This window comes from Oncorhynchus nerka, linkage group LG10 (genome assembly GCF_034236695.1).
Source record: "Oncorhynchus nerka isolate Pitt River linkage group LG10, Oner_Uvic_2.0, whole genome shotgun sequence".
Classification (NCBI taxonomy): domain Eukaryota; kingdom Metazoa; phylum Chordata; class Actinopteri; order Salmoniformes; family Salmonidae; genus Oncorhynchus; species Oncorhynchus nerka.
In genome coordinates this window covers 31,304,284-31,876,467 of record NC_088405.1, presented here as the reverse complement: position 1 = coordinate 31,876,467, position 572,184 = coordinate 31,304,284, and the positions used below count along the sequence as shown (strand labels likewise).

The 572,184-nt window shown below is 43.6% G+C and overlaps 13 protein-coding genes and 1 pseudogene across 33 annotated transcripts in view; 7 read left to right on the top strand and 7 right to left on the bottom strand.

The window, feature by feature from the left end:
- Positions 1-8,438: 8,438 nt before the first annotated feature.
- nvl (nuclear VCP like) lies at positions 8,439-19,310 on the top strand. Of its 3 annotated transcripts, none has more exons than XM_065023215.1 (24): positions 8,439-8,460; positions 9,794-9,859; positions 10,002-10,072; positions 10,173-10,225; positions 10,382-10,472; positions 10,568-10,628; positions 10,789-11,034; positions 11,143-11,278; positions 11,600-11,676; positions 11,952-12,086; positions 12,260-12,361; positions 12,478-12,595; positions 12,945-13,089; positions 13,184-13,538; positions 13,697-13,915; positions 14,643-14,747; positions 14,854-14,916; positions 15,378-15,497; positions 15,618-15,717; positions 15,867-15,973; positions 16,094-16,170; positions 17,629-17,717; positions 17,952-18,049; positions 18,807-19,310. In XM_065023215.1, exons 2-24 carry the CDS (start codon positions 9,806-9,808, stop codon positions 18,849-18,851), a joined length of 2,667 nt encoding a protein of 888 aa, XP_064879287.1. In that variant the 5' UTR covers positions 8,439-8,460; positions 9,794-9,805; the 3' UTR covers positions 18,852-19,310. The 3 variants fall into 3 exon arrangements, with proteins under 3 accessions (XP_064879287.1, XP_029525362.1, XP_029525363.1); XM_029669502.2 differs by lacking the exon at positions 8,439-8,460 and adding an exon at positions 9,409-9,562; XM_029669503.1 differs by lacking the exon at positions 8,439-8,460 and adding an exon at positions 9,570-9,700.
- Positions 19,311-20,122: 812 nt separating this feature from the next.
- LOC115135148 (sphingolipid delta(4)-desaturase DES1-like) lies at positions 20,123-39,141 on the bottom strand. The gene is made up of 3 exons (XM_029669501.2): positions 38,654-39,141; positions 23,138-23,880; positions 20,123-22,218 (listed from the first exon to the last, which is right to left on the bottom strand). Exons 1-3 carry the CDS (start codon positions 38,733-38,735, stop codon positions 22,072-22,074), a joined length of 972 nt encoding a protein of 323 aa, XP_029525361.2. The 5' UTR covers positions 38,736-39,141; the 3' UTR covers positions 20,123-22,071.
- Positions 39,142-44,353: 5,212 nt separating this feature from the next.
- Positions 44,354-50,476, bottom strand: LOC115135147 (F-box only protein 28-like). Of its 2 annotated transcripts, none has more exons than XM_029669500.2 (5): positions 50,326-50,476; positions 49,052-49,161; positions 48,161-48,299; positions 47,566-47,761; positions 44,354-47,401 (listed from the first exon to the last, which is right to left on the bottom strand). In XM_029669500.2, exons 2-5 carry the CDS (start codon positions 49,147-49,149, stop codon positions 46,908-46,910), a joined length of 927 nt encoding a protein of 308 aa, XP_029525360.2. In that variant the 5' UTR covers positions 49,150-49,161; positions 50,326-50,476; the 3' UTR covers positions 44,354-46,907. The 2 variants fall into 2 exon arrangements, with proteins under 2 accessions (XP_029525360.2, XP_029525358.2); XM_029669498.2 differs by lacking the exon at positions 50,326-50,476 and adding an exon at positions 50,033-50,247.
- Positions 50,477-51,208: 732 nt separating this feature from the next.
- LOC115136343 (DNA-directed RNA polymerases I and III subunit RPAC1-like) lies at positions 51,209-58,851 on the bottom strand (annotated as a pseudogene).
- Positions 58,852-71,607: 12,756 nt separating this feature from the next.
- On the top strand, positions 71,608-73,271 carry zgc:153981 (dual specificity protein phosphatase family protein). Of its 2 annotated transcripts, none has more exons than XM_029671933.2 (3): positions 71,608-71,815; positions 72,279-72,496; positions 72,643-73,271. In XM_029671933.2, the coding sequence occupies exons 1-3, from the start codon at positions 71,694-71,696 to the stop codon at positions 72,852-72,854; spliced, it is 552 nt and encodes a 183-aa protein (XP_029527793.1). In that variant the 5' UTR covers positions 71,608-71,693; the 3' UTR covers positions 72,855-73,271. The 2 variants fall into 2 exon arrangements, with proteins under 2 accessions (XP_029527793.1, XP_064878893.1); XM_065022821.1 differs by having other exon boundaries at positions 71,696-71,815; positions 72,287-72,496.
- A 1,318-nt stretch (positions 73,272-74,589) lies between these two features.
- Positions 74,590-93,113, bottom strand: LOC115135146 (uncharacterized). The gene is made up of 3 exons (XM_029669497.2): positions 92,884-93,113; positions 83,946-84,488; positions 74,590-78,531 (listed from the first exon to the last, which is right to left on the bottom strand). The coding sequence occupies exon 3, from the start codon at positions 78,520-78,522 to the stop codon at positions 76,951-76,953; it is 1,572 nt and encodes a 523-aa protein (XP_029525357.1). The 5' UTR covers positions 78,523-78,531; positions 83,946-84,488; positions 92,884-93,113; the 3' UTR covers positions 74,590-76,950.
- Positions 93,114-100,140: 7,027 nt separating this feature from the next.
- Positions 100,141-120,408, bottom strand: LOC115135145 (rap1 GTPase-GDP dissociation stimulator 1-like). The gene is made up of 14 exons (XM_029669496.2): positions 120,172-120,408; positions 116,454-116,558; positions 108,973-109,095; positions 108,090-108,215; positions 107,720-107,848; positions 107,229-107,354; positions 106,921-107,064; positions 106,437-106,568; positions 106,083-106,217; positions 105,735-105,860; positions 102,489-102,628; positions 102,117-102,243; positions 101,667-101,795; positions 100,141-101,553 (listed from the first exon to the last, which is right to left on the bottom strand). Exons 1-14 carry the CDS (start codon positions 120,182-120,184, stop codon positions 101,426-101,428), a joined length of 1,683 nt encoding a protein of 560 aa, XP_029525356.1. The 5' UTR covers positions 120,185-120,408; the 3' UTR covers positions 100,141-101,425.
- Positions 120,409-137,410: 17,002 nt separating this feature from the next.
- LOC115135143 (small ribosomal subunit protein mS37-like) lies at positions 137,411-158,653 on the top strand. 2 transcript variants are annotated; one of them, XM_029669495.2, is made up of 3 exons: positions 137,411-137,718; positions 138,426-138,544; positions 158,279-158,653. In XM_029669495.2, the coding sequence occupies exons 1-3, from the start codon at positions 137,580-137,582 to the stop codon at positions 158,357-158,359; spliced, it is 339 nt and encodes a 112-aa protein (XP_029525355.1). In that variant the 5' UTR covers positions 137,411-137,579; the 3' UTR covers positions 158,360-158,653. The 2 variants fall into 2 exon arrangements, with proteins under 2 accessions (XP_029525355.1, XP_029525354.1); XM_029669494.2 differs by lacking the exon at positions 158,279-158,653 and adding an exon at positions 144,588-146,455.
- Positions 158,654-161,068: 2,415 nt separating this feature from the next.
- On the top strand, positions 161,069-188,599 carry LOC115135142 (neurotrypsin-like). The gene is made up of 14 exons (XM_029669493.2): positions 161,069-161,492; positions 165,603-165,645; positions 174,294-174,536; positions 175,391-175,529; positions 175,652-175,830; positions 180,375-180,522; positions 181,465-181,643; positions 181,735-181,876; positions 181,991-182,205; positions 183,903-184,044; positions 184,215-184,493; positions 185,142-185,264; positions 185,615-185,895; positions 186,074-188,599. Exons 1-14 carry the CDS (start codon positions 161,415-161,417, stop codon positions 186,391-186,393), a joined length of 2,511 nt encoding a protein of 836 aa, XP_029525353.2. The 5' UTR covers positions 161,069-161,414; the 3' UTR covers positions 186,394-188,599.
- Positions 188,600-196,072: 7,473 nt separating this feature from the next.
- Positions 196,073-231,111, top strand: LOC115135141 (zinc finger SWIM domain-containing protein 8-like). Its single transcript, XM_029669490.2, is given in 24 exon segments — positions 196,073-197,826; positions 209,132-209,285; positions 210,332-210,426; positions 212,186-212,358; positions 217,509-217,616; positions 218,289-218,370; positions 218,766-218,886; positions 219,001-219,202; positions 219,270-219,445; positions 219,982-220,541; positions 220,544-221,719; positions 221,921-222,019; positions 222,197-222,321; positions 222,440-222,758; positions 222,896-223,048; positions 223,235-223,457; positions 223,576-223,865; positions 223,992-224,215; positions 224,400-224,897; positions 226,232-226,409; positions 226,604-226,807; positions 226,965-227,084; positions 227,422-227,600; positions 229,551-231,111. Coding segments are annotated over 24 exon segments (5,841 nt in total). The 5' UTR covers positions 196,073-197,648; the 3' UTR covers positions 229,755-231,111.
- A 1,577-nt stretch (positions 231,112-232,688) lies between these two features.
- LOC115135140 (bifunctional heparan sulfate N-deacetylase/N-sulfotransferase 2-like) lies at positions 232,689-413,457 on the top strand. Its single transcript, XM_029669478.2, is given in 17 exon segments — positions 232,689-232,891; positions 293,831-293,860; positions 370,290-370,379; positions 394,620-394,671; positions 397,077-398,827; positions 403,126-403,213; positions 403,334-403,393; positions 403,396-403,487; positions 404,352-404,537; positions 409,677-409,805; positions 410,041-410,223; positions 410,416-410,512; positions 410,657-410,780; positions 411,073-411,247; positions 411,663-411,833; positions 412,024-412,236; positions 412,379-413,457. Coding segments are annotated over 13 exon segments (2,667 nt in total). The 5' UTR covers positions 232,689-232,891; positions 293,831-293,860; positions 370,290-370,379; positions 394,620-394,671; positions 397,077-397,804; the 3' UTR covers positions 412,505-413,457.
- Positions 413,458-414,194: 737 nt separating this feature from the next.
- On the bottom strand, positions 414,195-532,563 carry camk2g2 (calcium/calmodulin-dependent protein kinase (CaM kinase) II gamma 2). Of its 11 annotated transcripts, none has more exons than XM_029669462.2 (21): positions 532,259-532,563; positions 529,559-529,653; positions 474,320-474,379; positions 465,160-465,214; positions 464,310-464,375; positions 458,142-458,214; positions 455,289-455,391; positions 452,361-452,444; positions 452,182-452,276; positions 444,959-445,081; positions 444,733-444,816; positions 444,575-444,617; positions 443,679-443,738; positions 439,495-439,538; positions 433,536-433,619; positions 430,725-430,769; positions 430,111-430,156; positions 420,268-420,343; positions 420,022-420,116; positions 418,890-419,139; positions 414,195-418,096 (listed from the first exon to the last, which is right to left on the bottom strand). In XM_029669462.2, exons 1-20 carry the CDS (start codon positions 532,321-532,323, stop codon positions 418,907-418,909), a joined length of 1,629 nt encoding a protein of 542 aa, XP_029525322.1. In that variant the 5' UTR covers positions 532,324-532,563; the 3' UTR covers positions 414,195-418,096; positions 418,890-418,906. The 11 variants fall into 11 exon arrangements, with proteins under 11 accessions (XP_029525322.1, XP_029525321.1, XP_029525323.1 ...); XM_029669461.2 differs by having other exon boundaries at positions 430,102-430,156; positions 532,259-532,562; XM_029669463.2 differs by lacking the exon at positions 430,725-430,769 and having other exon boundaries at positions 430,102-430,156.
- Positions 532,564-543,340: 10,777 nt separating this feature from the next.
- On the bottom strand, positions 543,341-553,834 carry LOC115136341 (arylsulfatase I-like). The gene is made up of 3 exons (XM_029671932.2): positions 546,585-553,834; positions 545,931-546,263; positions 543,341-545,692 (listed from the first exon to the last, which is right to left on the bottom strand). The coding sequence occupies exons 1-3, from the start codon at positions 546,881-546,883 to the stop codon at positions 544,597-544,599; spliced, it is 1,728 nt and encodes a 575-aa protein (XP_029527792.1). The 5' UTR covers positions 546,884-553,834; the 3' UTR covers positions 543,341-544,596.
- Positions 553,835-571,772: 17,938 nt separating this feature from the next.
- Positions 571,773-572,184, top strand: part of LOC115135135 (potassium voltage-gated channel subfamily KQT member 5-like) — a 150,709-nt gene continuing 150,297 nt past the window's right edge. For all 6 annotated transcript variants that reach the window (XM_029669455.2, XM_029669456.2, XM_029669453.2 and 3 more), the window contains exon 1: positions 571,773-572,172. In XM_029669455.2, coding sequence (XP_029525315.1) covers positions 571,835-572,172 — 338 coding nt within the window. In that variant the 5' untranslated portion in view covers positions 571,773-571,834. The remainder of the gene's footprint in view (positions 572,173-572,184) is intronic.

Below are 572,184 nucleotides of genomic sequence, written 5' to 3'. Positions count from 1 at the left end.
GTCCTTGTTTTTGAAAGAAAAGCACTTTTTTGTCCATTAAAAGAACATCAAATTGATCCGAAATACAATGTAGACGTTGTAAATGACTATTGTAGCTGGAAACGGCAGATTTTTAATGAAATATCAACATAGGCGTACAGAGGCCCATTATCAGCAGCCATCACTGCTGTGTTCAAATGGCACGACTCCAGGATGCTGGCCTTCTAGGCAGAGTTCCTCTGCCCAGTGTCTTGTTTTTCCCTTCTTAATCTTTTATTTTTATTTGCCAGTCTGAGATATGGATTTGTCCTTGCATTTCTGCCTAGGCCAGCATCCCTGAGTCGCCTCTTCACTGTTGACATTGAGACTGGTGTTTTGCGGGTACTATTTAATGAAGCTGCTAGTTGAGGACTTGTGAGGTATCTGTTTCTCAAACTAGACACTAATGTACTTGTCCTCTTGCTCAGTTGTGCACCGGGGCCTCCCACTCCTCTTTATATTCTGGTTAGAGCACGTTTGCTCTGTTCTGTGAAGGGAGTAGTACACAGCGTTGTACGAGATCTTCAGTTTCTTGGCAATTTCTTGCATGGAATAGCCTTCATTTCTCAGAACACGAATAGACTGACGAGTTTCAGAAGAAAGTACTTTGTTTCTGGCCATTTTGAGCCTGTAATCGAACCCACAAATGCTGATGCTCCAGATACTCAACTAGTCTAAAGAAGGCCAGTTTTATTGCTTCTTTAATCAGAACAACCGTTTTCAGCTGTGCTAATATAATTGCAAAAGGGTTTTCTAATGATCAATTAGCCTTTTAAAATGATAAACTTGAATTAGTTAACACAATATGCCATTGGAACACAGGAGTGATGGTTGCTGATAATGGGCCTCTGTACGCCTATGTAGATATTTCATAACAATCTGCTGTTTCCAGCTACAATCAGCATTAACAATGTCTACAATGTATTTCTGATCAATTTGGTGTTATTTTAATGGACAATTTTTTTTGCTTTTCTTTCAAAAACGAGAACATTTCTAAGTGACCCTAAACGTTTGAACGGTAGTGTAAGTATTCACACCTGAGTCAATACATGTTAGATTCACCTTTGGCACCGATTACAGCTGTGAGTCTTTCTGGGTAAGTCTTTAAAGGCTTGTTCACATAAACAGTTTGAAGTGACTCAAATCTGTTCTTTTTCCTGCAGTCTGAACAGCCAAAAAGCACATTGGAATTGGATATTTCAAGCCACACAAGGGTAGTATTAAGTCAGAAAAAACTGATTCCTGGCCATGTGACTTGTCTGAATGGTCAAATCTGATTAATTTCTGGTTTTTAGACTGCTATTCAGCATATCTTGTTGATGTTTGCTACTCTGTTGACAGTTTGACAAGAACATGTGGTAGCTAACTAGCTTGATAATTGTTTACAACAAATTAGTGAATGTGCTTTATAGCTAAACCGCTGGCTAGCTAGTTTACTACTGTGGCTAACCAAAAAGGACTTGTTTTGAAAGTTGGATCATCTTATCCTTTGAGGCTTTAAAAATGTTCTTACCCTATGATTTTGAAGATTCAAAGCAACTGGGAAATGTCCATGGCAGGCATTGTTATGTTAACTTGCTGCATAACTTTTGAGTGACAGGAAGCAAAAGCACCACCACCAATCAGCCTGCACCACTGCACACCTGGCTAACTATGATAACTAGCGTAGACTTGTTTTTATTTTTAAAATTGTTTCTATTTAACCTTTATTTAACTAGGCAAGTCAAATAAGAACAAATTCGTATTTACAATGATGGCATAGCAAGGGGCAAAAGGCATCCTGCGGGGACGGGGCTGGGATTCAAATAAGAAATGTAGTATAAAACACAAGCGACACCACAACACTACATAAAGAGAGACCTAAGACAACAACAGCATGTCAGTAACACATGACAACAACACGGTAGCAACACAAACATAGTACAAACATTGTTAGTCACAGACAACAGGGCAAAAGGGTAGAGACAACAATACATCAGCGACACGTGTCAGTAAGTGTGTCCATGATTGAGTCTTTGAATGGAGAGATGGAGATAAAACTGTCCAGTTTGAGTGGTTTTTTTGCAGCTCGATCCAGTCGCTAGCTGCAGTGAACTGAAAAGAGGAGCGACCCAGGGATGTGTGTGCTTTGGGGAACTTTAACAGAATGTGACTGGCAGAACGGTTGTTGTATGTGGAGGATGAGGATTGCAGTATGTATCTCAGATTGGGGGGAGTTTTATAAATAAGCATCAACCATTTGGTCTTGCGTCAGGAATACAGAGATGGCCAGTTTAGAGTATAGAGTGCAGTGATGTGTCCTATAAGGAGCATTGGTGGCAAATCTGATGGCCGAATGGTAAAGAACATCTAGCACCCTTACCTGCCTTGAGAGCACCCTTACTTGCCGATCTATAAATTACATCTCCGTAATCTAGCATGGGTAGGATGGTCATCTGAATCAGGGTTAGTTTGGCAGCTGGGGTGAAAGATGAGCAATTACGATAGAGGAAACAAAGTCTAGATTTAATTTAGCTTGCAACTTGGATGTTTTCTGAGAGAAGGACACTGTACCGTTTAGCCATACTCCCAAGTGCTTGTATATTGAGTCTACATTAAACTCTAACCCCTCAGAGGTCGTAATCACACCAGTGGAGGGAGGGGAGGGGCGGGGGGATTCTTCTCACCAAACCACATAATCTTTGTTTTGGAGGTGATCAGAACAAGGTTAGGCGGATGCATTGAAATTGAGATGCAGCCCATACAAAAAAACAGATAGAGCTATCTTAAACCAAAGATTATGGATATACTGACAAGATACATGTCTCTCCACCCTAACAATGAGAGTCCTTGTACACAAAGCGGCACGGCGGGCTGTCTAACTCCCACCCATCCTTTCTTTAGATTGGTGGATACATCTCATTATTGTAAACCTTTTTGAATTTTCGATGAGGATTGTTGACGTCAACCGCCTGTAATTCAAAGGAGAGAGATGCTATGCTACTAGCCTCATACCATGAATATGCATAGCCATCTCGAGACAACTCCGATATAGAAGTGTTTTTTCTCAAAGTTGGCGGGTTGTCACGTGTCCTACTTATATCAGTACACTCATAACTTAAGCATTCCGAAACTTCTATTCGATCAAATAAACCTCACGTAGCAAATAAACCACAAATGTATGTTGTTGACCAAATTCAACACTCATTGACCTCCATACAAATACTCTTTGCTTGGTGGGCGAAACAACAAGAAAAAACACCTGCTGGAGGACGACAGATTTTCAGAAGAGTTGGGTGTCTCTACCTCTGCTTAAACTGAATTATTTAAATTAATGTTCATTAGATTGATGCACGGGTGAGTCAATAGACTCATAAGGATGAATTATTTTGTGTCGATAAAAACAGCTGGATGTACTGGCGTCACACCTATAAAATATACATTTTTCGCATAAACCTACAGTCAAATAAAAATGTTGTGCTTGTAGTGTTTCCATGACTCATCTAGGCAAATTGCACATGAATAAATTGATGACAGTCTGTATGCCCTCCCACCTATCTGTTTCATGTCTCAGGTAGCCTGTATGCCCTCCCACCTATCTGTTTCATGTCTCAGGTAGCCTGTATGCCCTCCCACCTATCTGTTTCATGTCTCAGGTAGCCTGTGTGCCCTCCCACCTATCTGTTTCATGTCTCAGGTAGCCTGTATGCCCTCCCACCTATCTGTTTCATGTCTCAGGTAGCCTGTATGCCCTCCCACCTATCTGTTTCATGTCTCAGGTAGCCTGTATGCCCTCCCACCTATCGGTTTCATGTCATGTCTGCCCTCCCAGTTTCATGTCTCAGCCTGTCTGCCCTCCCACCTATCTGTTTCATGTCTCAGGTAGCCTGTCTGCCCTCCCACCTATCTGTTTCATGTCTCAGGTAGCCCGTATGCCCTCCCACCTATCTGTTTCATGTCTCAGGTAGCCCGTATGCCCTCCCACCTATCTGTTTCATGTCTCAGGTAGCCCGTATGCCCTCCCACCTATCTGTTTCATGTCTCAGGTAGCCTGTATGCCCTCCCACCTATCTGTTTCATGTCTCAGGTAGCCTGTATGCCCTCCCACCTATCTGTTTCATGTCTCAGGTAGCCCGTATGCCCTCCCACCTATCTGTTTCATGTCTCAGGTAGCCCGTATGCCCTCCCACCTATCTGTTTCATGTCTCAGGTAGCCTGTCTGCCCTCCCACCTATCTGTTTCATGTCTCAGGTAGCCCGTATGCCCTCCCACCTATCTGTTTCATGTCTCAGGTAGCCCCTATGCCCTCCCACCTATCTGTTTCATGTCTCAGGTAGCCCGTAAAAGCCAACATGTATAGAATGCAATAATTTTCTAATATTTGCCAAATTCTAATAATTCTCATGTGCCAATGTACTGCCATGGTCCGTGCCCTGGTGAAACTTGCACTCCTGTATATCTGAAATAATTGGATAGTAAAACTTGCAGTGGTGTGTATTCATGGATGCCAAGGGAAGCCAGGCTTCCCCTCCAAATGTACCAATAAAAAAAATACAAATCTCTGGGTTTCATAGTTTTCCTTCAATTCCCAAGAGGCTGAATGTATCTCACTGGAGAAAGCATCCGAGCGAGCGAAACAGCGTCCCTCTGTCTCTGTATGTGTAGCCAATCTAGCTGATGCTTTTTGGTCAAAAAGAATATGATATTGTTGCCGCCCGTAGCATTTGGCCTCCCTTGATAAAAAAATTATACATTAGTAGCCAATCAACGTTGAGCTAAACTGAGTGAGCTCAACTGTGAATGGTCCTGCCACATCCAAAAAAGTGTCAAGGGAAGACAGTTTGGATTTCGCTTCACACCAAAAAATACAATTGTTGCATCTAGTAGTGGTGTTGTCCTCCGGTGACTAGCTAGCTAGCTAAAATTGGCCCTTTCCTAAATTAGTCATCAACGGAGACAGGGATTTGGACTTGTGGTTTTACTTAATTCTCTATAGTGGCCAATGATTATAATGGCGATTCTGATCCAACCATAAATGCATACATTGTGCCGCTGTCCTGAGAGGATGGAAGTTCTATATGTAGCTAAATGTAGTAGGCTAATGTTAACTAGCAGGCTAATCGTTGCCCAAGAAAGGAAGTTAGGCTAGCGAGCAAGCATTTTAGCCAAGTAGCCTAGGACAACTAAAACTAAAAGCTTGTACTGTATGACAGTCATAGACCATTTCGGCAACATGAAAGAGAGGGTGGCATTGGCGTTTCTCTCCAAGTAAGTTGAGTCAACACGTTATTTCCATTTATGCACAAACACACACACACACAGAAATCCGTACCATGCAGTGGCAATTTTAGCATGTAAATCTTGATGGTGCTAACTCCCACTTTTTTTTGACACATGCCAGCTATGCCACTACACAACGTAACACTAAACAATACATTAATTGTACTATAATGGTGACAAACGATGCCCACAAACTGTTAGGGCCTACATAAAGCTGTCCCAAAAGCAGAGCTTTCATTCAGAACCATGGAGTGAATCCTTACCACCGCTACACCTGACTATCAGCGGAGCCTTGTCTGGCAGAAAAACAGTTAATTGAGCCTCATTTACTGCCTTTAAAAAAAACAAAGCTCACAGTATTCTCCCGGTACACCAAGTTAGAACTGTAGGATAAATAAAGGGGGCACATAATCAGACAATATTCAATGATTACGTTTCACTCAAGACAACTGGGAACACGGAAAAAAACTAGGTTGAATCATGACGTCAGTGATCTTCAGGTCGGAGCTCTAGAAAGAGGCATGAGTACCTGACTTGGAATTCAAAGTTGGATGACCTTCAAAACGTAATTTTCCCAGTCGGAGCTCGTTTTTTCAGAGTTCCAAGTTGTCTTGAACGCCCTGAAGTCTGAGATATCCCACTTCCGAGTTTCAGTTATTTTGAAAGTGGCAAAAGTCATGCTGGATTGACAGCATGGCCAATGAATTCAATCTTTTCTAGCCCATGGCATGTGAATGTTTATCATTTTAAGCTTGGAAAAGAGACCCATAAACCCAGACTTGGACCACACACCCACTCCACTGAATTGCAGGCTAGTGATTGCTTTGCAACGCTTGCAGTTAGCCGCAGATTCCTTCCAAACCCCTAATTTTTAATTTGCGATTTCCAACTTGTGTAATGTTTATGTTCAATGCTATTGTTAAAAATAGAATCGTCTTAAATTTGGAACAGTGCTAAGGTTGTCTATCAACTATAAAATGTAGCGCAACAGAACAAGTTACAACTGAAGTATCTGCTCATCAATGAATTCGAAAAAAAAAATGTGTTTAACACAGTAGCCGCATATCATCAGGTAGGCCTTTATGCACTTGTAACCTTTTTTCATTTGGGAAACTATCATTTTCTAATTTATTCTATTTTATGATATTCCATGATATTGTTGTTAAAAAAATGTATTTGTGTTGACTGTGATTAGGGCATGGGAATATAAGAGCTGTTGAAATGTATAACGTCATAGTGACAGAATCACACATTACTTTCCAAACATTGTGTCCTCGGCTATAGAAGTTGGTAGCGCAGCCTCTGAATGTGGTGGTAGCGCAGCCTCACAGTGACAAACCAAAGATATCCTATATGCATCGGAGTTACATCGTTCCCCGGCAATTTACAACTTCTTTCTAGCATAAAGCATTGCGGTCAAAAGCGTCGTTGTAGATATCTTTATATAATCAGGTCCATTAGATTTTTTTTCAATCTGAATAAGCTAACAAGGGGTTGGCCTATGCTTTTAGTCATTTTCTTTAACAAAAGCAACAGTTAACTCATCTAACACCTCAATTCGAGCCCTGGTTTTAACTTAACACACTGACACGAAGATATTTAAGGAGTGCATGGTGACATGGCTAACAAAATCTATGGATAGTAGACTATAAAGTCAAAGAGGTAGGACTACCTCTTATTTTTTGAATAGGAACAAATATGCTCCAACACAAAGCCCTCTTAGTGTTAGGAGCCTAAAGTCAAATGAAAATGAACCGTTTAAATGAATTAGACCTTCTCGAATTAGCCTACTTTCAGCACCCATGCGCTGTCCATCTCCGCGGCCGCCGTGTCATAATAAAGTAGCTTATGTAAATTTCTCGAATAGGATTTATTGTGAGGTCAATAACTCTGATAAATAGCTTCATTATGGGCAACAAAACATTTTTATTGAAATCAATTGAAGCAGAAGCAAGTTTAACTCCGGTCCTCATCTTCACGCTCTCCCTCTCAAACTGAACATGACATCATTAGGCGCGCACAGATATTGCATTTTGTTTTTACAAATATTTAGATTTTTTCAGAAGAAGCCTTTGACTTTCCTCTTGAAGTTCCACTGTGAGGCCGTCGGTAAAATTGAATAAAGGCAGAGTCAGGCGCAGGACACAGTTCTGAGTAATAATCCACGATTTACTCAATAAATGGTAAGATTCCAACAAGGACCATATACAATAAACTAAAGCACAAACAATTAGAACCCACATGACAAACAATAACGCACAAAACAGAGAAGGAAATCAGAGGGTTAAATAATGAACATAATTAATGGAATGGAAACCAGGTGTAAATAATCAAGACAAAACGAAAATTAACGCCACGTTGCACCATAGACTGTCCTCATCAGGAGCATGCCCAGGCGTTGTAGGGAGGTCATACAGGCACGTGGAGACCACACAGGACATTACATCAAAGTTGGATCAGCCTGTAGTGTGGTTTTCCACTTTAATTTTGAGTGTGACTCCAAATCCAGACCTCCATGGGTTGATCAATTTGATTTCCATTGATCATTTGTGTGATTTTGTTGTCAGCACATTCAACTATGTAAAGAAAAAAGTATTTAATAAGAATATTTCATTCATTCAGATCTAGGATGTGTTATTTTAGTGTTCCCTTTATTTTTTTGAGCAGTGCATATACACACACACACTGATTTTAGCGTTGGCAAATTGGCTTCGTCTCATTGTGAGAAGCCTATAAAACGTTGCTAGATTCACAAACATATTTTTTGCAATTCTGAAATGTATTGGAATAAATTACCAAACTATAAAACTAGCTAGCCAGCTACGGGCAAATGTAGCTAGATACTGTAATGACCTGACTAGATCATAAAGGAACAATTGTCCAGACAGAGGTTTGAGTTTACGAATTGACGGTTTATTAAACCCAACTTTATACAGGTTACTGTTTGGCCGTAGTCCACGCCAAATACATGAAAGATAACCCACAAGCCAATCGTGACCTTCTCTTGTGAAGCACAGACGTAAGAGAAAGAACAAAGGCTAAACCTGGTCTTAACTTCCAATGCTCCATCCCCCCTCCACGCCAACCGCCAGGATGCCCGGCAATCAGAACATTCCAGGCATTCCCGTGATTGGCAGATAGCAGGTTGATTGGCATGTCGGACCCCGCGAACACTGGGTACTGGTAAGTACAACACAACCACCTACTAGCCTAACACATAACACAAAGCTGTCTGTGCGGGTCGCTACAATACGTTAGCTTACTAGGTACATTAATAGCTTTAGGTTGGTTGTTTTTAAACCCAACTTCAAGATTTCCGCCAAGACGTTGCCTCTGACCATCAATTTCCCTCGCTTGGGCAAGGGACATTTAAGGTACACTCGGATGTGACGATGTTAAACGTATTTCAAGTGGGCTGAGGGTTTAGGGCTGAAAGCTGTCTACTTTGAGTTTGAAACGCAGCCAATGAGTGAATAGCAGTCAATTGGGCACTAGCTAAAAATTCAAAATTAATTGTCAACAATAAGTACAACATTACAAATATTTTCCAATAGACTTGCTATCTATAATATTGCATAGCTTTGGAATCGTGACTTTACATACATTGGCATTCCCTGACTTTGAGAAGAGATTACGTGACGATGGTCTTAGCAACCACGTGACGCAACATGACAACGTGAAAGCCATTGGTCGACAGTGTGCTGGGGGGCGTTATACGTTCGTACGTCAATTGTCCATTGGGATTTCTATCTCCTCCTTTCTCTAATATCTCTGACTCTATTTCTGTCACGAAGGTCCCAGTCAGAAATTCATATGTCCGGATGAAATCATTATAATGTCATTTTTTTTCTAGGTGAATGCAATTGCATTTAAAATATTTATTGTTTTTACCTGTGTTTTGTTTTAGACATGTTTGACGTAGTGGTGTAAATTGTTGATTGCTGATCATTTGTATAATACATATTTGTGCCTGATATTTGTACTTAAAATAAAATAGCTGTTCTGATGTTAACTCGCAAATAGTCCACTCATATTTCTTATGATTATTAAACATGCGTGATTTCTACTAGTATGAGATATCAATTGTATAAAGTTGAATAAATTGAAGAATCCTCTGCTTCTGGCATTTGTCCACAATTTCGAACAGGCAACATCTTGGACAGCTCCGTATAAAAATCTGTAGTTTCACGTGGAGTACAAACTCGTGCTAACTAAATACTTTTGATCTGTTATCTACAATCGTCGTTGCTTGTTCATCAACTGCTATGTACGATTATTACAAAAGGTACGTGCCTAGAATGAAACGTTATCTGTTTAGAGTACATACGCATAGACAATCCTATGGTATAGCGACACTGTTAGCTAGCATCATACTGCTCGAGACATTAACGTCTGTACATACATCCCCTTTCATCCCACTGAGGTAAATATATCGGTTTCATCTAGCTATACTACTTTAGCTACTGGTAAATATATATTTTTCCCGAGATAAACCAATGCTAGTTAATGTTTGCAGGTGACAGGAGACATGAATAACAGACGTTGCGGAGTGGACAACCGACTCAAACAGAGAGTTGAGCAGGTACATTTTTAGACTAGTTATTGACAGTATCCACCAACTGTCGCCTGTCATATTGACTGATTTCTATTTTGTAACACGCTAGCTAACTTAGTAACACATTACTGTAATTTTTTGGGGGGATCTGTTCAAATTTGTCTGATAGTATTTGAGTAACCAGAGTGGCCAGTATGTTGACATTACTTCAATGGCACATGATCTTCAGAGACTCTACAGGTGAGTTTGATTTATCATAATTTCCCCCTGTATTCTTTCTACAGCCTTTCTGAAATCCTTCAGGGTTTATGCATGCAGCTTAATATTGTATCTTCCTCAGAATGGACTATGGCAGGCGAAACAAGACTGCATTCAGGATTCAGGTGGAAAAAGGTGAGTAAAAACTGAGACAAGTACCTCATTTATCGCCATGTGCAGTCCAGCAACAAGGCATCTGCCGATCATTTCACTTGTTATTAAAGCATGTTAGCCGGTTTCTCCAAGAGCAAACCAGATCCTACAATTCCTTGTGCATTTTTACACCTTCAGTCCATGGAGTGATATGCGATGAATCTGGACTGAATGATCTGGAGAACAAGCACTTGGCCAAGAGAGCGAGACACAGTGAGAAGGATGCTGGGTAAGGGCCACACCATCTGCTCATAATCTTTTGTTTTGATTTGTAAATGCCCCGGAGTTGAGTGATTATACAGTGCATATTCTGGTCTTTTACAGGGATGGCAGCAGTAACTTGGATGACACTACTGATAGTGATGAGGACCTTCCTGAACAACCGGTACATCATTCTCTACTACCTCTTTCCACACATTAATTTGTCAGGTTTACCATCCTTATGTGTTGCTTATTACCATGTGAGTCATTGTAATATAATACATGCTTCAGAACAATACGCTAATAGATTAAACTTGTTTTTCCTTCTGATTATCCCTTAACAGCCCATCAACCTCATGAATAACTCCCTGATGTCCCTGTACAAGAAGGGGAACCCAGAGAGTGGGGCATCTCCCAGGAGGGACAAGTCTGCATCAGACAGCCCTGCCCCTGAGGCTCACTCCACCCCTCAGAGTGTTGGTACCAAGGTGTCTGCAGGGGGCTGGTTCATAGACAAGGGCAGAGGCCTGGAGCATGACAGCATCCTCATTGACCTGTGTGAAGAGGAGGCAGCCAGTCCTGCAGGAAATGTATGTCTCACATTTTCTATGTTGTCTTTTGTCAGTGGTGGATGACTACATCTCTCTTTGTCTAACAATTCGCTGCAACAATTTGAATGCTTATATTGACTTCACCAGAAGCAGACAGATGCCTCAATGCTTGAGCCTGAGAAGACACCCAAAAAAGGCACATTTAAAAAATCTAAACGGCAGAAAGAGGGAGCGTCAAAGGGCAATGATGGTGACATCGAGGCCAGTATCATGAACAAGAAAGGTAAACGCTGCTTCCCACCTTGCTTTGCTGATGTTTAAGAAGTTTAACATTGTAGCCAGTCAAGGACACAAACAATATAAATTAAACAGCCCTCAAATTCAAATCGACCACAAAGCCAGTTCCACTGCTTTTTTTTGTCTAATCGGGGACTGATTTACATGTAGGACACCAGGTGGGTGCAATTAAATATCAAGTTGATCAGAAAACCAGCAGTAGCCCTGACCTCGTAGGGTAAGATTTGAATACCCTGTTTTACAGTATCACTTGAAGTCAGAATGGTTTGTGTTTTGTAAACTATAAATTTTCCTCTGATCGTTCTAGCGAGGACTAAATCCATTGAACTACAGTATTCAACATTAAAGTTTGAAGATGTTGGAGGCAATGAGGACACATTGACGGTACGCTTGTTACATTTACATTTCTGTTTGGTCAGTTTTAGTGTTGTCAGTGTTCTTAGCTGTCAAACCTCATTTAGATGTATTTGGTATGCACGAAACGGGAGAAAGCAGACGAGCTCATACCTGAACTTGTCCAATAAGAATACTCCTATTCATTTCCCGTTTTTGAAAATGTTTATTTTTTATTTTTACATTGTATCCTGCTGAACATGACCTATGCACTGAACTGTAATGGCTTGTAGATTGAATTCTTATCTGGCTCTCTGTCACTGAAGGAGGTGTGTAAACTGCTGATACATATGCGTCACCCAGAGGTGTACCAGCAGTTGGGGGTGGTCCCGCCACGGGGGTTCCTGCTCCATGGCCCCCCTGGCTGTGGAAAAACCCTGCTGGCCCAAGCTGTGGCTGGGGTGAGTCTGGATGGTGTCCATATGATGGTATCCCACTTTACATATAGAGAGTGTTTTTCCTCACTAATCTTATTCCACATTTTTCCTCACTGACATTTTTCCACCTTTCCTAATTTAGACAACTTTTTTTTCTAGGTGAAAAATACTTTATTAATTTCCCTCTGTATGTTAAGGAGATGGAGCTGCCCATGCTGAAGGTGTCGGCGCCAGAGCTGGTGTCTGGGGTGTCAGGGGAGTCTGAGCAGAAGCTGAGAGAGCTGTTTGAGCAGGCTGTGGTAAGTGTCACTCCTACACAGTTCGCTGTGAAATTAAATGAAAAACATTTTTATAAGAATGCCCCCTCAAGGACAGCTCGCTCAAATGAACCATTCTGGTCCTGTTACCCTTGCAGGCCAGCTCTCCTTGCATCCTGTTCATTGATGAGATTGATGCCATCACTCCTAAGCGAGAGGTGGCCTCCAAGGACATGGAGAGACGGATTGTTGCTCAGCTGCTCACCTGCATGGATGGTAAGAGATGTCATTTTAGCAGACTCTCTTGTCCAGAGCAACTGAGCGCACACATTTTTCATTCGTCCTGGTCCCCCATGGGAATCGAACCCACAACCCTAGCATTGCAAGTGAGCCATACAGGACCCACTATGCTAGTGCAACACATCTGGTTGATTTCATGACTTTTGCGTTGCTGATTACAATACATCCATTTTTTTTATAGGAATATCTCCTTTGAGTACTTAAGATGAAGAAATCAATTGAATATATTTTGTTGGCAGGGTTGGGAGATTATCAATTCACCTTCTCTGGTACTATTGGATGATGTTAATCTTCCCTTCACTCTGTCATCTATGTGATTCTCTAGACCTGAACTCATTAGCGGTCACAGCCCAGGTGATGGTTATTGGTGCCACCAACCGGCCAGACTCTCTGGACCCAGCGCTGCGCCGGGCTGGACGCTTTGACAAAGAAATCTGTCTGGGGATACCTGATGAAGCAGCTCGTCTCAGGTGAGTGGGCTTGTCTCCTATAATAATAGTGGTGTTGACATTAATGTGGTTGCTAGCTCTGGTGTTGCGACCGTGTGTTGATTCCTGCTCTCAGAATTCTGAAGACCCTGTGTCGGAAGCTGAAGCTCCCTGAGGACTTTGACTACCGGCAGCTGGCGCGTCTTACCCCGGGGTACGTGGGAGCTGACCTCATGGCGCTGTGCCGCGAGGCCGCCATGAGCGCCGTCAACCGGGTCCTGCTGGAGAGGCAGGACAAGAACCAGGGGCTGGTCCCCATGGCGGAGGAGAGAGCAGAGTCCGAGGGGCCTCAGGCCGCAGGTCCTCTCCCACAGGGCCCAGAGAGATTCCAGGCCTCAGCAGACACAGTGATCCAGGAGATGACAGACCGTAGCCACGTACCACAGGGAGACAAGCAGCAGCTGCCTCTGGCTACTGAGACAACTTTCAGGGTGATATATTTGATTCCATCAATGTATGCTAGCTGTGTTTTTCACTAGGGAAGTATGCTGCACATGGTCTTGGATCCACTGTTCCCTCTGAATCTGGTGAACATCCCACCTTGATGGTCAGTGGTGTGAAAATGTTCCACTTCTGTCTTTACCACCAGGGGGAGCTTTGTCGCCTGCTGTCCCTGCTGAAGAGCAGTGAGTCGCTGTCTGAGGAGCAGCTTGCTGGCTTGTGCATCCTCATGTCAGACTTCCAGGGTTCCCTGGCCAGCGTACAACCCTCTGCAAAGCGTGAAGGCTTCGCCACGGTGCCAGGCGTCACCTGGGAGGACGTGGGGGCCCTACATGACATCCGCGAAGAGCTCACCATGGCCATCCTGGTGGGTATCGCCTCAACACAGCTGATGTTCTATCTGATATGTTGGGCTCAGTGTTAGCCACTGCAAAACAACATAAGGATTTGGACTTGTTGTATTATAATTTGGGCCAGGAGTTTCTTCTGTTCAGGTCACGTGGTCAGGAAAATTATAATTGACCAGTTCCTTTTCTCTCGTAGCGTTTAAGCTCGTAGAATAAAATATCCACCTCTATCACGGTTAAGACATTTAACTATTTATTCCAAAAACGTAACACCATACAACAATTGTTCCCACTCTAAACGTATTTTGTCATCAGAAAATGGGACATATACTGTACCTGTTGTGTGATTGGAGCATGTCATTCAGAACAACAGTGGTTGATTGTAGGAACTTAACCGCCACATATAATAGACTACCATGTTGTTGGTAAGGAAACCTGACTCGACTGCTATGGTTGAATAAGTAGCAACACAAGGAACCATAGGTTTTCTTCAATTTAACAACAGCATGATGTGTCAGTCAATGTACACTGTCAATGGCCACAGAGTTACTCTATAACATTTACAATGTGCCATTAACGTTGTATTTCTGTCAGCTCTATCTAACTCCAAACTCATCCAGATTCAAACTGGATCGGAGGGTGTACTTTGTTGACTTCAGAATGAATACTGCCATTGTGCAGCTTAGATGAATAAGGGCTGTGTGTGTGTGTGTGTGTGTGTGTGTGTGTGTGTGTGTGTGTCCTCAGGCCCCTGTGCGTTCTCCTGAGCAGTTCAAAGCTCTGGGTCTCAGTGCTCCTGCAGGGGTGTTGCTAGCTGGGCCTCCCGGTTGTGGAAAGACCCTGCTGGCCAAGGTACTATTTGCCAGCTGCTAAAATCAGTGGAATGTTGAAGACTTGTGGTGGTTTTAGTAATTCATCAGTTACAACAGTATACCGTGCTGTGTGTCTCCGATTTCAGGCTGTTGCCAATGAGTCAGGACTTAACTTCATCTCTGTCAAGGGGCCAGAGCTGCTGAACATGGTGAGTCAGCTATACAGATTCCTGGAATGCCTCGACATGACTTTGCCCTGTGACACGTTGCCCAGTAATATTAACTCTGTGTTGGTAGATCTGCTGAAATTATATTTGTAACTGAAGTGCCCCACTGAAATCATTGCGTTCTCATAGACGGTAAGCACAAGTGATCCAACAGCCCTGTGCATTATTTACTTGGCGAGGGCTCAGTTACCTTTAGTCACAGCTATCTATACCCTTAGTAGGCCTTCACACTGTGAGGTAACACTCCTAAATCACCTGGATGCATTTTAATGGCCTAACTCATGCCCACAGACTTTATGTAACTTAAAACACAAAAGAAACAGACTTTGATTCTGGGGGCCCGAATGATTAATTTAGCATTATGTAAGTTAGACATATGTGTGTCTGTTTTTCGAGCTGTGCGTTTCGACATGTTACACAGCTTCGTGTCTCTTGTTCCTCAGTATGTGGGAGAGAGCGAGCGGGCCGTGCGACAGGTGTTCCAGAGAGGACGGAACTCTGCCCCTTGTGTCATCTTTTTCGACGAGATCGATGCACTGTGCCCCCGCCGCTCCGGGCATGAGGTGAGAAGGGCTAATAATCCGCGATCTGAGGGTCACCATCTGAGTGAAATGGAGGTGAATGATGATGATGATGAGAATAGTATTGTTGACATGAGGTTAATGGTGGCGGTGTGTCCTCAGTCTGGAGCCAGTGTCCGTGTGGTCAACCAGCTGCTTACTGAGATGGACGGACTGGAGACCCGGCGGCAGGTCTTCATCATGGCGGCTACCAATAGACCAGGTGGGCTCCTCGCATCATTTCACTCCCTCGTTGACATAGATATTCACCAATCGCAAAACTTGGAGGGAGATTATTTTTCAATGTTATGGTTTATGTTGACGCATACAAATCTGTGAAGTTATTCACCATGGTTGACGCTGTCCCTGTAGATATCATTGATCCTGCTGTGCTGAGACCAGGTCGTCTGGACAAGACCCTGTATGTGGGCCTCCCACCTCCATCAGACCGGCACGCCATCTTACTCACCATCACCAAGGTAATGTGGAATGCCATGGATGGAAGCTCACAATTCAACAGTCTCATGAGCCTCGTATAATGTCTTAGTTAGTGGCTGGTGTTGCTGTGAGAAGGGTTGTTTCATGATTGTGTCTCATAGGGGGGCAGCAGGCCTCATCTGGAGCAGGATGTGAGTCTGGAGGAGATGGCCCATGACGTGCGCAGTGACTGCTTCACGTGAGTGTCCCAGAGAAGGAAGGAGCAGAATCAATCTTAACCTACAGAGCTCCAGACTAACCCTTTACCCTTGTGCCATTGTTGCCACTAACATTTTCAGTTGGTGGCACCAGCCCATGATATGGTCACACCCAAATGCTGCTGAGGGGTCACGCAATAGAAAAAACGAGTAATCCTCTTATATAATCATTCCCAGTGCTACTGAGATAGATAAAACAACTTTTATTTCTTTAATCATACTAACATGTCCAAGCAGCAGGATTATTCATACATTTTGGGATGACAATTAGGCTATTGTTTCTAAATCAAAATGTGGCTCCAGAATTAGTCTCTAGTTCAATAGAGATTAATTAGCTTACATCTTTGTGTACTAGCATCACATAGCCCCAAATGAATTAGCCTAATTTGAGTTACAAGTTTTTATTGTCAGATGCATAGGATACAGCACAGTGAAATGCTTAACTTGCAAGCTCTTTCCCAACGATGCACAATAGAGGTAGTAATATAAGTAAGAAATAAAACACTTGAAGTGTGAGAGAATAAATCAAATGAACAAGAGAATGTAGTTCTATACAGGTCAGTGCAGTACGGGTACCGTTAATACAATGTGCAGGGGTGCTGGAGTTATTTGTTTTTCAGGAAGGAATGTACATGTAAAAGTAGCAGGATAAATACTAATGCTAATAATATAATCTTAATAAACAATATAGCAGCAATGAATGGTAATATTTATCACTATAATCAATCAAGACAGCAGCATATGTGGTGCTTGCATGGTAATGAGAGTATATGTCAGGTGTCAGTAGTGACTGTCAGTATGCGTGAATGTGAAGAGTGACCATGTGGCTGAGTGGTGAGGATGGGAATAGAGTCCATGCAGATAGTCTTTGGGAGAGAGGGAGGGCTGGGGTAGTTGGCTATTCAACAGTCTTATGGCCTATCCACCATCTAAGGAATTGGAAACTCATTAGCTAGATAGCTAAATAGAATATACTGCTAGTTAGCTGTATAACTGATTAATCTAACAGTAAATTGAATTACCTAAACGTTGCAGCATACTACCCAAGGATGACACTATAGGCCTATGCAGTCACTGCCAATGGCCTTCTCTTGCTTCCCGCTCGCCTTATCTCAAAGCAATACCAATTACTTTGGTTGTGTAATGGTGCTAGAGAGCTCAGTATTGGGAGTTGAGAAATAAATATCACACCTCCAGAAAGCGGAGGCCCTCTTCTCAACTGTTGTTGCTTTTAAAACAGTCTTTACACCCTATTGCATTTAAAAAATAAATTGCAATCAGAACACACATTTTTATGGGGGGGGGCTGGGGAAACAACCACAGGGGCAGGGCAGACCCTTTGATTGCAGAACTGTACTCTTTGACCAAATCAAAACCTTACAGATGTTCCCGTAGAGCCTTCAACACAGTGGATATTGTGTGTTTATTGTTTCATGCAGTGGGGCAGACCTGTCTGCGTTGGTGAGGGAAGCCTCTGTCAATGCTCTGAGAGCCTACCTCCTGACCCAACCCAACCCATCTTACACAGGTAATACACAGCCTAAAGACTTCTAGGTCTTCTCTGCCTCTTGACTCTTTAACAGAACACTGCAGCGTTGGTTGATTGCTCCCATACATTTCATTTATCAAGATGGATTTCTGTTTACACTTTCTAAGGCAAGATAAGTACCATACCCAAGGTCATAGTAATTGTACAGTATCCTCCACCAGGGTTGTCAGTCCACTTCCTCTCCATCTGAGTCTGTACTTATTAACCCCTCAGGTCACAGCTACTCCAACGGCCCTGTGGCCGACATCCGGGTCAGCAAGCAGAACTTTGAGGACGCCTTCAAGAAAGTACGGCCGTCTGTGTCTAAAAAGGTGAGATGCATTGGGACGTGGACAAATGAATGACTGCATGTAACCGAACGCTGAATCCCTGTAGACAGTCTGACACGTATCATTTAGCCAGTCAGTGACTCGCCTCAAATCCAAATGGTTAGGAATTAGACAAGTCTTAAGTATTTAGGTATGTTTCCAGAATCCAGTGTCTGGTAATGGCTTGTTTTGATTTGCCTCAGTTGTCATTGGGAGCAGCATTTTTGTATGTGGTAATTAATAATGACGTAGGTTTTAGCACATGATTGCCCCCCTGTCTTTAATCTCTCCCAGGTGAACCAGTCTTTTTTGTCCCCGTCAGTAAACACTGCATTGTCAAAAATAAAATCTTTAATTTATTTGTTGCGTACACTGATCTTGCAGGTGTTACAGCAAAATGCTTATGTTAAACATGTAGGTTCCCACACAGCCTCAGGGGTTTATGGTCACTGGGCACTAACTGTTCCACCATTACTATTTCCATCCATATTTATTATTTCCATCCATATTTGCATGCTAATGTAATCCTAAATTAAGCCTAAAGTAAACCGGGTCTAGTCATAGTCAGATAATGAAGTTGTGTGCTTTTACTTGCTCATTCGCCAGTTGTATGGTGTTACGGGTTTGTGTGATTGATTGTAGATAGGAGCAGGGTCCCATTTTTAGCCTTCACTACAAAGAGGAAGAGACTGAACAACAAACAAAGCATGTAAGGATTTTGAATGACTCACACAAATGCTCTTCATTTTCCCCTCTACAGGACCAGCGTATGTACGAGCAGCTAAAGGAATCTCTTACAAGGTGAGAGGATTTGACCAGTCCTTCAGAATGAAGGATATCAATGCTGATAAGAAGACCAATATCTCAATCTACAATAAACATTTTATCAGACAAGAGTCCAAATTCCGAGTGATGTTTCAAAGGTTAACTCGGCAAAGATTTACCAGCGGAATACATGTATGCATTCAATACAGTGCGGTGTCCACTTACACCCCCTGGCTCTCACCCCCTCCCTTCCACAAAGATGTACTCATTACCAATGATCTCTCTGTGCGAATCACAGGACTTCATATCAGGTGAGGTGAGTTATTGGGAGTAGACATTAAGACATATTGACTATTTTGGATTGTTGTTTTGTAGTCCAAACCACATTAAGACATGTTTATATTCGTATAAAAGAAATGTAAACCTTGTGAATTAAGTACAAAATGTATTACTGTATGTATTGACTGTTTTATTAAAAACATGGAGATGTATGATTTGATTACAATTTGTTCTCATTGATACGGGATTATTAATGACTTGAGTTTGAATGTTGTGGTCGCACATTGAGATTAGTGGTGTCATTTGAGATTAATGTGTCATTTAATTTTGCAAGTTTGTATTGTGTGAGATTTAACGGTTGCAAACGTAACTTGACATGAATACATTCAATGAGATCTGCAAGTATAATTTATTTTCAGAATAATTGGAATAAGTCCACTTACGAGTGAATATCCTGCTGTGACTCAAAAATACTTAAGATATTGAATCTGCGCGTGCTTGGAGTTCTGTCACTTTACCAAGAGATTTGTCAAATTTTGTAGCTAGAAATCCTGTTTGTTGAACATCTCATTCCAAAATCATGGGCATTAATATGGAGATGGTCCCCCCCCTGCTGCTATATCAGCCCCAACGCTATCATGGGGCACTCTGTTCACAACATCAAACCACTTGTCCACACAATGCCATACATGTGGTCCGCCATCTGCCCGTACAGTTGAAACTGGGATTCATCCGTGTCTCAGTTATGACACCGAACTGCAGTCAGGCCAAGACCCTGGTGAGGACTTTTTTTCTTCTAATGCCTTAAAGTAGTCAAAGTAACTGAATGTAATCAGATTATTAGTTTGGGTAATCTGTTACATTAATGATTACACGTGACAGGTAACTAAAGGATTACATAAAAGTAACCTACCCAACCCCAGCCTTAATGCAATTACCAGTACAGCTCTAGCCTATACCCAATAGATCTGACCTGCTATTCCATTTTATGACAGGACCTTATAGTTAACCATCAAAAAGGATGAGACAAAACAAGGTCAATTAGTTTAATAAAATCATATTGGATGCAGTTATGCAATCATGACTCTTGCTGCAGAATAGTCCAAATTAAAATGTTTGAGTTGAGAATATAAACATTCTTTCACCCTTAGCATGAGTTCAGTTTGTTTAATACTGATGTAGATGTAACCAACCTTGTGTCAGAGGCCCCCTGAATCGCAAATCAACCCTAGGTACATCTGTAATAGAATGGATAAGTGTGGCCATATCGAATAGACCTAATCTCCCTCCACGCCTATCAGAGGGGAAGATGGAACTATTACCATTCCAGGTCTACATGGAGAGTATAAGGGTCAATTTGTGATTCAGCACCAATGTCAGCAAGTTTCCAATCCACTTTGGACAATATCTATCCACATCATGGTTTGGCTATGTGATACACCAATTGGCTTTCTCTCCCTCAGTGGTAGCTACTTTAAAGTGACATATTTGAGAGGCTTTCAAACTCAATGACTAAGGCTGTGGCCCAGTTCTTGAGGTCAATCATCATCTTAAAATAAGCTATTTTGTCTTTCTCAAATTAGGCTACTTACGTCATTGCAAATGTTAAGGACACAATTGGAAATAATCAAGACTCAGAATCTAGTGGAATTGTAACAACAATCATACTGTACATGGAACAAAGGACAGACTTAAGAGTTACTCTTATCTAGATTTGGTTTCAATTCATTTGGCCTTTGATTGGGTTTTCATAAGAGACTGTCAGAATAGTGATTGTTGAAAGACTCATTGTCTAAAAACAAAATGTGCTATAACATTCAGTAGATTTTCGATGTGCATTTAGAGTTTTTAGTCCTGACAAGTTGGTGTTTAGAGCATACATAAGCTATAGGCTAGTCCTTTTGTATTTCCACCATCTGACAAGATATGAACGCAGCATCTGCATTACAGTCATTTACACATTTAAGGCCACATTGTCTTTCCATAAAAGGGCAAATATAAATTAAACAAAACAAGTGAATGTTTGATCTAATGCCATTCTTTCTCCCCATTGTGTCAAATTAAATGTAAAATTGGAGCAATAACCGATTCAGACAATCAGCTATTGAACAGAGGTGTTGGCAAGCACAATACAAAATGTCACTCCAATCTAAAAAGAGCTAAAATAAGCTCAACTTTAGCCAATATGTTCATTCTACACACACTGTGATATGGTAAGTGTAGTAGTCTACAAGAAAGGACAGAACTCAATATTTTACGAGTGAAATGAGAACATTTCTAGCATGGAATTTGCAACTCGCCTCAGTAGACACGTAAGAGAAGTGATAAGCTAGGCTTCTCACCCCCCCAAAGCAGCAAAAAACTGTTTAGGTGGCCTGATCTCCTAACTGGTGCAAGAGTATCCTCCACCCTTTCAAATAAAACTTTCACAATAAGATATGGTTGTATATTGCTACACCTCTTTCAAAGAGATTAAATAAAACTGATCATGAAATAAACTATACAAACAGGATCTCAAATATTCAACACATTCAGCAACTGATGCTGAACTCCTAAGTAATCTAGAGTTAAATTCTTCATATAAATAAAATAGAAAAATTTGAATAGAAAAATATTCAGACTTGCCGTCATCCCTATTACAGGTTTCTAAAATGACCACAACTGCAATAAATGGGCTTTTCAGGAAAAACAAATAGGAGAAATGACAATCTTGTGTAATAAGGACTAATTGGAATGCAAGCAGTAATGGTTGTAATTCTGCTAGAGAAGACTATATAACCATGTTCCATCACCCCTTTCAGTTGTTCCGGAGGAGGAAAACATTAACACATACATGTCACACATACTGTCCACAAACACTACACATTCTGTTCAAATGTCTATTAATATGCAAAAGCTGTTAAGTCTTGGTGGTTAATTGGGGCTAGTGTCAATATACTTCAGTTTTTTTGTTAAGAGTAAGAGAGAGGGAGGGGAAGGATTTACTCCAGCTTGACATCTCCCTTTAGCCTCCTCTTCACACGAGAGTAGGGGCTGAGCCGGTCATCCATAATGAAGTCATACAGGACCTTCACCCATGATGTGTACTGGGGCAGGTCATCGTAGTACTCCGATGCGATTTTCTTCACCTAGGTGAAGGGAGAAAACAAACAGTGTCTTCAGCATAAAGCTGCAATATGTACCTTTTTGGGTCGACTAGACAAAATCCACATAAATTGAGTTCTAGAGCTGTCAATTCTCAATGAAAGCAAGTCTAATTAGGTAAATTTGATCTGTCTGTGCTATTTCTATGCTGCCCATTCTTAAGTGTAGTTTTTGCATCTTTTACTTTCGGTTTTGTACAGCTGCTTTAAACAGCTGAAAATACAATAATTTTGGTTATATAAAATATATTTCAGTGATTTAGATGGTACTGCGATTCTCTACACAATGACTGCTTGTTTTGTCACAAACTGAAATTAGGAAAACTATTCAAATTTTTTGCAACAAGGAAATGGTGGGGCGATTGATGCATATTGCATCGTCAAGTGTTTCTCTAAGTTCCAATCAAAGCAAAATTGCAGCGTCCTGAATCAGAAGAATACTCAGTGCAACAGTTTTCCCCACAAACCAACATATAGGCTAGACGTTCTTTGTACAATGGTCATCTTTTAAATCATTTACATCTCCAAACATAGAGCTAGAGGTTAAAGTCAAATGCTTTTCTGCTGAGCCTAGACGTTGGAACAGTCTGCCTAAACATATTTGGAGGAATATGGTTGTTTTACAGATGTCCTTATTTTTATTACCCTTTTCTTTATTACTTAACCTGTTACACCATGCACTTCTGGCTGCAAATGTAAGCTGTATACAAATAAAAGTTCATTACTAAGCACTTCGTTACATTAAAGGAGCTATGGAACTGTCACTAAGACTATTACAACTACTGCCCCTGCCCCCAAATACCAATTGCCTATTGTTTATTTAACAGTTAGAATGCTAAAATTGGTTGGATAACATGTCTTTCCTCTCCATAAAGCCCCAATGTTTTCAACAGCTATACCGTACCAGAGGTAGCCTACGTCCTGGGATGCTGGGGAAGTCGTGGTGCTCGTTGTGGTAGCCCACGTTGAAGGTGAGCAGGTTGAGGGAGCCATAGTAGGAGTAGGTCTCATGGCCCTTGAGGAACATGTAGTGCTCAGCGATGAAGTGTCCAGAGATGGGGTGCAGGCCCATTCCCAGCAAGGAACCTGCCATCATGTAGACCACAGGCTTGGCTCCACACAGCCAGTAGAGGGCCACATTGAAGGACAGCTGCACGGCCACGTTGGCCATCTCCAGCCTGGTGATGGGCTTGGGGTTGATGCAGAGAGGGCGGATGGCGTAGAACAGAGGCTGGAGGATGATCCAGACAAACTTACGGAAGCGTGTGCAGAAGAACCAGCCCTCAAATTCAGTGGGGATGTCCACGTCCACGCCATCTCCTCCCAGGTAGCGGTGGTGGTCCAGGTGGTAGCGCTTAAAGGAGGCAGAATACGGCAGCCCGATGGGCAGGTTGGCAAACATGGCGAACCAGCGGTTCCACATGGCCCTGCTGTTGCCAAACGCTGTGTTGTGGGAGATCTCATGGATGGCCAGGGTCATGGAGTGGTTGATACAGCTGCCAAAGGCATAAGTCCAGAACAAGACCCATTTCCAGTCTAGGTCTTTGACCAGATAGAATGCTAAAAACTGGATGAGTACCATCATGCAAACAATCCACTTCAGCCTGGGATCAGGCCCCATTAGGGTCTTTATTTCTGGGTACTTTGCTGTTAGAGAAGAGAAAGAATACCATTTTGGTTAATTTATTTTTTAAACGTTGCCTACTTATTTGGCAAAGCACTAATCAAAAAAACACTGATACACAACTCCTTACGTCATGTCATTCTAATTCATAACTTTAAATTGTTACAATCACAATATAAAGACTATCAGCCATTTCCTACAATTTGTAACTGTTTGCAAGCCCTCAAGCCCTAGAGTTTTGCATCATTGCTACTTTGTCAAATGGTCCCTTATAAAAGCTCAGTCAGAACAGGCCCAGAGGTACCAAACTGTCAACCACAAACACCATTGATAAAAAAGTGCCTGCAGGAATGGTCTGGCAATTGCCATTCAAAACAGCACTAAATTATACTGGTATCTTATTTGACTGGCAGCCACAGCAGAACGAGAGACCATAATGATTCATGTACTTTTAAAGAATAAGGGCAATGCAAATAAGATTACCAAATCCACCCTCCATTTGCAAATAAATCAGTCTGCAAGTCACAATTTACATTTTGTGACAATGTCATGTCACCTTGAGAAGTTATCTTAAATCTCTCCTGACTAAAAAGTAACCTAATGTGCACAAAGGGTGGTTTCAGGTTAGGCCTAGGTCCACTAGGGCCCAGCCAATGAGTGACAAAATCAAAGAAGATGGTTTGGCCTACAGCATGATCAAAGTTATCACACAGTATCAAAATAATGAAATGCCTCTCTGCCAGTATCAAAGTCTTGTAAGTCACTGTAGGCCTAGAGTAATTATTGCCAACTACATTAAGCGGGCTAATTTGCCTTCAAATGACATAGGCCCGAAAAACATGCCATATTCATGAGAACAAACCATACAGGAGGTCAAGTCTGGGACATGGGTGGAAGGTTGATGCAGGCCTACCACCTAACTAGAATTTCACCAATATGGGTTAAGGTAAGCAACACAAAAAAAAAAAAAAAAAAAAACTGTCATCCTTATGACCACCTTGATTTCTCAGCCGATGGAGAATGGGTGAAATGTGGAACTTTACCACCCTCTCTTCCAAACCAGTTAGAAAAGTTTTGGACGGGGCCTCCCGAGTGGCGCAGCGGTCTAAGGCACTGCATCGAAGTGCTAGAGGCATCACTACAGACTCGGGTTTGATCCCAGGCTGTATCACAACCTGCCTTGATCGGGAGTCCCATAGGGCGGCGCACAATTGGCCCAGCGTCATCTGGGTTAGGGAAGGGTTTGGCCGGGGGGCTTTACTTGGCTCATCGCGCTCTGGCGACTCCTTGTGGTGGGCTGGGCGCCTGCAGGCTGACCTCGGTCGTCAGTTGAATGGTGTTTCCGCCGACACGTTGGTGCGGCTGGCTTACAGGTTAAGCGAGTGGGTGTTGGCGGGTCATGTTTCGGATGATACATGACTCACCCTTTGCCTACAAGGCCATTGGGGAGGTACAGCAATGAGACAAGATCAAAATTGGGGAGAAATAATAAAATAAAAAAACACATTTTGGACACACAAACATGGGGGTGTACAAAGGAATAGGGAAACCTTTATCAGGTAGGTGGAACAGTCAATTGTAACAATGCACATGGTGATATAGCCTGATCCACTCACAATTGCTGGGTCCCATACAACATTACCAGCTTGTAGTGGTCTACTTTAAAACATTTGTTTAAGTGTTAGTAGCACCTGCAGTGGGCAGAAGTTTTGATTATTGTGTGTGTGTAGGCCTATATTAAAATCACTGGGATTTATTAAACTAGGCTATAAGCTAGAAAGTGAAAACCAGGCCATGTTGACCTTGAGTTTACTGTGTTACTTGTAATGGATGTGGCGACAGACAGGACTCATGTGGACAGACTGTTTAGCCTGCGACTCACTGACTGCTTCTTGACTAATGACCATTCACCTTTCTAACCATGGGAGTGGGTGGTTTATCAAGGCACTGTTATAACCAAATCATACTCAACAATTGAAGTTGTTGGCTTTCTGTCCTATCACAGCATTACACACTTTGGTTAGTTTCATCAATGCTACTGATATATAAGGATGATAAAGGCTGACAGAGAGGGAAAAAAATAAATCAGGTGGAAGGTGGCTATAGCTGACAATAGTCCAGCACTCTCATCCAATTGCACAACTTGTCACTTTGTGGAGTGATCAAATCAATAGTTAGATTTTGGAGTGATGTCTGGAGTAATTATTATAAAGTCGGCTTAATTAATTTTACAGACAAAGAGCCCACCTTTTGTAGCATATTTTGTTTTGTCGACATTTGTGAAGTTTACCGACAAATGTGCTGTTTCCATCAGGCCTGTCGTGACATTTTTCTATCCGACATGTACATCCCTCGCATTAAAAGTTTGGATGGAAACCTGGCTAGTGACAAAGGAATCTTATCCTGTCTGAATAACTTGTAAGCTATGAGAGTACAGTCGTAACCAAATGTTTTGAGAATTACACAAATATTAATTTCCACAAAGTTCGCTGCTTCAGTGTCTTTAGATAGTTTTGTCAGATGTTACTATGGAATACTGAAGTATAATTACAAGCATTTCATAAGTGTCAAAGGCTTTTATTGACAATTACATGAAGTTGATGCAAAGTGTTGACCCTTCTTTTTCAAGACCTCTGTAATCCGCCCTGGCATGCTGTCAATTAACTTCTGGGCCACATCCTGACTGATGGCAGCCCCTTCTTGCATAATCAATGCTTGGAGTTTGTCAGAATTTGTGGGTTTTTGTTTGTCCACCCACCTCTTGAGGAATGATCACAAGTTCTCAATGGGATTAAGGTCTGGGGAGTTTCCTGGCCATGGACCCAAAATATCGATGTTTTGTTCCCCGAGCCACTTAGTTATCACTTTTGCCTTATGGCAAGGTGCTCCATCATGCTGGAAAAGGCCTTGTTCGTCACCAAACTGTTCCTGGATGGTTGGGAGAAGTTGCTCTCTGAGGATATGTTGGTACCATTCTTTATTCATGGCTGTGTTAGGCAAAATTGTGAGTGAGCCCACTCCCTTGGCTGAGAAGCAACCCCACACATGAATGGTCTCGGGATGCTTTACTGTTGGCATGACACAGAACTGATGGTAGCGCTCACCTTGTCTTCTCTGGACAAGCTTTTTTCCGGATGCCCCAAACAATCGGAAAGGGGATTCATCAGAGAAAATGACTTTACCCCAGTCCTCAGCAGTCCAATCCCTGTACTTTTTGTGGAATATCAGTCTGTCCCTGATGTTTCTCCTGGAGAGAAGTGGCTTCTTTGCTGCCCTTCTTGACACCAGGCCATCCTACAAAAGTCTTTGCCTCACTGTGTGTGCAGATGCACTCACACCTGCCTGCTGCCATTCCTGAGCAAGCTCTGTACTGGTGGTGCCCAGATCCCGCAGCTGAATCAACTTTAGGAGACGGTCCTGGCGCTTGCTGGACTTTCTTGGGCGCCCTGAAGCCTTCTTCACAACAATTGAACCGCTCTCCTTGAAGTTCTTGATGATCCGATAAATGGTTGATTTAGGTGCAATCTTACTGGCAGCAATATCCTTGCCTGTGAAGCCCTTTTTGTGCAAAGCAATGATGACGGCACGCATTTCCTTCCTTCCAGGTAACCATGGTTGACAGAGGAAGAACAATGATTCAAAGCACCACCCTCCTTTTGAAGCTTCCAGTCTGTTATTCGAACTCCATCAGCATGACAGAGCGATCTCCAACCTTGTCCTTGTCAACACTCACACCTGTGTTAACGAGAGAATCACTGACATGATGTTAGCTGGTCCTTTTGTGGCAGGGCTGAAATGCAGTGGAAATGTTTTTGGGGGATTCAGTTAATTTGCATGGCAAAGAGGGACTTTGCAATTCATCTGATCACTCTTCATAACATTCTAGAGTATATGCAAATTGCCATCATCCAAACTGAGGCAGCAGACTGTGAAAATTAATATTTGTGTCATTCTCAAAACTTTTGGCCATGACTGTACAGCAGCACCAGGAGGCACAGAGGGACACTGCTAGTTACTACTGTTGAGACTGGCTAGTATTGCAGTCTGGTGATGTATTTTAGGGTTTATCAGTGTTGTTGTCCCCTATATTAACTGCAATCCTTATGGCTTCGCCTTCTCAGTAAGTAATACAACAATACAAACCTAAGCACTCTTGAAATATGAATAAAAGCACAGTATGATTTCCTAGAAGTGAAAATGAAACTGTTTCCCAGCACTGGCAGAAATAGCCCTAAGGTAAATATTTTGTAAAGGTGGCTCTGTTTTGTCTTGGAGATTCCTCAGATTTCTCATACATTCTCTCTCCCCGGAGGAATTGTGAATTCCCAGATCTTATCAGGTGAACAGGTAAAGCAGACTTCATAATCATTACTCCAGAAGTGAAAACGAAACTCGGTTTCCCGGGAACTGTCAGAAATAGCCCTATGGTAAATATTTTGCAAATATGGCTCTGTTTTGTCTTGGAGACTACTCAGATTTCTCGCAGATTCTCTCTCCCCAGAGGAATTGTGAATTCCCAAGAAGTGTCAGGTGAATAGGTTAGCGAGAATTAGTGGTGTAAATGCTTATGCGCAAATATTTATATAATAACCATCATATTGAAGTAAACTTCAGAGTCACATGATGATATGTTGTGTGGTCGTTCCACATGCAGTTTATTCCGGATGCAGTTGATTAGGCTACAGCTGAAACAAGTTATGATGAACTTCACAGGGTGGGGGAAGTGTTCTGTATTTTATCTAACGGGTGTTCTCCATAAATCTAAATTACATTGCACAACCTTCAATGTTATGTCATAATTACGTAAAATTCGGGTAAATTAGTTTGCAACGAGCCAGGCTAGCCAAACTGTTGCATATACGCTGACTCTGCGTGCAATGAACGCAAGTGACACAATTTCCCTAGTTTAATATTGCCTGCTAACATGAATTTCTTTTATTTAAATATGCAGGTTTAAAAAGATATACTTCTGTGTATTGATTTTAAGAAAGGCATTGATGTTTATGGATAGGTATTTTTTTTTTTTTTTTTTTTTAAACCTTTATTTAACTAGGCAAGTCAGTTAAGAACACATTCTTATTTTCAATGACGGCCTAGGAACAGTGGGTTAACTGCCTGTTCAGGGGCAGAACGACAGATTTGTACCTTGTCAGCTCGGGGATTTGAACTTGCAACCTTCCAGTTACTAGTTCAACGCTCTAACCACTAGGCCTAGTGGTAATGATTTTGATGGTAATGGTTAGGTACACATTGGTGCAAAGACAGTGCTTTTTTCTCAAATGCGCTTGTTAAAAATCTGGAGCTGTCATTTTGTGACTGATGCTTGTAAACGTGTTGTTTGCTAGGCATACAAATAAGATTATTTCTTGATACATTTGAAATGAGGTCTAGGTGTGGCCGCAATCGGACTAGATCTTGCACAACTCTTGGCGAAATGCATTGCTCGACTGCCGTGAGGGTGATAAGCACAATATCGTTTGTGAACTGTATCCCCCCCATGTGTCCATTATAACATTCAATTTATAGCATTCATTCTTATAGCATTCATTCTTACAATGAATTATCAGTTCTCAACATATTGTTCTCCTCCATGCTGCCTGCAGCGTGATCTACTTTCCTTTGATATAACAGACAGTTGTTGGTCGGAGCATGTCTCATTGGAGCCGCTGAGCCGAGAAGTGTGCAATTGCGACCCGCAATTTGGGCGTTCATGCATGTGGGCATTCCCTTTATCTGCAGGAACCCCTCCTTATACTTCCAGGCGGGTGAGCTCAAGTACAGTAGGTGGCATTAATGCACAATAACGGTGGATGCCAGCCGCCAATAAGCCCCACAGTGACAATGGTAGCTAGCTAGTTGTACACCGGTAAATAGTGCCTTTTGCCCCCGCCTGTCGGGCTCACTTTTCCTGCAGGTTTGTTAACGACGGCAGGTGTTCGGCAGGCAGGAGCGAAGGACACTGTGTGCTAGCTTAGCTGGCTAGTCCTAAGCAGAACTCCGGTACACAGCAGGCGGGAGTGAGACCGAGTGCTAGCACACAGTGACGCAAACTATCAAACTAGCTACAGTGGTTCCTCCTTTAAAAGTTGCGTCATACTGCGGCACACCGTGCATGCTGCCGCAGCATTCTGTGGCACGTCATTTAATTCTCAGCCATTTTTTCCTGTTACTGCAAGTTATAGCTAGTTTGACCACCAGATGGTATCTTTGAGAATCATTTGATCGTCTTCCATATTGCAGACGCGCGGGAGACCGGGGTTCAATCCCCCAATGGGGAGGAAGGAGTAGGATGTCCTTGTAAATAAGAATGAGTCCTTAACTGATTCCATGTGTGTTATTTCATAGTTGTGATGTCTTCACTATTATTCTACAATGTAGAAAAAAGTACAAATATAGAAAAATCCTGGAATGAGTAGGTGTCCAAACTTTTGACTGGTACTTGCTTTCGCTCCCGGAGCGCACATTGGACGTTCGGGCCGAGGCAGTTAAACACCCAAGCTAACGTTGGCTAGCTTGCTAGCTACTTCCAGACACAAATGAGACCACTCTGACCATTTTACTCGCCCTAGCAGAGCTGGTTAGGCAGTTTGTGTTAACCAAAGCGTTGGTGACTAACTGTGCTGCTGGAAACAATTTAATTATGCTTTTTTTGCCGATGTTTACTGTGTGACGACCCTCCCACTCTGTCTGCCGTATTCTCTCTTTGTTCTTGTTTCCTTATTAGGATGCCGGTGGGCGGAGTTGGGAGGGTCGTCAGCTACATGGGAAACACCTGGGCCCGGTGTGTCCCAGGATAAATACACCACTTCCCCATTCATGGAAGAGACTCTCTCCATGCAGACACCTTTACAGATTTTGTTGTGTATTTTGGTGGCCTTTTGGTTGTTTGCGTTGGCACCTTTCAACACCCTGCATTTATCACATTCATGCAAAACACTCACACACACCATTGTATATTGTACTTAGTTTACTTTATTTAATAAATATATGTTTTGTTACTCCTTATCTCCACGTTGTCTCCCTTTTGTTACGGGCTTTGAGCCGGTTTGTGACAAGTGGGAGCTCATCCGGGATCTTTGAACGTATTGGTTTGGGAGAACGTGGAGGTAATGTTATCTGTATGTGTTTGGTTTGCATATTTTTTTTTGTTTTGAGTTTGATAGGCCCAGTATTGGTTGCCTTTGTTGTTTGGTTTGTGTGCTGCATTTGGAGTTTAATGGTTAGTTTCCAGGCCCTGCCCAGCCTGGAAACTCTTCTACTTTCTGTTGTGACATTGGTCTGAGGATGTGAATAAATCGGTTGTGTACCTTGGTGGGAGATTTGGGTAGGGTAGTGGAACTTGCTACCCGGAGCTATAGCCTTTTCCCCCTGATAGGCTTAGCGTGGTGTGGTGTCTGGACTGAGCAGTTGTCTCGGGGGCACATCCGTGGCTTGGTGGAATTTGCCAGCATGCTGGGAAGTTTTATTTCCTTGCCAGCGGACTACAGTGTGTAAATACCCACCGCAAATCCGCACAAAGACTAGGGTTGAGTTATTGTAGGTTTTGGGGAAGCTCTGTATCTCATCTCTTCTGTGGTGCTCAGGGTGATTGTCATTTCTCTGGTTGTGGTCTGATGGCTCAGCAGAGGGGTTGAGCGAGATTATTTACTTATGACTATGGTGTCTTATGTAGAGGAGTTCATTCGCTTTCCATCAGAGGAACTGTTAGAATTATGTACTAAAGAACAGCTGTTGAAGATCGCTGATCTCTACAAAGTTGAATGATTGAAAATAGTGAAATTCTGTTACGTTGGGAAGTGACTATGAATCGTTGGGAGTTGAAAAATTAAGGACCCTGATGTTCTTTTCATTGGAGTTTCTAGCTGATTCAGTCTCTTATGCCCTGTTCCTGATTGTTTACGTGACTGGCCATTGTTTGGTATTTTTTAGGTGTGCAAGGGCAAATTGTACATTCACACTTCAGAGTAGGTGTGCCCTGACAGAAATATGCAAATAAATGCTAGAACGTGCCAATCAGACCTCACTAGCTTGAGCTTGGCTCTGCACACCTCTTGCTTGCTCTACGCACTATGATTAATTTGCTCCCATTGGAAATGACAGGCTCTGGTCTATCTTGGGTTCGTTATAAAACAATCCTTGGCATTGGACCGGTAGACAGTTTCCTCTGCCCCGCCTGTTGGGCACGGTTTCCTCCGGTACACTGGAGGCGGGAGCGACACCGTGTGCTTGCTATCTAGCAAGCTAGCACAGTGTCGCAGCCTCCCGCCTGGTGTGCTAGCGGTATATAATTGTCTTTCGCCCTGCCTGTCGGGAACCGTTTTCCCCGCAGTTCTGTTGATCTCTAGGGTAGGGGGCAGCATTCGGAATTTTGGATGAAAAGCATGCCCAAATTAAACTGCCTGCTACTCGGGCCCAGAAGATATGATATGCATATAACTGGTAGATTTGGATAGATAACACTCTAAAGTTTCCAAAACTGTTAAAATAGTGTCTGAGTATAACAGAACTGATTTGGCAGGCAAAAACCTGAGAAAAATCCATTCAGGAAGTAGTTTTTTTTGTTGGTTTTGTAGTTTTCTATTCAATGCCATTACAGTATCCAGTGACTTAGGACTCAATTTGCTGTTCCTATGCCTTCCACTAGATGTCAACAGTCTTTAGAAATTGTTTCAGGCTTGTATTCTTATAAATGAGGGAGTAAGAGCAGTCTGAATGAGTGGACCCTGACGTGTCACAGAGCTTTTTCATGCACAATCCCGAGAGAGTGCATTTCTTGTTTACCTTTTATATTGACGTTATTGTCCGGTTGAAATATTATCGATCATTTAGGCTAAAAACAACCCGAGGATTGAATATAAACATCGTTTGACATGTTTCTATGAACTTTACGGATACAATTTGGATTTTTTGTCTGCCTGTTTTGACTGCATTTGAGCCTGTGGATTACTGAAGAAAATGCACAAACAAAACTGAGGTTTTTGGATATAAAGAGACTTTATCAAACAAAAGGAAAATTTTTTGAGGAAATGAATGTCTTCTGAGTGCCACCATATGAAGATCATCAAAGGTAAGGGATTCATTTTATCTCGATTTCTGAGTTTTGTAACGCTTCTGCTTGGCTGGTTACTGTTTGTAATAACTTGTCAACTGGGCTATGTTCTCAAATAATCGTACGGTATGCTTTCGCCATAAAGCATTTTTTAATTATGACACCGTGGTTGGATTCACAAGAAGTTCATCTTGAAACCTATGTAAAATATGTTTTGTTTTCTGAATTTTTATAATGAGTATTTCTGTATTTGAATTTGGCGCCCTGCAATCTCACTGGATGTTGGCCAGATGGGACGCTAGCATCCCACATACCCTAGAGAGGTTAATGACAGTGAGGACAGGTGTTCGGCAGGTGAGAGTGAAGGACACGGAATATCGGTGTCGCTCCTGCTAGCAAGCAAGGAGGACTCCGGGAGGTGGGTGCGAAAACTCAAATTTTATTTCCCTTTTGTCCCACATTTTTTTTAAAGTGTGTCACAACCATGAAGATGTCGAACTCTACTGAATGCCTAAATGAAGGAACACCCTGAATTGCGGAACGCAGTTGCACACTATTGGCTGAGCTGGAGAAGTGTGTATCAATCCTGTTATATAGGATTCATAGCGACCAGTATTGGGAATTTTCCAGCACGTGTGACATCTTAAGAGTAAAATAAGTGCACTCTGTGAGTGTCTAGGTCATTAGGCACCATTAGACATGCACCTGTCTTGAGAGTGGGCATGTCTTTTTATTTTTGCACCATTGCTATGGATTAATGTTTCTAAGCCCTAATGGGAAACCAAGCTAAAATTAGTGCAAGGCAAAAAGATAATGGTGGCGAAATGCCAGAAGGGATGAATCGTTATCATAAAGAGGAGTTACTATGTGTGTGACGTAAGGATGAAACCTATATAAAAAGTGTTTGCCAAGGCTGGAAAGGGAGTTGCTTCATGAACCAGCTCAGCTTCTGTTACTTTGTAATAAAGTCTATTTGAACTCACAAGATCCAATATTTGAGAAATATTATTGACGGAATATTTCCATGACACCAGCAGGTCAAAAGGAACGACTGAAATTAACGAGTCACTCAAAAAACTAAAATCGTAGTTAAAGAACGAAGCAGTTAAACTTTGGCATGGTGCTTTCCATCTCGTGGTCACTAACTTTTCAGATGTAACTATTTTTAAAACATCCTCATCACCATTCTTCAATCCTAAACTTTCAACTTGTGCTGAATTCGGATATTACACACGTCAGTGTTTCCGCTGAAAAAATTGTTACATGAGTTTCATAAAGGCCTGGTTATTTATGTAATAAGGTATCCGTTTGACATTTTTGCAAACATTTCTAACCCTGTTTTCGCCTTTGTCATTATGAGGGGGAAAAAACTATTGAATCAATATTAGAATAAGGCTGTAACATAACAAAATGTGGAAAAAGTCAAGGGGTCTGAATACTTTCCAAATGCACTGTACTTGAGGCACTGTTCGTTCAGATAGGAGAGAAGGGCCATTGCCTGTTGCGCACTGCAACATCACCCACCTTTGAAACCATTTAACCATAAACATAATTGTCATCATTGTCATTTTATTGGACATGTTCCAACCATAGGAATATTAAAGGGATTCTTTTATAAACACTTCTTCATATGCCATTGAAACCAGTATCTCGCTCATGTTTTCTCAACTTTCTTTCATTATCCAGCAGCCAAAGATACAATCCTAGTCATATTAACAACCCATGTTTGTTGTTGCGTCATTAGATCCTCCCAAATTTTAAAGGATATTTTCATCACTGTCATAATATGAAACCCCTTGCAAGGACACCGTCTACCGGTCACCCCTTGCTAGCTAGTACACACTGAGGTAGAGTGTACTTCGCCCCTGCCTCATTTACATTTACATTTAAGTCATTTAGCAGACGCTCTTATCCAGAGCGACTTACAAATTGGTGCGTTCACCTTATGACATCCACCCACTGTGTACCGGAGAAAACCGTGCTTGACAGGCGGGAAACCAGTGCCCGACCAGTGGGAGCGAAGGACGCGCTACCCCGGTGTGTACTAGCTATAGCTAGCTAACGTTGTTCCCCACCCCTCTCTTCTTGTGGGGTTTATCGGAAAAGCTGACAACGACTCCATTTTGTTGCTCCCTGCCTATAGACAGAGACTAAAACAGGAAGCTCCCGCGCTCAGGTCTGTTCAACGCTGGTCCGACCAATCTGATTCCACGCTTCAAGATTGCTTCGATCACGTGGATTGGGATATGTTCCGCATTGCGTCAAACATTGACGAATACGTTGATTCGGTGAGCGAGTTTATTAGCAAGTGCATCGGCGATGTCGTACCCACAGCAACGATTAAAACATTTCCAAACCAGAAACCGTGGATTGATGACAGCATTCGCGTGAAACTGAAAGCGCAAACCACTGCTTTTATCCAGGGCAAGGTGCCCGGAAACATGACCGAATACAAACAGTGTAGCTATTCCCTCCACAAGGCAATCAAACAAGCTAAGCATCAGTATAGAGACAAAGTAGAGTCGCAATTCAACGGCTCAGACACAAGAGGTATGTGGCAGGGTCTACAGTCAATCACGGATTACAAAAAGAAAACCAGCCCCGTTGCGGACCAGGATGTCTTGCTCCCTGACAGACTAAACAACTTCTTTGCTCACTTTGAGGACAATACAGTGCCACTGACACGGCCCGTTACCAAACCCGTGGACTCACCTTTACTGCAGCCGACGTGAGTAAAACATTTAAACGTGTTAACCCTCGCAAGGCTGTAGGCCCAGACGGCATCCCCAGCCGCGTCCTCAGAGCTTGCGCAGAGCAGTTGGCTGATGTGTTTACGGACATATTCAATCAAGCCTTATTCCAGTCTGCTGTTCCCACACGCTTCAAGAGGGCCACCATTGTTCCTGTTCCCAAGAAAGCGAAGGTAACTGAGCTAAACGCCCTGTAGCACTCACTTCCGTCATCATGAAGTGCTTTGACAGACGAGTCAAGGACCATATCACCTCCACCCTACCTGACACCCTAGACCCACTCCAATTTGCTTACCGCCCCAATAGGCCCACAGACGACGCAATCGCAACCACACTGCCCTAACCCATCTGGACAAGAGGAATACCTATGTGAGAATGCCTTTCATCGACTACAGCTCAGCATTTAACACCATAGTACCCTCCAAACTCGTCATCAAGCTCGAGACTCTAGGTCTCGAACCCGCCTTGTGCAACTGGGTACTGAACTTCCTGACGGGCCACCCCCAGGTGGTTAGGGTAGGTAACAACATCTCCACCCCATTGATCCTCAACACTGGGGCCCCACAAGGGTGTGTTCTGAGCCCTCTCCTGTACTCCCTGTTCACCCATGACTGCGTGGCCATGCACGCCTCCAACTCAATCATCAAGTTTGCAGACGACACTACAGTGGTAGGCTTGATTCCCAACAACGACGAGACAGCCTACAGGGAGGGGGTGAGGGCCCTCGGAGTGTGGTGTCAAGAAAATAACCTCATACTCAATGTCAACAAAACAAAGGAGATGATCGTAGACTTCAGGAAAAAGAAGAGTGAGCACCCCCCTATCCACATCGACGGAACAGTAGTGGAAAGGGTAGTAAGTTTTATGTTCCTCGGCGTACACATCACGGACAAACTGACTTGGTCCACCCACACAGACAGCGTGGTGAAGAAGGCGCAGCAGCACCTCTTCAACCTCAGGAAGCTGAAGAAATTTGTCTCGTCACCAAAAGCACTCACAAACTTTTATCACCACCTGGTACGGAAACTGCTCCATCCACAACCGTAAGGCTCTCCAGAGGGTAGTGAGGTCTGCACAACACATCAACGGGGGCAAACTACCTGCCCTCCAGGACACCTACACCACCCGATGTCCCAGGAAGGCCATAAAGATAATCAAGGACAACAACCAACCGAGCCACTGCCTGTTCGCCCCGCTGTACTGACCTCATCCAGAAGGCGAGGTCAGTACAGGTGCATCAAAGCAGGAACCAAGAGACTGAAAAACAGCTTCTATCTCAAGGCCATCAGACTGTTAAACAGCCACCACTAACATTGAGTGGCTGCTGCCAACATACTGACTCAACTCCAGCCACTTTAATAATGGAAAATGTATGTAAAAAATGTATCAAGAACCACTTTAAACAATGTCACTTAATATAATGTTTACAAACCCTACATTACTCATCTCATATGTATATGCTGTACTCTATACCATCTACTGCATCTTGCAATCTTTATGTAATACATGTGTCACTAGCCACTTTAAACAATGCCACTTTTATATGTTTACATACTGTAATGACCTGACTAGATCATAAATGAACAATTGTCCAGACAGAGGCTTGAGTTTGCGAATTGATGGTTTATTGAACCAACTTTACACAGGCTACTGTTTGGGCCGTAGCACACGCCAAATAGATGACAGATAACCCACAAGCCAATCGTGACCTTCTCTTGTGAAGCCCAGACGTAAGAGCGAGAGAGAACAAAGGCTGAACCTGGTCTTAACTTCCAATGCCCAACCCCCCTCCACGCCACTCCGCCAACCACCAGGATGCCCGGCATCAGAACATTCCAGGCATTCCCGTGATTGGCAGATAGCAGGTTGATTGACATGTCGGACCCCGCGAACACCGGGTACTGGTCAGTACAACACAACCACCTCCTAGCCTAGCACATAACACACAGCTGTCTGTGCGGGTCACTACACAACATTACTCATCTCATATGTATATACTGTACTCGATACCATCTACTGCATCTTGCCTATGCCGTCCTGTACCATCACTCATTGATATTTGCATGTACATATTCTTCATCCTTTACACTTGTGTGTGTGTATAAGGTAGTTGTGAAACTGTTAGGTTAGATTACGCGTTGGTTATTACTGCATTATCGAACTAGAAGCACAAGCATTTCGCTACATTCGCATTAACATCCGCTAACCATGTCCATGTGTATGTGACAAATAAAATGTGATTTGATTTATCAGTGGTTGGTGTGGGATTCTGTATTTTACATTATAGCCATTACCATATATATGATTACATATGATCTGATGTTGGTTGTGTGAGGTGTCTGCATTTGTGCACTGGAGCATCATTATGAGATTAAACAACTGCTTGTTTAATCCAATGTTATGGTGCATTACGGCCATCTACTGTACTGGAGCGCCTCCCGCCTATGTACTGAGTCATACCTTTATAATGGACGATATAAGTATAAAGAGTGGTTCCTGTAGAATCGATTTACATAACAATTGGTCTGGCTAACTAGCTAGATGACGAATAGTGTAGGTAACAACAGCAATGGTTGCAATTAGATCAGATGCTATCCAACTCTCCTCTCCCTGCCTGCCTCACAAGGAAACTAGCCAGCCACCCATATGAAAAATGTATGCACGCATGACTAAGTCGCTTTGGATAAAAGTGTCTGTTAAATGGCATATATTATTATAGTTATATATTATTTAGCTATCTATCTATCTATCTATCATTAGCTAGATAATTATATATTAATCCGTGGCTGCAGTGAGCAACTACTAGTTACATAGCATATCTGAAAGGGGATTATAGTTAGTTAGCTAGCCAACTTTAGCTAGTTAGCAGCCAGCTTTGATGAAAGACAAGAGGAACACTTATAGCTAACAAGCGAAATAATTCATGACCAGCAATACAAACTGACAAGCTAACGTTAGCTTCTATTGCGGTCTATGAGGAGAAAGGAAAATACTCACCCAAAATGTCTTTCCTCCTGTCTGCGTGTGGCTGATCTGTATAAACCCATTCGTAATCCTCACGAGGCACACGGTTCCCCATATTTATTTGGTGTAAGTAACAGGTAATGAATCTCAAACCATTTATATTACTAGCTAAAAGTATTAAATTGACTCCAATTTCTCGGTTACCTAACGGACTCAAGCCACCCTGCCTGGTGTCAACGCAGGATCTGATTGATACACCGATCTGCGTCACAAACAAACGTTTTGGATGCTGATTCGCAGATTCTCTCACATAGTGCGCTCAGAGCACACGTTGGAAGGTATGGTCGACGAGTAGGGTTGATCCGAGCGTTCTGACCTCACAACAACGGTAGTCAAGCAAGCTAACTGGCCAAAGTTGGCTAGTTACTTCCAGATACAAATGAAAGAACACCTCACTCTGACCATTTTACTCGCCCTAGCATAGGTGGTTAGGATGTTTTCATGTTGTCTAGAGCGTTGGTGACTGTAGTATGCGTTGGTTGAATCACATTTATATGTGAATTTGGCAGGTCGCCCAAAAAGTTACATATTGTCACGTTAACGGCCTAAACATTACAAAACGTGCATTTGATCAAATAAGCCTCACATAATTCGACATTCTCAGATAGGTGGGTTTTGTTGCTAAACGTTTAGCAACAAAAACTACGGGCTGAGATTACATGTTTTCAACAAACTATACTGAACAAAAATATAAACACAACAATATAAGCGCAACATATGTCGATCCCATGTTTCATGAGCTGAAATAAAACATCCCAGACATTTTCATTAAAATGTCTTTAAAATTTTGTACAGAAGTTTGTTAGTGAGAATTTCTCTTTGCTAAGATACTCCATCCACCTGACATGTGTTGCATATCAAGAAGCTGATTAAACAGCATGATCATTACACAAGGTGCACCTTGTGCTGAGGACAATAAAAGGCCACTCTAAAATGTGCAGTTTTGTCACACATCACAATGCCATAGATGTCTCATCCGGCCTCACAACCGCAGACCACGTGTAACCACTTTAACCCAGGACCTCCATATCCGGCTTCTTCACCTACGGGATCGTCTGAGACCAGCCACCTGGACAGCTGATGAAACTGAGGATTATTTCTGTCTGTAATAAAGCCCTTTTGTGGGGAAAAACTCATTCTGATTGTTAGTAAGACAATCATGCAGTACAGTGTACAGCAAGTAGTTTTGCAGTTACACCGGCAGGCAATAAATTAACAAAACCAAAAGCTTACCTTGACTTGGAAGAGTTCCAGTGTTGGATAGCCTTAGCCAGCTAGCTAACATAGCACCCCTCTCTGTTTGAGTTGAGTGAGTAGGCTAAATTAGCTAGCTCCATTCACTAAGTGAACATGAAACAAATACAACCATAAATATAGCTAGCTCTCTCTCCCTCTTGCTTCTCCTAAATGTTTGTATAATGAAATTTGTTCAAAACTGTTCAACTACTGTTTTTCTCTTTGAGTCAACTACTCACCACATTTTATACACTGCAATGCTAGCTAATTGTAGTGTATGCTTTCAGTACTAGATCAATTCTGTGATATTTTAATTGGGTGGACAACATGTCAGTTCATGCTGCTCTGATAGGTTGGAGGACGTCCTCCGGGTAGTCGTCATAATTACTGTGTAATTCTATGGAAGGGGGTGAGAACCATGAGCCTCCTAGGTTTTGTATTTAAGTCAGTGTACCCACAGGAGAATGGAACTAGCTGTCTTCTGGCTACACCATGGTGCTACCCCAGAGTGCTGTTTAGTCTACTGTAGACCTTTATTGCAAAACAATGTGTCCACTGTTCCCCGGAAGCCAAAGACAGGGATCCATGTTTCAATTGTCTCAAGGATTAAAACTCCCTTCTTTAACCTGTCTCCTCCCCTTCATCTAAACTGATTGAAGTGGATTTAACAAGTGACATCAGTAAGGGATCATAGCTTTCACCTGGATTCACCTGGTCAGTCTACGTCATGGAAAGAGCAGGTGTTCTGAAATGTCTTGTATACTCTGCGTATGTCATACAGTACATTTCCATAATTCTTCCTGCATACGGCTGTGTAAACTCAACTCAGTCTTCAAAGCAAGACAATACAAGACATGTCTACTTATTTGCTACATTGACAGACTAATCTACTATTTCATTGAAACATGTTTACTTGACAACAAATTAAAGTTAAAATGATACACCAACTGCCATATATTTTTTTTTTGCAGTAGTTACATCCAAAAACATTTTAAGAGTATCACAAACACTTTATTGATTTCTGATGCAGCTAGAATCATTTAGTCACTTGTCAATACACTTGTAAAAAATATTATATAAAACATCTAATGTGAAAGATATGTACAAGAGCAATATACACTACCGTTCAAAAGTTTGGGTCACTTACAGTTGAAGTCGGAAGTTTACATACACTTAGGTTGGAGTCATTAAAACTTGGTTTTCAACCACTCCACAAATTTCTTGTTAACAAACTATAGTTTTGGCAAGTCCGTTAGGACATCTACTTTGTGCATGACACAAGTAATTTTTCCAACAATTGTTTACAGACAGATTATTTCACTTATAATTAACTGTATCACAATTCCAGTGGGTCAGAAGTTTACATACACTAAGCTGACCGTGCCTTTAAACAGCTTGGGAAATTCCAAAAATTATGTAATGGCTTTAGAAGCTTCTGATAGGCTAATTGACATAATTTGAGTCAATTGGAGGTGTACCTGTGGATGTATTTCAAGGCCTACCTTCAAACTCAGTGCCTCTTTGCTTGACATCATGGGAAAATCAAAAGAAATCAGCCAAGACCTCAGAAAAAAATTGTAGACCACAAGTCTGGTTCATCCTTGGGAGCAATTTCCAAATGCCTGAAGGTACCACGTTCATCTATACAAACAATAGTGTATAAACTCCACAGGACCACGCAGCCGTTATACCGCTCAGGAAGGAGACGCGTTCTGTCTCCTAGAGATTAACGTACTTTGGTGCAAAAAGTGCAAATCAATCCCAGAACAACAGCAAAGGGCCTTGTGAAGATACTGGAGGAAACCGGTACAAAAGTATCTATATCCACAGTAAAACAAGTCCTATATCGACATAACCTGAAAGGCCACTCAGCAAGGAAGAAGCCACTGCTCAAAAACCACCATAAAAAAAATCCAGACAACGGTTTGCAACTGCACATGGGGACAAAGATCGTATTTTTTGGAGAAATGTCCTCTGGTCTGATGAAACAAAAATAAAACTGTTTGTCCATAATGACCATCGTTATGTTTGGAGGAAAAAGGGGGAGGCTTGCAAGCCGAAGAACACCATCTCAACCGTGAAGCATGGTGGTGGAAACATCATGTTGTGGGGATGCTTTGCTGAAGGAGGGACTGGTGCACTTCACAAAATAGATGGCATCATGAGCCAGGAAAATTATGTGGATATATTGAAGCAACATCTCAAGACATCAGTCAGGAAGTTAAAGCTTGGTCACAAATGGGTCTTCCAAATGGACAATGACCCCAAGCATACTTCCAAAGTTGTGGCAAAATGGGAGTGGCCATCACAAAACCTCAATCCCATAGAAAATTTGTGGGCAGAACTGAAAAAGCATGTGCGAGCAAGGAGGCCTACAAACCTGACTCAGTCACACCTGCTCTGCCAGGAGGAATGGGCCAAAATTCACCCAACTTATTGTGGGAAGCTTGTGTAAGTCTACCCGAAAGGTTTGACCCAAGTTAAACAATTTAAAGGCAATGCTACCAAATACTAATTGAGTGTATGTAATCTTCTGACCCACTGGGAATGTGATGAAAGAAATAAAAGCTGAAATAAATCATCATTCTCTACTATTATTCTGACATTTCACATTCTTAAAATAAAGTGGTGGTCCTAACTGACTTAAGACAGGGAATTTTTACTTGGATTAAATGTCAGAAATTGTGAAAAACTTGAGTTTAAATGTATTTGGCTAAAGTGTATGTAAACTTCCGACTTCAACTGTACATCTGCATCAGATAAAATGCCTGATACTAGTTCTCATACTACAGCTACCCTTTATGAAAATGTTATGGATATGAAGAACCATACCTGAGGAAAATGTCACATACAATACTAGTCAAAAGTTTTGACACACCCACTCATTCAAGGGTTTTTCTTTAATTGTACTATTTTCTACATTGGATAATAATAGTGAAGACATCAAAACTATGAAATAACACATATGGAATAATGTAGTAAGAAAAAAAGTGTTAAACAAATCAAAATATATGTTATATTTGAGATTCTTCAAAGTAGCCACCCTTTTCCTTGATGACAGCTTTGCACACTCTTGGCAGTCTCTCAACCAGCTTCATGCGTTAGTCACCTGGAATACATTTCAATTAACAGGTGTGCCTTGTCAAAAGTTAATGTGCATTTTAGCCAATTAGTTGTGTTGTGCTATGGTATACAGAATAGCCCTATTTGGTAAAATACCATATTATGGCAAGAACAGCTCAAATAAGCAAAGCGAAATGACAGTCCATCATTACTTTAAGACATGAAGGTCAGTCAATCTGGAAAATTTCAAGAACTTTGAAAGTTTCTTCAAGTGCAGTCGCAAAAACCATCAAGCTCTATGATGAAACTGGCTCTCATGGGGACCGCCACAGGAAAGGAAGACCCAGAGTTACCTCTGCTGCAGAGGATAAGTTCATTAGAGGTAACTGCACCTCAGATTGTGGCCCAAATAAATGCTTCACAGAGTTCAAGTAACAGAAACATCTCAACATTAACTGTTCAGAGAATGTGTGAATCAGGCCTGCATGGTTGAATTGCTGCAAAGTAACCACTACTAAAGGACTCCAATGAAAAGAGACTTGCTCGGGCCAAGAAACACGAGCAATGGACATTAGACCGGTAGAAATCTGTCCTTTGGTCTGATGAGTCCAAATTTGAGATTTTTGGTTCCAACTGCTGTGTCTTTGTGAGACGCAGAGTAGGTGAACGGATGATCTCATGTGTGGTTCCCATCGTAAAGCATGGAGGAGGAAGTGTGATGGTGCTTTGCTGGTGACACTGATTTATTTAGAATTCAAGGCACACTTAACCAGCATGGCTACCACAGTTTTCTGCAGTGACACACCATCCCATCTGGTTTGCGCTTAGTGGGACTATCATTTGTTTTTCAACAGGACAATGACCCAACACACCTTCAGGCTGTGTAAGGGCTATTTGACCAAGAAGTGATGGAGTGCTACATTAGATGACTTGGCCTCCACAAGCACCCGACCTCAACCCAATTGAGATGGTTTGGGATGAGTTGGACCACAGAGTGAACGAAAAGCAGCCAACAAGTGCTCAGCATGTGGGAACTCCTTCAAGACTGTGGTAAAAGCATTCCAGATTAAGCTGATTGAGAGAATGCCAAGAGTGTACAACGCTGTCATCAAGGTAAAGACTGGATACTTGAAGAATCAAAAATATATTTTGATTTGTGTAACAGTTTTTTGGTTACTACATGTGTTATGTCATAGTTGAGTTCTTCACTATTATTCTTCAATAAAAGAAAAGCCTTTGAATGAGTAATGTCCAAACTTCTGAATGGTACTATATGTTCCTCATTTGGATCGTGCTTTGTCACAATGCAGTCAGGAATTTGCACATTTTAATTACAGTAAATAAATAAGTTATACAAAACTAAACACAACGATATCTGGATATGTTAACTTCTTTTAATGCTTCATTTGTAACGGTAATGTGTGTAACAACCCATACAGTTAACCCCAAATAGGCCAATTTACAAGATTTGTCTTAATACATACAATAATGCAATCTACACTTTTGAAGTACATGAATTTTACAGTACACTCATTTCTAAACTGAGACGCAGTCTCAAATTAAGCCACTAGATAAGTGTTTCCTGCCCAGTGCATTTATAATACACACTTGAGTCCACTCAGTTGTGAACTGCATTACCCAGTATGCCTCAAAAGTTTCATGCCACAAGTAGTGGTCACTAACTAATTTCCAGCCGCAATATGGGCTCACAAGCTAGCCTCACAAAAAATGAACCTTTTCACTCCACTTCGATACAGCTACGACCAGAAGTTACTTTTTCGTAGCAGGTTAAGAGAACTTACACAGGTTAGGATAATTAAGGTAGCATGTTAGGACACGGAGGTTAAGGGTAGCAAAAATGTCCTAATCGGCTACGAAGAACAATACCGGTCGTAGCTGTATCAAAGTGGTATGAAAAGAATGTCCCCAAACCTCACGAGGCAAAAGAGAACCGTGAGTGCAAAAATATCTTAAAATGGGATGGGTGATGTTGTGCAAGAGAAATGTACTTTTTGTAGCAATTAAGGAGTAAACTAAGACTTAAAATCCGTGTCACTTTTAGTTGAACTCCTTTCACAATTTCTTTAGTAGGGCTTAAAACATCATTGGTAAACCTCAACTGTAGTTTTTTGGCAAATCTGAATGCTTCTTAAACAGATTAATCTTGGTGTTACATAGGACTCAAATTTTTTGGTGTACAAAGATAGCATAACAATAAGTTCAATATACAGACGCTGACCTAGATGACAACTGCAAATGACACACTGGAGTGGAGACATTTTGTGCCAAATTTACCTTTGACCACTAAGACAGAACCACCAGTCTGGTCAATTGATTCAGGTGGCAATTTCAACTCCTTACATAAAGCTTTGATTCATCTTCCCCAAAGAGAGCCGATACTTGACTGCATACAATTCCCCTTTTACACAGACTAGTATAAACATGGGGTTAGTATTTGAGCTAGCATAATTTCAGCCATTTGATCGATGAAAGTAATCTCAAAAACATGGTCAATGGTGGAGCAAAATTACTGTAGCACTGAAGGAAAAATGATCTCTGAAAAGTATAAGTCTTGTGGGCTCCTATAGCAGTCCTTCCATTGCCTAATGTAAAGAGTCCCTTTCCTCCATTTCCCAGGCACCATGGCCTTAGAGACGCTACCTCGGCTGCATGATCAATCTACACATTAGCCTGCCTGTCTTCAACTCAACAGGGCGTGCTAAAGACAGCATGTTCATGTGGAACACAGGAATGCATTTCAAATCAACGGCGTTTTCCTTTCACTAACTGAACACTTACAACAGGAACCCCTCAAAAAACCTCTCCATTGCATTATGTGAAATCTCACAAAACCAGACTAAAATAGACAATTTGCTCTGGGCAAGATGATATTTTTTTGGGGAGGGTTAACTTAAGTATTAAAAATAGAGAATAACTTCCTTAAAATTAAAAAAAAAAAAAAAAAAAACATTTTATTGCACCAAATGTTCGATGGGAAGGGCAAGTAAATGTAATATCCCCCCAAGGCAGGAATCAAATCCTTTTTAAAGGGATGGTTTAAGATTTGTCCCTGCGTGCAGTTTGAAGTTAAAGATAGTTTCTCGAGCCATTGCAAAGTAGCGTTAGCGTAATGACGAAGTCTAACAGAACAGCTAGCTTGTAAACTACCTTAAAACTGCACGCACACAAAATGGTAATTGCCAAAATCTCACACAATCTACTAATTTAGCCGGTCACAGAAAATAAAGAAATAAGATGGTATTCCTATCAGGGGACAGTAAAGGGTCAACATTGAGCAAGGATATTTTGAAGCAATCCAACCTGGCAAAGACAGAACAAAACATTTAGAATCTTAAACTAAAAAATGTTATTTGAGTCAACAAAATTGGTTCAGAGGCAGAACACCCCCACGAAGTGATCTCATCTAGACAATATTTTCAATGCATTTTTCCCACCCAAAGTCAACCTCTAGTGGTTATTCAATGCACATTAGAAAACTCATTACTTCATCTTCACAGCAAAGACTCTCTCCTGACTAGGAGCCAAAACCCTAATGTGGATTGACTTTTGTTGATGGACAAGCAAGAGTGAACACAAAGATTGAGTGTTTTAGACTTTAACCTAACCCTCACCCTTTAACTAATGTGCAAATTCTTAGTGGCTTTAGAGTCGGTGGTTAAACTGTGGAGACTACAAGCACTCTTGCCCAAATATGCTGGTCTAATCAGCATAAAACATGTCCATGGTGTAGTTTGTGTGAATTTGAGAGGGCAATGAAAAGGGGGATACAACACCAGGGACACAGTGACTCTAGACTTCTTTACCATGACCCCGCTTTCTTAAAGACATTCCAAACAATAAGAATTAAAATCATGTCACAGGACATGGGAGGTCCAATCAGACTGAACCCCAAATCACATTGAGCGTCCTATTTCTTGCTACGCAGACGTTTGGACTGACGCAGGAGGTCTGAGCTCTTCCTGGTGCGTTTCAGGGGCGGGCTGCCCTCCGTCTCCACCGCTGCGGCCATGGCATTGGCTGCCGTGGTGACAGCAGCAGAAGACGTGGCGACGGCAGCTGAGCCTGTTGAGGAAGAAGCCGAGGAGGTGGAGGCTATGGCTGGCCTGCCCCCTCCCCCCACCGTACTGTCCATCAGTTCCCTGAGCTTGTGCTCCAGCTCAGCCAGCCGGGCATTCTGCTCACCGATAACCTGAGTCTGCTCCAGCAGCTTCTGCTCCTGGTCCTGCAGCTGCTTCTGCTGCTCCAGCTGCTTGACGCGCACCTCTTGCATCTCCCGCCGCAGCGCACTCATGGACACCCCATTCACCTTCACCTGCTGTTGCACCTTGGTCATCTCAGAGCGTGACGGCGTGTTCTTGGCCAGCAGGGACATGGTGGTCAGGGAGGTAGAGGGGCCGGCCACTGAAGGTAGGCAGAGAGAACGATGATCTTAGGTACAATATTAAAATGGGTAGCCAAGCTAAACAATAAAGATATGAATAAAATTAACATGACTAAGTTACATGGGCGTCTGTACATTACAGGACCTTTATTGGCCATAAAGGGTCAGTGTAGTTGTCCATTACCTGGGGCAGATCCGATGAGGCGCCCTGACAGGTCGGCCCCAGGAAGCCTCTTCTTCAGGATGGGGACAATCTTTTCATCAAAGTACTCCATGGCCATGGAAGAGATGTCCCGCAGCTCCTGCAGCACCTCGTGAGCTCGCTGGGGAGCGCGTGTAGAGTTCACATAGCGCAGCACACGGTAGATCTCATCAATCACCTTAGGGAAAGACAGTCACATGCTGGGAACCTTATACAATTTATCCTAAGCCTCATTTGGCTTAGAATGTTAAGAATTTGTATGTTATGTTGTTGAGGCTAAGACTTTGCAAGTTTGAGGAAGTAGCTAGTATCATCATATTGGGATAGAACTGGTCTTCTACTTAAAATTGAGATTCTGCTTTCATCATTTACCCAGACCAGATTATTTCCCTAAACTATCGTCAATCTAAGAGCAGGAGTGCCATCTTGTGGCCAAATAGAGCTAAAGCTTGTTGACAATTTTTTTAAATTAAGTATACCACAAAAATACCTGAAATTAACATTTCCTTCTACTAGTTGGCATATATTGTGCCAGGTAGATAGTGACTGGTAGGTTACAGAGGATTTAACTAGGTACCTTGCCAGGGATGAAGCAGCAGAGATTTGAGTCCACATATTTCATGAAGGTCATGTTGAGTAGGGAGAGGCGCGTTTCTACAGCAGCCAGGATGTCAGCATGACGGGCCAGTGAGTGGTTCCTCCGCTCTGACTCCCGCCTGCCACAACACAAAACTCACTAAATATACACACGGGACCAGATAGAGACCTTCATGATCCAAGTAACCTTTATGAGTCAATGATCAGTTTCCAAAGATAATGAATGATTTGGAATAAAAGAACGAGGTGAAGCAATTCAACAAAAACATACAGTAAATGCGTTTTAGCTTCGAGGCATGAGGTAATCACTTCTGTAATACACTGGTGCCTCTGACAATGGGGTGAGTAGCACATTTAAATGGACCGTTTGTCCCCAGCACAAGGTGCACCTGTGTAATGATCATGCTGTTTAATCAGCTTCTTGATATGCAAGGTGGATGGATTATCTTGGCTAAGGAGAAATGCTTACTAACGTAATATAAACAAAGGTGTGCACAAAATTAAAGAGAAATAAGCTTTATCCAAATGGAACATTTCTGGGATTTTTTATATTTCTGCTCATGAATCACAGGACATGTTGAGTTTCTATTTTTGTTCAGTGTATTTATTATTTCATTATGCCAAAATAATCCACTTGTTACCAGGAGAGAAACACATGGGCCTGGCTTAAAGTTACAGATTTCACAAATGTGCTTTATACTAATCTGTGGTTCCTACAGAGGTCAAACCATTCAGCACTTCTGGTTTCATTGCCTCTACACAGTAGGCCCATTCAATGATTTGCTTCAGGACATAGGCCGAGCTATAAAAACCACCTGTATTTAAGTAGCATTCTATACAATTCCCTCCCTCCAATGGTGTTGATACTGACCTTGGCAGCTGGGCTTTGACCTGCCTCTGGCACAGGCTGTGGTAGCGCTCCACCTTGAGGAAGCCTTGGTTCAGCATGCGCTGACAGATCATGTCCATGCGCTTGCATACCTGGGAAAATAACAGGGGCGGGAAGGTATGTTTGAATTAGTGGCTATTGAGACTCGTCTTTTACAACACCTCCAACCTCTCCATGCCCTTGCATGACACTTACGGCCCGTGATGCTCAAACAAAGTGGCCAGATCAAAAGCATGGAACTTATAAATAGCCTACTCCTCCACACAGATATAGCTCCAACATCCAACGAGTTCTCTGGTTTCCCTGGAAAATGTACTATTTTGATATCACATTGAAATTCCTTGAAAGTGATATCAAAATGTTAAATTGGGCTCTTGTACCACTTTCTTTCAGATGCAAGTAAATGAAAGGAAATACTTGATTCACTCGGGATAGCAGAAATGCCAACTAACGTTACAGTTACTGTGGTCATACAGAATACACTTTTCCAAAATCTAAAAACATACTAGTGCTAGCTAGGTAACGTTAAAACATTTAGCAAGATAGAAAACAAATACCAATACAGTTCATTAGACAGACAATATTATACCCATGTTAATATACATTTGGCAAGTTTGCCACGAGTTCCATCCAGGAGACCCCTACTAGCGCGCTATAGCAACCTGAAATGGAACAGGTGTGTTGTTGACAAAGCTGGTGCAAATAAACTTAGCTTAGCACGTTCGGCACCATATTATTATTCAGAGTGGGGAAGATCATTTTGTTCAAACATATATGCAGTGAATCAATGCATTTTACGACTTAACTAGGGAAGGAACTTATTAGCTATCTAATAACCTCACTTGCTACTCACACTAGCTACATAACGATAGCCGACAACGTCTCTGACATAGCTAGCAACAACTAGATTAGCCAGACGCCGCATTGCCATTTGCTTCGTGGTTTGTTTTTGTTCCCTCTCACCAAGCGTATGAGGCTGATTTCGTCGTAAGACAGGAAATTGAAAACCATCTCAATCGCCACAATGGGAAGTCCTAATAGCGGGTTGTTCTGGTGTGGTTGATCCGGAGGTGGTGTAGACAATCTCGGTAACACCGAGTCGCAATCCAGGGCTTCAAAACCTCGCTCTACTCCTTCTACAACGGCAGCCATCTTAATTTGCTACGGATAGGGGAAATGACGTTTTATAGGGAACGTATAGGGAACGTTCTCTCTCTGAACTGTGCTCGAAGAAAGTCTTGCAATATTGTACACACCCATTTCAATTCACTTGAGCAAAGAAAGGAGCAGTCTATGTCGCTGCTGTCGTCCGTGCAAGGAGCTGTGTCCAGCGCTAGGCCTGGTTTCCCAAAGGCATGTTAAAGGCTAAATTCATCGTTACATCTCCGATCTTTATTAACGTTGCACTTGAAAAAGCTTGTAACAATGCAACGATGCACACCTGCAACAGCGTCGTTCGACGCTTTTTTGACCACTTAAATACACAGATTTCCACTAAACATGGAATCACGTGGTTTATCCCCCTCTCCGTGACCGCTAAATAACAAAGTTGAGTACAAAATAAAAAGTTGCCAACGTCTTTCAATTGATACAAACCAGCGACGTATAAAAAAAGCTTCAAATTAAAACCAAGATGACTGCATTAAAATACAAATACAGTAGGCTATATGCCTATTCAATCATATTGACATACATTTAATGTTGATATACGCTTCAAATGAAAACCGAGATGACTATTACAAGATAAATACTGTATAGGCCACATGTGCCTATATATTTGAAATATAGTGAAGAAAAATGCATGTGATTTCAATAGTAGTATTTAGCTATGTGTGCGCGCAGAGTAATTTGCCTCAATGTATTTCATGTGCGCGCAATGTGCCAAATCTTTAGTGCTTTATTATAGGGTACGCATTAGAATAAGCCGCCTCAATATTTGTGACAGGGAGAACGCTGATCTGAAAGCAGTGCATAATTTATTTCGATCAATAACGACGCACTTAGCGAAGTTCTTGGGAAACGCATGTTGCATCGCTATCGGGAAACTGGGCCCAATGCATACCCTATCTTGTTTCAAGACACCTTCAAACAATGTACACACTGGAATAGGACTGATGGAAATACAGACTTTGCAATATCTAGAGTAAAATGTAATATGCTTTACTTCTGTCGCACAAGTCTATACAGTACACAAAACATAACTGTACTTCGCTGTGTACTATATGCTTAAGAGTTACCACCCTCTTCATTCAGTAAATACTAAAAACAAATTCTCTTCTAATGGTTTTACCTAAAAGGATGGAATTCAGGCACAACTCTACAAATGGGCTAATGACATGAACCATAAGGATTTGCAAGTGACATAAATATTATTTAGCATACAAAATATAGTACATAAGTGGCACAACCCTTATTGGGGATGACAAACCATCTCATGCTGGGTACATATTTTGACAAAGGTATTCAAACTCAAGTTAATCTAGGATGGTAATAAAAAACAAAGCATCCTCAGCATTTCTACAGGGTGCTTTTATTCCAACTGGTATTGTCCAAAGCAGGGATGGGCAACTTCAGACCTCGAGGGCAGAGTGGTGTCCCACTTTTCTCCCCTATCCCTTGCAAACACAGCTGATTAAACTAATTGCATTCTGAACTGAAGATCATTAGTTTATTGGAGACGGGCGTTAGATGGGAGAACAAAGTATGACACCAATCAGGCCTCAAGGACTGGAGTTGCCCATTCCTGGTCCAAAGCATGTTGCACACAGATTCAACACATATGTTTCACCCCTGTAGTGGGTATTTACATGTGGTCCAACTTAGTTGCTCTTATTCCATCTCCTTGGAGTCGAGCTCACGGAGGAATCTTTGACACTTGGTCATGAGAACTTTGATGGCCTTGGACCAAAACATCAGGTGCCAGGATGCCAGTGGATTCTACAGAAACTTTCTGGGAAAGAGGAAACACGGGATTGATGAGTGCTCATGCGCAGAATGCGAAACTATACTACTACAAAATATACTACTATAAACAAAGTAAAATAATCAGAGGAAAAAACAAACAAGTCGGTTCGACAGTGCAACATAATAGTTATGGGCTATGTACTGTACCACCAGACATTATTACTGTACATTTCACAAATTAAACAAGCAGGAAACAGTGATTTCTAAATTCACTGGGTACATAGATGAAATGGTCCCGCACTCTTGCAATCTTTACAGCGTTTGAGGTCGTCATGTCAGAGAACCTCCCTACAGCAGGTATCTAAGCGACTGTTCACCACCTTGGCAACAACCTTTCCTTGGACAGAAGATTAAAAACACTTTTTTAAAATTATAAATGTAACATTTATTTAACTAGGCAAGTCAGTTCAGAACAAATTCTTATTTACAGTGACAACCTACCAGGGAACAGTGGGTTAACTGCCTTGTTCAGGGGCAGAACGACAGATTTTTACCTGGTCAGCTCAGGGATTCGATTCAGCAAACTTTCGGTTACTGACCCAACACTAACCATTAGGCTACCTACCCCCCGTAAAGGTTGTGGGATTATAAGCTACATGGATCATAAATAGTTACAGTGTAAGTACACTTTAATCATTTGGTGGGTGCTTATATTTGTCCTGTTTTACACATGTACAAGTGCTTATTATACTTGTGTTAAATAAAGCATTTTTTGTTGTTGCATATCCCAACTCCCCCTGAGACACCCTAAGAGAGTGAGGTCATGGCGACTCTGGAGCAATTAGGGTTAAGTGCCTTGCTCAAGGGCATATCCATTTTTTTCACCTTGTCGGATCTGGGATTTGAACTAGCGACTTTTCAGTTCCTGGCCCAATGCTGTAACCCCTTGGTTACCTGCTGCCGGTAAAGGTTGTTTTCAGAAGTGGGATTCAAACCCACGCCTCCAGGGGAGACTGCGACCTGAACTCAGTGCACTAAACCCCCTCAGTCATCCTGACATAATGCTTCAAAATGTTATAGCTACTGTTGTACCCCCATGGTTCTCCACCTCAATGACTCCAGGGGAGAAGCAGCATTTTAGTCGCTCTACTTTCTCCCCCTCCACTGTTCCCATTAGTGTGATTTCAGGAAGGAGTCTAACTGACTGTAGCCACAGGTGAAAACTTGGCGTGGTCTTGACCTGGAAAGATACATAGGATTGAGCCATCAGAACAGGAAAGAAAGCGATTACTCATGTCAACATCATATGACGGAGAGCAGTAGTTGCAGGAAATGGTGTAGTGAGGGTATATTAATGTAAACACTTATTTTGCACAAGCGTTAACCCATCTCACAAAGAAATGCATTGAAACTATAGGAAGCATAACTTAATTCACACCAGATAGCAAACACCCACCTGTTATAAATATTTTACCACTACTTCATTGGTTACAGGGATTGAGAAAGCTTTAGGTTAACTGTAGTCGGAGATTGAAAAATGTGATAATGTCTGCACGGCAGAGAAAGTCCTCACCAATGCCCTTCACGCAGTGCATGACTATATCCAGCTCCTGTCCAGGCCGGAGCTGTGCCAGAAGGATGTCCCCATGTATTGGATCAATGTCGATATCTGCAAACACATCAGCTTGGTTCCCAATAAGGACCCACTTCATGTCCTTGGAGTACACTGAGTGCAACAGTCTTCTTCCTCCTCCTCTGATGTCACGGCAGATTTCCTCCTCTTCCGCTGAAGAGGTGAAATAAGGATCGGACCAATACGCGTGTGGTAGGTGTCCATGGTTTTTAATACGAAAAACTCAACAACAATAACCGTGCCCTAATCGAAACAGTCCCGTGTGGCACAAACTCTGACACAGGAAACAATCACCCACAAAATACACAAAGAATATGGCTACCTAAATATGGTTCCCAATCAGAGACAACGATAGACAGCTGCCTCTAATTGAGAACCAATCTAGGCAACCATAGGCATACAATTTACCTAGACAGGTTCAGCCCCATAAAGATACAAACCCCTAGACAAGACAAAACACATAAAACCCCCATGTCACACCCTGACCTAACCAAAATAATAAAGAAAACAAAGATAACTAAGGCCAGGGAGTGACAGACGAGGAGTAGTAGGAAGGATCGGAGGACCAATGTGCAGCATGTGTTTATGATTATTTTAATAGAACACTGAAAAATACAAAATAACACTGTATAATAACAAAAACCAAAACAATTCCGTGTGGAAGACACAGAAAATAATCACCCAGACAGGGAAAAGGCTACCTAAGTATGATTCTCAATCAGAGACAACTAACAACACCTGCCTCTGATTGAGAACCATACCAGGCCAAACACAAAAACACCACATAGAAAAAGGAACATAGACAACCCAACCAACTCACTTCCTGACCGTACTAAAACAAAGACATAACAAAAGAACTAAGGTCAGAACGTGACACTGAAGAAAAATCAAATACATTACAGGTTAAATGGGCACCTCTGCACAGACTAGAAAAGCTTTAATTATTCACTTTAATGAGAATATGTATAAAATGGCGGATTTATTGTGATATTTTCAGGCAAAAATGCTTGATTTTGCTGAGGCAATTCTTACATTTTGCATGGCTATATGCAATATTTTTCCCAATTTGTGGTGTAAATGCAGTCACGAGGGAAAAAGTTGGTTGACGTTTGGCTTGATTGAACATATTACACAGTAAATGTGTGGTGATTGTTTGAAATTGCTCTCTTTTTGTTCTGCGGTGAGGGGTCCGTTTTATGCAAAAATATTGCATTGATTTGACTGTTTTATTTGTAAATAGTGTGGTGATTGGTCTAGCCCTCTCATAATATGCAGGGAATTATTGATGTAGCAAAAAAATGTGGTTGCAGATTTGCGGAATCCTGGATGGACTGTTTAATGTCAAATCAAATAAAAGTTTATTTGTGACATGCTCTGTTTGAGTCGTGCCTAACCATGCAGTCGTGGGTGAACAGGGAGTACAGGAGGGGACTGAGCACGCACCACTGAGGGGCTCCAGTGTTGAGGATCAGCGTGGCAGATGTGGTTGCCTACCCTTACTACCTGGTGGCGGCCTATCAAGAAGCCCAGGATCCAGTTGTAGTGTTTAGTCCCAGGATCCTTAGCTTAGTGATGAGCTTTGAGGGCACTATGGTGTTGAACGCTGAGCTGTAGTCAATAAATGGCATTCTCACGTAGGTGTTCCTTTTGTCCAGGTGGGAAAGGGCAGTGTGGAGTGCAATATAGATCTGTTCGAGCGGTATGTGAATTGGAGTGATCTAGGGTTTCTGGGATAATGGTGTTAATGTGAACCATGACCAGCCTTTCAAAGCCTTTCATGGCTACGGACGTGAGTGCTACGGGTCTGTAATCATTTAGGCAGGTTACCTTAGTGTTCTTGGCCACAGGGTGGTCTGCTTGAAACATGTTGGTATTACAGACTCAAATCAGGGACATGTTGAAAATGTCAGTGAAGACACCTGCCAGTTGGTTAGCACATGCCCAGAGCACCCGGCCTGGTAATCCGTCTGGCCCAGCGGCCTTGTGAATGTTGACCTGTTTAAAGGTCTTCCGCACGTTGGCTACAGAGAACGTGATCACACTGTTGTCCAGAACAGCTGATGCGCTCATGCATGCCTCAGTGTTGCTTGCCTCGAAGCGTGCAAAGAAGTGATTTAGCTCATCTGATAGGCTCGCATCACTGGGCAGTTTGCGGCTGTGCTTCCCTTTGTAGTCTGCTAGTATAATAGTTTGCAGGCCCTGCCACATAAGACGAGCATCGGAGCCGGCGGTGTAGTACGATTCAATCTTAGTCCTGTATTGGCACTTTGCCTGTTTGATGGTCCATCTGAGGGTGTAGCAAGATTTGTTATAAGTGTCAGGGTTAGAGTCCCGCTTCTTGAAGGCGGCAGCTCTACCCTTTAGCTCAGTGGGGATGTTGCCTGTAATCCATGGTTTCTGGTTGTGGTATGTACGTACAGTCACTGTGGGGACTGCTAGTCATCGATGCACTTATTGATGAAGCCAGTGACTGATGTGGAGTACTCCTCAATGCCATCTGAGGAATCCCGGAACATATTCCAGTCTGTGCTAGCAAAACAGTCCTGTAGCTAGGCATCCGCATCATCTGACCACTTTTTTATTTACAGAGTCACTGGTGCTTCCTGCTTTAGCTTTTTTTTCTAAGTAGGAATCAGGAGGATGGAATTATGGTCAGATTTGCCAAATGGAGGCCGTGGGAGAGCTTTGTATACGTCTCTGTGTGTGGTGTAAAGGTGGTCTAGTTTTTTTTTCTCTGGTTGCACATTTAACATGCTGATCGAAATTAGGTAAGACTGATTTCCGTTTTCCTGCATTAAAGTCCCCGGCCACTAGGAGTGCCGCCTCTGGGTGGGCGTTTTCCTGTTTGCTTATTTCCTTATACAGCTGACTGAGTGCGGTCTTTGTGCCAGCATCTGTCTGTGGTGGTAAATAAACAGCCACGTAAAATACAGATGAAAACTCTTTGCAAATAGTGTGGTATACAGCTTATCATGAGATACTCTACTTCAGGAGAGTATAGACTTCCTTAGATTTCGTGCACCAGCTGTTGTTTACAAATATACACAGACCGCTCCCTCGTCTTACCGGAGTGTGCTGTTCTATCTAGCCGGTGCAGCGTATATCTTGCCAGCTGAATGTCGTAATTTTCTATTTTACCTCTATTGAACTTGGCAAGTCAGTTAAGAAAAAAATCTTATCTTCAATGATGGCCTAGGAACAGTGGGTTAACTGCCTTGTTCAGGGGCAGAAGGACAGATTTATACCTTGTCAGCTCGGGGATTCGATCTTGCAACCTTTCGGTTACTAGTCCAACACTCTAACGACTAGGCTACCCTGCCGTCATTCTGTGACGATTCAGTGAAACATAAGATATTCTTTTTTTTCTGTCCCATTGGTAGGGTATTCGTGATCGTACCTCGTCTAATTTATTGTCCAATGATTGTAAGTTGGCAAGTAATATTGATGGTAAAGGCAGATTTCCCACTCGCCGTTGGCAGATCCTTACAAGGCACCCCGCCCTGTGTCCTCTATACCAGTGTCTCTTTCTCCTGCCAATGACGGGGATATCGGCCTTGTCGGGTGTCTGAAGTACATCCTGTGCGTGAAATCTTTGTCTAATCCGAGGTGAGTGATCACAGTCTTGATATCCAGAAGCTCTTTTTTTGCAGTAAGATACGGTGGCAGAAACATTATGTACAAAACAAGTTACAAATAACATGAAAGAAAAACACATAATAGCACAATTGGCTACGCGCCCGTAAAACGGCTGCCATTTCTTCCGGCTCCAGTTCATGTAATGTTTATTACCATTTTCATTATTTTAGTTCACTTAGTCCTGCATGTTGGGGCTCGGAGCCTATGATTTGCACTTTACTCTGCAATCCCACCTGCAACCCTGAACATGTGACTTGTAAACACTGAATCTGAAGTCATGAGAAAATTATGTTCAGCTTCTCATAAGACTGTGGCCACTCTTAGACACATGAACACGGATAAAATATTATATGAAGTACATGATTGACAATTTTTTCCCCAGCCAAAAGTACAACTCACCTCTACCATACTTTTCCATAAGAGTTGTATATGTAAAAAGACATACCATTTGTGTTTGTTTGTTGTACATCTCCATTGTCATTAATCCAGCAATGGATGACTCCCACTCCCATTCTTGGACACAAACTCCCAGTGTGTCCATAGCCTTACCTACCCATGTGGTTCAGGTAAAGTTCCCGGGGGTCAGCAGAGTCTTTGGTGGCTCTGAGGTTCCTGGTGCATTTGATCTTCAGTTGAAGTTGAATTGTGTCTATTTCTGTGCCTTCCTCATCCCCTGAGAAAAGAACAAATTACTTAAACTTGTACAAACAAAACTGGTGTAGCTGGTGGTGGCCCTCTACATGACACTTTGTTTGGCCATCGTCAGTGGGGACAAGCAAGGTAAGCAGTATAAACGTACCCGCTTTTCTGTACTCAAACAATCGTGGGTCAGCCTTGATTGGGATCAAGCCCAGCCTGTGGGCAAGGATCTCATCCTGCATTATGGATGTGTTGTTGTAAATGAACACCTTCTCGACAGCCATAGTAGGGACCTAGGAGAGGGCGGATTAATACATGTTATTTTGTTCTGTGCCATCAAACACGGAGACCACCTCGTATGCTGCTTTCATTGGCAGGATGCTATCTACATAGAAGCTACCTCTGCGAGTAATATCCGTCTAAAGGCATTGGCGATAGCTGCATCTTTGCCCACCGTGTCGAACTCCAGAGAAGTCTCATCCATTTGCACCACGTCGATTCTGAAATTCTGCAATATATATATTATAGTGTACTGTGCATATATGGGCATGACACGCAACAGATCTGAATGTAAAATCTGGACAGCATAATAGTTTGTTGTGTTAGCTAGCTAACGTTACCTTTTGGAATTTCTGCAAGCTCCATGTGTCATCGTAGCCTGGATAATTGCCAGGGTAAGCGGTTGTATGAACCTATCAAATACAGGAAATATTTTTTATGACAAAACTGCATGAGAACGGTGTTGTATTTTCTACTGTACTAGCTAACTTGTTAGCTGCACATTATGATGTTAGCTGACATGCCCACCAGTTTATTCCAAGAATACCTGCCCACATATTCTGGTCATAGACAGCATCTCAAATTATTTGTTTTTAATGGATAATCTTACACCACTTACACTTTTTACATCAAATTCAGCTAATATTACTCTATCCCGAATTTCATCCACGTTTCTCATGGTCACTGCCATTTTACCAATGTTTTCATAGACGCCACAAGCTTCGGGTTTATTCTCCTTAGTTGGGGTTTTACAACAGACTACATCCAAAAGTTTTATTGCCGCCATCTACTGTGCTGGATGAAAATAAAAGATCCCCAAAATTATGTGGATAAAAATACTGACTACCAGAAAGTCACTCAACATGCTCCTTGCCTCTACTGTTAACATAAATAATACGTGTTAGATCCCTACACAGACTCAGGTGCCTGTTCCAGCCATTACAATGAGCCCCTCCTCCTATAGCTCCTCTGACCAGCCTCCTCCGCTCCACAAACTCTGAGTCATGATCCCCGCCACAATTGCAACATGGCAAAGAATTTTTCTTTAATGAGTCCGACGCGAAGGATATACTGCTTTGTCAAGACAAGGCCCAAATTCCAGTCATCAACCTGAAGAAAAGATGGACGAAAAGGTGGAGGGCGGGGTGCAATGTAAGAATTCGCCAACGAGTAGGTAACCTCCACTACCCTCCGTATTATTGGCCAACGTGCAATCATTGGTAAACAAGCAGGACGATTTACGATTTAGACAACATGACATTTAAAACTGTAATATCTTATTTACATTTACATTTAAGTCATTTTAGCAGACGCTCTTATCCAGAGCGACTTACAAATTGGTGCGTTCACCTTAAGACATCCAGTGGAACAGCCACTTTACAATAGTGCATCTAAATCTTTTAAGGGGGGGGTGAGAAGGATTACTTTATCCTATCCTAGGTATTCCTGAAAGAGGTGGGGTTTCAGGTGTCTCCGGAAGGTGGTGATTGACTCCGCTGTCCTGGCGTCGTGAGGGAGTTTGTTCCACCATTGGGGGGCCAGAGCAGCGAACAGTTTTGACTGGGCTGCGCGGGAACTGTACTTCCTCAGTGGTAGGGAGGCGAGCAGGCCAGAGGTGGATGAACGCAGTGCCCTTGTTTGGGTGTAGGGCCTGATCAGAGCCTGGAGGTACTGAGGTGCCGTTCCCCTCACAGCTCCGTAGGCAAGCACCATGGTCTTGTAGCGGATGCGAGCTTCAACTGGAAGCCAGTGGAGAGAGCGGAGGAGCGGGGTGACGTGAGAGAACTTGGGAAGGTTGAACACCAGACGGGCTGCGGCGTTCTGGATGAGTTGTAGGGGTTTAATGGCACAGGCAGGGAACCCAGCCAACAGCGAGTTGCAGTAATCCAGACGGGAGATGACAAGTGCCTGGATTAGGACCTGCGCTGCTTCCTGTGTGAGGCAGGGTCGTACTCTGGGATGTTGTAGAGCATGAACCTACAAGAACGGGCCACCGCCTTGATGTTAGTTGAGAACGACAGGGTGTTGTCCAGGATCACGCCAAGGTTCTTAGCGCTCTGGGAGGAGGACACAATGGAGTTGTCAACCGTGATGGCGAGATCATGGAACGGGCAGTCCTTCCCCGGGAGGAAGAGCAGCTCCGTCTTGCCGAGGTTCAGCTTGAGGTGGTGATCCGTCATCCACACTGATATGTCTGCCAGACATGCAGAGATGCGATTCGCCACCTGGTCATCAGAAGGGGGAAAGGAGAAGATTAATTGTGTGTCGTCTGCATAGCAATGATAGGAGAGACCATGTGAGGTTATGACAGAGCCAAGTGACTTGGTGTATAGCGAGAATAGGAGAGGGCCTAGAACAGAGCCCTGGGGGACACCAGTGGTGAGAGCGCGTGGTGAGGAGACAGATTCTCGCCACGCCACCTGGTAGGAGCGACCTGTCAGGTAGGACGCAATCCAAGCGTGGGCCGCGCCGGAGATGCCCAACTCGGAGAGGGTGGAGAGGAGGATCTGATGGTTCACAGTATCGAAGGCAGCCGATAGGTCTAGAAGGATGAGAGCAGAGGAGAGAGAGTTAGCTTTAGCAGTGCGGAGGGCCTCCGTGATACAGAGAAGAGCAGTCTCAGTTGAATGACTAGTCTTGAAACCTGACTGATTTGGATCAAGAAGGTCATTCTGAGAGAGATAGCGGGAGAGCTGGCCAAGGACAGCACGTTCAAGAGTTTGAGAGAAAAGAAGGGATACTGGTCTGTATACTGATCTTATGTTTCAGAGATGTGGCTGAACAACGACACGGATAATATAGAGCTGGCTGGCTTCTCCATGCATCGGCAGCACAGAGCAGCTACGTCTGGGGCGGGGGTGTGTGTCTGTTTGTCAATAACTGCTGGTGCGCGATGTCTAATATTAAAGAAGTCTCATGATATTGCTCGCCTGAGGTAGAATACCTCATAATAAGCTGTAGACCACACTATCTACCAAGAGAGTTTTCATCTATATTATTCGTAGCCTTCTATTTACCACCACAAACCGATGCTGGCAGTAAGACCGCACTTAACAATCTGTATAAGCCCATAAGCAAGCAAGAAAATGCTCACCCAGAAGCAGGGCTCGTATTTGCCGGGGATTTTAATGCAAGCAAACTTAAATCCATTTTACATAATTTCCACAAGCATGTCACATGTGCAACCAGAGGAAAAAAACTCTAGACCACATTTACTCCACACAGAGACGCATACAAAATTCTCCCTCGCCCTCCATTTGGTAAATCTGACCATAATTCTATCCTCCTGATTCCTGCTTACAAGCAAAAACTAAAGCAGGAAGTACCAGTGACTCGCTCAATATGGAGTGGTCCAATGATGTGAATGCTAGGACTGTTTTGCTTGCACAGACTGGAATATGTTTCGGGATTCAGGCCAACATTCACAAAGCCGCGTGGCCAGACGGATTACCAGGACGTGCACTCAAAGCATGCGAGGACCAACTGGCAAGAGTCTTCACTGACCGAGTCTGTAATACCTATATGTTTCAAACAGACCACCATATTCCCTGTGCCCAACAAAGCGAAGGTAACCTGCATAAATGATTCCCGACCGTAGCACTCACGTCGGTAGCCATGAAGTGCTTTGAAAGGCTGGTCAATGCTCACATAAACACCATAATGCTGGAAACCCTAGATCCACTCCAATTCGCATAGCGCCCTAACAGATCCACAGATTATGCCATCTCAATCGCACTCCACACTGCCTTTTCCCACCTGGACAAAAAGAACACCTACGTGAGAATGCTGTTCATTGACTACAGCTCAGCGTTCAACACCATAGTGCCCGCAAAGCGCATCACTAAGGTAAGGACCCTGGGTCTAAACCCCTCCCTCTGCAACTGGATCCTGGACTTCGCGACAGGCCGCCCCCAGGTGGTAAGGGTAGGCAACAACACATTACTGACGATAATAGCAGACGATATTGCCACTGATATTTGCCACATATTCAATTTAAGTCTACTAGAGAGCGTGTGCCCTCAGGCCGGGAGGAAAGCTAAAGTCAATCCACTACCCAAGAATAGTAAAGTTCCCTTTACTGGCTCAAATAGCCAACCAATCAGCCTGTTACCAACCCTTAGTAAACTTCCGGAAAAAATTGTGTTTGACCAGATACAATGCTATTTTACAGTAAACAAATTTACAACAGAATTTCAGCATGCGGGGCGGCAGGGTAGCCTAGTGGTTAGAGCGTTGGACTAGTAACCGAAAGGTTGCAAGTTCATATTCCTGAGCTGACAAGGTACAAATCTGTCGTTCTGCCCCTGAACAGGAAGTTAACCCACTGTCCCTAGGTCGTCATTGAAAATAAGAATTTGTTCTTAACTGACTTGCCCAGTTAAATAAAGGTAAAATAAAACATAAAAAAATAAATGCTTATAGGGAAGGACACTCAACAAGCACAGCACTTACATAAATGACTGAGAGAAATTAATGATAAAATGATTGTGGGGGCTGTCTTGTTAGACTTCAGTACAGCTTTTGACATGATTGATCATAGTCTGCGGCTGGAAAACCTATGTGTTATGGATTTACTCCCCCTGCCATAATGTGTATAAAGAGTTACTTGTCTAACAGAACACAGAGGGTGTTCTTTAATGGAAGCCTATCAAATATAATCCAGTTAGAATCAGGAATTCCCCAGGGTAGCTGTTTAGGCCCCTTGCTTTTTTCAATTTTTACTAACGACATTGACTTTGAGTAAAGCCAGAGTTGATATGTATGCGGATGACTCAACACTATACACGTTAGCTACTACAGCAACTGAAATGACTTCTACACTCACCCACTCTGAAACTGCAGTTAGTTTCATAGTGTGTGGCAAGGAATAAGTTAGCCCTAAATATTTCTAAAACTAAAAGCATTGTATTTGGAATAAAACACTCACTAAACCTCAACTAAATCCTGTAATAAATCATGTGGAAATTGAGCAAGTTGAGATGACTAAATTGCTTGGAGTAACACTAGATTGTAAACTGTCATGGTCAAAACATATTGATGCTGTAGTAGCTAAGATGGGGAGAAGTCTGTCTATAATAAAGCGATGCTCTGCCTTCTTAACAACACTGTCAACAAGGCAGGTCCTACAGGCCCTAGTTTTGTCGCACATTGACTACTGTTTAGTCGTGTGGTCAGGTGCCAAAAGAAAATTGCAATTGGCTTAGAACAGGGAGCACAGCTGGCCTTTGGATGTACAGAGAGCTAATATTAATAATATCCATGTCAATCTCTCCTCGCTACTTTTATTTATGAGGTATTGACATGTTGAATGCACCGAGCTGTCTGTCTAAACTACTGGAACACAGCTCAGACACCCATGCATACCCCACAAGATATGCCACAAGGTCTCACTGTCCCCAAGTCCAGAACAGACTATGGGAGGCACACAGTACTACATAGAGCCATGACTACATGGAACTCTATTCCACATCAAGTAACTGACACAAGCAGTAAAATTAGATTTAAAAAACACATTAAAAACACCTTATGGAAGAGCGGGGACTGTGAAGCAACACAAACATTGGCACTGAAAGATTAGTGGAATCTGTGTGGGTTGCTGGACAGGTAGGATGACTGACAGTGAAGGTGAACAGGTGGTCACGTGTCAGGTGACAGAGGAATGGATGAGACTGAGGCAGGAATTCCTTTAACCATAAAGTGGTATATTTACTGAGTAGTCTGTGCTGCATCACAAAGGAAACATGTATCCAACCAAATTCATAATCAAAGATCAATGGTTATACAATCTATAATCCCCATTATCAAAGTCAATCAGTTAGCAAACAATGAAGTTTCTCATTTCACGCTTTCAATTGTCTTCATGTGTACATATAATTAATTTCAATACATATGAACCATATCAAGTGCATAATTGGCCTATGAGGATCCGTAGGGCCGTGATCATTGACAATTCACATTATACAATATGTTTGAAGCATGCGCTCCAAGCCACGCTCCACGGTAATAACTATAAACAATAACTGATCGCAACCGGATCGCAACAGATAGTTCAGATGAAAGGTAGAGTCGGTGGACTTACGTGGATTCATGGACGCACAGAACTTCTGGATCAGATGGAGTTAAGGAAGAGAAAGCAGCGAGATCAGGCGATGGCAATTTCCTCCTTTTATGGAGTTGAGATCTGTCGGACATTTCCACCTGACCTAATTAAAGCGCCCCTGGCCCAGCTGAGTAAATGGCAATGAATTAAAGGATTATTCCACCAACTCCATGGGCCTTTTCTACAGGCACAGACACATGTACACACACACACACACACACACACACACACACACACACACACACACACACACACACACACACACACACACACACACACACACACACACACACACACACGGTAACATACGCACTATACATACTGTTATGTTCTTATTTTTCAGAGTAAATAACCCACGGACACTAGAGAAGCTTTAACCAAGCTTATTCTTCCCAAAGGTTCTGTAAAGCTGAAATCAGACAGCAAAACATTTCAGACATCAGTTTATATACATCCCACTTAAGACACTCCTCTTTCTCTCCAATCCTTACATTTTATTGCTCTACAGAAAGCTAACAAAGAGGGTAACAGGATTCCAAACATTTATTACTCTCTTAAGAGAATCTGTCCTCACCTCCTGACCTCAACCCCTCTCATCTAATACACAGATGTCCATCTGTCTTCCCTATATCAACCCATGGCTCTCCTCTCCTCCATCAAACACATTCCAAAGCCTTCTGTCTTTCTTCAGAGAACCATTAACTTCTAACATAACACCCAGTCTCTTTCATTTCCTATCATTAATTTAATATCTCAATGTTCAATGTTTAGCCAATTCCAACAATTCCAACACATGGATTTAATACTGTAAATATGTGGTAGTGGTGAAGTAGGGGCCTGAGGGCACACAGTATGTTGTGAAATCTGTGAATATATTGTAATGTTTTAAAATTGTATGAACTGTCTTAATTTTGCTGGACCCCGCTGCTTTTGCAGCAGCTAATGGGGATCCATAATAAATTCAAATACAAATACATCTGCCACGCTTATCCTTATCAACACTAGGGCCCCTCAGGGGTGCGTGCTTAGTCTACTCCTGTACTCCCTGTTCATCCACGACTGCGTGGCCACGCATGACTCCAACACCATCATTAAGTTTGCTGACAACACAACTAACTAACAACGATGATACATTCCATAGGTAGGAGGTCAGACACCTGGCCATGTGGTGCCAGGACAACAACCTCTCCCTCAACGTGAGCAAGACAAAGGAGCTGATCATGGACTATAGGAAAAGGAGGGCCCAGGCCCCCATTAACATCGACAGGGCTGAAGTGGAGCTGGTCGAGAGTTTCAAGTACTTTGGTGTCCACATCACCAATGAACTATCATGGTCCAAACACACCAAGACAGTTGTGAAGAGGGCACGAAAACACCTTTCCCCCTCAGGAGATTTAAAAGATTTGGCATGGGTCCCCAGATCCTTAAAAAGTTATACCGCTGCACCATCGAGAGCATCCTGACCGATTGCATCACCAACTGGTATGGCAACTGCTCGGCATCTGAACGTAAGGCGCTACAGAGGGTAATGCATGCGGCCCAGTACATCACTTGGGCCAAGCTTCCTGACATACCAGGCGGTGTCAGAGGAAGGCCCAAAAATGGTCAAAGACTCCAGTCTCCCAAGTCATAGACTGTTCTTTCTGCTACCGCACAGCAAGCTGTACCGGAGCACCAAGTCTAGGACTTCACAGCTTCTACACCAAAGCCATAAGACTGCTGAACAATTCATCAACTGGGCACCCCTGTCTGTTTACACTGCTGCTACTCGCTGTTTATTATCTATGCATAGTCACTTTACAAATTACCTCGACTAACCTGTACCCCTGCACATTGACTCGGGTACCGGTACCCTCTGTATGTAGCCTCGTTATTGTTATGCCATTTTCTTGTGTTACTTCTTGATTTTATAATTTTAAAAAAACTTTAGTTTATTTAGAAAATATTTCTTAACTCTATTTCTTGAACTGCATTATTGGTTAAAGGCTTGTAAATAAGCATTTCACGATAAGTTCTACACCGAAGACGTGGATGTTGATTATGGCAGCCCTCCACCTCTCTGATTCAGAGGGGTTGGGTTAAATGTGGAAGACACATTTCAGTTGAACGCATTCATTTGCACAACTGACTAGGTATCCCCCTTTCCCTTTCCTTACCTGTTGTATTCGGCGCATGTGACAAATAACATTTGATTTGGATTGATAATTGGACTCATTCTGTCATTTCTTGAATTCTTCTTTAGATTTTTGATTGTGTATAAAAATAAAAAATCCTTTATTTAACTAGGCAAGTCAGTTAAGAACAAATTCTATTTACATTGATGGCCTACCCCGGCCAAACCCGGAACAATTGTGCACCGCCCTATGGAACTCCCAATCACAGCCGGATGTGGATATCATGGATTTGAACCAGGGACTGTAGTGACACCTCTTGTGTAAACAGGTGTTTATTTCACCTTCGCAGAATGCAGGAATCGTGGTCACAGGCAGGGAATGGTCATACACAGGTAGGCAAACAGGCAGGTGAATCAAAACTAGGACTGAAGGCTATAACTGGTTCTCACAAACGAGCTAGGAAAAGGCTTAGTGGAGTCAAAACTAACAATACCTCACAAAGGCACAAACAGAATGAACTGAACTAAATAAGGAGCTGATGAGACCAGGAGAGTAACTAACACAGGTGAAATTTTTATTTATTTATTTTTATTTCACCTTTATTTAACCAGGTAGGCTAGTTGAGAACAAGTTCTCATTTGCAACTGCGACCTGGCCAAGATAAAGCATAGCAGTGTGAACAGACAACACAGAGTTACACATGGAGTAAACAATTAACAAGTCAATAACACAGTAGAAAAAAAGGGGGAGTCTATATACAATGTGTGCAAAAGGCATGAGGTAGGCGAGTAATTACAATTTTGCAGATTAACACTGGAGTGATAAATGATCAGATGGTCATGTACAGGTAGAGATATTGGTGTGCAAAAGAGCAGAAAAGTAAATAAATAAAACAGTATGGGGATGAGGTAGGTGAAAATGGGTGGGCTATTTACCAATAGACTATGTACAGCTGCAGCGATCGGTTAGCTGCTCAGATAGCTGATGTTTGAAGTTGGTGAGGGAGATAAAAGTCTCCAACTTCAGCGATTTTTGCAATTCGTTCCAGTCACAGGCAGCAGAGTACTGGAACGAAAGGCGGCCGAATGAGGTGTTGGCTTTAGGGATGATCAATGAGATACACCTGCTGGAGCGCGTGCTACGGATGGGTGTTGCCATCGTGACCAGTGAACTGAGATAAGGCGGAGCTTTACCTAGCATGGACTTGTAGATGACCTGGAGCCAGTGGGTCTGGCGACGAATATGTAGCGAGGGCCAGCCGACTAGAGCATACAAGTCGCAGTGGTGGGTGGTATAAGGTGCTTTAGTGACAAAACGGATGGCACTGTGATAGACTGCATCCAGTTTGCTGAGTAGAGTGTTGGAAGCCATTTTGTAGATGACATTGCCGAATTCGAGGATCGGTAGGATAGTCAGTTTTACTAGGGTAAGCTTGGTGGCGTGAGTGAAGGAGACTTTGTTGCGGAATAGAAAGCCGACTCTTGATTTGATTTTCGATTGGAGATGTTTGATATGAGTCTGGAAGGAGAGTTTGCAGTCTAGCCAGACACCTAGGTACTTATAGATGTCCACATATTCAAATCAATGAACAAAAATGAAAGACAGGGCTATGTTCAAGAACACAAAGAAACAGGGCTACATTCAAGAATACAACAAAACAGAACACAAGGTTGACTAAGAAAATAAATACAGAACCTTACATACGTGACCAATAAACTTTGATTTAATTTGACCAAGTATGTTTGGATGTGGAGTGTGTGATGGTGTGTTGTGTGTGTCAGCTGGGTGATTCCACGCCAGGGGAGCAGAACAGATCTGTGGTATCTCAGATTTTTCTGGCTATAAACTTCATTGGAAGGAAGGATGTTTGACAGGATTTAAACATTTGTATCACAAACCACTTTTGGGAAAATCATTATGAAAGTGGCAATTTGAGCCCCTTAAGGCCTAAAAAATATTTGGGGGTATTGCTTAGCTACATGATAGGTATGGGCTGTGTGTAAGTGTGTGCATGCGTGCGTGTGACTGGTGTGTCACTGTGTGTATGCTATTGTGTTCACTAGGCAAGGTCTGCTGCGTTGGTCCGAGCCTTCCTCACGATCCAAGCCAGCCACATACCACCTTGCATCCCACTGATGGCTTGCTTCTGAAGCTATGCAGGATTGGTCCTGTTTGGTCCCTGGATGGGAGACCAGATGCTGCTTGAAGTGGTATTGGAGGGCCCCAGGGCAGTGATTGGGGATGTTGCCCTGTGTAGGGTGACCTCTTTTGGATGGGATGTTAAACGGGTGTCCTGACTCTGTGTGTTCACTAAAAGATCCCATGGCACTTATCGTAAGAGTAGGGGTGTTAAGCCTGGTATCCTTGCTAAATTTCCTAGTCTGGCCCTCATGCCATCATGGTCACCTAATCATCCCCAGCTTCCGATTGGCTAATTTCCTCTCCCCTGTAACTATTCCCCAGGTTGTTGCTGTAAATGGGAATGTGTTCTCAGTCAACTTACCTGGTAAAATAAGGGTAAAAAAAAACATACATCAAATCAAATCAAATTTTATTTGTCACATACACATGGTTAGCAGATGTTAATGCGAGTGTAGCGAAATGCTTGTGCTTCTAGTTCCGACAATGCAGTAATAACCAACAAGTAATCTAACTAACAATTCCAAAACTACTGTCTTATACACAGTGTAAGGGGATAAAGAATATGTACATAAGGATATATGAATGAGTGATGGTACAGGGCAGCATACAGTAGATGGTATCGAGTACAGTATATACATATGAGATGAGTATGTAGACAAAGTAAACAAAGTGGCATAGTTAAAGTGGCTAGTGATACATGTATTACATAAGGATGCAGTCGATGATATAGAGTACAGTATATACGTAAGCATATGAGATGAATAATGTAGGGTAAGTAACATTATATAAGGTAGCATTGTTTAAAGTGGCTAGTGATATATTTACATAATTTCCCATCAATTCCCATTATTAAAGTGGCTGGAGTTGGGTCAGTGTCAATGTCAGTGTGTTGGCAGCAGCCACTCAATGTTAGTGGTGGCTGTTTACCAGTCTGATGGCCTTGAGATAGAAGCTGTTTTTCAGTCTCTCGGTCCCAGCTTTGATGCACCTGTACTGACCTCGCCTTCTGGATGATAGCGGGGTGAACAGGCAGTGGCTCGGGTGGTTGATGTCCTTGATGATCTTTATGGCCTTCCTGTAACATCGGGTGGTGTAGGTGTCCTGGAGGGCAGGTAGTTTGCCCCCGGTGATGCGTTGTGCAGACCTCACTACCCTCTGGAGAGCCTTACGGTTGAGGGCGGAGCAGTTGCCGTACCAGGCGGTGATACAGCCCGCCAGGATGCTCTCGATTGTGCATCTGTAGAAGTTTGTGAGTGCTTTTGGTGACAAGCCGAATTTCTTCAGCCTCCTGAGGTTTCTGAGCCTTCTTCACGACGCTGTCTGTGTGAGTGGACCAATTCAGTTTGTCTGTGATGTGTATGCCGAGGAACTTCAAACTTGCTACCCTCTCCACTACTGTTCCATCGATGTGGATAGGGGGGTGTTCCCTCTGCTGTTTCCTGAAGTCCACAATCATCTCCTTAGTTTTGTTGACGTTGAGTGTGAGGTTATTTTCCTGACACCACACTCCGAGGGCCCTCACCTCCTCCCTGTAGGCCGTCTCATCGTTGTTGGTAATCAAGCCTACCACTGTTGTGTCGTCCGCAAACATCCTCTCATGGCAGCAGAAACAACGTGTCTTCCCCAATAAAATATTTCTAATGCAGATCATTAACCTGGAGTACAGGTACAGAAAACACACACTCACACAAATTATAAACAACGTGTAAGTACATCAAAGCTGGGACAGAGAGGTTGAAAAACAGCTCTATCTCAAGGCCATCAGACTGCTAAATAGCAATCACTAACTCAGAGAGGCTGTTGCCTACATTGAGACCCAATCACTGGCCACTTTAATAAATGGATCACTTTAATAATGTTTACATATCTTACATTACTTATCTCATATGTTTATACTGTATTTTATACCATCTATTGCACCTTGCCTATGTTGCTCGGCCATCGCTCATCCATATATTTATATGTACATGTTCTCATTCACCCCTTTAGATGTGTGTGTGTTAGGTAGTTGTTGGGGAATTGTTAGATTACTTGTTAGATATTACTGCACTGCCGGAACTAGAAACACAAGCATTTCGCTACTCTCGCATTAACGTCTGATAACCATGTGTATGTGACCAATAACATTTAATTTAATTTGATTTGACACAAACACACACCTCCTTTCCCCCTCCATTCCTCCCTCCTGTCATCTGATGACCTTAGCTGTGATGTAATGCCTGTTACATCACTCTCTTTCTTTCTTTGCCTTTGTTAATCCATCTGTATCCTATCTCAATTTCCATTCCTTATTTTTCTACCCCGTATTGTAGTCCTGGTACCATCCCTACGGTGATGCATGGTGGTGGCAGCATCATGCTGGGGGGGATGTTTTTCAGCGACAGGGATTGGGAGACTGGTCAGGGTCATGGGAAAGATAATCGGAGCAAAGTTCCAGAGCACTCAGGACCTCAGACTGGGGCGAAGGTTCACCTTCCAACAGGACAACAGCTATAAGCACATAGCCAAGACAACGCAGGAGTGGCTTTGAGACAAGTCTCTGAACGTCCTTGAGTGGCCCAGGCAGTGCCCGGACTTGAACCCGATCGAACGTCTCTGGAGAGACCAGAAAATAACTATGCAGCGACGCTCCCCATCCAACCTGACAGAACTTGAGAGGATCTGCAGAGAAGAATGGGAGAAACTCCCCAAATACAGGTGTGCCAAGCTTGTAGCGGCATACCCAAGAATACTTGAGGATGTAATCGCTGCCAAAGGTGCTTCAACAAAGTACTGAGTAAAGGGTCTGAATACTTATGTATTTTATTTTTTTATTTTTATTGTTAACAAATTTGAAAACATTTCTGAACATGGTTATCGCTTTGTTAAAATGGGGTATTGTGTGTAGATTGATGAGTAAATGCGCTTTCCGAATGCACTGTATATATAGAGAGGGAGAGACTGAAAGAGAGAGAGAGGCAGACTGAGAAAGAAACAGAGAGAAAGAAAGAACAGGCTGAACCCAGAGCTAAATCGGTGGACAACCAGCAGCCACCTGCTTATGTCCCTCACACACCTACCCCCACCCCCATACACACACACACACACACACACACCCTCGCCTGCTGGAGTTGGTCACACACGGCCAGAGGGCTGCAGTAGTTGAGTCAGTCAAGGTAGTTCCACTGTCTAGGGAGAATGTCAAAGGGAGAGCAGCAAGACCTGGTGGCTATTAAAGAACTAGAGTCAATCCTGGAGTCCTGCAAGCTTGAACTGACACCACTAGATGAGGTCTGGCCTAATCTCTACATCGGAAACGTGTAAGTTTTTGTTTTCTTTTCAAAATTCCCTTACCCCTGCCCCTGGGTTGGATGGGTTTTAGAAATACGGCAATAGAGATAATAATAGATTAAATATATTGGATCCCCCTATCCAATCCTTTTGGTTCTACAGAGGTATGAGTAAGAGCTAAAAAGTGGAGGCTAAGGGTCAGAGGCTAGAGGTTGATTTGGAATTCAGCATTTCAAGTTCCTATAGTGGACTCTATTGCCCTATTGAACTCTGCTGAACACTACTAAACCTTACAGAACACTGTTGAACACATACTGAACATGGAATTACTGAATATTGCTCTCATTTTTTTGTCTAAATCTTGTCTATATTATTCCAGGCTGTTCACTGATTAATCCGTTCTCTGCATGTTATTTCTGTTCAAACAGTTATGCAATCTCACATTTCACACTTCTCTCTCCCCATATATTTCACCCTCTGTTTTTCCCTTAGGGCCATAGCTCAGAACAGGGGTGCATTAAAGAAGCTTGGCATCACACACATCCTGAACGCAGCTCACTGTAAGCAGGGCAGCATCGGTGACCAGGATTACTATGGAAACACCTGTGTGTACTGTGGCTTCCCTACAGAAGACTCATCCCATTTTGACCTCAGCCAGTACTTTAAACCTGCAGCTGACTTCATACACAAGGCCCTGAAGACTAAAGATGGTAGGGGCACTTTAATGCAGGTGTTTACTTCTGTATAGTTAATTTAAGACTGTCTCTAGGGACATTTGAGTTCCTTCATCAAACTCTGCCTCTCCCTTCATTCCCTCCTTTTCTCTTTATTCCCACACTTTCTCTATCCTCTCCAGGGAAGGTGTTGGTGCATTGCATCATGGGTATAAGTCGTTCCGCCACGCTGGTGCTGGCGTTCCTGATGATGCACTGTCGTCTGCCGCTTCGCACCGCGCTCAAACATGTGACCCAGCGACGCGCCATCTACCCCAACAGACATTTCCTGTCACTACTGCTCACCCTCGACACACAGCTCACACGCAAGAGGAGACTATGTCCTCTTCTCTGACAGTCCTTCTTTCATCCCTCTCTCCTCCCATCCCTCGCTCGTCTCACCTCATATCTATCTATCCATCTCACACACAATCCTTTATACTGGTTGAAAATATGTAGTTGTAGGACGTTTACAGTAGGTACAAACTGGTATTAAAGCACAGCATGTTGTATATACTGTATGTTGTATATACACAGCATGTTGTATATACCATATAATGCGGTAGCAGGATTCCATGGAGATAATGTCGATGCTCAATGCCTTTTAAAATCAAAAATATCTAAAGAATTTGAACTTTTCAACATCCCGGTGTTAGCCAGTGGTGATAGTTGAACCTGCTGTGAGTTGTGCAGCTGAGCATTGTCTCCTGGGAATCTATCAGTTGAAACACTAATAATGAGATTACACAATTAAAAAGGTACTTTTTTTCCAGTTTGGTGTCTGTTTTATTACTTTCAGATGTCTATTACAACTATGGTATGAACAATAACTCCTCTACATTTTGAAGTGTCAGCTGTCCAGTAAATTCTGGAGGATGTTTTCGTCATTGGTGAGAAGGTTTGGAATTACAAAGGGTTAAAAATGGAAACTAACTGCAGGTGTGTGTGGGAAGAGGAGCAGACACAGTGAGAGGAGGGACTATGCTGCCTGTCAAAAGTAAGTTGACTTGGATCAGAGGGGAAAGACGTTTTATTTGAAATTGTTGACCTGACCAGATTGTTTTCTGCTCTGCTCTGGTTTAGCTGTCACTGTGACACACACCTCCTCTCCAGACTGTGTCAGCATGTCTCTGAGGGAGCGGTGATGTGAGTGTCCGTCTGCCTGAGCGGTTGGAGATCCTGCTAGCCAACCAACGGCCCACCGGCCACCTCAACCGCTACATCGGCAACCAGTAGGCACACACACACACACACACACACACACACACACACACACACACACACACACACACACTGGTCTCTGCCCCTGCAGTGGTCTGTCAGCCAACCAAGAGAAAACATTCCATCTGTCAGAGTTGTGTCAGATCTTATGGCCCAACCTCTACATCGGAGTGTGTGTGTGTGTGTGTGTGTGTGTGTGTAGAATTATAGTTTATAGAACAGTATGTAATATGCAGGGCTGTGGCTCGTGATAAAGCCCTGTTGTCATCTCTGGGTATCACCCACATCGTAAACAGTACGGACGGCTGTCACCGGATCATCACTGGCTCAGGTTACTATAGCGACCTGCCGGTGGAGTACTATGGTGTGGTGGAGGCTCCAGATGACACGGAGTTTAACCTTCATCCTCACTTCAACCCCACTGCAGATTTAATTTATACCACCATGACTCAAGACGCTGAGTGCAGTCACAAACACACACATACACCGCTCTGAAACAAAATGGTTATTAAGGTATAATACTATGTATGTCCTGGAGTCAAGGTGTTTGTCCACTGTGCTATGGGCATCAGCCGCCGTGGTGTTCTGGCGTATCTGATGATATACCTTTCTCTGGTGGATGCCATAATGGACCAAACTCTGGCTTCCTGTACCAACTCATACAGCTGGACCTTCTCCTCAGGAGCAGAGGACACACAAACGTGCACACACACACACACACACACACACGCACACACACACACACAAACACACACACACACACACACACACACACACACACACACACACACACACACACACACACACACACACACACACACACACACACCATGCAGTTTCATTTAAAGGGGCAATCTTCGGTTGGTACGTATTTTTTAATTTGACTTTTTATTACTGATATACAACCATTGATTCTTAAGGAAAATAACGTATAAATGCCTCATGAGCTTAGTTCAACTGTTGTGCGCCATCAGAACCCAATATATAAGCTTGTTTTACTTCCTTGATTCTAAATGAACACTGTATAGCCTCAAAACATGGTTAACACTATCATTTTGATATCATGCATGGTCAATGGTTACATTTACCAAGCTCTCAATTGCAAATAAAAATATTTGTCATGTTGTGAATTTTGCCACTCCAGTGACATTGATTCTGATACAGCAAGAAAAAACATGTTTTTTATTTGTAGTGACTGCATTAGTGTTACACTCTGACATTAGTGTCACCAGAGGTCCGTTTAGGCTCCATAATACAGAGGGGGGAAACACAGTTTCCTAGACGTCACCATCACAACTTCATCTAAGATACTTTATTGCTGATATCAACAGTAGCCTAGAACACATTATCTGAGACATACTGTATATTGACCCTTCATTTGTGGTATTATTGGGTTTGCCAAGTTACAAATGGACTTACATTGGACATAACAATCAATACAGATAACCATCAATACAGGTGGGTGTTTTAAAGACTTGATAACAGCAGTAATATTCTACTGATAAGGACTCCTATTTAACCTGCCATCTGGTCTCATGGCCTCCAATAGAAACCCAACAATACTGAACAACCTGTGCTAACTGCAGGTGTGTGACCTGAAATGGCAACTTTGTGATTATTACTAAAGTAGGATGAAAAAATTGTATTCAAATTATACTGTAAAAAAACTAAAGAGCCCTTTAATGCCAAGCTTGGTCATTATTTAATAAACATCAATAGCTTTCTTCAACATTATACACCTGATATCATGATTAAACAATTCTTCCTGCATTGTAGCCACAGTAAAAATCAACTTTAAATCAGGTTACAGCACCTGTTGTGATTGGTCAAAATCTCTCGCAAATGCAATATGTTGTAAATTACATACTTGACAGGTTTATCAATCTAACCGGCTAGTTGTAACTCATTCATTTTACAATACCAATGCCGTACATTGCTATGGCACAGTAAATTGACAAGATACTGTTACAGTAGTGATAGAATTCAGACTCAGAGTAGAGGTGTGGATCTTTTCAGTGATTGTTATTTGATAAACAACATGACTGTTTACTGGTTAACAGTTCACTTTGAACCTTCTGGTTAGATATATGACTAAAATAATTATTTGGCTGTGGTTTTGAGTCCACAAGACAATCATCACACAGAACATATACATGAAAGCACGTGTCAAACTCATTCCGCGGAGGGCTGAGTGTCTGCGGGTTCTTGCTTCCTCTCTTGTACTTCATTGTTTAATTAAGGCCACTGATTATAAGGACCTTCCCGCACCTTGTTGTCTAGGTCTTAATTAACAGGGAAAATCAACAACCAGCAGACACTACGTCCTCCATGGAATGAGTTTGTCTACCTCTGGCATTAAAGGGTCAAACGCAATAACTGTTTATATAAGAGAAGTTGAAAAATGGAATGAAAAATGTATTCACAAACACGCCATTTCACCCATTGTTATGTGCATGAATATATTGTATGATGTGATGATGCATGAATCATCGGAGCTCAGTTTAAGTCTTGCTCTATGCTAGTCTAATGACGTACTGTCAATTCAGCATTGTTTTCTATATATATATATATATATATATATATATATATATATTCTCTATATATTTTCTATGTGAATACGGAGCGGTAGAAGTGATTGTGAAAAGGTATACATTTCTGTGGTCTCTACCATGTGCTAAATCCTATACAGTATACGGTATGTTTCAAACATTCACACAGAATTTGACTAAATCATAGCATCAGAAATGAGAGGAAGATAGACACATATTTCTAGCCATAGTGATTTGAAGTCTGTCGTGTATTGGAGCTTTCTTTTCCTACACTGTGTTGTTTATACCTTTATGCATGTTCGTTTACAGAAACCCCTTGTTCAGATCGAGTTATCCCCCCCCCAGTAAATAAAACATTCTTAAATGAGTAAGAAAACATTATATCACTTTGTATGACTGTTATGGCAGCACTCTGTTCTATCACTTGGCATCTACGGTGATGATGAAGGTACCGTCACCAATCAAATCCATCCAAATGGAACCTTTCACTGTCTTTCCATTCACCTCTTTCAGCAATATGATGGTAGGTTCTTGTACACTTGCCATGATTCTGACAGCCACACAGATTCTCTTAATCCAGACCTAATCCAGACACTATCTCTGGTGAATTGGAGTCACATTTGATGTGTAATAAAGCAACTGCCATCTTGACCATGGAACCCAGTGTTCAGGTTTCCCCTCTCAGTCCACGGCCGTGCTGGAGCGTGCGCAGCAGGCTGGGGTTCTGATATAGCCCCACACCCCGCTCCTCTTCCTCCAGCCAATGGCACCACCAATGCTCTTCCTGGATGTAGCTGGATCCTGGCGGGACAGCTTGGCAGCGAGGCCAGCAGTCTCCTTGATCTGCAGCTCCAGGTGCTTTTGGATGGCCAGGCCCAGCTCCTCAGGATCCACAGAAGCCCCGTACACCTCCCATGTCATCCCTTCCGCATCCCACTTCACCTCCTTCACTGGGGGCTTCTGGGACGTGTCTGTCTCATTCCCGTTCTCGTTCTTGTTCCCGTTCCCGTTCTCATTCCCGTTCTCCTCCACCAGGCAGACCTGAGGGAACACGTGGGCCCGACACGTCTCGTGGACCTGGCCCGTCTGCACCCCCACGTCCCTGAGCTCCCTGGGGGACATCATGGTCCCTGTGTCCCTGGTGGCTCCATTGTTGCTGCTCATACAGCTATATTTCTGAATGTCCTGCTGCAGGGCTCCACTAGGGTGTAGAGTTTTGGCCCAGGAGCAGTTGAGGTTACAATTGAGGTTGCAGCATTGCAGCAGGCGCTTGGCATCCAGCCCTGTCTCGCTGACGGAGGACATGAGGCGAGGGAAGGAGAGGAGGGTAGGCGCCAGGTGAGGCGGGAGCACCCTCTGGTCCCTGAACTCAGCTTCTGTGCCCGGAAGGTGTGGCAGCAGCTGGGCAGGGGTGGGGATGGCTTGGGGGTGGCAGTAGGCTGCAAAAGTGTCCTTCAACGTCCCGTGGGGGTGGACGAAAGTGCAATAGCAGATGGCCTCCTCACATGATTGTAGGCGTTGGGCCTCACCGCCGACCTTAGCGGCTGTGTTAGAGGGGCTAGGGGCACCGAGCCTGACACACCCGGCCTGAGGCTGCTGTGTGGGTCTGCCTCCCCCGCCGTTTCCCCGTCTGCAGGCAGTGGGGTTGGTTGTGGTTGTATTGCAGTGCTGGAGCTGCAAGGGCTGCTTGCAGGCTAAGGTGGAGAAAGCCTTACGAGAGGCATCCTGGGAAAGGTACTCTCTCCCTGGGCACGAAGGGCAGGTGGTTTCACTGTGAGGTGGAGGGGCAGGGACCTCCCTGAGCATGTGGAGGGGATCTGAGTGACTCCTCTGGACATTCAGCCTGGATAGATCCAGTCCTCCCAGGTCTCTCTGTGATGATGATAAGGGGTGGGGCGCCTGGCTCTCTCCGAAGGCTTGGTGACCATGATTGGTGACGCCCTCCTCGTGGTGATGGGCTGTGTGAGGGCGGACAGCATTCCTGAGGTCCACGCGGAGAGATGTGTCCGGTTGGATGTTGTGCTGGACGACCTGAGAAGGCCCCTGTCTGCCCGTTTCTTTGTTTCTTTGGGAGCATGGAGCCGTATGCTCACTGAAGCCCTTCCTGAGTTCCTCCTGCCTCAGAGGACCTGTCAGCCCATCTGTGGAACTCTTAGAGAGAGGCAGGAGGGGGTCGGTGCAGAGGGCAGAGTCAGGGGACACACTGCCCCCTGGTGGGTATAGTGCTGACACGGGATGCCCACTCTCTGCCATGGGAAAGCCCTGGAACACAATGGAAACAGACAGGGACATAAGCTCTTATTTATGTCAATGGGAGCTTACTGTACACAGTCTATGCATGATGAAACCAGTGATCTGGTACTATGCTAATTGATTTATTATGAGATGACTCATCATCCTGCTGGGAGCTAGTGTACTGTAACGACAGACTTGACAGCTAGAATTTAAATGTTTTTAAAATAATTGAAGTCAAGTCTAGCCCAAGTGTTTTGACACTTTATAGGAAAACTATCTTTTGGTATTTGTTTCATTAGTTCATGTTGATATAGTCCCAAAATGTTTAGCATGTCAGCAGTCAAGTTTCCAACATATATATTCTTCAAAATACAGCCTGTATAATGTGTTTTGTAAATTCGTACACATTGTAAATATGAAAATGGAATGCATTATTTCAGAACAGGACCTACTGCTTGCATATCAATATATTGACTTTTGCGATGATGCAAAATATGATGCTAAATGCATCTTACCGGCTGTATTTCTGTATTTTGAAAGTTATTTATCTTGAAAACTTGATTGCTGACATGCAAAACATTTTGGGACTGTATCAACAATAGACTAATGAAACAAATACCAAATTATATATTTTTTGGTCATCTCTGTATACCCATCGCAAGACCCACTAGTTGATGCTTATTTATAAAACCCTCTTAGGCCTCACTCCCCCCTAGCTGAGATACCTACTGCAGCCCTCATCCTCCACATACAACACCCTTCTGCCAGTCACATTCTGTTAAAGGTCCCCAAAGCACACACATCCCTCGGTCGCTCCTCTTTTCAGTTCGCTGCAGTTAGTGACTGGAACGAGCTGCATCTAACACTCAAACTGGACAGTTTTATCGCCATCTCTTCATTCAAAAACTCTCTTACTGACACTTGTGGCTTCTTCGCATGGTGTATTGTTGTCTCTACCTTCTTTCCCTTTGTGCTGTTGTCTGTACCCAGTAATGTTTGCACCATGTTGTGCTGCTGCCATGTTGTGTTGCTACCATGTTGTTGTCATGTTGGGTTGCTACCATGCTGTGTTGTCTTAGGTCTCTCTTTATGTAGTGTTGTGGTGTCTCTCTTCTCGTGATGTGTGTTTTAACCTATATTGTGATTATTTAAATTTTCTTTAATCCCAGCCCCCGTCCCCGCAGGAAACCTTTAGCCTTCTGGTAGGCCGTCATTGTAAATAACAATTTGTTCTTAACTGACTTGCCTAGTTAAATAAAGGTTAAATAAAAAGAAAGAAAGAAATTGAGTTACGAAGTACAATCACATCTGTTACACCATGAGCAGACTGGCCAGGTATCCCTCACTCACAGTGGCAGAGACTAGCCCGTCAGATTAGGTCTGGATCAGCCCCTCAATGTTCTATAAGATTACAGGAGAAACACAGGATTGTCTGTGTCTTCTTTGAGAGCATTAAGGGATGTCTCCAATGTAGCCTCTCTAAAGCTTTTGTACTGGATGTGTTAACTTGTGACATGGCGTGATGATACGATGTCGGCTACAGTGCTAAACCTCGGTCACATAACCTTTAAGTCAAACACCCTTATACTGTATACATGAAACTGGTTTCACTTAACCAACGACAAGCTTCCCAACACAGGAATGATGATTAAAAGGATGTTTTGCTCAATCTATTAACATGTATTATTTTTTATGTATTTTTTAACTTGTATTTATTCAGTGGAGCCCAATTGAGACCAAATCAAATCAAATCAAATCAAATGTATTTATATAGCCCTTCGTACATCAGCTGATATCTCAAAGTGCTGTACAGAAACCCAGCCTAAAACCCCAAACAGCAAGCAATGCAGGTGTAGAAGCACGGGTCTCATTCTCAATAGTGCCCTAAGAACAAACAATTCACAAATCAACATGCTAATTCAATAAAACAGCAAAAATATCAACTACAAGATACAGCAGTTACAGATACTGTCACGCCCTGACCATAGAGAGATTTTATTCTTTATGTTGGTTAGGTCGGGGTGTGATTTAAGGGTGGGTTATCTAGGTGAATTATATGTCTATGTTGGCCTAGTATGGTTCCAATCAGAGGCAGTTGTTTATCGTTATCTCTGATTGGGGATCATATTTAGGTAGCCATTTTCCCATTGTGCTTTGTGGGATCTTGTCTATGTTTAGTTGCCTGTGAGCATTATTATAGCGTCACGTTTCGTTTGTTCTTTGAAGTTTTCTATTCCATAATACAGGATGGAAACATACCACGCTGCTTCTTGGTCTACTCCTTATGACGAACGTGACAGATATACTACATTTCACAAAGAAATTATTTCAACCAAAACACACTCAGACCTCAGTGAATTCATTCCTCATCATTATTCTAAGCTGCCCTAATGAGGTGTTAGAACTAATCGACCTAGGTCGGTAGAGACACAACAAACCTCAAGTTAACCAACCCTGTGAGCGGGTTTGGTGCCTCATATTTTTCTACTTTAACAGAGAAGTGAGTTGGAAACTTGTGCAGCATAGCTTTGTAAACAAAAAGGTAGAAATTAAGTCATCTACAGGAATTTAGAGAGGTCCAGCCGACCTCCTGATCAACGATGCAGTGATGAGTATTTAACCTGTTACCTGTGATAAAGCGAAGCACACTATGGTACAGTGTATCCAGGGGTTTTAGAGTAGTGGTTGCTGCATTCTGATAAATGCTGTCACCATAATCAAGAGCTGGCAGGAAGGTTTTCTTATTTATTCTTATTTAGACTCTTGAAATATGTGTTCTATACAGCCAAAATGTACCCTTAACATGTCAATGTAATTACTCTCCTGTGTAAGACTGCAAAGATACGTTGTGTATGTATGGTGCATGTTCTTTATGTGCTCTTCAATAAAAGAAGCCTGCTTTAAATCTCCACTTCTTAATTAGCTCAGTCATATTTTTAAACCTCACATTCTCAATCCAAAAGCCTAGATATTTATAGGCTGGAATCCGCTCGCTGAGAGAACCATCTGACATATTTGTATGAGAATTAGAAAACAACAAACATTTAGTTTTTCCCACATTAAGTACACATTTGAAATCAACGAGGGCTTTCTGTAAGGCAACAAGGTCAGATTGCAGCGCCAACAGCCTGGTCAGCAGTAGGAGCAACAGCATACATGACAGTGTCATCTGAATGCAGATGAATGTTACAGGTTTTTGCAGATAGACCAATATTATTGATATAAATAGTAAAGAGGACCGGTCACAAAATCATCTACCGCAGGACACCTTTAGTGATATTGACTTGACACCATCAGAAAGCACACAGTGTCCTTTTCTGACAGCGCCCAAACCACTTGCGAGACATCTGGCCGAGGCCCATTTCAGACAACCTTTGAATGAGTAGGGGATGGTCAACAGTATCAAAGGCCTTGGATAGGTCTGTAAATAAAGCAACACAGTGATTCCTATGATCTAAGCAATTTAACACGTCCTTTAAGTCGAGCATAGCTGCTGAAAAGATGCTATGTCCTGGTCTAAAACCAGACTGGTACACATTAACAATAGAATTTGAATTTGGCCTTTCTATATACCCTTCTATGGGCTTTTTAAAATGGTGCATTTCATTCCCATTTAGTGTCTTGTTATTCTACTTCACATAAGAGGCCTCTAGGGTCAGTTTAGCTTTAAAAGCATCACCAATGAGCCTGCTCTACCCTGGGAGCCTAACGCCCCATGGTAGCTCTCCATCCCACCCCAGTCCCATGGTACACCTCCTCATTAGTAACGTGTAGGGGCTCTGTGAGGGCTTTACAGACTGAATAAGAAAGCAGTTGCAACAACATGAACAGTCTTTTTGGGATAACATGCATGACATGTGTTGTTCAATGTATTTCTTGAAGTCATCTGTGTTGACAGCTCAAAGCTGAGTGTTTTCACAGTCAATTACAACATTATGTGTTTGTGTAAGTCGTTTAACATTGTGCGATGGAATCACTGTAGGGCCTGGTGTCAGTGGGCAAGCTGACCTGAAGTACAGAGCACAGAGTAACACTTTTTGGAAAGTCCATCTGTACATGCTCTGCAGACCATCTACAGACCATCAGTAACATTTCAACTACAGTATCTACTAAACCCTGGCCCTTACCCTAACCTTAACCCTTACCCTAACCGTAACCCTTACCCTAACCTTAACCTTAACCCTTACCCTAACCTTAACCTTAGCAAGCAGTTGCTTATGAACAGATAGTTGACTATCTGGACTATCCAAATAAAGTGTAACTAAGCACATGTAACAGTATAACTTTAAACCGTCCCCTCGCCAATACCCGGGCTCGAACCAGGGACCCTCTGCACACATCAACAACAGTCACCCACGAAGCATCGTTACCCATCGCTCCACAAAAGCCGCGGCCCTTGCAGAGCAAGGGGAACTACTACTTCAAGGTCTCAGAGCAAGTGACGTCACCGATTGAAACGCTATTTAGTGCGCACCACCGCTAACTAAGCTAGCTGTTTCACATCCGTTACAATCACCCCCCTTTTGACCTCCTCCTTTTCCTCAGCAACCAGTGATCCAGGTCACGGCACCAATGTAACAGTATAACTTTAAAACGTCCCCTCGCCCATACCCGGGCTCGAACCAGGGACCCTCTTCACACATCAACAACAGTCACCCACGAAGCATCGTTACCCATCGCTCCACAAAAGCCGCGGCCCTTGCAGAGCATGGGGAACTACTACTTCAAGGTCTCAGAGCAAGTGACGTCACCGATTGAAACGCTATTTAGTGCGCACCACCGCTAACTAAGCTAGCTGTTTCACATCCGTTACACATAGAGGCACAACAAGTCATCTGTCTCCTATAAATTGGTTACGTCTAAGCTGGTAAAATCAGAGGTTAGGTCACTTCTGGAAATAGACAAAGCAGGCAGGTGATATGGCCTAAAGGTTTATAGGAGCATGCGACCAGTCAGTAATAAAGAAAGGAATACCAACACTTTGCCCACAACACCAGAACACAACACCTGATGTGTGGTAGTATGAAAATGGAGGTGTGAGAAGTCAGATAAATGCATTAGTTGCCTTTTTTCTTTTTACATAAATGCTTCAAACATTTCAGAATATACCTCACGCAATGCAACAACGGGATATTCCTGCTACTATGCTATAGACACACCTAAACAATACTAATGCGCCAAGTATCTGAAGTGTGTATGAGACCAGGGCCAGATGGTGACTGACTGACTCACTCAAGGCCTGCATTCATTCCCCCCCCAAATAACCTGTAAGTAAAATCCCCACTCCCAACCACGTACACACACACACACACACACACACACACACACACACACACACACACAACACACACACAAACACAACAACAATATTTCTACACCTCTGGAATGCAGCGATTTCACTTTTTTCAACCTGAAAGGTCTCTGTTGTAACCCCTGCTTACCTTTTAGAAAAAATATAAGATCCTTATGTTCCTCTTCTTTATTTACTCTCTCTCTCTTTCTTTGTGTCAGAGTCAAGTTATCCCCCAGGATCCCAGGATAAACCCCTGTTAGTCCAGGTTGTTTGAAAGGAAAGGAAAGTGGTTCTCTACAGGTGACCTCCTCTCGCCACGCACCATCCACAGAGCCCTCCCTCCTCTCCAGTCTCTTCCTCCTCTTCCTCCTCCGTCCCTCTATCCTGGCCGGGAACAAGATTGGGCAAACCTTGAGATAATCCTCTCTTTCATCTGATTACAAATGAGAGGCTGCACTTGTGAATCTTCAAATCGTATCCCAGGAGAGAGGGGTAGTGTGTGTGTGTTTGTCTGTGTCTCTATATGTGTGTGCGATGGTGTTAGTGATCGGTGGTGGTAGTTGTTTGGCTCTGTATGTGGTGGAGAGGGGGATGGCAGATAGGACTAGGGAAATGGATGAAGAGAGGGGAGGGGGAATGATAATGAGGAGATGCTCAGTCAGGCAGACAGCTTCATTGCCACTCCATCCACCTGGAAGAAGAAGAGAGAGAGAGGAAATTGCATGAATGAATGCTCTGGCAAAAATAGAAGGTTTGATGGTGAAAAAAACACCCCCTCACACAGACATTCTGTCTCTCTTGCATCCTCCTCTCTCTCTCTCATCCTCCCTTCTCTCTCTCTCTTCCTCCTCTCTCGCTCCCTCTCTCATCCTCCTCTTTCTCTCTTTCTCTCTCTCTCTCATCCTCCTCTTTCTCTCTCATCCTCCTCTCTCTCTTGCTCCCCCCACACACAAACACACACACACACATTATTTCGACTTCTACCTCACCTACTCCCTGTCACACTCCCCATCACTCTCGACCACTCTCCATCACTCTGTCCCTGTTGCTATGGAAACTGCAATACTCAATGGGACCCGGATGAATGTTCATTGTCTAAGTTGCTGGGTGGCGACAGACAGTGAAAACATGTCCACCTGGAATTGACAGTGCTCATAGTTGTCAAGTTACAAGAGAACAATGTGATTTTAAGTCTACTACTTCTGCATGGATGTCACATGCCATGGTACTGTATGTCCGTCTTTGCATGACAACCAATGAAAAGCATGAATGTAATTTGCTTGAGTTGGCATATTAAGATGAAAAGTAATGGGAATATGGGAGTATTGTAGTACTATGTGGTAGAATGGATTAGATGACACTATAAAACAGTACTTATGTAATTCATAAGGTTTCCCTTCAGCACAGATCTAGGATCAGCTTACCTTTCCCAAATCATAACCTTAAAAATTGGGAATGCATAACTGACTGTAGATAAGTATCCAGGGGCAACCAACATACTATATCCTGCTTTGATAACATGTGAGTCAGACACTCCTGGACAACATTCAAATGCAACAGTGTGAGTCCATTGGTTGTGCGAGAGAAGGGTAAAGATCAGTAAAGGACCTATCCTCACCGCGGTAACTGGTGAAAAACACAGGCAGGGAGGGTGTTTGATTGGAAGACAGAAAATGTGAGATCAAACAAAAGGCAGTCATGACAAAGCCTATCAGACATATCAAATGTCCTTGTTTGGGATATCGTAGTTGTACATGGAGGGTGAAATGAAATAATTATATTTATCTAGCAGAGGGAACAAAAGTAACCTTTGATCTTCCTAATTAGCTGTGCATAGTGCATGCTGCTGAGGTAGATACAAAAAATATGGTTGTTTATAGTCCAGGTGATATGTGCCTAATTTTAGGTGATATGTTCACTTTTTCATAAAAGCATGAACATTTTCAGAAAGGGAGCCATCGCAAAACGCCTCCTGGTGGCCGTGGCGGACATTTCTCTATTCTGACATAACTGGACAATGTATTTTACTTCGTATTTGCTGAACCAAACCTGATAACACAGAAAAGGTGATGTGTACACCGATGTTTTGATGCTTACGGATTACAATGTTGCCATGCACAACATCACAAATTGTTCAGATGATTGTTTACTAGTGGACCACCATGGTAAGCCATGGAAGACAATCCAGTAAAATTTCAGTTTCTGACAATGTTTACACAATAGAATATCATGTATGTGGCATAAAAAGCCATACAGCTGCTGTCTTCTTGCTCCTGGTTATGGAAGTGGATACTGTGTGACGCTGCTTAAATTTACAGAACACAGGAAGGGCATTTGATTGGTCTGCACCCAGGGAGCTCATGGGGTGATTTCATGGGCAGGTATGTACCTCAAGCGATTGCTGGTCCCAAATGCCACTCACCACTCCTCAGCTTATATTTCTGAACAGAATTTTCATTTTTGAACACTTCACAATTCTCCTTTATGATGGCACTAGCAGTCAATATAACATCAATTAAGCTCATTTCGCATCGTATCAAAATCAATGAAAACAAATGTTATTTACATAGCGTTTTTCACAACAGCGATTTTCACAAAGTGCTTTACAACAACCTGGCCGAGACCCCAAAGAGCAAGCAGCAGCAGCTACTGTATGTGGCTGGAAGAAACCTTCTTTAGCTGTACATAGTAAAAGGTTGGAGTGCGAGCTGTGACAAGCTGTCAATTTAGGCAAGAAAGTACAGCAGAGTACATCTGACCACCAGACAGTTGTTCATTTAGGCAAGACGAGTTATAATAAGTACATGGATGACCAACAGGGTCATAGTAGATCAGAGTGTACAAGACCCTAGCCTGAGATTTGTCTCCAAACACAGACAAAGCATACAATACAACTGATTTGACATTGCTGTTATATAGGGGGTATTTGTTTTGAGGCTGAATTGATCAGATCTCCAGATGGGATGAGTTGGGCATATGCACAATGTGAGGTTTTTGGTTAAGTTTAGAGATCTTACATCTGGGAAAACAGGGTCCACTGAATATCTCTGGGTTTGTATGATGTGGTTTTGGTCATGATCCAGTCAATAGTAATAAGGAAGAGGTTCTGAGAGATGATGGAACACTGTCTCACTCCAGACTGCACAGTGAACCGCGCAGACTTGCCCATAATGACACTGCATTCAAAGTGGTCAAAATAGTATACCTTGATTAGTGTATATTGAATCGGATCTCAAGATCTTCCAGAGAGTTTTACCATGTATACTAGCAAAAGCCTTGACGTCTATGAAGTGAGAATGAGGAAGTGGGGGGACCATACATCCTTGTCCCAGAATCCTGCTTGCTCCTGCCTTAGCTTGGTGTCAATGGCTGACTCCATACATTTTTGGTGATGCAGAATCAAAAATGGTTGACTAAAAAATGCTTGATGGCATTACCCCCAAACTGAGCTTCACTTTCCAGCATTATGTATAAAAAATATATATATTCTATTTTGTACGTTTTTAGAAACGACCATTATATAATAATGAAAACTGTTTATGATGTTGTACTGGCAGTAATCCGTATTCATATTACCAATATAATCATATGAAGGAAAATGGATTGACCGGCTATGGCAGAAAATAGAATTGGCTGCCAAGAGGCGTTTTTGCGATGGCTCCCTGTCTGAAAATGTCCAGGACCCAAAACTATACAAGCGTACTACGTTTCATGCTTTTATGAAAAAGCTAACATCATTTTCACACATTGCCTGGAGTAGCATTGTTAACAAGTCTCATCGAGGTGTGGAAAGGGGTTGTGTTTGATCGGATGGGCTATGCTTGTGTGTCTGTATCTCAGTGGTTGTGATTGTTGTAGCGGCCTTGGGGGGAGGGGAGGGAGGAAGAGTTATTATTAGGAGCACCAGTCTCATTAAGACAGACTGAACATCTGGAGGGGGGCTCTACCAGGGACATATAGGTGGGGATTAAGGGTTATCTTCAAAGAGTGACAGTAAGCGAGGGATGGAGGATTGAGGCAGACCCATAGTGTGTTACCCTGCTGACCGACAACCTACACTGCTAAGAATGATGTCAGAACTCCTGTTCCAATTATAGTAACAGTTTCAGGACCTGAATAGAATCAGACAGAAGGGGTAATGAGACAGATTGACAAATTGTCTGTTGAATTTCAGACTGAAATGAAATTAGATGCACTACCATACAACCCTGCTTCGACAAGGGATCTCAGCAACAGCAATGCCCTAACATGGTCGTGTTATCTTCCCGGCATTGTGAGAGACAAGAAAGCCCGAGCTGCTCAGATATAATTACCGGCAGAGAAGAGCACTAAGAAAAAAACTGTCTGAAAAGAGTATGGATGACTGACACACTCGGCTCACTGAATAGATCCCCTCCTAATCCCTGCACACACAAACAACTCTCCAATTCTATATGCAAACTATCCGTGAAAATTTGAATAAACATTACAAAAACACCTTTTATCAACAATGTCTGTGATTTAAAAAAATTGGAGCAGGCATTGATATCCGAATAATGCTTTGTTTCAGTATGCCTCGTTCCCAACAACGACCGTCAGAGATAAAGATACACATGGGGAGGCAGGGTAGCCTAGTGGTTAGAGCGTTGGGCCATTAACCGAAAGGTTGCAAGATTGAATCCCTGAGCTGCAAAGGTAAAAGTCTGTCGTTCTGCCCTTGAACAAGGCGGTTAACCCACTGTTCCTAGGCCGTCATTGAAAATAAGAATTTGTTCTTTAACTGACTTGCCTAATTAAATAAAGGTAAAAAATGTAAGAAAATAACAAAAAAAAAATATACACCATCTCCTTGGAGTTCCATTGGCCTGAAGCAAACACATAAGAGGTGCATCAGCAGTAAAACATCTGTGGTGTGAGAAACTCTACCAGGTAGTACTGTCCTGTTGCACCCTCGACAACCACTGTGATTAATATTATCTGACCCTGCTGGTCATCTATGAACATTTGAACATCTTGGCCATGTTCTGTTATAATATCCACCCGGCGCAGCCAGAAGAGGACTGGCCACCCCTCAGAGCCTGGTTCCTCGCTAGGTTTCTTCCTAGGTTCTGGCCTTTCTAGGGAGTTTTTCCTATCCACCGTGCTTCTACATCTGCATTGCTTGCTGTTTGGTGTTTTAGTGTGTGTTTCTGTACAGCACTTTGTGACATTGGCTGATGTAAAAAGGGCTTTATAAATAAATGTGATTGATTGATTGAGTAAGGCTAGAAACTTTATGGCACTATTCAAGCATCAACTGTAGGCTAAACCTTTTCTCTTGGAAAGAGAAGACTACACCTATATGTGCATTGAACATTATCTGTCATAATAGGTCGTTCTCCTCGGTCAAGTTTACCTTTACAACATTTTGCATATTCAGTAAAGCTGTTCTCTCCTTGGGGACAGTTTAATCTGCGGACCTGCACGTTTGTGTTCACGACAGCGAACAAAAGGAAAGTGCCACATGTGCTGCCTTTGAGCTCTTGTGCTGTGTACATATTGTATATACTGTATGACAGGGAGTGGAGAGGGAGTGGACTCGCAGAGTGGAGTAATAGTATATGGAATCAGTGATCCTTTTATTACATTTTGCACAAGGAGGATTTGTAAAGATATTAGAGGACTCAAAAAAGGTTGAAAGGTGTTGAAAGGTTTAGGGAGGAAGTGGGTAAAATTGACTGGTCACCTGTGCTAGAGAGTGTAGGGGTAAGACAGTGCCTGGGAAGTCTTTAAATGTAGATTCCTTGATGTGGTGAATGTGATGGCTCCCATTAGACGGGTCCAGGGTAAAGCAGAGATCTAGCCCTTGGTTTAATCATGAGATTCTAGAATCTATCCAATCAAGGAATGAGGTCTTTAATTAAAAAATGTAAGAACTTTCAAGAGCATCATGATTTTGTCCTATATAAACGTCACAGAAATGAAGCACAGAGCAGGATGGATGAAGCACAGAGCAGGATGGATGAAGCACAGAGCAGGATGGATGAAGCACAGAGCAGGATGGATGAAGCACAGAGCAGGATGGATGAAGCACAGAGCAGGATGAATGAAGCACAGAGCAGGATGGATGAAGCACAGAGCAGGATGGATGAAGCACAGAGCAGGATGGATGAAGCACAGAGCAGGATGGATGAAGCACAGAGCAGGATGGAAGAAGCTAAGAGGGGTTACTTTGCTGAGAAAATAATTGAGAACAAAAATGACCCTAAAAAGCTTCGGAAATCATTTAAGGAACTAGGCTGTAGTAGTACTACCAAAAACAAACTAAATAGTATTGGACAGAACATCAAAGGGCAGATGGTATATGAAAACGCAGAGGTTGCCAATGAATTCAGCAAGCTGGTTAGCAAGCTGCCCAACAGTTCTGGTTTGTATGGAAGCAACCAAGTCAAGAAGTATTATGTAGAGTTAGGGGTTCAGCCAAACTCTTTTTCTTTTGCAAAGGTAGCAACAGCCAAAATAGTCAGTATGCTGGCAGAGTTTATCCAGCCACAGGCCAGGATAACATTCCTGAAAGGTTTCTTATAGATTCTGCTGAGCAAAATGGCCCTTGTATTACGCATATCGTTAATCTCTCTCCCAGGGACATGAAACAAGCTAAAGTTATACCTCTATATAAGAAGGGGAATTATGATCCTGGGAATTATAGGCCTGTATCTATCCTCTGTGTAACATCAAAGATCCTGGAGAGAATTGTAGATGAGCAAATGTATGAATATGTTAACAAACAGGGTCTAATGTATGATTTTCAGTCGCGTTTTAGAAAAACATACTCCACTGATTCATGTCTACTTTACTTGACTGACTTCATCAGGAAAGAGATTGATGAGGGAAATCTGTGTGGAATGGTACGGCTTGACCTACAGAAGGCCTTTGATACAGTCAACCACTGTCTCCTAATCTCCAAACTAGCACTGGGGATAAGCAGTATCCCTCTAGGCTGGGTAAAGTCCTATTTGTCAGGTAGTGACCAAGTATTAGAGGTTAATGGTTCACTGTCTCAGGCAAAACCAATGAGTTGTGGCGTTCCGCAAGGGAGCGTGCTTGGGCATCAGCTGTTTTATTGTATATTAACAATATGAAAGATGCTTGTTCTTGCTGTCTTTTTCTTTATGCGGATGACTCTACACTTCTGGTGTCTCACAAAAGTAAAACTATGTTGGAGAGCATACTTAGCACAGAGCTTACTAACATTAGCAAATGGCTTGGAGATAATAAGCTATCTCTGCACTTAGGGAAAACTGAAGTAATTATTTTGGATCCAGACCTAAATTGTGTAGGTCGTCTGAAATCAGAGTGGAGTTAAGGGGGGGAGGTGTTGACTATTAAAACTTCTGTTAGCTACTTGGTATGTATCCTTGATGGAAGCTTGGGAGGTGTGAGCATGGCCAATAAGGTGCTAGAGAAGGTTAATGCCAGGACTACGTTTTTGGCTAGAAAGTCTAAGCTGCTTGATAAGGACTCCATGAAAGTGCTAGCTACTGCCCTCATTCAATACCATTTTGACTATAATAGTACTTCCTGGTTTGTGGGCTTATCTAAACTTATGAAGGGGAAGCTCCAGATAGCCCAGAATAAACTGATCAGATTAGTATTGAAGGTGAGTCCATGTACTACTCACATAGGCAGGAGCTGCTTTCAGGAACTAAACTGGTTGCCTGTTGAGGCTAGGGTTTCCCAGATTAGACTAGGTTTGGTTTACAGGAGTATTTATGGTCCTGCACCCAGATATCTAAGTGATTACTTTCCTCGTGTTGGGGATGCACACAATCACAGCACCAGAGCAGGTGTTGCTGATGTGTGCTTATACAGGTTCAGGAGTAATGCTGGGTAAGGTACTAGCTTGAATGGAAGAGTTTCCTCTGCTTATAAAAACAATGTCCTCTCTGGGCAGCTTTAAAAATAAATTTAAAATAAGTTTGATGTCTTCTGTACCCATATGAATAACCCCTATGATGTGACTGGAATGATGAGATAGAGGTTCTTCTTCTCTGTTGTTGTTGTATTATTTCACAGCCATACTGTGTTCAATCTTGTCTAGCTATCTTGTCTCAAGAGGACCACAATGGAAATAAGTCCCAGACGTTATTGTGTGTTATCCTCAATGATTTTATTCATGTGCATGTATGGCTTTTTCAGGTTTTATGTGTGCTTGTTTTTTTAAATGGTTTAATTAAAAAAATAAAAATAAACTAAAGGGGTTCCTGAACTTCTTTGGCCTTGCGAACCAATGTTGATATTACAAAAAAAATGTTGACTTTTTTAATTGCCGCTATAAGTCTATTACAAATCAGTCTGACTTTTTACAGCCTTTCAATCTGAAAGAAGTATGATTTGAAGTGACTGAAATTCATCGGAAAGGTATTGGGAAGTTCAGAAGATCATCAGGCAATAATTCTGTAAGATCTTCTATGTAGAAAAGAACGTCCTCGTTGAGGATGTTATTTTCCCCCCAGTCTGCTTAGTGCCTGGTCTTGTCCACTCTGTTTTAATGAGTCCTGCGCGGCTTGTTGGCATTGTAGAGGGAAACATGAGTGTTCCTTAGAGTCTTAGCTTTCAGTGATGGGGTCATAACATTTTGTAGCTTAAACCATTCAAAAGATAGAGTCACATTTGTAGGAAGGAAACAGAAACCCCTCTGTTTATTACAACCACATCTAGCGGCTACCAGAGGTTACTGAGGTAACCCCGGTTCTGTGAACCAAGCACATTTTTAAAATGGTTTATTTCATAGTTTCTATCACAACCCCATGTTTGGGAAACGCTGAAATAGGACATAATTACGTGCACATAAAGGAACAGAACGATATGGTAATGGAATATACAACACACATACAACACACATACAACACACATACAACACACATACAACACACATACAACACAGCAAAACATTTGACCTGTTGGACACTTTAAAATTCTTATCTGGATTCAAACCAATAACAATCTTATACAGCATAATCACCTTTCACCAACTGAAGAACACACAAAACCATGCAGGTATGTGGTAATTGGACAAATTGGAAGGCGTTTTAACTTGTCCTGTCCCATTTCACGAATAGTATTACCTTCATATTACAGGATCAGATCTATGGTGCTCCAATGCTCCTCTCTGGTTTCTTCGTTCTCTTGTTGTTTTAGCGACCTCTGCATTAGCCACAACACCCCTCTCTGACTGTGGGGCTCACGCCTGATCCTGCGAAAACTGTGGATTCAGTGTAGAGCGTATCAGCAGTTCCAAAGTGCACTATTGTTCATTCACAGGTGCTTTTTAGAGCTCAGTTCCTTGTATTCTGGCCCTGCAAACACGCCTACGCACACAACCCTGAGACACATCTACTCTACAGTATATCTACAAATTCAGTTTCACACACAGACTCACCTTGACCTAGAATGCATTCCTAAACCCATTTGTTTTTCCTATTCTGGCTTCACTGCCTGATAGAAGGAATCTGCATAGCATGCATGATTCTCGTCTGATGGATTTCTGTGATTCATACAAAGCACTGTTTCATTTTGAAACCTAGGATGACATTATGAGCTGGAATAAAGGAATTCAGATCAAAAACTGGCTAATTATATTACATTGCGAGTCGCAGTATGCAGATTCTACAGAGTGTGACTCCTCATAAACTATAGATATTGAATGTGTTTTATTGCGGGTTGCTTTGTCATACTTTATCTACACCTTTCAGATTGACAGTAGAAGTTGTCAAAGCTTTAGGATCATCACCTATAAGTTACCATGGCCTGTAATCAACTGAGGTCAAAGGGCGAGGATCAACAGCAGCAATCTAAATTGAGATTAAAGCGATGGAGCTACAATAGACAGACAATATACAGATGTAGGTTCTGAATTTGATCACTCTGTTTTACATAAAGGATTTATATAAATTCACTGAAAACCTGTACTAACACAAGGTTAAATTAACAGTATTGCACTTTTCATGTAGCCTAATTTGTGCCAGCTGATGGCCTAACCAGCAGTCAAGCAACATTACATTGACGGAAAAGAGTGAATGGACTCACTAAACATTCAAATCCTTTTGCTGCAGGATCATTTTTCTGTGACAATACTGGTTAAATTGTAAATCCTACACCTGTACATGATCAGACAAAAACGATAACCCAGCATTTGTGTTTACCACAGGAGGTGAGGGATCACATACAAGTGTCTTTTGTTTCACCTTCTTTAGATTTACACTTGCTAAGCCGCCTATGAGAGCCACCCTTTCTATTGGGCACAAAATAATCTGAAACACAACCAAAACAAACAGCAAATGCATCCAACACATTTGTAGAGTCACAAGCTTGATGAAATCATTGCGCACTAGGCATATGGGACAAATCCATTTTTTACAAATCTTTTGACTACTGTAATACACACATAAGTGAATTTGTCCTAATACTTTTGGTCCCCTAAAATGGGGGGGACTATGTACAAATAGGGCTGTAATTCCTAAACGGTTCATTCACCCGATATGGATGAAAATACCCTCAAATGAAAACTGTTAGTCTGCACTTTAACCTCCTAGTCATTGTATTATTTCAAATTCAAAGTGCTGGAGTACAGAGCCCCAAAAATATATATGTGTCACTGTCTCAATACTTTTGTAGTTCACTGTAGTTTCCACACAGGTCTCAAGTGACAGGATTTGTTCTTGGTCTCTGTTAAGTGGGTCTTACGTTTCTACAATACACCCCATAGTCTCTTTGTAGAGAGAAGACGATTTGAGGATGATGTTGGCTAAAGTATAAGACAGGAAATCATGCTGAGAATAACATCCCTCTGTTGACTCAGAGTTGTTTTTTTAATCTATGCAGCCTTGAGGGCCACAACAACCTTGAGGGCCACAAGTCAACAGAGAGACTTTCTCTGCACATCACTGGACATTCCTGTCTGTCTTAGTGCTCAGAGTTTCTGGGGAAAGCTCTGCTAGAGGACATAGAAGATGTAGGAGTCATAACATTTTATTTGATTTATTAGAGCCTGAGGTGCTATCTGAGATCTGAATTCTCATAAAACATGATATATGAATGACATTCAAACATGCAATTAATACACTTGTCACGCCCTGACCTTAGAGATCCTTATTATTCTCTATGTTTGGTTAGGTCAGGGTGTGACTCGGGTGGTAAAGTCTATGTTTTGTATTTCTTTGTTTTTGGCCGTGTGTGGTTCCCAATCAGAGGCGGCTGTCTATCGTTGTCTCTGATTGGGGATCATATATAAGTTGTCATTTTCCTTTTGGGTTTTGTGGGATCTTGTTTTCTGTTTAGTTTCTTAGCCTTACAAAACTGTGTGCTTCAGTTTTTTGTCTTTGTTATTTTGTTTTGGTGTCATCAATAAAAAGACGATGTACGCATTGGTCCACTCTTCATTCTACAAACGAGAGCCGTTACAACACTTCCATAGATAACTTGGTATCTATGAAATCAAATTTTATTGGTCACGTACACATGGTTAGCAGATGTTAATGCGAGTGTAGCAAAATGCTTGTGCTTCTAGTTCTGACTATGCAGTAAAATCTATCAAGTAATCTAAAAAATTCACAACAACTACCTTATACACACAAATACACACAAATGTGAAGGGAGGAATAAGAATATGTACATATAAATATATTGATGAGCGATGGCGGTGCGGCAAAGGCAAGATGCAGTAGATGGTATAGAGTACAGTATATACATGAGATGAGTAATGTAGGATATGTAAACATGATTAAATTTGCATTATTTGAAGTGACTAGTGATACCTTTATTAAGTCCGTTTATTTAAGTGGCCAGAGATTTGAGTCTGTTCTGTATGTTGGCAGCAGCCTCTCTATGTTAGTGATGGCTGTTTAACAGTCTGATGGCCTTGAGATAGAAGCTGTTTTTCAGCCTCTCGGTCCCAGCTTTGATGCACCTGTACTGACCTCGCTTATAGAGTGCATCTGGGGGTGGTGCTCCCTCTGCTGTTTCCTGAAGTCCACAATCATCTACTTTGCTTTGTTGACGTTGAGTGAGAGGTTATTTTCCTGACAACACACTCCGAGGGCCCTCAACTCCTCCCTGTAGGCTGTCCCGTCGTTGTTGGTAACCAGGCCTACCACTGTAGTGGTACAACTTGATGATTGAGTTGGAGGCGTGCATGGCCAGGCAGTCATGGGTGGACAGGGAGTACAGGAGAGGATCAGCGGGGTAGAGATGTTGTTTCCTACATTCACCACCTGGGGGCGGCCCGTCAGAAAGTCCAGGACCCAGTTGGCCAGATGGGATAGTCCAGTGTGCAGTGTGATGGCGATTGCATCGTCAGTGGACCTACTGAGGCGGTATGACAATTAGAGTGGGTCTAGGGTATCAGGTAGGGTGGTGATATGGTCCTTGACTAGTCTCTCAAAGGACTTCATGATGACAGGAGTGAGTGCAATGGGGCGATAGTCTTTTAGTTCAGTTACCTTTGCTTTCTTGGGAACAGGAACACTGGTGGCCTTGAAGTATGTGGGGACAGCAGACTGTGATAGAGATTAGTTGAAAATGTCCATAAACACTCCAGGATGCCGTCTGGGCCAATAGCCTTGCAAGGATTAACGCGTTTAAATGTTTCACTCACGTTGGCCTCGGAGAAGGAGAGCCCACAGGCTTTGGTAGCGGGCCATGTCAGTGGCACTGTATTTTCCTCAAAGCAAGCAAAGAAGTTGTTGAATTTGTCTGGGATCAAGATGTCAGTGTCCGCGACGGGGCTGGTTTTCTTTTTGTAATCCGTGATTGACTGTAGACCCTGCCACATACGACTCTAGTTTGTCTCTATACTGATGATTTGCTTGTTTGATTGCCTTGTGGAGGGAATAGCTGCACTGTTTGTATTCGGTCGTGTTTCCGGTAAACTGCCATGATTAAAAGTGGTGGTTCGTGCTTTCAGTTTCACGCGAATGCTGCCATCAATCCATGGTTTCTGGTTAGGGAAGGTTTGAGGGCAGGGGAGGGCTTTGTATGTGTCGCGGAAGTTTGAGTAGCAATGATCCAGAAAATTACCAGCTCTTTTCTCGCATTTGATACGCTGATAGAATTTAGGAAGTATGGTTCTTAGGTTAGCTTTGTTAAAATCCCCAGCTACAATAAATGCAGCCTCAGGATATGTGGTTTCCAGTTTACATAGAGTCCAATGAAGTTCTTTCAGGGCCGACGAGGGATCTGCTTGGGGGGATACACACGGCTGTGACTATAATCGAAGAGAATTCTCTTGGAAGATAATGCGGTCGGCATTTGATTGTAAGGAATTCTGGGTTGGGTAAACAAAAGGACTTGAGTTCCTGTATGTTGTTGTGATTATACCAAGAGTCGTTAATCATAAGGCATACACCCCGCCCTTCTTCTTACCAGAGAAATGTTTGTTTCTGTCCGCGCGATGCGTGAATAACCCGGGTGGCTGTACCGACTCTGACAACATATCCCGAGTGAGCATTGTTTCAGTGAAACAGAGAATGTTACAATCTCTGATGTCTCTCTGGAAGGCAACTCGTGCACTAATTTCATCCACCTTGTTGTCTAGAGATTGGACATTGGCGAGTAATATGCTCGGAAGTGGTGGATGGTGAGCTCGCCTTCTGAGTCTGACCAGTAGGCCGCTCCGTCTGCCTCTCCTGCCACAACCGCATTGTTTTGGGTCAGCCTCTGAGATAAGATCACATGTCCAGGGTGGAGGTTTGAACAAAGGATTTGCTTCGGGAAAGGTGCATTCCTGGTTGTGATGATGGTAAGTTGACATTGCTTTTATATCTAATTGTTCTTCCCAGCTCTATGTAAAAACCCTTGAGATTTTCTGGGGTAACAATATAAGAAATAATACATAAAAAAAACAAATAACTGCATAGTTTTCTAAGGACCTGAAGCGAGGCGACCATCTCTATTGGTGCCATCTTGCGACTGGGTGACCATTATAGATGTCTATTACTAGTAGGTTATGCGGTCCTAAATGTTTATCCCAAACAGTAAATACTGCAATAGAAATGGAAGCCACTGACATGAAAGGCACATTCCAGGTTGTAACTCCAATGTGAGATGTGCAGTGCGACTGCAACAAATACAACCTGGTACACAACCATAGTGATTATAGAGGTGGTTATCCAATTGGTTCAGGGTACAGAAGTGTTCATGACACACTCAGGACTCAGCTGTGCTCTGCCTGACACACACACACACACACACACACACACACACACACACACACACACACACCCACACACACACACACACTCACACACACACATACACACACACACACACACACACACACACACACACACACACACAATCTTTTTCCCAACACCAGTTGTTAAAGGGGTGGTTTCATTGATAGCAATCCCATGTTTTGCTGTGGTTTTCCCTGGTTCAACTGATGTTTATCTGTCTTAACAGATTGCTCAGGAAATAGCAGGCAGTTGAATGTGCAGACACAGGCACGTACAGACACACACACACACACACACACATCTGGGCTCCTGGCCCAGAATCCCACTTGCCAGCAGTGTGCAGAGATCAACCATTTTACAGTGCAATCTCTGAAAATCAGCCACTACCCAATGATACATGCACAAGCTTGTACTCACACACAGTAAACAGACACATACAGACACACACACACAAACAAACACCCACACACTGAGTCATGTAATTGTGTACATACTGAGCCTCATTTCAATAAAGAGCTTTGAATAAGCATTGACTGTAGTGTAAAGACAATGTTGCCACCTAGTGGTCAGAGTGGTTGTCTTCTCCGTAATGTGGCACGTTGTATCCCTGTACTTCTCCAGCCTGGACTTTTCACACAGTAGGTATGGATGTAAAGCACAGTATGGGCCTTTACCACCTGACTAAAACATTACCACTCCTGTAACTGCTGAGACTTTAGTTTATCTGAATATGGATGAGGCAAAATATGTTCTCCTCCCACATGGGAAAGAGGCTTAGGGAGTCTGAGACAATGTGTTTATCAGTGTTCCCGGGTACGCTAGCAGAATGAGAAGGGTAGCCATTGTGTTTGGAAAAACGACAAGCAGACAGCAGACCCATACTGAACTGAAAGTATTGGACTGGAGGAAGAAAATGACCAGTAGCCTTCCTCCAAATTGCTTTACCTGTCCAATGTAGTATTTTAGAGACCTGAAACACACCCATATTCAGTCATACAGTACATACTCCAATGAACAGATAAGTTACAGGCCATTGCCAGTTGTTTCTGTGAGCCATCCTTTTTTTATTAAAACACCTACATAGTTATTTCAAAGATCAATTGAAGAGTTTATTTCCATAATGCTATATCCACACATTTTAGAGTTTATTTCCATACCGCTATATCCACACATTTTAGAGTTTATTTCCATAACGCTATATCCACACATTTTAGAGTTTATTTCCATAACGCTATATCCACACATTTTAGAGTTTATTTCCATAACGCTATATCCACACATTTTAGGGTTTATTTCCATACCGCTATATCCACATATTTTAGAGTTTATTTCCATAACGCTATATCCACACATTTGAGAGTTTATTTCCATAATGCTATATCCACACATTTTAGAGTTTATTTCCATACCACTATATCCACACATTTGAGAGTTTATTTCCATACCGCTATATCCACACATTTTAGAGTTTATTTCCATACCGCTATATCCACACATTTTAGAGTTTATTTCCATAATGCTATATCCACACATTTTAGAGTTTATTTCCATACCGCTATATCCACACATTTGAGAGTTTATTTCCATACCGCTATATCCACACATTTTAGAGTTTATTCCCATAACACTATATCCACAAATTTTAGAGTTTATTTCCATAACGCTATATCCACACATTTTAGAGTTTATTTCCATAACACTATATCCACACATTTTAGAGTTTATTTCCATAATGCTATATCCACACATTTTAGAGTTTATTTCCATACCGCTATATCCACACATTTTTCACATGTGTTTTTGCATCAGAAATGATTGCTTATGGTTACCTTCATGTGTGTGTAAACTATTACTATTCTAAGATTTGTATATAATAGATATTAGATGTGTATGAAAATGTGTTTATTTGCAAAACGCTGTATATCCATTGTTTAGCTGGAATGGAATGTTCATGCCCTGTATATTTGACTGTGATATGTGGATGTCTCTCCTAGCTATTTTAAGGTGAATGCACTTACTGTAAGTCACTCTAGATAAGAGCATTTGCTAAATGACAAAAATGTCAAATGTAAATGTTTTACATACAGATCTCATATTACTGTATTGAATAACATATTTAGAAAATTAAATACTATTGATGTCACAAAAGTATAATTTGTACATTTCTTTATTAAAAATGTAGTTATTTGTTACATATTTGTTAGCATTTTGCAAAAAAACATGAATATGTGTCTCTCTGAAATGAAAAAGTTATAGATTTTAAACAAATACATGTCTGTCATTGAACAACCACATGCTACGATTAGATAGTGAGAAAACCCACCAATCTCTTTCATAATTTCATTCAACATTAAAAGCTAATTTACCAACTCAGCTCCCATTGAGTAGCCTATTAGGTACTAAAAGGAAAGACAGATGGAGAGCTGTTTTTCAGTTGCTATTAGCTCTATTAAACCTTTTGAAATAGCCAGTCAGTCTCTGTTGGGCTCAAGACCCCTTAACAAATTGGTGTTAAAAGGATTTGAATCAGCAGGGCTCTGAGTGCAACATTAAAGCTCCCTTCATCACAAGCCCTTTGCTGGCCCAGCATCAACATAACATATTGATCCCTTTCAGTCTGAATTTTGGAGCTGGCAACAAGTGGGGGAGCTGCCTGACACTCTCACAGCTCTGTAATGATTATCCCCAGTGCCCACCCACCTGTGCTCTCAGATAACTAGCACTAATTAAAAATGTACTTTGGTAAAATATCAGAGATATTGGCTTTGAATGCTTTTCTTGAGCTGTAAACTGTAGATATTGCAGAGGGGATCTCACTATGCAAGATCCACAGAGAAGAGACAGGTCCTATTCATTCTAGGAACATTTACATCTATGGACATTGGTCAATACAGAGTATAGATGGAACACCACATGGATAAACAGTGTCAGGCGTTAGTTTTGTGTTTTCCATTGAGGGTAAGCACATCAGATGCTATGAAACAGTAGCCATGATTAACCCTATACGCAAACGTTTCCTTTGATAATATACACTGGTCGTTATCGGAAATCATACATACAGTGAATTGATTGGAGTACTGATTAGAAGAGCTATTTCACACATAAACACTATTTTTACAGATGGTCATGAGGACTGAACTGGGGTTGTTGTGATTCATGTGCGTTTTCATGGGTTGGCTCATTCAGCTTGTGCTTAGAACATAGGCTATCACCTTGTTAGCGCTCTGTCAGATTGGGTTGGTCAGTCTTAATGTAGCTCTGTCCAGCTGTGCTCTCCATAGACCAGGTGAATGGAGGCCCAGCTTTGGAAGACTCAATATCTGCTTATTTTCATGGAGAGAATGGTGTAGTCACGATAGTAGGGGAGGTTGTGGTGGCACGTGGTGCTGAGAGTCTATGGTCACATTGACCAGGACAGTGGTCCGGTCAGGCCAGTCTAGCTGGTTTCAGAAAGCATGGCCAGCACTGTGTCAGCCTGTGTGGCTACGTTGATGCTGGAGTGACCAGAGAGCTTGTTGAGCGTCTCCTTCAGGTTAAGAGATTCCATTTCTTCCTTCATCGAGCCTAAGAGGGAGGAGTATAGAGACAAAGACAAAGAGAGAGAGTAAGAGACAGAAAGAAGGAGCGAGAGAACATGCATGTGGGTGTGGATGCACGTGCATGCGTGGGGTACCTACTGGAGTTGGCCAGGCTACAGATAAGCCCTAGGGCACTGAACTTGAACTCCACCGTCGCCACTGGGTCATCCAGCATCTTCTGCAGTGTGGGCAAGAGCTCTGCCTCTCGGAATGATTCCTGCATGGAGGCTGGAAAACAGAAGGACATGTCACAAGCACACACGCAAGGAGTGTTATTTACAGGAAGTATATTATGGTATTGAACATTGGTATGCAGGGGAATTAGTATAACCTAAAAAAGAGCTTAGAGTAATTCACCATTGTAAAATATAAGCATTATATATTATTACATGCTGACATAATACAGTATATACAGATATTATTACAAATCTATTTATTTTGGTTTCTGTCAGTAAACCTGTATCTATCTACGTTCTGTCAGTCCAAAGGATAGCTTTAGATGTATTGATATTTCCCTCTTTGCTCTCAAAGGATAGTAGAATCCCTCACCGATGTCAATGGCAGATGCAATCGCCAGGGCCACCAGGGCTTCATTCTGCATGATCAAGTGTTCACTGGTTGCCATGGAGATGAGGTGTCGCACCCCATCTGCTTTGGTTACAGCATTGATGACTTCCTGTAAGAGTCGGAATGGAGAGAATCAGTCTCTAGAAGAGATGAGGATTACACACATACAGTATGTAATCCTCGTACTGTGTGTGTATGTATGTATGTATGTATGTATGTATGTATGTATGTATGTGTGTGTGTGTGTGTGTGTGTGTGTGTGTGTGTGTGTGTGTGTGTGTGTGTGTGTGTGTGTGTGTGTGTGTGTGTGTGTGTGTGTGTGTGTGTGTGTGTGCATGCCCACGAGTGACTCACCGGGGCACGGCTATGTCTAATAAGGGCGGCCAGGAGGCGGTTGGCCTCTCCCCTGACCCCTGCATGGTCCCGTGCCTCACACCACTCCATGATCCTCGCCAACAAAACCTCATCTTTACCCAGCACTGCAGCTGCCTCCTCTGAGAGAGGACGAGAGGAGGGAGTGGAGGAGGAGAGAGTCAGAGATAGAGAGTGGGGGGTGAGAAATTGAGTGAGGGAGGAGATTAGAGATGAGAGAAAGATGGTTAGAAAGGGATAGAGAGAGACAGAGAGAAAGATAGAGACAGAGAGACAAAGAAAGTGAGGGAATGATAGAGAGAGAGAGAGACAGAAAGGGAGAGAAAGATAGAGACAGAGAGAAGGGGAGAGAAAGATAGAGAGAGAGAAATGGGGGGAAATAAACAATGAAATGATTAGAAGTGAGAAAGCAGACTCAGAGTGGTGATTCCCTTTATAGGAGTGTATTACCTCAGTAGACTACAGTAATCAAGGGGACACACTGTACCCTGCAATTTACTGTGACAGGTCATAGTAGTGCCTGTGGTGGATTTTATATCCCACATACAGTGTAAATAGGCTGTGATTCCAACTGTGCCTTTGGACATAGAATCATTTACAGCATCTACTGGGGCTGAAATAACTACCCTACTCACAAGGCAGGCAATACGCTCGACCTCATCTTTACTAGATGCTGTTCTTCCACTAACCTCATTGCAACTCCCCTCCAAGTCTCCGACCACTACCTTGTATCCTTTTCCCTCTCGCTCTCATCCAACACTTCCCACACTGCCCCTACTCGGATGGTATCGCGCCGTCCTAACCTTCGCTCTCTCTCCCCCGCTACTCTCTCCTCTTCCATCCTATCATCTCTTCCCTCTGCTCAAACCTTCTCCAAACTATCTCCTGATTCTGCCTCCTCAACCCTCCTCTCCTCCCTTTCTGCATCCTTTGACTCTCTATGTCCCCTATCCTCCAGGCCGGCTCGGTCCTCCCCTCCCGCTCCGTGGCTCGACGACTCATTGCGAGCTCACAGAACAGAGCTCCGGGCAGCCGAGCGGAAATGGAGGAAAACTCGCCTCCCTGCGGACCTGGCATCCTTTCACTCCCTCCTCTCTACATTTTCCTCTTCTGTCTCTGCTGCTAAAGCCACTTTCTACCACTCTAAATTCCAAGCATCTGCCTCTAACCCTAGGAAGCTCTTTGCCACCTTCTCCTCCCTCCTGAATCCTCCTCCCCCTCCCCCTCCTCCCTCTCTGCAGATGACTTCGTCAACCATTTTGAAAAGAAGGTCGACGACATCCGATCCTCGTTTGCTAAGTCAAACGACACCGCTGGTTCTGCTCACACTGCCCTACCCTGTGCTCTGACCTCTTTCTCCCCTCTCTCTCCAGATGAAATCTCGCGTCTTGTGACGGCCGGCCGCCCAACAACCTGCCCGCTTGACCCTATCCCCTCCTCTCTTCTCCAGACCATTTCCGGAGACCTTCTCCCTTACCTCACCTCGCTCATCCCTGACCGCTGGCTACGTCCCTTCCGTCTTCAAGAGAGCGAGAGTTGCACCCCTTCTGAAAAAACCTACACTCGATCCCTCCGATGTCAACAACTACAGACCAGTATCCCTTCTTTCTTTTCTCTCCAAAACTCATGAACGTGCCGTCCTTGGCCAGCTCTCCCGCTATCTCTCTCAGAATGACCTTCTTGATCCAAATCAGTCAGGTTTCAAGACTAGTCATTCAACTGAGACTGCTCTTCTCTGTATCACGGAGGCGCTCCGCACTGCTAAAGCTAACTCTCTCTCCTCTGCTCTCATCCTTCTAGACCTATCGGCTGCCTTCGATACTGTGAACCATCAGATCCTCCTCTCCACCCTCTCCGAGTTGGGCATCTCCGGCGCGGCCCACGCTTGGATTGCGTCCTACCTGACAGGTCGCTCCTACCAGGTGGCGTGGCGAGAATCCGTCTCCTCACCACGTGCTCTCACCACTGGTGTCCCCCAGGGCTCTGTTCTAGGCCCTCTCCTATTCTCGCTATACACCAAGTCACTTGGCTCTGTCATAACCTCACATGGTCTCTCCTATCATTGCTATGCAGACGACACACAATTAATCTTCTCCTTTCCCCCTTCTGATGACCAGGTGGCGAATCGCATCTCTGCATGTCTGGCAGACATATCAGTGTGGATGACGGATCACCACCTCAAGCTGAACCTCGGCAAGACGGAGCTGCTCTTCCTCCCGGGAAGGACTGCCCGTTCCATGATCTCGCCATCACGGTTGACAACTCCACTGTGTCCTCCTCCCAGAGCGCTAAGAACCTTGGCGTGATCCTGGACAACACCCTGTCGTTCTCAACTAACATCAAGGCGGTGGCCCGTTCCTGTAGGTTCATGCTCTACAACATCCGCAGAGTACGACCCTGCCTCACACAGGAAGCGGCGCAGGTCCTAATCCAGGCACTTGTCATCTCCCGTCTGGATTACTGCAACTCGCTGTTGGCTGGGCTCCCTGCCTGTGCCATTAAACCCCTACAACTCATCCAGAACGCCGCAGCCCGTCTGGTGTTCAACCTTCCCAAGTTCTCTCACGTCACCCCGCTCCTCCAGTTGAAGCTCGCATCCGCTACAAGACCATGGTGCTTGCCTACGGAGCTGTGAGGGGAACGGCACCTCAGTACCTCCAGGCTCTGATCAGGCCCTACACCCAAACAAGGGCACTGCGTTCATCCACCTCTGGCCTGCTCGCCTCCCTACCACTGAGGAAGTACAGTTCCCGCTCAGCCCAGTCAAAACTGTTCGCTGCTCTGGCCCCCCAATGGTGGAACAAACTCCCTCACGACGCCAGGACAGCGGAGTCAATCACCACCTTCCGGAGACACCTGAAACCCCACCTCTTTAAGGAATACCTAGGATAGGATAAAGTAATCCTTCTCACCCCCCCTTAAAAGATTTAGATGCACTATTGTAAAGTGGCTGTTCCACTGGATGTCATAAGGTGAATGCACCAATTTGTAAGTCGCTCTGGATAAGAGCGTCTGCTAAATGACTTAAATGTAAATGTTATTAGGAACAACAGCCCTGTTTCTTAGTTTATCATAAATAAAAATGACTACAACACACATTTAGTTAACTCTGCACTAGATAAATGCATTTGACCTGTGTGATTTTAGTTTAGTCACATACAGTATAACCTAGACCTCCACGTTAAGCACACATCCCATTCTTCTTCACCATACACCTTTCCCACGAACCTTGTCCATCCACCATCATGCGCAGGGTGCCCAGCAGTTTGAACTGCACTGGGGGCATGTCAGAGCGCAGCAAGGTCCTGATTCTCTCTGTCACCCCGTCCTCCAGCATCCTCACCTTATTACTGGCTGAAACACCAGGGAGAAGAGGGGTCACAGTGGTCTCAGAGCTGAGAGTCCTCAGTGTAAGAACAGCTTACAAGATAAACACATTAGTCATTCATTTCCCGCTGCCAGTTGGTCATTCAGTGGTGGGTTCAATGGGGTCAGTTTGTGTGTGTGTGTGTGTGTGTCTGTGTGTGTCTGTGTGTGCGTGCGCGTGTGTTTGTGGTTATCCATCCTACTATGTACCTGGGATCGCCAGGTTTCTGAGCGCACTCAGTCCGGCATGTTGGACGGACACGTCGCCTTCGTCCACATGCTGCTCCAGTAGGGTCAGGATATGAGGAACCACCCCTAACTCCAACATCTTCACACAGTTACTGTCTGAGAAGGGTGAAAGAGAGAGAGAGAGAGAGAGGATACAGGAATTGACGAGAAGAGGCAGAGACAAGATACATAGAGAGAAAGGTGAAGAGAGGTTATAAGGTAATTGAATGTGAATATAGACATGGGCTAAGAACATCAGAGACCGAGGAGAATCACTTCTCAAAACTAAAGCAGTCAATGCAGATAAGTCAATCTGAAGGCATTTTGTCATCTCACCGTTCCTGGCAAAGTTGGCGATGGCCAGGGCTCCAGACAGTTGCAGCTGAGTGTTGGAGGACTGTAGCCAAGAGAGTACATCCCGGTACACCACACCCGTGCCCTCGCCAAAACACTTCTGCATGGACTCATCTAATAATACCAAACACAGCACACAGGGACAGGCAGCACATCAAACTAGTCAGTCACCAATCATCCATATTTAATTTAGCAAAGAAATCGAAACAGATAAAAGAAATAAACAAGAAAACCACGTATCATCATCATCAACACATCGCATGAGCTAATTTTTATGGATAAAATGTGATTCTTAGTCTGAGAGTATCTTTGCTCGATTACATTCGGAATCAAACATCAATCAATTTGAGTGATGTGAGCTGACAGACAGTGAAGGGGTGTGGGTGAGTGAGGCATGGACTATGGGGTTAGGTTCAAGGGGAGAACCAGGGATTCTGGTGCCTCCAGGTCAGGTTGCGTTCCTTACCTCCCAGCAGGAGGGAAACGATGAGGTTAGAGGCAATCTTGATGCTGCAGAGGTCATGGGGGTCAGAGCCACCCTGTAGCCCCCGAATCATCTCGGACAGAGCCTCAGGAACCCCCGACTCCACAAACTGCAGCTTCAGAACGTCTGACAACAGCAGCACAGGAGGAGTGTGTTAGTCTGAGCACACATTCATTCAACCCTCTATGTGAAAAGCTTAAACCTCACTTGCAGCCTATTTAATCTCATCCGTGTCTGTATAAATTATCATCATTTGAATGACCACATTTCAGGCCCTTGCCCAGATGTACCACTCTCTCCCAGTGATCCCAGAACCTCCAGTATGATGTGTCTTCTCTCTGCGTCAGTAGCCAGTTTTAGCTGAGCCGTCAGCACCTCCGCCACGCCCACCTCTACCAGAGCCTCCCGCGTCGTGTCTGCAGGGGTCAGAGGCCACATATTTGAATTGACACCTTTATCTAACCAGGCCTGTCAGTTAAGAAACAATTCTCATTCACAGATAAGAATGTGAGAAACACAATAACTGGTTCAACTCAGTATACGCAGTCTCCAAGTAAACAAATGAGACAAGCACACCATTTTGGTTCAGAAATGTAACCAAAAACAAACAGGCTTTCCTCCCCACTAGCTACAGAGGTCAATTCAAAGTCTATTCCGTGTTGGTTCAACATAATGTCATTGAAATATCGTGGAAACAACATTGATTCAAGCAGTGTGTGCCCAATGGGTCCTCTCTGTGACCCTGTCTAGAGTATACTAAAGTTCCTCTGGTGTTCCTCACCCATGTCGGCCAGGTTACAGAGGGCCAGCAGACACACGTTGACCAGTGGGTCGTTCTCTAGGTTCTCCCTCATGATGGCCACCAGCCTGGGGATCACCCCACACTGCACCAGCTGATCCTGCTGGGCCGCTGAGAGAGGGAGGAGGAGAGGGATAAAAGGGGAAGGGAGAGGAGGAGGTAGAGAGTAATGGAGTGAGACTGAGATAAATAGACTTGGAGAGGTGGAGGCACACCCAGCTAATCCATCAGGACAAGCATTGCGTAGTAAGATTACATATGAATTTAGTAGGCAGATTCTGGTTCCGATTCATCACTGCAGGTAAAGCCTGATTCCCCCTGGGAAGGGCCTGCGAGAGTCAGTCCCACTCACTGTTGTCGAAGCAGATGCGTCCGATGGCTCTGCCAGTGTGGAGCAGCAGCTCCTCGTCTGCACTGTTCAGCAGGGGCACCAGAACCGTCACCAGCCCCGCATCAATGCACGGGTCCCTCACCGCCACTGGAACACAGGGACAGCATTTCCTCAATCTCTGTTTGTACCCACAGTAAGTCTATGGCATTGGTGTGTTTGCAAATGGAGGACTGGATCTTGGTAGATGCAAATAGAAAGTAGTCCTGCTGCTGTCAATGAGTAGCAACCAAAACCACCCCCTCATTTTTGGTTCAGGGAGCGGTTCTTACAGAATACACATAAGTCAGTGGCAGAAGTTCTGCTTTATGCATAGAAAAATGCATAGATTAAAGAACAAAGGATAGTGAAGGAAGCAGAGGGCACATCAGTAACATATATTATGCATAGATATCATCTACATAAAGCTAATTAAAATAGCACATTAGCATAACTTATTTTGAAAGGGCACTTTGAACCTCAAGTGCCCACTGGGCACACACTGGTTGAATCAACGTTGTTTCCATGTCATTTCAATGAAATGACATTGAACCCACGTGGAATAGTAGTTGAATTGACGTCTGTGCCCAGTGGGTACTTAGTAGAGGTCATGAATATTAGTTGATAGGTAATGAGTAGGAGCAGGTGAGGTAGCACAAAGACCACTTTTCTGTCTAAACTGTCCATCAATGGTAATAGTTTGATTGCAGCCAGACAATAAAATCAACGTATTTTATTTTAATCAGTGAGTCTTTCAAACACAGTGTGTCAGAGTAGTAGTGATTAAGAGCTTGGTTCTCTCCATTAAACTCAGATTGGTATTCATGCCCCCTGTTCCTCTGTCTTGTGGGCTGGCATCTCATCTCACCTTCCCTGGCCATTTCTGCAACCACCAACGCCACTTGGTTGGTGAGAGGACTCTTCACCCTGAGGGACTGGGCTAAGATGGGAAGGATCCCACTGGAGGCGATCTCCTCAGCAGCACCCTTCTCTGGGGACAGATCATACACATACTTATATGTCAACTACTCCTTGGCATGGAGATACAATGGAATGGAATATAACTGAAGACGGAAAATGACAAATGGTTTTATAGTAACATAAATCATCTTTATTGACCTATAGACAAACTAGCTAATTGTTAACCAGAAACTAATTCAGACACAACTTTTGCAAATGAAAGTGTCCCAGCATTAACTGTCATTCCATTTCCTGTGCCAAGTCTCTTCTCTGCATCTGTTCTGTGGGTGGCACTGTGTACTCTTTTCGAAGGATGGGTCCCGGTCTCTCTGTGGCTATGGGATCCGAGGGTTCGGGGGTGGTCTGCCGGGCATTGGGATGACAACCCAACCCGGGATGAGGAGGGCTTTTAGCGGGTGGAATAGTGAGGACCAATTGGAGGTTTACTTAGTAACAATGCAAATATCATGGTGCAGCTATATAGACACTCAATCATCATGTTACTTTTTAATAGTACGATTACAAACATATATTTTGATAAATAGAATTGAAACATGTGTCTCATTATGGTAAGTGGTGAAATAAGTATAGCCAGTTATAATTTAATTGAAACGTGTCTCAAACACATGTTCGAGAAGAGAAGGAATATAATATCTATTATTTACAGTTATCTCATTCAAAAATTTTAGATTAAGTTTTGTGGAAAAAGGACTGGGGGGGAGAAATATATGGGCAAAGAAATTCAAAAGGATGATGATATTAATTGACAGGAATTTTGATCCAAATGTGCAAATTGTCCAAACAGATCATCAAGGTAGATGGATTATTTTAAATATGTTATTGGACAATAAACAGATATGGCTTATTAACCTATACGGTCCAAATAATGATGATCCAAGCTTCTTTGAAAATATATATAAGAATTTATTAACTCTACAAGCAACACTCTATTATTATGGTGGGGGATTTTAATACGGTTTTAAATACGTCTATGGACCGTAAAAGAAATCACACTACAAACTAACTATCACCCTCAGGCACAGGAAATCATGAATGTCATGAATATATTGGAATTAGTGGATATATGGAGGCTTAAATACCCTGACCTAGTGAGATATACATGGCGGAGGCTTAATCAAGCTAGTCGTCTTGATGACTTTCTTATGCCATTCTCTCTGGCACCAAACGTTTTAAAAGTGTTGATAGGGGACAGAATGTGGTTGGATCATCACATAATTGGCATATATATTACTCTTACAGAATTTCCACGTGGGCAGGATATTGGAAATGTACTCAAATCCTACTGAATGATAACTTGTTTATAACTAGGACAGAATCATTTATAACTGACTTTTTCTGACATAACATAGGTACAGCAGATCCCCTTATTGTATGGAACACTTTTAAATGTGCCTTTAGAGGCCATGCAATTCAGTACTCATCTATAAAACAAAAGCAATTTATATCAAAAGAGTCCATATTAACAAAGGAAATGGAAGGACTAACAGTACAGTTAGATAGCAATAAAAACTGTACCATAGAGGCACAGAATAAGTTAGAGGAAAAACTAAAATAAATGGATCCAGTGTAAAATATTATAAAAATAAAGCAAACTGGATGGAATATGGGGGAAAATGCACCAAATAATTTTTCAATCTTCAATATAGAAATGCTACCCCCAAAAATGTATTGAAACTTGTTAGAAATGATGGAGTCACGCATGATTCACTGAATTATACTTTGAAAGAGGAAGTAAAGTTAGTAGTTAGTAGTTTAAGAATATGTTTTCATTTCAGTCTACTCCATCTCCACTAACCGAAGCTAATTGTATGGATTTTTTCCCTATTAATAATGTAAAATGAACATCTGTACAGAAAGACTCATGTGAAGGCCAAATTACAGAGGAGGAACTTTTTGACGCAATTAAAGCCTTTAAGGCTGGGAAAACTCCAGGGCTGGATGGATACCAGTGGAAGTATACCAAACTTTTTTTTATATACTCAGAGGACCATTATTAGCATGTTTTAACCACTCCTATATAAATGGTAGATCATTGGACATGCAACAAGAAGGTCTGATATCATTATTACTGAAACAGGACCCAAGTGGTATATATAAAGATTCAGTCCATTAAAAAAATTGGAAGCCTCTTACACTTCAGTGTTGTGATGCAAAAATTCTAGCTAAATGCTTGGCACATAGACTTAAAAAGGTATTGTCAGATATTATTCATCCTAAACAGACAGGTTTTTACATGGACAATACATTGGAGATAATATAAGACAAGTACTGGAAACAATAGAATACTATAAAATATCTTGGACACCAGGCCTAGTTTTCATAGCTGATTTTGAAAAGTCTTTTGATAAAGTACGACTGGAGTTTATATATAAATGCCTAGAATATTTCAAATTTTGAGAATCTCCTATAAAATGTATCAAAGTTACTGTATGTATAGTAACCCTAGGTGTAAAATAGTAAATAATGGCTTCATCTCAGAAAGTTTTAAACTGTCAAGAGGAGTAAACAAGGTTGTCCACTGTCGGCATATCTATTTATTATTGCCATCGAAATGTTAGCTGTTAAAATGAGATCCAACAAAAATATTAAGGGATTAGAAATCCGTGGCTTAAAAACAAAGGTGTCGTTGTACGGTGATGATTCATGTTTTATTTTAAAACCACAATTGGAATCCCTCCACAGCCTCATAGAGGATCTACAGTTGAAGTCAGAAGTTTACATACACCTTAGCGCAATACATTTAAACTCAGTTTTTCACAATTCCTGACATTCAATCCTCGTAAAAATTCCCTGTTTTAGGTCAGTTAGGATCACCACTTCATTTTAAGAATGTGAAATTTCAGAATAATAGCAGAGAGAATGATTTATTTCAGCTTTTATTTCTTTGATCACATTCCCAGTGGGTCAGAAGTTTACATACACTCAACTAGTATTTGGTAGCATTGCCTTTAAATTGTTTCCTCCTGACAGAGCTGGTGTAACTGAGTCAGGTTTGAAGGCCTCCTTGCTCGCATACGCTTTTTCTGTTCTGCCCACACATTTTCTATCGGATTGAGGTCAGGGCTTTGTGATGGCCACTCCAATACCTTGACTTTGTTGTCCTTAAGCCATTTTGCCGCAACTTTGGAAGTATGCTTGGGGTCATTGTCCATTTGGAAGACCCATTTGCGACCAAGCTTTAACTTCCTGACTGATGTCTTGAGATTTTGCTTCAATATATCCACACAATTTTCTTTCCTCGTGATGCCATCTATTTTGTGAAGTGCACCAGTCCCTCCTGCAGCAAAGCAACCCCACAACATGATGCTGCCACCCCCGTGCTTCACGGTTGGGATGGTGATCTTTGGCTTGCATGCCTCCCATTTTTTCCTCCAAACATAACGATGGTCATTATGGACAAACAGTTCTATTTTTGTTTCATCAGACCAGAGGACATTTCTCCAAAAAGTACGATCTTTGTCCCCATGTGCAGTTGCAAACCGTGGTCTGGCTTTTTTACGGCGGTTTTGGAGCAGTGGCTTCTTCCTTGCTGAGCGGCCTTTCAGGTTATATCGAAATAGGACTCGTTTTACTGTGGATATAGATACTTTTGTACCTGTTTCCTCCAGCATCGTCACATGGTCCTTTGCTGTTGTTCTGGGATTGATTTGCACTTTTCGCACCAAATTACGTTCATCTCTAGGAGACAGAATGCGTCTCCTTCCTGAGCGGAATGAAGGCTGCATGGTCCCATGGTGTTAATACTTGCATACTATTGTTTGTACAGATGAACGTGGTACCTTCAGGCATTTGGAAATTGCTCCCAAGGATGAACCAGACTTGGGAGGTCTACAAATTGTTTCTGAGGTCTTGGCTGATTTTTTCAATTTTCCCATTATGTCAAGCAAAGAGACACTATGTAAACCTCCGACTTCAACTGTAGATACTTTTGCTAAACTCTCTGGATTAAAACCAAATTATGATAAGTGTACAATATTACTTATTGGATCACAAAAAATGATACTTTTACATTACCATGTAGTTTACCAATAAAATGGTCTGACAGGGATGTGGACATACTCGGTATACAAATCCTGAAAGAAAGAAATGATCTCCCTCCAATAAATGTTTATAGAAAGTTAGCAAAAATAGATAAGATCTTGCTACAATGGAAAGGAAAATACCTGTCACCCTGATTAACTCTTTAGTCATATCACAGTTTACCTATTTGCTTATGGTTTTGCCTACACCTAGTGACCTGCTTTTAAATTATATGAACAAAAAATATTCCATTTTATTTGGAATGGCAATCCAGACAAAATTAAAAGGGCCTATTTATATGGCCAAATATGAATTCGGAGGGCAGAAATGATGAAATATTAAAGCATTAGACCACTCACTAAAGGCATCAGTCACACAAAAGTTATATTTAAATCCAAACTGGTTCTCTAGTTAATTGGTAAGAATGTCTCATCCTATGTTCAAGAATGGCCTTTTTCCCTTTATTCAGATTACAACTGCTCACTTTCGGCTGTTAGAAAACAAAATAATCTCCAAAATACAGTTATTTTTTAAACAAGCCTTAGAGAGTTGGTTGCAATTTCAGTTTAATCCACCTGAAAATACAGAACAAATGATGCAACAAATATTGTGTTTAAACTCAAATATACTAATTGCTAAAAAAAAACTCATATTTTTCGATAAAATGTTTTATTTTTTTATCATCATTTTTGGGAATGATATTATAAATAGGACTGATGGAGTTATGTCACACATGCAGCTAACATAGCCATATGAAAATGGCTGCTCTACCCAAAATTACAACCAACTAATTGCAGCATTACCACAAAAATGGAAGAGGCAAGTAGAAGGGGGAAAAAGTAAGGAACTTGTCTCTCGGCCCTGCATTAAAGACCTTAAATGGTTAAAGAAAATTGTGATAAATAAAAACATATATCAATTTAATTTAAAATGGAAAAAAATGGACAGCTGTGCTATATAAATTGCTAAATAGTTGGGAAATAGTTCTCGGGGTGATGATAGGTGTTGAGTTTGCGCCATACATTTTCCTTGACGGCCAAAAAGCAACATTTTAGTCTCATCTGACCAGAGAACCTTCTTCCATATGTTTGGGAAGTCTCCCACATGCCTTTTACTGAACACCAAACGTGTCTGCTTATTTTTTGCTTTTAGCAATGGCTTTTTTCTGGCCACTCTTCCGTAAAGCCCAGCTCTGTGGAGTGTACGGCTTAAAGTGGTCCTATGGACAGATACTCCAATCTCCACTGTGGAGCTTTGCAGCTCCTTCGGGGTTATCCTTGGTGTCTTTGTTGCCTCTCTGATTAATGCCCTCCTTGCCTGGTCTGTGAGTTTTGGTGGGCAGCTCTCTCTTGGCAGGTTTGTTGTGGTGACATATTCTTTCAATTTTTTAATAATGGATTTAATGGTGCTCTGTGGGATATTTTTTATAACCCAACCCTGATCAGTACTTTTCCACAACTTTGTCCCTGACCTGTTTGGAGAGCTCTTTGGTCTTCATGGGGCCACTTGCTTGGTGGTGCCCCTTGCTTAGTGGTGTTGCAGACTCTGGGGCCTTTCAGAACAGGTGTATATATACTGAGACCATGTGACAGATCATGTGACACTTAGATTGCACACAGGTGGACTTTATTTAACTACTTATGTGACTTAATTGGTTGCACCAGATCTTATTTAGAAGCTTCATAGCAATGGGGGTGAATACATATGCACACACCACTTTTCCGTTTTAGTTTATTTATATTTTTTGAAACAAGTCATTTTTAAAATTTAACTTCACCAATTTGGACTATTTTGTGCATGTCCATTACATGAAATCCAAATAAAATTCAATTTAAATTACAGGTTGTAATGCAACAAAATAGAAAAAACCACAAAGGGGATGAATACTTTTGCAAGGCACTGTACATGGATATATACATTTACCCAAAAAATATATGTGGGATTGGAAATGATGCAGACAAATTACATTGATGGTAGCAACAATCTTTCCACAATATTAAAGCTGATCCACCCCTTCTCTTTGATGAGATTGATCAGGATCACTGAGTGCACCGCTTGTCTGGACTTCCTCTCTCTTCTCCTCTCTCCGATTAACAGTGACTCTAACCCATCTGTGATGTCAGCAGAAGACCGGAGAGAGAAACTAAAACAGAATCCTCCTCTGTTGAGCTTGGGAGGGACATTCATTGTGATTATTAAAGCAGCAAGATGCAATAGACACAGAGGAAGACTTAATGTTAGCATTTCTCCTTTCAGAGAATGTCACAACAGCCGAGGAGGCAGCTCAGGTTGTCAGGCACTAGGCCGCGCTGCTATGGTAACGTCCCCTTGCCCGTTTTTGAGGAGAACCAAATGTGGCTGCTTGTGCACAGTGCAACCTCATATAAATTGGATATTTGCCGAACCAGAAAGAGGGAGAGCTGGAGAATAACCTGACCTGTCACTCTCACACTTCCTTCCTTTCATTCTTAAGACACCCCTCCCCCTCTCCACAGCACTGTGATGTTTAATGAATACAGATGAGAAACAGCAGGGGTGTTCTGAACGCTGCTGTAACACTCAGTCTTTTTATAACTGAATATTTGGGCCGAGACTACGTCAGGCATCCAAAATATGATCAGAAAAGAGAACGATTGTGCCTCAGCCTAGCAAATCAAAAAAGGGGGGAATGATAGATCCCTAAACAACATGATAAATATGCTGAGATAATTGAAGCTGAGACGATATATAATTTCTAAATGCACTGGCCTTGCTTGCCAAAGCAATGTCATAAAAGCTAACTGCTGGGAACAGGACAGGAGTGAGATTGATGAATCCGAGGTCAGTGTCTACTTGTGTGTGTGTAGAGTGGTGTGTGTGTAGAGTGGTGTGTGTGTAGAGTGGTGTGTGTAGAGTGGTGTGTGTGTAGAGTGGTGTGTGTGTAGAGTGGTGTGTAGAGTAATGTGTATAGAGTGGTGTGTGTAGAGTGGTGTGTGTGTAGAGTGGTGATGTGTGTGTAGAGTGCTGTGTGTGTGTAGAGTGGTGTGTGTGTGTAGAGTGGTGTGTGTAGAGTGGTGTATGTGTAGAGTGGTGTGTGTGTAGAGTGGTGTGTGTGTGTAGAGTGGTGTGTGTGTGTAGAGTGGTGTGTGTGTAGAGTGGTGTGTGTAGAGTGGTGTGTGAGTAGAGTGGTGTGTGTAGAGTGGTGTGTGTGTAGAGTGGTGTGTGTAGAGTGGTGTGTGTAGAGTGGTATGTGTGTGTAGAGTGGTGTGTGTAGAGTGGTGTGTGTGTGTGTAGAGTGTGGTGTGTGTGTAGAGTGATGTGTGTGGAGTGGTGTGTGTAGAGTGGTGTGTGTGTAGAGTACAAACTCACTCTTCTCCAGTAGCACAGCCAGCAGGGTGTCCAGATGAGGCTTCAACTCCTGCTCTACCAGCTCAGTGCTCACACTGATGGCACTCAACGCCTCTGTTAGAGATTCTGCAACACATACACACATGCACGCGTGCACGCACACACATTGTACAGTGGGGCAAAAAAGTATTTAGTCAGCCACCAATTGTGCAAGTTATCCCACTTAAAAAGATGAGAGAGGCCTGTAATTTTCATCATAGGTACACTTCAACTATGACAGACAAAATGAGAAAAAAAAATCCAGAAAATCACATTGTAGGATTTTTAATGAATTTATTTGCAAATTATGGTGGAAAATAAGTATTTGGTCACCTACAAACAAGCAAGATTTCTGGCTCTCACAGACCTGTAACTTCTTCTTTAAGAGGCTCCTCTGTCCTCCACTCGTTACCTGTATTAATGGCACCTGTTTGAACTTGTTATCAGTATAAAAGACACCTGTCCACAACCTCAAACAGTCACACTCCAAACGCCACTATGGCCAAGAAAAAAAAGCTCTCAAAGGACACCAGAAACAAAATTGTAGACCTGCACCAGGGAAGACTGAATCTGCAATAGGTAAGCAGCTTGGTTTGAAGAACTCAACTGTGGGAGCAATTATTAGGAAATGGAAGACATACAAGACCACTGATAATCTCCCTCGATCTGGGGCTCCACGCAAGATCTCACCCCGTGGGGTCAAAATTATCACAAGAACGGTGAGCAAAAATCCCAGAACCACACGGGGGGACCTAGTGAATGACCTGCAGAGAGCTGGGACCAAAGTAACAAAGCCTACCATCAGTAACACACTACGCCGCCAGGGACTCAAATCCTGCAGTGCCAGACGTGTCCCCCTGCTTAAGCCAGTACATGTCCAGGCCCATCTGAAGTTTGCTAGAGAGCACTCAACTCGCATTGTTTGGAGGACAAAGAATGCTGAGTTGCATCCAAAGAACACCATACCTACTGTGAAGCATGGGGGTGGAAACATCATGCTTTGGGGCTGTTTTTCTGCAAAGGGACCAGGACGACTGATCCGTGTAAAGGAAAGAATGAATGGGGCCATGTATCGTGAGATTTTGAGTGAAAACCTCCTTCCATCAGCAAGGGCATTGAAGATGAAACGTGGCTGGGTCTTTCAGCATGACAATGATCCCAAACACACCGCCCGGGCAACGAAGGAGTGGCTTCGTAAGAAGCATTTCAAGGTCCTGGAGTGGCCTAGCCAGTCTCCAGATCTCAACCCCATGGAAAATCTTTGGAGGGAGTTGAAAGTCCGTGTTGCCCAGCAACAGCCCGAAAACATGACTGCTCTAGAGGAGATCTGCATGGAGGAATGGGCCAAAATACCAGCAACAGTGTGTGAAAACCTTGTGAAGGCTTATAGAAAATGTTTGACCTCTGTCATTGCCAACAAAGGGTATATAACAAAGTATTGAGATAAACTTTTGTTATTGTTATTGTTATTTTCCACCATAATTTGCAAATAAATTCATAAAAAATCCTACAATGTGATTTTCTGGATTTTATTTTCTCATTTTGTCTGTCAGAGTTGAAGTGTACCTATGATGAAAATTACAGGCCTCTCTCGTCTTTTTAAGTGGGAGAACTTGCACAATTGGTGGCTGACTAAATACTTTTTGCCCCACTGTATATTAGTCACATCCTCCTGCAGAACAACTACACTACTTACATGTACTACATAATATTTCTGTAGAAACAATACATGCCTGTACTGTACATTTTGATGTTGTACACTGTAAACACCCACACAAAAACATCTACACTGAAACCCCTCATGAACCTTCAGGCTATTCCAATCTCAAAGTGGCTTGCCAATGAGCATACACGTCAGTACTGGTATAAAAGAATTACACTCATTCATCATCCTGCCTTCTGTCAATAAATGCAAACCCAACACAAGCTACGATAAAGGTGCTTTTCTGTGAATTCTGGATATTTCAAGTGACTCCCCCAAACACACTGCAGTGATCGCAAATAAATGTTGCTGCAATGCACCTCTGCAATACACATTGGCACATACTGTATAGGACCAGAGTCACATGAAGATATGAATACACAGGCTGAGAGATCAAGTCGCATCATGCCGTTTTACATCAGAGATTGCAAGGGATGGCTGGCACTGGTATCCCCCATGCCAGAGGCTAGGGAGAGAAGGGGGGACGCTGTGTGTGTACATCATTTCTCCAACATACCTCTGTCCCCTCCAGCTAGCAAATACCTGACCGCTTGGTGCGACAGTGTTTTGTCACGTCACACACTTTCCTGCTTGAGGATGTTGTTGTGACAAGGGGACACAGTGTGCGTGCGTGTGGCACGTGTGCATGGCGGCGGTCTCGCCATTCAGGCTCTCCATTGGTCTCCCCATATAGTCTACTTGTAGACTAATCAAAGAGTTGTCATACAATACTTTGTAGCCAAGACTGTTATTGATTACTATAGTCTTGGCCGTAAATCCCTTTCCAACTTAATTTAACCGATCTGAAAATAAAGCCATGTGAACAAAAAATCATCTTTAACTTGAGAGCAGAGAGAAAGAGAGAAAGAGAGAGAAAGGCAGAGCCTCGTCAATGTGTGGGTGTGACCATCAGCTGTCCACTGTGCTGTTCTGTTAACACACTTTCTGAGCAGCGCCACAGAGAGAGTCACAGCACAGAGAGCGTCACAGCACAGAGAGCGTCACAGCACAGAGAGTGTCACAGCACAGAGAGCGTCACAGCACAGAGAGAGTCACAGCACAGAGAGAGTCACAGCACAGAGAGCGTCACAGCACAGAGAGCGTCACAGCACAGAGTCACAGCACGGAGAGCGTCACAGCACAGAGAGAGTCACAGCACAGGGAGAGTCACAGCACAGAGAGTGTCACAGCACAGAGAGCGTCACAGCACAGAGTCACAGCACGGAGAGCGTCACAGCACAGAGAGAGTCACAGCACAGGGAGCGTCACAGCACAGAGACAGTCACAGCACAGAGACAAATCACTTTGGCTAATCCCTGGTAAGCAGTGTGGAAATAGAGTCTGCAGTGGGGTGCTATCAGGGTTATATGCACAGTGTCAATTATCATACAGACCCCCATTTCCCTGTTTCCATTTGTCAGTCAGTGTGTGTGTGTGTATATGTGTGTGCGTGTCTAGACAGGGGAAATGCTGCCTACAGCAGAGTGTTAATCTGTCCCACCGAGCGCTATAGGAACCCCCCCCCTGGTCCTTATTGCCACTGACATCCCACCAACAGCTCACTGGGCACAGACATCAATTCAACGTCTATTCCACGATAGTTCAACATCATTTCATTGAAATGACGTGGAAACAATGTTGATTCAACCAGTGGGAGTGCGCTTCCATTTAGACATTTCCAGCCCTACAGGCTCTCTGTCCACTCTTCTCCCTGTCTCCAGGGTTTCTACTGCAACAGCCCCCTGCTACCTTGGTCTATCCCAATGGGCTTACCTGACCTGGTAATATCAGCCTATGTTTCTATGACCTTTGAACACAAGACAGGAAAGGAAAACTCCTTGTCTCCTGGAGTCTAGCCTGAGCTACGTCCGTGTCGATCCCTACTGTACTGTACATCCCCACCCGGCTCCAAATATTGTCAAAGCCTCCATTGCTAAACGCACTCATTGGCATGCACACGCTGTAAGGGAGGATTTCAGAAAGGGTTTTTCTACTCACCCATGTCGGCCATGGTTGCAGGTCGGCAGGCGCTCACTCTGTCTCCCTAGGATTCTATCCCGGCTCCCTGGCTGTGTGTGTGTGTGTGTGTGTGTGTGTGTGTGTGTGTGTGTGTGTGTGTGTGTGTGTGTGTGTGTGTGTGTGTGTGTGTGTGTGTGTTTGGCTTAGTAATGAGAGAAGAGCAGCCCTCCTTCAGGCCAGGCGTGCCTCTTCGCCCAGCTCTGCTTCAGTCAGCTAAGCAGCCTGTGTCTCCCTCCCTCCCTCTCTCTCTGCTCTACCATCCTGCTCCCCCTCTCACCACTGCGCTTGCGTTCTCTTTCCCTCTCTCCCACTCCCCCTCTCTGTCTTTATTTCCCTCTGTCTCTCTCACACACAGTACCAGAGCTTGGGACTAGAGGGTTCTCTCTGTATTTTTGTCAAAATGTAGTTCTTGACGTAGCCTTGTTCTGTTCAATGTTCTCTACCTATATAGTACTGTCAATACCCAAATTCATGTTAAGTTCAAAAGAATACTTGATAAAAATTGCTGACACCATTCAAATCAATGAGGGTTCGGAACACTGTCAGTCTTGTCTGTATCGCTCCGTCCCTGCCTCTGTTTTCTAATTCTCTCTCGTCTTTCTCCTCCTTCTCCTTCTCCTTCTCCTTCTCCTTCTCCTTCTCCTTCTCATTCTCATTCTCCTTCTCCTTCTCCTTCTCCCTCTCCTTCTCCTTCTCCTTCTCCTTCTCCTTCTCCTTCTCCCTCTCCTTCTCCTTCTCCTTCTCCTTCTCCTTCTCATTCTCATTCTCCTTCTCCTTCTCTCTCTCCTTCTCCTTCTCCTTCTCCTTCTCCTTCTCCTTATCTTTCTCCTTCTCATTCTCTTTCACACAATCCCTCCCCCTCCCCCACCCCAACTCTTCTGCCTCTCTTTCCCCTCTCTCTCAATTCAATGTAATTCAAAGGGCTTTATTGGCATGATAGACAGTTGTTTACATTGCCAAAGCAAGTTAAATAGATAATAAACTAAAGTGAAATAAACAATTTAAAAAAACATTACACTCAGAAAAGTTTCTGAGGAATAGAGACATTTCAAATGTCGTATTATGGCTATGTACAATGTTATAACAACGTGTGAATAGTTAAAGTACAAAAGGGAAAATAAATGAACATAAATATGGGTTGTATTTACAATGGTGTTTGTTCTTCACTGGTTGCCCTTTTCTTGTGACAACAGGTCACACATCTTGCTGCTGGGATGGCACACTGTGGTATTTCACCCAGTAGATATTGGAGTTTATCAAAATTGATCAGCTTAGTTTCCACCACGTTTTGTGGGCAGTGTGCACATAGCCTGTCTTCTCTTGAGAGCCAGGTCTGCCTACAGCAGCCTCCCTCAATAACAAGGCTCACTGAGTCTGTACATACTCAATGCTTTACTTAATTTTGGGTCAGTCACAGTGGTCAGGTATTCTGCCACTGTGTACTCTCTATTTAGGGCCAAATAGCATTCCAGTTTGCTCTATTGTTTTGTCATTTCTTTCCAATGTGTCAAGTACTTATCTTATGGTTTTCTCATTATTTGGTTGGGTCTAATTGTGTTGCTAATTGTCCTTGGGCTCTGTGGGGTCTGTTTGTGTTTGTGAACAGAGCCCCAGGACCAGCATGCTTAGGGGACTCTTCTCTAGGTTAATCTCTCCGTAGGTGATGGCTTTGTTATGGAAGCTTTTATCACTTCCTTTTAGGTGGTTGTAGAATTTAATGTCTCTCTCTCTCTCTCTCTCTCTCTCTCTCTCTCCTTTCGATGCTCTCTCCTTTCGATGCTCTCTACCTCCATCCGGCCCTCCTTCTCGCTTCCTTTCTAATACGCTCTAAATCCTAAATCTCTCCAAAGCTCATCAGCCGACTAATAGCTCCTAGGAGACACTGAGACTGAAATACAAGAAGCCATAATAATGACGCAAAAAACTGATTCCCTTTATGGATTCAGCCTCATTGTAAGACCTTCTAAGATTACTTTATAAAGGAACAAGAACAACAAATAAAAAATGATGGTGTGATTACTGAATAAAGGTCATAATGCAAATATAAACTACAATGGGTAAGCTGCTGTGATTGGACTATCTATCTGACCTCATTTTAATACGTCTTATTACATCATAATTCCATCCTATCGACAAGACTTGCTCCGCCAACAGAGCAAGAGACATTCATTTCATAAGAAGTAGCAAAATGAGGCCCCACCGGCGACACATAATTTAAATGAATACAAATAAAGATAGAAATACAAATAGAAGCCATTGCTGGAGCGGTGCCAGGAACTGCTGGTACACATGAAGAGCTTCTGTCAGCAAGATGATCCATACCGATACTGTGTGGGGAGTTTTAAAACCAAATTGATGCCAAGAATAATTGTATTACCATGTCGATGGATGAGCATAGAAGTCACCAGCAGAGGACATTAACTTATGAAGACCTCCGGCTAAGAGCCACATGATTGGATCGTTCAATTTCTGCTAGCCTGCTTTTGATCAGCAGGTGGCAGTGTAAGACAGATCACCAAAGTACATTTTTTTAATGCTCCAAGGTTGATGATACCATTTTGTCTCCCCAACTTGGATCCTTTCTCAATGTTCGTGACAGTTGCGGTGTCTAGTGAAAAACGGTCATGTAAAAATGGCAATGCCATTGTCCAAAGCTTCAGTGGCCTGTTTGATTCCTCCACTCTGTACTAATAATGTGGACACAATATCCAGGCCTGTTCTTTGTTTACGAGTTATGTCCCACCTGGGACAACGACGACGAAGTCAGGAAGTCTGTAAATAGTTTCCCCCTTATTGACTTTCAACATGGCCTGTCTATCTGTTCAGTTTAACCCAATGAACAGAATCCATCATGACCAGACAAGACACGTGATCACAAGACAATCATGGGGAAACTCAGTTCTCTCTGACACAACTTATTAGGGATTGTGCCGCAGACAAGTCAGCTAAACGTACAGGAAGGTCTGAAAATGGTCTAGAAGGTCATGTTAAGGGAGTTACTGGGCACAGAGGGACTATTTATTGTGTCCTGTTGACAGATTCCGACCAATGGTAAAGCTTCAGAGTTAAAGAAATACATCTTGTTCAGTGATATTTATATATCCTAGACCCAGATCAAATGCATTCTATGGATAAGTACATCATTTGTATGTTAAATGCTCCGTACATAGACAGAGAATCCTATTTTGTTAGACTGATGAAACAAAACCAAGAACATTTATTCATAGCACGTGTGCCTGCCGCAGAGAAAACAGGTAATTCAATTAACCCACCAGACAATCTAATTGGAGCAGTTCAGATAACTCTATTTCATGGACAGAGCAAGTTGAGATCAACCTCTGGGGTGTTCTAAGAGAAGAGTCCAGGAGCACTTCAGAAGTGCATCAGCTCTTATGACAGAGAAGCGGTCATTCGTATTCACACGTTCCTTCCTCATGTCATGCCTTATAACAGAGACATTATTCACACTAATGCACAAGAGCATAAGGGCAGCTTTGTGATTCATTGTGCCCTTCTGCATGACGTCAAAGTCAGCGCATCAGGCATACTCTAAATTCCCTAATAGAACTGTCTATAGTTTATGTACTGTAGTAGTTTGTGTCAGAAAGTCACATCTGGTCCAAACTGAATGATCTATTTAACAGCTGTTACGCATGGTATTTGACAATACCAGTGGATGCTGTAGTGTTGTCAGGACTCCCTCCACTGGCCAGATAAACCCAGTGTTAGGTAAGGAAGGTAATTTCTGGGAGTGGTGCTGTTGTCTTTCCCAGACAGCCTTCATTAGCTAATGGCCTTGTCCAGGACTAATCCATTCAGTCTCCCAGACATCCCTTTTCCAACCTAGACAGTACGTAGTGTAACACTCTGTGCCCACTCTCTTTCACTCTTTCTCCCTCGTTTCTCTGTTTTCTCCTTATTCCATCTCTTTCACCTACCCAGAAACCATGCTTTGTTTCTGTTTGTCTTTTACCCTAGGCTTTTACCCTAGGCTTTTACCTAGGCTTTTACCCTAGGCTTTTACCCTAGGCTTTTACCCTAGGCAGTGACATTGGAGATACTGTACATGCTCATGCCTTTCCCTGTTTGACTGCCCAATAGGCCTGTCATGACGCAATGTGATTTACTACAACCTCCTTGAAAAGAATTACCAACTAAATGATAACATTCATTCAAATAAAAATGATCTGTTGAGACGTATAGGACAGTCCCATAACAAGTGTAAATAAAATGGTTGTCAATGCAATAAGTACTCTAATGGGTTCAAACTGGACATTTGTTAAAGTCTCCTCCTTCATATTACTATAGTGTTTATGAGTGAGTGGGTGGGGTTCCTCTCTCTCTCTCTCTCTCTCTCTCTCTCTCTCTCTCTCTCTCTCTCTCTCTCTCTCTCTCTCTCTCTCTCTGTCTCTCTCTCTCTGACAGCTGGGGTGGTGGACCAAGGCTCTATGGTGGATCAGAGGAAGGGTCCACCCCCCCTCCCCCTGTCGGGGTGTTACCTACCCCCTGTGCCAGCTGAGACAGCTCCCAGACCTTACGCCCTCATCAAATATTCAAAAGCACCAAAACACAGGGACCCCCTTCATCTCCCTGGAGAGTACCCTACATCATGCAAATAATTTGAAATATAATGACAACCCTACAGTATACTCAGAACTGCATATTTAAGACTGGATGAAGGGGAAAGCACACACCCCTTTTCTTAATTTGCTCTCATGTGGACTGTAGAGATTTGAGAGTGCCAGTTCTTGAGGCTCTGTCAGATAAATCTCCTTCAAACTCGCTTTTATAGATGCCGGGGCTGTGTAGTTCTGACAGATGAAGCTGTTAACTGATTTGACATATACTGATGAATTCCTCAAAGCTATCCTGTTTCATTAATTGAACGACCATTATGCAAAAACTTGCACAGCCTGTGATTTCTACACTCAGAGTCAAATCCCAAAGCTCTCATATGGCTTATTACGACAATGTGTCAAAACATCAATTCCTCCAGCAGTTCTCTTTATCTCTTTGCCCACTGGGCACAAACTGGTTGAATCAACATTTGTCAACATTTGTGATGTTGAATCTGTGTTTGAAACACATTTGGATTTGCAAAAAGGTATCAACCAGTACTGTTTTCATATCATTTCCACCAGCGTTGCAAACATTGAAATTAGGGTAAAACTTCAATTTAAATACAATAACTTAACCTGACTAACAGGTTGTTACATCAATCTAATTTCGACGTAATCATAAAAACTATGTATACGTTGAAATTGCGTAGAAAATTCCACATAGAGTGGTTAAAAATGTGTGTGGAAATTGCAACACAATTCATGTCATGCGTGTAAATATATTGAACGTGCTACATCAGATCTACACCACATATTCATCATATTTTAGATGTTGACATTTTTGCATATTCTCACTGTTTAATCAATGTCTGTTTTTCATCCAATATTCAATATACTTGGGTGGTTGAAATTATGTTGAATTTCATATTTGATTAGACATATTTGATTTTACTTTGTTTAAATGTTGATTGTAAAATGGTATGTTTGAATCAATGTCACTGTCTCAATGTCATGCCATCAACCGACATAAACAGATACCTATATTGAAATAAGTCACAGGCGAACGATTCCTGCCTGAACAGTGACTACTACTGGTATATGAGGGGTATATGATGGGTAATGTGGAATCTAGTGGAATCTAGTCAAGCAAAGTCTTGACCTGACTCTTTTTTTTTGTTGGAGTGAGGGGTTTTGGATCGATAGCGTTATCTGGGAGATCCGTTTGACATCCATGAATATCATAGATGCTTTGGATAAGGTTGCGTCAGTGAGGATAACAAGAAGTGGTCTTGTTTTGTTTTATTGTGTGTCCGAGGAGTAGAAGGAGCTTTGCAACTGAAAAATATATCGGATTGGAATGTGTTGTGTGTGTAACAGATTGCCTATCAAGGGGGTTATCTCTGAAGTGGCGCTAGACGTGAGTTCAAAGGATGTAGCTGAAAAAGTAGATGTCGTGATTGGTGCACGCCGACTGACCCGATTGGTTGATAGAGTGAGCCCACTCCATCCATTCTTCCTTCACATATACAGTATATTTGGGTTATGTGAGATACCCTGTAAGAACCTATGTGCCCAAACATATGCAGTGTAATAAATGTAAACCATTTGTATGTAGACAGGAAGAGTATCGTATGCCAGTTGAGGCGAAATGCTGCAATTGTGGTGGCGAGTATGTGCACAAATTCATGAAGTGCCCTGTTAGGGTGAAGGAGACCAAGGTGACAAGAGTAAGGGCTATCCAGCATGTCTCCTATCCGGAGGTGGTGAAGAGTGGAAGAAGGGGGTAACATTGAACTAACCATGGTAGTTGGATTAAAAAAAACTGCAAATGTTACTCGCCAACAGGATCCTGACATGTTAAAATGGTGGGCTTTGCATTGTTTATTGCATTGGTTTGTCACGTTCGTTGTGACGAGGAGACCATGGCGCTGCGTGATGAGAATACATTCCTCTTAATAAAAGGAAGAACACTTAAACAAACTAACAAAACGACCGTGATGCTATAAACACTGGTGCTGACACAGGCAACTAATACATAGACAATAACCCACAGATAAACCAAGGAATATGGCTACCTAAATATGGTTCCCAATCAGAGACAATGATGAACAGCTGCCTCTGATTGAGAACCAATCCAGGCAAACATAGACATATTAACCTCTAGACTAGAAAAAACCCTAGACAATACAAATAATAAAGTAAACAAAGATAACTAAGGTCAGGGCGTGACAGTACCCCCCCTACCAGACTCCCGGCCGCAGACTCCCAGCTTTGGTTCTGGACGCCGCCCCCCTTCTTTACACTGAGGGCTGGGGACTGTCGCTGGAGACCCCGGTCTGAGGACCGTCGCTGGAGACCCCGGGCTGGGGATCCGTCGTGGGAGGTTCCGGACTGTGGCCCGTCGTGGGAGGTTCCGGTCTGTGGCCCGTCGTGGGAGGTTCCGGACTGTGGCCCGTCGTGGGAGGTTCCGGTCTGTGGCCCGTCGTGGGAGGTTCCGGACTGTGGCCCGTCGTTGGAGGTTCCGGTCTGTGGCCCGTCGTTGGAGGTTCCGGTCTGTGGCCCGTCGTTGGAGGTTCCGGTCTGTGGCCCGTCGTTGGAGCTTCCGGACTGGGTACTGTCGCCGGACGCTCTGGACTGGGTACTGTTGCCGGACGCTCTGGACTGGGTACTGTCGCCGGACGCTCTGGACTGGGTACTGTCGCCGTGGGTTAAACACTGGTGCTGACACAGGCAACTAATACATGTGTACCCACAAAACTGCAATGTGAAGACGTTGAAAATCACAGAAGCCAGTGAAGTCGAAATCTCCAAGAGAAACTGAAAGAGAACTACATTCATATCATTTAAAACTGGTATGTTAAAACATACAGAACATTGACAGTTTGTACATTCAGTTTACTTGGAATCTTTTTTAGTCTGTATATTGTGTGTTTAGAATTGCATGAGTAACTCCCACCTCCAGTCACTACTCCCTCCAAGCTATGTAAATATGGTAGCCGGCATTACTAATCGACCCCTTATCCATAGCCACTGAACAACCAGCTTGCCTTTTGATTGACAGGGAGACAATTTTAACGTATTACTTTATGTGATCCTTTCAAATATCCAAGCGTGTGGCTAGTGAGAAGGTAGCCTTAATTATCAGGAAAAGGTCTACCCAAAGCCCACCAAAATATGCCTTGACTCACCAGAAAACCTGTGCCTCTACTACCAAGAAGCAAAAGGCTAAACGCAGCACAAGCTGCATTTGAGAAAAGTATTCTAATTGTAAAAACAATTGGCATGATGTTATCCAATCTTTAATTGCAGAGAATCATCTTGGTCTCTCACGTGGCTTAACAACGAAGCATGAAGGCTTGAGGTCTCATTCTGTCTTCTTAATTGAGGGATCCCCCTCACCAAATCAGACCTCTTTCCTGTGACAGACACAAGTATGAAACTCTCCATTTAGAATGTTATATTTGGAAGTGATCAATCTAAAATACCTTGTTTCAGAATACATTTTTAAAATGTGACCTTTTAAAGGAAAGTCGCCCTACTCTGGTTGAGGAATTTGACTTCAACCTGAACGAGACAGAGGAAGATTTACTAAAGGTAGAAGAGCAGCTAACGGAGAATGATTTAAAAAAAAATACATGGTTAGAAATGAAATGTTTCATTGGTATGAGTTGAATTACATTGTTTTGCCATGTAGTACTGGATGAAAAAATCCTGTACATGTGTGACGCATTAGTTTCCTTTTATAAAAATGACAGCTCAAATCTCAAAGCTGGGGGGGGACATCCCCAGACCGAGTGAAGGGAGCAATGCACCGGTAAACTACTCCCATATTTGTTTAACTTTCAAATGAGGTCATGCTGTGTTGCTTGTAAAGTACATATTTTGTGTTCTATACAGAATCCTGACGAACGGCCTCATGTCAACGATGAATAAGAAAGGAAACCATGGAAAGGGGGCTTTTTAGGACCTTTAGCAGCTTCATTATTAGGTACAGAGACCAATTCATGACATTTGAATAACTTCTCTACCTAATATGTTTTCCCCCTTTACAGCAGGCGTGAGTCTTGGCCAATCAAAGACTACAGGCGATGTCAACCTGCCTGAAATATGCACCTGACCGCAAGGGGGGCAGTGGGAAGGCCTATGAGTAATGGGAAGAAAGAGTTCTTAAGAAGTTAAAAGCAGCAAAGCTTCTTCCAACTGTGTCTTTTCTTGGGGTTTATTGTATTTTTACATTTGTGTTTCCAGAATGTTTTTTGGGGCTTGTACATCTATTGAGGTGCAATACACTTTCATTTAAACTTCTCTTGACTTTGACAAAGAAAAATTGCATAACAGTTTTTTACATGGACAAAGGTTTACACAATTCTGTTCCAAATTACTGCTCTAATTGTGATAGACATCATTTGTATGGAAGCAACAACTACTGCTGAGACTCAGTAGATGTTGGAGGATACATTTGTAGAAGGTATTTGACTACGGATTTTTCAGTGCTCAATCACTGGCCCTTGCTGATGACTGTTAAATCCCTGACACTGCACTGACCCCTTCCTTTAGGCCTCCGTGAACTCTGCTCCTCATCCTAAAGCTTCTTAAATCCTACCCAAGGTGAATCCATTCATTCAAACCCTCTCTCCATGTTAATTCAATTTCATGCTGGTTCACGCTTCTTCACTTTCCCCACCTCTCCACTTACATCCTATATTCCATAACTCCTCACAATTTCATTTCTCTGATGAGTGTAAAACCCGCCCACTCTGACACAAGCAACTGGGCAATTTCTTGAGGCATAAATACTCATTAACTGTACAACATTGTAACGCTTGAAATGAATAGGCGGTTTCTTTCGCCTCCATGTTCAGAAAATCTCTCATTATAAGTATGTGAACATCCCGAAGGAGAAGGAACAACAGAGGAGGAAGCTAGAGGGACTCATGGTTCAATATGAAGCATGTACCGTATATTAATCAGACAGTTAGCTGAGCCTGACTTGCATTAAATCGTCTGTATCAATGAAACTGGAACATTGTCAATTAGATCACAAACACCCTCCACTCATTAAAAGCTACTGCTGCCCACACATGCTTTTCTTTTCTCTCATTGAAAAGCCTCCTCATGTCTCTTCAACATTTGAGGTCTAGTCTTATAGCTTATTCATAGATTGTGTGAAATTGCATGCAATTTAGTAGGTTGAGCATCACAATGTACAGTATGTCAACATCAGTCCACAAGTGCTTGTTATTACAGTAATAACATTTGATCACACTTCTTCTTGCACTTGTTTGTGTGGGAATGTTATTCGTTCCAGGTCCAAGGTCTGATGAGGACAATGGCAACAAACAGTGTGGCATATTTCATGTCCAAATCATTCCAAAGTGTCTGAAATTGATTGTGTAGCTCAAAGCTACAGTACATGGCCATAGCTAGAGCTGACAAGAGCTCTTCAATACACTTCTGCGTGAGAAGATCACAGGCCAAACAGGTGAAACTGTGGATAATGATGATTTTCAGTGGACACCTAGGCCCTGTTGTAAAACCCTTTACAATTGTAGCCTTAATTTAATCAACTTTAATCAACAATACCATCTGCTGTCTCTTCTGGCCATGGTTCTTGTGATGGATCATTCAGCCCAAACCCCACGGTCTTATGTCAGGGTGACAGTCGTCTGCTCCGTCATTGAGCGATTGCACGTTGCGTACTAATGATTCCACCCGTCAGAAGACAATGCCCAAATCCAAGTTTCTTATAACAAACTGAAACTGTGGGGATGCTACTATTGCTAACAACCGTGATGAGAGTGGTGTGGGTTGCCGTTGGTCTTGTTGATGTTTGCCATTTTTAACAGACTGAAAAAATTTCCTTATCGGCTGCTCTATAAATGAGGTGTAAATGTCCATGTCAAACTTGTACTTGCTTGTATATTCAGTCGTCATCACTCACTTAAAGGCACTGCCTGATTTCCAGAAAGCAATGGAAGTGTGGTTATTTGCCCTTGCAAATCACCTGAATTCAATGATTATTTGGTTCTGGTCTTGTGACTCAGAACCAAATACTGCATGCGAGCTAAATGTTTAAGATGAAAAGGTAGGTTGTGCGATTATGAATAAACAACATCACAAGGGACCAAAATTAATTGGTTTTAAGTTACTGCTAACAAATTGACCTGTTGCTTAAGGATGCTCGACGCCACCTGCCTTTTCACCTTTTAACTCCTCCCCTCAACTCTCCTCAATCTGTGTCGCTCAAAAGGAGAATTCTGAAAATCGTACAGAATGAGACATCACTGGTTCTTTTGGTCTTGTTGTTCATGACTCTTTTCCTCTTCTCTGTGATGGTGAACAGCTACCTGCTGCTGGTACCTTTTGCAGGTCACTGTCTGTAGCACAGGCATCCTATGCTCTCTGCTCACTCTGACCCTCATGGCCGTGGAGCGTTTCATCTTTATATGCCTCGGCCTCTGTTACATGGTCATCTTGACTTCCAGGCGACTACGTCTGGCCATAGTGCTGACCTGGGTGCTTTCAGTGACTGTAGCTGTTGTCCAAGTGGGTCTTCTACTCTCTGGACAGACCTCTTTTGGCAGAGCCATTCCAGGGCTACTATGCGATCCCATAATCATGGATAAACTACCTGGCCTTCACTGGGCAATGAAGATGTTCCACGCAGTCAGTATCATTGTTGTACTTCTCGTCTGCATCTAGACCTTCTCCATCTGCTACAGATGCATGTACCAAGCGGCCCGCAGAGCCGTGGAACCCTTCCACTCTGACAATAACCTCGCCCGTCACACCATCACCTTCTATTTCTTTATGTTCTTCCTGCAGCTGCTGCCCATCATGGGGTATATAGCCAGATTGGTGCTAAGGAAAGCCATGTCCATGACACCTCCTGATAATTTGTCACTGGCGGAGCGCTCAATGTTTTTAACTGCGTTAGTGGCATTCATGGTACCACCATGCATCAACCCACTTGCCTACGGTATTCGGAACATGGAGGTACGGCACACACTGGCACAGCTGTTCAGACTGCAGCAGAGGAGGCTGGGAGAAGTGGCCTAATCCTCCCAGTTTACTTTATTAAATCTCCTTGAGGAAATGTGCAGAGGGAGAGGTGGGACAGCTAGTGTGTCTTGAGGATAAAAGTTGTACTTTCCAGAACCTCCCCCATGATATCTACCTTTACCATGTACAGTCAGGTCTGTAATTATTGGCACCCTTGATAAAGATGGGTAAAAAAGACTGCATAAAATAAAGAATACAAATACTGAGCTAAAATGTATGCTCAAAACAAATGGGGAAACGATCTTATTTTATACTAATACAATTGCTCAGAGAAAGAGGTATTGTTTAACAAATAATAAAAACATGTTTTTTTTAACTTTCCATGGGGAAGGGTGGTATGAGGAGGGGTTTTCTGGTTGCTAGGGGGGTGGGAAGGGGTGGAAAACATGGTTTCCAGGTGGGTGGTTGGGGGGAAACATGTATTGTAGGATGGGTAGAGTTGGATTAATGAGGTGGGTGGTTGGGGGAGACATGTATTGTAGGATGGGTGGGGTTGGAGTAATGAGGTGGGTGGTTGGGGGAGACATGTATTGTAGGATGGGTGGGGTTGGAGTAATGAGGTGGGTGGTTGGGGGAGACATGTATTGTAGGATGGTTGGGGTTGGAATAATGAGGTGGGTGGTTGGGGGAGACATGTATTGTATGATGGGTGGGGTTGGAGTAATGAGGTGGGTGGTTGGGGGAGACATGTATTGTAGGATGGGTGGGGTTGAGGTAATGAGGTGGGTGGTTGGGGGAGACATGTATTGTAGGATGGGTGGGGTTGGAGTAATGAGGTGGGTGGTTCGGGGGAGACATGTATTGTAGGATGGGTGGGGTTGAAGTAATGAGGTGGGTGGTTCGGGGAGACATGTATTGTAGGATGGGTGGGGTTGAGGTAATGAGGTAGGTTGTTGGGGGAGACATGTATTGTAGGATGGGTGGGGTTGGAGTAATGAGGTGGGTGGTTGGGGGAGACATGTATTGTAGGATGGGTGAGGTTGGAGTAATGAGGTGGGTGGTTGGGGGAGACATGTATTGTAGGATGGGTGGGGTTGAGGTAATGAGGTAGGTTGTTGGGGGAGACATGTATTGTAGGATGGGTGGGGTTGGAGTAATGAGGTGGGTGGTTGGGGGAGACATGTATTGTAGGATGGGTGGGGTTGGAGTAATGAGGTGGGTGGTTGGGGGGAGACATGTATTGTAGGATGGGTGGGGTTGGAGTAATGAGGTGGGTGGTTGGGGGAAGACATGTATTGTAGGATGGGTAGGGTGGGAGTAATGAGGTGGGAGGTTGAGAATAGAGGCTCACTTTGTTTTTCTCTTACATAGCTAGTCAATTTATTCTTCTTTTTGGCTCTGTGATGCGCAGTAACTATTCCATTATATGCATTTGTGCATTGTGCATGTAGCCCACAAGAAATGCAAAAAATTATAAAGATTTGGTCACACAAAAAGAAGATAGAGGTCAAACTTATTGGCACCCCTGTGTTCAGTACTCTACCATGCTCCGAGTATAACGACACTGAGCCTTTTTCTGAAATGTTTTGTGAGATTGGAGAACCCATAGGGAGGGATCTTAGACCATCCCTCCATACAGAGTCTTTCCAGATCCTTGATGTCTGTCTGCTCTAATGGACAGCCCTCTTCAATTCAAACCACAGGTTTTCAATGGGGTTCAATTCCGGGGAGACTGAGATGGTGTGCGTGGCCAAATAGCTCTATTTTCATGTCATCTGAACATAGCATCGCTTCCGTTCCAAGTACCAATGCCATTTATCATACTCCAAGTGGTGCTGTGGTCAGATGACATGAAAATAGATCTCTTTGGCCATGCACACCAGTGGTGAGTTTGGCATTGAAAATGAAAAGCATATGCAGAAAAGTACCTCATACCTATGGTTAAAATATGGTGGTAGATCTTTGATGTTATGTGGCTATTTTGCTTCCATCATGAACTTAATCAAGTATGAGGACATTTTAGACAAAAAACCTGGGCTAGGTTTCCTAAAAGCGTCATAGCACTAAGAGCATCTTAATTCCATTAAAAATAAACGGACTAAAGATGATCTTAGTGCTACAATGTTTTAGGGAAACCTAGCCCAGATTGCCTCTGCCTGGAGGCTGACACTTGGCCATAAGTAGATCTTCCAGCAAGACAATAACCCCAAGCACTAATCAAAATCCTCAGTAAAATGTTTAATTGACCACAAAATCAATATTTTGCAATGGCCATCTCAGTCTCCGGACTTGAACACCATTAGAAACCTGCGGTTTGAATTGATGAGTTCGGTCTATAAGAGCAGACAAAGGATATCAAGGATCTGGAAAGATTCTGTATGAAGGAATGTTGTAAGATCCCTCCCAACATGTTCTCCAATCTAATAAAACATTTTAGAAAAAGGATCAGTGTCGTTATCCTCGCAATTGGAAGGTGCTAGAGTATTGAAAACAGGGGTGCCAATAATTTTGACCGCTATCTTTGAAAAAAATTTATATTACTTGTTAAACAAAATCTCTTTCTCAGAACAATTATATTAGTGTACAATTATATATATTTTTTGTATTCAGTATAGTATTTGTGTGGTTTATTTTATAAAGTATTTTTTGAACATCTTTATCAAGGGTGCCAATAATTATGGACTGGGCCGTACAGTAAGCCTTTACTTGGACCCTCCATCATAAACCCTACAGCTATGACAGCTGATGACAGCTAATGACAAGAAACTTGAAAAGTGCACGAGAGGCAGCCCCAGAATTTGTTTTGGGGGAGTCACACGGGGAGATTGGCGGAGTCAGGTAGGAGACCTGAGCCAACTCCCCATGCTTACCGATGTGGAGCGTCGTACTGGTCAGGCACCGTGTTATGTGGTGGAGAGCACGGTGTCTCCATTGCACGTTCACAGCCCGGTACGTTACATCGCAGCTCCTCGAATCGGCCGGGCTAGAGTGGGCATTGAGCCAGGAGGGATGAAGCCGGCTCAGCGCATCTGGTCTCCAGTGCGTCTCATCGGCCCGGGTTATACGGCACCAGCCCTACGCACGGTGTCCCCGGTTCGCCAGCACAGCCCAGTGCGGCCTGTTCCAACTCTCCGCACTTGCCGGGCTACAGGGGGTATCCAGCCAGGACGGGTTGTGCAGGCTCGTTGCTCGGGACCTCCAGTGCGCATCCACGGCCCAGTGCATCCGGTGCACCGGCCAAGGAAGAGGCCGCCTGTAGGTCTCCCCAGGCTGGTGAGTCCTGTGCCTGTTCCCAGAACCAAGCCGCCCTCCTGTCCGGAGCTGCCAGAGCCGCCCTCCTGTCCGGAGCTGCCAGAGCCGCCCTCCTGTCCGGAGCTGCCAGAGCCGCCCTCCTGTCCGGAGCTGCCAGAGCCGCCTGTCAGTCCGGAGCTGCCAGAGCCGCCCGTCAGTCCAGAGCTGCCAGAGCCGCCCGTCAGTCTGGAGCTGCCAGAGTCGCCCTTCAATCCGGAGCTGACAGATTCGCAGCCCCTCAGTCCAGACGCTCCCCTCAGTCCAGAGGCGCCCTTCAGTCCAGTGGCGCCCTCTACGAGGGTCTTCAGTCCGGGGCCCGCTGCGAGAGTCCCCAAAACTGAAGAGAGTGGGGCAAGACTGAAGTGGAGCGGGGTCCACGTCCCGCACCCGAGCCGCCGCCGTAAAGAAGGCCCACCCGGACCCTCCCCTTTAGAGTCAGGTTTTGCGGCCGGAGTCCGCACCTTTGGAGGGGGGTACTGTCACGCCCTGACCATAGAGAGGCTTTTGGGGGTAGATTCTTTCTGTTTTGTGTTTTTCACCTTACAGGACTGTTTTCTGTCGTTCACTGTCTTTGTTGTTTTTTGTCATTCAGTGTTCAGTTTATTTAATTAAATTTACTATGAACACATACCACGCTGTGTGTTGGTCCGATGATTCCTATTCCTCATCATCAGACGAAGAGGAGAGCCGTTACAGTTTCTTTGTTTGAAGCCAGTGAACCCATCTCTCAGGCACACTACAGAGGTGAGAGGCTGAGAAGGCAGAGCTGACCTTAGCAACGGCCGGCCACCCCCTCCCCGCGAGGTCACTAGTCAATATGCACATTTACAGAGAGTTCAGAGGGATTCAGACATACCTGGGTGCAAAAATGAACAAGACAGTACAGGTTAAAGGTCATCATGCAGCTGTAGAGGCAGCGACGTCATCCTGACAAACACAAAATCAACACTAGAACAGAACAGGCATTCCTTAGCTACCAATTCAAATGACCCTCCACTTAAACATTCCTTCAATTAACAGACAGTACAAAGTAAGATTATTTACCACTATGTGTACATCTGCAAATGGTTAGCACCAAAAACATTACTGCATCATTACTGGGGCTGTGACTGGGAAATGGGGCCAGCAACTCCATGTAGGTTCTGGTTGACCAATAAAGTGTTAACTTTCTTAGAGCTTTTTCCATACAAACAGTCTTGTAATTGACAGGCCAGCTCCGTTCTGGTCAGCTCCGTTCTGGTTGGTAGGCAGGGGGTCGGGGTCGGTGAACATTGAAGTGAAGGGTGAAGGGCAGGCACTTGACACTGAGATTGACAGCCATGCTTGATGCAATAAACATTCCATTGTTTGTCAACATTTGAAGTACATAATCTCAATCTATAGTTTGTTGTATCATTAGGCCACAAGCGATGTCATACTTCTGCAAAATACTGTGGTTCACAAAGGCATCATCTACATCAAGCTATCAAAGGCCCGATGCCTGTCTATGACAGCCATATACCACAAGACAAGTGTTTCCTGTTCCGAATCAACTTATATGAATTATTTTAATTACACTGAAATGTTGGGGTTGTGTTACAACTTGACATATCACTTGTTCCTGGCATGGATGATAATAACCTCAGGATAGAATCACTACGAGCTCTGGAATTCTTCTTTATTATATATATTTTTTCGATATGCAAAAAAAGTGTGATTACTTGTGTTTAAAGAGAGATGGGAAAAGAAGGGTAAACTGCTTAGCCAACAAAGGCAGAGGCAGAATGTGTATAATTTAAGAATATGCAGTAAATTATTGCAGCCCATGGGCAAGAATGCAAAAGCTCAAGAAGGATCTTAAAATTGGTCATCTATAAATTGGAAGGGCAGGATATGTAACTCTTTTGATACAATATTATTACACAAATATAATTTAGTTATTAAAGGGGTAATCCGCAGTAAACAATAAAGTGGCCACCTGCCACTGTTTTGGTAAAGAGCTGAGGGATTGGGCTGGAGAAATGTGTCTCAAGTTCATACAGAGCCATGGATGCAAGGACTGACCATCCATAATATCAAACTTATAGTTGTATTCATATTCTGAGGCTATACAATGTTTGTTTATAATTACATTGTTTACAAATAATGGTCAAACAAGCTTATATGTTTAGTTCTGATGGGGTATGACAGTTGAACTAAGCTCATGAGACTTCAAGAATCAATGAGTATATAATTTATCAAAGTCCAAAAATGGAAGTACCAATCGCATTTTGCCGCTTTAGATACATTTAAAATGTGCAGCTCATTAGACGACAGAAAACTACAAACGCTTTACGTTAATCTTTCGTAATGTCTTGTCACAACATAGTCATTACTACAGTAACAGCAATATACGACCAAAGATGGCGCCCCACGTTTGTCTCTTGTGAGGAAATGTTGTTAGAGACAATACTATTTCACGTATCTAGGCAGTTTTGCGATAGTTTATTGTGAAAGCAAGATATTACATTTATATTTTCGCTATTTACGTGTGATAATTTATTTGTGCAAGCCGCAATGGCGATGCAAGGTGGGACTGCGCTTCAGGAGAAGGTCAGTCGGATGTTGAGCAGAAAGCATAAAAAGCCCGTTCTGAAACCCAACAAGCCGCTTGTTCTGAAAGATGAGGTCGCCAACAGGAAAATTAAGAAAGGGGGTAAGGCTTTTCTGTTAAAGGCTTCCAAATTAACCTGTGTAATGACATGTTCTATCCAGTGGATACGGCTGTAGACCTAACACAGCCAACAGCCCAGTACATTTAGTTAGCTAATTGCACGTTTTGTTATTTATTGCTTTACGATTTGTACTGAACGACACGTTTCCCCTAAACGGTGCGCATCGTTCTTCAACAGTCTTGAGGTACGTTTGCTAGCGGTTGGCAAGGTGTGACCTTATCAATATGGGTGTGAATGACTATTTTAAATCGCAACCTCGTGCAGCACACAGAACACACGATCGTCCTCTGGCCCATCATAATCACGTCGTTCTTCAACTGGCCAAACATTGGCAACTAAAACGAGTTTCTATTTGAGAAATGCGGGTAGGTTCCTCCCCGTTTCATTTGCTTCTGTTTAAGAAACGTTTTGGAACATAATAGGCGGAATTAATTTCCCCTGGTCGTGCTGTTCAGTACAGCATAGTTTCGGTGGAATTGAACATTGCACACTGTTCTGTCTACTGAACGTGCCCCAGCTCTCTACACTCTGATTGGTCGGCTGTGTTGACTGTTACATCTCTTATTTACAATGTGCATAAATGACACACTCCTGAAATCATTGTAGATCAGTCATCAGTATGCTGAATTAGTAGTACCTTATAATTTTGACAACAGCATTGGAAAGTGATTACACTGTTTTCCCACAGAGGCCACATGCGTCACAGAGATGTCCATGATGATGGCGTGCTGGAAGCAGAACAACTTCGTCGACACCTTCTGCTCCAATGAAATGCAGTCCTTCTATAAGTGTGTTGAGAAAGCCCAGGTATGTTGCTGCTACTCAGTGTACAGGAAATCCTTGCTCCAGGCTTATTGCACACACCCCTCTCTCCCGACCCCCTGTTGTTTTAAACTAGGTCAGCACGGTTATGTTCTTTTATTAAACATTTTGCTAGGAGACAAGGGCCAAGGTAATGAGACAGCACGGGTAACATAATTTTCTCTGCTGTTAACTGTCTTGAGTCATAACCAAACTCTCCCCCTGCCCAGTTTCCTTTAGGGTCTTCCCTCCTGTTTCGCTTTTTATTTGTGTCAGGGCTAATTTCCCCTCAGCTGAGGTGCCCAGCTACTGCATGCTATTTTAGTGCCGCACAGATGGATAACAAGTTATTAGCTTAATTACGCTTTCAGTTTAGTGTCTACAAGTAGTAATACATTATTTATAAATGTGAATAAATACACTATATTTACAAAAGTATGTGGACACCACTTGAAATGGGTGGATTCGGCTATTTCAGCCACACCCGTTGCTGACAGGTATATAAAATCAAGCACACAACCATGCAATCTCCATAGACAAACATTGGCAATAGAATGTTCTCACTGAAGAGCACAGTGACTTCAACGTGGCACCATCATAGGATGACAACTTTTCAACAAGTCAGTTCGTCAAATTTCTGCTCTGCTAGAGCTGCCCCGGTCAACTGTAAGTGCTGTTATTGTGAAGTGGAAACATATAAGAGCAACAATGGCTAAGCCGGGAAGTGGTAGGCCACACAAGTTCACAGAACAAAAATTGTCTGTCCTCGTGCAACACCCACTACCGAGTTTCAAATCGCTTCTGGAAACAACGTCAGCACAATACCTGTTTGTTGGGAGCCTCATGAAATGGGTTTCCGTGGCCGAAGCCGCACTCAAGCCTAAGATCACCATGCGCAATTCCAAGTGTCGGCTGGAGTGGTGTAAAGCTCACCGCCATTGGACTCTGGAGCAGGTGAAACACGTTCTCTGGAGTGATGAATCACACTGACATCTGGCAGTCCGACGGACGAATCTGGGTTTGGCAGATACCAGAAGAATGCAACCTGCCCGAATGCATAGTACCAACTGTCAAGTTTGGTGGGGGAGGAATAATGGTCTGGGGCTGTTTTTAATGGTTCGGACTCGGCCCCTAGGTGAAGGGAAATCTTAACGCTACAGCATACAATGACATTCTGCTTCCAACTTTATAGCAACAGTCTGGGGAAGGCCCTTTCCTGTTTCAGCATGACAATGCCCCTGTGCACAAAGTGAGGTAAATACATAAATGGTTTGTTAAGATCGGTGTGGACGAACCTGACTGGCCTGCACAGAGCCCTGACCTCAGATGAAGATGGTGCCGACGGATATGGCAGCATCTCGACTAGCTCTTAGGAAACTTTTCAGTATTTTGTTTTTTTATGTACTCTTTTTTACATTATTAGCTCAGGAAATGTTTTGTGTCATAAAATACAGCCGGGAAGAACTATTGCATATTAGAGTGGCGGTAACTCACCAGAACTGTAAGCATTACGACCAGGAATAAGACTCCCTGGAGAAGATTTTTGTTCACTCTCCCCAGAGCAATTACACTTATTCCAGAGGCTGACCCAAAACATCGCCTACGGAGGAGAGGCACTCGAGGCGGCCTGCTGGTTCGACTTAGGAGGTGCGCACACCACCCACCGCTTCCGAGTATATTACTCGCTAATGTTCAGTCTTTGGATAACAAAGTTGAAGAGCAAGAATTTATTTCCAGAGAGTCATCGGGGCCTGTAACATACTTTGTTTCACGGAAACATGGCTCTCTTGGGATACTCTGTCGGAGTCGTTAAAGCCAGCAAGATTCTCAGTACATCACGCAGACCGGAATAAATAGGGAAGGGTGGAGGGGTGTGTTTCATGATTAACGACCCATGGTGTAATTCTAGGAACATACAGGAACTCAAGTCATTTTGTTCACCCGACCTAGAATACCTCGCAATTAAATGCCGACCATATTATCTCCCAAGAGAATTCTCCAACGTCATTGCCAAGGCCGTTTACATCCCACCTCAAGTCGAAACCTCGACGACTCTCAAACAACTTCATGCAAACTGTAAACCACATATCCCGAGGCTGCATTTATTGTAGCTGGGGATTTTAACAAAGAAAATCTGAGGACTAGGCTGCCGAAGCTCTATCCACATATTGACTGTTCGACTCGTGCTACTAAGACTCTTGACCATTGCTATTCAAACTTGTGGAATGCTTACAAGGCCCTCCTTTCGGCAAATCTGACCACAACTCCATCTTGCTCCTCCCATCCTATAGGCAGAAACTCAAACAGGAAGTGCCTGTGCTTCATACTATTCAATGCTGGTCTGACCAATCAGAATCCACGTTTCAGGATTGTTTTGATCACATGGACTGGGATATGTACCGGGTAGCTTGCGAAAATAATCGCATACACAAATAAGGTGACTGAGTTTATAAGGAAGTGTATAGGAGATGTAGTACTCACGGTGACTATTAAAACCTACCCTAACCAGAAACCGTGGATAGATGGTAGCATTCGTGCAAAACTGAAAGCGCGAACCACCACATTTAACAATGGCAAGGTGACTGGTAATATGGCAGAATATCAACAGTGTAGTTATTCACGCCGCAAGGCAATCAAGCAAGCTTAACGTCAGTATAAATATCATCACGGACTACAACAGGAAAACCAGCCACATCGCAGAGACCGACATCTTGCTTCCGGACAGGCTAAATACATTTTTTGCACGCTTTGAGGATAACCCAGTGCCGCCGACGGCCCACTACCAAAGACTGTGGGCTCTCCTTCTCCATGTCCGACGTGAGTAAAACGTTTAAACGCGTTAACCCTCGCAAGGCTGCCGGCCCAGACGGCATCCCTAGCCGCGTCCTCAGAGCATGCGCAGACCAGCGGGCATATTCAATCTCTCCCTATCCCAGTCTGCTGTCCCCACATGTTTCAAGATGGCCACCAATGTTCCTGTACCCAAGAAGGCAAAGGTAACTGAACTTAATGACTATCGCCCTGTAGCACTCACCTCTGTCATCATGAAGTACTTTGAGAGACTAGTCAAGGATCATATCACCTCTACCTTACCTGCCACCCTAGACCCATTTCAATTTGCTTACCGCCCCAATAGACCCACATATGATACAATCGCCATCACTCTACACACTGCCCTATCCCACCTGGACACGAGGAATACCTATGTAAGAATGCTTTTTATTGACTATAGCTCAGCATTCAACACCATAGTACCCTCCAAGCTCATCATTAAGCTTAAGGCCCTGGGTCTGAACCCCACCCTGTGCAACTTTGTCCTGGATTTCCTGATGGGCCGTCCCCAGGTGGTGAAGGTAGGAAACATTACCTCCACTCCGCTTATCCTCAACACTGGGGCCCCACAAGGGTGCGTGTTCAGCACCCTTCTGTACTCCCTGTTCACCCATGACTGCATGGCCAAGCACGCCTCCAACACAATCATCAAGTTTGCAGACGACACAACAGTAGTAGGCTTGATTACCAACAATGACGAGACAGCCTACGGGGATGACGTGAGGGCTCTGGGAGTGTGGTGCCTGGAAAACAATCTCACTCAACGTCAAGAAAACAAAGGAGATGATTGTGGACTTCAAGAAACAGCAGAGTGTGCACCCCCTTCTCCACTGCGGTCCCGTCAATGTAGATAAGGTGGAAAGCTTCAAGTTCCTTGGCATACGCATCACTGACAAACTGAAATGGACCACCCACACAGACAGTATGGTAAAGAAGGTGCAACCGAGCCTCTTCAACCTCAGGAGGCTACATAAATTTGTCTTGTCACCTAAAACCCTCACAAACCTTTACAGATGCACAATTGAAAGCATCCCGTCGTGCTGTATCAACGCCTGGTACGGAAATTGCACCTCCCGCAACCACAAGGCTCTCCAACGCATCACTGGGGCAAACAACCTGCCCTCCAGGACACCTACAGCACCCGATGTCACAGGAAGGTCAAAAAGATCATCAAGGACATCAACCACCTGAGCCACTGCCTGTTCACCCCACTAAAGCTGGTGCAGAGAGACTGAAAAACAGCTTCTATCTCAAGGTAATCAGACTGTTAAACAGCCATCACTAGCACATTAGAGGCTGCTGCCTATAGGCATAGACTAGAAATCACTGGCCACTTTAAGGAATTGAACACTAGTTACTTTAATAATGTTTACATATCTTGCATTACTCATCTCATATGTGTATACACTGTTTTCTATACTATTCTACTGTATCTTAGTCCGCTCCGCTCTGACATCACTCATTCATATGTATAGTCTTAATTCATTCCTAATTAAATCAAATCAAATCAAATTTTATTTGTCACATACACATGGTTAGCAGATGTTAGTGCGAGTGTAGCGAAATGCTTGTGCTTCTAGTTCCGACAATGCAGTAATAACCAACAAGTAATCTAACTAACAATTCCAAAACTACTGTCTTATACATAGTGTAAGGGGATAAAGAATATGTACATAAGGATATATGAATGAGTGATGGTACAGGGCAGCATACAGTAGATGGTATCGAGTACAGTATATACATATGAGATGAGTATGTAGACAAAGTAAACAAAGTGGCATAGTTAAAGTGGCTAGTGATACATGTATTACATAAGGATGCATTCGATGATATAGAGTACAGTATATACGTATGCATATGAGATGAATAATGTAGGGTAAGTAACATTATATAAGGTAGCATTGTTTAAAGTGGCTAGTGATATATTTACATCATTTCCCATCAATTCCCATTATTAAAGTGGCTGGAGTTGGGTCAGTGTCAATGTCAGTGTGTTGGCAGCAGCCACTCAATGTTAGTGGTGGCTGTTTAACAGTCTGATGGCCTTGAGATAGAAGCTGTTTTTCAGTCTCTCGGTCCCAGCTTTGATGCACCTGTACTGACCTCGCCTTCTGGATGATAGCGGGGTGAACAGGCAGTGGCTCGGGTGGTTGATGTCCTTGATGATCTTTATGGCCTTCCTGTAACATCGGGTGGTGTAGGTGTCCTGGAGGGCAGGTAGTTTGCCCCCGGTGATGCGTTGTGCAGACCTCACTACCCTCTGGAGAGCCTTACGGTTGAGGGCGGAGCAGTTGCCGTACCAGGCGGTGATACAGCCCGCCAGGATGCTCTCGATTGTGCATCTGTAGAAGTTTGTGAGTGCTTTTGGTGACAAGCCGAATTTCTTCAGCCTCCTGAGGTTGAAGAGGCGCTGCTGCGCCTTCTTCACGACGCTGTCTGTGTGAGTGGACCAATTCAGTTTGTCTGTGATGTGTATGCCGAGAAACTTAAAACTTGCTACCCTCTCCACTACTGTTCCATCGATGTGGATAGGGGGGTGTTCCCTCTGCTGTTTCCTGAAGTCCACAATCATCTCCTTAGTTTTGTTGACGTTGTGTGTTTTGGGTATATGTTGTGTAATTTGTTAGATATTACTGCACTGCCGGAGCTAGAAGCACAAGCATTTTGTTTCACCTGCAATAACATCTGCTAATCACGTGTATGTGACCAATTAAAATGTGATTTTAATTTGAACCCCATCCAACACCATTGGGATGAATTTGAACACCGACCAAGAGCCAGTCCTAATCGCCCAACATCAGTGCCCGACCTCACTAATGCTCTTGTGGCTGAATGGAAGCAAGTCACCACAGCAATGTTCCAGCATCTAGTGTAAAGCCTTCCCAGAAGAGTGGAAGCTGTTATTGCAGCAAGGGGGGGACCAACTCCATGTTAATGCCCATGAATTTGGAATGATATGTTCGATGAGCTGATGTCCACATACGTTTGGTCATGTAGTGTATCTCAAGCCGATATGTTTTTAAATGAATTAGTATTTGTATTTATTATGGATCCCCATTACCTGCTGCCAAGGCAACAGCTACTCTTTCAGGGATCCAGCAAAATTAAGGCAGTTATAAAAGTTTTAAAACATTACATATATCTATAACACAAAATCCAGTATTGAATGAGGCAAAACATTTTCTTAAAGTTTTTCTTTCAATGTATTTCCTTACAGATTGCAGTGAAAAACAAATCAGAGCAACACACCATTGGCCAGAGTGGACGCCTTCAACCCAAACAAGCTACTATCCTGCTGAAAAGATACCCCAACTTACACGTAGAAATCTAGGACTACTCCCAGCCCTACTACTACGATGTATTAATTGACAAAGGTTGTGGGCCAGAGAATCTTAACCACCCTGCCCACTGTCCTCTGTTATCATGCTTGGCCTTTGTGGCCAACTGGGGTCTCTGCTAGTTCTTACGGTAAAGAGGAAGTCTCTTAGATCACAGAAACATCACCAACGTTCCACGAATGCTAGACGTGATTCATCAACAAAGTGAATTAAGTGGATTTATTGTGCTGCAGATGCACTTCTTGTGATTGCCATGTTAAATTGAGTACGCTGTTATAGGTCATCATATAAAACAGTACCATTAAAATGGCTTCAGTCACAAAAGAAGATTCCTACGAATATGTAACTTCACTCACTGTCTAGTATTTTGAAGAGCATTTTCATTACGCATTCAGTTATTGCTATATTATTGCATGGCTTTTTAAGATTCCCTATTAATTTACATTTCTCAAATAACGATCAAGGACATTTGTTTTCATAACATGACATGATATCGTGTGTGTGCCCTGGATGAAATATAGTGTGAATGACTTATCTCAGTGTCCTGAGTTGACTCCCATAAAATGTATTTCCCTTTAAAAATGATCTAAATAAATCCATACTGCACAGACAGTGGTTGCTAACGATATTAAGATATTAGTGACCTCTGCAGTATTTAATTATGGTTATTTTGTTGCATTTCCTCTGGAGTGCACCACCACCGGACATTCACCTCAATAGGATACCTATTTTGAGTTTCCAATGGATCACTCAAATGTAATTTGAAACACTCCTGATATAGTTGAATTGCCTAGCTGTTCTGTATTATTGGCCAATTTTCCAGATAGGATTACATGCCAGGAAGCAAAGCCCATTGCAGGTCATAGTCTTATAGGTATTGGAAATCATATTAAGATGACTGAGGTACCAAGACAATATCTCAGTGACCGACTAATGTCTACTGGAATATCAGCTCCAGTTTCCATTACCTTATAATTCACTCCTTTTTATAACTCACTCCTTATAATTCAAGTCCTTTTTATTCAGGCAATGGTTTTTAGGAAACTGCTAAATCCTCTATCAGATTTGGGGGGTCCTCATTATAAAAAGAGAAAAGTTGCCATCTCGCTCCACCCACGGTGCCCCCCATTTCCTTGCCTATTTATTTCCTGCTAAACGTGCATACTGAAATGGAAATGCTTTCCTTTGTCATCAGCACTCGTGCAGATGGGTTTGATCAAACCACCACAAAATAGTAATTCACTCTAGGGCTGAGTCCGACCTGAGTTAAGCTTGCATAAATGGAGCGCAATTCCCTCATGAACTTTTCTCTATATGTGTATTCTGAGCTTGAATTTAAGCAGGAGAATAGAATGCTATTCACCTGCTATTCATTTGGGTGGAGATCAAATGAATAAAGGTGTGGTGGAGGTGTCTATAGATAAGCAGTATTCTGACCTTGACTTAATTCCCTAATAATTCCCCCACCTTACACACAAGGAAACCATGAATAAGGTCTAGTGAACCTACCGGTTCCATGTAGAAAAAGCATCTACCTATTTTTTTTTGACTGAAATAACACCATTCTCCATGCACTAATTTACAACTTGATAAGAGCTAGGTAAATTAGTAATATGTTTGGGTAAGGGAATTGTATATATAAATAACTTGATTTAGATCTATACCAAGCAAAAATATAAACGCAACATGTAAAGTCTTCATCCCATGTTTCATGAGCTGAAATAAAAGATCCCAGAACTTTTCCACACCCACAAAAAGCTTATTTCTCTCAAGTTTAGTGCACAAATTTGTTTACATCCCTGTTAGTGAGCATTTATTTTTTGCCAAGCTAATCCATCCACCTGACAGATATGGCATTTCAGGAAGCTGATTAAACAGCTTGATCATTATATTGGGGATAATAAAAGGCCACTCTAAAATGACGAGTATTTATTGTCTGTAATAAAGCCCTTTTAAGGGGAGAAACTCATTCTGATTGGCTAGGCCTGGCTCCCAAGTGGGTGGCCTATGCCCTCCCAGGCCCACCAATGGCTGCGCCCCTGTCCAATCATGTGAAATCCATAAATTAGGGCCTAATAAATATATTTCAATTGACTAACTCCATAAACATATTTTTTTAAATATTTTTGTTCAATATATTTGATCTTATAATCACTGGAGACAAAACCAGTCATATGACAGCAAACTGAAGCATATCAACAGTAAAGTTTATGAATTGAAATTTTACGGCCTTTTAACTTGCTGGAATAGGCACTCTCAAATGTCTTAATTATAGGCTACCATGACTTTTTCTGTTTCTTATTTCTATTATGTTAAATTTTAGCCACTGTCTGTATCGACCGTCAGTAGGTCTAGTAACCACACATATTCAACTGCCAATTTACTGTTAGTTCCCTTCAGTTGGTATTGCCTACATTATCATTCCATTTATTTACATTGTTTTGTTTACCTTCATTTGCTTCCTCTGTAAATGCCGCCACGGCTGTGTGGTTGTTGTTGAGGATCATTAGTAACAGTTGATAAAACAAATAGGAGAAATGTGGTGGACCCTCTGTTAAATTACACATTTCTCGAGGTTAAAATATCGCAAAAAACATGATATATCTTTCATTCAAGAGAAGACAACCTCCCACGTTATAACATCGGCCTGTATTGAAATCTGACATGTATGATAAACATTTTGAGGATCTAAATGTAATATTCCTATTAACTTCCAGTGTAGTGAAGAGTGGCTGTATCGCAATGCTACGTCATATGGGCCTCATTTCTGCCTGCTTGAACGACAATAGCTCAAGTAGCCTACATGAAATGACCCCAGGAATCGATAAAACATTGCTCAGAGATGCACAAAAACAATATAACATTCAACATGGGTGAGTCTTTCATTTTTGTTTGCATACATTTTTACAATGGAGCCAATTTTGACTTTGCAGCTCTCCCATCTAGTGGAAATTGCTCAGTTCTGCCTCAAGGACCCATCCCAATAAATGTCAACCTGCTTAAGAGGCATAGAGCACCACAGTGGAGGTGTCATAATACTCATAAAACCCAGCGGTCAAACAGGGAAAAGGTTCCAATCGTTTTTACACCATTAATTTTTCCCATAGGGGATTTTAGAAACACTTAAAATAAGGACTGTGTTTCGTGTAGGTTTACCCTGGCACGACGTTTTGATAACCGTGTAAATCTCTCTCAGACAAGGTGACTTTTCTCAATATATTCAGCTCTATTAACTCTCAGATTCTGAAATGCTAAGTAGACATCATACAAGCTCCTGCACATCATCTCTAGCTGATACCTTTGCTAACAGGTATTGTGTCAATTTTAAACTTCACAAGAGAGTTCATAGAATTGTCCATTTACTTTTTTTGAGGGCCAATTTATTAATTACTAAATGTAGCTAACATTAGATAGTAATGGTCCTGGGTAGCTCAGTTGGTAGAGAATGGCGCTTGTAACGCCAGAGTAGTGGGTATGATTCACAGGACCACCCATATGTAAAATGTATGCATGCATGACTGTAAATGGCTTTGGATAAAAGTGTCTGGTAGATGGCATATATGGGATAGTTAATCCAGAGATTATTACTTTTGCCTCGATTCGGCAGTCTCGTCCAGATCATCATGGCATTTGTAGTTCTAGAGATTCTTACCTTTTCCTCGATTCGGCAGTCTCATCCAGATCATCATGGCATTTGTAGTTCTTTATGATAGCTAATTAGCATTTAATTTTGGGGAGGTAAATACAGAGGAATATATTGATAAAAGTCACCTTATCCTAAAGAGATTTACACGGTTATCAAAAGGTCACGCCAGGGTAAGCCTACATGAAAGTGTTTCTTAAAAAAAAAAATGAATGGTGGAAAAACGATTGGAACCATTTCTTTGTTTGACCACTAGGTTTGATGGGTATTATGACTCACACTGTGGTAGTCTATTAGAAGAAGACAAATGAATAACCAATTGAAGGACATCTTGCAGAATTGCAGGATAAACAAATGTTAGAGTTTATACATAGCTGGCCATAAATGGATGTTGCATTTTACTTTATAAGTTGTTGCAGCCTGTTCTCATAGACTAGATGTAACATAGTGAATGTAATTCCGGGACACTCAAATTAGTAGGATATGTTAAATCTGGTATGGTTACATAAAACAGATTGTTACTTAAGTTTGGATGGGTGGACATATAACACAAACGTCTAGCAACCCAAAGGTTGCAATTTCAGATGTCATCACGACAACGTTAGCATTTTAGCTAGTTAGCAACTTTTCAACTACTTACTACATTTTAGCTACTTTTGCAACTATTTAACATGTTAGCTAACCCTTACCCTAACCTTACCCCTTTTAGCTAACCTTAAACCCAACCCATAGCCTAGCTAACAATAGCCAGCTAGCTAAAGTTAGAACATATAATATGAATTGTAATTGGAATGTATCATACGAAATGGGTGATGGACATCCACAAATTAATACATACACTACATGGTCAAAAGTATGTGGACACCTGCTCGCTGAACATCTCATTCCAAAATCATGGGCATTAATATGGAGTTGGCAACCCCTTTGCTGCTATAACAGCCTCCACTCTTCTGGGATGGCTTTCCACTAGATGTTGGAATATTGCTGGAGGGACTTGCTCCCATTCAGCCACAAGAGCATTAGTGAGGTTGGGGCACTGATGTTGGGCAATTAGGCCTGGCTCGCAGTCTGTGTTCCAGTTAATCTCAAAGGTGTTCGATGGGGTTGAGGTCAGGGTTCTGTGCAGGCCAGTCATGTTCTTCCACACCGATCTCAACAAACCATTTCTGTATGGACATCGCTTTCAGCATTGTAATGCTGAATCTGGAAAGGGCCTTTCACAAACTGTTGCCACAAAGTTGGAAGCACAGAATCGTCTAGAATGACGTTATATGCCATAGCGTTAAGATTTCCCTTCACTGGAACTAAGGGGCCTAGTCCAAACCATGAAAAACAGCCACACCATTATTCCTCCTCCACCAAACTTCACAGTTGGCAGTATGCATTCGGGCAGGTAGCGTTCTCCAAGCATCTGTGTTTCCACTGCTCCAGAGTCCAATGGTTGCGAGCTTTACATCACTTCAGCCACTCTTGGCATTGCACATGGTGATCTTAGGCTTGTGTGCAACCGAGGACAGTTGATTTTAACGGGCTTCAGCACTCGGTGGTCCTGTTCTGTGAGCTTGTGTAGCCTACCACTTCGTGGCTGAGCCATTGTTGCTCCTAGAACTTTCCACTTCACAATAACAGCACTTTCAGTTGACCAGGGCAGAAATTTTACGAACTGACTTGTTGGAAAGATGACATCCTATGGCGGTGCCACGTTGAAAGTCACTGAGCTCTTCAGTAAGGCCATGCTACTGTCAATGCTTGTCTATGATGATTGCATGGCTGTGTGCTCAATTTGATATGTCTGCAGTGGGTGTCGCTGAATTAGCCGAATCTACTAATTTGAAGGGGTGTCCACATACTTTTTTTGTGTCAATTTCGTCCAGCCCATCCCAATAAAAGATGGTCTGGTCTAATGCTGTGGCGGTCATACAATTTTTGTCAGATGGTTATTGTCATGCAAAAGACTGCCAGCCTCATGGTAATTGACCGTTAATAAACATAAACACATTTAGCATCTCCAGGCCTCCACGCATACAAGGCCTTCACGCGTACACCATCACAATAAATCCTTTCTTTATTTTAGGCAGGTCTAAAGAAACGTGATATGAAGAACATTTATTTCAGAAGAACATAATATGATTTGGGCTATTGTATGTTATCTGGCTATGCGCCATGCCATGTAGGCTTGTTAATTTAGCAAGATATGTGTATATAGCTGAATAAAATAGACAGGATATTTTTCCCATTCCGGAGCGAGTGCCTATATGAATTGGCTATGTTGAGCGTAAAAGTGATCAGTTGAAACAGAACCTACAGTGGGGCAAAAAAAGTATTTAGTCAGCCACCAATTGTGCATGTTCTCCCACTTAAAAAGATGAGAGAGGCCTGTAATTTTCATCATAGGTACACTTCAACTATGACAGACGAAATGAGAAAAAAAAATCTAGAAATTTACATTGTAGGATTTTTAATGAATTTATTTGCAAATTATGGTGGAAACATGATTGAGAACCATATCAGGCCAAAACACATAGAAATAGACAAACTAGACATACAACATAGAATGCCCACTCCTATCACACCCTGACCAAACAAAACATAGAAACAAACAACGCAAATGGTCAGAGTGTGACAAATATGCATATATTTAGATGGATTTCTTTCATTGATCCCTAATATTCTGAACCCGTTCTGTCGATATATTGTAGTGAGTCTGTCGACAAAATTATAACTAAATACACTGTATTTAAAGGGATGGCTTGAAATAAATGTAGGAGCGTGTTAGCTGTCCGATGCCACCTGTGTCAGTTCCTTGTACTCAGCCTGAAACTTGTGTTAAAGTTCCGGGAAGATTTGATGCCGGCTATACACACCAGGTCTCCAGTACACCTTCACAACCCGGTGTGTCTTGTTCCTGCTTCTCGCACTCATCCTGAGGTGCGTGTTCTCAGCCCGGTACCACCAGTGCCGGCACCACGCACCAGGCCTATAGTGCGCCTCGGCAGTGCGCCTTTTCACCTGCTCTTTGACTCTGTGTAGCCATGTCACATCAAGTCCAAATTCATATTCATAATAATATGACTACATTTACTTCAGACTGACATGCCTAAATAATTAACAGTCCAATACTCAAGGAAACTCAATAGGTCTTTTGAAGATCATATCAGAACCTATAAGGCCTTTCTGCTTTTGTTAGTCCCTCTTTGATTCCTTGTTAAGACCAGAATAGAACTTCGGAAAATACATAGCTGTTTCAATAGTGTGTATATATAAGAAATAATGTGCTACCTTTGCATCTTAAAAGATTGCCAGCAGAGCATGATAGACTGCCAACTCCCAAGTTGCACAGCAATATTTACAAATCCTTGGAGGAGATGTTGATTTTATTAAGCTCATCTTGTAAACACTTCTGACTTTATGTTGGGATGCCAGAGAAAACAAGTGGTGCTCTTAAAGTAGGCCTAATCACACCTTGATCAGTGGGAAACAAATTCTATGCTTTGACTTTCTCCTTCAAAACCATCTTTGAAAATAGCCTATAGGCATATACTAGAAATTCATCTCAATATTGCATATTTATTTGTTATAATAATGATTATCTTCTCAGTAATAGTGAGAAGGTTATTTGTGGTTTAAAAGTGGTTTATTTAATGCTGCAATATGTGTGCGACCTAACATAATTCACTTAGAAATGTGTGTTATAGATCTATCATTCTCATTGAAAGCCTAAGAAGCAGTAGATATGTTCTATGTGTGCTATTCCTATGCTACCGGTTCTTAAGTTGTTGATTTTTTTTCTTTATTCTTTGGGTTTTGTACACCAGCTTCAAACAGCTGAAAATAAAATATTTTTGGATATGGAAAATATATTTCACAATACATGCTTGTTTTGTCACATAAACTGAAATTAGGCAAACTATTGGAATTTTAGCAACCAGGAAATGTTGGAGCTATTTCTGCATATTGCATTTTAAAATTTGTATTAAAACATGTTTCTTATTAAGTAAGCTGTAGGTTTAGGTCACACTTCCCCATAGAAAATAAATAGCCTAGTGTATTAAACTCGGGACACATCTTTACCGTTAGCACAGATACTGATAAGAGAGAGCCAAAAGGCGTAGTCTATTACAAGTTCGAAAATGTGTCAAGCTCACTAATTTAAATAATCTATAGTTGACAAGCGGGCATATAGGGTCCAACATGTCATACAACCTGGCTTTTAAATAAGCTCTGCGCACAGTAGGCAATACTGCTGCTGTTACATGTGTTCATATGGGTTCAAAGGCTCATAAAATGTTTCCACTGCTGCCTCAGGTTGTGAGCAGCAGCCTAGTCTACTACTGGAATGAATTAAGTGAGCGAATAACGTGTACCAGCCTATTGCCAAGTAAGGTACCATAACGGAAAAGTCTCAACAGAACCCTTGGGATGTCCCAACTCTGACCTCACCCCATTGAAGTAAAGATGTAAAAGGGTTAGGATAAGGGTAAGGGTTAGGGTAGAGGTTAAAGTCCAGGTAGCAGATAATGAACCTGTATATTATCTAATATATACATGGGTTCTAACTTGACAAATTCTTTGTTAGTTTACAATTGTACAATTTATGCTCCCCGCGTATGAAGATGAAGAAGACTACCAGAAAGCTCCGAACACAAGATTGAGGAATATATTGCCTTTAGCCTACTGTACATGGTGATATATTGCCTGTAGCCTACTGTACATGGTAATATATTGCCTGTAGCCTACTGTACATGGTAAGCTAATGCGGACCAAGTGGCACTTCACTTTTTAGTATGGAAAACTGCTATGAGGATTTTTCTACAATATTCATATTGACACAATTACAATCTTTATAAAATAAAAAATATAATTTCATAAATGTGGAAAAACGAATTTGCATGAAAATTAGCTAGCCACCAGCAGATGAAACAGAAAGTGAATTCTCTCCTCCCTCTCACCTCAGTACAGCTTGTGGCTATCACTGTCTAACTGGCTAGGTTTAGGATTTTTACTAGCCCATACCAGGGACAAACTTAGCTATATTATTGACATTTGGCAGTACGCAAACAAAATCTAGTTCACTTATTTTGCCAGCTAGAAAGAAATAGCCACCAATTCATTCAGACACAGGAGAAAGAAGATCGCAAGCAAACGTTATCTGCTGCCTCTTCAACAAAAAGCAACTGTGCCGGCGTTTTATAGGCTCCTGACCAACTATGCTATTTTGTGTATTTTTTTTGCGCTGATCAAAACTTTTTTGTGCATAATGTTTCTGCCATTGTTTCCAATGACCAAAAAGAGCTTCTGGACATCAGAAAAGCTATCACTAACTTCCATTTGGATGAGGACTTCTACTTCAATGAGTCGGAGGCGAAAGACATATTGATTATCCCGGACCAGGCCCAAATCCCCGACACTCAAAGAAGGAGACGGCGCTATAGAGGCCAGCGTACAGAACACCTGGCGAGACTACGTCAGAGAGTGGAAAAAATCCGTTCTATTGGCAAATGTGCAATCACTGGAGAATAAACTGGATGAGCTCCGTTCGAGACTATCCCATCAACGTTATCTGAAGAACTGTAATATCCTATGTTTCTCCGGACATGGTAAATATAAATCTAGCTGGGTTTTCTATACATTGGCAGGACAGAACGGCAGCGTCAGTGACGCTCAGGGAAAAGGGGGTGTCTGTCTCTTTGTTAACTGCTGCGTGATCTCTAATATTAAGGAAGCCTCAAGGTTCTGCTCGCCTGAGTTAGAATAGTTTTCCTCTATATTTTTCTTAGCTGTCTATTTACTACCACAAACCGATGCTGGCACTAAGACCGCACTCAACGGACATTATAGGGCCATAAGCAAACAAGAAAATACTCACTCAGAGGCAACACTCCTAGTGGCCGGTGACTTTAATGCAAGAAAACTGAAATAGTTTTTAACCTAATTTCTACCAGCATGTCACCTGTGCAACTAGATCACCTTTACTCCACACACAGAGACGCATACAAAGCTCTCCCTCACCCTCCATTTGGCAAATCTGAATATAACTATATCCTCCTGATTCCTGCTTACAAGCAAAAACTCAAACAGGAAGTACCAGTGACGCACTCAATACGGAAGTGGTCCAATGAAGCAGATGCTAAGTTACAGGACTGTTTCGCTAGCAGAGACTGGAAAATGTTCTGGGATTCATCCAATGACATTGAAGAGTTTTCCACATCAGTCACCAGCTTCCTTAATAAGTGCATTGACGACAACGTCCCCACAGTGACCGTATGTACATATCGCAACCAAAAGCAATGGATTACAGGCAACATCGGCACTGAGCTAAAGGCTAAAGCTGCCGCTTTCGAGGAGCGGGACACTAATCCGGACACTTATAAGAAATCCTGCTACGCCCTCCGATGAACCATCAAACATGGAAAGCGTCAATACAGGACCAAGACTGAATCATAGTACACTGGCGCTGACGCTCGTCGGATATGGCAGGGTTTGCAAACAATCATGGATTACAAAGGGAAAACCAGCCACGAGCTGTCCATTAACGCAAGCCTACCAGACGAGCTAAATACCTTCTATGCTCGCTTCAAGGCTAGCAACACTGAACCATGCATGAGAGCACCAGCTGTTCCGGATGACTGTGTGATCACATTCTCTGTAGCCGATGTAAGACCTTTAAACAGGTTAACATTCAAAAGGCCGCAGGGCCAGACAGATTACCAGGACGCATACTCAGGGCATGCGCTGACTAGCTTGTAAGTGGCAATCCACTTGTTGTCGTTGGTTGGCTCACTCCGACTGGCCGTTGGACTGGGGGTGGAACCTGGAGGACAGGCTGGCCTATGACCCAATGAGTGTGCAGAACACCTTCCAGAACTGGGACGAGAACTGAGGACCCCGGTCGGAGACCATGTCCACTGGCAGTCCATGGATCCGGAAGACGTGCTGCACCATGAGCTGGGCCGTGTCTTTGGCAGAGGGTAGCTTGGGGAGAGGAATGAAGTGGGTGGCTTTGGAAAACCGATCCACTACGGCGGTGTTGCCCTCAGATGGGAGGAGACCTGTGACAAAGTCCAGGGATATGTGAGACCAGGGACAGGCACAGGTTGAAGGAGACCAGCAGGAGCTTGCCAAAGAGTCTTGTTCTGTGCATAGATTGTGCATGCGGCGACAAACGCGGAGACGTCAGGAACCATGGTAGGCCACCAAAAGCGCTGTCGCACAAAGGCCAAGATCCGCCGGGAACCCGGGTGGCAGGCAAGCCTAGAGGAGTGGGCCCACTCCAGGACTGAGGAGCAGACCACATCAGGAACGAACATCCGGAACAAATCTGTCGGACATGGAGCACGTGCTCTTGGACGGAACAGGAGAAGACGAGATGACATCGAGGTAGACGAAGACGAACCGATTCAACATGTCGCGGAGAACATCATTAACCAGAGCCTGGAACACAGAAGCGCAGTTCGACATGTTCCTGGACGGAGTATCCGAGGAAGTATAGGACGAGCTTGCAGCCCGGGAACTACTGACGGATCTCGACTCGCTCATCGCCTTCACCATTCGGATCGATGGGCGACAACAGGAACGAAGGAAGGAGAGGAGAAGAGATTTCACTCACCAGTCCAAGGACTCGACCTAGCCTCCGAGGCATCCCGGAAGTCCCTGACGGCTTTGTTGCCGAGAGAATCCGAGGCTACCCGAGTTCCCCAGAGAGTCTCCGAAGACTGCAGATTCACCTCTTACCGAGCCTATGCAACTAGGCAGAGTTTGACCGTCTCCAGCTTTGGCTTCACACTAGGAGTTGCCTGTATTGCGGGTGTTACTAGCCAGTTTGTACTATCACGTTTCAGGTAAGACCCAGATGCAGACAGGGTCGAAGTAACAAAAGTTTACTACTAGTACAGGGGCAGGCAAAACGACAGGTCAAGGGCAGGCATATGTCAGTAATCCAGATAAGGAGCAAAAGGTTCAGAATGGCAGGCAGTCTCAGAGTCAGGGCAGGCAGGGGACAATAATCCAGTGTGGTGTGGCAAGGTACAGAACGGCAGGCAGGCTCAGGGTCAGGGCAAGCAGAATGGTCAAAACCGGGAAAAACTAGAAAACAGGAACTAGAACAGACAGGAGCAAGGGGAAAAACACTGGTAGGTTTCATGAAACAAAATGAACTGGCAACAGACAGACAACATAGGTATAAATACATTGGGGATAATGGGGAAGATTGGAAACACCTGGAGGGGGGTGGAGACGAGCACAAAGACAGGTGAAACAGATCAGGGTGTGACATAAATTACGTTACGTTTGGTATGGTTGCATAAGACAGATGTAGGGTGGGTGGTTGGTTGGTCAGGTAGATGGGTGGGCATATAACGCAAACATCTAGCAACACAAAGGTTGCGAGTTCAAATCTCATTGTGGACAACTTGAGCAATTTAGCTAATTAACAACTTTTCAACTACTTATTACTTTTTAACTACTTTGCATCTACTTAGCATGTTAGCTAACCCTAACCTTAACCCTTTTAGCTAACCCTTCCCATTAACGTTAACCTAACTCCTAACCCTAACTCCTAGCCTAATCCTAAGGTTAGCCACCTAGCTAGAATGTATAACATATCATACATTTAGCAAATTCAGAACATATTGTCCATTTTTATTTATTTTTTTACATATTGTACGTTTTACAAATTGGTAACATACTGTATAATAAATTTGTAATTTGTAACATATTATACAAAATGGGTGATGGAAATCCACACATTAATACATACCATACAAAACTTAACATATCATACTAAATGTGACCCACCACCTCGACTCGGTCCTATGTAGCAACATTTTAAAGGGTGTTTTTTAAATTGGCTAACAGTAAAGTTTCAGAGCTAGAAAATGGTATATCATATACTGCAGTTGAGGAACAATAGGAAAGTAAATATTCTTTGAAGGTTAATAAACTTGTAAACCCACTTTTGAGAAAATGGCCTTGAATGTTTTGGTACACTTACTGGAGAGCGCTTCTTTGTCTACACCCATTCAGCATCGTTCACACTATTTTAAGCCTTAGCCCCACCCTTCTCTTTAAGGATTCACATGTACTAAAAAGAGTAACATAGTGTAGTAAGTAACCAAAGATTTCAAGATTAAAAGTGGTGAAAGTAGTAGCAAAAAGTAGTAGTAAAAATATACTTTATCTAGTCCTCTGCCCTAATCCTAATCTGACTTTCATGCAGGTCATGTTATTCCTCACATTACCATCTCTGGTAAACACACACTATATCAAATAAAATCAAAGTTTATTTGTGACATGCACAGGATACAGAAGGTGTAAACGGTACAGTGAAATGGTTACTTGCATAGTGGAGTCCTTTGTTTAGACATGTAGCTAGGTACCTAGCTAGCTAAACAATGAACCATAATCCCAACCCATACTTCCATGCATGAATCTGCAGGTAGCTAAAGCTAACCAACTAGGTTCAATGTTAGTTAGCTAGCTAAAATTAGGCTATAACTAGCAATGTAAATGGATTTCTGAGATACAAATAATATTACTGCACAGATCATACACGTAACGTTAGCTAGTGAGCCAGCCAGCTAACGGAAACTAGCTAGCTAACAGTATGCTTTAATTTGCAAGGATAACGACTTTATGACAAAATCTGAAACGTATAATATCTGAAAATGTTGCTAGACTCTTGCCCATATACATGGATGAACCATTCTCCCTCTCTGTCATGGATGCCATGGTTGCCCGTAGTTTGAAGATGTAATCCAGAGACAGGTGTTTTATACAACAGCCTTCTGTGTTATCTTTTCGACTCCTTCCACATTTGCAATCATTGCCGTTTCTTCCCCATCACTGTCATCAGAAGAATCTACAGTCTGGTTCAATGAAAAATGTTTCTACCTAAATCATGCATTTCCTCATTGTCTGATTCATTTTCAGAACCAGAGGGAGTCAGAATGGCACGATCGTCCTCCAGAAAGTAGTCCATCACAACTTTTTCACACTGATCTTTGTCGATAGCGGGCAGCAATGTTGAGAACGGGAGCCACACTTTTACAGTTTCTCAAGACATCGTTCAAAAAAGCTGTGGTAGCAAGGATTATGTACACATAGGGAGCAGCTCATGTTATAGACAGAACCATGCTACATGGCAGACCAATCCAATCTCATCTCTCGGCATGTCCAGCCCATCCATTGTCAGGAATGGAATATTACTGTCTTTTTCTGTGTCTAAACCAACTAGGCACAATTGACCTATTTTATTTGTATTTACAGATGTCATACAAGTGTGTTATTAAAGCATATGAACGTTCACATGGTCCAGAAGGTATTTTTGCAACAACAACAAAATATTTTTTATATATAACAAAATATATATGTTCAAATGCCTGTCCTGTGAAGTAGTGACCTGAGACAGAAGCCTAGCTTCCTGGAACAGGTCACAAATGGAATGTCTAGGATTTCTGTACAGAGTAATACTAAATGCTCTGAGACCAGGTTAGGTTTCCATCCAACCTTTTATTGTGAGTAAAGTAACGTTACATGTCAAATAAAAAATTAATAATGACAGGCCTGACGGAAACAACATTTTTCTGGAAACTTTCCTAATGTCGACTAAACAAAATATGCTAGACACGGTGGGATATTTTTTTGTGTTGGTAAAAAAACGATGCGAGAAATGTCGGTGGAAAAGCTTTTATGCGCAAATATTGATATAATAACCATCATATCAAAGTACATTTTGAGTCACGCTGTGACATGTTGTGTGGTCCTCCCACTATGACTCGTCTGGAAAGCATGCAGTTTATTAGGCTACAGATTAAATAAATTATGATTGCTGTGCATTGTTGGGTTTAGAGCTTGCAAGAAAGGCATTTCACTGTAGTTGTGCATGTGACATTAAACGAGTAAATATATTTTGATGAACTTCACAGGGTGGTGAAAATGCAAGGTGTTGAGCTTGATGTTCCATTCCAATAGATATTGAAGGTGTTATTCTGGTGACATGATCAACAATGCTTGCCTGCTTTTTGACAAATAAAAATAATCTTGCTCTTTTGTCCATAATAATATCATCATGTAGGCTATCTGCGCACATTGTATCTGCAAGCAATTGGCTATAGCGCACATGTCAATACCAGAGTGGGCACACTCGCTATATAATGCAAACAACATTTGTGAAAACCATCAGTAGAGTTGAAAATGCGATGAAAACCATTTCACTTTGTATTAGATACATGGACATGTACCATGTCATCATGCACAGCCTTTTATCTGCAACCACTCAATTGGATGGAAACACATCTCTGGTGGGAAAATGCGCATATTGTTTCTATGTGGATTTTAGAATATATGCATGAAAATCTGTCACCAATTGGATGGAAACCTTGTTAGGGATAATGCTGGGTCTCTGCTTGTGCTTCTGACTCTTTGAGATGCTTTAGAAACAACATTAATGGCAGTGGTGGAAAAAGTACCCAATTGTTATAATTGAGTAAAAGTAAAGATACATTAATAGAAAATTACTCAAGTAAAAGTCACCACGTAAAATCCTACTTGAGTAAAAGTCTAAAGTAAAAGTCTTGAGTAAAAGTCTTGGTTTTAAATATACTTAAGTATCAAAAGTAAATGTAATTGCTCAAATATAGGTAAAATTACAAATAATTTAAATTCTTTATATTAAGCAAACCAGATGGCACCATTTTCTTGTTTTTTAAATGTATAGATAACCAGGGGCAGGCTCCAACACTCAGACATAATTTACAAAGGAAGCATGTGTTTAGTCAAAGTGAGTCCGCCAGATCAGAGGCAGTAGGGATGACCTGGGATGTTCTCTTCATAAGTATGTAAATTAGACAATTCTCCTGTCCTGCTAAGCATTCAAAATGTAATGAGTACTTTTGGGTGTCAGAGAAAATGTATGGAGTAAAAAGTACATCATTTTCTTTAGAGATGTAGTGAAGTAAAAGTTGTCAAAAATAGAAATAGTAAATCCCAATTCGCCCACCTCACAAATGTATCCCAATTTTTACGTGTTTCATTCACAGTGTTACACTGACTGCAGGGCAGTCCGGAAATCGGATTGTTTCTGAAGTTAGAGCTGATTTGGAGAAAACCTCAAACACATTTTTTTGAACAACATTACAATATTATGACAATTGATTTATGAGTTTGTAATTTGGAATGTTTTCTTGGGGTGCTCTAAATTACTATTATATGCGTTTCTGGCCTTAAAAAATTGGTGCTACAGGTTAGAGGTTAAGGTATGGGCTTCCCAAGAAACCCGGATTGCACTAACCTACCAAAACCTTGCCTAAATGAGGATGCAACAGTGGTTTATGTTAGAGAATATGTTTAGGTCTCATTACTGGAAGGCAATATGCATTTAATTGATAATTTAGTTGTTTTAACTGCCTATGCCTTGAAAGCAGGTTCTGGAGATGCGTAGGGCTAATTGAATGTTTTTTGGTTTTGGTGAAGTGGATTGAATTCACCGTGCACATCGAATCCAGGTGGAACATTTGTCATTACATTCCGGCATATTTTGGCTTCAAAATCCCACAGCAATATGCAGTTAGGCGCCTACTCAGCTCAATCGCATATTCCTTTATAAAACCTAAAACCCTTCACTAATTTACCTCTGCGCACAGCGGCGCCCCATTACGCCAGTGAAATGCAACTAGGCAGCGTTGAGCTTGCTGTGTGTGTTTATTCTCGACTTGGCATATGTGCATCGCACTGAAGGCGAGAGAGTGTGTTTCTCTCACCGGTGTCTGCTTTCAGTGACACTTCCTCACGAAGGGGATCGTCGTTTAAGCTATAGTCTATGCTTGAAGCACAGCTGGTACCACAGGGTGTGTAATGTCACATAGGAGTTTCGATTATTTTTGTATCTTTTTCCAGACACAGAAAAAACAACCCCATCGGCTCATTGTCCTGTGCCTCGCCTAACTTTGGACGGTCCGTATCGGGCTCTCTTTATCCTGGTTAGTGTCGCTTGCACTTGGAGGCTGACTTTTTGGGTTGGATATGGGTGAAATCTGCTCAAGGCGCGGGTAATGACACATATAAAAGGATGACGGACAAGGAAGCTTTAAAGGGACTCTTCTCTCTGTCAATTGCATGGTGTTGTCTGATCTCAGTTTCTGGAGAGGTATGTGCCTGCTTTTTCTTTCATTATCACTGCGTTTCTGTTTGCGAACGGCTATTCATTTACAACAGAAAGGTAAACACAGGTGACCCATAGATAACCTAACCAAATTCCTTACGATTTACAGTCATTAAAATGTGTAGGCAATAGACTTCGCGTAGTTTATTGGTTATGCGTGGCCAATTTACACTACGCAAATGGCAATATCGACGCTGTGCGTGGCAATTTCCTGTGCGCCAGTAAACCCGAATTCAGAGGTTAAACATATTCACCTGAATTTTTACCTGAATATCCTATTAGACCTACTGCTGTAATGCATCATTATTAAACTTTTATTTTCATTCAAATGATTGTATCGTGCCCTGTAGGCTACATTTTATTTTCACTAAGGTATTAGATCCCAAGAAAACTTGAGCGCCAGCAATAGCCTACCTACCCTTATCCGTTTGTTTCATTGCCCGTTGAAGGAACTACTTTGGACAGACCATTATTCTCAGCAATTGAACTTGGCTTGTTTTTAACATAAGGCTGTATAGGCCAACCCTAGTATAAATATATATACAGTAATCGTCAAAAGTTTGGACACACCTACTAATTTAAGGGTTTTTCTTTATTATTTTACTATTTTCTACAGTGTAGAATAATAGTGAAGACATCAAACCTATGAAATAACACATATGGAATCATGTAGTAACCAAAAAAGTGTTAAACAAAGTAGGCACCCTTTGCTTTGATGACAGCTTCATGAGGAATGCTTTTCCAATAGTCTTGAAGGATATCCCACATATACTGAGCACATGTTTCCCTTTTTTCCTTCACTCTGCCATCCAACTCATCCCAACCATCTCAATTAGCTTGAGGTCGGGTGATTGTGGAGGCCAGGTCATCTGATGCAGCACCATCACTCTCTTTGACGTTGAGACTGGTGTTTTGCGGGTACTATTGAATGAAGCTGCCAGTTGAGGACATGTGAGGCATCTGTTTCTCAAACTAGACACTCTAATGTACTTGTCCTCTTGCTCAGTCTACACTATAATTCTGACCAATTTGATGTAAAAAAACAAGGACATTTCAAAGTGACCAAACTTTTGAACGGAAGAGTATTTTAATTTGTTTAACAGTTTTTTGGTTACTACATGATTCCATATGTGTTATTTAATAGTTTTCATGTCTTCACTATTATTATACAATGTAGAAAATAGTACGAATAAAGAAAAACCCTTGAATGTGTCGGTGTGTCCAAAATTTTGACTGGTACTGTATATATAAATAAATGATTAACATTCAGTCTATTTATGAAGGCTGACTGTGTGTCCTATATACTCAAAGTTATCGCGCCTATCAATTAATAAAGAAAACGATAGCCTGTACATTTCGTTGAATAGGACCCCATTTTTTAAATCATCTGCAGGCGATTAGATTTGATAGTGAGAGATCTTTTTGTCAAACCGCACCATCCCTTGCACAAGTCATACGTCAGTAGGGAGTGATCTACATTCGCGTGATCGACACTGAGTTGGCTGATACCCCATTTCATGGGTGCACAATCCATAGGTTAGGCTGTACAGTGCATATAGCAGTGCATTCGGAATTTATTCAGACCACTTGACTTTTTCCAAATTTTGTTACATTCCAGCCTTATTCTAAAAAAAAAAATCCCTCATCAATCTACACATAATGCCCCATAATGACAAAGCAAAAACTGTTTTTAATAAAATTGTGCAAATGTATAAATAAATGAAATATCATATTTACACAAGTTTTCAGACCCTTAACTCAGTACTTTGTTGATGCACCTTTGGCAGTGATTACAGCCCCGAGTCTTCTTGGGTATGAAGCTACAAGCGTAGCACAACTGTATTTAGGGAGTTTCACCCATTCTTCTCTGCAGATCCTCTTAAGCTCTGTCATGTTGGATGGGGAGAGTCGCTGCATAGCTATTTTCAGGTCTCTCCAGAGATGTTCGATCAGGTTCAAGTCCGTCTATGGCTGGGCCACTCAAGGACGTTCAGAGACTTATCCCGAAGCTACTCCTGCGTTGTCTTGGCTGTGTGTTTAGGGTCGTTGTCCTGTTGGAAGGTGAACCTTCGCCCCGTTCTGAGGTCCCGAGTGCTCTGGAGCAGGTATTCATCAAGGATCTCTCTGTACTTTGCTCCGTTCATCTTTCCCTCAACCCTGACTAGTCTCTCTGCCGCTGAAAAACATCCCCACAGCATGACGCTGCAGCCACCATGCTTCACCGTAGTAATGCTCCCAGGTTTCCTCCAGACGTGACGCTTGGCATTCATGCCAAAGAGTTCATTCTTGTTTTCATTTAGACTAGAGAATCTTGTTTCTCATGGTCTGAGAGTCCTGTAGGTGCCCTTTGGCAAACTCCAAGCGGGCTGTCATGTGCCTTTTTACTGAGGAGTGGCTTCCGTCTGGCCACTCTACCATAAAGGCCTGATTGATCCAGTGCTGCAGGGATGGTTGTCCTTCAGGAAAGTTCTCCCATCTCCACAGAGGAACTCTGGAGCTCTGTCAGTGACCATTGGGTTTTTGGTCACCTCCCTGACCAAAGCCATTCTGGGGTATTGTGTGTGGATTGATGAGGAACATTTTTTATTTCATCCATTTAAGAATAAGGCTGTAATGTAACAAATGTGGAAAAAGTAAAGGGATCTGAATATTTTCCGAATGCATTGTAGGTATGCCCCCAATGCAATTCTGAATTCAAATACATCCACAGTGCGATTACAACATATATATTTTTTAACATTCCTACCTTGTTTAGCATTATCTTGTCCAATTGTTGCATGATTACACTATTTGTATCAGTTTGCATCAGTTTCAATGGGTGACTTTAATTTGAAGCCGAACCCGCTGATTCCACCATTGATGCTCACGCTAATGCTCACAACACACTGGTGAGTTATCTCGTGCGTTTTACAGTCTGAGGTGTGCAAGAGTGAGCCACCAATAAACGTTTAAACAATGGAGCAAATGCATCCAATGATATCTTCATACTCACTTGCAAATAGCAATTGATGTACGTAGCCAATGACATTCCTTGAGAGCAACGTTACATTTTTGTAAGGTATGGTTACAAGCTATACATCAAGTGATAACAAAAGCACAAACAATGGAGTAAAATACGACAATTGTAGACTAGTAATTGCTTGCTCCTTATGGATAAGTCTTATGAATAATTCTTAAATGAATAAGCCTCATGAATATTACATACTATAAATGCTTTACAAATTATTATAGGTTATAAATGCTTATGAACTGTATGCATGTTTATAGATGTTTAGAAATAATGAAATAGATATATATGTATAATGTGTATAGGCTACTATTTCTAAATAGTTTATTCATTCTTATTAATATTATTATTAAGTGTTACCCAATAGGCTAGGGAACTACATACAGCCCCTTGTCCCTTTCCCCAAAGAATATTGCTCAAAGCTCTTTTTTTCTCTTCTGGTGAGCTGTGTCTCATTATAAATTTGTTCTTTAGATGTCTGCAAGAGGCACGTTTTGCTTCAGGCATTACCCCAGCTGCCCCCGTCTCCATTAGATTGACAGATGCAATTATTAGAGTTCAACTGACTAATGTGCAGACTATGCTATACCGAAAGTAGACCTAGTCCCAGACATTGCGTCACCGCGTGCTGTTTCCCTTGCGTGACAGTATTGATTTCAGTGGCCTCGGTTGTGATAATGGTGCCTTAAAGTAGCACCCCTTAACTTAACCTCGCAATCATTTTATTGCGTTCTGCATAGACATTCTAAACTATGCCTCCTGTTCCCAGCCTCAGTGGTGACGAAGTCGTTGAAAATATAGCAGAAGAGAAGAGAGATAAACATGGTTAACACAATATTAAAATGATTTTCACTGATCCACAGAATAGCATGATAGAGTAACACCATATGACTACAAGTAGGCTACAATACAATATAATACAACAGTGAGAGAGAGATAATAAGTTGTTGGGTATGAAAGCTACAAACAATACTACTTACAGGACATAAGGGGCTACTTATGATCAAGCATCCATAACCTAATGTGGGAAACTTGCTCTAAGTGGCATAGGCCTGAAGCTTCATTTTCTGTTGTCTTGTTTTTTGCAGGTCATCTCTCAAGACACCTACCTAAATACTCTGCAGAGTGCAGGTAGACACCGCTTTTCCTGTTCCTCTTATTTCTAATAGGTCTTGATTTCATCCATCCATCATTGTGATTCTTCCAAATCATCTAAGGACATGGATAAACGACTAAGCAGCATTAAATTAATCGCTTAAATGTACAATACTTAGTGGGATGATGTGGGGTGTGGATGTGAGATGGCGGTGTGTTGTTTCAGCAAAATGTCACGAATTCAGATTAAAAGTTTGAAAAAGCCCTCTATCAAAAATGCCCCCTTACTCTGCTAAAGCCGTTATTAGCGAGTCCTTTGTCACTGCTCATAATCAGATGGTGATTCTGATTGGGCCCCTGAAGGATGGGACGATAGTTAGGCAACGTTCAACATCTCTTGCTCTCGCTCTCTTTAACCTCATTTCAAAAACGTATTATCCACAATCAAAAGACACATAACCAACTTTGGTATTAGCACCAAACAGCTTTGAAAATGCAAGCTGCTTTTTCCTAGAATAAAAAAAAGAGTTCTCCTTTTTGACGGTTAGGGATTCATCCAAGCTGGATCCCTGCAGCTAAGAAATAGGCAAAATCACACAGTGCTCAGTATTGCTGAGTAGATGAAGGGAACACTTGATCTCTCGTTCAGCTTGTAATGTGATATGAATTTTAGCATATACATGGAAATGGATGGTTATCAGATGAAATAGTTGGGATGATAGATACAACATTTCATCTCATATACCAATTAGTCTTTGAACCATCACCACACCCTCCATGCCCAGGCAGGTCCTTTGGATCCCTCGGGCGCGATGCTAATATCTTATCCAACCCTACCAACCCCCCCTTTACCCATCCCACGCCTTAGACTCCTAGTTCATGCTCAGACAGAATGAGATTCCTACCAGATTGCCTCATGTTCAGGCTTTCACTTATGGAAATGCGAGTGGCCCTGATTTAAACAAGGCCCTGCTTTTAGAGCCCTGACATCATCTCTGATAAAGACTCCCACTTTCCATCAACCAGACACTGTATGTCTGGTTCTTGTCTTCGCTGAAGTTACTGTTATGTTATGGGGTCTCAACGGGAGTTCCAGTCTGGGTCTTATAGATGGTTGTCTCCATTTGTGGCTCAACTATAGACACCCATCAGGGATAGAATGTGAGCTATGCTAAGAGACTTTAGAGCTTATTAAATCTAGGATGGACAGTGGAACATTTTTATGACACCCACATGCATACTCAGTTTCTTGCTTTCAATGCATGCATTCATATACTCACTCAGTTCCTCCTCTGCATGGGAACTGAGGTTATCCATACACATACACATTCGATACAGCACATCTGCTTTCACGTGCTGGTGATCTTTTCATTTGTCTTTGGGGTTTTGTGTGTTTGTGTTTGTGTCTGCAGCGCAAGCTTGTCCATGTGTGTGTTTGAATCTGTGTGTGAGCGTGTGTCTGTTTGTGTGGCGCGCGCGTGTGTGTGTGTTTAAGGATCAGTGTGTTCCGGTAACCTTTCCTAATAACCTTTCTGTGTCTGGCACCCTCTCACTGTGTGAACTCTATCAAATATGTATCTCCTCTCAATATGCCAGGCAGGGAAGCTGGATGAGGTGGAATCATTGTGAGATTGAGAAGAAACACCATCACAGATAGTGGTGACTCAGAAGGATTTAGGATCAGCTTAGTACATAAAAACATCTCACACATCTCAGTGTCTCAAAACCATATTTACTTTCTAAAATATTCAATGCCTTAGGGAATGGCAGATACAAATTGAAAAATGAGAACACAGTTTAGTTGAAGAGGAAAGAAAAGCACACCCTCTGAGAGGATAAGACGTTTTGGCTTTGCTTTCTGGGGAGTCATTTAGACTGGGAGTTGGGACAAATAACTGTCAATCACACTTGGTATTATTCAATGGTACCTGCCATGATGTTGACAGCATAGCAGGGCTTAGAAGACAAACTGTCTCCCGGGTGGCGCAGTGGTTAAGGGCGCTGTACTGCAGCGCCAGCTGTGCCATCAGAGACTCTGGGTTCGCGCCCAGGCTCTGTCGTAAGCGGCTGGGAGGTCCGTGGGGAGACGCACAATTGGCCTAGCGTCGTCCGGGTTAGGAAGGGCTTGGCCGGTAGGGATGTCCTTGTCTCATTGCGCACCAGCGACTCCTGTGGCGGGCCGGGCGGAGTGCGCGCTAACCAAGGTTGCCAGGTACACAGTGTTTCCTCCGACACATTGGTGCGGCTGGCTTCCGGGTTGGATGTGCGCTGTGTTAAGAAGCAGTGCGGCTTGGTTGGGTTGTGTATCGGAGGACGCATGACTTTCAACCTTCGTCTCTCCCGAGCCTGTACGGGAGTTGTAGCGATGAGACAAGATAGTAGCTACTAAAACAATTGGATACCACGAAATTGGGGAGAAAAAGGGGTACAATTAAACATTTTAAAAAAGACAAACTGCGCCTGAGACAGGTGCGGACAGCCAGTACAGCCTAGTACAGCCCACTACATCACTGGGGTCAAGCTCCCTGCCATCTAGGACCTCTATATTAGGCTGTGTAAGAGGAAGGCTCTACACAACACCCACTCACATACAATCATCATATATGTTGCTGCCACTCTGTTTATCTTATATATTGATGCCTAGTCACCTTAACCCCTGTACTGTACATCTATCGATCCAGTGTCTTTGCACATTGTAGGTATGGTACCTGAACTGACCCTGTATATATTATGCTTACTGTGTGTTATTGTGTTCTTATTAGTTGTCATTTTTTAAATATATTGTGTGTTTTTGTTCTACCTTGTTATTTTTTGTATTACTTTGTTATTAGTTACTGCATTGTTGGGGTTAATACATTTTCACTGTACTTGTGCATGTGACATTAAAAAAAACTTGAAACTTGACTCTTCCAACACTCATTGACCCCAACAAATCTCTCATTCGACCTCTGTGATCCATCTTGACAAAGACAGACTCCAACCCTTCGGCACTGCTGACATCTGAAGGGATTGGATAGGTGTAAGAAAAATGCACATTCAAAACTATTCTATCTGGTTTCTCTAGTCTATCAAAGAGCAAAGTTATTATTACCGTATTTCTCATACATATGTCGGATCTTAATTTGAGCCAGTTTTCTACAACAGGAAAATAATCCTGCAGCAACAGGAAATGTGGATTATAATTGATGGATATTTTTTATAGGGGTTGATACATTTTTCGTAAGGGAAAATCAAGTCTGAAATAACAAACTTCAGAAGACTTTTTAAACCTCGAATACAGTACACGTTTGAAATGTTCTGTTTCCTGCATGCAGGAATGTTCTTCTGCAACATGGTTATAAAATTAAGATCCTACATCTGTACCTAGCCAATCCTTTCAGATCTACATAAAGTGACCAGGATTTGGGGCAAGAGGTCAATCTGGAATTGAGCACATTATTCCTCTTTCAAGATGTCTTCTCTCTCAGACATCAATCTGTGGATACCCTCTCCAGTCTTGTCTCTCACTGCTGGTATTTGGTGTTTGTTATTTTATTAGGATCCCCATTAGCTTTTGCGAAAGCAGCAGCTACTCTTCCTGGGGTCCACACAAAACATGGCATAATACAGGACATTAATAGACAAGAACATCTCAAGGACAGAACTACATCAATTTAAAAAGGCACATGTAGTCTACATATCAATACATACACACAAACTATCTAGGTCAAATAGAGGAGAGGCTTTGTGCCGTGAGGTGTTGCTTTGTCTTGTTTTTTGAAACCAGATTTGCTGTTAATTTGAGCAATATGAGATGGAACGGAGTTCCGGGCAATAATGGCTCTATATAATATTGTGAGCTTTCTTGAATTTGTTCTGGATTTGGGGACTGTGAAAAGACCCCTGATGGCATGTCTGGTGGGGTAAGTGTGTGTGTCAGAGCTGTGTGTAAATTGACTATGCAAACAATTTGAGATTTTCAACACATGAATGTTTCTAATAAAAATAAGAAGTGATGCAGTCAGTCTGTCCTCAACTCTTAGCCAAGAGAGACTGGCATGCATCGTATTTATATGAGCCCTCTGATTACAATGAAGAGCAAGACATGCCGCTCTGTTCCTGGCCAGCTGCAGTTTAACTAGGTCTTTCATTTTAGTATGAACTGCTTACACCAAAACCAGCATATTCTGCTGGCTTTCGGTTGTAGCTTTCACTACACAGCAGCGGGAGTTGGTTGGTCTTAACTAAGTCACTAAGCCTGTGCGAACGCAAACCGGCAGTCACTCAAACAAACACAGACAGGGGTTAGACCACACGCTGGGTGGATGTAGATTTGCGAGTGATCGCTCACAGGTGTGAATGTTTACCCAACGACAACTGAAAGTACTTGCGGCCCCTAATCCACTGGTTTAGAGAGTTCAAGAGGAGGAGTTTAGTTACGTGATGAGGGTGTCTTCCTTCCCTGGCTGGACCCCATTGCCCATATCCACTTCCCTCCACTCTCCTCAGGGTTTAACACCTGGCTCCAGAGGGATGTTAGCGCGACTCTCCTTCATATCATTTACAGTACGCACACACCATGGCCTGAGGTACTGCCATATCAGTTACATATCACAGGAAGCATGGACCTAAAGGTGAATATTAGCTGCTACTAAAGATGGATTATTAGGCAGTTCCGCCCATACATAGCCACTTGAAAGGGGACTGATAATTAGTCAACGTAACAACCAAGGCAAATGGAGACATTTGCCATAAATGCAGGCAACAGAGATTATGGAGTGTGTTTCCCTTTTTATTATGGAGTGTGGTGCCATCTATAGATTATTACTTATGTTTAGGCATTCATTCTGAGTGGTTCAATTTAGGGTTAAGGATGGGGTTCAAACAGAAAACTAAAATGACAAAACGAGTTCCTAGCACTGGGATTAAACACGCGGTGCTCAGAGCCGTGGAAAGGAACTCAAACAGAAAACTAAAATGACAAAACGAGTTCCTAGCACTGGGATTAAACACGCCGTGCTCAGAGCCGTGGAAAGGAACTCAAGCAGAAAACTAAAATGACAAAACGAGTTTCTAGCACTGGGATTAAACACGCCGTGCTCAGAGCCGTGGAAAGGAACTCAAACAGAAAACTAAAATGACAAAACGAGTTCCTAGCACTGGGATTAAACACGCCGTGCTCAGAGCCGTGGAAAGGAACTCAAACAGAAAACTAAAATGACAAAACGAGTTCCTAGCACTGGGATTAAACACGCGGTGCTCAGAGCCGTGGAAAGGAACTCAAACAGAAAACTAAAATGACAAAACGAGTTCCTAGCACTGGGATTAAACACGCGGTGCTCAGAGCCGTGGAAAGGAACTCAAACAGAAAACTAAAATGACAAAACAAGTTCCTAGCACTGGGATTAAACACGCCGTGCTCAGAGCCGTGGAAAGGAACTCAAACAGAAAACTAAAATGACAAAACGAGTTCCTAGCACTGGGATTAAACACGCGGTGCTCAAAGCCGTGGAAAGGAACTCAAACAGAAAACTAAAATGACAAAACGAGTTTCTAGCACTGGGATTAAACACGCCGTGCTCAGAGCCGTGGAAAGGAACTCAAACAGAAAACTACAATGACAAAACGAGTTCCTAGCACTGGGATTAAACACGCCGTGCTCAGAGCCGTGGAAAGGAATTCAAACAGAAAACTAAAATGACAAAACGAGTTCCTAGCACTGGGATTAAACACGCCGTGCTCAGAGCCGTGGAAAGGAACTCAAACAGAAAACTAAAATGACAAAACGAGTTTCTAGCACTGGGATTAAACACGCCGTGCTCAGAGCCGTGGAAAGGAACTCAAACAGAAAACTAAAATGACAAAACGAGTTCCTAGCACTGGGATTAAATACGCCGTGCTCAGAGCCGTGGAAAGGAACTCAAACAGAAAACTAAAATGACAAAACGAGTTCCTAGCACTGGGATTAAACACAGAAAACTAAAATGCTCAGAGCCGTGGAAAGGAACTCAAACAGAAAACTAAAATGACAAAACGAGTTCCTAGCACTGGGATTAAACACGCCGTGCTCAGAGCCGTGGAAAGGAACTCAAACAGAAAACTAAAATGACAAAACGAGTTCCTAGCACTGGGATTAAACACGAAAGCCGTGGAAAGGAACTCAAACAGAAAACTAAAATGACAAAACGAGTTCCTAGCACTGGGATTAAACACGCCGTGCTCAGAGCCGTGGAAAGGAACTCAAACAGAAAACTAAATGACAAAACGAGTTCCTAGCACTGGGATTAAACACGCCGTGCTCAGAGCCGTGGAAAGGAACTCAAACAGAAAACTAAAATGACAAAACGAGTTCCTAGCACTGGGATTAAACACGCCGTGCTCAGAGCCGTGGAAAGGAACTCAAACAGAAAACTAAAATGACAAAACGAGTTCCTAGCACTGATTAAACACGCGGTGCCTCAAGTTGGAAAGGAACTCAAACAGATTAAACACGCGGTGCTCAGAGCCGTGGAAAGGAACTCAAACAGAAAACTAAAATGACAAAACGAGTTCCTAGCACTGGGATTAAACACGCCGTGCTCAGAGCCGTGGAAAGGAACTCAAACAGAAAACTAAAATGACAAAACGAGTTCCTAGCACTGGGATTAAACACGCCGTGCTCAGAGCCGTGGAAAGGAACTCAAACAGAAAACTAAATGACAAAACGAGTTCCTAGCACTGGGATTAAACACGCCGTGCTCAGAGCCGTGGAAAGGAACTCAAACAGAAAACTAAAATGACAAAACGAGTTCCTAGCACTGGGATTAAACACGCGGTGCTCAGAGCCGTGGAAAGGAACTCAAACAGAAAACTAAAATGACAAAACGAGTTTCTAGCACTGGGATTAAACACGCCGTGCTCAGAGCCGTGGAAAGGAACTCAAACAGAAAACTAAAATGACAAAACGAGTTCCCTAGCACTGGGATTAAACACGCCGTGCTCAGAGCCGTGGAAAGGAACTCAAACAGAAAACTAAAATGACAAAACGAGTTCCTAGCACTGGGATTAAACACGCCGTGCTCAGAGCCGTGGAAAGGAACTCAAACAGAAAACTAAAATGACAAAACGAGTTTCTAGCACTGGGATTAAACACGCCGTGCTCAGAGCCGTGGAAAGGAACTCAAACAGAAAACTAAAATGACAAAACGAGTTTCTAGCACTGGGATTAAACACGCCGTGCTCAGAGCCGTGGAAAGGAACTCAAACAGAAAACTAAATGACAAAACGAGTTCCTAGCACTGGGATTAAACACGCCGTGCTCAGAGCCGTGGAAAGGAACTCAAACAGAAAACTAAAATGACAAAACGAGTTCCTAGCACTGGGATTAAACACGCCGTGCTCAGAGCTGTGGAAAGGAACTCAAACAGAAAACTAAAATGACAAAACGAGTTTCTAGCACTGGGATTAAACACGCCGTGCTCAGAGCCGTGGAAAGGAACTCAAACAGAAAACTAAAATGACAAAACGAGTTTCTAGCACTGGGATTAAACACGCCGTGCTCAGAGCCGTGGAAAGGAACTCAAACAGAAAACTAAAATGACAAAACGAGTTCCTAGCACTGGGATTAAACACGCTGTGCTCAGAGCCGTGGAAAGGAACTCAAAATTAAATTAGAGATATATTTTTTTCTGGATTTGCTTTAACTGATTTATTCAATAAATTGTCTCCATTTTTTTGCATGATGTATTACCAGATGTTGATCCATTGGAAATACATGGGTTTATGGACCAGGTCCAGGGCTCACCCTGGCTCTGGTTGTCATTAAACCACAGACCCTCCCCTCTTTAAAACTCAATCTGTGGACCAGATGAATGTATGCTTGTGTTTAATGTCCCACCCCTATTTAATGTGATGGGTCAGCTTTATAGGTGGTCCCAGAGGCTCTTTAACCTGTATAGATTAGTTTGTAAAACTGAGCCCCTGAGCTCAGGTTTCCCATCACAAAGGCAATTGGAGGATAGAGCTGCAGCACTTGTAGACCCAGTCGAATGATTCTGGAATGAAAAAGGCCTGAATATTCAGAGGATTGCATTGCAGTGAGTTTCAGTTTCCCAGTAAGCTCTGCAGGAACTCATGGCTAGTGCACTGGATTCGCAAGACAAGCATCCACCCCTCTTGAGGAATTGTCATCCACTCCAAAGTGGTATACAGTGTCTATGTTCTGATCAAACTATCCTTTCAACAGCATTGAGAAAATAATCATGAAGGATTTGAATGTTTAATATAATTTTAAGACATGTATGCCTAGGGTGCATTTCAAGGACAATTCCTAAGCGATACAGACACACAAGCATACACAGACACAGATGGGTTGTAGTAAGGGCTCAGGTTTTCAGGTTGTCTGAAGGTAGCCCGCCATACTCTGTGACTCAGCAAAGCAGACCTACACAAATACTCTGGCCCCTGCACTGCAGCACCGGGCTATCAGTCTGACCAGTCAGGTGACTCACTTCTATACTTCTGAGGATCGGAAAACAAAAGAGAGAGACAAAGGAGAGGACGTCTTTTTGAACCTTGCATGGCTTATTGTGACTTAATTTTAAAACTCAGCTTTACCCCCCCACTTCGTCTCACAAAAATAATTATTGCTATACTGTGTTAACTAAGAAGCTCATCCATTGATAAACCCATAGTATTGTATCTGAATGTGAACTCTGTCTCCCTAGCTCCTCTGTCCTGTTCAGAGGGCTTCACTGAGCTGGGTTACTACAATGGCTCCGTGTCTCAGACTGACTCTGGTTCGCCCTGCTTAAAGTGGACAGAGTTCCCAGACTACGTCCTGCAGTACCCGAGCCGGGGGCTGGGCGACCACAGCTACTGCCGCAACCCAGACCGTGAATCCAACCCCTGGTGCTTCTTCCGCCAGAGCTCTGGGGCCATCGGCTGGGCCTACTGCGACTGCCACCAGGGTGAGGATTTACCGACTAATACTTACTTCATGAGAATCAATACTGCTGGGTAACTACCTGGAACCAGATGATTTATAGTGGTGTATGAATTCCAAAGTGACCAAAAAGTCATCGCTAGGTATCTTTGTATTTTCGCAGTGTTTTTGGGGTGATCATATTGCTCTGGCAGGAGATCTATGTCTCTATCTGTCTTGGCAACCTATGTGCCTGTCTGTCTATGTCTGTCTATGTCTATCTGTGTTTCTTGCCTGTATGGTTTTTGTTTCTCAATCTACGCCCCAATATATCCTGTCTGTCTTCCGGTCTATCAGTAAGCTCCTCCCACCGTGTTTTCCACCTCTCCATCAGGCAGCTGATATTGTTCTCTCTGTGACTCCCCCCCCCCAATGGGAGTGTGTCCCTGCCTGTCCATTAGACAACCGTTTTTACTGGCCTGTCAGAACCATGCTTGTATGTAGTGCCAGAGGCAATACCCCCGTTTTGAAATCTGTTTAGCTACATCTGTATTTGCTGTCATTATCAGTCTGTCTCTGTCTCGCTCTCCCAAGCTTTCTCTTCCAAACAGTTAACCGTTATCAGTTAACGTGTATGTGTGTGAACGCGTGTGTGCCCATGTTTGTTTTTCGGGTGTGTGCCTGCCAGGTTGAAATATGTAAGTGTTCTATGCAATTATCCTGAGATAATCACACCTGTTGGATTTATGATTAACGAGGTAGCAATCTGTCTGTCTGTTTCTGATGGGTGCGAGAGAGAGATGTTCCACCTGTCATTTCAAATGATTTCACAATCTCTGATGCTGTACCATACCTTAATGCCCTCTCTTCTCTCTCCTCTCCCCTCTCCCTCCTCTCCAGGAGCTGTCAGGTTGGTAGGTGGGTCCTCCCCTCAGAGCGGGCGTCTGGAGGTATACCTAAATGGCCAGTGGGGGGCTGTATGTGATACACACTGGACCGACCGCGATGCCAGTGTGATCTGCAAACAGCTTGGACTGGGGTGAGAGCTTCTGAGATACTTTTTTTAGCTGTGTGTGTGGGTGTGTACGTCAAATCATCCTCTCCACTCCTGACTGTCCATCTACCTTTCTCTCTCCGTCCATCCTGTCTTTCTGTCTGCAGTGAGATCGGCACAGCCCTCCAGCACTCCTATTTCGGGCCCGGCTCTGGACTCTTCCACTATGAACACCTGGGCTGCCGTGGCAACGAAAACTCTCTGCTGGACTGCAGGAGTCGGAAGTTTGTCACTAGCGACTGTAACCATGGCAACGAAGCGGGGTTGGTGTGTGCTGCACCTGAAGGTGAGGGTGTTGGAGATTTCAAAACATCCTTGGGTATAAATAGTGCAGATTTATCACAAGTGCTACACATATAAATATAGTACATACTGTATTGCTAGGCATATTACACATGTAGAGGTACTAAAGCAGCAGAGCCACTTCCCCTTTAGTTGAGTTCGACAGGGACAGAGAGAGACTGTTCCCTCTTTCTTAGAGCTCCAGTGTTCTTCTCCCACCTCAGTCAGAGCTGCGTGGGCCAGAGGGTGAGATTCATGGCTAAGATTCTCTGGCCCAATACTCATCTCCAAAACACAAACACTGCAAAGCTAGAACAAGAGCAGTTTATTCTGAGCAGCAAGCCAGCCAAGAGGGAGCTGATGTTGCCTGCCTAGTCATTCACATAGCTTTTAAAGCTCTCTGAGCCTGCCAGTACGCTCTCGCGGCTTATGCAGCACTTGTGTCAGAGAGTCCCAAAGGGGCAGAGGGAACAACAACAGTGGTGTGTTAGAATGAGGGTATAGAAGGGAGTGCCCAGAGGAGTAGAGGGTATATACATTGAGTGCACAAAACATTAAGAACACCTTCCTAATATTAAGTTGCACCCCTTTTTGCCCTTAGAACAGCCTCAATTCAGAACAGCCTCAATTCAGAACAGCCTCAATTCAGAACAGCCTCAATTCGTCAGGACTCTACAAGGTGTCGAAAGTGTTCCACATGGATGCTGGCCCATGTTGACTCCAGTGCTTCCCACAGTTGTGTCAAGTTGGCTGGATGTCCTTCGGGTGCTGGACCATTCTTGATACACACAGGAAACTGTTGAGCGTGAAAAACCCAGCAGCATTGCACTTCATGATACAAACCGGTGCGCCTGGTACCTACTACCGTACCCCATTCAAAGGCACTTAAATCTTTTGTCTTGTCCATTTACCCTCTGAACGGCAAACATACACAATCCATGTCTCAATTGTCTCAAGGCTTAAAAAGCCTTCTTTAACTTGTCTCCTCCCCTTCATCTACACTGATTGAAGTGGATTTAACAAGTGACAGCTTTCACCTGGATTCACCTGGTCAGTTGGTTATGGAAAGAGCATGTTTTGTACACTCAGTATATTTAGTGCGGTGCAGGGAATTATTCAGTCTGAAACTTTAGGAGGAGAAAGTTATCTGAGAGTCCTGAGGCCCTGCCAGGGAGGTGGGAGGGGTCCCACAGGGCACACATGCACCCCTCTTCTGACCCCCCTACCCCAAACAACCCCCACCTCCTTAACTTCTCTGCCAGGGCAGCTCACATATTCAGATTGCATAACTCATCTACCCCTCTTTCCTTCTCCCTGCATCCCTCACATACTTGTACTTGCTGTAGTTTCTAATGACTTGCCGGAGCTTTGAACCAAACTCTAGGGTCAGGGGCCATTGCACTCCAACAGTTCTGTGGTTTGGATTGCTTTATTTATCATGGCACTGGGCAAGAAGTTATTTACATTTGCATTCATCAAGGAGACCAAGAGATCCATAAGTCGATAACTGAGAAGAACAGTTGTTTCTATTGTAACATGATGCCAACATGAGCCACCACATTTAACTACGGTAAGATGACTGGGAACATGGACGAGTACTAACAGACCAGCTATGACCTCCATACAGTGCCTTCAGAAAGTATTCACACCCCTTGACTTTTTCCACATTTTGTTGTGTTACAGCCTGAATTTAAAATTGATTACATTGAGATTTTGTGTCACTGGCCTGCATACAATACCCCATAATATCAAAGTGGGAATATGTTTTTAGAAATGTTTACAAATTAATAAAAAATGAAAAGCTGAAATGTCTTGAGTCAATAAGTATTCAAGTCCTTTGTTATGGCAAGCCTAAATACGTTCAGGAGTACAAATGTGCTTAACAAGTCACATAATAAGTTGCATGGACTCACTGTGTGCAATAATAGTGTTAACATGATTTTTTAATGACTACCTCATCTCTGTACCCCACACATACAATTATCCCAAGGTCCCTCAGTCGAGCAGTGAATGTCAAACACAGATTCAACCACAAACACCAGGAAGGTTTTGAAATGCCTCTCAAAGAAGGGCACCTATTGGTAGATGGGTAAAATAAAAAAGCAGACATTGAATATCCCTTTGAAAATGGTGAAGTTATTAATTACACTTTGGATGGTGTATCAATACACACAGTCACTACAAAGATACAGGTGTCCTTCCTAACTTAGTTGCCAGAGAGGAAGGAAACCGCTCAGGGATTTCACCATGAGGCCAATGGTGACTTTAAAACAGTTACAGAGCTTAATGGCTGTGATAGGAGAAAACTGAGGATGGATCAACAATATTGTAGTTACTCCACAATACTAGCCTAAATGACAGAGTGAAAAGAAGGAAGCTTGTACAGAAGAAAATATTTGAAAACATCGATCCCGTTTGCATTTAGGCTCTAAAGTAAAACTGCAAAAAATGTGGTTCATAAATGTACTTTATGTCCTGAATACAAAGCGTTATGTTTGGGGCAAATGTAACACAACACATCACTGAGTACCACTACATATTTTCAAGCATGGTGGTGGCTGCATCATGTTATGGGTATGCTTGTCATTGGCAAGGGATTTTTTTTTAGGATAGAAATGAATGGAATAGGCCTCCCGAGCAGTACAGTGGTCTAAGGCACTGCTTCGCAGTGTTCGGGGTCACTACAGCCTGTGATTTGATCCCACTCATGACCGTGAGTCCCATAGGGTGGCGCACAATTGGCACATCATCGCCCGGGTTAGGGGAGGGTTTGGTCGAGGGGCTTTACTTGGTTTATCGTGCTCTAGTGACTGCAGGCTGACTTTGGCCGTCAGTTGAACAGTGTTTCCCCCGACACATTGGTGCAGCTGGCTTCTGAGTTGTGTTAAGAAGCGCGGCTTGGCGGGTCATGTTTCGGAAGACGCATGACTTGACCTTCGCCTCTCCCGATCCCGTTGGGGAGTTGCAGCGATGAGACGAGATCATAATCACGAATTTGGGAAGAAAATGGGAAAAAAATTACAACAACAATCCCAAAAATCTAAAATCATAATAATGGAACAGAGGTAAGCACAGGCAAAATCCTAGAGGAAAACCTGGCTCAGTTTCCTTTCCAACAGACACTGAGAGACAAATTCACCTTTCAGCAGGACAATAACCTTAAACACAAGGCCAAACACTGGAGTTGCATACCAAGTCGAAATTGAATGTTGATGAGTGGCCTAGATACAGTTTTGACTTAAATTGTCTTGAAAATCTATGCCATTACGTGAAAATGGCTGTAGCAAGGATCAACAACTAACTTGACAGAGCTTGAAGACTTTTTAAAAGAATAATGTGCAAATATTGTACAATTCAGGTGTGCAAAGCTCTTAGAGAATTAACCAGAAAGACACAGCTGTAATCTGTGCCAAAGGTGATTCTAACATGTATTGACTCAGGGGGTTTAATACTTGTAATCAAGATATATGTAATCAAGATAAATCAATGTATATATATCAATGTTTTTATTTTTCATATTATTATTCTTTTTTTGTGTGAAAATGTTCGAATTTCGATTCCACTTTGATATTACAGAGTATTTTATGTAGCTCATTGACAAAAAAATGACAATGAGAAATCCATTTGAATTCCACCTTGTAACACAACAAAATGTGGAAAAAGTTGAAGGGTGTGAATACTTTCCAAATGCACTGTAAAGTCAATCAAAGAGGCGAAAAGACATAGCGACAAAGTGGAGTCGTAATTAAATGGCTCAGATGCGAGACGCATATGGCAGGGACTTCAGATAATCACTGATTATATTGTATTGTATTTGCAAGATATTTTACTGCACTGTTGGAGCCAGTAACACAAGACATTCTACTGCACTGTTGGAGCCAGTAACACAAGACATTCTACTGCACTGTTGGAGCCAGTAACACAATACATTCTACTGCACTGTTGGAGCCAGTAACACAAGACATTCTACTGCACTGTTGGAGCCAGTAACACAAGACATTCTACTGCACTGTTGGAGCCAGTAACACAAGACATTCTACTGCACTGTTGGAGCCAGTAACACAAGACATTCTACTGCACTGTTGGAGCCAGTAACACAAGACATTCTACTGCACTGTTGGAGCCAGTAACACAAGACATTCTACTGCACTGTTGGAGCCAGTAACACAAGACATTCTACTGCACTGTTGGAGCCAGTAACACAAGACATTCTACTGCACTGTTGGAGCCAGTAACACAAGACATTATACTGCACTGTTGGAGCCAGTAACACACTACATTCTACTGCACTGTTGGAGCCAGTAACACAATACATTCTACTGTGCTGTTGGAGCCAGTAACACAATACATTATACTGTGCTGTTGGAGCCAGTAACACAAGACATTCTACTGCACTGTTGGAGCCAGTAACACAATACATTCTACTGCACTGTTGGAGCTAGAAACTTAAGAATTTACCTTCACCTGCTATAACACCTGCAAATCTGTGAACGTGAGTAATGTGACCAGTAAACCTGGACTTTATTTGATTTCTGCTGTATTTTTCAGGCAATGGCGCCCCCTTGAGGTTGGTAGGTGGCCTGGAGGACTTTGAGGGTCGTGTGGAGGTGTACCATGATGGGAGGTGGGGCACCATCTGTGATGACCAGTGGGATGACATCGATGCTGAAGTTGTCTGTCGGCAGTTGGGCCTTGGGTGAGCAGCACAGGCATGCCGATGGCTAGTTGCTTGGAGGATGGTGCTTGACATGCAGCATATGGGTTTTGAATGTGATTCCCTCCACTAAATGTACTCTAGTACATATGTAGGTAAAACTAGAGGTTAAACCCTATCAGTGGTAGCAAACAGCAATGGTTCCCAGGCTTAAAGTTACCCACCAACCAAAGCTCTCTGCTCTCCACAGAGATGGATGCACTCCTGCTAGGATAGCCTTTTTACACTGCTACATTCCCACTGAGTGAACTATATCAATATAGATGAACGGAAGGCATGCATTTTTGATGGCCTACAGTGTTTAGGGTTGTTGCTCTGCTGGAGGAGAGGAGCCAGTTGATCCACATTATTCAGACGTCATCGCCACTCTTAGCAGGTCACCTGGCTTCTGACGAATAAGGGCCTGCAAAGCAAGCCACTGGGGAATTCTCTCTGCTCAGACACACATGTATACACATGTACACACACACACACGTACACACACACATGCACACACATACGCACGCACACACGCACACACGCACACACTCTCTCACACACACACACACACACACACACACACACACACACACACACACACACACACACACACACACACACACACACACAATGATTGTCTTACAGTACAAAGAGATGGATAAACAAAGATAGTGGATCTGTCCCAGGACTCATTTCAGATCATGAATCATACATCTCTCCATAACTATATTTGGTGTGTGTGAGTGTTTTTTGTGTCGTGTATATGTCTTTCTCTGATGTGTAAGTGCATGTGTGGGTGCTCTGTACAGTATGTGTAAGGCCTGTTTACTTGGTGGGAATGCATTTTATATGTGCACATCAGGATGACCCTTGAGTGGTTGCCATATATTGTTTACATGTCCATATATGGTCATTGTGTATGTCTGTGTGTGTGTGTCCACTCAGGGGGGTACCAAAAGCGTGGACGTGGGCCCACTTTGGTCAGGGCTCTGGACCCATCTTCCTTGACAGGTTGCAGTGTACAGGCAACGAGCTTTCCCTGGAGGAGTGTCCCCACAACAACTGGCAACAACACAACTGTGACCACATGGAGGATGCTGGCGTGTCCTGTAACCCATATACAGGTCAGGAGTCAGGACAGGAACGCTTTGTGAACATACACATATTTGTATGGAAAACACATACACACTGTCTCATGCACACACCGTGTTGCAGATGGTGTGGTGCGGCTGGTGGGGTCTGACAGTCCCTGGGAAGGTCGTCTGGAGGTGTACCACTCTGGGGACTGGGGTACGGTGTGTGACGACAACTGGACTGAGCACCACGCACAAGTGGTCTGTAGACAGCTGGGCTTCAGGTCGGTCTACAGGGGTCCTTTTATGTTCAAATACAATGTACTGGGAAAGTAAATTAGGTTTAACTGTAGTAATATTGTAGTGATACTGCAGTAATGGAGTGTTTGGTCCAGCAGAGGGCGTGCAGAGGTGGCGTCAGACGGGCTGTATGGGGAGGGCACAGGGCTAATCCTGCTGGATGAGGTGCAGTGTAAGGGCTCAGAGGACACCCTGCTGTCCTGCTGGCACGCCGAGTGGGGACGCCACGACTGCTCCCACAGCGAGGACGTAGGGGTGCGCTGTGAGAGAGGAGGTGAAACCAACGAGGTGCCAGGGCTGCCACAGATCACAGGTAGGCCTCACTGTACTCGCTGTACCCTCAAAGACCTCAAATCAGAATTGCTATCAACATATCTCAGTTAGATGTCTATCTTATCTGGTGAATTTAGCAAAGAAAAGTTAAATTCAATATTGTTATTATGGTAATACAGTGGGGCAAAAAAGTATTTAGTCAGCCACCAATTGTGCAAGTTCTCCCACTTAAAAAGATGAGAGAGGCCTGTAATTTTCACCATAGGTACACTTCAACTTTGACAGAAAAAAATCCAGAAAATCGCATTGTAGGATTTTTAATGAATTTATTTGCAAATTATGGTGGAAAATAAGTATTTGGTCAATAACAAAAGTTTATCTCAATACTTTGTTATATACCCTTTGTTGGCAATGACAGAGGTCAAACATTTTCTGTAAGTCTTCACAAGGTTTTCACACACTGTTGCTGGTATTTTGGCCCATTCCTCCATGCAGATCTCCTCTAGAGCAGTGATGTTTTGGGGCTGTTGCTGGGCAACACAGACTTTCAACTCCCTCCAAAGATTTTCTATGGGGTTGAGATCTAGAGACTGGCTAGGCCACTCCAGGACCTTGAAATGCTTCTTACGAAGCCACTCCTTCGTTGCCCGGGCGGTGTGTTTGGGATCATTGTCATGCTGAAAGACCCAGCCACGTTTCATCTTCAATGCCCTTGCTGATGGAAGGAGGTTTTCACTCAAAATCTCACGATACATGGCCCCATTAATTCTTTCCTTTACACGGATCAGTCGTCCTGGTCCCTTTGCAGAAAAACAGCCCCAAAGCATGATATTTCCACCCCCATGCTTCACATTACGTATGGTGTTCTTTGGATGCAACTCAGCATTCTTTGTCCTCCAAACACGACGAGTTGAGTTTTTACCAAAAAGTTATATTTTGGTTTCATCTGACCATATGACATTCTCCCAATCTTCTTCTGGATCATCCAAATGCTCTCTAGCAAACTTCAGATGGGCCTGTACATGTACTGGCTTAAGCAGGGGGACACGTCTGGCACTGCAGGATTTGAGTCCCTGGCGGCGTAGTGTGTTACTGATGGTAGGCTTTGTTACTTTGGTCCCAGCTCTCCGTAGGTCATTCACTAGGTCCCCCGTGTGGTTCTGGGATTTCTGCTCACCGTTCTTGTGATCATTTTGACCCCACGGGGTGAGATCTTGTGTGGAGCCTCAGATCGAAGGAGATTATCACTGGTCTTGTCTTCCATTTCCTAATAATTGCTCCCACAGTTGATTTCTTCAAACCAAGCTGCTTACCTATTGCAGATTCAGTCTTCCCAGCCTGGTGCAGGTCTACAATTTTGTTTCTGGTGTCTTTTGACAGCTCTTTGGTCTTGGCCATAGTGGAGTTTGGAGTGTGACTGTTTGAGGTTGTGGACAGGTGTCTTTTATACTGATAACAAGTTCAAACAGGTGCCATTAATACAGGTAACGAGTGGAGGACAGAGGAGCCTCTTAAAGAAGAAGTTACAGGTCTGTGAAAGCCAGAAATCTTGCTTGTTTGTAGGTGACCAAATACTTATTTTCCACCATAATTTGCAAATAAATTCATAAAAAATCCTACAATGTGATTTTCTGGATTTTTTTTAAGTGGGAGAACTTGCACAATTGGTGGCTGACTAAATACTTTTTTTCCCCACTGTATATTGTGGTTTATTGTGTTTCTCTGTTCTGGCCTCAGGCCCTCTGGTGCGACTGGTTGCTGGAGAGAGCCGGAAGGAAGGGCGTGTGGAAGTGTTTCTGAATGGCCAATGGGGGAGCGTGTGCGATGACGGCTGGAATGACATCAACGCTGCAGTGGTCTGCAGGCAGCTGGGATTTCTGTAAATATGGATTCTCTCTCTCATGTTTGCCATTGTATCATATATCCTTTCCCTTATTTGCAGAATACATCATATCTCACTGCCAAGTATGTGGTTTCCTTTAACTGCCATTCAGGAGACAGGGCCACTTTGGAATATTGAGCTTCACCTTCCCTGTGTCTCTTCTTCAGTGGGGTGTCCAAGTCTCGCTCCATGGCCTATTTTGGAGAAGGCCAGGGCCTTATCCACCTGGACAATGTTAGGTGCACAGGGGCTGAGGCGTCCCTGGGGGAGTGTCCGGCCGAGGGAGAAGATGCCCATGACTGCCGGCATAGTGAGGATGCAGGGGTCATCTGTGACTACGTCCCCGAACCGGTGGGGGACGGCGCCATAATAACGCAGACCTGTGGCATGAGGCCAAACACACAGCGACGCAGGAGGAGGATTATTGGTGGGGACAAGTCAATCAGGTACGCTGGTGGAAAAAGTACCCAAATGGTCATACTTGAGTAAAAGTAAAGATACCTTAATAACTCAAGTAAAAGTGAGTCACCCAGTAAAATACTACTTGAGTTCAAGTAAAAAACTATTTGGTTTTAAATATACTTAAGTACCAAAAGTAAATGTAATTGCTTAAATATACTTAATTATCAAAAGTAAAACTAAAAGTATAAATCGTTTCAAATTCATTATATTAAGTAAATCTAATGGCACTATTTTCATGTTTTTTACATTTACGGATAGCCAGGGCCACACAGAGCCAGTAGGGATGATCAGGGATGTTCTCTTGATAAGTCTGTGAATTGGACCATGTTCATATCCGGCTAAACATTCCAAATGTAACGAGTACTTTTGGGTGTCAGGGAAAATTGATGTAGTAAAAAGTACATTATTTTCTTTAGAATGTAGTGGAGTAAAAGTTGAAGTAGTCAAAAATATAAATAGTAAAGTACACACACACACACACACACACACACACACACAAACAGATTCTCAGCGGTTCTATTACCGTATGACTGCATAGATATATGCAAACACATACACAAGTCAAATCATAACATGAAATCAACCATGATCTATTTCTGCTAATGTTCTCTCTCCTCCCCTGGGTGTGGTAGAGGGGACTGGCCTTGGCAGGTGTCTCTGTGGCTCAAGTCCCAGTCCAAAGGGAACCATCCACTGTGTGGAGCCACGCTCATCAACTCCTGCTGGGTCCTGACTGCTGCACACTGCTTCAAGAGGTGTGCCACAAAGACATCTAGTGCCCAATGATGGAATTGCAGTGACCACATTATAAAAAATGTGTTGCATACAGTAATGTAGTAATGTGGCATAAACATATGTACATTTGATCAAATACTTAATCTATGTCAATCATTTGATCAAATATTATTAATAAGAGATTGATGTCATGCCACTTATAAGTGATACTTGTATTTGAGTCACTGCCTTGATCATTTAAATTCAAATGTATTTTTCTTGGCAGGAGATAATCAAGTCTTCTTTTCTGCTTGGCTTAACCTCCTCAGACCTTAATTCCCTCTCTTACCTTTTCTTTTTTCCCTCTCTCTGTTTTCTCCCTCTTTCCTAGGTTTGGCAGGGACCCATCTCGCTACGTGCTGCGACTGGGTGACTACCACACGGAGGAGAGGGATGACTTTGAGCGCAGCCTGTCCCCAGAGCTCATCGTCATCCACAGGAAGTACCACAGCCAGGGCTCGGAGTATGATATCGCCCTACTCAGGCTGAAAGGCACAGAGGGCAACTGTGTGGCCTTCAACCCTCATACCAACTCAGCCTGCCTCCCTGCGCCTGGCAACAAGTGGGGCAAGAGGCCTGCCGCCTGTGTCATCACAGGGTGGGGCATCACAGGTACTGACCATAAGCCTCTCTGTTACGGAGAGTTCCCTGCGTGTTTACATTGGAATCAGCCATTTGATCTGTTCTTTGCTCAATATTTATATGACAGAACATTTCAATTTATTTTGGCCGCCTCACTCTTTATCTCTCTGTTCATCACTCACTTTCTCATTCTCTCTCGCTTTCTCAGACTCGGAGTACTCCCGTACTCTGCTGCAGGCCTGGGTTCCCCTGCTGCCCACCTGGAAGTGTAAAAAGCGATACGGCGAGCGCTACACCAGCCGCATGCTGTGTGCGGGCAGCCTTTCGGACAGTCGGCGCGTGGACAGTTGCCAGGGTGACAGTGGTGGTCCCCTAGTATGTCAGGGGGAGGGTGGGCGCTGGGTGCTGACGGGGATCATCTCCTGGGGTCATGGCTGTGGTGACCCCTCCTTCCCCGGGGTGTACACGCGGGTCAGCAGGTTCCTGCGCTGGATTGACCAGGTCACCAACAACCCACCGAAAATCTGATGTGCCATTGGACAGCCATTGTTATCACATGAATTTGGGGTTGAGGTGGAGGTGGGGAGATTAAAGGAGCAGTGGCCGGTTAGAGAGGGTTACCACACCCTGGTATCTGCTCCTGGTCTCACCCACATCCAGCAGTGTGCTTTTAAGTCCCTTTTTTTGCCTACACTTGGAGAAGCCTGTAAATGGCATTGAGCATTCTTGATTACGTGGAATTACCACTTTAACGAGAGCATTTAATGCACCAAAAAGCCAGACTGCATAGGTGAATGACATTGCACTATAATGCATGCCATACTATCACCCTGCAACACCTGTGAATGGCCAATTAATGGTGCCATTGGTAGTAAGTCTAGTCAGGAGCATTAGGTGGAATATCTTTAAGGTACAAGATTGTATATGTAAAGTACAAACAGACATGTGGCTTTTAAATGAATATGGTTTCATGAACATTCCAGTTGTTCATGCATTTTAACTTAAGCCTACACTAATGTGCTCCACTCTTGATCGAAACAATTGGTCAAATTAGTCAGTGTACAGATCGCTGGTTTAGACCATAGGAGAGGCATGAGTGGGCCTTTACGAGGCTCTGTATACGTGGCAATGATGACATGGCTACTCACAATGACTTAAATGAGGTCCTGCCTGTTTGCCTGCCTACCCACAGTATCTATCTGTCTACCACTTTTTCTTAGAAGCTGCACATCCCTACTATCAGTGTTATGTGAAGCCAGTCCTGGGACAGATCCACTATCTTTGTTTATCCACTCTTTGTACTGTAAGACAATCATTGTGTGTGTGTGTGTGTGTGTGTGTGTGTGTGTGTGTGTGTGTGTGTGTGTGTGAGAGAGAACGTTTCTGTGTGAGTGTATGTGTGTGTTTGCGTGCTTGCGTGTTTGCACTGTCAATTAATGGTTCATACAGCATCTCAATTCAGGCCTTAGACCATATCTTTGTGTTTTTGTCTCAAGTTGCAGTGCAATTGCCAAATGATCAATGCAATCTTCTCATCATTCTTATAATTTATTGACACACATGAACACATCGTACAGACTTACAAAGCCTACACAGTGCTGACGTTGCATTTGTTCTATGTTTTACCTGGTCACATTCCACTCTGCTACTGAATAGATGTCTAGAAATGTAACCACACATGCTCAATACCCCTAAGCTTCATGTGGTAATTACTAATGCAAACTTCTAAACTATCTGGCTGTTTAGTACTCTAATCTATCCTGATAGTAAATAGATCTAACTACTTCCTAATACCACCTGTACACTTGATGGAATGTTCTTTTACAATTTAACATCCAAACGTTATTTCGTTTTATGGGGCTTTCAGTCACATGACTGCATGTTTTCGATTGTCACTGAACAGCACAACTAATTATTTTGTGATATGACATCTGTGATTTGCTTTTGCACATGCATTTTGACACATAATAAAGTTCCTTTCTATACTTCCTTTAGAATTCTGAAATGCTAATCTGTACATGATGAAAATGAGTTACACAAACATGATGTGGTGCAATTTTGAAAGCTTCAAATGATGAAATATACACTGAGTATACTAAACATTAGGAACACCCCCCCCCCCCCCAATGCTTCCCACAGTCAAGTTGGCTGGATGTCCTTTGGGTGGTGGACCATTCTTAATACACACGGGAAACTGTTGAATGTGAAAGACCCAGCAGGGTTACCATTCTTGACACAAACCGGTGCTCCTGGCACCTATTACCATACCCTGTTCAAAGGCACTCCTTGCCCATTCACCCTTGAATGGCACACATACACAATCCATGTCTCAATTGTTTCAAGACTTAAAAATCCTTCTTTAACCTGTCTCCTCCCCTTCATCTACACTGATTGAAGTGGATTTAACAAGTGAATTCAATAAGGGATCACAGCTTTCACCTGAATTCACCTGGTAATTCTATGTCGTGGAAAGAACGTGTTGTTAATGTTTTGTATATTCAGTGTATATGCAATATTTCAAATGGTCTGCTAGAAAAGTTATTGGTGAGTGGAGTGGAAAATTCCCTTTTCTAATGTGCCATCATTGAATATAAATATTAGACAGTATGCCAAAATAAAAGCAGTACATCTTCAGACTCATATCTTGCAAGTACTCTATATAATACCTTGAATGTGAACGTGTATGTACTGTATAATGTGCTTTTGAGAGGTGTCATTAAATATCTGCATCACACTTGTGTTTCATAACTATTATGTGGCAGGGGGCTACAAGGAATATCACTCATCCTGCTCAGTATTAGAGCTCTAATGACATGTTTTATTCATCATGATATTTTCCTATAGCCTCATTTTCCTAAAAGGCACCTTGGGTATTGAAGTTTTCAGCACATGGAAGAGTTATTATTATTATTATTATTATTTCAGAAGGATTATGCTGCACCTTGAAACCCTCTCATGTACTTCACTCAGAGTGTTTCAAGATCACAGTCTTTTTTTTGTTTTACAGTATGTCAATGGTGTGTTTGCAGTGTTTATAGAACAAACTATCATTCATTGGAATGTGAAAAATATTGGCATTGTTGGTGCTTAATTAACTGTTACACATTCACAATTGGTGTACACTGTTGCAACACAACCTGCACAACAGTAATCATTGTTGTTGACAAAAGTACATTTTTCTAAACTAAACTGGCACTCTGGCTGTAATCCCTGGAGGCAAAGCCTGGCTGGGCTCAGGCCCATTGAGCATCTGAAGTTACTTGCTATGTGCCTGATGTGTGTCAAAAACAAAAACAGACTGCAGAAAGGGAATCCAGGCTGGGGGTCTTCCTAAACCCCTACTAGGCTTGCTCTGTGAATGTTAGAGCAGCTCCTTTTGAAACTATTCTCTCATTCCTGTGTGTATATTCACACTGCTGGCAACATCTGAGGCCTTGGATTAGCTTTCCCTTTTGCATTAGGCAGCTTTTGATTACTGTGGCTGATACTTTAAGGAGGAAAAACACTGATAGGCTACACTGAGAGGATTACAAACGGACATCAAAACACTTATATTTTATATTGAATTGCTTAAGAGACATCAAAACTGGCCAATTTATCAAATAGAGGTCATGGTCATTGACACCACTCTCACATCATAATGTACTGTAAAACATGTTTACCACTTCACACACTTCTCAACCAACTATTAGATTATTCATTTAATGGTACTATAATTTTTGAATTATTTTGGGTGGCTATGATATGCATGAAATAATAGCTTGAGTAAGCACAGGAACAACATGGACATTCTCTATTGCATAACATGCTTTTAGCATAAAAGGTTGTCAAAAACCAATTAGGCCATGAATGCAGACAAAAAAACGTGTTGTTCAGAGGGCAATTATCGACTACTCTGAAAGCTGAGCGATAGGATAGAATTGTGAGAAGGGTCAACTTTGGTGGTCCGGTGCCTATGCCCCTGTCTGTACGGCCAAATGAGAGCTTGACTCCAGTGAATACGAGGCAGAAGTTAAAATCAGCTGATAAAGGCGACAGTCTTACTGGAAGAAACTGGTACACTGATTGTAAAGGAGGTGGATTTTATGCCGTTTATTGCGTGTTAGAAATTGGACATAATTGTATGTGCGGCTGAAAAGTGTCTGGATCTAGAATTAATAGCAGAAGCATTGCAGAGAATACTGACTGATATTCCCTCCCGGCCACTGAGACTGTGAAAGGATGTGATTTGGACTGTGGACTGAAGGCGTACAGTGTTTTTTATTTTTGTAGTTTGTGTGATGTTTTCCCCCAACATCCTTTCCTGCAATGGACCTTTTTCCCCAGTTTACTACCCATACAGTAGGTGGCGGCATGCACCTCTAACGTTTGCGGACCGCCATAATACCATAGAAGAAGAAGAAGAAGCCTGCCTTGCTGAAGCCTAGGAGAGCAGAAAAGCCAACTGAGCCATTAAAGTTGGTGGCACTTTGTGAGAAATGGTGGAAGTGGATGTCGAGTTGGAATCAAGCAGCCTGCCGAGCGAAGTTTGTGAAGATGAATGTCCTGAATGGACAACAGTAGTGTCTAAAATTGGAGTGGAGGATAACGAATAGTTTTTTGTTGGGATGCATTTGTTCAGTTAAGGATGTAGATGTGGGAGACCCATTTGAGGTGTCAATTTTTTTAAAGTAGGTCTATGCTCTAAGAAAAGTGGAATTTATCAGAGTGGCCAGGAATGGTCTTATTCTGATTAATTATATTTCTGAAGAACAGAGGAAGATTGCAGTGGGCCTCAAAAGCATCCATACAACAGAAGTATCCTGCTTTGAACTTCAGAGCAGAGCGTCCGTCAAAGGAGTCATCTCAGGGGTGGCGACGGATGTTCAGGTTGAGTACCTGAAGAGAATTCCTGCTGTGGTTTATGCCCGGCGTCTGAGACGCTAGGTGAATGGAGAAAAATGTTCAAGTTGGTCCGGATGATTTTTGATAAAGAGCACCTACCTACACATGTGAAGCTTGCTTATGTAGGAGACGCTGTAAGGGCCAAATTCAGACTTAGGAAATGCAGGCCTATGTCTTTCCTACGCACACCTTTCCTATGCACTTCTCAATAGTTGGTATTTAGACTTACCTTATGCAGGTGTGTAACGGCCTTTGCAGGCGGGGTTCCCTTGCGCAACCGCCGAATGAATGTAATTCAACCTCTGGAAACCTCTGGAAACCCTCCCACTAGCTGGCCAACATATTTTCTTTTGGAGTTTTACTCAATAGGGTTTTCAGTACATTTATCTAAAGCCATCACTTTAAATTTGGTGTACCTTTAATTTGAATTTTCTCAACAGACTAACTAAAAGGTGCGAACACTTCAGAAAATGAGGGATCATTGAAATAAAGCCATGTAAATACACTCATATTCATCATATTCATCTCCTTTTCAGCACCAATTGATAGATTTAAAGATACTCTGAGCTTCTATATTATTTAGGGTTAGGAAAGTATTTTTTTGAATAATAAAAAAACAGGTTTGGAGAGATATAAAATATATTGGTGAATCAAAAATAGTGGTTTGATTCATCCTGAACGTTGTCATATTCAATTGTTCAATCCATGAAATCGTGTACAATGGGTTGATTAGTAGTCCTATAAATCTACCCTAATAATCCTCACTAATCCTGGAACTGTGATGACAACGGACCAGTTGTCATGAACTGTGCACCAGCCTCCAGGTTTAAACTGCTATGTCTGCATTACAAAATGACTCAAATAGGCTACATGTTCCAAATGATTTCACAACTTGTAATACGTTAGCCTTATATGATTCACTATTGCCAGCGATCCTCAGGAACAACCACACGAACATGACAGAGGAAAGAAAGGTAAAGTAATGATGTAATGGAATGATGAAAAATGTAATGAAACTGACAAGTCAATGACAGTTATAAATGTACAGTTCAAGTCGGAAATTTACATACACCTTAGCCAAATACATTAAACTCAGTTATTCACAATTCCTGACAATTAATCCAAGTAAAAATGCCATGTCTTAGGTCTGTTAGGATCCCCACTTCATTTTAAGAATGTGAAATGTCAGAATAATAGTAGAGAGAATTGTTTATTTGAGCTTTTATTTCTTTCATCACATTCCGAGCAGGTCAGAAGTTTACATACACTTAATTGGTATTTGGTAGCATTGCCTTTAAATTGTTTAACTTGGGTCAAACGTTTCAGATAGCCTTCCACAAGCTTCCCACAATAAGTTGGGTGAATTTTGGCCCATTCCTCCTGACAGAGCTGGTGTAACTGAGTCAGGTTTGTAGGCCTCCTTGCTCGCACACACTTTTTCAGTTCTGCCCACAAATTTTCTATAGGATTGAGGTCAGGGCTTTGTGATGGCCTCTCCAATACCTTGACTTTGTTGTCCTTAAGCCATTTTGCCACAACTTTGGAAGTATGCTTGGGGTCATTGTCCATTTGGAAGACCCATTTGCGACCAAGCTTTAACTTCCTGACTGACGTCTTGAGATGTTGCTTATATATATCCACATAATTTTCAAATAAAAAGGAAGGGGAAGAGGGATTTTTTAAAAACTTCCGGAGTGTACATTGGAAGACTTGCAAGGGAAGATGGCCCACCCTCCCAGGCTCCCCTTGAGCCTGTGTAGGGTTCAGATCTGTTTTATTATCTATATATACAAATATATGTGGACACCTCTTCAAATGAGTGGATTCAGCTATTTCAGCCACACCCATTGCTGACAGGTGCATTAAATCGAGCACACAGCCATGCAACCTCCATAGGGAAACATTGACACGCCTCCAACACAATCATCAAGTTTGCAGACAACACAACAGTAGTGGGCTTGATTACCAACAACGACGAGACAGCCTACATGGAGGAGGTGAGGGCACTGAGTGTGGTGTCAGGAAAACAACCTCTCACTCAACGTCAACAAAACAAAGGAGATGATTGTGGACTTCAGGAAACAGCAGAGGGAGCACCCACCTATCCACATCGACGGGACAGTAGTGGAGAGGGTATTAAGTTTTAAGTTCCTCGGCGTACACATCACGGACAAACTGAATTGGTCCACCCACACAGACATTGTGGTGAAGAAGGCGCAGCAGCTCCTCTTCAACCTCAAGAGGCTGAAGAAATTCGGCTTGTTACCAAAAGCACTCACAAACTTTTATAGATGCACAATCGAGAGCATCCTGTCGGGCTGTATCACCGCATGGTACGGCAACTGCTCCGCCCATAACCGTAAGGCTCTCCAGAGGTTAGTGAGGTCTGCACAACGTATCACCGGGGGCAAACTACCTGCCCTCCAGGACACCTACACCACCCGATGTCACAGGAAGGCCATAAAGATCATCAAGGACAACAACCACCCGAGCCACTGCCTGTTCACCCCGCTATCATCCAGAAGGCGAGGTCAGTACAGGTGCATCAAAGCAGGGACGGAGAGACTGAAAAACAGCTTCTATCTCAAGGCCATCAGAATGTTAAACAGCCACCACTAACATTGAGTGGCTGCTGCCAACATACTGACTCAACTCCAGCCACTTTAATAATGGAAAAATTGATGTAAAAATGTATCACTAGCCACTTTAAACAATGCCACTTAATATAATGTTTACATACCCTACATTACTAATCTCATATGTATATACGGTACTCTATACCATCTACTGCATCTTGCCTATGCCGTTCTGTACCATCACTCATTCATATATTTTTATGTACATATTCTTCATCCCTTTCCACATGTGTGTATAAGGTAGTTGTTTTGAAATTGTTAGGTTAGATTACTCGTTGTTTATTACTGCATTGTTGTAACTAGAAGCACAAGCATTTCGCTACATTAGCATCTGCTAACCATGTGTATGTGACAAATAAAATTTGATTTGAACTTTGTAGCAACAGTTTTTATTTATTTATTTATTTATTTCACCTTTATTTAACCAGGTAAGCAAGTTGAGAACAAGTTCTCATTTACAATTGCGACCTGGCCAAGATAAAGCAAAGCAGTTCGACACATACAACGACACAGAGTTACACATGGAGTAAAACAAACATACAGTCAATAATACAGTAAAAAAAAAAAAAAAAAAAAAAAAACAAGTCTATATACAATGTGAGCAAATTAGGTGAGAAGGGAGGTAAAGGCAAAAAGGCCATGGTGGCAAAGTAAATACAATATAGCAAGTAAAACACTGGAATGGTAGTATTGCAATGGAAGAATGTGCAAAGTAGAAATAAAAATAATGGGGTGCAAAGGAGCAAAATAAATAAATAAATTAAATACAGTTGGGAAAGAGGTAGTTGTTTGGGCTAAATTATAGGTGGGCTATGTACAGGTGCAGTAATCTGTAAGATGCTCTGACAGTTGGTGCTTAAAGCTAGTGAGGGAGATAAGTGTTTCCAATTTAAGAGATTTTTGTAGTTCGTTCCAGTCATTGGCAGCAGAGAACTGGAAGGAGAGGCGGCCAAAGAAAGAATTGGTTTTGGGGGTGACTAGAGAGATATACCTGCTGGAGCGTGTGCTACAGGTGGGAGATGCTATGGTGACCAGCGAGCTGAGATAAGGGGGACTTTACCTAGCAGGGTCTTGTAGATGACATGGAGCCAGTGGGTTTGGCGACGAGTATGAAGCGAGGGCCAGCCAACGAGAGCGTACAGGTCGCAATGGTGGGTAGTATATGGGGCTTTGGTGACAAAACGGATAGCACTGTGATAGACTGCATCCAATTTGTTGAGTAGGGTATTGGAGGCTATTTTGTAAATGACATCGCCAAAGTCGAGGATTGGTAGGATGGTCAATTTTACAAGGGTATGTTTGGCAGCATGAGTGAAGGATGCTTTGTTGCGAAATAGGAAGCCAATTCTAGATTTAACTTTGGATTGGAGATGTTTGATATGGGTCTGGAAGGAGAGTTTACAGTCTAACCAGACACCTAAGTATTTGTAGTTGTCCACGTATTCTAAGTCAGAGCCGTCCAGAGTAGTGATGTTGGACAGGCGGGTAGGTGCAGGTAGCGATCGGTTGAAGAGCATGCATTTAGTTTTACTTGTATTTAAGAGCAATTGGAGGCCACGGAAGGAGAGTTGTATGGCATTGAAGCTTGCCTGGAGGGTTGTTAACACAGTGTCCAAAGAAGGGCCGGAAGTATACAGAATGGTGTCGTCTGCGTAGAGGTGGATCAGAGACTCACCAGCAGCAAGAGCGACCTCATTGATGTATACAGAGAAGAGAGTCGGTCCAAGAATTGAACCCTATGGCACCCCCATAGAGACTGCCAGAGGTCCGGACAGCAGACCCTCCGATTTGACACACTGAACTCTATCAGAGAAGTAGTTGGTGAACCAGGCGAGGCAATCATTTGAGAAACCAAGGCTGTCGAGTCTGCCGATAAGGATGTGGTGGTTGACAGAGTCGAAAGCCTTGGCCAGATCAATGAATACGGCTGCACAGTAATGTTTCTTATCGATGGCGGTTAAGATATCGTTTAGGACCTTGAGCGTGGCTGAGGTGCACCCATGACCAGCTCTGAAACCAGATTGCATAGCAGAGAAGGTATGGTGAGATTCGAAATGGTCGGTAATCTGTTTGTTGACTTGGCTTTCGAAGACCTTAGAAAGGCATGGTAGGATAGATATAGGTCTGTAGCAGTTTGGGTCAAGGGGGAGGCCCTTTCCTGTTTCAGCATGACAATGCCCCTGTGCACAAAGCAAGGTCCATACAGAAATGGTTTGTCGAGATCGGTGTGGAAGAACTTGACTGGCCTGCACAGAACCCTGACCTCAACCCCATCGAACACCTTTGGGACGAATTGGAACACCGACTGCGAGCCAGGCCTAATCGGCCAACATCAGTGCCCAACATCATTAATGCCCTTGTGGCTGAATGGAAGCAAGTCCCCACAGCAATGTTCTGACATCTAGTGGAAAGCCTTCCCAGAAGGGTGGAGGCTGTTATAGCAGTAATGGGGGGGACCAACTCCATATTAATGCCCATGATTTTGCAATGAGATGTTCAGCGAGCAGGTGTCCACATACTTTTGGTCATGTAGTGTAGTTTGTTTTATTTATTTTAGGTAGTTTGTATGGATATATCCCCCACATCTGTTCCGTTTTTGGGGAGTCCTGTTTCTATCCCGCACAGTAGATGGCGGCATGGAGAGTAAAATTGTTCGAACACCAATATACCATTGTAGTAGAAGAAGAAGAAAAAGAAGAGCCATCTTCCCGACCGGAGAGAGTGAAAGAGATGGGAGATTGTTGAGACAATTTTGAGGGACCCCGGTGTTGTTAGAAGCCTCAAAGACACAACCTGGGGACGGTATGACTACCGGTGTCGGTCGGGGAAAATGAAAGGGGCTTTTCTACAGTTTCCGGACTAGGAGTCATTGGGAACCAGTGCAGTGGCGGGCTCGAGCGAGGAAGCTTTTTTCAAAATACAAAGCAAAGGGAAAAGAGATTCGAGTCAAGGTATTAGCTAATAGCGTAGGTTTGCAATCGAACAAATATAAAACTGACCGTGCATCATTACCGGAGACAGTTGATCTAAAACAGTAAGTAGTCGGTCAAGTTTGACGGTTGTGTAGTTTTTCAAAGGTGTCAATGTAAACAAACACCAAAGCCCTTGTTGAAGCGGGTGGTGTGTACTGTACTAGTAGTGGGGCTTTGAGACTCGGATTATGACCAACGGTAACCTGTCAGAGAGATAATGTGTTCGTAAAACGATTATTCTTTCAAGGTTTCCCTTAAATTATACATCTTACGACGTTTGCGAATGATGACAATTGAGTCTTTTTATTTTTTAAGCTAGCTAGTTATTTTAGCAAGCTACTGAGTCTGATTGACCAGGCAGTGTTAGCTTAGCCAGCTAAGCTAGCCAGCTAAGCTAGCTAGCTAGCAGATCTTCAAGCTTGAGTAGTGAATCTCTGTCAAAGAAAGAATGACATACGTTAGCGAGATTATACTTACCAACGTTGTTTTATTTTAAATAAAAAAGGCCTTGCAAGTGTTTGGAACATTTTGTACTGCTGTCTCGAGACGGGTAGTGAATGCAGCACAGCTGATTCGTCAAGATGGAGAGGTAGGAAATGGTGGAAAACAAGTTAAGTTTGTGTATATTTCATTTTAAGTACAGTAACTGACGTAAATATTTATGTTTATGAGTTGGGTTAATCTTAGGTAATTGTTTCATTAAAAGTAGTTAGATGGCTAGAACCCTATACAAATGCCTGTGTGTGTGACTTGTGAGTGGGGGTCGTCTCCCTCGAAGCACTGCTCAATTTAGACAGTCAAGCAGAAACAGTCCAACTCGAAACTGGGGAGTGATAGGGGACAGAAACTAAATTGTTACCGAACTGGGATCAACTTTCTCAAACGACATGGATATAAGGTGTCTCAGAAGTTATTGCCCTAAATGGCATGGCCCTTGGTAATAAAGTTAAGTCATTGTGTTCCCAAGATTTGCCTCTATTTTCCAAATACTGAGTACTAATTTGGTACAATTTGTGATGGAAGTATTTTTCCCCCTACAATTGATAATGGATATTATTGTTTTACTGTGTAGTACGCCTGCAAGACTACAGTGAGCTCTCAGCAGTGTTTTGGTTGTTTTGCTCACCCCTCCCCCAATTTTTGCTGGAGACTTGTGGAAGTGTTCATTGCTTCTGCTCTCTTTCAGTGGTGGGCAGCTCTCACCCGTTTTTCCCCCCCTGCCTTTGACGGAAGGCCTTGGCTATTGTACAGTCCACTTGAATCCAGAGTTATATATCCTACAGTGGATGTAATGGAACTAATGTTCGCCGAGTGGGAAGACGGAGAGAGGTTCTCCTTCGAAGATTCTGACCGGTTCGAGGAGGACTCGCTCTGCTCCTTCATATCAGAGGCTGAGAGTCTGTGTCAGAACTGGAGGGGATGGAGAAAACAGTCTGCTGGACCAAATTCTCCTACAGTGAAGATTAAAGGTAAACACGCACTTCACCTTCCATTGTATTATTTGTACTCACATCCTCATTACACTTTTTGTCCTCATTCCCATATTGACCTTTTACCACTTAAAACAACTTGATGCTTGTTGCCAAATATCATTGTGTAGTAGCCAGCATGGGTTCTCCCTTATCTCATTACCTAAAGTGTCTATGATGATGGATCCAAAGCATCTGAAGGCTTGTCTTGAACCTGAATTTGTTGTTCGTCATTGAAGTCAGTGTTTTCCTGTAAACATTTTACAATACACTCATACATTAGCCTACTTTCAGAAAATTGCTAGGCCTGCACATTATCGTCACTAATTGTAAATTTGAGTAACGCTGTAGGCCTGTAAACAGCTTTGACCAGTGTAGCCTAGTTTGAAATAATTACGTCCTAATTTCAGGTTGATTGTCCTGTCCACGTCATTTGCGCATTTGATAATTTAGTCTATCAACTAAGTATATGTTACATTTCCCCCAGCATATAGGCCTAGCAAGCTTGTTCTCTCAAGAATTAAGCCAATTTGTTGACACTGCACAACAGTCCATATTGCTCAGCTTCCCATTCTCTGAAGAGTCCTCAAAGGGCTCTGAACGCATCTCTATGGGACACTATGCAAATAGGAGAGTAGGTGCTGGCTGACAATGTCATTGATTCCTCATTTAATTTATTGGCTGTGATGTCATTGATGTGATAACCCCTTATTATTATTTTTTGCAGAATAGTTTCCATAATACTTGCATCATGTCACTTGTTTCTACACCCCCCTCCCATCAACCTCAGGTCTACATTATCCCCATAGCCTATTATTGATTTTATGCTTTCTCTACCAAAGCAGATAATGTTATAAAGGCTAGGTGTAACTTTGTTTTCATTGAGGATAGTGGCATTGGAGTATCGAACACCATTTGAGTCAGTAGACGTCTCGTTATTTTCATGTGTCAAATAATACTATTTGACGCTTGAAATAACACTTTGATCCGTCAAATAAGACGATTTGACTAATTAGGATTTTGATATGACTGCACGTCACATACATACATTTTTTTTAACTTAGTGGTAACACTATCATTCATATTTCATATATCACAATGATTTGCTAGTTTGGTGGGCAACAGGGTTATGTAGCTGGCTATCTTGTTTAGTTCGTTGTCTTATTTCCATGATCTGAAGTTTGATTTCAATAGGAGTACAACAAGTTGCTTCCTAATAGTCACATGGATTCCTAAATATTGAGAATGACTGCAATTTCTGATCATTGTTTTTAGGCTGGTTGCATTGGTGCTAGCTTCCCTAGAAGTTGCTAAAAGCATCTGTAACAAAGCTATTTGTGAGTGACTTTGTCATACTGCAAGCAAAAGTCAATGTATTAGGGAGACTGCCTACCTCCAGTCTCCAAACTGTCATAGAGGTTTACAAATTGCTTGACTATTATTCTGTATTCTGACAAGGATGAATCAGGTGCAACTGATTGGACTGTGGCTGGCTGGCAGCAGCAGCAGGCCCACAATAATTTATCTCCTGCCTCTGGGATGGCTGCATGACAGGGAAATGTTGGACTACCTAGCTAATATTTTAGATCCTGCTCTTATTTCAAAAGCTTACGCAGTTGTTTTCCCATTTAACCGAACAAATTATTGCTTATTACCAACACGGTATTGCAAACAAATCAATACTGGCCTCAAAAGTGGGTGGAGTAGCTCACTCAGCTGAAAGCTCTGAGTCGGCCTATTGGAGGGCAGCTGGGAAGGGACAAACAGAACGCCAACCCGTGTGGGTTGTACAAGCAAGTGAGGAACCGGTGTGGGAGAACCTATTTATTAGAAGTCTCATCTCTTGGAGTTTGGGGGGAGGGTGTGTGTGCGGTCAGGCATGTTTGTTTGGGTTTATGGAGTGGTGGGGGAAGGGCTGAGTGGAGTCAGCTGTGGACTGTATAGAGGGCTTTGTCTTGTGCAGGTCATTTACTTCAGAGCTGGGGATTGTGGTTTAGCAATACAAACCCACATTTTATGAATCTACATATTGCTGCTGATCTTGCACAAAAGAGCTGCCAAACCTCAAAACCTTCCCATCTAAAGTCAGTCAAATCCCCCCAAAAGTAAAATCAGTAAAATAGATTTTACTGTAATTTCCCCCCTTGAAGGCTAGCCCATATCTCTCCATCTCCATTGCTCAAAATGTAGGGCATGTTAAAGGTTAGGGTTTTGGTTAGGCCCTATGCATCTGTTGTCTCTGATCTTTCTTCCATAACCACAGACTTGTGTGTGTGTAGCAGTCCTTCACTTTTACACCGCTCTATGATGGAACAGCTGTTTGAGTGTGCCCCCCTGTCCCGCTCTCTCCCGATTGGTTAGTCACTGTGTAACTGGCAGTGGCCGGGACCCTCTTACTGCCCATTCGCTGCTGTTACTGCCATCCTCCTACTCTTTCTCTCTATCCCTCTCTCCCTCTATCCTTCCTATTTGTAGCCTCCAAGGGACAGGTGGGGACTGGGGAGCAAGTGTTAATAGAGATGTAAATCACTTGGGTCTGCTCCCTCCATGGGGTTTTCCCTATTTGTCGAGCATGAAAAGCTCAAGCCTAGCATCTAATGCCATAGAATTCACACAACTGCCTTGGGCTTAAGCCAAAAAAACCATACCTTTTATTTTCCCACTATTTGTAACACAATAACACCAGTAGCTCAATCCAACTAGCCTGGATACATATTTATTGTTCAGCAATATGATTTCTGTTTAGTTTTTCTGTTACAGGTTCCTATAACTCAAACTAAAACAGTTGCTAACACTGCTCTTGTGGTGGGTGATTTCATGAGGTGAGAAGATGGCAGTGTGGGTGGAATAGCTGTGGTGGCAATACAATACCTACCAGACCTGGGTTCAAGTACATATGTATTTGTTATTGAAATACACTACTTATTTTCTGTGTATTTGAATATTTTCAAATAATGTGTCCCAAACCCGAAAGTATTTGAAAGTGTTTTCAAAATAATTTCTATTAAATAGCCTACTATTTGAAAGTATTTTCAAATTCTTATTTCAAATACTATTTTAAAATAACTTTATGGTAGTCTGTTTGTCTATGTATTTTCAAATATTTTCCAAGTGTATTTCCAAATTTATTCCAATATTCAACAACTTTTCTTTTCAAATAAAAAATATTTAAATACTTACTTCCAAATGTCTTTGAAAGTAATTGAAATACTACGGCTGGGAATTGCCAGGGACCTCAAGATACGATATTATCATGATACTTAGGTGCCGATACGATATGTATTGCGGTTCGTTACTATTATTGCGATTTGATGTTCCAAACATATTGCTCACTATGTCTGCTGCAGAGACAAGAGCGCATGAGAAAAAAAGTTTTTATCAGTCAGGGAAATAAAAGTGCTGAAAACATGTTGGCTCACTATTTTTGTTGCAGGTACTGCCCGACTAGCGCTATAGGTACAGTAACGAATTGTTTTTGTTTTTACAAATCAATATTTGGAGTCGAATATCACTGAAATGCCCTAAAAAGTAATAAAAACCTGGCAGTTTGGGTCCTGGATGCTGATTAGCTGAAACTGCATTCCAGCCATGTGTTCAGTGCTTTCAGAAAGTATTCACACCCCTTGAATTTTTCCACATTTTGTTGTTACAGCCTGCATTTAAAATTGATTACATTTAGTTTTTTTTTGTCACTGGCCTCTACACAATACCACAATGTCAAAGTGAGTTTTTATTTACATTTTTTAATGAATAAAAAATGAAAAGCTGAAATGTCTTGAGTCAATAAGTATTCAACAAGAAAGGAGGACCAAGGCACTCTTCATATAATTAATTAAAATGCCTTTATTAGTATGGCATGTTCAATAGAAACAACGTTTTTAATAAATCTGACGCGTTTCGGCTGCATGGCCTTCGTCAGGGAGTACAAAAAAATAATACAATGTCCTCTTTTGAACAGCTTTTCCAATTCGCCCTAATTAGAAGAGGGAGTGGTTACAAAATAGATTGGACACACCTAGTAAGCAATACTATACACATTAAAAAGTGAAATACTGAGGCTATGTTATAAAAATACAACTCCAAGCTAGAAGTATCAGGACACTTAGAAAGGTAGTTCTAACCTTAAATATGCCTGGGAGAAGTGTCAAGAATAAGACAGCAATATATTCCATAGTACACTAGAACACAGCAAAAAGTATTCAAACCCTTTGTTATGGCAAGCTAAAATACATTCAGGAGTAAAAAATGTGCTTAACAAGTCACATAAGAAGTTGCATGGACTCATTCTGTGTGCAATAATAGTGTACCATGATTTTTGAATGACTACCTTATCTCTGTACCCCGCACATAGAATTATCTGTAAGGTCTCTTAGTCGAGCAGTGAATTTCAAACACAGATTTAACCCAAAAGACCCAGCAGGGAGATTTTCCAACGCCTCAGAAGGGCACGTATTGGAAATGGATAAAATAAAAAAGCAGACATTGAATATCCCTTTGAGAATGGTAAAGTTATTAATTAAACTTTGGGTGCTGTATCAATACACCCTGTCACTACAAATATACAGGCATCCTTCCTAACTCCGTTGCCGGAGAGGAAGAAAAACACTCAGGTACTTCACCGTGGGGCCAATAGTGACTTTAAAACAGAGTTGAATGGCTGTGATGGGAGAGAACTGAGGATGGATCGACAACATTGTAGTTACTCCACAATACTAACCTAATTGACAGAGTGAAAAGAAGGAAACCTGACAGAACAAAAATATTTGAAAACATGCATCCTGTTTGCAACAAGGCACTAAATAATGCAGATTTTTTTTTTGCAAAGCAAATGTCTTTTTGTCCTGAATGCAAAGTGTTTGGTTTGGGCCAAATCCAATACAACAGATTACTGAGTACCACGCTCCATATTTTCAAGCATGGTGGTGGTTACATCATGTTATATGTATGTTTGTTATCTTTAATGACTGGTGAGTTTTTATGATTAAAAAATAAAGTTGTGCTAAACACAGGCAAAATTCTAGATGAAACCCCGGTTCAATCTGCTTACCACCAGACACTGAAAGGTGAATTCAACTTTTAGCAGGACAATAACCAAAAACACAAGGCCAAAGCTACACCGGAGTTGCTTACCAAAAAGACTGAATGTTTGAGTGGCCAAGTTTCAGTTTTCACTCGACTTAAATCGGCTTGAAAATCTATGGCAAGACATAAATGTTTGTCTAGCAATGATCAACAACTAATTTGACAGAGCTTGAAGAATTCTTGAAAAAAATAATGGCCAAATATTGTAAAATCCAGGTGTGCAAAGCTTTTAGAGACTTACCTAGAAATACTCACAGCTGTAATCGCTGCCAAAGGTTATTCTAACATGTATTGACTCAAGGGTGTGAATTCTTGTGTGAATTACATTTTTATCTGCATTTCATTTGAAATATTTTTTGTTGTTATGGGGTATTGTGTGCGTGGATGGGTGAGAGAAAATATTGTTAATCCATTTTGAATTTGGCTGTAACATAACAAAATGTGGTATAAGTCAAGTCGAAGGAATACTTTCTGAAGGCACTGTATATCAGACAACATACCACAGTATGAGTCAACTACTTGTTTACTGTTCTATTTATGTTGGTAACCAGTTTATAATGGCAATAAGGTACCTCAGGAGTTTGTGGTATGTGGCGAAAATAAAACCAAGGTGTTGCCCCCATACACTGCTATGTTAGGAGAGGAAATGAGGACGGAGTGTCAGCTGAGGGTCAGGGATTTGTCTTGGGTGTCTAGTGGTGGTGTGCTCGGCCTGTGCTGGGCCTCAATTTATTTTCTAATCTGAAGAGAGGGTCATCACTAATGTTTTCTTCAATTGTTTGAGGGACAATAAAAAATGTTCTGCATCATCCTGACAAAGAGGAGTCATATCCTGCCAAAACTTGTTTTGTTATATTGTGTAGAGTGCATACCTAGCCTGACAAATTCCTTTCTTTCAACAAAAAAAATCTGAAATGTATTTGTCAGATGTAACAATATATTTTTGTTCTTGGACTAAGTCTACACTATTACTATTCTTGCAACGGTCATCGGAATTGTTAAGGTTTTAAAAATTCAAATAAATGCAACAGTTGGACAATGGATGAAGATTCTCCAAACGTTTTATTTTTCTAGTTCGACAGGAATTAACTGAATTACAGCATATAAAACATTTTACTGGCAAGGACAAGTAATCAATGGAGTTCAGGCATTGTGTATACCGTATACCGGGGTATTTCGAAATACCGACAATATGATATTCAATACCGCATGTGGGGGTGCGTGCTACGCCACTGCGTATAACGAAGTAATGTATAACTAACTATAAGAAACCTAAGATGTCATAAATTATCTAGCTCAGGGCTCCAAGCTATACATTTGGTTTGCTAACTTGCTAGATGTTGGTTACATCAGAGACATGAAAATCTGGATGCTGCCCAACCCTAGTATCGGGTATTTTTGTGACGTTTTGTGTTAAAATAAAACCTTTGTGGGTTGGTTTGCATAAATACAATGGGTGTATTTGCATATATATATATATATATAAAAAATTAAAAAAAGAACATAAATGGGTGGAATAGGGCTGCAACCACCAAACACTTGCTCTGTCTAACCTACCTGCACTCACATGCGCTGTCTAGACTGCCTCATTAATTACGGTTGTCATGTTCTCTTGCATAATTCAACAAGTGTGCCAAAAGCAGGATACCCTCGGATTAAAAGTTAACATGGTTGGCTCTTTCACCTATCAATCAAATGTATTTATAAAGCCATTTTTACATCTGCAGATGTCACACAGTGCTATACAGAAAGTCAGCCTAAAACCCCAAACAGCAAGTAATGCAGATGTTAGAAGCAGGGTGGCTAGGAAAAACTCCCTAGGAAGGCAGGAAGCTAGGAAGAAACCTAGAGAGGATCCAGGCTCTGAGGGGTGGCCAGTCCTCTTCTGGCTGTGCCGGGTGGAGATTACATGGCCATTTAAGGCCAGATTGTTCATCCAAATGGACAATGACCCCAAGCATACTTCCAAAGTTGCAGCAAAATGTCTTAAGGACAACAAAGCCAATGTATTGGCGTGGCCATCACAAAGCCCTGACCTCAATCCCATAGAAAATGTGTGGGTAGAACTGAAAAAGTGTGTGTGAGCAAGGAGGCCTACAAACCTGACTCAGGTTTACACCAGCTCTGTCAGGCGGAATGGGCCAAAATTCACCCAAACTTATTGTGGGAAGCTTGTGGAAGGTTATCTGAAACGTTTGACCCAAATTAAACAATTTAAAGTCAATGCTACCAAATACTAATTGAGTGTATGTAAACTTCTGACCCACTGGGAATGTGATGAAAGAAATAAAAGCTGAAATTAATCATTCTCTCTACTGTTATAAAGTGGTGATCCTAACTGACCTAAGACAGGGAGTTTTTACTTGGATTAAATGTCAGGAATTGTGAAAAACTGAGTTTAAATGTATTTGGCTAAGGTGTATGTAAACTTTTGACTTCAACTGTAAGTGTTGAGACACTTTTCAGATGAAGCTTTAGTGTTCTTATACATTCAGTGGAAAGACAATGTATTCCATTATAGCCCATTTCAGCCAAGTTCCGGGTGTTTTTGACAGGTCATTACAAACATTTCCATGGTCGTAATGCTAACAGGTAAAAATGAGAGGCACAAGCAAGAATATGAAAGCAATCAATCCAGTGAGATTTAAGTGACAAGTGGATTTTTGCACCCCTCAAACACATGAACTAGATGGCTAAAAAAGACATCCTCAGGTGGGTGGGACATGCGCATGGCTAATTATTCTGTGACTAAACTACCTGTCAGGCCATTGTGTTTGCATGTCTGATGTCGGCGCCTGAAATACAAGAGGTAGGATTAAGATTGTTGGATGGATTGCAGTGCCGTTGCCTCATGAGGTTTCATTAGCATACGTCTCCCTGATGAATTAGATTGCAAGGCTGCAATGGCAATTCAGTTATTACTGATGAAGATTTACACAGTATTTGCACATTTTATGGAAATTGGCTGTGCTTGTTTTATTTTATTTTTTATTGTCAGCTCTGCAGTCCTAGCCAACTGGAAATGGCGCTGTTTCTGGGTAGGCCTACAGTACCAGTCAAAAGTTTGGACACATGCTCATTCATGGGTTTTTCTTTATTTTTACTATTTTCTACACAATACTATGAAATAACACATATGGAATCATGTTTATATTTATGTTTTACATTCTTCAAAGTAGCCACCCTTTGCCTTGATGACAGCTTTGCACAGTCTTGGCATTCTCTCAACCAGTTTCACCTGGGATGCTTTTCCAACAGTCTTGAAGGAGTTCCCACATATGCTGAGCACTAGTTGGCTGCTTTTCCTTCACTCTGTGGTCCAACTCATTCCAAACCATCTCAATTGGGTTGAGGTCAGGTGATTGCGGAGGCCAGGTCATCTGATGCAGCACTCCATCACTCTCATTCTTGCTCAAATAACCCTTACACAGCCTGGAGGTGTGTTTTGGTCATTGTCCTGTTGAAAAACAAATTCTATTCCCACTAAGCGCAAACCAGATGGGATGGCGTATCGCTGCAGAATGCTGTGGTAGCCATGCTGGTTAAGTGTGCCTTGAATTCTAAATAAATCACTGACGGTGTCACCAGCAAAGCATCCCCACACCACATCCACCATGCTTAACGATAGGAATCACTCATGTGGAGATCATCCGTTTACCTACTCTGCGTCTCACAAAGACACAGCGCTTAGAACCAAAAATCTCAAATTTGGACTCATCAGACCAAATGACAGATTTCCACCAGTCTAATGTCCATTGCTCATGTTTCTTTGCCCAATCAAGTCTTCTTCTTATTGATGTCCTTTTAGTAGTGGTTTCTTTGCAGCAATTCGTCCATGTAGGCCTGATTCACGTAGTCTCTTCTGAACAGTTGATGTTGAGATGTCTATTACTTGAACTCTGTGAAGCATTTATTTGGGCTGCAATCTGAGGCTGGTAATTCTAATGAATTTATCCTCTGCAGCAGAGGTAACTCCTGGTCTTCCTTTCCTGTGGCGGTCCTCGTAGCGCTTGATGGTTTTTCGACTGCACTTGAAACTTTCAAAATTCTAGAAATTTTCCGGATTGACCGACTTTCATGTCTTAAAGTAATGAAGGAACGTCTTTGCTCTTTTGAGCTGTTCTTGCCATAATATGAACCTTTTTGGTAAAATACCATCTTCTGTATATCACCCTTGTCACAGTACAACTGATTGGCTCAACGCATTAAGAAGGAAAGAAATTCCACATTCACTTTTAACAAGGCACACCTGTTAATTGAAATGCATTCCAGGTGACTACCTCATGAAGTTGGTTGAGAGAATGCCAAGAGTGTGCAATGGGTGGCTACTTTGAAGAATCTCAAATTTGTTTAACACTTTTTTTTTGGTTACTACATGATTCCATATGTGTTATTTCATAGTTTTGATGTCTTCACTATTATTATACAATGTAGAACATTGTAAAAATAATGAAAAACCCTTGAATGTGTAGGCGTGTCCAAACTTTTGACTGGTACTATATATGTTTCTAGTGCGTTTTATTTTTAGCGACTCGTTGTAGCTGTTGAAGCATGCTGTATCTGGAGAAGGGGTGGTGTGGGTTCAGGACCCCCCAGGAAACCTAGACTCTTCCTTGGCTGACAGGACATTACCTGGCTACCCAGACTCCTTGCTTCGGGCCAAACGCTACGCCACGCCCACAGATGTAAGTTTCTTCTCCACAATGTGTCTGGATCTGAGTACCTCCCTGAACGTTCACCGAATGCGAACACATTTGGGGCCGCCTGATTGGTCCAGAAACCGATGGGTAGATGCTGAGACACGTGGGTAAAGCGGTGGTTTAAAAATGTATCATTGGCTTTGATACTCTGATTGGTTAGAGACGATCCAATTGCTGATGTACAGTGCCCCTCGTCTCCACAAACAACTTCAATGATTGCAGTCTCAGACCTAAAGTATGTAGTGAACGACAGCAGCGGAATCATTTAGTGTGCGCCATCAGGCTATACAGGAGGGGCTGCAGGTTTGGCAGCTGTCCTGCTCTCTGATGACGGAGACCAAGGGAGCTTTAAAGTCCTAAGTAGGTCCAGTAGGTTTTCCTGACCACGTGACATGACTTGTAACAGGGAACCCCAACATTTTTTTTCTCCCAACTAAGGCTGATGGTTTTTCCTGGTTTGTGTCAACTGTGGAGACTTGCACCAAGGCAATGTTTTTGTCAACCGGTCAAAATAGTTGACTACAACCCTCCCCATCCTTGATAGGTTGACCATGGCTTCTGACCATGTGAACCACAGCCATCACAGTTGTTGACATTATTCAGACTGCTTTCTTTCCTCATATTGTTGATGGCAGGACAAGTGAGCCTGGAAACAGGTCTGTGTTTGTAAAGTTAGAGACCCATATTTTTCATGGCAGCCCTCATTGTCCTTCATACGAGTTCGGTAGATTGCTAACTCTACACTTTACAAAGCATACACACTTCCCAGTTTCTCTGTAGTGTCTCTCTTTCTGTCTTATACACAACACACACACTTACGGCCGAGAACCATAGAGCATGTTAGGGCGATGAAACAACAGAGCCCCATTCATTTTCGATGGATGGGTGGAAGCGAAGTGGGTGGTTGGGCAATGCAAGCTTGGCGAGGGAGCGTTAACAGGGCAGGACCTAAGTTGTGGAAAGTTGAACTTTATGAAAATACATTGCGATATCGCAGCTGAGCTTGACCAATCGAAGCTCACTATAGCTTCCAGCCACTACTGGATTGACTGTTGATGCCTCCACATGAGGGTGAAGCTAGCGTGGCTATCCAAATTTCACGCTAATAGTGGATCCCTACTGTTACACACACACACACACCAGGACCCTTTTTCTTATTCACCTTCCTTCTATCCGTGTGGTGTGTTTGGGTGAACCCTTGGGAGCAGAGCTCAAAAGGAATTACCATTGTAACATGGAGGCACACAGTAGATTTCTGTTCTGTTTTATTCTGTCTTACATGCATTTTAACACATATTCCCTCTGGCACACTTTCTCTCACTCACTCAATGTTTGGGTCTCTGTCTCTCTCTCTCTGTCTCTCTCTCTCTGTCTCTCTCTCTCTGTCTCTCTGTCTCTCTCTCTCTGTCTCTCTCTCTCTCTCTGTCTCTCTCTCTCTGTCTCTCTCTCTCTGTCTCTCTCTCTCTGTCTCTGTCTCTCTGTCTCTGTCTCTCTCTCTCTGTCTCTCTCTGTCTCTCTGTTAGATGGTCAGGTCATCCCTCTGGTGGAGCTATCAGCCAAGCAGGTTGCATTCCACATCCCGTTTGAGGTGGTGGAGAAGGTCTACCCTCCTGTCCCCGAGCAGCTGCAGCTCCGCATCGCCTACTGGAGCTTCCCAGAGAATGAGGAGGACATCCGGTGAGGCTGGATACACACGCACACGTTTGTTTTCCTATCCTTGTGGGGACCATAACATTTATTCCCATTCAAAATCCTATTTTCCTTAACCCCTATTTCCTAAACCTAACCCCAATTGTAACCCTGAAGTCTAAAATAGCATTTTCTTTGTGGGGACTGGTGAAATGTACCTACTTGTCAAACTTTTACTTGTTTTACTATCCTTGTGAGGACTTCTGTTACCCACAAGGATATTAAAACCAAACTGTACACTCGCTCTGAAGTCTATCTGAGATCGTCTCGGATTTCCATATGTTCAGAGATATCTGGAGACACACTGATCTTTGTGGGATTGTTGTTAAAGGTCCAATGCAACTGTTTTTTAAAATCTCAATATCAAATGATTTCTGGGTAACAATTAAGTATCTACTGTGATTGTTTTCAATTAAAATTGTCCACATGAAAAAGCTTTTTAGCACAGGGCAATTCTCAAGTAAGAATTTTGCTAGGACTGTCTGTGAGTAGTCTAAATGAGGAGGGGAAAAGTGAAAATAAGTTATTGGCAGAGGTTTGGAACTCTTTCTTATTTGTCTATTAACTAATTTACCGCATGGTGATGTCAACATGGAAGGCCAAAACTATCCCACGAAAACAGGCTGAAATTTCAGCCAGTCTTTTCAAACAGCTCTTACACTAAAAGGGCATTATCTTATTTTTCACAGATATTATTCCAACCTCATAGTGTGGAAATATGTATAAAACATAAAATAACATTTTGGACTACACTGGGCCTTTAAAGGATGACAAGGAAATGAAATGGCATGAGGCTTATTGTACATCGTACTCTCTCTGTTTTGGAATCCCATTCCATTTCAGCTTATCACACACCCACTCATTTACATTTACGAAATCACTCAGAACATTCACTCATGCCAAATACTGGGGACCACTCACACATTATACAAATAGCTAGCACTTCTTCAGAGGGGACATAGTATTTGGAGAAGTTAGTGTATCTTAATTTTTCTCTGATCTCATCCCCTCTCTCTGCGGTTCTCCCTCTGCAGGCTGTACTCGTGTCTGGCTAACGGCAGCCCTGATGAGTTCCAGCGAGGGGAGCAGCTGTACAGGATGAGGGCTGTCAAAGACCCTCTGCAGATAGGTGAGCTCTGAGCAGTGTCCTTCACCTAATTCACCCACAGCTCTAAGACAACAGCAGCACGGAAGGCTGAACTCTCCAAACATCCAACAAACCTCCATAAAGTTGTCCTGGTCACATATTGGCTAGGCTTGTTCCACAGCCCCACACTCACTCTGTGCTTTGGGCTTCAAAAACTAGTTGTGCATTTATCTAGTTGAACATTTATCCCAGGTCGGATGCTGTTTTCACCTCTGTTGTGTCGGAATCCGGGTGGAGCCTCTGCATATCTCTGCTCATCCCAGATGACTGGATTAGAGCAGCCGGCCAGGGAGGCAGGCAGGATGTGTGGGGATTACATGTGCTTTAATGGCCCTAAATGGTCCAAACGGAGCCTCACTCACCAGTTCTAACAGATAGAGCTCAGTCCGCGCCATGCCACTCTCACCGCTCATCACTAGGGCTTAGAGTTTTCCTGACCCTGTGACACAACAACCTCTGACAACCTCCACTACTCCACTACTCTGGTGGTGATAGGCTACCACTAGGAACCAGGGTTTTTTACCGGTCAGGGTATGTGGCCATACACTGATCACTCGCCATTGAGTTTGCCAACCCTCTGTTCGTTACTAGAAAGAGAACTTGATGGAGCGTAATCGTGTAGGAATGTTGCTGTTGTACTGTGCCATTTAGGACATTTCTTAGGTCAATGAATGAAACCACAGAGGTGAAATATAGTGCATAGACCTGCTATTACATGGACCACTTCAATGGGCACAGCACCTAGGATTAACTACAGGCCAAGCAGCCTGCCTGAAATCCACTGAGCATTCTACATAATGATTGTGTGACTCATCCATTACACTCAACATCACTGAGATGCCAGCTAGGATCAGAAAGTATTGCAGTGAAATGCCCCTTTTTCCACTGCTCAACAGTCGGCTTGGTGATTAATGCTTGTAAGTTATGTTAAAGGCAATTCTGGGTAGCTGAAAGCCGATATCTAGAGATATAACCTTTCCCACTGTATTAAATCTTGGAGGGGCATATATTAGCTTTTTCAAATACATGCATAATGAACCAAGGGGTCTGATTCAAATGTTTACAACCATTTTGAAAGCAAGCGCTTTCTCTTTATCTGCAGTGTGCGCCTCATTGTTTTCCTGCGAGCCCAGGGCATGTCAGTGCTGTATTAGGTTAAACACATTAGAGTTAATTGTGAGGTAATGGAAACCATGTCTCCCAGTGGAAGTAGGAGGGGAAAGGAAGTAGGTTAGAGGTGGAGGAGGAGTTGGAGACTGCCAGGTAGGAGCAGAGAAACTGGAGCAGGCTGGCTCGGCTGACTGAAGGGGTCCTGTTATGTTGAATCTGGAACAGTTACTCTGAGCCGTTCCTCTACTCCCCCATCTCTTCTACCCTCCCCTCCTCCTCTGTGCCGGCTCGGGCTCACCAGGAGAATGCTGGCTGCTGTCCATTGGGTAAAAGCTTTTGGGCAATGTCCCCCTCTCCCTCTTTTTCCTCCTATCTCCTAGTCTTTCCATGTGCATGGAAATAACTGCCTTTCATTTCCTGTCTGGCAGCCCAGGCTCAGGACGCATTACAGCACTGCTACTGCACAGTGTCGGCCATCACCCTAAGAGTTCCTGCCCCACTTTATCATAACACTGTATTTCTCATTCCATTGCTCAAGTCTCATTGTCCGACACAGACAAATAGATGGATGTTACAGAGCAGATATTATCCCCTCTCTCTTTCTTTTGCTCCCTCTCTTTCTCTCTCAAAGGTTTCCACCTCAGTGCCACCGTGGTGTCGCCCCAGGCTGGCCAATCAAAAGGGGCGTACAATGTGGCTGTCATGTTCGACCGCTGCCGCATCACTTCCTGCAGTTGCACCTGTGGAGCCGGGGCCAAGTGGTGTGCCCATGTGGTGGCCCTCTGCCTCTTCAGGATCCACAACGTGAGTTTAGAGTACAGACACAACATGAATTACACCGCATTACCACATGAAAACACCTATACACCTTTGTGCTGCAATTATAGTACAGTATACATGTGAGTTAGTGTAGTACTGTGATAACGGTAAATTCCATTTCAATTTAGGAACCTTTACTCCAACCCTGGTACAGACACAAGCCATAGCCTATAGATGGGTTGACAACGTCACAACAATTATTTGTGTGCAACTCCGAGTTCAAAGGCTCTGTGTTGTTGTCATAGATTGCTAGCAACAATGACTAGAAGCTGTTGTTTGGTGAATTGTAGATGACTTGTTTCAGCTGGTTGTATTTGTTCTTAATACCATGTCTTGCTTTGAGGTGTTTTGATGCTTGTCACTACTATGCTAATATGGCTAGGGTTAGCTAGACAGCTAACCAACAACTGTAACAATGTATTTGTACAACCAACAAGTGCTTCTTGGGCAAATGTATTTGTTTTTTCCAAAACATTTGCAGACGAAATATAACTTATTTACGTGTAGTAGTAATAATCCTTTGATTGTAAGCCAACCCTGTCTGTTTTTAAGTCGTGGTTGCACTTATATCGGTTTTGTTGGTAAACATCCCTACCGTCTATATAACACATTACTGTTCGAATACATTGTATGTATTCAAATAGCCTACAGATTTGCTGTATATATGTACGGAATTGTCTATCTGTGACTCAAAGGGTGTAAGAGAGTGCTGAGGCACTATGAGTGTGTATGTGTGGGAGGCTCTGATGTCTTTGGGTGGAGGACTGTCTGTTCTCTACTGATATCACATTGTAGGTGGGTCTTGCAAGGTCTGAGTGTGTGTGTTGGCATGAACGAGTGTGTGGGCTCAGTTCAGCCTTTGACGTTATGTTCAGATGTTCTGAGATCATATGATCCCATGGCACTAAAAACGAATTATGCCATATGATCAGAATTTTTATTTTTATTTTTTATTTCACCTTTATTTAACCAGGTAGGCTAGTTGAGAACAAGTTCTCATTTGCAACTGCGACCTGGCCAAGATAAAGCATAGCAGTGTGAACAGACAACACAGAGTTACACATGGAATAAACAATTAACAAGTCAATAACACAGTAGAAAAAAAATGGGCAGTCTATATACAATGTGTGCAAAAGGCATGAGGAGGTAGGCGAATAATACAATTTTGCAGATTAACACTGGGGTGATAAATGATCAGATGGTCATGTACAGGTAGAGATATTGGTGTGCAAAAGAGCAGAAAAGTAAAAAAAAAAAAAAAAAAAAAAAAAACAGTATGGGGATGAGGTAGGTGAAAATGGGTGGGCTATTTACCAATAGACTATGTACAGCTGCAGCGATCGGTTAGCTGCTCGGATAGCTGATGTTTGAAGTTGGTGAGGGAGATAAAAGTCTCCAACTTCAGCGATTTTTGCAGTTCGTTCCAGTCACAGGCAGCAGAGTACTGGAACGAAAGGCGGCCAAATGAGGTGTTGGCTTTAGGGATGATCAGTGAGATACACCTGCTGGAGCGTGTGCTACGGATGGGTGTTGCCATCGTGACCAGTGAACTGAGATAAGGCGGAGCTTTACCTAGCATGGACTTGTAGATGACCTGGAGCCAGTGGGTCTGGCGACGAATATGTAGCGAGGGCCAGCCGACTAGCGCATACAAGTCGCAGTGGTGGGTGGTATAAGGTGCTTTGGTGACAAAACGGATGGCACTATGATAGACTGCATCCAGTTTGCTGAGTAGAGTGTTGGAAGCCATTTTGTAGATGACATCGCCGAAATCGAGGATCGGTAGGATAGTCAGTTTTACTAGGGTAAGCTTGGCGGCGTGAGTGAAGGAGGCTTTGTTGCGGAATAGAAAGCCGACTCTTGATTTGATTTTCGATTGGAGATGTTTGATGTGAGTCTGGAAGGAGAGTTTGCAGTCTAGCCAGACACCTAGGTACTTATAGATGTCCACATATTCAAGGTCGGAACCATCCAGGGTGGTGATGCTAGTCGGGCATGCGGGTGCAGGCAGCGATCGGTTGAAAAGCATGCATTTGGTTTTACTCGCGTTTAAGAGCAGTTGGAGGCCACGGAAGGAGTGCTGTATGGCATTGAAGCTCGTTTGGAGGTTAGATAGCACAGTGTCCAATGACGGGCCGAAAGTATATAGAATGGTGTCGTCTGCGTAGAGGTGGATCAGGGAATCGCCCGCAGCAAGAGCAACATCATTGATATATACAGAGAAAAGAGTCGGCCCGAGAATTGAACCCTGTGGCACCCCCATAGAGACTGCCAGAGGACCGGACAGCATGCCCTCCGATTTGACACACTGAACTCTGTCTGCAAAGTAATTGGTGAACCAGGCAAGGCAGTCATCCGAGAAACCGAGGCTATTGAGTCTGCCGATAAGAATATGGTGATTGACAGAGTCGAAAGCCTTGGCGAGGTCGATGAAGACGGCTGCACAGTACTGTCTTTTATCGATGGCGGTAATGATATCGTTTAGTACCTTGAGCGTGGCTGAGGTGCACCCGTGACCGGCTCGGAAACCAGATTGCACAGCGGAGAAGGTACGGTGGGATTCGAGATGGTCAGTGACCTGTTTGTTGACTTGGCTTTCGAAGACCTTAGATAGGCAGGGCAGGATGGATATAGGTCTATAGCAGTTTGGGTCCAGGGTGTCTCCCCCTTTGAAGAATCAAAAAATTACATTGATCTTAAACTCTGCAAATCCTCATATTTGTTTTCCACTGGGGAACAACCCGATCTCTCTCTTTCTGTCTCATTCTATGTAATTATCTGTCCTGGAGAGAGCCTAGTCTCCCATAGCCATACCCCCACTCCCTGCTGTGTAGGTCTTCTCCCACTTCCGACTGTCAGCTGTTCTGTGGCTGTGGCACGCACACACACACACCTCCATAGCTTTCTTGTGACCTTTTATCAGGCGCACATGGACCCTCATTAACCATTATTGTATTGAATGGAATTGAATAGCTGTAAAGTAATTAACATCTCTCAGGCCCAGATGGGAGGCCGGCCTTTTCACCCTCTCTGTGAAAGTGGATATTGAAAACCTGTCGCCCTAGGTGACGCCATTCTCGCAAAGCCATGGGGGCTATGTTATGCTTAGACCTTTCCAGTTATTCAGTCCACTTACTTGCCATAAGAGGTGACATTTTGTTATGACAAAAGAGCGATGCAGTAGTCAAAACAGATTTAATCACTCCAAATACTCAGCAGGGAATGCAACAGTTGCCACGTCCCTCTCATGGGTTGGACATCAAATCATGAGAGGTCTTCAAAGGAATGCTGCTACAGGTATTGTGAGAAATACAGACCCACTAGTGCAGTTTTTTGGGGGGGGGGTTGTGTTAAAAGGGGGAACCGTAGGGTGTAGCTTTGAAATAATACATTATTAATAACCATTTTTTTTTATTTCCTGAAATTCCGTGTCTCCTGAGAGCATGATCACACGGTGTGTCAGAATATAGGCACTGTGCTTTCAACAAGAAGTTGTCTAAATGTGTATCTTCTCAGACATACATCCACAGACTGAACCCACAGGTCTGTGTCTTCCTGTTCCTCTCAAGGGCGCTTGATCACATATACAGGCACGCACACACACATACAGGCACGCACACACACATACGCACGCACACAGTTCAACTTGAGTGTGCTCAATTAGTTGCACATTATGAAACCACTCCAGCAGAACCACGCGATAAATACCAAGCACACACACACCTCAGCACAGAACTCTTGACTGTTAAGTGTGTAAAGCAATGCACATTAACACCCCTAAAGAACTGATCCATCTGTTATAACCTCTGACGATCTCAAAGTATTTTATTCTGAAATGTTTTGGTCAGAGATCAGCAGAAGATCGTCACCGAAAGGTTGGGGGTTAGGGGGAGTGTGTTGGCAATGGGCATATCTGCTGCTGATGTATAATCCTATTAATGAGTTTGGAATGGGGAGAGGCTATACGTCTGGTGCCCAAATGGATGACGTTTGTCTGCCAAGCAAGAGTCGAGTGGAGATGAACGGACTCAGTTCAGTTTAGCCAGTCGTCCCGATAATCCCTTCTCAGCAAGCTAGCTAGTTTATTTTTGTGGCTAGGAACTTCGGCGAGAATTTGGAACTTGTCTGTCGAAATTGGGACTTGGGAGTGTTTAGAATCATTCTGTTTTTATTGGAGTAATTGTTATGTTTATTTTTTTATTATTTGAATATAACGTTAGACATTAATTCCGTAGTTGTACATTTTCAGGTGAAAATCACGACAAATGTTGCGCTTTAGCTGTCACCCTGGCCGTATATTGGCTAAACTATCTAGCTACTTCCCTCTCCTTACTGTGGCAAGCGGGAGCGAAGGACACTGTGCCCCGTGTTGCCGGTTTTCAGCGCAAATCTCCCCATTGAGCAGAATAGGCTGTATCACTGTGACATCCAGATGGTTACTACCAATACGTTATTTCTCATGTAGGCTGCTATCCTACTCAAAATAAAATGAAGTGGGATGGAACAAATTGGAGATGGTGACCAATACTAAAGGTTATTTCTCCCTCGCCCTTCAAAATACACATCACTTCCTTTCATAAGTTTTAACTAGCACCATGCTGTTGCCAGCATAAACGAAGGGCATATCAGAACGACTCTCGACTCTCAGCTGTGCGACACACTTCATCCATTTAGGCACCAGGCATGTCCGTATAGCCTCTCCCCATGAAATGTTCTTTAGCAGGCTATTAGAGCACAAGCATGCCGCTGTCCCTCCCTATCTTGCTGTTTGTGCTATTTACCCTAAAACATACTCGGCCCATCATCATTATATCATCCCCTCTGTTCCTTTCTCTTGTCTCCATCCCGGGCCAGGAATCCCAAGTGTTTCTGCTCACCACACAGTAGTAGCAGACCACCTCTCTCTCTCTTTCCCGTCTCTCTAGTCTTATTTTAATGTGAGGTATATTATAACCACTTTCTGTTGTAGTGGTGTCTTGTACTGTATGACCCCCGAACTTGAAGTTTGTTGCACACCTACATTTCAGTTTATATTTTAATTCTCTGCATTTAAACTCAGTGTGTGAACAGGAAACCGAGCAAGGTGAGATACTAAATGTACACTAATACCTGTCACTCCTTTGTTTGTCTGCCAGGCGTCTGCAGTGTGCTTGCGAGCCCCCGTGTCAGAGTCCCTGTCCCGGCTGCAGAGGGACCAGCTGCAGAAGTTTGCCCAGTACCTCATCAGTGAGCTTCCCCAACAGGTCAGACTGTCGCACCACACTAACTGGTTAGATTATCTGCTAGCTTCACTTCAGGAATAATGGGTTTGCTAGGTATCTCAATGTGGAGGGTCATCATAACTAGGAGGCAAGTTCCAACCACTGAAAGTTACATTCAAATGTGTAAATTGTATTAGCAAAGCCATATATTGTGCATCGAATCCTTGACACATTTCTCAATCCCTTTAGGCTCTTCAAAAACATTTAGATAATGTTGTTTATCTACTGAAGATCACCAATAGTTGCAAAAATACATTCAGTTGAATGTGTGAACAATGTTGTCCTACCTCCCAGTGGCTAGGTCTGTAGAGGTAGCTATGCTCCGCCTCTAACATGCCCAGTCTCAATACTCCCTTTGTCTGCCCCCTGTGCTACTGGGATAAAGAACACACAGTAGTTGCATTGTCTCCTTATGTATTACAGTCAATAGTGCAGTGTTGGTCAGTGTAATGTTACTCAGCTCTAAGGCCAACTGTATTTCTTAGCTGTAATTAGAGCCTTGTGTTCAAAACGTAGGATTTAACAAGTAGCCATGAGAAGCTATGCCCCAACCCTGAAACAATGGCGAAACCCATTGTCATAACCTATCATTAATGGATCTGAAACAGATTCTATCATACTCATTAAAACTGATCTGTTATTTTTCTCCTCCAGATTTTGCCCACAGCCCAGAGGCTTCTGGATGAGCTCCTGTCCTCCCAGTCCACAGCCATCAACACAGTGTGTGGGGCTCCCGGTACGCCCTGCCAGCCTGCACTTCTGTTTGCCTCCTGCAGGGGGCAGTCTCTACTTATCTCTCACAAGGGTTCATAATGTGATCGGAGACAATGATAATGAGTCAAAGTGCTGTGTATTGTATGGGGTGTAACTCACCACATCCGCCACCAATATGAGATAGGGGTTGCGTCCCACACCCACAACTGTAGATAGTGCAAATGGTAGAGAGATGCCTGAGGGCGTTTTGCTCATTTGTATATATGTGTGGTTTGAGCATGCTATAAAGTGGTTCAGATGGCCCTCACATGACATGTTTCCCAATTATCAGCTTAAATCAGCATCTTGACATTTCCTGTATGTTTGTTGTATTGCATTTCTCTGGCTTTGTGTTTACTCCCTGTCTCCTGTGTACAGACCCCACTGCTGGCCCCTCAGCCTCTGATCAGAGCACCTGGTATCTAGATGAGTCTACGCTCAGTGACAACATCAAGAAGACTCTGCACAAGTTCTGTGGCCCCTCTCCTGTTGTCTTCAGGTAAGACAGAGACTGGCATAGTCAAAGGCAACAGGTATATTAAGGAGAGGACGCAGGTAATGTGTGGAAGTATACTTGCTAACCTGTGTGTGTGCTCCCTCTCTCCCGGTGCAGTGACGTCAACTCCATGTACCTGTCATCCACGGAGCCTCCGGCGGCGGCAGAGTGGGCATGTCTGCTGAGGCCGCTGAGGGGGCGGGAGCCCGAGGGGATCTGGAACCTCCTTTCCATCGTCAGGGAGATGCTCAAGAGGAGAGACAGCAACGCTGCACCCCTACTAGAGATCCTCACTGAGCAGTGTCTCACTTATGAACAGGTAACCCACACATTACATACATACTTATTCACACATGATAGGACAGAGGTGACTGTTCTCTCCGCAGATCATTGGCTGGTGGTACAGTGTGCGTACTTCGGCATCCCACAGCAGTGCCAGCGGGCACACGGGGCGCAGCAACGGGCAGTCAGAGGTGGCAGCCCACGCCTGCGCCAGCATGTGTGATGAGATGGTCGTCCTGTGGAGGCTGGCTGTCCTAGACCCCACCATGAGCCCTCATAGGTGAGGTCACTTCCCTTTCTGTCTAACACTTACTTAGCATTGGATCAACTAGAATAGTGTCTAATACTGACAACACAGCACTCCTCCTGTCTCTCTTACCTTCAATTAAATTCTCACTTTCACAACCCATCCCAGGTCTATATCTGTCTGCGTTGGGTTGATATACACTCTTTTGAGGCTCTGTTAAGTTCATCTGGTTAGAGCAGTAAGTGTTTGGGACATTGAGTGTATTAGACCAGGGCATCCTCCTGATTCACTGTGCCCTGATTGCTGCTTGGCTTTTAGAGTGCTATGTGGGCTCACTCGACACTGTGTTAAATTAGCTCTTTGAGACGCAATGACAGAAAGCGAAATAAGGAACAACAGTGTCAGTTTCTTGCAGAAAGCTCTTTGTGTGTGTGTCTTTCAGTTAGTGGCAATTATGAGAATAATGGTGTGTGTGCTTGTTTGTTACTATCGTCTCTGCTCTGTGGCCCTTGTTTCCTGGACTGACTATAACAATGTGTGTCTACGTTTCTTTTTACACCATCCCATAGGCGTTTGGAGCTGGCTGCCCAGCTCAAGCAGTGGCATCTGAAAGTGATTGAGATCGTGAAGCGAGGACAACACCGCAAGTCCCTGGACAAACTGTTCCAGGGCTTCAAGCCAGCCGTGGAGTCCTGCTACTTCAACTGGGAGGTGGCCTACCCACTGCCAGGCATCACCTACTGCAGTGCAGACAAGAAGAGCGCTTCCTTCTGCTGGGCCAGGGCAGTGCAGCAGCAGAGAGGGGCCAAGGCTGGCCTGGCTGGAGACCCCCCTGAACCTGGAGGAGGGAGATCTGGCAGCTCTGAGGGAGGTGGGGGAGACTACAAGGGCAGAAGTCCCCAACAAGAAGTGGCGGTCAGGCCCAAAGAGACCATCGTGAGCAAGAGGAAGGGGTTGTCGGCTGGGGGCGGAGGAGGGGTCCTAGTGCGGCTAGGGGGCAGTGTGTCTCTCTCTCTAGAGGAGGGCAGTAGTAAGGGGATGTACAAAGGCGCAGGTTCCTCCTCGTCCACTGGGAGCAAGGCTAAGATAGCCCAGGGGGGCAAGTCGTCCTCTGGGGGATCAGGAGTGGTAGGGGAAAACACCAAGCGGCCAAGCGGCGCACCAGTAGTGAGGACAGCTCCCTCGAGCCTGACATGGCCGAGCTGAACCTGGATGATGGCTCCAGTCTGGCACTGGGTGCTGAGGCCAGCAACACCTTTGACTTCACGCCCCCACCGCCCGAGATGCTGCCCTCACCAAGCCCGCTACTCAGAGAGCCACACAAATACAGTGGGGGAGGGAAAGGGGCTGGAAACACGCCCAAGGAGCGTGCCTTCGAGGGCAAACGGGCCACCCTTGCTGCCACCCTGCCTGCCACTGAATCCCAGCCCGCCTTCCCCACCAAAGAGAACGCTGCTGTCATCGTGGAAGCAGCCATTGCCGTGGTGAATGTGGAGGCGGAGATGAATGGAAATGAGGAGGTGGCCATCGCTGGAGATGCTCGGCCTTCTACCTCGGTTGTTACCGTGACTGCAGCTGCCACCAAGTCACCGCATGATGGCCGCCGAGAACCTGGCACTGGAGCCGTAGCACTGCCCAATCAGGCCCCAGAGGGAGCAGCAGGAGACCCTGTAGGAGAGGATGACTACCAGGCCTACTTTCTGAATTCAGCTAATGAGGAGGGGGCAGAGAGAGTGTCGGAGAACAACAATGAGGAGGAACCAGACATCTTTGCTGGGATCAAGCCACTGGAGCAGGAGGGCCAGATGGAGGTGTTGTTTGCGTGTGCAGAGGCCCTCCACGCTCACGGCTACAGCAACGATGCCTGCAGACTGGCAGTGGAGCTGGCCGGAGACCTGCTGGCCAACCCTCCAGACCTGAAGGTAGAGCAGCCCCAGACCAAGGGCAAGAAGAGCAAGGTGTCCACCAGCAGGCAGACCCAGGTGGCCACTAACACGTTGGTTAAGACCTCCTTCCTGCTGACGGTGCTGAGCGAGAGGCTGGAGCTCCACAACCTGGCCTTCAGCACGGGTATGTTCTCTCTTGAGCTGCAGAGGCCCCCAGCCTCCACCAAGGCCCTGGAGGTCAAGCTTGCTTACCAGGAGTCAGAGGTGGTGGCTCTGCTGAAGAAAATCCCTCTGGGCCTGGTGGAGATGACGTCCATACGGGACAGGGCCGAGCAGCTCCGAGATGGGAACTTCTGTGACTACAGGCCTGTCCTGCCCCTCATGCTGGCCAGCTTCATATTTGATGTGCTGTGTACCCCAGGTGAATCTTGCTACACATTTTTAATTCGCCATGTTTTTTCCTTCCACATTGAGATTCTGTTTGAGCTCACACACTACATACACAGATATATAACGTTTACTTGATAATTGATCTGAATTACACATCATGCAGTCATCACACAAGTGAGACTTCCAGTCATTTATATTTCACCTAGTCCCCCTCTCTATCTTGTTTGTACAGTTGTGTCCCCCACAGGTTCCCGTCCGCCTAGCCGTAACCGGAACAACGAGATGCCTGGAGATGAGGAGCTGGGCTTTGAGGCGGCTGTAGCAGCACTGGGTAAGTTCAACCACAAGGTTTTTTGCATTTACACCTTCAGAAAGAGGTAGGTGCCATTTAGTGGTTCCGTGTTGAGGTTAGTGATACTTAAATAGGAAAACGTCCCGGTGCTAGTTTGGCTTAGAAACAGATGAACTCTTTTGCTTCGGTCTTCATCTTTCTAACCCCCTGGTGTAGGTATGAAGACCACAGTGAGCGAGGCAGAGCATCCTCTGCTGTGTGAGGGGACCAGGAGAGAGAAAGGAGACTTGGCTCTGGCCCTCATGATCACATACAAGGATGACCAGAGCAAGCTGAAAAAGGTAGACCTTCTGCACTGTGGCCAGTAGAATAACTAGTTACCAATAAACATATTAATGCATTTTTTTGAATGTATTGTATGGCTTGTGGATGACTCTCCCTCACTCTCTGACCTTCCAGATCCTGGACAAGCTGCTGAACAGAGAGAGCCAGACCCACAAGCCCCAGACCCTGAGCTCTTTCTACTCCAGCAAGCCAGCTGCCAGCAGCCAAAGGAGCCCGTCCAAGCACACTGCCCACACTGCTCACGGACACGGAGGTGCCACAGGAGGGGTGTCCAAACATGCCCCCAACGCCACAGCTGCAGCCGGGTCCTCCTCCTCCTCCTTGCAAGCGGTGGCTGCTGGGGGGGCGGCAGGACAGCAGGCAGGTCTGGCGGGCAGTGGGGTGCAGAACAATTCCACAGCCGGAGAGTGTGTCAGTGAGGCCAGAGAGCAAGGTGAGGCACAGACGACAGGTGTTACCCTACCTATGCGAAACAGATTTGTTGAAAATGGAAGGAATTGTTTTAATCCAACTCTGTTGCTACTGTTTAGATGTAAAACTTATTCAGTACTTAACTTATTGTCTTAGCAGATGGCGTCCAGCCTGCGTCATGTGACCAGCCGAGTGAGGCTGTCCCATTCAAGCCAGAGGGCACAGTGCCGAGCCGCTTGGCGCTGGGAGGACGGGGGGCATACAGCGGGCGCTGCTGGGGCTCTCCTGTCCGCCAGAAGAAGAAACACACAGGTAACCATGACAACCCCACCTAAACCTCAGATTAAGACACTGTCTGTCTCTCAAATAACAGCCTATACTGTATAGTGTGCACTGCATTTGAACAGGGTGTATTGTATGGCTCGAATGGCCATCTAGAGGTAGTATTGACACGTGGCTGACTAGATAGAAGTTTGAGTTTTAAGTGTTTTGTCCCAGGCATGGCGAGTATCGACAGCAGTGCTCCTGAGACCACCTCAGACAGCTCCCCCACCCTTAGTCGACGCCCGCTCAGAGGGGGCTGGGCTGCAGCTTCCTGGGGGAGGGGCCAAGACAGTGACAGCATCAGCAGCTCCTCTTCTGATTCGTTAGGCTCCTCCTCATCCAGTGGCTCTCGCAGGGCTGGAGGCGGAGCTAGGGCAAAGAGCACAGACACCAGCAGGTGAGTGACGTCTACATATTCTATACACGTGTTGATGCCATCTGATTATTGGAGAACTCAACTAAGGTATTCACAAAAATATGCTAATTGAACATTCCTCTTCTCGCCCCACTCTTAGATATAAAGGGCGTCGTCCCGAGTGCCATGCACCACATGTGCCCAACCAACCGTCGGAGGCGGCGGCCCACTTCTATTTCGAGCTGGCCAAGACCGTGCTGATCAAGGCCGGGGGCAACAGCTCCACCTCCATCTTCACCCAGCCCTCAGCCAGTGGAGGCCACCAGGGGCCCCACCGCAATTTGCACCTCTGTGCCTTTGAGATCGGCCTGTACGCCCTAGGCCTGCACAACTTTGTCTCACCTAACTGGCTCTCCAGGACCTACTCCTCCCACGTCTCCTGGATCACAGGTGAGGAGCTTTATTTTTCTCTCTCCTTTCTCATCGGGATAGGTCACCCCAAAAGCGAAGTTTTTTCTTTCATAGTCCATGAGACAGTAGTAGCTATAATGAATGTCTCTCCCTCTTCCCCTCCAGGCCAGGCCATGGAGATCGGCAGTGCTGCCCTCAACATCCTGGTGGAATGCTGGGACGGGCACCTTACCCCTCCCGAGGTGGCATCACTGGCCGACAGAGCATCACGGGCGCGGGACCCCAACATGGTTCGCGCTGCGGCTGAGCTGGCCCTAAGCTGCCTGCCCCATGCACACGCCCTCAACCCCAATGAGATCCAGAGGGCCCTGGTGCAGTGCAAGGAACAGGTACATGTCCGGTACTCTTCAGTTCTGCAGAAGACACATCGGACTACTCATGTAGGCTGGGCATCCTTTTATTCTTTTACCCTTTTATCCATTTTCTCTCTAAAATGCACTTTTCCCCCTAAATCTCCTCATCCTTTCTTCTCTCTCTCTTTTCTTCACCTCCTCCCCGCCTCTCTCTCTGCAGGACAACGTGATGCTAGAGAAAGCCTGTATGGCTGTAGAGGAGGCAGCCAAGGGGGGTGGTGTGTACCCTGAGGTTCTGTTTGAGGTGGCCCACCAGTGGTACTGGCTCTATGAGCAGACAGTAGGCGGGGGGTCAGGGGCCCAGCGTGAAGGCCCGGGACGCTGTGGGGCCAACGGTGGAGCTGGAAGGAGGCCCCCAGAAATGGGCCATGGTGTAATGGACAACATTGGCAACATGGATTCCTCCGGCGTCGCCACGGTGACGGCCTCAGTGACAGCAGCGGCTGTGGTGCCCGTCATCTCTGTGGGCTCCACCATCTACCAATCACACGCCCTTCCCGGCTCGGCCATGGCCCACCCCCACACCCAGGGCCTGCACCCCTACACCACCATCCAGGCCCACCTACCCACAGTCTGCACCCCCCAGTACCTGGGGCACCCACTGCAGCATGTCCCCCGCCCCACTGTATTCCCCGTGTCAGGGGGTGCCTACCCACAGGTAAGAGGACTGTCTGGAGGGAGGGAGGGCAGGAAGACAAGGAGATACTGATAAGATGGGCTGAGGGAGAGATAGTAGGGGAGAAGAATTCGATAAGAGATGGACATGGAGATGGCAATAAGAGTCAAATTGAAATAACAACAAAAATATTTAACTAGGTAAGTCAGTTAAATTCTTAATTTACAATGCCGGCCAAACCCTCCCCTAACCCGGACGACGCTGGGACAATTGTGTGCCACTCTATGGGACTCCCGATCATGGCCGGTTGTGATACAGCCCGGGATAAAACCAGGGTCTGTAGTGATGCCTGTTGCACTGAGATGCAGTGCCTGAGACCGCTGCGCCACTTGGTACTTACTATCACAAATAAACTCAGAAATAGGCTGGTTGAGAATCATTACTATGACTTCCAGTGAAACACTGTGCTGATAGTTGTTACTTCTTAAGTAGCTTCCATCTACTTCTTAAGTAGCTTCCATCAACTTTGCTTCACACTAGATGCAAGCCTTCTCTCAGTCCCTAGAACATCACAGAGAATATCAGATGGTAGAGACTGCTCCACCCCGTTTGGAACTCACAAGATCCATTTGAAAATGAGACGGTGAATCTGGAGACTAACGCACAGTTTTGCATTCCCTTTATTTAATTTCTATTATTGGTATTTTTTATTACAACTTTGATTTCATACACCTGTTTCTGTATATTGTATTTTATGAACTTTTTGGTTTCATTAAAAACTTGTGACAGTTTTTTACAGTATAAAATTGAGATGGGGGGGGCAGAAAGATGTACCGACAACATTGACACTGAGTTTCAAGGCGACTCAACTAGACAACTGGACCACTGCCAAGTGATCAGTATGCACCGGTGTACCCATAGTGTTTGACTTCAAAAATAGCAATTTCTCAAGCAATAATTTTGCTAGGGCTGTTTGGGAGTGGTCTGAGTGGGGAGGGGAACACTGAAAACTAGCTGTTATTGGAATAAAGGTTTGGAACTCTCTTTAATATTGTCACCAGGCAAAACTCCATGCCACCACAACAGGCTGAAATTCCAGGCAGTCTTTTCAAACAGCTCTTACACTAAAAGGGAATTGTCACCAATTTCATACTACTATTCCAACTTCATAGTTTGAAAATGTATATAAAACACAGAAAAATCAAATTTTTGACTGCACTGTGCCTTTAAGCCCATGACCATTGTCTTTCGTCACTCCGTGTTGCTCGTCCCTCAGTGCAGACGAATGTCACAATATCTGGCATAGGACAGTGTCCCAGGACTGCAACAGAGAATAGCATCTAACTAATTTTAAGTGTGTCTGTGTGCCCTCTCAGGGAATGCACCCGGCCTTTATCGGTGCCCAGTACCCGTTCTCAGTGGCCACTGGCCCCCATCCGCCCATGGCAGCGACAGCGGTCACCTTCCCCGGTGTTCCCGTGCCGTCCATGACCCAGATCGCCGTCCACCCCTATCACACCGAGACCGGCCTGCCTCTTAGCACCACTGTAGCAGGTGAGCAGAGACCTCTGCTGTGGGTGTGTGCATGCACGTCTTTGTCCCTTGTATGTCTATAGATGTAAAATAATAATCTATTTAGCCCATGTAAGTGTGTGTATAGTGGATGGTTCACGTTTGATAGCAGAAGTTGTTAAAAAAAGAAGTTTGAACTTGGATGTTTTATAATGGACTCTCTATGGCACTCTCAGGAGCCGCATCTTTTTCCCCTTTCTATCCAGTAGGTGGCGTCCATTCAGGCGCCACAATCCAGGCCATTCAGGGTTCATCTCTTCCTGGAATGTCTTCTCAGCCTGTCTCATTGGTCAGCGCCCCCTTCCCATCTGAAGACGAGCAGCATAGCCAGCCAATCAGCCAGCAGGGCCTTCACTACCTGCACTCAGCATACAGAGTTGGTGAGGAACAACCATTCTTTTAAGTGTCCATGATAAACATATCTAGATGGTATAAGCACTGGGAATATCAGTTTAATCATTTTCTATGGTTAAGCTTTTTATTCAAACTAATTGGTGGTGTTGATAACTGTGATATTTGACCCTGACTCTTTGATAGGCATGGTAGCATTGGAGATGCTGGGCAGGAGGGCTCACAACGACCACCCCAATAACTTCTCCCGCAGCCCCCCATACACAGAGGACGTCAAGTGGCTCCTGGGCCTGGCTGCACGGCTAGGTGAGAAAGGGCAGGGGTGAAGAGGGCATTCTGCAGGCATCTTTGATTCTAGTGGTTGTTTGATCTATTACGGTGTTTTGGGAATTATAGATTTGAATTATTGATACACCAGCATAATGGTATCTGGTGGTTTACGAAGGTGAGGACTACAGTTGAATGCTAAGTAAGACACATAATCAGAAATATCGATATCGGAGCACTGCATTTTCTGTGTATGTTGAGAGGATTTTACTGAAATGACAGGGTACTCTGCCAGAATTCAAAGTAGAACATATGTTAGCCATAGACTTTTATGTCATTAAATACTAAATGTTCCCGGTTCTCCCATCCTCTCCAGGGGTGAACTACGTGTACCAGTTCTGTGTGGGTGCGGCTAAGGGCGTGCTCAGCCCCTTTGTCCTTCAGGAGATCATCATGGAGGCTCTCCAGAGACTGAACCCCGCCCACATCCATGCCCACCTCCGCACGCCTGCCTTCCACCAACTGGTGCAGCGCTGCCAGCAGGCCTACCTACAGGTAACACCAGGGTCCAGGCTGCAAACTACCCTCTAGATCCTTCCCTTAGCCCCTTCAACAGGCCTATTGACAGGTAACACCAGAGCCTAGGCCGCAAACAACCCCTAGCCATTTGGCCAGGTATGTATAAGCTATGTGGTGAATGGTGATGGCTTCACCTAGTCTTCCAAGACTTAGGTGTGGGCAATATGGCAAAAATATCCCCTATCAAGTTATTTCAGATCTGTAAACAGCTAAGGGGCTCACATCTCACCAGTACATACAAATACAGCAGCCACAAAGCTCTTTGGTAAACACCATGGACCTCATATCCTGAGCGTACATGTTGACTGTCCCCTTGGTTAAAAGTGTATAACACAACCACATTTTTATATCAGGATACTAGGTTAGAAACTGATCAGAGTGGGTCTATTCTGTGTATTGGCAGGGCAGGGGGAGTATTATCTTGGGGAGGAGAAGGAGAGTGAGCGTTTCTCACAGCTTACATAAATAGTTGATGAAGTCAGAGTGCTACACACCGTGGAGAAGGGAGACTCATGAGTGCATCCACTGGATAGCCTGCTCTGATGGGGAAGCGGCTAACCGGCTGTGACAGTTGCGAAGCTGAAAGGCATGTTGCCCCCTGGAGATTCTGTACTTGCTCACATGCACATGCATGTGCACACTGAATTCCTTGCTTCCTTGCTGCGGTTTGAGTCACTGTCCTTCTACTTTAAACGAGGCTAGATAAAACCGCTGTGTTGGCTTTAAAGGTGAATGTTCAAATTCTCACTTTGTAAAGTGTAACACACACCTCTTCCTATTTGACCCAGTGTCAGCTCACTTTCTCTTATCTGAATGATGTGTTATTTCTACACAAACTTGTACACACACTCTCACACACGTGTGTGTGTGTGTGTGTGCTGGCACATTTGTTGATGTCCGCTGACAATATCAGCGCGACACAGGCTCTCCACTCTTTCTCATCAGGCAGTTAATGAGATGAGGTATCTGGGGGTTGTACTCAAGAGGAAATGTACCATGACTGACAATGAATCATTTCCTCAGTCACTGAAAGGGAATGAATTCCATATGCTGGATGTCTTGTGATGTCTTTCTCTGGAATTGGTTCTCCACTCCCCCTTAGAACACATCCTGTTCATATTAAACTCGGGTAAATGAGGTCAAAAGAGTAACTTTTGTGGTTCTTCTATTGAAATGACAGTCTGAAATTGCAGCAGTACCAGAGGTTAGTGTCTACCCTTTTGAGTCATACTTCATTAAACAGCACCATTGTGAGCAAACTGAAACGCTCTCTGTTTCCCATTAATAATTTAGCAATTTAACCTCATTATGATGCAGAATCTGTCCTGAGAGGTAAAAAATGAAGCACCTGCTCAAAGCTGGGAGTGAAAAGACTGAATTCTCATCACTTCATCAATGCCCTAACAAAGGGCTAACCCTGAGATGGAGGGATGTGATTAAATTAACCCATTTAAACTCCGCCTGCTAGCGCGTCTTAGTATGAAATACATTGTCCAGAAGCAGAAATATAATTTAAACCACCTAGTTAAAGGTGTCCGTATCAAGGTATACTATTAAGATAGTGGACCACATAAGGATATCTGTATCCCACCAAACACTGTTGACCAATCCATGTCTACCCCCCTAGCCCCGATATACTTGTGTAGGACTGAATGGATTGATATTCACAATGTGGCGAAGATTCCCCAGAGTCTCTCAGAGGACAAAGTGGAGCTATTACCATCCTTGTATCAGACCAATTTCCTCTGTTCATTGTGGGTAGGGTTTGGATTTGAGTAAAGAGATGATCCCTTGATGCCCCTTTGACCCATGGGTGCCCTATCTCTGAGCCTAACTTTGACATAAGTAGTAAAGTAGATGACCCTTTGGTGCCCTATTTGACTTAGTCCATCTGATTCTCTGTCCCCCTCTCCATTCCCACTGCAGTACATCCACCACCGGCTGATCCACCTGACCCCGGCCGACTACGACGACTTTGTCAACATCATCCGCAGCGCCCGTGGGGCTTTCTGCCTGACACCTGTGGGCATGATGCAGTTCAACGACGTGCTGCAAAACCTGAAGAGGGGCAAGCAGACCAAGGAGCTGTGGCAGCGCATCTCTCTGGAGATGGCCACCTTCTCCCCATGACTATGAGGGCAGTGGAGTGGGAGAGGAACGACGCTCCCACCCCACAAACCCACAGCCCTGTCGATCTCTGTCTCTTTCCATCGACCCGTAGCCCTGCATCGAACGCTCTCTCCATTCGCCTCTCAGGCCTCTCGCTCACCTCACCCATCTCCTTGTGTACCCTGATGTACACACCCTACACAGCACACAGGCAGCACAATCAACCCCCATTTCCTTTTAGATGTCATAGGTGTGTGAGACACAGAGTTTGAGGTAAGCTGAATGGAGATCAGTTTATGTAGTTTTCTATATCTGTTTGTGACTGAATTGCAGCTCCCATTTATCATGGTTCATGTCTCTTTGTAACTTCCTGTAACGTATATTCCCAACTCATGTTCATCCTCCCAACTTTCCTACCAGAAGCTGTCACGAAGGATGCTTTATGGTTGCTTGGGGTGTATAAGTTGTCATTTATTTTGTTGTTGATGTTAGTTGGTTCTTTTATTGAAACAACTGAGTAAATCAGATTCATACTGCAACATTCCTCTGTCCTGGGGGAGTGAGCCTCCACCAGTCACTACGGATCTGAATTTTAGGTATTCTGACAGTGTTTAAACAAGAAAGAAAAAAGCAAGACAAAAAACAGTTTGTTGAAATAATTGAAAAAAAATGTAATATGAAAATTATCTGAGTACGGGTGAGGATTATTTTTAGTGTTTTGTTTAATCTTTTGTTTTTGATATTTTGTATAGAATAACGTGTATGCAGAGAGGACTTTGAGAATGAGCGAGTGTTAACATGAGTTTTGTGTGGGTTACCTTTTCCAATTTAGCGGTTTGAGGTTTTGGGTCTGGAAACACAGGAGTCTGGCTGGACCAAACTCATCATTGGCCCTTTTGTAGTGGTTCAAGAGTGCAAGTGTACGGCCCCTGAGAATCTCAAGTACAATCATCCAATCAAATATCAGGATCACATAAAGGATGAGTGGACATGACATTTACATATGCCCTGCACATGTAGAATCATAAAAGTGCTATGTTCATAAAGGCTTATATGCAGACTGGGTTTCCAGGATACATCCATCAGCTGTTACTGTGGAATTCATGTCCATTGATGTTTTATAGGCGGCGTTGCCAGATCCCTGTGTTCCAAATCCACACCTCCAACCTTGCTCTGGAGCTCACGGGGTGAAGAGTGACTTAGTAGAAAATGTACTGTGATATTTTTGTATTCCTCGAAGTGTAGCTTAATTGAAAAAAAAAAAAAATTAAACATTTTGCTGATTGCAAGAAGTTGTAATTTTAGAATAATAAAAAAAAATGGATAAAGCAATACTGACATGTAGAGTTGACTTAATAAAGGTCATTCAAAACACTAATTTGCTGTAATTTTATTTTACGTGGGTCGAAAGTGCAAGTGAGTACAAAAATTGACACTTGAACCACCTATTAATGTAAATCAGAAATAGTCTTATTTATTTTAAATCCTCTGACCACTGAAACTCCAATGGGTTTGACTGGCAAAATGAAAAGGTATGACATAAAATTCATTCTTTGGTCTGTCACAGTATGACCAGGAGAGGGAACCATAGGGCAATTTATGATCGGGTTCCAGTAGTCTGGCTAATCTGAGTTCATTTCGACACTATTATAGTTAATCTTTAATTCCCAAAATTTAGTTCAAAGTGGCTTTCATGGAATGGTTCCCAAATGATGGTGGTTCATAAGACAATGCAGTTTACATGGGAAGACACATTTGCAATGTTTTACAATTGCTACACTTGCTACCTGCTCATACACCAAAGTTAGCATTTTATCAAGATTTTTGTCCTCTAGTGACCCAAGTAAAAGGAGTAGCATGGCTCAGTACTCTGCGTTGGAGAAAAATGTATGTCATGGTTCCGTATTAATTACAGAATTTTATAATGTGCAGCTTATCAAATACTAAACACAAATATCAACGCAACATGCAACAATTTCAAAGATTTGACTGAGTTACAGTTCATAGAAGGAAATCAATCAATCAGGCCCTAATCTATGGATTTCACATAACTGGGTAAGGGTGAAGCTATGAGTGGGCCTGGGAGGGCAAAGGCCCACCCACTTGGGAGCTAGGCCCAGCCAATCAGACTTAGTTTTTTATCAACAAAAGGGTTTTATTACAGACAGAAATACTCCTGTTTTATCAGCCGACCAAGTGACTGGTCAGATGATCCCGCAGGTGAAGAAACCTAATGTGGAGGTTCTTGGCTAGCATTGTTCCACTTGTTCTGTGGTTGTGAGGCCGGTTGGACGTACTGGCAAATTCTCTAAAAACAATGGAGGTGGCTTATGGTAGAGAAATTAACATTCAATCATTTGGCAACAACACTGGTTGACATTCCTGCAGTCAGCATGCCAATTGCACACTTTCTCAATTTGAGAGATCTGTGGCAATGTGTTATGTGACAAAACTGCATATTTTAGAGTGGCCTTTTATTGTCCCCAGCACAAGGTGTACCTGTATAATGATCATGCTGTTTAATCAGCTTCATGATATGCCACATCTGTCAGGTGGATGGATTATCTTGGCAAAGTAAAAAATAAAAAATAAAAACTCACTGACAGATGTAAACAAATGTGAAAGAACACAATTTGAAAGAACAGTTTTTTTGTGCATATGGAAAATTCCTGGTGTCTTGTACTTCAGCTCATGAAACCAACACTTTACATGTTGCGTTTATAGTTGTGTTTATTGTGTGTATATATAGCCCCACCTGTGAAGCTGAAAGGTAAACCTGAAAGAGGCTCAGGGGTGTTCTCTGTCCGGACAAGGGTATCATCAAACATATGTGTTATGGGGGTTAAAAACCAAGCATTATAATCGTATTAACATTAAGAATACCAACATAATTATGTTTCAAATTGGGTCATTTCAATGATTTTCCTGCGATCAGAGTCATTTCCCAAGATTAACGTTTGGATGTCCACTGTTACGAAATCTCCCTTTTGCTCGCTATGTATGGTTCATTCCGGAGTTTCGGCAGAATACATCGATTGCTGAATGAAGATGGCGGATTCACGAGCGATGCTGTCAACTAGACTTGAAACTTAAGCATTTGCATATTTTCTGTCATGGTGCATTTCATGTGGATAGCTGTCTTCCAAAGACGTACATTGGTAAGTTAAAAAAACATTAACTTGGAATATTTTGCCTGTCCTCTAACTTGAAGCCCATTGAATGTTTGCAACACTAGTTAGCCGGTAGGCTAACCTCGCAAGCTAGCTACCTATATTTCAGTGCCAGTTGGGATTGAGGATTTTCCTGTTGATTTTGTTTGAATTTTATGCGAACGACGTGGACATCTGTATTCGTGTCAGTAACGTTTTAACTATATGAAGAAAACATACCATTTGTTCAATTCCAGCAGCATGTGTTTGTTGGTTCTAGTCGGTCTAAAGAGATGCTGAAATTCTTTGCTTAGCTTATATTAAGCGGCTAGCTAGTTAGTGGTGAATCATATGACGGACTGTGTTGCATGCAAAAGTTTTTCCATAACCAGTAATCTAGCTAACATTAGTAGCTATCATTGTTATGTAATGTAACAGTAGTTAACTATAGTTTGACGAATGTATGACATTGTTTTTGTATCCAATTCTGTAATCTCTTAAATACATTTGAAAGGTGTTTTTTTTTGTTTTACATTGACGCGTTTTTTTGTTTATCTGGCGCGAGATCTGGCTCATTGTTCTGACGCGTTAACAAACGTTAACTTGTCATGACCTTTGTACTGTTAGCTTAACGTTATGCATCATCAGATGTTTCTTATAGTGTTATTAACTAATGCGTACAGTACATGTCTCCTGACCTGGTGTTTCAGGCACTGGCCGAAGGCAATGGATTTCTTGTTTAGTGTTCCTACGTCAGTTTGCTGTTTTGGTTAATCTGATTTCCCAGTTCAGTGTTGGTTACCTTCTGTGGTTAACATTTGACATTAATAAACCAGAATAAAATGGCTCCTTAGGTATTAGATAATATGGAAAGGTTTGGTTTGCCATATTTACGCCATGTTAACACTCAACTAGCCAAATCATTGCACGGTATTCCAGATATTTTGACTCTGGTAACATTGTGGAGGCGGTGGAAGAGGTTTTGCCAGGACAGGGACAAATGATTAATTGCACAAGGAACCACACGATCTCTGGTTATTGAATGAAAGTTAGTAGATTGAAGTGGTCGCCATTGATTGGTTTAGATGTGGACACCGTGGCAGAAGGAGCCACAGTAACCCTGGTGTTAAGTTATGTTTGCTCTGATAAGCAGTGTTAACTTGATAGGCTCGAAACCATTGCTTGGAATATGTCCTGAAATGTCATGTAATGCTAGTAGGGGTTAACATTTCGATCAATTTGGCTGCCGACTAACTGACCCTCATTAAGCGGTCAAGAAACGGTAAAAAAACAACATCCAAACAGTGAAATGACGTGACCAACAAAGTACTATCAGATATCTGTATATAATGAAGAGACGCTTATGTTTCCACCTTAACAATGGGAGTCGTCCCAAGGCGTGAAGGCAGGCGACAAGCGTAGGCCCAAAATAAGTCCGTATACGTTTTGGACTGATTTTGGCGAGACGGAAACCTCTCGCTTCACCTCATCCTCTCTGATACCATGCATGCATAAAAGGACCGGACATTATTAATTAACAGCTTAATGGAAACATGCAACAATAGCAAGCCTATTATCTTAGTCAAAAGACTATAGACTATTATTGAACATGTAACTCCTGTAATGAAGCAACTAATAAAACGTAATTTTCAAACATTTGCCCAAATGCAATTAATTGAAAACCGTTCTAAGCTGAGCAGTTCCATATGCGAGAGATTTAGAAAGTAGTTGCTATTAGATTCCCCCTCTATGATGGGTTTGCTAATATGACTAGGATTGTCCCTTTGGCTTCTCGACAACGAAAGTTTATATGGAAACCAATAGAACAGGAGATAAATGCTGGTTAATGGCATGACTTTGTTAGAATAATTGTCTTCACGTTTCTAGGGGTGGTTTTTCGCATAGCTACTTTGAAGCCAGGTAAAACATGCCTCATTATTTGAAGTAAAGTAAAACATTCAGGTTTCAAGCAATTGTACCGCCTCAAGCTCACATTGCAAAGTTGTGGGTGATGTGTTGATAGTCAACGGTAGGCCTATACATCCGAATGGGAGGCGCGCTTTACGAGTTGAGATTGGGAAATAAAAATAGCTCCGATTTGTTAAATGTTAAAATTACAGTTCATAAGGAAATAAAATATACCCAAATCTATGGATTTCACATGACTTGGCAGGGGCCGCAGCCATAGGCCCACCCACTGGGGAGCCAGGCCTAGCCAATCAGAATGTTTTTCCACACACAATGGCTTTATTACAGACAAATACTTCTCAGTTTCATCAGCTGTCTGGGTGGCTGGTCTCAGACGATCCTGCAGGTGAAGAAACCGAATGTGGAGGTCCTGGGCTGGTATGGTTACACGTGGTTGTAAGGCCAAATTCTCTAAAACATTGTTGGTGGCTTATGGCAGAGAAATGAACGTTAGAAATGAATGTCTGGTGGACATTCCTGCAGTCAGCATGTCAATTGCATGCTCCCTCAACTTGAGACATCGGTGGCATTGTGTTGTGACAAAACTGCTAATTTGAGTGGCCTTTTGTCCCCAGCACAAGGTGTACCTGTGTAATGATCATGCGGTTTAATCAGCTTCTTGATATGCCACACCTGTCAGGTGCATGGATTTTCCTGGCAAAGGAGAAATCCTCATTAACAGTGATATAATACAAAAGTGTGCACAAAGTATAAGGGCTCTTTGTGAATTTGGAAAATTTAACTTGGGACCAACATTTTACATATTACACTTATTTTTGTAAAGTATATTTTCAGTGGCTAACCGATTAACATTTCACCAGTAACATCCCAAAATGCTAGTGAATGAATATCTTTTCCCAATGTGCACTTTCACAATGAAACAGTAGCCTACATTCACTATCACACGCATCTAAATTTTGCTCCTCATGAAGTCTTTTTAAAAGCTGTATTTTGAAAGACTGGTACAATAAGCTGAGTCCTTGTTTCATGAGCCGCTTCAACTTGTTTCATTTTATTTTTGAGTAGAAAGCCCAATTAGTGTTGAGCTGTGGGATCAAGCCAAATTCTGTCCTCTGATCACATTACTGATGTCTGAGAACCAGGGCTGGGCCGATGTATGATTCAATCGAACATATCATAATATTTGACATTGATCTGTCATGATGTGCAAGATCATACTCTTATTTGATCTTTACAAATCATTGCAGTCTGGAATTATCTAGACATTAACAGCTCAAAATGAATATATTGGATATGGTGATATTTGGAGTAGCATATCGTAGAAGGGGTCTCCCCAAATATTGCCCAACCCTACTAAGAACCACTTTATAATTAAGACTAAGACCTGGGGGTGGCTCTGGTTTCTGCATGAAGGGTATTAAACTAGGCATTTGAAAAGTGGAAAAGGTCTAGCTTTCCCTTTTTAATGTGGCACTGGACAAACCCCATCTCACACAGCACAAGTTTCAAATGGACTGTGCAAAACTAGTTTTGTTTTCGTCATTTTTTCGTCATTTTACTTATTTTTACCCATTTTATAGAATATTATGATTGCTTTTCTGGAATCAGCAAGCATTTAGATCAGGGATGGGCAACTTTGATGGGGGTGGGGACCACCTGAAAATAATTCTGAACGGATCATGAGAGGCTGCCCTTATTTATTATTTTTGTTAATTGTGTGCGATTATACACATTCTGCCATTGGGTGTAGAGAGAATGTGGCAGTTTTAAAGCATGTTTCTGCAATTCTACAGATTCTTCCATGGAGTGGAGAGGAATGTTTGCAGGTTTTAATATATCTGATGGAGATTAACACAATCATTGGGGGCCCCTCCGGCCGGTAATTTGACCATGATAACAAGTTTAGATAATTTAGTAATCTAAAACATTTTAGCGGACATGAGCTAATTGACTCACAATAGAGTGGGCTTATCCGAGGACATTCAAAAGGGTGGCCACGTGTCTCCAGTTGTCCATCCCTGATTTAGATTGTCTTCTATTAATTAGCTGCCTAATTGAAATAGTTTCATATAAATAAGTTTGAGCGCAGACATTTCTTCCTCTGCTGGAGTTTTAGTCCAACAAGTGAAGTGCACCTGATGTTTATGCTTCTTGCTGGAATTTTATATTCATACTTTGTCATTCTGCAATTGGTCCCTAGAGTAAAGGCATAAGCCACAAGAAATGATGTGGAGCTGGCATTTAATTGCCTCATTCAACCCTGTGAGGTTCTCTGCTGACTTCATGATTTGTGGTGGTTACGATGGAATAAAGTACATTAATAACATTTATACCAGCCTACTTGGAAATTGGGCCTTGAGATTGATGCAGGGTTGCGTTGACATTTAGGAACTGAAGGGTTCAGATTCTGAGACACAGGATTTTGTGCAGATCTCAGGACACTGAATCAAATCCTGTTTCTTCCCTGGAAAATGGGAGAATGATGTTGGCAGGGGTTGAATTCCTAAACGCAATCGCAGCAAGTCAGAGGGAGGAAATCCTAATGGTTTGTCTGCTTGAGGCTGCGCTCAATGTCCGGCTTAGATTTGGGCAGACATTTCTTTTCGCAAGTCTTCTCTCTTGAAACAACTACAATAAGTCACCAGGGTTGGGGTCAATTCCATTCCAATTGCTTTTAAATTATGAACATTGGAATTGGTATTGGAATTGGAATTTCATTTTGCTTCCTAAATTGACTGTCCTTACTTGGTCATTTTCAGAGGGTCAGATGGTTGTTCAATGGGTCAATACTATATATCTATTCTGAGCAAACATCCAATGTATAACTTTGTAGTTCAGAATCAGGCAGTGCAATGAAGAGTATCCCCATTGTGTGTGTTTTGGAAACTCAATGAAAATTGGTATTTTCTAGGTCATAGGGATATTATATCTTTAGCTTAGAGCTTGTTTGTGGCATGAAGGACCTTGAAGACGTCAGCCAGAGATGCATGCCCAGTTTAGATTACTTTGATTTTAAGGGTGGTCAAGTGAGTAGCTGCACATCTTGATTTCGCTGACCGCTCACTGAGGAAGTGCAATGAGAATGGTGTGTGTGTCGGGGCGGAAAACCAGAGTCCTTTTCCAGACATCCTCCTGTCAGCCCTGTGTCATTTATCAGGTCAGGGAACAAACACTTTTCAAACATGGCCGATCAGAGAAACCCGGGTGGGCAGGGAGGAGGAGCCCGGTGAAGTCACCCCATTAGAAGGCAAGATTGAACAGTCCCTGACCCCCTCCTCTATCTTAATCACAGCCAGGATCAATATGTGCTTACCTTAACAGCTTCTGTTTATTAATAATATACACTGTGAGATGAATATGCCGCAGGGATCACACAGCAGCCAGGGTTAATAGGTTGAATGAATGATGCTGCAGTGTTTAAATATCAGGGCTACCAAGAGGGCTTTGGGCTGCAGTCAGAGCGCGGTAGGGGGAGGATCTCTCCACTGTGGGGCCTTAATTAGCTGCATCTGATACACACTGGCTGGAATTTCTTTAACATATCATTTCTTTCCTTGCAAATGTATGAATTGTGGTTCAAAGTGAGACTTAGTGTTTTTGAGAGCTTTTTAGAGTCTGTTAGTTCCAAATAGGTTATGTTATAATGTGCTAGGCCTGTATCCCACATTCCTGTCTCCCAGTCATTGAAGTGTGGTTGAGAAGGAGGGACCAGGAGATTTTATATGATGTTCCTTTAGGCTGTCGTCGAGGTGTGTATTAAAACACACAAGTAGCAGGTTGTTTTTATGGACATGTTACCTCGGCAGTGCCTCAGAGTCTTGGGGACCTCTGTATTCCTCCAGTAGTAAAATAGGACTCCTGCTCAGAAAGACCCATGAAGGCATTGAGTGTTCTTGCATGACTTACCATCAGTTTAATTGCGACTCCCTCTCATACACTTTGAGAAAGGCGTTAATAGCGTGACTGCCCATTAGTGTGTTTTGAATCCCCATTGTTTTGTCCTTGGTTTGCGTTTTTAAGAATGGCGGGCGGCCCAGGTGTTTTCTCAGCTTTAGCTTCCTCTGAGCAGCATGTAGGATAAGAGTGGGTGTGACTAATTACATTCAAGTTTTGTCACATGCACAAGTGCAGTGAAATGCCTAACTTGCAAGCTCATTCCCTTGCAGCTCTGCCCCAACTTCCCTATGCTATCTATGGAATAAACCCCAGCATTTCCTCGCTGCTGACACAGAAGGGCTGGAGAGCAGCAGAATGCTTGATTTGACATTAAAAAAAAAAAAAATTCAACATGATCACCTCAATTCCTTCCTGAAATGTAATTTTTCCACTGTTAGGGATGTAACGATTCACAGATATACATCGGTCCCCGATTCACTGAATTGGTCCACGGACCATAAACCGATCCAAATGTAGCATGAATCCAAAGTTGTGCTGTACAGTCATTGGCTATGTCATAGCTCATTTGTGAACAAATATTGAGTAATTAGTGGGTGATGGTGATTTCAGAATGAAAGTGTGGGTTGGGGGGAGGGGCAGAAAATAGGCTACATTGTCCCCTGATAGTCTGATAGGAGTGGTATATACCTAGTCTCTCTTATGGCTCAGGTGCCTACGTGCTGAAAAAATATATAAACCCAACACCATACACAAAAAGCTTATTTCTCTCAATTTGTGCACAAATTTGTTTACACCCCTGTTAGTGAGCCTCTCTCATTTGCCAATCCATCCACCTGACGGGTGTGGCATATCAAGAAGCTGATTTAAACGGCACACATTACACAGGTGCATCTTGTGCTGGGGACAAAAGGCCACTCTAAAATGTGCAGTTTTGTCACACAACACAATGGTAACATGGTAACATACCCAATATACAGACGTACACATGGATTTTGTGTTATAGATATGTGGTAGTAGAGGGCTGAGGGTGCACACATAATATGCTGTGAAATCTGTTATGAATGTATTGTCATGTTTTGAAACTGTATAACTGCCTGTATAACTGACCCCTAGGTAGAGTAGCTGCTGACCTGACCATTACAAATACAAATGTCAACCGCAGACCATGTGTAACCACGCCAGAACAGGAATCGCATCAATTCGTTCTCTAATTAAACCGAATTGCACCAAATCATTTAAAACTACATCGTACCGGAGCCCATATCAGCCGATAACTCAACCAATATTCAATAAATAGATTGAAAAAATGGATTCTCTTGTTTCTGAACACTTGCAGCCATTCTCATGCTGCCATTATTGTCACAATGTATGCAATAATTTGAAGCATAGTTATTGGACAATTAATCTTTTGAATGGCAATTTACGAGTATTCAGTATGGAAAAATGACACTTAAATTTCCCCGCTGTAATACAGTATACTCTCTGCAGATGTATTGGTAAGTTTAGTCCCCCAAAACATTTGAATCCGTATTGGACCAAAAGAACCATATCAAACGGGATCTAATCATTTTGAAAGATACACATTCCTAACAGTAAATGTTCAGTGTACAGCAATGCTCCTGGTCCTAGAGCCATGATGCCTGTTTTTCTGCTCCAGCACTACTAGGCTGTATGCACGGTTATATTGTTCGAGCCTTTTACAACATGTTAATTTTATTTATTTGCTTCCATAATAAAACTGACATTTTAAGTATACATGGACAGCCTTGTGGCATTTACAGATGGTGATCAGATGGTATTCATGAGCTGGTCAGGTTATTAACCTGGGCTGAAATGAGAAGAGTGACCGACACGATCACCACTAAAACTTTAAAGGTCTCATCTGCCCAAAGGTACCTACTTACTTTGGATCAGGGCGTTGCGTAACGGTATGCTTGGCCTTAGCTCATCACAATGGTTTCGCACAGTCAAGGCAGGGGAAGAATGTATGAGTAGGGCTGTCAGATTTCATGTAACCGTTCAGTCATGGTTTTGACGCTTCTTCAAAACTGCGCTCTGATGCTGCTGATGGTCATTAGTAGCCTGCCAAACTTAGTAACAGCCATCGCTAATGGGCTGGTACTCAGCACGCCATTGTCCCCCTTAATCACTCTGACATCAGTGCAAATGCAATTACAAATCAAACATTTCATGAGAGCGCATTGAGTTTGAGTGGAATAGTATCACCTGTTGTGAAGCAAGAGCCAGCTTCTCAAGGGTGGTTGATGGATGGAATTAAATGTGTTCCCTGAAGCTTTCCTGATATTATGAACACTGTAAAGCGACGTAATCGGAGTAGTCTACCTGGCTGGCATGAAAAGGGTCCTCCATTCGCAATTCAAGTGCATGCGGATGACGCCCCCCCCCGTTCCGACAGTGGCCCATTCTAAATCAAAACTAATTTCACAGGTTATTTAGGCAATGTAAAGAAGACAAGTTTAAATTAAGAATAGTCTGATGGGTGAGAATATCACCTGTGAATGATGCCCAGCGTGTCCAATTGGGCAAGAAATGGCACATGCAATTTTTAAATAGATTTTTTTCAAATCATAGTCTCGCATGCATCATGAAGCCTAGCCCATAGGCCTATATGTTTTGATAGGGTTTGTTTCACAACTAAAGTGGCCAAATTACTCTAAGCGTAACCTATAGGCATATAGGGCAACTAGGATGCTGGCCTTCTAGGCAGAGTTCCTCTGTGTCTGTTCTTTTTCCCATTATTAATCTTTTATGTTTTTGGCCGGTCTGAGAGATGGGCTTTTTCTTTGCAACTCTGTCTAGAAGGCCAGTATCCCGGAGTCGCCTCTTCACTGTTGATGTTGAGACTGGTGTTTTGTGGGTATTATTTAATGAAGCTGCCAGTTGAGGACTTGTGAGGCATCTGTTTCTCAAACTAGACACTAATGTACTTGTTCTCTTGCTCAGTTGTGCATTGGGGCCTCCCACTCTTTCTATTGTGGTTAGAGCCAGTTTGCACTGTTCTATGAAGGGAGTAGTACACAGCGCTGTACGAGATCTTCAGTTTCTTGGCAATTTCTCGCCTTTATTTCTCAGAACAAGAATAGTCTGATGATTTTCCGAAGAAAGTTATGTTTCTGGCCAATTTGAGCCCGTAATCGAACCCACAAATGCTGATTCCCCAGATACTCAACTAGTCCAAAGAAGGCCAGTTTTGTTGCGTCTTTAATGAGAACAGTTTTCAGCTGTGCTAACATAATTGCAAAAGGATTTTCTAATGATCAATTAGCCTTTTTTAAATTATAAACTTGGATTAGCTAACACAATGTGCCATTGGAACACAGGCGTGATGGTTGCTGATAATGGGCCTCTGTACGCCTATGTAGATATTCCATTAAAAAATCTGCCGTTTCCAGCTACAATAGTCATTTACAACATGAATAATGTCTACACTGTATTCCTGATCAATTTGATGTTATTTTAATGGGCAAAATGTGCTTTTCTTTCAAAAACGAGGACATTTCTAAGTGACCCCAAACTTTTGAACGTGTGTGCATTTAAATTATTACTAGGCTATATGTTAAGACCAGATTACTTGAGAATAGTCTGATGGGTGAGAGAATTGTCATGTGCTTGTCAAATTGTGAATGAGAGATTGATGAAGTGTGTGCAGCCTATGCAAGAAACGGATCAGAGCGCATGCCTTACAATATATTAGAAATGAAACATATAGCCTAATGTTTGTATTACAATGAATGTTGCATAAATAACTCTAAATTAAGCATATAGGAAGACCTGTTTCAAATTATTACTTTGTTAACTGCTCAACACATGTTCGCCCTCACTCTGAAATAATTTGGGGAAAAATATATTTTCTCTTCAGATATGTTCAATTGTATTCTTATTATTAAAATAATGCAACGGGAAAGATAAGCAAACCTCGTCTGCTAAATTAACTTGTGTAGCCATATGGCATACGCTATTCTGATATGGAAACATTTTCTTCATATCATAATGTTTTCTTTAGACCTGCATAAACTAAATCATGGATTTATTGTGGTGGTGTAGGTTATATTAAATTTATTTTTTAGACTTTTTAAAAATGTATACTGAGCAAAAATATAAACACAGCATGCAACAATTTGACTGAGTTACAGTTCATATAAGGAAATCGATTGAAATAAATTCAATAGGCCCTAATCTATGGATTTCCTATGACTGGGCAGGGACGTAGCCATGGATGGGCCTGGGAGGGCATGGGCCCACCCACTGGGGAGCCAGGCCCAGCCAATAACAATGAGGTTTTCCCACAAAAGGGCTTTATTAGACAAATTATTTTTTTATTTAACTAGGCAAGTCAGTTAAGAACAAATTCTTATTTACAATATTGGGCTAGGAACAACTACCTTGATCAGGGGCAGAATGACAGATTTTACCTTGTCAGCTCGGGGAGTCGATCTAGCAACCTTTCTGTTACTGATCCAACGCTCTAACCACTAGGCTACCTGCCGCCCCTAATACAGTTTCATCAGCTGTCCGGATGGCTGGTCTCCGACAATCCCGCAGGTGAAGAAGCCAGATGTGCAGGTCGTGGGCTGGCGTGGTTACACATGGTCTGCGGTTGTGAGGCCGGTTGGGCGTACTGCCATATTCTCTAAAATTACATTGGAGGTGGCTTGGGATCATTTCTATCATTCAGTTCTCTGTCAACGGCTCTGGTGGACATTCCTGCAGTCAGCATTCCATTTGCACACTCCCTCAACTTGAAACATCTGTGGCATTGTGTTGTGACACAACTGCACATTTTGGTGGCCTTTTATTGTCCCCAGCACAAGGTGCACTTGTATAATGATCATAGTCAGCTTCTTGATCGACAACGTGGGGAGACGGACACATTCTCCGTAGGCTAAATTAAAGTGAACTGCCTCTTGATACTGACGCATACTGTAGTGAATTAATTTCCATGAAGATGGAGATCCATAGGCCTTAATGTTGCTTTTAACCTCTCTAGGGTAGGGGGCAGCATTCGGAATTTTGGATGAAAAGCATGCCCAAATTAAACGGCCTGCTACTTGGGCCCAGAAGATATGATATGCAAATAGGTAGATTTCGATAGAGAACACTCTAAAGTTTCCAAAACTGTTAGAATAGTGTCTGAGTATAACAAAACTGATTTGGCAGGCGAAAACCTGAGAAATCCATTCAGGAAGTTTTTTTTGTGGGTTTTGTAGTTTTTTAAAATTCAATGCCATTATAGTATCCATTGATTTAGGACTCCATTTGCAGTTCCTATGCCTTCCACTAGATGTCAACAGTCTTTAGAAATGGTTTCAGGCTTGTATTCTTATAAATGAGGGAGTAAGACCAGTCTGAATGAGTGGACCCTACTGTGTCGCAGAGCTTTTTCATGCGCAATCCCGAGAGAGTGCATTTCTTGTTTACCTTTTATATTGACGACGTTATTGTTCGGTTGAAATATTATATATCATTTAGGCTAAAAACAACCTGAGGATGGAATATAAACATCGTTTGACATGTTTCTATGAACTTTACGGATACAATTTGGATTTTGTCTGCCTGTTTGGACTTGCGTTTCAGCCTGTGGATTACTGAAGAAAACGCACAAACAAAAGAGGTTTTTGGATTTAAAGAGACTTTATCGAACAAAAGGAACATTTATTGAGGAAATTAATGTCTTCCGAGTGCCACCATATGAAGATCATCAAAGGTAAGCGATTCATTTTATCTCTATTTCTGAGTTTTGTAATGCTTCTGCTTGGCTGGTTACTGTTTGTAATAATTTGTCAACTGGGCTATGTTCTGGGCTAGGTATGTTCTGGGCTAGGTATGCTTTCGCCGAAAAGCATTTTATAAATCTGACACTGTGGTTAGATTAACAAGAAGTTAATCTTTAAAACTATGTAAAATATGTTTGTTTTCTGAATTTTTATAATGAGCATTTCTGTATTTGAATTTGGCGCTCTGCAATCTCACTGGATGTTGGCCAGATGGGACGCTAGCATCCCACATATCCTAGAGAGGTTAACCTGGAAAACCTGTTGACAGGCAGCAATGGTGGCAAGGTTCAGGATGAGAAACCACTGTCTCACGCTCTGATTGTGGCAGCCATGGATGGCAACTCTCCATATATAAGTGCTTGTAGAGCTCTCAAAGGTGTGAGCGCCTTGCCAAACACCAAGAGGTTACTTTGTGCAGTCAGTGCACGGGAGCCAGAGGGGAGGGAGTTGCACTCCAGTCTTTTGTGTGCCAAGAGGAGGTGACGTGCCTCCGAAATGGCTGAGCTGTTTCATAATTTGCCTGAGATAATAGTATGGAATGAGTAGTATTCCCACTTGACAGCTCAACTGCCCAAAACCGTTTCGAGAACATTGTTGGTGGTAATTCCCCCCGCCCCACACATCCCCTCTGATGAACTACTACTGATGAGTAAATAGTTATTACAAGCTTCACGCTCCTCCGCTCTTTGTAAGCTGTGTCACGCAGCCGAGCTGAACAGGCATGTTTTAATGAAAGCAAGGCACTCTGCAGACCAGAGTTAATCAGTGTACCAGCGTTGGAGAGGGCTTGAGGAGGAGGGGAGCGGGGCAATAGGATGCTGTTGCCTTTAGGTTAAAGAACTGGAAGGTTGATTCAATTAGCTGTAAATGAGAGATCAAAGGGAGTTAAAAAAAACTGTTTTTGAAGCAGCAGTACCAGATTAGAGAAACTAATAATCTCCTCAGTTCTGTCTACCTTCAAGAGATCACCGATCCTCCACCAAATGTACACCTGGAGAGGCCTACAAGCCACAGTGTCATGCACCCACTGTGAAATTTGGTGGAGGATCGGTGATGATCTGGGTGTGCTTCAGCAAAGCTGGAATCGGGCAGATTTGTCTTTGTGAATGATGCATGAATCAAGCCACGTACAAGATTGTCCTGGAACAAAACTTGCTTCCTTCTGCTCTGACAATGTTCCCCAACTCTGAAGATTGGTTTTTCCAGCAGGACAATGCTGCATGCAGCCAGGTCAATCAAGGTGTGGATGGAGGACCACCAGATCAAGACCCTGTCATGGCCAGCCCAATCTCCAGACCTGAACCCCATTGAAAACCTCTGGAATGTGATCAAGGGGAAGATGGTCACAAGTCCTCCAGAAAAACAGAGCTGCCTGAAATTTTGCACCAGGAGTGGCATACAGTCACCCAACATCAATGTGAAAGACTGGTGGAGAGCATGCCAAGACACATGAAAGCTGTGATTGAAAATCAGGGTTATTCCACCAAATATTGATTTTTGAACTCTTTGTAAGTTAAAACATTTGTTTAAAAATGAATATGAACTTATTTTCTTTGCATTATTCGAGGTCTGACCAACACTGCATATTTTTAGTTATTCTGACCAGTTGTCATTTTCTGCAAATAAATGCTCTAAATGACAATATTTTTATTTCGAATTTAGGAGAAATGTTGTCAGTTTTATAGAATAAAACAAAAATGTTAATTTGACCCAAACACATACCTATAAATAGTAAAACCAGACAAAAGGATCATTTTGCAGTCATCTCTTCATTTTTCCCAGAGCTGTATATTGCGATTCGATACTGGGATTTCATTGCAATTTGATGTTCTAAACATATTTAATTTTATATGTCTGCTACAGAGAGATGAGAGGGCATGAGAAAACGAGTTTAGATCAGGGATTTACAAGTACTGAAATGTTGGCTCACTGTTTTAAAAGACGGAGAACAAGCTATAGGAGGAAAATACGGCGTTTTGGCACAAGTACATCCGACTAGCTTCTTTTTTTTACAAGTCAGTACTTGAAGTCATATCAAAATATTGTCACAAAATAATATTGTGATATGTAACTGCATCAATTGTTTTGTGAAAAATGTATCACAACTTTTTAGACCAATGGTCTCCAACAGTTCGCAGGCTACCAGAAGCTCGCAGTCCAGCTATGAGTAGCTCGTCAAACAATTCTGAAAGTCAATCTAACTTTTTATTTTTTTATTTCACCTTTATTTAACCAGGTAGGCTAGTTGAGAACAAGTTATCATTTGCAACTGCGACCTGGCCAAGATAAAGCATAGCAATTTGACACATACAACAACAGAGTTACACATGGAATAAACAAAACATAGTCAATAATACAGTAGAACAAAAGAAAACAAAAAGTCTGTGTACAGTGAGTGCAAATGAGGTAAGATAAGGGAGTTAAGGCAATAAATAGGCCATGGTGGCGAAGTAATTACAATATAGCAATTAAACACTGGAATGGTAGATGTGCAGAAGATGAATGTGCAAGTAGATACTGGGGTGCAAAGGGGCAAGATGATAAATAAATACTGTATGGGCATGAGGTAGGTAGATAGATGGGCTGTTTACAGATGGGCTATGTACAGGTGCAGTGATCTGTGAGCTGCTCTGACAGCTGGTGCTTAAAGCTAGTGAGGGAGATATGAGTCTCCAGCTTCAGAGATTTTTGCAGTTTGTTCCAGTCATTGGCAGCAGAGAACTGGAAGGAAAGACGACCAAAGGAGAAATTGGCTTTGGGGGTGACCAGTGAGATATACCTGCTGGAGCGTGTGCTACGAGTGGGTGCTGCTGTGGTGACCAGCGAGCTGAGATAGGGCGGTGCTTTACCTAGCAGAGACTTGTAGATAACCTGTAGTCCGTGGGTTTGGTGACGAGAATGAAGCGAGGGCCAACCAACGAGCACATACAGGTCACAATGGTGGGTAGTGTATGGGGCTGTCATGAACATAAAGCTACCCGCTACTATCCAATCATAGCCACGTTGACATTCCACCCCTGGTTAGCCACTATTGGTTTATAAAGCAACACAATATCTGCCAATTCATTTCAATATTGCCTTTGTCTGTCTTTGGCGCCCAATTGTCTTATCACTCCATATATAGCCAATTAGCGACGCTAGTAGGCTAATGGTAACTGTCTTGTGGGTAGACCTACAGACATTCCCCCCAAATTTCTCAATTCAATTTTAAGTAGGCTTACCTGACATGTATCATTTATTATTTTTATCAATTGGGTGGCTATTGTTTTGCAAACTCCATTGCATGTGCTGCAGCAGTAGGCCTAACAGAAAACATAGCTAGACCTACACATTCTTCTCTTTAAAGGGGAATTACTCCTCAAAATTGGTCTTCTGCTATTTTAAGCATCGACTTGGACTCAGAACATCCATTTTCGTTGTTTCTCTGAGAGTAAAAAACATAAGCTGGGAAAATAAAACAACTGAATTAAAGAAAATACTGAAGATAATTTTATGGTTCCTCCTTGGTTGTTTATTTTGCCAGGTATATTGACAGATCCCATCTATTGTACACCAAGGACCTGGCGCAGGGTAGAGGACAAAAAATAGCCAATTTGAAAGCTATACAATTGTAGCTCATGACCATGTTACATTTTGTTAAGTAGCTCTTATGCTAGAAAAGTTTGGAGATCCCCGTTTTAGACCTATACATGCCTCCTTTAAGACCTTATGATCTGTGAACCGCACATGATCAGCCGTAGGTTGATGGTCAGGGGCCCAGAACATAATTAGTAAACTGCAAATAGGAAAGATGGCGCTGAAGGGTGACATCCTAGGAGTTCCAACCCAACTGCTGTTTTAGTGACTTAATCTCGCTTGCTTTTTTTGTACAGAAAGGTCGTACTATTATCACATATGACCGCCAAGCACCTCTGGACATCAGATCGTCAGTTACTAACCTTGATTTCAACTTTAAATACGACTCGGCTGTTCCACTGTTCATACATGACCCTATTCCTTTGTTCCATGGGCTACCAAAACGCTGCATGCATAAACGTGGGAGACAAAGTGAAGTCCTAGTGCAGTTGAGGCAAAGAGAAAACAGAACGGTGCTCCCCTCTGTTCTATTGGCAAATGTCCAGTCACTCGAGAATGAGATGGTTGAGCTTCATTTGAGAGTCTTCTATCAGAGGCGTGTAGAGCTGCAATATTATGCCTTACTGAAACGTGGCAGGATAATGACTCTATGCATGTAGTTCTCAGTGGATTCTCCATGCAGTGCCAGGATTGGATGGCGGCTTTGGAGAAAACAATAGGATGTCATGTCCCCCCCTCATAAATAACAACTGGTGTGCTGCTTCAAGTGTGAAGGTAATCTCAAGCTTTTGGTCACCTGATATAGATTACCTCATGGTAAGTCCTTTTAGAGTTCTCATCTGTTCTCATCACAACTGGCTGTGATTGGGAGTCCCATAGGGCAGCGCACAATCGTCGTCCGGCTTAGGGTTTGGCCGGGGTGGGTCGTCATGGTAAATAAGAATTTGTTCTTAACTGACTTGCCTAGTTAAATAAAATAATTTGAGTATAATGTGGGGCTTCATTTTCTCCTGTGCTCCTGACTGAATGTGCTGCCATAGAAATAGAATGAAGAGAACAGGCATCCTCATTCAGCTTAATGATGGCATAATGGGTAGACTGACGGCCTCAGTACATTCTTTTTTTTACAGTTATTTTATTTTCATGAAGGTCTTCATCCGTAACTGTTGCTTATACGGTAGTTGTCCAGTCCTAGTATAATGACACCAAGATGTTGTTGTGTACAGATCATAAGGTCTTGTATAGCTCCTAAAATGGCCACTCTCAATATGATTTTCTCAAACGTTTGTGATACTCTGTGAGAGTTACCAGAACAATCTCAGATACCAAAAGTATTTTCCGCTCCCACTGGCTTGGAATCACCTTGTTTTTACTCCTGCCAGCTACTTGGTTCTCACTTCAGTTAGCACGGTTGCCAGCTACTTGGTTCTCACCTCAGTTCGCACGGTTGCCAGCTACTTGGTACTCACCTCAGTTTGCACGGTTGCCAGCTACTTGGTTCTCACTTCAGATAGCACGGTTGCCAGCTACTTGGTTCTCACTTCAGTTAGCACGGTTGCCAGCTACTTGGTTCTCACTTCAGTTAGCACGGTTGCCAGCTACTTGGTTCTCACTTCAGTTAGCACGGTTGCCAGCTGTGGCTGGATATCCCCTCTTGAATTTTCCACCGCTGGACTTCTGTACCTGCATACAGATGAATGAAAACAATGCACTCCCAGCCCTTCCCTCCTGACAGGGAAACTCAATCGGAGGGAATGAGATTCGCTCCGCCCTGAGCTGCTGCTTAAAAGAGCTGACGACATGGCTTTCAAGTAATGATTTTCACATTGGGTGCTTTTTGATTCTACACTGAACAAAAATATATATACGCAGCATGCAGCAATTTCAAAGATTTTAATGAGTTAGTTCATAGAAGGAAATTAGTCAATAGAAATATATAAATTAGGCCCTTGTCTATGGATACCACATGACTGGGAATACAGAGATGCATCTGCTGGTCACAGATACCTTAAGGTAGGGGCTTGGATCAGAACCAGTCCGTATCTGATGTGACCACCATTTGTCTCATACAGCGTTCCACATCTCCATCTCATCCACATAGTTGATCAGGATGTTGATTGTGGAATGTTGTCCCACTCCTCTTCAATGGCTGTGCGAAGTTGCTGGATATTGTCGGAAACTGGAACACGCTGTCGTACACGTCGATCCAAAGCTTCCCAAACATGCTCAATGGGTGACATGTCTGGTGAGTATGCAGGCCATGGAAAAATTGTGACATTTTCAGCTTCTAGGAATTGTGTACAGATCCTTGCGACATGGGACCGTGTATTAATATGCTGAAACATGAGGTGATGGCGGCTGATTTAATTGCATGACTCAGGATCTCATCACAGTATCTCTGTGCATTCAAATTGCAATTGATAAAATGCAATTGTGTTCATTGTCCGTACCATAACCCCACCGCCAGCATGGGCCACTCTGTTCACGTTGTTGACCCACACAACACCATACACGTGGTCTGCGGTTGTGAGGCTTGTTGGATATATTTCCTAATTCTCTAAAACGACGTTGGAGGTGGCCTATGGTAGATTAACATTCAATTCTCTGGCAACAGCTCTGGTGAACATTCCTGCAGTCAGCATGCAAATTGCATGCTCCCGCAACTTGAGACATCTGTGGCATTGTGTTGTGACAAAACTTCACATTTTAGAGTGGCCTTTTATTGTCCCCAGCACAATATGCACCTGTGTAATGATCATGCTATTTAGTCAGCTTCTTGATACGCCACACCTGTCAGGTGGATGGATTATCTTGGCAAAGGAGAAATGCTCTCTAATATGGATGTAAACAAATTTGTGCACAATTTTAGAGAAGCGTTTTGTGCTTATGGTACATTTCTGGGATATTTTATTTAAGCTCATGAAACATGGAACAACACTTTACATTTATATTTTTGTTCAGTGTAGATACAGTTCACGTGTCCAGTCCAGTAAATATTGGTGGGGCAAACAAAAAAATGTGGGATGCCTGCCAGCAAAGCCACTACACAACAGAACACTTAACAATACATGAATTGCACTATAACGTTGACAAACAGTGCCCACAAACTGTTAAGGCCTACTAGGGTTGCACATTCTGGGGAATATTCAGAGGTGGAAATTTTCCGCGGGAATTAATGGAAATGTATGCAAATTAATATTAATACCATTTAAATGTAGATGTTTTTCGTAATGTATATATTTACCATATCATATGGAGACAGAAACATAAACATTTTTACCTTATCATGAGTAGACATAATTACAAATGATTAAATCCTTCCAATTGAAAAAAAATATACAATTAAGTTATGAACTTTAATGAATTAATTTGACTCTTCATTGAACAACAAAAGGGAATATTGAATTATCCCCAATGAGCCATCGCATCTCCCAAAAATGTTTTTAACATACATCTGCAATATGATAGCCAAAGCTTTAGTCTAGAAACTATCTTCCTCTCAGGCTTCCATGTCTTCTCCCTGGACCTCGTCAATGTCCACCTCTTGAACATCAAACTCTGAGGCCTCATCTTCACTTGTCAGGCTCAAAAAGTCTCAGTTTTTCCCAGATGGCCACCAACTTTTCAACCCTTGTATTGGTCAGCCTGTTGTGCGTGTGTGTGTGTGTGTGTTCCCAAACAAGGACCAGCTGTGCTCAGAGGCGGCTGATGTTGGTGGGATTTGGAGAATGGAGGCAACAGGGGAAAGAGCCTCAGATCCACAAAGTCCCTTCCACCAGGTGGCTGAAGAGATATGTTGGCATCACTGCCATATTGCATCTCCATCCCAAAGCCCTTGCTTGGAAGTGTACTTTGCCAGACTGCCAAGAACCTTGCCCTCATCCAGGCCAAGGTGGCGAGACACTGTAGTGATGACACCGTAGGCCTTGTTGATCTCTGCACCATACAGGATGGTCTTGCCAGCATACTTGGGGTCCAACATGTACGCTGCGGCGTGTATGGGCTTCAGGCAGAAGTCTTCACGCTTTTTGATGTATTTCAGATCTGCAGTTTCCTCTGTTTGGAGCAACAGTGAAGTAGGCAGGACAGTACGGATTTCTTCTCTTACATCTGCAAGCAGTCTGAACATCAGACAGGATGACATTGTCTCAATCCGTGCAATGGCTACTGCTATAGGTTTCAGGCTGCTACCACTCTCCCAAAATACATCATCCAGGAGGATCCTCTTGATAGGGCTGTCCATATCGGCAGACTGTGATATGGTCATTTCTTGGAGAGACTCCTTCCCCTCCAGTAGACTGTCAAACATGATGACAACACCACCCCAACGGGTGTTGCTGGGCAGCTTCAATGCAGGGCTCTTATTCTTCTCACTTTGCTTGGTGAGGTAGATTGCTACTATAACTTGATGACCCTTCACTTACCTTCTCTTGTAGAGTGTATCCATTGTTTTCAGTGCCATGATGTCCTTGAGGAGCAGATTCAATGCATGAGCTGCACATCTAATGGGTGTGATGTGAGGGTAGGACTCCTCCTCCTCTTTAGACCAAGCAGCCTTTATGTTTGCAGCATTGTCTGTCACCAGTGCAAATACCTTCTGTTGTCCAAGGTCATTGACGACTGCCATCAGCTCATCTGCAATGTAGAGACTAGAGTTCGACCGATTATGATTTTTCAACGCCGATACCGATTATTGGAGGACCAAAAAAGCCGATACCGATTATGATTTTTCGACGCCGATACCGATTATTGGAGGACCAAAAAAGCCGATACCGATTATGATTTTTCAACGCCGATACCGATTATTGGAGGACCAAAAAAGCCGATACCGATTAATCGGACGATTTAAAAATAAAAAAAATAGTAATATATATATTTTAGATTTGTAATCATGACAATTACAACAATACTGAATACACACTTATTTTAACTTAATATAAAACATAAATAAAATCAATTTAGCCTCAAATAAATAATGAAACATGTTAAATTTGGTTTAAATAATGCAAAAACAAAGTGTTGGAGAAGAAAGTAATATGTGCCATGTAAAAAAAGCTAACGTTTAAGTTCCTTGCTCAGAACATGAGAACATATGAAAGTTGGTGGTTCCTTTTAACATGAGACCTCAATATTCCAAGGTAAGAGGTTTTAGGTTGTAGTTAATATAGTATTTATAGGACTATTTCTCTCTCCACCATTTGTATTTCATAGATCTTTGACTATTGGATGTTCTTATAGGCACTATAGTATTGCCAGTGTAACAGTATAGCTTCCACCCCCCTCTTCACCCCCTACCTGGGCTCGAACCAGGAACACATCGACAACAGCCACACTCGAAGAATCGTTACCCATCGCTCTACAACGCAAGGGGAATAACTTATCCAAATCTAAAAGCGAGTGACGTTTGAAACAGTATTAGCGCACACCCAGCTAACTAGCTAGCCATTTCACATTGGTTACACCAGCCATTAGGCTGATAGGCTTGAAGTCATAAACAGTGCTGTGCTTGCGAAGAGCTGCTGGCAAAACACACGAAAGTGCTGTTTGAATGAATGATTACGGGCCTACTGCTGCTCAGTCAGACTGCTCTATCAAATCAGACTTAATTATAACATAATAACACACAGAAATACGAGCCTTTGGTCATTAATATGATCGTATCCGGAAACTATCATTTCGAAAACAAAACGTTTATTATTTCAGTGAAATACGGAACCGTTCGGTATTTTATCTAACGGGTGGCATCCCTAAGTCTAAATATTCCTGTTACATTGCGCAACCTTCAATGTTATGTCATAATTACGTAAAATTCTGGAAAATGAGTTCGCAAAGAGCCAGGCAGCCCAGACTGTTGCATATACCCTGACTCTGTGTGCAATGAATGCAAGAGAAACGACACAATTTCATCTGGTTAATATTGCCTGCTAAACTGAATTAGTAGTGATTATGATTGATTGTTTTTTATAAGAAGTTTATTGCTAGCTAGCAATTTACCTTGGCTTCTACTGCATTCACGCAACAGGCAGGCTACTCGTGGAGTGCAATGGTTAGAGCGTTGGACTAGTTAACTGCGGTTGCAAGATTGAAACCCCTGAGCTGACAAGGTGAAAATCTGTCGTTCAGCCCCTGAACAAGGCAGTTAACCCACAGTTCCTAGTCAGTAATGGAAAATAAGAATGTGTTCTTAACTGAGTTGCCTAGTTAAATAAAAAGTATAAAAAAAATGTAAAAAAATAATCGGAAAATGGCGTCCAAAAATACAGATTTCCGATTTGTTATGAAAACTTGAAATCGTCCCTAATTAATCGGCCATTCCAATTAATCGGTCGACCTCTAGTAGAGACCGGTGTGAGACCTTGTAGAATACTGGTTGAGGGGTGTAGATGATGTAGTCAATATTTCCTTGCCCACGATCATTCGACCACCCATCAGAGATGATTGCAATACAGTCTGCTTTCTTTATGATTTGCTTGACCTTCACATGAACTCTGTTGAACTCTGCAAATGAGTAGATAAAGCATGTCTGGTTGGAGGGGTGTATGCTGGGTGAAGAACATTCAGAAATCTCTTCCAATAAACATTGTCTGTGAGCATCAGAGTTGAACTAGTTGCATACACAGCTCGAGCAAGACATTCATCAGCATTTCCCTGACTACGTTCCTCCATTGAGTCAAAAAAGCTTCTGATTCCAGGAGGACCATAAGCTGTTGCTATCGATAAGGTGTCTGATTCATCATTTTCACCTCTAATAGAAGTAGAGGGACTTTTGTCAGAGGTTGCTTGCTGTGAGCTCTGAGAGAACTTTATGTGCTTGGCCAGATGATTCTGCATCTTTGTTGCATTCTGCACATTTTGCACAGTATTTGCAAATGTACACAGCGTTTCCTTCAACATTAGTTGTGGTGAAATGTCTCCACATATCATCACATCAAGCATTTTCTTGTAACGATTAGAAAGAAATGAGTAAAAAAAACATACAATTCCATGTACAGATATAGTTTAAGCAGTTCGATTAAACAACTCCTTTTGTAAGATAAATGTTTTAGCAGGCTCACGCAAGCTAAAACCCAGATGGTAGCAAAAATGAATTAGCAGAAATTGTTAACAAGTTAGAAATGATTTAAACACACTTTGCTGTAGGCTACTATTTACTAGTTAACAAAAAATAGTGTATGTCATGTAAAATATTCACCCCAGCCTGTATTGTTATCAAAACTTACCAGAGAGCATGCAGTCCTTGGTTCAGACAGAATAATAGTGTGGGCTCAATAGCATCTCATTAGTGTGCAAGATCTTGAGAATCAGCTGCACATGTGATGGAAGAATGCACTGTGAGGGTTGCAATTCCATTGAATTGGGGATAGTTTAACTTCTCTGGGATATGTTGGACGGTAGCGTCCCACCTCGCCAACAGCCAGTGAAATTGCAGGGCGCCAAAAACAGAAATCCCATAATTAAAATTCCTCAAACATACAAGTATTTTACACCATTTTAAAGATAAACCTCTTGTAAATCCAGCCACAGTGTCTAATTTCAAATAGGCTTTAGGGCAAAAGCACACCAAACGATTGTTAGGTCAGCACCTAGTCACAGAAATCCATACAGCCATTTTCCAGCCAAGGAGAGGGTTCACAAAAATCAGAAATAGCGATTTAAATTAATCACTATCTTTTGATCTTCATCAGCTGGCACTCACAGGAATTCATGTTACACAATACATTTGTGTTTTGTTCGATAAAGTTAATCTTTATGTCCAAAAACCTCATTTGAAATTGGTGTGTTATGATCAGAAATGCATTGTCTCAAACTAACATCCGGTGAAAGTGCAGAGAGCCACAATAAATGACAGAAATATTCATAATAAACATTGATAAAAGATACGTGTTATACATGGAAATACAGATAAACTTCTCCTTAATGCAACCGCTGTCAGATTTCAAAAGGGCTCTATGGAAAAAGCACACCCTGCGAGGATGTTAGGTCAGCGCTAGTCTCAGAAAAACATCCAGCCATTTTCCAAGAAGAAGAGGTGTCAGAAATAGCGTTATAAATATTCACTTAACTTTGATGATCTTGATCGGAATGCACTCCCAGGAATCCCAGTTCCACAATAAATGTTTGTTTTGTTCAATGAAGTCCATCATTTATGTCCAAATACATCCCTTTTTTCTTTGCGCGTTTATCCCAGTAATCCAAATGCATAATGCGCAATCACTTGTTCAGACGAAATGTAAAAAGGCACTTAAGTCAAATGTTATATTACAGTTCGTAGAAACATGTCAAACGATGTATAGAATCAATCTTTAGGATGTTTTCATCATAAATCTTCAATAATGTTCCAACCGGAGAATTCCTTGATGTCTTTTAGAAATGCAATGGAACGCAGCTACCTCTCACGGGCAGGCGCGTGATCAGCTCATGCCACTCTGCCAGACCTCTGGCTCAAACAGCTCTCATTCTCTCCTCCTTCACAGTAGAAGCCTCAAAGGTTCTAAAGACTGTTGACATCTAGTGGAAGTCTTAGTAAGTGCAATATGACCCCATAGACACTATATTCGATAGGCAATGACTTAAAAAACTACAAACCTCAGATTTCCCACTTCCTGGTTGTTTTTTTCTCAGGTTTTTGCCTGCCATGTGAGTTCTGTTATACTCACTCAGACATCATTCAAACAGTTTTCGAAACTTAAGAGTGTTTTCTATCCAAATCTACTAATTATATGCATATTCTAGCTTTTGGGGCTGAATAGCAGGCAGTTTACTCTGGGCACCTTTTTATCCAAGCTACTCAATACTGCCCCCATTCCCAAAGAAGTTAACCAAGATATGCAACAATACCTGGAATTGCTTTTTGTGTAGCCCACAAAAAAGGTTCTCTGTTAAAAGCTAACTTTTTTTTAATGAACTTAAGCGAAATTCCCCAAATTCCAGGGCTTAACTTCCCATGGAAAATTTAGTTTCCGACCCTTTGCAACCCTAGGGCCTACATAAAGCTGTCCCTACAGCTTACCACTGCTACATCTGGCTATCAGCAGAGCCTTGTCTGGAGGCTAAACGGTTAATTCAGCATTAATATCTGCCTTTAAAAAAGCAAAGCTGATATGGTTGACTTGCTTTAACAAATGTGGTTTCTACTGACAATTGAGAGGTAGAAACTGGCATAATTGGACGACAAGTGGATAAGAGGTAACCTGTAATTTCGATTAAGACATTAATGAGCGAGCTAGAACGGACGCAGTCATAACTATTTGTTTAGCACTTTGTAATGTACAGTGACAATTCAGAACACGGGCCATTCTTAGTGTTCTCCCTGTACACCAAGTCAGAACCGTAGGATAAGTAAAGTGGGCATATAAGCAGCCAATGAAAGCTAGGGATGCAAGATATATCGGAATCTGCCAATATTAGCTACAAATGTCAACATCGGCATCGGCCCGATGTCTAGTTTAGATCAAGCTTCTTGGGACCGGCAGCAGATACAATCCCCCGGTTGTCTGTCCTAGTCGGAAATGTTAGCATGCGCTTGTTAGCATTTAGCTAGCATCCGCTATGAGAATTCCTTAGTAATTGTTAGAATTCTGGTTAGTGTTGTTTTTTGTGGGCCTTTTCATGAAACAAATTAAATGGTGGCCTTTTATACAGTAATATCGTATACCCCGGGACAGGACAGGCAAGGTATGGTAATCTGGATACCGACCAACGCTCGAGGTAATGCATACTTTTTCGCATACATTTTGGGGGAGGATGTATTTTTCTTCTGTAGACTATTACAGCAATTTTAAATATAAAATATAAGTCCTTCAATTATAATAAGTACTTATTTTTTTTTTTTATTTCACCTTTATTTAACCAGGTAGGCTAGTTGAGAACAAGTTCTCATTTGCAACTGCGACCTGGCCAAGATAAAGCATAGCAGTGTGAACAGACAACACAGAGTTACACATGGAGTAAGCAATTAACAAGTCAATAACACAGTAGAAAAAAAATGGGCAGTCTATATACAATGTGTGCAAAAGGCATGAGGAGGTAGGCGAATAATACAATTTTGCAGATTAACACTGGGGTGATAAAAGATCAGATGGTCATGTACAGGTAGAGATATTGGTGTGCAAAAGAGCAGAAAAGTAAATAAATAAATACATTAAAAAAAAAAAACATTATAAAAACAGTATGGGGATGAGGTAGGTGAAAATGGGTGGGCTATTTACCAATAGACTATGTACAGCTGCAGCGATCGGTTAGCTGCTCGGATAGCTGATGTTTGAAGTTGGTGAGGGAGATAAAAGTCTCCAACTTCAGCGATTTTTGCAGTTCATTCCAGTCACAGTCACATTACTTAAAGAAGTAATTGAATTTGTCTTGCCCATGTATGAACCCTGTATAGAATGCTTGCTCAGCCCACAAATGAAAGATAAAATCACATGCTTTTGAAAGGATGCGGCGTCCGCTTTCCTGTCAGATCATTTTATTTTTCATTCGGGCTAGTAACTTTTCAGTTGGCACTGGCCCAGTGTGCCACTGGCAAATTTAACTGAATGTCGAGCCCTGCTGTGTGTGGTGCGCCTTGGGCCTACCAAGCCCAAATCCTAGGTGATGAAACCGCAGCTAATTGCAAATTGCATGTCCAGAAAAATACAAAAGAAAACAGCAATACAAATGATCGTAATTCACACGAGTGCCTTTCCAATGAAATGGCAATTGACCGTGTTGTAGGGAATCGTGCTTGCATGCCTTTGTGGTGCAGAGGTCCCTCAACCAGAGCAATCACAGTCCTGTGTCCGATGAGAAAGTAAGTAGCCTGTTGTGTTCCTCTGCATGGAACAAAGACCTCATTTTGTTTTTGAGGACTACCCATGTTTGTTCTACATAGCTCTCTGGGTAAAGACATTTTAGAGCATTTACATTTATTAATCGACTTTCCATTTTTTAATAGATTCTAATGGAATTCACTGGGTTTGTCAACATGTAATGGCTCATGGAAAATAGAGCTTCATTTTGTGAAATATTAGTCAAAAAAGGAAATTCCCTTACCATGTAATTATTCTGAAAAATGTAGGGAAACTGTAAGGGTCAGCACAGAGTTTTTGAATAGCATGTTGAATGGATGAAAAAGACAACCCCAGGTTTGAATTCAGTGGAAGGTATGCTGTAAGAACAGGTGGCTTACTTTAATGAGCCCTGAATGCTTGAGAGGCACCTCCTTGCCTCTGTAGACTGGCTGTTCATGGCTGGATATTTTGGATGGTTAATTGCATACAGAACATGTGGGAGAGCTGTAAAGCATGTGTGGATTACGTGAGGCTTTCTTTACAGCCCGTCTATCTACATCTGTTTGCCGCTCCGTGAGAAATGGTCTGTCGGGCTTCACTGACCCTCATTAGGAACATGGCGCTTTTAAGTCCCTGCGTCTTTTCTGCTTGATCTCAGACAAATGCCACTTTATTTGTATTTTTACCCATGCTCTTTGAAGATGACGCTACTTAAAGGGAGCCATTTTGGTGACCTGTTTCTGCGGAGCACACAGAGGAGCTGACTATTTATTTCTGCAATTTTGTTTACCCAACATGAATGACATCCTCTCTGACTACATTGTCAACACATATTAACTGTCACGCTTCAGAATGTCCTTTTAAAATGTGCATTACCATTACCACCCATGGCGTGAGGTAAGTTCTCTTCATCTTCCTTATTTTTTTCTTCCTCGATTTGAGGAAATTAAGCCATGGAGCCAAATATAAATGCAGAGTACTTAGATGAGTCATGCTAAGATATACATTTTTCTTTTTACTGGATAAAAAAAAATCCTACTTTAAAAAAATCTAACATTTTTATTTTGTTGTTTAATGGCTGGTTTCAGTTTAGCAGTAATAATGGCCATACGTTGTTGAGAAGCTCTTCTCAAATGCCTGCCACATAGAAGTGTTACTATTGTATGATTCGCTGGGCTTTCTTTTCTCAGTAGGTAGGCTAGTTACCTCATTGTCATGGTGCAGAAAAGGCGGTTCTAATCATCGTCACCATAATGAGTCGTGGTTTTGTAAACGTGTCAAGAACTTTGAGTCATGTTCTTCAGTTGACATGTCTAGGCTATTCAGTCTGTCACTGAATCAGTCTTTTCACAGAAGTTTTGCAATGTTGATCGAAACTCCTGTAACAATTGAGTAACCGCTCTACAAAGATGCTTTGAATGCTCATTTCTTACATTTGAAAACAAACCTTTTTGTTCATCCTATGTAAATAATATTGGTGGAATAATTACTGGAATGATATGTTGGTAAATGCCAAAAATAGTCTAAAATTGGCTGGTAATATTTTTCAACATATACATCGGTCTGGTTCTACCATCAACACACTCCGTACCGTCAGCTTTGTTTGTCAAGTTAGCTTTCACATGGCGTTCTTTCACACAACAAGGACAAACAATTCTAGTGGGACTCGATGTGACGATCAATGTGTTATTTTCTTTCCCATTGTAACAGCAACACTTTTCTCTGCTCTTGTCACGTTGTGTCTTTGCTTTTTATATCCACTGCTTCCGACCCTGCGAATGCTGTGATTTTACAGTTAGCGGTGTTGAAGGGTTTGCAGCTGTTCGGTCCCTGTGGAACTCTGTGGCTTGATTGAAAGGCTCCCTGGATAAGACACCCTCTCTCTTATTCTCCACAGCCCTGTCTTGCTCCAGCCTTGGTTAACCTCCCATAAGAGAGGAGCCCAAATAGCAGCTGGACTAGAACCCCAGGAGTGAAGATGAGCACTGTTCTACTGTATAATTAATTACCTTTCTCTCTAAAACAGCTTTGTAGCCTTTGGGCTCTCTTGTGGAAGAAGTGACTGGTATTGGAATGTAATCATGAATGTGCTCCCCTATAATCTCTGGGAAATTGTTTTGTGTGGGGAAATTTGTGGCATTCATACACCCACCCATCATTCTCTCTTTTCTCTGCATCTTTCTCTCACTTTGGGGTCTTTATAATTAAAAAAAATCTCGTTCTCGGTTCCACATGGTGGCTGTGGTCCGTCCTGTCATTTTCCAGTGAATGGGCACGGTATGGAGCTCTGCTCTGCCTCTCTCCCTCTGTGCAGCACAGTGGCGGAAGTCATTGCATAGTAATTTCTACCCTTTAAAAAATACAAGCCGATAGGACATTGTATTCCTTTATCTTGTACATATGGTTTCCCATTCTTTGACACATGCATGCAGTGTATCTGTCTTCATCTTTCTCTCGTGTCTTCTAGTAGCTCTTTTCTATATCAGTCAACAATGCATGTATATGCACACACATACACACCCCTGCAGGCACATAAAATTAACACAGCCAGGTGCTTTGTAGGCTGACCTCAGCAGCTGCTTGGGCTGGCCAAGCTGAGGAGGGTAGAGAGTGATAGGTGCCAGAGAAAGAAGCAGGGCCTTCATTACCCTACATGAGCACAAACCCTAATGACTAATTGATTGGGTTGTAATGGCCTGCTGCATTACTGCGGAGCCCAGGTCCTGTTGCCTTGGCAGCTCAGTCAGCTCCAGGTCTGTTGTCGTTAATGGGCTGCAGCCTCACTGGACTCCAACCCTTCCAGGGCTCAGCTGAGCATACCTGTGCCTGATCTAGAGATGTTTTGTTTGCACAGAGAGACTTGAGTTTCTTTAAAGATGAGCTTCTCTGTCTCTGGCTTCCCACAGTGACCACTGGAGTGTAGCTCTGCCTTCCCCACAGTTAAGTAATGGGGAAATCCTGTCTGGTTAAAGGAATACTTCTACATTTTGACAACCTTCATAGATTAAAGGGCGTCTTTGCCAAAGTACCGAAGTATCCCTTTAATTTGGTCAGGATTGCAGTGCATTTGTCTGTTTCGTCACTTCAGTTACTGTGGTCTGACATTTTCAGAGGCTTCTTTAACCCATACTAGATTGACTCGTATGGTGTTTCCATAGCATCGTATGATATCAGCAGTGTAATGACCAAACTGTGCTGGGAAAAGGGAGGTCATAAATTGAATGTAAGTCACCTACTATTAACGGATGAGGAGTGTGTTAATGAATCTTGTCTTGTGCAAACCCTACACACACACCTTTGTCATCTCCCTTGTTTAATTCCCTGTCCCCTGACATCTTTCATAGGCACAGAGGCCTTGTTGGCTCCTCTATCTGTTCCATTAATTAGGGCTTTGTAAACAAATGGGATTTGCACTCTTCCTGTGCCTATGCAAGAGTACTTCATGTGTGTGCATGTATTGTGTGTGTACCTCCTGAAGCGGTGTATTTAGATGTAGGCCTAATGTTGTCATTTATTATTTTGGTAAATCAGCCTTTTTGGCATGAATAACATTTACAGTTTGTTCACCTGTGAATCTCTTTGAGATTAGATGAGCAGGTAATGAAATGTCCTGTTTGTGTGGGCGTTTAATTACTAGCCTTGCAAGCAAGTATATTTGTTTGTGTACATCAGAAACATTCATAGATTACTGCTTATTTTATTGTTTGTACACTGTGTAGCCTATATACGCAGTCAATATTTTATTAACGCTGTAATATTCAGTGAGAACCAAGCCTATAAGCAATTGCTTTTCAGCATGAAATTCATGCTTGTCTGTTGAATGGGTGGTTATGGTGAATTTTAAAATTCCATTATTGGCTAAAGACAAAAGGGGAGGAAGTAAATTTAGTCTGGCTAGAGATGTCTGGGAGGAGAACTGCCATCAATTTAGATTCCCTTTGCCTCTGTTAGAGGCTCAGCCAATGAAAAAGTTCTGGAACTCTCTCCCCATTACCCAGACTGGAGTTGTGGAGGTGCTGGTTATGTGCCTGGGGTCACTGACTTCTTTGTGGTCTGGCTTTATTCATAGGAAGTCAAATCACTTGGCTAGCGCTAGCCTTTGACATGTCCCCAACAATCGGATGTTTCGGTTTTCAGGGAAAATGGAAAACGAGCCTGTGACGCGACTTCTGTTTTTGGATGTTAACTTGTTATGGCTGCAATCCATAATAATAATTGTCATCAACAACCGCTGAATTGCATAGCACCACATTCAATGAATATTACAAAAAATATTTATATTCATGAAATCACAAGTGCAATATAGGAAAACACAGCATAGCCTTTTGTTAATCCACCTGTCGTGTCATTTTGAAAATATGCTTTACAGCAAAAGCAATCCAAGCGTTTGTCGATCGCTCGACAAAACATTATGTACACTTAGCATCAAGTAACTTGGTCACGAAAATCAGAAAATCAATCAAATTAATCGTTTACCTTTGATCTTTGGATGTTTTCACTCACGAGACTCCCAGTTACACAAATGTTACTTTTGTTCCATAAAGATTATTTTTATATCCAAAATACCTCGTTTTTTTTGGCGCATTATGTTCAGAAATCCACAGGAAAGAGCGGTCACGACAACACAGACAAATTCCAAATAGTTTCCGTAATGTCCACAGAAACATGTCAAATGTATTTTATAATCAATCCTCAGGTAAAAAAAAAAAAAAATGTAATCAATAATATATCAACCGCAAATGTCTTTATCAGTAGGAGAGGGAAAGGCAATGGCAGCCCAAACTCTGTTATGCGAGCAAAACTCATGCGAACACCCGACGCGATGTTATCTTTCTGGCTCATTTTTCAAAATAAAAGCCTGAAACTATGTCTGAAGACGGTTGACACCTTGAGGAAACGATAGGAAAAGGAATCTGGTTGATATCCCTTTAAATGGAGCAAAGGGAGGCTATGGAACATGGAGTTTTCAAAATAGAAGCCACTTCCTGGTTTGATTTTCCTCAGGGTTTCCCGTGCAATATCAGTTCTGAAGTGAACTTCTTACGGCTGAAATCCCATGAATGGGATCGATTTGACAACAGCCAGTGGAAGTGCAGGGTGCCAAATTCAAACAACAGAAATTTCATAATTAAAATTCCTCAAACATACAAGTATTATACACCATTTTAAAGATAAACTTGTTAATCCCACCACAGTGTCGGATTTCAAAAAGGCTTTACGACGAAAGCATACCATGCGATTATGTTAGGTCAGTGCCTAGTCACAGAAAAACACAGCCATTTTTCCAGCCAAAGAGAGGAGTCACAAAAAGCAGAATTGGAGATAAAATTAATCACTAACCGTTGATCTTCATCAGATGGCACTCCTAGGATTTCATGTTACACAATACATGTAATTTTGTGTTCGATAAAGTTCATATTTATATCCAAAAATCTATTTACATTGGCACGTTATGTTCAGAAATGCATTGTCTCAAACAAACATCCAGTGAAAGTGCAGAGAGCCACATCAAATTACAGAAATACTCATAAATGTTGATGAAAATACAAGTGTTATACATGGAATTAAAGATACACTTCTCCTTAATGCAACCTCTGTGTCAGATTTCAAAAAAGCTTTACGGAAAAAGTACACCATGCAATAATCTGAGTACAGCGCTCAGGCACCATAACAAGCCCTACAGATATCCGCCATGTTGTGGAGTCAACAGAAGTCTGAAACAGCATTATAAATATTCACTTAACTTTGATGATCTTCATCGGAATGCACTCCCAGGAATCCCAGTTCCACAATAAATGTTGGTTTTGTTCAATAAAGTCCATAATTTATGTCCAAATACCTCCTTTTTGTTCCCACGTTTAGTTCACAAATCCAAATTCACGAGGCGCAGGCACTTAAGTCAAAAATGTTATATTGCAGTTCGTAGAAACATGTCAAATGATTTATAGAATCAATCTTTAGGATGGTTTTTAACATAAATCTTCAATAATGTTTCAACCATATAATTCCTTTGTCTTTCACGGCCATGCACATGACTTAGCTCATGGCATTCTGCCCAACCTCTTAGTCAAACAGCTCTTATTTGCACCCCCTTCATAGTAGAAGCCTGAAACAAGGCTCTAAAGACTGTTGACATCTAGTGGAAGCCTTAGGAAGTGTAATCTGACCAAATTTCCACTATCTTGGATAGGCAGAGTTGAAAAACTACAAACCTCAGATTTCCTGGTTGGATTTTTTTCTCAGGTTTTTGCCTGCCATATGAGTTCTGTTATACCCACAGACATCATTCAAACAGTTTTAGAAACTTCAGTGTTTTCTATCCAAATCTACTAATAATATGCATATCTTAGCTTCTGGGCCTGAGTAGCAGGCAGTTTACTCTGGGCAACTTTTTATCCAATCTACTCAATACTGCCCCCCATTCCCAAAGAAGTTAACAAGGGAACACTTCTTCTTTGCTCCTCCTCCACATTTACTGGATTGGTTGAACAGTGCAGAAGAGAACCTCCCCCAACCATTCCCCCCCCCCCCCCCCTTCTCGATAAAGGCCAGTATGTAGGAAAACGTTTATTTTTCCTCCTGCGTTAGGTTAGGCTAGCGCAGAGGGGTGAATGGAAATCGACTGGAAAATCACCAGCTCCTTTGTAGGCCGCTATCACTTGCATGACTCCCTTCACTCTTAAGACCACTGATATGACTTAGCTTGTTTGCTAAACATGTGTAGTTATACATTTAAATGTTGGATGCACTTCCCTAGATTTAATTGCTTATCCACCAAACCCATGTTTTGAATAATTGTCACTGTAATCCGATATTAGCTAGTCATTTCCAAGTGTTGTACACCACCTCACTCCCCTGGTACTTCTGCCTCGCTCTCTGGAATCCTGTTATCGTAGTCTAATCATATTTATTAATGGAATCAGGCCCTCCATGCTGATCCCCTGACTAGCTGGAACCATACGTTCATAATGGAGTCTGTTTATAAACGGCCAGGAGAAGGAATCCATCTTGCAGGTGAATTCCCATCGTGGCACTCTACTCAGTTTTCCATTAAGGCCCCAGACCAGCTGCTCATTTAAACTGGACTCCTGATAGAGATGTGTTTGTGTGTGTTCTGCTGATTCAAGCTCCCTTGAGTGCCACACATTTCACACACAGCCCTGGCTCAGCATCTTGTGTTAAACTTTTTTATTTTGCTCTCGGGTGCTCACATCTGCTCACTCACATCTGTAATTTTGTCGTGCTGAATTTGTGTGTGTGTGTCACAGAAAGAACCTCTAACCCATTTGGCTTATACTCCTGAGTGTCTGTCTGTGTAGTCTGTACACAGGCCTACTGTATTTCAATGTGTATCTGCGGCTGACTGATTTCACATCCTCTTGTTGTCCTGTGGCATCTGGACCTCTCCTCCATTGTCTGAGCAGCAGTGGGAGAGTGTCTCTTTCTGCCTGAAGCCCCACCAGTACAAATGGGACTTTGTCTGCTTCACACACATGCTTAGCCTTGCATTGAAGCAGTGAGTGTATTGGGTTCCCCAGCGTATTCTGCTCTTCCCAGTGTAATTCTGTCGTCTCCCTAGATGAAGCCAGTCTGTTTCTTCCATCTATACTAGAGAGTGAGTTATATTACAGTGGGCGCAGGCCAGAGCGGGCTGTCATCACCCCTCCATCCCCACCCTGGGATTAGACTGCAGTTGGTTGTGTGTTGGCAGCATCCCCCTCCATGGGAGGCATGGCAGTACTACCCAGACGGCTGCGGATGCAGCCACTGCCTGCTGAACAGGGATTCTACGTTTTCCCTCTCACAGAGTGATGATTTGGGATCCAAATTGAATTTGTCATCTGTTTATAGCTTTTCGAAAACAGAATTTGGATAATAGATAATGGTGAACCATTCAAAGGCTTTGTTCTCCCTCCATCAAAGCAGCCGTAATATGCTGTGTTTAATTGTCTCGGCAGGGGAGAAATCGATCTAGAACACATCTATAAAAAGGCTTTTATTTCCATAGAGATAGAAGCATCTCGTGTGATAATATGTAGCCTAGGATACTAGTATTGAGCGATTTTAGTGCTTTTTGAGGTAGTTTCGGTTCAATTTTATATATGTTTTTAAATATTTTGAAAAAAATGACAAATGCACGGTTCTTTGGTTTGAATGCTGTAACACAGAATAAAACAATTATGTCCCATGATGGTAATAACTGCCCATTTCCGCTTATCACTTAACCATTTATTTGACTTTAGTAAACTACTTAAGTTGTGTATATTGCATTTGTTATGTTTGTCAACTTTATTTCATTCGATTCCAAGTCATCTCTAGAGCTGCTGCATATGCTGCCTGACAATGACTATTTTAGTAGTTTTTCAAAGTAAATAAGGCATACTTTTGTCACCGCTATCAATCACTTAGATCATGTATTTTCAGGTAGAGATACCTCGCGAAGCAACTGCTCTCTATCCCTCTCGATCACCAGTCTTCGGTCTCTTCTCCCCCTCTCCGTCTGCCCCACACAGACTGGACAAGTAGATGCACAATGGATTATGGTCATTGTACTTAATTACCAGGTTTGCCGTTTTCTGCTCAAAACTGTGTAGAATATTGGCCTGCTGTGAACTACAACTCCCTGCTATATCGCACAGTTCGGACTTGATCTGATTTCTCTCTAGAGAAACTGCACGCTGAGCTCACAGAAAAAACCCAGAACAAAATTAAATTCAAATAATTGACCGGACATGGTCAATTGGTTAAAAAAATAACTAACATTTTGCTTAATCGCTCAGCACTACTACACAGCCACTGTATAAGGTGTATATCAAGCTTTCTGCTATGTAGGAAGGAGCATTCGGGCTACATCTCTCTTTCCTATACATACGGTGAAGGTCTTTCCCCCCCTGCTTCTACTTGCACTTTATTCATGGAAGTCCATGAAGCAGTAGATTGAGTTGTGGGTGTGTGTATACAATTATCATAGAATGACATTGAGGCAGCAGTGGGCCCTACTTGCTGTAGCCAGATAAGATTTGAAACTGGGAGGCGGAGGAGTGTTTGCCCGGGTGGATGTCGCAAACACTCCGTGAAACACATTTGTTTTTAATGATGTTGCCTCATTTGGAAAGGGCATCTGAGGTGCTGCCTTTTTTTGCGTGTGTTTTAAAATATATAGACCTACACCCTGCGATTCAACATCCAGTGGTTCCTTGTGTCTTTTTGCTCTGCTGGATGAGGTCCACAGTTGGGAGAAGTCTCAGAGTGGAAGTCTTTGGTTCTGCTCGGAGTGCTCTCCCCTAAAAACCAGACAGACACTGCGACAAAGCCTTTCACTAGCTCACAGAACTGGTCTTTTGTGTGTGGCTATCGATCTAATGCCTTTTATCTACTTGCCTAAGAGTTGAGAGGAGAGTGGTCTCACACACACACACACACACACACACACACACACTCTGCAGTCCAGGTGGATTCCATGGAGACCAGACTTTCCTAAGGCCCTCAGTGCTGCAGTGCGCTCTGGCAACCTGTTCCAGCCAGGAATAACTCCAATCTCAGGCCATGTCTCTCTACCATTGCCCTCTCTCCAATGCCTTATGAAAAAAGTATTATTTGATTGACGTTCTGCATTGTGCTAATTGTCCGCAGCCAGCCCCCTTGGCAGAGAAGAGCGTCTGCTCTAATTTAAGTGTGGTGATTCTCCTCGCCCTGCTCTCAGCAGGCAGTCCACTACAGCAGCCTCTCCGCTCTCACAGGTACCAGGGAGTCACACAGAGAGAACATGCACCAATGGAGCCTGTGCTGTGTTCCCAGAGTGCAGTGGCTTGACTTTGCATGTGTGAGCCGCCTTATTCATACTCTCTGGCTGTCATGATTTTACTTATATTTCTTTGTAGCAGTGGAACACACTGCAGCTTTAAGTGCTGTGACTCACTGTCAGATATGTTCTCTGTATGTATTAGAGGTCGACCGATTATGATTTTTCAACGCCGATACCGATTTATTGGAGGACCAAAAAAAGCCGATACCGATTAATCGGACAATTTTTATTCATTTATTTAAAATATTATTTATTATTTATAAAAAGAGATATATATATATATATATATATGTGTAATAATGACAATTACAACAATACTGAATGAACAGTTTTTAAAATGTTTAACTTAATATAATACAAATTAAATCAATTTAGCCTCAAATAATTAATGAAACATGTTCAATTTGGTTTAAATAATGCAAAACAAAGTGTTGGAGAAGAACGTAAAAGTGCAATATGTGCCATGTAAGAAAGCTAACGTTTAAGTTCCTTGCTCAGAACATGAGAACATATGAAAGCTGGTGGTCTTCAATATTCCCAGGTAAGAAGTTTTAGGTTGTAGTTATTATAGGACTATTTCTCTCTATACCATTTTGTATTTCATAGACCTTTGACTATTGGATGTTCTTATAGGCTCTTTAGTATTGTCAGCCTAATCTTGGGAATTGATAGGCTTGAAGTCATAAACAGCGCTGTGCATCCCAGCATTGCTAAGAGCTGCTGTTTGCATGAATGCTTACGTGCCTGCTGCTGCCTATAACCGCTCAGACTGCACTATCAAATCATAGACTAAATTATAATATAATAAACACACAAATACGAGCCTTAGGTCATTAATATGGTCAAATCCGGAAACTATCATTTAAAAAAAATAAACGTTTATTCTTTCAGTGAAATACGGAAGGAACCGTTCTGTATTTTATCGAACAGGTGGCATCCCTAAGTCTAGATATTGCTGTTACATTGCACAACCTTCAATGTTATGTCATAATTATGTACAAATCTGGCAAATTAATTGCTGTCTCTGTTAGGAAGAAATGGTCTTCACACAGTTCGCAACGAGCCAGGCGGCCCAAACTGCTGCATATACCCTGACTCTGCTTGCACTGAACGCAAGAGAAGTGACACAATTTCCCTAGTTAATATTGCCTGCTAACATGAATTTCTTTTAACTAAATATACAGGTTTAAAAATATATACCTCCTGTATTGATTTTAAGAAAGGCATTGATATTTATGGTTACGTACATTGGAGCAACGACAGTGCTTTTTAGTGAGAATTCGCTTGTTAAATTATCACCCATTTGGCGAAGTAGGCTGTGATTTGATGATAAATTAACAGGCACCGCATTGATTATATGCAACGCAAGACAAGCTAGTTAAACTAGTAATATCATCAACCATGTGTAGTTATGTTAAGATTCATTAGTTTTTTTACAAGATCAGTTTAATGCTAGCTCCTTACTGCAATCACGTAACAGGTGGTCAGCCTGCCACGCAGTCTCCTTGTGGAGTGCAATGTAATCGGCCGATTACCGATTTATGAAAATTTGAAATCGGCCATGCCGATTAATCGGTCGACCTCTAGTATGTATGGAGCAGAGCTTAAATGTTATGGAGGATGGCTCATTAGCGGTTGAAAACAATTCTAGAGATTTATGCGACCTACTGAACTCGAGTCTGTTTAGAGATAATTGGCACTCCATAAGATGAGAGAGACAAAAGTGTATGTGGAGATGACTGCAACAGGTGGTGGGCTTGTACAGGGATTTTGTGTGTGTGAGAGAACACAGTGGAGGATGCTGACTGTTCTTTCTCCTGAAAGATATACTACAAAGCAGGATCAACGAGTTAGCCAGCTAACTTTGATAAACAACCAGAAATAACAGTTGATGTTCTGGTTCGTCAAGAAAGCTAAACGTAGATACTGCATGTTTGGTTTTTGAGTCAATTAGACCAGGCCCGTTTCAAGCTTGTCTTTCTAAAAAACTAAAGTTATTTAGAATATTCTGGCAAGTTAGCTGGCTAATTCCTTGATCTTGCTTTGTAATATACCACTCTAGTCTGATCCAGAAGCATGAGTCATCTAGCAGGCTGTAGGGAGAGCTCAGACACACACACACACGACTCATAGGGCTGGGAGATATATCACATACATTCAAATGAATGTTTGTTGAGATCGGTGTGGAAGAACTTGACTGGCCTGCACAGAGCCCTGACCTCAACCCTATAGAACACCTTTGGGATGAATTGGAATGCCATCTGCGAGCCAGGCCTAATCGCCCAACATCAATGCCTGACCTCACTAATGCTCTTTTGGCTGAATGGAAGCAAGTCCCTGCAGAAATGTTCTGACATCTAGTGGAAAGCCTTCCCAGAAGGGTGGAGGCTGTTATAGCAGCAAAGGAGGGGGTTGTTGTTGTTGTTGTTGTTAAGGTTCTTGCTCAAGGCCACAACAGCAGGAAATGCTGTATAATATAACACATGGGATCAGAGACCAGCAGCCTTCCATTGTCAATACCAGTGATAATAATGAATGTTATTTTGGGAAGTGGTTCCTTGCATCATACAACACAATTTTCAGTCACCTTTTGGCCCATGGTCAGTGGTGGAAAAAGTACCCAATTGTCATACTTGAGTAAAAGTCAAGATACCTTAATAGAAAATGACTCAAGTAAAAATCACCCAGTAAAATACCACTTGAGTAAAAGTCTAAGTATTTGGTATTAAATATACTAGAGTATAAATAATTTAAAATTGCTTATATTAACAAACCAGACAGCACATTTTAAAAATATAATTTACTGATAGCCAGGGGCACACTACTACACGCAGAAAATTTACAAATTTAACCATTTGTGTTTAATAATCCGCCAGCTCAGAGGCAGTATTTGTATTTATTAGGGATCCCCATTAGCTGTTGCCAAGGCAGCAGCTACTCTTCCTGGTGACCAAACACATTAAGGCACTTACATCATGTAACATTATTAAACCACTTTATATCTGCAATACCTAATGCATAATACCACCATACAACAATTTTACAATGTACGTGTGTGTAGAGTGCGTGTGCTAGCGCTTGTATGCATGTGTCTGTACCTTTGTTTCTTCACAGTCCCCGCTGTTCCAATTTTTATTTTATTTTTAAATCTGATTCTACAGCTTGCATCAGTTACCTGATGCAGAATAGAGTTTCATGTAGTCATGGCTCTATGTAGTACTGTGCACCTCCCATAGTCTGTTTTGGACTTGGGGACTGTGAAGTATCTTCTGGTGTAGAGGTCGACCGATTAATTAGGGCTGATTTCAAGTTTTCATAACAATCGGAAATCGGTATTTTTGGACACCGATTTGGCCGAAAAAAAAAAAAAATGTATTTATTTCTTTTTAACACCTCTAAGTCAGTTAAGAACACATTCTTATTTTCAATGACGGCCTAGGAACGGTGGGTTAACTGCCTCTTTCAGGGGCAGAACGACATATTTTTACTTTGTCAGCTCGGGGGATTCAATCTTGCAACCTTACAGTTAACTAGTCCAACGCTCTAACCACCTGCCTCTCATTGCACTCCACGAGGAGACTGCCTGTTACGCGAATGCAGTAAGCCAAAAAACAATCAATCAATCATAATCACTAGTTGATGATATTACTAGTTTAACTAGCGTGTCCTGCGTTGCACATACTTGATGTGGTGCGTATCGTTGCTCCAATGTTTACCTAACCATAAACATCAATGCCTTTCTTAAAATCAATACACAGAAGTATATATTTTTACACCTGCATATTTAGCTAAAAGAAATCCAGGTTAGCAGGCAATATTAACCAGGTGAAATGTTGTCACTTCTCTTGTGTTCATTGCACGCAGAGTCAGTGTATATGCAACAGTTTGGGCCGCCTAGTTTGCCAGAATTATACGTAATTATGACATAACATTGAAGGTTGTGCAATGTAACAGGAATATTTAGACTTATGGATGCCACCCCTTAGATAAAATTCGGAACGGTTCCGTATTTCATTGAAAGAATAAACGTCTTGTTTTCGAGATGATAGTTTCCGGATTCGACCATATTAATGACCAAAGGCTCATATTTCTGTGTGTTATCATGTTATAACTAAGTCTATGATTTGATAGAGCAGTCTGACTGAGCGGTGGTAGGCACCAGCAGGCTCGTAAGCATTCATTCAAACAGCACTTTCCTGTGTTTGCCAGCAGCTATTTATGACTTCAAGCCTATCAACTCCCGAGATTAGGCTTGTGTAACCGATGTGTAATGGCTAGCTAGTTAGCGGGGTGCGCGCTTGCTCTGCAAGGGCCGCTGCTTTTGTGGAGCGATGGGTAACGCTGCTTCGAAGGTGGCTGTTGTCGTTGTGTTCCTGGTTCGAGCCCAGGTAGGAGCGAGGAGAGGGACGGAAGCTATACTGTTACACTGGCAATACTAAAGTGCCTATAAGAACATCCAATAGTCAAAGGTTAATGAAATACAAATAGTATAGAGAGAAATAGTCCTATAATTCCTATAATAAGTACAACCTAAAATGTCTTACCTGGGAATATTGAAGACTCATGTTAAAAGGAACCACCAGCTTTCATATGTTCTCATGTTCTGAGCAAGGAACTTAAACGTTAGCTTTCTTACATGGCACATATTGCACTTTTACTTTTTTCTCCAACACTTTGTTTTGCATTATTTAAACCAAATTGAACATGTTTCATTAATTATTTGAGGCTAAATTGATTTAATTTATGTATTATATTAAGTTAAAATAAGTGTTCATTCAGTATTGTTGTAATTGTCATAATTACAAAAAAAAAAAGAAGAAATCGGCCGATTAATCAGTATCGGCTTTTATTGGTCCTCCAATAATCGGTATCGGCCTTTTTTTTGGGTCCTCCAATAATCGGTATCGGCGTTGAAAAAACATAATCGTCCGACCTCTACTCTGGTGGCATGTCTTGTAGGGTATGCATGGGTGTCTGAGCTGTGTGCTAGTAGTTTAAACAGACAGCTCGGTACATTAAGCTTGTCAACACTTCTTACAAAACAAGTGGTGATGAACTCAATCTCTCCTCCACTTTGATCCAGCATATTATTATTGTTAGCGCTCCATGTACATTTAAGGGCCAGCCGTGCTGCCCTGTTCTGAGACAATGCTCTCACAAGTCCGTGTCTGTAACACCTGACCACACAACTGAACAATGGTCCAGGTGCGACAAAACTAGAGCGTCTAGGATCAAACTTGTTGATAGTGGTGTTAAGGCAGGACGACACTTTATTATGGACAGACTTCTCCCCATCTTAGCTACTGTTGTATCAATATGTTTTGACCATGACATTTTACAATCCAGGGTTACTCCAAGCAGTTTAGTCAACTCAACGTGCGAAATTTCCCGCAGTAGGGATGCCCAGGGATGTTCTCTTGATAAGTGTGTGAATTGGGACATTTTTCCGGTCCTGCTAAGCTTACATAATGTTATGTGTACTTTTGGGTGTCAGGGAAAATATATGGAGTAAAAAGTACATTACTTTCTTTAGGAATGTAGTGACTGTAAACTCTCCTTCCAGACTCATATTAAGCATATCCAATCCAAAATTAAATCTAGACTCGGCTTCCTATTTTGCAACAAAGCCTCCTTCACTCATGCTGCCAAACATACCCTCGTAAAACTAAAAAAACTATCCTACCGATCCTTGACTTCGGCGATGTCATTTACAGAACAGCCTCCAACACTCTACTCAGACTACATCCAATTTGCTATCCCAGTGCCATCTGTTTTGTCACCAAAGCCCCATATACTACCCACCACTGCGACCTGTATGCTCCCGTTGGCTGACCCTCACTACGTATTCATCGCCAAACCTACTGGCTCCGGGTCATCTATAAGTCTTTGCTATGTAAAACTCCGCCTTATCTCAGCTCACTGGTCACCATAGCAACACCCACCCGTAGCACGCCCTCCAGCAGGTATATCTCACTTGTCATCCCCAAAGCCAACACCTCCTTTGGTCTCATTTCCTTCCAGTTCTCTGCTGCAAATGACTGGAACAAATGACAAAAATCACTGAAGTTGGAGACATATCTCCCTCACTAACTTTAACTCTAACTTTTAACTTGAATGAGGATTTGGCCTGCCGGGATGTCCTTGTCCCATCGTGCTCTAGTGACTTGTGAAGGGCCAGGTGCTTGCAAGCTGACTCCAGTTGCCAGTTGTGCTGTTTCCTCTGATACATCGGTGCGGCTGGCTTCCAGGTTAAGCAAGCAGTGTGGCAGGGCCGTGTTTCGGAGGACGCATGGGTCTCGACTTTTGCCTCTCCCGAGTCCTTACGATAGTTGCTGCGATGTGGTGAAGACTGTAACTACCAATTGGATATGACGTAAAAGTAAAACAATTTTATATATATATATATTTATCCCAAAAAACGAGTGAAGTAGTACTTTAAAAGTTAAGTACTTCACACCACTGCCCATGGTATTATGTTCTTTTTTTTCGTGGAGAAGTGACTTGAGCTTTCGGACAAGTAAGAAAATGTGGCTAAAAAAGTTTGTCAAGCCCTGGAGTTTTTCATTTCCCATTGATGGAGACCACTGTGCTCTTGGAAACACTCTATAAATAGTTGTATACCCTTCCCCAGATATATGCCTCATCATAATCCTGTCTCGGAGAACTACCGACAGTTACTTGGACTTGATGGAATAGTGTCTGCTCTGACATGCACTGTCAACTGTGGGACTTTATAGAGACAGATGTTGCTTTCTAAATCACGTCCAAACAATTGAATTGTCCACAGGTGGACTCCAATCAAGTTGTAGTGACATCTCGAGCATGATCCAAGGAAATTGGATGCACCTGATGTCAATTTGTAGTGTCATGGCATTGGGGTGTGAATACTTATGACGCCTTTTCACACTGCATTGTTCTTAATCCCGAGCTATCTTAGCCCCAGGCTAGACAGCCCTGAGCTAGTTTTGCCTGTGTTTACAAAAGCATTTGTTAACCCGGGGCTAAGCTTTAGCACTTGTATAACAAAGCCCTGGGTTACCAGACAAATGTGACACGCGACAAACATTCTATCTCTGACAAGCGACCAATGTTATAAACAAGACATTTATTAACACATTCTGTCCTCTTGCTTCTGGCCTAGCATTTAATTTCCAACAGTGATGGTTTGTATAAACCTTGCTGTCTTGCCTGTCCAATATCGGAAACAATGTTCCACTTTTGAAATTCGATCTCACCCCTGTACAGAGAATGCTGTGAATGAATGAGACCTCAACTTTTCTGATCCAGGTGAAATCATGTGACAATATTATTATAATGGTTTTATGCAATTAAATGTCTGTCAAAAAGCGATGAAAGCGGAGAAAAATTGAGCATTTGCTGCCGTTCCAGCATTAGAGTTTGTAGCTTTAGTTGGCTAAGTGAGAAGACATTTTCCAGCCTTCATAGTCACCATTTTTGTTAGGCATAATAACCAATGTTATTGCATGGATGTTTTTTGTCCTCAGATGAAAGGATTCAATAGTATGAATTTACTTATCAAAAGAACGCGCAGAACCCACGTGTTAAACTCTTGCCTAGCCCCGGGCGAAAATCTCCTGTAGCCCAGGAGTCCGAATCATTTTAGCCCTAGGCGAAGATGCAGTGTGACTGCACCTTTGTAAATGAGAGATTATAACTAAAATGTTCTATATGTTTGGAAACATTTCTAAAAACATGTTTTCACTTTGTCATTATGGGGTATTGTGTGTAGATGGGTGAGAAAATATATATTTAATCCATTTTGAATTCCGTCTAACACAATGTGGAATAAGTCGAGGGGTATGAATGCTTTCTGAAGGCACTGTAGGTACAATTTACTTGCATTGGATTTGTGCCACAACTGCTAAAAAGTTATCATTTCAAACAGTGGACAACAAAATCAAAGCATGGAGCACGGTTACATGCACATAAGACTTTTGTGGATATTCACATTAATATAATTGTTCCTTTTAACATTTTCCTAATAATCCTGTTAACATTGACACGTCTCAAATTAGGTTACCTGATGGAACTTTTGATAGATGAAGGAAATCGCCAATCAAAATATGTTTTAACACGGTGACCATGTTGTTTTTGCGAAAACTATTTGAGTCTGAGGTCGGACATAATCAATTCGTATGTGAAATGTATTTCTAAGATGTATTTCAGGTTTTCCACACTCACTCCACTCACTCTTAAGGAGGCGGCTTGCGCTACTGGTGCTGGCACATGTGCAGATAAAATATACAGCTAGAACGCAGATTTACAAAATAATGTTTTACATGTCCTAATAATTCAAAAGATTGCTCAGAAAACCAAGTTATTCTAATTGGCATATACTTACGTCGGCATGAGGTCATAATATAAGTAAGGTGTTTACTTGACTAATGGCATACTCTGACATAATCTAATTATTAGTGAGCATGTAAACATACTCATGGATTGCTGTCATCCCTTGTCCATAGACTGATAAAAGGGGAAGGGTACACATTTTGTCATTTGGGTAAACTATCCCTTTAACATTGCGAGGGGGGATTCTAAAAAGCGAGAGGGGGGAAAAATGGAACAGCACCGTCTTGTGGTCAGAACTTGGTAATATCAGGATGTAGGATGGGACAGAAACCTAACAATTTCCTTGACTATTGTTTCTGAACAGGGAAAAAAACCATCACGAAATTCATTGGGAACACATTACATGAAGAACCAATCCTTTGAGCTGCAGCTTCATACTACTTGTAAGACTCATTGTTAGAAAACAGTTTGTTCCTAATCGATTGTTAGTTACTATATTATATGAATCGTAGATATTAAAATGGCCAATTTGGGTGCAATCAATTAGCTTAATTTATGATATTAAATTGTGTTTCAACAAAATAATGTTGCAGAAATGCTTGTTTCATTTGGTTCTAACAGAAACATTTTCAGAATAATCTGAGGTGGTGGGTGTCGATTGTCTTTCTTGTGCTTCTTGAGGTGGAACGACCCTCTTTTATGTGTTGTCGGTCTGAGGCTTGGTGCAGATTAATGACCTGACCAGACTTGGACAGGGATGCTGTTCAGACCGTAATGGGGAAGCAGGCAGCGGACAACGAAACGACTGGTGTCTAAAATCATCTCCCAGTGGAATCTCTGGGAACGGAGTAGAAGCACTCGCATTATATAGTCACGTAGCAGCGGCTCACTACTACAGCGACTTACTACAACCAAGGTGGGTTTTCTTCAAATCAACCCAGTTTTGGTTTCCTACTGTAGGAGGAAACTAGGAAGGAAGTTGTGATCCAGTTAGCTAAGTGGTGGGGGTTTGGTGTTTTTTAATCTGCCGACCCGGCGCTGACCCCTTTCGTCGCCATGGCGACAGGCCCCCGCTTGGGTACAGGCGGAGCATAGGAGGCTGGCTTGTTGAATTCCACTGCCCGGCATGTTTGAGCACGCTGACACCGTTTCATAACCAGCACGGCAACCAGTGAACACTGTCAGAGAGGGGGGGGGGTGAGATGGGATGTGGGCAGTTGGTTGCCTGGAGACCGCCGCCAGAGAGCTCTTGCAGTGAAGAATCTCTCACACCATGCAAAGCCTGGTCACGGTGAAGTCTGACTAAGTCGTTTGTCTTTTGTTGTGTCCTTGTTGTCAGGAACATAAATTGTTGCTGGTCTATTATTATTATTACTTTAAAAAAAAAGTTATTCTCCCCACCACATCCATTAAAGCGTTTTACTAGAAACCGGCCAGTCACAGTTTGTCTGTTTGTGGTCAGAAGCATGTCGTCTTCCAGCCAGTTGGCATCCGTGACACGCTGTGCTCTCTTTCCTCTGCCTGGCCCTGCTCCATGGTGCAGCTCATCTCTGTTCCTCGGTAGTGGAGGTTCCCACCCGGAGGTTGGAGGAAAAACGGCTGGCTCCCAGCCATGCCAGCTGTTGGGCTGCTTGGCATAGGGAGTGAGGATTCTGAATGCCTCTGCTTTGTGTGGAGATGACAACATATTGTGTGGACTCGTTCTGAGAACCCTAAAGAGCCTTTCCAGCTCCAACCCAGAGACACTCCCCCTGGCTGACACACCACCATCAGGGCAAGGGCGTGAAGAACCTAGGTTACAGTTCATATATGGTTATGCATCAGATGTATAAATGCTGGAGCCTACTTTGTCGCCAATCACCATGACTACAGATGTGCGGCTCCATCACCACTGTCACAATGACTGCTTGGATTCAGGCTTCCTTCCTCATGATCTCATGCATCATCACACTGAATGAGTGCGTTCTAGGTTTTCAATTGAGAACTCTCCGTCATAGTCACTCTCTCTCTTTATATCCATGTGACCTCTACTTCAATGTTCAAGATCAAAGAACATAAGCAAAAGGGGCAGAACAAGGTTTTCACAGTATTCTGCCTGCCTTCGTCGAGTATATGGTCCCAACTCTTTGATTTTATTTGCTGCTCATTTGCGGACCCTCCCTTGGCCCTCAGCTATCCATCATGCATTGTTTGGTGCTCTTGCTAGCTTTGACCTCCGCCTCATCCTGCTCCCACTCTGTGTGAAGGGGGTCTATGGGAAAGGCTCTCAAATCTCCCTCTGTCTTGCTGAATGAATTTAGACTCTGTTCACTGAGTGAGGGGAAAGTCACAGATCAGCCAAGAAATGTCTCCTCGCTGCACCAACTTCATCACCCCTCCCAGCACCTCCACTTTCACTCCACTGCACCCCTTTCTCCTCCTCTTCCAGTTCTGTCTTCTCTGCCTTTCTATTGAGCTTCTTTACCTTCTCTTTCTTGGTTTTTAATTTTCCGCTCCTTTTCTCCCTAATCTCTATCCACCCACTCTCATCCCTTGTCAGTCTTGCTCTCCCTCTCCTCCTTCTTTCCCTCTCTCTATGCACAGTGCTTTGGTGGGGATTTGGCGCGGCAGTAGCAGCTGTCTGCCACGCTTCGCCCCTCGCTGCTGCAGTCGAGTGCTCTCCAATCCTGAGGAGCCTCCTCCAAACCGCCCATCTCTGGAGGGCTCTAGCTTGGCCACACTGCTCTGGCCAGGCCCTGATCACTCACTGACTGCTCCTCTGCAACCCGGCGGGAGGAAGGGAGATCCGTAGAGAAGATGACAGAAATGGAGGGATGTGCGCAGTAGAGGTGTAGGGAAGTAGGCAGAGGAAATGGGGGGAATGGAGGAATCAATGAGGGGAATAAGCAGACAAGGGAGTTTTGCATCGTGTCCTCCTGGCTGAGAGTTATTCTGGCCGCGGCAGGTAAAGGTATAGATTGTCGCCTCAGACGGCCTTCGTAAACACATCTCGCTGTGATTCATGCCAGCCCACCCCCTGGTTTTAGGATACGTTTGCATGCCGACGCTAACACAGCTAATAATGAATGATTCATACTTGTCTAATCAGTTAATTATTAAATTAGAACCATCTGTAAGGCGCTGTGATCAAAGCCCCCTCGCTTCTGAAGCACCGCCTCAGAGAGGCTTGGAATGAAAGGAGAGGCAGGACACGCACACAAACTTTCTTGGCTTGGTCTCCTGAAAGCCATTTGGCTGCTACTCTTTGCAGCATGTCACACACACTCCATTCTCATCCTTGTGAGACTGTCGTTAGCCGTCAGTGGCTCCCATGTCATGTGTTTGGGCACAAGTTGTTTACCTGCTCTGGTTTGTTCTGATTTATTTCCCCCATCTGCTGCGGAGATGCCTGGTGGCTCTGAGGCCAAGTGGAAAAAAACAGGGCAGATGAGGTGCACTTCCTGTGTGAGCATGTCGCGAGCCAAAGCCCTGATTACCGCTCAATGGATCCCAGCAGCTGGCCCGTCCAGATAAAGATGTGGAAGAATGCGGATAAATATTTGGGTTTCTCTGTGTGAGTGTGTGGTAGTCTTAAGGGCTTTACACAGTCTATGCAAATGGAGCCGGCGGAGGTCCGTTTGTGTTGTGTTCCAAACATTCAGCCGCACAAATGTACTTGGGGCGGCAGGGTAGCCTAGTGGTTAGAGTGTTGGACTAGTAACCGGAAGGTTTCAAGTTCAAACCCCCGAGCTGACATGGTAAAAATCTGTCGTTCTGCCCCTGAACAGGCAGTTAACCCACTGTTCCTAGGCCGTCATTGAAAATAAGAATTTGTTCTTAACTGACTTGCCTAGTTAAATAAAGGTAAAATAAAAAATTAGAACTACATAGAGCGGTATATGAGGCTCAGTTGGGCTCCTCCGGCCTTCTGGAGAAGTTCCTAGGTAGCCTGGGTGTGTGTCACTTGTTTGTGCCTGGCGCTTCTGATGCCAGCCTCCATCTCTCCCCGCTCTCCCTCTCAGCTGTGATAATCACAGAATTTTGAGTACTTGGCAGAAGCTCAGCTGTGTGGGTTTTCTCTTCTGCATTTCTCCTCCCTGAGGACTTTAGCATTCTACTTACTCTGCACAGTTGGGAAATTCATTGTCAGTTTTTATTGTTGACTGCTTATTAAAGAGAATAACCCCACCCCCCTCCACAACAAATTAAAATTCAGATCTCATGGGGTGGATTTCACGCTGATGCCTCTGTCTTTGTGTGGTTTTGAAAAGCTTTTGCTTTCTTTCACAGCGCTCAAACTCTCACGCCTGGATGTGTGTATGTATGCATGTGTGAAAGAAAATGGAATTCAAATAGTCTAGAGTCTACATATCTATCTCTCCTCTCCAATTTGAAAGGATTCATTTCAAAGGCAAACCAACAATGCATTTCTCCGGGCCCTCACTGTATCGTATGTCGTAGCTATGTGTTTGTTGTCTGGGAGTTAAATCAGAATGTCAGAGTGTGCATCTCAGCCTTCTGTGATCATCTGCTCAAACTAATAAGCCGATTAACCACACTGGAGAACAAGGGCCCGCAGTCTTATGATTGTCTGCTTGGGTCATCTTGTGTATTATGAATCCGTATTTGTGATTGTGTTTGAATACCTTCACGCTGTAGACAGACACACTGGGGTAGCGATGGGAGTGTGATTGATTTCAGCCCTCCATTTCTGTGTTTTGTGAGCTCCTCTTCCTGCCCATAGCCAATCATATTCCTCCAGATAGGGATGGGGAGGGAACTGATCAGCTTTTGATGTTGGGGCATGTCAATGGATAAAACTATGAAAGGCAGAAAAGCGCTGGGGGCTTTTAGGTTGTTGTGCACCCTTTCCTCCTCTACTTTTAACCCCATGACTCAACCCAAGTCAACACAGCTTTCCCTTTTTTGTCAGTTCAACTCTCTCCTCTGCTCATGCTGGAAAGTTCTGCGTCTCTCCTCCTGTCCCTCCTGTTTTCTCCCTCTCTCTCCCTCTGTCTCAGTCCAGCTGTTGTGTTAATAGAGTCCCTGCTGCCCGGAAAGCAAAATAATGAGATGCCAGTTGGAACCCGAGACCCTTTGGCTTGTGGGAAATGTATTTCTCTAATTTGTCCAGTTTAATTTTTCCCTCAGACGGCAACCACCACCTCCAATTGGTACACTCTCCTCTTGCTTCATGTAGTCATTTTCACCTCCCTCGAAACTTGGAAAACTCAAACTTTCACAAATGTTCCACCACTTCCTCGCCGAACCAAATGTTGTATTCTTTCCCAAATTGAAAGTAATTTTCTCCCACATTTCTCACCCTCCATTCTATCTCTCCTCTCTCTCTCGCAGGCCCTCGGATGATACTTTAGAGTTTAATTGCTGGAGCGTTATCTTAATGAGGACATGAAAGCAGGGAGCGGGGCTAGCGATAGGGCCCATTGTGTGGCGAGTCTGCAGCTCTGCCTGCCGTTATCTCTCCCTCTGCCTGGCTAGGCTTTGTTTGCCAAGGTACGCTATAAGGCCATACCAGACTGCCTCCTGCACTCTCACATGCAGCCCTACCCATTTAGTTTCTAGTTCTACACTTCAGAACTCTTCAAATAAATGTTCCTTGAAAATACACAATGGCTTAATTCTCCCCTGATTGTCTCTGTGATGTTCAGGCCCTGTCATTCTACCATTCCCTTAAATGTTTCAGGTGTGTGTGTGTGTGTGTGTGTGTGTGTGCGTCAGTAGGCGGAAATGAACTGTTTGTTATTAGGCCAAGACTAGCTGTGTGTACTATGTGCATGCATGTGTGTTTGTGTGCGTGACAAATTGTCACGCCGTGCTTACCCCTCTGAAGCGTGAAGCACAGTAGGGGCCTGCTTTCTGCGAGGCCCAAACATAGAACTTTAATTTCCTGTGGCAGATAGGACTGGAACAATGGGAGGGGGAGGGGGGCTGGGTACACTGGGGGTGAACGATAACGGCGAGAGACAGGCTTGTGCGTTGGCGGATAGTCTGAGAAAAAAATATATGGAAAGGAAAAGAAAGGACTGAATTCCGTCGTTCTTTTTACGCCAGAAAAAAAAAAGCAGATCCCTCTGCTGGCTGTTTCCTCATGAACCCCTTTCCTTTATCGCTCCCCTTCCCCCCCCAACTGCCATCTTCCCCATCTCGTTCCATTCTCTGTTTCCTCTTACCAGGAGCAAGGAGGAGCAGTTCATATTTGTCTTTGAAATGGGAGAGCAGAAGTACAGAGACTCATTAGCGTTGGCTCGTTGGTATTTATTGCATTGTTCGTCTGGAGCAGTTTTATAATGTGCAGCTAATTGAGCACCATCAAGCTGCACTGCGTGTGTCTGTGTGTGTTTGATAGTTTGCGAACCCCCCCCCCCCCATTAATAGAGGCATAAATCAGTCCTGAATCCGTTGGTTTCCGTGGATATCCCTGTGGAGCAGCGGGGCACAGCTGTGGACTCTCCTGCCGGATCCCCGGTCCTGGCTGCATCACTGCCCCACAGCCCAATGTTTCCTTATTGCCTCTTAAGTTGTTTGTTTGTTCTTTCAGCCGTTCATCCATTTCTAGATTTATCCTTTTTTTATTATACAAGTGAGTCAATAGCTTGTCACTGAGTGTCTGGGGGGAAACTGATTATGCATTGTAACATGATGTTCAAGTGGTAGAGTGTTCAATAAACTAGCCATACGTTAGATTCGCACAGCCCTGTATTGAAAGCTATGTTTGCGTGTAAAGCTCCATCAAACAGTCTAGTTCTGCTTTGATTTGGTCCATAGTCGGAACCTGTCCATTGTCAGTAGTCTGCCCTCTGTCTTTCCACTACCTCTCATGTGTTTGGCTTGAATGGATAATAGACCAATATTTTCTTACTGCAGAAAGTAAAGTCCCTTTTCTACGACCTTACTGATTTCTTTATGTCTCTCGCAATCATTCCCTATTTCAGCCTTACAGCAACGAATCCATATGTAATCATCCGTTTGAAAAGCCTGCGTGCCTGTGAAGTGCTATACTTTCTTCCACCTTTTGGTTTGCTTTAAATAAACTCCTGCAACTTGGAGAGATCTTGTGCTGTTGCTGTAGAAATGAATAATTACTGTGTGTGGATCTATTCTACCCAGGTTCTGTAGCCCTTGGAACAGCATGTTGAAATGTTTGTTTTTGAAGCTACAGTCTGTAGAATAAAGTGTGGGCAGAAGTAGAATCAGAAAGCCAATAACTATGAGCACTGAATTGATTTGTTCTATCGTTTTTTTTAACTGAACGTCATCTCCCCTTACCTGTGGATCTCTGCAGAGTAGATCTCAGTAGTCCTTGTGGGTTGTTGGGGAGTAGTAGTCTGCCCAGGAGAACTGTGGGAGTTGCAGTTTACACAGCACTTGTACTCAATTCACCACAACAGAGCCCAGCACTCCCCTCCCATACAGTACTATTGAGATGGCCTCTGTGTCCCCAGTAGCCCCTGGGAGATGGGCTACATGTATTAATCCTTGTTACATCTAATAGAATTGTCAGCCCTTTATCTCACACAAATCATAAATCTTACACTGTTTGCTGGTCCCATCCCTGACAGAAAACACTGGGCTTTGCACTTTTACCATGTTATAATTTCCGGATGACACTTTGTATTTATTCTTCTGTTCCTGTTGTTTGGTGTGAATGTGCTTTGCTCTGAGTGTGTGTGTATTTGGCTGTGGTTTCCATGACAACTGCGGGCTGTCTTCCTGCTGCTGTCTCCTGTGTCCCTTTTGAGGGTGGTTGACATTTTGTAAGCGGACAGAGTCTACAGAGTTATGCTATACGACACAGAGAGAGAACGACCCTCAGCAGACTATGTCATTTCAGCAAGCCATGACACCCACTATCTCAGAATGTTCCAAAACCTTTTCTGAAGTTCGAAATATAAGATTAGCATTCCTGCAACATTATTTTGTTAAAATATTATTTGATCTCAGAGAAATTAAGCTAATTGATTGCACCCAAATTGGCATTTTTTTTTTTTTTTTTACCGGATTCATATAATATTCAATAAATATAGTACCTAACATCCAATTTGGACGAAACGTCTTTTTTTTTAAAGAATGAGGAATCCAAAGAAATGGTTAAAAGCCTCCCACCCAAACCACGAGGGTACAGGATCAGTTCTCTGTTTGACAAGTGGTATGGAGCTGCGGCTTTGAGTGTTTCTTCATCCTATGTGATGTATTCTCTGAATTTGGTGATGTATTTTATTTTTCCCTGATCAGAGAAGTTAGTGATTGAAGGTTGTTATCCTCATGGCCCATCCTACATCCTGATATGACCAGGTTCTGACCACTAGATCAGTGGTTCTCAACTGGTTTTGCCTCGGGACCCAAATTGAACCAGGATGTCTCAATCGCGAACCAATATTGACCTCGTGAAGAATTGCCAAATACAATCTGGAAAACTATTTTTAATGCTATTAATGCTATATTGATAGTAAATGAATCAATTATATGACAAGGGAACAACATTCCCACCTCTCTCATTGTCAATAATTACATTTTTCCCATATTCTTGATTATGAATGTCAGTAAACTCACTGGCTTGAGAGCACAAAATCAACAAAAAGAGTGCTGCTTATTAGCTCTACATCGAAATGACTGATTTGAAGAAAAAAATATAAAAATGATCAAATGAAGTTCACTATCATTTCTACACACTTTCTACCTCGTTTAAGTTGTTTAAATTCAGACTGAAGTATTTTTACTCAGATACCTGCGACCCACTCAAAACCTCCCCCACCAGTTGAGAATCACTGCACTAGATGGTGCTGTTCCTGCTATTGCTTGATGTTTTTAAAGAATCGCCCACCCAGGTTAAAAGGGATAGTTCAATATATTTTTGTATTTCGGGTGGTTTCCTTACCCTGTAAGCAGTTTACGGACAAGGTACGACAGCAACTCATGCTTTGGTTTTGTTTACCTGACCAGTGTTTCAAATGCTAACTTTTTAGCATTTGTGGCACCAATGCAAGTCAATGGTACCTACAGTGGGGTACAAAATGAACGATACCCTTGATAAAGATGAGCAAAAAGGACTGTATAAAATAATCAAAATTACTGAGCTATATTGTATGCTAATGTTTTTGGGGAAATTATATTATTTTATACAATCAGGGCATAAAATGTACTTTTTGGTCCACCAGCCACAGGGGCAGGTAGATAAAAATATATATATATATATGTGTACCAGACTCAGATTATTATTATTTTTTTTCTAAAGCAATAAATGTATTACTAGTACGAAGTATTGTGGTATATTGTTTACTTATATTTTGTGACCTGGGTCTTTAAAAAAATAAATATATATATCACAGTTGAGACACCCCGTTAAGGGTGGGATGTTACTGTGATTTTGCGACTTGTCATGTTTGTACCTGTGAGATTGAGTCTAACTAGTTGAAGCGTTGTATTCCCTAGCAGTTGAAAGTCAAACATAGAAAAACAACCTAGTTTGTGAACAAACCCATCAGATGTGTGCATGGGCAAATAGCTCTATTTTCATGTTACCCAAAAAATGCGAACGCCTGGAGTTTGCTAAACAGCATTGGCACTTGGATTGGAACCTTTGCTTTAGTCAGATGACTTAAATTGCTCTCTTTGACCATGCACAAAACTGGTGAATCTTGCGTCAAAACGAGAACGCATGAGCAGAAAATATCCCCATACCTACTGTAAAATATGGAGGTGGATCTTCGATGTTATGGGGCTTGTTGTTGGGATCTTCGATGTCCTGGGGTTAAGTCCAACGGCATCATGAACTTCACGTAGAACCAAGATATTTTTGCCGAAAACCTGACCATAACCCCAAACACACATCAAATCCACAAATAAATAGATTGGCCACAAAATCAACATTTTGCAATGGCCATCTCTGTCTGGATTTAACTTTTGACTCCTACCTATTTTTAAATGTTTATACATTTTACCCCCTTTTCTCCCCAATTTCGTGGTATCCAGTTGTTAGTATGAGCGCGATAAGACAAGGATATCCCTACCAGCCAAACCCTCCCTAACCCGGATGACGCTAGGCCAATTGTGCGTCGCCCCACGGACCTCCCGGTCGCGGCCGGCTGCGACAGTGCCTGGGTGCAAACCCAGAGTCTCTGGTGGTACAGCTAACGCTGCGATGCAGTGCCCTAGACCACTGCGCCACCTGGGAGGCCCGACTCCTACCTTTTTGAGAAAAAAAGTATTGTTAAAGTTTTTCCCTAGTTAAAAATGTATTTAATTTCCCCCCCAAAATTATCATACAGTATATCTCTGTATTTAATTATTTATTTTATACAGTCATTTCATTTATACAGTCATATCATTTAATGTTTTATTGTAGTGTTTCTTTATTACAGTCAGCTCATCTTTATCAAGGGTGTCAATTTCGAACCCCACATTTTCGTGCTGTCTCTCAGTTCCGGTTGGTCCTTTTCTCTCTGTGACCTCATCGTCTGAATATAACAACTTGCTGCACTAACATCAAAACTCAAGAGAAACTTGAGACTTATGCATTAACTTTGCAGATGATCAAATAATACAGTAGTAGGAGCAGAAAAAACAGATCTTGTCTCAGACATTTGTCCTAGATGTTGTACTTAAAGTAGAGGCAATGAACTGAAGAAGCCCAGCAAAGGCATCATGTTTTAGTGTCGATGTCACCAAAACATCCTAGTAAATTTTCTTGCCCTGCTGCTTTTTGAGGCTGCAGCAATCATCCCCGATGATCTCGCACCGTTATTACGGCAAAAGCTGCAAACCCACTTTGGGTCTTATCACATATTTGGCTTGAAATCCATCTTGTGTGATGAATGTGACTTTTCAGACCTGAACCAACTTGCACACTGTGTGACAATTGTTTCTGTGAAAATGAGCTGATTGTGGCAGCAAATGGGATGCTGCTTTTTATGGCAAGGTAGTTTTTATCATGAAATGAAAATGTTCTTGTCTCACCTTACACACAATTTATAGTAGCCTACAGATTTATTGATAGGACCGTTGCCCTTGTGGGGCATTTGGCTATGTCTGTGTGGGCTGGTTGCTTGCGTGGTTCAGGGCCCTGACTCTCAGTAAAAACGAGAGCAAAGGTTTTGATATGGAAACATAAATGTGCCTTCATATTGGTCAAGCTTCGGTAGTAGGCTACCTCTGTTTATAAAACAACTCATACTTTTTCTTTCCCACTGAATGCTGCAACCCTGGTTTATCTGCTTCCCCCTTCCCCTCCTTGTGGCCTCCTTTCTGCCTGCCTGCCTGGTGGTGGAGGGATGGGGTAGTGGGTGGAGAACGGGGGCAGATGGAGGTAGGGGACCAGAACTACCTGCTGCGTGCCATTCAGCTCACACAGACCCAGTAGTGTAGCCCACAGAACGCCAGCATCCAGCAGCTTAGCCTTCACCCCTTGCCTCTCCACACCCCCTGCTCTCAATCCTCTATCTCTCTCCCTCAGCACCTCCCATGTCTACTCTATTCATGTCTGAAAGGAAATTTGCTTACACTCCGTCCTTTATAAGGTGTGATGTGTTGTGGTTCAGGATTGAGAGCAGTTTACTGCCGTTGCCTCACGCTGGCTTTCTGTGTCTGTATGAACTAATGATTTATATATATATACATACATACATACACACACATACACATACATACATACACATATACATACACACACATATACATACATACATACATACATACATACATACATACATACATACATACATACATACATACATACATACATACATGTATGTTTTGTCTACATTTGTTTTTGTCCCTTTAATTATATTAGACACCTTAATGCATACTTTTATATTATAAGATAAACAAACAAAATACACATTTTAAATAACATTGCCATTAAAATATGGTTATCTGAGAGTACTAATGTTAGTGGGCCCACTACAATAAAAATAAAACTTTAATACATGTAATTTTGTCATTGAAACATTTAAGATACTGTAGAATTCTATTAATTCCGATGGAGGACTGCTTCTTCTGAGGAGTGCCAATATGGCCGACCGGTGGCTTCAAAGACTCTCATTGGCCAATACAAAGCATCTGCAATCCATGGTTTATATACATCATTGATATGAACAGATGCTTGAGGCAATGAGCTAGGAATCTAAGATGTTAGGAGAGGCTACAGGTGCTTGTGAAAACCATGTGTGTTCACATAAGTAGCAAGCTGGGGCATTAGCCTGTCTACTGGAAGGCTTAGCAGCCAGTTACAGTTACGTATGAGATAGATGGAGAATGTGGCAGCGAGGGGCAAACTGGGACAGAATGTCTGCTTCTCTGCTTGGTGAGGGCTGGATCAGAGAATAGATGTCCTCGGACTTTAACCAGTTTTATCATGTTAAATTTGCTTTGGTGTTGTATCCCTTCTCTCTCTGACATTAGCTCTGGCTGCAACTTCACTCTGATCTATAGTGCCCTTCATCACACTGTTAGAAATTGCCACGGAGAAAATGATAGCGATGCACAATATTTATTTACAGCTCTGTGTGTGTGTGTGTGTGTGTTTTACAGACTGCAAATGGATTTTCCCTCATTGTGCCTGAACTTTTCTCATTGGCGGTTTTCATTGGAGCTGAGCGTAATGATTTCTGTGCCTGCATTAGCATGAGAGGAAGAGTGCCTGGCTGTCAGCTCATAGATGTCACCTCATGAACCTTCTGTCCGCCTCCGCTTCTGGATTCTGAAATGAATGCAAAGGGCAGAGGAAAAAATGCCCCCCACCCCCCTTCTCTGCTGTGGCCAGTACATGACTATGCTAGTGCTGCTCACTGGCGTAGATAACGGTTAGCCTTAGTTATTCAAATTAAGCCAACATTCACTCTCCCATGTTTGCCATTCGATTCAAGCTAAGTAGTAGAGGGCTGTCATACCATTAGGGGAGAGCATTAAATCTTAAATCTGCTTCCCCCTGGCCTATGGTGTGGTCTGATTTATTAGGCTTCTGTAATTCACCCTGAGGGCCTCAGGTAGAATCCTGCTCCTGAGTCATTACTAATCTCTAATACCTGCTGCCCGTGTCCCCATCCACCTCCCCCTGTATGTGCCGTATGGCTGCAGAGTGGAGCGAGGGAGAGGAAAAAGACAGACAATAGGATTAGCAACACCATCCCCAGCCGGGCTGAATGGGATTCTGCTGTCGCACCGTTAATTGGCAGATATAATCATTAAGCCATGAATAAGATTTGCAGCGGCTTTAGTGGGTAAACAATAGGACTAGGAATCGCCAGGGACCTCACGATACGACATTATTAGGAAATGTATTGCGTTTCTCACGATTCTATATGCATTACCAGTGTTTTCCATTAGGTTGGCTAATCAGCCGTTTACACACTAATTTTCAGACGGCTACATTTTCCACTTTATATTAACTAGGCTACTTTTCATTTAAAAGTTTCAATTCGCTCGTCCGTCGAGCCCTCTCCCGCTAGAATGAACCATATGCATCTTCTAGTGATCTATTGATAGTGTCTTTGCTGCTCAGCCGCAAAGTGAGTGATAACATGGAAACGCAACAGAGAGGAAGAGGCGAAGTGAGAGTTTTCACTCTCCAAAATCTGTCCAAAATATGGCCAATGCATTTTCTATGGGCTTATTGTGGACCTAAGCCTGCCTTTGGGATAACAACTCCCATTTTTGGGGCCGAGACATGAGCATCTCGTTATATACTGACCTCTGGTTACATTCGAATTTCTTCACCATTAGGGAGAGCTAGCATGATGCTCGTGAATTTGCACATTCCAAGTATTGAGTGGTAACGATGAGCCTAAATCCAATAGCCTAATTATTGTTTTCTGACACATTTTGTATATTTTTTGACAACTGAACAGCAAGTGGTGCCTAGTTCCTTAAAGGCGTCAAACTGACTGAATAAAGTGGATCTCCTGTATCCCTTGCCAGCGTTGTTATATAGTGTTTCGGATATAATGACGACTATGGCACCGTAGAGTCCCTACGCACACGTACACACACTTGTACATACAGTTATATAGTGTTTCGGATATAATGACGACTATGGCACCGTAGAGTGCCTACGCACACGTACACACACTTGTACATACAGTTATATAGTGTTTAATATAATTTTGTTACTATGGCACCGTTGAGAGTCCCTACGCACCTGTTTACACACACTTGTACATACAGTTATATAGTGTTTGGATATAATTCAATTGATTGGCCATTATTTGGCAAGACAGAGTCCCTACGCACACGTACACACACTTGTACATACAGTGCATTCGGAAAGTATTCGTACCCCTTAACTTCCATATTTTGTTACTTTACAGCCTTTTGAAATTGAGCTCCGGTGCATCCTGTTTACGTTGATCATCCTTGAGATGTTTATACACCTTGATTGGAGTCCTCCTGTGGTAAATTCAATTGATTGGCCATTATTTGGTAAGACACACACCTGTCTATATAAGGTCCCACAGTTGACAGTGCAAAAACCAAGCCATGAGGTCAAAGAAATTGAGGCACAGATCTGGGGAAGGGTACCAAAAAATGTATCCTTCCCCAGATCTGTACCAAAAACAGAAAGCTGGAAAAACAAAACCTTGAATTTATTTTAAGGTAATGTGGGCTTTTTACTTCATTTTTCTGTTTTTAATAAAGTCCATCATTTGAAGAACAAACATTGTGGCAATTCATATCTTGCAGTAAAACTGTAAATACGACTTTAATCTCAACCGTTTTATTGTTCTGTTACTTAGAAAATAGTCCTGATCATACACAGTGCCTTTAGAAACACCACCCATTTTCTTCTTATAGCACTTGTCAAACTCATTCCGTGGAGGGCCGAGTGTCTGCGGATTTTCGCTCCTCCCTTGTACTTGACTGATGAATTAAGGTCACTAATTGGTGAAGAACTCCCCTCACCTTGTTGTCTAGGCCTTAATTGAAAGGGAAAACCAAAAACCTGCAGACACTAGGCCCTCCATGGAATGAGTTTGACACCCCTGTGGTACAGCCTGAATTAAAAATGGAATAACCCTCTTGAGTAAATGTCTGCGGCCACGTGGATATTTAAGTAGCATAATAAAAATTCAGCATAAATAACTGTCTGTTTAAGCTTGAAGTTTTTTTGCATTTGATGCGTCCCAATCCACCGCATCTGAGGTGAAAGGTGGCAGAGCTACAGCTGTGTTTGTCAGACCACGAGACACCCCGATAATCAGTCTTCTCATGAAAACGTCTGTAGTATCCAAACCGTTTGGCCTACAAACTATAATGGCCATAGATAACAGGTACAGCCAACTAGTGCAAAAATAATTTTGTGATATTGTCAAAACGATGCAATATTTTGTCAAATTATATATCCCAATAGTTTACTTTATCAATTCCCTGGGACAGAGAGACTGAAAAACAGCTATCTCATGGCCAGCAGACTGTTAAATAGCCATCACTAGCACAGAGAGGTTGCAGCCTACACACAGGCCACTTTAATAAATGGATCACGAGTCACTAAGATAATGTTTACATATCTTGCATTACTCATCTCATATATGTATAAGTACTATCTACTGTATCTTAGTCTATGCCTCCCTGACATTATTCGTCCAAATATTTATATATTCTTAATTCCATTATTTTACTTAAATGTGTGTGTATTGGGTATTTGTTATAAAAATGTTAGATATTACTTGTTAGATATTACTACACTGTCGGAACTAGAAGCACAAGCATTTCGCTACATCCGCAATAACATCTGCTAAACACATGTATGTGACAAATAAAATGTGATTTTTGATTTGATCAGCAGTGAGATGATCCTTCATCCTCTTTATTAAGCTGGTGGCTGATCACAGTGTTGGTTATAGTGCATTGAAGGGGGTGACGTGTGTGTGTGTGTGTGTGTGTGTGTGTATGACGTGTCATCTTGTGTGCCTTGGTTGGATGTGGGTATAGCTAATTATGGTCCAGCGGTAATGATGGTCGTCAGTTATGTGTAATACATATGTAAAGCTGTGTACTTGTGTGCTATTTATCTTTGATAGCGGTAGCAGCAGATAGCAGTGCATTATTTATTCCTCCCAGGCAGATTCCACTCCATCGTGGGTGACGTGCGTTTGACGTGATGCTTTGATGAAGTAGTAGTGTTTGCTGGAGCAGATGAGGTTTAGTAGCAGGTTACAGCACAACCACTGCCTTCCATAGCACTTAGGACCCCCCCCCAATCCTCCACCACCAATACCTTGCCTCCAACTGTGAGCGCTCTCCTTCCTTCCCCTAACAGAGTCCCCAGAGCCCCATAACCCTGGCTGTCTCATAACTAGCTCTGAAATGGACACCTTTCCAATATTCTTTATTATCACTGATGGTTGACAAGGACTGGATAGGATTTATCCATATTTCTTCAACCTATCATGTCTTGCCATGGAAGCCAGTTAAAACGATTGAAAAACAGCTTCTGTGGGTGTGGATAGATCAGGACAGCCTGCTCCTGGAACAAACTGCACCACTACATAACAAACAGAAAATCACCAGGGAGCAAGAGAGGGAGATGTTGACTCAGGTTGTTGTCTAAGCAAGCAGAGGTCAGGGCTCCTCTCTAGCATCATATCTTCATGTGATGCTGTTAAGCCTGCTTTTCTGTCTTTGTCTCTCATCTCTCTTCTTCTCTGGCTCTGTCGTCCTTGACAACCCTGGGGCTTGCCTTTTCAAACTAGGCTACTGTTAAACACTTTTTTCCTTTAATTTAAATAGAAGATACTGCCGTGTATTTGAGAGCTCACTCACTCGCTGAGGTGGGCAGCTCATGTTAATGTAGGTGAGAGTAGCAGGGGGTGCATTTGTGTGGCTGTGAGTTGGATCCTTTAATGAATCCTTTTCTCTCGTTCTCTCCTTTCTACAGGCCCTCGTCTTGCGTGCTGCACACTCTGAGGTAAGGTGCTCTTCAAAGACCAACTGGGTGTTGTGTGTGTGTGTACCCGCCTTTTGTGTATGTGTGATTTCATACAGTGTGTACGTTCACGCAACCCATGTGTGAATTAGCGAAGTGTGTTGGTGTCCTAGGATGATTAACTTTAACATAGCCCAAAGAGCTTTGCATTGCTCATGTGGCTGGTTCTATGATTGGTGCACTTGTGAACCCAGCTCACATTGACTGAATTAGGGATGGGCATTTGAAGTCATTTCACTATTCAAATATGAATTATTATTCTACATTTTTTTTTGTTGTAACTTTGTTTAAACTTGAGACGCTTGCTATGCAGCCTGCTTGACTCGGTGCCCTGTCCGACTCTGTGCGTGCTGCAGTAGGGTAGTAGTGGTTAGGGGCCGGTGTCAAGGGAGAGCGAGGAGAAACTAGTTAGATGACCTATGGCATTCACAAGTTTGTCTATCATCCCATCTGGCTGTTCCTGTCTTTCACTGCATTAAATCGATGTAAAGAAGCTAGCTAAGATGGTTTATACTACTTTGCTGCACTCTCAGTCATTGTCTACAAGAAGTCCATTTGATATTAAATACACTTGCTGTCGGTTTCTCACTGTAGCCTACTCCTTCTCATTTCGCTGACTTAATTACAGCATTCCCACAACAACAACAAACGGCATGAATGAAACGTGTGTAGGCTTTACGGTATGGCTTTTTATGGGCTCACCTCATAAACTACATTCAAAAGGGTTTTTATTAAATTAAGAATTTAAAATGTCATGGTATTTTCTTGTGTGTCGCAATGTCACATAGATAATTATAATTGAGACCGAGCCTTTCATGATCAAATATCACATTTAATTTGTCACCTGCTTCGTAAACAACAGGTGTAGATTAAGAGTGAAATGCTTACTTACTGGCCCTTCCCAACAATGCAGAGAAAAAAGAGTAAATACACAATGAGTAACAAACTTTGCTATATACACTGGGTACCATTACAGAGTTGATGTGCAGGGGTATGAGGTTGTTGAGGTAGGTTTGTGTGTGTGTGTGTGGGGGGGGGGGGGGGGGGGGTTAAAGTAACTAGGCAACAGGATATATAATAAAAAGTAACAGCAGCGTATGTGATGAGTCAGGAGTGCAAAGAGGATAAATGCAAATAGTCCAGGTAGCTATTTGGTTAACTATTTATCAGTCTTATGGCTTGGGGGTAGAAGTTGTTCAGTGTCCTGTTTGTTCCAGACTTGGTGCCGTGCGCTAGCAGAGAGAACAGTCTATGACTTGGTTGGCTGGAGTCTTTGACTATTTTTAGGGCCTTCCTCTGACACCGCCTGGTATATAGGTCCTAGATGGCAGGAAGCTTGGCCCCAGTGATATACTGGGCCATACACACTACCCTCTGTAGTGCCTTGTGGTCGGATACAAAGCAGTTGCCATACCAAACGGGGATGTAGCCAGTCCAGATGGTGCAGCTGGAGAACTTTTTGAGATTCTGAGGGCCCATGCCAAATCTTTTCAGCCTCTTGAGGGGGAGGAGGCACTGGCCTGCCCTCTTTACAACTGTTGGTGTGTGTGTGGACCATGATAATTCCTTAGTGATGTGGACACCGAGGAAGTTGAAGCTCCCGACCCACTCCACTACAGCCCTGTGGCTGGGGACGTGCTCAGCTCTCAGTTTCCTGTAGTCCACAAGTCAGGTCCTTTGTCTTGCTGACGTTGAGGGAAACATTGTTGTCCTGGCACCACACTGCCAGGTCTCTGAACTCCTACCTATTGGCTGTCTTGTCGTCGGTGATCAGGCCAACCCCCTTGGGGGGGGCGATTTTTAGGTTAGTGCTCATGTAAGAGCTGTTTGAAAAGACTGCTTGCCATTTTGGTGGGATGGAGTTTTGGCCTGCCTGGCGCCATCACCAGGTGGTAAATTAGTTAATATACTAAATAGAAAGGGTTCCAAAACCTCTCTGCCAATACAGCTATTTTCCTTTCCCACTCAAATCAAATGTATTTCTCACAAACACATGGTTAGCTGTTTATGCGAGTGTAATGAAATGCTTGCGCTTCTAGTTCCGACCATGCAGTAACATCTAACAAGTAATCTAACCTAACAATTTCACAACAACTACCGTATACACAAGTGTATTTTTTTATTTAACCAGGTAGGCTAGTTGAGAACAAGTTCTCATTTGCAACTGCGACCTGACCAAGATAAAGCATAGCAATTCGAAACATACAACAGAGTTACACATGGAATAAACAAAACATAGTCAATAATACAGCAGAACAAAAGAAAACAAAAAGTCTGTGTACAGTGAGTGCAAATGAGGTAAGATAAGGGAGTTAAGGCAATAAATAGGCCATGGTGGCAAAGTAATTACAATATAGCAATTAAACACTGGAATGGTAGATGTGCAGAAGATGAATGTGCAAATAGATACTGGGGTGCAAAGGAGCAAGATAAATAAATAAATACAGTATGGGGATGAGGTAGGTAGATAGATTGGCTGTTTACAGATGGGCTATGTACAGGTGCAGTGATCTGTGAGCTGCTCTGACAGCTGGTGCTTAAAGCTAGTGAGGGAGATATGAGTCTCCAGCTTCAGAGATTTTTTCAGTATATATGAATGAGTGATGCCCGAACGGTATAGGCAAGATGCAGTACTGTATAGAGTACAATATATACATATGAGATGAGAAATGTAGGGTATGAAAACATTATATAAAGTGGCATTTAAAGTGGCTAGTGATACATTTAATTACATCAAGATGCAGTAGATGGTATAGCGTACAGTATATACAGTGGGGAGAACAAGTATTTGATACACTGCCAATTTTTCAGGGTTTCCTACTTACAAAGCATGTAGAGGTCTGTAATTTTTATCATAGGTACACTTCAACTGTGAGAAACGGAATCTAAAACAAAAATCCAGAAAATCACATTGTATGATTTTTAAGTAATTCATTTGCATTTTATTGCATGACATAAGTATTTGATCACCTACCAACCAGTAACAATTCCGTCTCTCACATACCTGTTAGTTTTTCTTTAAGAAGCCCCCCTGTTCTCCACTCATTACCTGTATTAATTGCACCTGTTTGAACTCGTTACCTGTATAAAAGACACCTGTCCACACACTCAATCAAACAGACTCCAACCTCTCCACAATGGCCAAGACCAGAGAGCTGTGTAAGGACATCAGGGATCAAATTGTAGACCTGCCCCATGCTGGGATGGGTGACAGGACAATAGGCAAGCAGCTTGGTGAGAAGGCAACAACTGTTGGTGCAATTATTAGGAAATGGAAGAAGTTCAAGATGACGGTCAATCACCCTCGGTCTGGGGCTCCATGCAAGATCTCACCTCGTGGGGCATCAATGATCATGAGGAAGGTGAGGGATCAGCCCAGAACTACACGGCAGGACCTGGTCAATGACCTGAAGAGAGCTGGGTCCACAGTCTGAAAGAAAACCATTAATAACACACTACGCCGTCATGGATTAAAATCCTGCAGCGCACGCAAGGTCCCCCTGCTGAAGCCAGCGCATGTCCAGGCCCGTCTGAAGTTTGCCAATGACCATCTGGATGATCCAGAGGAGGAATGGGAGAAGGTCATGTGGTTTGATGAGACAAAAATAGAGCTCCACTCGCCGTGTTTGGAGGAAGAAGGATGAGTACAACCCCAAGAAAACCATCCCAACTGTGAAGCATGGAGGTGGAAACATCATTCTTTGGAAATGCTTTTCTGCAAAGGGGACAGGACGACTGCACCGTATTGAGGGGAGGATGGATGGGGCCATGTATCGCGAAATATTGGCAAACAACCTCCTTCCCTCAGTAAGAGCATTGAAGATTGGTCGTGGCTGGGTCTTCCAGCATGACAACAACCTGAAACACACAGCCAGGGCAACTAAGGAGTGGCTCCGTAAGAAGCATCTCAAGGTCCTGGAGTGGCCTAGCCAGTCCAGACCTGAACCCAATAGAAAATCTTTGGAGGGAGCTGAAAGTCCGTATTGCCCAGCGACAGCCCCGAAACCTGAACGATCTGGAGAAGGTTGGGTGGGCCAAAATCCCTGCTGCAGTGTGTGCAAACCTGGTCAAGAACTACAGGAAACGTATGATCTCTGTAATTGCAAACAAAGGTTTCTGTACCAAATATTAAAGTTCTGCTTTTCTGATGTATCAAATACTTATGTCATGCAATAAAATGCAAATGAATTACTTAAAAATCATACAATGTGATTTGTGTGTTGTTTTAGATTCCGTCTCTCACAGTTGAAGTGTACCTATGATAAAAATTACAGACCTCTACATGCTTTGTAAGTAGGAAAACCTGCACAATCGGCAGTGTATCAAATACTTGTTCTCCCCACTGTACATATGAGAAGAGTAATGTAGGGTATGTAAGCATGATATAAAGTGGCTAGTGATAAATTGATTACATCAATTTTTCCATTATTAATGTGGCTAGAGTTGAGTCAGTATGTTGGCAGCAGCCACTCAATGTTAGTGATGGCTGTTTAACAGTCTGATGGCCTTGAGATAGAAGCTGTTTTTCAGTCTCTCGGTCCCCTTCTTTGATGCACCTGTACTGACCTCACCTTCTGGATGATAGCGGGGTGAACAGGCAGTTGCTCGGGTGGTTGTTGTCCTTGATGATCTTTATTGCCTTCCTGTGACATCGGGTGGTGTAGGTGTCCTGGAGGGCAGGTAGTTTGCACCCGGTGATGCATTGTGCAGACCTCACTACCCTCTGGAGAGCCTTACGGTTATGGGCGGAGCAGCTGCCGTACCAGGCGGTGATACAGCCCGACAGGATGCTCTCACTCAGATCACTCCGACAGTCCAAGCAAAATTCTTACTTGAGAAATTGCTCTTTGCTAAGGGATAGATCGAAATTTACAGAATGGGTACCTGGATGGAAATGGGAGAGGGTCATGCTTTTTCAATTTCAGTCAAGGGGAGGGTTAAGTATTTACATTTTTTAAATCTAGTCCAGGGGAAGGTCATGTAATTGAAATTGTAATATTTTCAGTGTTTTATAATTAGCTAGTTATTAGGCTATAATATCGATGTGTGCCCTGTTCTCTGATTCTCTGCTGGGCGCGCAATATCAAGTGCACCTGTCGGCTTTTTAGTGTGGTCTCAATAAAATGATCCGTAGGCTATAGGCTATGGATACTCGGAGAATGCTCAGAGAAGCATCGAGCAACGTTGTATTTCTAAGAGAGCTGCTGGGATGATGTAAATTAAAATTAGGCTGCATTACAAACCATATTCCAACCCTGAGCCCCGGACTGCTCTGCTCTTGCTGATCAAAACCCTTTTTGTGTGCTGCCTAACCAATGCTGTGCTGTGTAGGCCTACAGTGGCAGTTCAGGAGGGCTTCTTCCAATTAGACCTAGTCCAAAAAATGATATACCTTGCGTGTGGACTAGCCTATGTTCTGTTCAGTTTGAGAAGGAGAGCGTGAAGATGAGGAGGACCAGAGGTCAACTTTGAAAGCTTGCTACTACTAGAGTTGATTTGAATAAAAACGATGTTTCTTACCCATGATGTGTTTTTCAGAGCTATTGACCACACAATAAGCCAGATTCGAGTAACTTCCATTGTGGAGCAAAGACTCGAAGCAGCAGTCGCAGCACAGTCGATCTGAAATGTATGCAAGGTTATTTCATTAGGCCTACCTTTTATTTAAAAATAGCACAAGACCTTTTCATTTATTTTATTTAACTTTTAAGAACACATTCTTATTTTACACAATGACTGCCTACCCCGGCCAAACCCTCCCATAACCCGGACGACGCTGGGCCAATTGTGCACCGCCCTATGGGACTCCGGATCACGGCCGGTTGTGATACAGCCCGGGATCGAACCAGGGTCTGTAGTGACGCCTCTAATACTGAGATGCAGTGCCTTAGACCGCTGTGCCATTCAGGAGCCACACGCCTACCCATTATTAACTTCTGATTTTTAAGAAAATTAAACCTGTTCAATTTATATAAAGTGATCTTCAGTATGACAGCTCTTTGGTCCGTGATGCTTTATACTTAAACAAGCTGTGAAATACCCATGAAAGACGTGACTGATGCGTATGGGGATATCATTGTTTCGCGTCTTTGAATTTCAGAGGCTGAGCTACAACATATAGCAGAGGAGACAAAACATTTTACTTTTCTTGGGAAGTAATCAAACTCTCACTATCAATTGATTAAACTATTCACTTTCTGTACAATAGAATGTTTAAACCCATACATCTTTTAGGGAATCACTGTGACCTTCTCTCGTTGGGTTAAGCCATGGAAGAAAAGTAGCCAGCAGTTAAAGCTGACATTTTTCTGTGTCGGTAGGCGTGTGGTCTGGGATGGGAAGGTAGGCCTGCGGTCTGGGGTGGGAAGGTAGGCCTGCGGTCTGGGGTGGGAAGGTAGGCCTGCGGTCTGGGGTGGGAAGGTAGGCCTGCGGTCTGGGGTGGGTGGTAGGCCTGCGGTCTGGGGTGGGTGGTAGGCCTGCGGTCTGGGGTGGGAAGGTAGGCCTGCGGTCTGGGGTGGGAAGGTAGGCCTGCGGTCTGGGGTGGGAAGGTAGGCCTGTGGTCTGGGGTGGGAAGGTAGGCCTGCGGTCTGGGGTGGGAAGGTAGGCCTGCGGTCTGGGGTGGGTGGTAGGCCTGCTGTCTGGGGTGGGAAGGTAGGCCTGCGGTCTGGGGTGGGAAGGTAGGCCTAACTCTTGGAAGTACCATGCTCCGATTCCTAATGATGTCTCAGATTTAATTATTTGCAAACAGGGACAGTTTCATTGCAAACAAGACACACTGATATTGCATTGGAGAAATATGATAAGATGAACACAGGCATAACTCTGTCCATTCTTAGCCTGTAATTTCAGTAATTTGGTTTATTTAAAAAATGCTTTTACTATAGAGGAGATCTTTCCACCCCTATTCTTGTCCACGGTCTGTGAACCCACAAAATTCCTACGTTTCCATGTAATGCTTACAGGAAGAAAACCTTTCTGAAACGACATATTAATGCTCTGGTCGGTCAACTTTCCAAATGTCATCAAAACAAAGTACGCTAGACAAGGTGAGATCTTTTCGTGTCAAATTTTATTACGTGACAAATGGTGGTGGAAACTATTATTGATTTATAATAACTATCATATCGAAATAAACACGATGACATGTTGTGTGGTCCTCCCACTACGACTCGGGAAAGCGTGCCGTTTTATTAGGCTACAGATGAAATGCGTTATGTTGAACTTCACTGGGTGGTGAATGTGCACGGTGATGAGCTTGATGCTGCTTTCCAACAAATATCCAGGGTCTTATTCTGGTGACAATGACGATCGATGATGGGCTGCCGTTTGACATGTAAAAATAATAATGTAGACTATACCTGCACTGTATCTGTGAGCTGTTGGCTAGAGTGCACATGCCAATACCGGAGTGGACACATTCTCTATATAATGCAAAAATTATTTGGGACAAAACCATCAGTAGAGATGAAAATGCGATGAAAACCCATTTAACTTGGAACTAAAGTATTTTTTTTAAAATGTGCACTACGTGATCACGCACAGACTTATCTGCAACAAGTCAATTTGATAGGAAATCTTTGGGAAATTAGAATATTTCATAATTTTTTGGCGTAAAACTCTGTCTCCAATTGGATGGAAACCTAGCTAGTAAGGTACTTAATCTTTACAGAGAAATGATTTGATATTGAGATTAAAACAGCTGCATTGTACCATTTTTATTTTTTAAAGATTCTCCTTGCACACCCTTGCTCGATGTTGTTGTGTAACAATCAATGGTCACACATTTCATGTCTGTTACCTTTGGTTTCTCTCCAGCTGTCTTTTTTTTCTATTCTATCTTCCTTCCTTCCTTCCTTCCTTCCTAACGATGAATGATTCATTTAAATCCTCCAGGTAAGGGTTCATTTTGCTGCTCCTGCCCTGGGTCGTCTCCTCCCACCTGTTCAGATCACAGTACCCAGCCTAGAGGCCCCTTTCTCTGGCCCTGGAAACCCAGGAGCTCTGCCTCCTTTACCACCCACTCAACCACCCACCTACGGCTGACAGTTCTGGCGCTCACTCACCTCCCCCCACCGCTCGCTCTCTCTCGCTCTCCCCCTTTCTCTCTCTCTCTGCCTGTGGCGGGGGTGGTGTACTAATGTGCTTCTATAATTCACTGTTAGTTTGGGCAAGGCATATTCACCCAGCACCTCCACCCCCGAGCGCCCGCAGTGATGCATCTGTGAGCGATTCTCCAATGAAAAATAAATGAAATCGGAGGGGTTAAGGAAACAGGGGGAGAGAACAACAGGAAAACGGATTCATTATATTTATTCTGGTGAACTGTGCAGTGAGCAGCAGGCCAACCTGTGTGTTTATGTGTATGCGTGCAAGTTTGTGTGTTAGCGACTGCCTATCATAAGTATTCACCTCCCTTGGATTCCTTCATTTTTATTGTTACAAAGTATGATTTAAAATGGATTACATTTCTTTTATCAACAATCTACACAAAATACTCTCAAAGAAGACATAAAAATAAAATATATATATACATACATGCATACATACATACAGTGGGGCAAAAAAAGTATTTAGTCAGCCACCAATTGTGCAAGTTCTCCCACTTAAAAAGATGAGAGGCATGTAATTTTCATCATAGGTACACTTCAACTATGACAGACAAAATGAGAAAACAAAATCCAGAAAATCACATTGTAGGATTTTTAATGAATTTATTTGCAAATTATGGTGTGTAACAGTATAACTTTAGACCGTCCCCTCGCCCATACCCGGGCGCGAACCAGGGACCCTCTGCACACATCAACAACAGTCACCCATGAAGCATCGTTACCCATCGCTCCACAAAAGCCGCGGCCCTTTCAGAGCAAGGGGAACTACTACTTCAAGGTCTCAGAGCAAGTGACGTCACCGATTGAAACGCTATTTAGTGCGCACCACCGCTAACTAAGCTAGCTGTTTCACATCCGTTACACTCACCCCCCTTTTGACCTCCTCCTTTTCCGCAGCAACCAGTGATCCGGGTCAACAGCATCAATGTAACAGTATAACTTTAGACCGTCCCCTCGCCCATACACAGGCGCGAACCAGGGACCCTCTGCACACAACAAGGTCTCAGAGCAAGTGACGCCACCGATTGAAACGCTATTTAGTGCGCACCACCGCTAACTAAGCTTGCGTTTCACATCCGTTACAGGTGGAAAATAAGTATTTGGTCAATAACAAAAGTTTATCTCAATACTTTGTTATATACCCTTTGTTGGCAATGACAGAGGTCAAACGTTTTCTGTAAATCTTCACAAGCTTTTCACACACTGTTGCTGGTATTTTGGCCCATTCCTCCATGCAGATCTCCTCTAGAGCAGTGATGTTTTGGGGCTGTTTCTGAGCAACACGGACTTTCAACTCCCTCCAAAGATTTTCTATGGGGTTGAGATCTGGAGACTGGCTAGGCCACTCCAGGACCTTGAAATGCTTCTTTCGAAGCCACTCCTTCGTTGCCCGGGCGGTGTGTTTGGGATCATTGTCATGCTGAAAGATCCAGCCACGTTTCATCTTCAATACCCTTGCTGATAGGAGGTTTTCACTCAAAATCTCATGATGCATTGCTCCATTCATTCTTTCCTTTACACGGATCAGTCGTCCTGGTCCCTTTGCAGAAAAACAGCCCCAAAGCATGTTTCCACCCCCATGCTTCACAGTAGGTATGGTGTTCTTTGGATGCAACTCAGCATTCTTTGTCCTCCAAACACGACGAGTTGAGTTTTTACCAAAAAGTTATATTTTTGTTTCATCTGACCATATGACATTCTCCCAATCTTCTTCTGGATCATCCAAATGCTCTCTAGCAAACTTCAGACGGGCCTGGAAATGTACTGGCTTAAGCAGGGGGACACGTCTGGCACTGCAGGATTTGAGCCCCTGGCGGCGTAGTGTGTTACTGATGATAGGCTTTGTTACTTTGGTCCCAGCTCTCCGCAGGTCATTCACTAGGTCCCCCGTGTGGTTCTGGGATTTTTGCTCACTGTTCTTGTGATCATTTTGACCCCACTGGGTGAGATCTTGCGTGGAGCCCCAGATTGAGGGAGATTATCAGTGGTCTTGTATGTCTTCAATTTCCTAATAATTGCTCCCACAGTTGATTTCTTCAAACCAAGCTGCTTACCTATTCCAGATTCATTCTTCCCAGCCTGGTGCAGGTCTACAATTTTGTTTCTGGTGTCCTTTGACAGCTCTTTGGTCTTGGTCATAGTGGCGTTTGGAGTGTGACTGTTTGAGGTTGTGGACAGGTGTCTTTTATACTGATAACAAGTTCAAACTGGTGCCATTAATACAGGTAACGAGTGGAGGACAGAGGAGCCTCTTAAAGAAGAAGTTACAGGTCTGTGAAAGCCAGAAATCTTGCTTGTTTGTAGGTGACCAAATACTTATTTTCCACCATAATTTGCAAAGAAATTCATTAAAAATCCTACAATGTGATTTTCTGGAATTATTTTTCTCTTTTTGTCTGTCATAGTTGAAGTGTACCTATGATGAAAATTACAGGCCTCTCATCTTTTTAAGTGGGAGAACTTGCACAGTTGGTGGCTGACTAAATACTTTTTTGCCCCTCTGTATATAAAATAAAAAAGTACAAATATAATATACCTTTAAATAAGTATTCACCCCCCTGAGTCAATACACCTTTGGCAATGATCTTCAAGCTCTGTCAAGGTGTTGGGGATCATGGCTTGACAGCCATTTTAAAGTCTTGCCATTACATTTTCAAGCAGATTTTAAGTGAAAACAGTAACTTGGCCACTTAACAACGTTCACGGTCTCCTTGGTAAGCAACTCCAGTGTAGATTTGGCCTTGTGTTGTAGGTTATTGTCCTGCTTAAAGGTGAATTAATCTCCCAGTGTCTGGTGGAAAGCAGACTGAACCAGGTTGTCCTCTAGGATTTAGCCTGTGCTTAGCTCTATCCTATTTCTTTTCATCCTGAAAAACTCCCCAGTCTTTGTCGATGTCAAGCATGCCCACACCATGATGCAGCCACCACCATGCTTGAAAAAAAGGAAGCAGTTACTCAGTGGTGTGATGTGTTGGATTAGCCCCAAACTTTAAGGCTTTGCATTTAGGCAGAAACGTGTATACCTTTGCCATGATTTTCTTTCTTCACTATTACTTTAGTGCCTTGTTGCATACAGGATGCATGTTTTGGAATATCCTGATGTATTTACTCTGTAATTTATGTCATTATTTTGGAGTCACTACGCTGTTGTTGATCCATCCTCAGTTTTCTCCCATCACAGCCATTCAACTTGTTTTAATATCACCAATAGCCTCCTGGTGACATCGCTAAGCAGTTTCCTTCATGTCTTGCAGCTCAGTTCAGAAGGATGACTGTATTTTTGTTGTGTCTGGGTGGTTTAATATATCACCCACAGGATAATTATTAACTTGACCCTGTTTGCAGATATATTCAATGTCTGGTAGATGGGTAACAATAACACAATCACTGCCCTTTTTAAGAGGGTTTTTCCAAAAGCTCCCTGGTCTTTGTAGTTGAATCTGCTTGAAATTCAATACTTGACTGAGAGACCTTAGATGTTGTTTGCATGGAGGAAAGAGAAAAGGGCCATCATAAAACACGGCAGCCTCTATTGAGTCCATGTAGCCTGTTATGTGATTTGTTAAGCCACATGTTACTCCTGAACTCATTTAGGCTTGCCTAAACAAATGGGTGAATACTTATGCAACTATATTTTTGTTATTTAATTTGTAAAAAGATGTCATTTTCTTTTCACTTTGACATGGAGTATTTTGTGTAGGTCAATGACCAAAAAAGAACAATTCACACTGTGTGTGTTCTCAGTCAGGTCCATCACATCCTAGTGGTTATCATCTACAGAGCCCTGTAAGCATGGTGTGTGAGACAGAGTGCAGGGTGGGGTGAGGATGCGGAGGCTGGATGGAGAAGGTAATTGAGGAGCTGAAAATGGATTTCTGTAACACAAGCTGTTATACATTTGAATGTATTTTGATCCCCATGCTCAGTCACAGACTGAAGGGTGACCTCCAGCTTCCATCTCTCTTTTCCTGCTCCTTCTCCCTCTCTCGCTCCATCCCTCTCTCTCTCTGGGTGCTGCCTTCCCTGTTTACTCTAGCCCTCGGCACTATAAGGGGGGCTTCACACCTGCCACTACCCTCTGCATACTAATGACAGGCGCAATACGAGAGGGAGATGTGTGTACACACTCACTCACAAACATGCTCATACACAATCACTTTCATTCCATACTCGCCTACTCGCCGTATTGCCAATTAGAAAGACTGCAAGACTTCGAGATGTACAGTATAGCCACACACTCGCTCATTGTCACACCTGCATATATGCACACATGCAATCTGTGGGCACACAACGTCTGTCTGACACCAACACTGTCTGGAATATACACAGAGGTTTAGTGCACACGCATGAACCCACATAACTCCCTCTTTTTCTCTCGTCTTACTGTCTCCCTACCTTTCTGTCTGTCTCTCTCCCTCTTCTGTCTCTCCCTACCCTCTTCTGTTCTCCCTATTGTATCCATATGGTTGGGTGCTTATAAGCCTGGTGGCTAAGCTGGTGTCGTCCTTGAGCCGCGAGGCGGGTCATGTCCATCTGTCTCAGACTGCTAATTAGCTAACGGGATTGGCCATTCCCTGGACAGCACCCTGATCACAGTACCTCAGGGTCCAGGCCTGCCCTGAGCACCCATCGCTCCCATTGATCCCCATTGATCACTCACACCTGGGGAGCACTAAGCCCGGCCCAGGCTTCCTCTTGCTACATTATAGTGCTCTTCTCAGAATCTGTCCACAGGGTGATGAAGTGTGGGGAGGAAGGGAGGCTGTAGCTGCTGGACAGATGGGATAGCTGATGATACATCTGTGACGGGAGGAGGAGGAAGGTGAAGGGTGGAGTGAATGAGTGTGTTTGTGAGAGAGCGTGAATGTGTTTAGGACTGGGAAGTTTGAGTGTGTTTTGTCTTTTGGGGGTGTATGGTTTATAGATAAGATAAAAGGCGGGGTAGAGGAAGGATGTGTCAAGTTTTATAGAGTCTGGTATTTGAGAATTAGCCTAAGTGGCTAATTAGTACTGTGTTATGTCTGCAGTTATGTAATGTGTTATGATATCATACTAATATAGCTAATGGCAAATGTCATGTCTCACCATCTCATACGCAACTCGCACGGTCTGTTTCCCTGCAGACCCCTACTCCACTGAGGCCTGGCTGTGTCTCGGCTCATTCTAAGTTATTTAAAGCTCTGCCTCTGCTTCTCTCAGCTCTAACTCACCCGTGTCTCAGCTACTCTGGCTGATGAAGTGAGATTTTTAAAAAAAAAAAAAAAAATTTTTTAAAGGAGGCTTGGGTCAGAATCCGAATGAAACTACTTCCCCTCCGGTGTTTTCTCTTCTTCTCCTGTACGAATGTACGAAGTGCTCCCTTCGTCAAAACATTTCTACCCCTGCCCTTCCTGAGCAGATGTTTGCTGAATTAATCTCCCCGCATTCCGTGATTAATTGGCCGAGTTAAATGGGAGGTGTGTTCCGTGTAATGGATTTTCTGTATGCTGTCCAAAGTGCCGGCAAGAGAAACCGAGGGAACGGGAAAGAGGTGGAAAGAGAGAAAGGTAAACAGGAGGGAGAAAGCCAAACTAGCTGTAAGCGACAGTCCGTCTGTCAGTCTCTCAGGATTGGAGCCGTGCTGCTGCCTGCCACTAACTGCACAACCTGACATTGCCCCAGGGGCTTCATTTGGCCTGCTGTTGCAGATGTGATGTCATACCTGGAGCCTCATTGTATAGGTGGGGAATTTGAGTAGTTTATATGGTGTGTTTGAGATTTGGTTGAAGCAACCATGAGCCAACTGGTGTTGGACTGACGTGCACACACCTAGTCCTCAGAGAGGAGAGCTGGGACTCCCATTGAGCTTCTGTATACTGTGTGTGTGTGTGTGTTTTGAAACAGGTGTGGCCATTTGGCTGTGTGTGTATTAGGTGTTTGTGTGTCTTAGAGAGTGCGTTAGTGACTGCCAGGCAGGGGGGTAATTAGCCAGGTCGCTGTGTGTGCAGCTAGGAGGAATGCTAACAGCCAGTGTGCTAGGCGAGTGGTCGCTGATGGATGGGGCCTAACGGACAGCCGGGGCCAGAGCCGGCGGACTGGAGGAGTAACCTCGTCCACACAGCGCATTTATATCACTTTCACCACCTCTGCAGGGGCTATGGCCTGCTTCATAAGTAGGCACCACAGGATACACATCCCCAGCCCTCCCTGTCATTGTGTGTGAGGAAGTAGTATTTAATTGCTCTGCTGGGGAATTCAGAGCAACCAAGAGAGAAGGAAGCGGAAGGAAGGAAGAGTGAGAGAGAGCGCGGATATGAAGTAGGATTCACCCCTCTCAGGGCTGGTGCAGTGCAGATGCCCTTGTCTAGGACGTGGTGGCTGCCTTCAAACAGCATTTCTCTTCCTCCCTCCATATCTCCCTTTATTTCTCTCTCTACCTCCTCTCTCTTGGGGGTCAAGGCCGTGTACAGGGCGTCATCGTGGGCCAGACGCTCTCTCAGCTGTCAGTAGACATGCTGGCAGAGACACAGGCAGGCCAGGGAGGAGGATGCGGTCACTGGGCTAAAAGAGAGGAGGGAGGCCAATCTGTCCACATCACTTAACTCAGAGCATGCGCAAAACAGCTGGCAGGCATATTCACGGTAATCTTCAACCTCTCCCGGTCTGTGATCCCCCCCATGTTTTAAGATGACCACCATCATTCCTGTTCCTAAGAACTCTGAGGCTTCATGCCACAATGACTACCACCCTGTAGCAGTCACTTCTGTAATCATGAAGTGCTTTGAAAGGCTTGTTATGGCACACGTTAACTCCACCATCCCAGCCACCTTAGACCCACTCCAATTAGCATACCGCCTCAACAGATCCATAGATGGCACAATTTAAATTGCTCTCCACACTGCCCTCACCCACCTAGATAAGAGGAATACCTATGTGAGAATGGTGTTCATTGACTACAGCTCAGCGTTCAACATCATAGTCCCCTCCAAGCTCATCACCAAGCAAGGGACCTGGGGCTGAACCCCTCCCTCTGCAACTGGATCCTAAACTTCCTGACGGGCCGGACCCAAGTAGTGAGGGTAGGCAACATCACCTCAGCCACGCTGACCCTTAACACAAGGGCCCCACAGGGGTGTGTGCTTAGTCCCCTCCTGCACTCCCTGTTCACCCACGACTGCGTGGCCACGCACAACTCCAACACCATCATCATCACTGACGGCCGATGACGATGAGTCAACCTACAGGGAGGAGGTCAGTGACCTGGTAGTGTGGTGCCAGAACAGCGTCTCCCTCAACTTCAGTAAGACCACGGAGCTGATCGTTGACTACGGGGGGGGGGGCCCTAACCACACCGACGGGGCTTCAGTGGAGCAGGTCAAGAGCTTCAAGTTCCTCGGTGTCCAACTCACTGAGGACTTAAAATGGTCCGAACACGCGCACACAGTCGTGAAGAAGGTGCGACAGAGCCTCTTCCCCCTCCAGGAAGTTGAAAACGTTTTGCATCTGCCCTCAGTTCTACAGCTGTACCATTGAGATTATTTTGACTGGCTGCATTGCTGCCTGGTATGGGAATAACACCGCCCTCAATCGCATGGCGCTACAGAGGGTGGTGTGGACAGCCAGTACATCACTGGGGCCGAGCTCCCTGCCATCCAGGACCTCTATATCAGGCAGTGTGGTAGGAAGGCCCGGAAAATAGTTAAGACTCTAACCACCCAAGCCATAGACTATTCTCTCTGCTTCCGCACTGCAAGCGGTACCGGTGCATCTAGTCTGGCACCATCAGGCTCTTGAACAGCTTCTATCCCCAAGCAATACGTCTGATAAGTAGCTACATGGACTTTCGGAGTTAAAAAATAAAGGTCAAGGATACAAGTTTAACTGTCTCTCTGCACACTCACAGCCATAATATGCACATACATTTATTCTGACTCTACACACTCCTCACCCACTGACATACAAGCTGCTGCTGTTCTGTTTCTTATATCCTGATGCCTAGTCACCTTACCCCTATACATATCTGACTCCAGCATCCATGCACATTGTAAATATGGTATTGAAACTGGCCCTGTATATAGTAATGCATGCTTACTTATTGTGTTCTTCTTATTTCTTGTTTTTTTTTAAATCTATTACATTGTAATTGGTTATTGCGTTGTTGGGTTTTGCGTTTGCATGAAAGGCATTTCACTGTACTTGTGCAAGTGACATTAAAACTTGAAATTGAACTAAGTCTGTATGTTATAGGTTGTCCAAGAGTATTCTGTTCTTTCGACCAATCAATTGGTAGAAATGTTAAAACGTTTATTTTTCCATATATTAAGAAACGTTCTGTGTTTTAATCAAATCAACTATATTCACTGAGCTTGTCTGATGCTTTTAAGTACACGGTTTGATTTAAATAATTAAGACACACGAATGACTAGAGGGAGTCCAACCAGCAATTGATTTGATTGTGCCGGGCCATGTAAAACATTTATTTTTTATAAAAAATAAATAAATAAAAAAGACAGTCACTGTGTGACTAGCACCCATATTCTCTCTCTCCTCCCTTCTGCAGCGACCACCACAGAACATCAGTGTTTATAGTGTTGTCTCTCGCTCCTCCCTTCTGCAGCGACCACCACAGAACATCAGTGTTTATAGTGTTGTCTCTCGCTCCTCCCTTCTGCAGCGACCACCACAGAACATCAGTGTTTATAGTGTTGTCTCTCGCTCCTCCCTTCTGCAGCGACCACCACAGAACATCAGTGTTTATAGTGTTGTCTCTCGCTCCTCCCTTCTGCAGACCACCACAGAACATCAGTGTTTATAGTGTTGTCTCTCGCTCCTCCCTTCTGCAGACCACCACAGAGCATCAGTGTTTATAGTGTTGTCTCTCGCTCCTCCCTTCTGCAGCGACCACCACAGAACATCAGTGTTTATCGTGTTGTCTCTCGCTCCTCCCTTCTGCAGCGACCACCACATAACATCAGTGTTTATAGTGTTGTCTCTCGCTCCTCCCTTCTGCAGCGACCACCACAGAACATCAGTGTTTATCGCGCTGTCCATGTTGCTGAAACTGCAACATAATTACAGCCATTTCTGACTGTAAAGTTCTGTCACCGAAATCCCTCATTTGTTTAGAAAAAACATTCCTTCAACCCTTGCTCTCTTTACGTGACACGTATACATGGCATGCACGTGACCAGTAGGGCCTGACCTATAGCATAATCACATCCAATAAATTGGTAATAATAAACTCAACACTGGAACAGCAAAATTGGATGCAGAGGGCGTGACAAACTCAACAGGGTAATGTTAACTGGTTACTCATGAGGTGAAGGGGAAGTCAGATGTGTGGAATACATTTGACTAGTTATGGGGGGGAGTAAGGAACAAGTGCTGCGTGAATTTGTGTGCCAAACAGGTGCTGTATAGATTACAATATTTTTCTGAACGTTTGGAGCAATGTAAACAACACAGAGTACATTATAAGCGTACCAGGGAGGTCTGATGTGACGTTTATTTTGCTAAGCCTTTATTACAGCAAAGACTAAAAACCAGTCACATTAATTAGTGAATACAGTTTCCAAATTGGAGCTGCTTTTTAAGCTAATTATTCAAGGCTCACTTTATTTTATTTTAAATGCTGTGTGATGACCTGAATGAATGAAGGATTGACTGATGCAGTAGTTTTATATACAGTACTTAATTTGTACATCAGGATGTGCCGGTGCAAAAATGTGAGCGCGAGAGGGTGGTGACCTAGGGAGGTGTGTTAGGTTAGCTAATGAAGAGGCCCAATAGGTCCTGGACTCAAACAGTTCAAAAAGGAGAGGTGCACTGTCCTATATACTGTATTGAAATATAGGCCTAAGAAAGTTAAGGTATTAAGATGGATGTGCTCTTAGGCCTACAGCTCAATTGTGGTTATACAAAGCTGCTATACTAAGCCTACAAAATGATAATGACATTTATTATAATGATGATCATAATAACAATAATTATTATAAATAAAAAAAATTGGACAATTTGGAACCGTGTAAACAACACTAAATAAATTAGAAATAATACCAGTGAGGCTGTTCTAACAGAAGGAAAAAAGTAGAAAGCCTTTATTTCAGCAAAGCAAAGACAAAAAAAAAATGCAGAATTTGTGAAATTGTTTACTTGACACGTGTGAGTGCATACCCTTGGCATTCTCTCAACCAGCTTCATGAGGTAGTCACCTGGAGTGCATTTCAATTAATAGATGTGCCTTGTTAAAAGTTAATTTGTGGAATATCTTTCCTTAATGCGTTTGAACCAATAAGTTGTGTTGTGACATGGTAAAGTTGGTGTACAGACCAAGTCCATTTTAAGGCAAGAACAGCTCAAATAACCTCTCTGGGATTTGTTGGACGCTAGTGTCCCACCTGGCCAAAAGCCAGTGAAAATGCAGAGCGCCAAATTCAAATAAATTACTATAAAAATCAAACTTTCATGAAATCACACATGTAAGACCAAATTAAAGCTACCTGTGTTGTGAATCCAGCCAACATCAGATTTCCAAAAGGCTTTTTGGCGTTAGCAAACGATGCTATTATCTGAGGGTAGCACCTCAGTATACAAAGAGAGAAAGCATATTTCAACCCTGCAGGCGCGACACAAAACGCAGAAATAAAAATATAAATCATGCCTTACCCTTGACGAGCTTCTTTTGTTGGCACTCCAATATGTCCCATAAATATCACAAATGGTCCTTTTGTTAGAATAATTCCGTCCATATATATCCAAAATGTCCATTTATTTGGCGCGTTTGATACAGAAAAACACAGGTTCCAACTCGCGCAACGTGACTACAAAATATCTCAAAAGTTATCTATAAACTTTGCCAAAACATTTCAAACTACTTTTGTAATACAACTTTTTTAAAGTAAATAATCGATAAAATTGAAGACGGGATGATCTGTGTTCAATACAGGAAGAAAACAAGCTGACGCTAGCTTTCTGGTCACACGCCTCTATCAAACAGTACACATGAAGTGACCCTCGTTTTGAACAGGGCTACTTCTTCATTACACAAAGGAAAAACCTCAACCAATTTCTAAAGACTGGTGACATCCAGTGGAAGCGGTAGGAACTGCAACCAAGTCCCTTAGAAATCTGGATTCCCAATGAAAATTCATTGAAAAGAGGGTGGCCTCAAAAAAAAAAATCTGACTGGTTTGTAGTTGGTTTCGCCTGCTACATAAGTTCTGTTATACACACAGACGTGATTCAAACACTTTTAGAAAACACTCTGACGTTTCTATCTAATAATATGCATATCTTATCTTCTGGGGATGAGTAGCAGGTAGTTGAATTTGGGCATGCTTTTCATTCAAAATTCCAAATGCTGCCCCCTATCCTGAGAAGATAAGCAAAGAGAAACGACAGTCCATTACTTTAAGACATGAATTTCAGTCAATCTGGAAAATTTCAAGAACTTTGAAAGTTTCTTCAAGTGCAGTCGCAAAAACCATCAAGCTCTATGATGAAACTGGCTCTCATGAGGACCACCACAGGAAAGGAAGACCCAGAGTTGTCTCTGCTACAGAGGATAAGTTCATTAGAGTTACCAGCCTCAGAAATTGCAGCCCAAATAAAGTAACAGACACATCTCAACATCAGCTGTTCAGAAGAGACTACAGGAATCAGGCCTTCATGGTCGAATTGCTACGAAGAAACCACTACTAAAGGACATCAATAAGAAAATACTTGTTTGGGCCAAGAAACACGAGCAATGGACATTAGACCATTGGAAATCTGTCCTGTGGTCTGATGAGTCCAAATTTGAGATGTTTGGTTAACACCGCTATGTCTTCGTAAGAAACAGAGTAGGTGAATGGATGATCTCCGCATATGTGGTTCCCACCGTGAAGCATGGAGGAGGAGGTGTGGGGGTGCTTTGCTGGTGATTTATTTGGAATTCAAGGCACACTTAAGCAGCATGGTTACTACAGCATTCTGCAGCGATACACCATCCCATCAGGTTTGCGCTTAGTGGGACTATCATTTGTTTTTCAACAGGACAATGACCCAAAAGGTTACAGGCTGTGTAAGGGCTATTTGACCAAGAAGGGGAGTGATGGAGTGCTGCATCAGATGACCTGTTCTCCACAATCACCCGACCTCAAACCAATTGAGATGGTTTGGGATGAGTTGGACCACAGAGTGAAGGAAAAGCAACCAACAAGTGCTCAGCATATGTGGGAACTCCTTCAAGACTGTAGGAAACCATTCCAGGTGAAGCTGGTTGAGAGAATGCCAAGTGTGTGCAACGCTGTCATCAAGGCAAAGGGTGGCTACTTTGAAGAATCGCAAATATAAAATACATGTTGATTTGTTTAACACATGATTCCATATGTGTTATTTCATAGTTATGTCTAAAGTATTTTTCTACAATGTAGAAAATAGTAATAATAAAGAAAAACCCTTGAATGAGTAGGTGTCTATACTTTTGACTGGTAGTATATGGATGATTTATAAAGCCAGGCACATTTAAGTTTGGCTATTTATTATAGACCGAATTAAGTTGGGTTCCTCTCTCCTCAGTTTTCTTAGACAATAACGCAAGGGCTGTCTTTTCGTTTCCTCATTCTGCTGCTACCTCCTCCGCATTGGTAGCCTAGTGGTTAGAGCATTGGACTTGTAACCGAAAGGTTGCAAGATCGAATCCCCGAGCTGACAAGGTAAAAATCTGTTGTTCTGCCCCTGAACAAGGCAGTTAACCCACTGTTCCTAGCCCGTCATTGAAAATAAGAATTTGTTCTTAACTGACTTGCCAAGTTAAATAAAGGTAAAATAAATTAAATTGTTCTAAACACCAGTATGCTGGTTAACTTTGCTATTATGCACATAGCACATGGTTTAAGAGAAGGCGTCAATTCAAAAGCACACTGATGTTTCACAACTGCTGACCGCAACCACTATCCAACGCGGGAGAAAGCGCATTTGTTATAAAATAATATTAGTTTTATTAGTGTTGCACCATTCTCATGTAATATAACCATATACAATTGGAATGAATTGACTGTGCCATCCCCACGGCCTCCACAATGGAATAGTCCGCTCAGGCCGAATCAGACCGGTGTCTTGTACATCATGATATTGTTTTATTGTTGCTACTGCTCAACAAAAGAAATCTCGGTCGCCCAAACAGCCTATCGACCAGTTGACTAAATGGGGACAGCCCTGGTATATTTCTCTCCTCTCTTCTCTTTCCTTCGCTGATTTTCATAGTTACCAAGGGAAGCCCACTCAAGTTTAATCAGGCGGGAGCTTGCATGCATCTGCATCCTGTGTGTGTGGGGTGGGGGTCCAACACACTACTGAGTGGTTGGAGGGAGAGCTGGGAGAGACAGAGGGCTCTGTATGTGGTGTTGATTGCAAGCTGTTGAAAAGCTGACGTGGCAGGAAGCCCATTTTTTATTTTATTTAACTAGGCAAGTCAGTTAAGAACAAAATCTTATTTACAATGACGTCCTACACCGGCCAAACCCGGACATCGCTGGGCCAATTATGCGCCGGCCTATGGGACTCTTAATCACTGCCGGATGTGAAACAGCCTGGAGATCAACGCATACATTGGCTCTGAGCTCCAGTTTGGGGCGAGAAACACCAAACACTGTGCAGGCAGCCCCTCCATCACTACAGCAGCCCATTCTGCCCCAACCTGCTGATTTAAATGGCATGTTATGGAGTGCAGAGATAGTCATCATTCAGTTGTTCTGATCTGAGGAAGTGATTCTTTATGTATTGTAGTTACTAAATAATAAAACTGCTTATGCTGTTTAAGGAAGTATGGAATGGGAAGGGTGTTTTCTTCCTGGCCTTCTCTCTTTTCACCCTCCTGGTTCCCCTTTCTCCTTCTGTCCTGTCTACCCTCTTTCTTCTGTTTCACTCTTTCTCATCAACCTCAGGAAGGTGGGTGTTGTCAAACCCACTGAGATGAGGGAGGGAAGGGGACATAGTATTAGGATGCCAGGTGGGGGAGGGAGGGAGGGTGTGTACTGTGTTGTGCCCCCACCCGTAGCCCTAGGCAGTAAGTGTGGCTTGGTGGAGAGTCCCGTCGTTACGGCTCTGCCTGCATGTGGGTTAATTGTCTGCTGGAATGCTGGGGATCTGTTTCCACCAGGAAAAAGCCAGGAGTAATGAACCGACGAGAACGAGAGAAATACGTGGGGAAACGGAAGAGAATAGAAGGCAGCCGAGTGAAGAGGCCCAAAGGGGGATATTACAAATCCACCAACTCCCTCTCTTTCCCCTTTCTGTAGATGTAGAAAGGCAGTGCGCAGACTCCGTTTTCCCCCTGGGTGTTATATCTGTGGGTTTGTTCGTCTGTGGCGCCGTACACTGGTGCTCACATCAGGTAGCTGTCAGGAAAGACGTCTGAAACTGGCCCCTTCCTGAGACAGACACGCACATGAGGGGAGAGGGGGATGGAGGAAGCACGAGATGGGGAGGGAGACAAGACCTGGATAGAGGAAAGGACTGGAGGGGGAAGGTACTCGGCACACAGCGAAGGGAGGAGAAGCACATTGGTACTGACAAGCTGCTGCACGCTCCTCCTGGCTTTTCAGACTACTAGTGCGCGCTCGCACATCACATTTACCACATCCGCAAACGAACCTCTACATGTTCATCTCACACCCATGATCTCGGTTCGGAGAAACAATCAAAGCCAAACATCTCACATCCATTATCTGCAATAGGATGACATGTTTACACTGGCCCACAAACAAGCACGCCCGGTCAAACATGCACATACACTCATTAAGCCTCCCCCTTACTACTGCCTACAGTAATGTATTCACCACTCATCTACTCAGTCATACAGTACAGCAGATGGATCCTTGAGTATTTCGTCAACATTGAGAGAAAAGCACCTTTCAGTGTTTTGATGAAATCTCAGATCAGTGTCTCCTCTTCCTGAGTTGTGACTAGAGCAGCACTGATGCATCTGTAGCTTTGTACCTGCCATAGCAGACCCTATCTCTGTCAGCAGTGAGTGGCAGGCATACTACTGACAGACGGGTCCCACACTGCATTGTGTGTGTCCCTCCCTGGTGTGTGTCTCTCTCCCTCCCACACCAGGTAGACACCAGGGAGGGGGAAAGAGACACACACACCAGGGAGGGACACACCCTCCCTCGTGTGTGTGTGTGTGCGTCTCTTTCCCCCTCCCAGGTGTGTGTGCGTCTCTCTTTCCCCCTCCCTGGTGTGTGCGCGTCTCTCTTTCCCCCTCCCTGGTGTGTGCGCGTCTCTCTTTCCCCCTCCCTGGTGTGTGCGCGTCTCTCTTTCCCCCTCCCTGGTGTGTGCGCGTCTCTCTTTCCCCCTCCCTGGTGTGTGCGCCTCTCTCTTTCCCCCTCCCTGGTGTGTGCGCCTCTCTCTTTCCCCTCCCTGGTGTGTGCACCTCTCTTTTCCCCCTCCCTGGTGTGTGCACCTCTCTCCCTTTGTGTCCCCCTCCCTGGTGTGTGCGCCTCCCTCTTTCCCCTCCCTGGTGTGTGTGTGTGTGTGTGCGTCTCTCTTTCCCCCTCCCTGGTGTGTGTCTCTCTTTCCCCCTCCCTGGTGTGTGGTGTGTGCTCTCTTACCCCTCCCTGGTGTGTGCGCGTCTCTCTTTCCCCCTCCCTGGTGTGTGTGCGTCTCTCTTTCCCCCCCCTCCCTGGTGTGTGTGCGTCTCTCTTTCCCCCTCCCTGGTGTGTGTGTGTGTGTGTCTCTTTCCCCCTCCCTGGTGTGTGTGTGTGTGCGTCTCTCTTTCCCCTCCCTGTCTCTCTTTTCCCCCTCCCTGGTGTGTGTGTGTGTGTGTGCGTCTCTCTTACCCCCTCCCTGGTGTGTGTGTGTGTGTGTGTGTGTGTCTCTTTCCCCTCCCTGGTGTGTGTGCGTCTCTCTTTCCCCCTCCCTGGTGTGTGTGTGTCTCTCTTTCCCCCTCCCTGGTGTGTGTGTGTGTGTGTTCCCCCTCCCTGGTGTGTGTGTGTCTTTCCCCTCTTTCCCCCTCCCTGGTGTGTGTGCGTCTCTCTTTCCCCCTCCCTGGTGTGTGTGCGTGTGTGTGTGTCTCTCCTTGGTGTGACAGCCTGACCTGCAGTCTCATATATTCTGCCTCCCCAGGCTGCTGACACGTTGCTTCAGGTGTGCTGTCAGGGCCTGCTCCCTGAGCTGAGGTGTTTGTGTGTGATAGAAAAGCAACGCTGATTTGATTCTCCTCTCCCTCCTGTCCGTGCAGTTCATTTATTGCATGGCTAACCTGATTAGTAGAGACAGCTCCAACACTGCACCCATCCCAGATCTGTACTGATCTTATCACAGAGCGAGGCCTAGCATCCTGGGCCCTACCAGTACCAGCACTGAGGTTTCTCTCTAGGCTGTTTCTCATAAGGAGCCAGGGCTGGGTTCAAGTTCATTTCAATTGGGCCAATTCAGTAAGTAAATTGTCATTCTGATTCAACAGTTAACTTCTTACGGCTGAAATCCCGCTAACGGGATCGATATGACAACAGCCAGTGGAAGTGCAGGGCGCCAAATTCAAACAACAGAAATCTCATAATTAAAATTCCTCAAACATACAAGTAATTTACACCATTTTAAAGATTTGAAAACTTTTTAAATCCCACCACAGTGTCCGATTTCAAAAAGGCTTTACGACAAAAGCATACCAAATGATTGTTAGGTCAGCAGCTAGTCACAGAAAAACACAGCCATTTTTCCAGCCAAAGAGGAGTCACAAAAAGCAGAAATAGAGATCAAATGAATCACTAACCTTTGATGATCTTCATCAGATGACACTCATAGGACTTCATGTTACACAATACATGTATGTTTTGTTCAATAAAGTTCATATTTCTATCCAAAAATCTGTTTACATTGGCGCGTTATGGTCAGTAATGTTTTGCTTCCAAACATCAGTGATTGTGCAGAAAGCCACAACAATTTACAGAAAATAAATACAGTGTTATACATGGAATTATAGATTCACTTCTCCTTAATGCAACTGTTGTGTCAGATTTCAAAAACACTTTACGGAAAAAGCACACCATGCAATAATCTGAGTACGGCGCTCAGACACAAAAATAAGCCATACAAATACACACCATGTTGTGGAGTCAACAGAAGTCAGAAATAGCGTTATAAATATTCACTTACCTTTGATGATCTTCCAGGAATCCCAGTTCCACAATAAATGTTTGTTTTGCCCCCCCCAGCCATAAGAAGTTAAAGGATACGTTTTCTTATTACAACCAAATAAAATAAAAATGCCTAAATGGCATGTTATAGAAGGGTTCAGACACCTTTTTTGTGATTTCACTTGTTTTGTGATAAACTTACCCCAAAACAGCGAAAACACTTTCTCAAAACACTTTCTCACCCTGGTTGTGCGGTACAGGGGCTCTGAAAAAACATGAACAAAGGCTCCAAAAACACCCAAATACGTCCTTTTAGAAATGGAAAAGCCCTCAGTATAGTGATGCAGGTCTTTATAGGTTGTACACATGAAATTGTGTGAATCTTAACTTTATCCGCTACATTATATTCCTTTTTTTAGCGACTCGAGAGAAACCTGTCCATTCTACATGTAACTGCCAAAGGAAACACTTGAGTAAATGAGGGATATTGAAAGCATGTACTTCCACACAGGAATTTCCAGAAACTTGTAGAATCTATGCCAAGGCGCATTGAAGCTGTTCTGGTGAACCAACGCCCTAATAAGATACTTTATGTTGATGTTTCCTTTATTTTGCCAGGTTACACACAGAATGGAACAACTGGACAGGGGAAACGTCTCAAGTCAAGGAAATATACAGGGATGCAAACTAGTCACCTTTTTGGCTATTTTCGCTGTTTTTAATCCAAAATGGGTGAATTACGTGATTTGTGTAGATCAGATGAAAAACGGTTTCGGGAGGGGCTTTGGATCACTACTGGCTGTAATTGAACCAGTGATGCGAGTTTGGCGCCATACTGGCTGTATCCAAGGCTCAGCCAATCGTTCACATAACATAATGCAGCGCAGCAAGCGACTGAAGAGAGAAGAGACACCCAATTTGCTAGTTACATGCGCTCTGGAAAGACCGCAGAGAGTAGAAAGGCAGTTTGACAGTTACAGCAGCGCGTCCCCTCAACGATAACGAAGAGGTAGGTGAGAAGCCTGACCACGGAAATTGGGGGTGAGGAAGCGTACTTCATGAGCTGTAACGGAAAAACAACTGGCATTTGGAAAGTTTGAGGTGAGGGAGAAAGTGTGGTGGAACAACTTGTTAGCATTTTTAAGTAGCGTTAGTTTGCTTGCTAGCTGGATCAAATTCTCTGTCTGCTAGTCAGAGAAATGTTGAGCAACATTAGTCAACTTAACTGATCAAATAATTTAGTTTACAGTATGAAAATTAGCTAGCTAATGTTACAACATCAGATTAGTAACCTAACCAATTCACTGTAGTATGAACTGGTATACGACCCCTTGCCGTTTCTCAAGTTATAACGTGTTAATTGCTTACTGGACCCTGGCAAAGCTAACGAATTAACTACTATCTGTGAAGTAATGTTTTCCCTCCAGTAGGTGGTTAATTTTCACAGCTGGAGCTGGAGCTGAAACTGGCTTAAGCTGGATGCCACTATAGAGGTGAAAGGAACACCACACACTTTCCCTCTTTCTCACTTATTCAATACAGTGGATAAAAAGGGGTATGCCGGCCTCCCGGGTGGCGCAGTGGTTAAGGGCGCTGTACTGCAGCGCCAGCTGTGCCATCAGAAACTCTGGGTCCGTGGGGCAACGCACAATTGGCCTAGCGTCGTCCGGGTTAGGGAGGGCTTGGCCGGTAGGGATGTCCTTGTCTCATCGCGCACCAGCAACTCCTGTGGCGGGCCGGGCGCAGTGCGCGCTAACCAAGGTTGCCAGGTGCACGGTGTTTCCTCCTGGCTTCCGGGTTGGATGCGCGCTGTGTTAAGCAGTGGGTTGTGTATCGGAGGAGGCATGACTTTCAACCTTCGTCTCTCCCGAGCCCATACGGGAGTTGTAGCGATGAGACAAGATAGTAGCTACTAAAACAATTGGATACCACGAAATTGGGGAGAAAAAGGGGTAAAATTTAAATTAAAAATTAAAAGGGGTATGCCAGGTGTTACACTCTGCCTGAAAGAGATCAATTATGCCAGCAAAGGGTATTATGCTCTGCTGGCACATTGTAGAACAGATGTCCACAGGCAGAAAGTGTACAATGTAATAATGTGCAGTGTAGCCCAAAGATATTGCTTTTGTGTTGAACTTTACAGTAACACTTGTGTGTGAGTGAGGGGGGATTGTTAAATTATTTACTCAGTGAATGTTATTTTTGCACAAATGTAGCCTTGTGAACTTGATCAATGTCTACTATAGTGGCCAAATATTTTGAGCAAAAATAGGCCTCTTTTGTTTCGTTATATTCCTACTTTAGTGCAATATTTAGATGTATATTTAGATGTGTGTGTGGTCACAAGTGATCTATTATAAAGGCTGTCATGGCTAACTGCAATGTCTAGGCAACAAATGACATTGGATTGCTTTCTTTACATTTTTTAGCTGTGATTTAGGTTCACATTAATTAACCACTTATTTTGCACACGGACACTGATCATGTAAATCATATTCTTTGTTGTTTAATTAGTTAAAACCTGAATTTCCCCCGTGGGACATTTCTATAAGTGTCTGGACCCTTCTATAACATGCAATTTCCATGGTATGTAAATTTGGTTGTAATAAGTAACTTTCCGTTGCAAATAAGTGGAATTTCTATTCCTGATTTGACTGAATGCATCAGGGATGTCGTGAGTCGTTAGTATCTGCACATTCAAGGGCTATCCATTCTAGAGATTTTATTTCTCTGCATGCAGGTCTCTCACTTTTCCCCTCCATTACCCCTCTCTCTCCATCCTCCCTGTGTTTTCTTCTATCTAGTCTCTCCCACCCTGTCTCTCTCTCTCCATCCTCCCTGTGTTTTCTTCTATCTAGTCTCTCCCACCCTGTCTCTCTCTCATCCTCCCTGTGTTTTCTTCTATCTAGTCTCTCCCACCCTGTCTCTCTCTCATCCTTCCTGTGTTTTCCATCTAGTTTTCTTCTATCTAGTCTCTCCCACCCTGTCTCTCTCTCTCCATCCTCCCTGTGTTTTCCATCTAGTCTCTCCCACCCTGTCTCTCTCTCCATCCTCCCTGTGTTTTCTCTCTCTCCCACCCTGTCTCTCTCTCCATCCTCCCTGTGTTTTCTTCTATCTAGTCTCTCCCACCCTGTCTCTCTCTCTCCATCCTCCCTGTGTTTTCTTCTATCTAGTCTCTCCCACCCTGTCTCTCTCTCTCCATCCTCCCTGTGTTTTCTTCTCTCTCTCTCCATCCTCCCTGTCCATCTCTCTCCCCTGTCCTCTGTCCTCCCTGTGTTTCTTCTTCTATCTAGTCTCCCCACCCTGTCTCTCTCTCCATCCTCCCTGTGTTTTCCATCTAGTCTCTCCCACCCTGTCTCTCTCTCCATCCTCCCTGTGTTTTCTTCTATCTAGTCTCTCCCATCCTCCCCTCCCTGTGTTTTCTTCTATCTTCTCACATCTCCATCCTCCCTGTGTTTTCTCTAGTCCTCCCACCCTGTCTCTCTCTCCATCCCTGTCCTGTGTTTTCCATCTCTCTCTCCATCCTCCCTGTGTTTTCCATCTAGTCTCTCCCACCCTGTCTCTCTCTCCATCCTCCCTGTGTTTTCCATCTAGTCTCTCCACCCTGTCTCTCTCTCCATCTATCTAGTCTCTCCCACCCTGTCTCTCTCTCCATCCTCCCTGTGTTTTCCATCTAGTCTCTCCCACCCTGTCTCTCTCTCTCCATCCTCCCTGTGTTTCTCTCATCCTCCCTGTGTTTTCTTCTATCTAGTCTCTCCCACCCTGTCTTCTCTCTCCCACCCTCCATCCTCCCTGTGTTTTCTTCTTCTAGTCTCTCCCACCCTGTCTCTCTCTCCATCCTCCCTGTGTTTTCTTCTATCTAGTCTCTCCCACCCTGTCTCTCTCCCATCCTCCCTGTGTTTTCCATCTAGTCTCTCCCACCCCCTGTCTTCTCTCTCTCCCATCCTCCCATGTGTTTTCCTGTCTCTCTCTCTCCATCTAGTCTCTCCCACCCTGTCTCTCTCTCCATCCTCCCTGTTTTCCATCTAGTCTCTCCCACCCTGTCTCTCTCTCCATCCTCCCTGTGTTTTCTTCTTCATAGTTTTCCTCCCTGTGTTTTCTTCTATCTAGTCTCTCCCACCCTGTCTCTCTCTCATCCTCCCTGTGTTTTCTTCTTCTATCTAGTCTCTCTCCCATCCTCCCTGTGTTTTCTCTCTCTCTCCATCCTCCCTCCTCCCTGTGTTTTCCTATCTAGTCTCTCCCACCCTGTCTCTCTCTCCATCCTCCCTGTGTTTTCCATCTAGTCTCTCCCACCCTGTCTCTCCTCCTCCATCCTCCCTGTGTTTTCCATCCTCCTGTGTTTTCCATCTAGTCTCTCCCACCCTGTCTCTCTCTCTCCATCCTCCCTGTGTTTTCCATCTAGTCTCTCCCCCACCCTGTCTCTCTCTCCATCCTCCCTGTGTTTCCCTGTGTTTTCCCTGTGTTTTCCATCTAGTCTCTCCCACCCTGTCTCTCTCTCCCCATCCTCCCTGTGTTTTCCATCTAGTCTCTCCCACCCTGTATCTCTCCCTCCCTGTGTTTTCTTCATCTAGTCTCTCCCACCCTGTCTCTCTCTCTCATCCTCCCTGTGTTTTCTCTCTCTCCATCTAGTCTCTCCACCCTGTCTCTCTCTCCATCCTCCCTGTGTTTTCTTCTATCTAGTCTCTCCCACCCTGTCTCTCTCTCCATCCTCCCTGTGTTTTCCATCTAGTCTCTCCCACCCTGTCTCTCTCTCCATCCTCCCTGTGTTTTCTTCTATCTAGTCTCTCCCACCCTGTCTCTCTCTCCATCCTCCCTGTGTTTTCTTCTATCTAGTCTCTCACACCCTGTCTCTCTCTCCATCCTCCCTGTGTTTTCTTCTTCTATCTAGTCTCTCCCACCCTGTCTCTCTCTCCATCCTCCCTGTGTTTTCCATCTAGTCTCTCCCACCCTGTCTCTCTCCCTGGTCTCCCTGTGTTTTCTCTCTCCATCCTCCCTGTGTTTTCCATCTAGTCTCTCCCATCTAGTCTCTCCCACCCTGTCTCTCTCTCCATCCTCCCTGTGTTTTCTTCTATCTAGTCTCTCCCACCCTGTCTCTCTCTCCATCCTCCCTGTGTTTTCCATCTAGTCTCTCCCACCCTGTCTCTCTCTCTCCATCCTCCCTGTGTTTTCCATCTAGTCTCTCCCACCCTGTCTCTCTCTCCATCCTCCCTGTGTTTTCTTCTATCTAGTCTCTCCCACCCTGTCTCTCTCTCCATCCTCCCTGTGTTTTCCTCTCTCTCCATCCTCCCTGTGTTTTCCATCTAGTCTCTCCCACCCTGTCTCTCTCTCCATCCTCCCTGTGTTTTCTTCTATCTAGTCTCTCCCACCCTGTCTCTCTCTCCATCCTCCCTGTGTTTTCTTCTATCTAGTCTCTCCCACCCTGTCTCTCTCTCCATCCTCCCTGTGTTTTCTTCCTGTCTCTCTCTCTCCATCCCCTGTGTTTTCCATCTAGTCTCTCCCACCCTGTCTCTCTCTCATCCTCCCTGTGTTTTCTTCTATCTAGTCTCTCCCACCCTGTCTCTCTCTCCATCCTCCCTGTGTTTTCTTCTATCTAGTCTCTCTCCCACCTCTGTCTCTCTCTCCATCCTCCCTGTGTTTTCCATCTAGTCTTGTCTCTCTCTCATCCTCCCTGTGTTTTCTTCTTCTATCTAGTCTCTCCCACCCTGTCTCTCTCTCCATCCTCCCTGTGTTTTCCATCTAGTCTCTCCCACCCTGTCTCTCTCTCCATCCTCCCTGTGTTTTCTTCATCTAGTCTCTCCCACCCTGTCTCTCTCTCTCCATCCTCCCTGTGTTTTCCTTCTATCTAGTCTCTCCCACCCTGTCTCTCTCTCCATCCTCCCTGTGTTTTCTCTCTCTCCATCCTCCCTGTGTTTTCCATCTAGTCTCTCCACCCTCTAGTCTCTCCCCCACCCTGTCTCTCTCTCCATCCTCCCTGTTTTTTCCATCTAGTCTCTCCCACCCTGTCTCTCTCTCCATCCTCCCTGTGTTTTCCATCTAGTCTCTCCCACCCTGTCTCTCCTCCATCCTCCCTGTGTTTTCCATCTAGTCTCTCTCTCTCTCCCATCCTCCCTGTGTTTTCTTCATCTAGTCTCTCCCACCCTGTCTCCCATCCTCCCTGTGTTTTCTTCTATCTAGTCTCTCCCACCCTGTCTCTCTCTCCATCCTCCCTGTGTTTTCCATCTAGTCTCTCCCACCCTGTCTCTCTCTCCATCCTCCCTGTGTTTTCCATCTAGTCTCTCCCACCCTGTCTCTCTCTCCATCCTCCCTGTGTTTTCCATCTAGTCTCTCCCACCCTGTCTCTCTCTCCATCCTCCCTGTGTTTTCCATCTAGTCTCTCCCACCCTGTCTCTCTCTCTCCATCCTCCCTGTGTTTTCCATCTAGTCTCTCCCACCCTGTCTCTCTCTCCATCCTCCCTGTGTTTTCCTGTCTCTCTCTCTCTCTCTCCATCCTCCCTGTGTTTTCCATCTAGTCTCTCCCACCCTGTCTCTCTCTCCATCCTCCCTGTGTTTTCCATCTAGTCTCTCCCACCCTGTCTCTCTCTCCCATCCTCCCTGTGTTTTCCATCCTCTCCCACCCTGTCTCTCCTCCCATCCTCCCTGTGTTTTCCATCTCTCTCTCTCTCCATCCTCCCTGTGTTTTCCATCTAGTCTCTCCCACCCTGTCTCTCTCTCCATCCTCCCTGTGTTTTCCATCTAGTCTCTCCCACCCTGTCTCTCTCTCATCCTCCCTGTGTTTTCCATCTAGTCTCTCCCACCCTGTCTCTCTCTCCATCCTCCCTGTGTTTTCCATCTAGTCTCTCCCACCCTGTCTCTCTCTCTCCATCCTCCCTGTGTTTTCTTCTATCTAGTCTCTCCCTCTCTCATCCTCCCTGTGTTTTCTTCTATCTAGTCTCTCACACCCTGTCTCTCTCTCCATCCTCCCTGTGTTTTCTTCATCTAGTCTCTCCCACCCTGTCTCTCTCTCCCATCCTCCCTGTGTTTTCCATCTAGTCTCTCCCACCCTGTCTCTCCTCTCCATCCTCCCTGTGTTTTCTCCTCCCTGTGTTTTCCATCTAGTCTCTCCCACCCTGTCTCTCTCTCTCCATCCTCCCTGTGTTTTCCATCTAGTCTCTCCCACCCTGTCTCTCTCTCTCCATCCTCCCTGTGTTTTCTTCTATCTAGTCTCTCCCACCCTGTCTCTCTCTCTCCATCCTCCCTGTGTTTTCCATCTAGTCTCTCCCACCCTGTCTCTCTCTCTCCATCCTCCCTGTGTTTTCCATCTAGTCTCTCCCACCCTGTCTCTCTCTCCATCCTCCCTGTGTTTTCTTCTATCTAGTCTCTCCCACCCTGTCTCTCTCTCCATCCTCCCTGTGTTTTCTTCTATCTAGTCTCTCCCACCCTGTCTCTCTCTCTCCATCCTCCCTGTGTTTTCCATCTAGTCTCTCCCACCCTGTCTCTCTCCATCCTCCCTGTGTTTTCTTCTATCTAGTCTCTCCCACCCTGTCTCTCTCTCCATCCTCCCTGTGTTTTCCATCTAGTCTCTCCCACCCTGTCTCTCTCTCATCCTCCCTGTGTTTTCTTCTATCTAGTCTCTCACACCCTGTCTCTCTCTCATCCTCCCTGTGTTTTCTTCTATCTAGTCTCTCCCACCCTGTATCTCTCTTTCTTTCCCTCTTCCCCTTTCACGGTAGTGCTCAGGATCATGTGAGGATCTCAAGGTTGTTTAGTGGTAATTGTGGCCATCCATTCTCCTCCACCAAGCTTGAAAGATGAGCCATCGGTCAGAGAGGCAGAGCTCAGAGGGTGGATGAGGTAATTTGTGAGCCGAGAGGAGCAGCATGGTCAGCCATACGCGTGTACTTGCTTGCGTGTGTTTGACTTGTGTGTCTAAGTGCGAGGGTGTGTGTGTGTGTGTGTGTGTGTGTGTGCGCGCAAGTGGGTATTGGGAGGGATGCTGGTTTGTGTTGATGTGGAAGGCTGGATCTGATTGGACTGTGGAGACAGCAGACAGAACAGAGGGACCGGTGCAGTGAGTAAAGAGTGTGCGGAACACTGGAGGTGTGAGGGGAGCTCTGATGTCTCTCTCGTTCTTTCTCTGTATGTGTGTGTGCCACGGGTAGTGCAGACAGTGTGTCTAATGCCAAGGTGTCCCAAGGCCGGTACGGTGCAACAGATGGAGAGATGGAGTGACATGCGGTGATGCACATTACTCCTGGACCCTGGGCAGCAGAGGTGTCCGTCCAACCCCACACTGTGAGATGGAGACGGCAGGCATCACACCACCATCAATCCTCCACACTAACCAGCTCCACTCAGACCCACAGTACACAACAGACATCATCCATCTCACTCTACCAGATATAGACAGCCTTGTGTTTCTAACAGGGTCCCAACAGTCTAATTCTCGCTCCATTCCTCTCTCTATTTTCTCTCTCTCTCGGTCGAGTCTGTGCTTGTTTAACTGCATGTCTCAGGGATGTGATTCTTCCGGATTAATCCTGAATTCCGGATTACCTACCTAAAGTCGTGATCCATGCAGATCAGAGGGAGAGGGGATGGGTGCAGCCTGGCTTGAGCTATTTATTGCTTGGTGTTTGGTGTTCTTTAAGTTTTTTTATTACAATTTTTTTCTCTCTCTCTCTTCCAAGAAGCAAACTCTGATTTTTCACAGCTAACTCCTCCTGTTTCACATTGTAAGAAATGTTGTTAAATCTCGCCGAGCGGCGGGCGCTTGTTTGATTGATTGACATAAAGACGAAAAAAATCATTGTTGTCTGGTGGTCTTATCACCTGCTGATGCGTAGGCTAGCTAAACACATTTCAACCAGTGAGGTGAATGTCAACAAATGGCTAACTCAGGTGAGTCAAACATATTGGTTTCTTTCTCTGTTTGTGTACTCTGTGTGAATATTAATCGGAAGAACAGTTCACCTACCATCGATCGCCTGAACTGAGGAAACAAGGAGTGGAATGGTAGCTAAAAAGACTGGTACTCAGACTACAGTAGCGATGAGCGGGTGAGCACTTACTGTTGATGTTCTGTGTATGAAAGTGCATTCAAGACATGTTGGAAAGATGTCACTTCCCAGGTCCTTTCTGGTTGTGGTAACTTTAGAAAGCAGTTATTTTACTTTTCTTTATCAGACTGTCAATCCCTGGGGACTAAAAACGATGGGAGTAAATTTAGTGAATTCGAAATCTTTGTTGAAAGACCCATAGGCCTAATTTTCCATCGCTTCAGTCAAGCCCTGTTGGACTATCCACTCATAGAGAGATGAGAGCCTGTTGCACTCCCCTCTCCCAAAGATTTAGGAAGTAGTGCTGTCCTGTTTCTCTCTTCCTGTCAATTTCTTATAAATGTCTTATCATGGTTCATGATTCACAATTCATGATATTCCATGCTAGATTGCATGACATGTCTGTTTCAGGGGTTTAAAAAGTGCTTCAGCTTCCAGATGGGGGAACCCCCCCCCCCCCCCCCCCCTATCAGACCTGATGTCTGTGGGACAAAGTTGGCCTGACTCCCATTAGAATATGCATCAGGGTTTTATCTCCTACTAGACTGTATAGGTATCATGTAAGCAGCACTGTAACATTGAGTCTGAACACGGCTGTGTTGTTGTGCATGCCGTCTCTCGGGGAGTGTGAACGATGCAGCTGTCAGTAGATCCATAGACATCTGAGAGCCACGTCAGCGCCTGTCAGATGAAGAGCAATGGCAGCTTGGGAACTGGGAAAATATGCGCCCGGCGCTATTAATTTTAGTCTAATTAGAGTTCATTTAATGCCAGATTCTGCCTTAGAATCTCTGCATCAATACCGCAACTGACCCACTTTACTGCATGCGTGTCCTCTCCATCGTTCCAGCTTTGAGGTTAATGGGTAGACAACAGTTATGCTTATCTTAGTTTTGCCATCTGCTTGAATGCTGCTACTTACAATCAAGCTATGGAGCATCACATGTTCCATTTATTCAAGGCGCAATCGTGCTGTATTGTTGAAGCTTGCTATTCACTTAATTGTCGCACCTTTACAAATGATCCGAGGTTTCCCATCCGCTTCAGTGCCATTTCTCCCAGGGTATTATTGTAAGTGGTGTGTCATGATCGTTTTTAGTGTGCGGGACGAGTATGCAGCTAAATGCCAACTATTGTAGATGTGGCTTCGCTCAATCAGTCAGCCTGCCACCTCTGATTCCCCTGAGGAGCAGCATTTACGGCACAGCTTTCTCTCTCCCTCCCTCCGTCTCTCTCTCGCGCTCTACATCTCTCCAACTGTCTTGCTCTTGCTGGCTCTACCATATGCTATGTCTTTCTATGATATTTCTCTTTCCCTCCCTCTGTGAAGAGGCCTGGCAGGAACTGGCAGCAGCCCTCATTGTAAAGCCCAGTTGTTTTGGAGAGAGAGACTGAGAAACAGGGCTCAGAGAACGTCTCTCAGGGTTTATTCTGGGAGAGAGGGGCGTTGCAGCTCGGCAGGATAGCGCTGAGAACTCCACTTTGACAAGTGCAGCGGTTGTATTCATAATGAACTTCTGAGTCACACCGAGAGCTTAAGAGAGACACTTTAAACTGCCAGGGAACAGGTTTTATAAATAGGTTCAGCATTGGCTATTCACTTTCAATGGAAGAGCCCAGGCTCATCAAAGGTGATGTAGCAATGCTGGGAAGATGTCTGAAACGTTATGCGTATGTTAATTGTTTCTGATTAGATTAATCCTGCTCAAAGGTGTAGACTTCAGTAGGAATTACAGTATATTTGGAAAGTATTCCACATTTTGTTACGTTACAGCCTTATTCTAAAATTGATAAAATTGTATTTACACACATTACCCAATAATGACTAAGCAAACTGAAATATCACATACTCAAGTACTTTACTCAGTACTTTGTTGAAGCACCTTTGGCAGCGATTACAACCTTGTCTTCTTTGGTATGACCCTACAAGCGTAGCACAACTGTATTTGGGGAGTTTATCCCATTCTTCTCTGCAGATCCTCTCAAGCTCTGTCAGGTTGGATGGGGAGCGTCTCTGCACAACTATTTTCAGCTCTCTCCAGAGGTGTTCGTTCGTTCGGGTTCAAGTCCGGGCTCTAGTGGGCTACTCAAGGACATTCAGAGACTTGTCCCGAAGCCACTCCTGCGTTGTCTTGGCTGTGTGCTTAGGGTTGTTGTCCTGTTGGAAGGTGAACCTTCGCCCCAGTCTGAGGTCCTGAATAGGTTTTCATCAATGATCTCTTACTTTGCTCCGTTCATCTTTCCATAGATCCAGACTAGTCTCCCAGTCCCTGATGTTGTAAAACATCCCCACAGCATGATGCTGCCACCAACATGCTTCACCGTAGAGATGGTGCCAGGTTTCCTCCAGACATGACGCTTGGCATTCAGGCCAAAAAGTTCAATCTTGGTTTCATCAGACCAGAGAATCTTCTTTCTCATGGTCTGAGAGTCCTTTAGCTACCTTTTGGCAAACTCCAAGAAGGCTGTCATGTACCTTTTACTGAGGAGTGTCTTCCGTCTGGCCACTCTACCATAAAGGCCTGATTGGTGGAGTGCTGCAGCGATGGTTGTCCTTCTGGAAGGTTCTCCCATCTCCACAGAGGAACTCTGGAGCTCTGTCAGAGTGACCATCAGGTTCTTGGTCACCTCCCTGATCAAGGCCCTTCTCCCTTGAATGCTTAATTTGGCCGGGTGGCCAGCTTAGGAAGCGTCTTGGTGGTTCCAAACTTCTTCCATTTAAGAACGATGGAGGCCACTGTGTTCTGTGTTCTTGGGGACCTTCAATGCTGCAGAAATCTTTTGGTACCGTTCCCCAGATCTGGGCCTCGACACAATCCTGTCTTGGCGCTCTACGGCAAATTCCTTTGACCTCATGGCTTGGTTTTTGATCTTACATGCACTGCTAACTGTGCGACCTTATATAGACAGGTGTGTGCCTTTCCAAATCATGTCCACTCAATTGAATTTACCACAGCTGGACTCCAATCAAGTTGTAGAAACATCTCAAGGATTATAAATGGGAACAGTATGCACCTGAGCTCAATTTTGAGTCTCATAGCAAAGGATCTGAATACTTCTGTAAATAAGGTATTATATTTATTTTTTTGAAAATGCATTTGCAAACATTTCTAAACCTTTTTTCGCTTTGTCATTATGGGGTATTGTGTGTAGTTTAAGGAATTGTTTTCATTTAATCCATTTTAGAATAAGGCTGTAACATAACAAAATGTAGAAAAAGGGAAGGGTTCTGAATTCTTTCTGAATGCACTGTATCGTATACAACTGCAATATCTCAATGTATCAATCGAATTCCCTGAGTATGAGGACTCAATTGCTGTGAGGGATTTAATTGGTAGAAGACTGATACAGTATGCTGCTGCCCAGCTGTCTCCATCTGTGTGATTGGTTCTTATCTTTCACTAGCCTCTCTCCAATCAGGGCATACACGAGTGGCACAGAGAGATGGAAGTGGCTCTTAGAAGGAAATTGAAATTATATTAACTGAATGTGTGTGTAATGTGTGAATTAGGGGTGTGAACCTTTAACATCACCCAAACTAATTTTATACACCAATGGTAACATGAAATTCTCCTACCTAATTTAAATAAGTAATGCTTTGTAACCAACATCGGAGAAGGCGTGTTTGCAGAGTGGCATGGTTTATATAGCTTAATAGCTACTCTACTGGTGTCAGAATTTGACTGTAGGGTGTCAGTAAATATAATTACAAGTTTACACTATTCGTAGCAAGGATATATGTGACCGACCGGCTTACGTAGCAAAATTTTATAATGTTTTTTTTTTTTTACATTGGATAAAAGTAGACTCAGAGCTACAAGATTGTATATCATACACTACAGTTGAGAAACAAGTAATTTTGCTTTGAAAATTGATCAACTTGTAAACTCACTTTTGAGAAAATGGCCTTTGATTGGTTTGTTACTACAGTCGTGGCCAAACGTTTTGAGAATGACACAAATATTAATTTTCACAGTCTGTTGCCTCAGTTTGTATGATGGCAATTTGCATATACTCCAGAATGTTATGAAGAGTGATCAAATGAATTGCAATTAATTGCAAAGTCCCTCTTTACCATGCAAATGGGCTTCACAGGCAAGGATATTGCTGCCAGTAAGATTGCACCTAAATCAACCATTTATCAGATCATCAAGAACTTCAAGGAGAGCGGTTAAATTGTTTTGTAGAAGGCTTCAGGGCGCCCAAGAAAGTCCAGCAAGCGCCAGGACCGTCTCCTAAAGTTGATTCAGCTGCGGGATCGGGGCACCACCAGTACAGAGCTTGCTCAGGAATGGCAGCAGGCAGGTGTGAGTGCATCTGCACGCACAGTGAGGCGAAGACTTTTGGAGGATGGCCTGGTGTCAAGAAGGGCAGCAAAGAAGCCACTTCTCTCCAGGAAAAACATCAGGGACAGACTGATATTCTGCAAAAGGTACAGGGATTGGACTGCTGAGGACTGGGGTAAAGTCATTTTCTCTGATGAATCCCCTTTGCGATTGTATGGGGCATCCGGTAAAAAGCTTGTCCGTAGAAGACAAGGTGAGCGCTACCATCAGTCCTGTGTCATGCCAACAGTAAAGCATCCTGAGACCATTCATGCGTGGGGTTGCTTCTCAGCCAAGGGAGTGGGCTCACTCATGATTTTGCCTAAGAACACAGCCATGAATAAATAATGGTACCAACACATCCTCCGAGAGCAACGTCTCCCAACCATCCAGGGACAGTTTGGTGATGAACAATGCATTTTCCAGCATGATGGAGAACCTTGGCATAAGACAAATGTGATAACTAAGTGGCCCGGGGAACAAAACATCAATATTTTGAGTCCATGGCCAGGAAACTCCCCAGACCTTAATCCCATTGGGAACTTGGGGTCAATCCTCAAGAGGCAGGTGAATAAACAAAAACCCTCAAATTCTGACAAACTCCAATCATTGATTATGCAAGAATGAGCTGCCATCAGTCAGGATGTGGCCCAGAAGTTAATTGACAGCATGCCAGGGCGGATTGCAGAAGTCTTGAAAAAGAAGGGTCAACGCTGCAAATATTGACTCTGCATCAACGTCATGTAATTGTCAATAAAAGCCTTTGACACTTGTGAAACACTTGTAATTATACTTCACTATTCCATAGTAACATCTGACAAAAATATCTAGACACTGAAGCAGCAAACTTTGTGGAAATTAATGTGTCATTCTCAACCTTTGCCCACGACTGTACTAATGGAGAGCCCTTTTTTGTCTACACCCACTCAGCATCGTTCACACCCTCTTAAGCTCTAGCCCCACCCATCTCTTTAAGGATTGATCCAAGCGTTCTGTACTAACAGCAGTCAAGCACCCCTGTAAAGAACTTTCAAAATAGGTATTGATAACATGTGTATTTTGTGGTTGTGACCCAGACACTTGGCCATTTTTATTTTGGGACTGTTCTTATGTGAGAATATTTTGGAGCAAATTAGGTTTTATTTTAAAATAAACTAATATTAATGTTAACTTGAAAGACTTTGATATAGTTTTGTTTTGAACCAAATTATATGGACCCTGATTTAACTTTCATTGTGATATTTAATGGCAGATTCTTTATCCGTAAAAAGGAAGTGGACGGAGAACAAACCCCTCTTCACATTTAAAAAAATAAATATTTCAATTCTATCCGTTAGGGTAAAAACAAAAAAGCAATGTATCTCGATGTAATACCCCCCCTGTCTGTTTGTATATTTGTTTTGTTCATAATAATAATAAAAAATAATCAGGCACCCAAGCTAACAGCTACTTCCAGACACAAATGAGAGAACAGCTCACTGAACATTACTCGCCCTAGTAGAGCTGGTTAGGCTCTTATGTTATCCAGAGCATTGGTGACCGCAATTGTGCTGTCAGATTGTCAGTTTGTAAATTGTAACCGTTTCGCTTTCGCTCCTGGTGCGTTCAAGCACACACTGGACGCTCTGGCCGAGTATTAGGGTTGATTCGAGCGTTCTGACCTCACAACAGCAGTCAAGCACCCAAGCTAACTGGCTAACATTGGCTAGCTTGCTAGCTACTTCAAGACACATAATGAGAGAACACCCCTACTCTGACCATTTTACTCGCCCTAGCAGAGCTGGTTATCCAGAGCGTTGGTGACTAACTGTGCTGCTGGCAACAATTGAATTAAGCTTTTTTTCCGATGTTTATGGACATCGGCCATATTCAACGGGTGTTGAGCATTCTTAAATTCACCAGTTATTCTGAGCTCTGGCACACTCGGCTGAGTCTTTTATTAAGACATGTAGCTAGCTAGCAAGCTAGGTAGACAATGAAATATGGATGCACGATATATCAATGAAAGTACCGGAATTGGACGATATTAGCTAAAAAATGCCAACATAGGTATGTCTAGTTTAACGCCGATGTGGAAAACCGATGTCAAAGTTCACGTGCATACCTATTTAATGTAGGTTAATGACACCACGTAAAATGTTGCGCTACACGTGCAACACAGCATTCCTAACCTAGCCCACAATGTCTGCTGTGTGGGTCGAGCAGTCAAAAGGTCAAGCAGTCATTTGAAAGAGTAAGAAGATTTCAGCAATACAACTCAAAGGCGAAATCCATTAAAACCTGTTGGGGCAAGGCGTTCCCCTCAGGGAACTCCACCCCCCCCGTTCAGCTGAAAAGGTGGCGCAGGGAATTCAAAAATATTCTTTAGAAATATTTAACTTTCACACATGAACAAGTCCAATACCTCAAATGAAAGATAAACACCATGTTAATCTACCCATCATGTCAGATTTTTAAATGTTTTACAGCGAAAACACAACATATATTTGTTAGACCACCACCAAACCAAAGAAAAAATGCAGCCATTTTTTCCAGCCAAAGATAAAATCACAAAAGCAGGATTAGAAATAAAATGAATCACTAACCTCTTGAAAATCTTCATCAGATGACAGTCATATGACATGTTACACAGTACATTTATGTTTTGTTCGATAATATGCAGTTTTATATCCACAAATCTCGGTTTGTGGATGTTTGTGGACGCCATGTTCAGAAATTCCTCCAAAATATCCGGAGGAATTATAGAAAGCTACGCCAGATAACATAAATACTCATCATAAACTGACTAAAGATACATGTTCTACATATAATTAAAGATACACTGGTTCTTAATGCAACCGCTGTGTCAGATTTTTTTTAAACGTTACGGAAAAAGGCTAACTTTGCAATAATCTGAGACAGACGTAACAATATTTCTCCGCCATGTTGGAGTCAACAGAAATACGAAATTACAACATAAATATTCCTTTACCTTTGATGATCTTTCATCAGAATGTAGTGCAAGGAGTCCTAGTTCCACAATAAATCGTTGTTTTGTTCCATAATGTCCAATACTAGTGTCCAAGTAGCTGCATTTGCTATCACTTTCAGCTCACGTGCCCAAAAACTGACTGCTGGTCCAAGATAACTTGCACGAAAACTTCCAAAAGATATATTCCAGGTCGAATAAACTGGTCAAACTAAGTACAGAATCAATCTTCAGGATGTTATTATCATATATATCCAATAACGTTCCAACCGGATCATTCGTTTTCATCTGGGGCCGATTGGAACAGCCGTAGCACCCACAGAGAAATGCCCCACAGCAAAATGGCATTCTGTTGCGACACTGACTATTTTCCTTCCCATTAGGTCAAAGTTCACAGCAAATGCTCCATTACACTTTCTACTGAATGAAGACATCTAGTGGAAGGCGTAGGAAGTGCTTCCAGATCCATATCTTGTTGGGAAAGGAGGGGGCGATGACGTCAACGTTGCCCCAACTTTCAGAATTTCAAAACTTGTTTGGAAGATTGCCTGCCCTATGAGTTCTGTTATACTCACAGATATAATTCAAACAGTTTTAGAAACTTCAGAGTGTTTTCTATCCAATAGTAATAATAATATGCATATATTAGCAATCTAGGACAGAGTTTGATGCAGTTCTCTATGGGCACGCAATTCATCCAAAGTGAAAATACTGCCCCCTATCCTCATGAAGTTTTAAAGCCAAGATAATGGAATTCATTGCCCTTGACAATCAACCGTTCTCTGTCGTGGGTAATGTTGGTTTTCGTCGACTGGTCGAGCGCCGTAACACGCTACCAAGTGCGCAATTTTTCAGATGTTGCCCTACCAGAGTTGTACAGTAATGGCGTCACTGCTATTGGCTTCGTGACATGATATGGAACGCCGTTTTGGGTCTTTGTGTGTCATAAAAGATACACGTCAATTAACACTGAGGCATTATATAAGCTTTTAATTTGACACGTCAAATAACATTATAGAATGTAGTGTTTTCTGAATTTGCATGTGCAAGTCAAGCGCCACCACTACTATCTGTAGCACTGTCAAAGCTGTACAAAAAAAGTCTGCAGACAAGCAAAAACTGGCCACGAACAATGTTTTTACAATACCACGTTGGTAATAGCTAGCTTTAGCTTGGTACCTAGCTAGCACCAATACAACCAGCCTGAAAAAAATTATCATTATAAACTGCAATCATTTTCATTACTCTTAGCAATGATTTAGGAATCCTTATGAGTAAGTATTAGCTAGGTAGCCACTTGTTGTTCGCCTATTGAAATTGAACTTCAGTTTATGAAAATAAATAGCTAGCCAGCTACTTAACTTCTTGCCTCTACTTGGGACTCTTGCGTCCCAACTAGAGCTCTGGAAATGCAAATGCGCTACGCTAAATGCTAATAGTATTAGTTAAAACTCAAAAGTTCATTAAAATACACATGCAGGGTATCAAATTAAAGCTACACTCGTTGTGAATCCAGGCAACAAGTCCGATTTTTAAAATGCTTTTCGGCGACAGCATGAGAAGCTATTATCTGATAGCATGCACCAATACACTACAATAGAAAAGCACAGCAGGGGACGTAAACAAAATAATTAGCATTTCGGCGTTACACAAACCGCACAATAAAATAGAAAACAGTCATTACCTTTCACCATCTTCTTTGTTGGCACTCCTAGATGTCCCATAAACACTATTGGGTCTTTATTTCGATTAAATCGGGCCATATAAAGCCAAGATATCGTTATATGTAGACTGTGTGATAAACGAAAAAAAACAGCGATTTCACAACGTAACGTCATTTTTTAAAATTCAAAAAGTAGACGATAAACTTTCACAAAACACTTCGAAATACGTTTGTAATGCTACTTTAGGTATTAGTAAACGTTAATAAGTGATAAAAATCATCCGTAGGCGATGTAAATATCATTAGTTGTCGTCTTGGAAAAAATTTCCGGAATGATCTGGGCGGAGACCGGAGGTAAGCGGTGCCCCTGTTTCGGTTCAACCAAGAATCAAAGCTGATTCAATTCACAAGACTCTAGACAACATGGGGATGCTGTGGGAGTTGAATGCTCGGTCTTATCTAATTCGGCTCACTGTTAACAATTGCTGGAAGTGGCGCAAGGATATTTATTTCCATTTTCTGTGATCAGGTTTTCCTGCGCTTTCCGATGTAACGCACGTTATGTTATAGCCACAGTCGTGATTTAACCAGTTTTAAAAACGTCCGAGGGTTTCCTATCCACACATTCTAACCATATGAACGTACTATATTCCTGGCATGAGTAGCAGGGCGCTGAAATGTTGCGCGATTTTTAACAAAATGTTCAAAAAAGTAGAGGGTCGACTGAAGAGGTTAACCCTGTTGCCCAAAGCTAACGTTATAAGCAGACAGTTGGCTTCATCTGGCTAGTGAGGCTCAACCGGGCAGGGTTATGTATTGTGAAGCTAGCCACAATAAGGATTAGGCACAATAGTAGAATTTGCGGTTTGCCTAAAAGTACATCTTTGAGTGATGCAGAAGGTTACAATTGGTGGAATCCTGACATATTTAGACTAGATAATGTTAAACAAGGTTGGAATGTGAAGCAATGAAATGGGGTATCAGTCTACTCTGTAAGAGTTTACGCAAATGTTAGCGTTGTAACTCTTATCGCGTGACTGACTGTGTGAAATCACCTCCTCAGTCAGCATATTGTGTGTATTGGCATTCATATTGCACTGTACATCTTTACCTAAGGATTGGGGATCAATGAAATGGAATATCAGTCTACTCAATACCCAATATATTTTTTCCCAATGTCCTCCTCAGAGTTATCAGACTTCCAAAAATCCACACTATTGTTTTTCCTCTGGAATAGTGTTCAATACACATAGGTTGACAATAAATGTGTCTCGATTCAGTTGTTTCAGAGACCCGCACAACACTAATATTCTCTGGGTAGACTGATACCCCAGGTAATTGATCCAAAATGTATAGGTAAGGCTTTACTGTGAAATAAGTGTGTCTCCAATGCAATTCTAAAGTATAATACATCCAGTGTGATTTCAAGATTTTTGTCAAATTAACAAATTGCCTTTTTGTTGATTTTTATATAACATTCCAACCTCGTTTAGAATGATCTACGCAATTATGGCATAATTCTACTATTTGTATTCATTTGCATCACTGTCAATGACATACTAACCGCAAAGTCCACTATTGTTTGCAATCCTTATTGTGGCTAGCTTCACGTATATGGGTCCGACCACGATATCAAATAAGAACTCTCATAAATTAGTGTTATTTTAGATGATAACACCTAGCTATATAGTTAACTAGCTAACTATAGCTACTGAAACAGATTGTCGTTTTGCTATGTTTTTGGGGAAGAAAAATGTTTGCATCCATGAGCTAGCTAGCTTTTTTTATGACCAGGTGCGCGAGACAACTTTACCAGCATCACAGCATATGAATCGGTGTGTCATGAAATACGAGTGATTAGTGTAGTAACTACATAAAAATGTATGAACGCGTTAAATTTTTATGTGGCGTGCAGTCATATTCAGGTCCTGATTGGTCAACAAGCTTATTTGACACCTCAGATAGTGTTATTTGACACGCAAAGACCCAAACAGCATTCCGTAGTATGAGAAATCCTGGTTGGGAATGATCGACTGAACAAATGAACAACGAAACAGCACAGAAATGAAGTATGAAAGAAATATGTTTTGATTGTTTTACTGGTAATGGGGACATGCGTAAATGCCAACAAAATGTTTTTGCTCTGTGTGTGTTACCTTTTATTTAATTAGGCATGTCAGTTAAGAACAAATTCTTATTTACAATGACGGCCAAACCCGGACGACGCTGGGTCAATTATGCGCCGCCCTATGGGACTCCCAATCACAGCCGAATGTGATACAGCCTGGATTCGAACCAGGGACTGTAGTAGTGCCTCTTGACCTGAGATGCAGTGCCTTAGATCGCTGCATCGGTGTGTGTGTAACTATTTAACTGCACTAGAATGCTTACAAGGCCTCAACATTTTTTGGTGTGCGTTTTTTTGGGGGGCAAGGAAAATATCGGATATTGGTATCGGCCAAAAATGTCATATCGGTGCATCACTACAATGAACCATAATCCCAACTCCTGATGTTACTACCCTGCATGAATTCGTACCTCAAACCATTTGCTTGACTAGTTATAGCCTAATGTTAGCTAGCTAACATTGAACCTGGTTGGTTAGCTAGCTAACATTAGGCTATAACTAGTCAAGCAAATGTTTTGAGGTACGAATAATTAGATCATACACGTAACTTTAGCTAGCGAGCCAGCCATCTAACGTTAGCTAGCTAACAGTACACTTTAACTTGAAATGAAACCACTTTCTCTCAATTAGAAACGTGTAATATCTGAAAATGTAGCTAGCTAGACTATTTTACACATCATCGATGGCCGCGTCTCCTGTCGGATGCCATGGTTGCCCTTAGTTTGAAGATGTAATCCGGAGACAGGTGTTTTTTTCTCCTTAGCTATCATCCTCGAATTCCACAGATTTTAAAACTCGTTCCTCCAGAAAGTGGAGAGAATACACGGAATGTTAGCTAGCCAACAGTACACTTTAACTTGACATAACATGCTGACCACACCGCTTGCGTGGATTAATTGTCGGAGTAGAGGATCTTGTGCATTTCAGGTACAATAACAACCCAATGTTTATATCCCGGGACAAATTAGCTAGACCAATCCAAACTCATCTCTCGGCATGTCCAGCCCTCATTATCTCAGCCAATCATGGCTAGCGGGACTTTTTCTGTGGCTAAACCAACTAGGCTTGTAATTTAACAATTTTATATGCATTTACGGATGGCATAAATGTTTAAGGCACATGAAAGTTCACATGTTCGAGAAGATATTTCTGCCCCCCAAAAATGCATTTTGATTAAAAAAATATGTTTACCTTCAAACGGCACTCTTGTGAAGTAGTGTCCCTTGACATACGCCTAGTTTCCTGTAATTGGTCACTTTTGTTTCCCCTTTCATCTGTCTGGTGTTAGCTAGTTATTGGCTAGCTAGGTATTCAGCAGGCATGGAACAAAAGGAGGGTAAGGGTCATTCAAATCTCTGACGCAGGTGTTCTGACAACAGTCAGTGCTGCTGTGAACCGCATCACAAGAGACATGCCAAACGGGAGTTGTATAACAAAATGTATATTATTGATGCAATTTCAATGTTTGAGTTGCTTTGTGTATCACCATATTTTCGTAAAATAATTTTATTGTAACACTGCGTCCAAGTTTCTTGACACAGGCGTTTCAAAGAGCTGTCAGTCAAGGCGAGCTCATAAATATAAGCTTCCCTGAATATAAGCTCCCCTCTTTACGAACTTGCTGGTACTTAGCCATGAGAGAATGTAATTTTTCTAACATTTTGAGCATTTCTATTCCACAAAAATATTATGGGTGATTTTTATTTTGGTAACAAAGGCTATTTTAGATGGGAATTAGAATGACGGACTGTTCGTGCGGGACCTTTTTAAGAAAAATTCCTGACAGGAATTATTATTTTTTACAAAAAATAAAATTCAGATGGCTTGCCTACACTATTTCTTCGCAAATGATGCAAGTGTGTGTTAAGTCTTCGGGATGTTGGTGTAGAATATCCTAGCCTATTGATGATAGGCCCTGCTTTACTGAAGTTGCGAGACATTGCAAGCCAAAAAATTCTGAAATGCGGTGTTCCATTGGGAGATACATCTTTTGATTACCAATAGATAGGCCTAGTGCACGGTTCTGACTCCGTCAGCCTGGTGGCCAACCTGCCTATACTGGGCCCCTCCCCTTGCTAGCTTGTTATGAAATATGCAAGTGTTCCTCGGAAGTACGGTCTCCTCCATTCCAGTCGATTCCTAGTGGAAGATGTTTTCTTTCAACTAAATGTCTTGGTAAGTCATAGTTTTTAAAGAATTTTAGAGTACTTTTTTTCAAGGAGTGGTCTGCTTGAGGTGATTTGATTGACAGTTCAGGTTGTCTAGTAATGGACATTAGTCACGCTTCAGAATGCCTGTTCAGTGGCACTTCAAAACTATCTCCAGAGAAGGTTTTGTGTTGGCGTTTAAAAAGCCGTAGTGTACCCTTACAGCCAAACAAACATGCCATAGCCGAGGCACTTTCAAGGGTGTATGACTGCAGTAGATATAACTTAATTGGCCCGGTCCTAGCGGTCTTACATAATTAATATGACCATTATTCTGCATTGTGAATTGATGTGGAATTGTATGATTTGTTCTTATTGTTTTAACGGAAAAACTATATAATTAGCATTTTTAAACGTTTTCCATTTGCCACATCCCGTGTGTGTGGGAAAGATATCAACATGGAAAAACACTAACACTTTATTCATGGATAAAACTCTACATTTCAAACATCTGCGAAATCATTCCCCAGAGGGACTGATAAAGGGAGGGAAGGTCTCATGTCCTCCCACGGGATGCAATAAAGGACCATTCCAGGCCTGGGATATCAATTTATATTTGTTGTTCCAGGGGAGCGCCATGCATTATATTATTTCAACTCTCTCTCTCAACCACTACTAGTGTACAGGCTGACAGCAGCATCCTACTTTCCCCCTCACTACTCCTCCTCTGTCTCATGCACGGAGAATGTTATTCTCTGAGACGACTCCCCCGCCCTTCTGCTGACCACCTTGCTTTGATCTTGGGGCTCAGAGGACTTTGAAATCAGCATCATGCCTGGTCTGTGTGAGGTTTGACATGTGGAGAGGAAGAGAAAGCGAGGGAAGGAAGAGTCAGCTGGAAAAGGCGATGTTCTGTAGAAATAGGGGTAGAGAAGTGGCATTAATGTGTCGGCTGGCTGCGTAGGGAAACACGCAGAGCATTTTAATGAGACATGGGGAGACGAGGTCCCAGCATGTCTCTCTCCATTCAAAGCCATGAATTAAGGATGGCTACATCAGCAGCATAGTACTCTGCTCCTCTGGGCTTTGGCTCGGCTGACTGGCTAGGAGATTCAACCAGTCTGTCTGAGAGATGCTGTGCTGGGCTATCCAACGTGTTCGGACAACATATTTCACTGTGCATGCCTTAGTGTTGCACGGTACACTGGTACCACGTTAATATCACGGTACCAAAACATCAAGATGCTTATAATGCCATCATGTTTAGAATACCGTAGTACCATTTCATATGATAGCCTTCTACCACATGTTGAGGCCCTACCGATCTAAAAAAACCCGCTGCCGCTTGTTTATTAGATGTTTATAAAGTCTGTTTTGTTCATAAATTGAATTTGAAAAAATGAAACTGCAACTAGTATATTGCATGCGCCAGTCCAATAATGTCCACTTCACTTTCATGCGCATAACACATGTTGTAGCTGTAATCAGCCAACAGGCAGCCGCTTGCCCTTCCAGCCATTCCTCACCTGCTTCTCTCCGTCTGCTCTTCCTACGCCTCTATTCATCAATCCGTTTTTTAAAACGGAATTTAGCCGTGATGGCGAATGGGGATGCAGACCCTGAGTCTTTTGTTGCATTTGATACATTGGCGCAGAGCGAGCAAAGTTGATACGTTGCATAATTTCATCCCCGGTATAACCAAGAGCACAGGCCAGTCTAAGTAGTTTTGCAAGTTTGCTGTCACACAGCCTCTAAGTACCAGAGAGGACAAATAGAGCACATATTTGCGACAGGGATGCTTGTAGCTTTACAGTAAAAGAAAAACACGGTGTGTCTCTAGCTCAAACGATTAAAAAAAGATAGCCCCGGTAATATGAGTAATTTTTTTCTTCCTGCGTGATTTTGCATTTTATATCATTTCACAAACCATGTCCGAGGCCGTTTTAAACTAATCCCGGTCGCTATTATTGGTTTCATAAAAAACAACGTTCAGTCATGTTAACTAGCTAGCTAACAATTTCATTGGCACAGGAAGAATGGGAAAGCGTCAGCTACTCATGAGATGTGCTTCTAAGGTATTATTCATATAGGCCAGGGGTGTCACTCATTCCACGGAGGGCTTAGTGTATGTATGCTGGTTCTTGTTTCTTCCTTTCAATTAAGACCTAGAAAACCTGGTGAGGGGAGTTCCTTACGAATTAGTGACCTTAATTTATCCATCAAGTACAAGGGGAGGAGTGAAAACCCGCAGACACTCGGCACTCCGTGGAATGAGTTAGATGTGATATAGGCCTAATAATGTAAGCCTAAAATACATTTAAAAAATATATATTTCTGGTGATCCTTACATTCTGTTTGGTGCCTAGCAGTTGGGAGCAGTGTGTATGTGGTTGTGGGAGAGAGTGGTGTGTGTTAACTGAAGAGTTAAGGTTCAGTGTTTTCCCTTACTGCCACAATGACATGCAGATCGTTATTTATGTATACTGAACACAAATATAAACAAAGTGTTTCATGAGCTGAAATAAACGATCCCAAAAATGTTCTATATGCACAAAAAGCCTATTTCTCTAAAATGTTGTGGACAGTTTTGTTTACATCCCTTTTAGTGAGCATTTCTCCTTTGCCAAGATAATCCATACACCTGACAGGTGTGGCATATCAAGAAGCTGATGAAACAGCATGATCATTACACAGGTGTACCTTGTGCTGGGGACAATAGAAGGCTACTCTAAAGTGTGCCGTGCACCTTACTTTTTTGATAACTCCACGTAGGCCATCTGAAAAATTTACTGCAAACGGTTGCCTCTACATCCCTCAAACTAAATGCACCCTGACTAGAGTTGTGATTCAACAGTGAGTCATGATGTATTTTGTCTGCCTCCCAGTTTCAAGCAGGCAGTCTGTGTTATCAGTGATGCAGAGTGTTTACTAGTGTTGGGAGATGAAGGTTCTGATGGTTCCCCTGTGCTGCTCTGCCTCAGGGGGAGTGCCTCTCCTTTGATGTGATCTGACAGAGAGAGAGCCAGGACAGCGACTCCCTACTGGCTCCCTACTCCCATCCACTGTATGTAGCTTTAGGACGGGGCAAAGAAATATCTTTCCACTAGGCCCTAAGATGGAGGAAATTACATATGCATAAGGAGTTTGGAGTAGGGTTGCACATTTTGGGGAATATTCAGTGGTGGAAACAGTGGGAATTAACTTCTTTGGCATAGGGGCAGCATTTTCACTTTTGGATGAATAGCGTGCCCAGAGTGAACTGCCTCCTACTCAGTCCCAGATGCTAATACATGCATATTATTAGATTGGATAGAACCCACTTGGAAGTTTCTAAAACTGTTTGAATGATGCCTGTGAGTATAACAGAACTCAAATGGCAGGCAAAAACCTGAGAAAAAAATCCAAACAGGAAGTGGGAAATCTGAGGTTTGTAGTTTTTGAACTCACCCCTATTGAATACCCCGTGGGATATTGGTTATGTTGCACTTCCTAAGGCTTCCACTAGATGTCAACTGTCTTTAGAACATGGGTTCAGGCTTCTCATGTGATGTGGGACCGGATGGGAGCTCTTTGAGTCATTGGTCTGCCTACAGCCTCATTCTCAGTCACGTGCTTTCACTTGAGAGGTAGCTGTCGTTCCATTGCTTTTCAAGAGACAATGGAATTCTCCGGTTGGAACATTATTGAACTTTTACGATAAAAACATCCTAAAGATTGATTCTATACTTAGTTTGACAAGTTTCTTCGACCTGTAATATAACTTTTTGAACGTTTTGTCCGAATGGACCAGATTGCGCATTTGGATTTGTTTACCAAACGCCCTAACAAAAGAAGCTATTGGACATAAATGGACATAAATTATGGACATTATCGAACAAAACAAGCATTTATTGTGGAACTGCGATTCCTGGGAGTGCATTCTGATGAAGATCAGATCATCAAAGGTAAGTGAATATTTATAATGCCATTTATGAATAATGTTGCCTACCCGATATGGCGGACATTTCTCTGGCTGGTTTGAGCTCTAAGCACCATTCTCAGATTATGCTTTTCCCGTAAAGTAAAAAAAAAAATCTGACACAGCGGTTGCATTAAGGAGAAGTGTATCTATATTTCCATGTCTAAAATATTTATTTTCATCGACATTTATAATGAGTATTTCTGTGAATTCGTGTGGCTCTCTGCAATATCAATGCATGTTTTGGAACTACTGAACGTAACACGCCAATGTAAAATAAGATATAAATATGTAACATTTTGGATATAAATATGAACTTTACTGAACAAAACATACATATATTATGTAACATGAAGTCCTATGAGTGTCATCTGATGAAGATCATCAAAGGTTAGTGATTAATCTCTATTTGTGCTTTTTGTGACTCCTCTCTGGCTGGAAAAATGGCTGGGTTATTCTGTGAGTTGGTGGAGACCTGACATAATCGTTTGTGGAGCTTTCGCTGTAAAGCATTTTTGAAACAGGCATTGTGGCTGGAATAATGAGAATTGTATCTTTAAAATGCCTAATACTTGTATGTTTGAGAAATTTGATTTATGAGATTTCTGTTGATTTGTATTTGGCGCCCTGCGATTTCATTGGCTGTTGGCGAGGGGTTCCGCTAGCAGAACGGGTCCTTGACAGGTTAACGGGAATACAGTTGAAGTCGGAAGTTTACATACACTTAGGTTGGAGTCATTGTTACGTTCCCCAGTTTATGTGTTGTAGTTTGTGTTTGAGCATGTGTTTATTTCAGGAAATGGCTTCCGGAAATCCTTCAAACAGCTGATTGGTCGACTCCAGGGCTAATTGGAGAGCTGACCCCGCCCCCTCGTCAAGACGCAGCTGTCTCCAATTACACATTCCTTCAGAAGCTATAGAAAAAGCCAGTGTTCTGTTCAGGAGAGATTTTTGTAGAGAGATTTTCTGGGAGATTTTGCTGGAGATAGATTTGTTAGACATTTTGCTGGAGGTAGATTTGCGAGAGATCTTCTGGGAGGTCATTGCAGAGAGATTTTGATAGAGGTTGATTTTGCTGGGAGTTCATTGCTTTGTGAGTTTGTTGCTCAGATAGAGCTTATTTGATGTCCTTTGTTTCTTAGTTTGTTTGTGAAATTGTTTAATATTCTGTTTCATTTGTTCCCAGGGGGAGAAGGGGAAGGCACTTTGGGAGTGCTTAGGCAAGAGGCCCGCGGGCATACATATACCCGTAGCATATTCACTGTCTAGGCACACTAGGTAAGACCTGGGCGTACCACCCCCTGTATTTTGGTTAGGGCACCAGGTGGTGCTAAATTAGGTAAGTAGTGGGTAGGCAGGTAAGATAGGAGAGGGGGGGGGGCTTTGAGATTTACTTTCTTTGCTTTGGTTCCGTCCAGCCCCTTTTCCCCATATTACCGTGTAAAGGAATAAAGTCCTTGTAAACGGTACCACATTCTGTCTGTTGTCATCCTTACTCGCACCTACAGTCCATACCTTTTTCACTTCACGGAGAGTTTAGTTGTAGCAGGGTGTCGCGTTCCCTCTTCATAGAGGCGTGCGTAACAGTCATTAAAACTCGTTTTTCAACCACTCCACAAATTTCTTGTTAATTAACAAACTATAGTTTTGGCAAGTCGGTTTGGACATCTACTTTGTGCATGACACAAAATTATTTTTTCCAACAATTGTTTAAAGACAGATTATTTCACTTATAATTCACTGTATCACAATTCCAGTGGGTCAGAAGTTCACATACACTTAGTTGACTGTGCCTTTCAAACAGCTTGGAATATTCCAGAAAAGGATGTCATGGCTTTAGAAGCTTCTGATAGGCTAATTGACATCATTTGAGTCAATTGGAGGTGTGGATGTATTTCAAGGCCTACCTTCAAACTCCGTTGCTCTTTGCTTGATATCATGGGAAAATCAAAAGATATCAGCCAAGACCTCAGAATAAAAATAGTTGACCTCCAGAAGTCTGGTTCATTTTCCAAATGCCTGAAGGTACGACGTTCATCTGTACAAACAATAGTACGCAAGTATAAACACCATGGGACCACACAGCCGTCATACTGCTCAGGAAGGAGACGCATGCTGTCTCCTAGAGATGAATGTACTTTGGTGCGAAAAGTGCAAATCAATTCCAGAACAACAGCAAAGGACCTTGTGAAGATCCTGGAGGAAACGGGCACAAAGTATCAAAATCCACAGTAAAATGAGTCCTATATCGACATAACCTGAAAGGCCACTCAGCAAGGAAGAAGCCATTGCTCCACAACCCCATAAAAAAGCTAGACTACGGTTTGCAACTGCACATGGGGACAAAGAGCGTTCTTTTTGGAGAAACGTCCTCTGGTCTGATGAAACAAAAAATAGAACTGTTTGGCCATAATGACCATAGTTATGTTTGGAGGAAAAAGGGGGAGGCTAGCAAGCCAAAGAACACCATCCCAACCGTGAAGCATAGGGGGTGGCAGCATTATGTTTTGGGGGTGCTTTGCTGCAGGAGGGACTGGTGAACTTCACAAAATGGATGGCATCATGAGGAGGGACAATTATATGGATATATTGAAGCAACATCTCAAGACATCAGTCAGGAAGTTAAAGCTTGGTCGCAAATGGGTCTTCCAAATGGACAATGACCCCAAGCATACTACCAAAGTTGCGGCAAAATGGCTTAAGGACAAGAAAGTGAAGGTATTGGTAGCTCTGTCCTCAATCCTATAGAAACATTTGTGGGCAGAACTGAAAAAGCGTGTGCGAGCAAGGAGTCCTACAAACCTGACTCAGTTACATCAGCTCTGTCAGGAGGAATGGGCCAAAATTCACCCAACTTATTGTGGGAAGATTGTGGTCGACTACCTGAAACGTTTTGACCCAAGTTAAACTATTTAAAGGCAATGCTACCAAATACTAATTGAGTGTATGTAAACTTCTGACCCACTGGGAATGTGATGAAAGAAATAAAAGTTTAAATAAATCATTCTCTCTACTATTATTCTGACATTTCACCTTCTTAAAATAAAGTGGTGATCCTAAGTGACCTAAGACAGGGAATTGTTCCTAGGATTAAATGTCAGGAATTGTGAAACTGAGTTTAAATATATTTGGCTAAGGTGTTTGTAAACTTCCGACTTCAACTGTATTTGGGAATTAATGGAAATATGTGCAAATTAATATGAATACCATTTAAATGTAAATGTTTTTTTGCATTGGATATATTTACCATATTATATGGAGACAGAAACAAATATTTTACCTTATCATAAGTAGGCATAATTGCAAATGATTAATTCCTTCCCCCAAAAAAATATTTAGTTAAATTGAACTTTAATTAAATAAGTTGACTCTTCACATGGGATGATTTCATTGAACAACAAAAGGAAGGGAATATTGAATAAACATTTTCAACATATATCTGTAAAATTCTAGTCTAGAACCTAAAGCTTTGGTTGTCTTTCTCTCAGACTTCAATGTCTTCTCCCTGGACCTCCTCAATGTCCACCTCTTGAACATCATCCTCTGAGGCCTCATTTTCACTGTCACTTTCTAACCTTGTTGAGGATGGCACGTTGTCAGGCTCAAACAGCCTTAAATTTGCCCAGATGGCCACCAATTATTCAACCCTTGTATTGGTCAGCCTGTTGTGTTCTTTGGTGTGTGTGCTCCCAAACAAGGACCAGTTGCGCTCAGAGGCGGCTGATGTTGGTGGGATTTGGAGGATGGAGGGAACAAGGGAAAGAGCCTCAGATCCACAAAGTCCCTTCCACCAGGTGGCTGATGAGATATGTTGGCATGACTGCCATATTGCATCTCCATCCCAAATCCCTTGCTTGGAAGTGTTCTTTGCCGGACTGCCAAGAACCTTGCCCTCATCCAGGCCAAGGTGGCGAGACACTGTCCTGATCACACCATAGGCCTTGGTGATCTCTTCACCAGACAGGATGCTCTTGCCAGCATACTTGGGGTCCAGCATGTATGCTGCGGTGTGTATGGGCTTCGGGCGGAAGTCTTCACGCTTTTTGATATATTTCAGAACTGCAGTTTCCTCTGCTTGGAGCAACAGGGAAGTAGGCAGGGTAGTACATATTTTTTCTCTTATATCTGCAAGCAGTCTGAACATCAGACAGGATGACATTGTCTTCCTCAATCCGTGCAATGGCTACTGCTATAGGTTTCAGGCTGCTTACCACTCTCCCAAAATACGTAATCCAGGAGGATCCTCTTGATGGGGCTGTCCATATCGGCAGACTGTGATATGGTCATTTCTTGGAGACCAAGAAGACTGTCAAACATGATGACAACACCACCCCAACAGGTGTTGCTGGGCAGCTTCAATGTGGGGCTCTTATTCTTCTCACTTTGCTTGGTGAGGTAGACTGCTACTATAACTTGATGACCCTTCACTTACCTAGACATTTCCTTGGCTCTCTTGTAGAGTGTATCCATTGTTTTCAGTGCCATGATGTCCTTGAGGAGCAGATTCAATGCATGAGCTGCACATCTAATGGGTGTGATGTGAGGGTAGGACTCCTCCTCTTTAGACCAAGCAGCCTTTATGTTCGCAGCATTGTCTGTCACCAGTGCAAATACCTTCTGGTCCAAGGTCATTGACGACTGCCATCAGCTCATCTGCAATGTAGAGACCAGGTTTATCTGTTGTCCCATGTGTCTGTGCTCTTGTAGAATACTGGTTGAGGGGTGTAGATGTAGTTCATTTTTCCTTGCCCACGAACATTCAACCACCCATCAGAGATGATTGCAATACAGTCTGCTTTCTCTATGATTTGCAAGACCTTCACTTGAACTCTGTTGAACTCTGCAAACAGCAAATGAGTTGATAAAGCATGTCTGGTTGGAGGGGGTGTATGCTGGGCGAAGAACATTCAGAAATCTCTTCCAATACACATAGCCTGCGAGCATCAAAGGTAAACCAGTTGCATACACAGCTCGAGCAAGACACTCATCAGCATTTCTGACTTTCCTCCAATGAGTCAAAACAACTTCTGATTCCAGGAGACCATGAGCTGTTGCTATCAATAAGGTGTCTGATTCATAATTTTCACCTCGAATAGAAGTAGAGGGACTTTTGTCAGATGTTGGTTGTTGTGAGCGATGAGGGAACCTAGAATTGTCTTGTGTGTTCCACAAAAAAAGGTCACTGTTATAAGCTAACTTTTTGATGAATTTAAGCAAAATTCATCAAATTTCAGGGCTTAACTTACCATGGAAAATTTCAGACCCTTTGCAACCCTAGTGTAGAGTATAGAGTTATTTTGTTAGCCTCCACCACCCACTCCGTTCCCTCCAAATAACAGGCCATTAAGTGAATGCATTCATCATTTTGAACGGAAGAGCGGAGAATAGCAATTGATCCTCAGTTCCCCAACGTAGAAACTGATTTTGTGTGTGTGTGCGCGCGCGCCTGCCCAGTGCCTAATGTAGCGATGAGCCAACATGTTCGCTCCAGTTCAGAGCCGTCTCAACGGGGAGCCGTCTCTCTTTTTGTAGACTGGCATCATGCGTTTGACCCGACTCTCACGCTTGGCTGAAGGGGAGCTCTCATCTTTGGGAAAGGGGAGCAACCAGACGCACTCAGGGACCACTGCACCACTGCTCTCATCTCTACCTGAACAAAGACCACAGAGTCTCACTTGGCTTTCCTGTCTGCTTCTGGTGTTTTTGTGAGATTCCCATTTTTCTATTGTTATTTTAAGGGGGATTCTCAAATAAATGTCGGGTACCTGGTTTAGGTTTGCGATTCCAATTTGCGTCTATGTCAAGTACTGTTTGATAGTGTGGATATCCATTTACAGACGCACACAGGCATCTCACGCCGAGGCATCACGGTTTTCTCGCTCACTCTCCCCGCAGGCGGCCGCTGTGTACGCATCAAAGGAAAGCTTAATTTACCGTTTCCCTGCTTTCCCCTCCTCCTCGCACCACACAGACACATTTTCATTAAAGCTGTTGTTTAAAAAAAAATAACTATTTGACGATCACTGCGGTTTACAAGCATGACTTTTATTGTATAATCAACACACTTTAATTTGTTTTATTCATTTCAGCACAGGAAAATCTTAAGCATGGATGTTTTGCCTGCTGAAGATTAGAGAAAGTTGCCCCTTCTCTCTCTCCCTCACTCTCAATGCATTAACCCAGATTATCACTAATCTTCCTGGTAAAGCAGCAGGCCTTGTTTGGTCATTTATTAAATACATACAGTCACTGGGGGAAGGCATCCCTGGGGCGGATATGGAGCAGGCCATCTCATCCTCCCCTCTTCCTATCCTTCCCTCCATCCTCCCCTATCTATCTCTCAGGCCTACAGTACACTGACTGCAACCTGCTGGCCTTTTCTGTCTATGCCATGTCATCCATTCAGCTAAATCCGTCTTCGGTCTATGCCATGACATCCATACAGCTAAATCCGTCTTCGGTCTATGCCATGTCATCCATACAGCTAAATCCATCTTCGGTCTATGCCATGTCATCTAAACAGCTAAATCCGTCTTCTGTCTATGGCACGTCATCCGTACAGCTAAATCCGTCCTCTGTCTATGCCATGTCATCCATACAGCTAAATCCGTCTTCTGTCTATGCCATGTCATCCATACAGCTAAATCCGTCTTCGGTCTATGCCATGTCATCCATACAGCTAAATCCGTCTTCTGTCTATGGCACGTCATCCATACAGCTAAATCCGTCCTCTAATTAGGCATGCCTCTGGATTACCATCACACTCACTCAGGCTGGCTAGGCCACTCTGCCCAGCACTGCCAGCACCCTTTACACATACAGACACTGTATGTGCCAGACTGACAGAGCCAACTGGGCCAGTCCCCGGCCTGTAGGCCTGTCCGACATGGGCAGTTACGGGGAACGGCCCTGTGGTAACATCAAGCTGTGGCTCAGGTTAGCAATGCTGTTTGAGACTTCCTAGTATTAAAATATCTTTGTGACCGACCCTGTGGGGCAGGGGTTCTTAAACTTTTTCAGCCCGAGACTCAAATGAAAAATTGACCGTCCTCCTGTGACCCAAATCATCCTCCGACTCAAATTTAAGAAATTTTGTGTGATTCTAGATTTATTCTGGTAACTCGTAGCCCACCTTTCACATGCCCAGGGCCCACATTGGGTCCAGAGTTGAAGAAATCCTGCTGTGAATTCAGCACTTTAGATATTGGCGTATGGTCCCTCCAGCCTGTATCTAGCGGTAGCCAGAATAGCCCCCTCTCTGTGATGTGTGTTTAGCCAGTGAGCTGGTGTCCCGGGGATGTCCTGGGGGTGGTGGGGATAAAGACATTGTGTGGAGATGAAGAGATGGGTCTTTGCATGTCTTCATCCCATGGAGGTGGGCTTTACTCTGAGGCTCTGACTCCCCAACCTTTAGTAAAGCTCAGATTAAATACATCGTGCAGGAGGGGGCAACGCTTTCAATAGGTCAAGGTAATATCAAAGGGACTAGCTAGCCCACATATGGCCCATGGACCGGATCCGGCCTGCGAGCCAATTCAACACGGCCCCAGGGAGGTTTAAGTAAATTGTATTTGTTTTTTGGGGTGTTAAAAAAACACTCCAGGCAACACTTGAAAGTCAGAAACTAGATATAAAGTTTGAAAAAATTTGAATGGACCAATACGTTTTCAAATAACTGCCCCTTTTCTGTCTCGCAATTTGCTTTTGACGAACAAATCGGTCCCGGAAAAAATCTCTGCGCCCCTCACAAATGTTGAAAATCCCCATGTGGCCCTCGAGCCGAAATTATAGCCCACCACTGACTCGATCCTCATTCAGTCTTTTATATAGGATGTTTGCATAGTATTGCATTTGGAATAGAAACATCCATAATACAACAACAGAGCATATTTTCCTCACAGGGCATCTGTTGTTTTGTTTTCAATAAGTCATCTTTTAATTATCAAAGCCTCCAAATGAATTGTTTTTGTCACACTTATCGCCATTTATGATGGGTGAAGATTGCCTGCATCTATTCTTAGATCTAGAGCTGTGTGTGCGTGTGTGTGTGTGTGTGTTGTGTGTGTGATTTTTCATCAGACTTCTAGCTGTGTGTGAGCTGTAGGATGCTCCACCTGAGAGGCCTTGTCACTGTCGCCAACAGATGAGCCCTGATACCTTCCATCATTATTTATCTCTCCATCACGCTCCATCCTTATCTCATCTGTCTTCTGAATGACCTCTGCTGCCAGAGGACTGATTTTTAGTGTGTGTGTGTGCTTGAGCATTTGCGAGGAGGAAGGCAGGAAAAAGTCTGTTTAATTGTGAGTTACACGTATGACCCATGTGTGTGTAGGGCTGGGCGACTATAACGATTTAATTCAAATGAGTTTTTGCGCGATATTCCAAATACCTATATTGCAAGAATCGAGTCTTTTTTTAGTTGTCGTTTTTATTAGCGTTTATGTCGGCTTATTCTCTTTTTGGTCTCGTCTGCTTCGCTCCTTCTCTGCTGTGTGCACCTTCCCATTTACACCAGAGATCTGTGTGTATATATAATGACAAGATGCTCATGTCTCCACCCTAACAATGGGAGTTGTCTCAAAGGCGGGAAGGCCGGCGACAAGCTTAGGTCCAAAATAAGCCCATAGAAGCAGATTGGGGTTTTTTTGGACAGATTTTGGTGAGAGTGAAACCTCTTCCTTCGCTGCTTACTCTCGGTTTACACACACACACACACACACCAAGCCCCTCCCCCTGCATCTCACAAAGATGATATATCACATCTCACTGACGAGCAATTTCAACTCGCTATTTGCATTTGATGTTTGGTCCAACAGAATCGGTCGTATGCACACTGAAACACGTTGAGACATTATTTTATTTTAATAGAGAAGTTAACCTACCTAACAATACCCTTTTTATGTCTCAACAGCTCAAATTACGGGCAGACCAGACACTACTAAAACAGGAGTATCAATGAACATTGATTCTGGAAAATTAATGCTGAGTTTGTCGCAAGAGGCATTGATGTACCACATATCGCTAGCAGCATTTTAGCCAAAGACTTTTATACTAGCTGTTTAGTCTCTTTTTATAAATGTGCAATAAGCATACAACTATTGTATAAGGACTTGGCAACTCGTTCTCATTCTGAGAAACAAGGTAGGCCACTTGATTTCAACATCTGAACAAAGTTGGCAGGCTAGCACGCTGTTTAAAACAGTTGGAGACAGACGGAATGGTGTGTTTATAACAATTCAACTGTTCTACCTTGTTAGCTAGCATTGGCTAAACTTGAAATGTAAAGATTAGCTGGCTACTCACTAGCACGTGGGCTTGTGCTTGAGAGATTGTTCATGAGACCAGTGTTATTTCTATAATGACTGCTACAAGAAGTGAATGTGCATTATGCGTAGACTTGAAAGCCAGATCAGTGATTATTGCAATAAAGCAGGTTAAACTATTTAAATAAAATTATGGAATTATTAGTGGGTCTTATGGTTGTGGATAGCTTCTACTTAGCCTAGGTATAATTTCACAAGCCCTGATTTCATTAGATTATTGCTGACTGTTTGAAATGGAGTGTATTTGACCTTTAATTGCACAACGAAGCTTATTTAGAGAGAACAAGAAAATATATATTTATCTCATGAATCACCCATAAATAAATACAAATTGAGTTGATTTTTAGGCCATATTGTCCAGACCGATGTGTGCATGTTCATGTTATTATTACATGTATGAACTATTTGTGCTTGGTCATGTTATAACAAGCTGGATCACATGCGATGTGTGCGGCTGACTGTCATGGCAGCATTCATCTTCAGATCAGTAGACTCCGGTATATCTGTACTCAGGTCATCAGACAGCGGTTTCCAAAGGGGGAAACATTTCACCCCTCAGCGACTCTATCCTCTGGCATTGTCATTCAGCTACAGACACCACAATAGGAATGTCCTTGTTTGTATAATTGCTTCTCAAGTAGCTTTGTCTCCGAGTGAGGGAAAATTTGAATAGACTGTCATGCCCTGTGGTTTTGGGAAAAGATTGTCATGTTTTCTTCAAGCGGGTTGGGATTAGTGGTAATTTGGAGAATACTCCAGGATGTGATTTGACAGAACTGTCAGTGTCTTCTGTCTTCCCATTGAGAATTATTGCTGTGACTGCATTGGGCCAGTAATCAAAAGGTTGCTGGTTCGAATACCAGCACCGACAAGGTGTAAAATCTGTCACTGTGCCCTTGAGCAAGGCACTTGAACCTAATTATTCCACAGGCGCTGGGAAATGGTGAACATGGCCGTGTCCCCACTCCCTGCAGGTGTCTCAGGGGGAGTTGGGAGATAACATATTTCTATTACACATCGCTCACTCTCCTTTTTTCTGTCTCTGTCGGCTCTGTCCACACCAGGGTCCAGTACTGCTATCATGGCCTTTCCTTTATATCAGCAGACTCACAAGTTTTCTAGTGTTTTCTCAGTATGTGTACTCAGTATCACAAATGCTAGGCCTAATTGAATGTACCCACATGTGGCTATTAATATTTACAAGGAGGATGAGAGTACATTTTCTGTGAAATAATAAGTGCCTCAACGAGTGTGTGTGTTTGTGTGTGTGTGTGTGTCAGGTTAGAGTGGTGTGTGAGAGGGAGAAGAGGAGACGTAATTGGGATGTTTGGGTTGTCAGGTTTGGCCTTTAAGAAGAGAGACCGTGGGGGATGGATAGAGAGGTTGGGGGGGGTGTAAGGGTCTAGAGAATATAGAGCATTGGGGACAAAGAGGGGGGTGGACTGCCAACAGTCAATAACGGAGGACCCTGGGGCCAGGAGTTCAGAGGTCACCCATTTTGTTGTGTCTGCTTGAAGATATTTGGGGTGTCTGGTGGCGGCGTGGAAGCAAGGGTGTAATGACGAGCATGAGGTAACCGAGTGGTAATATATGTGTGTGTGTGTGTGTGTGTGTGTGTGTGTGTGTGTGTGTGTGTGTGTGCGCGTGTGTGTCTCTGTCGGCGTGGGTGTCAGTGGCGAGTGAGGTTACAGATACCTGCCAGAACAACTAGCTCTGGGTGTCTCTATCGCTATATAATTGAGCAGACATGTTGAGAGCTGGCAGCTCCTTCCACAGGCATCCGGGCTACCATTAAAACCCAGAGACACCGTCGTCATCATACTGCCTCTCTCTCAGCTACAGACGGACAGTACAGTCACCCAAAGGGCATCTAAACTCATCCTACTCTATCCCCGGCACTGCTTCTGACACACACACAGTGCATAGTTTCTTTCTTTAAAAAAAAAACAAACTCTACAACCTGGAGGTAGCAGGTAAAGGGAGAATTCAGTTGAGGATGTGACTGGTATTGGCCACCCCCCAGCTGTTTTAAGTGGCTATGTGTAGTGTAAACACGCACGCAAATCAGTGGCTAGGGCCAGGTCCTCTGGCAGCAGAGGTCATTTAGAAGAAAGATGAGAAGGATGGAGAGATAAATAATGATGGAAGGTATCAGGGCTCATCTGTTGGCACTTTCCGAGCAGTACATCTGCCCAGCAAGAAAGTGACTTGAGTCGTTTCTTTCTCAATTTCTATCTTTGTTTGAAATCAGCAAGCACACATCCTCTTTTCCTTTTAACATTTCCTGTTCCTCATTTTTTACTTATTTTTCCCTGTTCCCTTGGGTTTCTCTTTTCTGCTGTTTTCGTCATGCTCCCTCTCTCTCTTTGTCATCATTCCCTCCCTCTGTCATGTTACCCTCTTCTCTCCTTTCCATTCTGCCTTGGGCCAAAGGCTTGACAATATATAAAAGTTACCGCGTAAATATATGAACAGAACGGGTTCCGCCACAGTTCAAGTAGGTGCCCCTCTTTCTTTCTTTTCTATTGAGCGTATGCACTATTTACAGCTACCCTCAATAAATAACAAACGCTAACATGCCTTAATCTGTTATTTGACTTTTGTTTAATTCCCCATTTGAAATGTAGAGTTAGTCGGCCTACATTCTCATCTTCCTTGTCATCAGGCTGGATTCGGGGGAAACATGTTTACCAACCTTCCTAAATGACTACGTTCTTGGCTTGTAGAATGTGATATTTTGTAACAGTGAGACTATTTCTGTACAGTGCGTATTCGTGGATGTTTGGTTCTCAGTCAGTTGATTTGTAGTGCAGCTGGACCAGAGGGACGATCTTCAGGGACAACTGTCCTGTTTGATAGAATGGATACGCAACGCATCTTATTTTGTCCTGTTTAAATCTGCTCACACTGACTGAATGCATCTGCCTCTGTTCTTAGTTGCAGAGAACGATCCCATCGTCAGCTCTATACAAGTACAGTGTGAAATAACAGAATGGTTTATTAGTGGGAAAGGATGCAGCCTTGAGATCGGAACATGGTTTCTCTTTCAAAGCCAGTCCTTTAAAGCCAGTTCTAGCGTTCTCTCTCATCCTCCCTCTCTATATTATTGTGTGATAAAGTGCCTCTGAAAGGCCGACTCATTCTTAGGGGATCTGAGCAGATTTCTCATGCGTCATCTCCTGTTTCCTATGAGGGTAGAGCTGTTGACTGGTGGTGCTACATGTTTGCTCCTATTCCTCCCAGACCAGGCTACTAAATGCAAGGCTTTTAGCTCCAACAACACCAGCCCTGACATACACAGACAGGAGGATAGAATCGATCCATGTCTCCCTTACTCTCTTTGCCCCACACCCTTCCCTCCCACGGTCCCTGTCTTGCCTTTCTCTCTCAGCCGCCTTTTTTTGTGTCCTGCCTCCTATTGCTTCCTCCCTCTTTCTTTGCCCATATGTAGCTCTACTCCTCTCTCTTTCTCTCTGGGGTGTGTTTTAGAGGTCGACCGATTAATCGGAATGGCCGATTAATTAGGGCTGATTTCAAGTTTTCATAACAATCGGAAATCTGTATTTTTTTGGCGCCGATTTTGCCGTTTTTTAAAATACCTTTTATTTAACTAGGCAAGTCAGTTAATTAAGAACACATTCTTATTTTCAATGACGGTCTAGGAACGGTGGGTTAACTGCCTTGTTCAGGGGCATAATGACAGATTTTCACCTTGTCAGCTCGGGGGACCAATCTTGCAACCTTACAGTTAACTAGTCCAACGCTCTAACCACCTGCCTCTCATTGCACTCCACGAGGAGCCTGCCTGTTACGCGAATGCAGTAGAAGCCAAGATAAGTTGCTAGCTAGCATTAAACTTATCTTGTAAAAAAACAATCAATCAATCATAATCACTAGTTAACTACACATGGTTGATGATATTATTTGTTTATATAGCATGTCCTGTGTTGCATATAATCGATGCAACGCAGGGGGATGATTTAACAAAAGCACATTTGTGAAAAAAGCACAATCGTTGGGCGACTGTACGTAACCATAAACACCAATGCCTTTCTTAAAATCAATACACAGAAGTATATATTTTTAAACCTGCATATTTAGCTTAAAGAAATCCAGGTTAGCAGGCAATATTAACCAGGTGAAATTGTGTCATTTCACGCAGAGTCAGGGTATATGCAACAGTTTGGGCAGCCTGGCTCATTGCGAACTAATTTGCCAGAATTTTACGTAATTATGACATAACATTGAAGGTTGTGCAATGTAACAAGAATATTTAGACTTAGGGATGCCACCCGTTAGATAAAATACAGAACGGTTCTGTATTTCACTGAAAGAATAAACGTTTTGTTTTCGAAATGATAGTTTCCGGATTTGACCATATTAATGACTAAAGGCTCGTATTTCTGTGTGTAATTATATTATAGTTAAGTCTATGATTTGATAGAGCAGTCTGACTGAGCGATGGTAGGTAGCAGCAGGCTCATAAGCATTCATTAAAACAGCGCTTTTGTGCGTTTTGCCAGCAGCTCTTCGCAAGCACAGCGCTGTTTATGACTTCAAGCCTATCAGCCTGGCTGGTGTAACCAATGTGAAATGGCTAGCTAGTTAGCTGGGTGTGCGCTAATAGAATTTCAAACGTCACTCGCTCTGAGACTTGGAGTAGTTACTAACGACTAACTTTTTTCCTCACCGTCCCGAAGTGAAAATTCAACTGTTCCAAACTGAACTTGAACGGTCCCAAAAATTAAAATACTATTTTTTTTTAATTAAAAAAATGTATATGCCAACATGGGTCTAGGTCATTTGCAGTGCTTTTAAAGTAATTGGTGTATTTCTGAGATACACACTCTACAGTCTATATTACATAAACTTAATTTGTAAAACAGTTTTCTCTTAATGAAAATAAGCAAACATCCATTATATTTATTAATTATAATTTACTAATTGAACATGCTAACCACATGTATACAATATATATTTTTTATTTCACCTTTATTTAACCAGGTAGGCTAGTTGAGAACAAGTTCTCATTTACAACTGCAACCTGGCCAAGATAAAGCATAGCAGTGTGAACAGACAACAACACAGAGTTACACATGGAGAAAACAATAAACAAGTCAATAACACAGTTGTTGGCCGAGGTTGGAGTAGCCAGGAGGTAGGCATGGCCAGCCGTTGAGAAATGCTTGTTGAAGTTTTCGATTACTGTGGATTTATCGGTGGTGACCGTTTTACCTAACCTCAGTGCAGTGGGCAGCTGGGAGGAGGTGCTCTTGTTCTCCATGGACTTTACAGTGTCCCAGAACTTTTTGGAGTTAGAGCTACAGGATGCAAATTTCTGCTTGAAAAAGCTGGCCTTTGCTTTACTGACTGACTGTGGGTATTGGTTCCTGACTTCCCTGAACAGTTGCATATCGCGGGGACTATTCGATGCTATTGCAGTCCGCCACAGGATGTTTTTGTGCTAGTTGAGGGCAGTCAGGTATGCATATCTGGACTATATCTGTTCTTAGTTCTGCATTTTTTGATGGTGAGGAAGTTACTTTTAAAGAATGACCAGGCATCCTCAACTGACGGGATGAGGTCAATATCCTTCCAGGATACCCGGGCCAGGTCAATTAGAAAGGCCTGCTCGCAGAAGTGTTTTAGGGAGCGTTTGACAGTGATGAGGGGTGGTCGTTTGACTGCGGACCCGTAGCGGATACAGGCAATGAGGCAGTGATGTATTTGGAGGGCCAGTTGGTCTGGATGACGTCTATGAGGGTGCCCTTGTTTACAGATGTAGGGTTGTACCTGGTGGGTTCCTTGATGATTTGTGTGAGATTGAGGACATCTAGCTTAGATTGTAGGACTGCCGGGGTGTTAAGCATATCCCAGTTTAGGTCACCTGTGAGACTGACTAGTATCCGCGTTGCTTCTCCTTCCTAGCAGTTGAAACTCAAACATCCGAAAAACAACCTAGCTTGTGAACCAAACAATGAAAATAGCCAAGGAACACAAGGAAAAAATTCTCACTTCAGTAGACTTCCGTTTGAAGTAAAAGAAAGTAACGTTTATGCCTGAGCGCAGTGCTTCTAAAAATGAATCTGTCACTCCGCTCTTCACGTGCGCACGCCAGGCAGTGCTGCAGCGCGAGGCTGAAGTACTTGGCACATTTTAGTGTGTACATTTGTTTCAGGTCAGGGAGATACAACCATATTCACTAGAATACTATAGTAGCTAGCCATAGTCTACAAACAATGCAAATGCCACAGCAACTACCGGACACGAAACATCCGCTCCGGCCCCGCAGACAAGCTAGGATAGAGTCAAATGTGCATGTTAATAGGCTTATTTACCCAACATTGGAATATATTGTGATATATTGTAATATTATACTTTTCCATAACCTAAATAATGACATATAGAATGCCTAGCCAACCATATCATTGTTTGAAACCTGGACGTTTTGCATAGCCTATTTTACCCTGCTTTTAATAACCTTTAGCCAAAATCCGAACATAGGAAAAAAAGCTGCGATTTCTTGGTTTGCCGTTGAAACCAGCATTTCTTCTTCTACTGTCCAAGGGCAGTAAAACACAATCATGTTGTTGCATCTTCAGATGTTCCTTCTTTCTAAGTTTCTACCATTAGGCTGCATATCCGTCGCTGTCGCATTATAGAAACCCCTCGTATCAAGTGTGCCTTCTGGGAATGGTGTTCTCGGGTAATATCATCACGCATATGGCCGAGACGAGTGAACACATTGCTGCGCTTATAATGTGCATTATTCATAGTTTATCAACTTCTAAGCTAAATGTTGTGATCTGTTTCATCAGCCTCGTCTTTGTGTTTAAACCTTTTAGTATGGAACCACTGTTCTATGCGTTTGATATTTTTCTGGCCTATCGTCCCGCAGCTGTGCCAACGTCTGTTTTCAACTGTCCCAGACACCTTTTTTTAAAGGATGACCTTCATTTCGAGCCCTGTGTGTGTGCATGTAGGGGACAATTCATATGTTTCTGTGTGCGTTTCTCCCTGTCCTTCCTTCAGTCCCACTTCCTTCACCAGTGACACACATACAGCTAAAAATTATATTTCTTCCATTGCCCCATCGATATACATGTGTGGGTGGGTGGGCGGGCACGCTCCTGGCAAGTCGATGGAAACACACTAACCAATGCTCTTAGTTTGGCTTTGTGAGGCACCCTGCTGTCTGTCTGCATGGATGGGCTGGCTGTCTGGCTGTCTGGCTGTGTGTGTGTGTGTGTGTGTGTGTGTGTGTGTGTGTGTGTGTGTGAGAGCGAGTTTGTATCTGTGTTTGCAATTGTGTACATTATGTTAAGTGTGTCTGTCTTTTTATGTGTGTGTGCATGCAAAACTATATGTATCTGTGCAAACTTCCGGGTTGGAGCGAGCGGTCGCATCCGCACTCGGTCCGCAGGTAGTATTACATTTCATTACATTTCATTATAGTACAACGGTTTGATTTGTCTAATCTTAGCAATTTCTTCTTAGCTAGCTACATAGCCGTCTTTGTATCAAAGATAATTGCGTAATTATCGTATTTCGTCGTCCTAACGTAGTCTACACTGCTATCTGCCCAGCAGCTAGCCAGCTAGCTAACGTCCACCGTCTACCGATTAGCAGCACAACTATTACACTCAACTGAACGACTTGATTAGTGTAGTGTTAGCTAGCTACATAGTTGTCTTTGCTGTCTTCGTATCCAAGATAATTGTGTAGTTTAGAGTGTGTAGTTTTAGAGTGATTATCTTAATTTACCGAGGTTAGCTAGCCAGCTATTTGTCGTCCTTAACGTAGGAGACACTGCTAGCTAGCCAACAGCTAGCCAACGTCTACCGAACAGAACTTCCGCACTCAACAACCCGGTCGCATTTCGCTTCGCTCCACAGGTAGTATCACATTTTCATTTCATTTCATTACAGTACAACGGCTTGATCGTAGCTAGCTACATAGCTAGCTACATAGCCATCTTTGTATCAAAGATAATTGTGTAGTCTAGAGCGATTTCCTAGGTTAGCTAGCCAGCTATTGTCGTTCTTTTAACGCAACGTAACGTAATCAACACTGCTAGCTAGCCAGCTAGCCCCGAATAGCAGCACAGTAGAAACTATTACACTCAACGGAACGACTTGATTAGTGTAGTGTCAACAACGCAGCCACTGCCAGCTAGCCTACATAGTCAACAACGCAGCCACTGCCAGCTAGCCTACTTCAGCAGTACTGTATCATTTTAATCATTTTAGTCAATAAGATTCTTGCTACGTAAGCTTAACTTTCTGAACACTCGAGACGTGTAGTCCACTTGTCATTCCAATCTCCTTTGCATTAGCGTAGCCTCTTGTGTAGCCTGTCAACTATGTGTCTGTCTATCCCTGTTCTCTCCTCTCTGCACAGACCATACAAACGCTCCACACCGCGTGGGCCGCGGCCACCCTAATCTGGTGGTCCCAGCGCGCACGACCCACGTGGAGTTCCAGGTCTCCGGTAGCCTCTGGAACTGCCGATCTGCGGCCAACAAGGCAGAATTCATCTCAGCCTATGCCTCCCTCCAGTCCCTCGACTTCTTGGCACTGACGGAAACATGGATCACCACAGACAACACTGCTACTCCTACTGCTCTCTTCGTCTGCCCACGTGTTCTCGCACACCCCGAGAGCTTCTGGTCAGCGGGGTGGTGGCACCGGGATCCTCATCTCTCCCAAGTGGTCATTCTCTCTCTCTCCCCTTACCCATCTGTCTATCGCCTCCTTTGAATTCCATGCTGTCACAGTTACCAGCCCTTTCAAGCTTAACATCCTTATCATTTATCGCCCTCCAGGTTCCCTCGGAGAGTTCATCAATGAGCTTGATGCCTTGATAAGCTCCTTTCCTGAGGACGGCTCACCTCTCACAGTTCTGGGCGACTTTAACCTCCCCACGTCTACCTTTGACTCATTCCTCTCTGCCTCCTTCTTTCCACTCCTCTCCTCTTTTGACCTCACCCTCTCACCTTCCCCCCTACTCACAAGGCAGGAAATACGCTCGACCTCATCTTTACTAGATGCTGTTCTTCCACTAACCTCATTGCAACTCCCCTCCAAGTCTCCGACCACTACCTTGTATCCTTTTCCCTCTCGCTCTCATCCAACACTTCCCACACTGCCCCTACTCGGATGGTATCGCGCCGTCCCAACCTTCGCTCTCTCTCCCCCGCTACTCTCTCCTCTTCCATCCTATCATCTCTTCCCTCTGCTCAAACCTTCTCCAACCTATCTCCTGATTCTGCCTCCTCAACCCTCCTCTCCCCCTTTCTGCATCCTTTGACTCTCTATGTCCCCTATCCTCCAGGCCGGCTCGGTCCTCCCCTCCCGCTCCGTGGCTCGACGACTCATTGCGAGCTCACAGAACAGGGCTCCGGGCAGCCGAGCGGAAATGGAGGAAAACTCGCCTCCCTGCGGACCTGGCATCCTTTCACTCCCTCCTCTCTACATTTTCCTCTTCTCTCTCTGCTGCTAAAGCCACTTTCTACCACTCTAAATTCCAAGCATCTGCCTCTAACCCTAGGAAGCTCTTTGCCACCTTCTCCTCCCTCCTGAATCCTCCTCCCCATCCCCCCCCCTCCTCCCTCTCTGCAGATGACTTCGTCAACCATTTTGAAAAGAAGGTCGACGACATCCGATCCTCGTTTGCTAAGTCAAACGACACCGCTGGTTCTGCTCACACTGCCCTACCCTGTGCTCTGACCTCTTTCTCCCCTCTCTCTCCAGATGAAATCTCGCGTCTTGTGACGGCCGGCCGCCCAACAACCTGGCCGCTTGACCCTATCCCCTCCTCTCTTCTCCAGACCATTTCCGGAGACCTTCTCCCTTACCTCACCTCGCTCATCAACTCATCCCTGACCGCTGGCTACGTCCCCTCCGTCTTCAAGAGAGAGAGAGAGTTGCACCCCTTCTGAAAAAACCTACACTCCATCCCTCCGATGTCAACAACTACAGACCAGTATCCCTTCTTTCTTTTCTCTCCAAAACTCTTGAACGTGCCGTCCTTGGCCAGCTCTCCCGCTATCTCTCTCAGAATGATCTTCTTGATCCAAATCAGTCAGGTTTCAAGACTAGTCATTCAACTGAGACTGCTCTTCTCTGTATCACGGAGGCGCTCCGCACTGCTAAAGCTAACTCTCTCTCCTCTGCTCTCATCCTTCTAGACCTATCGGCTGCCTTCGATACTGTGAACCATCAGATCCTCCTCTCCACCCTCTCCGAGTTGGGCATCTCCGGCGCGGCCCACGCTTGATTGCGTCCTACCTGACAGGTCGCTCCTACCAGGTGGCGTGGCGAGAATCCGTCTCCACACCACGTGCTCTCACCACTGGTGTCCCCCAGGGCTCTGTTCTAGGCCCTCTCCTATTCTCGCTATACACCAAGTCACTTGGCTCTGTCATAACCTCACATGGTCTCTCCTATCATTGCTATGCAGACGACACACAATTAATCTTCTCCTTTCCCCCTTCTGATGACCAGGTGGCGAATCGCATCTCTGCATGTCTGGCAGACATATCAGTGTGGATGACGGATCACCACCTCAAGCTGAACCTCGGCAAGACGGAGCTGCTCTTCCTCCCGGGAAGGACTGCCCGTTCCATGATCTCGCCATCACGGTTGACAACTCCATTGTGTCCTCCTCCCAGAGCGCTAAGAACCTTGGCGTGATCCTGGACAACACCCTGTCGTTCTCAACTAACATCAAGGCGGTGGCCCGTTCCTGTAGGTTCATGCTCTACAACATCCGCAGAGTACGACCCTGCCTCACACAGGAAGCGGCGCAGGTCCTAATCCAGGCACTTGTCATCTCCCGTCTGGATTACTGCAACTCGCTGTTGGCTGGGCTCCCTGCCTGTGCCATTAAACCCCTACAACTCATCCAGAACGCCGCAGCCCGTCTGGTGTTCAACCTTCCCAAGTTCTCTCACGTCACTCCGCTCTCCGCTCCACTGGCTTCCAGTTGAAGCTCGCATCCGCTACAAGACCATGGTGCTTGCCTACGGAGCTGTGAGGGGAACGGCACCTCAGTACCTCCAGGCTCTGATCAGGCCCTACACCCAAACAAGGGCACTGCGTTCATCCACCTCTGGCCTGCTCGCCTCCCTACCACTGAGGAAGTACAGTTCCCGCTCAGCCCAGTCAAAACTGTTCGCTGCTCTGGCCCCCCAATGGTGGAACAAACTCCCTCACGACGCCAGGACAGTGGAGTCAATCACCACCTTCCGGAGACACCTGAAACCCCACCTCTTTAAGGAATACCTAGGATAGGATAAAGTAATCCCTCTCACCCCCCCTTTAAAAGATTTAGATGCACTACTGTTCCACTGGATGTCATAAGGTGAATGCACCAACTTGTAAGTCGCTCTGGATAAGAGCGTCTGCTAAATGACTTAAATGTAAATGTAAATGTGTGTGATGACCATTGCAGTTACAGTGTATTTACTATGCTATGCTGTAGAGCATACGGAATATGTGCATGACTAGCTGTGACAGGTGATTGATCCAGTGCTATTAGGGGCCCAGAATGGTCCTCTGAAGGCTGCTGAGATCAGACTGTGAAGCAGTAGCACACTGATAGAGGGAGAGGGACCGCCCATTAGCCAATCAGTTAGTGGCCTTATGGCTGAATAGATTGATAATAGACTCCCCCCACCTCGCCCTGGGGAATGGAGGAGAGGGAAGGGGGGTCATGAGAGGGGTCGAGGGAGAAACAAAGGGAGGGGATATTGAGTGATGTGAAGGGAAGAAGAGAGTGTGTGTCATGAGGAAGGAAGAGGGAGGTAGGAAGTAGAGGGGCAGGCTCTGAATCCAGGTAGTGTGAGGGTCCTAGGCCTGGAGGAGTATGTGCACAAGTCTGGTGTTCTTCAAGTTGTTCTTTTAGGTGATAGTTTAATTTATTTATTTATATATATATATATATATATATATATATATATATATATAGTGCTCAAAAAATAAAGGGAACACTAAAATAACACATCCTAGATCTGAATGAATTAAATATTCTTATTAAACACTTTTTTCTTTACATAGTTGAATGTTCTGACAACAAAATCACACAAAAATGATCAATGGAAATCAATGTTATCAACCCATGGAGGTCTGGATTTGGAGTCACACTCCAAATTAAAGTGGAAAACCACACTACAGGCTGATCCAACTTTGATGTAATGTCCTTAAAACAAGTCAAAATGAGGCTCAGTAGTGTGTGGCCTCCACGTGCCTGTATGACCTCCCTACAACGCCTGGGCATGCTCCTGATGAGGTGGCGGATGGTCTCCTGAGGGATCTCCTCCCAGACCTGGACTAAAGCATCCGCCAACTCCTGGACAGTCTGTTGGTGGATGGAGCGAGACATGATGTCCCAGATGTGCTCAATTGGATTCAGGTCTGGGGAACGGGTGGGCCAGTCCATAGCATCAATGCATTATTCTTGCAGGAACTGCTGACACACTCCAGCCACATGAGATCTAGCATTGTCTTGCATTAGGAGGAACCCAGGGCCAACCGCACCAGCATATGGTATCACAAGGGGTCTGAGGATCTCATCTCGGTACCTAATGGCAGTCAGGCTACCTCTGGCGAGCACATGGAGGGCTGTGCGGCCCCCCAAAGAAATGCCACCCCACACCATGACTGACCCACCACCAAACCGGTCATGCTGGAGGATGTTGCAGGAAGCAGAACGTTCTCCACGGCGTCTCCAGACTCTGTCACGTCTGTCACGTGCTCAGTGTGAACCTGCTTTCATCTGTGAAGAGCACAGGGCGCCAGTGGCGAATTTGCCAATCTTGGTGTTCTCTGGCAAATGCCAAACGTCCTGCACGGTGTTGGGCTGTAAGCACAACCCCCACCTGTGGACGTCGGGCCCTCATGCCACCCTCATGGAGTCTGTTTCTGACCGTTTGAGCAGACACATGCACATTTGTGGCCTGCTGGAGGTAATTTTGCAGGGCTCTGACAGTGCTCCTCCTTGCACAAAGGCGGAGGTAGCGGTCCTGCTGCTGGGTTGTTGCCCTCCTACGGCCTCCTCCGCATCTCCTGATGTACTGGCCTGTTTCCTGGTAGCGCCTCCATGCTCTGGACACTACGCTGACATATACAGCAAACCTTGCCACAACTCGCATTGATGTGCCATCCTGGATGAGCTGCACTACCTGAGCCACTTGTGTGGGTTGTAGACTCCGTCTCATGCTACCACTAGAGTCAAAGCACCGGCAGCATTCAAAAATGACCAAAACATCAGCCAGGAAGCATAGGAACTGAGAAGTGGTCTGTGGTCACCACCTGCAGAACCACTCCTTTATTGGGGGTGTCTTGCTAATTGCCTATAATTTCCACCGGTTGTCTATTCCATTTGCACAACAGCATGTGAAATTTATTGTCAATCAGTGTTGCTTCCTAAGTGGACAGTTTGATTTCACAGAAGTGTGATTGACTTGGAGTTACATTGTGTTGTTTAAGTGTTCCCTTTATTTTTTTGAGCAGTGTATATATAAAACATATATATATATAAATGACCCCAAACTTTTGAACGGTAATATACATACGCTACCGTTCAAACGTTTGGGGTCATTTTTTTGTCCATTAAAATAACATCAAATTGATCAGAAATAGTGTAGACGTTGTTAATGTTGTAAATGACTATTGTAGCTGGAAACTGCTTTTTAAAATATGTTTTATGTACGTCTATGTAGATATTTCAGAGGCCCATTATCAGCAACCATCACTCCTGTGTTAGCTAATCCAAGTTTATCATTTTAAAAGGCTAATTGATCATTAGAAAACTCCTTTGCAATTGTTAGCACAGCTGAAAACTGTTGTTCTGATTAAAGAAGCAATAAAACTGACATTCTTTAGACTAGTTGAGTATCTGGAGCATCAGCGTTTGTGGGTTCGATTACAGACTCAAAATGGCCAGAAACAAAGCTTTTCTTCTGAAACTCGTCAGTCTATTCTTGTTCTGGGAAATGAAGGCAATTCTACATGAGAAATTACCAAGAAACTGAAGATCTCGTACAACGCTGTGTACTACTCCCTTCACAGAACAGCGCAAACGGGCTCTAACCAGAATAGAAAGGAGTGGGAGGCCCCGGTGCACAACTGAGCAAGAGGACAAGTACATTAGTGTCTAGTTTGAGAAACAGACGCCTCACAAGTCCTCAACTGGCAGCTTCATTAAATAGTACCCGCAAAACACCAGTCTCAATGTCAACAGTGAAGAGGCGACTCCGGGATGCTGGCCTTCAAAAATGTCATATCGGTGCATCACTAATATATTATTTATATAATGAAATCATGTAGTAACCAAAAAAGTGTTAAACAAAATATATTTTATATTTGAGATTATTCAAAGTGGCCACCCTTCTCCTTGATGACAGCTTGGCATTCTTTTAACCAGCTTCTCTTGGAATACAGTCTTGAAGGAGTTCCCACATATGCTGAGCACTTGTTGGCTGCTTTTCCTTCACTCTGTAGTCCAACTCATCCCAAACCATCTCAATTGGGTTGAGGTTAGGTGATTGTGGAGGCCAGGTCATCTGATGCAGCACTCCATCACTCTCCTTGCTCACATAGCCTGTACACAGCCTTGAGGTGTGTTGGGTCATTGTCCTGTTGAAAACACATTGACACACAATGTCCCCAATCACTGCCCTGGGACATTGGGATATATTCATTATTTTTTGACCAGAGGAAAGAGTGCCTCCTACGGGCGCTCTAACACCACAGGTTAGTCTGATGCTCTATGTTAGAGAATGGGCCATAGCTCTAGCCACGGTCTTCTGTGTTGATTCTGGTGAGCAGCCAGCTCTGATAGCCAGGGTTTGTTTGAGCTGCACTATCAATATTAGGATAGCCACTGGATCTGGGAGGAGAGGTCCTACTAGGGGACTCTGATACACAACATATACTCAGTATGTGACTTGAATTCTATGAATTCTGGTTAACTAAGGTGTTGTGTGAGATTTGTTTTGGTTCCCACTTGTGTACATATGTTTTTATGTCACTGGTTTTAGATTAACAAGTATGTGTGTTGTGTCGGTCCTCTTGCGCTGTTCCCCCCGGTCCCCCCTCCCACAGAGGAGATGGCTGCGGTCTCTGAGCACTATGAAACATTTAAAATGGGATTCTGGGTGGTGGAGAACAAAGGAGCCACCCTCTGTACTGTGTTGCTCATATACACATACACAAAAGGGAGAGTGTCATTGTAGAGCTGTGATGAATCCCCCTAGACAGAATGCACGCTGGGTTTCACATGATCACGTGGGTGATTATTTGAATAGTTGAATCTGTTGTGTAAGAGCAGTGCTAGCTGAAGGAGAAACACTGTTCTGGTACACAAAGTCCTTTGATTTGGTCTATCATGATATTCCTCGTTTAGGAGGGGTGGTGGAGGTAAACAAATGCTAACCCAATGCTTTGCCTACCTCCTTTCATAAATTTCCATGTGGGAGTTTTCATGTGTTTGTTTGCATTGAAGGCTGTTGCTGTTGAGAGGCGGAGGCAGCCTTCCATTGACCAGATACATACCTAGCTAAAGCTAATAGTTACCATGATGGTGCTGCCTTACCTAGCAGGGCTGTCCATATGCCTGGCCTTGACCCTCAATTTGTCCCTTCTACAGGCCTTCTGAGACTGACGGACAGACATACGCAACACGCCTGAGGGACAGACACAAGGACAGCACCAGAGGAAGTCTCCACAGCAACAAGAGGTCAGAGACTCTAGGTGGATTTACATCAGATTTGCAACTTTTCTGTGTACACTAATCTTGGATATGGTGTGGCCAAAGTCACATTCCTGCTTCATGTGTGAGTGCATTTATTAAACATACCGTAAATACCATAGTATATAGACACACAAAATGGCAATTCAAACTATACAGGAGCTTCTCATCTAAACCATATTGCACATAGTGTTGCACACTTGATTAATGCAATGGTTCACAAATGTGTGGATATTTTAAAATCCTCCGGAGGTGTAGTGTGGTAGACCTCTCATCATTAGAACCGTTGGGCCTCGAGAGACCCCCCTTCAAGCTAGTGAGGTGTCATTCTGACAGCAACTTTCTAACAGTGTAATTATAATGAACAAAAATATAAACGCAACATATAAAAATGTCAAAGATTTGACTGAGTTACAGTTCATATAAGGAAATCAGTCAATGGAAATAATTTTATTCGGCCCTAATCTATGGATTTCACATGACTGGGAATACAGATATGCGTCTGTTGGTCACACATTCCTTAAAAAATGGTAGGGGCGTGGATCAGAAAGCCAGTCAGTATCTGGTGTGACCACCATTTTCCCACATGCAGCGCAACATACCTCCTTCGCATAGAGTTCATTAGGCCTGGGAAATGTTGTCCCACTTCCCTGCAATGGCTGGAACACGCTGTCGTACACATCGATCGAGAGAATCCTTCTAGTGGTTAGAGCGTTGGACTAGTAACCGGAAGGTTGTAAGTTCAAACCCCCGAGCTGACAAGGTACAAATCTGTCGCTCTGCCTCTGAACAGGCAGTTAACCCACTGTTCGTAGGCCGTCATTGAAAATAAGAATTTGTTCTTAACTGACTTGCCTAGTTAAATAAAAAAATAAAACATGCTCAATGGGTGACATGTCTGGTGAGTATGCAGGCCATGGAAGAACTGGTACATTTTCAGCTTCCAAAAATAGTGTACAGATTCTTGAAACATGAGGTGATGGCGGCGGATGAATACCATGACAATGGGCCTCAGGATCTCATCACGGTATCTCTGTGCATTCAAATTGCCATTGATAAAATGCAATTGTGTTTCATTGTTCGTAGCTTATGCCTGCCCATACCATAACCCCACCGCCACCATGGGGATACTCTGAACGTTGACATCAGCAAACCGACTTGTCATTGTGAGGCCGGTTGGGACGTACTGTCAAATTCTCTAAAACGACATTGGAGGTGGCTTATGGTAGAGAAATTAACATTTTAATTATCTGGCAACAGCTCTGGTATCAGCATACCAATTGCACACTCCGTCAGGACTTGAGACATCTGAGGTGTTGTGTTACAAAACTGCATCTTTTAGTGTCCTTTTATTGTCCCCAGCACAAGATGCACCTGTGTAATGATTATGCTGTTTAATCAGCTTCTTGATATGCCACACCTGTCAGGTTTATGGATTATCTTGGGAAAGGAGAAATCCTCACTAACAGGGATGTAAACAAATTTCTACACGGCATTTGAGAGAAACGCTTTTTGTGCATATGAAACATTTCTCGGATCTTTTATTTGAAACATGGGACCAACACTTTACATGTTGAGTTTATATCTTTGTTCAGTGTAATACGTTGCCTTTGTTGCAACTATGAAACAGAAAGCATATGTGTTGGAACACGGTCACAGCTTAAGTAAAAAATAAAATAGAAAACACCCCAACCACCAAGACTCACGGTCAAATGGGGAAAACATCAGTAGCCTAAACACAATAAGTGCCAAGTGTGCTTGATAAATAGTGAAAATCAGCACAAAAGCCAAAATGGCATAATAATGAATGCGTCCTTATGAGAGCAGTCAAAAATAGTCAATTATTGTCAGCTCGTGCTTACATTGTGTGCGTCCTGGGATCAGTTGGATTTCATTTAGCTGTTATCCCTTGTCGACACACATCTTTGTCACTTTCACTTGCTTGACTCACTTTGACATACCTTCGTTTGGTTGTAGTGCATAATAGTCTCCGGTTTTCTCTCTGTCCCTGTCGGTGTGCTCATTGTACTGGTGACAGAAATGTTCTTTCTTGCCTTGTGAGTTTTGCCTCGTCATTCTCGTCATAAGGTGCCTTATTTGGCGCAGAGGGATGGTGCTCCCTTCTCACTTTGTTCATGGTGCCGACAAGGCTTGTCTTCTTGGTAAGCAACTTGTTCGCCAATGACAGTGAAGTGAAGAAATTGTCCATGGTGACATTTCTCCCCATGCCAACGTAAGTTCCACAAGCCCTGGTTACCACATTCTCTGACACTTGCTCAATTGCCACCCGATGTTTTCCCAGATATGGAAAGGCGTTCAGCATGTACAATTACCCACACTCCCACTGTGGAGCCCACTTCAGCATGTACAATTACCCACACTCCCACTGTGTAGCCCACACTCCCACTGTGTAGCCCACTTCAGCGTGTACAATTACCCACACTCCCACTGTGGAGCCCACTTCAGCATGTACAATTACCCACACTCCCACTGTGTAGCCCACTTCAGCATGTACAATTACCCACACTCCCACTGTGGAGCCCACTTCAGCATGTACAATTACCCACACTCCCACTGTGGAGCCCACTTCAGCATGTACAATTACCCACACTCCCACTGTGTAGCCCACACTCCCACTGTGTAGCCCACTCCCACTGTACAATACCCACACTCCCACTGTGGAGCCCACTTCAGCATGTACAATTACCCACACTCCCACTGTGTAGCCCACTTCAGCGTGTACAATTACCCACACTCCCACTGTGGATCCCACTTCAGCGTGTACAATTACCCACACTCCCACTGTGTAGCCCACTTCAGCATGTACAATTACCCACACTCCCACTGTGTAGCCCACACTCCCACTGTGTAGCCCACTTCAGCATGTACAATTACCCACACTCCCACTGTGGAGCCCACTTCAGCATGTACAATTACCCACACTCCCACTGTGTAGCCCACTTCAGCATGTACAATTACCCACACTCCCACTGTGGAGCCCACTTCAACATGTACAATTACCCACACTCCCACTGTGGAGCCCACTTCAGCATGTACAATTACCCACACTCCCACTGTGGAGCCCACTTCAGCATGTACAATTACCCACACTCCCATTGTGTAGCCCACTTCAGCATGTACAATTACCCACACTCCCACTGTGGAGCCCACTTCAGCATGTACAATTACCCACACTCCCACTGTGTAGCCCACTTCAGCATGTACAATTACCCACACTCCCACTGTGGAGCCCACTTCAGCATGTACAATTACCCACACTCCCACTGTGGAGCCCACTTCAGCATGTACAATTACCCACACTCCCACTGTGGAGCCCACTTCAGCATGTACAATTACCCACACTCCCACTGTGGAGCCCACTTCAGCATGTACAATTACCCACACTCCCACTGTGGAGCCCACTTCAGCATGTACAATTACCCACACTCCCACTGTGTAGCCCACTTCAGCATGTACAATTACCCACACTCCCACTGTGGAGCCCACTTCAGCATGTACAATTACCCACACTCCCACTGTGGAGCCCACTTCAGCATGTACAATTACCCACACTCCCACTGTGGAGCCCACTTCAGCATGTACAATTACCCACACTCCCACTGTGTAGCCCACTTCAGCATGTACAATTACCCACACTCCCACTGTGTAGCCCACTTCAGCATGTACAATTACCCACACTCCCACTATGTAGCCCACTTCAGCATGTACAATTACCCACACTCCCACTGTGTAGCCCACTTCAGCATGTACAATTACCCACACTCCCATTGTGTAGCCCACTTCAGCATGTACAATTACCCACACTCCCATTGTGTAGCCCACTTCAGCATGTACAATTACCCACACTCCCACTGTGTAGCCCACTTCAGCATGTACAATTACCCACACTCCCACTGTGTAGCCCACTTCAGCATGTACAATTACCCACACTCCCACTGTGTAGCCCACTTCAAGTAGGCCAGAGGAGACTGATAAGACTGCTGGGATTCACTGGACTGATATAGGATACATACCATTTTGAGATTTTAGAATGGATCAATACAGTAGAATGGTCCGCCCTGTTCTTCATTCACAGTTGGTGATTACATTATTATACATCGTTCGCTTCCCCCTCGCTCATCAACTCCCCCTTTTCTCCCTCATTATGCTATACTATCATTCATTTCATCTGTTATGTGTGAAATGTCGTTTCTGTATAGTTTAGGTTCAGTTTCAGGGCAACTATCAGGGTGATTATCAGCTGGGCACTGCACTGGGCACTCCCCCAAGAAAATGACATTCCCTCATTTAAACTGCTTGTAACTCCAGTTTGGTTTGTGATGCTAAGATTCTAACAACGGCAGTGTGTAATATAGACCTATTTAGGAAAAGTCAAGGACTGAGGGGGGCATGACTTAAATGGCAGAGTAATACAATTGTTTAATTCAGGAGCAGTCAAAATGCCTGCTTTATTGTTAGAGAGATTTGAGTCCTGTACGTCACAGTAGTGTGGTGTAAAGAGGCCGAGTGTGTTTGACTTTTGTACAGGAGATTGTTTTCTCTCTGTTTTCGCCGGTGTTAAGGTCGCTATGTATCTGGGTCAAAGTCTATGAAGGGGTCAATGTTCCGCGAGGCATTCTAACAAAAGGCAGAAATGTGCATCTTTTTTTCTTACACAGCATATCTGTACTAAATGTAGCTGTTAGTATTCATGGATACAGTGTAGTAGCTAGCTGCTAATATCCATATCCCTGCGTAGGCCTGTTATTGTTGAATTACACTTTGATGAAATTTCAGAGGACTCATTTATGGGAAACATTGAATTTACTGGCCCTAACAAATGTTCTTTTCATCTGCACAGTGGACTGTGTTTGTACTATTAATGTTCTGGTAAATCTATTTGTAGTGTTTCTCTCTGTGTGTCAAAGCTCATGTTTCACGGCATAGCAGATATACATTAGAATGCCCTCTGCGCTCAAGGATGAATATAATGGAATACACACACGTGCAGTTTGTCACTTTTCCCATGTTTTTTTGTCTTGGTTATTTTAGTGCAGCGATGTGGATGTCAAAGTGCCCTGCTGTTGAGAGGGAAAATACATTAAGAGCTTATAGAATTATGGAGATTGTAGCAGTTGTAGCATTCAAAGAGGTACCACTCATTTGATTTGATGTATATTTCTCGACTTTATGCTGGCTGACTGCTGTCCTCTCCTTCTATACTTGGAAGAGCTTTGTGTGTGCCTGTGTGGTTCTGTGTGCCTGTGTGGTTCTGTGTGCCAGTGTGGTTCTGTGTGTCAAGAGTATCTGTGTGTGTACCTGTGTGTGGAGAGTCCAGATGTTTTGTAGCAAGGTTGGCAGCAGCCTGAGATTAGCATGCTGGCCACTGTGGGGAAGATAAATAGCCCTCTGTCATGGTAAAAAAAAAACAACAGTCCCTTTGTCTTTGATGTGCTCCAACTCCCAAATTGCTTTTATCTACCCAGAGCCAGAGAACACGCAACGGCTGGATCTCTTTATTAATCCCCTGCCTACCTGATCGCGTTGCCTCTGCCTGCCTGCCCGCCCGCCTGCCTGCCCGCCCGCCTGCCTGCGCTCGCTGTGTCTGTAGCCAAGGGAGACTAAAATACCCAGTATATTCAGGTGAAGAAATGGAGCTTAAGATTATATAGAATTGTTAATGGCTGTTAGTGTTGTTTTCCTATTGTTAGCTCTGTTTGTCAAGTCTAACGACCTGGGCTAAGTAGACTCTTACCAGCCCTTAAAAATAAACACTTCATATTTCCTATTTTCACCTATGTTCTTCCATTCTCCATGGATCTCTCAAGCGTCGACTGCCTCTATAATATTGTAATTTCATTGCTTAACTGCGTGAACAGCACTGGTGGAAAAGGGTAAGGCGCATAAGAGCAGCTGCACTAAAAACTCAGCTCTGCTCAGCCTTCCCCAAAGACATGTAAATGCTTAAGTGAGTGGCTTGTGTTGTCTGCCCTAGCAGTGTAATGGCTGTGTGTAAATAGGTCACCTGAAGTGGTAGTCTTCTGCTCTTGATTCAAAATTAATCTTGATAAATATGCTGTTTTTCTTATAAAGAAAGGACTACGGTCGGCCTTCCATGCACCTATAATAAACCTCCGTATTGATGGTGCTTGTGTGAAGTACATCAGTCTGTGCTTTCATTCAGTAATGTGATGAAAAGCCTTTGAGTGAGCAATGCCGTCACCTCATTACGAAAGCCAGAGATGGTCAGCACTTCTGTCAGCGAGAAGAAACATGATGACAAATGTGTCAGTCATTACACGCCAGTGACCCTCAAGGTCCCATCTCAAGGGCGAGATGTGAGATGTGACATCTCTGTTTCTGTAACACTATAATTAACCCCTGACCTCGACCAAACAGGAAGCCAGAGAAAGCCCTCAGGGCGAGTTTTCTCACAGTAATGGAGGGTCCTGATGTGATTGACGGCTCACTAGTCAGTCCGAGCGGTCAGGCTTGTGTTTGACTATTCCCATTAGCTGGGAATAGTCAGCTTTTGGCAGATGAAAAAAATAAAATGTGGAAATGCCGATAAATCAAATTAATCGTCCGAGTGAAGAAATTATAAAATTCCATTGCTAAATAAATGCTTTTTAGGCTTCGTTGGTGGAAATACCAGTCTATGTAAATACATTTGACTGGTCACACTTATCGGCCTATAGGTTAATTTGCGTAATTTTGTGGAATTAAATTGGCACGTGTACAATATATTAGTTTTGTAGTAGCTTACAGCATCTCATACAGCACATGCATAGGCAACGGAAGGCAGGCTTCATCAGCGCATCACACACCACTTTGCAATGAGCTGTATGCATTTTAAAAACATATACTTCATTGTTTGAAACTTGAATGTTTTACATGTCTTACCTTGCTTCAAAGTAGCCGAGCCAAAATCCGACCATATCTGTGGAGGCAATTATTTTTTATCAACTTTCTTTCATTGTCCAGTAGCCAAAGGCACAATCCTAGTCATATTATCAACCCATGTTAGTTGTTGCATATTAGATCTCCCCTCTTCCTATATTTAGAACTGATATTTTCATCTGTTACATAAAACTGCCCTCATGTGCAGGGATCTTTTCACAACTGTTTTCCTGCTAATTGCATTATGGAACGAACATTAGCACGTAGCCTACTGCCAGGTGCACATTGCTGCGCTTGTCATTCGAATAAATAATAGTTTGATACTAAGCTACGTGAAATTTCCTAACTTTAAAACCATGACCAGCGAGAGACTGTCAAAGAATACAGTAACGCGCTTGTGTTTTTAGGAGGGTTCATGTTGAAATTTCTTAAAGCACTGTCAACACTGTTTTTATTCAATACTTTTACAATCCATCACGCTTGCTTCTCCCTACTTCCACTTGTGCTACAACCAGCACCGCAGCTGAAATGAATGAGTTGCCAGTAACCAATTGTATCTTTTATATCGAGGAATAGTTCACTTTCTTTGGTCATAGGAACAACAACGTGAATTTGTGCGTAAGGCAGAAATAATGCGGTGCAACTCGAGTGTGGCCATCAGGTGGAAGACAGTGTCCCCCCCTCTGGTCAGTCTCAGCAGAGGGAGGGAAAGAGCAGGGACTGTGAGAGGCGGACCCTCTAATTTCTCTCTCCCTCCCTCTGCTGAGACTGACTATTTAGATGCAGGTACCATCAGTCCAGTCAAATAAAAAAGTGAATTATTTCAATTTATGCTCAGCTGTGCCTCTCAACTAATGCACATGCTGATTAATTGTTATTATTTGAAATGTGAAATATAATATGGTCTGAGATGGACATTATTAGCAGGTTAAGCATTGCCATGCTGTGTGATCTATTAGGCCTACTGCCCAAACTTCATTCCTACACAGCTGTTTTTATTAGAGTAATGTTGAAGTAGTGCACATTGTTTAAGTCATGTTGAAAAATAATTCAGAGTGGTAGATCTTGGCTTTCATTTTAACTCAGAAAAGGTTGGTGACCGCTAAGAGGTGTCGCAATGCAGACTAGGGATATGGTGACCTGTGTAGGTTATTTATATTCTGTGTGTTTCTCTCTCTCCCTCTCTCTTTCTCTCTGTCTCTGTCTGTCTCTCTGTCTCTGTTTTCATTTTGCATTCTCTATTTCTATGTCTCTCCCAGTTGACTCTGTGCTCTGTGGTGCTGTTTGAAGCGGCCACCTGAGCGGAGAAGCACAAAAGCAGCTCTCCTGTGTGGTCCCCTCTCAGCACTACTGTGTGTGTGTGTGTGTGTGTGTGTGTGTGCACAAGCTGTGTGTGTCACTATGTGTGTGCGTTGCTATGTGTGAGCGCTGTAAGTGTTTTGTGTTTGAGCGCTGTGGGCGAGCGAGATGTGTGTGAGCGCTGTGCGTGTGCCAAGAGGAAGGCCTTGAACCCTCGCAGCCCCCCAACTCTGAGAGCTAATTAAGGGATGTTTCCTGCGCCCTGTCTGCTCGGCCCTCTGAATGAGCCTGTTCCTCTATGCACACCTACATACTGCCTGGTGTCTCTCTGTGGCTGCTCTGCTCACTGGCCTTCAGCTAGAGCCACACAGCTTCTCACCATCACTCATCCTTAGCTACATACACCCCATGAACAAAAACACTCTCTTACAGATTAAGGCCCCATAGCAAATCAGCTTCTGTTTGTGTGTGCATGTGCATGCAACTTCAGTGCATGTGGATTCCTCTTTTGTCTTTTTGTGTGTCCCCCCGGGTCTGTGCATGTGGGGTCCTCCAGGACTTTTTGTGTGCACGGTAGAATTGATTTGGGAATGAATTGAGAATGCTGGCAAGAGGCTGGGGAACGAAAGAGGAGAAAGGGAGGCCCTCTAATAAAAGATGGTGAGGGAGAAACAGAAAAGATAGCCTGGGAGAAATTGTTCCAAATACATTTTAATTGGTAAGAAGGGAATCCCTTGTTTTGGGAGTTGGAGTGGGAGTGCCTCAAACCTATTCAAAGAAAGAAAAGGCTAGCGACACAAACACTTTTACTACACTCTCACACATACCAACCAGTTATATGGAGCCTCAGCGATTGATTGGCCAGCTGTGAAAGACCATTCTTGCGTCCTGTGCATGGAGGCGAGAGGGAGCTGTGAGTCATGAACAGTGTGAGGACTCCATAGGGGGGAGGGGGGTGTAAATGTGTGTCAGCGGGGGTGGTTGGGGATGGTAGCACTTCTCGCCTTCCTAGGGGTACGAGTCATAGGAAGGGAGTGGGTGTACTGTACGGTACACTTGCCTGAACAGAGAAAGAGCCGGTGTAAATAGTCTGTTTTCTTTGTGGACCTCTAATAGCGCTGGGCCTCAGGAAGCAGTGTGTGACTGTCCCCGACCAATTAAAAAGCTCCCAAACACCTCTCTGAGCGGAGTCGTGTGGCAGGAGCAAGAGGTGATCGATTTATCTGTAAGGTGTTGAGATCGCTGGACCGTATCTCTGCCCCCAGAGCCCCCCGAGACACTGTCCTCTACTGTAGCGCCTCCCTCACTCTTCTCCCTTTTCTCACTTGCTGCCTTTCGGGCGCATTCAGGCAGAGTTTTTGTATCCGTCTGCGAAGAATTGAGTCCATTGTTTTACTAAGGAAGTCACATGTTGACAGACGTCTCTCTACTATTTTAACGTGTCTCTTTTGCACTGTCGGTTACATTTCGGGATATTATTTTTGATGATATATCGTATTGTTTTGACTATGGCAATATTTTTGCTCTAGTTGGTGGTACCTGCACCAAAACTCCAGTAGTTGTCCTCCATAGCTTGTTCTATATCTTTTTAAATAGGGAGCCAATATGCTTTCGCCACTTTTATTTACATGACTGATCAAAACTATTTTTTTCTCGTGGCTCTCTCTTGTCCCTCTGCAGCAGACATATGGTGAGCAATATGTTTGGAATATCGAATCGCAATAAAATTGCAGAATCGAAATCGTGAGAATCGCAATATATATCTTATCGGCACCTACAGTGCCTTGCGAAAGTATTCGGCCCCCTTGAACTTTGCGACCTTTTGCCACATTTCAGGCTTCAAACATAAAGATATAAAACTGTATTTTTTTGTGAAGAATCAACAACAAGTGGGACACAATCATGAAGTGGAACGACATTTATTGGATATTTCAAACTTTTTTAACAAATCGAAAACTGAAAAATTGGGCGTGCAAAATTATTCAGCCCCTTTACTTTCAGTGCAGCAAACTCTCTCCAGAAGTTCAGTGAGGATCTCTGAATGATCCAATGTTGACCTAAATGACTAATGATGATAAATACAATCCACCTGTGTGTAATCAAGTCTCCGTATAAATGCACCTGCACTGTGATAGTCTCAGAGGTCCGTTAACCTCTTGCTTCTACTTGGGACGCTTGCGTCCCAACTAGAGCTCTGGAAATGCAAATGTGCTACGCTAAATGCTAATAGTATTAGTTAAAACTCAAAAGTTCATTAAAATACACATGCAGGGTATCGAATTAAAGCTACACTCGTTGTGAATCCAGGCAACAAGTCAGATTTTTAAAATGCTTTTCGGCGACAGCATGAGAAGCTATTATCTGATAGCATGCACCAATACACTACAACACAAAAGCACAGCAGGGGACGTAAACAAAATAATTAGCATTTCGGCGTTACACAAACCGCACAATAAAATAGAAAACAGTCATTACCTTTCACCATCTTCTTTGTTGGCACTCCTAGATGTCCCATAAACACTATTGGGTCTTTATTTCGATTAAATCGGGCCATATAAAGCCAAGATATCGTTATATGTAGACTGTGTGATAAACAAAAAAACAGCGATTTCACAACGTAACGTCATTTTTTAAATTCAAAAAGTAGACGATAAACTTTCACAAAACACTTCGAAATACGTTTGTAATGCTACTTTAGGTATTAGTAAACGTTAATAAGCGATAAAAATCATCCGTAGGCGATGTAAAAATCATTAGCTGTCGTCTTGGAAAAATTTCACGAGAGAGCTCTTCCAGAATGATCTGGGCGGAGACTGGAGGTAAGTGGTGCCCTGTTTCGGTTCAACCAAGAATCAAAGATGATTCAATTCACAAGACTCTAGACAACATGGGGATGCTGTGGGAGTTGAATGCTCAGTCTTATCTAATTCGGCTCACTGTGAACAATTGCTGGAAGTGGCGCAAGGATATTTATTTCCATTTTCTGTGATCAGGTTTTCCTGCGCTTTCCGATGTAACGCACGTTATGTTATAGCCACAGTCGTGATTTAACCAGTTTTAAAAACGTCCGAGGGTTTCCTATCCACACATTCTAACCATATGAACGTACTATATTCCTGGCATGAGTAGCAGGGCGCTGAAATGTTGCGCGATTTTTAACAAAATGTTCAAAAAAGTAGAGGGTAGGAGCAACTGGTTAAAAGCGCAGAGAGCATCATGAAGAACAAGGAACACACCAGGCAGGTCCGAGATACTGTTGTGAAGAAGTTTAAAGCCGGATTTGGATACAAAAAGATTTCCCAAGCTTTAAACATCCCAAGGAGCACTGTGCAAGCGATAATATTGAAATGGAAGGAGTATCAGACCACTGCAAATCTACCAAGACCTGGCCGTCCCTCTAAACTTTCAGCTCATACAAGGAGAAGACTGATCAGAGATGCAGCCAAGAGCCCCATGATCACTCTGGATGAACTGCAGAGATCTACAGCTGAGGTGGGAGACTCTGTCCATAGGACAACAATCAGTTGGCCAAATCTGGCCTTTATGGAAGAGTGGCAAGAAGAAAGCCATTTCTTAAAGATATCCATAAAAAGTGTAGTTTAAAGATTGCCACAAGCCACCTGGGAGACACACCAAACATGTGGAAGAAGGTGCTCTGGTCAGATGAAACCAAAATTGAACTTTTTGGCAACAATGCAAAACGTTATGTTTGGCGTAAAAGCAACACAGCTCATCACCCTGAACACACCATCCCCACTGTCAAACATGGTGGTGGCAGCATCATGGTTTGGGCCTGCTTTTCTTCAGCAGGGACAGGGAAGATGGTTAAAATTGATGGGAAGATGGATGGAGCCAAATACAGGACCATTCTGGGAGAAAACCTGATGGAGTCTGCAAAAGACCTGAGACTGGGACAGAGATTTGTCTTCCAACAAGACAATGATCCAAAACATAAAGCAAAATCTACAATGGAATGGTTAAAAAATAAACATATCCAGGTGTTAGAATGGCCAAGTCAAAGTCCAGACCTGAATCCAATCGAGAATCTGTGGAAAGAACTGAAAACTGCTGTTCACAAATGCTCTCCATCCAACCTCACTGAGCTCGAGCTGTTTTGCAAGGAGGAATGGGAAAAAATGTCAGTCTCTCGATGTGCAAAACTGATAGAGACATACCCCAAGCGACTTACAGCTGTAATCGCAGCAAAAAGTGGCGCTACAAAGTATTAACTTAAGGGGGCTGAATAATTTTGCACGCCCAATTTTTCAGTTTTGTTAAAAACGTTTGAAATATCCAATAAATGTCGTTCCACTTCATGATTGTGTCCCACTTATTGTTGATTCTTCACAAAAAAATACAGTTTTATATCTTTATGTTTGAAGCCTGAAATGTGGCAAAAGGTCGCAAAGTTCAAGGGGGCCGAATACTTTCGCAAGGCACTGTAAGTATCGTGAGGTCCCTGGCAATACCCAGCTCTACTTTACATTGCCGGGCCTTTGTCCTCCCCTCAGTGATCTGGACCCTCTAACCTCTCTGTTATCCCTTCCTAGGGGAGAGGGGATGTGGTCCCAAAGGGTTGTCCACTGTGTGTTGCTGCAGATGCTAATGCCATATCACTAGTGTCAGTCACCATACTGTACACTCTCACAGGCAGCCATAGACCCCTAGACACATCCTAGGTTGTCTTTGGTGTCTGTGGGGTAAACGGCTCATAGATCTGCGTACCTAAGAGGAACTTCTACCCAGAAATTCGAACTCCTAAGTCAGGAGACAAGCTCCACCCCCCAACCAATGTGTCTTGAATGCAGAAAACATTGAGGGGGACCGAATGAAAGGAAGCAGCAGAAGAGAAGTGGTCAGAGGTGACGATACAGTAGTAAGTGGACAGAGAGGGATTGAGTGGGAAGCAGCCTGAGATGTGTGGCCAATAGAGAACAGTCCCGTCCAAGCAGAGCTCTGCTGGCTGCTGTTAAGCCTGCAGCCATTGATTAAGACCGCTAATCAGATGAATGAGATGAAGGCATTGAGGAGGACAAGCTGAATCTAATGCTGTGGGAGAGATGAGATGAGGATGCCGTGCTCTGCTTTGGCCCCCCCAGGAGGTAGCGTGTGCATGTCTCGTGTGAGATTCCAGGGTGACATCCGAGACAGTCTGCCACAGCCTGAGAGCAACATCGCCCATGCTATACCACGGTATACACAGCACGGTATCTACAAACACACTACGCTCACACTAAATGCTAACTATTCTAACGTCGGTTCACACACAGTACAGAAACTGATTATTATCATCATGATAATGCACAGACTACAGTACATACTTCAACACATCCAGGACACAGACTACAGTACATACTTCAACACATCCAGGACACAGACTACAGTACATACTTCAACACATCCAGGACACAGACTACAGTACATACTTCAACACATCCAGGACACAGGCACACTTGTGTAACCGATCATGCAATTATCCACACAATGCAAGCATATTACAATGCACCAATAGTCATAACACACACACACACTGTCTGGCTATGTGTTTTGGAGTAGAAGGCAGGGCTAGGAAGAGGAGGTTGAGTCAGACAGCAGTGCTGAGGCAGGTGGCTACGTAGGGGACAGCGGGGTGCCCTGTAACCCTGTGTTCTGGAGCAGCCAAAGGCAACCTATCGATCCAGCCGCATACTGGGACCAGTGGACCAAGTCGAGAGGGGCCTGGAAGTGTGACCGCTGACCGCCACTCTACCCCCCCACCTCCTGGCCGTCCCAGGGGCTTGGTGGGGGTTGCTGGGAGGGGTTAGGGGTCAGGCCCTCCCTCCTCTAGCAGTCCTAAATTACTCTGTAGCCCTGCTCATCTGGGTCACTGCTTCCCACACTGGAAGGGAACTGGGAACACAGTGTACAATACTATTGCCTCAAGACTGTAGCCTCTCAGCTTCTACATGCACTCACTCATGCAGACATAGACAGCGGTAGATCTAGAGACACACAGAGATTTAATTGCATTGGCAGGAAGAGCCTGTTTTATTCACTCTGACTATTGATGTATAGTGAGCTTGGGAGATGGAGGGGGAACGAGAGGCACACAGCTGCTCTCTGAAATACACAAATGTAGAACACACCTGGGACATGAACAGTATGCATATTTGCACACACACACACACACACACTCATTCATTCATTCATTCATTCATACTGTATACACACACACTCCCAACAGGCGCACTTCAGAACACCACACACTGACAGTGTTGACCCGGCCGCTTTCCCGTTTGGATTATAGCCTTGGCCTGCTCTCTGAGACCACACTGCTTCCTCAGTACTGACTGCCAGACAAAGACAGACACACTGCAACCAGGGCGTCCTTCTCACCACTATGCCAAGGCCAATGGCAATGCCCACAACCCTACGTTTCATCTTCAACCAAACCCCAGTGACTATACATGAGGCTTTATCTACTCATCTCCTGCATAAGGTCATTTCGTTTATTTCCTCCTTGATTCCTATTTTGGCTTCCACTGCGTTATTATTGTCGAGGAGATGAAATGGGCTATTTATGATTAGTGTGGTGGTAGTAGTAGTCGTTTTTGAAGGTCTGTGATTACATTGCTCTCTGTATGCACAGTTGATTCAGCCCTAATCCAGTTTCCCCCAGACCGTGTTTGCTGGAGGCTGTTGTTGAAAACGTGGCAGCAGAGGGCCTAGCCACAAGTCAGGGTCAGGGATGTCATTAAAAGGTGACTCCTGCCAGACAGGTGGTCATGTTAACCCCCTCCCTTTCAAATGTTGATATACTCACGCACATTCGCGTTTGTGTGTACACACACAGTGGGTGGCCTTGTGTGGCTCCTCCACCGGCCGTGCAGATGCAGGGGTTTATTATATAAACACCCAATGGCGTTGCGTGTGGGAATGGAACGCGGCAGCGGTAGAAGCAACACAGCAGAATGCTATAGAATAACAATACCACACACTCCCTGTGTTTGACTGCTGGGATTCCCTGAGCCTAATTCTTAACAAATGTGCTTTCTCAGCTGGCGCTTGTATTGGTTCAATCCAATTACTGTATATATGAATGGACAAAGCCATCGATCACGTGGCACCATTCTTCCCTATTTTAAGACTCAATAGCGCATTGAAGCCAAGTGAAGTCAGTTAAGATGGCGTTTCACGGAGACATAACGTGCTCAGTTCGAGCTACTCTAGGAAGTAACGTTGCAGGCTAGCTCAGTGCTGGCCAGAAGACTTTTAAATGGCTAACAACTACTGCTCTCCCTCTCCTACAGACCATCCACAGGTCTCTACCCACTCGGACACAACCAACGCTGCTGCTAAAATGATTATTGATTAGATGTGTTACTCCATTCCACTGCTGTCATTGATTATTGATTTTATTACCATTACTAGTTTATCTATTCGTCCTGCTACTGGTCATTAGCACTGTTTACAATGTATATATTACCATTACTATATTACTGCTACCAGTAACCTTTCAGCCCAGTTTACATGCATATCCTTCTACCAGTCACTTTTTTTTTTTATCTATAAAGCCACCGACCTCAAGGATCCTGTTTTCGGCTTACAATGTCTGCAGTACTGCGGACAGCCTTGAACTTTCATGGCTTCAATGAGAGGGGGCAGTCATTCTCCCCTGGTTCAATCTCCCCCTCATCACTCCGGGGCTGCTCTCTCCCTGCCAGGTTAAATATACTCCTGATCCCCCCCTCCACTGTTTCCTCCTTATCTCCAGCCGGCTGCCCTTGTTTGCATGGCATCCCTCCATGGAGAGATTACTGGGGCCCCATGGTTTTGACGTAGCACACCGGGTAACAGTGTAAATATTGTGACATGTTTTTTTTCCCCAAGCCGACCGGCACGTCAAGGCTACCACCTGTGGGCCCGCTGCGACGCTCTCTTTCTCCTCTGTCAGAACGCCAGTGCTCCACTGTGCTGCAACGGATGGCCTGCCTAATGAAGTGCCATCTTTAATCTTTAAATATTTATTCTGCTTTAATGAGGGAGATATTCTTTGAATATTTTTCACTCTGGAGGTTCTCCTCCGAGGGAACGAGCAGTCTTTGTGTGTCCTCTCTTCCCCTCAACCTAGACCCTGGTTTCAGACTTAATGTAGATATTTTTAGCCGTCCATCTGACGAACAAAGCCATGCCCGTCGATGCTGTGTGCTTGCATTGCTTTCCAGGAACTGTCAAGCTATTACGTTAAATGACAGGACAGAGAGACCGTTTCTTACATGAATTTGCTAGCCAAAGATAATCAAGTGAAACTAAGTCACCGTACATGGAAAGAACTCAACAAAAGCTTACTCCTCTTCTGCTTCCCTTCTATGAAAAGAGCTTCCTCATCTATCTGTTACCGTCTGCCTGTCTATCAGGCTGAAATGGGAAATGAATTTGACTATAACAGTTTTGTCTCACACAGCAATCCGTGTTATGATCTAGTCATAAATCCAGTGGAGCGTTGTTAGTCAGGAAGTGATAATGATCCGAGTGTTGGAGCGTTGTGCAGGCAGTTCAGTTAGTGGCTTTTCAACTATCATTTCCTTTAGATGATGACCTTGGCTGTTTTATTACCGTGCTCTCATTGTGAATATATTGTAGTTGAACATTAGCTGAGGTTTATGGTCAGTTCATTTACAAGTGATAGGTACTCCTTTTTTTTCATCTTTTTTTTAAGCTACCAGGGATGACCACTTTTTTACTTTCATGGGCTTAGTAGCACCCTTGGGGCAGGTTTCCCAGACACAGACTAAGCCTTGATCTAAAAAGCATGCTCAATGGAAAATCTCTATTGCAATTGTCCTTTAGTACAGGACCAGGTATAAACTGTATCTGGAAAGCCGTCCCAGTTTTAACGTCCCTAAGTTTAAACGATCATCTACTACCATCGACTCCTTGCCTGGCCTCCAGTTAAGAAAATATATCCACAGTGGTTAAAGCCAGACAACAAACTCCATGGCAACGAAAGAGAAAACAACTGACATTTCTTAGAATATATACCCAGTGAAAAGCGGGGTTTATCTTTGTCCAGAACACTCCATTGAGGTATAGTGCTGAGTGATTAACCTACAATGACTTTTTTTTTTAAACAGCTAATTGACCAAATGTTGGTTCACTTATTATAATTGTACTTTGTTCGTCTTTTTTCTGAGCTCAATGCGCAGCAGATTCTTTGGAGATATATCAAATCAAGCCTGAACTGTGCGATGTAGTAGGGAGTTGTAGTTTCCAACAGGCCAATATTCCACACAGTGGAAAACAGTGGAAAACGTGGTAATTAACTACAATGACCGTAATCCATTGCAAGCCTACCTGTCCAGTCTGTGTTTATTTTATGCCTGCTATGTAAAAGAGACAGAAGTGAATTGATTGTTGGTATTCAGCAGTCATGAAAGTATGTCTTATTTACTTGAAAGAACTACTAAAATAGTGACTTTGTCAGACAGCATAGGCAGCAGCTCTAGAAATGACTTGGAATTAAATCATGAAGTCATTAAATAATTTAATATCCACAACTGAAATATTTGATTAAAGTAAAGTAATGAATGATTGTTAATAAGTGATAAGCAGTAATGGGCAGGCACTACCTTCATGGGACTTTTATGAATTGTTTTATTCTGTGTTACAGCATTCGACCCACATAATGCATAGAGCATTTAAACGGCCACAACCAGTAGAAATCCACTTTTTCGACCTGAAAGACAATGGCCAGATCTTACCCATGATGTTGCACAACGATGCAAGTCAATAAGTCATCCTTTTAGTCAAAGTATCATATACTTGAAGTGCCAAATCCTAATGTGTGACCGCCGATGTTTCCGTGAGTCTTACATGTCTTTTCCTACGAGATGACGTGCAAATTATTTTCCGCTTACATTTCGTTTCATGGCTGGGTTTTATTTCAATGTTACCGCCCACCAGCATGGCAATGTTTATTAATCACAAGTTCCTCCTATTCACCAGTCGTCTGAGAGCCAAACAGCTTTTCTCTGTAGCCTACACTTGGGATTCCACTAGATTTAACAGCCACAAAGTAATTTTAAAAAGTGTCTCGTACAAATTAATGAAAACAAAAAATTAATTTAAGGTTAGCGTTAGGCTAAGGTTAGCAGTGTGATTAGGGCGATTAAGGTGAGAGTTAGATTTAAAATCTGATTTTAAACGTGGTTTATGACTTTGTGACTGTTAACTAGTGACGACTTGGCCACCTTGCCATGGAGCAAATTAAAATAGGTGCTCATTTTCAACCGTTCCATTGATCCTAAAGAGAAATCTCCACCCATGCCGGGCACCGGGCCATGCAAAACGAACTCGCCCATTGCTGCAATACACGCTCCAAACCATTCAATATTTATATACATGCTCCAAACCTAGCCATATTACCGGAGCTTGTATTCTTTCTATTTCTGTGGCGGATTTTCATTGATACAGCAAATGGCTGTGTAATTTAGATAATACATTGATATGGTATATAGCTGTGTAATTTAGATAATGCATTGATATGGTATATAGCTAGCTAGCTTGCTGAAATGAGAGAACAAAGGATATAGATATTTGATCATGTCCGTGTGCATGCCCAAATAATAATGACGCCTAATGAATCCTACACAGTTTCACTGGAATTATCAAACGGCAAGAGTCAGGAAAACGTCAACCCTCAACATTACAACAGCTGGTATAGGCAGGGTTTAGAGTCAGGAAAACGTCAACCCTCAACATTACAACAGCTGGTATAGGCAGGGTTTAGAGTCAGGAAAACGTCAACCCTCAACATTACAACAGCTGGTATAGGCAGGGTTTAGAGTCAGGAAAACGTCAACCCTCAACATTACAACAGCTGGTATAGGCAGGGTTTAGAGTCAGGAAAACGTCAACCCTCAGCATTACAACAGCTGGTATAGGCAGGGTTTAGAGTCAGGAAAACATCAACCCTCAACATTACAACAGCTGGTATAGGCAGGGTTTAGAGTCAGGAAAACGTCAACCCTCAACATTACAACAGCTGGTATAGGCAGGGTTTAGAGTCAGGAAAACGTCAACCCTCAACATTACAACAGCTGGTATAGGCAGGGTTTAGAGTCAGGAAAACGCCAACCCTCAACATTACAACAGCTGGTATAGGCAGGGTTTAGAGTCAGGAAAACGCAACCCTCAACATTACAACAGCTGGTATAGGCAGGGTTTAGAGTCAGGAAAACGTCAACCCTCAACATTACAACAGCTGGTATAGGCAGGGTTTAGAGTCAGGAAAACGTCAACCCTCAACATTACAACAGCTGGTATAGGCAGGGTTTAGAGTCAGGAAAACGTCAACCCTCAACATTACAACAGCTGGTATAGGCAGGGTTTAGAGTCAGGAAAACGTCAACCCTCAACATTACAACAGCTGGTATAGGCAGGGTTTAGAGTCAGGAAAATGTCAACCCTCAACATTACAACAGCTGGTATAGGCAGGGTTTAGCGGAGACTCCTCCTCTCTCTGCTAGTCTTTCTGAAATGATTTTCCCCTGGCATAGCATGCTAGCTAGTTACACGAACAGCTGTCAGTCAGTGTCCTGTTTGTTGTTATTTCTCTGTTATATGTGGAAATCACCACAACAAACATTGGGTGGCAGCGTAGCCTAGTGGTTAGAGCGTTGGACAAGTAACCAAAAGGTTGCAAGATCGAATCCCCGAGCTGACAAGGTACAAATCTGTCGTTCTGCGCCCCCCCCCCCCCCCCCCCCCACTGTTCCTAGGCCGTCATTGAAATTAAGAATTTCTTAACTGACTTGCCTCATAAAATTTAAAAAAGTCCCACCCCAATTCCTAAATATTAGCAGTCTTCGAGGTGTAACCTAAACGAGAATTTCCGCTCTTGGACAGGAATTACTCAAATAGGTGCAGCAACTTCCTCTGAGGTGGGCCTTTTTAATGGAAAATAATGAATACAATCGTAAACGGGGATTATTTAAATAATCGAACCGAAACCAAATTGACCTCAAAAAGCGCTAATCGCTCAGCACTACTGTGGTATGAGGTCCATCTACCCTAGAATTAATTCATAATCAGCTACACAAACACTCACAGCTTTCATGTACACTGGGAGAAACTGACAGATCTGTTGCTCTTGTCTTTGCTGAACAACCTTGTTCCGAGATCACTCGTCAGCAAGGAACAAACGTGCGGAGAAATACAACAGACCCTTCTGCCTGCTTGTTTCCTGTTGGGTGACAGCGCTGCTCAGCCTACCCGGTGTGCTGTTCTGTTGCAACCCCTTGGGGAGACGTATGGATAGAGAGAAGAGGGGCCATTGCCTCCCGGAATTTAATGGTCAGCATTCCGCTGCTTGGGCTTTTGGGTGCGTGACCCCCGGGGTCTGAAGAGAGGAGGGTTGAAAAGTGCGAGAACTTCATGTTTTCCTTTCTTCCCTTTGTTCCATCTGCTTTTTTGGTTCAGAAAGCAAACACAGCGGTTGTCGCCCCTCTTGGTATTCCAGTAGACGGACAAGCATCTGATCAACTCAACAGGCTTCTGGATCCAATCGACCAGCTTGGAAGTCCGTACTTTTGGCAGGATGAATTACACACACATATACAGTTTCTCTCAATGAAGCTGACTCGATTCATACAAGTAGCGTAAGATTTAGAATGGAGATAATTTAAGCTAAACATTAATGTTCACCTATCCAGTCAAATTAGTTCATTGTTTAATCCAGAGTCTCCAAGAGCAGCAACCTCCCACCAACACTTCCTGTTGCACTCAGTCTTGCCATTGGTCCTCACATAATGCAGTTTGAGGCTTAGCGCTTCTGACCTTTCTCTGTTAGAACTCCTCTCTACACCCTCTAGTCGCTGTAAGTGTTGGAGAGGTCATAGTTCAGACTGACCATAAGGTAGCACACCTGTGGGTGAATGAGTAAGCGACCCCTGGGGCCAAAGCAACAGTCCCCTGCCTCTCTCTCCTGTTGCCATCAAAGGAGCCCAGTCACTGTGTGTTACTGCTGCCGGTCTCCCCCTGCTGGTGGGTTCCTGCACTGTATATACTGGCATGGTAGGATGAAGTTGCCTTTCCAGACAATGATCTAAGGTCAGCATTGCATTTTCCCCCAGATAGTTAAAGTTATGATTGGGGGTAGGGTAATCTGATCTTAGACCTGTACCTTAGGTCCTGGGTGGAATGTGAGGCACCAGCAGAAACAACAGCCTTCTACCAGCCCTCTGGTATACCATAGCCTCAGGTCAGGGTTCAGTCGAGTGGAGTGGACAGGATGCATGCTGGTCCTTAAGAGATTAATAAACTCGAGCCCTATTCATTATCATGCAGTCTTGCAGCATTCTTAAACCCTTTCTTTCTGATAAGCTCAGTTATCATCAGATCTGTAATTCCCTCTGCCCTCTGCTTCCCTGTGGTATCTCTCCTCCTCTAGAAGCACATGGCTCCAGCATTGCCAAATATAGACTAAAGAAAATATAATAATTTAACTAACAGTTAATAACAGGGGATCTGTCTGGCAACTGTCTTGTTTGGTCTGTAATGCTCTCTGTGATTGAAGTATTATCAGGGACTTTCCAACCCGGGAACCTATCTGGTCCTGTGATAGAGGTCGTCTGATTCCCCTCATTTCCTCTCTTTATCTACATGCCATTTTATATACTGTATCTTCTATAGTCAGGCTGGAGCCAAATGAAGGAGAGGATTTGAGAGAGAAAGGCTTACCTTTCTTTCAGGGAAAAATCTGTATCTGGGATTTATGTTCCAGATGGGCGCTTGTTTAGGAAGAGGTTGTTAAAAAATATATATATTCCCAATATACTCTCTTGTTCGCTCTTTTACACACACACACCGCGTGCGCACACACACATACACACACACACAGAGTGTACAAAACATTAAGAACACCTTCGTAATATTGACTTGCATCCCATCTTTTGACCTCAGAACAGCCTCAATTTGAGGCTTGGTTCCTTTTAACACTTCAAGATTCCCAGTTAATAAGTTTTCGGTTGTAGTTATTGTAGGACTATTTCTCTCAATACCATTTGTATTTCATATACCTTTGACTATTGGATATTCTTATAGGCACTATAGTATTGCCAGCCTAGTCATAAAGTCATAAACAGCGCTGTGCCTCAAGCATTGTGAAAAGCTGCTGGCAAACGGAGGAAAGTGCCGTTTGAATTCATGCTTACGAGCCTGCTGCTGCCTACCACCGCTCAGTTAGACTGCTCTATCAAATATCAAATCATAGACTTAATTATAATATAATAAACACACAGAAATACGAGCCTTAGGTTATTAATAATGTCAAATCTGGAAACTATCATTTCGAAAAACAAAACGTTTTTTCTTTTAGTGAAATATGGAACCTTTCCGTATTTATCGAACGGGTGGCATCCCTAAGTCTAGATATTGCTGTTACATTGCACAACCTTCAATGTTGTGTCATAATTATGTAAAAATCTGGAAAATGAATTAAGGAAGAAATGGGCTTGACACAGTTCACAACGAGCCAGGCGGCCCAAACTGCTGCGGCAGGGTAGCCTAGTGGTTAGAGCGTTGGACTAGTAACCGGAAGGTTGCAAGTTCAAATCCCCAAGCTGACAAGGTACAAATCTGTCATTCTGCCCCTGAACAGGCAGTTAACCCACTGTTCCTAGGCCGTCATTGAAAATAAGAATTTGTTCTTAACTGACTTGCCTAGTTAAATAAAGGCAAAATAAAATACCCTGACACTGAACGCAAGAGAAGTGACACAATTTCAGACACCGCATTGATTATATGCAGTGCAGGACAAGCTAGACAAACTAGTAATATCAGCAATGTTAGCTAGCACCTTACCATGGCTCCTTGCTGCCTGCACTCGCATAACAGGTGGTCAGCCTGCCACACAGTCTCCTCGTTGATTGCAATATAATCGGCCATAATCTGTGTCCAAAAACACAGATGACCGATTGATATGAAAACTTGAAATCGGCCCTAATTAATTGGCCATTCTGATTAATCGGTCGACCTCTAATGCTAGCCAACGTTGACTCCAATGCTTAACACAAACTGGTGCGTCTGGCACCTACTACCATAACCCGTTCAAAGGCTCTTAAATCTTTTGTCTTGTCCATTCACCCTCTGAATGGCACACATACACAACCCATGTCTCAAGACTTAAGAATCCTTATCTAACCTGTCTCCTCCGCTTCATCTACACTGATTGAAGTGGATTTAACAAGGTGACATCAGTAAGGGATCATAGCTTTCACCTAGTCAATCGGTCATGGAAAGGGCAGGTGTTCCTAATGTTTTGTACACTCAGTGTATGTGCACACACCTTAGAGAGAGAACCCCCCCCACATGCCTCCCCAGCTCCCACCTGCAACCTGTGTGTGTGTGTCTGCTGATCCAGTCAGCATCAGGGTGGGAGTCTGTGGGATTCTCTCTCTCTGTAGTTTAGTCATCCCTCCCCTGTGTAGCCAGACTGGCTTGGGGTGAGGAGGGCCTAACGCGGACAAAGCCTGCTCCTCCAGCTGTCAGCAGCCTGAGCATTTAGGCTTTATAAGCTGCTCAGGGCCATAGCCCCAGGGCCACTACTACTGACTACTGACAGGAGAGACCTGGAGGGGAGCGGCCTATATAAACTATTATACAAAGAGAGGCAGGAGGAGAGGAGCTGGAAGCTCGATGAATTGGGTCGGCCTTGGTGTGAAATGGTCAGTGACCAGCTGACTTCCCTCTCCTCCACATCGTTGGGCTTAATCGTCCTGGCCCTGCTCTCGGGGCCGGTTTCTGTCTTAAATGTCAGCTGTAAAATCTGTCAGATTCACTGGGACTGGGAGCCCTGTGGGACTCAGGGGTTGTTTTCAGGGTCAAATACTCGATCTCTTTCCATCTTGCTCTCTCTTACCCAAAGGCCATATGTGTGGAATGGGAGGATGCCTGGGCTCTAAGCAGATGTAGATAGTAGATAGCCTGTACACCCACTCTTTAGACGGGAAAATCTCAGCACTGCATTCACGTATTCTCTCTCCCTCACAGGTCTCCCTGCCTGACCGACTCCGTCAGCTAAGGCCGACACACCAGTTTTCAGGTGAGACCTCTCAGCTTCCTCCGGTCTTAACACCACCTCAAACCTACCACCACTTCTATACCTTGTTTACCCCCGGAGTCTCAGTCAAGTCTGTCCCGAGCCTTAGCCTAGTTGTTAAAAGCGACGCGCCCCCCCCCCCCCCACATCCTTCTCTCCTTACACCATTAGGGCTCTATTATTTAGCACAGCAATCTCTGCTCTGCTGAATCGCCTCCATCTTCACCTCTTTCCCCCCCTCTCCCTCTTCATCACACGATCATGTTCCCTTTTCCGCCCTTGTTTTTATAAATGGCTGCCTCTTGAAATGTAAAGGAGTTATACACACACAGCGGTCACCGCTATTGACATGTTTCACCAGATTGTTGCTGATTAAAGATTGGAGTGGTCATTGCAGTTCAGAACGGGTTATGTGGCATGCTTGTATATCCGATACTGAAGCATTTCCTGTGGATTTCTAGATATCGACTCGCGTCACCCCTGTCGTTCGTACAGACCCAGCTGTTATACATTGCTTTTTTTTTCTTTAAAATGTTTCCAGGTCTGACCACAACCGCTCCACCTAGAGCAATAGTAACAAAACTAAAACTAAACTTCAGAGTACAAGGTGACACTGACCCATTTTTCCTTCAGTAGCCCTCCCTACCCTGTGCCTCCTCCCCACCCATCCACCTAGCTTCTGTACCCTTGTGGGAGGGGGTGGAGGACCCTGTGTGTTGCGATTTGTCTCCCAATGGCCCACATGTTGGAGTGGAAGTGGTCAAGGAGGTGAGACTTCTCCGGCTAAGAATAGAGGTTCCTTTCTAGGGATGCGCTCAGTCTCCCCCATGTTCACAGAGGAAGTTGAATCTGCGGTGAGAGGGGAGGTCCACTCCAGGGCGCCACGTCTTTGAGTGGTTCTGGGGGGGTTTGAGTGGAAGCACCATGAGAGTTCCTCACCTTTCTCTGTCCTTCCTAATGTTCTTGCTCATCTCTTTCTTTCTCACTCCTCATTGTCCATTCTGTGTTGTAGACTCTGTCTCTGTCTGTCTCTCTGTCGTCCGTCTGTCTGTGTGTTCATCTCCGTCTGTGTTTCTCTCTGTCAAGGTGCCTTTGCTAAAGCCGAGGCTTAGTTAGTACTTCTGAGAGAAAAATGATCCTTTAAGTGCTTGCCCAGGAAATGTAGCGTGGCGGCACGGTTGACATTGATCATGTCAGGGTAACTTTGATAGATCGCGGTATCCTGTTTATGATGCAGGGTGGTGAGCGTCTGTCTGGGCTTGGGACTCGATTTGTCCGTTCTTCTTCTTCTAACGAGCTGATATGGGCTGCTTGTTTTGCTCTTTGCATTTAACCACATATTTATATTTGCACTGTAGCGCCTTGTTGGTCTCCTCCAGTTCCACCCACAGTGATAAATGATCCAGCCAGCCTGCAGGGACTGAGACACTGTTTCAGTGCTGCTGTATCGTAGTCATAAAGCCACTGAGCTAGTCTCCTGACCTGGTCTGGTCCCAGAGGGCTCATTGGAATCAACCCAGCCCACTGCAGGTGGAATGCATTGTCTTCATTCTCTATTGGCTCCCATGTAAGGCAGGTCTTGTGCAGGAGATATTTCCCAGTTTACTAACACACTGACAGTGCACAGCTCTCACGGCATTGAGTTCCCTGACCCCCCCCCCCCCCCCCCCCCCATCCTCCGGCACTACCATTGCGCACCCTGCCTGCATCTGTGTTGGACTAGCCGCAATCGTAAAACAAAATCTTAATTGCTCTGCAGCATTGGCCCACATTTGAGACCGTGTACCCCCAGCCACCCACACAGCCGTATAATCATTCACATTTAAGGTCAGAGTTTTCTTTCCACACCTGTAACGCTATATTTGAGGAGGACGGGAACACATGGAGGTTATGGTGAGGCTATTTTTGGTCTCCGTGAGGAAAAAGTGCTCATGACACACAGAGGGCTTTGGGGATGGCCTGGTTTTGAGTTGGGGGAGGGGACCTAATGGAAAAACCATAAGGCTGCAATCTTTAGGCCATATGGAAGCGTCATCAAATTTGACCCTGCTGCATGGTTGTGTTGACTCGTTCTCTGTAGGGTTTGGGCCACTGTCAGCATAGAGCCGCTGTGTACCCACAGGGAACAACTCAGTCTGACAGGCAGTTTCACCAGCAAGGTTTTATAGCTGCCTTTTGGTTTATGATGCTGTTAGCCGAGCGGTTTTGCAAACAAATAATTATTCTATGTCCAAGACAAATGTCAAGTGAACATTTCTTTTTACTTTTAATAGAACTGTTGTCTCTGTTTATCTTCTATTTCTGTTTTGCGTCGTCATGAGACATTATCCTGAGGACTAATTTTGGTTACAAGAACATGGATTGTGATCTGACTAATCCTACTCTCTCTCTCTCTGCCCCTCCCTCAGGCGTGTTCCTCTCTGCCGCCTTCAAGATGAACAGGTTGGGCCTCCACAGGGGGCAGTGTTGAAGGCTGAGCCCCAGCCCGCCGAACCCCCAGCCGAGACTCTGCTGAACCCAACACACACGCACAGAAGGTCTGCCACACACACAACCTGAGAGCAGGAGCTACACCCCCACGATACAACCAGCATCTCCTGATAACGGCCGTGTTTACGTGTGTACGAGGGAGCTGTGTGGTGTTCAGTGACGGGGAAAGGAGAGAGGAGAGAAACTGCTGATCCGCCGAGAGGAGAGGAGGGGAGCGAGCGGAAGAGGAGGAGGAGTGTGTGAGGAACGCAGAGGGAGAAACCCAATCCTCTTAGGTAGCAGAGCTGAGAGCTGAGGACGGGCGTGCCTGGGAGCCAGAGAGAGAGAGGTAGGAGAGTGCAGAGATAGAGGGAGCCCAGAGACCAGCCCAGGCTGAGTCGGAGCAGCCAGACAGGCAGCGCGTTGTGCATCCAAAGAGGTGGAAAGGCGAGCAGGGCCAAAGCCGGAAGGCGACTCATGGGCTATGGGGGCCATGGTGACCTAGCGTAAATGGCTATCCCTCAGCACAGCTTGGTGCCCGTGTCTGCTGCTCAACCCTCCCCCTCTCTCTCCTCCTGTGTCCCTGCCCGCTGCTGTGCCCCGTTGCTGTTCGTCCCTGGCGCTGCCTTCTGCTCTGCGCCGGCACTGCCCCTGTCGTGCTGCGGCCATGGTGGCCAGCCTATGGAAGCTGGTGCGGGGCGTCAGGCAACTGGAGCTCCATCGCCTCATCCTGGCACTCATCGTCTTCTGCCTTTTCTCTATGGCTTTCCTGGCCTATTACGTCAGCAACAGCCCCAAGATCAAGGAGGCCCCCCCGCTGCCCTTCAGTGACTGTCGGGGGGTGCCGGCGGCTGTGGGAGGTGGGCAGCAGGCGCCCCTTTTCCTGCCTCACTCGGGTCGGCTGCGCCAGGTGAAGGCCATGGACAACTCTCGTACGGACACAGTGGTGCTGGTGTTTGTAGAGAGCATCTATTCTCAGCTGGGGCAGGAGATCGTAGCCATCCTGGAGTCCAGCCACTTTAGCTACCGCACCGAGATCGCCCCGGGGAAGGGAGACATGCCCACGCTAACGGAGCGCAACCGCGGACGCTATGCCCTGGTCATATACGAGAATTTGCTGAAGTATGTCAACCTGGATGCCTGGAACCGCGACCTGCTGGACAAGTACTGCATGGAGTACAGTGTAGGCATCATCGGTTTCTTCAAGGCCAACGAGAACTCGCTGCTCAGCGCACAGCTTAAGGGCTTCCCTCTCTTCCTGCACTCACACCTGGGCCTGAGGGATTACCGAATCAACCACAACGCCCCACTGCTCTACATCACCAGACCCAACGAGGTGGAGCAGGGCCCCCTGCCCGGGGATGACTGGACCGTGTTCCAATCCAACCACTCCACCTATGAGCCTGTCCTCCTGGCCAGCACCAAGTCCTCTGATGCCCTGACCCACCTGGGGCCGCTCAGTGCTATGCACGCCACCGTGGTCCAGGACCTGGGACTCCACGACGGCATCCAGAGGGTCCTGTTTGGAAACAACCTGTCCTACTGGCTGCACAAGCTGGTGTTTGTGGACGCCATCGCCTACCTGACGGGCAAGCGGCTCTGCCTCTCGCTGGAGCGCCACCTGCTGGTGGACGTGGACGATATCTTCGTGGGCAAGGAGGGCACCCGTATGAAGGTGACTGACGTAGAGGTGGGTTCACTCTCGCTCTCTTTCTTCCTCTCACACTCTGCCTACTGTAGGTTCACTGTCGTTGGTAATTAAGCTGGTGTAAAGATGTATTATTAATGACGTTAAAAAAACAAAATAGGCGGTTATTCCGAAGAGGACGATTATTCAGCCTGTTACCTTAACAAGTATAGATGTTTCTGTTAAAGCAACCTTTGATTTACCACTTAGTTTTCAGGAAAGTGCTTCTTTCCTGCTCCTCTCATCATGGGACACATATTGATTTCCAATTGGATTCTCCGTAAGGTGTGTGACTTGTTTCTAAGGCAAGGCCTAATAAAGGCTAGCATTTATTAGGATGAATCTCAACAGGATCGGTGTCTTCTGCCATTAGTCTCTTAACTATTTTTATCTGGTTGTTAGCCTGCTACTGTGTGTCATTGGCCTGATTTACTTGAGTTCAGTTCACTTTGAGAAAAACACCCCTGGATGACTTTAAGCCTTTTCCAGTCTTAACCAGAGCCTTATTTGAAGTGACAAAAACAGATTCGGAAGAGTCTCCAGTACGTCACAGCTCTCATAATGGCTTTTCTCTACCATCTATAGATAGCTGTTGAACACACTTAACCCGCGTCAGCATTTTGCAATGCAGAAAAGTGTTGCCTGGAGGGCCACTCTGACAAATGCATCAAACTAAATGAACACAACTAATGGGAAATATTAGGAGGATTAATTAGGCTTTTGCACTGACAACGGGGATGCAGTTTGGAGAGTGATAGGGGGCGGGACAAGGGAGCGAACTTGTCGCTTCAGCAAGGGCTCCCACAAGTCAATCAGCCAGTTAATGAGCCTGTCATCAATTCAGCCTGACAAGGTTGGAACCAGGCGGTTGCATAAGTAAGGGCATATGGAGGGAGAAAAGTACTGTTGGCACTGCCACAGTGTTTAGTCATCACACCACCGATGAGACGTTTCGGGTTAATTGCTCCTGTGGAAATGATGACTAATAGACCGTTTGACGTCTCAGGCAGCCGAGGCAGGTACATGCATGCTCTTGAGGCCGTAGCTGAACGGAGAAAACAACATTACATTACAGGTATATGGATTCATTGTGGAGCACAGAATAGAACAGCCGAGCTGGTGTAGTCAGAAGAATGGCCCATTGATTTTTTTTCTCACCTCAATCTTCTGAACAGAAGTGGTCTTCTCTGAAAGGAATTGGCCTGCTTGGTCTCTAGAGCATCAAGTCAATGGAACCACTTACCACTTTCTAATGTGTTAAAGATGCTGAAATGTATTTGATGACTTTTCAAATAACATTTCCACTCGGGCTGGGAATTGCCATGGACCTCACGATACGATATTTTCACAATACTTAAGTGGCAATACGATATGTATTGTGATTCTCACTATTCTACGTGTATTGTGATTCTCACTATTCTACGTGTATTGTGATTCTCACTATTCTACGTGTATTGTGATTCTCACTATTCTACGTGTATTGTGATTCTCACTATTCTACGTGTATTGTGATTCTCACTATTCTACGTGTATTGTGATTCTCACTATTCTACGTGTATTGTGATGTTATTGTGATTTGATGTTCCAGACATATTGCTCACCATTTGTCTGCTGCAGAGAGACAGAAGAGAGCATGTTTTCATCAGTCATGTAAATAAGTGCTAAAAACATGTTGGCTCACTATTTAAAAAGAAGATGGGAAACAGGATATAGGATGAAAAATAACAGCGTTTTTAGCGCAAGTACAGCCAACTAGCGAAAGCCAACGCTGCCTAGCAACAACAACAAAAAATATATTTTGAAAATTGTATATTGATCCGGACAGTTGTCTTGTGCAGCATTAAGATATTGCCATTTTGAAGTTAAATCACCTAAATTCTCTACTAAAGTGGATGTAAAAAAGCATGATAAACATGTATTGCTCTTCGGGGACCCTGTTAATCATCTGTAGTTCATTGCAACCAACCATGTTGATCTTATTAACATTTTGAGGTGTCACAAAAGAGGTTGGTTAGAATTTTTCTTCCGCCTGCCCTGACGTGGTGTTGAACATTGTGGTCGTTGCCATGCAGGCTCGACTTTATTTACCGCAGTGTTGTCTAACTACCCCTACCACCTGGCCTCTGGTTGAGCAAAGCAGCTTTAATCACCTCAAGCAGTTGTGAGGCGAGTAACGGGGCACAAACAAGGCATGGCTAATGGACCACTAATCTTGTCTATTATTCTCACTCTGGGTGCAACCTCAGCACTGCACTGACTCTTAAGCACTAAAGCTGATTTACACACACACACACACCACGCACATACATGCATAAGCACGTTCACTTTTCTATGCTATGTTAGACACGGTTGACTCCTGCATCTCAGCTGTATTCTACTTACTTGGTTGATGGTTGAATTTACATTCAGTGCCCTTGGAGTGCTGCCATAATCACTCTGGTTGGATGGGTACTCGGTCACCTCAGCATCACAAACAGGCATTTCTAGATCTCTGTCCTTATGGTAAATGGCAGCTGCTGTTTGCAATTGACCATGTCCTCTCATCCTCCTCCTATAATGCAGGCCTGGGCCAGGTAGGAGTCCTGGACATGTTGACGGTCTAGGGCAGGGGTTCCCAAACCTTTTCACTCTGGGGCCTCCCTTCCAGCATTTGGGGAACAACCCGCTGCACACGAGCGCACGTGCAACATCTATTTCTATGTGCAAAAGCACTGTTTTTGACTAACTGTTACCAGAGAATTTTGCGGGTTTAAAGCTTATTTCCTGCAATTGTACACATTTTGTAATGGGTTGCAAAGAAAATATAGCAGTTTTAAAGCAAATTGTCTTGCAATTCTATACATTTTGGCATGTCTAATGTGTAACGTGATATTTGAGTGACAAATAAATTACAACAATATCTAATAAAAAAACATGGGTTAGTTGATCTGGACATTTCTGACAAGTTATAAATAGCTCTTTAAGGTATGCAGTGACTGACAATCTACCACCCAATTTCAAAATTGCACATTGTGCGTTCTGTCAACTTTCAAGAATCCGTTTAAAGCCTGACTGAGTTCCCCCCACAGTTTGGGAACCACTGGTCTAGGGTATGGTCAGTCAATGCCCAGAGGCTTCAGTCAGATCATCACTGCAGGTTAAGGCTTTTAAGCCAACCTGGGCATTCACAATGTCCTTCGATTTGTTTCTAAAGACATGGGGAAATTCAAGGATATTGAGGTCAGTGATCTGTAGGCATCCATTTGATAAGGCAATCGAAGAGGAAATACAAAGAGCTCTTCTCACCTCCTTGTCGGCTCTCTGTACTTGGCACAGACGGTGAAGATCAGTTGCCATGGTGACTAACCAGAGCCCCTGACCTACCCTTATGCCCCCACCCCTCTGCCTGTCTGCCCTTCTGCCTACCCCAGCCCTCCTTACTTTGACCCCTCTTTACCAGGCTGACACAAAGGTCTGTGTGACCCACAGGATATCACCCAGGCATATGCTCCATACCGCACCACCCTGTCCAGTAGCCTCTCTCCTCTCCTTTTTGAAAGACGATCGGTTGTTGTGGTGCAGACAGTTCAGTTACTGATCACCGCTTGTCATCAGACATGAAATATCGCTTGATCTGTCTGTGGGGACACATTTGTCTCTCCATCAGCAAACCTAAGGTCCCAGGCAGCCAATACTGAGACATGGATCATATTGCACAAACACACAGACCGCACAAACACACAGACCGCACAAACACACACAGACACTCATCCTAATCGGCAAGAAAAACAAAGTGTGTGCACATGCTCAAGGACATCAGTCCCCCTTTAAATAAGTCAGCGATTGTATCTCTTATCAGGTACAGCCGCTATCTCTCTCCCAGAGGTACAGTGCATAGCTCTGGGTTGATTTGTGGAGGCAGAGCAGCTATCTCTTTCCCCATTCTGGGATTTGTATATGGATGCTGCTGTAATCATCTGATATAGCTGATAAAGTGTGAAGGTTTGGGGAATTTGTTGAACAGGACTCCGTGGCTTTGCTTTGGAATCCCATTTCAGTCTGTACAATAACCCCAACATCTGCTCATTCTTTCACACTTGTGGCTACCTAGATATGTTCTGATTTTATTCCATGTCGTCCCATGTCTGTTCCATGTCTGTATTCTTCACTTGAATGATGCATCTGCATTTTATGTCCAAGAGTTATTTCGCCATCTAGTGGTTTAGAAAAAAATAGGTTTGTCAGCAACATTATAGTTTTTAAAGATAATAACTGCAATTGTGACTATAATTCCCATTCCTCTGTCATGTCCTCGTTTGCAGGCCTTGCTCAATACTCAAAACAAGCTGCGAACGCTGGTCCCTGATTTCACCTTTAACCTCGGCTTCTCTGGAAAGTTCTACCACACAGGTGAGAGAGCATCTCGAAGTGAATACACAGAACATACCCTGTGCTAGACAACGTCACTGTAGATTTTGAGTTGGAGAGTGTCATGAAGAAACTCCCTGTACCCCCCCCCCCCCCCCCCAGGCACAGACGAGGAGGACCGGGGAGATGACATGCTGCTAAGACACAGAAACGAGTTCTGGTGGTTCCCCACATGTGGAGTCACATGCAGCCCCACCTGTTCCACAACGTCAGCGTGCTGGCTGAACAGATGAGGCTCAACATGCTGTTTGCCCAGGTGATTGGGCTTTCAGTCTGTCGATACCTAACATCATAATCATACGATAGCTCTGTCTAGTAAGATGCATGCTGTAGGTATGGCCGTGTTGATCCAGATGGTGAGTGGTACTTGGATTCCTGTATGCTGGCCGTTGTAGATGTTTCCTTGTTCGCGATTACAATAAACCACGGTAACAAGGCTCCCAGACATTGAGGCTAAAGATGCCCCCAAGGCTGCCTTGTTGATGTAGTGAGTGGCATTGGGAGCCAAGGGGCTGGGCCCAGCGAGCAGACGGTGTCAGTGTGTGTGTGAGGTGAATACTAACCAACACCACGTCCCCTCTCAGTAATCCCTGCTGCCATACAGATGTCTTTGCTGGCTGACACTGACGGAGAGCATCTCTGAGCGGTCAGGGGAGAGGATCCTTCAAACAGCTCTCTATAGCTTCTCCTTAGGAAGGATACACACCGTCTCAACTGAGCTGAACAAACACCAATCCCTCAAGCGTTCCCAACACTGTGTTTTTCCAGCGAGGGGCACAGTGGCACGCTACCACCATACATTAAGATATGGATGCATTTTTGTTACTCTCTAAAGGATTTAGGCTCCTGCTGAGCTTCCTGACTGTTTCTTATTTAGCAGTGTGGAGTGGTCTGTGAACAGAGCAGGGCAATGTCGCCCTCCAGTGGAGGAGCTGCACATTATTTTTTCTGCTGCCTGTTTTGAAGCAGACGGTGACTCATTCATGGTTCAATAAAATGTCCATTTAATCACGTTTTGTTATTGTAATTTGTTCCTGGTGTCCTTTCCTGTCCCTAGACACTACTAATATCTATCTGTCTCTCACTCTATCTCTACCCCCCCCCCTCTCTTCCTCTCCAGGAACATGGGATCCCTACAGACATGGGCTATGCTGTGGCCCCCCACCACTCGGGGGTCTACCCTGTCCACAGCCAGCTGTACGAGGCCTGGAAGTCAGTGTGGGGAATCAAGGTGACCAGCACAGAGGAGTACCCCCACCTCAGACCTGCCCGCTACCGCAGGGGCTTCATCCACAGTGGCATCCAGGTCAGTCTACTGTTAGTCATGGCAGTTAATCAGTTTATTAAGTGATGAACTGTGGTTTAAAGCTCGCCGCCATTGGACTCTGGAGGGATGAATCACGCTTCACCATCTGGCAGTCTGACAGACGAATCTGGGTTTGGTGTATGCCAGGAGAACGCAACCTGCCCAAATGTATAGCTTGTGCCAACTTTAAAGTTTGGTGGAGGAGGAATACTGGTCTGGGGCTGTTTTTCATGGTTTGGGCCCCTTAGTTGTAGTGAAGGGGAATCTTAATGCTACATCATACAATGACATTCTAGATGATTCTGTGCTTCCAACTTTGTGGTAACAATTAGGGGAAGGCCCTTTCTTGTTTCAGCATGACAATGCCCCCGTGGGACCAAATCCATATCAATGCCTATGATTTTGGAATGAGATGTTTGACGAGCAGGTGTCCATATACGTTTGGTCATGTAATGTATAACTCAATAATGTCTTTCCAAGAAATTATAATTAAGCAGCTTTTCTGCTTTTTTTTGCCTCTGCTTGGCCTGTTAGGAAATGAGTGATTTGGGTGTCTGCTAACATTAGCTAACATCTTCTAAACAGCCAGCAGGCCAACTCTTTCAAACCATTTTTGTTAGTTGTTGCTTAAGCTTATTCCTTTTTTCTAACACCAGCTGTGGATTGCTTGGCTTGCTAGCTCGCTTGCGTGCAGTTAGCTCATATCAGCGCTGTTGCGGTGACTGTATAACTGGCAGTCAAATTCCATGTGATGGTTTATTCATGGTAATTAGGCTTCTCCAAGCTTTGATGATGCTGATGGTTATTAGTAGCCTACCAAATGTGTTAACTGCCTGGTACTCAGCACTCTATTATCCCTCTAATCACTCTGACATCAATGCAAATGTAATCGAAAATCTAATCAAACACTTAATGAGAGCTCATGTTGCCCAACATTTCTATAGGCTATGCAATTGTGCGAGAAAATAAAGTAATGGCCTCTACTAAAAAGAGGAGGATCCCATCAGCTTTCTATAGGCTAGGCCTACTATATTTATTTCTCAACTTTCCTAATATTAAGCACATTGTTTATATTTACAACAGTAGTATAGCCTACCTGGCTGGCAGTAAAAAATAAACCACGGGGAAAGGCGTCCTCCATTCGCTATTTAACATGTTTGTTTTTTTACGTTGTCCTGTTTCGATACAGGTGCATGATAATGGTCCATTCTAAATCAAAACACATTTCCCAAATATGTTATTTAGCATATGTAAAGTAGAGGTCGACCGATTATGATTTTTCAACGCCGATACCGATTATTGGAGGACCCAAAAAAAAGTCGATACCGATTAGTCTGCCTATTTTTTAAAATTATTTGTAATAATGACAATTACAGCAATACTGAATAAACACTTATTTTAACTTAATATAATACATCAATTAAATCAATTTAGCCTCAAATAAATAATGAAACGTGTTCAATTTGGATTTAAATAATGCAATAACAAAGTGTTGGAGAAGAAAGTAAAAGTATGTATGTGTCATGTAAGAAAGCTAACGTTTAAGTTCCTTGCTCAGAACATGAGAACATATGAAAGCTGGTGGTTCCTTTTAACATGAGTCTTCAATATTCCCAGGTAAGAGGTTTTAGGTTGTACTTATTATAGGAATTATAGGACTATTTCTCTCTATACCATTTGTATTTCATTAACCTTTGACTATTGGATGTTCCTATAGGCACTTTAGTATTGCCAGTGTAACAGTATAGCTTCCGTCCCCCTCCTCGCTCCTACCTGGGCTCGAACCAGGAACACATCGACATCAGCCACCCTCGAAGCAGTGTTGCCCATGCAGAGCAATGGCAAAGTCTCAGAGCGAGTGACGCTATTAGCGTAAAGTAAAGACTTAAGATTAAACCAAGAATATTCTGATGGGTGACAATATTAGCCTACCACTTGTGAATTATACACTGCTCAAAAAAATAAAGGGAACACTTAAACAACACAATGTAACTCCAAGTCAATCACACTTCTGTGAAATCAAACTGTCCACTTAGGAAGCAACACTGATTGACAATAAATTTCAACATGCTGTTGTGCAAATGGAATAGACAACAGGTGGAAATTATAGGCAATTAGCAAGACACCCCCAATAAAGGAGTGGTTCTGCAGGTGGTGACCACAGACCACTTCTCAGTTCCTATGCTTCCTGGCTGATGTTTTGGTCACTTTTGAATTCTGGCGGTACTTTCACTCTAGTGGTAGCATGAGACGGCGTCTACAACCCACACAAGTGGCTCAGGTAGTGCAGCTCATCCAGGATGAAACATCAATGCGAGCTGTGGCAAGAAGGTTTGCTGTGTCTGTCAGCGTAGTGTCCAGAGCATGGAGGTGCTACCAGGAGACAGGCCAGTACATCAGGAGACGTGGAGGAGGCCGTAGGAGGGCAACAACCCAGCAGCAGGACCCCTACCTCCACCTTTGTGCAAGGAGGAGCAGGAGAAGCACTGCCAGAGCCCTCCAAAATTACCTCCAGCAGGCCACAAATGTGCATGTGTCTGCTCAAACGGTCAGAAACAGACTCCGTGAGGGTGGTATGAGTGCCCGATGTCCACAGGTGGGGGTTGTGCTTAGAGCCCAACACTGTGCAGGACGTTTGGCATTTGACAGAGAACACCAAGATTGGCAAATTCGCCACTGGCGCCCTGTGCTCTTCACAGATGAAAGCAGGTTCACACTGAGCACATGTGACAGACGTGACAGAGTCTGGAGACGCCGTGGAGAACGTTCTGCTGCCTGCAACATCCTCCAGCATGACCGGTTTGGCGGTGGGTCAGTCATGGTGTGGGGTGGCATTTCTTTGGGGGGCCGCACAGCCCTCCATGTGCTCGCCAGAGGTAGCCTGACTGCCATTAGGTACCGAGATGAGATCCTCAGACCTCTTGTGAGACCATATGCTGGTGCGGTTGGCCCTGGGTTCCTCCTAATGCAAGACAATGTGGCTGGAGTGTGTCAGCAGTTCCTGCAAGAGGAAGGCATTGATGCAATGGACTGGCCCGCCCGTTCCCCAGACCTGAATCCAATTGAGCACATCTGGGACATCATGTCTCGCTCCATCCACCAACACCATGTTGCACCACAGACTGTCCAGGAGTTGGCGGATGCTTTTGTCCAGGTCTGGGAGGAGATCCCTCAGGAGACCATCCGCCACCTCATCAGGAGCTTGCCCAGGCGTTGTAGGGAGGTCATACAGGATAAGGCCAAACAGGTAGGATATAACCCCAGCCACTTTGCCAAAGCACAGCCCCCACACCACTAGAGAGATATCTTAAACCACCAACTTACCATCCTGAGACAAGGCCGAGTATAGCCCACGAAGATCTCCCCCACGGCACAACCCAAGGTGGGGGCGTCAACCCGGACAGGAAGATCACGTCAGTTACTCAACCTATTCAAGTGACGCACCCCTCCTAGGGACAGCATGGAAGAGCACCAGTAAGCCGGTGACTCAGCCCCTGTAATAGGGTTAGAGGCAGAGAATCCCAGTGGAGAGAACCGGCTAGGCAGGTTTGTTGCTCCAGTGCCTTTCCGTTCACCTTCACAATCTGGGCCAGACTACACTCAATCATAGGACCTACTGAAGAGATGAGTCTTCAATAAAGACTTAAAGATTGAGACCGAGTCTGTCTCTCTCACATGGATCGGCAGATCATTCCATAAAAATTGAGCTCTATAGGAGAAAGCCCCGCCTCCAGTGTTTGCTTAGAAATTCTAGTGACAGTAAGGAGGCCTGCGTTTTGTGACCGTAGCGTACGTGGAGGTATGTACGGCAGGACCAAATCGGAAAGATGGGTAGGAGCAAGCCCATGTAATGCTTTGTAGGTTAGCAGTAAAACCTTTAAATCAGCCCTTGCCTTAACAGGAAGCCAGTGTAAAGAGGCTGGCACTGGAGTAATATGATCAAATCTTTTGGTTTTAGTCAAGATTCTAGCAGCCGTGTTCCAACTGAAGTTTATTTATTGCTTTATCCGGGTAGCCAGAAAGTAGAGCATTGCAGTAGTCTAACCTAGAAGTGACAAAAGCATGGATTTTAGAAGTGACAAAAGCACTTCTGGGAGCAGTGCCTTTCTTTTTTACAAATCATCATTAGTCACATCATCCAGCCTTAGAATGTATTCAAAATCAGAACATATTGCCCAACATTTGTATCACAACTAAAGGTACATAAATAACTGTAAATAAAGCATATAGGAGGACCTGTTTCTTTGTTAGCCGCTCAACACAGAATAGCTGCATGTGTTCACTCCCTCAAATCATTTGGAGAAAATATCATTTCTATTTTATTCAGCTTTGTTCAATTGTATTCTTCATACTATAAAATAATGCCACGGAATTCTAAGCAAATCTTGTCTGCTAAAATGAACTAGTGTAGCTCACAGCCATTTGGCATAGCCACATCAGGACCTAACATAAGGACAACTCAGAGTATGCTATTATTTTCTTCTGAAATAGACAACATTTTCTTCATATCATGCGTCTTTAGACCTGTCTACAATACATAATGGATTTATTGTGAAGGTGTTGGCTATGCTACATGGATTTATTAAACTTTTTAAAATGTAGATGTTCCAAAGGTCTGCATCAGTGGCTTGTAGGCTGTGTGGAAGCCAGGATTATGTTAATTAACGGTCAATTACCCTGAGACCGACAGTTATTTGCTTGACAATCACCGGCTGACTAAATTTTCGTGACCGCCCTAACTCATGTCTCCCCTAATCTCGAGAAGGATCATTCTCCCCACCAGATCACGTACCGGCCTGTCTCGGCCAAAGATAATGTCAAATACGAGTTTAAGACATCAATAACATTATTATAAGTTGTCTGAATATTATCTTTTAAAAGTGAGATTTTCACTCCACAGCTATTTTGAACTTCAATTGAAGTCAAATGGTCCCTCCATCTCTCATTGACATCAATGACAAAGTGAAAATATGACTTAATCAGGAGTTAGGATTTGCCCCTCAGTGCTTAGTGAGCGCACTCAAGGGCTTAGCGTTTATACAAAGGTGCAAAGGCCCTATTCATTATTAAAGTGGCGAGAAGGAAGAGAAAGTAGATTATTTTGATGTATTTTTTACAGTTTCCCCTCTGTCTCTGCAGGTGTTACCCAGACAGACATGTGGCCTCTTCACTCACACTATCTTCTATAACGAGTACCCAGGAGGCTCCAAAGAGCTGGACAAGAGCATCAGGGGAGGAGAGCTGTTCCTCACCGTCCTCCTCAACCCTGTAAGTTCTAGTCCTCTCTGGAGATACTCTGCCTGTCATTACTGGAGCCTGCTACCCTCTTCAGGCCGCTGCTCTATATGACTGGAAGAATCTTAACTTGGAAAATGGAATTGTAACTTTAATTTTTGTGTAAATCATGCATCGGTGTCAATCTGTGCCACAAGTTGGGATTTAGCCTCGTATGCAGCTAAACAGTGAAAAGTCTCACTTCCCTCCTCTGACCCCCCCCCTCCAGATCAGCATCTTCATGACCCACCTGTCTAACTACGGGAATGACCGGCTGGGCCTGTACACCTTTGAGTCCCTGGTGAAGTTTGTTCAGTGTTGGACCAACCTGCGGCTGCAGACCCTGCCCCCCACGCAGCTGGCTGACAAATACTTCCAGATCTTCCCTGAGGAGAGGGACCCCCTCTGGCAGGTTAGGGAACTGCAATTATTATTACAGACATGGTAGTTAGTTACTGTTTCCTATTTTGGATATGTACTGTTTTCTTGAGATTGTTATAATAAAGTTTGGCCTATCAATTTATTTGACTTTGCAATGAAATGACTTACTGATGAGCTATATGTACTGGTGACCCTAACCTAACCCCTCTTTATTTGTCCTCAGAACCCATGTCAGGACAAGAGGCATAAAGACATCTGGTCGAAGGAAAAGACCTGTGATAGACTACCCAGGTTCTTGGTCGTAGGCCCACAGAAAACAGGTGAGACCCTGTTGCCAGCCATTCTCCTCCGACGTAACCTCTCTCGCTCTTCGCACACTCTTGGCCAGAATGTGTTGCACGGTGGCATTTGTGGTGGTGAGTTTCAGTCCAACCAAAAGTGTATATTTGTATGTGTAATTTCAGGCACCACAGCCCTGCACTCATTCCTGAGCCTCCACCCTGCCATCACCAGTAGCTTCCCCAGTCCTGTCACCTTTGAGGAGATCCAATTCTTTAGCGGGCCCAACTACGACAACGGCATTGACTGGTAAGACAACATTACTGCCCATTCTTTAAACACTATAATGAAGCCTGTAGTCACACCTCAACATTGCCTCTATGTAGTTCCTTCATGCTTACTTGTAGTTTAGTCTTCCTCCATATTGCTCTCTTATCTAGTCCTCTCATATCAGTGAGAACTTATAACAGTATGGTCTATTTGGTCCTAGGTGGAAAGCGACATGGAGCAGAAAGCCATTCAAAGTTATTGGGACTTTTTATGTCATAAGCTCTCCCCTGGCCCTCAGTAAACCAAACTGCTCTCCCCCTCCTCTCTTCAGGTACATGGACTTCTTCCCCTTCCCATCGAATGTCAGCACAGACTTCATGTTTGAGAAAAGTGCCAACTACTTTGACACAGAGGTAGCCCCTAAGAGAGCGGCGGCCCTGCTGTCCCGGGCCAAGATCCTGGCTGTGCTCATCAACCCAGTGGACCGCGCCTACTCCTGGTACCAGGTGGGTCGATCACACTACACAGATCAGGTTCACCAATGTTCAGGATCAGCTCTAACTACCTCAGCCATAATATGAACCATTAGGGTCATGAAATATAAACTGTTCCCAGACCATTTTGACCGTTAAGTGACCACACATGCTGAAGAAACTGCAGGATGTAGAGTCATCTGTTTTTATTTTAGCTTCACCTGTGAGGTTTATTTGCTTGTAGGCCATTATTGTAAATAAGAATTTGTTCTTAACTGACTTGCCTAGTTAAATCTAATAATTATTCTCATTATTTGCTTGTAGTTACTTTAACAAGCAAGGGAGGTCAAAGTTATCTTGTTACTTGATCCCTTTGAAGCCTGACCTCTGATAACCTTTGACTCATGATGGCTGACCTTTGACCTATCCCATGTGTGTGACCCTGCAGCACCAGCGGGCTCATCAGGACCCAATGGCCATCAACCACACATTCCAGGAGGTGGTGACAGCGGGGCCTGCCTCCCCCCGAGAGCTGATCATCCTGCAGAGACGCTGCCTTAAACCTGGGGCCTACGCCACCCACCTGGAGCGCTGGCTACACCACTACCAGCCCAGCCAGGTAACACTTTACTGGAAATACACATTCACATAAACAAACATACCATACGAGCACAGCTAGTTAATGAAAACTACAGGAGACGCCCCCAATCACCAATTCAGAATCATCCATTCAGTATTTTCCTTGCATCATCATGGCAGTACCACCTGTGTGAAGGCCAGAATGTGAGAGGTGTGATTCCTGTTTCCAGGTGCACATAGTGGACGGGTCCCAGCTGCGTTCCAACCCTGCCCTGGTCATGGAGGGCATCCAGAGGTTCCTGGGGGTCACACCCATCTTCAACTACACTCAGGCTCTGACATACGATGAAAGTAAAGGGTTCTGGTGCCAGCGGGTGGAAGGTGGACGACCCAAGTGTCTTGGCAAGAGTAAAGGCAGGAAATACCCTGACATGACCCCTGAGGTACAGTGAAGTCACACACACATTATCCCGTTGCCAGCGTGCCATGATGCATTGTGTTTCACTTTTGTCTAACATGTAATTATGTCTAAACAAGTGCCTCATACAGTCCTTACCTGACTGTTCTCTGCTGTGTGCATTACAGTCGCGTGCCTTCCTGACGGAGCATTACCGGGAGCACAACATGGAGCTGCTGAGGCTGCTGAACCGGCTGGGCCAGCCCCTGCCCGCCTGGCTAAGAGAGGAGCTGCAGAGCTCCAGCTGGAGCTGAGAGTGGAACCACAGTCTGGAATGGAGCACTGCCCCACCCGGCTTGGCCCGGGGGGAGAGGGCCCTGTTCACCCACACCCACACCAGTCACTACAGAGGGTGGATGAGGTGAGAGGGCGGGAGGACAGCCCCCTATCAGGACAATGGACTCCGAAACGCCACTGTAACAACCAAACCTCATGGGTGGAATAATGACCTCTAATAAGAGAGTTAATGAGTTGGACTGAAACACCTTGCAGTCGCACACATCGTCTTCATCCAGAAAGTAGAGGACTTGTCTAAGCCTGCAGACGGTTAGACTGATGCCAGGGTCTGGTAGACTGAGAGGGGGTGGGGGAGGTCTAATGTCACCCGACTATTTAACAGGAACTGAACTCACAGGATATCCTGTGGCCCTGTAGCGCATGAATGAGCTCGGAAACCTACGTGGTCACAAGATCACACACACACACTTCTCATTTCTTCAGAAGAATGATTGTAAAACGTTGTACATTTTAAATCTGTTGTATATTTTGGGCGGGGGGGAAATGTGACAGAATAGACATTGACTAAACGAGACAGCATACTGTAGTGCTCTGGACACAGGCGTGTGCCGTAGGATGGATGTGGGGTATTAATCACATGCCACAGCACCTCCAGACTCTCTGTGCATTCCACTACCCCAGAGCTGAGGCCATTCTGACAAACAAACTAAAGGCCACAGTCGACAGAGAAACCACACACTTTAACATGCACTTTCCCCAACTCTCACATAGGTACCCAGCCAGTTTAGAGCTGCGTAGAGAGAGGAGGATGAGCTAGAGGGAGATGGAAAAAGAGAGGGTCTATGTCTCTCTGCCTGTGACTGTCCGTCTTAACAGGAGCTGCTGTCTTTTTTTGTTTTGTTTATTTTGTAAAAACTACAAAACAAAGACCAACGCTGTATCATCTCTAATAAACTCAGAGAGGTTGGAATGGATTGTTTATTTATTTATTTATTTTACCCACAGCTTCTGCATGTCTGTCAATGCAGGAGCCACTGTCTTTTACCCATCTGATGCGGTCTACAGAAGACTGGAATGGAAACGGCAGTACCTCCAGTGTTTGACGGACAGGAGACTAGAGGTACATATTATAGTCTGCAGTACAGTAATTCTACTCTTCGGGAAGGCATCTTTTCAATGTATTATTCCACAGGATCTATCATTTATGTAAGTGATGAAGTCAGAGACGCTGGTGTTTGGCTCGGGCCGGCAAACCGTGCCAATATATCCTCCAAACACCGGCTTCGAGGGCATTAATCATTAATTATCACTAAACTATGTCGCATGACGAATCTGTGTGAAACCTGTTAAATGGGCAGATCATGTTCATTATTCACGGTCCAGTGTTAACAAGGGACTTGACCACAATCTCCAAAGTCCCTTAGCTGGATAGACTCCAGTAGCAGTGCGTGGGTAAAATCACTGGGGAAGCCAAGCCCCCCTCCCCCCACAAAAAATAAGCCATATTGCAATGTGTTACCTTACTCTGCATTGGTTTGACACAGACAAGATACATTTCTATCCTGGATGGATGGACTAGCACACACTTACTTACATGAAAATGACAAAACTGACCACTTATGTTGAAATGTAATTTTAATGAAATACTTCTCAGATTGTTTCCATAATAACAAAGCTATGATGATCTAGTAACATTCAAACAAACACTTGTTCGTTTAAGTCATGGTTTTATTTATTATATGGTCATGCAAAAATCCAGCATCCAAATGAAAACGGAGTATAGTCATATGTATCCTTACTATATGATTACAATGAAGTAAATATACCTTTTTTATTTTATTTTTTGTACTTTTTTTTAAACGTGATATCACTTCATTTCAATATTTGAGACGGAGACATTTTCATTGACCTTGAGGATGCAAGTAACATATAGATTTCCATTTTTTTAATCAAGTAAACACAGACAGTGAAAAATATTACCAGAAAGTAGACATGCATATTTCTTTCTCTTGTAAAACTGCATATATAGTTGTTAAAGTGTGTGGCTTTTAATGTATTTTTCAGTATTTGTTTTTGTAAGTATATCAAGGCCCTCTTCCTGTCCTGTTAGCTAGTTAGGTAGGCTATAGTATAATCCAAGGTTAACTATCCTTCCCTCAATAACTATTTCTCTCCTCTTCTTCCCTTTGATTTATTTTGAAGAGTTGAAGTAAACCGCATAGTAGTTCTCATTCCCATGGCTGTGTGAACACCGACGCAATGAATGGAAGCATCAGGCCCAGTGGGAGAGAGAGAGGCCAGTGCCCACAGCACAAAGTCAGGAAAAACTATTTGAGCCAGAAAAACATCACACAGTTCAGTACTGTATACATTGCATTATGGTGCAAAAGGGAAACAGTTTCATGGCAGATATGTCACAATGCGCAGTAGGGTGGGCGGGGCCAGTTATGACCATGATATGAACACCGAGCACAGGTTTTGTTTTAACGTGTTTCATTCAACATGTTTTGATATAATTTTCTATGACCAAGAGTCTCATCGGTATGTTGTTGTCTTTTCGGTGCCCGGCCTTCCACAGGTTCAATGGAACGCCAGTACTATGGAGCTGCTTAGCACAGAAATGAAGGGGTTAACAGCAAGCTTCACCCCTCTGGCGGTACAAAGTCACAAGTTGCTACAACACAGTGAAAAACAGTGTTCCAATGTTTTACCATTATCACAAAGATGTTTTTAAAGGGAGATTGTCTTTAGTGTGTATTTTTGTGTGTGTCTCTCATAACAAACAAATAAACGCAACAATTTCAAAGATTTTGCTGAGTTACAGTTCATATACATAAATTAGGCTCTAATCACATGACCGGGCAGGGGCACAGCCATGGGTGGGCCTGGGAGGAGAGCATAGGCCCACCCACTGGGAGCCAGGCCCAGCCAATCAGTGTTCTTTCCCCACAAAAAGGCTTTATTACAGACAAAAATACTCCTCAGAAGCACCCTCCCTCCCGTTAATGGTAAAACATAGGAACACTCCTCAGCAGCAGCCCCCTCGATCCCTTAGGTGAAGAAGCAGGATGAGGAGGGCTGGCGTGGTTACAAGTGTTCTGCGGTTGTGAGGCCGGTTGGACATACTACCCAATTCTCTAAAATGTTATGCTAGAGAAATGAACATGACATTTTCTGGCAACAGCTCTGGTGGACATTCCTGCAGTCAGCATGCCAATTGCATGTTCCCTCAACATTGTGTTATGTGACAAAACTGCAGATTTTAGAGTGACCTTTTATTGTCCACAGCACAGGGAGCACCAGCTTCTTCATATGCCACACCTGTCAGGCGGATGTATTATCTTGGCAAAGGAGAAATGCTCATTAAGAGGGATGTAAACAAATTTGTCCTCAACATTTGAGATATTTAAGCTTTTTGTGAGTATGGAACATTTCTGGGATCTTTATTTCAGCTCATGAAACATGGGACCAGCACTTTACATGTTGTGTTTATATTTTTGTTCAGTGTATATATATATTCAAATATAATTTGCATTGGGAGTGCACTGTGTGTGTGTTGATTCCACATATGTGTATTGTGGGAATTGGGTTGGACAGGGGAGGCTTGGGTGTGATTGGCCAGCTGCCTGAGCCCCAACCCCCACCTCAACTGCCTCCCCATATTTCCAGCTCCAATCTCAAAAAGAAATGGATTATTCATAATAATACCAACAGTACAAACACTAACATCTAGAACAGTTACAACTGAAACCGGGATAAAGGGACCAATCCATGGATTGCCTTAAGCGTGGCCCCCAGATCCACCTCCCGGCCCTTCCCCAGCCAGCTGTTCGACATGCCACCACCAGCCACTGGCCAACTCAACACCCCACTTTACAGCGTTTTCATTTTCACATGCTTTTAGTGCCAATGACTTTACAGAGAGGTATGGCAAGCGAAGACGGACAATATACAATGTTCCAGAACAGGACAGGGACCAGAACAAGAGAGACAGGCAAAGGGTGATATCACACTGAGTGGCGCTAATAGAAAGCTGATTAGCAGGGTCACTAACTACAGAAACACAGGTAGAGACCCCAGGAGTAAGTGAGCTTAACCTGAAGTTGCAGAAACGTTCATCCGGGGAGTGAACAGAACAGCATTGAGTCTCAAGTTTGTGCCAAACAGTACCGGCCATTTTAGATTTTATTACATTTTTCCATATTTCTCCCCAAAAATGTTTTATCAAACATGTTAAAGTCAGAGTAGAAAACAATAGGAAGGAGAAGAGTACGAGCTTTCAGAGTTTGTGGTTTGGGGTCTCCGTCAGAATAGTAGCAGTAGGCTTGATTGTGCCATGTGCCCTCTAGTGGCCCAAGGAAGAAGGCAAACTCGGCACACTGAACCAATAGTAGTGTTCTGCAACTTCAGGTTGTGCTGGTCAGGAGAATGTGGCCTGTTGCTGGAGGAGCTAGCTGGTCTACATACCCAAAGGGCACAGCACAGTGAGCTTGATTTTGGGCCTTGTGTGAGCATGCATGTGTGCATATACACTGGGGATCTCAAAGCGCAAACGAGCTTGAAAAGGGAGCTATAGGGACATGAGAACACATCTTCACTCTCACACACGCATCCAAACCCTGAAAGTAAAGTCTTTCTCCTTATAAATATGAATGTATACATTACTATATTAAATAAAGTCCCCATTAAAAAAAATCTTCACACACAAAATACTTTCAAATACAGCATCATTCAGGGGATAAAAATGAAGAGGTCCACAATAACACATCAGAATACTAAAAAACAGAGTCCCTTCTGCAACGCACCCGACCCATAAAAAGATAACATCTACATTAAAACAATGTCTAAAATGTTGATATTACTGTAAGTAACAATTTAGAGCTTGGTTCAATTCGTATCGCGGAAGTTCAGCACGCGTTTGAAATTTAAAGGCAATGTGCTCACGTTCATGGAGACTGCATTCAGGGCAAACGCTGCATCGGTCAGCTCAATCATAAAAATGACCTTTATATTTCAATCGCGCCATAGCGCTGAACCTGCGATACGGATTGAATCAAGCTTTTTGTTTTTCAGAAATGTTCCCTTCTAGCATTTGTTTGCATCCAACAACAGAAATAATTAGATATGTTAACTGTGAAACAAACAAAACAAAAAAACAACCTCCACAAAAATTAGGGTGTTCTCCTTTTTCTATTTTTTTTTATAGAAAATTCACATTTATTTTCTTTAATCATTACTACCATACCTGCTGAATAAATGTGAAGGTTTTTTGATAATTTATTTGACATATGTTAATACTTTAAACACCTTTCAAAACTGCAAAAAAATATGGATCCATGGAAAAGGACAAGACAGCGCCCCCCTGTGGGCGTCAGAAGCATGCACCGTCCGGAGGGCAGGGCTTCAGCTACAGCCGGCCCCCAACATATAGCTAGGGTTGGACTGGATTGGTGGTGGTGGTGTTGTCAGTCGGTCGGCTTTAAAATATTTTATTTTGTTATATTTTCCCCTTAGATTTTAAACTTCCAAGCGATCTCTTCTGGCAGGGCTCTTGGCGCCAATCCGACCACTGAGAAAATGCTCCAATCGGCTTCAGAATTCAGGCAAAGCTGAGAGAAAGGGAGAGAGTGGTAGGAAGGGCACAGGACAGCCTGTCAAGAGTGTGTACATCTCCAAACTACTCCTGAGTTTACATAACTTTATACACTGAGTATACAAAACATTATGAACACCTGCTCTTTCCACTACAGACTGACCAGGTGAAAGCTGTGATCCCTTATTGATGTCACTTGTTAAATCCACTTCAATCAGTGTAGTTGAAGGGGAGGAGACGGGTTAAAGAAGGATTTTGAGACATGGATTATGTATGTGTGCCATTCAGATGGTGAATGGGCAAGACAAAATATTTAAGTGCCTTTGAATGGAGTATGGTAGTAGGTGGCAGGCGCACCAGTCTGTGTCAAGAACTGCAATGTTGCTGGGTTTTTCATGCTCAACAGTTTCCCGTGTATATCAAGAATATATCACCACCCAAAGGTCATCCAGCCAACTTGATACAACTGTGGGAAGTATTGGAGTCAACATGGGCCAGCATCCCTGGGGAATGCTTTCGACACCTTGGACGGAGGCGGGCAACTCAATATTACTTAGTATATACAGCACTTAGACCTCTTTGCAACAGGTGGCACATAAGATCACACACAGTGCCTCGGAAAGTATTCAGACCCCTTGACTTTATTAATACATTTTAGAATAAGGCCGGAACAAAATGTGGAAAAAGTCAAGGTTGTCTGAATACTTTCAAAAGGCACTGTTCATCAACACAAATATATGTACAGTATCAGCACGTGTGTGAGGGAGAGCACAGACAGGCCCTAGAATAAAGCTCTCTGCAGTCAGCACCTGTGTCTGATAAAGGTTCACTGGAGAGGTGCGGCAGGCGCTCCTGAACAGTGGAAATGCACGTTGAGCCACTTGGCATCGCGGCGGTGCCACACGCGGGTCTCCTCTGACTGGCAGGAGCGCGGGCGCCCCTGGCTGTCGATGTACTGGGTCAGGCGGATGTAGGCGATGCAGGCCGCGTCCTCCCCAATCAGGTGCACATGGGGGTTCAGGATGGTGGTGTGGACCGGCTTGCTGTTCTTACTCAACACTACATGGGAGACGGACACACAGTCATCAACTTACATGAGTTGGTGTTTAAATGGACTTCATCCTTGATTAGATTCAAATAGAGAAAGACCTACCAGACCTTTAGTGTAAAATAGTGTGCTCAGTGATTTGGTAAAGACATTTTAAAAAATACCACAATGAACACATTAACAGGGTAGTTCCACGAATAGTGTCTTTTAAGTCTCATATTGTTTACATTTTTATGAAACACTCAATTCGACACTCAAACCATGTAAAAATTCCAATAGCAGTGTGTTTTCATTCAAATAAGATTTGCTTTCTCTTAGTCCAAATCTAGGAAGATTTTAACCCACTTAATGCCACGATTTTGTAAGGCCCTAATCATTAGAGATTAATTTACATTTGGCCCTCAGGTGTAAGGTCAACCTTGTAACAAACTGAACTCTCGTTTTAATATGGTAAAACTATCCCTTTAATATATTTTGTTTTTTTACAGTTGATCTGGTTCTACTCTTTTTGGCCATTTTCTGGTCTTTGTATTGGAAAACTGAGCACGTAGATCATACCACGCCAACTGTGTTACCCATCGATGGATAGATAGGCTAGACATTTTTTAACAAGTAAAAATCCCCCCTCCGTGCTGCCCCCAACAAGCTTACATTCCCCATCACAAGGGGAGATTAACCTGATTGAAGGTAACATCTATAACCCTGTCACTTTAGTGGGCACTTTTGTAGTCTTTTTCTTACCTCTTGAGATGGTAAGACATGTTTTATGAAGTTGAACATGTGCTCTATATGACAAAACAAGGTGAAAGTCATTTTTGACCAAATTACACTTCCCAAAAGGCACCATTTGTGGAATGACCATGACTAGTTCCCTGTTAATAAGAGATGCTTACAGTTCTCAAAGTAGAACTTGTGGAAGTCCATGCCCTCCACCAGGTTTCCCAAAGCCTCAGGTTCAAACGAGGTTAGTCCGGGGTCACAGATTCTCCTGGAGGGGAAATCAGATACATCATCAACATCTTACGTACCGTACCACATGAACAGGGCCTACTCTAGTAACGACCAGGGACATCAGCAGGGTTAGGGTTATTCAGTTCTAAACCAGGAGGCACACACACAATCTATGTATGTAAACTCACGTGTAAGCCTCGAAGTCTCCGTTGTTGATGGCCTCAATCAGCTGCTCAGTAATCTTGATGATCTCCTGTTTGCGAGCTGAAATCCGGTGAACGATAGATAGAAAGAAAGATGGCCAGATGGAATTAGAGAGACCCTAAAAGTACTCCAGTCAGAAATACTTGAAGATCAGCATGCAGAACCCCTCACACCCATGCTTCACCTAGCTCACTAGCCCTTTCCTGTATGGCACTGATTGCAGAGACTGCACTCACAATGCCATCAAAGCCTATTGTTGTTTGGTTGTACAAAGACACAGCAGCACTACTGGGGACCACCAATCTCATAAAAACCACTCTAAGAGGCTGCAACTCAGCTGCAGTCTAGCTCCCTCCCTTTCCATTCGAATACTCTGCCCTACCCAAAGCACCTGGCAATGTTTGAGTTTTTGAACAGTTTCACTTCCCTAAATCTCAAGTGCATGGAAACAGTTTCTAATTCTCCTAGGTAACTTCAGATGTGTTGATATTTTTGTTCTATAATTCCTGGTCTAAACCTCAACTATGTCTACAACTCCATCCTCAACACTCATCAGACAAGTGACACACAAACCAACTGGGCTCACTGAAATGTCATCTGGGAGGGTGACACACAGATAGCCCACTACGCCAGACAGCCTACCAGCAGAGTCGAGAAATTCCACACAGCACACAATCCAGCTTATATATATATATACACAGTACCAGTCAAAAGTTTGGACACACATACTCATATCTGAGATTCTTCAAAGTAGCCACCCGTTGCCTTGATGACAGCGTTGCACACTCTTGGCATTCTCTCAACCAGCTTCATAAGGAATGCTTTTCCAACAGTCTTGAAGGAGTTCCCACATATGCTGAGCACTTGTTGGCTGCTTTTCCTTGACACTGCGGTCCAAATCATCTCCATTGGGTTGAGGTCAGATGATTGTGGAGGCCATGTCATCTGATGCAGCACTCCATAACTCTCATTCTTGGTCAAATAGCCCTTACACAGCCTGGAGGTGTGTTGGGTCATTGTCCTGTTGAAAAACAAATGATAGTCCCACTAAGCGCAAACCAGATGGGATGGCGTATTGCGGCAGAATGCTGTGGTAGCCATGCTGGTTAAGTGTGCCTTGAATTCTAAATAAATCACTGACAGTCACCAGCAAAGCACCCCCACACCATCAAACCTCCTCCTCCATGCTTCACGGTGGGAACCACACATTCGGAGATCATCCATTCACCTACTCTGTGTCTCACAAAGACACGGCGGTTGGAACCAAAAATCTCAAATTTGGACTCATCAGACCAAAGGACAGATTTCCACCGGTCTAATGTCCATTGCTCGTGTTTCCTGGCCCAAGCAAGTCTCTTCTTCTTATTAGTGTCCTTTAGTAATGGCTTCTTTGCAGCAATTCAACCATGAAGGCCTGATTTCATGCAGTCTCCTCTGAACAGTTGATGTTGAGATGTCTGTTACTTGAACTAATTTATTTGGGCTGCATTCTGAGGTGCAGTTAACTCTAATAAACTTATCCTCTGCAGCAGAGGTAACTCTGGGTCCCTTTCCTGTGGTGGTCCTCATGGGAACCAGTTTCATCATAGCGCTTGATAGTTTTTGCGACTACATTGACATTTTTCTGATTGACTGACCTTCATGTTTTAAAGTAATGATGGACTGTCGTTTCTCTTTGCTGATTTGAGCTGTTCTTGCCATAATATGGTCTTGGTCTTTTACCAAATAGGGCTATCTTCTGTATACCACCCCTACCTTGTCACAACACAACTGATTGGCTCAAATGGTTCAAATTAACTGCCTTGTTAAAATGTACTTTTAACAAGGCACACCTGTTAATTGAAATGCATTCCAGGTGAGTACTATCAACCTCATGAAGCTGGTTGAGAGAATGCCAAAGATGTTATCAAAGCAAAGGGTGGCTACTTTTGAAGAATATCAAATATAAAATATATTCTGATTGATATATATTCTGAACACTTTTTTGGTTACTACATGATTCCATATGTGTTATTTCATAGTTTTAATATCTTCACTATTATTCTACAATGCATAAAATAGTAAAAAATTAAGAAAAACCCTGGAATGGTACCATATATATATAAAAAAATGCGAGCACACCTCTGTTCATATTCCCACAGGAATTATGAACTGGCAAAAAGCAACTCAAGCCTGGCTTTACAGAAGCTGCCCCAGGGCTGTCTAACTTACTCAGCTGCACGTTGCTGCCCCCTGGGGCCACGGAGGGTGGCGCAGGCAGAGCTTGCTCTAAGTCAGGACAGGAGCTATGACCTGAACTTTTCCAATTAGCAAAAGTGTGCTTAGCATCGTCATGCAGTGGGGCAGCTGGAAGACAACATGACAACAGCAACAAAATGGCAACCATTTAAGCGATCAAATCAGACAAAAAAACACAAAAAAACTGATAGGACAAGAAGACCCGTTTTCTCAAACTGGAATAATGTGCACACAAATGGCAGTTGTTACATAGTCTGTATAAGTTAACATATAACTTCACACAGGTCTGAGAGGAGCACAATGCCCATATGCAATTGAGTTATATAAAGAATATGTTACATAGAAACCAAACTTAGAAGGACATCCACACACTAATAACTTAGATATACCAATGGGCATAGCGTCACACAGACAGCAGAAGATGAAGACACTGTGGCCTCGTGGCCAGCAGGGGGCAGCAGTCAAGCACTAAACCCAGTTACAGGCCACCACTGAGGAGGATACTGCCTGAGTGAGGAAGTAGGAGAGTACAGACAGACAGAGACACCTCAGGGACAGGGGTGGCTGTTTAGTGAGCAGATGACAGAGCAGGCCAGTCTAGGGGTGGATCTCAAAAGTCTACAATGCCTTCATCTCTTCAGAGACCTGATGAGAGATTTGCTGCTGTCTGACCAGCAGCAAAAGGAGAGAATGCCTTTAGGCTTATTGAAATCCAGCCTGTGTCTAGTCCAGCTTGTTGTCTGTCTACGGTCTGCTCAGCTGTCAGGCTGGGTGTCTGTGTCAGGGCCATGGGGAGAGATAAATCAATTAAAAGGCCAGTGAGCCTCAGAAGGTCAGCATTATTTATTCTCTCTGTCAGAGAAAGGAGGGGAAGAGAAAGGGACGAAGGCGTAATGTGGGGAGAGGAACGGAGAGAGATGCAGAAGCTACATGCAGGACACTGGGTCCCAGATTCAGGTTTTCACTTCAGTGAGTAGGGAAAGCCAACAGTGAACGCATGTCTGTGCAAAACAGTGTATATACACAGCAAGTGAGCACAGCATGGTAACGTTTTTGTCCTAGCAATGTGGATACGGGACATGCTTTTGGCAAGGTCTGAGAGGGACTGGAACAGGCTGAGTGATAGATGGGACAGCTGAGTAGCGTCAGTCTGATGAGCTGACACAGAGCTAAGCAGGAGAGATGTGAGACACACATTTTAAAATGTCACACACTGAGACGCAGGAGTAGCACTCACTCCCATCACTCAGCAGCAATCTGGAAACTTTTAATGGTGAAATATTTTTTGTATTACATTTTTTGGATCCCTAAATCACTGTCCGTGTCAGAATACTTGCGTTCTAAATAGTAGGAATTTTGGATATGCGAAAAAAGACAGTTTTGTAGTATGTGAATTTAAAAAAATATATATATATATATGCTTTAAATGCCAGGATTTCACACATATTTCCAAATGGCCAGAATCTACGCAATTGTGCATTAGATTATGCATTCATTAGGATGAGCCTAGTATGCTGACATTTGTTGCATTTGTTTTTACTAAAACAGTATGTTCTAAATAGTATGTACTATTAGTACACAGGATGCAGTTTAAATTGGTAGTAAGCAAGCCAGATTTCGGACTCGGCCATTGGCTAATGACTGTCTAAACTAATATTGTCTTAGTATGCATTTGTCTGAAATACTTTGATAAAAATGATTAGTGATTGTAATCATTTGTTCATTTTTTTGGGGTGGGCAAGTGATATTAATGTGCACAAACAAACAGAAGATCCTGCAGGGACCTTGTACAGTGTTGTCCCATTCGAGACAGTCTTCAGCTGGATACAATCCGTATTGCCGAAGTTCTAGCACTGTAGCGTGCTTGAAATGTAAAGGCTATTTCTGATTGAGCCGACATATGCAGCGTTTACCGTGAATGCAGTCTCCGCTAAAGTGGGAACATTGCCTTTAAATATCAATCGGGCTACAACACGGAACTACAGCACTACGGATTGAATCTAGACCCTAATATTAATGGAGGAACAGTATTATGGGGACAGTCTTAGGGGGATAGTATTATGGGGACAGACAGCTTCAGGGGAACAATATTATGGGGACAATATAAATGAGTTCATAGGGGGAAAGGACACAAAGGTCAGAGTTGAGAGGAGAGGGGTGGTACTGCTGCTGACTTACAGGCGGGTGGGCAGTGAGGGGGCTGAGCCTGGGTCTGTTCCTCACTGGCACTGCACTGGCTGACCATTGCACTGTCCACGCTAGACCCGCACGCAGACACTGCCCCCCCCGCAACACACACACGCCAGAGAGAGACAGGAGGATCAGACACAGTTCTGTACACTCTACTATTTTACCAAGAGAAAACAGTACACCCCCAACCTGACCATACACTAGCAAAACCCGCCACACGTTATATATCCCACCACCTCCGCACACAGAGACACACAGGGAGGGGTGTGTGAGTCTCCATCACAACTAGCCAGAGAAACATACACGCACCTCACAAATCAGAAGACACCACAGTGTTACATGTTCAATATCTGACACAACGTAAACCCCCTATTTTACATTCCAGCTGTGCCGATCTCCTCGGAGGAGAGTGTGTGTAGCCACTTGGCCAGCACTCCGTATCTATGTCCCAATCGCAGCTCTTCACAGCACTCTTTTTGAGACGACATCGTTGCTGAGAGCCACAGAGACGCATACTGTCATACAGCTCCACTGTGGAGGAGACAAGAGGGTTCCAATCTGTCACTCCAACTTTCTGCCAATGCTTCTCTTTTCTCTCCTACAACATACTGTAAACTGCAGTGCCTTCAGAATGTATTCACACCCCTTAACTTTTTCCACATTTTGTTGTGTTACAAAGTGGGATGTAGTAAAGTAAGGATTTAATTGTCATCTTTTTGTCAATGATCTACATAAAATACTCTGTAGTGTCAAAGAGGAATAAAAATTCTAACATTGGTAAAGAAAACAAGAAAAACATGAAAAATCAATCGCCCGAGTCAATACATGTTAGAATCACTGTAGAACAAAAATAAGTTGATGCTGGCTTATAAATAATGCCTGAGCAGCCTTTGTGCAAACAAACTCACAGAAGTAATCAAAGCACTCTCATGTAGTGGGAAAATGAAAAGGCCTTTAGTGTATTACGGCTTATGCGTGGCGAGAATTTTAAAAAACACAATGCAACATCACAAAATAAATGCAATATCATAAAAGTAAAAAACTGTGTACACATGAGCTCGTTACCAAATGTTCGTAAGAATGGAGAACAAAAAAATGAATAAACCCCAAACCAATTGACTTTGGGACCCCCCGGAACCAAGAGGCAGCCACGGTTAAGGAACATCATGAAACCTAAATGGAGCATCATTGAAAGTGATCCTGCTCTGTGTGATGTGTTCACTGAACTCTCAGCATTCTCTTACAGGATAAGTTGGTGCGCAGCGACCTCATCCTAGTAACTAAGCCAAGTTAGCTCCCCAAGCCCACAGGCAACTTCCCATGTGGTAAGTGCAATCACTGCCATCACACTGTAAAAATAAATATGTTCGGGGACCCTTGTGGACTAGAACCTATAAAGTGCAATCGTTTGTCAACAGCAAAACGACCTATGTGGTATACAGGCTGGAGTGGCCATGTGGACGCTTTTACATAGGATGTACTAAGAGAAGGCTCAAGGACAGGGTGTCTGAATATGCATATGCTATAAGGACTGCTAACAACATATCATATGGCTAAACATTACAGACAGGTTGGCCATGGCAGCCCAAACTCTCTTAAAGCCATGGCCATTGAAGTGGTTCCCAGTTCTAGCTAAATGTTCTGGATCTTTAAACTAAGGGTCACTGTATTGCCAGGTCTAAATGAGGGAATTGATTATTCACCCTTCCTGTAAGAGATATATGGTTTACAAAATGTTTTTTGTGGGAGAAAAAAAATTGTTCTCCATTCTTAAATTTGTTAACATGAGCTCATGTGTACACAGTTTGTTTTTTCCTTTTATGATATTGCACTTATTTCGTTGTGTTTCATTTGCATTATTCCATGTTTATTTTGTGTATCTTTGTATCTTAAATGTGTTCCCTTCCTCAAGCTTTTGGTATGGTAATGATTTGAATCACTTCCTGTGAGAGCTGGGATATACACCCGTTAGTTCACCACTATTCTTTGTCACCCTGATAAAGTGTTGTAGCCGCAACACGCCTGTGTCTTGTTATTCTCGCCAGGCATAAAGCCGTAAAACATTAAAGGCTTTTAAATGTTTCCACTACATGAGTGTGCTTTGATTACTTCTGGAAGTTAGTTTGCACAAAGTCTGTTCCGGCATAGTTTACTATCCAGCATCAACTTCTTTGTATACTATAGTATTTTATCCCATGATCAAAGAGCACCTCATGGATTAACTATACTGAACAAAAATATAAACACAACATCCAACCATTTCAAAGATTTTACTGAGTTACAGTTCATATAAGGAAATCAGTCAATTGAAATAAATTAATTAGGCCCTAATCTATGGATTTCACATGACTGGGCAGGGGCGCACAGAAATTAACATTAAATGCAGTCAGCATTCCAATTCCACACTCCCTCAAAACTTGAGACATCTGTGGCATTGTGTTCGGTGACAAAACTACACATTTTAGACTAGCCTTTTATTGTCCCCAGCACAAGGTGCACCTGTGTAATGATCGTGCCGTATAATCAGCATCTTGATATGCCACACCTGTCAGGTGGATGGATTATCTTGGCAAAGGTTAAATGCTCACTAACAGGGATGTAAACACATTTCTGCACAACATTTCAGTGAAATAGGCTTTTTGTGCATATGGACAATTTCTGGGATCTTTTATTTCACCTCATGAAACATGGGACCAACACCTTACATGTTGCGTTTTTTTATATTTTTGTTCAGTATATAAACCAAAGAAGCGCTCCTTTCCTATGTTAAAATCACCTTTGGCAGCAATTAAAGCTACAGTCTTTCTGAGTAAGAGATTTTCACACCTGAATTTTTCAACACTTGCCCATTATTCTTTTCAAATTTCTTCAAGCTCTGTCAGATTGGTTGTTGATCATTACCAAACAACCATTTTCAGGTCTTGCCATACATTTCCATGCAGATTTCAGTCAAAATTCTAGCTTGGCCACTCAAGGACATTCACTGTCCTCTTGGAAAGCAACTCCAGTGTAGATTTGGCCTTGTTTTAGGTTATTGTCCTGCTAAAAGGTGAATTAATCTCCCAGTGTCTGGTGTAAAGCAGACTGAACCAGATTTTCCTCTAGGATTTTGCCTGAGCTTAACTCCATTCCTTTTATTTTTTATCCTGAAAAACTTCCCAGTCCTTAATGATTACAAGCATACCCGTAACATGACGCAGCCACCACTACATGTTGTATTGGATTTGCCTCAGATATAACACTTTTGTATTCAGGACAAAAAGTGAATTGCTTTGCCACATTTTTTGCAGTATTACTTTAGTGCCTTGTTGCAACCAGGATGAATGTTTTGGAATATTTTATTCAGTACACGCTTCCATCTTTTCACGCTGTCAATTAGGTTAGTATTGTGGAGTCCATCTTCAGTTTTCTCCTATGACAGCCATTAAACTCTAACTGTTTTAAAGTCACCATTGGCCTCATTGGCCTGAGCGGTGTCCTTAATCTCCAGCAACTGAGTTAGGAAGGACGCCTGTATCTTTGTAGTGACTGTGTGTATTGATACACCATCCAAAATGTAATTAATAACTTCACCATGATCAAAGGATCTTCAATGTCAATTTTTTTTTACCCATCTACCAATTGGTGCCCTTCTTGGCAAGGAATTGGAAAACCTCTGTGGTCTTTGTTGTTGAATCTGTGTTTGAAATTCACTGCTCGACTGAGGGACCTTTCAGATAATTGTATGTGTGGGGTACAGAGATGAGGTAGTCATTCAAAAAGCATGTTAAACTATTATTGCACATAGTGAGTTCATGCAACTTATTATGTGACTTGTTAAGCAAATGTCTACTCATTAACTCATTTAGGCTTGCCATAACAAAGGGGTTGAATACTTTTCAGACATTTCAGCTTTTCATTTTTTATTCATTTGTAAAACTTCAAAAAACATAATTCGACTTTGACATTATTGGGTATTGTGTGTAGGTCAGTGACCAAACATCTAAATTGAATCAGATTTAAATTGAGGCTGTAACACAACAAAATGTGGAAAAAGTTGCGGTGTGTGAATACTTTCTGAATGCTCTGTAGGTCTCTGGAAATACTGTACCACGTTTGACTTTCATCGATTCCGGTGTCTATGTGCGCACGTCTATATCTGTGTCTCTGTGTTTAAGACCTGAAAGAGGCCTCTGTGTTGGCACATTTTGTCACCCTCTCTCAGAATGTGGGGCCTTTTCGCTCGTCGGCAGGATGACGTCAGTGCCAGAGAGCCTGTCGGTCCTGGAGTCTGTTGCTATATCTCCTGACGACTTGAAACGAGGGTGCCCTTGTAAAAGCCTGCAGCGCAGCCCCTCGCCCACCACTTGTTAACACTGTTTAAGCAACCAGTTAAAATAGGACGAAGTTGTTATGTAAACACAGCAGTTTGGACGAGCAGTAAAAAGGCCACGTTTTCACACCTGTAAACCCATCGTTTGACGACTCTTCTGAACAGGACAGCTCTGTTATCCATGTTATTGAGCTCTGAGTGCAGACTGATAGCGCACATGCGCAAGCAAGCAAGCAAACACACACACACACACACACACACACACACACACACACACACACACACACACACACACACACACACACACACACACACACACACACACACACACAACACACACACACACACACACACACACACAACTCTTTAAGCCCAGGGGAGCTGTGAGACCAAGAATAGGGAAACTAGGGACTATCTAAAGACATATAAGGCCTTCATGTGCTAGTTTAGTAATTTGTTCAGACAAAGCAGAGTCTATGTCCACGGCTAGACCACCCAGTATTCAGCTCCGTCTCTCACAGTCTGAAAAGCTAAGACTACTGTGCTATTTTTCATTCTCAGCAAGACATTTCCTTTCACTCTGTAGGAATAGTAACTTCTTTGACTTCTCCACAGCAGGACCAAAGGAAAGGCTATTCTCCAATATGGCAGTGCTTCCTCATTCCCTCTCTAGCCATATAATGTATACTCATTTACAAACACCTTCCATCTGTGTTTACCTCTCCTATAGGGTACATTTCCCAGATGCTCACAGGCCCAGACACCAGCCTGAAAGTTAACTCAGGTCATCAAAGGCTTCCCAGGCCTTGATCATAATCGATTCTCTTTCTAAAGAAATGAAGGAGAAGGATTGACAACACAGGAGCACGTGAATGATCATTTATGTATCCCCATTTTTCAGATAACTACGGCTTCTTCAATCACGTGTATAATATATACTACCTCAAGAGGATCCACTGGCCAAGATCTGAGGCCCATCTTGAACTCTAGCCCTGTCTTTCTGACCAACACTTTTGCAGACAGATATATAGATAGAAGACGTGCGAAAACATGCAGAGTAGGTGAACGTTGGGCATACCTTTCCTACCTTTCACATCCTCCTCTTCTGTGATGTTACAGCTCTCTGTAGAGCCCTGTAGGGGAGACGAGTGATGGACAGAAACATGGACGACAGAGAGGAGGAGGAGAGACAGAGATATAACAGGAGGAAACAGAGTTAGTCTGTGTGCTGAGGGATGACTTGGATGGGGCCTTTCCCAGGTGGACGGACGCTCCTCTCGGAGGAACACAAACCCTGCACAAACCAGCCAGGCAGACAGGAGGGCGAGCGCATGAGGACCCACACCAAACACAGCCTTTTGGTGAGGTGGTGTACAAACTGTGTGTTAAGGGTGTGTGTTTGTGACTTTTTCGGTGTGTATGCAACTTTTTTGGTGGCTGAGCCAGTGTGGTTTGGGCGAGTGAGGGACTGTTGCAGCAGTTGCGGCTTGTGTGTTTTGAGGGTTAGTGCGACTAAGTTAGTGTGACTGTCAGTAGACGTGGAGTGGTTAAGCGTTCATGGCGTCAGCGTCGCTCTAAGGTATCTTAGTAGAGCTCCAGCCACTCTGAGGTACCTTAGTAACCACGCTAAGGTATTTTAGCATTAGTATTAGTATTAGCCTATAGCGGCTATGGGATTAGAGAGGTGCAGTAGTGGCTTACCTTGGTGCCGTCAGCTGGGTTGTGCACGACAGTGGTCTGTGGTTCCTAGGGGAAGCAGGAGAGAGTTTAACATGCGGCGACCACCAGGGAAGGCCCAGGGCGTGTGGGATACACACAGTCCACACGCCCGATGCATGTAAACACACACACACAGCGCCAAGCACACACGCCACAGCACAGAGGCAGCAGAGGGGCTCCGTCATGGGGGGCGACGAGACAGGATGGGGTTTTGAGAAGTAGACCATACTACAAACTACCCCATTTCACTAGAGGACGGAGCTATGGACTATGTCACTTATCATTGGCGCTATCAGACCGTGGAAGGGGGCCTCTACAACGTAAAGAAACAGAGGAGAGGGGACACACACACAGACAGAAAAGGCTGCAAAGTCTGAATTGAGGATGAGGGGATTGACTGGCTAGGAGATTGGATCAGCAGCCCCTCCCCCCTCCAACCTAGACCATGCCGTCACAGTCAGTCACCATAGAAACACTCATCGCAAAAGCGCCTAATAGCTTACAATACTGCATCACAGACACCCCCAATGCACTCCCACATAGCACACCCCTGGACCTTCCCACAGGACACTGGACTACAGACTCAATCTCAACAAAACCACCTACACATGAAGATGCAGTCCCTCAGATAACGAGGCCATTAGCTTAAAGGGATAGTGCGACGTTTTGGCAATTAAGTCATGCAGAGACATACAAATGGTATCCATGAGTTAATCTCTGGGTTAATAGAAAGAAGGGCTTAGTCGCCAAAATGTTGCACTGTCCCTTTACATGGTACCACAGAGCCTGACATTCTGCCCTTCGGGACGTTTATGCATCGTAGCTGATCAGAACAAGCTTGGAGGCTGATATAGCATAGACAGCACTGTCTTGGGATGACTGACAGATCAACTGAGCGGTGACCCAAAGAGACAAACCATCCTTTAACACTGACCACATCAGCCAATGAATCCACAACAACAGCAAATAGCTTACCGGTAGCCCTACTGGAGAAGAGTAAGAAACTTCCCAATCATTTTGATGGAGGTGGTCCTCTGATTTGGCTCTGATAGAAAAGGGTTTCTCTTAGCCTGGGCAGGGCTCTAGAGTGATTTGGCTCTGATAGAAAAGGGTTTCTCTTAGCCTGGGCAGGGCTCTAGAGTGATTTGGCTCTGATAGAAAAGGGTTTCTCTTAGCCTGGGCAGGGCTCTAGAGTGATTTGGCTTTGATAGAAAAGGGTTTCTCTTAGCCTGGGCAGGGCTCTAGAGTGATTTGGCTCTGATAGAAAAGGGTTTCTCTTAGCCTGGGCAGGGCTCTAGAGTGATTTGGCTTTGATAGAAAAGGGTTTCTCTTAGCCTGGGCAGGGCTCTAGAGTGGTTTGGCTTTGATAGAAAAGCATTTCTCTTAGCCTGGGCAGGGCTCTAGAGTGATTTGGCTTTGATAGAAAAGGGTTTCTCTTAGCGTGGGCAGGGCTCTAGAGTGATTTGGCTTTGATAGAAAAGGGTTTCTCTTAGCCTGGGCAGGGCTCTAGAGTGGTTTGGCTTTGATAGAAAAGCGTTTCTCTTAGCCTGGGCAGGGCTCTAGAGTGGTTTGGCTTTGATAGAAAAGTGTTTCTCTTAGCCTGGGCAGGGCTCTAGAGTGGTTTGGCTTTGATAGAAAAGGGTTTCTCTTAGCCTGGGCAGGGCTCTAGAGTGCGACCATGTTACTTGTATATGCGACCTGGAATGTGAATTTAGGAGCAGCAGTGCGCCTAGAAAAATGAAGGATTCTAACCTTCTCACCTCAAATATTTAGCATTGTGCTTCTAAATGTCTTTGTGCGTGCCTACATTTTCCAACTTAGGCGAACACGTGCTCATTGTTAAAAACGTCAGTGTAGAGCCCTGCTGGGTGCCTGATTGACATTCCACAATTCTTGTCAAACACCCTGGCTAAGATTCTCTCCCTCCTACAGGTTTCAAGTCTCTCTCAGGTCACTGGAGCTCAGTAGTTTGTCTGACAGACACCACTATACATGCCTCTAGGCTTTTTCACCACAGTTCTGTGCTTCCCCTGTATATGTTCTGTTAACAGAGTAGAGGGGCAGAGACAGGACTGGAAAGGGAGGTTCAATGTCACTATAGATGAGTTGTATTATTGAAATGTTGTGTGGGTGCCCCGGGGGAAGGGTTCACAAGGAGATACGTGTAGATAGAGGGACTGCATATTCCATACAATTGGGATATCTCTGTTTCCTGACATTTCTGGATCCTGTTTTACCCATGGTTTTAATGAGCTTTTGAATTTCCTTGTTTTGAATTTGGTATCAAGTTAAAAAAAATATATTTTGACACACCCCGGTTATTGAGCTAGTGTCCTGTAAATGTGTAGCGTATCAAATCCCAGCATTATCACGGGACAAATACAAATACCCACAACGGACCCCTAGGAACATTCAATCGTGACATTGTGAAAATATTCTAAAATACCATTATCTGTGTATGTTTTGTTGTGCATTGTCATACATGTCTGTGTTTGACAAGAAAGTAGGATTGGGTATAACAGGAGCCTAGTGAGAGAGGGTCACAGGCACAAACCAGTTGTTCGGTTTAAAAACCATCAAAACCATCGTCAACATCACACTTTTTTTTTTCAAAATGGAGGTGAAGAGGAGAGGGTGGAAGGAACGGAGGGAGAAAGAAAAGGGAGAGTCAATAAAGAGGGGATGAGACAAACAGATGGCAAAAAGCAAGAACTGAACACAAACTTGGGGACTAATCCAACGGAACAGGGGGAGTAAAGCAACCATGAGAGAAAGCAAGTATAGATGAGATACCATTGGTGCTGAAGATGATATGCTGCTGTCTTTGGTGCTGCTGGTACTGCTCACTACACTGTTTTTACTGTTGTTTGTCTGCGGCTGGGGCAAAAAAAACAACAACACAAAATGACTTCTACAGAGTATACTGTATGTATATATGTAGGCAGACCCATGGGACTGTTCAGCCCCAGTCTACGAGGCTGAGGTGCAGGTCGGTGAGTGTGTGTCATGGAAGAGATATCTTCCTCAGGCTACAGTAAACAATGTTGTCTGCAGAGACTTTACGCCTGCAGTGTGCCTGCCAATGTGTCCGGGTGGTGTTTTTCCAGGGACAATTGTTGTCTGTACAGTATGCACTACGCACTTGCTTTAATTCAGCAGCAGTGTTTTCCCTTTGATACATAAAATGACTGCCTCTTTTGAAAGTCAAAAGGAATTTGTAGGTGCAGAAAGACGCGCTCTGAAGACATTGACACTTCTGTGCGAGCAAATTAACATTCTTGACACGCTAAATTCATTTAGCGATTTTCTTTCATTTCGGAAATGCCTGTGTGGAGGTCTCCAATTGGGTGTTTGAAGTGGTTTTGAGTCCGTGTCTACCTCTTGAGTGTGATTTCTCTTGTTGCATTACAGTCTACAATCTTTGCAGATATTGCACACGGTAGTAACATTTCTAAATGCACAGGAATATCAAACACAGTGTAAAAATCTCTTAACGACTTTGAGAGTAGAAGCAGACAGGACCCAGCACTTCAATCTCAACATTGATTGGTACCTGCTAGGGTAAAGAAACCACTGTCCCCGGGGACAGCATGGAACACAGTCTGCACCACCTTGTGGAATCAGATCAGAACAAGCACTTAACATCTATGGACCACAAAGAGTCAACCCAGACAGCCAATATCAGATGGCTACAGAATCTGGTTAAGGAATGAAGAATAAGTGACTAGCGGCGCCTAGTTGTCTGAGTCTGCGCATGCAGTGAAAGGCCTTGATGAGAAGGTTGTTGTTTCTCCCAAAAGGTTTAAGCATGTATGTATCTGGACGATTTCCTGAGTAAGACAATGAAAAGTAAGTTGCATGGAGAAGAACGCCTCTCGCCAACAACCCCACAGCCTGACTGTTGTGTCAATAAAGAGCACTAGGCCCTAGAATATCTTCAAGGCAAATAAGAATGCAACTAAAATCGCAACTGTCCCTTTAACAGAGAGTCTTTACAGATGAATTCATGAGAGGCGTTGAAAAGTAGGATCTGTCAATAAAAGGTTAAGAGCAATATGCTGTTGAGGTTTCAGCTGGTACCGGAGTACTTTACTGGTGATAAAATGTCCCAGACAGAGTAGCCTTCTGACACCGTCTCTGACGTGCTCACACCGATACTGAACAAGGCCCAGCTCAATGCTCACCTTCCCCAGAAACTGAACCTACAGTACACGCGTCAGACATTAGTCCGGTGCTACCACTCCTCTCCTTCTCTTATAACAGAAACTACCGGCTAAATAATCACAACTACCCATGAAAGGGGATGAGATGGTTGTGATGGTGGGCACATTTTTGATTGTAGTATTATTGTTCTAAGCAATATGGACATTCTTATGGTTTTAATGGACCCACAATAGGTTTGAAGAGAGCATGTTAAACACTCATTCCATCCCAAGAGTAATACAAGCAAAGCTTCCGTGTCTAGTTGAGCCGTTCCAGCTCTGGGGTAGAGAACCTGACTCTGATAAGACTATAATACTGTGTAGCCTACTGTATATTTCTAACATCGGAATCTTTACATCAAAGAGAACACGAGCTGTCGTCGTTAAGACGGCGTCATCTCTTAAAGCTAGAATCCTTAATAGCTACATCCATTTTTTAACTTAGAAATTAATGATATTTACCCATTGATTCTTGAAGAATATAACTTATATGCATCATGAGCTTTATTTACGCTACACTACACTATATCAATGTTATAAATATAATTTAGACTAGCTTTAAATACAATTTCTTGATTCATTTTCCTGGTAGGCTCACAGATTCCCATTTCAATTCAATATAATATACCTTTTACAATTAGACTGAAAAACAACTGACCTACATTCAAACCCAAACCACAAATGACAGCTACTCTACATAGCAGATCTTTTCATGGAGTGTGTATGGTGTTGTGGGTAGTGTGCAGTGGTGGTAAGCATGGGGCTTGAGATAGTGCTGGGGTGGGTGAGGTGGTGCAGGATGGCCAGAGAAGAGGGGTCCAGGCTGTGGGATGAATCCTTACAGTGGGCCCCAATGAGGCTCTATGGCTACGTCTACACAGGCAGCCCAATTCTGTTATTTTTTCCACTCACTGGTATTCTGACCAATCACATCAGATCTTTTCACATAAGATATTTTTCAGTGCTGATCTGATTGGTCAAAAGACCAATTAGTAAAACATGACCTGTGTGAATGCAGCCAAAGACATGTGAGGTACACTACATGGCCAAAAGTATGTGGACACCTGCTCGTCGAACATCTCATTTCAAAATCATGGGCATTAATATGGAGTTGGTCCTCCCCTTTGTTGCAATAACAGCCTCCACTCTTCTGGAAAGGCTTTCCACTAGATGTTGGAGCATTGCTGCGGGGACTTGCTTCGATTCAGCCACAAGAGCATTAGTGAGGTCGGGCACTGATGTTGGGCAATTAGGACTGGCTCGCAGTCAGCGTTCCAATTCATTCCTAAGGTCTTCGATGGGGTTGAGGTCAGAGCTCTGTGCAGGCCAGTCAAGTTCTTGCACACCGATCTCAACAAACCATTTCTGTATGGACCTCGCTTTGTGCATGGGGGCATTGTCATGCTGAAACAAGAAAGGGCCTTCCCCAAACTGTTGCCACAAAATTGGAAGCAGAATGTCATTGTATGCTGTAGCGTTAAGATTTCCCTTCACTGGAACTAAGGGGCCTAGCCTGAACCATGAAAAACAGCCCCAGGCCATTATTCCTCCTCCGCCAAACTTTACAGTTGGCACTATGCATTGAGGCAGGTAACGTTTTCTTGGCATCTGACAAACCCAGATTCGTCCGTCAGACGGCCAGATGGTGAAGCATGATTCCTCACTGCTCCAGAGTCTAACAGCGGCGGCTTTACACCACCTCAGCCGACGCTTGGCATTGTACATTGTTGATCTTAGGCTTGTGTATGGCTGCTCGGCCATGGAAACCTATTTCATGAAGCTTCCGATGAACAGTTATTGTGCTGACATTGCTTCCCGATGCAGTTTTGAACTTGGTAGTGAGTTTTGCAACTGAGGACAGACGATTTTTTACGCGATTAAGCACTTGGTGGTCCCGTTCCGTGAGCGTGTGTGGCCTACCACTTCACGGGTGAGACGTCGTTTCTCGTAGATGTTTCCACTTCACAACAACAGCACTTACTGTTGACCGGGGCAGCTATAGCAGGGCTGAAATTTGATGAACTGACTTGTTGGAAAGGTGGCATCTTATGACGGTGCCACGTTGAAAGTCACTGAGCTCTTCAGTGAGGACATTCTACTGCCAATGTCTGTCTATGTAGATTACAAGGCTGTGTTATCTATTTTATACACCTGTCAGCAACGGGTGTGGCTGAATCCACTCATTTGAAGGGGTGTCCACATACTTCTGTATATGTAGTGTAGGTACTGTAGGTGACTGCACATGCAAGCACTCCACATCTCTTATGCCCCATCCTTACTCAATTCCGGCCTCAAGGTCTGCAGTACTGCTGGTTTCTATCATTCCCCTCTAATCATGGAGTAATTCAGACCTGGGACACCAGGTGATTGGAATCTCTGGTCAATCAGTAACACTGGTCAATCAACTGCCAGGGAGTAAATAAAGCCAGCAGTAATGCGGATTTGACTACCCCTGTCCTGTTGGTCACTACAGAGAGGCTGGGATTGGATGACCATTTCAGAGTGTTCTTTACCCTGTGACATTCTCTGTCCTGTGACATTCCCCAAAAGATGTATCGGTCACTACTGGGTTGTTGCTGCTAAATATGATTTTGTAGGCAACCAAGACAGAAAAAATAAAAGTGGGAAAAAAGAGAAAGTTTCTCTTAAAGGGGAAAAAAACATGAGGGTTCAATAAATCCTCCAAAACTTGAAAAATAAAGAAACAGAAAATATAGATATTTACAATGGCACAAATGCACCCTATTCCTGTTGCTAGGCCAAGTCTGCTGCCATGGGATACACTACCATTGCCATGGTAATCAGTGCGTCTCTGGGAAAGTGGAATGGGGGGGGGGTCACTTGTGTGTCTCTTCTTATACAGACAAATGTTCTCTCTCCTATACAGACAACTGTTCCGTAGGTTTTTTCCTGCATCAAAAAAAAAACACTGACCTCTATCTATGCTATTTATTTTCTGCTACAGTTCTTTTTTCCCAGCTCTTTGGAGGGTTGTGAGGGAGAGACCTTGGCTATGGTTTGGGGTTTGAGTTTCTGGCTTGATACTGACCTACAGCTTCTTTCTGGGCAACCCTGGAGCTGTAAGCCAATGTGAGGGATGAAGGGCCTACTCTGGGAGGGGAGACAGTAGGCTAGTGAATCCATAGACAGGTAGGCTTGGCCTGGCTGCTGGGGAGAGCATTGAGGGGAAATGCAGATGCAGGAACGGGCTGGTGTGTGTTTTTTTGCGTGTGCGCATTTGTTTGCGTGTCTGTTTGCGCATGTATGCGTGTGTTAGCCCATGTACTGTAGATACTGGTTCTGTGGAAGGGAAATGGTTATGGTGGTGGGAATGCTGGAGATGTTGGATGGAGTTGAGAGAGCCAATGGAATTCCAACAAGACAAACTGCCACAGACCCTCGAGCATCTCAACCGAGAGAGAAAGAGAGAGAGGGAACAAAAGAGAGAAGGAGATAGAGAAAGACAAAGCAGATCTCACCATCAAACAAACACTGGAGCTGGACTTCCTTTTCTGAACAGATTGCAACAGAGAGGAGGGGAAAAACAGGGCATCATAGGGAAAAATGAACCAATAAAAATAGAGGGGGAAAAAATGAAGCTGCCAGTTAGATCCCACAGAGAAAAACACATCCACAGGAGCTTGAAGAAGGACAAACGGGAAACATAGAGGGAGTTGCTTTCCACCAATAAAATAAAATGACATAGCTGTAAAGCAATATGGATCCGTTAAGTCATATTCAACAAATTCATGATCATGACCAATGATATCATGCCACAGATTACAAACACCTGCGTGTGTCCAATGGAAACCTATATATACTTGTGACCTGCAGTGTTTGACATGACACCTTGATGAAGACGGCTTAGCTCTCGAAACGTTGGTAAATAAATGATTGCGTCGGAGCTACTAGAATGTGCAGCTTTTCTTTTTAACGTTAAGGCGCGTTGTGTTGCTTTAGACCTGGTTATTGTTTGGCCTTTGTCGATCATGGCACTTCACTGCATGCACTGACTCCGTGTTGAAAACCAATGATCTTTCAGCATGCGGATCACTCGGATCACTTAGGATCAGAGGAGAGGTTTTGCTGGTGAAAAAAAATCGTCCTACTTGTCTTTCTGTGCTAGCTGTCTGCACACACAAAGATACACACTCACACACGTCCAAACTTGACTATCAATTACTATGGGTGTAGATTATATACCATTTACACAATCTGGACAGCTGATATGGACAGTGAAGTAATATTTATCTATAATAACCTATAATATCCCCCCCCCCCCCCCCCAGCAAGCGATATTTCAACTGCCTGTCATTTTATAAACATTACAGACACTGAGTTGTGAGACGTCTTGGGGAAGGGGAGACCAAAACGTCTCTCCATTCCCACGGCATACACTGGAAATCTGTCTCCTAATGCCAACGCACTTCTCAGGAAAATAGAGATATAGCAAGAGCAGAAGAGAGAGAGAGAGCGAGAGAGCACTCAAAAGACAGAAGAAGAGAAAAAGAGATGAGGCACAGAGCTTCCATACAGCTCAAAACCCTTACCTTCACTCCACCATCCGACTTCTTGTTGAGTAAACTTTTGCATGCTGAAACAGAAGAGGGAGAGGGACAGACATTAGGACACGACAACTAATCTAGAACAAACCACGCCCAGCGTCAATCAACCAGGAGCCATAGTACTGTCGGAGGAAAATAGAGGACAGTGATGTCACGAGCCTCTGTGGTCACTGAGGTGAAGACCTGCTCAGTAGAAGACCTGCTCAGTAGTCATCTTACGCTTGGACATTGAAGACTGTAGGGAGCAGGGTACCTGTATGTACAGTGAGAGCAGGGTGGTACAACAGTACCGTTTCCTTTTCAGCATGCCTCACAGACATATTATCACATATCACATACATGCTCTCGACGCCACACACACTGTACATACATTGCAGTACATTGCAAACGCTCACGTAGAAAAAGAAAAACGACAAGAGAGTGAGACATATAAACACGCAGAGAGACACAGAGACGGAGAAAAATAGACACACAAACACATATATGTGATAACCTTCAATCAGGTCTCACAGATCCTCAGTCTCTTACCTTCCATTGAAAAATGTAGGAAGGAGGGCAAGGGGAAAAAAGGGCAAGATGTTTGTTTTTTAAAGGTCAGTATCTTCATATATCGTGACAACAGGCACAAATTGGACTCGGGCTCGTTCGCAGGTGGTTCATGCGATGGTGGTTGGTGGGTCATATCAAAAGCTTGGCATGCATTATCCACAGCAAACTACAGCTCCCAGGGTGCAGCTCAGCTCCTAGAGTGCAGCCCAGCTAAAGGGTGCATCGTAGGGGAAAAAAGGAGACACCCTGCCTGCCAGGCATCTAAAGCCTAGACTGTACTGCGGTTGTATGCCGTAACCAGTATATCTTCCTTCAACTGCTGCAATTAAAACAATTGAATTTCATCTATCATCCAGGTGGGAGAAACAAGACAACAAACAGCAACAGAAAGGGCCAAGGAGTCGTGTCCAAGTGTTACTCAAAGCTTCTGTGGGCGTGACCCATCACCAACCAACTCAAGCTACCAGTGACATAGTGCTGTTCTTTCACCATAGGAAGGTTCACGGCGGGAAGAAATCAAACGGAGCAAGCAACACCGAAAGAGATAAAACGAGAAAGAAATCAGAACCACCCAGGTGCATCTGGTAACCCATGCAGGCTTGCAGAGGCACAGATACATGCTGGCTGGTTGGAGGTGCCAGTCCATGCAGGCGAATGCAATGAGGCTGTGGGGTATTGGCATCAACTGGGAATTGATTAAGATCTGTAGATGTTAATTGGACTGATTTGCGGAGGGAAAGTAGGGTGTGGCTGTTTGATTGTTATTTTGTTTTTAGAGCTAAGACTGCCCAAACGTTAGTTGACAAAGATTTATTTCGTGGAAAGAACGAGAGACATGCACACACTAGGTAGGTAGACTGGCACACATATTGTGCATGCACACACACACACAGTCCTATTGTATCAGCGCTGTGACTTATTGTGCATTAATAACCTAAGCTAAATCAGGTTAATGTTAAAGGTGTGAAATATGTCTGAATATAGACAAAATAAGGCCATTGTCACCTGACAAATGTAATTATTATGGAAAGGAGAATTCTGTCTGCTATCAAACAGCCTCAGACAGCTCTAAATATAGCAGACTAACCAACATCATTAAGTTTGTAGACGACACGACAGTGGTAGGTCTGATCGACGACGACGACAATGAGACTATAGGGAGGTCAGAGACCTGGCAGTGTGGTGCCAGGACAACAACCTCTCTCTTAATGTCAACATGACAAAGGAGCTGATCATGGACTACAGGGAAAGGACGGCCGAGCACGCCCCCATTCACATCGACGGGGCCGAAATGGAGTAAATCACTGGGGCCGAGCTTCCTGCCATCCAGGACCTCTATACCAGGCGGTGTAATTGTCAAAGACTCCAGCCACCCAAGTCATAAACTGTTCTCTCTGCTACCAGACAGCAAGCATTACTGATGCACCAAGTCTGGAACCAAGATGAGCCTGAATAGCTTCTACCCTCAGGCAATAAGACTGCTAAATAGCTAGTTAAACAGTTAACTAAATAGCTACCCGGACTATCTGCATAGAACCTTTTTGACTCATCACATACGCTGCTGTTACTGTTTATTATCTGTCCCTTTATTCCTAGTTCTATGTACATATCTGCCTCAATTACCTCGTACCCCTGCACATCGACTCTGTACTGGTACCCAGTGTATATAACCAAGTTATCGTTACTCGTTGTGTATCTATTATTACGTGTTTTACTTTTCTATTATTTCTCTATTTTCTTTCATTCTGCATTGTTGGGAAGGGCCCCCCCGTAAGTAAGCATTTCACTGTTTGTCCACACCTGTTGTTTACGAAGCATGTGACAAATACAATTTGATTTGATTTGACTCCCTACCTACGTAAGAGAGTGCGCGTGTGACAATGAGAACTATGTCTGTCATCTTCAATTCTCATTTCTTTAGAACATCACACAATGTTAATGCATTGCCAAGGGCTAAAATGTCTATTTCTGACGCAGTCCTGCCTCTCCCATCTCCTCATTGGTTATACCCACGTGATTGAAAAGATGAACTGTGTTGCTGGTTGTCATGGTAATACTATGAAAGTTTAGATGCCAATCACCATATAAGTTCAAAGATGAAAAAGCCTGGAAGGAGGAGAGATGACTAGAAACGATTCGGTTGACTGTTTTATGTGTGGATTATTTGTCGGAGTAGAGGACCTTGTACATTTCAGGTAAAATAACAACCTAATGTTTATATCCCAGGACCAATTAGCTAGCAACAGCAAGCTAGCTAAATAGGATAAATTAGCTAGCAAGTCCAAGATAACTAGATAAATTGCCATAAATGTTTAATGCTTTTCGACCTGCCCCCAAATTAGTGTAATTGGTTCAGAGTTTGTTTTGATATTTTAACCTGTGTGCCGTGATCGCGTTTTGTGTGAGGGGACAAAATAAATGTATGCACGATGACGCACGCGCACAGCCGGTTTGGGTTCCGTGTAAGCCTTAGGGAGGGCCAGTCTTGGTCCAGAGTCCTGGATCACTCAGAGGGTTCTGTCCCTTCCTGGCCGGTTCCCCTCTTTCCACTGGGATTCTCTGCCTCTAACCCTATTACAGGGGCTGAGTCACTGGCTTACTGGTGCTCTTTCATGCCATCCCTAGGAGGGGTGCGTCACTTGAGTGGGTTGAGTTACTGATGTGATCTTCCTGTCTGGGTTGGCGCCCCCCCTTGGGTTGTGCCGTGGCGGAGATCTTTGTGGGCTATACTCGGCCTTGTCTCAGGATGGTAAGTCGGTGGTTGAAGATATCCCTCTAGTGGTGTAGGGGCTGTGCTTTGGCAAAGTGGGTGGGGTTATATCCTTCCTGTTTGGCCCTGTCTGGGGGTATCATCGGATTAGGCCACAGTGTCTCCTGACCCCTCCTGTCTCAGCCTCCAGTATTTATGCTGCAGTAGTTTATGTGTCGGGGGGCTAGGGTCAGTTTGTTATATCTGGATTACTTCTCCTGTCTTATCTGGTGTCCTGTGTGAATTTAAGTATGCTCTCTCTAATTCTCTCTTTCTCTCTCTCTCTCTCTCGGAGGACCTGAGCCATGGGACCATGCCTCAGGACTACCTGGCATGATGACTCCTTGCTGTCCCCAGTCCACCTGGCCGTGCTGAAGCTCCAGTTTCAACTGTTCTGCCTGCGGCTATGGCATCCTGACCTGTTCACCGGATGTGCTACCTGTCCCAGACCTATTATTTGACCATGCTGGTTATTTATGAACATTTGAACATCTTGGCTATGTTATGTTATAATCTCCACCCTGCACAGCCAGAAGAGGACTGGCCACCCCTCATAGCCTGGTTCCTCTCTAGGTTTCTTCCTAGGTTTTGGCCTTTCTCTGGAGTTTTTCCTAGCCAATGTGCTTCAACACCTGCATTGCTTGCTGTTTGGGGTTTTAGGCTGGGTTGGGTGTGTGTGTATGTGACTGTGGGATGTCTTGTTAGGAGGATGGCCACTCTAGAGCTGTAGAGTATGTGCCAGTGCGCAGGTAAGTGAGGGGTGGGGGGGAAACCAAGGGTCAGTGGCGGGCACTCCAGGCTACATGCTAACAAACCAGGGGGCAGTGTTGGCACAGTGCCAGGCTACTGCAGCTCCCCTGCCCTGACATACCTTCTGAAGCAAGAGCAGCTGTGCTGGTGGTGGCCGCAGGGCTGGTGTGCTGTCGGCCCACTATTGGACAGAGAGGCATTCAGTTGGGAGGGACCAACCAGGCAAGAGGCGTGGCCTCTCTAGAGCACAGTGTCACTTACTTCTTTAAGTGCCCCCCCCCGTTCACACCACTCACCCACCTTTTTCATCTCATAGATGATGAGGAGGGCGGGCAGATATATCCATGGTCTACAAGCTGTATATCCTACCGATACTTACCCCAGTGTGCACAATCGATGTTAATAAAAAAAACTTCAATGGCCTATCATTGATCACAAACGACTATAACAAAAGATTGCCACAAAAAAACACTGAGATCAACAAGTGACAGTTATGCAGTGTTATGAAGCAACATTGTACACACAACACTACTTTCTTACGAGCAGAGAGCTCTATGTCAAATGTCTGTCCTCCACGATAGTGCTTTATAGAGTTGCCTTCAGACGAGGCTGAGATAAGCACTTTACGTACTGCTGGGATTTGAAATTATAGTCTGAAATGTCTCAATTAGCCAGGAAACGTGGGCCATAGAACTTAGTATCCCAGTATTCCTTGGCACGCAGGTGGGTTGTGGATGTATACAAGGACAAACATCTACACTCTACAATGCTCCTTATTATAAATGTCACTATCTTATTTATAAAGTCGATACAACAACAAAAAGCTCAATGCATCTACTTAGGGAAGTGGTTGAGAGAGCGTTCAAGGCAGTTTCCTCTCCGAGGGAAATTCAATACGAGGTAAGGACACTAAACCTCTGAACACACAGAAATGTATTATTGCCTATCTTTGGATTACTTTGACGGACTAGAACACTAATGCCATTCTAAATGTGAAGACCCAGATGCCCCCCTCACCTGAGAAGTTTCTGGTCACCAGCATGGTGGTGAGGATGGCTCCCTGGAGAAGACAGGATACAGAGGTAGAACAGGGGATATTATACAATCTCTCAAACACAACCGATTGGATATATGTGTGTGCACCCAAGTGAGTGTCCGTGTCTGTACACACTCACCTTGAGTTTTCTCCTGGCGTTGAACTTGCGCAGGCACTCCACAGTCTCTTGTCGGTGCATCATGGAAGCCACTGTGGAACGTTGCTGGTCGGGGGAAGAGGAGCAGAGAAGTAACAACAAATCAATGATTACGCCATCACAGCACCAGTTATGGAGGTAAAGTGGGGCCAACGTTACCATAAATGTAATAGCGTATGAGTGATAGCCTGGTGATGGGGTGACTTACACAGATCCATGGGTGCTTGAGAGCCTGGTCAGCAGTGATCCTCTTGGCAGGGTTGATGGTCAACATCTGGTTGATCAGGTTCTTGGCTTCGGGGGTCACTGTGTCCCACTCTGGGGAGGGGAACTGGGAGGGAGGGAGCGAGGGGAGGGGGGGTGAGAGAGAGAGAGAGAGAGAGAGAGAGAGAGAGAGAGAGAGAGAAAGAGGAGGATAAATCATTAGAGATGCACATTAAGTAAATACGGTACAACGACAAATACACAGATAAACATACAGTGAGTTCCAAAAGTATTGGGACAGTGACATGCTTTGTTGTTTTGGCTCTGTACTCCAGCACTTTTGGATTTGAAAGGATGCAATGACAATGAGGTTAAAGTGCAGAGGGTATTTTCATCCATATCGGGTAAACCGTCTATAAATTACAGCACTTTCTGTACAGTCACCCCATTTTAGGAGACCAAAAGTATTGGGACAAATAATCTTATATGTGTATTAATGTAGTCCAAAGTGAAGTATGTGGTTGCTACCATGATTACAGATAATCCTGAATGAATCGTGAATAATGATGAGTAAGAAAGTTACAGAGGCATAAATATCATACTCCAAAAAATGCTAACCTCCCCTGTTATAGTAATGGTGAGAGGTTAGCATGTCTTGGTGGTATGATATAAAATGCTAACCTCCCCTGTTATAGTAATGGTGAGAGGTTAGCATGTCTGGGGGTATGATATAAAATGCTAATCTCCCCTGTTATAGTAATGGTGAGAGGTTAGTATGTCTGGGGGGTATGATATAAAATGCTAACCTCCCCTGTTATAGTAATGGTGAGAGGTTAGTATGTCTTGGGGGTATGATATAAAATGCTAACCTCCCCTGTTATAGTAATGGTGAGAGGTTAGCATGTCTGGGGGGTATGATATAAAATGCTAACCTCCCCTGTTATTGTAAGTAATGGTGAGAGGTTAGCATGTCTTGGGGGTATGATATAAAATTCTAACCTCCCCTGTTATAGTAATGGTGAGAGGTTAGTATGTCTTGGGGGTATGATATAAAATGCTAACCTCCCCTGTTATAGTAATGGTGAGAGGTTAGCATGTCTGGGGGGTATGATATAAAATGCTAACCTCCCCTGTTATAGTAATGGTGAGAGGTTAGCATGTCTTGGGGTATGATATAAAATGCTAACCTCCCTGTTATTGTAAGTAATGGTGAGAGGTTAGCATGTCTTGGGGGTATGATATAAAATGCTAACCTCCCCTGTTATAGTAATGGTGAGAGGTTAGCATGTCTTGGGGGTATGATATAAAATGCTAACCTCCCCTGTTATAGTAAGTAATGGTGAGAGGTTAGCATGTCTTGGGGGTATGATATAAAATGCTAACCTCCCCTGTTATAGTAAGTAATGGTGAGAGGTTAGCATATCTTGGGGGTATGATATAAAATGCTAACCTCCCCTGTTATAGTAAGTAATGGTGAGAGGTTAGCATGTCTTGGGGGTATGATATAAAATGCTAACCTCCCCTGTTATAGTAATGGTGAGAGGTTAGTATGTCTTGGGGGTATGATATAAAATGCTAACCTCCCGTGTTATTGTAATGGTGAGAGGTTAGCATGTCTTGGGGGTATGATATAAAATGCTAACCTCCCCTGTTATAGTAATGGTGAGAGGTTAGTATGTCTTGGGGGTATGATATAAAATGCTAACCTCCCCTGTTATAGTAATGGGGAGAGGTTAGCATGTCTTGGGGGTATGATATAAAATGCTAACCTCCCCTGTTATTGTAATGGTGAGAGGTTATCATGTCTCGGGGGTATGATATAAAATGCTAACCTCCCCTGTTATAGTAATGGTGAGAGGTTAGTATGTCTTGGGGGTATGATATAAAATGCTAACCTCCCCTGTTATAGTAATGGTGAGAGGTTAGCATGTCTTGGGGGTATGATATAAAATTCTAACCTCCCCTGTTATAGTAATGGTGAGAGGTTAGTATGTCTTGGGGGTATGATATAAAATGCTAACCTCCCCTGTTATAGTAATGGTGAGAGGTTAGCATGTCTGGGGGGTATGATATAAAATGCTAACCTCCCCTGTTATAGTAATGGTGAGAGGTTAGCATGTCTTGGGGTATGATATAAAATGCTAACCTCCCCTGTTATTGTAGTAATGGTGAGAGGTTAGCATGTCTTGGGGGTATGATATAAAATGCTAACCTCCCTGTTATAGTAATGGTGAGAGGTTAGTATGTCTTGGGGTATGATATAAAATGCTAACCTCCCTGTTATAGTAATGGTGAGAGATATAAAATGTTAGTATGTCTTGGGGTATGATATAAAATGCTAACCTCCCCTGTTATAGTAATGGTGAGAGGTTAGCATGTCTGGGGGGTATGATATAAAATGCTAACCTCCCCTGTTATAGTAATGGTGAGAGGTTAGCATGTCTTGGGGGTATGATATAAAATGCTAACCTCCCCTGTTATAGTAAGTAATGGTGAGAGGTTAGCATGTCTTGGGGGTATGATATAAAATGCTAACCTCCCCTGTTATAGTAAGTAATGGTGAGAGGTTAGCATATCTTGGGGGTATGATATAAAATGCTAACCTCCCCTGTTATAGTAAGTAATGGTGAGAGGTTAGCATGTCTTGGGGGTATGATATAAAATGCTAACCTCCCCTGTTATAGTAATGGTGAGAGGTTAGTATGTCTTGGGGGTATGATATAAAATGCTAACCTCCCGTGTTATTGTAATGGTGAGAGGTTAGCATGTCTTGGGGGTATGATATAAAATGCTAACCTCCCCTGTTATAGTAATGGTGAGAGGTTAGTATGTCTTGGGGGTATGATATAAAATGCTAACCTCCCCTGTTATAGTAATGGGGAGAGGTTAGCATGTCTTGGGGGTATGATATTTGCGCATTTGTAACTTTCTCATCATTATTCACGATTCATTCAGGACTACCTGTAATCATCATAGCATCCACATTACAGTGCCTTCGGAAAGTATTCAGACCCCTTGACTTTTTCCATATTCTGTTACATTACAGCCTTATTCTAAAATTGATTAAATAAATACAAATCCTCATCAATCTACACAATACCCTTTAATGACAAAAAGAGAAAAGGTTTTTAGAATGTTTGCAAATGTATTAAAAATAAAAAACTGAAATACCTTATTTACATAAGTATTCAGGCCCTTTGCTATGAGCCTCAAAATTGAGCTCAGGTGCATCCTGTTTCCATTGATCATTCTTGAGATATTTCTACAACTTGATTGGAGTCCACCTGTGGTAAATTCAATTGATTGGACATGATTTGCTAAGACACACACCTGTCTATATAATGCCCCACAGTTGACAGTGCATGTCCGAGCAAAAACCAAGCCATGAGGCAAAGGAATTGTCCGTAGAGCTCCGAGGCAAAGGAATTGTCCGTAGAGCTCCGAGACAGGATTGTGTCAAGGCACAGATCTGGGAAAGAGTACCAAAAAATATCTGCAGCATTGAAGGTCCCCAAGAACATAGTGGCCTCCATGAATCTTAAATGGAAGAAGATTGAAACCACCAAGACTCTTCCTAGAGCTGGCCGCCCGGCCAAACTGAGCAATCGGGAGAGAAGTGTGGCGCACAATTGGCCCAGCGTCGTCCGGGTTAGGGGAGGGTTTGGCCCTTAACTCACTTGCCTAGTTGAATAAAGTTTTTTTTTAATATATGTAAAAGGCCTTGGTCAGGGAGGTAACCAAGAACCCCATGGTCACTCTGACAGAGCTCTAGAGTTCCGCTGTGGAGATGGGAGAACCTTCCAGAAGGACAACCATCTCTGCAGCACTCCACCATCAGGCCTTTATGGTAGAGTGGCCAGACGGAAACCATTCCTCAGTAAAAGGCACATGACAGCCCACTTGGAGTTTACCAAAAGGTACCTAAAGGACTCTCAGATCATGAGAAACAATATTCTCTGGTCTGATAAAACCAGGATTGATCTCTTTGGCCTAAATGCCAAGCATCACGTCTGGAGGAAACAGGCACCATCCCTATGGTGTAGCATGGTGGTCGTAGCATCATGCTGTGGGGATGTTTTTCAGCAGCAGGGACTGGGAGACAAGTCAGGATCGAGGGAAAGATAAACAGAGCAAAGTACTGAAAGATCCTTGATGAAAACCTACTCCAGAGCACTCAGGACCTCAGACTGGGGCGAAGGTTCACCTTCCAACATGACAACCACCCTAAGCACACAGCCAAGACAATGCAGGAGTGGCTTCGGGACAAGTCTCTGAATGTCCTTGAGTGGCCCAGCCAGAGCCCGGACTTGAACCCAATCGAACATCTCTGGAGACACCTGAAAATAGCTGTGCAGCGACGCTCCCCATCTAACCTGACAGAGCTTGAGAGGATCTGCAGAGAAGAATGGGAGAAACTCGCCAAATATAGGTGTGGCAAGCTTCTAGTGACATTCCCAAGAAGACTCAAGGCTGTAATCACTGCCAAAGGTGCTTCAACAAAGTATTGAGGAAAGGGTCTGAATTCTTATGTATAATGATATTTCAGTTTTTGTTAGCAAACATTTCTAAAAACCTGTTTTTGCTTTGTCATTATGGAGTATTGTGTGTAGATTGATGAGGGGGGAAAAACTACTGAATCAATTTTAGAATAAGGCTGTAATGTAACGAAATGTGGACAAAGTCAAGGGTTCCACAGCACGAGGCTCTTTGTGATTGAGACTCATTGAATTAGTGAGTACTATGGTAGAGATATTGAGGAGAAGGAGGAGGTAGTGCTGGTCATGGTGGGCCTTTCCACTTCATTCGGCCGCCCAAACTAATACCCTGGCTGGTCCTCATAATCACATTGCTTCCAGACTGCAGCTCTCCGTCACACGCAGACACATTATAAAAATACATACACACACACACACACATTACAAACACACACACACACATTACAAACAAACATGCACACCAGAAATGGGTACACACGCGCACCCGTGTGTGCACACGTACACACACACACACTGCAATCACACACAGACACACAAGCACACACACAGAGAGTACACACATTCTCTCAGGGCGCAAAAAAAATCTCCCCACATTGCAGAGATGCCAAACAACGAAGCCTGCTATCTAATTACGAGGACTTATGAGGAAATATAATTGAACTGAATGGTGCTTTCAGACAGCAAATTAAACTAGATACAAATATAAATAAATTGAATCATAAATTGAAAGTCGGGACATTGGACATTACTTGGACATTGCCGCATCGGAAAAGATTGCATCAAATCAATTACTGAAGCCAAAAACAATCCATGTTTATTCAGTTGCATTACACCTCATCCAATCAGATCTGATAAGACAATGGTCAAGACATGAGTAGACTGTATGAGTTGAATAAAGTGCTAACCAGAGGTGGCCAACCATCCTCCTGGAGAGCTACTAGCTGTGCAGGATTTTGCTCCAACCCAGTTGTAACACATCTGAACCTGAATTAGGAGGTAGTTAGTAACTAGCTGGTTAACAGCTACTTGTTAGATGCTACTGCACAGTTGGATATAGGAACATAAGCATTTCACTACACCCAAAATACATCTGCTAAATATGTGTATGTGACGGATCAAATTTGATTTGATTTAGTAGAACCAGCTCTCCCAGGCCCTAAACCAAAGGTATACAGAAAGAATACAAAACACAGTCCTGCTGCATGTATACACATCAGAGCCTCCCTGTTAGCTTGTATTCCTTTTGAGTTGTATCCTGGGGCTGCCACAGTGCAGTAGAGTCTCCTAGGCCCCTCCCCCTGGGTAAGTAACTGCAGAGGGTCGCTCTGACAGCCTCAATGGGCAGAAAACACAGCTCTATCGCAGCCAATTAAAAATTAACGAGAGCAAAATCTGGACCGGGACCGTTTGGGTCATTACGGGGACCTGAAGGGTATGTATGCACTCAGACAGGCACACACTCTCTTTTGAGCTCTTTCCCCTCTCCTCCCATCAGTTTAGTGTTAATGGCCTGAGTGCTGCTAAAAGCTCCTTCAAGCCCAACCCAACACCATTCCGCTGCATCCCAACACCACTCCGCTGCATCCCAACACCACTCCGCTGCATCCCAACACCACTCCGCTGCTTCCCAACACCACTCCGCTGCATCCCAACACCACTCCGCTGCATCCCAACACCACTCCGCTGCTTCCCAACACCACTCCGCTGCATCCCAACACCACTCCGCTGCATCCCAACACCACTCCGCTGCATCCCAACACCACTCCGCTGCATCCCAACACCACTCCGCTGCATCCCAACACCACTCCGCTGCATCCCAACACCACTCCGCTGCATCCCAACACCACTCCGCTGCATCCCAACACCACTCCGCTGCATCCCAACACCACTCCGCTGCATCCCAACACCACTCCGCTGCATCCCAACACCACTCCGCTGCATCCCAACACCACTCCGCTGCATCCCAACACCACTCCGCTGCATCCCAACACCACTCCGCTGCATCCCAACACCACTCCGCTGATTCCCAACACCACTCCGCTGCATCCCAACACCACTCCGCTGCATCCCAACACCACTCCGCTGCATCCCAACACCACTCCGCTGCTTCCCAACACCACTCCGCTGCATCCCAACACCACTCCGCTGCATCCCAACACCACTCCGCTGCATCCCAACACCACTCCGCTGCTTCCCAACACCACTCCGCTGCATCCCAACACCACTCCGCTGCATCCCAACACCACTCCGCTGCTTCCCAACACCACTCCGCTGCATCCCAACACCACTCCGCTGCTTCCCAACACCACTCCGCTGCATCCCAACACCACTCCGCTGCATCCCAACACCACTCCGCTGCTTCTCAACACCACTCCGCTGCATCCCAACACCACTCCTCTGCATCCCAACACCACTCCGCTGCATCCCAACACCACTCCGCTGCTTCCCAACACCACTCCGCTGCTTCCCAACACCACTCCGCTGCTTCCCTACAGCTCTCCCTCCCTCCATTCCTCCATCCTTCTTCTCTCTTTCCCAAGGCCTCATCCAAACGTACACACCCACGAGCGCAAGCGAACACGTGCATGCAACATACATGCATGCACACATACACACTGGTCTCTCAGTGAATTCAACATAATATAATCATGCACACACAAATCTGTTCTAATCCCATAGAGGTGAATGGTAAACAGAGAGGGGGGGAGGGGGGCAGATGGTCACTACTCACATCGTAGGCCCCAGCCTTGATCTGCTGATAGAGCTTGTGCTGATCTTCATCCCAGAAGGGAGGGTAGCCCACCAGGAGAATGTACAGGACAACACCTGAACACAGAACACACACGGGGGGGTGGGGTTATTACACACACACACAAGCGCACGCACACATTGAAGGAGGGAGTCACTCACCACAGGCCCAGATATCCACCGGCTTGCCGTAGGGGTCCTTCCTCAAGACCTCTGGAGAGAGGTAGCCTGGAGTGCCTGCAAAACCTACAGCAGCAAATAACGTGTCAAAAGGAATTAAACAACACAGTCTAGGATCTAATGTAAAGACATTGCAAGAGAAGTGTACCAACACAGCGTTCTATCATCCCCATTCAGGAGAGCTCTACTCTGCCCTACAGTGAAACTGAGAGGGTTTTTTTATTGTCCAGACAAATTAATTGTAGGGAGATCGTTGGAGATGTGGTTATCTTACTATGAGGTACTTTTTTATTCATAATGATCCTGACCTCTGACATGACCTTTGACCCTAGACTGCAGTTACCGCCTTCTTGCTTGTTATACCCACTGGAATACGTTTCCATGACGATTTGTTTTGAATACAATCTCGTGTTAGTATATTTATTGGTATGGGGCTGTCAGTGTCATATAGTTTGAGACTTGTATCAGAAAAGAACAATAAATAATACCAAGGTTTACCGTAGACACCGTAGATCAAAGCTCAGTGAAACCAAGGTAAAAGGCAATAACTGACGTGTGTGATGGAAGTCACTGCCTTTTCCTTGGTTTCACTTTAACTTTTTGCTCATCCTGCTACTATGAACCCCCATTTTCTCCATAACACAACAGGATATTTGGATATTTGTCCACATGATAAAGCATGTACAGTTGAAGTCGGAGGTTTATGTACACCTTAGCCAAGTACATTTAAACTCAGTTTTCCTCATTCCTGACATTTAATCCTAGTAAAAATTCCTTGTCTTAGTTAGAATCACCACTTTATGTTAAGAATGTGAAATGTCAGAATAATAGTAGAGAGAATGATTTATTTCAGCTTTTTTTTGTCATCACATTCCCAGTGGGTCAGAAGTTTACATACACTCAATTAGTATTTGGTAGCATTGCCTTTAAATTGTTTAACTTGGATCAAACATTTCAGGTAACCTTCCACAAGCTTCCCACAATAAGTTGGATGAATTTTGGCCCAGTTCTCTTGACAGAGCTGGTGTAACTGAGTCAGGTTTGTAGGACTCCTTGCTCGCACACGCTTTTTCAGTTCTGCCCAAAAAATTCTATAGGATTGAGGTCAGGGCTTTGTGATGGCCACTCCAATACCTTGACTTTCTTGTCCTTAAGCCATTTTGCCACAACTTTGGAAGTATGCTTTGGGTCCTTGGAAGACCCATTTGCGACCAAGCTTTAACTTCCTGACTGATGTCTTGAGATGTTGATTCAATATATTCACATAAATGTCCTTATGATGCCATCTATTTTGTGAAGTGCACCAGTCCATCCTGCAGCAAAGCACCCCCACAACATGATGCTGCCACCCTCGTGCTTCACGGTTGGGATGGTTTTCTTCGGCTTGCAAGCCTCCCTCTTTTTCCACCAAACATAATGATGGTCATTATCGCCAAACAATTCTATTTTTGTTTCATCAGGACATTTCTCCAAAAAGTACGATCTTTGTCCCCATGTGCGGTTGCAAACTGTAATCTGGCTTTTTAATGGCGGTTTTGGAGCAGTGGCTTCTTCCTTGCTGAGCAGCCTTTCAGGTTATGTCGATGTATGGACTCGTTCTACTGTGGATATAGATACTTTTGTACCTGTGTCCTCCAGCATCTTCACACGGTCCTTTGCTGTTGTTCTGGGATTGATTTGCACTTTTTGTATGAAAGTACGTTCATCTCTAGGAGACAGAACGCGTCTCCTTCCTGAGCTGTATGACGGCTGCGTGGTCCCATGGTGTTTATACTTGCGTACTATTGTTTGTACAGATGAACACGGTACCTTCAGGCATTTGGAAATTGCTCCCAAGACTTGTGGAGGTCTACAATTTCTTTCTGAGTTCTTGGCTGATTTATTTTGATTTACCCATGATGTCAAGCAAAGAGGCACTGAGTTTGAAGGTAGGCATTGAAATACATACACAGGTACACCTTCAATTGACTCAAATGATGTCAGAAGCTTCTAAAGCCATGACATAATTTTCTGGAATTTTCCAAGCTGTTTAAAGGCACAGTCAACTTAGTGTATGTAAACTTCTGACCCACTGGAATTGTGATACAGTGAATTATAAGTGAAATAATCTGTCTGTAAACAATTGTTGGAAAAATTAATTGTGTCAATCACAAAGTAGATGTCCTAACTGACTTGCCAAAACTATAGTTTGTTAACAAGAAGTTTGTGTAGTTGTTTGATAACAAGTTTTATTGACTCCAATCTAAGTGTATGTAAACTTCCGACTTCAACTGTATTTAATGTATATAAAAATGTAAATAACACATTTTTGACCAAATGTGCAGTTACTGCTCTTTTGCTTGGTAGGGCAGTATTAATGAGTAGCATTCTGATCTGACACCAAGGAACCAGCCAGGCTTCCATTCAGAGATGTCCAGTCTGTCCCTGGAGTGGGCACTTTGGCAAGATAAAACCAATTCTGCCAATTTGGAGCGGATTCCTTTACACTGATCTAATAAACATATATTAATGTGTGTGGGTACTCAGCCAAGGCCTGCTGGCCCTGGTTTCTCTCTGGGGTCTGGTGGAAGTGACAGGTTCAAACTGCTCTGACTTGAAAGGTAGACACGGGGGGGGGGGGGGGGGACAAATCAAATAGGTCTCCGATTAAAGGTGAGGAGCCCTAATATCAATACTAAACAACTTCTGGCCTCACTACTTTGATGTGCAAATACCAAGTGACATCATGCCAGTCAGTGAGAGATGGAGGGATGATAGGCAGAGAGATAAGCACATGATAATGCAGAAAGAGGAGAGGGATGAGTGGGAGGAGAAAGGAGGAGGTAAAGAATTGTCATTAGCCCAGAGGACTGCAGTAGTAAGATCAGTGACACTACCATTAAAGCCCAGTGTACTGATCACCCATCTTACCGAACCATGCTTGCTCGTCTCCCTGCACGTCGATGGCCAGCCCAAAGTCAGCCAACTTCACTGCAGCTCCCTTCAGCTTACTGGCCAGGAGCAGGTTTTCTGGCTACAGACCAGAGCAAAACCACAGAGACAGATAAAGAGAATCAATCAATGAGGCGAAACTAATTGAAGAACAAACTCCTTCAAGAGGCTATAATATAAAAGTCACAGAGAGAGTTGAGTCATTCAACGGAACTGTGAGGTCCATGTACGCTGACCGCAAAACATGACCCGTATCTCGCTCAGAAATCCCATGAAAAAAATGTACTGTAGGTGAAAATAAAGACAGGCATGAATCATTAAAATACATGTGTGTCAGAAGTGGGTGGACATACATGGAGTGTACCACTGGGGGTCAGAGAGGGGCGTGAATGTAATTGGGTATGAGCTTCAATGCGGTGCCGAGGGCCCTCTTGGGCCTGGCTCAGTTTGATTCATGCTGCGAAGGGCGCGTGACACTTTTGCTAAGTCTCTCTCTCTCAGGAGAGAGGGATACAGAGAGAAAGAGAATGGGAGAGAGACCGAGTGCAATAGAGACCTGGAGAACAGAGAAAGATGTAAAGGGCAGAGGAGAGAGAAAGAGGGAGTAGACAGACAGAGGAGAGACAGAAAGACAGAGCACGAGAGATGACAACCGTCGGGATGAATTAGTCTCTACACTGGCGCTGCAGCAGTGTGACGTCATACAGGTTTCCATGGTAACCCGGCTGCCACCAGCACCTCTCTCCTCCTCCTTTCTCTTCCCTTGTTTACCTTCATAAATTCAGCCTCTGGAGATGCCATGTAGGCAGCCAGCCCATTGTGATAGTCTCTTTGTGTGTGTGTGTGTGTGTGTGTGTGTGTGTGTGTGTGTGTGTGTGTGTGTGTGTGTGTGTGTGTGTGTGTGTGTGTGTGTGTGTGTGAGTTTGGTGGTGTTCATCTCTTCTTTTCCTCCATGTACACTACCATTCAAAAGTTTGGGGTCACTTAGAAATGTCCTTGTTTTTGAAAGAAAAGCAAATTTTTTGTCCATTAAAATAACACCAAATTGATCAGAAATACAGTGTAGACATTATTCATGTTGTAAATTACTATTGTAGCTGGAAAGGCAGATTCTTTATGGAATATATACATAGGTGTACAGAGGCCCATTATCAGAAACCATCACTCCTGTGTTCCAATGGCACGTTGTGTTAGCTAATCCAAGTTTATAATTTTAAAATGCTAATTGATCATTAGGAAACCCTTTTGCAATGAAAACTGTTGGTCTGATTAAAGAGGCAATAAAACTGGCCTTCTTTAGACTAGTTGAGTATCTGGAGCATCAGCATTTGTGGCTTCGATTACAGGCTCAAAATGTCCAGAAACAAAGACTTTCTTCTGTTCCATGCTCATAATGGGCAGTGTGCGTCACGGCTGGATAGGCTGTGTTTCTGCTGTCAAAATTCATAACCAACTGCTTTTGGTTGGTCTTAAATATCCCTACCAGCACAGCCTGAAATTAGCCCTTTCGATCATGTTTTTAAGGACACATCTATTTCCAACCCCTCCCATCTGAGCGCAAGCGTGCTGATGTCTAACAGGTAAATGGCCAAACCTGGCGTGGGGCTGGAAAATGCCAGTGTGCCAGTTTTTACATGATGAAATTGCAAACATGTGTTTGACACTAATGCTGCCTTTAACGTCAGATGAAAATAGAGCCCTTCGTCTTTATCTATGTCTCTAGTGCAACTGGCCCCCTCTCTTTCTTTAAAATGTCCGAGGCCTCACTCCATGGTAACAGCAAATATCATACACACAATTGTTTTACTCTCCTTGTGGGGACCAAACAATTTATTCCCATTCAAAATCCTACTTCCCCTAAGCCTTAACCTAACACTAACACTAAACCTAACCCCTAACCCTAATTGCAACCCTAACACTAACCCCCGAGCCTAAAATAGCCTTTTTACTATCCCACAAGGATAGTAAAACCAAAAACACACACACACACTTCATTATTTCCCCTTCACTTACTGCTGGTCTCTGCGTTGGAGGGCTCTCAATCTGATGTCAACAGTAGTTACAATGCATTTGAGTTTCATGGAACACCTCCCAGCTGAATGACGGATGGTTTTACTGGCAAATGTACTCAGAATAATGGTGTTGATACAAGATGCAGTTTATAAGAGCTGTACATTCAAGTGGCACTCTGTGATGTTCAACATTCATCTTGTAGACTAGAGCACGTAAACGGCTTGCTCTTGACAAAGGCCTTAATGTCAAGCATGGGTCTGTTTTTCACCTAAACAAAAACAAAATAACTCTTTGAAGTGTGTCCTATTGTTAATACTGGAGTATGGTGATAAGTATCACCAGGCTAGCCAGCTTTGTGTCTATTCGCTGTGATGTCACCCTGGCTATAAATAGCAGCCAAATGGTGTTCGTCTGCTTTCGTCAGAGATACAGAGGGAGGGAGAGAGAGATACAGAGGGAGGGAGGGAGGGAGGGAGGGAGGGAGGGGAAGAGAGAGAGTGAGAGTGAGAGTGAGAGAGACAGAGAGACAGAGAGACGGGCTGGGGGATGGTAATCACCTGAAATGCACTGTCTGGCTCAGTGCCTCTACCCACAATTCATCAGCACCAGCCCAGTCACTCTCTCTGACGTCCGAAAAAAAAGAAGAATTGCTCACGTGTGTGCAATTTTGTGCGAGTTTTCATTGGCTTACGTATACACGCATGTGTGTATGCATATGACCCTGTAAGGTTGCCAGTGGGAGGGCTTTGGGGGTTGGGGGCATGATGACGCACCCCCCCAAACAGGTGTTGCACATTGCCATGGTGATGGATTACTCACCTTGAGGTCCCTGTGCACAATGTCATGCTGGTGCATGTGGTGGACACTCTCCAGGATCTGATTGATACACTGGCTGCAGAGAGAGGAGACACAGAACACAGAACGCACACATCAATGCACAGCAGACACATGACACCCACCACACACTGACACAGTCAGGGGTAGGAACTAATGGAAACCACTGGTTTATGGATCAGATGAGGTGAGTTTCCCCTTGCTGTTTGAGCACTTTGAGATTCACTAAATGAATCCCATTCATGACTACTGCTGATTCTTAATATTAGAAACACAACTACAGACTGATCGAGACAGACAGAGGGAGACAGAGAGAGAGAGAGACAGCGAGAGAGACTGATCGAGACAGACAGAGGGAGACAGAGCGAGAGACAGCGAGAGAGACTGATCGAGACAGACAGCGGGAGACAGAGAGAGAGAGAGACAGCGAGAGAGACTGATCGAGACAAACAGAGGGAGACAGAGAGAGAGAGACAGCGAGAAAGACTGATCGAGACAGACAGAGAGAGACAAAGAGAGAGACAGCGAGAGATAGACTGATCGAGACAGACCGAGAGAGAGAGAGACTGATCGAGACAGACAGAGAGAGACAGAGAGATAGACTGATCGAGACAGACAGAGAGAGACAAAGAGAGAGACAGTGAGAGATAGACTGATCGAGACAGACAGAGGGAGACCGAGAGAGAGAGACAGTGAGAGATAGACTGATCGAGACAGACAGAGAGCGAAAGACAGCGAGAGATAGACTGATCGAGGCAGACAGAGGGAGACAGAGAGAGAGACAGCGAGAGATAGACTGATCGAGACAGACAGAGAGAGACAGAGAGAGAGACAGCGAGAGATAGACTGATCGAGACAGAGATATAGACTGATCGAGACAGACAGAGAGAGACAAAGAGAGAGACAGCGAGAGATAGACTGATCGAGACAGACAGAGAGAGACAGAGAGAGAGACAGCGAGAGATAGACTGATCGAGACAGACAGAGAGAGACAGAGAGATAGACTGATCGAGACAGACAGAGAGAGACAAAGAGAGAGACAGCGAGAGATAGACTGATCGAGACAGACAGAGGGAGACAGAGAGAGAGACAGCGAGAGATAGACTGATCGAGGCAGACAGAGAGAGCGAGACAGAGAGACAGTCAAGAGAAAAACAGCGGGAAAGAGCCAGACAGACAGAGAGAGACTGAAAGAGAGCAAATAGGGAGACTGAGAAAGACAGAGGGATGCTGAGAAAGACAGAGGAAGAGCAACTGTGCAGAGGACTCTGTGTGGAGCCAGAGGAACCTCGCTAGCCTCAGCCCTTTTTCCCTAATAGCTCTGTTTTCTTTGAACCCAAAAGCCTGCGAGACAGCAGATATATTAGCATGTCCCCTCAGCGCCAAGGCAAATTTCCTACTGTCGACCTCACATCTGTCATATCCTCCCCACAATCTGGCTGGACGAATTACACACACGCAGTTATATTCCATCTAGATGGGCCTACCACTCCAATGGAGTTTTAAGGCAAAGGTTGAGTAATACTGAAGTTGTTGCTTTTTGGCCCTTACTCTAAACATTGCCGGCAACTGCCAAGGTGACTTATCTGCAGTTTTCCACGATCTGTGGGTAAAAACAACCACCTATTTGGGCTACATTATCAGAGATGTCATCTGTAGACTCACCACAACTGCCATAGTGAATAAGGTCATTATCAACTTCAGTATGTGTGAGGAGAAGTGGGTTTGATAGTACAGGGTCCGGTTTCTGGTTTTTGGTTCAACCTTCTATTTACTCTCTAACACATTGTATTACTTAAAAACAGACCTGGGCAGCCACTAACGTGCTGTTTTACATCAATCAAGCCTTAAAAACAACAGCCCCTTTCCATCTAGTCAGACTGGGTTAAAAGTGGAGGAAGAAGAAAAGAGAAGAGGGAATGTACAATAAAAGGAGAGAGAGAGAGAGAGAGAGAGAGAGAGAGAGAGAGAGAGAGAGAGAGAGAGAAGATGCTATGAGAGATGGGGTCCTAGGAGGCCGTGGTACTCATGATATATTCTCTGTGTTTTTCTTTCAGAGTAATCAGGAGAAAAGCATGTCTTGTGTCCAAATTTGGCCAAATCTGTGCCCTGCATTCCATTCCACTACGCAGGCACCAGAACTGCCTTTCCCCAATAAAGTCTCCCCGTCTCTTGCCCTCTCTCCCTTCCTCCCTCCTTCAGTCTCAGGGAGACATGGGCCTACACACACACATTTTCAGACCCCATTTCCCCTTCACTCTCTGTTGCCCCTCTTATCTTTCATACACATTTGTTCTCACTCTACCCACACTCTTTATCTCCCCCTCCTTGTCCCCTCTCCTCTTTTTCTCACCCTCTCTTGGTTATCCAGTCTCTTTCCCTGTCCCTCTGTTTCTGCATCTCCCTCTCGTCTCCGTGTACTAGTGAGGAGTCACACTCCCAGAGGCATTTTTCACCCTATCTATCATATTCACTCTCTTCCTCTTCTGCTTGATTAAATGAGCAGCTCAGGCAACGTGGTTGAGCCCGACCACAGAAACTCTTTGCAGCCAGAACAGAGCAATGAGCCTCCATAATGTCCACATGCTGACTGCAGCTTCCTTCCCCCTCTGAGAGCCACACTCACCCCTGGCCCACACCAAGTTTCATTCTCTCCCACACGGCACACAAACACCCTGCCAGGACAATGCTCACCCTAGGGAGGAAAGCATGAGTGTGGTACTGCATAGTTACAGTGGGGCAAAAAAGTATTTAGTCAGCCACCAATTGTGCAAGTTCTCCCACTTAAAAAGATGAGAGAGGCCTGTAATTTTCATCATAGGTACACGTCAACTATGACAGACAAAATTAGGAAAAAAAATCCAGAAAATCACATTGTAGGATTTTTTATGAATTTATTTGCAAATTATGGTGGAAAATAAGTATTTGGTCAATAACAAAAGTTTATCTCAATACTTTGTTATATACCCTTTGTTGGCAATGACAGAGGTCAAACGTTTTCTGTAAGTCTTCACAAGGTTTTCACACACTGTTGCTGGTATTTTGGCCCATTCCTCCATGCAGATCTCCTCTGGAGCAGTGATGTTTTGGGGCTGTTGCTGGGCAACACAGACTTTCAACTCCCTCCAAAGATTTTCTATGGGGTTGAGATCTGGAGACTAGGCCACTCCAGGACCTTGAAATGCTTCTTACGAAGCCACTCCTTCGTTGCCCGGGCGGTGTGTTTGGGATCATTGTCACGCTGAAAGACCCAGCCACGTTTCATCTTCAATACCCTTGCTGATGGAAGGAGGTTTTCACTCAAAATCTTACGATACATGGCCCCATTCATTCTTTCCTTTACACGGATCAGTCGTCCTGGTCCCTTTGCAGAAAAACACCCTCAAAGCATGATGTTTCCACCCCCATGCTTCACAGTAGGTATGGTGTTCTTTGGATGCAACTCAGCATTCTTTGTCCTCCAAACACGACGAGTTGTGTTTTTACCAAAAAGTTATATTTTGGTTTCATCTGACCATATGACATTCTCCCAATCTTCTTCTGGATCATCCAAATGCTCTCTAGCAAACTTCCGACGGGCCTGGACATGTACTGGCTTAAGCAGGGAGACACGTCTGGCACTGCAGGATTTGAGTCCCTGGCGGCATAGTGTGTTACTGATGGTAGGCTTTGTTACTTTGGTCCCAGCTCTCTGCAGGTCATTCACTAGGTCCCCCCGCGTGGTTCTGGGATTTTTGCTCACCGTTCTTGTGATCATTTTGACCCCACGGGGTGAGATCTTGCGTGGAGCCCCAGATCGAGGGAGATTATCAGTGGTCTTGTATGTCTTCCATTTCCTAATAATTGCTCCCACAGTTGATTTATTCAAACCAAGCTGCTTACCTATTGCAGATTCAGTCTTCCCAGCCTGGTGCAGGTCTACAATTTTGTTTCTGGTGTCCTTTGACAGCTCTTTGGTCTTGGCCATAGTGGAGATTGGAGTGTGACTGTTTGAGGTTGTGGACAGGTGTCTTTTATACTGATAACAAGTTCAAACAGGTGCCATTAATACAGGTAATGAGTGGAGGACAGTGGAGCCTCTTAAAGAGGCTGTGAGAGCCAGAAATCTTGCTTGTTTGTAGGTGACCAAATACTTATTTTCCACCATATTTTGCAAATAAATTCATTAAAAATCCTACAATGTGATTTTCTGGATTTTTTTTCTCATTTTGTCTTTCATAGTTGAAGTGTACCTATGATGAAAATTACAGGCCTCTCTCATCTTTGTAAGTGGGAGAACTTGCACAATTGGTGGCTGACTAAATACCTTTTTTCCCCACTGTATACACAATATCCATGTGGTGAAGAAGAGGATGTATTTGCCCGTATTAAGTTCATATGTACAAAGGTTTCCAAAGGTACATGTTATGATATAGACACAGCTGTGTTTCAACGGAAGCCAAGTGAGACGCAAACAAACATAGGTTGGGGGCAACAGTTGCAGTGTTGTGTGTTCTCAACATGGATGTAGAATGATAGTGTGTACTGTACTATATACAGTACCAGTCATAAGTTTGGGCACTCTTACGCATTCAAGACTTTTACTTTATTTTATTTACTATTTTCAACATTGTAGACTAATAGTGAAGACATCAAAACTTTGAAATAACACATATGGAATCATGTCGTAACCAAAAAAGTGTATATATTTGAGATTCTTCAAAGTAGCCACCCTTTGCCTTGATGACAGCTTTGCACACTCTTGGCATTCTCTCAACCAGCTTCATGAGGTAGTCACCTGGAATGCATTTCAATTAACGGGTGTTCCTTGCTAAAAGTTTATTTCCTTCTTAATGCGTTTGAGCCAATCAGTTGCGTTGTGACAAGGCATGGGAGGTATACAGAAGATAGCCCTATTTGGTAAAAGACCAAGTCCATATTATGGCAAGAACAGCTCAAATAAGCAAAGAGAAAATGACAGTCATTATTTTCATTATTTTGAAAGTTTCTTCAAGTGCAGTCACAAAAACCACCAAGCGCTATGAAGAAACGGTCTCTCACAAGGATCACCACAGGAAAGGAAGACCCAGAGTTACCTCTGCTGCAGAAGATAAGTTAATTAGAGTTACCTTCACCTCAGATTGCAGCCCAAATAAAGTAACAGACACATCTCAACATCAGCTGTTCAGAAGAGACTGCGTGAATGGTGGAATTTCTGCAAAGAAACAACTGCTAAAGGACACCAATAAGAAGAAGATACTTGCTTGGGCCAAGAAACATAAGCATTGGACATTAGACCGGTGGAAATCTGTCCTTTGGTCTGATGAGTCCAAATTTGAAATGTTACGTTCCAACCGCCGTGTCTTTGTGAGACGCAGAGTAGGTAAACGGATAATATCTGCCTGTGTGGTTCCCACCGTGAAGCATGGAGGAGGAGGTGTGGGGGTGCTGTGCGGGTGACACTGTCAGTGATTTATTTAGAATTCAAGGCACACTTAACCAGCATGGCTACCACAGCATTCTGCAGTGAAACGCCATCCCATCTGGCTTTCACTTAGTGGGACTTTCATTTGTTTTTCAACAGGACAATGACCCAACACACCTCCAGGCTCTGTAAGGGCTATTTGACCAAGAAGGAGAGTGATGGAGTGCTGCATCAGATGACCTGGCCTCCACAATCACCTGACCTCAACCCAATTGAGATGGTTTGGGATGAGTTGGACCGCAGAATGAAGGAAAAGCAGCCAACAAGTGCTCAGCATATGTGGGAACTCCTTCAAGACTGTTGGAAAGGCATTCCTCATGAAGCTGGTTGAGAGAATGCCAAGAGTGTGCAAAGCTGTCATCAAGGGTGGCTACTTTGAAGAATCTCAAATATAAACTATATTTGGTTACTACAAGATTCCATATGTGTCCTTCCATAGTTTTGATGTACCATGTAGAAAATAGTAAAAAATAAAGAAAAACCCTTGAATGAGTAGGTGTGCCCAAACTTTTGACTGGTACTGTTTGTGTGCATATAGGAGAGTGTGTTTGTATAATGTGTGTGTGTGTGTGTGTGTGTGTGTGTGTGTGTGTGTGTGTGTGTGTGTGTGTGTGTGTGTGTGTGTGTGTGTGTGTGTGTGTGTGTGTGTGTGCATATGTGCACAGGAGTGTGTGTGTGTGTGTTCCCACCTGGCATCGGCCTCACTGTAATACTCTCTGGCAACAATGTCTTCAAACAGCTCTCCACCGGTGACACTGGGAGGAGAGAAACAACAGCTTAGTTGACACATGGACACCAGTCTGGAACCATGATGGTATGATGGCAAACACCCAGTCTACCAGAGACAACAGGAAACACAGCCCAGAGAGAGCATGTTCCACTGGACACACACACACACACACACACACATAAATCCATGATTTATGCAAAAGACAACATTGTCTAAGACAATGAAGTAGGTGTTTTGGTTGAGTAAGGATGTTGCCAACAATTGGGGCTAGGGTGTAACCCAAAAATGTGTCCTCTGAATGCCCTGTGGGGACACCGTGCGTGTCACCTTATCCTCTCACCCTGTCAGAACATACCCACTAGACTGTGTGCTCTACATAAAACTCTCAGTGTACACCAGTGTTTCCCAACTCCAGGCCTCGAGTTTGTCTAAGGCCACAACAAAAAAATGTGGGCCGGTGGGGGGTACTCAGGGACTGGAGATGGTTAACACTGGTGTACACCACTGCTGATACCCATACACACCATCAAAGCCTCTGGAGTACAACAACAAAGTAGGTATTACTGTAACTAAAGAAATAAACATTTCTGATGGTTCTGGGTATTAGATGTACTCATGATAATAATGTGGTCATTCAGCAGACTTAATGAACTAATACACATAGTCATTACATGTGGCCTCTGTAGGAATCTAAGCCACGTTGTATTCTCTGGTGTTATAAGCAGTAAGCACCATTAAGTATGAGAGTTGTGAGAGTATACGTGCCAGAGACAGCAGTGGGACCGGCTGACCGGTATCAGTATACTCACAGGTCAAAGACAAGGTAATGGTAGCCTTCCTCTGAGATACTTTCGTGTAGTCGTACTGTGGGACAGACAGACAGACACACAGACACACAGGGAGAGAAACAGAGAAGAGAGTTAAATAACAGTCATCCCTCATCTCCTTGTCTCTCGCCTCGTCAATTACCCACTCCGCTTTCGCCCTGAGCCCCAGGGACGCACTTAGGACAGTGAGAGCTTGTTTGTGCCACATTGTGACCTACAGTTCCTGGAAAGCAAGATATTTGCGTGGGCAAACGCACACTCCCTCAATCCCCTGTTGCCTCTGGCTGTGGAAGTGAAGCCCCTTCTGGGTAGGAGGTTACGCCGTTTCATTCAGGTGACAGGAGCAGGTATCAGTGGGAGTAGCATTGCACTGCCACTTACATCCTGTAGCATGTCTGTTCAAGGTCTTCAGTGGCCAGTATAATACACACCAGGTGTTAGCATGTGGCATGTGTGGCGTAAGAGATCAAGTTTGTACTAACACATACTGTATGTGTTAGTAACACCTCAGTGATATACAGACGCAATGAGATCCGAACATTCCCAATCCTAATGATCCACCCCTTTTCCGATGGATGACACACGCGCACCCATGCCTGGCATGCCTCTGTGGGAACAAAGGGGAATAATGTAGACGTTTCCCACTGAGCTTCTGTGCTCACCATGGAATACCAGGATTTCCACTGGGAACCCACAGACTTCCAAAGCTAACGCCATTCAAAGCATTGGGGCTTAGTGATATGTCCCTCAACACATCGTCTAAAATCGCTCATGGCACCCGATGGTGAGCAACCATACAGGATGTGTGTTTGTGAGTCAACATGTGCCTGCATAAGTGTGTTCCTGTACTGTAGAGAGAGTGTTTAGTTATGTTTGATAGGAGGTGAAGGCCAACAGTGCGTATCAAGGGTAGGTGGTGTGTGTGAGTCATGTGTGTATAGGCCTGCAATGTCTGTCACGAGTGTTTATGATGCAAAAGGGAGCTAAGATGCCACAGTGAGGGGGCAGAGAGTCAGTGTGTGTGTGTGTGCGTGTGTATGTGTGTGTTGGAATGAATTAGCTTGCCCTGCCAGTGGCAGTGCACTCCATTCCTCCCTCCCCCTCTCTCTACCTTTCTCTCTCAATTGCTCCCTTTGTTAGGAGTTTATCTGCAGTCCAAGCAGAAAACATGACAAGCTGTCCCTTTGACAGAGAGGTGAGGTGAGGTGAAGGGAAAGAGATGGAGAGAAGGAGTGTGCTTTAGGGGACAGAGAACAATCTGGGACACAGAGAGAGAGACAGACAGACAGACAGACAAGGGAAACAGAGAAAGTGATAGAAAGAAGGGGATAGGTGAGAGACAGATGGGGAGGGCGGGTGGACCAGCAGAATGAGAGAGAGAGAGAGAGAGAGAGAGAGAGAGAGAGAGAGAGAGAGAGAGAAGGAAAAAGCAATTGCGAAGAGAGGAGAATGCAGAAAGAGGGAAGATAGTAACGAGAAGCAAGTGAAAGCAAAACTAAAAATGCAAAAGGAAGGAAGAGAGAAAAAGGAAGTAGGTGCTTGCGTGTGTAGTTTGAAGATGTGACTGGGTGAAGCTCATTAATATAGTCAGGCAGTAGAAGAAGAGGCATTCATGCTGTGCTATGAACTCTTCTTTCGTCCTTTCCTCCCTCGCTTTATCTGGTCCACCCTCCCTACCTATCCCCCTTTCTCTCTATGGCTTTGAAAGTGTAATTACATGTTGTCTCACTGGCCTGCTTGCTGCTGCCTGCTCACACCCACCTGCTCACACCCACCTGCTCACACACACACACCGCACACACACACAGTGCCCCCCCGTTTTCAGCCACACAGCTAACCACCAACACAAATCTCACGAATTGACATTCCTGTTACACATACCTCACCTACACACTCGCACAAACACACACCTGCATCAGTGGCGGTTGGTGCCGTTTAAGATGACGGAGGATAATTCTTTTTTTTCATGAGCATGGCATTATTTCTATTACAGCATATTGGATGACTGCCATTCATGTTCCATTCACCCAGTTCAATGTAACATCGATAGGTTACGGCTACTACATGATACTCAAATTTTCACGGACAGATAGTGACACATTCAATACTGCCTTGCACACTCTTGCCTGCGTCTAGCTGATCTAGGGTGTAATCATTAGTCCAACATTTTCAAACAAGAGTTTCTATTGGACAAATTCAGGTATGTTTATCTCCATTTCGTTCTGTTTGCTTCCGTTTAAGAAACCTTTTCAAAAGAATCGGCGGAATGAATACACCCCTGATCACATGTAAAAACAGTTCACTTTCATAGCAGCCAAGTTGTATTCCTTCTCACATCTACGCGCTCTCCTCCTTTCACCTTCTCCCTTTGTTTGTGGACTTCAATGCACAACCCATTAGCTGTGTGTGACCAGGTGAAAAAACCATTCCAAGCCAAACCATATCATAACTGTTACACACAGCCTACATCGTGGTCACCATATCAGCTAAAGTAACATCATAGACAACATAGCTAATATAACTAACACGCTACAATCATGCAGTTACAGTTTGGCCATTACAGCTTAGCAGGTGGCAATAAATTAGTAAAACCAAAAGTGTACTTTGACTTGGAAGATTTCCAGTGTTGTGTTGGATAATCATAGCCAAAGAAATGAATTTGTTCAAAACTGTTCAACTATTGTTTTCCTCTTTGAGTCAAATACTCACCACATCTTATGCACTGCAGTGCTAGTTAGCTGTAGCTTACATGCTGACCACACCACTCGCATTGCAAAATAAATGTACACATACATGTTAGTCAAACATTTAATCTTAACAGCTCTGCGTAGCCAGGCATTAAAATAGAACTTGGTTCTATCCTTGACGCCTGACGCGCTGCAAGTCCCACCTCTCCCATCTCCTCACTGGAGAGGAGCATTTTAGGAACATACAGTTGAAGTCGGAAGTTTACATACACTTAGGTTGGAGTCATTAAAACTCGTTTTTCAATCACTCCACAAATTTCTTGTTAACAAACTATAGTTTTGGCAAGTCGGTTAGGACATATACTTTGTGCATGACACAAGTAATCTTTGACTGTGCCTTTAAACAGCTTGGAAAAATCCAGAAAATTATGTCATGACTTTAGAAGCTTCTGATAGGCTAATTGACATCATTTGAGGTGGAGGTGTACCTGTGGATGTATTTCAAGGCCTACCTTCAAACTCAGTGCCTCTTCATTTGGGAAAATCATGGGAAAATCAAAAGAAATCAGCCAAGACCTCAAAAAAAAAATTGTAGACCTCCACAAGTCTGGTGCATCCTTTGGAGCAATTTCCAAACGCCTGAAGGTACCACGTTCATCTGTACAAACAATAGTACGCAAGTATAAACACCATGGGACCACACAGCCGTCATACCGCTCAGGAAGGAGAAGCGTTCTGTCTCCTAGAGATGAACGTACTTTGGTGCAAAAAGTGCAAATAAATCCCAGAACAACAACAAAGGACCTTGTGAAGTAGTAAAATGGCGCCGGAAGAAATGGCAGCAGTTTAACGAGCGCCCAACGAATTGTGCTATTAAGTGGGTTTCTTTTGCATCATTTATTATTATTTTGTATATAACGTTTCTGCAACCATATCTTACGGCAAAAGAGAGCTTCTGGATATCAGGACAGTGATCACTCACCTCGGATTAGACAAAGATTTTTTCTACAACAAGGACGACGACGCACAAGACATTCTCCAAACACACCACAGGGCCGACATCCCCGTTATTTGGGTACAGAGGACAAAGAGCCGGATGCCTGGTCAGGACCCGGAGAGGGCGAGTGGGGAAGCTGCCATTACCGTCAATACTACTCGCCAACGTGCAATCATTGGACAATAAATTAGACGAGGTACGATCACGAATATCCTACCAACGGGACATCAAAAACTGTAATATCCTATGTTTCACGGAATCGTGGCTGAATGACGACATGGATATTCAGCTAGCGGGATATACATTTCACCGGCAAGATAGAACAGCACACTCCAGTAAGACGAGGGGGGGGGGGGGGGGTCTGTGCATATTTGTAAACAACAGATGGTGCACGAAATCTTAGGAAGTCTCTAGATTTTGCTCGCCTGAAGTAGAGTATATTGTGATAAATTGCAGGCCACACTACTTGCCTAGAGTTTTCAGCTAAATTTTCTGTTTATTTACCACCACAGACAGATGCTGGGACTAAGACCGCACTCAGTCAGCTGTATAAGGACATAAGCAAACAGGAAACCACTCACCCAGAGGCGGCGCTCCTAGTGGTCGGAGACTTTAATGCAGGGAATCTTAAATCAGTTCTACCAAATTTCTATCAACATGGTAAATGTGCAACCAGAGGGAAACAAATTCTACATCACATGTACTCCACACACAGAGACGCGAACAAAGCTCTCCCTCGCCCTCCATTTGGTAAATCCAGTTACAACTCTATCCTTCTGATTCCTGCTTACAAGAAAAATTAAAGCAGGAAGCACCAGTGACTCAGTCTATAAACAAATGGTGTTTTGCTATCACAGACTGGAACATGTTCCAGGATTCTTCAGATGGCATTGAGGAGTACACCACATCAGTCATGGCTTTATCAATAAGTGCATCGAGGACGTTGTCCCCACAGTGACTGTACGTACATATCCCGACCAGAAGCCATGGATTACAGGCAACATTCGCACTGAGCTAAAGGGTAGAGCTGCCGCTTTCAAGATGCGGGACTCTAACCCAGAAGCTTACAATAAATCCTGCTATGCCCTGCAACGAACCATCAAACAGGCAAAGCGTCAATACAGGGCTAAGATTGAATCATACTACACCGGCTACGACGCGCGTCTTATGTGGCAGGGCTTACAGACTATTACAGACTACAAAGGGAAACACAGCCGCAAGCTGCCCAGTGACACGAGCCTACCAGATGAGCTAAATCACTTCTATGCTCACTTCGAGGCAAGCAACACTGAGGCATGCATGAGCGCATCAGCTGTTCCGGACGACTGTGTGATCACGCTCTCCGTATCAGACGTGAGTAAGACCTTTAAAAAGGTCAACATACACAAGGCTGCGGGGACAGACGGATTACCAGGACGTTTGCTCCGGGCATGTGCTGACCAATTGGCAGGTGTCTTCACTGACATTTTCAACATGTCCCTGATAGAGTCTGTAATACCAACATGTATCAAGCAAACCACCATAGTCCCTGTGCCCAAGAACACAAAAGCAACCTGCCTAAATGACTATAGACCCGTAGCACTCACGTCCGTAGCCATGAAGTGCTTTGAAAGGTTGGTAATGGCTCACATCAACACCATTATCCCAGAAACCCTAGACCCACTCCAATTTGCATAACGCCCAAACAGATCCACAGTTGATGCCATCTCTATTGCACTCCACACTGCCCTTTCCCACATGGACAAAAGGAACACTTATGTGAGAATGCTATTCATTGACTACAGCTCCGCTTTCACACCATAGTACCCTCAAAGCTCATCACTAAGCTAAGGATCCTGGGATTAAACACCTCTCTCTGCAACTGGATCCTGGACTTCCTGATGGGCCACACCCAGGTGGTGAGGGTAGGTAGCAACACATCTGCCACGCTGATCCTCAACACTGGAGCACCACAGAGGTGCGTGCTCAGTCCCCTCCTGCACTCCCTGTTCACCCACGACTGCATGGCCAGGCACGACTCCAACACCATTAAGTTTTCAGATGACACAACAGTAGTAGGCCTGATCACCGACAACAACGAGACAGCCTATAGGGAGGAGGTCAGAGACCTGGCCGGGTGGTGCCACTCCATCGCAGTGCCACCATCGCAGTGCGTCGCCCCAGGTCCATGGGGCGACGCACAATTGGCCTAGCGTCGTCCGGGTTAGGGAGGGTTTGGCCGGTAGGGATATCCTTGTCTCATCGCGCACTAGTGACTCCTGTGGCAGGCCAGGCGCAGTGTACACTGACCAGGTCGCTAGGTGTACGGTGTTTCCTCCGACACATTGGTGCGGCTGGCTTCCGGGTTGGATGCGTGCTGTGTTAAGAAGCAGTGCGGCTTGGTTGGGTTGTGTTTCGGAGGACGCATGGCTCTCGACCTTCGTCTCTCCCGAGCCCGTATGGGGAGTTGTAGCGATGAGACAAGACAGTAACTACTAACAATTGGATCCCACAAAATTCGGGAGAAAAAGGGGGTAAAATACACATTTTTTAAAATAAATGTAAATGTCGACCCGGACTATTTGCATTGTGTGCCCCCCCAAACCCCCTCCCCCTCCCCAGCCCCTCTTTTTTACGCTGCTGCTACTCTCTGTTTATCATATATGCATAGTCACTTTAACTATGCATTCATGTACATACTATCTCAATTGGGCCGACCAACCAGTGCTCCTGCACATTGGCTAACCGGGCTATCTGGATTGTGGCCCGCCACTCGCCAACCCCTCTTTTACGCTACTGCTACTCTCTGTTCATCATATATGCATAGTCACTTTAACCACATCTACATGTACATACCACCTCAATCAGCCTGACAAACCGGTGTCTGTATGTAGCCTCGCTACTTTTATAGCCTCGCTACTGTATATAGCCTCGCTACTGTATATGTATTTTTACTGTTGTTTTATTTCTTTACTTACCTATTGTTCGCCTTATACCTTTTTGCACTACTGGTAAAAGCCTGTAAGTAAGCATTTCACTGTAAGGTCTACACATGTTGTATTTGGCGGACGTGACAAATAAACTTTGATTTGATAGGATTTGAAGATGCTGGAGGAAACAGGTACAAAAGTATCTATATCCACAGTAAAACCAGTCCTATATAGACATAACCTGAAAGGCCGCTTAGCAAGGAAGAAGTCACTGCTCCAAAACTGCCATAGAAAAGCCAGACTACGGTTTGCAACTGCACATGGGGACAAAGATCGTACTTTTTGGAGAAATGTCCTCTGGTCTGATGAAACAAAAAATAGAACTGTTTGGCCATAATGACCATTGTTATGTTTCGAGGAAAAAGGGGGAGGCTTGCAAGCCAAAGAACACCATCCCAACCGTGAAGTACGGGGTGGCAGCATCATGATGTGGGGGGGCTTTGCTGCAGGAGGGACTGGTGAACTTCACAAAATAGATGGCATCATGAGGAAGCAAAATTATGTAGATATATTGAAGCAACATCTCAAGACATCAGTCAGGAAGTTAAAGCTTGGTCACAAATGGGTCTTCCAAATGGACAATGACCCCAAGCATACTTCCAAAGTTGTGGCAAAATGGATTAAGGACAAGAAACTCAAGGTATTGGAGTGGCCATCACAAAGCCCTGACCTCAATCCTATAGAACATGGACAGAACTGGACTGAACTGAAAAAGCGTGTGCGCGCAAGGAGTCCTACAAACCTGACTCAGTTACACCAGCTCTGTCAGTAGGAATGTGCCAAAATTCACCCAACTTATTGTGGGAAGCTGAATGTTTTTGACCCAAGTTAAACAATTTAAAGGCAATGCTACCAAATACTAATTGAGTGTATGTAAATCTTCTGACCCACTGGGAATGTGATTAAATAAATAAAAGCTTAAATAAATCCTTCTCTCTACTATTATTCTGACATTTCACAGTCTTAAAATAAAGTGGTGATCCTAACTGACCTAAGACGGGGAATTTTTACTAGGATTAAATGTCAGGAATTGTGAAAAACTGAGTTTAAATGTACTTGGCTAAAGTGTTTGTAAACTTCCGACTTCAACTGTATACCCATGTGGGTGATTGAAAGATTAACTGAGGTCCACATTCCAGTCCAGTTGGTGTTGGTAATGCACCTTAAAGTTGGTTGCCAACTTTAAGACAACCAACTTCTTCCACAGAATAAGAAGACTACTACTGAAGAAGGAGAGATTACTAAAAATTAGTTTCCCCTATTATCTGTGGATTAAATGTCAGAGTAGAGAATACACGATTTTGGGTGAATCAAAATGAGTAAAAATTCATACAAAGATCCGTGAAAAAGGGAACTTGTGCATTTCAGGTATAATAACAACCCAATGTATATATTCCAGGACAATTTAGCTAGCAACAGCAAGCTAGCTAGCTAAATGTCCATGAATATTTCATGTGTTTCGACCTGTCCCCAAATGAATAGTTCAGAGTTCATTTCGATATTTCAACCTGCGTGTCTGGATCACGTCTGGTGTGGATGTGCAAAATCAACATGCGGACGCACGCGTGTCCCAGGTCTAGACAGCATATTATGCTTTCAGTGCTAGATTCATTCTCTGATCCTTTGATTGGGGGGGACAACATGTCATTTCATGCCTCAAGAGCTCTGATAGTTTGGAGGACGTCCTCCGGAAGTTGTCAGACTTACTGTGTAAGTCTATGGAAGGGGATGAGAACCATGAGCCTCCTAGGTTTTGTATTGAAGTCAATGTACCCAGAGGAAGATGGAAGCTAACTGTCCTCCGGCTACACCATGGTGCTACCGTACAGATTGCTGTTGAGGCTACTGTAGACCTTCATTGCAAAACAGTGTGTTTTAATCAATATTTTTTTCAATAATAAAGTGTATTATATTTAGTATAGTTTCATCTAAAAAGTATAACTTTTTAAATGTTTCACTATTATTATTTTATGAAATTCACTAAGGATGGTCCTCCCCTTCCTTTGAGGAGCCTCCACTAACCTGCATGTATGTCGCACATTCATTGTAGTGGAAAGAGAGGCTGGCTTGCAGTGTGAGGGGAGGTGACAACTGTCATTTCCCTGAGTTTGCATGCGCTGGTGGGTTGGCTCCTAAATTCTGTGGCTCTCACTCACCAGTCGGATCATGCAAATGGTCCACACTAGTGGGCATCATTTAATTTGGCTGGCTTCCTCCATTTGCCTACACCCTAACTCTCTTCCATTAAGTGCTGAGGTGACACCATGTAACACACTGACACTGGAGACACCCTCAATGCTCTTCAAACCAACATGGCTGAAATATATACAGCGAGAGACTTCACCTGTTGCTAGACTGAAGACAATGTCACCTCGGTTTCGTCCTGTCATTGTTGGTTGCCACCAAACTGCTCTTGCTCAGCAGGTAGGTTGTCATACAGACACACTTTCATTTAGCCTACTATGGTAAGTACAGTAGGAGCCACTCACCTATGTTGGGATGTTTGAGCAGGCGACAGATGCGGGCCTCTCGTTCCAGTTTTTGATGATCTGAGGGGAGAGGAAAAGGAAGATAAACACAATCGCACACCTTTTCTGTTGCTCAGTCGATACCCTGCAGGATCTGTCAATTTAAAAAAAACTCTTTCCACAAACCACCATTTGGCAATGAAACTGGTGGGAACATCCTTATGTATCATGTATGTTATGTTCAAGGGGCTCTTTACAGACAGTAGTAGTACTATAACAAATGTAAATCAAAATATACAGTCAATCAGGCAGTGGAGTCTCATCCGTTCTGCTGTCCCACCACCAATTGGACGGGTCTACTATACCCCCATCTCACCCATCTCTCTTCCATATACACTAGGTATACCAAACACTAGGAACATCTTACTAATATTGAGTTGCAACCCCCTGCTTTTGAACAGTCTCAATTTGTCTTTGCATGAACTACAAGGTGTTGAAAGCGTTCCACAGGAATGCTGGCCCATGTTGACTTGAATGCTTCCCACATTTGGGTCAAGTTGGATGGATGTTCTTTGGGTGATGAACCATTCTTGATACACACAGGAAACGGTTGAGCGTGAAAAACCCAGCAACGTTGCAGTTCTTGACACACTCAAACCGGTGCGCCTGGCACCTACTACCCTACCCTGCTCGAAGGCACTGAAATATTTTTGTCTTTCCCATTCTACATCTGAATGGAACAAATACACAATCCATGTCTTAATTGTCTGTTGGCTTCAAAATCCTTCTTTAACCTGTCTCCTCCCCTTCATCTACACTAATTGAAGTGGATTTAACAAGTGACATCAATAAGGGATCACAGCTTTCACCTGAATTCACCTGGCCAATGGAAAAAGTTCCTAATGTTTTGTACACTCAGTGTATATTTAACCAGGTTGGTGTGGGGTCCTGATATTTATGAGCAGGCAAAGCAGCCTTGCACAACTAACGCCTCCCTCCACTCAGCTCCTATAGTGCAAGGAACCAGGTCTAAGGCAGAGGAGACAGGGGACAGAGATGGAGAGGATGGTGGAAAAGTGATCATACACTCAATGTACTTCAGACATACAGTAAATATAACCCCCCACACACACACACACACACACACACAATATATCAATATACACCCCCCCACCAATTATGATTTTTTTTAAATAAAATAACAATTACAGTATTTGAAAATACCCCAGTTTACGGTATGTATATACGGTATATCGCCCAAGCCTAATCAGTGGTAACCTTGGCAACAAGACCCAACAGTTAACAACATTTCTCCACTCCAAATCAGGCTCCATCCTACAGGAGGTTTATAATAAACTGATGTTCTATTCTGGCGTATATTAAACTACACTGAACTCAGTGGACCTGCTTCATCAAATAGCCTTTGATTCAAGGATATGTGAAATGGAAACTCATAATAATGTACAGCATATCCAGGCAAGTATGAGCTGTGTACTAGAACACACTGCGATGCACAAAAATGCTTGCAGCAGCACAAGCCTATTGCACTTAGTTAAATTAGTCTCCTGGGCTCAGACTAATACAATCACTGTCCAGTTAAGGACTCTAATAGTAAGGGGTGTGTGTGTGTGTGTGTGTGTGTGTGCGTGTGTGTTCACATCGACTAACCGGTGCCCCCGCACACTGACTCTGTACCGGTACCCCCTGTATATAGTCTCCACACTGACTCTGTACCGGTACCCCCTGTATATAGTCTCCACACTGACTCTGTACCGGTACCCCCTGTATATAGTCTCCACACTGACTCTGTACCGGTACCCACTGTATATAGTCTCCACACTGACTCTGTACCGGTACCCCCTGTATATAGCCTCGCTATTGTTATTTTACTGCTGCTCTTTAGTCATTTGTTACTTTAATTTCTAATTCTTATTTTACTTTTTTTTTACTGCATTGTTGGTTAGGGCTTGTAAGTAAGCATTTCGTTATAAGGTAACCTGTTGTATTCAGCGCATGTGACAATTATTATTTTGTTAAATTTGATTTGACATCCATACGTGCGTGGTTGGGCAGTATTAAAACCTAGTGCTCTAATTGCAGCCTTACATGGATAGATTGGATGGACAGACAGATGGATGGCTAGAATGACAGATGAAGAGATGGTACTGTGGGATGAGGAGAGAGATCGTGGGCCAAGTTCAGAGAGTCCTTGGCACCAGCTGTTAGGCTCCCGGGGACAGATGTGTGTGCTATGTGTGCGTGTGTGTATGTGTTACTACGCCAGGGCAGAATGGAGTAGACCTCTAGCCTCCCTAATCCCCCCTCACGCTCCTGTCCCCCGTCCAGGATTTGGGAAACGGAGCCTCCCAGTCATCCCAACTGGCTGGCTAGGTGCTGGCCCACAGAAAGAATGTGACTTCATCAATGGAATATGACATGGCTACATACACAGAGCATAGCTAGCCGTGGCAGCCATTAGATGGGCAGAGACACTGGGATTGTACAGTAAAGATTGCAGGGGCAGAGTAGAGAGTATGCTGGAAACCTCCCTTCGGTACACCCACGGTCACTCACAAAAACACACCTTTCCTTTTCAGAAAATTTCAGAAGTAAAAAGTCAGCTCTTGAGCACCTGAGCTCAGAAAGGCTTGTCATTTCTCACACACACAAACATACACACAGCCAAGAACATATGCACACACACACACACCTCCAAGTAATCTATTCTACAACACAAGGCCACAGTGCTCAGGTTTAAAAGGGGGGATTTTCTTTTAAATTGAAGGTTGGGATCTGAGGCCATTCAAAGCTCTGACATTATCTGAGGATGCTGTGCACACGCACGCCTTCTCTCTGTCTGACAAACACGTTCCTGTGACACACACACACACACACACTCTGGACACACACAAGTTGGCTGCTGTGAAAAGATAATGGCAGACTGCGGCATGAAGGGTCTGTCATTGAGAGTCAGAACCAAAGGGTGAGAGACAAGAGAGAGCAGAGAGCGAGAGAAAGTGAAAATGAGAAACTGAGTGTGAAGGAGTACTGTAGACAGAGTGAAAATGAGAAACTGAGAGTTAAGGAGTACTGTAGACAGAGTGAAAATGAGAAACTGAGAGTGAAGGAGTACTGTAGACAGAGTGAAAATGAGAAACTGAGAGTGAAGGAGTACTGTAGACAGAGTGAAAATGAGAAACTGAGTGTGAAGGAGTACTGTAGACAGAGTGAAAATGAGAAACAGAGTGAAGGAGTACTGTAGACAGAGTGAAAATGAGAAACTGAGTGTGAAGGAGTACTGTAGACAGAGTGAAAATGAGAAACTGAGTGTGAAGGAGTACTGTAGACAGAGTGAAAATGAGAAACTGAGAGTGAAGGAGTACTGTAGACAGAGTGAAAATGAGAAACTGAGAGTGAAGGAGTACTGTAGACAGAGTGAAAATGAGAAACTGAGACAGTGAAAACTGAGAAGGAGTACTGTAGACAGAGTGAAAATGAAAATGAAACAGAGTGAAGGAGTACTGTAGACAGAGTGAAAATGAGAAACTGAGTGTGAAGGAGTACTATAGACAGAGTGAAAATGAGAAACTGAGTGTGAAGGAGTACTGTAGACAGAGTGAAAATGAGAAACTGAGTGTGAAGGAGTACTGTAGACAGAGTGAAAATGAAAAATGAGAAACTGAGAGTGAAGGAGTACTGTGAGAAACAGAGTGAAAAATGAGAAACTGAGAGTGAAGGAGTACTGTAGACAGAGTGAAAATGAGAAACTGAGACAGTTAAGTGAAGGAGTACTGTAGACAGAGTGAAAATGAGAAACTGAGAGTGGAGGAGTACTGTAGACAGAGTGAAAATGAGAAACTGAGAGTGAAGGAGTACTGTAGACAGAGTGAAAATGAAGAAACTGAGAAACTGAGTGTGAAGGAGTACTGTAGACAGAGTGAAAATGAGAAACTGAGAGTGTGAAGGAGTACTGTAAAATGACAGAGTGAAAATGAGAAACTGAGAGTGAAGGAGTACTGTAGACAGAGTGAAAATGAGAAACTGAGAGTGAAGGAGTACTGTAGACAGAGTGAAAATGAGAAACTGAGTGTGAAGGAGTACTGAGTGTGAAGGAGTACTGTAGACAGAGTAGACAGAGTGAAAATGAGAAACTGAGTGAAGGAGTACTGTAGACAGAGTGAAAATGAGAAACTGAGTGTGAAGGAGTACTGTAGACAGAGTGAAAATGACAAACTGAGTGTGAAGGAGTACTGTAGACAGAGTGAAAATGACAAACTGAGAGTGAAGGAGTACTGTAGACAGAGTGAAAATGAGAAACTGAGAGTGAAGGAGTACTATAGACAGAGTGAACATGAGAAACAGAGTGAAGGAGTACTGTAGACAGAGTGAAAATGAGAAACTGAGTGTGAAGGAGTACTGTAGACAGAGTGAAAATGAGAAACTGAGTGTGAAGGAGTACTATAGACAGAGTGAAAATGAGAAACTGAGTGTGAAGGAGTACTGTAGACAGAGTGAAAATGAGAAACTGAGTGTGAAGGAGTACTGTAGACAGAGTGAAAATGAGAAACTGAGAGTGAAGGAGTACTGTAGACAGAGTGAAAATGAGAAACTGAGGGTGAAGGAGTACTGTAGACAGAGTGAAAATGAGAAACTGAGTGTGAAGGAGTACTATAAACAGAGTGAAAATGAGAAATAGAGTGAAGGAGTACTGTAGACAGAGTGAAAATGAGAAACTGAGAGTGAAGGAGTACTATAGACAGAGTGAAAATGAGAAACTGAGAGTGAAGGAGTACTGTAGACAGAGTGAAAATGCTGGGTGAGAGCAGGTGGGAAATAGGCGATAGGGTGGATAAAGACGCGCAGATGGATAGTTACTGGGTGTTCATGCTTTTGTTCCATCCCAGCACTAACAGAGGGAGAACACTGTGTTAACAAATGAGTTCCATCATGGTGGTCCTGGATGACTCACTCCACCAGCTGGATTAGAGTGAGTGAGTGAGTGAGTGAGTGAGTGAGTGAGTGAGTGAGTGAGTGAGTGAGTGAGTGAGTGAGTGAGAGAGAGAGAGAGAGAGGAGGGGGGGGGGGGATAGACTGACCTTTAAAAGGATTACGGGACTGCCAACAGTTCTGAGACAGAGTGAAAATGACTGAGTGTGAAGTACTGAAAATGGAAATGAGAAACCACACACACCCAGCCTGAGCCGCTCAGATAACCCATCAACCATGGACCACTGAACTACAGCCAATCACTATCGCTCTAGGTGTGTGCACGTGTGGTTATGTGCATGTACATTTGATACGGTATGCGCATTTGTGTGTGTGTGTGTGTGTGTGTGTGTGTGTGTGTGTGTGTGTGTGTGCGCGAATCCAGCCAGCTGCCACTCCTCTTCCCCTCTCCCCATCTGACCTCTCCAATCCCTTCTGACAGTCACCAAGGCCTAATTCACAGGAATGGCATAACGCAGCTCCTGCATTAAATATTCATCTCAGATCCCTCTCTCTCTGCTCTCTCTATCTCTCTGCGCTCTCTCCTCTCTCTTTCTCACCTTCCATCTCTCTACCATTCAGGAGAGGAGCAGCATCAAAACAGCAGCCTATCCAGCTGTACCAACCACCTACTGTCACAATGTAATGACCATGCCATAATAGTAGAATAAAAGTATCTGCATTACTTGCTGTTTGGGGTTTTAGGCTGGGTATCTGTATAGCACTTTGTGGCAACTGCTGATGTAAAAAGTGCTTTATAAAAATACATTTGATTGAATTTGATTGTAGACACAGAGTCATACACTGTAAAATAACCTGTTATCAATGCCTTCACCATTAGTTTGCTTCAGATGTTGCTTAGCATACAATGTGATCATAGATCAAGGCTGATATTGAACTCTCTCATTCATTCACTCATGTCGAGTCATCCAATGTTCTTCACTGTGTGTAAAAATTATTTTCAAAAGCAACAGATGAGATCAAATACAAAGAAACTAAAGCTATAGGAGTGAGGGCACACAGACTACGTTTAAATTCACAAGTAGGATTATGTGTGTGTGTGTGTGTGTGTGTGTGTGTGTGTGTGTGTGTGTGTGTGTGTGTGTGTGTGTGTGTGTGTGTGGAAAGAAAGAAAGAAAGAAAGAAAGAAAGAAAGAAAGAAAGAAAGAAAGAAAGAAAGAAAAAGAGAGAAAGAAAAAGAGAGAGAGAGGAGTGAGAGCAAGAAAGCTATTCTTTTAGTCGTTCATACAGGGATGTTTTGATTGAGTTTACAATAATGGCTTTAAAGGCTCGAAATGGAACTGCTGCGCTGGTTAAACGCCCACAAGAGCAGAATTATTTTTTAGATTCAGCTGAAAGACAATGCCCATCCTTTACCCATGATGTAGCACAACAATTTAAGTCAATAACTCATAGTTTTAGTCAAAGTATTATACAGTGGATTCGGAAAGTATTAAGAACCCCTTGACTTTTTCCACAGGTTTTTTGGAATTGTTTGTAAATTTACCCCCCCCCCCAAAAAAAAAAAATCATTTAAGAATGATGGTGGCCACTGTGTACTTGGGGAACTTCAATGGTTCAGAAATGTTTTTGCACCCTTCCCCAGATCTCTGCCTCGACACAATCCTGTCTCGGAGCTCTACGGACAATTCCTTCGACCTCATGGCTTGGTTTATGCTCTGACATGCACTGTCAACTGTGGGACCTTATATAGACAGGTTTGTGTCTTTCCAAATCATGTCCAATCAATTGAATTTACAGGTGGACTCCAATCAAGTTGTAGAAACATCTCAAGGATGATCAATGGAAACAGAATGCACCTGAGCTTAATTTCCAGTCTCATAGCAAAGGGTCTGAATACTTGTGCCGTTTGGAAATTACCAAAACCATTATTAAAGTATTTTTGTTTTTAATTATATTTGTAAAAAATTACAAAAAACCTGTTTTTGCTTTGTCATTTTGGGAAAATGTGTGTAGATTGATAAAAAATAATAATAATTAAATCCATTTCAGAATAAGGCTGTAACGTAACAAAATGTGGAAAAAGGGAAGGGGTGTGAATACTTTCCAAATGCACTGTATATATTTGGGGTTGAAGTGGTAAATCCGAAGTGGTAACATCAGATATATTCCGTGCCAATGTCGTGTGTTTCCCCTATGATATGACATGCTAATACTTTTCAGTCTACGTTTCTTTTCAGGGCACGTTTTTTATATCAATGTTACCAGCCACTAACATGGCATTATTCAATCATCAGAAGCACCTGCAAAGCTTCCTCTTCGCTCCCCTTGTCACCCCAAGAAAAACGGTGTTGACCACGCTCCACTGCTTTGAATGGTGCAGCTAGAAATCACAAGTGTCTATCCTCTAATGAAAAAGCACCAGTGAAAGAAAATTCCATGAACTTGTTTATCTATTTTGTGCTGTTCTTACATTTCTATTGGTGTTTCATTTACGATGATCTCAGTGGTTTCCCCTATCCATCTGTGGCAAAGTTTTCCCTAAATGCTTAAGACAAATCCATTTCCAGCACCAGCGATAGCCTAGCCAGCTGGCTAATCTTTTGAATACGGTGTAGCTAGGTTAGCATGCTAGCTAGATACACTGACAGCTGTCCATGCCCTACTTGTTGTTATTTCTCTACTCCATGTGGAAATCACCACAACGTTCACAGCCCCAATTTGTGAATATGTATTAGCGGCCTGCACCATGTATTAGCAGCCTGCGTCATGGAACCTAAATGAGAATTTACGCTACAGGACAAGAATTAGGTTGAAATAGGGGTGGTATTGTCCTGTGGTGGGAGCTTTTAATTCCTTTCCCAGAATGTAAAACAATCCCACAGCCAGCACACACACTGCACATGTTCAACAGTGGATTATGTGAGTGACATTCAGTGTGTAAAGCTATGACATACCACTGGAATCATTTACAATGGAGCACAGATGTCTTTATTACATTAACAGCAGACACTCTATATCCACACAGCCCCTCCAGTACAGCCCCACCCTGCTCTCACTGCTGGGCCAGGAAATGTCCAGTAGGACAGTTAATCTTGAACATGGATGTGTGTGAGTGTGTGTTTTCAAGTTTCAAAGTTTATCTGCCACGTGCACAGGACACAACAGGTGTAAAACAGTACAGTAAAATTCTTACCATGAGAACACTTTCCCATCAATGCAGTGATAATAATATGGATAATAGAAAACAGAATAAAATAAAAATAAAAAATACTATCAACTACAATGTGAAAGAAACCCAAGAATGCAAGAATATACGGTGCATTCGGAAAGTATTCAGACTCCTTGAATTCTTATTCTAAAATGTATTAAATACACATTTTTCTTCATCAATCTACACACAATACCCCGTAACGACAAAGCAAAAACTGTTTTTTTGAATTTTTTGCAAATGCATAAAAAATTAAAAAACACGGACATGCCGAGTGGCATTGCAGTGCTAGAGGCGTCACTACAGACCTGAGTTAGATTCCAGGCTGTATCACAACCGGCCGTGATCGGGTGTCCCATAGGGCACCGCACAATTGGCCCAGCGTCGTCCGGGTAAGGGGCGCTTTACATGGCTCATCGTGCTCTAGTGACTCCTTGTAGCGGGCCGGGTGCCTGCAGGCTGACCTTGCTCGTCAGTTGAACAATGTTTCCTCTGACACATTGGTTTAGCTGGCTTCCGGGTTAAGAAGCACGGTTTGGCGGGTCATGTTTTGGAGGACACATGACTCAACGTTCGCCTCCCGAGCCCGTTGGGGAGCTGCAGCGATTTGACCAGATCGAAATTGGGGAGAAAAAAAATAATATATTTTATATATTATTCAGACCCTTTGCTATGAGACTCAAAATTGAGCTCAGGTGCATCCTGTTTCCATTGATTATTCTTGAGATGCTTCTACAACTTGATTGGAGTCCACCTGTGGTGAATTTAATTGATTGGACATGATTTGGAAAGGTACACACCTGTCTATAAGGTCTATAAAGTTGACAGTGCATGTCAGAGCAAAAACCAAGCCATGATGTCGAAAGAATTGTCTGTAGACCTCAGAGACCGGATTGTGTCGAGGCAGAGATCTGGGGAAGGGTACCGAAACATGTCTACAGCACTGAAGGTCCCCAAGAACACAGTGGCCTCCATCATTCTTAAATGGAAGAAGTTTGAAACCACAAAGACACTCAGAGCTGGCCGCCCGGACAAACTGAGCAATCATGGGGACGGGGCAGGGAGGTGACCAAGAACCCGATGGTCACTCTGACAGAGCTCCAGATTTCCTCTGTGGAGATGGGAGAACCTTCCAGAGAACCTTCCAGAAGGACAACCATCTCTGCAGCACTTCACAAATCAGGCCTTTATGGTAATGGCCAGATGGAAGCCACTCCTCAGTAAAAGGCAGATGACAGCCCTCTTAGAGTTTTCCAAAGGGCACCTAAAGAACTCTCAGATCATGAGAAACAAGATTCTCTGGTTTGATGAATTCAAGATTGAACTCTTTGGACTGAATGCCAAGCGTCATGTCTGGAGGAAACCTGGCATCATCCCTATGGTGAAGCATGGTGGTGCATGGTGCTATGGTGAAGCATAATGCTGTGGGGATGTTTTTTAGCGGCAGGGACTGGGAGACTAGTCAGGATGGAGGGAAAGATGAATGGAGCAAAGTACAGAGAGATCATTGATGAAAACCTGCTCCAGAGCGCTCAGGACCTCAGACAGGAGCAAATGTTCACCAACGCTAAGCACACAGCCAAGACAACACAGGAGTGGCTTCGAGACATGAAAGTCCTTGGGTGGCCCAGCCAGAGCCCGGACTTGAACCTGATCAAACATCTCTGGAGAGACCTGAAAATAGCTGTGCAGCGACGCTCCCCATCCAATCGCACAGAGCTTGAGAGTATCTGCAGAGAAGAATGGGAAAACCTCCCCAAATACAGGTGTGCCAAGCTTGTAGCATCATACCCAAGAAAGACTCAAGTCTGTAATGGCTGCCAAGGTGCTTCAACGAAGTTCTGAGTAAATACTTATGTTAATGTTCAAACGTTTAAAAAAATATATATTTTTTGCTTTGTCATTATGGGGTGTTGTGTGTAGATTGATGTGGAAAAAGAACAATTTGATCCATTTTAGAATAAGGCTGTAAAGTAACACAATGTGGAAAAAGTCAAGGGGTCTGAATACTTTCCGAATGCCATCATTGATTGCACACTAACTGCCCTTGCCGATTGCTGAATCCACAAGAACTCGCTCTACATTGAAGATCACGTTTCCCTAAACCCCCACACCCACCATTGTTTTTAGACGGTTTGTGTGCGTAGGTTTAGTGTGTGGGTGTGTTTGTATCCTCTGTGCGTGCATGTGTGTTTAGTGTTCCAGACACTGCACCAGGGACACTGCTCAGCATTTATGGGGTCAGACAGTAACATACACCAACACACACACAAACACACCCACACACTAATGCCATTCACACAAGAAAAACTCCAAAAACAATGGTCGGTGTGGGGGTTTAGGGGTCCTGAATGTAGAGCGAGCCCTTGTGGATTCAGTCATTGGCGAGGTAGTTAGAGTGCAATCAATGACTTGCAGCTTGATTGTGCATCATGTTCTGCTTAGGAGAGGTCAACTGTTTGATTGATGCTAAATCAGTGGATGAATGGCAGTACATGACGACCTCTTTCTCCTCTCAGATTCTATACACTCTCCTGGAGAGACATAGGTCGGGGGCTTTGACCCTTGAAGAAATGACCAAAACCATTTCTTCAGTCTAAAAGTAGAATAGTGGTGGTGAAAACAGGCACCAAGCCTTGCCTGTGTGAGACAGTCTTTCTTCTCAAACATAACCTATTGAAAACCGTTAGCATGCAAATCCCCAAACGCTCGTTGGGCATTTGCATCAATTATGGAAATGTTAAGTGGATTTGGTCAGTTTTAATCACAGGTGTCTGTCTATTAAGTCATATATTCTGACAGCTCAACTTTATGCGTGGGAGATCTAAGCATGCACTAAAGTACCAAGGGAGGCCAAGATAAACCCTAAAGGAAAGAGGAGTTTGTTCAAGAACGGTTCACTTTCTTACTTCCAGACATAAGTGAGTGACTGGAGTACACTGAAGGGCGCTCCATCCTTCCCGTGTGTAAAGTTCATTTTGATAATTTACTCCAGTACTTGAGTCACCTGTCTCCACTCTCTCTCTTTCTCTCTCCATTCCGCTTTCCTCACAGACCTAGCCCCGTCCCGTCACTCAAGGAGCGCATTTGTTGCTGCTCGACCACAAGACACTTGCGTTCAGTCTGCATGGTCAATGCAGCATGATGCCGTTTCCACTTTGTGTCTTAATATAAACCCACAAGTGTTCTATAATTACACTATTAGTTTGTGTTTCATACATATGCAAACAGCTAGTTTGTTTTTTCTAACCAAGTTCGGGCTAAATCGTGTTAGCCGCTAATGCTATTCGCTAGTTTGCATCATACCCAAGAAGACTCGAGGCTGTATTCACTGCCAAAGGTGCTTCAACAACATACTGAGTAAAGGGTCTGAATACTTATGCAAATGTGACATTTCAGTTTACATTTTTTTTACTAATTTGCGACCATGTCTACAAACCTCTTTGATTTGTCATTATGGGGTATTGTGTGTAGATTGATAAGGGGGGAAAAAACTATTTAATACATTTTAGAATAAGGCTGTAATGTAACAAAATGTGGAAAAAGTAAAGGGGTCCGAATACTTTCCAAATACACTGTACATTCTAACTATAGAATTAGAATAATCATTATATTTCCATGATTCCAACAGTTCACCAAAGTGTTTTGATCTAAATCATAAGTCAAATCTCAATTGCAACATTTGGCTACAAATAAGGCCTCGATTTTTGGCCAATATCATGCAACCCAACAGGGCAGTGTGGAAATTATCTCAAATATGTGCAGGAAATGCAGAAATTTATGAAAATCATGAAAATGATTTTAGGTTGAAGCTTAATTGTACAGTATAAAACAATCACAATGGAGAAAGACCCATTGAAATCACTTAGAATGTAGGTGTTGCCACCCTATTACGATCACTCATTACTCATGAAGAAAATTGTGAACTTTTATTATTCAAAAACATAAAATACTATCAAAAATTTGAAAAATACTGTGATTTGAAATGTTGGCCTTATCGTCGTCTTTCGGGGCCTCCCGAGACGCGCAGTGGTCTAAGGTACTGTTTCGCAGTGTTAGCTGTGCCACTAGAGATCCTGGTTAGAGTCCAGGCTCTGTCGCAGCAGGCCGCAACCGGGAGACCCATGGGGCGGCGCACAATTGGCCCAGCGTTGTCCGGGTCATGGGAGGGTTTAGCCGGCAGGGATGTTCCTGTCCCATCGCGCACTAGCGACTCCTGTGGTGGGCCAGGTACAATGCAAGCTGACCCGGTCGCCAGGTGTACGGTGTTTCCTCCAACACATTGGTTGGGCTGGCTTCCGGGTTAAGCGGGTGTTGTATCAAGAATTGGTATGTCAACAGTATCCCTTGATTTCACTTTTAAGAAATGCTTGTATGAGAGGACGCAAAGAAAGTAGTGAAGAGTGAGTAGGGAGTCAGAGTTATCTGTGGCATATGGCAAGCTCACTGCCACTGTAATCCTACCCTGAGAAAGAGTTGCATCTGAGATCAAAGCACTGTCGCTTCTCACAGAGGGAACACAAATGGGGGAATGCACAGACGCTTGCTCCAATTCAACATGTAGTAATGGTTTGTGTGTGTTGTTACTGCAGGGAGCCAAGTAGAAGCCTTTTGATATCAGTCCCTTCCCATTACAGCGATTCAAAGTGTAGGACTTCTCACCAATCATTTCTCACTGTGCTTACTGCACAGAGACTTGTGCCTTTTTAATATAATAATATATGCCATTTAGCAGATGCATTTTTTCAAAGGAACTTACTTATGTGTGGCCTGGGAATTGAACACACAATCCTGGCATTGCAAGCCATGCTCTACCAACTTAGCCATACAGGACCACATTTAAAGCTGCAATATGTAACTTTTTGGGCGACCCAACCAAATGCACATAGAAATGTGAGTTATAGATCTGTCATTCTCAATGAAAGCAAGTCTAAGAAGCAGTAAATATCTTCTAGGTGCACTATTTCTATGCTTTCAGTTCTTCAGTTTCATTTTTTGAGTCTTTTACTTTCGGTTTTGTACACTAGCTTCAAACAGCTGAAAATACCATTTGTTTGGTTATGGAAAATATATTTCATAGCCGTTTAGATGGTACAATTATTCTCTACACTATACTTGCTTGTTTTGTCACATAAACTGAAATAAGACAAACTATTATAATTTTAGCAACCAGGAAATGGTGAAGCATGTAATCAGAGTTAGCTGTTATACTGACTGGAGTTGCGCATTACAGAACTATCTCTTCCCCAGTTTGCTTCTAGATCCCCAGTTTGGCAGGTTTGCTGGACAATTATTTTACAATAAGCCGCACTGCTGAGGCAGGAGTCCAAAACCCGAACGTTTTTCATAGATATTGCCTTAATGTGGGGTCTGCTCAATGTGCTCAGACATGGCAAGTCTGGCTAGGAGGGATTGTGAAACAAACAGTGACTCAGATATAGCAAGCCTAGCGGCTCCACTACTCTGACAGAGATTATCCATTGAGGCGAAGCCAGAGCATATCAAGGCTAGGTTAACTCTATCATTTTTGCCCTGCTACCCTGGCTGAACCCCCATCCAGACTACACCATACTAAGCTTCCTCCAACACCGAGGCTCAGACTGAGCTATATGCTCCTTAGCATCTGTAAGTCATTTCTGACTGGGAGAGAAAATCCATTCCCTCTGAGCTCATTAGCAGGATCGGTGATCTGTGAAACAGGTGAGTTATGAAGTGCAGCTACATATCTTTATTAAGACTCAGACTCCAGCATGGAGAAAGACACAGCAGAAGCAATACAGCAACAGCAACACTGGTGAAGGAATGATGGGGGTGTCGGCCTGCTTCTGCTTCTCAGGCAGTAGATTTGGGCAGAAACACATGGGAACACAGTCATACAGTGACACAGTCACAGTGACACAGTCACACACACACACCAGCGGCGGCCTTCAAATATCAGAGATGACATACTGCTCTGTCTGATCATATTGTCAGAAGATTACATACTGCTCTGTCTGATCATATTGTCAGAAGATTACATACTGCTCTGTCTGATCATTGCAGACCTGGCATCCTTTCACTCCCTCCTCTCTACATTTTCCTCCTCTCTGTCTGATCATATTGTCAGAAGATTACATAACCCTAGGAAGTCTTTGACCTTCTTGTCTTGAATTACTCCTCCCCTCCCCCCCTCATATTGTCAGAAGATTACATACTTCTGTCTGATCATATTGTCAGAAGATTACATATCCGATCCTCGCTCTGTCTGATCATATTGTCAGAAGATTACATCTTTCTCCCCTCTCTCTCCAGATGACATCTCACTGTCTGATCATATTGTCAGAAGATTACATACTGCTCTGTCTGATCATATTGTCCCTTACATACCTCTGTCTCATCAACTCATTGACAGAGATTACATACTCCTCTTCAAGATCAGAGTTGTTCTGAAAAAACCTACACTCGTCCCTCCGATGTCATATTGACCAGTATCAGAAAATCTACATACTGCTTGTCTGATCATCTCTCTCAGAAGATTACATAATGCTCTGTCTGATCATATTGTCAGAAGATTACATACTGCTCTGTCTGATCATATTGTCAGAAGATTAAAGCTAACTCTCTCTGTCTGATCCTCATATTGTCAGAAGATTACATACTCCTCTCTGTCTGATCATATTGTCAGAAGATTACATACGCTCTGTCTGATCATATTGTCAGAAGATTACATAGGCTCTGTCTGATCATATTGTCACCAAGTCACTTGGCTCTGATTACATACTGCTCTGTCTGATCATATATCAGAAGATTACATTAATCTGCTCTGTCTGATCATATTGTCAGAAGATTACATACTGCTCTGTCTGATCATATTGTCAGAAGATTACATAAGGACTGCTCTGTCTGATCATATTGTCAGAAGATTACATACCCAGAGCTCTGTCTGATCATATTGTCAGAAGATTACATACTGGCCCGTGTCTGTAGGTTCATATTGTCAGAAGATTACATAGGAAGCTCTGTCTGATCAGGCATTGTCAGAAGATTACATTATGTTGGCTCTGTCTGTGCCATCACATTGTCAGAAGATTGGTGTTCAACCTTCCCAAGTTCTCTCACGTCACCCCGTCTGATCATATTGTCCAGTTGAAGCTCGTCTGATCCGCTACAAGACCATGGTGCTGTCTGATCATATTGTCAGAAGATTACATACTGCTCTGTCTGATCATATTGTCAGAAGATTACATACCTCTGGCTCTGTCTGATCACATTGTCAGAAGATTACATTACTGCTCTGTCTGATCATATTGTCAGAAGATTACATACTGCTCTGTCTGATCAGGATTGTCAAAAGATTACATAAGGCTCTGTCTGATCATATTGTCAGAAATTTGTACATACGGCTCTGTCTGATCATATTGTCAGAAGATTACATACTGCTCTGTCTGATCATATTGTCAGAAGATTACATACTGCTCTGTCTGATCATATTGTCAGAAGATGACATACTGCTCTGTCTGATCATATTGTCAGAAGATTACATACTGCTCTGTCTGATCATATTGTCAGAAGATTACATACTGCTCTGTCTGATCATATTGTCAGAAGATGACATACTGCTCTGTCTGATCATATTGTCAGAAGATGACATACTGCTCTGTCTGATCATATTGTCAGAAGATGACATACTGCTCTGTCTGATCATATTGTCAGAAGATGACATACTGCTCTGTCTGATCATATTGTCAGAAGATGACATACTGCTCTGTCTGATCATATTTGTCTGATCATATTGTCAGAAGATTACATACTGCTCTGTCTGATCATATTGTCAGAAGATTACATACTGCTCTGTCTGATCATATTGTCAGAAGATGACATACTGCTCTGTCTGATCATATTGTCAGAAGATTACATACTGCTCTGTCTGATCATATTGTCAGAAGATTACATACTGCTCTGTCTGATCATATTGTCAGAAGATGACATACTGGCTCTGTCTGATCACATTGTCAGAAGATTACATACTGCTCTGTCTGATCATATTGTCAGAAGATTACATACTGCTCTGTCTGATCATATTGTCAGAAGATGACATACTGCTCTGTCTGATCATATTGTCAGAAGATGACATACTGCTCTGTCTGATCATATTGTCAGAAGATTACATACTGCTCTGTCTGATCACATTGTCAGAAGATGACATACTGGTCTGTCTGATCATATTGTCAGAAGATTACATACTGCTCTGTCTGATCATATTGTCAGAAGATTACATACTGCCTGTCTGATCATATTGTCAGAAGATGACATACTGCTCTGTCTGATCATATTGTCAGAAGATGACATACTGCTCTGTCTGATCATATTGTCAGAAGATTACATACTGCTCTGTCCAGTCACATTGTCAGAAGATGACATACTGGTCTGTCTGATCATATTGTCAGAAGATTACATACTGCTCTGTCTGATCATATTGTCAGAAGATTACATACTGCTCTGTCTGATCATATTGTCAGAAGATGACATACTGCTCTGTCTGATCATATTGTCAGAAGATTACATACTGCTCTGTCTGATCATATTGTCAGAAGATGACATACTGCTCTGTCTGATCATATTGTCAGAAGATTACATACTGCTCTGTCTGATCATATTGTCAGAAGATGACATACTGCTCTGTCTGATCATATTGTCAGAAGATTACATACTGCTCTGTCTGATCATATTGTCAGAAGATTACATACTGCTCTGTCTGATCATATTGTCAGAAGATTACATACGGCTCTGTCTGATCACATTGTCAGAAGATTACATTATGCTCTGTCTGATCATATTGTCAGAAGATTACATACTGCTCTGTCTGATCATATTGTCAGAAGATTACATAAGGCTCTGTCTGATCATATTGTCAGAAGATTACATACTGCTCTGTCTGATCATATTGTCAGAAGATTACATACTGCTCTGTCTGATCATATTGTCAGAAGATTACATACTGCTCTGTCTGATCATATTGTCAGAAGATTACATACTGCTCTGTCTGATCACATTGTCAGAAGATTACATAAGGCTCTTGTCTGATCATATTGTCAGAAGATTACATACGGCTCTGTCTGATCATATTGTCAGAAGATTACATACTGCTCTGTCTGATCATATTGTCAGAAGATTACATACTGCTCTGTCTGATCATATTGTCAGAAGATGACATACTGCTCTGTCTGATCATATTGTCAGAAGATTACATACTGCTCTGTCTGATCATATTGTCAGAAGATTACATACTGCTCTGTCTGATCATATTGTCAGAAGATGACATACTGCTCTGTCTGATCATATTGTCAGAAGATTACATACTGCTCTGTCTGATCATATTGTCAGAAGATTACATACTGCTCTGTCTGATCATATTGTCAGAAGATTACATACTGCTCTGTCTGATCATATTGTCAGAAGATTACATACTGCTCTGTCTGATCATATTGTCAGAAGATGACATACTGCTCTGTCTGATCATATTGTCATAAGATTACATACTGCTCTGTCTGATCATATTGTCAGAAGATGACATACTGCTCTGTCTGATCATATTTGTCTGATCATATTGTCAGAAGATTACATACTGCTCATATTTGTCTGATCATATTGTCAGAAGATGACATACTGCTCTGTCTGATCATATTGTCAGAAGATGACATACTGCTCTGTCTGATCATATTGTCAGAAGATTACATACTGCTCTGTCTGATCATATTGTCAGAAGATGACATACTGCTCTGTCTGATCATATTGTCAGAAGATGACATACGGGCCTGTCCGGTCACATTGTCAGAAGATTACATAATGCTCTGTCTGATCATATTGTCAGAAGATTACATACTGCTCTGTCTGATCATATTGTCAGAAGATGACATACTGCTCTGTCTGATCATATTTGTCTGATCATATTGTCAGAAGATTACATACTGCTCTGTCTGATCATATTGTCAGAAGATTACATACTGCTCTGTCTGATCATATTGTCAGAAGATGACATACTGCTCTGTCTGATCATATTGTCAGAAGATGACATACGGGCCTGTCCGGTCACATTGTCAGAAGATTACATAATGCTCTGTCTGATCATATTGTCAGAAGATTACATACTGCTCTGTCTGATCATATTGTCAGAAGATGACATACTGCTCTGTCTGATCATATTGTCAGAAGATGACATACTGCTCTGTCTGATCATATTGTCAGAAGATTACATACTGCTCTGTCCGGTCACATTGTCAGAAGATGACATACTGCTCTGTCTGATCATATTGTCAGAAGATTACATACTGCTCTGTCTGATCATATTGTCAGAAGATTACATACGGCCCTGTCTGATCATATTGTCAGAAGATGACATACTGCTCTGTCTGATCACATTGTCAGAAGATGACATACTGCTCTGTCTGATCACATTGTCAGAAGATTACATTATGCTCTGTCTGATCATATTGTCAGAAGATTACATACTGCTCTGTCTGATCATATTGTCAGAAGATGACATACTGCTCTGTCTGATCATATTGTCAGAAGATTACATACTGCTCTGTCTGATCATATTGTCAGAAGATGACATACTGCTCTGTCTGATCATATTGTCAGAAGATTACATACTGCTCTGTCTGATCATATTGTCAGAAGATTACATACGGCCCTGTCTGATCATATTGTCAGAAGATGACATACTGCTCTGTCTGATCATATTGTCAGAAGATGACATACTGCTCTGTCTGATCATATTGTCAGAAGATTACATACTGCTCTGTCTGATCACATTGTCAGAAGATGACACACTGCTCTGTCTGATCATATTGTCAGAAGATGACATACTGCTCTGTCTGATCATATTGTCAGAAGATTACATACTGCTCTGTCTGATCATATTGTCAGAAGATTACATACGCTCTGTCTGATCATATTGTCAGAAGATGACATACTGCTCTGTCTGATCATATTGTCAGAAGATGACATACTGCTCTGTCTGATCATATTGTCAGAAGATTACATACTGCTCTGTCTGATCACATTGTCAGAAGATGACATACTGCTCTGTCTGATCATATTGTCAGAAGATGACATACTGCTCTGTCTGATCATATTGTCAGAAGATGACATACTGCTCTGTCTGATCATATTGTCAGAAGATTACATACTGCTCTGTCTGATCATATTGTCAGAAGATGACACACTGCTCTGTCTGATCATATTGTCAGAAGATTACATACTGCCCTGTCTGATCATATTGTCAGAAGATGACATACTCCCTCCCTCCTCATTGCATCCCAAAAGGCATTCATACACACTCCCAGTCTTTGTCACCATTAGGAGGCCTTGTCAGAGGCAAAGCAGAGTCACACTGTGATGTCCAAAGAGTCACAGTGGGTGCCAGGTGTCTGGATGTAAACAATATTGTCAGATGATCAGAAGTAGTGGAAGAGATTTCCTCTGTTGATGGGAGCTTTGGGAGACTTAGGCTGTAGCTGAGGGAGAGGTCATAGACGTCAAATAAGATTAATCCATCCTAGGGCTTAGCTTGGTGGTGAGTCATTCAGTCAGAAGCCAGCCATAGCTGCTCAGGGAGGTCACAGACACATATTGGAGATCAGACAGATCGAGCAGGGTAGAGTAAGGGCACAGACCCTATCAGACCTCAGAATGGGGGTTCATTAGGCTCTGGTGGGCTCGGGAGAGTTATTGTCAGGGAGGCTAGATTACAGTAACTTGCTGGTCTGAACAGGATGAAAATTGTGCCCTTGTGCAAGGCACATAACCCTAATTGCTCCTGTAGGTCGCTCTGTTTAAGTCAGAAATGACTAATATTTGAATGTAAAATGTGTAGAATGCGGTAAAGTGGCCTGCAAAGACATTGTCAGAAGATCCAGTCACATGACCTGGACTCTGTCTGATCATCATTGTCTTGAGAAGATTAAAATAAAATAACTGAGACTCGACTTAGACTTGATCAAGCCTATTCAACTTTGGCTTGAGAGATGACATTAACTGGCCAGGTTTTATAATGTTTTGTCACTCATTTGTCAGAAGAGTCTACATATTACTGCTCTCCACACAACCAGACTTGAACAGATCATGAAACGCACACTTGCACTCTGATTGAACCAGACAACTGTCAATCAACACAGGTCAGGTGGTGAGCAAGCAAACAGATTGCTGATTTGCTGTACAGCTATAGGAACGGCTGCAGCAAAATGGTGATCAAGAATATTAACTGTATACTTTGCAAGCTCATCTGCAATGGGCAACAGTTACTAGCATAGGCCTACTGGTATTTTGTCATGTAACAATTGCTAGAAATTGATCATTTACTGAAGCCCTTTGTTTGTTCAAATGAATTATTACTGTCAGAAGATTACATAAACTCCCGCCAGTGGAGAGAACTTTTTCTGATTTTTTTGATTGTCAGAAGATTTTCATTTAGCCAACCACTTCTTTCCCTCTACATCATATGGATGTTCACAAGACTCATGACATACTGTCATTTAATTCTGTATGGTTTCCTTTGTTCATCAGGTTATTGGTGTTGTCTGAATGTCTCTGTCATTCTGGTTGTGCGATCATTGGAGCGGGCATGCCTCAGTGAACATAGAAATAGGCTACATGACCTGTGCTCCACGCTTTGGAGACAGAATGTTGAATAAGAGAAACTTGTTGTCCCATGTATGCATGGTGTTGAAATATCATTTTTATTTATTTTTTTTTATTTCACCTTTATTTAACCAGGTAAGATTGAGAACAAGTTCTCATTTACAATGCTCCTGTCCAAGATAAAGCAAAGCAGTTCGACACATACAACGAACAGAGTTACACATGGAGTAAAACAAACATACAGTCAATAATACAGTAAAAAAAAAAAAAAAAACAAGTCTATATACAATGTGAGCAAATTAGGTGAGAGGGAGGTAAAGGCAAAAAAGGCCATGGTGGCAAAGTAAATACAATATAGCAAGTAAAACACTGGAATGGTATATTGCAATGGAAGAATGATGCAAAGTAGAAATAAAAATAATGGGGTGCAAAGGAGCAAAATAAATAAATAAATTAAATACAGTTAGGAAAGAGGTAGTTGTTTGGGCTAAATTATAGGTGGGCTATGTACAGGTGCAGTAATCTGTAAGATGCTCTGACAGTTGGTGTTTAAAGCTAGTGAGGGAGATAAGTGTTTCCAATTTAAGAGATTTTTGTAGTTCGTTCAGTCATTGGCAGCAGAGAACTGGAAGGAGAGGCGGCCAAAGAAAGAATTGGTTTTGGGGTGACAGAGAGATATACCTGCTGGAGCGTGTGCTACAGGTGGGAGATGCTATGGTGACCAGCGAGCTGAGATAAGGGGGACTTTACCTAGCAGGGTCTTGTAGATGACATGGAGCCAGTGGGTTTGGCCAAAGAGTCGAGGGCCAGCCAACGTGTACAGGTCCAATGGTGGGTAGTATATGGGGCTTTGGTGACAAAACGGATAGCACTGTGATAGACTGCATCCAATTTGTTGAGTAGGGTATTGGAGGCTATTTTGTAAATGACATCGCCAAAGTCGAGGATTGGTAGGATGGTCAATTTTACAAGGGTATGTTTGGCAGCATGAGTGAAGGATGCTTTGTTGCGAAATAGGAAGCCAATTCTAGATTTAACTTTGGATTGGAGATGTTTGATATGGGTCTGGAAGGAGAGTTTACAGTCTAACCAGACACCTAAGTATTTGTAGTTGTCCACGTATTCTAAGTCAGAGCCGTCAGAGTAGTGATGTTGGACAGGCGGGTAGGTGCAGGTAGCGATCGGTTGAAGAGCATGCATTTAGTTTTACTTGTATTTAAGAGCAATTGGAGGCCAGGAAGGAGAGTTGTATGGCATTGAAGCTTGCCTGGAGGGTTGTTAACACAGTGTCCAAAGAAGGGCCGGAAGTATACAGGATGGTGTCGTCTCAGGGTAGAGGTGGATCAGAGACTCACCAGCAGCAAGAGCAACATCATTGATGTATACAGAGAAGAGAGTCGGTCCAAGAATTGAACCCTGTGGCACCCCCATAGAGACTGCCAGAGGTCCGGACAGCAGACCCTCCGATTTGACACACTGAACTCTATCAGAGAAGTAGTTGGTGAACCAGGCGAGGCAATCATTTGAGAAACCAAGGCTGTCGAGTCTGCCGATAAGATGTGGTGGTTGACAGAGTCTGGTGCCTTGGCCAGATCAATGAATACGGCTGCACAGTAATGTTTCTTATCGATGGCGGTTAAGATATCGTTTAGGACCTTGAGCGTGGCTGAGGTGCACCCATGACCAGCTCTGAAACCAGATTGCATAGCAGAGAAGGTATGGTGAGATTCGAAATGGTCGGTAATCTGTTTGTTGACTTGGCTTTCAAGACCTTAGAAAGGCATGGTAGGATAGATATAGGTCTGTAGCAGTTTGGGTCAAGAGTGTCCCCCCTTTGAAGAGGGGATGACCGCAGCTGCTTTCCAATCTTTGGGAATCTCAGATGACAAGAAAGAGAGGTTGAACAGGCTAGTAATAGGGGTGGCAACAATTTCGGCAGATAATTTTAGAAAGAAAGGGTCCAGATTGTCTAGCCCGGCTGATTTGTAGGGGTCCAGATTTTTCAGCTCTTTCAGAACTTCAGCTGAATGGATTTGGGAGAAGGAGAAATGGGGAAGGCTTGGGCGAGTTGCTGTTGGGGGTGCAGTGCTGTTGACCGGGGTAGGAGTTGCCAGGTGGAAAGCATGGCCAGCCGTAGAAAAATGCTTATTGAAATTCACAATTATGGTGGATTTATCAGTGGTGACAGTGTTTCCTATCTTCAGTGCAGTGGGCAGCTGGGAGGAGGTGTTCTTATTCTCCATGGACTTTACAGTGTCCCAGAACTTTTTAGAGTTAGAGTTGCAGGAAGCAAATTTCTGCTTGAAAAAGCTAGCCTTGGCTTTTCTAACTGCCTGTGTATAACGGTTTCTAGCTTCCCTGAACAGCTGCATATCACGGGGGCTGTTCGATGCTAATGCAGAACGCCATAGGATGTTTTTGTGTTGGTTAAGGGCAGTCAGGTCTGGGGAGAACCAAGGGCTATATCTGTTCCTGGTTCTAATTTTCTTGAATGGGGCATGTTTATTTAAGATTGTTAGGAAGGCATTTTTAAAAAATATCCAGGCATCCTCTACTGACGGGATGAGATCAATATCCTTCCAGGACACCCCGGCCAGGTCGATTAGAAAGGCCTGCTCGCTGAAGTGTTTCAGGGAGCGTTTTACAGTGATGAGTGGAGGTCGTTTGACCGCTGACCCATTACGGATGCAGGCAATGAGGCAGTGATCGCTGAGATCTTGGTTGAAGACAGCAGAGGTGTATTTAGAGGGAAGTTGGTTAGGATGATATCTATGAGGGTGCCCGTGTTTAAGGCTTTGGGGGTACCTGGTAGGTTCATTGATAATTTGTGTGAGATTGAGGGCATCAAGTTTAGATTGTAGGATGGCTGGGGTGTTAAGCATGTTCCAGTTTAGGTCGCCTACAGCACGAGCTCTGAAGATAGATGGGGGCAATCAGTTCACATTGGTGTCCAGAGCACAGCTGGGAGCAGAGGGTGGTCTATAGCAGGCGGCAACGGTGAGAGACTTGTTTTAGAGAGGTGGATTTTTAAAAGTAGAAGTTCAAATTGTTTGGGTACAGACCTGGATAGTAGGACAGAACTCTGCAGGCTATCTTTGCAGTAGATTGCAACACCGCCCCTTTAGCAGTTCTATCTTGTCTGAAAATGTTGTAGTTTGGAATTAAAATTTCTGAATTTTTGGTGGTCTTCCTAAGCAGGATTCAGACACAGCTAGAACATCCGGGTTGGCAGAGTGTGCTAAAGCAGTGAAAAGAACAAACTTAGGGAGGAGGCTTCTAATGTTAACATGCATGAAACCAAGGCTATTACGGTTACAGAAGTCATCAAAAGAGAGCGCCTGGGGAATAGGAGTGGAGCTAGGCACTGCAGGGCCTGGATTCACCTCTACATCGCAGAGGAACATAGGAGGAGAAGAATAAGGGTACGGCTAAAAGCAATAAGAATTGGTCGTCTAGAACGTCTGGAACAGAGAGTAAAAGGAGGTTTCTGGGGGCGATAAAATAGCATCAGGTATAATGTACAGACAAAGGTATGGTAGGATGTGAGTACAGTGGAGGTAAACCTAGGTATTGAGTGATGAAGAGAGAGATATTGTCTCTAGAAACATTGAAACCAGGAGATGTCATTGCATGTGTGGGTGGTGGAAATAATAAGTTGGATAAGGTATAGTGAGCAGGACTAGAGGCTCTGCAGTGAAATAAGCCAATAAACACTAACCAGAACAGCAATGGACAAGACATATTGACATTAAGGAGAGGCATCCTTAGTCGGTGATCAAAAGGGTCCAGGGAGTGGAGAGGTTGGTTTGGGGGTCACGGCGATTTAGACAGCTAGCCAGGACATCGGTAGCAAGCTAGCATAGGATGGAGGTCTGTTGTTAGCCACCTCTTGCGTTCCGTCAGTAGATTAGTGGAGTTCCGTGTTGTAGAGGGGATTAGTCCAAATCACACAACAACAAAAAAATAAAAACAATAGATATAGTTATAGAGGCCCAAGAAGAAACATGTTAATAATAAAAATAAATAAATTGTCCGATTGTCTATTCTGAGAGCATCCGGTAAGACAGCTAACGGTTAGCAGGCCGCAGATGGGCATTCAGGTAACGTCGACGGAGGAGCCAGCCGGATCTCCTTCGGGTAGATAGTTCTGTCAGTTTAAGGGGCTCCGTTAAAACAATGGTGACTGCAGCCCAGGAGTGATTGACGGAGCTCAGGAGTGGTTGTTCTCCGGAGTAATTGATGTTTGCTCAATCGGATAGACACACGGATAGCAGCCAGCTAGCTGTGAGATCCGGGAGTGAATGTCCAGAGAGCAGTTGAAATCCAGGGACATGGAGAGAAAAAAAAATCGTCCGGTATGTTCCGTTCCGAGCCGCTGTACAAAACTGGCGATAGATTTTCGAGTTAAAGGATAGCTAATGACCACAAACCGTGGTTAGCTGAATAACTAACTAGCTTCTGGCTAGCTTCTTGAGGATTGCAGATTTGATTGCAGATTTGAGGTAAATAATACGTATTTATACATATCAATTGGTGAGGCAGGTTGCAGGAGAGTGTATTGAAGATGAGTTGATGGAAAATAAAAATAAAATGTATGTGAAAAAAAAGTTGTAAATATATATATATACACGACACGACAAGACGAGGACAAAAGACGTCTGAACTGCTATGCCATCTTGGAAACTCTAAGATGGCAACTCTAATCATTAATAATCATTAAGTCTGATTAAGATCAATGTAGCAATGTAACAATGATGTGGAAATTGCCCAGTTTATTTGTAGTACACTGAACAAAAAGCAACATGTCAAGTGTTGGTCCCATGTTTCATAAGCTGAAATAAAAGATCCCAGAAATGTTCCATACACACAAAAAGCTTATTTCTCTCAAATTATGTGTACAAATGTGTTTTCATCACTGCTAGTGAGCATTTCTCCTTTGCCAAGATAATTCATCCACCTGACAGGTGTGGCATATCAAGAAGCTGATTAAACAGCACAATCATTACACAGGTGCACCTTATGCTGGGGACAATAAAAGCCACTCTAAAATGTGCAGTTTTGCGACACAACACAATGCCACAGATGTCTCACCTTTTGAGGGAGCGAGCATTTGGCTTGCTGACTGCAGGAATGTCCACCAGAGCTGTTGTCAGAGAATTTAATGTTAATTTCTCTACCATAAGCCGCATCCAACATAGTTTTAGAGAATTTCGCAGTACGTCCAACCGGCCTCACAACCACAGACCAAGTGTATGGCATCGTGTGGGCGAGCGGTTTGCTGATGTCAACGTTGTGAACAGAGGTGCCCCATGGTGGCGATGGGGTTATGGTATGGGCAGGCATAAGCTACGGACATCGAACACAATTGCATTTTATTGATGGCAATTTGAATGTACATAGATACCGCGACGAGATCCCGAGGCCCATTGTCGTGATAATGGGGGGCCGTGCATGATATTGCACGGCCCCATGTCGCAAGGATCTGTACACAATTCCTGGAAGCTGAAAATGTCCCAGTTCTTCCATGGCCTGCCTGCATTCTCACCAGACATGTCACCTATTGAGCATGTTTGGGATGCTCTGGATCAACGTGTACAACAGCTTGTTCCAGTTCCCGCCAATATCCAACAACTTCGCACAGCCATCAAAGAGGAGTCGGATAACATTCCACAGGCCACAATCAACAGCCTGATCAACTCTATGCGAATGAGATATATCACGCCGCATGAGACAAATGGTGGTGAAACCAGATACTGACTGGTTTTCTGATCCACTGCATTTTTAAAAGATATCTGTGACCAACAGATGCATATCTGTATTTCCAGTCATGTGAAATCTATAGATTAGGGCTTAATGAATTAATTTGAATTGACTGATTTCCTTATATGAACTCTAACTCAGTCAAATCGTACTTTTTTTTGTTGCATGTTACGTTTCTATTTTTGTTCAGTATAATTGCCAATTGTACAGTCTTTCCTTCCACCTGTGTCCGTTCAGATAGGACAGGTTAAGACTGATACAGGGGCTATTTCTTTTAGGCTTTTGCCCATGTAAGCTATATTTTGTAAATCTACTTTATTTTGTATCATATGGCACTTTCACCATTAGATCACCAAGACCTGTAAATAAATGTATATACATATTTTTTTTTTTCTTGACTTGAGACTTGAAAACGTATGACTCGTCTTGACTTGCTCTCATAATGCACGTCTTGGACTTGACTCGATTCTTGACCTGTTCTACTTGAGACTTGCTTGTGACTCGAATAATAGTGACTTGGTCTCACCTCTGGCACTGCCTGAGACCTCCAATCCCTGGCGGGCAGAAGCTGTAGGGACTCTGTCTCTCTCTATTGACTCCCTGCTCTATTTCCCTCTCTTCCCCTCTCTCCCTCTCTTCCCCTCTCTCCCTCTCTTCCCCTCTTTCCCTCTCTTCCCCTCCCTCCCTTCTTCCCCTCCCTCCCTCTTTTCCTCGCAACAGGTCGCTGTCAGGTCTGAAAGGCCAGGCGTCCAGAGGGAGGCATCTGTGACAGCTGACCGCTCATGTCAGGCCAGACAACAGAACCTCCCACCCATACCACTAACTTACAACCAATCGCAGAGCGAGAGATCAACCCTAGAACAGCACAATGGGTACAGTATGATTTGTATGAGTGTGTGTCTACGCTACAGCATGTCTGTGTGTGTGCTAGTATCTGTGTGTGGGGGGGTGGGGGGTGCGCTGGGTTACATAAACCCTCTCTTCTCATTCTCTATGTATCACATAGTCTTGATGGCGTTTACAGTCTGATGCCCTGAGACCCTGGCAGAGCCCAGTGATAACACATGCTTTTCTCTTCTCCAACAGAGCTCTGTTCGCTGCCCACCAGCTCGCCCGCCCGCCAGCGACAGTAGCTTCCCACCCCCTCCTTCCACCTCCGCAGTATGCAAACGAGGCTGAGATACCCATCACGGCTCGCTCGGCCCCCCAGAGACAAGCCTGGTGCACGGCCGCAACCCAGAGAGGAGGAGAGAGGGAGAGAGAGCGAGGGGATGGAGATAGTGATGGTGGGAGATGACAGTAGGAAGACTAAAACTGCCTCGGATCCCTATGCCTAAAATGCTTTTGTCTTTTTTTTGGTTATATTTCATTAGAACACCCATCCAATCTAATCCACCCCCGCTTTTGCTTTGTGGTCCCTATTTTCAGACTTGGTTCCCACATGCAGGTAGGAAAAGGGCCATAATATGTGGTGGCCTGTACCAACCCCGGCTCCAGTAGGGGGGAGTGCTGCTGCCTCTCCTCCTCCCCATGCTCTTGCTCTGGGTAGTGGGTGTTGTTTGTTTGTTGATGTGTTTGTTTGCTCTCATCAACACTGGCTGCTACTTCCTATGTGTTTCTGGCCCATCACACAGACAGTAGCGTCCTCCCCTGAAATCCCCTGTCCCCTCTCCTAGGCTCACTTTAAACAGACCTTATGCAAGCACAATCAGGGGCCACTTCGCTAAAAACACGTCTTTGGGATAAATTTACCAAAAACAGTCATGTTTATGTACTTTTCCTTGTTTTTGTGTTTTTCCTCAATGCTCTCCTTTGGACCGGGGTTATTCGCGTCGATCTTAATCATCGGGTTGGAATCAAAGAGGCATTTTGAGACTCATGAGAGGAGACGTAGATGCAGACACACCCTGACTGCTCTCCCAACACCTCAGTCGTCCTGTCCACATCCCTGTCTACTATACTCTGGGTCAAGACAAGCTTGTGTCAGTTGGAATGATGTTCACAACTCATTTTTGTATCTCTATTCATCAAACACTGTTAATGCTGCTCTGGGGTCAATGCTTTCAGTGAATAACACACATTGATAGGGCACAATTTCGATTTCCGCCAAAATAGACATACCCAAACGTATTTTTGATGAGATGGCCATATACAATAACTGGTAAGGCTGCATAGTTGTAAAGGTCTGGTAAAAATATTTTGAGGACTCAAGTAAATAGTACAAATATTATGATAATATATAAAAGCTCAAGTAAATAGTACAAATATTATGATAATATATAAAAGCTCAAGTAAATAGTACAAATATTATGATAATATATAAAAGCTCAAGTAAGTAGTACAAATATTATGATAATATATAAAAGCTCAAGTAAGTAGTACACATATTATGATAATATATAAACGCTCAAGTAAATAGTACAAATATTATGATTTTTTTTCTCCTATTCTACAAAAGTGGGGCAATAGGGCTTGAAATGACTGGCACTAGAGAATCTTTGCCTAAACGTACTCTGAGTGGCGCAGTGACACCATTCAAATATGTGCAAACTCATTCAGCTTTAAGCACAAAGTTATTTAGTCTGTCTGTGACCAAGAGGATGGTCTTAGTTCAATTCTATTCAATTATTTCATTTTTTTTATGTTGAGAGCTCTAAATCCGGCTGAGAATATCACATTGAGATAAAACGTATATTGTTGCATCCGCTAGATTATCCGGTCTCATATGTGCTATTGCAAGTGCATCTGTGAGTTTCACAGACACAGGAAATTGTTCCTTTGTCTGGATAGGCCAGAAAATGTGAAACGTCACACCCTATGCAAATGTAGGGTCTGAAACCACTTCAAGTCAGCTCCACTTAGAGACCGGGAGCTGAGAGCAGAGAGATGGGGCTTTCTGGCACTATAAATTAGGAGACCCTACGACAATCACAGAGCGTTTTGTACACCAAAATTTAATCCGGAACCGGTTCAGAACTGCTCAAAGTCCCCCAAATAGGGGACTTAACACCTGTATTAAGGGTGTGGCTCAGAACAATTACCACAAAGCTAAATCTATACTGATATCATGAGAGGGGTAAGGAGTGGGAGAGAGCTAAAGACACATTCATTTCTATATTAGTACATTTGTGTGTGTGTGTGTGTGTGTGTGTGTGTGAGGGGGGGGTGAGCACCAGTGTTCAAACCCTGGGGAGGGGAGGATCATAGGTAATCCAGAGGTGGCATAATCCCAGCACTCAAGGCCGTCACCATATCAAGAAAGAGGGGGAAAAGAGGAAAGGATTCTTCCACAAATTATCTGCTTACAGAATCAGGCAGCACGGAGGGCAGATTAAGCCCACTCTGGTCATAATGTCCCCGATTAAGAGACGGCTTAGTGTTTGGGCACAAGATCCAACTGAAATGAAGAAGGCGTCTGTGGTCCTTATAGAGAAAGCTAGGTTAGTGGGCTAGGCTCATATCTCTGCTTTATTAGATCTGAGTATCCCACTATAGTAAAGGAATAATAATATTGTTTATTTTGTTGTACAGCGACCCTGAGAGCCAGAGGGGTAACCGTGAGTACAGGTGGATAAAAGCCTCTTGTCTATTAAGTGAGGTCAGCGATGAGACAGGAGCATCTCAAGGGGATATGGAGCTCTTCAGACAGGCTGCCATAGAAACAGGGGATAAACAACTGCAGCGTATCCCATGACCACCTACCTCCGAGTTACGCTCCAAAAAAAACATGCACTATCACAGAGTCAACCAACTGAACAGGATGTGTATGTGTTAGTGTTGCCACGATACCAGAGTTTTGACTTCGATACAAATACCAGGTTTAGTAGCGCAATACTCAATAACATCATGATACTCGATACAAAAACGATACCACGGCAGAAAAAGAAGGCGTATTAGCCAGTCACAGAATGGCACTTGATTCAGACAGATCTTTTGAGTTCAATATCATTACAAAGGTTAGCTTTTTTCCCATTAATGAATCAATTATACAAATGATACAATCAATAATCTACCTACATAACATAACGGTAATTATTTATTTGAATAGTAAATCTCTAGTCCATTGATAAACTGGGTAAATCATGGGCCTATTCACAATACAGGTGAACATTTAATAGGAGTGTGTGCATGAATTGAGTTACTGAGCTGGTTTGGGCTGATTTTATGGAGCTACAGATGACAAACTATCTGTTTCCCTTCCATTTGGGACTTATTTGACTGTACTGATCAACAACATTTGCATAGAAGAAGCAATCTCTTGTGTGCGCTCTCTCTAAGACTCGTAACATCACACTGATAACATCATTCACACACAGTTCGAGGCTCGAGTAAAGATTATATTTTTTTGTTTATTTTTATTTCACCTTTATTTAACCAGGTTGGCCTGTGTGTTGTATGGCATTGAACCTCGTTTGGTGGTTTATTAACACAGTGTCCAAAGAAGAGCCAGATATATAGAGAATGGTGTCGTCTGCGTAGAGGTGGCTCAAGAAATCACCCAAGAGCGATATCTTTGATATATACAGAGAAAAGAGTCGGCCCGAGAATTGAACCCTGTGGTAACCCCATTAAAACTTCCAGAGGTCCGGACAACAGGCCTTCCGATTTGACACACTGAACTCTATCTGAGAAGTAGTTGGTGAGCCAGGAGAGGCAGTCATTTGAGAAGCCAAGGCTGTTGAGTCTGCCGATAAGAATACAGTGACTGACAGTGTCGAAAGCCTTGGCCGGGTCAATGAAGACAGCTGCACAGTACTGTCTTTTATCGATGGCGGTTATGATATCGTTTAGTACCTTGATAGTGACTGAGGTGCACCAGTGACCAGCTCAGAAATAGGATTGCACAGCGGAGAAGATACAGGGCAGGAAGGATATAGGTCTGTAACAGTTTGGGTCTAGAGTGTCACACCCTTTGAAGAGGGGGATGACCGCGGCAGCTTTCCAATCTTTAGGAATCTTGGATGATACGAAAGAGAGGTTGAACAGACTGATAATAGGTGTTGCAACAATGGCAGCGGATAAGTTTAGAAAGAGAGGATCCAGATTGTCTAGCCCAGCTGATTTGTACAGATCCAGGTTTTTCAGCTCTTTCAGAACATCTGCTATCTGGATTTGGGTGAAGGAGAAGCTGGGAAGGCTTGGGGAAGTAGCTGTGGGGGGTGCGGAGCGGTTGGCCAGGGTTGGGGTAGCCAGGAGGAAAGCATGGCCAGCTGTAGAGAAATGCTTATTGAAATTCTCGATTATCGTGGATTTATCGGTAGTGACAGTGTTTCCTAGCCTCAGTGCAGTGGGCAGCTGGGAGGAGGTGCTCTTATTCTCCATGGACTTTACAGTGTTCCAAAACTTTTTGGAGTTAGAGCTACAGGATGCAAATTTCTGTTTCAAAAAGCTAGCCTTTGCTTTCCTAACTGACTGCGTGTATTGGTTCCAGACTTCCCTGAAAAGTTGCATATCGCAGGGACTATTCGATGCTAGTGCAGTCCGTCACAGGATGTGGTCGAGGGCAATCAGGTCTGGAGTGAACCAAGGGCTATATCTGTTCTTAGTTCTACATTTTTTAAAAGGGGCATGCTTATTTAAGATGGTGAGGAAATTACTTTTAAAGAACGACCAGGCATCCTCTACTGACGGGATGAGGTCAATATCCTTCCAGGATACCTGGGCCAGGTCGATTAGAAAGGCCTGCTCGCAGAAGTGTTTTAGGGAGCGTTTGACAGTGATGAGGGGTGGTAGTTTGACCGCGGACCCATAGCGGATGCAGGAAATGAGGCAGTGATCGCTGAGATCCTGATTGAAAACAGCAGAGGTGTATTTGGAGGGCAAGTTGGTCAGTATAATATGAGGGTGCCCATGTTTATGTATTTAGGGTTGTACCTGGTGTGCTCCTTGATAATTTGTGTGAGATTGAGGGCATCTAGCTTAGATTGTAGGACTGCCGGTGTGTTAAGCATATCCCAGTTTAGGTCACCTACCAGAATAAACTCTGAAGATAGATGGGGGACAATCAGTTCACATATAGTGTCCAGGACACAGCTGGGAGCTGAGGGGGGTCTATAACAGGCGGCGGCAACAGTGAGAGACTTATTTCTGGAGAGATAATTTTTTTTAATTAGAAGCTCGAACTGTTTGGGTATAGACCTGGAAAGTATGACAGAACTTTGCAGGCAATCTCTGCAGTAGATTGAAACTCTGCCCCCTTTGGCAGTTCTATCTTGACGGAAAATGTTGTAGTTGGGAATTGAGATCTCTGAATTTTTGGTGGCCTTCCTAAACCAGGATTCAGACACGGCAAGGACATCAGGGTTTGCTGAGTGTGCTAAAGCAGTGAGTAAAACAAACTTAGGGAGGAGGCTTCTGATGTTAACATGCATGAAACCAAGGTTTTACAGTTACAGAAGTCAACAAATGAGAGCGCCTGGGGACACACAGGGCCTGGGTTAACCTCTACATCACCCGAGGAACAGAGAAGGAGTAGGATGAGGATAAGGCTAAAGGCCATCAAAACTGGTCGTCTAGTGCGTTGGGGACAGAGAATAAAAGGAGCAGATTTCTGGCCGTGGTAGGATAGATTCATGGCATAATGTACAGACAAGCATATGGTAAGGTGTGGGTGCAGTGGAGGTATAAACATAGGCATTGAGTGATGATAAGAGAGGTTGCATCTCTTGAAGCACTAGTTATGATGGGTGAGGTTACCGCATATGTGGGTGGTAGGACAAAAGAGGTATCTGAGGCATGTTGAGTGGGACTAGGGGCTCCACAGTAAACTAAAACAATGATAACTATCCTAAACAACAGTATACAAGGCATATTGACATTAGAGAGAGACATAAAGCGAGGCATAAAGCAATCACGGGTGTTGACTGGGAGAGCTAGCTAAGACAACAACGGGTAAGACAACAACAGCTAATCAGCTAAGACAACAACAACAGGTAACATGGCGATGAATGGGAAGAGAGGGTCAGTTAACTACACACATGGCCTGAGTTCGAGGCTGGGGCCGACAGATAAACAAAATAAACCAAATGTAGTACCGTGATTAATGAACAGTCCAGCAGGCATCAGCTATGTAGCCAAGTGATCATAGGATCCAGTGAACAGCAATAGATGAAACAGGGAAGCCGCTAGGTAGTCGTTCCTATGCTAGCAAGCGGGAGACAAGGCGTTCAAAAACGTTAGAAGGCAGGGGCTAGTGGAAGAGTCTGCACCGACATCCGGCAAAGGCCGGTTGAGGGTGCAACGGATGAAATTACATCGGTAGACCAGTCGTGATGGAACGGCAGGGCTCCGTGTCGACAAAGGGTCCAGGCCAGTTGGCAAAAGATCTATTGTAGCTGGAGTAATTTTGTTTTCTAGCCGGAAGATGCGCCTGGCTCGAGGCTAACTGGTGCCAGTTTCGGGACAAGGGCGTTAGCCACTATAGCCACGCAGCTAGCTAGCAGCGATGATCCTATGCAATGATCCTATGTCCAGAGTTTACGGCAAGAATCCGGTGGTGTAGTGGATTATAGTCGTGTTAGTGAAAAGTCCACTGAGTAGGCCGGGAGATGGGCCTGGCTCAAGGATAGCTTCGGGCTGGGCCACTCGGTAGCAGCTAGCTAGCTGCGATGATCAGGAGTAATGGTTCGGGTCTTGTGGCAGGAATCAGGTGTTGTAGTGGAGTCCGGTATGCTCAGGGTTGATGACGCGCTATGCAGACTGGCAAGTATTATCCAGGCTAAAAGCGGCTGGTGTCTGTGCTAAAGGTAAAGGCCGCTAGGTACTAGGGTAGTGAATCTTCTTGCATTGTAAAGTGCTCTAGCCTGTAATTGACATTGTTTTACGAACAGTAATTAACCGTTTCAACATTTCCACATGCCGTGTTGCATTATTCAAGTGTGTTAACTTCTGTGCAGCATGAGTGATGATTCAGCCCAGACTCTCAGTGAGTAAGTGGAGCAGTCAAGGTGCTATCACGCTATAAGGTGACATTGACTGCATCAATAGACAGACTTGACTCTCTCTCAATCAATAGATGACGTAAGACATTTGACAGAAGTACCAAAAGTAACAAAAATTCTAGCACCGAACCATTTTTCATGTTCTAGTATCGGAAAAAGTACAGAGGCAACATTAGTGTGTGTGTGTGTGTGTGTGTGTGTGTGTGTGTGTGTGTGTGTGTGCATCCTGTCACATCTGTGTCTAACAACACAAGACACCCTCAGATGGTTGTGAGCACTGGGCACAGAGGATAAAATGCTCTGATTGGCTGGTTGTATTAAAGCTGGGACGATGAACCGAAAATTATCGACACCGACCATACCGGTCACTTATCACAGGCATTTGGCTGATATTCTTCATAATAAGTAGCCTATACTAAAGAATGTGAGGTTTGAAATGAAATAAGTTTGTTAATATGGGTGATTGTTAATGATGGCTACAACCATCAAACTAGCAGTAGAGCCTGGAGAAGAGAGTTTATTTGTGGCCAAACAGTGGTGAGGTCTGGAAGGTATCAGAGCAGGCAAAGCTAATGACTTGTGACACCTCACATCACACAGATGAAGATGATTAAGTAGGCACAGGGAGAGGGAGAGCAGGAGAGACTGCAGAAGGCCACCTTAGTACCAGTACACACACTTCTTCCAGCCAAATGAAATCCAAGCTCAGATTGACACCACTTCCATTCCATTTTTCCAATAAGACCACCCCCTATACCAGCCAAGAACACCCTGTCCCACTCCAGACTGACAGTTCCAGCACTCCAAATCAAATCAAATGACATTTTATTGGTCACATACACATATTTAGCAGACGCCTACCTTTGACTCATTCCTCTCTGCCTCCTTCTTTCCACTCCTCTCCTCTTTTGACCTCACCCTCTCACCTTCCCCCTACTCACAAGGCAGGAAATAACCTCATCTTTACTAGATGCTGTTCTTCCACTAACCTCGATTGTCTCCGGTATCCTTTTCCCTCTCGCTCTCATCCAACACTTCCCAACTGCCCCCACTGGATGGTATCGAACCTTTCCGCTCTCTCTCCCCCGCTAATCCTATCATCTCTTCCCTCTGCTCAAACCTTCTCCAACCTATCTCCTGATTCTGCCTCCTCAACCCTCCTCTCCTCCCTTTCTGCATCCTTTGACTCTCTATGTTATTGGTCCTCTCGACGACTCATTGCGAGCTCACAGAACAGGCTTGGGCAGCCGAGATAGAAAACTTCTTCATGACTCCTTCACTCCCTCCTCTCTACATTTTCCTCTTTCTCTGCTGCTAAAGCCACTCCACTCTAAATTCCAAGCATCTGCCTCTAACCCTAGGAAGCTCTTTGCAACCTTCTCCTCCCTCCTGAATCCTCCTCCCCCCCCCCTCCTCCCTCTCTGCAGATGACTTCGTCTTTGAAAAAGAAGGTCGACACATCCGATCCTCGTTTGCTAAGTCAAACGACACCGCTGGTTCTGCTCACCACTGCCCTACCCTGTGCTCTGACCTCTTTCTCCCCTCTCTCCAGATGAAATCTCGTCTGAACCTGCCCGCTTGACCCTATCCCCTCCTCTCTTCTCCAGACCATTTCCGGTCCTCCTTACTCACCTCGCTCATCAACTCATCCCTGACCGCTGGCTACGAAGAGAGCGAGAGTTGCACCCTTCTGAAAAAACCTAGACTGATCCCTCCGATGTCAACAACTAAAGACCAGTATCAAAACTCTTGAACAGCTCTCCCGCTATCTCTCCCAGAATGATGGGTTTCAGACTAGTCATTCAACTGAGACTGCTCTTCTCTGTATCACGGAGGCGCTCCGCACTGCAAAGCTAACTCTCTCTCCTCTGCTCTCATCCTTCTAGACCTATCGGCTGCCTTCGATACTGTGAACCATCAGATCCTCCTCTCCACCCTCTCCGAGTTGGGCATCTCCCGGCGCGGCCCACACCCCTGAGGTCGCTCCTACCAGAGGTGGCGTGGCGAGAATCCGTCTCCAACCACGTGCTCTCACCACTGGTGTCCCCAGGAGCTCTGTTCTAGGCCCTCTCCTATTCTCGCTATACACCAAGTCATTGGCTCTGTCATAACCTCACATGGTCTCTCCTATCATTGCTATGCAGACGACACACAATTAATCTTCTCCTTTCCCCCTTCTGATGACCAGGTGGCGAAATCTCTGCATGTCTGGCAGACATATCCGTGTGGATGACGGATCACCACCTCAAGCTGAACCTCGGCAAGACGGAACTGCTCTTCCTCCCGGGGAAGGACTGCCCGTTCCATGATCTCGCCACACGGTTGACAACTCCATTGTGTCCTCCTCCCAGAGCGCTAAGAACCTTGGCGTGATCCTGGACAACACCCTGTCGTTCTCAACTAACATCAAGGCGGTGGCCCGTTCCTGTAGGTTCATGCTCTACAACATCCGCAGAGTGACGACCCTGCCTCACACAGGAAAGCGGCGCAGGTCCTAATCCAGGCACTTGTCATCTCCCGTCTGGATTACTGCAACTCGCTGTTGGCTGGGCTCCTGCCTGTGCCATTAAACCCCTACAACTCATCCAGAACGCCGCAGCCCGTCTGGTGTTCAACCTTCCCAAGTTCTCTCACGTCACCCGCTCCTCCGCTCCCTCCACTGGCTTCCAGTTGAAGCTCGCATCCGCTACAAGACCATGGTGCTTGCCTACGGAGCTGTGAGGGGGAACGGCACCTCAGTACCTCCAGGCTCTGATCAGGCCCTACACCCAAACAAGGGCACTCATCCACCTCTGGCCTGCTCACCACTGAGGAAGTACAGTTCCCGCTCACCCAGTCAAAACTGTTCGCTGCTCTGGCCCCCAATGGTGGAACAAACTCCCCACGACGCCAGGACAGCGGAGTCAATCACCACCTTCCGGAGACACCTGAAACCCCACCTCTTTAAGGAATACCTAGGATAGGATAAAGTAATCCCTCTCACCCCCCTCCCCTGAAAAGATTTAGATGCACTACTGTTCCACTGGAGGTCATAAGGTGAATGCACTTTGTAAGTCGCTCTGGATAAGAGCGTCTGCTAAATGACTTAAATGTAAATGTAAATGTAATGTTATTGCGGGTGTGCTTCACCGCAAGCCCTCCACTGGATCAGACGCTGGTCTCTTCATCTCTCTCTACCTCCATCTCTCCTCTCAGGGCCACCTGGGTCTGCTCCTCTCAACCCTTCATCCCTTCAGCCTCAGGCCCTCCACTCCACTCACCAGCTGTCTGAGCAGACTGAATTAGCAAGACAAAAGGCCACGCACAGAGACAGAGATGGAGAGAGAGAAGGAGAGGTAGAGAAAGAGATGAGGAAGGGAGGAAGGAAGCAGAGCCTAAAATCACAAAAGGTCTTCAGTAAAATTCTTATGAGTCATCACTTGCTTTATATATGGCCTCCTACAGAGTACATGATTCAAGTATTAATACAAAGAGAAGACAAACGACACACTGTCTCACAATGACTGCACCTGCATCACCCAGCAGTGGCAGTCTCTCTGTTCCCCTTATACAGTAGCAAGTGTGTGTGTGATCTATTCATCTCCCAGGAATAACTCCAGACCCCCCCCCCCTGCTATCCCACAGGAGGAGTGGTGAGAAGAGAGATAATCCACTATTTAAAGCTTATACTGCTGACAAAGAGCCTCGGGGCTAAGACCGACGCCATGCACCTCTCTATACCTCTAGCCCTCAGTCTTCATCTCTGTCTCTCCCTCTACGTGTGCCTTGTCTCTCCTCTATTATGACATTCAATCCTCTCGCCTGCCATGGTAACGTTCACCTGACCCCCTTTTTCTGCCTGCCAGATCATTCCCTCTCTCTAGTGTACTTCGTCGCCCTCTCATTCCTTCTTTCCTCTCTTCTTTCCCTTTTCTAACTCTCTGTGAATCTCTCACTTACTCTTCTATCATTTGAACTCATTGACTAAGTCAGTGCAAAATGTGCCTGGAATGCACACACACATAAACACACACTCCTCTGAAAAGGTCAGCGCGTCCACCGACCGGCCGGACAAATCCCAATCCCACTGGTCCAGTGTGGCTGGCGTGTGAGAACACCCAACCTCACACACTGTCAAGCTGTAAGAAACGGGTGGCTGATATGCATTTAGCTAAGCAGGACTTCATGGCTTCCACATAGAGAAGCAGCATGTTGTTTGACAGATGTGCCATGTGTGTTTGTACAAATAGAAGATCTACACAGACAGGGCACTGCGCCATAGCACCATGCTGATATTACAAATGAACATGATTTACTACTGATTAAGTTGTTTCTCAATACCTAGCCATGGTTATGTCAATATTGTGATGGGATGATACAGCGGTGTACACCAGCTGATGTAAACAACCATAGCCTTGCCTTGTGATACACTGTCAACCAAGCGAACCGGGCTAGTAACACGATAACACTGAACCGGGCTAGTAACACGATAACACTGAACCGGGCTATTAACACGATAACACTTAACCGGGCTAGTAGCACGATAACACTGAACCAGGCTAGTAACACGATAACACTGAACCGGGCTAGTAACACGATAACACTGAACCGGGCTAGTAACATGATAACACTAAACCGGGCTAGTAACACGATAACACTGAACCGGGCTAGTAACACGATAACACTGAACCAGGCTAGTAACATGATAACACTGAACCGGGCTTGTCTCTTTCTGCCTCTCTCAAATTCACACACTCGCACATGGGTCCATGCTATCTGGGATTCTTGGTACATCTCTACCCTATTGAAGTTGAAATGGTTAAGGTAAGGGTTAATGTTGGGTTAGGTATTGGTTATGGTTAGGATAAGGATAAGGGTAGGGGTTAAGGCTAGGGTTTAGGGTAAGGACGTCCCAAGGATTCCGGATAGCACTGACCCTGGCAAACGTAAACACACACACACACATTAGCATGCAACGACACACCCTGGCGACAGAGCAGTGTGCTTCGGTAGTGAAGACAACAGCAAGACCATAGCAACCCTCCAGACACCACCATCACACTGCGGCACAGGGAAAGCACTCTGCTCTTTCCCTCCCCTCTCTGTCTCTCTATCTATCCCTCCCTCCCTCCCTCTCTCTCTCATCCCTCCTCTCCCTACATCACTACCACCTGCTGCAGACTTGTCCTTTGCCTTTTCTGTCATTTCCACTCTCTAACCTGCATGAATTATGAATCATCCATCCTTCCCCTGTGGGTCCTTCCACTAACATTTACAATCACACATGCAAACACACAATGCTGGTATTTACATACACACACACGCACACTCGCACACAAGCTAGTTAAATACATGACAACATTATCCCTCACAGCCCTGGCTCCTTCACCCCCAACCACCGCCCACACCAAAGCCCACCCATGCCAGCCCTGTCGCACCTCCACCCTCACAGCCCTGGCTCCTTCACCCCCAACCACCGCCCACACCAAAGCCCACCCATGCCAGCCCTGTCGCACCTCCACCCTCACAGCCCTGGCTCCTTCACCCCCAACTACCGCCCACACCAAAGCCCACCCATGCCAGCCCTGTCGCACCTCCACCCTCACAGCCCTGGCTCCTTCACCCCCAACTACCGCCCACACCAAAGCCCACCCATGCCAGCCCTGTCGCACCTCCACCCTCACAGCCCTGGCTCCTTCACCCCCAACTACCGCCCACACCAAAGCCCACCCATGCCAGCCCTGTCGCACCTCCACCCTCACAGCCCTGGCTCCTTCACCCCCAACTACCGCCCACACCAAAGCCCACCCATGCCAGCCCTGTCGCACCTCCACCCTCACAGCCCAGCAGCCAGACTGCTGAAATCCTCTCCACTTCTCGGAAATCACTATATTGTTGAAAACTGGTCAGAAACAAATCAAGCTTCATGTATGTATGTGTATATTATGGACACTGAGTATACAAAACATTATGAACACCTGCTCTTTCCATGACATAGACTGACCAGGTGAATCCAGGTGAAAGCTATGATCCTGTATTGATGTCACTTGTTAAGTCCACTTCAATCAGTGTAGATGAAGGGGAGGAGACGGGTTAACAGAGGATTTTTAAGCCTCGAGACAATTGAGACATGGATTGTGTTTTTGTGCCATTCAGAGGGTGAATTGGCAAGACAAGATATTTAAGTGCCTTTGAACGGGGATACGGTAGTAGGTGCCAGGAGCACCGTTTTTTGTCAAGAATGGCAATGCTGCTGGGTTTTTCACGCTCAACAGTTTCCTGTGTGTGTCAAGAATGGTCCACCACCCAAATGACATCCAGCCAACTTATTCTATAATGTAGAAATAGTTTTAAAAAATAGAGAGAAACCCTTGAATGAGTACGTGTGTCCAAACTGTTGACTGGTACTGTATGTGGGTCTTTCTATAAGCTAGGGCACCAGTGAGGATTTCCTACACTGGACAACTTGTTACAGCTGTTGATTACTCATTGATAATCATCTGTAAAAAAACAAAAACAATGCCATTACATTAAGATATAAGGGGGGAACATAGATATATTCAATCAAATGTTTACCCATCATGTTTGGCGTCTTGACGGATGTCCAAAATCGTGTGACATAAAATATGACTTTTCTGTCCTTGCATTTATGGCAGTGTAAGTTGCCGTTTTATAATATATTAGACATTCATCAGTTAAATCAGACATTGAACATGAACCCTGTAAGAATCCTGGATCTAGCTGTCAGACCGTTTCTGTACACACAGAGCTCAGAAATGCAGTGTAACTACGTAACATATCATGTCTCCTTATGTTAAAGGGTGAAACCAGTTTTCATGGGCAAACAACTATGTGATTGCAAATGTATGTGATTGCAAAATCGAATGCTTCAAACAGAAAAGAGTCACCTTACCATGATACCTAAAACCTCAATCGAAACGGTCATTAACGTGGTTCTTCAATAATTATGCATGATACTTGTTGGACGCGCATTTGGTGTCGAGCTGTTAAATTACGGTGAGATATTTTCACACATCATCATCTGATCCAGGAAGGACTTTTCTGAATGACAATCAAGTGACGACTAGCTACTGTGAGAGAGTATGCCATACAAAAACAGCCCAAGTGCTGGGGAAAAAAAGGGGTTTGTGAGGAATGTCCAGAATATTTTGGTGTCTCATTGGTTACGCCGGTGAAGACAGCTGTGCCTGGATCCAGGTTGGATCTAATATCCCTCGAGAACTGAGGTTGATCATCTGTTGTCGTCTGCTATACTTACAGCGGGGTCTCGTTAGATTTAACAGAGATAGCATCAAGGCATGAGTTCATTGTTTTCATATGTTTTTGTGTCTCGGATGGGACAGAGCCTACAGCGCGCAATTGTTCCTATGAATTATTCTGAATATAATGACAACAAATTACATAGCATAGTGGGCTTCTTCACCATATGATCTGGTAATGAAATAACATGACAAATACATTTGTTTCATGTTTGTCACGGCCGTTGGAAGAACTGGACCAAGGCGCAGCGTGGTGAGCGTACTTTTTCTTTTATTATAAAAAATTACGCCAACAAAACAACACACGAGAACACAACCGCAAAGCTACAGGCTATGTGCCATAAACAAAAGTCAACTTCCCACAAAGACAGGTGGAAAAAAGGGATACCTAAGTATGGTTCTCAATCAGAGACAACGATAGACAGCTGTCCCTGATTGAGAACCCTACCCGGCCAAAACATAGAAATACAAATAATAGAACATAGAATACCCACCCCAAATCACACCCTGACCAAACCAAAATAGAGACATAAACAGGATCTCTAAGGTCATGGTGTGACAATGTTACACTTACAATTTTAAACAATACAAGGGGTTTGAAGTAGCCTACTTGAACTTGAATTTGGAGCTCAGAAATTCAAGTGCTGGAATAGGCCTTGAATATCAGACATTTCCTGAATTTGGTGCTTGAAAGGTATTTGTTATTATTGTAGCCAATTTACTGTATAAGTTCTCCTGCTCCCTTATAATTATCTGGGATTTATTTTTTGATCCGTTTTTGTGAGAGATGTGGCCACTTTCGTTTGTTTCCCATCACCTCAATTGAGGGTGTTGTGCTACTCTGTTGCAGTAAAACCATGTGTGATTATTATGAAGACAACAACATCTAATGCTGGCTACAAATCCTTCCATTCCAAAAGGAAACATTTTTTTGGTTGCTTTCTCATTATAAAAACCACCGATGGTGAGATTTAAATGGTGAGATTAATGCTAGCGCTCTTCCTGGCTTTATTATGTGTGCTTGCGTCGTCCTCATAGCCTACAGAAAAATTGGCATGCATGCATCCAATCTATTTAGCCAAGCAAGTCAACATTATTCTGTATCATGTATCATTCTTAAAGGGGTAATGGCATCCTTTTTTTTTTTACACTTTTTGCATGCCTTTTGGGTAGGAGGTTTCTATATTAGACCCTATATCTACAATTATATAAATTATACAATTGTATGACATTGAAAATTACAATGAAGTTCTTGAAAAAGTCTCTGAAAGTCCTTCAATTTGACTTGCCAATGTCTGTATGAGCCCTGCTTAAAGGATGAATAGTCCTAGGCTTATTTCGTTGTATTGTTGGAGTTATGGGCCAATTTGCATATATTCCTCTAAGTACACATGTGGAACTGCACAAAAAAAAACATTTTTATGTATGTTTCAAACCATTTTGAAATGTTGATTCCAATTCTTTTTTATTGAACCTTTATTTAACTAGGCAAGTCAGTTAAGAACAAATTCTTATTTAACTCTTATTTAATGTCACACATTATTTATAGAAACATGGATACGGATATGAATACAGGCGGTGTGTTGGCACCTGTGTTGGCATACGTGTGCATTGTGTGTGTGAGTGTGTGCATGGTTGGCATATATTGCTACCAGAGAGATCGAGAGCTCCAGCTGTAGTGGAGGATCACATGGTAAAGTGTATGCTCCTCACCTCACCTCCTCTCCCTTTCAACCTCCCCTCAGAGACCGTAATGCTACATTCACTAGATGTATGTATGCAGCGCCACTCACATCACGGGCAACCAAGTGAGACGCAACCTTGTCAACAGGGTGTGCACAATTAGTGTGGCTGAATGAGGCCACGAGCACAGATAGGGATGTACACAAACATCCTACACAGCACAGAATAAATAGGCTGCTGGGTTAGACAAATGGTATTCCACAGCCTCGTTCAGTTAGTCAGTTAGGAGCTTCCAGTTTGAGGTCAAGGGTGAACTGGGAGAGGTGGACTAGGGTCAGCGTAAAGGCCGCTTAATTAAAACGCTCTTCAAACTGACTAAATAGTTGTTGCCAAAACGAGGGTTGTGACTTCTCACGCAACAGAGAAGCATTGTAGAGAGACAAGTTGAACGAGTATTTTGTTCACAGAGACAGTGCACTGTTGCAATACCTCCAGGGTTAACATGCCACACACATGATTATGGTGTTGTGTTAAGGCACACGTGTACTATCCAGGTTTGTGCAAATATAACATGATTAGCTCATGGTCACGATCAACCTAATCACCATACATTACCCCCCCCCCCCCTCCCCCGAGTGACCCTACTCTGCCTTTGTTGCCGTACAGTGCGAGCAAACTGTTACTGACAGCCAATAACCTCCTATACACCACCATCTAACCAACCGCTTTTAAATGAAGGGTTTGGTCTCTGTTTGATTCTTGTCTGAGGTGGTCTAAGCTGCGTTGGCTAACCGTCAGTGACTGAGTTGATGACTACACAGTTGATTCCCTGGCTACCTTAAACAGAACAGGGCCCGGTTCCCCGACAGCGATGGAACTTAGGCTTACGAGTGTTTTGACCATGTGTCTTTCCTACAATGGCCCGAAGATGTAACATGAGCTTCCCAAAACCACACACAGAGAGAACGTTTGTTAAGTGGGTCGTTGAGGCGTGTGTCAATACTGATGGGATCGAACGAAAGGCAGCGCTGCTCCCGGGTCAGCTTTCTCCATAACATTAGAATTATTCCACGATACTGACGACGGATCAAATATTGAGGTGGCTTATTCTAACGCTTACCCTATAGACCCGTTTCTGTGTTTACAGACATTACCGCGTGAGGTCAATGAGCGCAATTTGGTGACAGAACAAGGGGGAGTTCTTGTAGAACGCCAGCAAAAAAGCCTCTATTTACATGTTGCTTATGAGCGCATTTCACACTATTATAATTGGATTTGAAGGCTCATATGAATGTCCTGCTTAATATAATGTCAGTGTCAGTGCAAATCAACTGCATTATACTTTTTAAAAAACACTTCAACTTCAACCAGTAAAATGGATCTTTGGCTAGCTTTTGCTACAGCCTATATCAATGAGCGTTAGCCTTCTAGCTAACAACTGCTGCATCCCCAATACAATCTTAGCGACTGTTCAAGCAAGATTCAAAACATCATTGTAAGCGTACGAGAACCCCAAAAAGTTATTTTGTTTAGAAGTTATAAAAACGCTATGTTGATGGCTTTCTAACCGCCGCCAAGAGTCTGTGCATTACGTCAATGTTTCGTGTACTGGAAAAGGGTCTATAAAAATGCACAAAATGGAGATTTAGCACATCGTTGCGCACGTTAGGTTACACATAACTATATTTATATTTATTTATTTATTTAATATTTTCAGGCAAAAATTTGACATTAGCCAAATAGCCAAATAACCGAATAATCAATATAATTGAAATATAGAAGCTTATGTAGCCTATACTGTAGATAGGCTATTTATATTTTAATGCAGTCATCTCAGTGTTCATTTATATCCTTTGCTTGTTAATAACCATTGCAGTCATTAGTAACTTTGTATTTGTAGTCAACTTCCTTGTGAAGTTATCAGCGGTCATATAGAGACAGATAAACACCTTGATGCTATGTTTAGCAGAGATATTCTGTGTATAAAGTGACGCGGTAGGGGGAAAAAAACGAATCTAACAACGCACTTAGCTGTTTTACGAGTGGTCTGAGGCAGTCGGTAAATAACAGCTCTGAGATTTAACAATGCTTTTAGGTTCTAACGAAGGACAAGGCCATTCCAACACTGGGCCATGGAGCAGGGCTCTGCATGCTTTGTGGGGCATCTAGGGCCACTGGGGCATCTAGGGCTAAAGTGCCTACATTTATCTTGTGCTCACGAGGGGCAGACATCCTCTTAAGAAATACTGCAGCTGTCAGTGAGGGACAAGAGCGACAGCATACACATAGATAATTATGACAAAAGGTCCATCAATATTTACTCAGAGGAACACCAGAGAAGGGTGTGTGTGTGTGTGTGTGTGTGTGTGCGTGCGTGCATAACATGTATTTGCATGTTATACAGTCTCAAGCGGATAAAGACAGACTTATAAAGAGAGAGAATAGACAAACATTTAGAGAACGATTATAAACTGGAGTTGAGGATTACACCCCCACATTACCCAATAGGGCCCTGCCTTATCTCTCACACAGAGAAACAATTGTGCCCAACGAAAGCATCCCTCACTCAACTATTTAGTGACTCTTGTTGGTGGCACAGACAGACTGAAAAAGGCTACAATAAACCAGCAGATTGTCCAGCAGCAGCACACAATGTTCGCCAGTGTAATCCTGTCCATTGGGAGTAGTTGTAGTGTTAGCCCAGGTCACAGCAGACTACCGGCCAATAAACATGGTCCTCTGCTCTGTTCTGTTAAATGGCCATATAAACTGAGCCATCCAAACAGAGCAGCAGCCAATGAAACCACTTTATACAACCGTTTAGTCATTAGGCCCCTGAATGTAAAAAAAGAAACCCAGAAATACTCCACAGTTATAGTACTTATCTTGGGTAACTAAGTGTGGACTGTGTATAGTATATAAAAGTGTAGTGTACTAGAGGGCTGGGCGATATATTGTGAATACCAGTATACCGGTATGGATCCACATACAGGTAAGGATATTCACAATACCGTCTATAACGATGTTATGATACAGCACTAAATTGAATGAAAAGTTCTACAAATTGGACTATTTCGCTGTCAGTTATGTTGTCATAGTATAAAACCATCAGAATTGGAAAAAGTCCATGAAAACCACTTCAAATTCATTTGTTGAGATTCAAGTACTGATCATAAACATATTTAGAACCTGTTTTATTACGGAACATAAAATATCATACATAAATAAAAAGCCATACTGTCAAAAAGGAGAAAAATATTGGTATATGTTGTTTTGGCCAAATAACATTTTATTGGTCTCGTACACATATTTAGCAGATGTTATCGCGGGTGTAGCGAAATGCTTATGTTCCTAGCTCCAACAGTGCCGTAATACCTAACAATACAAAACAATACACACAAATCCAAAAAACTAAAAGAAAGGAATTAAGAAATATAGAAATACCAGAACTAACAATGTCAGCATGTGGAATATAAATGTATATGTACTGTATATGATGGTGTATATAGACAGTATGGACAGCATATGAATATAAAAGGTGTGTACAGCAGTAGTTATCTAGGATGAGCTTTGACTAGAATACAGTATATACATAAAAAGTGGGTAAAACAGTATGTAAACATTATTAAACATTATATCGCCCAGCCCTAGTCTACTGTAGTGTAGTATGGTATAGTAAATCATACTTTAGCATGTTTATGGTGTTCTAGATCAATACAGGCCAGACTAGGTCAAGTAGACAGTAACAGTAGTGGTAGTAGGGTTGATCATTGCCAGGCGACAGGTTGATTGAGGGTGTCACGATGTGTCTCTGTGATCAGGCTGGGATTATCCTATTACGTGCCTCAGAGGCTCGGAGATCCACAGCCATGGCCTAGTCTGGCAGGCTCACTATGAAACGCAGGTACCTAATACTACACTACACACACTTGACACAGAAACCCTTTCCAACCACACACACAGAGACAGAGACAGAGACAGAGAGAGAGAGAGAGAGAGAGAGAGAGAGGGAGAGAGCGAGAGAGAGAGAAAGAGAGAGAGAGAGAGAGAGAGATGGGTGCGCACACGAGAGAGAGAGAGAGATGGGTGCGCACACAAACACCTCCACATCCAGAGCAACGATTCTTCAGGGTAGTCATGGACCACCCCCCTCAGAGGAAGCAAAAAGAAAGTAGCAAACACAAACCCAGCAATTCTTCCTACTGAAGCCAGGAATAAGGACACAGTTCTGCAGTGCGTGGTGCTTCCTCATTCTGCCTGAATCCAGGGTAAATTGGACTGAACAGTGCCTATACATCCCCACGTCCAGCCACCTACCCCTAACTATGAGTAATCATGACTTGACACTTCTCAGTTCTGGGCGTGAGGAGTTTTCATTCTCCTTGGATTACACACACACACCCACACACACATCTCTGTTCCTTAATCTCTGGGGGTTGGGGTTTCAGCCAAGCGGGTGGGCGGAGAGAGAGAGAGAGACACACGATTTCAGTTTTTTAAAGGGGGAAAAAAAGACCAACTTCAGGCATTCAGTCTCTGTGCTGAGATAGATTCCATATTGCAGCAGCAGCAGCAGAGGAATGACAAGTGGAGAAAAGCAATAAAAACCCGAGGCTTAGTAGCCACAAATCAGGACTCCAGTATGACTCAAATACAGAAAACACTAAACACACAGTTGACCATAGAGAGCCTATATGAGGATTCCAGCAGAAGTAATTAATCAGATCCAGTCTAATATAATAGAGTGTAATGTAATGTCGTCTAATGGAATGTCACTAGTAGCGATCCCCACCACAGAACAAATGAGCACTTCATTTGTGAGGTCACTGTGTGAGTCAGAAAAGTACTGGCTGTGCTGAAAAAGATGCTGAGGAACAGAGGGACACTGTCCCCCAAAATGATCACAATTTATTCAGTCACAAGCAAGCTACAAATTTTATCCCAAGCTATAAGTAATTAGTATTGTTCTTTTTTGGGGGGCCCATTTTGAAGGACAACATCAGTCTTTTAATAGCATTATCTGTAGGGATGAAATGATTCATCGATATGCATCGGTCCCTGGTTCAAATGTTTAAAATACGAGTGCATCAGTCTGCTGGAGCTTGAACCGATCCAAATGAAGCATGCATCGGTAAGAAACCCATTCAAAAATTACGAATCTCTGCTTCTCTAACGCATTTTACTCATATAAATGTTTTCTGCCTTATTCCGAAAATACCTCTTATCTGTTGTGACTGAATTGATGCGTCCTCTCCTTCCTCCTATCAGACGTGTATGCATGTGACTGGGTATGACATTGATCTAGTCAAGTCCGATAACAACTATGCTCACAGAGCACGAGACGCAGCTGCTCGCGTCAACGAGAGCTAGGCGTACCCTAACCCTGCTCTAATAATCGTAGGCTTCATCTGCGCAGCACCTTCAGCATTCAGATGTTTGTAAAATGGCTTTCGCAATATTAAATCATAGGCTTTATTAATTGAGGGACAACCAATGTAATTTCCTGGGTCATTGTTACCAAATGTGCTGTAGAGAATTGTGTTTTACCGGTGGGGCTGTGTAGGCTACCGGAGTGGACACAACTCACATCTTGCTGATTGCACATCTAACTGCTGACTGGGGCTTTTGATTACCAGGTTTACTGTACAAAATAATTTTGGTAGTTCTGCTTTAAACAGCATTTGGTCATTTTTACATGAACTGGGTAAAGGTGTAATTTCACTTAGGACTGCAATAATTTTTGCGAGCCGGGAGAAGAGAACAGTTCTCCTTCATAAAGTTCCAAACGGTCAAACCATTTGCTTTTGACAGGGGGGTGGATTCCAAAACGGTGTTATATTAATAACCTCTTGAAACTAGGGGGCACTATTTTCATTTTTGGAAAAATAACGTTCCCAAAGTAAACGGGCTATTTTGTCAGGACAAGATGCTAGAATTTGACAGCTTAGGATAGAAAACACTCTAAAGTTTCCAAAACTGTAAAAATATTGTCTGTGAGTATAACAGAACTGATGTTGCAGGCGAAAGCCTGAGAAAAATCCAATCAGGAAGGGACTCTTATTTAGAAAGCTCTGCGTTCCTATGCGTCCCTATTGATCAGTGAATGAGATATCAACCAGATTCCTTTTTCTATGGCTTCCCTAATGTGTCCAGTGTCACAATACATCGTTTCAGGCTTTTATTTTTGAAAAATGAGCCTGAACGACAACATTGCGTCAGTGGTCAGCTGGAGGCTCTGAGTGTTTTGTGCGTAAAAGACAAATGCGGCCATTGTTTCTCTCTTTCCTACTAAGAAGCCACCTGTCCCGGTTGATATATTATCGAATAGTTATTTGAAAAAGACCTTGAGGATTGATTATAAAAAACATTTGCCATGTTTCTGTCGATATTATGGATATAATTTGGAATAATTTTCGGCGTTGTCGTGACCGCAGTTTCCGGTGGATTTCTCAACCAAACGTGAAGTACAAACGGAGGTGTTTCGGCTATAAAAATAATCTTTATGGGACAAAATGAACATTTGCTGTCTAACTGGGAGTCTCGTGAGTGAAAACATCCGAAGCTCATCAAAGGTAAACGATTTAATTGGATTGCTTTTCTGATTTTCGTGACCAAGCTGCCTGCTGCTAGCTAGGCATAATGCTATGCTAGGCTATCGATAAACTTACACAAATACTTGTCTTGCTTTGGCTGTAAAGCATCATTTCAAAATCTGAGATGACAGGGTGATTACCAAAAGGCTAAGCTGTGTTTCAATATATTTCACTTGTGATTTCATGAATATGAATATTTTCTAGTAATATTTTTTGTCTGTTGCGTTATGCTAATTAGTGTCAGTTGATGACAATTCTCCCGGATCCGGGAGAGGGAGTTCCAAGACTGGCTATGTACTGTATGTCATATCTCATTTCAAAAGATAAATATTGACATACTCCTAGCGCAAAATATTTTAATCTGCTACATGACAGAGTTAATAAGTGGGTGATGAGCATTTAGATGCTCAGTCTGCCCTATTGCTCAGCTCACAAATTACATCAAGTACTATTTCAGAAGGTCCGGTCAAACAAATTTCCTAGGTGGCAAATTGTCCGGATGGATAATGTAATTTATCGGCATAGTAACAACCCCCCACTTTGCAAACCCTGCGACCCGGAACTGTTCACATCCCTCTTGTTGGCGGAGAGAAAATGTTGCAGTTTTAAAGCTATTTGTTTTGCTGTTTTTAAGCAAATTTCCTGCAATTCTATGCATTCTCCATGTCGTATTTGTGTTTATATGTTACCAGTGGTCAAAGCCCGACCGAGTAAGGAGAAATCATTAATTCGTTCATACAACACACACACACACACACACACACACACACACACACACACACACACACACACACACACACACACACACACACACACACACACACACACACACACCAGGGCCACTCAGCTCAGAAAATTCACCTCAGACAGCTCCATCTATATCAGAGATTCATTTAGAAATGAAAATGAATGTGTTCATGCAATAATTGTTAGTGCATTGAATCATATCGAACCAAATCGCATTGATTCGTTCCACTAATCAAAACGCACCGAATCGTTTCAAACTAAAAATATTGTTCCTGTATCATATCGGAGCCCATGTACACTATCAGTCAAATGTTTGGAAACACCTACTCATTCAAGGGTTTTTCTTTATTTGTACTATTTTCTACATTGTAGAATACTAGTGAAGACATCAAAACTATGAAATAACACATATGGAATCATGTAGTAACCAAAAAAAGTGTTAAACAAATCAAAATATATTTAAAATGTGAGATTCTTCAAAGTAGCCACCCTTTGCCTTGATGACAGCTTTGCACAATACACTTTTGGTCCTTTAAAAAACCTACAGTATGTAAAATATTGAGTTATATAGCTTGGAAAATAAACATGTGATTCTGGGTGACAACATAAGGCTGTTTGTTTCCAACATTAGGTCTGTTTTCCTCAGGAAATTGAATCTGCTTCATGTTTTGTTCCCTTGCCACGATACCTCTGAGTATAACGATACTGGTATCGTACAGTAGTTCCACAGAACCATGTCCTAACAATGCTAAATATGTGCAAATAGGGACTTTCCTTATGCATACACCTAATGATATCTCTTGAATCACAATAATCACCCAGCACACAAGATGCCTGGGAGAGGAAGGTCTATTAAGGACAGACTGAGAGAGAAAACAGGACAGAAGACTGAGAGAGAAAACAGGACAGAAGACTGGGAAAAGGCCTTTGCCATTCAGGCGTGAGAGAAGCCCCAGAAATACACATCCACACATAAGTGGATAATGACACACACGCACACACACACACACACACACACACACACACACACACACACACACACACACACACACACACACACACGCACACACGCACACCCATACACACACCCATGCACACACCCACACCTCCCCCCACTGCTGCCATCCAGTGAAAACACACTCTTGCTCCCCACTAATTGGCCTGTGTTTATGCCCCACAAAATAAGAAGGGGAATGGGCTGTATGAGGGGGTATTATGGTTATGTTATGATATTTCATCCCACACCTACCCTGATCCAAACCCTGCACCCACATACTCTCTCTTAAACACACACACACAGGGCTTGGTGTCATAAAAAATTCACAGTGTCTCTTTCGCTCTCTCTCTCTCCCTGTCTCTCTTTCCCTCCTCCCCATCTCTCTCTCTCGATCTCTCTCTCTTCCTCTCCCTCAGTGTCCTCCTCTCCCAGATCAACTGCCGTATCGTGGCCCAGGCAGGCGTGTTATCAGGGCATTGGAAGGCTTCCTCTGCGCTGCTTGCTGGAGGTCGATTGGCGGAGGCCTGATAAACGTGGCAGTACTGCCCTGGTGAATTTTTAATAGGACAAACTGAATTTTTTATGACACCAAGTGTGTGTGTGTGTGTGTGTGTGTGTGTGTGTGTGTGTGTGTGTGTGTGTGTGTGTGTGTGTGTGTGTGTGTGTGTGTGTGTTTAAGAAAGTGTGTGGATGAGATGTTACTGATTGTCAAAAGCCTTAATATGACAGACCACATTCAATATATGCCCAGTCCTACTGGCCTGGGCAGCTCAGCCTCAGAAACATACAATGACATAATCTAACAGACATGAGAGTTTATGGCCTGAAATAGTGCATTATGCAAAGGGTGCACTGTGTATTAAACCAACCAATATGTACTTCTGTTAAAAAAATATTTAAAAAATGTTGTATAAAGGGGTGTGTGTGAGAGGGTTGACATCCAGCACCTCAGCTGACGCTTAAAACACTCATCGGCTGGGCCGCATTTCACATGGTTTGGATTAAGAGTTGAGGTATTGACATTTGACAGCAGCTCTGGTAGACTGTCGCAATCAAATAGCCTGGAAGAGGACAGCTGAGGGAGAGGTATACTGTTGCTTCCTCGCAGTCCAACCTACAGTAGATGCATGGAGTAAGCAGCACACGCACGCACGCACGCACGCACGCACGCACACACACACACACACACACACACACACACACACACACACACACTGTCAGCTAATAGCAGCAGCCTAAGCTTGTTTGTCTTCTCTAGATTGTTCCGTCTTTCTCCCTAGTTAATCTTATACATAGATAAAGCGTTGCTGGCAGTGGAGGCTCTGCCCCATGTCTAGATGGATGGTAGATCTGAGGGAAATTATTACAGCTTCTGTTTCTGTAAAACACATTGGCATGTCCAGGGCCTTCAGCTCTGATTAAAGGGATATTGTGACAATTGATCTACTTTCCCAGTGTCAGATGAACTCATGGATACTATTTTTATGTCTCTGCGTGCAGTTTGAGGGAGGTTGACGGTAGTATCACAAGCAATTGCTAACTAGCGTTAGCGGGAGGACTGGAAGAATCTGGGATCAGCTAGAGTTAGCGCAATCAGCTAGCTGATCCCATAGGCTTCCAGTATTTGCATGAATGCTAGTTGACAATGGATCGCAAAACTTCCTTAAACTTCCTTCAAACTGCACGCAGAGACATAAGAATGGGGCAGTGGGCATGAGGAGCTGTAGGGAGATAAGCGCGGCAAGGGGATCTGGCTTAACTTGGCCCTCCTCTCTTCTCCTTTATTCAGCTCAATAGGACTGGAGCGTTCCTCTCATTCCGTGCTATTCAACGCGATGAACAGTTTCAAGAACCCAGTTGCCAGGTTACTTGACGGGATCTCTGCCAGACGCAGCTGAAACACAGCAGATCTAATTACCAGTTGTTTTTTTAAAGGCAATTTTTAAGAAATTCTTTGTTTACTGGCCTATCCGTTGAGACCGTTGCAGAGGGGAAAGTGGGGCCTATTGTAATTCAGCTGGCATCCCCAGAGGACAGCACAATCTCACACCCAGACCTGGCCTCTGTAATTTTCATAATAATCAAACAACCTCCACTCCCTCTCCATCGCCATAGCTAAAGCCCTCTCAAGTCATGGCAGGGAGGCCATTATCTGCAACAGTGTGGCCACTGTTGAGATACTATTAAGACTTTTAGTTGAAGACTGCTTTGTTTAATAGGTCAATACCCAGTCAGCACAGCTACAGTAAGACTGTGCTTCAGGAAGATTTCTTCTTGGAGTCATTTACTGGCAGCCGGGCTTGACGCAAGCAAGGGCTTCGACAACAATGCCCCCGAAAAATTGATGACGCAAACATGGAATTGCAGTGTAATTACAGTCTAACAAGCATGGCGTAGTTATTTGGATTTTCAGTACCCTTAGTCATTGCAATTTATGCACTAATGCGCGCAGTGACATAGACAGAACGGCCCAAAAAAATCAAATTAACATCTCCATCACAATGTCAGGAGCAAACAAGAGATGGGCCCACTCGATACCCAAACGCACAAGTATTAGTAGTGTCCCGAAATAGATCCATAGCTTTTTGTCTCTGCTGCTGTAGCAGTGGCAGATTGGCCACGTCTGAGTATCTCCATGCAGTCCTCCTGGCCAAGGCTTGATTAGAGCAGATGTGACAGTCTCCTCCGGCCAAGAGGACGTGTTTTTCTGCCTGGACCCCATGTCTCTGATCAGGAGATCTCACAAGGTGGAAGGGGGGAGACATTGTGAGAGGCGTAACGTGAACTGAAATTCACCAAAATTGCATAAGGACATGAATTTACAGTCAACCCTTAATTATGGATTCCATTATCCCGTTCCTTGACTAAATCGTTTTGTGATAAGAGGTGAAGCCTCTTAAAGGTCACTTATTAATTTATGTATGGTCCAGATTTCTGTGAAGAAAACGTGAGCAGCAAAGAGTAGAATTGTGACTTCAGCTATGACTAAACAACACAAAGGTGCTCCAGATGCTTCTAAAAGGCCTCTGGCAGTCTACATTCACATACACACTTGGTTTCTGAGGGCAGGAGTAGAGCATAAACAAATGCACCACACACAGACACAATGGCTGAGCTACTGTGTCGCGGGGTAGGCAGGCACAGCAACAATATGTCCCGCTGGACAGGAACATCATGAGATGAATGCTTCTGTTTCTCTCAGTGAACAAGGAGCTCCCAAAAATATGCTGCACTTGCCTACACTATGCAACTTGGCACACACCCTTTGACAAGTTGGTGTATGTAATGTTAACCTAAAATGCAATTGTATTATGTTGCTTGAACTAGATATTTAATGGATCAAGAGCTTTCAGGTGCACATGGGTAATTGAATAAACTAACAATGAGAAAACTACCTCCAGTGTCGATCTCCTATTGGACTATATCTGATTAGTCAAAACAATGCCACAGGCATCAATGCACTCAACATAGTAAGTGGTGTAATATTTCCCCTTTGTCTTACCTCTTGCTGAGAGTTTTTTCGTGTTGATAATTTTAGCAGCAAATTCCTGGCCGTTGGACTTTTTAACGCATCGCCGGACAACGGAGAAGGCGCCCCTGTAGTGAGATAAATGAATAAACAAAACAGCTACATGAGCTCAAGTCACAACTCTCACTACCGCAAACAAAATACAACCCACCAAAATCAGTACTGTGTCTAGTTCAATCCATCTCTGACTAATAAAGAAGATGGTAGAAGGTAAAATTAGTGTTACAGTTGACCCCACTCTCCCCCACATGTTTTAAATGAGAAACGTTGCAATATGAATAGGTTTACAACTAATCGACAGTAGAGCTAAATAGCCCATCACTGTGGTACACAGGTGCAAAAAGGCAATACAAAGCAGTGCATGATGATAACTGTTGTTTGGCATGTGATAATAAAATGATGTATCATGTGATAGAGAGCAATAGTAATGGCGTATTTTTGTAGGCACTCACTCCGTCATGGCTCATTGGCCAAAGCCTGTGGAGAAACTAATGTTTTTTGGGGGATAAACACTGAAAATAAGGTCTGTGGTAAACACAGGTTTAGGAGACTTTATACGTTTTGTTCTGATATAATCTTAATCAACTGTCACTTTTTGTGAATTTTGAAGCAATTATGTAATCAAAACAGTCATGTTAAGTGACTAATAATATCTCATAGTACAAAATGTATAAGACCTCCTAAGCCTGTGTTAACCTCAGACTTTATTTGAATTGTTTATCACAAAACCCAATTAATTTCCCCCCTAGGAAGGGCTGAACGAACCAGAGGTAACACATTTCCCCCCTAGGAAGGTCTGAACGAATCAGAGGTAACTCATTTCCCCCCTAGGAAGGGCTGAACGAACCAGAGGTAACACATTTCCCCCCTAGGAAGGGCTGAACGAACCAGAGGTAACACATTTGCCCCCTAGGAAGGTCTGAACGAACCAGAGGTAACACATTTCCCCCCTAGGAAGGGCTGAACGAAACAGGAAGGGCTGAACACATTTCCCCCCCCCTAGGAAGGTCTGAACAGAGGTAACACATTTCCCCCCTAGGAAGGGCTGAACGAACCAGAGGTAACACATTTCCCCCCTAGGAAGGGCTGAACGAACCAGAGGTAACACATTTCCCCCCTAGGAAGGGCTGAACGAACCAGAGGTAACACATTTCCCCCCTAGGAAGGGCTGAACGAACCAGAGGTAACACATTTCCCCCCTAGGAAGGGCTGAACGAACCAGAGGTAACACATTTCCCCCCTAGGAAGGGCTGAACGAACCAGAGGTAACACATTTCCCCCCTAGGAAGGGCTGAACGAACCAGAGGTAACACATTTCCCCCCTAGGAAGGGCTGAACGAACCAGAGGTAACACATTTCCGGTTTATTATGACACATTCTTATTTACAGTGACGGCCTACCCCGGCCAAACCCTAACCCGGATGATGCTGGCCAATTATGTGCCGCCCTATGGGACTTCCAATCACGGCCAGTTGTGATACAGCCTGGAATCAAACCAGGGTCTGTAGTGACACCTCGAACACTGAGATGCAGTGCCTTAGACCGTTGCGCCACTCGGGAGCCCTCACTCGCTCCTTGTGCGTGAAAGTGAGCTCAGAGCAAATTGTAATGTGGAAGGGCTGAGACATAAGCCTACACATGAACTACTGTGCAAAGAAACATGAGCTATCTGAGATTATAAACTGGGTGGTCCGAGCCCTGAATGCTGACTGACAACCGTGGTATATCAGATACTGCGGGTATGACAAAACATTTATTTTTACTGCTCTAATTACGTTGGTAACCAGTTTACAATAGCAAATCAAATCAAACCAAATTAAATTGTATTGGTCACATACACGTGTTTAGCAGATGTTATAGTGCATGTAGCGAAAGGCAGAGAATATACATTAGCCGTGGTATATTGGCCATATACCACAACCCCTCGTGCCTTATTGCTTAAATAAACCAAAGCATGAGAAAATAACGAAAAGTCTACTGTAGCCTATCTGAATTGTGTAGTAAGCCTATCATAGGTCTGTCTGTATTATGATGTCATCATGCATACTTGAAACCGGAAAAAATGTTTATAGGTGGTTGGACGTACACTATTGCCACTGCTAACTGCAAAAAATAACGCAGACGGGTTACCCAGTATTTGTCTACTTGGTGGTTTGTGTGTAGCAATTATTTGTTACAATGCACAGAATGAAACACAGTGGATACATTTTCGATGTGGATGACATAGTTATAGCTGTCTATCGTTACACAAGTGGAGCAGCATTCCTTCCTGCGTGGCTCACTACCAATTACAAAATAATACTGAAAAGTGAAATTATAATAAATAGATACGAGGAGAGGGTTCAGGGTCTTTAAAATGATTTATACGAGAAAGTCCTGCCTTCAAATAAATCAACACTATATATATATAATCCGCTACATATCTATAACACGCAGCCACTGTAAATTCGGTACAAATCGCATGCATGCTCAAGCCATTCGGTACTATCTCAACATATATTATAATAAAATGTTGTTGGACTATAAAACTGTCTTAATTAACGACCCGGGGGGGTGCCTTCCCTGTTTTTGACAACCTGTCTTGTCAACAGTGGACTAGACATGCACAATGATAGTCTACAAAGCAGTACAGGAAAAGGTCAAATAGGACTATATAGTGTTAATGTAGCTTACTTTCCGAGCTCCTCGTACAGCTGATATTCGTCTGTAAATCTGGTCGAGGTTACAATTGTAGCCATGTTGTGCAGGAGGGTATCGCCTCTCGTTTCGGTGACTGCCTCGCTCAGGATTCGGGGGGAGATCTCGTAAACTCAAAGGGAGATACTAAAAAACTAAGATGTCTAAACGGGATCCTTGTGAGGACTCTGAACTCTGACGTCACCCAATTTAAGTTTAAATTTAAAACGGTTAAGGTAGGGGTTAAGGTTAAGTTTAGAGTTAGGTAAGGGTTATGGTCAAGATGAGGGTAAGGGTATGGGGTAAAGTCAGGGTTAGGGTTCAGGGCTTAGGGAAGGGACGTCCCAAGGATCTATATTAGCATTAACCAGGGGAGAAGGCGGAGGAGAGCGATAGTAGCAGAGACGGAAGAGGAAGCGAGACACCCCACTCCCTCATTTTTTCTGGTTAAATTACCTTCAACTACACTACACAGAACAGCCAGCTGCTGTCGCGCTTGGTGTCTTTGGGAACAGAGAACTGACTATATTTTTCAATGGTAAACGGCTTGAGTGAACTGTCTTCATTTTATCCACCATCTTTGGTAGTAGCCCTGGTGGTGATGGCTGTGGTAGAGGAAAAAGGCTAGCAACGCGAGATCCCTGGTCTCGAGCGCTACTGATCTAGGATCAGCTTCCTTTGCATAAATCCTTTATTATAAAGGAGTATTATAAAGTTAAACTGACCCCAGATCATTTCAAATGGACGGCATTATCCTACAAGGGAAGGCAAGAAAGAGGTAAAGTGAAAAGATATGGCAGCCCAAAATGAGTGATCACATTAAATTACAATCTAAATGTAAGTGTTGCAGATTTCCCATATTTGTCAGTATATGCATTTGAACTGTAAATATACTGTAAAGATAGGCCTGTGCCTACTATTAAGATATTTCTCTGGAAAATCATAGTATGAAGTGACTAGGCCTTCCAGTAGGCCTTGACTGATTTTTGTTGATGTTGTAGGTTGAAATGGATCTATCAGGAGTAACACTGACATGCCCTGCATTGAAATTGATTTGATCACAATCAAACACATCTTGCAAAAGCACGCATATACTGGCGTTGGAGGGAATGACACCCTTTTTACGGGTTCCTGCCCAATTGTGTTATTTTGTGTATTTATTTGCGCTGATCTTAACTTTTTTTGTACATGATGTTTCCACCATTGTTTCCTATGACCGAAAATAGCTTTTGGACATCAGAACAGCTATCCCTAACCTCCATTTGGACGAGGACTTCTACTTCAATGAGTCAGAGGCGAAATACATATTGATTATTGCAACCAGGCCCAAATCCCCGACACTCGAAGAAGGAGATGACGCTATAGAGTCCGGGGTGCGGGATACCTGATGAGACTATGTTGGAGAGTGGATAAATCGCCTCTACCCTCTGTTCTATTGGCAAACTTGCAGTCACGGGAGAATAAACTGGATGAGCTCTGTTTGAGACTACCTTATCAAAATGCTCTGAAGAACTGTAATATCCTATGTTTCTCAGAGTCGTGACTGAACAAGGACATGGTAAATATAAATCTAGCTGGTTTTTCTATACATCGGCTGGACAGAACGACTGCGTCGGAGAAGCTCAGATGAGGTGGTGTGTGTCTCTTTGTTAAAAATAACTGGGGCATGATCTCTAATATAAGGAAGTCTCGAGGTTCTTCTCACCTGAGTTAGAATACCTCATGATAAGCGGTAGACCACACTATTTACCAAGAGAGTTTTCATCTATATTTTTTGTAACGGTCCATTTACCACCACAAACCAATGCTGGCACTAAGACAGCACTCAACATGCTATATAGGGCTATAAGCAAACAAGAAAATGCTCACCCAGAGGCGGCGCTCCTAATGTCTGGTGAATTTAATGCTTGAAAACTGCAATCCTTTTACACTATTTTTTTTACCAGCATGTCACCTGTGCAACTAGACGCAAAAGAACTCTAGATCCCCTTTACTCCACACACAGAGACGCATACAGAGCTCGACCTCACCCTCCATTTGGCAAATCTGAATATAACTCTATCCTCCTGATTCCTGCATAAAAACAAAAGCTCAATCAGGAAGTACCAGTGACTCGCTCAATACGGAAGTGGTCCGATGAAGTGGATGCTAAGTTACAGGACTGTTTCACTAGCATAGACTGGAATATGTTCCGGGATTCATCCGATGGCATTGAGGAGTTTATCACATCAGTCACCAGCTTCATCATTAAGTGCATCAACAACATTGTCCCTACAGTGACTGTACGTACATATCACAGGACGTTTCCATGTGTTTGAAACCATTCCATTCACTCAATTCCTGCCATTATTATGAGCCCTCCTCCCCTCAGCAGCCTCCTGTGGTACATATCCCAACCAGAAGCCATGGATTACAGGCAACATCTGCACTGAGCTAAAGGCTTAGAGTTGCCGCTTTCAATGAGCAGGACACTAATCCGGACGCTTATAAGACATTCCGCTACGCCCTTTGACGAACTATCAAACAGGCAAAGCGTCAATAAAGGACCAACATCGAATCCTACTACACCAGCTCTGACGTTCGTTGGATGTGGAAGGGCTTGCAAACTATCACGGATTACAAAGGGAAACCCAGCCACAAGCTGTCCAGTGACGGGAGCCTACCAAACAAGCTAAATAAACTCTATGCATGCTTCGAGGATAGCAACACTGAACTATGCACGAGACTACCAGCTGTTCCAGACAACTGTGTGATCACGCTCTCCGTAGCCGATGTGAGTAAGACCTTTAAACAGGTTAACATTCATAAAGCCGCAAGGCCAGACGGATTACCAGGACCGTACTCAGAACATGCGCTGACCATCTGGAAAGTGTCTTCACTGACATGTTTCAAACAGACCACCATAGTCCCTGTGCCCAAGAACGCCAATGTAACCTGTCTAAATGACTATCACCCCGTAGCACTCACCTCTGTAGCCATGAAAATACTGGTCATGGCTCACATCAACACCATCATCCCAGACACCCTGGAACCACTCCAATTCACATACCGCTCCAACAGATCCCCAGAGGACGCAATCTCTATTGCACTCCACACTGCCCTTTCCCACCTGGGCAAAAGGAACACCTACATGAGAATGCTGTTCATTGACTACAGCTCAGCATTCAACACCATTGTGCCCTCCAAGCTCATCACTAAGCTAAGGACCCTGGGATTAAACACCTCCCACAGCAACTGGATCCTGGACTTCCTGACGTGCCGCCCCCAAGTGGTGAGGGTAGGCAACAACACATCCACCACACTGACCCTCAACACAGGGGCCCCTCAGGGGTGCGTGCTTAGTCCCTTCTTGTGCTCCCTGTTCACCCATGACTGTGTGGCCACGCATGACTCCAACACCATCACTTTGCAGACAACACAAGGCTGGTAGGTCTGATCACTGACGACAATGAGGCAGCCAACAGGGAGGAGGTCAGAGATCTGGAAGTGTTGTGCCAGCACAACAACCTCTCCCTCAATGTCAACAAGACAAAGGAGCTGATTGTGGACTACGCTGATCGTGGACTAGATTTGTCATGGGCCCTCAGATCCTCAAAAATGTCTACAGCTGCACCATTGAGAGCATTTTGACTAGCTACATCACCACTTGGTATGGCACTGCTTGGCATCTGACCGCAAGGCGCTACAGAGGGTAGTGCGCACGGCCCAGTACATCACTGAGCTCCCTGCCATCCAGAACCTCGATACCAAGAGGTGTCAGAGGAAGACCCTAAACATTTTCAAAGATTCCAGCCATCGAAGTCATAGACTGATGCACCAAGTCTGGAACCAACAGGACCCTGAATAGCTTCTACCCTCAAGCTATAAGACCGCTAAATAGTTAGTTAAATAATTAACCAATAGCTACCAGGGATATCTGCATTGACCCTTTTTGCAATTATCTCTTTTGACTCCTCACCTACACTGCTGTTACTGTTTATTATTTATCCTGTTGCCTAGTCACTTTATCTCTACCTATATGTAGATATCTACCTCAACAACTTTGTACCCCTGCACATCAACTTGGAACTGGTACCCCGCGTATATAGCCAAGGTATCGTTACTCATTGTGTATTTCCATGTTTTGTGTTGTTGGGAAGGCCCCTTAAGTAAGCATTTTGCTGTTAATCTACATCTGTTGTTTACGAAGCATGTGACAAAATACAGTTCGATTCGATTCGAGCAAATTCATGCCTGTACCGTCTCTCAGAACGTCTGATTCCCAGGCCACTCTAAGGCTCAACCTTCCTTTCAGATCGCAACGCTGCCTTTGCATGTCACCTTCACACCCAACCACACATTTCCTCCTGTCCTGCACCATGTTCCTACTGATGGCCTTTCAGCATCTTCCTCTGTTTGCCCTGACTATACTGTAGGCTGTGGGATGGAGCTCCTCTCCCATCTCCTGACATACGTGTATAGAGCACAGCCGATAAGTAGAGAATGGGCAAGGATTCAAAAGCTGAGAGCATGGTCTTCATCATCACCATGCCCTCCCTGTGTCCAGCTGCCACCGGCCTCCCCCAGCTTCCATATTCACCCAAGGGATATGTGACTCCCATCTCTCCAGGAGTCTGAAAGAGCTGCCTACTGTAGCATTCATTATCTGTGCTACTGTCTCCATCATAACACACCCATAAACCAGAGAGCTGCTGCTGTGAAAGACAAATCTGTGTCTTGTCCCTCTGGGGTTATCGGTTGAGCAAATTGAAAAAATGAATTGTTGTTTTTGTCTTAGCGTAGTATTAAAAGTTGCACTATGCAGAAATCGCTCCACCATTTCCTGGTTACTAAAACTCTAATAGTTTGCCTAATTTCAGATTTTGTGACAAAATAAGATAGAGTGATAGTGTAGAGAATCATTGTACCATCTAAACCCCTGTGAAAAATATTTTGCATAACCAAAAATATTGTTGTTGCAGCTGGTTGAAGCTGGTGTACAAAACCGAAAGTAAAAGAAGCAAAAACAAAACTTAAGAATGGGAAGCAAATAAATAATGCACATAGAACATATCTACCAGGTCTTAGACTAGCTTTTAAGTAGAATGATAGCTCTATAACTCACATTTCTATGTGAATTTGGTAGGTTTGCCCAAAAAGTTAGTATTGCCACGTTAACTGTAGGTTGTTGGAGCATCATTTTTAAAAGACTGAATTGAATTATGCCTGTTATGTAATATCATGCTCGCTGTAAAGGTTTATCTTAGCTTTAATTATTTTATTATGAAGAGTGTTAATAGGACTTGTTCACAGCATGTCTGTGCACACATGCGTGCAACTGTAGAGAGAGAGAGAGAGACAAACAGAATGCTCTGCAAGTGTTTTTGTATACAGCTGTGCTTCTGTTCAACAATGTCTGTTCAGAGAAATTACAGTGCATTATGGAGGTATTCAGACCCCTTGACTTTTTCCAGATTTTGGTACATTACAGCCTTATTCTAAAATGGATTCAATCTTTTTTCCCCTCCATCTACACACAATACCCCATAATGACAAAGCAAAAACAGCTTTTTAGAATTTTTTTCACATTTATAAAAAATACAAAACAGAAATATCACATTTACGTACAGTGCCAGTCATAAGTTTGGATACACCTTCTCATTCAAGGGGGTTTCTTTATTTTAAAAAAACGTTTACATTGTAGAATAATAGTGAACACATCAAAACTATGAAATAACACATATGGAATTATGTAGTAACAAAAAAGTTTTAAACAAATCAAAATATATTTTATATTTGAGATTCTTCAAAGTAGTTACCCATTTCCTTGATGACAGCTTTGCACACTCTTGGCATTCTCTCAACCAGGTTCATGAGGCAGTCACCTGGAATGCATTTAAATTAACAGGTGTGCTTTGTTAAAAGTTCATTTGTGAAATTTCTTTCCTTCTTAATGCATTTGAGCCAGTCAGTTGTGTTGTGACAAGGTAGGGGTGGTATACAGAAGATAGCCCTATTTGGTAAAAGACCAAGTCTATATTAATTGTTTTTGGTTTCTACATAATTTCATGTGTGTTTGTTAATAGTTTTGGTGTCTTCACTATTATTTTACAATGTGGAAAATAGTAAAATATTAAGAAAAAACATTGAAAGAGTAGATGTGTCCAAACTTTTGAATGGTACTGTAAGTATTCAGACCCTTTAATCAGTGCTTTGTTGAAGCACCTTTGGCAGCGATTATAGCCTCATGTCTTCTTGTTTATGACGCTATAAGCTTGGCACACCTGTATTTGGGGAGTTTCTCCCATTCTTTTCTGCAGATCCTCTCAACCTCTGTCAGATTGGATGGGGAGCTTCACTGCACAAATATTTTCAGGTCTCTCCAGAGATGTTCGATCTGGTTCAAGTCCGGATTCTGGCTGGGCAGCTCAAGGACATTCAGAGACTTGTCCCAAAACCACTCCTGCATTGTCTTGGCTGTGTGCTTTGGGTCATTATCCTGTTGGAAGGAAAACCTTTGCCCCAGTCTGAGGTCCTGAACACTCTGGAGTAGGTTTTCGTCAAGGATCTCACTGTACTTTGCTCATCTTTCTCTCGATCCTGACTAGTCTCCCAGTCCCTGCTGCTGAAAAACATTCCCACAGCATGATGCTGCCACCACCATGCTTCACCGTAGGGATGGTGCCAGGTTTCCTCCAGACGTGTGTCAGAATGTGTGCGTACTGGTAGCGAAGTCAGGTGCAGGAGAGCAGAGATTTGTGAACAGGCGCACACTCTATTTAGGCAAAAGTGCAAAACGCACAAAACAGTCACAAGAATTATGTTTAACAATAAACGTCTTCGTGAAAAATAACACGGAAAAAACAATCCAGTCTGGCGCGTCAACAATACACACGTAACACAAACAATCTTACACAAAGACATGACGGGGAACAGAGGAATAAATAAATGCAGATTGATTGGGGAATGAAAATCAGGTGTGCGGGGAACAAGACAAAACAAATGGATACATGAAAAATGGAGCGGCGATGGCTAGAAAGCCGGCCACATCGACCGCCGAACGCCGCCCGAACAAGGAGAGGAGTTGACTTCGGCAGAAGTTGTGACAACGTGACGGTTGGCATTCAAACCAAAGAGTTCAATCTTGGTTTCATCAGACCAGAGAATTGTGTTTCTCGTGGTTGGAGTCCGTTAGGTGTCTTTTGGCAAACTTCAAGCGAGATGTCATGTGCCTTTAACTGAGGAGGGTCTTCCATCTGGCCACTCTACCATAGAGGCCTGATTGGTGGAGTGCTGCAGAGATGGTTGTCCTTCTGGAAGGTTCTCCCATCTCCACAGAGGAACTCTGGAGTTCTCTCAGAGTGACCATTGGGTTCTTGATCATCTCTCTGACCAAGGCCCCTCACCCCAGATTGCTCAGTTTGGCCGGGAAGCCAGCTCTAGGAAGAGTCTTGGTGGTTCTAAACTTCTTCCATTTAAGAATGATGGAGGCCACTGTGTTCTTGGGGACCTTCAATGCTGCATACATTTTGTGGTACCCTTCCCCAGATCTGTGCTTCGACACAATCCTGTCTCGGAGTGCTACGGACAATTCCTTCGACCTCATGGCTTGGTTTTTGCTTTGACATGCATTGTCAACTGTGGGACTGTCACGCCCTGATCTGTTTCACCTGTCTTTGTGATTGTCTCCATCCTCCTCCAGGTGTCGCCCATCTTCCCCATTATCCCCTGTGTATTTATACCAGTGTTCTCTGTTTGTCTGTTGCCAGTTCGTCTTGTTTGTCCAGCTTACCAGTGTTTGTCCTGTCAGCTCCTGTTTTTCCCAGCCTCTCTTTTTCTCGCCATCCTGGTTTTGACCCTCCCCTGTCCCGTCTCTGTACCTTCCTGCCTGACCCTGAGCCTGCCTGCCGACTGGTACCCTTGCCCCATCTCTGGATTATTGACCCCTGTCTGCCTTGACCTGTCTCTTGCCTGCCCCTTGGACTATTAAACCATTGTTTATTCAAAGTGTCTGCACCTGGTTCTTCCCTTGATTCCTGATTGGGACCTTAGGTGTGTGCCTTTCCAAATCCTGTCTAATCAATTGAATTTACCACAAGTGGACTAATCAAGTTGTAGAAACAACTCAAGGATGATCAATGGAAACAGGATGCACCTGAGCTTGATTTCGAGTCTCATGGCAAAGGGTCTGAAATAAGGTATTTCTGTTTTTTTTATTTTTTTACTTTCTGAAGGCACTGTATCTTTATTTGTGAGTGTGTGTTAAGCAATGAGTGTTTGTGTATGTTTTTTGTTGTTGAGAGATATAGTGTTAATGTGTGCCTGTTTGTGAGTGCATTTCTCTCACTGACGCAATGCTTTGTTTCTGGACTGGGCATGCCTTTTACAGGCAGGCAGCATTGTGGAGGGAGAGTGCCAGTGATTACAGAGTGTTTGCGGTGAACACAGGAGCTCTGGCTTCTTCTGTAATTACAGGGAGGCAGACTGATATGAAAGCCTAATTAGAGCGGTGCAGAGGTGCCTCAATATTAATTGCAGCATTTTCTGTGATGTTCCTGTCGGACGAGACTTCAGCAGGCGGTGTGCTGGGTTGAGTGGTGGGTGGTAACAGTGGGATGTCAGATCCTGGGAGGAGAGAGGGAGGAGGAGAGAGGGAAGAGGTGAGAGGGAGGAGGAGAGAGGGAAGAGGAGAGAGGGAAGAGGAGAGAGGGAGGAGGAGAGAGGGAGGAGGAGAGAGGGAAGAGGAGAGAGGGAGGAGAGGAGGGAAGAGGAGAGAGGGAGGAGGAGAGAGGGAAGAGAAGAGGGAGGAGGAGAGAGGGAAGAGGAGAGAGGGAGGAGGAGAGAGGGAAGAGGAGAGAGGGAGGAGGAGAGAGAGAAGAGGAGAGAGGGAGGAGGAGAGAGGGAAGAGGAGAGATGGAGGAGAGGGAGTTGTGCTGTTAGCCACTTTCCCCTCTGCCAAAGAAAAGCTGTATTTATCATGGGTGAAGGAATGCATCTGCCTAATATGGAAAAACAGTGTCCGATTCAGTGCCCTTTGACATCTCCTGAATGTAACCCATTTCATTTACCTTCATTTAACTAGGCAAGTCAGTTATTTTCAATGACAGCCTAGGAACAGTGGGTTAACTGCCTTGTTCAGGGGGCAGAACAACAGATTTTTACCTTGTCAGCTCAGGGATTTGATCTTGCAACCCTTCGGTTACAAGTCCAATGCGCTAACCACTAGGCTACCTGCCGCCTCATTGCCAATTGCCAATAATATGTGTACTTATTATGTATTCCAGGGCTGGTGTATTGCTGCAAGGGTGGTCGTCTCCTAGATGTAAAGTTGTTGTGAAGCAGCAAGTGTTATAACTGGTATACAGTACCTTAGGTGAAGGCATATCAAAAGGTCCTGAATTCAGACTAGTCCCCCATATGTATAAGCCTTGATTGTTCTTCTTAAATTGGTCACGAGTCCTTCATCCACACCACGTGTACATTTCACACACACACACAGACACACACACACACCCACCCACCCAATTGAGCAGCAGAGCCAAATTTGAGCTGAGTGAGGAAAACCACATCCACACCACGTGTTCATTTCACACACACACACACACACACACACACACACACACACACACACACACACACGCACACACACGTACACACACACACACACACGTACACACACACACGTACACACACACACACACAATTGGGCAGCAGAGCCATATTTGAGCTGAGTGAGGAAAAAGCCTCTAATAAACTGAGACAATAAAGCCCTCCCCTAACTTCCTGTTTTTGTTGCTCTGTCGTCATCGTATTACATTGCATTATTTATATGCGTACCAGACACCTCCAGAGCTTCTACGTTCCACAGCAAACAATTCCGCCACACAGCAGTGGAGAGAGATGCAGTAGTGGAACCATTGAGGTTGAGTGACTCACTCAACAAGAATTATGACAATTTGGCTGGTGGGTGGCCCCTCCTCTCTTCCTAGGTCATCCTCCCAGGAAGGAGTGAACTTTGAAATGGTGTGTAGAGCACAGCTGATGAGTAGAGGATGGGCAAGGATTCAAGAGATGAGAGCATCGCCTCCCTCATCCAGCCCTATCGACTCTCTCTTTCAGAGGGAAGTAAAAAAGGACTGTACTCAATTCTGCACTTCTTTCCAAATGCCTGTTTGTTATCACTCTATCTACACAGAGTAAGGCTGAGCATGACATTGTTATCACCAACGAAAAACAACACATGAAGTATGCTATACTGTATCTGAGTCGGTCTGTCTTTCACCACAGCGAAAGGATGAGCAAGGCATTATCGGCAATCAGATAGTGAAACCCCAACAGAAGACATGGAGGTATCTGCATCAAAGCTGTTCCTTCCCCTTTTCCTGGCAGCTATCGGATATCACTATTGTACCCCCATTGGCTATCTCTGTGGATTACAACACCATAGGAGTCTTCTAATGACCCATTAAAAGGACATCAGAGCAATTCCCAGGGTTAATAGGTGACCCTTGACCAATGGACACTGTCAATGTGTTTCTGCCCATTCATTGTCATCACACAGTTTTAAAGAGTGACTATTTAACTGTGTTTCAGTGTGTTTATATTACAGTATGTATCTACTATCCACACGATCTTCATGTGCACTACACACGACTTCACTCCAGGGCAACAACCCTTTCTTTCCTGTTGACTCAACACGCTAGAGGTATTTGAAGGCCGAGAGCCCAACTCTGAACATATCAGACTGTTTCATCTGCCATTGTCGCTGTGAGCCCATTACAGGTCACTTCCTCCCAGCTGGCCTTCTGGACACTTCAGCGATTTATAGGTTCTGTCAGTTCCTCATTCCTGCAGGACCCACTGTGTCACTTCACAGGAAATAACTCGCTATATGCCTTTTGACACAGACTGACGGGGCCTCTAAGTGGCTCATCTCATTCCCAGATTCCAATTTCAGTATTTTGGCTGCAAGGATAGTACTATGCATGTATCTACATGGAATGTGTGCACACACACACACACACACACACACACACACATGCACATAAACACATACACATAGAAGCTCAACACAAGTGACAAACCGCCCACACATTCTGTCAAATAGTATTTATAAATGGAAAGCAGCAAAAGGCAGAACAACATTTTGGTTAGCATCAAATTATACATAGGCACTTACTGGTAATGTTATGACATGTTCATCTTCACAAATGAGGAGAATACAGATAAGACAAGGAATGCTTCAAATGGCCTTGCTGCCCCCCTAGGGAGCCTTCCTCCTCCTCCTCTCCTCCTCCTTAATGTTTATGTAACTCTTCATATCTGTTCTCATTTCTCACAAACATATTCATCCTCCCTATCACTTGTGAACTGACCTGATCTCTGAATGAAACGAGAAAGACTGAGGAGGAAGAAGATGACGAAGAGAGAGAGGAGGAGGAGGATGAAGAAAAGTTTCCTACGGCTGTGGGAAAGAGGCAAGGAGCAAGAGAGAATTAGATGACATTAGTGAAAGATAGGGAGAGAGGACAAGAGGGAAGGGTGAGACTTGGCTAGAGAGGAGGAGGCAGGGAAGTAGTAAGCAGCTTGGTGCACACTCCGTCATACTGATGGAAATGAGAAATAAAGAGTGTTTCTCTGTCCTGTGCGTGGGATTGCTGCAGGATTGCTGAACATAGCCTACATTATCTCCAGTACATGCATAATCACACACATTCGTTTCTACACAAATGGCTTACAGTCAAGAGATGCAAGCTTCACATCTGATCTGATCTGGCTTCTGTATTGTTGCATGTCCAAACCTGTGTCACCCTGATCCAGTCTGATCCAGTTACATCTGCATTATTTCACAGTCTGGGATTTGCCAGCTGGCATATCACACTTACTTACAGTATGAGCTACATACTGTATGTCTGGAACATGGCTTAAATTATAGGTGTACTGTACTGTAACAGCACTGAAGAGCACAACAGCCACAGTATCTCTGGCTTAGCTTATGCTGGCCAGTACCCACTTTAGAATTTTGATGCAGTGAGGTGTTGTTAAGAGTTGGTTTGGGAACAGAGAAGTATTTGATAAGCAGTGTGTAGCCTAGAAGGTCCATTCTATCACCACGTACAAATAACAAAACAACAAATGAAAGAAATATCTCTCTGGGTGTCCGAGTGTCATTCTGATCGTGTCCTTCTGTTCATGGGCAGATGAGACATCAAAACATCACTCTCAACATCAATCTCACAGTTGCACAAAGTCACCCTACTTAGTGGCCAGGGGACAGCCAGTGACTAAGATCCAGTCTCATGTAGGCCGGTCAGTCCTGCCTGTACATCCACGTGCTCATTCCCTCCCTCTGTGGACTAAAAGGAGAGAGAGGACCTCTGCATCCGGGAGCCCACCTTCTTAAAGAGGGCTTTCAGTTTGCACACCTTACAGTGCCTCATTTTACTACCCTTTGCCTTCCCTTTCCCTCCCTCCCCGCTGCCCTCTGGCCCCTCGCTGCCTGGCTCACCCAGCCATGGTGTCCACACCCCCCCATGGAGCTGGGGGTCCGCCATGTGGTCATCGGGGGGGTTTCGGGGCGGCACGGCCGTCTGGTTGTACTCGGCCAGCCTGGCCAGCAGTATTTTGACCACCTCAGGCCTTACATCGGCTAGGTCGGACCTCTCATAAGGGTCAGCGGTGATGTTGAAAAGCCACACAGACTTCCCCCTCTGGTCCCGACGTTTCTCCATGCCCTGCCACTGATGGGGCCCCCCGGGCAGGGTCTGAGGGGGCACCCAGTCCCCATCACCCACATTTCCCGTCAGCAACTTCCAGTCCCCGGCCCGAATTGCCGCCCGCAATGCCGTGTCCCAGATGCCAAAGCCGTTAAGGGCCAGGGTCCTGGAGTCTGCCTCCCCAGGCCGTCGGGATACCGGGTCGATGTTGAACAGGATCTCGGTGCGGGGGCAAGGCAGCCCCTGGCTGATGGCCCCCCACACATTGTGGCCGTCCAGCTGGCCTCTGTCCTTCTCCGGTGCCCCCGCCAGAGACAGCAGGGTTGGGTACCAGTCAGAAACATGGATCAGTGCCTTGCTCACCGTTCCTTTCCTCTTCAGGAGTGGGCTGTGGACGAAACCCACCGCCCGTACTCCCCCCTCCCAGTACGTACCCTTCCCCCCACGCAGGGGCCAGTTGCAGCCCCCAGAGAGGGGCTGGCCCCCGTTGTCTGAGGAGTAGACCAGGACAGAGTTCTGGTAGAGGCCATGAGTCCTCAGCTCCTGCACCAGCGCCCCCACACCCTCGTCAACACAGCTCACCATGGCTGCGTAGAGTCGTCGCGGGCGGTTGTCCAGGGCACTGTAGCGTTGCAGAAAGTGGTCTGGTGCCTGGAGGGGTGTGTGGACTGCCTGGAGGGCCAGGTACAGGAAGAGGGGCTTCCGGGGGTCATGGGCCCTCAGGATCTTCTTAACCCTGGATAGAAAGAGGAGGCAACCAGGTCTGGGTTACATCTTTATATAACTGAGACATTATGTAAAATACATAGATTCCGTAGTGTCCAAACCTCGGAATCGACAGCCTCACAATTCTGATCAAATGCAAATCACTCTAAAAACCTCTTCATTCCGTTTCCAACATGAACAATAGTGTTTACTACTAGATAAGCTCCTTCTCATAAATATCACCAGATGTGTGTAAGACCTGGCCTCACCTCTCTATGTAGAGCGTTGTGGAGTAGTTACCGCTCATTTCCCAGGCTGGTCTCTCCCCGTCGTGCAGGTCGAAGCCGCAGGCCTCAGCCTGGTCACAGCTCTGGTAGGAGAAGTGGTCACCGCTGCCAGTCAGGGAGCCCAGGAAGCTCTGGAAGCCGCGGCCCGTGGGCAGGCAGCCCGGCCGGCAGAAGCCCAGGTGCCACTTTCCTACCATGTGTGTGCTGTAGCCCGCTTCCTGCAGCCGCTCAGCCAGGGTGGGCGCATCCGGGGGCAGGCACAGCGGCTGGCGTGCCCGGATGATAGAATGCTGGAGGCCCGTGTGAATCTGGTAGCTGGAAGAAACGGGAAGTGGAGTGGAGGTCAGGGTTATTAGATTATGTAGATTTCCCAAACCACAAAGGGAAAGATTCCCAGAACCAGTGAGACATCCCTCCCATTTATTGACAGGGATCAACTTCACCACCTTCACACATTTGTTCTAAAGGTATGCAGTACATGTCTATTCACAACAAAATGCAATGTGTTGACAGATCACTTCTATATTTAGAAGAAAGGTTATAGGAATGCATAGAAGTGTGAGAGGAATTAGATCATTCCGGATAACACTAGATAGGTCTAATAAGCCAGTGCAGTACACTAAGTACATTACTCACCGCCCGGTCATAAGCTGGCTGCGTGAGGGTGAGCAGATCGGCTGGACATAGTAGTTCTCCAGCTTCACCCCTTCTCCAGCCAGCTGGTCCAGGACCGGAGTGTGGATGTCCGAGCCATGGTAGCCCACGTCCCCATAGCCCTGGTCATCCGCCAGGATGAAGATGAGGTGGGGAGGCATGGTGCCTGGGATCCTCCCAGAGCCCGGGTCAACCTGGGTCTGACCCCCTCGCATGCAGCAGAGAAAGCCTAGTACGGCCACTCCGAGCAGGGGGAAGCACGACTCGACAGCCACTCTCATAACTATCGTCAGTCTGGAGGTTAGTCTCTGTCTGGGATCTGCTACTCAGATTTAGAGCAGCCTTGCGGAGCCCTCCCTGCGCTCTGTCTGCACAAACAGTGGGGGTGGTGAATGCAGGAGGCTACCTGTTGAGGCCACTGAGTTGCAGGGGGAGCATAGTGAGTGTACGTACACCAGAAAAAGGATTGATCTTTCTTGCCCCTACCTCTCTGTTGTCTCCCTATTCATCTCCACGTTGAATAAGATGTCCTTGATGTGCTGCGAGTAGGTGAGGGTACTGGATAATGTCGCTGTCTGTGAGATAGTTTGGTGTGTGTCACACTTAGTGTCCCTCACACTGCTCTGTCTCTGTCTGTGTCTCAAGTTCTGTCTAGGTTGTGTCTGTCTGGGCTGTGTGTGTGTGTGTGTGTGTCTAGTCGTAGGTACATAGGCTTCCCCTTCACAGCAACTTGCCACATTTTTCTACCCCTACAGGCGCCTCCTGGGTCGACTGGGCAGAACTGGGCCACTGGCTGGCACACACACACACACACACACACACACACACACACACACACACACACACACAAAAACACACTAAATCAAATGTTATTTGTCACGTGCCTCGTAAACAACAGGTATAGACTAACAGTGAAATGCTTACATATGGTCCCTTCCCAACAATGCAGAGAGAAAATATTGAAAAATAATAACAGAAGGAATAAACACACAGTGAGTAACGATGGGCTATTTACACTGGGTACCAGTACTGAGTAACGATAACTTGGCTATTTACACTGGGTACCAGTACTAAGTTGATGTGCAGGGGTAGGAGGGAATTGAGGTAGATAGGTACATATAGGTAAGGGTAAAGTGACTAGGCAAACAGGATAGATAATAAACAGTAGCAACAGCATATGTGATGAGTCAAAAGAGTTCATGCAAAAAGGGTCACGCACGTACTCACACACTCACACACACGAACTCAGCAAAAAAAGAAACGTCCCTTATTCAGGACAATGTCTTTCAAAAATAATTACAAAAAATCCAAATAACTTCACAAATCTTCATTGTAAAGGGTTTAAACACTGTTTCCCATGCTTGTTCAATGAACCATAAACAATTAATGAACATGCACCTGTGGAACGATCGTTAAGACACTAACAGTTTACAGACAGTAGGCAATTAAGGTCACAGTTGTGAAAACTTAGGACACTAAAGAGGCCTTTCTACTGACTCTGAAAAACACCAAAAGAAAGATGTCCAGGGTCCCTGCTCATCTGCGTGAACGTGCCTTAGGCATGCTGCAAGGAGGCATGAGGACTGCAGATGTGGCAGGGCAATAAATTGCAATGTCTGTACTGTGAGACGTCTAAGACAGTGCTACAGGGAGACAGGATGGACAGCTGATCGTCCTCGCAGTGGCAGACCATGTGTAACAACACCTGCACAGGATTGGTACATCCAAACATCACACCAGTGGGACAGGTACAGGATGGCAACAACAACTGCCCGAGTTACACCAGGAACGCACAATCCCTCCATCAGTGCTCAGACTGTCCACGATAGGCTTAGAGAGGCTGGACTGAGGGCTTGTAAGCCTGTTGTAAGGCAGGTCCTCACCAGACATCACCGGCAACAGCATCGTCGCCTATGGGCACAAACTCAGGACTGGCAAAAAGTGCTCTTCACTGACAAGTTGCGGTTTTGTCTCACCATGAAGGACAGTCGGATTCGTGTTTATCGTCGAAGGAATGAGCGTTACACCGAGGCCTGTACTCTGGAGCGGGATCGATTTGGAGGTGGAGGGTCCATCATGGTCTGGGGTGGTGTGTCACAGCATCATCGGACTGAGCTTGTTGTCATTGCAGGCAATCAATCAATCAATCGCTGTGAGTTATAGGGAAGACATCCTCCTCCCTCATGTGGTACCCTTCCTGCAGACTCATCCTGACATGACACTCCAGCATGACAATGCCACCAGCCATACTGCTTGCTCTGTGCGTGAATTCCTGCAAGACAGGCATGTCAGTGTTCTGCCATGGCCAGCGAAGAGCCCAGATCTCAAGCCCATTGAGCACGTCTGGGACCTGTTGGATCGAAAGGGTGAGGGCTAGGGCCATTACCCCCAGAAATGTCCAGGAACTTGCAGGTGCCTTGGTGGAAGAGTGGGGTAACATCTCACAGCAAGAACTGGCAAATCTGGTGCAGTCCATGAGGAGGAGATGCACTGCAGTACTTAATGCAGCTGGTGGATCCTGACTGTTACTTTTGATTTTGACCCCCCTTTATTCAGGGACACATTATGCCATTTCTGTTAGTCACATGTCTGTGGAACTTGTTCAGTTTATGTCTCAGTTGTTGAATCTTGTTATGTTCATACACATATTTACACGTTAAGTTTGCTGAAAATAAATGCAGTTGACAGTAAGAGGACGTTTTTTGTTGTTGCTGAATTTATAATGGTTTCGAAACTCCTCCAAAAGCTATTGAAAAACACGTGGATGATACAGATGTATGATCTTAATTTGATCACCCTGTTGCAGGATAAATTTTGCAGAACATTTGAAACGTGTAGTGTATTTGAGGTTTAAAAAGACTTGTGAAGTTGATAATTTCCACTGAAATTTCACCTGATTTTCCCTTGCAAAAAATGTATCAACCCCTAAAATAAATTCCAATAAATATAATCCACATAATAATGCACATTTCCTGTTGCTGTAGGATTATTTTCCTGCTGCGGCAGGTACCCTAGCGGTTAAGAGTGTTGGGCCAGTAACCGAAAAGTCACTGGTTCGAAACATGGGTAGCCGGCAAGGTGAAAAAAATATGCCGTTCTGCCCTTGAGTGAGGCAGTTAACCCCCAACAACAATTGCTCCCCGGGCACCGATGACATCGATTAAGGCAGCCCCTCGAACCTCTCTTAATCAAAGGGTCGGGTTAAATGCGGAAGACACATTTTGGTTGAATGCATTCAGTTCTGACTAGGTTTCCCTTTCCTGTAGTAAATTGTCTCAAATTATGATCCTGCATCTGTATAGTTCACGGTGAAACACAATGTTGACACCTCCTGGCCACAAGGTCAAGTACAACCCCCAGCTCCAGCTGCATTGACAAGTACAGTGCCGTCTAGAGACACAGCTGCTGCTTTAAAGCAACACGTGAAAGGTCTTCTGTGCAAAACAACAGGTAGAATCAATGCCTCCCATCCCTGACATTTCAGGTTAATCATAGATAAGCTTTGAAAACACAGAGCATCAATAGATCTGTCTGACGGCCTGATGCTCACACGCCGAATCGTACTGATTTATTAAGTTACCTTTCTGTAACCACAGGAAAGTGTCGGTTTTGCGCTCATTCGATTCCCAGAAGAGAAGATTTATCAAGGAATATTTTCTCCATACAGTATTAGTTATATTAGGCCTATTAGTGGTCAAATTGAAGTAATGATGAAAGATTTATTTTCAGTTCTGAAGCCTGTAGTTGGATCAGAATGTGACACTTATAGCTGGATTATTAAAAGCACATTATCTGACAGAGAGTAGATCTTCATTAGGGTAAGTCAACCTAGTAGAGTGCAGTAGTACCAGACAACCAGGTCCTATTTCAGAGGACATTCCCTCACTATTAAGATCTGAAGCAAATATGACGTTTCAACAAAATATTTGTCTTTCATCACTTAATACCAATTGAACGAAACCACCATTGATGACAATTCAACTTCCCATACGTACACAAACAGTGAACTCTATCTTGTGATCAGCGAGTACAGAAACATCGCATCCTGTATAGTGAGCAACATATCCTGGCTGCCTTCCACTTTGTGGGCCTATCGACCAGCCGGTCTCTGGTTCGCCCCCACAACACTACTTTCCCATAAAGCTGAGAGAAAATCAATGCCACAGAAAGAAGTACATTTCCTACAATAGGGCCAAAGCAGATACGGTAGCTATTTTATTTGATTTCACAGCCCTTTTTTCTATTTTGTATTATTTTGTTATAGTCATACACAGAGGAGGTGTGGGGAGCAGTGGGAGGAGGGAGGGGGGAGAGAAACAACAGTACTAGAGGGAGAAGTGGGAGATTGGAGACAGGAACATAAACAGACAAACACTCAAAAAAAGAACAGTTGTTGCACAGAGCCATCAGTGTAGATCAAGTCTTGGCAGGAAGGAGCAAACCCGGAGTTGGATAGGGATGAGGGGGTTAGAAATAAGAGGTTCATGGAAAGTGACAACTGTCTTCTTGGGGGGAGAGGGTGGGGTCTTGTGCTGCTCCTTCCTCTGCCTGGCTGCTCTCCAAGGAGCCACAGATAGATGTGAAATAACCAAACATACAAAAATAACATCTACCAGTTTTCAAAAAGACAAAATTTACAGTATTATAAATGTTTTGGTGAGCTGAAAAGAAGCCTCTCTCCGAATGTGGTAGGATCATGTCAGACAAAACCATTTGGTGATTTCTGTTTACCATGGGCAGAAGAGCTAGGCTTAAATAATTGTACCCTAGGCTGTGTGTGAATTGACTCTGTGTCATGGTGCCTGCTGCCTCTTCTGCCTAGCGTGCAAGCATGTGTGTTCTCCATGACATAGACACCAGTGACCTCACAGACATGTTCTGGGAAGAAAGAAGAGTATATATGGCAGGCAGGCAGGGTCTCAGGCAGACTGGCAGATCTCAGGGAGAGAGAAAGAGAGATGTATCTTGATAAATAGGGTTTTCATTCTCATCCTACAAAAAAAATGTCAGAGGTAATACATACATTCACAACACACTGATTTCTGACAGAGACGCTACCTTTTTATTTTTATTTTTAATTTTATTTCACCTTTATTTAACCAGGTAGGCTAGTTGAGAACAGGTTCTCATTTGCAACTGTGACCTGGCCAAGATAAAGCATAGCAGAGTGAACAGACAACACAGAGTTACACATGGAGTAAACAATTAACAAGTCAATAACACAGTAGAGAAAAAAAGGGGAGTCTATATACAATGTGTTTCAAAAGGCATGAGGAGGTAGGCGAATAATTACAATATTGCAGATTAACACTGGAGTGATAAATGATCAGATGATCATGTACAGGTAGAGATATTTGTGTGCAAAAGAGCAGAAAAGTAAATAAATAAAAACTGTGGGGATGAGGTAGGTGAAAATGGGTGGGCTATTTACCAATAGATTATGTACAGCTGCAGCGATCGGTTAGCTGTTCAGATAGCTGATGTTTGAAGTTGGTGAGGGAGATAAAAGTCTCCAACTTCAGCGATTTTTGCAATTCGTTCCAGTCACAGGCAGCAGAGTACTGGAACGAAAGGCGGCCGAATGAGGTGTTGGCTTTGGGGATGCTCAATGAGATACACCTGCTGGAGCGCGTGCTACGGATGGGTGTTGCCATCGTGACCAGTGAGCTGAGATAAGGCGGAGCTTTGCCTAGCATGGCCTTGTAGATGACCTGGAGCCAGTGGGTCTGGCGATGAATATGTAGCGAGGGCCAGCCGACTAGAGCATACAAGTCGCAGTGGTGGGTAGTATAAGGTGCTTTAGTGACAAAACGGATGGCACTGTGATAAACTGCATCCAGTTTGCTGAGAAGAGTGTTGGAAGCCATTTTGTAGATGACATCGCCGAAGTCGAGGATCGGTAGGATAGTCAGTTTTACTAGGGTAAGCTTGGCAGCGTGAGTGAAGGAGGCTTTGTTGCGGAATAGAAAGCCGACTCTTGATTTGATTTTCGATTGGAGATGTTTGATATGGGTCTGGAAGGAGAGTTTGCAGTCTAGCCAGACACCTAGGTACTTATAGGTGTCCACATATTCAAGGTCGGAACCATCCAGTGTGGTGATGCTAGTCGGGCAAGCGGGTGCAGGCAGCGATCGGTTGAAAAGCATGCATTTGGTTTTACTAGCGTTTAAGAGCAGTTGTTCTTGGTTATACGTTTTGTGAGTGTTAGCAAGCGGTGGAGAAAACCACAGTGGTAACCAGTATTCAGCAATTGAAAAGAAGTGGAGATGAGAAACACTGAGGTCACAGACAATTAAAGAGACAGACAGACAGACAGACAGAAGCAGTGGAGGACATCAAACATGACACATGTCAGTAAGAATCATGTAAAACTCGCTGCACTATATTTGTATTTATTATGGACCTCCATTAGTTACTGCCAAGGCAGCAGTTATTCTTCCTGGGGCCCAAAAAAGGCACTTCTATACCATTTTTTAAAAATATTTTTGAAATACAATACATTTCACAACAGATTTCACAACACATTAAGTGTGTGCCCTCAGGCCACTACTCTACTACCACATATTTACAACACAAAATCCATGTGTACGTGTGTGTATAATGCGTATATTATCGTGTGTATGCGTGTCCGTGTGTCTAAACAGTCCCCATAAGGTGTATTTGTATGTTTTTACTGCATGTGTTACTTGATGTGGAATAGAGTTCCATGTAGTCATGGCTGTATGTAGTACTGTGCACCTACCATAGTCTATCAATCAAAACTATGTGAAGGTGATCCTGCCACTGACCTTGCAATGCAGTCCCAGTAGTACTCTGGTATCACAATGGAAACCCAATTCTTTCCCCATTCATCTCCATTTCCATAGGAAATATAATATTCAAAGCAAGACAAGGACCATACCAAAACAAGCCTTTCAACACCATTGCATGAAATGAAAAACTTTGTTAAATTAACTAGTTTGTGCTGTACTGTACTTTCTATTCTTTCCTCATAGGCCCGTGATTGCATCCTCCCCATCAAGCCTGTCCCCTGAAGAGCGTCGCTCCGTTAGACTGATCCAATAAGGAAGAGGATTACACAGCCCCATTGCTGCCTACAGCCAGTGTTGCTAACTATTTTTCAGTGAGAATCGCTATTGGCTCCTTGATTTGTCGCTAGGATGACGTTTTGCTATTACCGCGATGACTCCAAGAGCAACAATTTGTCTTGCTGCGGCACCAACTACGGTCCCCAGATTAGCGTCCCCCCCCCTCTCCCTCCGCACACCCCCTCCCATATTTTATCTGCCTGTGTCTGTGACTTCTGTTGCGCAGACAGCTTCTCCCTCTCTCGTGTGCGGCAGAATATATTGGAAAAGGCCCTAAATGCTGTCAAAACCATAGAAATCCTCGGTGTCAAAACTCCCCAAAGGCAGCTTGAAAAGTAGCTGAATTTGTCCCTGGAAAGGTCTGAAAACACAGTAATCAGTCTGCTCACTGTGTTGGGGGCTGCCCGATGCACAGATAGATCAACGAGTTATTGCATACGCGCACTTCACAGAGTAGGCGTTCCCCAACGGAAATATCCAAATGTTTGCTAGAACGCGGGAATCGAATCTCGCTAGCTCGTGGTTGGCTCTTCTCACCTCCTTGCTTGTTCTGCCCACTATGGCTGCTTTGTTACCATTTGAAACGACAGGCTTTGGTCTATCTTGGTTCAGTTAGAAAAATCTTTGGCCAATTGGTGACAGCGCCATCCGGTGGCTTAACAGAACAATGCATGCAGACTGTTGCGCGGATATCCCTGTAGTAAGGGGTGTAGGGTTCTTTGAACAGTGGTGGAGGTATTCTATGTCATACTTGAGTAAAAGTAAAGTTACCTTAATTAATAGAAAATGACTCAAGTAAAAGTGAAAGTCACCCAGTAAAATACTACTTGAGTAAAAGTATAAAATTATTTGGTTTTAAATATACTTAAGTATCAAAAGTAAACGGAATTGCTAAAATGTACTTAAGTATCAAAATTAAAAGTAAAAGTATAAATAATTTCAAATCCCTTCTTTAAAGCAAACCAGACAGCACAATTTTCTCTCTTTTTTTTTGCCCGGATAGTAGGGGCACACTCCAACACTTAGACATAATTTATAAACCATGCATTTGTGTTTAGTGAGTCTGCCAGATCAGAGGCAGGGGATGACCAGGGATGTTCTCTTGATAAAAGTGTGTGAATTGGACCATTTTCCTGTCAAAATGTAACGAGTACTTTTGGGTGTCAGGGAAAATGTATGTAGTAAAAAGCACATTGTAGTGAAGTAAAAGTAAAAGTTGGCAAAAATATAAATAGTAAAGTAAAGCACAGATTCCCCACAAAACTACTTAAGTAGTACTTTAAAGTATTTTTACTAAAGTACTTTACACCACTGCCAATGCACGACCCAATGCTGCTGAAAAATGTCATCTCAAGTTTGAAGAGGGTTTCTTTCATTATGAAGGTAAGAGTTTCTCCTCATAGTGCCCTTCCATAGAGAGAGACCACATGAGGATGGTTACAATATACATACATACTTCACTGACAGGCAGTCAACCAGCTGGCCCATGAGAAAGCTGTGTGTGTGTTTTTGTGTGCGTGCATGTGTGCATGCACAGGTGTGTGACTCACAGCTGACAGCAGGCATGGGTCAAAGAGGGCCACATGGCTCTCTCAGGTCCATGCCACTATGCAGCTGACACAGGCACTAGCTGTGAGTGGGTAAAATCACCGGGGAAGCCAGAAAAAAAAGCCATATTACAACCTATGTTTTGTGATAAACGCGTTGTTGGCTCTATAACCTGTTAGTTCATATGCCTTGCAACTGTGATATATTTGTATGATTTTTTAAAAACCTTTATTTAACTAGGCAAGACAGTTAAAGATCCAATTCTTATTTACATTGACTGCCTAACCCGGCCAAACCCGGACGACGCTGGGCCAATTGTGCGCTGCCCTATGAGACTCCCAATCACAGCAGGTTGTGATATAGCCTGGAATCGAACCAGGGTCTGTAGTGATGCCTCTAGCACTGAGATGCAGTGACAAGAAGAGGCCGAGACAAGAAGACGTAATGGCAGAATAAATTCAACCACACGGAGAGCAACCTCTGTCCGGTGAAGTCCACAAAGCACATTGCATGTAACAAACAGACCTACAGCATGGTCAAGCAAGTTAATGTTTCCGACCTTTTCGGATTACTAAACAACTATTGATTTAGAATCACAGAGAGTTAACGCAAGTTGCGAAGAAAACAGGAGCTGCCTCCACTGTTCCAGCACCATTGCAACTTCAACATTTCAACATCATCAAATCACCTACAGTATGCTTAGTCTAATACAATGACAACTAAAATATACCAAAAACAATTCAGTCCAATCAACGTGAGCTAAATATGATGTGGCTGTCCAAATCAAAACAAATGTATTTATATAGCCCTTCTTACATCTGCTGATATATCAAAGTGCTGTACAGAAACCAGCCTAAAACCCCAAACAGCCAGCAATGCAGGTGTAGAAGCACGGTGGCTAGGAAAATCTCCCTAGAAAGGCCAAAACCTAGGAAGAAACCTAGAGAGGAACCAGGCTATGAGGGGTGGCCAGTCCTCTTCTGGCTGTGCCGGGTGGAGATTATCAGAACATGGCCAAGATGTTCAAATGTTCATAAATTACCAGCATGATCAAATAATAATAATCACAGTAGTTGTCGAGGGTGCAACAAGTCAGCACCTCAGGAGTAAATGTCAGTTGGCTTTTCATAGCCGATCATTAAGAGTATCTCTACCGCACCTGTTGTCTCTAGAGAGTTGAAAACAGCAGGTCTGGGACAAGGTAGCACATCGGGTAAACAGGTCAGGGTTCCATAGCCGCAAGCAGAACAGTTGAAACTGGAGCAGCAGCACGGACAGGTGGACTGGGGATAGCAAGGAGTCATCATGCCAGGTAGTCCTGAGGCATGGTCCTAGGGCTCAGGTCCTCCGAGAGAGAGAAAGAACGAAAGAGAGAATTAGAGAGAGCATACTTAAATTCACACAGGACACTGGATAAGACAGGAGAAATACTCCAGATATAACAGACTGACCCTAGCCCCCCGACACATAAACTACTGCAACATAAATACTGGAGGCTTTTCCTCAATTAAGTTGGAAAAATAGGATGATCGAGCAACAGTGAGGGCTCTTCAATACTGCACGGTACTGTCTTTCCAAGCTAGTCGGAAGACTTCCAGTTTGGTGTGGCACCATTTCCGTTCCAATTTTCTGGAAGCTTGCTTCAGAGCTTGGGTATTTTCTGTATACCAGGGAGCTAGTTTCTTATGACAAATGTTTTTAGTTTTTAGGGGTGCAACTGCATCTAGGGTATTGCGCAAGGTTAAATTGAGCTCCTCAGTTAGGTGGTTAACTGATTTTTATCCTCTGACGTCCGTGGGTAGGCAGAGGGAGTCTGGAAGGACATCAAGGAATCTTTGGGTTGTCTGGGAATTTATAGCACGACTTTTGATACTCCTTGGTTGGGGTCTGAGCAGATTATTTGTTGCGATTGCAAATGTAATAAAATGGTGGTCTGATAGTCCAGGATTATGAGGAAAAACATTAAGATCCACAACATTTATTCCATGGGACAAAACTAGGTCCAGAGTATGACTGTGGCAGTGAGTAGGTCCGGAGACATGTTGGACAAAACCCACTGAGTCGATGATGGCTCCGAAAGCCTTTTGCAGTGGGTCTGTGGACTTTTCCATGTGAATATGATATGAATATAAGTCACCAAAAAATGTGAATATTATCTGCTATGACTATAAGGTCCAATAGGAATTCAGGGAACTCAGTGAGGAACGCTGTATATGGCCCAGGAGGCCTGTAAACAGTAGTTATAAAAAGTGATTGAGTAGGCTGCATAGATTTCAGAAGCTCAAAAGACGAAAACGTCTGGTTTTTTTTTTTTGTAAATTGAAATTTGCTATCGTAAATATTAGCAACACCTCCGCCTTTGCGGGATGCACGGAGGATATGGTCACTAGTGTAACCAGGAGGTGAGGCCTCATTTAACACAGTAAATTCATCAGGCTTAAGCCGTGTTTCAGTCAGGCCAATCACATCAAGATTATGATCAGTGATTAGTTCATTGACTATAACTGCCTTTGAAGTGAGGGATCTAACATTAAGTATCCCTATTTTGAGATGTGAGGTATCACAGTCTCGGTATCACAGTCTCTTTCAATAATGGCAGGAATGGAGGAGGTCTTTATTCTAGTGAGATTGCTAAAGCAACCACCACCATGTTTAGTTTTACCCAACCTAGGTCGAGGCAGAGACACAGTCTCAATTAGGATAGCTGAGCTTACTACACTGACTGTGCTAGTGGCAGACTCCACTAAGCTGGCAGGCTGGCTAACAGCCTGTTGCCTGGCCTGCACCCTGTTTTATTGTGGAGCTATTGTGGAGCTATTCTATCTTTTGGGAGGGGCAGAAAATTGTTTTCAACCAGCGATTGAGTTGTGAGACTCTGCTGTAGAGCTCATCACTCCCCCTAACTGGGAGGGGGCCAGAGACAATTACTCGATGTCGACACATCTTTCTACCTGATTTACACGCAGAAGCTATGTTGCGCTTGGTGATCTCTGACTGTTTCATCCTAACATCGTTGGTGCCGACGTGGATAACAATATCTCTATACTCTCTACACTCGCCAGTTTTAGTTTTAGCCAGCACCATCTTCAGATTAGCCTTAATGTCGGTAGCCTTGCCCCCTGGTAAACAGTGTATGATCGCTGGATGATTCGTTTTAAGTCTAATACTGCGGGTAATGGAGTCGCCAATGACTAGGGTTTTCAATTTGTCCGAGCTAATGGTGGGAAGCTTCAGCGTCTCAGACCCCGTAATGGGAGGAGTAGAGACCAGAGAAGGCTCGGCCTCTGACTCCGACTCGCTGCTTAATGGGGAGAACCGGTTGAAAGTTTCTGTCGGCTGAATGGGCGACACCGGTTGAGCATTCCTACAGCATTTCCTTCCAGAAGCCATGAGAAAGTTGTCCGGCTGCGGGGACCGTGCGAGGGGATTTATACTAACGTTACTATCTGTACTTACTGGTGGCACAGACACTGTTTCATCCTTTCCTACACTGAAATTACCCTAGCCTAACGATTGCGTCTGAAGCTGGGCTTGCAGCACAGCTATCCTCGTCGTAAGGCGATCGTTCTCCTGTATATTATGAGTACAGCGACTGCAATTAGAAGGCATCATGTTAATGTTACTACTTAGCTTCGGCTGTTGGAAGTCCTGATGAACCACGTCCAGATAAAACGTCCGGAGTGAAAAAGTTGAATGAAAAAAAACTAAAAATATAAACGGTAATTAAAAAGTAAAAACCCTGAAGTTGTCAGGTAGCAATGTAAGGTTGGCAACAAAACACACAGCAGCACGTAAACAAGCCTGCAAGTCTGCAAGTTATTTACATGTACTAAATGAATGTAATATGCTGCAATATTTCCATGGTTCTGATTTCTGTGTGTGTGTGTGTGTGTCCGTGTCGGTGTGCTTGCATTCTTGCAAGTAAGAAAAAACATTTTGACTCAACCTACTTATAGAGATACGCCAATGCCATCCTCCTCTTTCATCAACATTCATGGCTAATTTTAGCTAGCTAGCTAGCCACCAGTGGACAACAATACAACAATATGCAACAGTTCAAGTTGTTTCTGTCAATGACGTATTGCTCTCGATGTGACGTGATTGGAGCGAAGCCAAATCTAAACTGACTTCCCTTGACACTTTTTTTGAGGTGTGACAGGACCATTCACAGTTGCGCTCACTCAAGGGAGGCCAAATGCTTTCTGGCTTCTCTTGCATTTAATGCTACGGGTGACAACAATGTCATACTCATTTTGACCAGACAGCATCAGATAGATGGTCTGCGCATGCAGAGACAGAGGGGCGCTGTTTCACTCGCTTGGATGCTGTCTCCGGTGTGAGACATTCAGCCTCTTGCGCATTGAAGGAAAACTATGAAACAGATGTATTATTTGTTTTTGTCAATTCTTTGGGGAAGCCTGGCTTCTATTGGCATCTATATATACACGCTACTGTGTACAGGTAGGCAGAGTCATCAGAGCAGACCCCAGGTAAGAACACCATACATAAAACCAGTGTCTTCCCTCAGGTAAGAACACCATACATAAATCTAGTGTCTTCCCTCAGGTAAGAACACCATACATAAATCTAGTGTCTTCCCTCAGGTAAGAACACCATACATAAATCCAGTGTCTTCCCTCAGGTAAGAACACCATACATAAATCCAGTGTCTTCCCTCAGGTAAGAACACCATACATAAATCCAGTGTCTTCCCTCAGGTAAGAACACCATACATAAAACCAGTGTCTTCCCTCAGGTAAGAACACCAGACATAAAACCAGTGTCTTCCCTCAGGTAAGAACACCATACATAAATCCAGTGTCTTCCCTCAGGTAAGAACACCATACATAAATCCAGTGTCTTCCCTCAGGTAAGGACACCATGCACATACTGTATAACACCTTCAATCACTTGTCACCCAGTACCTCAGTACTGACTTGGTTCATCCTAATCTATAACCAAGTTCCTCACACAAGGTTCCATTAGACCCTCAGGAATTTCTAACTATTACACCTGGGATTCTGGGTCATTTATCACATATACATCATATTACAGGCGAGTACATACATGTAGGTATCGACTGTTCCTGTAATTATCAACCCCATGAGTGAGGTGCCACTTACATACTGGAATGAGTCATCAACCACACAGTGCTTTTTCTCTTTTCAGACTTTTGGTTTATTAACAGGCATCTGCTTACCTTATAATTTGATGCGCTGCACAGGGGGACGAAGATCATCCAGACGCAGTGGTCACTCACTCCTGGCGAGCTCGCCAAATGTTGGGTGGTCTTTTGCATGGGGTGATGTAAGTTTCCTTCAACAATCAGTCTTCCAGATAGATGACACAGGAACCTTGGTATAAAACTCTTTGGTAATAAAATGGAATTGCAGACAGAGATTCACATACAGAGTACGTCAGTAGTCTAGAGTAAAGATCTGTGTGGTGAAACAGGAGACAACACTCTTTATACTAGTGTGTGAGGACAACCTACCGTCAATCATACCTTAACATTGTTGCATTGGATTAGATACAAAGGATCTAAGATGAGAAAAACATGTCTAGACTGTGGTTTCTCACTCTACTATCTCGGCCTTGATTCTGAGCGACTATCAGCAATTCTCACAATTCTCAGCCTGAGAACTAAAGCAGTACTTTTCCATCATTGTGCATTGCAAGCATACAACAGTTATCACATATATACAGCAATCATGGCACTGTCATGGCACTGTTTTGCTATTTATACTATTTGCTGTATTTCAATTATTTTCAAATAAGGTTTGTTTGAAAATGTAGTAAAATATTGCAATATTTTTTTAAATGCATTTGGAAAGTATTGGTATGTATTTACAACTACTTCAAATACATTGTAAGGAAAACAGCATTTTCAAATGAATTTTTAAAAGTATTTGAAAATAGTTGTCATGTTCTCAGTAGATTTATTTGGAATAACAAACAACTTAACATATCTTTATCCCAATATGCAATTCATAGCCTACTTTAGGATCATATATCTGGAGAGAAGACACGTTGCTGTACGACTGGGTATTCCTAGGTTGCTTCTGAATAGTCTAGAACGGCCTCTTCTCCTTGTCTTATTTCTAGAAACCATTTATTTAACATTTTACGAGTTGATCTTATACCTTTTTACTGATGATATTATTATATGTTATTACACATTCAATGTTGATATTATGCAATCAAAATGCACCGACTAAAATGCTAATACAATGTTGTTACTAGTGTAAATACAACGTTACTACACAGTTAGAGCAACTAAAGGTAAAGTGTTTCTACAATGATCTTTAAGGGGCATTTTATTTTAAAAAACATTTCTTAATATATTTCACATTACTGTAGGAATTTGTTCCAGTCTCAAACTAAGACACAAGTTTTTACTAATCAGTCGCCCCTCAGAAACGTAATTGTTAAGCGGAGCAGGACAGGGGGAACCCAAGAACAGACTCAGACCAGGAAACAGGGATGAATGAACCAAGATATTTATATTAACACAGGGAGAGATGAAGTGCAGATACAGGGAAGCTTGGATGAGTTGTAGGAAACCAGATGTGGAGTCTGAGGTTGGAGTGAGCTGGGTTGGGACAGGGTAAACAGGTCCGGAGGGGAATCCAAGGGAGCGAGTTGAATCCAGAACAGGGTAGCAGGTTGGTGAGATGCTGAAGAGGAGATAGGAACCAGAGTCAGAGCGGAAAAACTGCAGTGAGGAGAAGCAGCGCCAGGCAAGGAAACAGGCACAGCAGGATACAGGATCTTAATTAACAACAAATAGCAAGAAGCATGACTGACTGAACGGAGATTATGATCTGGCAGAGTGGAAGTGGCAGGACTGAGTATTTGCAGAGGTCTTGATTATGGAACGGGTTGCAGCTGGCAGAGAACCGCTCTATAGTATTGGAGAAAAGTTGAAAAAAACTGACCCTCCGTTACATCTTGACGTCTCATGTTGTAACGTACAGCACGCATAAAGCAACTATTTCTGTCCTCCAATCTCTCTCCACCAGGTGTAGCACTTCTATCATCCTTTAAAAACAAGAAATAGACAGTGACGGGGGTAAAGGGGGATACCTAGTCATTTTTTGCGTCATCATTGCATGTGATCATCATTCTCAAAGCCGCTGTTTACTTCTAAGATCCCTTTAGCACCGCCCTAAAAACCCGATTCAAATTCAACACAAACCTTCAAATAGGTATGTAATGACACATGATAAACTCTTTATAGTGTTTTATTTACATTTTAGAGGCGATAAGGTGATAAGTTGGACAGATCGAGTGAAAAAAAGCAATTTTCCCACACAACATCTCTCCTCACTATCACGCATTAGTTTCGCTTCCCCACCCGCCACTTTTAAAAAGACCCGACGGGGCTCATTGCCTGCTTGAATTATGCAGAAACGGGAAGCGTTTAGGTCATGTAATTGATTCTGTTGGAAAGGGGAGAAATTGTGCTTTACAATGGTATTGACATTACAGATCTGGAAGTATTACGTTTTTGGGGCGCTAAAATAAGTGCAATTGTACAGACCAAGACAATGTACGAGTTTACGTTATTTCTGTAAAATGTGTCTCTCTGAAATATCACCAGATGTTTTTGGAACTAGTGAATGTAACGCGCCAATGTAAACTCAGATTTTTGATATAAATATGAACTTTATCACACAAAACATACATGTATTGTGTAACATGAAGTCAGTCTCTGAGTGAGTGGCCCAGCGAGAGCCCAGACTTGAACCCAATCGAACATCTCTGTAGAGACCTGAAAATAGCTGTGCAGCGAAGCTCCCCATCCAGCCTGAGAGCTTGAGAGGATCTGCAGAGAAGGGAGAAACTCCCTAAATACAGGTGTGCCAAGCTTGTATCATTATACCCAAGAACGCTCAAGGCTCTGAATACTTACGTAAAATGTGAGTTGTTATTTTTCGGGGCAAAAATGCTGAAAAACCTTCATTGTGGTATTGTGTGTAGATTGAGGGGAAAAAAACTATTCAATATGTGAGCCTGGCAAAGGCACTTAAATCTTTTGTCTTTATCATGACACAGGGCGAGACCCAGATGCAGACGCATGAGGCAGATGGTTGGAGTCTTACTCTATTGGCTTAATAAATATTGTAAGACAAGAGAATGGTCGGGGACAGGCAAAAGGGTCAAAAGCAATTCAGAGTCCAAAAGGTACGAAAGGGCAGGCAGAATCAAGGTCAGGGCAGGCAGGAGGGAAAGTAGTCCAGAGTCAGGCAGGGATCAAAACCGGTTAGAATATCAAGAGAATATTAAAAAGAGTACTGGAAAAACACACTGGTTGACTTGACTAACATTCAAGATGAACTGGCAGAGACCGGAAACAGGGATAAATACACTGGGGAGAAAAGCAACACCTGAAGGGGGTGGAGACAATCAAGGACAGGTGAAACAGATTAGGGCGTGACAGTCTCACCCATTCACCCTTTGAATGGCACACAATGTCTCAAGGATTAAAAAAAAAAATCTTTAACCCGTCTCCTCCCCTTCAACTACACTGATTGAAGTGGATTTAAGTCACATAATTAAGGGATCATAGCTTTCACCTGGTCAGTCTGTCATGGAAAGAGCAAGTGTTCTTAATGTTTTGTTCACTCAGTGTAGATAGATCATGTAAGTGGATAAATGTGAATTGGTATCAATGTTATAGTTGACGTGTCATACTGTGAGCCCTCAAATAAACCTACTGCAAGCATCATCCATTGTTAACCTTGTTAAGCTCTGCAATGGTTGAACTAATTATCCACGCAGCCCAACTGTATTCCTATGTAACGTAAATGCTGGGAGTCGAGATGCAGGTGCAGTTAGTAAGTTTAATATAACAAAGAACGATATAACAAGAGTAGTGTCTTGACATGAAACAAACAATACCGTCTGAGGAAAGAATCTAAGGGAGTGCCAGATAAAGGGGAGGTAATGGTGTCCAGGTGTGCCTCATGATGAAGCGCATAATGATTGATGCCAGGACCGGTGGTTAGTAAACCAGCGACATCGAATGCCGGAGTGGAGGAGACGTGACAGTACCACCCCACTGACGTGCAGCTCCAGGACGACACAGGCCAGAGGGACGGCCCCGAGGATGAGAAGTGGGCTGGGCTGCAAAGATTGAATTCTCAGATGTCGGGAGCCACTATATCCTCCAAAAGAACCCAACACCGCTCCTCTGGGCCGTACCCCTCCCAGTCCACAAGGTACTGGAGCCGATCCCCACGACGGCCAGAGTCCAGTAGGGATCTGACGGCATAGGCAGGACCTCCCGACGTCCAGGGGGATGCGGAGGGGTGTAAGCCAGCATCAGCCAGGGGACCAGGAACCACCGGCCTGAGAAGGGAGCCGTGAAAAGGTGAGATACGGTAGTCACTGGGAAGCTGTAACCTATACGTCACCTCGTTGACCCTCCGGAGAACCTTGAACGGCCCCACAAACCGGGGGATCAGCTTCTTGCAGGGCAGGCGGAGTAGGAGGTTCCTGGTAGAGAGCAAGACAATCCCCAGGATGGAACATGGTGTCTCACTGCAATAGCGGTCTGCCTGATCCTTCTGACGGTTGACGGTGAGCAGGAGTCTGACGCCACACTTCTGCGCCCCGGAACCACTCATTCACTGCAGGAGCTTCAGTCTGGCCCGGGGTCCATGGAGCCAGGGCCAGCTGAAAACCAAGAACACTGGAAGGGAGTCAGTCCAGTGTACAAGTGAGGTAATGAATTCTGGGCGTACTCCACCCATGGAAGGAGTCGGGCCCACTCTCCCTGCCAGTGACTCCCCAGCTCCTGGTTCATCCTCATCACCTGCCTGTTAGATTGAGGCCTATACCCGGAAGTGAGGCTGACCGTGACCCCGAGCTTCTCCATAAAGGCGCTCCAGATCCGTGACGTGGGGGCCATGGTTGGAGACTATGTCCTCCGAAGGGCCACAACGCTGGACAACCTGCTGGAACAGTACCTCAGCAACCTGGAGAGCAGTAGGGAGCCCAGAGAGGGATGAAACAGCAGGATTTGGAAAATGTATCCACAGCCACCAAAATGGTGGTGGGGAGACTGTCAGATGGGAAAATCAGTGACAAAGTCAATGTGTAGATGAGACCAAGGACGCTGAGTCATGTGAAGGGGAAGGAGTTTCCCTGCTGGAGCGTTGCGGGGAGATTTGGTTTGGGAACATACGGAACAGGAGTTGACGTAGCGAATAACGTCCTGCGCCAAGGTAGGCCACCAATACTTCTAGGAGATAGATTGAGTAGCATGAGAAATACCAGCCAATCTCTTATCCTCATGGGAATGTAGATGTGCTCAGGAGGACAGGTAGTGGGTGCGGGCTCCCTCTTGAGCCTGGCGAATGTCCACAACTATGTCCCAGACCACAGTAGCTATGACTCGAGGGGGAAGGGATTATGGGTGCACTCTGGACAGGACCCTCTCCCGAACCGTAGAGATGGTACATTGGCTTTGCGATAGGTCAGCGTGAAGTTAAATCTCGTAAAGAAAAACTGTCCGTATGTACTCCAGGTTCCGATGGTCGGTGAGGATGACGAATGGATCCTTGGTGCCCTCCAGCCAGTGTCGCCACTCCTCTAATGCCCACTTCACCGCCAGGAGCTTGCGATCGCAGATGTAGTAATTCCTCTGCAGGGGACAGTTTCTTAAAGTAATACACACACGTATACAATTTGTGGATTACCTTGTGACAGAACTGCCTCCACGCCCACCTCTGAAGAGTCTACCACCAAAGTGTATCATGGGATCTGAGTGTTTGAGCAATGGGGCGGAGGTGAAACGTCCTTTCAGTAGGCGGAAGGCCTCATCAGCTGCTGGACTCCACACCAACCTATGGGGACCACCCTTGAGAGGTGCTAAAGTTCCTGATGAAACAGCGGTAGAATTTGGAAAACCTCAAAAACCGTTGGAACACCTTTATGGTGTTTGGGACTGACCATGACCTAACCGGATCTACCTCCTTGATCTTCACTCCTTGCAGGCTAATTTAGTAGCCTAGGAAGTAGACAGCCTCCTGATGAAACGTGCACTTCCCAGCCTTGACAAACAGTTGGTTAGCCAGGAGGCGTTCCAGGACTACGTGGAAGTGAGTGATGTGATCTGCCACGGTAGCCGAGTAGACCAGGATGTCATCAATATACACAACTACCTGGTGACTGAGCATGTCCCGGAACACCTCGTTGACGAATGCCTGGAACACTGACGGAGCGTTGGCTAAGCCAAATGGCATCACCAAGTACTCGTAGAGACCATACAATGCTAAAAACTGTCTTCCATTCATCCCCCTCCCGGATGCGGATGAGATTGTATGCATGCCGCAGGTCCAATTTGGTAAAGAACCGGGCGCCAGGTAGCTGTTCGATGGCTGCCTGCACCAACGGGAGAGGGTAACAGTACTTGGTGGTGATCTCATTGAGTCCTCTGTAATCAATACACGGGTGTAACCCTCCATCCTTCAGACACAGGAGAAGTGGACGTTCTGATGAAACCTTGTTGCAGTGTCTCATGGATGTACTCCTTCATGGCCATAGTTTCAGCCACTGACAGAGGGTAGATGCGTCTGCGCAGAGCCTGCAAGCGGGTCACTGGCACAGTCCCAAGGGCAATGAGGTTGGATGAACTCCACCGTGAGGGTGAGTGGTTTGGTGATGTGTGTGATGGTCCCTGAACCTAATGGCCGATTAGAGGGAAAGGAGAGGAGAGCGGATATGAGGTGATGTTAAGAGAGGAGGCAATAAAGTCTGCCGCGGCACCGGAATCCACTAACGCTGTAGAAACAGTACATGAGGGACAGTCAACTAGTGTGATCAACACTAAAAAGGGTTTGGCAGAAAGTGATGAAGAGGGGATACTCACACCTGCCCCAAGAGGTGGAAGATCACATGACCGTCCCTCTGCTCTCATGGATCCGGAGTTGGGACATACTGGACACTGCTGGAGCCCTCCTTGACCACAATAGAGACAAAGCCCCAGCTGTCTCCAGTCTGCGTCGCGGCGAGGCATGTGACCCCTACCTCTATGGGTTCTGCTCTGATTCAAAGGGTTCTCTGAAGGGAGAGAAGTGATGAATGATGATGCTCCCAAAGTAGTTTATTCAGATGGATATTGTGATGAGTGCGTCCAATGATAGGTTGTCATCGCAACAGGACAGTTCCGTCTGGACCTCCTCGCAGTCCTCTTCTGAATAGCGTTCCGAAGCACTAGCTCATTCCAGCCGCTGGATGCTGCTACTGTCCGGAAGGTGAGCTCGTACTCGGAAGTAGTCTGGTCCTCCTGCAGTAGTTGGAGTAGGCTCTCACCTCTGTCTGCCCTCCAGTGGATGATTAAAAATAAATTTGAACAGAACCATGAACCCCTCATGAATCTAGCGCCTCTCCCAGGCGGCCATGGCCCATTCCAACACCCACCCAGTTAGCAGACCGTGGCAACCTTGGACCTCTTGGTGGTTTGCGCTTTGCGCTCCCATCTGGTGCGCAAAGTAGAGGCAGCACTGTAGTAGGAAGCCACGTCATTTAGATGGGGTGCCATCATATTTATCCGGGAGGGACAAGCGGGCATCGCTGATCTGGATGGGCTGTTGAATGGGCTGGTGTGCTGGCTCGACTGGTGGCAGAGTGTCCTCTGCTAGTTGAAGGCAACGCCTCTCGTGGGTTTGAGACGTTGAACCTTTTCCATAGCCATCCCCAGTTGTGCCAGCTGGTCATGGTGTTGACAAAGTAGGTATCTCTGCTCGTCGACCGTCTGGAAGATGTTCTGATTATCTGCTGCTTCCATTTTGAGGCAGTATTCTGTAATGTAGACACTGGGAGTCAAGAAGCAGGTGGTAAGTTTAACTTAACAAAGACCATGGCCTGATAACACATAGGTGTAGCATCTTGACTATTAACACAGAAACAATACTTCATGAGGAAAGAACCTAAGAGAGTGCCAGATAAAGGGGAGGTAATGAGTGAGGTAATGGAGTCCAGGTAACCATCATAATGAAGAGCAGGTGTGCGTAATGATTGCTAACAGGTGCGCGTAATGATAGTTACCAGGACCGGAGGTTAGTAATCTGGCGACGTCGGGAGGGGAGGAGCGGGAGTAGACGTGACACCCTAACTCCCTAACTCTAACCCTGTTCGGTTGCTCACTTGAACTGAGTTTATTTCAGCTGGAGGTGAGAAGGTGCTCAATCTCCTTGCCTGGCACAACATTTTGCTATGTATCAAAATCATGACCACTGTGGTGTAAAAAAAATCTCTTTACTATAAAAATAATCTGATTTATTACCTGGATCTAGCAAATATGCTAAGGAGCATATCAAGTCTGGAGCTCATCTCCCGCTAGCGTCCACTGCTAATGTTTTAAGACTCATTACTCATGGGGCCCTGCCTTGATCCCGATAGCCATGTAATCTCCTCAGTATTTTAATGGCACACATTATGGGGGAGTTTGTCTGGCCTCATGCTCTGCCTCATGGCTGTGCCATGCTCCGGCAGCTCCGAAAAAATATGGCACAGGACGAAGAGAGGCCTAAACATTCCATGAACCAAACTGGTCTCTCACTGGTCTCGGTCTCGCTCTATCTCCCTATCTATCTCTCTCCCACTGTCTGTAGTACATTTGCTCTCTCTCTCTTTCGCTATATTCTCTTTTCACTCTCTCTCTCTGTTAGACTCCCCATATGCTGTGTTATGCCCAATGGTTGAATGATTTCTACTATCAGTTTTTCCAAACTGGTGCATCATCTAATTCATTTTGTAGAACCATTGGTTTTATGAAACAGAATAAAAGGAGATGAGTTGCTGATAGATCCCACAAGGCCATATGACTGACAATTGAGAGGAGTTCATGTATGTGTGCATGCTTAGATTAGCTGCTTTGAAGGGAGACCTTCAGGCTAACATGCAAGTTTAATGACCTCCATTACTGCTTCATGAGTGGATTTACCCATTTAATTAAGCCTTTCTAAAGACTTCTTTATCACTCTTTATCACTCCCTTTGAATGCATCCGTGATTATATTGACTATTGTAACAGTAGAGCAAAAGTGAAATGTGGACTTAGTTTCATGCTATGATAAGCATGCAAGTAAACTGACAACCCAGACTTCTTGTGATGTCAACTTGTCACCACTAGATGGGGTACTTTTGTTATGACACAGATAGCAGATTCAGAATACTAAAAGGACAGTTAGTGGTCCCGCTAGGACTGCTCCCGAATGAGAGGTACAGTCGCAACAGTGATGTAGAGAGTATGGTTCTTATGCTGTGCAAATTGCCCTTCTGAAGTAGTTTCACAGATGCTTGCGGTCCTACTGATATTAGAGAACAGGATGGCTTATGCCCTGCTGAGAGAGGCAGGGGATATGGCTCGGTAATGGCCTACTAGTAACTTAATAACTCCTGAAAGACATTATCTTCGTAGACACCCTGTCCATAAAGCTCCCTCATCTGACATAAACACAGCAAATGCATGCATGCTCACACACACACACACACACACACACACACACACACACACACACACACACACACACACACACAGTCACTTGCTGTGCTCCTCTAGCCAAGTCTCCTCTCAAATCCACTGTATTTATTAATCTGGTGTTTTATATCCTCTCATAAGAATGCCACTGTATTTTAATGTGTGGTTATAATTTATTCTGCTGTGTAGGTTTAATAGTCTAGAATATAAGGTGTTTCACTTGAGATCACGTGGGCAGAGAAGCTCTGTTGCCTATGAATTGCGTTTTGAGGAGCGTGTGACCTGCAGCCCTAAACGCAAAACTATCAAATAAATGTGCATAAAGGAGAAATGAGGGCAGATAGTCATATTTGAAAAGAAAACAAACGAAGAAGGAAATCCAACCAAAAAACTTTGGGTACGGATGAATCTCATTGCCCATATTCAGGCTACAAGAGAGTCCGACAATCTGGGATACATTGAGTAGGAGGGAGGACGGTGCTGAACTGGACCTACCCAAAGGTGTATGTCCTCTTCTTTTGACACAAGTTATTTGTGATGTAATATAAACTTTGTTTTGTTCTGAATGAACTAATCTTATTTGTGTTCACCATCATTAAAATGGAAGCGTAGGGGAGGGAGAGCGGGGAGCAAAGAAATTGAGTTAAATTAATAATATTGTTAGGATTTAAAACGGATATTTGGATGGTAATACAATAAATGAACAACAAATATTTCAATTTTATCGTTTAAGCATGTCATATTGACTAAAAACTCATAAAATGTTCTGTTCTTATTTTAGTTGTACTTTTAAACTTGATGCAACATTTTATATAATTATGGGAATGTGTCTCCGCTAGCGAGTGGTGGAACACACCTTCCACCTTGTTGATTATTTTCCATAGAATGCATAGCCCCTTGTTGATTATTTTCCATAGAATGCATAGCCCCTTGTTGATTATCCCTTGCTTAATAGATGCCCAATCCACGGGTGCCCGTTGATATTTTGGATAAGATTACTGGCATAGGCATCATGCCCATAGCGGGCAAAGGGGAAAGTGCCCGTCACATTTGTCCTCAGTTTTTTCTCTGTAGCCCTAATATTACTATGAGCATCTTAACTGGCATGCCTGGTGGCAAGGTACCAGACTTTAGAAAAGCAAGTGATAACTAAACGTAGTCCTACTTAATAAGACTCACATTCCTTTCAAACTTTTACCCAGATTTTTCTCCTATGCAGAGAAGCATATTTTGTTTCTCTAAAAGAAAAGAGCCACTAGTCAGGAGGATACAGACAACTCTAGATGTGTGCTTAGATATGCAGAAAAAAAGAATACGTATAATGGGTCTGTCTAGATTGCAGGAAAAAGCTGGTTCAGGTGTTTGAAAAATGTATTATATTGAGGCAGCATTTCAGAAAACAGATGATTAACTCATTCTGAATAGGTTTCCCTCAGCACCACACGTGCCTGTCCCCTGCTATGTTTAAGCCTCACATCAATTCCCCGGTAGCCATGGGCTTGTTGCTGTTCTCTAATTCCACATACTTGGTTTCCGAGTGAATCAATATTCTACACAACTGCTGTGCTGTGATTGAAGACGCGCGCACTGAAGAGCCAAACTAAGCGCCACTTTGGAAGGCAAACTTGAACCGGGTTCTGAAACATCGAGCTGGTTGTCTGTCTGTGCAAATCCTGAGCCGCGTGGATATTACGAAGTCAGTGAAATAGAGAAAGAGGGGAGAGAAAGAGAGGGAGGGTGGGAGGAAGGATGAGTGAGTGAGTGTCGGGTGATTCCCTCCCCTCGCCAAATATCTGTCCAGGAGACGTTGACACTCCTTCATAACCCCGCTCTTCCCGCGCCTCACGCAGATGCCCAAAGCGCCGTGAGCACAGAAGTCTCCAAACACCAGAATTCTACTTACCGCACCGAACCCCAGTAGATGACAGCATAAAATAGCCTAGTGTTAATTATAGTTATTTACATTAATTCATCAATATAGCAGTATGGTTTTCTTTCCTACACCTTAGTTTGCTTTTCCAAGAGACCTCTTTGTGCAAACTCTTTTATACTCTATGTGCACGTCCCCGTGGTTACTGCACATCCCCAGCCGGTGTTGGTGATGCCATGCCCCGCAACCACAGTGGCGATGAAGCCAGTTCTGGGCTCTGGATGAAAACCTCTCCAGGGCGTCGGGCTCAGAACTATAGGTTGAAAGATGTGGAGTCTGGACGGAGGATGATGAACAACGCTGTTCGAGTCGGAGACGGGATGATTTCGCCAGGCGCGGCAGGTGCAGGGGGCGCGGAGAGGAGAAAGGGCGCCCGGTTGAGTTTGCTCGGGAAGCCGCTCATCTACAGCGCGCAGAGCGGGCGCAGAAACGCGCACTACCGTCGTCTCCAGAATTACCTCTATAATGTACTGGAGAGACCCAGGGCATGGGCGTTCATCTACCACGCCTTCGTGTGAGTATACGA

What these genes read in the sequence shown, in the direction of transcription:
- nvl (XM_065023215.1), top strand. Translation starts at nt 9,806, where the DNA reads ATGAATAACAGACGTTGCGGAGTGGACAACCGACTCAAACAGAGAGTT. An exon ending in GTGCGCAGTGACTGCTTCAC is followed by an intron (nt 16,171 to 17,628) that starts GTGAGTGTCCCA and finishes TGTTTCATGCAG; the next exon opens with TGGGGCAGACCTGTCTGCGT. An exon ending in GGCCGTCTGTGTCTAAAAAG is followed by an intron (nt 18,050 to 18,806) that starts GTGAGATGCATT and finishes TCCCCTCTACAG; the next exon opens with GACCAGCGTATGTACGAGCA.
- LOC115135148 (XM_029669501.2), bottom strand. Translation starts at nt 38,735, where the DNA reads ATGGGGAACCGTGTGCCTCGTGAGGATTACGAATGGGTTTATACAGAT. An exon ending in CAGGAGGAAAGACATTTTGG is followed by an intron (nt 23,881 to 38,653) that starts GTGAGTATTTTC and finishes CTTCTCTAACAG; the next exon opens with CAAAGTACCCAGAAATAAAG. An exon ending in CAGGACGTAGGCTACCTCTG is followed by an intron (nt 22,219 to 23,137) that starts GTACGGTATAGC and finishes CCCTTCACCTAG; the next exon opens with GTGAAGAAAATCGCATCGGA.
- LOC115135147 (XM_029669498.2), bottom strand. Translation starts at nt 50,221, where the DNA reads ATGGCTGCCGTTGTAGAAGGAGTAGAGCGAGGTTTTGAAGCCCTGGAT. An exon ending in GCTGCTTCATCCCTGGCAAG is followed by an intron (nt 47,762 to 48,160) that starts GTACCTAGTTAA and finishes TCTTTCCCTAAG; the next exon opens with GTGATTGATGAGATCTACCG. An exon ending in CCTCATCGGATCTGCCCCAG is followed by an intron (nt 47,402 to 47,565) that starts GTAATGGACAAC and finishes GCCTACCTTCAG; the next exon opens with TGGCCGGCCCCTCTACCTCC.
- zgc:153981 (XM_029671933.2), top strand. Translation starts at nt 71,694, where the DNA reads ATGTCAAAGGGAGAGCAGCAAGACCTGGTGGCTATTAAAGAACTAGAG. An exon ending in AATCTCTACATCGGAAACGT is followed by an intron (nt 71,816 to 72,278) that starts GTAAGTTTTTGT and finishes TTTTTCCCTTAG; the next exon opens with GGCCATAGCTCAGAACAGGG. An exon ending in GGCCCTGAAGACTAAAGATG is followed by an intron (nt 72,497 to 72,642) that starts GTAGGGGCACTT and finishes TATCCTCTCCAG; the next exon opens with GGAAGGTGTTGGTGCATTGC.
- LOC115135146 (XM_029669497.2), bottom strand. Translation starts at nt 78,522, where the DNA reads ATGGCAGAGAGTGGGCATCCCGTGTCAGCACTATACCCACCAGGGGGC.
- LOC115135145 (XM_029669496.2), bottom strand. An exon ending in CGCCAACTTTGCCAGGAACG is followed by an intron (nt 106,218 to 106,436) that starts GTGAGATGACAA and finishes CACCCTTCTCAG; the next exon opens with ACAGTAACTGTGTGAAGATG. An exon ending in TTAGACATAGCCGTGCCCCG is followed by an intron (nt 102,244 to 102,488) that starts GTGAGTCACTCG and finishes CGACTCTTACAG; the next exon opens with GAAGTCATCAATGCTGTAAC.
- LOC115135143 (XM_029669494.2), top strand. Translation starts at nt 137,580, where the DNA reads ATGGCGATGCAAGGTGGGACTGCGCTTCAGGAGAAGGTCAGTCGGATG. An exon ending in CAGGAAAATTAAGAAAGGGG is followed by an intron (nt 137,719 to 138,425) that starts GTAAGGCTTTTC and finishes GTTTTCCCACAG; the next exon opens with AGGCCACATGCGTCACAGAG. An exon ending in AGTGTGTTGAGAAAGCCCAG is followed by an intron (nt 138,545 to 144,587) that starts GTATGTTGCTGC and finishes ATTTCCTTACAG; the next exon opens with ATTGCAGTGAAAAACAAATC.
- LOC115135142 (XM_029669493.2), top strand. Translation starts at nt 161,415, where the DNA reads ATGACGGACAAGGAAGCTTTAAAGGGACTCTTCTCTCTGTCAATTGCA. An exon ending in TGATCTCAGTTTCTGGAGAG is followed by an intron (nt 161,493 to 165,602) that starts GTATGTGCCTGC and finishes TGTTTTTTGCAG; the next exon opens with GTCATCTCTCAAGACACCTA. An exon ending in AAATACTCTGCAGAGTGCAG is followed by an intron (nt 165,646 to 174,293) that starts GTAGACACCGCT and finishes CTGTCTCCCTAG; the next exon opens with CTCCTCTGTCCTGTTCAGAG.
- camk2g2 (XM_029669461.2), bottom strand. Translation starts at nt 532,323, where the DNA reads ATGGCTACAATTGTAACCTCGACCAGATTTACAGACGAATATCAGCTG. An exon ending in GAAAAAACTCTCAGCAAGAG is followed by an intron (nt 474,380 to 529,558) that starts GTAAGACAAAGG and finishes CTCTCCCCTCAG; the next exon opens with ATCATCAAAAACTGGAACGA. An exon ending in GGTGACCAGAAACTTCTCAG is followed by an intron (nt 443,739 to 444,574) that starts GTGAGGGGGGCA and finishes TCTGTCCAATAG; the next exon opens with TGGGCCGACAGCACACCAGC.
- LOC115136341 (XM_029671932.2), bottom strand. Translation starts at nt 546,883, where the DNA reads ATGAGAGTGGCTGTCGAGTCGTGCTTCCCCCTGCTCGGAGTGGCCGTA. An exon ending in AGCCAGCTTATGACCGGGCG is followed by an intron (nt 546,264 to 546,584) that starts GTGAGTAATGTA and finishes CGTTTCTTCCAG; the next exon opens with CTACCAGATTCACACGGGCC. An exon ending in ACAACGCTCTACATAGAGAG is followed by an intron (nt 545,693 to 545,930) that starts GTGAGGCCAGGT and finishes CTTTCTATCCAG; the next exon opens with GGTTAAGAAGATCCTGAGGG.